At 45.0% G+C, this 542,955-nt stretch overlaps 4 protein-coding genes and 1 long non-coding RNA gene across 22 annotated transcripts; 3 read left to right on the plus strand and 2 right to left on the minus strand.

Annotated features, from left to right (window-relative positions):
* The first annotated feature begins 23,828 nt into the window (after nucleotides 1-23,828).
* On the plus strand, nucleotides 23,829-276,486 carry LDLRAD3 (low density lipoprotein receptor class A domain containing 3). Of its 3 annotated transcripts, none has more exons than XM_082410561.1 (7): nucleotides 23,829-23,951; nucleotides 28,345-28,407; nucleotides 95,931-96,077; nucleotides 137,323-137,448; nucleotides 158,254-158,388; nucleotides 271,282-271,627; nucleotides 273,406-276,486. In XM_082410561.1, exons 1-7 carry the CDS (start codon nucleotides 23,906-23,908, stop codon nucleotides 273,641-273,643), a joined length of 1,101 nt encoding a protein of 366 aa, XP_082266687.1. In that variant the 5' UTR covers nucleotides 23,829-23,905; the 3' UTR covers nucleotides 273,644-276,486. The 3 variants fall into 3 exon arrangements, with proteins under 3 accessions (XP_082266687.1, XP_082266688.1, XP_082266689.1); XM_082410563.1 differs by lacking the exon at nucleotides 28,345-28,407 and adding an exon at nucleotides 47,266-47,431 and having other exon boundaries at nucleotides 23,844-23,951; XM_082410562.1 differs by lacking the exon at nucleotides 28,345-28,407.
* Nucleotides 276,487-284,714: 8,228 nt separating this feature from the next.
* LOC309636893 lies at nucleotides 284,715-313,223 on the plus strand. The gene is made up of 3 exons (XR_014250282.1): nucleotides 284,715-293,470; nucleotides 298,352-300,580; nucleotides 309,731-313,223. It is a non-coding gene; the product is annotated as an uncharacterized lncRNA (long non-coding RNA).
* A 138-nt stretch (nucleotides 313,224-313,361) lies between these two features.
* On the minus strand, nucleotides 313,362-327,466 carry COMMD9 (COMM domain containing 9). Of its 2 annotated transcripts, none has more exons than XM_082410614.1 (6): nucleotides 327,352-327,466; nucleotides 319,362-319,487; nucleotides 317,526-317,665; nucleotides 316,122-316,156; nucleotides 315,156-315,259; nucleotides 313,362-314,105 (listed from the first exon to the last, which is right to left on the minus strand). In XM_082410614.1, the coding sequence occupies exons 1-6, from the start codon at nucleotides 327,400-327,402 to the stop codon at nucleotides 313,965-313,967; spliced, it is 597 nt and encodes a 198-aa protein (XP_082266740.1). In that variant the 5' UTR covers nucleotides 327,403-327,466; the 3' UTR covers nucleotides 313,362-313,964. The 2 variants fall into 2 exon arrangements, with proteins under 2 accessions (XP_082266740.1, XP_082266741.1); XM_082410615.1 differs by having other exon boundaries at nucleotides 313,362-314,119.
* A 20,425-nt stretch (nucleotides 327,467-347,891) lies between these two features.
* PRR5L (proline rich 5 like) lies at nucleotides 347,892-474,802 on the plus strand. Of its 9 annotated transcripts, XM_082410554.1 has the most exons (11): nucleotides 403,107-403,379; nucleotides 407,035-407,264; nucleotides 407,562-412,722; nucleotides 422,213-422,500; nucleotides 424,176-424,256; nucleotides 439,185-439,233; nucleotides 451,626-451,683; nucleotides 456,899-456,990; nucleotides 460,700-460,840; nucleotides 465,038-465,164; nucleotides 473,504-474,802. In XM_082410554.1, exons 4-11 carry the CDS (start codon nucleotides 422,337-422,339, stop codon nucleotides 473,896-473,898), a joined length of 1,107 nt encoding a protein of 368 aa, XP_082266680.1. In that variant the 5' UTR covers nucleotides 403,107-403,379; nucleotides 407,035-407,264; nucleotides 407,562-412,722; nucleotides 422,213-422,336; the 3' UTR covers nucleotides 473,899-474,802. The 9 variants fall into 9 exon arrangements, with proteins under 9 accessions (XP_082266685.1, XP_082266682.1, XP_082266684.1 ...); XM_082410553.1 differs by having other exon boundaries at nucleotides 407,035-412,722; XM_082410559.1 differs by lacking the exons at nucleotides 403,107-403,379; nucleotides 407,035-407,264; nucleotides 407,562-412,722 and adding an exon at nucleotides 347,892-349,215 and having other exon boundaries at nucleotides 422,399-422,500.
* A 16,326-nt stretch (nucleotides 474,803-491,128) lies between these two features.
* TRAF6 (TNF receptor associated factor 6) lies at nucleotides 491,129-520,856 on the minus strand. Of its 7 annotated transcripts, none has more exons than XM_082410499.1 (9): nucleotides 519,433-520,855; nucleotides 517,295-517,355; nucleotides 514,937-515,143; nucleotides 513,201-513,521; nucleotides 509,317-509,467; nucleotides 508,231-508,389; nucleotides 506,821-506,892; nucleotides 497,308-497,385; nucleotides 491,129-495,953 (listed from the first exon to the last, which is right to left on the minus strand). In XM_082410499.1, exons 3-9 carry the CDS (start codon nucleotides 514,969-514,971, stop codon nucleotides 495,084-495,086), a joined length of 1,686 nt encoding a protein of 561 aa, XP_082266625.1. In that variant the 5' UTR covers nucleotides 514,972-515,143; nucleotides 517,295-517,355; nucleotides 519,433-520,855; the 3' UTR covers nucleotides 491,129-495,083. The 7 variants fall into 7 exon arrangements, with proteins under 7 accessions (XP_082266625.1, XP_082266623.1, XP_082266628.1 ...); XM_082410497.1 differs by having other exon boundaries at nucleotides 519,042-520,855; XM_082410502.1 differs by lacking the exon at nucleotides 514,937-515,143 and having other exon boundaries at nucleotides 519,433-520,856.
* Nucleotides 520,857-542,955: the final 22,099 nt, after the last annotated feature.

A 542,955-nucleotide genomic window follows, 5' to 3' on the forward strand; every position in this document is an offset into this window, starting at 1 on the left:
GCCCGCGGCACAGGAACTGGATACTAAGTGTTGGAGATATTCTCTTTCCTCGGAGACTCACCAGGCGGATGCTTCTTCCCTTGTTAGCTCCGGGCCACTTCTCTTTCTCCACTCTCTTGACACACACATAGATCCTTTTATGACGCTCCATGGAAACCAGAGATGGAATGAATCAAAAGTGGTCAGAGGAACCATTGTTCTCCCTTGTAAAATAACTGAACCCTTGTTAATTTGTTGCCAGCCTTACATTTCTCCCGAGAGCTCCCCATTGGATGGAGGCTGTAAACAGGAAACTTGAAACCCTCAGTCATCCTTTGTATTACTTATTGTTTGTGGGCAGCTGCAAGGGATTCGCCATCACAGAGCTTGTGAATCCTAGTGGGGAGATGAGCAGTATATATTTCTAAGACAGAATACCCAGAGGAGAAACTTCATTTCTTCAAAAACAAAGTAGAAATGCGGCTCAGGGATGAGGAACGAAGCATTTTTTAACAGGTGACAGGTTTGCCAGAATGGTAAAGTAACTCTTGGTTTTACTTGGTGTACAATCAGCAGCCCCCCCACACTGTGGCCAGAAGAAAATATAAAAATTCCTTCTTTTCCTACAGTACAGCTGAAGATGGACTACAGCCATTGAGAATGCTGAAGTGTTGGGGTAATAGAAGTACAAGGCAGAACTACTCCTGTCCATGTCGAAGAGAACCCTCATTGCAAAGATGGTGCCTAGTGAGGGTTAAGAACTAGGGTCCTGGTGCCAGCCTGTCTGGGTGTGAATCATAGCTCTCATACTCACTAGCTGTGGGACTTTGGAGAAATCACTTAGCCCTTTTCTGCCTCAATTTCCTCATCTGTAACATGAGAATAATAATAGTATCTACCGCACTGGGTTATTGTGACTATTAAACAAGTTATTATATGTAAAATACTTTGGGTTATTGTGACTATTAAACAAGTTATTATATGTAAAATACTTAGGAAAAAGACCAGCTCAATGTAAGGATTTGTATGTATTAGCTGTCATTATGACTAACCACAGAAATAAACGTGGCAGCTTAATAGAACATTAATTTATTATTGTATTTTCTCTATTTCTTTATGCAGGGCACAGGGCAACCTCTGTGTGGCAGCCAAGGGTTGACCTCAGCACGAGGGCAATTCCTTATTAAGTCTGTATTTCTTCGGGAGTCTGGGCGCCGTTGTCAGAGTGGGCGCCTGTGTATCCAGCCTCATGCCTGTCTAAGAACCCAGCATCCTCGCCTCATTCTCTGTACTTGGATCTGACTCTTACCAGGCTGATTAACGACTGAACTTTCTCTGAAACTCTTCCCACAGAGGTATGAGCTCAACCTTTAACCTCAGAAGTTTCTTCGTGGCTGAACACAATGGTCACATATCAGTGTAGTTCTCAAATTCTGGAACTTTTCGGTACAGATCCCCAAATCTGAGTTATTTTCCCTCCTTTGGAATGTAAACCCTGTGAGACTGGGGACCTGACGGTGTTTGTTCACCAGTGTACCTCTGTCTAGAATCAGGTAGGCACTGGATTTGTTTACTGAGTGAATAAATGGACGACTGGCTGGAATCAGCCGTGACTTGCTTCACATAGAATATCAGCCTCACGGTCCAAGCTGGGTTTTGCGCAGTTCCATTTTCTCAGCCGTGACTAGTGCGTGAGGGAGCTCGGACCTGCTGGTGCTTTCTGCAGCTTTCTTGGGTCTCCACTCTGTAATTCCCAGTAGCTAGCCACTCCTCACCCCCTCATATGCCCAGAAAAACAAGTTAAAGTGTAGTCTAAATCTCTTCAGGAGGGAAAAAAGGTTTTCTTCAAATAAAAAACAAAATCAAGCAATATTGCCTGTGAAACAGGCAATTTACCAAATGAAACATTTCTCATAGTAGGGACCAAATGGATTACTGGGTACATTCAATAAAAATCAAGGTGTTATCTTCCAGGTTATTTGATTCTGTGGGGTCTCTGTACCTTTCATTGCCTTGAGCTGTTTTACAGCTTTGTAAGTGGTAGCTAATCGATACCAATGCAAATAATTCTTTTCTGTAGACATATGTAAGAGGTGTCTCTTGCTCCTCAGCAGACTACCACAAATTTAACAACTTACTGTAACATAAATTTATTATCTTGTATTTTCTGTGGGTCTGGAGTCCAGGCCTGTTAGCTGGGTCTTCTGCCCAAGGTCACAGCAGGCTGACATCAAGGTCTTGACCTGGTCTCTTCTGGGGCTTGGGTTCCTCTTCCAAGCTTACTGGTAGCTGCCAGAATTCATCTTGCAGTTATACATCTGCGGTCCTGCTTTCTTGCTGGCTGTCAGTTCTCAGATTCTAGAGGCTGCCTGCCATTTCCTGTCATGTGCCCTCCACTGCTTGGCAGTTTGCCTCTCAAAGGCCAGCAGAATCTTCATGCTTCAAATCTCTTCCTTCAGGAAGGGTCTGGTATCTTTTAAGGGTTCACTTGATTAGGTCAGACCCACTCATGCTAATCTCCTTTTTGATTAAATCAGAGTCTCAAAGATTTAATTACACCTGCAAAATCCCTTCACTTCACCTTTGTCATCTAATGTAACCTAATCATGAGAAGAAAGCCGTCATATTCACAATCCTGCCCATACTCAAGGGGAGGGGATTATACAGGATGTATACACCAGGGGGCAGACAGCTCAAAATTCTTCCTACCGCAACATGCAAATATAGATTTTGAAAATTGCCCCTACCACCCTCCTTAAAGCCAGTTTTGCATCTATTAAACAGATTTATATCAACCTCTACATGTATGTATCTGCTTTTTGAATTCTCCCTTGAACACATTGTATCATCTTACTGGTTCCTTAATTAATGAATGAGTCGAATAAAATCTTTGACATGTGTTCATTTTATATTTGTATGAGTCATGAGTTTAAAAATATTATACTTTAACATCACTTTTATAATAATAATTATCTTATAGTTTCTCTTAAAACAGTGGATGTGTTGTTTACTTTTACATGCATAACTAAAGGGTTCTTTCCCTTTTCCAGAAATTACCCCAAAGAAGTATTCAAATTGTACCACTTGACACCTAATACTCTTTGCTGCTTTGAAAGGATGGCGTTTCTAGATTTTACTGATCTCACTTTAAGTGGCTTAATCCTGGCACCCAGTAACACCAGTACTATCTCTTTAGCATTAAAAGGGGCAAATAACAGCCCCACCTTACCACTTTTAGATTAACTTCCTTGTTATGTACAAAAAATATCAAAGGGCCCTGCTGACATTTTCTCCTGGAATCTTGGGATTCTAGGATTTTGCTACTGGGGTGGGCAGAGGGTTTTCTCCCCTCTGTGTTCAAAACGATGCACTTTTCTCATCCCTAGCAATGACTTTGTCAGGAAGAAGATGTCAGTAAAATTAGTAATCTGTACTTAGCATGATGCCTGATACAAAGTAAGTGTTCAGTAAATGACAGCCCTCCTTTCCAGCCACACGGTGCTTCCTTTCCAGCCACACGGTGAAGAGTGAAGAGAGAAGAGACATGGGATCCCTGCCTTATCCTGGGCTCAAGCTCCTTGAAGGCAGGGCACATCTTTCACAAGCGAGTATGGCTCATAGCCCACTCCTGCTTGCTTTCCTAAGCAAAGCAAAATCTTGCTTCTGCCAGAGAAACAAACGAAAGCATCATACCAGTTAAATAATACGTAATAGCTGTATCAGTATCCTGTCTTCTCCCAGTCAGCTAACTTTGTAATGTGTAAATGCGTATCGGACGTACAAAATCAAACTACGTAAACTGTTGTAAAGTGGAAGGAATGATTCCGATCAGTCTGGCAGAGTACAAGGCCACAGGAATTGTATTTTGCTTCCCTTTCTGCAGTTGAGGTAGGAGATAGATGGGCTCTTGGTCTGGACAGCTGGTGTTTGTCCAGTGGAGTGAAGTTGAAGCTCTGTTCTCACCCAGACACTCCAAGGACAAAGCTAGTGGCAGAAGCTGAGCTCTGCTCAAGTAAATAGATAAGGGGCCCACTCCTGAAGTCAGGGAAAACTTCCCTGTCTGCACATACTCAGGAAGACTCATTGGGGGTCTAAAAGGGAGGGCACGCCACCCCATAATACGTGTGGACATGCACCCACAGGCCTCTGTGGTGGGATCCATCTTAGCAAAACGTTGCGCACGCATCTTGGGGAGGGTCCTAGGACCAGTCAGGTGTACAAAAAGAAACAAGATAATCTGCCAAATGTAAAGAAAGACCCGGAAGGACTGTGCTATATAAGTGATTTAAATCACCTCTTTACCGTGCTCCTCATTCAGGACGCCCACACTCCACTCTGGGTGTGTATTTCTGCCCTGCTTCTGACTTAAATAAATAAACTGTTTCTCTGTGTGTTCTCCCATATGTTGTGCTATGTCTCTAATAATAAACTTTGTATCTGGTTTGTGTTTTTTTTCCTCCTTGAAATATTTTTGCTTTCAAACGGGGTAAGAATCAGGGAATTTTGCTTCTAGCCTGTAGCCCCTGGTGGACTGGTGTCTAGGTTCAGTCCCTGGGCAGGGAAATAAGATCCTGCTTCAAGACGACTGTCCCTCCAAGAACACAGGAGCCAGGCTGACGTTCTGGACAATCATAGCAAAATGATTTTCCTGTCTGAGTTTAAAAGGCATCCATCCAGTCTTTACAACTGGTCCCCCCAGCCCACCCCTCATGCTACCTCCCTCTCAAGTTCCCTCTCTCTTTGCCTCTGCCTTCAAAAGCAAAGGCTGTACCATCATAGCTTTTGCCTCCAGAGTCATTAGCAAATATTGAGTATGTTTCAGCAAGGTGTGTTCTGAAGAGACAGAAAACCCACATGATTGCCTTTATCCATTTTTCATTACTACATGGTAAGGATGACACAACAAGCTAATTTAGAAAAAGCATTAAAGAGGGGGCTTAAGATGGGGGGAGGAAGTGTAGCTTTCAATGTACAACTTGAAAAGGCATTCAAGTGTGAGCAATGCAAATCTTTGAAATTGCTTCCGGATCCACCGTTATAGGTTACATTGTCAGCTAGCTGTATTGATTATTTTTATGTAATCTATTTGTTAGAATTTCTGCTAATGGACACTTCTGAATCATCTTCTGCATTTAATGTACCTAATACCCATTGATCAGGTCATTGGCTTATTGGCTATCTACTTTGCTGCTAAATGATTCTCAATGATTGCTTTTTTCATTACACATTTTTATTCTTGGAGCAGCTTCTATTGTGCCCTATTACACTAATGGAAATTATTGTTATGGAAATTATTAGGCACTGAGCTTATGAATTCTATGATACACAATAACATTCCGTTTCTTCAAATGGTAGAATTGTTCCTGTATAATTAGCAGTAAATATTGACATGTCAGTGAAATTAATTTATTTAATACAAAGCAAAAGAACAAGAAACATCTTTAGAAAGGAGAGGCAACACCAAATATTTTGCATTACTATGCATACTTTGGTAAAAATAAATGTGGCGAGTTCGGTGTTTATGTTTAACACTTTGTGTTGAAAATTCTTTAGCCTCCCTAGTTAAACACAAGAATGTTTTTGGTTATAGTTGCTGTAAATATGCCCATGTTAAGATAGAAAAGTTAGCCTCAGAGTCGCTAATATCTGCATTGTGTTGTCCAGTATGGTAGCCACTAGCCACATGTGGCTGTTGAACTCTTGAAATATGGCTAGGCCAAATTGAGATATGTTGTAATTATAAAATTTACACCGAATTTTGAAGACTTCGTATGAAACAAAAGGGTGTAAATATTTCGTTAACATTTTACTGATTATATGTTGAAACGATAGTATTTTTTTTTAAAGAATTGTTTGATGTGGACCATTTTTTTTTTTTTAAGTCTTTACTGAATTTGTTACAATATTGTTTCCGTTTTATGTTTCAGTTGTTTGGCTACAAGGCATGTGGGATCCTAGCTCCCCAACCAGGGATCAAATCCGCACCCCCTGCATCGGAAGGCGAAGTCTTAACCACTGGACCGCTAGGCAAGTCCCAGAATGATAGTATTTTGAATAGTCAATAAAAATAAAATATATTATTGAAATTAATTTTATCTTTCTTTTTTCTTTTTTTTTTTCTTTTAGTGTGGCTACTAGAAGAATTTAAGTTACATGTGTGGTTCTCATTATATTCCCACTGGACAGCACAAGTCCTAAGTGGGTAGTGTCTAGGGCTGTGCTGTCCATTAAAGTAGCAGATAGCCCCACGTGACAGTTATATTTAATTCTAAATTACTTAAAATTAAATTCGATTTCAAATTCAGTTCCCCAGTTGTATCAGGCACCTGTCAAGTGCTATTGCCATATATGGTTACTAGTTACCATTCTGGACAACACAGGTAGAAAAGACTTACAGAATCCTAGAAAGTTCTACTGGGAAGCGCTGGCCTAGAGCATCACTAAGCAGGCGTTGGAACTGAGAATGCCGCTCTGCTAAGCCATTGTCCACTGAGTTTGTAAAGAAACTAAATGTGTCATAGTAAAGGTAAAACTGTGCAAATAGTGATAGCATGTCGGTGGTAGTGATGGTTATTAAATAAGGGATTCATCCTTGGAAATTCTCCTCTTCTAAGTGCTGTTCAGGATATAGCTTCAGAGACGATGTTGATCCATTGGGGTGACCACCTAATTTTGATGGACAGAAAAGATGTCAATTAGGTGGAAAAAACTAGAAACACTTAGGATGTTTTATTAAGTTTTAGTGAACACGAGTTTCTGTGTCAGCTCTAATCCCCTCTTTGTAGGGGTCTGGAATCTGATGTCCAAAGAAGTTAGGCTACAAAACAGGGTCTAGATCTCCGAGTCAGAGAACACCAGTGTATGTTCTCCTGGGCTGCTGCCCCGCCATTAAGGGAGTAATGAGATCGGTCTGCATGTTTAGGGGTTAGGGGACTACAGGATGGGGAGGTCACAGATTTTAAAGTAAGCGCTTAAGGGGAAAATTCTATAAAGTCAAGAGTCAAAATGATTCTTAAACCGTCACCTTCAGAATCACAAACCAAAATTAATTTCTTTAGTCTCTCTTTGATTTTAGCTGTGACCTCTTCTCCCTAGCGCCAGAGAAGGCCCAGGTGTAGTCCAAAAAATATGGGAAAGAGGTAAAGGGGGAAATGAACCAGAGTTTCTCATTTTCTTTCTTTGGCACACTCTCTTTTTTGTGATGGAAGGGGAATGGGTGTCCAAACACATTTATTTGAACATATGCACGGTGGAACACCTCTGCAGTTTTGTTTGCTTTATTCTGTTTGTCCAGAAGTGAAGACACAAAGGGAATTTGTTATGATTGTCCTTTGTTTTCAGAGAAGGAAACCAAGCCTGTGAGTGATTAAGTCCACTGTCCAGGGTCACTAGCTGGTTAGCAGGTAAACCAGGATTTAAACCCAGGACTCCCTGAAGCCAAACTCTGCTTTACATCAAAATACCTGGCTGGGGCACCCAAGACGGGGCGCAGTAGTATTCCCTGCTGCCAGCATGAATGTGGGTATGATGAGTTAACCCTGTCTATTGTTTCTGAGGTGCATTTCTTAGCCTGTGGGAGCCTCCACGCACTGGAGTACAGAGGCTAAGGATCTTTGTTTTGTCCCTGATAAATGATCTGCAGGCTCTTAACCCCGGTTGCAGATTCCTCGTTTGTAAAGCTGTTGGCATGTTTGCACTGAGCAGAGCATTCTCTGCCAGTTTAGCTTCCCATTGCAGTTTGGGATTTTTTTTTTTCTTTAAGATTTTATAGAGCTGAGTATAAAATGGCAATGTTTTCATAAACGCTTAAGCGTCTTCAGTGAAGTTAATTTATAGAATGTAAATGTTCCTCTCTGGCAGTTTAAACCCAAATTCCTCAGCAGTGGAGTGGGGGCAGAGAAACAGGAAACCACTCCGTTTCATTGTTCATGCTCAACAATAAAAAATTAAACGGCCTGAAAAAATGCAAGCCAGAGAGAATTTTTTTAGACATTTTCTCCTCCGAATTTGATTGATGGTGATGAACAGAAAAATTGCACGCTTCTTCCCCCCCCCACCCCCTACTGGGCCTGGCAGCCGTATCTTGGACCTCTGGGGTGACCCAGCCCATATGGCACAGTGCTGGGCACGGCACCCAAGCAGTCACTCAGTTCCCTTTGCTAGCTTCTCACCTTCCAGCCTTCCCTTGGGAAAGGCGTGACCGGGCGGTGAAGAGCTGCGTTGGGCAGCCCCACAAGGCCCTTTTGCACAGTCTGCTAGAGAGCTTGGCACTCAGCCAAAGTCTGCAGGAAGCTTCCCATGGTAAGGGTTTTTTTTGAGCTACTTTCTGCTTCTATTTTATAGCCCCATCCCTGTTTTAGTGTCTTTTTTTCCAAATTATGAGACGGCATGAAATCTGCCTTCTCTGTTCTGTTCTCCTGTGGTACCAGGCAGTATATATAAATAAGTAGGTATTTAATACATCAAAAGAGCAGGTCTTTCTCCTCCATTCTTCTCTATGGCTTTAGCAGTTCAATACCTCCTTTTATCTCTTGACCCTTAGCCCTAATCACATCCAAAAGATGCTAAATCCTCTGTGGATATGATGACTTCTTTTTTTTTTTAAATTGTGCATAGCTGCACCATCCTAGCCTTCAGATCAGGAGATTATGGACACTGTATACTAATAGAATGAATTCAGCAACTAACACTGAATAAGTGCTAATGCCCTGCCAAGTGCCTTATAAAAGATACCTCATCCCATTCAATTCCCACAACAATCCTGAGACAGGTGCTGTAAGCATCATTCTCATTTTGCAAATGAGAAACAGGATCAGAAAGATTCTGTAACTTATCCAGGGCCACGCGTGTGGCTCGTAAATGGCAGGGCAGGCACCCTCATCCGAGTCGTGTATGTCTCAAGTGCCGCGCTGAGCAGAAGCCCAGCTTTCCAGATTGCCCGTGATGAAACAGAAAGACATTCCTCAGGCTGGGTCTCCAGGCTGACCAAGACCAGAAGACAAGGTAAATTCAGGTACCTCTCATTACACGACATAGCTCTGTATTTGGAAATCGTATTAGTCCAGGCTAAGGTAGACTCTGCTATGATAATAAATCCCTAACTATTAGTGGCTTAGTGTAATAAAGGTTTATTCTGCGCACGCAGAATCCATTGTGGAAGCCCAAGCTGGGTGGAGACACAGCGTGTGTGTAGTTGCTTCAGTTAACAGCCTGAATGGGAATTCAGGCACCAGACCTGTGAAGAAAGAAGCTTCCAGATGCTTCCTGCTCTTAACATTTGTAGTCACCTCCAGTTAGTCACATCTTCTTAGCTAAGGCCCCAGATATCATGGAGAGAGAGAGAGAGAAGTCATCCCACTGTGTCTTGTCTGAGCAGTTCTCTACGGAATGTGTGAGCCTATTCAAATGATTGTTGTTTTGGGGGTGGCTGGTTCTGAGTCCATAGATAAACGCAACATACACACTGGATCTGCACATGCTGCAGGGTGTACCTTTCAGTCACTCAACAAATATTTACTGAGCACATACGAGGAGCCAGGTGCTACTCTGGGCATACATCAGTGAACAAAACAGATAAAGACTCCTGTCCTCATATTCCACAGGGAAAACAGTTGCTGGTTTTTCCAAATAATCATTTTAAATATGTTTCTCTAGGGACAAAAGTAATATTTGCTATTCTACAAAACTTGAGAAATATAAAAATGTTTAGAAAATACAAAACAATCCAACAGAAAATGATAACTACCATGCAGCAATAACGCATGACTACTCGCTGGTGTATTATCTTACACACAAACGCATACGCATACTCTCCAAACTGGAGTCACATTATGTATTCAGTTTTATATTCTACTTTTTTTTTTTTTTTTTTTTCCATTTAGAGTGTATTGCAAACTGTCTTGGTCCATATTTGGGCTGCTTGTAACAAAATACCTGAGACTGGGTGGTATATAAACAAAAGAAATGTCTTTCTCACTGTTCTGGAAGCTGGGAAGTTCAAGATCAGTATGCCTGCAGACTGGTTGTCTGGTGAGAACCCAGTTCCTGATTCATAGGTGGCATCTTTTTGCTGTGTCCTCACATGTAGGAAGATGCGAGGGAGCTCTCTCGGAACCTCGTTTATAAGGGAACCAATCCTATCCATGAGGGCTCCACCCTCGTGACCTAATCACCTCCTAAAGACCCCACCTTATAACACCATTGTCTTGGGGGTTAGGATTTCAACTTTTGAATTGTAAGGTGACACAAACATTCAGACCATAGCACAAACTTTTCCTCACATCACAAAATTATGATTTTTAATGGCTGCATATTGTTCCAGCCTGTAGCAATACCAGCTATTTAACCGTTCTGCGACTGTTTTACATTTCGGTTGATTCCGATTTTTCACTGTGACAAGCAACGCCTTGAAGAACAATCTTGTACACGCATCTTCCGGCTGCATCTCTGATTAGTTGTTTAGAATATAATCAGAGAAGTGGGATTACTCGTTCAAAGGGTGTGCAAATGTTCAGGTTCTTGATAAATATTGCCAGGTTGCTTTCCAGAGTGTTAGCACCAATTTACATTCTCACCTGTATTTTATGAGATGCCGCTCTCGTGCCAATATTCAGTATTAGAGTGTTTCTCATCTTTGCCAATTTGTTATATTAAAGAATGGTATTTCATTTTAATACTGGTTCACTGTCTAGGTTGCTCAATAATTACTGGGATTTTCTGAGTTTTAATCCCAACTCTGGCACCTTCTAACAAGATATGTAACCTCCCTAAGCATCAGTTTTCTTTCCATCAAACTGTGATAGTTATTCTGACTTCTTGGGATATTGAGTGGGTTAAATATGTTCAGGTTTATAAACTGTTTATAAAAAACTGTTGAACACTGTGCCTGTCACAGAACAAATAAATGGTAGCTATTATCATGGGTGTTATTCACAATTCAAAAATTATCAACACATGAATAGTTCCGGCCTTTTTTCTTACCTCTGTGCCTTAATGAAGATTCTGATTTTGCTCTAACAAACATATTTCTTTCCCTTCCTTCTCCTCTGAAAGGGGGCTGCCATTCTTTTGGGCTTTTGTGAATTAGAATTAGTACAAACAAGAGAAAAATGTACAAAGAGACACATTGACCAGGAACAGAGCACCCAACCCCCCAGGGGCTAACAATCATGCACATGGATCTGGTTTCGGCTACAAGTAGGCTGGTGGAGGCAGGGCTTAGCCGGTGGTTCTGCTTCAGGCTGTGGGCTGACTGGGCTTAGCCCCAGGCTGTGAATGGGTTCAGCTCTGCCCCAAGTATCCTTGATCTGGGATGGAAGGCGCAGAAAATACCCAGGTGTGTTCTCATGCTAGATCACAAGAACAAACAAGGTCAACAAAACTCACAAGCAAATTTAAGGCCTCTGCTCTGGTTACATCTGCTAATATTCCACTGGCCAAAGCAAGGCACGTGGCCCAGGCCATCATCAGTGAGGCGGGAAGTCTCCTCCCCAACAAGAGGAGGGGGAAGGGAGTGAATATGTGCCTAACAAATTATCATAATGAATGTTGCCAGGAATTTCTGGAAGAGGGTGTTAGACAGTGTGTGGTGTACGGAAACTGGGAAAAAAGAAAAGTGATCATGAGACATGTTGGGTATGTGTGAGATTTTACAAATCAGAATCCTTTTAATTTCTAAAAGTCTCCAGTTAAGAACTTGTAAATTACTTTTTGTCTGTCTGGGCTGGGTTTTATCAAATGGTACTTCCCCCTGGGACTGACCTTACAGTGTAGTGGCTTGCATAGAGTCACATAACGGAAACAATTACTATCTCTTCTGCTGTCACAACACTACATAGCTCTTCCTCTTTGCATATCTTAGACCTTTTACGCATTTTCTGATGGTTCTGTTTCTTTTTCTTCCACTAGTAGAAAAGTATGGATAGTGGATTCCTATTTGTGATTTACCAAGCAGAGGTACAGTCTCCACGGGAAGTGTGTCAGATACCCCATTGCCATCTCATCTAAAGTAGGGCAGACATCAAGTTCGAGAAAACTTGGACAGGAGAGCCCAAGGGCAGAGAATGAGAGCAACCAACGGTGTCTCAGTCATGACTCAGAAGCTCCAAATTCATTCACAGAACCTTCTGGTGAAATCAGATAGTGAGCACAAGGTGTGACGCTGGTGAGATAGAGCCGAAAGAACTCTAATGAGAGGAACCATGTCATTTTAGTGGCCTTTATTATCTGTGTAAAAAGCTTCCCCTTGCCTCCCTGGAGATCATTTACCTGGAACCAGATCTCCGGGTTTGCTTAGCTCTGCGGACAGCTGGCACATCACATGCATAACATTATCCCACAGTCCCAGTAGGACAAGGGGCTTGATAATAAGTTCATCCCAAATATTAATTCTCATCCACTCTGACCCTAGGTAGACCAGCTGAACCCATGGCTGTATTAGCTCTGCTTCCTTCTCTAAATGTCATCTGTCTATAACTTTACCCAAAACATCTGAGCTTTGTTTCAGAGAAAGCCATGTTTTGACCTCTTAAAAAATCCAAGCTGAGAAGAATCATAGACCATGTAAAGAATTACACTAAATAATTGATCCTCAGCTTCCCTAGAGCTGTGGTGTGGTGCATCGGTAGCCCCAATAGCCACTGGACTTTCCCTGGAATAATAAGCAACATATGTGCTTTTAAATATATAGTATATTTGAGTACTGGGGGTAGGGGATTGTCTGTAATTCTGTCTCCTTAAGTCATTAGAAAACATTTTTAAGAGTTTTAAGAAATCTATGGCCAGATTCGCTGCCTCCTTATTTCCATAAAAAGAAGGGAGTGTGTATATAAAACCTTCCCTGCCATTGTTTCTCCCTCCCTCCCATCCACAAATGGTTGCTTTTTTAAAAAATTTTCTGAAGTCCCATTATAGGCAATACTTTCACAAGGTTAACTGCTTCGACTCAGGAGTTGGATAAGGCAGGTTTGATCTTCAGCCATCTCCTAGCTCTGCGACCTTTCGTAAAGTACTTTATCTTTCCTGTGTCTCAGGTTCCTCTTCTGAGAATGAGGAAAAGAATAGGACCTACCTGTGGAATGTCAGGTACCTGGCATATCGGAAGCCTCATCACTTGCCCCCGTGGGATTTGGGCTGTGGCTACAGTGGACAGCTTTCCCACACACTCTGGCTGGATCCCACCTCCAACATCACCGTGTCTCTCCCATTAAACTGCCTGGTCCAAGTCCTTGTCTCAAGCTCTGCTTGGGGGAATCCCAACTGAGAAAACTCTCAATAAATATTTGCTCTTATTATTTTTATGGAAAAACTTTTCTATTCCTAGGAAGACCAGTTTTGGAACTCAGATTCAAGATGCATGTTGAGACTTTTTTTTTCCTCATCTGATATTTCATTTAAATCAAAAAATATACCAAAGGATAAACATTGGCTCATCTGGCTACACATTTAGCAAATCCTGTGGAATCAGACTCTTCCCCCAATACTGGAAACTGGTGGTTTCTGTACTTCTTTTCCTTTCCTGCCGCTTCTCACTCTTGCTTTGGGGAGGAGCTGGGCAGCCCGCTTGATGTGGGAGCATCCAGGGGACTCAGCGTCTCTATTCAGGCAGTCAGCTGTCTGTATTGGGGTGTGCTGCCCTGTCTGTATCTCAGCCCTCATTGTCAAGATCGGCATTAGGTTCTCCAGAGTCCTTTACCCAATCCCTTTTTGATCCTGGATACCGGCATTGGCAGGACAACTGAGTGGGATGAAGATTCTAGCCAGTGACCATAGAACATTTTTTTCCCCCTCAGGGCAAAGCCAACTGGCCCACAACAGTATCAACCTCCACTTTGGCTTCATTGGCTCGGTGCTGAGAGATCTGAGCCAACTGGCCTTCGTGGACAGCTTCTAGCGTTACCATGGCCTGATCTTTCCCCCTTGGAAATTTTCATTGTAATTACCACGGCGTTTCGCCATGATCAGGCTCATGGCTATATGGCAGGGAGCTGCATCTTGCGGGTGGGTGGGCATACCTCTTCGGATGGGCTCGTGTGGGTAAAAGTCCTCCTTCTAGTTCTCTTTTAAATTCAGTCCCTCCCTGGCTTGGCCACGAGGGCACAGGCATCGCCAAGGTGACTTTATTATGTGTATCTTGGAGTATATTGCCTTTTGTGTATGTAGTTGTTTCCTGGAATTATGACTTCTGGTAGGATTGGGGTTGATTTATGGTTATCTTTTGTTTTTCCAGCTGAAGTGTTTTATTCCTTCACTTTGCCATTTCATGAAGTTTAGTGAGGACACCCATCCTGCTCTGGAAAGGTCATCTTAGAGGGTGTTACCGCTCTCAGCTTCTCCTCCCGCCCGGCCAGCTGCCATGAGGTATGAGACCAGAGGCGAGTTGCAGCTCTGACGCTCCTTGACTGTAGGACTGCGGGCTCATATCTTGATTTCTCTGAGCCTCTGTTTCCCCAACTGTAAAGTGGTAATAAAGATAGGACAAAAGAGATCATGTGAATCAAAGTAGGAAGTAATCTAAGGTATTTGTTCATTTAGTAAATATCAAAGGAACTTTTGCCAGAGTTCCCAGCCTTAGAGAGCTATGGTTTGATGGGGGAAACGACACATTAATGGTCAATTAAGATACAGACACGTAAATCCTACAAACAGGGATGAGCACAAGGTGTTACAAGAGCACATGGGAATGAGGCTTAACTCAGTCTTGAGGGCTCATGGAGGGCTTCTTGGAAGAAGTGTAGGAAGATTAAGAGTTATTAATGGTAATATTAGTTATGACTAGTCGGGTGCTTACTATGTGCTGGGCAGTACGCTGAGCACTGCCTCATTTAGATGTCATAACTGTGCCTATCACATGTTGTCTTAGTCTCCCTTTTACAGTCGAAGAAACCAGCTCAGAAAGGTGAAGTAACTTGCCCAAGGACACCCAGCTAAGTGGCATGGTCAGACTTTGAAACTAAGTTTGATCCCAGAACCCTTGCTTTTAACCACGGTGCACATCTGTTCATGCATGACCCTGCTTAAAACTGACCATTTGTGACTTCCTATTGCTCAAAGGATAATGACTAAACTCCTTAACATGCCCCAAATCTCCTGCCCACTCCTCTGGTCTCATCTTTACCCCTCTCTCTGCTCCCAACCTCCATGACAGCCTCAGCAGCAGCTCACAAAGGTTATACTTGACTGATAAGTCTGAACTTGTCCTGTGCGCAATAGGGAGCCATAGAGGTTTTAAGCAGACTGAGTGCCAGCAGGACAAGACCCGAGAAGGCCAATTAGAAGAAGGTTGAAGCAGCTCAGGCCAAGGTGCATGGGGATATGAACAAAGGGAGGGTCAGGAGGGAAGGAGAAGGGTGAATTGGAGTCAAGAGGCATTAAGTAGGTAGAACCTACAAATCTTGGTGACTGATCATATTGGGGAGGAGTGAGTGAGGAGTCCAGGCGTATCCCCAGATTTCTGGCTTGAATAACAAGGTAGAGGGTGCCAGCTATGCCTAACAGAAGCAAACAATACCTGCAGTTCTACCGCATTTTCATTACTTGCGTGCTGAAAGGTCCTGGAAACTAAAAAAATTTCCCTTCTCTGTCTCCTGTTCCTTCCCTTCCACACTGGGTGTAGGAATTCACTGAAAACTGCCAAAAAAAAAAAAAAATCCTTCTTCTCTGCCTGCCCGCCCCCCGGTGCCCCCGGCCCAGAATTGAACTGCAAACCCACACAGCATCAGCCCCAAATTAGGCAATCAAACAGCACCTGAAATTAAGCTTTTTAAACATTAAGGTCAATCAAGCCCAAAGACTCTAACTTGAAATGAAGAGGTGTTTAAAAGAAGTAGGCTGAGGTGCACTGAGAAAAACAACTTAAATTATTAAAGCGGAGTTTTCATGGTTCAGGGAAAATGTTCCAATAATGTCAGAGTAAAAATGTAAATCTATTTACCTTCCAGATGATTTTTTCAAGTGCTCTTATTAAAGTCTACCGCTTACCTGTTTGTCTATGAAAGAGAGCTTGTTACTTAGGGAAGGCGATCAGACCTCGGCATGCTGCAAACATTGCCTCGCGTTTGTCACCGAGTAAATATCTCCTATCGCTTTTGGCTTGGTAGTTAATTACTGTATAAATTTCCCTGCTGAAAATGGAGATCTTATTCAGTGTTGGGTTCTTTTCAGAACTCAAGTGCCAAATGTTCTTAATGTGTAAAAAGACGTTTTCTTTCTTTTCTATTCATTCCCCCACTTCCTTCTTCTTCTTCTTTTTCTTTTTTTAAAGATATTCGCCATGTATTTCTTCTTTAGGTCTTTTTTTTTTTTTAATTTATTTTTATATTTATTTTTGGCTGTGTTGGGTCTTCGTTTCTGTGTGAGGGCTTTCTCCAGCTGCGGCAAGCGGGGGCCACTCTTCATCGCGGTGCGCAGGCCTTTAACTATCGCGGCCTCTCGCTGCGGAGCACAGGCTCCAGACGCGCAGGCTCAGTAGTTGTGGCTCACGGGCCCAGTTGCTCCGCAGCATGTGGGATCTTCCCAGACCAGGGCTCGAACCCGTGTCCCCTGCATTGGCAGGCAGACTCTCAACCACTGCGCCACCAGGGAAGCCCTACTTCCTTCTTCTTGACCCTGTGGTGCATTTGTAATATTGAAATTATGACATTAAAATCACTTTTATTTCAAGTGACTTGGATGACAAAAATATACGGTTAAGAGGGGTTGGAGACAAAATTGCTCAGATGGAGACACTGGGAGGAAAAAAGGTTTTCTTAAGTCAGTGATCTTCAAGTGAACTTATATTCAACAATGATGCAAGGAAAGCAGACAGGTCATGTGTTCATTCAGCAAATAAAATATCTGTTATCAGTGCCCTTGAAAAGAAATATGTTGTGAGCCCCAAATGCAAGCTACATATGAAATTTAAAAATTTCCACATTAAAGAAGCAGTAAGAAACCAGTGGAGTTAATTTTAATATTATTTTATTTAAATCTATATATCTAATTACTATATTTCAACCTATGGTCAACGTAAAGATTATTGAGATCTTTTACATTCTTTTTTGTACTGTCCTTGAAATTCAGTTTGGGTTTTGCACTTAGCGCCTACCATAATAGCCATATTTCAAGAGCTTAACGTAGCTACACGTAGCCACATGTAGATAGAGGCTACCATATTGCACACTGAAGATCTATATAATTCAGTGACAGTTTTCCCTCTCAAACTGATCAACCAAGAATAGGTTTATACATTTAATGAATCTACCTTTTTTTTTCTCCCTTTCCAGTTGAGAAGGAAAAGAAAAGTGCCTGTGATGAAAACTGGCAACATGGCCCTGTTGATAAATTGCAGGTTAAATTCTTCTTCATGTAATTGTTTGTTGGTTCCAGGACTGGTCACAAATGAAAAATAACTCTTTTAAGGGTGTAGACAACTTCATTCAAGGGGCAATAAAACTGAGGCACTAAAATAAATAACAAGCTGCATGTTTTTTGTAAATGAGGGTTAAAATTTTCATCCTTTCAGATGGTACAAATTTTTCATTAATAAATGTCAGCAGATCTCTCTTCCTCAAGCTAGTGACTATATTAAACACGAATTACAAGAACTCTTGTAATTCATGTTTACGTGACTTTTTCTGTAGATTAGTCTGACAATTTAAAAATATATCTATACATTTGGCAGCTCTGGGATGACTTTAATTTCTAGCCAGGAGAATTCTCACACTCAGCATCTTTTGGGGGTGGGGACTACTATAACTAGATGTATCTAGAAAAGTTTTCTGGAAGTTGAATTGTATTACATAATAAATCAAGTTCTATTTGATGCGCTGAGCATCTTTACCTTTCTAGCCCCAAACCCAGCGAACATATTATCTTTCAAGCTGCAGATACATTCTGGCTTTTATAAATTGGAGGCTATTTTGCTGTAGAAGGCAGCGAGGTTCAGCATAGTATTGTGGGAATCCTTTGGAATCAAAAGGATCTGGCTTCAAATCTCGGTTATTTTCGTGGGTTATTTGGGGCCAGTCACTTAAATTCTCTGCACCTCAGATTCCCCATCTGTGCAAAAGATATCGTAGTATCTAACTCAGAGATTGCTGTAGAGACAAATGTTACCACAAATGTACTATGTCTGATACAGGCACGATTAATGACAATTCTCTCCTACTGCCTTCCTCAGGCTAATGGGTAAGTGAGATTCAGTGATGTTGAATGTTCACAGACTCAATGTTTATAGTAAGGTTTTTGTATTAATCTGTTGCTGTGTAACCAATTATCTCAAAACTTAGTGGCTTAAAACAACAAACATATATAATCTTCCAGTTTTCCTGGCTCATGAATCTGGGCACAGTTAGCTGGGTTCCTCTGTCTTAAGATCTCTCATAAGGTTGCAGCCAAGTGTTCAGCCAGGGCTGTGATCTCATCTGAAGGCTTGACTAGGGGGAAGATTCGCTTCCAGGTTCAGTTATGTGATTGTTGGCAGGATTCAGTTCTTGGTGGGTTGTTGGACTTAGGGCCTGAGTACCTCACTAGCTGTGGCTGGAAGCCTTTATAGTTCCTTGCCAGTTGAACCTTTCCATAGTGCAGTTTACAAATTGGCAGCTGACGAGAGAGAAAGAAAAAGGGAGAGAGAGAGAGAAACAGGAGCCTGAGTGTTGGTGTAATGTAGTTTTGGAAATAACTCCCATAACTTTTGCTATATTCTCTTTGTTAGAATTGAATCACTAGGTCCAGCAACACTCAAGGGAGGGGATGACATAAGAGTGTGAATTCCAAGAAGTAGGATCATTGCGGGCCATATCAGAGGTTGCCTACTGCAGACTTCTGCAGCTTTAACCTTCATATTTAATGGTATTACTTCTCACTCACATGTGGGTCCTCAGCCAGTAATACAAATAAGAGTTGAACAAATCAGGGCTGTGAGTCAGGAACTCTGCAAAATGCTTCACATTGCCCTATGATAAGGGACACTGTATTACAATTTGATATATGAGCTCTATGAGGACAAGGAAATGTGTGCTTACTGCAGCAATCCAGAGTCTAGAACAGTGTTTGACACAGTTCTCTCTCAATAACTGTCAAAAAGGTAAGGGGAATCAGTGAGTCCTCTTGCTTCTTGCAACATCCCTAGGAGGTGGGTACAACTGTTATGTCCATTTCACAGAAAACTGACAGTTGGAGGTAAAGTGACTTTCTCAGCCTCACAGAACTAGTAAGTGGTGGGATGTAGGAGCCCAGGTGTGTCAAGCCACTTCAAAGCCTGTTCCTCAGTTACTTGACTTTGTGGACTCATGATAATAACACGTGAGGGGGAGACAGTGCACATGGGCACGTGTGTGTGTGTGTGTGCTGGGCATTGTGCGTTTCAGGAGAAATGTAGTCATCTTCTTCCACCAGGCAGCCTCTCAACAGACAGATTCCAGCATCCACTACAGGTTGGAGTGGAACAAGCCTTCTGTGGCTGGATCCTCAAGTGAATTTCTGTTTTCTTCACATACCAGAGAGAAGAATGAAAATCAGATGAATGAAAGGGAGCGCATAGGGCAGGGAGTATGGAGCCCTGGTGAAACTGTGAGCCACAGGAGTGACTGGGGGGAGGGGGTGGGGTGTCTCCTACCATCTCTCTGCCTGATTCTTTATGAAGCTAATGCCTACTTGTTTTCAGTAAACTTTTTGTAAGTCAAGTTTCTCTCTATCTTTTTAGTGTCCCTGGCTCTTCCTCCTCTTGTTATTCCATACACGTCCTTACTCTTCTTCAAGTTAAAACATTTTTTTAAAGTTTGAAAGTTGCTTAGGTACTTTGGAAAAAAGGTAATGGTAATGACAATAATTTTAAAATAAACTATGATAATGATAAAACGAACATTTGAGTGCTTACCACGTAGCAGACAAAATTCAAAGTGTTTTCTAAGTATGAAGTCATTTAAAAGGTCCTATAGAATCATTAAGTCAATCCTCTGGATGGTTTTAAAGGCAGAAGTACTAGTTATCTATTGCTGCATAAGGAATCACCCTGAAAGTTATTGGCTTAAAACAACAATAAATATTTATTATCTCTGACAGTTTCTGTAGATCAGTAGTTTGGGAGTGGCTGGGTGGTTCCAGCTTAGGATTTCTCACAATAGCCAGTCAGATATTGGTCTAGGCACAGTCATCTGAGGGCTTGATTGAGGCTGGAGGTTCTGCTTCCAAGATGGTTCATTCCAAGTTGGCAGGAAGCTCAGTCCCTCTCCATGTGGGCCTATCCCCAGGGCTGCTTGCATGTCCTCACAACATGGTGGCTGGCTTCGCCCAGAGCAAGGAATCTAAGAGAGCAAGGAAGAAACTGCTATGTCCTTTGTGACCTAGCCTTAGAAGTTACCCATTGTCACTTCCACAATATTCGTTGGTCACATGTGTCGGCCAGCCCCATTCAAGGGTGGGAGGGGACTACACAAAGCATGGATACCAGAAGCCAAGGATCTTTCAGTGACATCTTGGAGACTGGATACCACAGCAGCTGCCTTGTAATATGAATCACAGCCACAATCACACCAGCATCTACCTTTCCTTGAGCAATTACTATGTGCAAGGTACTGTGCTAAAGACTTTACATATCTCATTGAATCCTGACAGCAACCCTAAGATCCAGGTGCTCTTATTACTCCCATTTTACAGATAAGGAAAGTAAGGCTCAGAGAGGCTGCTAACTTGCCCAAAGTCACAGACTAGTGTGTGGCAAGTGAAGAGAATTGGAGCACATGTAAGAAGAAGCTGAGCTCAAGTCTAGTTTGTGCTGTTTTCACCTGTGATGTCGCTGGAGCTGCTGTGAGGAGTTAATGAGAAAAAGTATGGGAACTATAGAGCATTCTACCAAAGACCACAGAGAGACAAAACTCTTTCTTCCCTCCTTCAGCAACGTGAAGCCATGTTCAAAGCACACATCCAAGGTCAGAGTGTCTCATTTTTGGTAAATAAGTGACATAAAGCACTCTGGTTTTGATTTGTATGGAACCAACTGTAAAAAACGACGTGGGACTGGCTCCCTGAGATCTGGACATTTAGCATTGGAACCTACCACGTTTTCTGGAAACCGAGTGTCCTGTGCCTTTGATAGAATTCTAAAGAACTGGGAAAGAGGAGAGTAATAAAGTATAAGGAATGGTTTTACCTCCTGCCCAGCTTATATGGTGAGGAGGTTGGGAGTGATTCAATATAAGTATAAAAACAACCATTGAATGTAAAGAGGGCTTTACATTGTTGGAATGATTTCAAAGATATTCATATATTTAAAAGAAATGTGTGTGTGAGAGAGAGAGACAGAGAGACAGACAGAGAGAGACAGAGACAGAGAGAGACAGAGAGACAGAAAGCAAGCCAGGCACACTAAATCCAGAGTTGAAGTTCATGTACCCAAAGTAACACAAGGAAACAAGAAAGATGGTACTGGGTCAGATCCATTCTCCTTCCATATTCCTAATGTTTGGGGGAAAATGAGTAGCTGTAGGAGAAATTATTTGCCTTCTTGTGTATCTTTATCAGAGGCCAGGGGCCTCATTCCGACATGCTTCCTGGAAAAATACACACACCTGAAATATGCATAACATTTGGGGGGGGGTTTAAAACTCTTTGAAGCTGATGAGATGAGCTCCCTAGTGTTTCATGGATCCCAGGATAAAACCCTCAGACAGCTAAATCTTTTGGAGAATTTGTTTACGTTTTCCATGCTTGACAAACTCCTTTGTAATAAGGAACTTGCTCAACTCTCCTACATCGCTTCACATTTCCTCATTACCTTGAACCGTCACTGGTGTTTTTAAATTTTGACCTGATTCACTTTAGCCTTCATGTTTCCAGACTACAACAGATAATTAAAAAGCAAAGGCATTGAATTTCAGTATCCTGCAGGTTGTGTCCAGTGCATCCCAAATCTAATGTGGGCATCCTATCTACAAGCTCCCTCACCCACAGTCCCAGCACCCACACCCTCCTTGCTCCTCCAAACTGGTACGATTTATATACAGTAAAATTCACTTGTTTTTTTTTTTTTTATTTTTTTTAATTTCTTTTTTAAAAAGACTTATTTATTTATTTATTTATTTATGGCTGTGTTGAGTCTTTCGTTTCTGTGCGAGGGCTTTCTCTAGTTGCGGCAAGCGGGGGCCATTCTTCATCGCAGTGCGCCGGCCTCTCACTGTCGAGTCCTCTCTTGTTGTGGAGCACAGGCTCCAGATGCGCAGGCTCAGTAGTTGTGGCTCACGGGCTTAGTTGCTCCGCGGCATGTGGGATCCTCCCAGACCAGGGCTCGAACCCGTGTCCCCTGCATTGGCAGGCAGATTCTCAACCAATGCGCCACCAGGGAATCCCAAAATTCACTTGTTTTAGGTGTGGGTTTTAGGGATGTAGTTCTCTGTTTTGACAAATGTATAAAGTTGTGTAACCACCACCATAATCGCAATGCAGAACAGCCCACCACCTCAGAAGGTTCCCTTGCGCCCCTTTGCATTCATCCTCTTCCCCAGGCCAGACCCTGATAACTACTGATCTGATTTTGGTCCCTAGAGTTTTGTTTCGCTCCCTTGCCCTCACCCCTCATGTCTTATACGTGGAATCATAGGGGACTTCTCTGGCCATCCAGTGGTTAAGACTTCGCCTTCCAATGCAGGGGGTGTGGGTTTGATCCCTGGTCGGGGAGCTAAGGTACGACATGCCACAGGGCCAAAAAAAAAAACCCAAAACATAAAACAGAAGCAATACTGTCACACATTCAATAAAGACTTCAAAAATGGTCCACATTAAAAAAGAAATCTTTAAAAAAAAAATGAAATCATACAGAATGTACCCTTGGAGGCTGGATTCTTTCTCTTAGCGTGCTTTTAAGATTCATTCATGTTGTTGCATTAGGTGATAGAACACAATTTGTTTATCCATTCCTTAGTTGATGGATATTTCCAGTTTTGGGCCATTACTTGCATTCAGTTTTTTGTTGTTGTTGTTTTTGCTTTGGTTGTTTTCTGGGGAGGGGAGGGGCTGGAGAGTGGATCACGAAAGTGTCATTGATCCTTCCTCCATCTAAATTCTTTGAGGACTGTCACCAGTGCTGTATTGGAGCCCCAACTGCACTGGAGCAGCTGTTCTTTTTGTATTCGGGCTTCTACTTTCACATTTACTTTCCTTTTCTGCAAATTGGGACCCAAAGTTCCCCTGGTCTAGGTAGACAAGATCCAGAGGAAATAAAGCACAGGACAATGCTGTGTGCCTACTCCACGTGTGGTTCACCGTCAGTTTCCAAATCACCTAAAAGCTTGTTAGAAAAGCAGAATCTTAGGCTCCACCCCATACCTACTGAGTCAAGAGTCCCGGTGCGTCGGATGCATCTGAGAAGTTTGAGAAGCACTCGCCGTATTCCACTCTAGCTACTAAAAATAATACATACGTATATGTGTGTGTGTATATATATATATATATATTTTTTTTTTTTTTTTCCTCATAATATTTGGCCCTTTCTTCCAATTTTTTCTTTCCCTTCCTGGAGCAAACTCATTTTGTAGTTCCGTAAAGAATCCAAGTTTGGGACTGAGGAGGAGATGGTGAGCGCGGCATCCTCAGAGGATGGAGGAGCAAAAGGGGGAGGAAAAAGAGAAAGAGAAGGCAAGAACAGAGCCCGGCCTATTACTAGATCTTCGCAGCCAGAGGGGGTTGGCGGCGAGAGGCTGCCAGGGCCGGACCCTCCGCGGCCTCCTCCGCGGCCTCTCCGAGCCTGGACACTCTAGGCAGGACGCGGGCTCGGCGCGCAACCGGGACGCTCGCAAAACTTCGCGGAGCGGGGCCGCGGCCGGCCTGGCCGAGGAGGGCGGGGCGGGCGGGAGGAGGGACCGCGGGGGGCGGGGCCGGCGCGGCGAGGGGCGGGGTCAGCGCCGAAGCCGCGGGGCCAGCGACTGCGCCGGGCAGCGGGAGCCGCGGCCGCGCCATGTGGCTGCTGGGGCCGCTGTGCCTGCTGCTGAGCAGCGCCGCGGGTGAGTCGGGGGGCGTCCGGCGAACTTTCTTCGGGGCGCGGGACGCGGCGGCCGGGCTGCTATGGTGCCCCCTCCTCTTGCCCGGGCTGCGTCTCCCGGCGCGGGTGTGCACGGAGGGCGGACCCCGGCGCCGGGCTGGCCGGGACCCCGGCGAGGGGCCGCGGCGGGGTGCGCGCCGTCCTATTGTGTGGGCGTGCGCGCCGGCTTGTGCTGTGTTGTGTGTGCACGGGCGGGGCTTTGTGTGCAGTCCGGCTCTGGGGAGCCCGGCAGCTGCCCTGATTGGGCGTAGCTGGAGAGTTCGTGCGTGTGTATGTGTGTGTGTTGTGTAGGGGAAAGGAAGAAGGGAGGGGAGGGGAGAGAACGCTTCCCTGATCCCATCATCCCAGACGCGGGGTGCTCCGTGCTGTGCTAGCCTCCCCAGCGCCTCTTTGGGTTCTCTTGTGTGCACCCCCGTGCCTCAGTTGCCTACCTGGACCGCAGGGCGAGCGGTAATCGCCGTTTCCTTCCATTCCTGCCTGGGACTGTGTTTGGTTTGGGCAAAGAGAGATGAAGCAGGGCCGGACCTGGGAATTATTAATCTTTCCCACTGATACTGGGAGCAGGACATTTATTTAAATCATCTGATTACCCCCACTCGACCTACAATGGCGAGATGCCCTGGGAGAGGATCCGGGCTTCATCTGCCCGCCCTTTGAACGTGGCATCGCCGTAGCGTGTGCATCCTGAGGTCCCCAGGAGCAGCATGCTATTCCAGGGAACTTTTCTGCTGATGTGGGCGCGCTCCGAATTCCAGCCTGGAGCCCTTCCCGTGCCCCTGCCCGCCGGCCACAGCTGTCAGCTGCCCCTCCTAGGGTCGCCACGCCCTTGGCCCCTTGATGTTTATTTCTGGGCAGCTGATTTCTGGCCCAGAAAAGTAGGTGACAGGGCCCAGTGAACTTTCTTCAGCAGAAGCTGGCTTGTCTGACGTCGGTGCCATCCACGTGTCTAATTAATGCCTGATTCTCCCAGGTGCTTCTAGCTACTTGCTGTGGAGGTGTCTTTGGTGGTGTGTTTGTTGGGGAAGTGGAGACTCACTTAATTCTGAACTTCCCCCTCCCTGCCAGGTGTGCACTTGGAAAGAGAAATCCTCCTCCTTCCTTGAAGTCCCTGGTCCTGGCCATTCTCAGAATCCACTGGGTAGCCTTCCCCCACTCTCAGACTTATGACATCATCCCCACTCCTGGAGACTCCCGTTTAGATGTCTGTGGGTTTGCTGTGGCTTCCAGTGAGGGTGGAATGCTGGTGGCTGCTGTGGATTTTTAACCAGGTCTGGGTCAGAGTGCCTTGTTTCTCCTGAACTATTGGGCCACCACAGGGAGAGAGTTCCAAGGGGGCACTGGCACTCACGGGTAGGGGTGAATGATTATTTGGAGGCTGTTGAAACAGGCAGATTTCCAGGACATCTCAGAAACAAAGACCTGCCTAGATTCATGCTCTCAATTTGCATTGCCCTGGTGTGTCCCCTGATAACACCCAAGCAGGACAGTCTGGAAGCCGGGTCTTGTGTTTGTCCTCAGAGAGCTGCTTGAGGCCCAGTAGAAAGTGTTATTTATTGCATCTCCCAGTTAGTACTGGGTTGCTTTGGTTGAGTCTCCAACTCTGTAAAAATAACTGTAAAGTTAATTTTGTCTTTCTCTGGTCAGCACGGGTTACTTAATATGTGTGTGTACGTATAAAATAGGGCTAAAATAAATAAAATAGTCATAATGGGGAGGGAAAAATGGAGGGGGGTGCGGTCACAGAATGCCTAGCTGTCCCAGGTGGTAGTTTTCTGTCATCTGTGGTCATTGAACTTGTGTGGTTTTGACTCACCTTTACAGTTAGTTGTTGGTTTAGAAACTTCTAGGCAGGTTGGGGTGTGTGCATTCTTTCCTGTTACATTAAGCATCATCTTTCTAGCAGGGATTCCACTTTGACCTGAAGTGTTAACCAGAAACAGGGCTGGTCAGTTTTCCTGAAGCCTGCGTGGTGGTTCAGTTTGGGGTTTATAGTGGGCCAGGGACCCTGCCCTTCTGTCCCATATCCTACACCTTGATCCTCTAAGGGGAAGTTGATAGAACAAGAGAGATTATAAAAGCTGGTGCTTTTGACTTCTGTCTTCTTTTGATAGTCTGTAAAGAAACCTGGGGTCAGAGTGGAGCCCTAGTCTGAGTTCCGGGTCTTTGTAGGTCTGAAAGGCCACTGACATTTCTAGAGCAATCTGGAGGCCTTTGTTTTTCAGGAACCTTCTCAGAGGCCTTCATGTGTTTGTGTATGTATTTTTCATCCTTTGTTTTTATTGTTTGTGTTAGGGAAGTGAAGCATCGATTTTGACCGCTATTATTTTTTACTGTAGCCTGTGAGAAAGGCTCAGCCCATCTGATACCCAGCTTTCCTTCCCGTGGTGGGCTCGGTGGGTTTAAGTGCGTGGATGGTGAGGCGTGTCTAATGGTGGCCAGGCCCTGAGGGGGTCAGATGGCTCACCTCCTTCCTGGCTGACCTTTTAGGGACTCCCTGACATTATCTATGAAAAGGCTTGATTTCCCCCATGTGTACTCAGGGGTGTGGGTGTTGACCTTTTCTCCTGGAGAGATCTGCTTAGTGGTGTGAGCGGGTGGGTTTTATTATTATTATTTTTAACGAACTGAGTCGCTTCGTGCAGCCCAGGCTGGTGGATGAGGCCGTGTGCACCAAGTACAAATAAACACACCTTGTTGCTTTTCCTCTTCAAAGAGATGGATGAAGGCTCCCTACTGGGGTGTGAGATGTTTTTTCCTGACAGCCCACTTAGGCCTTTCACCTTGTGATAAGTGAGGGAGAGACAGGGATATGAGCCAGTAAGGGAGGGAGGACGGTACATTCTGGGCCTCCAAGAATGGTTTAGATGCCTCGTTGTCAAAGTCACCTGGGTAGCTTGAAAGTGGGCTTATATCATCACTTTTGTGAAACAGTTTAGAGAACTTGGGGATTAGGACGGTTTCTAATCACATAATCTATGAAAGTCATGGCCTTTTCAACCTTGCCTCTTTTCATGGGCAAGGAGAGGAAAGGGAACCCAGTATTTGTGGACTGTCTCCTGTGTATGAGGTGCTTTGCTCGCCATTGAAACACATGATCCCATTGAATTTTTCCGATAATATCATGGGACGAGAAGTCATTTTGTGGCTCCTGAGAGGTCATCTGTGTCCAGGGTGCCAGATTCTAACTCAGGTTTCTCTTGGCCCACAATCTGGGCTTTCCCCCCTGTTTCTAGGCATCCTTCCATGCTTTTCCCCCTATGTGCTTTCGTGAATTAACAATCCATGAGCTTGTTTCCATAAACAGCCCCCCTTCCTAAATCTGTTCACTTTGCAGTCACAGCAGTTGGTATTTGTGGTAAATACATAAAAATAAATCCCAGCGACTTCCCTGGTGGCGCAATGGTTGAGCATCTGCTTGCCAATGCTGGGGACATGGGTTCGAGCCCTAGTCCGGGAAGATCCCACATACCGCGGAGCAACTAAGCCCGTGCGCCACAACTACTGAGCCTGCGCCCTAGAGCCCGCAAGCCACAACTACTGAGCCCGCGTGCCACAACTACTGAAGCCCACGCGCCTAGAGCCTGTGCTCCGCAACAAGGGAAGCCACCACAGTGAGAAGGCCATGCACCGCAATGAAGAGTAGCCCCTGATCGCCGCAACCAGAGAAAGCCCGTGCACAGCAACGAAGACCCAACGCAGCCAAAAATAAATAAATAAATAAAAATAAAATGAAATAACTCCCAGTCCTTGAGTAAAAATGGAACTTTCAAAATAGCACCCGTATTTTTGCTCTGTGCCTGGGAGAGGCATGCCTGGCAGGGAGTTACCACTGGACACGGTTCCATTTCTTGACCTGAGTTGTAGTTACATGGGGGTTTGTTTTCATTCATTAGGCTCAATATTTACATTTCCCCTTTCTTATATGTTTATCGTATTTTACAATTAAAAAATAAAAGATGCTATACACCATGGATGACTCAGAGTGACTGAACTGTTTTTAGCTATGAGATAGCCCTGGGGGCAAATCTGTTTTTGGCTGTGGAGTTGTCTTGTTTGTTCTCTTCCCCTCTTTCTTTCTCTCTTTGGAATATTTTGGAATCGCATGGGCCATCCTAACTGTGCAGCTATTTTTGCCTCTGCCTCTACCTGACAATTGGGGAGATTTTTAAGATGACAGCTCCTGTGTGTGTATGTGTGTATGTGTGTGTGTGTCTGTCTTTCTTTCGTTGTAATTGTTGTGAAACAATCTACTTTCTTGGGTCCTGAGGAGTGCCCTTAAAAATGTTTTCTGGGAGAACATCTGAGGATGCAGCATTTGCGTGTCACATCTGCTTGATGTTTACTCTTGCTTACAGGATACGTGGACTTTTGTGACACGGTAACTGTCCAGTCAGAGGGATGGCAAATGTTTATTTCAGGTAGGATTGTTAGGGTTTCTGGAGACGGCTGCAGGGATGGGGTTAGTCTAGGGAAGTGTCCCCGCCTCGGTGCTGTTGACATTGGGGCCGGAGAGTTCTTTGTCATGGAGGCTGTCTTGTGCGTGGCAGGATACGTAGTAGCATTCCTGGTCCTTGTTGCCGGTAGCAGCCTCCCCCGGTTGTTACAACCAACAACGTCTCCAGCTGTTACGAAATGCCCCCTGGGGGGAAAAATCACCCCCACTTGAGCACCCCAGTTGAGAACCCCTGGTCTGGTGTGAGTGCCCCCTCGCCATACATCTTGAGCATTCTGGCAGCTCATCCTGAGAGTGTCTTTTAGATGCAGTGGTTCAGGACGGCATCCTCCTCCCGAGGGTGTCTTAGTCATCAGGTTTCTGCTTTCTGTTTCTGCAACCCCACAAGTTCAGTGTGAAAATACGTTTTTATGTAGAAACACCCTCAGCACTGACCTTTCCCTCCCGTTTCCCTCTTGTGCCATCGTGAAAGCGGGTAACGTTGGAGATTGTAGAATTGGTTCCCTTGGGAGTGACAGGCTGAGAAAGCAGGTAAAAGGCAGGTGGCGGGTGACACCAGAAGTCACTCGGTTCCCTGAATAAACTGTTAAGCTTGGGAGGTTCACTAGCGCAGGGAGCTGGAGGAGAAGCTGTCTGAAAGTTTGCCTTGGGAGTTACGTGTTGAAATCTTACCCTGGAAGTCCCCCTGCCTCTGCCCTACAGAGCAGTCATTGTTCCTCTCAGTTCCCATTCCCTCCCCGTGATTCCCTCCCCCCTCCCATCAAAAGCTTTTATAACTTGAGTTCCTTCTGCAGGTGGGCGGGAGTGGGGGGGACCCTCTGTACTAGCGGCCAGTTGGTTTTGGAGAAATTCTCATCTTCTGCTTTCTTCTCTGCAGTCTTTGGAAAGTTACACTCTGTGTCACTTTGTAACTCTTGCATTCCTTTAAGACACTTTGCCTCGCAGCTGTCCTTCTCCTTTGTCCTTCTCCTTTGTTCGGTAGCCAGTCTTCCTTGAGTTTTTTGCTTCCTCCTCTCTTCAGACCAGCGATGTGCATTGTCTGCTGCTGCCTTCTTTTGTGTGTGAATTCGCGGGAAGAAAGGATGTACCAATAGAGGGGCGCTGGGTTTGAAGGGGAGAAGTGCTCGTTATCTTCCCTCAGGCACACAGGCCTCAATCACGCCCTCTTCCAAAAGGCTTCTCCAGGGAAGAGCCCTAGCTTCCCGAGCGGGCGACCCTTATTTTCCCTTTTGTCTCTGGGTAACGCGAAAACTCTTCTTGACCCTTTATTTGGCTGTTCACTAGTGCGGTACCAGCTCTGTGCTGTAGGGGGGCAGAGCTGTGTAGAACTTGTTCTTGGCCCTTGAAGAATTAAATGATCCAGTGAAGGAAATGGGCTTGTTTACCTCTGTCGTGATCTGGGAAGGGCAGAGACACTTCTCCCGAAAGCGGGGTTTTGGAGGTGTTTCTAAATGTGAGATATACTGATGGATGCACAACCTTCATCGGAACGAAGCTGCGTGGATGTCACAAGGCCTTGGCAAACGTGGATATCCGGTCACTGGGAATATTTAATGGATGGGTCATTCTTTTAAAAAATTTTTTATTTTTATATAATTTTTAAAGGTTACTTTTCATTTAAAGTTATTACAAAATATTGGCAATATTCCCTGTGTTGTACAATACATCCTGGAGCCTATCTTACACCCAGTAGTGTTTGTATCTCCCATTCCCCAACCCCTATATTGCCACTCTACTGGTAACCACTAGTTTGTTCTCTACATCTGTGACTCTGCTTCGTTTATGTTATATTCACTAGTTTGTTGTATTTTTTAGATTCCACATATAAGTGATATCATACAGTACCTATCTTTCTCTGTCTGACTTCTTTCACTGAGTATAATGCTCTCCAAGTTGGATGGGTCATTCTTGATCAGGTTTCAGAGGTGGTGACACATGTCCTAGCTTGCTTCTTTAGCTTTAGCTATCCAGATAAAATGTTGGGGTACATCTGTTGGTGTTCTAAGGCTGTTTTAGCTCTAGGCTTATGAGATTCTAATGAGACATTTCTTCTGTGGCTTTAGGCAACAACCTTCTTTATCTTATCATACTACCTACAGACACATATATGTACATACTACATATACTGTATATGATAAATATGTGTATATATGTATAATATACATATCTTGGTATATGTATATATATACACACACACATATCTTGGTGTATGTATATATACATGTCTTTATATATATATCTTACCTCTTTTAGTCTCTAATCCTACTAGCTTGTAAACTTCTTAAGGGCTAGGATCATATGTTAAATGTATATGTCATATTTCTTATTTCTTTTGCGGGGTCTAGGAGTGTAGTAACGGCTACCACTCACTGGAGGGTTACTCTGCCTGGCAGGGTGCCAAGACTGTACATGTATCATTTTATTGTAATCTTCCTGAATTAAAAACATTACAAAAATAATGCATCGAATATATGCTCACTATAAAAATTTCAAGCACAATAGAAGTCATTAAAATAAAACATCAAAATCTCTCTTCATTCTGTTTACCTTTCTTTCCTCTTTTTAAAATTACTATTAACTGTCTGGTATATATCAGTTTAGTCCTTGTGTGCCCATAGAGTTTAATGAGCTCATACTTGTCTATATTTGTAGTTTTTTGACTTGCTTTTTTTACTTAAAGACTGAATTTTGTCAGTTCTACTTTGAGTTCTGAATTGGTCACACAACTGCCTCTTGTTGTTTAGACCTTCCAGTTATTCCAAAGCATTTGGCCTTTTCACTCAACTTCACTTGCAGTTCACTTTCTCAGTTTGTGAATGGCGCACTCCTTTTGCCTCTGTCTCAGAAACAAAATGTGGTATGGTTTCAGCTGTTTCTGGATATCTTCAAGCACCTTCCTTTAAGGTGTTTGGCTCATGCTTTGCAAGAAAATATGGAATTTTAGTCTTTCTCCAATGACAGATATTTGTTTCCCTATTTTCAAATTTACACGGTTTCCTTGCCTTTTTGTATACACAATAATTTTTCATTTCAATGCAGAATTTTAGTGTCATCTTTTACAAGACATTCTGAATAGCAGGTAAATTCAACCTCTGCATTACCAACAATGCACAGAACTGGACGGAAGTGATGAATCACATCAGCGGCTGTGACCAGGTTCGCCCAGGCACTGCCAGTGACCAATAGATCACAGCTTCTGCTTATCCTGTGCTCTCATAAGATGCTGTTGGCTGTTGGGCATATCTTGATTTCAGAGATGTTACAGTATTAAAGATGAATTAGGCACATCCTGATTTGGTATTGGAGATGTTCCAATACCAAAGGTATGTGTCTTCTTGGCCATCTTTCTTTTAGTTCTTATATAACTACCCATTCTTTTAAAAACAGCTTTAAAAACATCTGGTATATGTCAATACCATAATTTTTTTCATGCCTCCTATGCTGATGAATCTTATTTCATTTTCACAGCAGTTCATTTAGGTAGGTGGTATGCTCTGCCATTTTAGAGATGGGGAAACTAGAAGGCTAAGGAATTTTCCCAACCCCGCAGCCAGTAAGAGGTGGTTTCAGAATTGGCATGTAGGTCTGCACAACTTAAACCTGTGCTCTTGACCACTGGCTCTACTGCTTTGGCACTGAGTAGACACTCAAGTTCACGTGTGTTGGAAGAAGGAGGTGTACTCCCTAGCTTGTGCTAGGGAATTCCATCACTGGGTAGTGATGTCAGTATTGAGTCCATGCTTATTATGTTGGCTAGAATGATCTGTTGGAGAGCCATTGGTCGGGGCATATCTCAAGTTGATTTTATTCAAGTGGCCTGTCCTTGGCAGATTGAAACTGACATTTTGCTGTTCCCCCCTATGGAGGACTTGTTGTTATAGGCATTTAAATGAGCCTTTGTAGAGGCTTCCTTTATTAAAAGAAACAATAACAACAATAAACAAATTATTTCAGCACCATGAGACTTGCCTTTGAATATATTCATGATGGAGAATTTTTTTCCCCCCCTTTGAGGGAAATATTTTGTTGGAATACCAACCAAAAGCAATTTCTTTTTGGTCAGTAGTGCCCTCAAATAGTGCTGGGTGCCAAAAAGAAGGGCCTGCTGTTTATAAAGTCTAGAAATAGATTTTTAAGGCAGAAATATAGTGCTGATTATAATGCCTCATATTAAAAAAAAAAAATCTAAGTTTTTTCTTACTTTCTCACTCTGAGCTTAAGCTTGTATAGTTCACATATGAGAGAGCTTTTTCTGAACTAGTCATTGATGTTATTTATTGTGGAAGGTGAAATGTGAATGTACCGTACCAGAAAGAAGTCGTAGCTGGCAAGAATTTGCCCTATCTTGTTACCTCAAACCAAGGGGCTCTCGTGGGCAGCGGGTCCAGTCTTGTGTGGAAGTAACGCTGCAGGTCTGAAAAGCGTTAATAACTACAGGCGAGCCAGAATGAGCCCCAGAATTCCAAACCCTCACTCCCAAGTTCTCTCCTGAAAACTGTTTCTCTTTTTAATGAGTCATTTGTGATACCAGGAGACTGTAATTTGGGTGAATTTGCAGGTGCTCAAGTCCAACTGTGATTTTTGGCAGGCAACATAGTGCTGTCTAAAGACAGGGTTGTCTCTGGCCTGGAGGGAGGCCGCAGCAAAGAGGGAGGGCAGCCAGTTAGCTGACGCTGGAACAGGCCTTCAGGAACTGGGTGCTGGAGGGACATGGCCTGTATGAATAACTTGATTTAGAAGACGTGCGGACCCAAGATGCCAGCGTTCCATGTGGGACACTCGTGTGTCTGTTGGCAGAGAGAAATGGAAACATAAATGGTGTGTAACTTTATTGCATTAAAAATCCCTTCTCGTTATTATAAGGCCCAGTGAGGTTAGCTCTAGGGATATCACAAGTACGCTGTCTTTGATGGCCTTGCTGGAACATTTTCCTTCAGCTTTTGCCTTGAATCAGGGCAGTGTTCTCCAAGAGTCATTAAACTAATTGGACATGGCTGAGAAGTGAGCCCTCCTCACACGTGTAAGCTCCACAGTCAGTTGAAAAAAAGCCTCTCAATTGGTTTGGAAAGTGCTAAATTTAACTTGTTTTTTTATTATAAAAATAAGATGGGGGAGTTTGGGGACGATGAAAGAGTGATTAGCAGCATAGGGTGTTTCATCAGAAAAAAAAATCCAAAGCTGTAAAAAACTGTTGATGCTAAGAGAAACCAGAACAGAACTGAATGGAGGTTTCAAAAGCAGACTTTATAAAAGTTTGATTAAAAGGTACGATAGGACGGAGCCCAGCTGGCTGGGGCCTGGCGTAGCAGGACTGGAAAGAATGGTTGCTAATTACTGTAACAGAGATAAAGTTGGAAAGAATGACTCGCATCAGGAATATTCTGTATTAATTAAAGATCGCATTAACCTTGTAAATGTTACAGAGAAACGATAAACATCTGTGGAACCTATGAAGGACAGCAGTGATACAGTAGGGAAAGATTTAGCATGCCCAAAGTTCATTTATGTTGCCCAAGGAGATGATAATGACAATCCAAGAAAAGCTAACAGATATCAAAAATATAATAAGGATGCTCCGTTGTTGAATAAGACACATACCAGAGGAATTGAAGTGGGTCAGGAATTGGACTGTATGTTCAGGGAAAGGAACACTGTCCAGCATTGAGGGGGCAATCTCAGGATCTTTTGGAAGTACCCGTAAAATGTAACTCAGCAATAATCTTGAACTGAAGAAAGAACTCTCCCATTCTTTTTTTTTAAAATTATTTATTTTTATTTATTTATTTTTGGTTGTGTTGGGTCTTCGTTTCTGCGCGAGGGCTTTCTCCAGTTGCGGCAAGCGGGGGCCACTCTTCATCGGGATGCGCGGGCCTCTCACTGTCGCGGCCTCTCTTGTTGCGGAGCACAGGCTCCAGACGCGCAGGCTCAGTAGTTGTGGCTCATGGGCCCAGTTGCTCCGCGGCATGTGGGATCTTCCCAAACCAGGGCTCGAACCCGTGTCTTCTGTATTGGCAGGCAGATTCTCAACCACTGCGCCACCAGGGAAGCCCCGGAACTCTCCCATTCTTGTGTGATTCAAGTTCCATGAGGTGGGATGGGGTCTGTCGTGTTCTTTGAAGTCCATCTTATTTGTTTTACAGTCCAGCACCTGAGTCAGGGCTTGGCTTAGTGTCTGTCACACAATAGGGTTTCCTGTAAGTTACCTGGAAGGCACGGAGGTGATCACTAAAGATAAGTGACTGTGACTTTGAAGAAGAGAAGCAGTTGAGGGAAGAATGAAATTTAGATGTTGCCCTTTGGTGACACATTGTTTCTTCTCTAGATTTTAAAACAGTCTCATTTGGCTTCAAAGACCTGCAGAGATCTTTACCAGAGACACCTGTGGCTTAAAAAAAAAACAAAAAACGACAAAAAGAGGCCTTTGAGAGGGAAATGGATTATAGCAATTGTAAAATCAGGTGATAAATTAGACAATTGGGAGTCTAGCATGTGGCGTATAAACAGGGGTTTCTGACAGGTGAATGAAAACTGCTGGGCATCTTAATTCCATTTGAGGGGAGCTTACACAGTTTACTTAAGGAATATGAGAAGTTACTGCGAGGAAAAAGTGAAAGCAGTTCTGTCTTATAAAATATCAGTGTTGATAACATTAAACAATAAGAAAATTCAGGTTATCTTCCGGTCTAATTTAAAAGGAAATAAAAGTTTGCTACTGAAACCACACAAATGATTCAAGGAAGGAAGTGCATCAATCAATATAATCTTAGAGGGAAGTGGAGGGTAATAGAAATACATCAATTATAAGACTAAGTGTACAACAAAATGTCACTAACTCTTGCGGAAAAAAAATTACCCATCTATTCATTGTAAGAGACATAGTAAAATCCAAAAGATACAGGGTGAAAAGTTAAGGAAATAAAATTCTATATGCAAGGGCTACTTTCGTGGTATCAGATAAGTAATTGCATAGCATTAAGCATTAAGTAGATAAACAGGGTTACTGCAAATGGCAAAAGTTTCATTAAACAAGTATCTGATAATGCCATGTAAAAAGACATGAAGAATTAGGAACATAATTAAAGGGTGTTGAAGGTTCTTGAGGATAAGATTAGCAAGTGCTTGCCAAATTTTGGAAGGTTAAAATATTTAGAGAGTACCTAATTTTAATGTTTCAAAGAAAAGGTCCGTGGGAATAGGGAACACCAAATCGAAAATGTGCTGGTGACTCGGCAACGAGAATCTGCCGTCGGGGGTGGTGGGTGAGACCGGCTGCTTCCTCACGACACCCCTGGGGCCTTTCCTCCACACACCTGCTCCATGGGTTTGTGGAAGTGTTTGCTAACGGAAGCTTTGGGGATAAAATCCTCCCTGCTAATGAGACGAGAAGGTTGATAAAGCTTCGAGTTGGGCTTAGTCTGACACCAGCGTCTGTGGGTGGGAATTTACAACAGCAGTTTAAGCCCTGCCATATGGATAGAAAAGGAGACTGCAAAAGTGATTGAGAAGAAAAATCTATTTTTGCTTTTATATCTTAGTAAGCATTGATATTATTTAAATTATTAGAAAACATTTTCCTGGTTGAGTATAGTGTATTTGCTCCTTTAAGAAGGTAGTCTTGTTATGGGATTATGGTGTAGAGCTTTGCTACTCAAAATGTGGTCTCCAGGCCAACAGCATCAAGCATCACCTGAATCAGAATCTGCATTTAAACAAGATCCTCGGGTGACTCCGGCTCACGTTAAGTTTGAGATGAACTCGTAGCTGAGAATACAGGCTTTTGAGGGAGCCAGCCTAGGTTCAAATCCCAGCTCACTGCCTCAGCTTTGGCCAGGTTTCTTCAACCTTCTGCAACCCACTGTGTCTTCATCTGTAAATAGGGATAATAATGGTCCCTCCCATGTAGAAATATTGTAAGTGAGATAATGCATGTGAGGCTCTTAGCTTTTATTATTGCTCACTAATATAACTAAATGTTATTTAACATTTAGTAACATATAACTAAATGTTACTTAAATAATTATTCTGGTTTATTGTAAAAATTTGGACAAAAATTTAGAAAAACATAACTTACAGTTCTACGATCTAAAGACTGTTAATACGTTGGTTTATTTGATTTTTATGTTGTTTTGATCATACGGAGAATATAATTTCATATCCTGCTCTCTTCACTTGTGAATGTAGAGTTGGCATTTTCCCTCCTTAAGCTGATGTGGGAGAACAAATGGTCTAACATCCCAGAATGGCTGGGTGTATTCTTTGATGTCGGCTGTAAAAATCCTCTAAACCAACCAAGTCAGCGGCATGCTCTTTCACAGCTTGTTTCCTTGTCTGTACATACGGGCTGCTATTCCCTGCCCCGTCTGATTTTACCTGGTAGTCGTTGAGGATCCTTTGAGAATCATGTATGTGAAAACAGCTAGTGATAGGTAAAATTCTGCTCACATCTATGCTACTGTAAGTGGGTGGTCTTGCTATGTAGGAAAAGCCTAGAAACGTAATTACCCATTGACTCCACAATTCCACTTCTAGGACTTTATCCTGAAGGGATGTGTACAAAGATTCAGCTATGAGGATGTGTGTGCCAGCATTGCTTTTAATGGTGAAAGGCTGGAAGCTAATGCTTCCTAGAAAGGGTGAGTTATCACATCAATATGCTAGAATACTATGCAGACAGTAGAAGGATGCTCTCCAATATGACCTCCACTTGCCACATGTGGCTACTTAAAGGTAAATTAGTTAAGATTAAATAAAATAAAAAATCAAATTCTTCTGTCACACTAGGCATATTTCAAGTGCTCATTAGCCCCATGTGGCTAGTGGCTACCTTATTGGGCAGCTCAGAGATAGAAAATTTCCATCATCGCAGAAAGTTCTATTGGATGGCACTGCTCCCGAAGAATAATTCTTACATGGAAAGAAAATTCTTAAGAAACAGAATGATTCAGATTTGTAGTATGTGTGTGTTATAAGTTGCCCCTTGGTACTTGGGGCACAACATAGCATTTCTCCATTTTTCTAAATTCCATCAAACCTAGCCCTGATTGCCTTCAGTCACCAAAAGCTAGCGATTTGCTGTAAGTCAACTGTTGAATTCTGCAGATCTTCTCAGGACCTCTGGGTGCCTGACCTGGTCACTGGCATTACTGTTGCTTTTTGTTCTAAGGCCTGTTGCTTAGCTTTGGACCTTCCTGTCTGCCAAACACTTCAATCCACCCCTTCCCATAAATTAACTCTCCCACACATTTTACAACAATGATTTACAAGGGCTGCATGGAGAGTAAACCCCTATGCCCCTCCCCCATTCAGATGGGTGGGAAGTGTTACCTATGGGGAGAAAAAAGGCTGAAACCAGACTACATTAGTAATCAATAATAAGAAAACTCTCAATTCGTTTGTGCGCTCAGCTTTAGTCTGGTTTGCAGATCCCAGTGGATGCTTCGGAGAGGGCTCTGCAGTGGTGGACCCTGCATCCCGCCCTTCCCAGCAGCATCAGGCCTCCAGGCACCCAGGCCTCTTCAGGAACACCCTCCCTGCCTTGCCAGTGGGCTGAACTGATACAGATGACCCTTGCCCTAACTTCCTTGGCAGATGGTGTTGGTGCCCAAGTGATCCCTATTTCTTGCTGATTTTTAGCAAATGGTTCTGGCCAGCTTGACTGAGAAGGGTTGGTTTCCTAGCTCGTTACTTCTCCCACAGCTAAATGCAGCCTTAATGTCTATAGTGTGTACCCTTGCTTGCTGCCTGGTCTTACTATTGATTTAAGCTATGCCTGTGTTTGTGCAGTTTTTCAGAGAAAGCTTCCTATACACCTTTCACAACTCTACTAGTGAATTTCCTTGTCTAGAAAGCTTTCCTCCCATATTCAATTCCCAACCCAGAATGAATCTCACTTCTTTTAAAAAAAAATTGATATATGTCTACTTTGGGAAATGATTAGCACAGTAAGTTAACACCCATCGCTTTACATAGTTACAATTTTTTTTTCTTGTGGTGAGAACTTTTAAGATGTACACCTTTAGCAACTTTCAAATATATAATACAGTATTGTTAACTATAGTCACCATGCTGTACATTACATCCCCAGGACTTATTAAGAATAAAACTGGAAGTTTGTACCTTTTGACCACTGTCACCCGTTTCTCTACCCAACCCCCCTTCCCAGCCCCTGCCTCTGGCAAATGCCAGTCTGTTCTTTTCTATGAGTTTGGGTTTTTTAAAGATTCCACATATAGGTCAGATCATACAGTATTTGTCTTTCTCTGTCTGATATATTTCACTTAGCATAATATCCTCAGGGTCCATCCATGTATTCCAAATGGCAGGATATCCTTCTTTTTTTATGGCTGAATAATATTCCATAATCTCACTTCTTAACGGCTGCCACCACCTTGCTTTTGTTCATGTTAAACTTCACACGTGGTATTCTAATTTATTTATGCTCGTTCCCTATACTTGAGTGGTTCTTTTTTTTATTATTAATTTATTTTTGGCTGCGTTGGGTCTTCATTGCTGTGCGTGGGCTTTCTTTTTAGTTGCCGTGAGCGGGGGCTACTCTTCATTGCCGTGCGCGGGCCTCTCATTGCGGTGGCCTCTCTCGTCTTGGAGCACCGGCTCTAGGTGCGCGGGCTCTAGAGTGCAGGCTCAGTAGTTGTGGCGCACGGGCCTAGCTGCTCTGCAGCATGTGGGATCTTCCTGAACCAGGGCTCGAACCCATGTCCCCTGCATTGGCAGGCGGATTCCTAACCACTGCGCCACCAGGGAAGCCCTTCAGTGGTTCTTAAACCTCAATGATTATAAGAGTAGCCTGGGTGTTTCAAAATACATACTTTTTAATTACTTTAAATTCTGGAATCTCTCAAACATCATAAAAGAACCAAGAATAATATAACAAATACTAGTGTACCTGTCACACAGATCTATCAGATTTTTAACATTTTCCATATAAATTCAGATTTCTTAAAGAAAAAAATATTACAGATACTCTCGAAGACTGTCCCTCATCTCATTACCTACTCTTCTGCCCAGAGGCCACTGCTATCCTGAAGTTGGCATATAGCCTTTCTGTCTCTGTTTTAATCTTTTCCCACATTTGTGTGTGTCTCTCTCCAATGCATAGTATTTTAAAGTGTACATAAGTGCTATCATTCTGTGTGTACTTTTGCAACTTACTTTTTTCATTTATTCTTGTAATTTTGAGGTCCATCCCTGTTGCCACATGTAGATGTGTTTTTTTTTAACTGCTATAGGTATCCCATTGTATGAATATGCTGAAGTTTGTTCACTCATCTCTTAGTTAAGACATTTAGATTGTGACCATGACTAGCCACACTGCAGTGAAAATCCTTGTGCACAGAGCAGGACTTCAAAATATTCTCGAAGTAGAATTCTGGATCAGAGGGTTTGCACATTCTCTGCTCGTCTAGATAATGCCAACTTACCCTCTGAAATGGTCCTATCTATTTATATTCCCATTAGTGGTTTACGAGAGCACCTGCTTCCCCACATTTCTTCCAATATTTGGACTTTAGTTCTTAATTAGTCTTCCCAAGGGCACAAAGTGGTAACTTGCTGTGGTTTCAATGTCCTTTCCCTTGATTACCAGTGAGGGGAGTGCAGTAGGCTGTGGCCAGACCTCCCCGCCTCGTTCCCCCCACTCCTGGTCCCCCAGTTGGATATAGATGGAGAACCGGGCGGACTTTCGGCACCGGTGCAGGTAAGAGATGGTTGCTCCCGTGTTGGCGTGGCAAGAATTTCCAGGTCCAGAACTCCAGGCCCTGGGGCTGGGTCATCGGGTGTAATTCTGCTGAAGGGTTGAATGTCTGCTTTCGACGTGGATTCTGGGGGCACCTATGGCTCAGCGTCTCGAAGGCGGTTCTGGGCTCCTCTGTCTTGGTAGGTGTTTACCCTGTAAGGGCTGCTGAGATCACTGGACTAAGGGTGGTCCGTGGTGAGAAAACCAGCAGGGCACTGGGGAGCCACTTTCTGGACTCCACTTCTGATGGTGGTGTGGGGGAGTGATGGCTCAGAAGAGAGGCAGGCTCTTGAATCAAATGGTCTGGGTTCAGACCCTGGCTGTGTGACCTTAGGCCAGTTACAGAACCTCTCTGTGCCTCAGTGGGCTCTTTCCCTGTAAAAGGGAGGTAACGCCAGCCTCATAGCATTCTTGCGGGGAGTGGACGAGATCATGGATGCGAGGTACTTAAGCCCGGTGCCTGGCACTTCAGCAGCAGCAGCACCTGCTTACTAATCCATGCTCTGCGGCTGGGTTTGAGGGCTGGGGGCGTCGTTTATGTCTGAGCCCCCGGTGCCCAGCCCAGTGCTGGTACTGAAGTGGGTGCTTGGGGAACGGTTGTTGAATGAACGTGTGAGCTTCCACTTAACGTATGAACTTCAGTTTGTACCGCAGGCTACGTTAAGCCTGTTGAGTACTGGAATTATTTTCGACCGGGGACGACTGCGATCCTGGTGGTGGTCTTAAAACAGAGATGAGGACTCTTGGTCCACCTGGCATTTTCAGTCCTGAAATTTCTGGTCATCCACCGTGAACCTGAAATTAGGTTTTTCTGACTCGTTTTCACACTGACTTTGAAAAATTTATTCTTCCCATTTTTTCTCTCCCTGAGATGTTTTTCCCCTTGCCTTGTTGGCCTTTCTGAAACATTCAAACAGCCTTTTGTTTGTCTGGTGGCTCTGAAATACCCAAGTATTTGGAGTTCGCACTTGAGCTTGTCTGCAAGCTCTAGAGGGTACTCTTCTTCATGACCTAGGACATATTGAAGGGTCGGTACTAACTTAGACTCTGGAAGGAGAGTCTTGAGAATTCTGGATATATTGTAGGTCTGCTGCAAGTTCAAATGGCTCTTCTCAGTCTTTGCCTCTACAGAATCCTTTTTTCCACTTTTCAGTCGAAGAGGGTGAATACACCCTATGGGGCCATCATGCAGACTAAGTGACTGATGATAATTTTCCATATGTTGGTTCTGCTCTGACTTCAAGGGAATGAACAGCTTGCTTCTGGGAGGTTCATTAAGTTTCCTGGGTTCTCTGGAGCACCTCCTTTTAAATGAGTTCCTACGGTGAACAAAAGAGCCTCAAAGATTTTGAAATAGAAATGCCCTTCCTCTAAGTACATTTAGAGGAAGACACACGGACTGTTCCCTTGTCTGTTTAAATAATTTTCATTTATTTGAGAGACGGAGGAGGAGAGCAGAATGGAATGAAATTGAACTCTCTCTGGACTTGAGTTCTTTGCATACATAAGGCACCATACAAAGGCCATTTAGTGGATCCAGAAACCCAGGAGGATGAGGAACAAAACAGAGGGTAAATGGCTAGCTTTGTAGAATAAATAAATAACAGTGCCACATGGAAAGGGTGCCTTGAATGAAGGGAGGGAAATAATGTGGTAAAGACTAAACCAAAGGAAGACATAATCAAAACAACACTGAAGTCAGAGTGCAAAGTTGTAAATGTTAATGGGAGGGCAAAGTAGAGTCGTGTACTGACAGTTAATCAGAATTGTGGGGTGGAGGAAGTGCTGGGCCCCAGAGACAATGGATTTCAATCCCATCGGATTAGAATTTTAATTACTGTCCTTTTGCATTGCCTGGGATTTTGGGATGAACATATTTGTGTGTGTGTGTGTGTGTGTGTGTATACATATATATATACACACAGCCCTGTATATAGATGTGTGTGTTTATATACATATAAATATTGCTAGCTTTGGTTCTGGGAAGAAATTCAGCATCGGACATAGGAAGTCATGACGCTACATCTGCTTCTCTATTTTAAAATGATCTATTGGGGATGATATCACTGGCTTCTTAGAACAATTACTTATTGTTCACTTACTTGTAAGGCACTGTGGCAGGTACTGATGGATGTACAGAGCTTCCCCTGACTTTAAGTAATTGAGTTTTAGCACAAGAGGGAAGATGTGTACGTAGGTCTGAATAAGGCATGTGTGGTCATGTGGAGAGCGTTGCAGTCAGGAGAGTGGCACAGACCAGATGCTGCCCGAGTTCAGAGGAGGACCACACTTCTTCCAGCTGCGATGGATACACAGGGATTGGGAAGGAGGTCCCTGACATGAGCTTGGAGGAAAGAGTCGGAATGAGGCTGGAATTTCGGGCCGGTGGGGCACAGTCCCAGAGGTGGGAAGGTATATGGTGTATCTGGGGACTCACAAAGATTATAGTTTTGCTGGAGTCTCAAGGAGCCGCGGGAGATAAAGCTAGGAAGAGGGCATGTCTACCACGAAGACTGCTTCTACTAACCGTCCCAGTGAATGGCACTTAACTGTGTCCCAGGCACTGTGGAAAGTGCTTTACACACATGATTTTGTCAGATCTTCTCAAGATCCCTGTGAGATAGGGACTGTCACCATCACGGCTTGACCTAGTAGGAGACTGACGCTCAGAGAAACAAAGCAACTTGCCTGGACTTGGGTAAGAGCTAGGCTGTGGACCCTGGGCTTTTCCAGCTCTAGGGCCCGTGCTTTGGCGGGTGGGGTGGTGATGACCAGAGGTGCCAGTGAGAGCTTGGGCTCATGTGATCGGCACTGGGAAGGCTTGGCCTTGATCAAATCTGTTTGGAAAGGCTGCGGTTGGCCTTTTTTATGGAGGCTCTGGTATGTCTGAGTAAGGACAGCCTTTTCTGGACTGTCTGATGCAGGAAGGGGCCTGGATTTGGAGACCTTGGAGTGAAGAGTTTCCCTTGCATGGTGAGAGCAGAAGCTGGGTTTGTAAATTAGGGTAAAGAAGTTGAGCTGGGGATGAAGTGGAGGCAACCATGCCCCCTTGATGGGCGTAGTCGGGGGACTTCCATGCTTGAATTTATGGACCAGTAAAGTAATGAAAAATAAACCAAAAGAGGCTGGACTTCCAATATTGCCTCATCTACCTTTATTTGATCAAATGAGGACAATGAAAAAAGAATCACCTTTTACCAAATCACCACCATTTTATAATAGACATCAGATTTTAATACAACAATATAGGAGTAGTTCATCCTCAGAACACAGGGTGGTCCTTTAAATGGGGTTCAAAGAAGAGCTGCAGCAATTGTTCCTTCAGTTTCTAATTTCGTCGCTGACCACTGAACGCTTCGCAGTGGACCAAGGCGTTCTTGCGATGCGCGCTTGGGAACCGCGGGTAGAGGCCGCCCTGGCCCGAGGTGTGAGTGCGGGGGAAGGAAGCTGGAAGCAGAGGCTGGGGGCAGTGGGAGATGTCGGTGACCCGTGTTCAGGAATGTGGGTGTTTAGGGTTTAGGGAAGGGTTTTCTAGGGAGCCCTGACGATGTTGAGAGGACCTGGGGAGGGCTCCTGAGAACATAGGAGGGTGGGACATGCCGGAGAGACGAGGGAGGGAAGAAGAACGGTGGGGGCGGATCTGACATTTATTTAACACCCGCTGGAGGTGCGTTATGAGAGATCTCTCATGTGATCCTCATAAAAAGTCTCTGGGAGGCAGAGGCACTATTATTCCCATTTTACAGATGAGGAAACTGATACTGCAGGTGTTGGATGTGCCGAAGTCACGTCACAGCCAGGTCACAGAGCTGGGGTTCACATGCTGTTTGGAACCTAAAAGGTGGCTTATTTATTTGGAGTAACAGTCGTGATGTGTTGAGGCCCTTCTGCGTTTCCCCTTGGGCCTTGTTGGTTGTCTTGTGACTTGGTGACTGTGTCAGGCGCTTATATTCCTAAAGCGCAGCCTCAGCATTTGGTACCTGGCAGACGGGACCGTATCGATGTACAGATTTCCTAAGAGCGTCTGGCGTGCGCGCCAGTCCCCGGCTCGGCTTCACGATTTTATCCGCAGGCCTGCATCGTGGAAACGTGTGCCTTACCCGAGGGTGGCAGCTGGGGCTCTGGTTTCTCCCCCTCGGGAAACAGGTATCCCCAACATTCAGAGCAACCAGGATTCGAACCCTGGGGCTGCCTCCTCAGTCCAGGCCCCTCTCACTCCCTCTGAGGAGCTTCTGCCTTACAGAGGGAGGTGTGAACCCCCCGGAGGCCCTCCTGGAAAACTCATAATGGAATCTTTGAACAGCTGCCCAAGGACGGTTTTCAGATTTTCAGCCATTTTTCTCTTTTAATGGAAGCTCCGTCAGGCTAGCTGGTTAATGGGTCCCAGGTTCTCCCAGGCCACTTACTTCCTAATTTTCAAGCATTATCCATGGAGAAAATCCACCCTGCAGGAGCTTATGCCTTAATGAGCCCCGTCAAAGTCAATCTCAAGTCATGGGCAGCAGCTTTGATCGTGGTGATGGGCATTTGGGTTCCACCGAGGGGGGCAGTGGGAGTCTGGCTCTGCCTATGATTTATTCATCCCTTCCTTGGCCGCACTGCCTGCCCAGCTGCCCTTGGGAAGGACCCAGCCTCGGCTCCGGGCTCTATACAGCCTATGGGGCTTACAGGGCCTTACGTCTGGATGTTTCTGCACAGCTGGAAGGCAGCCAGATGTTGGAAGCCGAGTTGCATACCTTGGGTAAACCCTTTTCCAGCAGCCCTTGGGGCTCCTTACTGGCAGACCAGCTCTTCCCCCTCCTCCAAGGCATGTGGGGCTCACGTGCGGGAGCACGCTTGCTCAGAGACCCACTGATAGAATATTTACATCAGTGACTTGGTACCAGGGCCTGGTTGTATGTTTTAAAAGTCTTAACGACACATCAGCCATAAGGATGCTGGCATGTTGGCTTTTGGTTTCTTGCTTGCGGTTTTTGTTCTTACGAGGAGTGAAGAAGTGTGGCCTGATCTTCTGGGAAGGAGGCTGCTGTGTGGGAGAAACTGCTCCCTTGTGTGGCTTGTTGAGTGCCCTGTGTGCCCCTGGCAGCATTCTTAGTGCTTGGCATCCTTGTCTCTTTTTAATCCTCTCACCATCTTCTAGGTGGGTTGAATTATGTCACCCCAAAAAAGATATGTTCATGTCCTTACCCCTGGTATCTGTGGATGTGACCTTATTTGGAAATGGGGTCTTCGCAAACATAATTACTTAAGATGAAATCCTACTGGATTAGGGTGGGCGCGCATTCCAAGGACTGATGTCCTTAAGAGGAGGGAACGCACAAATGGATACACACAGGGGAAGATGGCCGTGCGAAGACAGAGGCAGTAATTGGAGTGATGTAGGTACAGGCCAAGGAACGCCAAGGATTGCCGGCCACCACCAGAAGCTAGGAGAGAAGTGAGGAAGCATCTTCCCTAGAGCCCTCAGAGAGAGTGTAGCCCTGCCAACACCTCGATTTCCTTCTTCTATCCTCCAGAACTGGGAGAGAATAGATTTCTGGGGTTTTTTTTTTTTTTTTTTTTGGAAGTATAGTTAATTTGCAATGTTGTGTTAGTTTCAAGTATACAGCAAAGTGATTCAGTTATTTATACATACATACATATATATACATATATATTCTTTTTCAGATTCTTTTCCATTATAGGTTATTATAGCATATTGAGTACAGTTCCCTGTGCTATACAGTAGGTCCTTGTTGTTTACCTATTTTATATATAGTAGTGTGTATATGTTAATCCCAAACTCCTAATTTATCTCCCCCCCCACCCCCTTTGGTACCATAAATTACCGAAGTTTGTTTCCTTTGTCTGTGAGTCTGTTTCTGTTTGGTAAATAAGTTCATTTGTATGATTTTTTTAGATTCCACATGTAAGTGATATCGTATGGTATTTGTCTGTCTCTGTCTGACTTACTTCACTTAGTGTGATAATCTCTAGGTCCATCCATGTTGCTACAAATGGCATTATTTCATTCTTTTTTATGGCTGAGTAGTATTCCATTGTATATATGTACCACATCTTCTTTATCCATTCCTCTGTCAGTGGACGTTTAGGTTGCTTCCATGTCTTGGCTATTGTAGATTTCTGTTGTTTTAAGCCACCGGTTTGTGGTAACTTGTTAAGCAGCTCTAGGAAACAATACAGTAGGAATTACCTAGAAGGGAATTTCGAAGGGAGTTAACCCCATTCTGCAGGCGCACAAACCAAGACTCAGAGGTAGTGAGCATTCTGCCCCAGGTCATTCACCTCGTGTGTGGAGACAGAGGAATGAGGGATTTCATGGTGCTGTGGCCAAGGCCGTGCTTTCAGGGTGAGGTGGGGAATCTCTGATGCCCATTATCTGGATCACCTTACTGAGCAGTTAGGACTAAGAGAGAGGTCACTCAGTTGCAGTGTAGATTTGCTTTCGATCTGGATTCAGCCGGAAGTTTCTCTGAGTGTGACTCTGGGGGAACCCTTGCTTTGGCTGAGGGGACACAGGTCTTTTGTCCAGAGGATCTAAGTATGGGGTGGAGATGTCATTTCTGTGACATGACATGTATGTTCAGGGAGGCTCATAGGTCATCAAGGGCCAAGCCTCATTCTTCAGAGAGGTTGGACAGCTTGCCTCAAATCTGTCAGTACTTGGAAAAAAGAAGAGAAATAACAGAAGGCACCGTCCTTCCTAATCTCTCTAATCCTGTCTGTTCCCAGCTGTGCTCTTATCTCCGTCTGCTTCTTTACCCCCTCCTTGTTCTCAGCTGGGAGGGAGAGAAGTAGGCAGGGATCACGTGTTGGAAAGATATTATTCTAAGGGCAGTGGGACACCCATAAAACTGAAGGCTTTTATGGAGGGGAGCGCCGTGACTTGTCGGATATTGTTATGGGCTGAATTGTGCCCCCCTACTGCTCCCAAATTCAAGTGTTGAAACCCTAACCTCTGTACCTCAGAATGGGTACCTTTAAAGATAGAGATTGGGCCTTTAAAGAGGTGATTAAGTTAAAATGAGGCTAAGGTGGGCCCTCATGCCATCTGATTGGTGTCCTTATTAGAAGAGGAAATTCGGACATACAAAGAGAGACCAGGGATGCAGGCACACGGAGGAAAGGCCGCGTGAGGACACAGCAAGGAGGTGGCCGTCTGCAAGCCAAGGGGAGAGGCCTCAGGAGAAACCAACCCTGCCCACACCTTGATCTTGGACTTCTAGCCTCCAGAACTGTGAGAAAATAAATTTCTATCCTTTAAGCCATTCAGTCTGTGGCATTTTGTTCTGGAGCCCAAGCAGACTCTTAGAGACGTTTCAAAGCTGAGTGTAGCAGCCGCGGGGAGCGTGGATGGGGGGGTGATGTCATGGGCATTCAGAGCAGCTGGGAGCTTGCAGGGAAGAGGTGAAGGCAGTCTGCACTAGGGTGGTGGCTGCAGAGGTGGAAAGAAGTGGGAAGGTTACAGAACAGTGTAGAGGTAGGATCCACAGGGGCTTGTCATTGATTACCGGGAGGGGGCCCGAGTGGGGGAAGGAATCCTGGAAGACCCTGGGCTTCTGCTGGTTGAGTGGATCCAGGGAACACCCAAGGAACTGCAGGCGTGAGGGGCCAGGAGTCTGAGTTGTCTGTGAGAAGACGTCCTGGGTTTTGTATCTGGAGCTCAGAGGAGAGATCTGGGCAGCGATGGAGATTTGGAAAGTGCCAGCATCTAGAGGGCATTACGTGGCGGGCGCCAGCGAGGTCGCACCTGAGCGGAGGAGAGCTGAGCTTCATGGAGCACAGAGCTCTGAGGACTCCATCTCCTCAGGGAAGACACCGCCCAAGGAGATCTAGAGGGGGAATGGCCAGCTCTCTGTGCTGAGCAGTGGAGAAGAGTTTTAGGACACAGCTGGGGTGGAGACAGAGATTGGGAATCTTTAGTGTGGATGTGTGGGGAGATGCATCGGGGGCTGGGGGGGGGGGTCTTAAAGGAGGAAGAGCAGAGGCCAGAGGGACCACAATGGCTTAAATATTTTCATCGTGATCTGTCTTTAAATTGGTAATATCTGTAATGGTTCAGAATTTGAAGAAAATATGGTGAAAAAGTAGTTCTCTCTCTCACCCCTGCTGCCTCACGATGCAGTTTACCAGGTACCAGTTATACTAGTTCTCCAACGCAGAGGAAACCAGCCCTCAGATTCTTGTGTGTTCTTCCAGAGGTAGCTGTTTATGGCTATGTAATATGTAATATATAGACATCTGTTTAGAGATGGATATCCATATATAATATCTATCTAGAGTTGTATATACTGTATATAATATTGGGTATATATATTCTAAATTTAATTTCTTTATAGAAATCATATAGCATGCAGGTTGTTCTACATTTTGTACCTATTTACTGATGTGAATTTGTTTTGAAAAAGAAATGTAACCTTGTGGTTTAATATTCATAAGATGCAAAAAAGCACACAGTGAAAAGTCTCCCTCTCCTCCTGTCTCCAGCCACCCCTAGTCTCCTCCCTGGAGACACCTCTTAATTGTTTGTTTGCATTTTGGTTATTGTTGTTGTTTATTTCCAAATATATTTCAGAGCTCTCTCTATCAGAACAGAAAGAGCTGCCTCATTTATTTTTATGGTTGATGGTATTCATGGCATTCTGTTACGTGGGTGCACCATAAATTACTTAACCAGTCTCCTATTGGTAGATTGGATGATTTACATCCTTGCTGTGACAGACAGTGTTATATTATATTATATAAGTACATTAAAATAACATAGGTTATTTTACATGTCCAATGAAGTAGAATTGTTGAAGAGCTAAGTGCATTTGGTATTTGGTCATTACTGCCTAAGTGTCCCCCGGAGAAGCTGTTCCAGTTTACCCCAACCAGCTGTAAATGAGGGTGCCAGTTTCCCCACTGCTTTCCAAACTCACTGTGTTATCAAACATTTTATCATAGTCACTGTCTCATGGTCACTGCTCTAATAATGAGTGAGCATCTTTTCCAAATGATCTTTTCTTATTGATTTGTAGGAGCTACTTATATATTAAGGAAATTAGCTCTTTGTGCTATATGTTGCAGGATATATTTTCTTACTTTAGTCAGATTTATTAATCCTTTCTTTCTAGATGAAAAAACTGTTCCAGATTTTCACTTCACACTTAAGCCTTCCTCACTCCAAAATTACGTATTAAAAAATTTGTGTTTTCTCCTTTTGATTTATTTTTCATATTTAAATCTTTTATCCATGTGGAGTTTATTTTGGTGTCATGTGTGAGGCAAGGGCCCCAATTTATTTTTTTCCAGGTGGCTACCTATTTCTTCCAATCATTTACTGAATAATGCCCCCTGCCCACTGACTAGACCTGTATTAGTTTTCTATTGCTGTGTAACAATATTATTACCAATGTAGTGTCTTAAAACAGCACACATTTATTTTCTCACAGTTTCTGTGGGTTAGGAGTCTGGGCATGGCTTAGCCACATTCTCTATAAGGCTCCGATCAAAGTGTCAGCTGGAGCTGAAGTCACATCTGAGGCTCGCCTGGGGAAAGATCCATTTCCAAACTCACTTGGTTGTTAGCGGCATTCATTTCCTGGCAGGCACCTGGACGGAGGCATCATTTTCTTGCCGACTGTTGCTCTCAGTTCCTTGTCATGTGGGTCCCCAGCATGGCCTCTTGTTTCATCAAGTCAGCAAGAGAAAGAGGGGGTCCTACAGTCTTCTCTAACATCTCATCACCTTTGCTTTGCTGGAAGCAAGTCACAGTCCTGCCCACATTCAAGGGGAGATGATCACACAATGGCATGACACCAGCAACCATGGAGGGGCCTTCTTAAGAGTGTGTCTGCTACCCTACCTTTTTATAATTTAATTTTCTATGTATATTTGAACTCATTTCTCTAATGCCACCAACTCTTAAGGAGTAAGTAGAGGAAGAGACACCTGCTCACAGATGGGGAGGAGGTGCCATGGGGCTGTGCTCATCTTTTCCAACTCCCATGGCCTTGGAGCCTAACCCTGGCCAGCTGTGGACTGTGTTTCACTGAGACACTTCAGCATCTGGCTCTATTCCTTGGCTGACCTTGATACGAGGGGCTGCCTGCTGCCTTCATGTCCATGTTCCATGTCTCCAGGCTGAGATAACCTAGCAACTGCTTGGGTGTAATGGAAGTTTGCAGCCTCACTTCCATGCATTTGGCCCTGGAATTCTGTGTTTTATTAGAGACGCTGCTCATATTAATGATTATTACTTTCTGGCTGCACCACTGCCTCTAGTTGCAATCAAGTGTGTTGTTGCAACTTGAAAATGTTATCCTGGTAGAGGCAGTAATAGGATAAGCTGTGGGGTGTTTCAGATGCTGATGGATTAGTACCAGTCCTTCTCCCTGGAGGACAAGAGCGTGCACAACAGGCCTCTGGAAGGAGCATGGAAATTCTAGCAGCTGTGTTCTCTCCACTTTTGTTTTCCCTACACTTCCTGAAGTCAATTTTGTTACCTGTAGTTTGTGGCCAAAAAAAAAAAAAAAAAAAAATAATAATAAGCCCGCATTCCCATTCCCAAAAGTCATTATGGATTGATTGGTCTGCTGGGAGGAGTGGATGTAAAAAGTAACTAAGAGGTGATGGGTTAAAGGAAGTTAACAAAAAACCCCAACAATAATGGACAGTAGATGAACTGGTGTGCTAATGGTGTAATCTCTGGCACTGGGCTTTGTAGGGTGGAAAGGTGTAGAGTGATGCTCTGATTCTTGATGGGGGTTGGGGAATGGACCCTCTAGCCGGGCTGGGCCAGACAGCTGGCCTAGAAGAGGAGGGCAGTAGGGGACTTTTGGAAAAATGGAAGCATGTGAGACCAAAAGAGAGAATTTTTATGTTGCTCGAAGGTGCTGATGGTGGTAGAAATTTCTCAGAGCAAGTAGGGACTTAAGTGCTAAGGCTCAGGAGAACAGGTACTTAGAAGATGCCCTCGGCAGGGTTGGAGAGTCAGTGGATGCAGAGAGGGGACCATTTTGCTATCAGGGTAGGTGGAGTTGGACTGGTGCAGAATGAAGGGCTTTCAGATCCCCAGGAGTGCAGAGTGCTGAAGAGAGGCCCAGGCCCTGAAGTAGAAATGGGGTGGTCCCACAGTTGCGGGGCATCAGAGTAGCATAAGGTGATGTTGGCAATAAACCTGCCAGGTAATTCTTTAAACTTGTTGTTAGTGAATCGTATCATGGTAGAATTTGAATTTGCAATTAAGAAAAACATAATTCTAGGGATTAATTCTGTGAATCCAGAGGTGTGGAAGGCCAGTGTCCTAGGGGGAAAAGGAAGATCGGTGGAGACAACTTGGGACTTACAGGTGGTGGGACTGGAAAGCTTCGCCACCACAGCACGTGCTGGGAGCTGGCTCGGGGGAGTCTGTGAAGGAGGTCGTATAGAGAAGAGAGGGGATGGGGGTCCTGGGAGGATGGACGAGGGATGTTTCCTGGAAACACTGACACAGATACACTCAGGAATGAAGATGCTATATATCCTTGTACACTCCTTTCCCCTCTCCCAGGCCAGTGGATGAATTTTGTTTCATTCATCATCAGATTTACTATGTTTCAGGCATTGTGTTAGGCACTTGGGGATTCTGAGTTGAATAACACGGTCTTCTCTCCAGGAGCTCAATGGAGTGTGTCTGGGAAACACACTTTCAGGTATCTGAGATGCTGTTGGAATGAATGAGACTTCTTTCCCAGAAGAGTTTGTTTTGGTTGAATTGTGTTGTGTGGCAGGGTAGACAGTGACTTAAGTGGTATGTGTGTGTGTTTAGCTGTGTTATTTTAGCTTTTTATTTTTCTTGGAGTCTTAGAAATAGGTGTGCTTAAAACATTTCTAAAAGTGTTTTGTTTGGGTGTTATGGCCCTATTGAAACTCAAGCCAAATTCAATAACTTGCTTAATTTGCATGAAACGTGCATTTCTCAGGCATGTATTAAGTCCCTTGAGTAGCTTTCAGGGCCTGCTGGAGGTAGGTAATTCAGGGTGGCTTGGTGGCTTCATGTTATCAGGGACCCAGGCTCTTTCTCTTACGTGTTCCTCTGGTAACTACTCCATGACCCAAGATGACTGCTTGAGTACCAGCCATGTCATCTGAATTCCAGTCTGGAGGAAGGAGGAAGACACTAAGCAGGATGGGCTCCCTCTTCTTAAGGATCCTTCCTGGAAGTCAAACCCAGGACTTCTTTTTACATTCTATTGGCCAAAACTTAGTCACATGGCCACATTCTGCTACAAAGGAGATTAGGTCTAATCAGGAGTCCTCTTAGTAATTAGAAGAGGAAAAATCATAATAGGGGATGCATGCAGAGGTTAATTATGAAGGAGAAAGGACCAAATAATGGAGTTTTGTTCCTGAAAACTTCTTTTAGGCTAAGAAAAGGTACAGGTTAGGTTGCGTCACTGAATTAGTATATTACAGAAAACATGTTCTCCCAGGCAGCTTTGAAAGAGGAATAAGAGGTGCCCTGGGAGAGTTCAGGTGGGGAGAGCCCCGACAAGGTACCTCAAGGTGGTGGAGTGAGGGAAGACAGACAGCGGTTTCCAGCCTGAACCCCATGCTCACGGTGGACACTCTGGGTTGCGGATGTCGGTTTACAGGGCTGCACCTTCTCACGTGATCGCCCCATGGAACGCGCTCTAGCCAGGGTGAGATTTTTTTATTGATTTAATGATGGCTTGTGATTCTCCAGAGTGATGCAGGGTAACATGGCCAGTTCACAACTAGGAGTTCTGACTCATGTTTTGGGGGAGGAAGGGAAGTCATAGTGAAGCACCTCCCTCATTGCATCAAAGGTAAAATCCAGGCTATAGACTCTGGGAGCTGGTTTCCTGCCTTCCTCCAGTCTCCTCTCCCTTGAGGTTGGTGTGCCTGCCGTACAGAGCTGCGCTGTGCGGTCCTTGTCCGGAGCCATCCAGGCTGTCCAGGGTGGAGTGGCCCCATCCTTTCTGTTTGTAACATTCAGGTGACATGTGCCTGGTACTGAGGTGTGCTCAGTGTTTCCCTGTGTGCATCTGTTCTTGCTGTACTAAGCTCCTTGGTTCCCTTCGGGCTGTTTCTCACACATCTTTGTGTCCCTAGCGCTGCTCTGCTTGGGATGTGTGGTGGGACCCAGTGCCCTAGATGTGAGGGCCCCTGTAGGTGGCAGTCCTGAAAGGATTTCCCTGTTTTCTTAACCTCTTGGTCTCACCTAAGCAGGAGGCACTGCTTTACCTAGGGCAGATTATTGAGCTGGAAAAGACAGTTAAAAGGTAAATTGATCACCAGCTGAGCCTGGAAGAGTCAGCTCATTGAAATATTTAAATTTTAAAAACACCCACATTCAGAATTGTTTCTCTAAGGGTCCTAGTGTCTTGGGTTAGAGGGAGGGAGTAGGATTCTTTTAGCTTAAATGATTGCTTTAGCTCTTGATGGCGTCCCTTGAGTTTGGGCACCAGGATGCAAGTGGTATGGTTTCTGCTGTGAGCACACTGTAGCTGAGTGGGACCAGGGAATCCCAGATGGGACAGCCCAGTGGTAGAGTTTGGCCACAGGCCAGACCAGGCAGAGGATGGTCCTGAGAGGGTTTACAAGAAAATACCCAGCTATATAGTTCCTTAATTCACTGCTTGATCATCTTGGCTAGTTTGGGGATCAACCAACCTATGACCTTTTTGACTTTGGGAACTGCAGTTGCATTAGTTGGCTCTGAGATTGATGGGTTGAAGGGTGCCAGGGTCTCTGCAAAGGTAATTGTAGTCTGATGGAGCTCCCTTCCTGAGGGCGGGCAGAGGCTAGTCCCCAGGCAGTGGGCGGTGTTAGTGTTGGACCTCTTGGGTTAGCAGAGCTTGCTTGCTTGCTTGATTTAACATCGTTTGTCTTTTTTATTATAGCCATTAAAATTTTTTCTATCGAGATATAATTGACATATAATATATTAGTTTCAGGTGTACAACATAATGATTCGATCTTTGTATATACTGAAAAATGATCATCACAGTAAGTCTAGGTGACATCCATTACCACACAGTTGCGAATTGTTTTTCCCCTCATGATGAGAACTTTTACTCTCTTACCAACTCTCAAATATACAATACAGTGGTATTAACTATAGTCACCATGCTGTACGTCACATCCCCAGGACTTAACTTATTTTATAACTGGAAGTTTGTACCTTTTGACCGCCTTCACCCATTTCACCCACCCTCAACCTTCTGCCTCTGGCAGCCACCGATCTGTTCTCTGTATCTATGAGTTCCGTTTTTTCTTTTTAGATTCCACCTATAAGTGAGATCATACAGTATTTGTCTTTCTCTGTCAGACTTCTGTTTCACTTAGCAGAATGCTCTCAAGGTCTCTGTATGTTATTGCCAAAGACAGGATTTCCTTCTTTTTTGTAGCTGAATAATATTCCATTATGTATATATACTACATTTTTTTTATCCAGTCATCTGTCGGTGGACACATAGGTTGCTTCCTTGTCTTGACTGTTGAGAGTAATGCTGCAGTGTACATGGGGGTGCATGTATCTTTTCAAATTAGTGAGCTTTAGATGAGTGTTGAAACCATGGGTGTTAGAGTTTCTAGTCCATTTGTTTTAGGTTGTTGTCATTCATTTGCCTCTTCTGAAGGCATTAGGATAAGCAAAGTTAAACTGAGTCAAGTTAGTTCAAGTTCTTTCCTATGTACCATGCTTGAAAGAGAATTTATACGATCCTTTGGACCTCATAGTTCTGTGCAGAGACATGTGGTGTCATAGGTGGGACAAGGTTCTTGAGCCAGTGGCTGTCTACTGGCGAGGGCTCTCCTAGTCTCTTGGTTTCAGCCTGACTCTCAGATCCGTCCTCTAACCTTTCTTATTAGCCAACTGTTTATCAATGCTGAGCTTTATCAAGACTGTTAGAGAAAGGTCTTACATCCCTGCTCTAGAAATGTCTAAGCTGGTTTTGAATGTTCTGGTCTTTAACAAGGTGATGGAAAATTTTTAAAAATGAAGGCTCTTAATTGAGCCTTAATTTCTATCGAAGTAGTTTTATAAGATTTATAACTGTGTTTAGTAGGTCTCTAATGAGACCATCAATTTGCATAATGCTGATAATCCAGGCAATTCAAAGTAATTTATAGCTATATCTTCATTATCAGATGGTAGATATTAACCCCATTTTATTGCTGGGGAAATTGAGGCTTCTTTGACCCAAAAAAGTCAAATCACAGGAGAGGAATTACACTCAGATTTCAAGATTTCCTGACATTTCCCCTCTCCTTGTCACCCCTTTCTTTATGGGGATGGGCATGCTCTTGTTAGGCAACTAAGCTACTGGCCAGTTAGTTAGCTGGTTTGAGTTACTCCTTTTGGAATTGTTTGTTTTTATATATAAAAAAATGGAAATTCTAGTTCACTTGGCTCTCTCACTGGGAAGGTTAATGAATGAATGTGAACTTTGTTAAACAGTTCGGGAAAATGACAGTATGAGAAATGTTATTTTATTTTATTTTTTATTTTTTAAATTTTTTGGCTGTGTTGGGTCTTCATTGCTGCTCATGTGCTTTCTCTAGTTGCGGCAAGCGGGGGCTATTCTTCGTTGCAGTGTGCGGGTTTCTCATTTTGGTGGCTTCTCTTGTTGCGGAGCACGGGCTCTAGGGCGCACAGGCTTCAGTAGTTATGGCACTTGGGCTCAGTAGTTGTGGCTTGCGGGCTTAGTTGCTCTGTGGCCTGTGGGATCTTCCCGGACCAGGGCTTGAACCCGTGTCCTCTGCATTGACAGGCAGACTCTTAACCACTGCACCACCAGGGAAGTCCTGAAATGTTATTTTATTAATGATAAACTTGGATTTTGCTTTTGGGCCTCATGCAGGCCTTTTCCAGTTTCCCAACGGTGCATGCCAAAGGCGCTGATAAAGCTTAGTCTGCTTACTTTGTGTCTAACCCAGCCAAGGACTTCTTTTAGAATATTCCCCTATGAACCACATGTTTTGAAATAGCTTGCTGCTACCAAACCGCAATTATTAAATAATAATTTGTATTGTTAAAACATTAATGAAAGACTTTTATAACTATGAGAGATTCCATTCGAAGGAGGTAGTTGTTACCACACTAATGTGTTTTGATTTCAGCCAAGAACAAAGAAATTTGATGTGTGAATTGCCCAGCATTTAGGCAATTGGACAAATTTGGTGGGTCCTTTTGAATTAGTCCTGGGAATATTCGGTGTCCCCAGCCCTCTGGGGACCTCAGTTTGGGAGCTATTGTTGAAGACCCTTGGGCCACTGCTGACCCCAGGAAGGTCAAGGAATTATCATTTGGGTTTTGGTTTTCAAATTGGTTGAGAAATTTCATATATAAAGAAAGAGAAAAAAAAAATGTAGAAAACCTCTCTCTCTGGGGCCCAAGTTCTACCTAGAGCTATGCCCGGGGCTTTTAGTTCTCATTTCTCCACTTTCATGGGTCATTAGGTCACACCTTGGGGAAATAACAGAAGGAAATGGGAAGGCAGAACCAATGGCAGGGAGGATTTTACTGTGAGAGCAAGGGCTCTGCAGACAGAGTGACTTGGGACCAGACCCAAGCTCTCTGTTTCTCTGCTGTGTGACTTTGGCTTTGTCAGTTAACCTCTCTGGTCTCAGTTTTCTCATCTGAAACATGGAGGCAATAACTGTCTCAGTGGAATTGTTGTGAGAACTAAATGGAATAGTGTTGATAAAAAAGTGGTGTCCTAGGCTAGCACCTGGAAGGCTTGTAATATTGTTAAGAACAGAAAGTAACTCATGGAGACCTCAGATCCTATTGGCAGGTGTACGTACTGTTGAAAAGGTTTGTTTTCACATCCTCATATTTTGTTTGTTTGTTTGTTTGTTTTTTAAGTTCTAAAGCAGGAATGATGTTATTCACTGTATTTTTTTAAGATGTATTTAGTTTATTTATTTTTGACTGCATTGGGTCTTCGTTGTTGTGCAAGGGCTTTTGGGGGCTACTCTTCGTTGCAGTGCATGGGCTTCTCATTGCGGTGGCTTCTCTTGTTGCGGAGCACGGGCTCTAGGCGCACGGGCTTCAGTAGTTGTGGCACGTGGGCTCAGTAGTTGTGGCTTGCAGGCTCAGTAGTTGTGATGCACACGGGCTTAGTTGCTCCGCGGCATGTGGGATCTACCCGGACCAGGGCTTGAACCCGTGTGCTCTGCCTTGGCAGGCGGATTCTTAACCACTGCGCCACCAGGGAAGCCCATCCTCCTATTTTTTAAGAATATACTTCTCTGATGTTCCTTTAGATGGTCCTGATCCTGTGACCTTCGCCCCTCCCTTTGGGGAGGGAAGTCAGTTTCAGTGGGACCCTCTCTTGGCCTGCAGTTTGCCAAAGCCACCATTGGCATAAACAGCTCCCGGCAGGATGGCCTTGAGAATCCAAGGGTGCTTCCGTCTCCCACCAAATTGGCGTTGCCCTGGCTTTAGCTGTGAGCAGGAGCCAGTGGCAACCCGGCTCAGCCCAGACTGGGGGCGTGCTGTATGGGTGGAGGAGGCACATTTTGGTTTCATGTCAGAAAAGCTGCATTTCCCACTCTTGGTTCTTCCAGTGAAAGATCAGGAAAGGTCACTTCTTACTTGGCCTCGTGACCTGGGAGTTTGAGTTCCTTGGTCCTTCCAGCACCAGTTTTGCTTCCTTAGCTGTTCTGGGTTGCAGTAATTAGGCCCAAGGGCCTCTTTGAAGACTAGGACCATATTTACCCTTTATTGGGTATACTGGGTTAAATAAACCATATTATCACAATGAATTTTACCTGTTCCTTTTTACTTTTTTTTTGTAATGCGGCTACTAGAAACATTTAAATTACATATGTGGTCTGCATTATATTTCTATTGGACAATGCTGGTTACAGCCTTCTCCCTGTATCTGTGTAATAAACTACGTGGACCTGCCTGGGTTATATGGCTGAGTTGAGGGTTGAGGGCAGAGGTGGGCGTGAGGTGCTCTTATGGGCTAGCGTACCTTCTGGATGGTAATGCTGAAGGGGGGGGGTGTAGGGAGTTGAATCCCCTCCCCCCAAAAGATATGTCTACCCAGAGCCTGTGAATGTGACCTTATTTGGAATAAGGGTCTTTGCGGGTGTCATTAGGATCTTGAGATATCATCCTGGATTTACCCAAGTGGGGTCTAAATCTAATGGCATGTGTCCTTATAAGAAGATGAAAGACGGCTATGTGAAGACAAAGGCAGAGCTTGGAGTGATGTGTCCCCAACCTAAGCAATGCCGGGGACCGATTGCTGGCAGCCACCAGAAGCTGGGAGGACGGCATGGGATGGATTCTCCCACAGAGCCTCCAGAAGAAACCGCCCTCTCAATACCTTGATTTTGGACATCTGTCCTCCAGAATTGCCAGAGAATAAACTTCTATTGCTATAAGCCACCCACGTTGTGGTGGTTGCAGCAGCCCTGGGAAACTAATACATGGGGAGAGGGCAAACCCACTGTATCTGCTGGGGGTGGGCAAGGAGCTCCCTGAAAGAACTAGAAGAAGCCAGTGCAAAATCAGGCTGGGATGTTACACCTCTTGCTGTCACAGACCACTGCTCCATCCTGTGGAATTATTCTGGAAATCAAAAGTGACAGTATATACAAAGTGCCTCGTACAGCTTCCATGGTGAAGGACGTTTTCATTGTTATGTTGAACGGCACTCTGCCATTGTCTTTGACCTTGATGATGAGGTGGAGGGAGGTGTCCTTTGGGTCAGTAATCCTAGTGGTCTGGGGATACTTAGTGTCCAGACGTTTGTTTGTGGCTTGTGAGGCTGTCTTCCAGGTTTTTTTGGTTATTTTCCTATTTGTTTTGTTGGCTAAGGGAAGAGGAGGGAGGAACAGTTTGCTAATTATGCAGATTTTTTTTCCCTTCTCAATGAGAAATCTGGCTTTTTGGTGCTCATTAAATGCTTGAATTGGATCCCTCATTTTTGAGAAAACAGCATGATATGCTGGTTTACCTAGACATTTAAGTCTGCCACCAGGAATTTTAAAACAGGCCTCACACTACTAATCACAAAAGAGAAAGGGGAAGAGAAAGAATATTAGATGACTCTCTACAGTGCATCAGGTGTTTTTGCACAATTATTTCATTTCATCCTCAGGTTAAGCCTGTAAGGTGGGCGTTATTGTCCGCTTATGGATGGGATCCAGGTCTCTCAGGGGCGAAGTGAGCTGTCCAGGGGCGCCTGGGAAATGGGAGAGCTGAGAGCCTCACCCAATCAAACCAGTCTTTCAGCATCAAGAGATCTTTTCTCTGAGGAAATGGTTACATCACAGCTGAACGTGTAATCTGGGCTGCTTTGGTTAGATGGGAATTGGGTGGGGTGGGCCGTAGGTGTCCCTTTGGGTCCCTCCCCTATGACCCACGCACCCAAGCAGGCCAGGAGCAATCCCTGCAGAGCATATTTTGAACATCGTCCTTGTTTACTTGGTGCTTCCCTTCATCTCCCTCTCTCTGATTCTGCAGATTCCCTATTGCATTTGTCGCTTAAGCTTCTAACCTCTAGCATTTTGAGTTTTTTCTTTCAGACGAGTCAGGAGACATAGTGGGCTCCATGGGAGAGGGTGTTTCTGCAGCTTCTGGGAAGTGGCCTTCGGAGGTGGGGAGACCCTGGGGAGCGTGGGATGTCAGTGCTGGGAGTCTGCACTGGGACCTTTTAGCACCTGGGCTCCCAGCAGGCTCTGGGTCCCTGAGGGAGGCAAGGGTGCTAGATCCTCCGCAGAAGTTCACTTTATGGTGTGTCCAAGGCCAGGGGGCTGACCCCTGATGCCAATGTCTGGAGGGACATGTATTTGAGAGGAGAGTTGTACTGATGAATTCGTGTAAGAATGTTACCCTTTTCACAAGAGATGTTCATATACCAAACGTTTGTTCGTGCCCGTGAGGATTCACAATTATGTAGCCAGCGGCCACCTAGACAAGACAGAACCATTCTAGGTGCAGCTGGAGTGGCCCTAGTTATCTCTGGGAAGAGGCTCATTTCTGGTTACTACTGTATTTTGTTAGCAATAAAATACCAATGTCACTGCCTTTTTAAGGGATCTTTTCCTTAAAACCTTCTCAGGGGAAAACCACTCTATAGACCCAATGGCAAAATTTGGTGCCTGTTAGCTAGTAATCAGGGCGTGGGATTTATTTAGAGTTAGACAACCCAGCCCAAATCCTGGCTCCACTGCTTGCTCTCTATGTGACCTTGAACTAGTTAGTCTTTCTCAGCCTGTTTTCTCATCTATAAAATGGGGGATGAAAATGGCTAGCTCTCAGTTGTTGTTGGGATTTTACTGACAGCTGTATTATAGGGTTGCTGTAACAAATGACCACAAACTGTCTGGCTTACAACAAGAATGTGTTCTCCCTCAGTTCTGAAGGCTAGAAGTCCGAATTCAACATGGCAGCAGGGTAGCTTCCTCTGGAGGCTCTGAGGGAGAGTCTGTACCAGGCCTGTCTCCTGGCTTCTGGTGGTTGCCGAAGGTACCGGGCACCCCTCGGCTTGTAGCTGCATCACTCGCATCTCTGCCTGCATCTTCAAATGGCCTTCTTCCCTGTGTCTCTGTCCAGATTTCCATCTTATAGGGATACCAGTCCTTGGATTAGGGTTCACTCTGACCCAGTATGACCTCTTCTTAACTGGACTACATCTGAAAAGACCCTGTTTCCAAATAAGGTCACATTCACAGGTCCTCAAGGTTAGAACTTGAACATGTCTTTCGGGGGGACACAATTCTACTCACTACAATAACCTCGGTAAAGTACTAACACAGTACGCACACATAGTGGGTCTTCAATAAATAATAGTTTCCATTACTCTTCTGAATAGAGTGGGAAAACCTACATGGAGCTTTCTAACTGAATTTTTCTGTATTTTCAGACCTTTGAGGTTTAGAGTATCAGTAAAGCCAGAGCAGTTTCTGTTGTTTTTTGCTAAGGCACAGCTTTTATTTACAATAAGATGCTCTTCTAGGGTATGTATAAGAGCTGCCATGCATCTCAATTACAGAATACGTTTGCCATTTGGATTTTGAGTGACTTTAGCCCTGTGCTGTCAAGGTTTCCTTCGGGCACTTTTGTCTTGCTTAACAATGCAAAACAGAAAACGCACACAAATAGTTCCCCCAAATGAGGCCTGTCATTATTGCTTCTTTTACCTGTGGGGCCCCAAACTGCAGAAGCTTATTCACTGCGAGGCAACGAGGGCTCTAAATCTCCCGCCTCCATATATTACATTTCATATTATACTCGAACATGGCGAAATTAATTGTGACCAAGTCAGGGAAGACGGGAAAAACCTATAATGGTTTATCATATTTTGCAGGCTTTGTGAGGGCCATAAATTTAAGGCATATAGGAATTGTATTTATTCCTTAGATTTCACAAATTTGTCATGTTCCCTTTCTCTGAGGATGACAAGCTCTTCGAGACAACAGGATCTCTGATTTGGAAGTCGAAAAAGAGGTGACCGTGGAGATGTTCCCAGTGTCCCAGGCGACTGCAGGGCTGTCCCTCTCAAGCTTCTTTGGTTACATGGCTGTTAATAGCTAAATTATTAATGCAGGTTTGCTGGTGGAGGGAGCTGCTTCTGATTGTTGTCTCTCTTACATCAGCCCTTTAATAGCTGCAGTTGTAGGAGACAGCTTTCCTATGGAGCAGTTCATAAACTGAATAGTGTGTGTGTGTGTGTGTGTGTGTGTGTGTGTGTTGGAAGGAGCTTGTAGTAGCTTCTGACCTTATTTTGTGAGTGCACTTGTGTCTGGGACCTTGAGATGCAGGAATGCACATCTTGGAATTGGATTCATCTTGGAGCTGCTTAAACAAGGACATTTACCCATTACTGAATTCCACTGGCAGCTCAGCAGCTTCCATCAGCATGGAAATGCCCCCTGCCTCAGTCTGTTTGGGCAGTGAAGGTGCATATTCCAATGAAATTCACTGAGATGATGGGTTCTTCAAGGTCACAGTGAAGCAGTTTTGGCCATAGATTCTCGGTGGCTGCATCAACAGGAATGCAGCCTTGATTTGATGGTCTTTCCTTTTCCAAAGGAGAATCCATGAGATGATTTTTTTTTTTTTTAAATCACAGAATGGTATAACTATCAGTAACCCTGTAGCTCATTAGCTTCAAACTTTGTTGATAGCAACCCACAGAAAAGTATTTATATGTCCTCACAAACATTTGTACATAAATGGTTCATAGCAGTGTTATTCATAATAGCCCAGAAGTGGAAACAACCCAAATGTCCATCATTGGATGAATGGATAAATAAATGTGTTATATTACCTGCAATGGAATGTTATTCAGGCATAAAAAGGAATGATGTACTGATGAGTGCTGCAATGTGACCGACCTTGAAAACATTATGCTGAGTGGTAGAAGCCAGATATAGAAGACCACATGCTGTATGATTCTGTTTTTGTGAAATGTCCGGAATAGGTAAATCCATGGAGACAGAAAGTGGATTGGTGGTGGCCTAGGGCTAGGGTGGAGGTTAAGAGGAAATGGGGATTGACTGCTCATGGGTATGGGGTTTCCTTTTGGGGTGACAAAATGTTCTAAAATTGATGGTGGTGCCGTTTGCATAGCTCCGAATATAGTAAAAGCTGTATACTTTAAATAGGTGAATAGTTTGGTATGTGAATTATATCTCGATCAAACTTAAAAATCACATTTACATCGCAAACTAACATTTGTGTAAAGCTGAATTCAAACTTACTCTTTCTGTGTCTGGTACATTCCGATTTTTCCCAATCTATTCCATTCTATTTCTTTAAAAAGTTGCTGCATGTGACCCACCAAATCGATTCCATAATCCACACTTTTATAGATTCCACTCCCTTTGACAGATGAAAAAACCGAGTCCCAGAGCTTAAGAAGTGAGTGCAGGGTAGCACAGTTTGTTAGTGGCTGAGCTGAGACTACAGACTGGGTCTTCTGATGCCCAGTCAGCTGTGCTTGCCGAGATGCTGGGTGTTCTTTTTAAAAGAGTGAGTGGAATTTGGGGTTAAAAAAAGGTACTGGCCATGAATAGCCTCCTTGTAAACACCTTCTCGCGGGGCCTGGGGTGCTGGAAAGCTCAGGACACAGAGAAGGGCTGACCGCGGTCTTGCGTTGAGCCCAGTATCCAGTCCAGGACACACGGTGCAGCCGCGGCTTATCCAGTAGGCCCTGTGTGTTTATTTTTCAGGCAAAGATGCTATTTTCTGAGCATTGCAGAGTAAAAACATTGGAAATTCCTAGTTGCCTGGCTTCTAGCCCTTCTAATGGAAGTAAAATTTGAGATAGGGGATGATAGAAAATTAGGAAAATACAAACAGGCAATTAGGGAAAAAAAGAGGTGCTGGGTTCCCCTACAGCTCTTGCATTAGCCAGTTGGTGGCAATTAATTGTGCCCTGAGTAAACAGCCCTGGTCAGAGATACAAATAGAATTTTTCCCCAGGTAAAGGATGGGGAGGGGGTGGGGAGTGGAGGTACCCAAAGGTCCCGGTTAGGCTAAGTGCCTGGTACCTTTGCTACAGGGTTCGTTTCTGAGGACTGAGGAGTTGATTGAGCCCTGCTGTCTGCTCCTGGGTCTGTGAGAGACCGTTTCATGGGCAGGGCTATTTTTTCACCAAGTTTTGCTCAACTTTTGGACAGAACACTCTACCTCCTTAGTTAATTATGTGCATAAATATTTGCTCCTTCCTAACAGGACCGTTTCCTGTGTTAAAAAGGGCTCACATGGAGTCAAGGTTTTCTTTTCTCCCTCCCACTATGAATTTAGTGCTGGTAAAGGGGGCCCACCTCAGGGACAGAACACCTCCTGTTTAGTTAGGGGTCTGGAACCGAGGTGGAAGGAGCAGCCTATTTGTCCAGTGGTCTGACCTTCAGCTGGATTCCCAGGGCCCCTACCTACCTAGGAGGGCATCTGCCATTGGATTGACACTGGGTGACAGCACTGAGAGCCCGCTGTGCGCGGTTTCAATGTGGGTGGAAGCCTGCTTCTTGATCAGGAATTGATGACCTCCCTGCCCTGATTGAGAGGGTGGGGGGCAGGGACCACGCTGGAGGGAATCCGAGCAGCAAATATAAGTAATATTTAATAAAACAATAACAGAAACAGGTTTGGGTTTAAAGTCTCACTGAAACTTTCCCAACAACCCCGCGTAGAGGCTAAGACACTGCTGAGACTGAGATGGGGCAGACCTGCCTCAAGTCCTGGCTCCTCCATCTGCCCGCGCTGTGACCTTGGGACTGTTTGCTCCCTTTCCCAGCCTCAGTTTCCTTCTCTGTCAACCGCGGACGGTGATGTCGTCGCCTCATGGGGTGACAGACGGTACATGCATAGCACTTCGCGTGTAGAATGGCCCGTAATATATGCTCAAAAAATGACAGCCATCTATATGATCAGGTGGTGACTTTTCTTATCCCTGTTTGACAGATCAGCAAGCGGAGGCACTGAAAGCTCATGTCACTTGCTCAGGGTTCACAGCTCTGAAGGAATGGGGCCGGGACCCGAGTTCGGGGGTGCCTGACTCTGGACCTCGTGTTTTTCACCACGGTGTCCTCCTTGCTTATCATTTAATTAAGGGGTTAAGTTTAGAGAAGCCACGCTGGCAGTGGGCACTGGACCTTGCTGCCTTTTCAGATCTGCAGGTCTTCCCAAAGGGAGTTGACTCACCCAAGTGACGTCAAGGATGTTCACTGGAGAAGGGCAGTCACGGGGCGTGTAAGAGTGGACGAGCCTAAGCCTCTGTCTCTCACATCCCTCTTTCTCTGTTCCTGGAATTACTGGGGCTGAGGAGGTGTTTTCCACCTCCCTTTTGAACTGACGATCTCAGGGCTGGTTTTCGGCTGTACAGATTCCTTTGTCATCCAGTTTTCAGCCTTCTGTGCGTGTCTGTTACAGATTATAATCGGTCCTGGCAGATACGGGCTTCCCCCCCCCCCCTCTCCCCCCTGGCTTCTTTGATGCTTGCAAGCATTCCTAGGGGCTAATAAGTATTGGATGGGCCCGAGAAATTGAATAAACACATTGAATACGAGGTTGATTTTCTGAGGCCCTCCCGCCAGCCTCCTTTCAGCCATAGCATATTCGGTCTCTATCGGACTTGTGTGTGCAGCTATGTGAAATCACTTAGAGCCTGTTGGGCATGCTGATTTAAAAAAAAACAAACAAAAAACCAATAAACAATCCTAGAATGAGCCTCTGGAGAGGATTATCCTGGATTCCCTTGAAAAACATCCTCTGTGGCTCCAGGGAGGTCAAAGTTGTGAGTCTGGGGGCCTGTGGTTTGTAAAGGTGGCAGATCCTCTAACTGGGGCCTTGGTCTGATGGCTCAAGGAATCCTGTGGGCTCAGAGTAGTAACAGTAATAGCAATTTAAAGTAGGTTCATTACTGGAGCAGTTATTGCTTTTGTTCAAAATGGCTCATTGAAGTCAGGCCCTATTAAATACAGCCGTTTAACTGACACTTAGCATCTATAGGGAGATAAATTATCCTTTGGCCTGGTCACCTCCACTCTGAAATTTGCTCACTGCTATGAGCCCTGGGAGGGTAGTTCAGGCAGACTCATCTGCCCACAGCAGCCCACGTTTCAGTCATTTGTTCAGCACACATTCAATGAGGACCTGCTCTCTGCTGGACACTGTGAAACTAGGAGGTTTGCTGAAAATGGGCCCTGCTTTTAAGGGGCTCACAGCTCTTATTCAGTCATGAAACACTGACTGAGCACCTACTGCATGCAAAGCCCTGTGCTTGGCATTGTAAGGGAGACATTGATGGCAGAACGTGCATGCCCATGGGGCCCTTACCACCTTGTGCAGAGGACAGACTTGGAACCACCTAACAGGGCACAGCCTAGAACTGAGCCTACGTTCTGAGAGGGACCGGAAGGTGCCGTGAGCACGGAGGGAGGGGTGATTGGTTCCATCACTTGGACTGAGGAAGGCTTTGTGGCGGAGGTGACGTTAACTGATCCTTGAAGGACGTCCTCGCTGATGAAAGTCAACCAGATGAACTTTAAAGGAGCTTAAAGCAGGGCTACTGCTTTGGGGCCTGGACGGGAGCCAGAAGGCTCCCCAGGACGGAGGCTGCTCCTCTCCCCATCTGTCTCGATGCCTGTGTGGTCGCTTCTTCTTGGTGTCCTTGGCCTTGCTCTGCACGCCCGCTGTGTTCTCGTCCTGCCCGCTGCTTCCTTCAGCTTCCCGTGCGTGCCACCCACTCCTGTCTCCCGCATGCTCTCCCCGCTCAGCTCCCTGCTCACTGGCCCGCTGTGCCCTAAAGACCCCAAGGGAGGCCCGTGTGCCACCTGCTTGTCTTTTCTGGTCACGCCCTGGGTGTCACTGGCCCCTGGTAACCCCGTCTTGGATCGGAGGCCCGCCTCTGGTTCAGTCAGCAGGCGTCAGGGTCCAGCACGGCGACAGTGGTGACCTGCTTCTCAGGGGCCCTACGAGGGTTGAGCCACGTGTGCTACAGACCAGGCGTCGTCGCTCAAGAGGGGGTCTCTGGCTGTGCCTGCGGAGACGTCTACCCGGATGTTCACGGCAGCTCTGTTTGCAGTGGTGAAACGTTGGAAATGTGTCCGTCTAAGGGGACTTAGTAAATAAATGCTGGCGCTCTCCTAAAGTGGAGTGCTATCTGACAACTAAAATTAGGGGACTAGGTCTTCACGCACAGACATGGATAAATCTTTCCAGAAATTTAGAGTGGGAAAAAGAAAGGATCTATGTGGTATATGCCACTTGAGTTTATTTCGAAACCACGTGAAACAGGACGGTCTATCTGTCTGTCTGTCTAGTGTGTATGTGTATAGTGTGTATATATAGATACATAATTATATGTACACACATACATAGCGTATGTACCTATACATATGTACACAAATATATTATATGCAACACACTATTGTAGTAAAAGTACAAAACCTGGAAAGAAGATTTACAGCAGGTTTGTAGTTACCTCTGGGGAAAGTGGAATGGAATGGGATGATGGGGGGGGTACTCTCAACCATCCATCTCAGTAGTATTTTATTCCTTAAAAAAGGTATGAAATATGGCAAAATGTTAATATTTGTGAATTTGGTCTGGGTCCATGAGAATCTATTATGTCAAAATCTGTGCTGCTTTTTATGCTTGAACTATTTCATATTGTTAGAAAGGATGTTTAGAGAATGGAAGATTGTGTGGGGATAGCTGGAACTGAGTCTGTGGTGGATGATACCAATAGAAGGTGGATGGAAGCTGCATCATGTGGGCCATGAAGCTTCTTGCCAGTGGGGTTTTGGGTGGAGGAGGTGGGGAGACATGAAGTGGAGACAGTGATGTGATGAGCCCTCAGGATGAAAATGACCGAGGGGGGGAAGAGCTTGGGGGCGCGGAGATTGGGTAGGATGCTGCAGTGATGGTCCAGACAGAGTGGATGGGGGCCAGAGCCGGGAGGGAAGGGGGGTGAATCGGAGAGCAGGAGGTGAGGCAGTGGGACCCCTGTGCCCTTTACACTCCAAGGCGATGCTGGCTGGCGAAGTGGTAGAATCGGTTTACCCAGACTTGAGGGCTGTGTGTTCTAGCTGTTCAGTGGTACCTGCTCTATGAGGGAACTGCCCGGAAAAGCAGATTATGGTTGGAATGAGAGCTTGGAGAAAAAAATGACTCTGAAGAGGTGGTCTTCTCTGAGTGTGACTGGTCAGGTGAATGTCCACAACATTTTGTGATTTGAGTGTCATGCAGGCATGCTCGAAATGTAAAGTGTCCGTTACATTTCTTTCTAAGTCACACATTAAGGATGCCACTTATTTCAGAAAGATTCTGTGGAGGAATTCTTTAATGAGCTTCTTTTATGCATTACTGTATAGTTTCTTTATCAAAAAAATCTTTTAATTGAATTATTAGGGGAAACTGTCTCTTCAGAGACAAAACTAACCTACTTTGATTTACTCTCTGACAGTTTGGTTCTATGATGGTCTCGGCCCCCATTAAAATTCTGAAAAATCACGTTTATTGCTATTCTTATTGTTATTTGTTGTTGAAAATACAGTTAATCAGAAAGAAGAAAATAAAAATCACCAGTAATCCCACCATTCAGAAAAAATTGGTGTATTATTCTTTCTGACATGTTATATATGTGTTTGTATGTATATATAGTTTTAAAACTTTATTTTATGGTACAGATGAACCTATTTGCAGGGCAGGAATAGAGATGTAGACATAGAGAATGGACATGAGGACACAGTGGGGGAAGAGGAGGGTGGGACAAATTGGGAGATTAGGACTGACATATATGCACTACCATGTGTAAAATAGAGAGCTAGCGGGAACCTGCTGTAAAGCCCAGGAAGCTCAGCTCGGTGCTCTGTGATGACCTAGATGGGTGGGCTAGAGGGGGGTTGGGAGGAAGGTCCAAGAGGGAGGGGATATAGGTATCCATATAGTTGATTCACTTGATTGTACAGCAGAAACTAACACAACATTGTAAAGCAATTATACTCCAATGAAAAAAACAAAGCAAAACTTTATTTTAAATGTTTACATGGTGAACATTTTTCTGTTCATTAAAACATTTCTATTTTAGTTTATCCTCAGTTGTTTTTCCCCTAACTCTGTTGGTCATTATAATTTTTATTAGCTTTATTTTCTGTAGTCTATATTATGAAAACAATAGGCTTTTACCTTGTCTCCTAACTTAGGATGTCTGTTGTAATACTAGTTGATTTTTTTGAAACCACACAAGACCCCTCTTAACTGAGCTGCTCTCCATCTAAGGAGGATGCTTCCACTTCCAGTCGCCAGTTCTTCTGCACGAGTTTTAATGGCTGTATTGAATTCTGTCCAGTAGATGTTCCATAATTTATTAACCACTCCCAAATTTGGGGCATTTGTGTTGTGTCCAGGTTTTTGTTTATCCTAAGCATCACTGTGGATAACATGTTTGTAAGATGTTATTTGTGCACATCTGTAGTCATTTCTGTGGATTAGAAAAATTCCCAGAAATCCAACACCCATTCGTGTCCCCGGTATTGAATGGCCAGGAGCAGAGACTGTTGTCTGGCACGGTTCCTGCAGAACAGGAGCCCAATAGCTCACTGCTTCATGCCTGTGTTGTGGCTTCTTCCTGTGTCATCCTTTTGTTAACAACTAGAGTCGTGGCTAGTACTGCATTATTCTGTTACTATTACTGCCTTGCCTGGAGAAGAGCCCCAGTGATACCCTCAGTTAGCACCATCTCCTCTTGGTGCTTTCTTCCCCGTTTAGCTCTGGCTCTTTGTCTTGGCAGCCACCCAGGGCCACATTGGGTCTTCCTAATCCAGGCATCAGGCCCCACCAGACTCTCACTTGGCTGCAGGACAATGGGTCTCACTTCACAGACGGGGTCTCACTTCACAGACGGGGTCTCAGAAGGTCTCGGGTTGCTTAGGTGGGTCAAGGGCCCCTGTGGTACACCCCCCCCCCATTGCTTCCCACTTCCTAGTAGAAAAGAATTAGAAAGGGACCACCTAGGTAATGAGGTGGTGTTTATGTAACAGAAGCTCGCCAGTCATCCTACAAATTTATTAATGTAATGGTAGCCATTTCCTATATAACTGTGTCAACTTTATTCATTAGCTGTCTGGTATAGAGTAACCTTGCACGTGTTATTAGGTTACCATACACGTTTTTGTTAGGTAAAACCATACACATTTCCAATAAAGACAAAGAATGTGCAATTTCCTGAAGTCAGGATCGAGGTCATAACCTTGAGTGCACAAGAATTCCAAGTTTAATTAATCCACCCAATTATGATGACTAAAAGGAAATGTCCTATCAATAGTAGATGTGACGGGACGGCGATCTGGCTGTGACAGGTCACTCTTCTGATGGCCAAGCCTGATCTAACTTATCTGGCTGGTCCAGGCAGTGTCTTCTATCAGAGTGAGCGCATCCCCTCTGGACGCCCGCCACCTTCCCTCCCAATGCCCTTTTTCTGTGGCAGTGTAGACTGCACTCAGGTTTTGCCATTGTGGGAGTCACGTGTTGCTTTCCTTCTACATTACCTGTGTTTTCTCAGCCTTGCTTTCCTGCTAAAGTAGAAGTTCCTTCAGTCCGGAGGCCTGTGAGCTTTCCAAGCTGAGTGGCCTCAGAGAGATTTGGTCCTGGCCACGTCCTGCTTCTTGCAAGGAATGGAGTGTCTTCAGTGTCTTTGTCCCTCTTCTCAAGAGTCGCACCCCAGGGAGGGAGCATCTATTCAGCTTACATCACACCACTTCCCTTCGGCTGGAGAGTGTAGGACTCCTGATGATGGTCCTGTTCTGTCATAGCCATTGAGAGAGAGGTGATTCCAATAAAGCAGAGGGAGAAATGGACGCTGAGTGACTGAAACCAAACCCGCCACCAGTGTCCACTGTAGTTGTGGCTTGAAAAGAGCCTGCTTGCTCTCCACCCCGCATGGGCTCTGGGACCTTGTGGGTTGGCGCCATTCGATATTCTCTGGCTCCGGCCGTTTGGTCTCCTTTAATCTTTTTTCTCCCTGAATTGCGAAGGCTGCATAGTGACAGTTAAGTTACAGATTAGTCTCTTAGTTTAGAGGAAAAAGCCTTGAATTTAAGTGGGTTAAAATTTTAGCTCTGCGACTTATTAGCTGGATGATCTTGACTTTCCCTCGCCTTGGTTTCTTCATGGGTGAGGTCAGGAAGACGGGACACCTTCCAGAGTTGTCCCAAGAATTAAACAGAGCAGCCTCGGTGAAGGCACTGCGCTGTGTGCCCGAGACGTAGGAGGCTCTGAATGGACGTGTGGTGTTTTCTCCTTCCCCGGAGCCCTGATGGGCATCTGGGGCTGGCTGCCCCTCAGCAGATGCTGCAGCTCCCGGGATTTCACAAAGTGAGTCTGAGAGTCACACCGACCCGGCTCCACTACTCTGATTATGTGACCTTGGGCAAAGTGTTTAGTCTCGGAGCCTCGGTTTCCTCCTCTGTAAAGTTAGTGCGAGTTCCATCCCCACTCACGCGGCTTTAGTGAAGGATCATATGCAAATGCAGCTTTTGTGTCCTTAACTCAATGTCTGGCACGTAGCTTGTGCGCTATTGCACAGGGTGAAATCTCCGGATGGGCTCAGCCCCAGGGATCCAGACCTCACTTCCAGCTGCATCTGCCTTGCTGCACCGGTGCCTGTTCTGCTTCTTGCGGGGTAGGTAGCACGTTTAGCTCGAGAGGGAGGCAGGTGCTGCTCTTCCACCACCACCTTGTGCAAAGTTGCCCCTCCCCGTGCCCTGTTTTTGTCTCAGCCCCTCACAGTGGGCCTCGATGACTCTCAATCTGTGGGGAGAAAGTTAACAATTCTGATTCCAAGAGCTTTGGAAAAGTCCCACCTCCCCAGCAGGCATTATCTATTTATGCTTTAATCTTCATAGACTCCTCTGAGCTGCTCTCACCTCTCCTGAAAGCCCGGAGTAAGTGGACATAGTGCATGCACCCGAAGTAATTAATGTACTTTCTACTAGCAAGGGAACATGTAATTTGCAGGAATGTGTGTCAAGACCCACCCTGCTAAATTTATACCGTGTAATTTGCAACATTTGCTGGCACCGCATCGGCTGATGGGTGTCTAACCTACCTGCTTTGCAATTATATCTGCTGGCCGGAGTTGCAGGATTGAGTAACTGGGAGACGGAGATCTCAATCGTTTAAGTAAATTAGAACGGGCTCTTGGGACCCATCTGAGATCACCCTGTGGTAGAGGAGGCTGGTGAATGATGTTTTCTTTGCACAAACTTGAGAGCCTCTGATAAGGGCCAGGAGGGGAAGAGGCAAAGAAGACACAAGTCTGCAGGCTATCCTGGGCGTGGTGGACCACAGGCCTCGGAAAGGCATCTCTGTAGCACTCTTCCCTCTGACAGGCCTCTGGAAGAGGAAAACACAGAACTAATATAACAGAAACGGTTTTATGGTCTGTTTTATGAGCTTACATCAGCCCTAGTAATTGGCTCTGGGGAGTTTCTTGTCAGTTTTTAAAACTGGAAGTCACTTCATAGCCTCTGCAGACTAGTGATTTTTGTAAAATCCTCGTAAATTTTCTGTTTTGAGCAAGCTACAGAAGAATCTTGTGGCTGACATGCAGGCTTCTTGTTCTATGGGGTGCCGGGCAGGGGGCGGTGTGTGTGAGATGGCTGGGCTTACCCTGCTAATGTTTTTTGGGCCAGGTGGAAGAATCCAGCAGAAGATAAAAAAGTGTAAGCAGACCCAGCCCTGGTATAAATCCCAGATCCTCAATTACTCCTTGTGACCTTGGGCAGACTATTTAACCTCCCCGAGCAGCCTTTCCTCATTTGTGAAATGGAGCTAATGATTCCTTTGTTTAAATCTGTTAATAAATATTAGATGTTTGTAAAGGCATCTGGCACATGGGGAAGCACTCAATAAATGGTAATTGTCATCGGTGCCATTTATGTTTGCGGAGGGCATGTTATTTATCAGTTGCAAGGAAGCCTTGGCCACACACACCAGGCAGAATTGGTGATCAAATTGGGTCAGATCCTTTTTTCTTTCCAAAAGCCATTTGTGTGTACACCCTGAGGCCTGAAAAAGGAGGGTCGGATGCAGTGGGTGCTGCTGATGGGAGTGGGGTTGTAGTTCAAGAAAAGCCTCACTCATCCCAAGTCCAGGGTTTCTTAAAGAGGGTGGGATTTTTATTTGACCTTGGGACCTCCGGAAGGCTTGAAAAATAAAAGGAGGAATTTAGAATCTGGAGAGAGAGAAAGCGGGACAGAGATTCTTTCCCTGGGGAGTTGGTTGTGGTGAGAGTGGGAGCTGAGGCTCTAAGTACTCCCACTTACAAGGTTGGGTTTGTAAATTCATGGACAATTCTGTGGGTATCCCACTCCTGCTAGGTGAGGAAGAATATTTTCTATGTGTGTGCACGCGTGCATGTGCCCAAGTGTGCGTGCATGTGTGTGTGCATGTGTTGGGCACATGTATGGGGGCTGTGTGTGTGTGTGTGTGTGTGTGTGTGTGTGTGTGCATGCCTGTGTCTGCTTCTCCTAAATATTTATAGGCTGGGAGATGGCAACTGGGAAAGGCCGGTGTGTAACTGACTAAGTATTAATAAGCATGTTCAAGAGAATTGAGGCCTTTGTTTTGTCTTCATCAAAAATGAATCAGCTCTCATTCGCTGTGTTTCTGCAGAAAACTGTGCTTTGGAAGAAGAAGTGCTGCTTTGTTTTCCTTGTAGGCCTTCCCGCTTGGGCTTCTATTTCCACGGAGGCCTTATTTTTAAAAACATGTTTTTACAGCAGAATTACAGCTCTGGCGATTATGGCAGTCTCTTACAACTTTGGTTATGAAAAGAGTGTCTGTAGTGTTTTTATTTCTTTTAATGGACCGTTTTCTTACCTTCCTTTTTCTTCTCCTGGGACTGTGTCAGGTATCTCCCTCCTGTGTGTTTTCTCCTCCTTTGTCCAACACTCTGAGATCAAGTCTTATCTCCACACTTTCACTGTCATCCTGCTTCCTGGGATCCAGGGAAATGGATTTTCTACTGTTCTCGTGTCCCAACCTTTCTCCAACTCCTATCTGTGGCTGCTTCTATCTTTTTCTTCCTAGAACTTCCCTGAAGAGTTCATTTTCTTCTCTTGGCATCACTTCCTAGGAAACTCCCTTTTCTGCTCTGAGACTGACCTTTTTTGTTTCCTTAAATCAAATGCTTCCAAACTGCAGTTGAGGTCCACCGGTTTGGAATCAGACATCATCTGCGAGGCTTTTGATGAATTCCATTTGCAGGATTTGGTTGGCTCTCCTGGTCACCTGGCTGAAAAGGAGGCTTAGAAAAAAGTCCAGAAGACAGTCCTGCATTATTTTTCACTTCCATACCTGAAAAATTAGTTTCCATTAGAATAGAGATGGTTTTTCCTCCTGCCAAAGGTTTCTGTCAAAAGGAGTAAAGTGGGATCGCAAGGATGAAATGAAACTCTTTAGGAAAGGGTGGCTCTCCCACCCCCATTATAATCCCTGCTGGGCACCATCCTAAGTGGGTTGGTGCTGTTGAAATGCAAATGCCAGTTGGTCTGTTATTGATTTGCTCACAGAAAGTAGCAGAAATTTAATCCATGCAGAAAATGCTATGAGTCACTTCATCTCCTGCAAGAGTTACTTTATTATTATTGTTATTGCAGAAAGGAGCACATCAAAAGGCAAGTCTAGAAAAACAGTTTTCAGAAAGCTAGTTTTATTTGTCTTACTTAGCAGTTATTTTCCAGAAATCTGTTAACCAGTATCAGGAGTTTTCCAGCTTTGCGTACAGAACCACTTATCACTGTCTGATTCTACGCCACACTTTTCTCTCTGTTGTTGTTGTCTTTTGAAGATTTGAGGGAAACTGGTCTGAATTTACAGAGTGCTCAGCAACGACCCTCCCCCAAATACCACCAGCACTGGAGATTGAAGAATATAATCTACTCCAGCGTACTTGTGTCTGCGTTATCCGAATGCTCAAATTTGAAGCCCAGTACAGCTTCCTTTATTGCTTGTTACACTTTGGGATTGACTGCCCCTTGCTCCAGGGGTGCAGGATGAAGAAATACAAACAAAGTGCAGCATTAGCTTGAGCAAAACATATAACTAGGACAGTGGATCTCCTGCCAAAAATACCATCTGCTGTTTTCCAAGCCAAAGACTGATGACTTGGGTTGTCTCTTCCTTCAGCAAATAGTCACAGAGACTCACTATATTTATTTACTTTAAGTTTGACCAGCTTTTCATAATATTTCTTGTTAGAGGGGGGAATGTATGTTGGAGTTAGTAAAGTCAAACCCAACTCTGATTCCCAAACAGATGCCTAAAAATGTCCAATAGCTTCCAAGCTGCCTTATTATACTCTTTCCCTACCCCCAGTGTCTTTCTAGGTAGGGGTGCCAGGTTAACTGACCCGAAGTGTTACTCATCTCCTGTCACACCGCAGCTTGAAACTGATGCTGTTGGTTTCTCATTGTGTACAAAGTAAAGTCCAAACTCTGTAGTCTGGCTTTTAAAGCTTTTCTCAGCCTTCTGTCTTGTTCCTCGTGACGGTTTGCTTTCGGGCCTCTGCTTAGCTTAACCTTTCATCTGGAATGCACGTCTACAACCCCATGACCCCCCCACCCCCACCCCGGTGCTGCAAAACCAGCCTGGTTGAGAACTACTCTATGATGCATTCCACGATGCTTCCTTGGAATACATTTCTCCCTCCTTAGCGATTACTACATCCCATTTTCTACTCCTTTCTTGTGGCATTTATGACCCCAACTTTTATACTTATAGCTGTTTAGGTGCACATGCCTCTCTTCTGGTCAACTGTAGGCTTTGAATGTGCCCCAACCTTGTAGTCCCCACAGTCTTGAGTATATTAGGTGCCCAGTAGGTTCTTTGTGGGTGAATGAATGAACCAGTTAGTTGGATGAATGCGTACCATGCAAACAGAGCACGCAGTGGGGAGCGGGTAGATATTAAACGTAAGCATCTTGTTCGATGGACCCAATGCAGTGGCAAGATGTCATTGTCCAGGAGAACATCAGCTCCAGTGGTTTAGCCATGAGCTCGGCAGTTGCCATGTAGACCAGTTTCACATCTGGATGGTCCCCCAACCCTTCAGATGTATATTGTTACGATTTGTGCATCAGAAGTTCTGCTATTCCAATAATAGGCAGATTAGGACCTTGAAAGGGTGCAGAGAGACCCATAGCAATTGCAGCTTGTGTTTTCTACATAATAAGGCGGTCTGTTTTTGCCGTTTTGAGAGTACAGTGGTGGTAAAGAAAGAGTGCTTTGGGGAGCCACGATGACTTTGATCTGCATCCTAGTTCTTGTTCACTAGTTTGTCATCTTGAGTCTCAATTTCCTCACCTGTAAAAAGGGGATAAAAGCTATTCAGTAGGGATGCAGTGCGGATTAAGTAACATATGAAAAGTACCAGTGCAGGTCTTCACACATCGTGGGTGTTCCGTAAATGTAGGCATCACTTCTAAGAGAAGTTTGGGTGGTGGCCTGTCGCTAGCGTCATGAATCCGTGACTTCATAGTCTGCTTTTTTGTCATTGCTGTCCTTGAAGGTGGTTTCTTACCAGTACATTTAGAATGGCTTCCTTCCATATTCTAAGATTAGGAACTCTTCCTTCTATATTCGCTAGAGGTTAGGAACTCTGAGTGCTCTATCTCTATTGAAAGATGTGAACCTCTGGGAATTTTGAAGCTGGAAAAAAAAAAAAAAACTATGGATGGAAAAAGTGGAAAGGAAGAAAAAAAAAAAAAACCCTGGTGCTTGGGGGCAGAAAATGGAAATTTATGCTGTGTTTAAATTCTTATTTCTCCATTATAATTCTGAAGTTACTTGTTAATTTTGAAATATTGTTGGCTTGCCCATAGATACTTGCTATATTTAGAGCTAGAAATGCTGCTCTGATTTATTTGTATGGACATTCTGAACAATATTTTGTTTTCTAAATGTTTCTGAGCTTTCTTCTCTCTTGTTCTTTAAGCAGCACTGAGGAGAGTGCCTGATTCACTGGGGAGTTTGGAAAAAACAGACATTTTCCTGAAATTGTGTGCTTGTTAGCAGGGCCTCTTAGCCTCTTGGCAGCTTGCTTATGAGTACAGACTTTGAAGAACTATTTCTTTGGACGGTGTTTTGCAAAATAACCCCTTCTCTGCTCACGAGTTTGTAACCCCCGAGGGAGTGTTGGAGGTGTTCCCTCCTGTTGAGTAGTTGACAGTGATGGTTACTTGAAATCTTCCTCCCCTCTCCCCCCCCCAGCCAGTTTTGCTGACACTCCCAGGCTGTGGCTCGGTTCCTCATGCGGATGTGTTATCTGCTAGGATCTGGAAGGCAGTGGAAGAGAGCTGATGCCAGGTCGAGTTTGCTGGCACCCCTTTTTTTTCCTTAATAAAGACACGGTTTTTATTAAGCCTTCAGTTGGTTCTTTCTTTTCAGGCTTTCATGGTGTGATCTTTGGATCTGTGACTTGCCGCTGAACCGTGGATCTGTGATTCTTGGGCCTGGTGAGTGTGGCCTGAGGTGTTCCTTCCACACCTCACCGCCTCCCTGCTCTCGGAGTCTGAGCTGGCCTTTTCCATGTTTACACAAGTTTGGGATTTGTCCTGGGGGAGGTGGCAGGAGATTGAGTTGGTCTGGGCTGAGGTTGGAACAGAAGCTGTTTGTTTTGTGGGAACGCAGGAGGTTGATCTGAGAGACAGAGAGACAGCAGTGTAGTGTTATCTGTGTGCAGAACACAAGTGGATGGTATCACCAACCTGGGCTTTGATGACACAGACAGTCGAAGTTGCTGGAAGGCTGCAGTATGCGGGTGAGGGCTTGTACCCCGGTGCTCTTAAAATCAGACACTCCCCTTGGCAGGGTAGCTCTCGTCACCTGCTCCTGCTTCTGTGCTGTGCCCTCTGGAAGTGACAGGCGCGGTGCTGGTGAGCTACGATCAGCCTTCCTTCCCTGCGGCGCAGGCTCCTCTCCCTGAACATCTGGGCAGCGGTGGGGGGGACTTGGCAGGGCCTGTTTGAAAGCATGATTATAGCAAGGGAGAGAGAGAGAGAAAGCCAGATTCAGGGTTCCCACTCCGCCTCCGGCAGAGATCAGCGTTCAGTTGCCTAATTTGTCGGTTCATCGAATATAAATCGTTTTGGATTGCTTTTCTCTCCATATAGTTTTCTATAAACTTTACATTTTTCTTCTTGTCAAAGACAAACAAAAAAACCTTTTTATTTAACCAAAGAAGGGGGAGAACTCTCAAACTAACCACATGGGAAAGTTCATTGAAGACCCAAGTATCCCTGATAGCCAAGAAGAGCCCCCAGAGAGTTTGGGGAGTGAGATTGAAGGTAACCAGAGACGGCATATTGGCTTTCCAGGAGGAGAGCCCCAGCCCAGGTCAGACTCTTTTTGGCACGAGAGCTGGAGCGGCCGTGCAGACTTTGCAAAATGATTCCCGGAGGCTGGTACTTCAGCCACGTTCCGTGGATAGACGGGCCCGTAGAGCCTGGTGCCCGGCCTGAGAAGTCTGCATGCTTGGGGTGTATCAGGGTTGGGCTGATGCCATTTGGGGCATTGGAGAGAAGGAGTTGGGACTGTTTTGATATTAGGGGAAAATGAGCAAATCAACTGAAAATAAAGGCTGGACATTCCATCCCCCCCCCCCCTCCACTGCCAGTCCCCCTGCCTGTCGCCAGATGGTGGCACTGTGGCCTGGGAGCTGGCGTGACTTTGACCAGTGAGTTTGCTGGTGGCTCCGGCTGTGGAGGGGGGAGAGGAGAGAGTCCACCGAGAATGGACAGAGTCGGTGCCTGTGAGCAGCTACCTGTTCTTTTATGAAGTAAACTTTTTACAAAGTTTAACGTACAGACTGAAGAGTGCGCATATGTTAAGCGGGGAGCTCATGAATTTTCATGAAGCCAACACACCTGGGGAACCAGTGCTCAGATGGAGACATAGAGCATCACCAGCACCCCAGAGCCCCCATGGTGCCCCCCCATCCTGGCTTCCAACACCGTAGGTTACTTTTGCCTGGTTTTGAAACTGGCAAGAATAAGAGCGTCTGGTTCCTTTCGCTCAACCTTAAACAACATCGAATTTCCGCCCCCTTTTCCAGGAGGCGGGTTGTGGGGTGACCCTCCACCCAGTGAGACTGCAGGGACAGCTCTGAAAGCTTGGTGACCAGGTGCCCCACCAGCCTTGGGCTCTGGGCTCCAGGGCTTTCGCTCCATGTGCCCTGCCGTTGAATGAGCTCTGTGGCTTCCAGCAGAGAGTGTGGCTTGCTGCCACCTGGAAGACCCAAGAGCGTGGAAGCAGGAGTCCAGAGCAGCTATAATTGTGGGCTCATGGTGAGCCCAGCAAGCCTTGGAGAGACTTACTACATTCCTCGCCGAGGACAAATTAGATTTATAGCCCTTAATCAGAGTCAGGGCCCCTGGTGCTCCCACACGGGCCACTGGGGTGGTGACCTCCTGTGGAGAGAGGGGCTGGCCAGGAGGGGGGCCTGGAGGGCCACAGCTCTTTGTAGAATGTATTTGTGTTTTGAAAGGGAGTAAAAGGGAATATAGCCCAGGGGTGATTTTCCAGAATGACTGGTTGAGAAGCAGCCATCCACATGCTTTTCCAAATGATTCCCTATTCAGTTTTAACATTTTATTTTATTTTTTAACTTTTAGTTTGGGCCAACTGTTGGGGCTATCAGTTTCATAACTATGTAAAAGTATTCTTACCCAAACTCGTTTCTCTTAAGTTTCCAGGCATGCTTTGTCTTTTTTTTATATTTTGTAAATTCATGAATAGATGACCTTTTGCTTTTGGCTTTGCTTCTTAAAGTTAAAGGAGCCAATGTGTGTGTGTGTGTGTGTGTTTTGATAATGAGCAGTGCTATGCAGTTCCTCCCCCAGATCATCGTGGTTACTCTTATAAGTTCTCCAGACATATTTACTCTGGCAATATTTTAAGAACTTCATTTTGAAGAAAAGATGCCAGTAGAAAATATAACCCATATTTTTAAAGGACCTCAATTTCTTCCCTCAGAGTGTATGTTCCAAGACCTTGCAGATGTAAATGTGAGTACAGGAGCTTATATATTATCACATACATCTCTAGAGAGAAACAAAAAATGGATTATGTTCTACATACTGTTCTGCATCTTGCTTTCTCCCCTCTGCCTATATTGTAGCTATTCTTCCATGTCAGTACATTCTGGATCCTGGGATTTTTTTTAAAGGCTGCAGTGTTCTAGGTGGGTATGCCATATCATAATTACCCATCTCCCTCTTGGTAGATGTTTAAGTTCTTTTAAGTTTTGAGCTTTTACAAATAATGATGTAAAGGGGAAAAAAAGCCTTCTGCATGCTTCTCTATGAATTTATATATTCCTAAGGATAGATTCCTAGAAATGGAATCAGTGAGTCCAAAGGTAAGCTCAAGATAAATAGTGCTGGGCAGTGCCAAATGGCCCCGGAGAGCTTGTACCAATTTATGCTCTCACCAGTAGTATCAGAGTGCCAGTGTCCCCACATCCATGCCAGCTCTCAGTATTATCCATCTTGTTAACTTTTGCTGATCAGATCGTTTTAAAAAATGGCATTTCCACTTGCATTTGTTTAACTACCAGTGAGGTTGTACATCTTTTTGTCTACTAGCCATCTGCATTTTTTGTGACGTGCTTGTTTCTTTCCTTTATCCATTTTTCTCTTGGTTTCTTACTGATTTTTAAGGAGTTCTTTGCGAATAGGGATGGAGAGGATAGTTTTGAAAGGTAACATTTAGACAAAAAAATCATCTTGATTGGCGTTCCTGGCTATAAAGCTCCACAAAAGATCAAGTATTCCATCTTCTTTTTGCCTGGTTAAAGGCTTTGGTTTTCTGTTTCGTTTTTATTTAATTAGGTGCAAATTTTCCTGTTGGCTGGAGAGTCCCGGCTGTCTGTAAATGCATTATCATTGGTGCAGCATGGGGTGGATGGTGATGTGCCCTGGAAAGGGAGCAGTGCCAGGCAGGGCTTGGTGCCTGTCAGAGCTGATTACTGTGGATGTTCAATGAGAAGCTGAATCCCTTGCCTCGTTTAAAGACCACGGTCTCTCATGTCTTCGGCATAAAGGCACATGACCCACAAAAGAAGAGGCAGGGAGTGTCTCTTGAGCTGTGTTGGCAGTTCTGGTTCATTGTGTTTCTTCATTCTGCTGGCATTTCCTAGATCAGCGCTGCTTCCTAAACTCTCTTGGCAGGTTCACGTGGAGCCAGTATTCTTCCCTCCGCGTCCAGAGCCCGTGGAGGTTTGCCACCTTCCATACTGGTAAACACACTGGGCTGTTTGTTCAAAGGAGGCCAGGGCTGCCAGGGATGGAGGTAGCTAGGAGCCTGGGTCCCAGTGCTCCCATAGCCATTGATGACAGGCAGACCCTTGACAGAACACCTTAGACCCCTACATTCCTCCAGGCCACCCTCAATGCCTCCAGTAGGGGAGGGCTTGCTGCTCTGCCTGAGGAGAGTCCCAGCCCCAAATGCCACTGTCTTTGGTGCAGCTGTCACTACTCCCTGGTTACGGAAGGAAACAAACAAAGGCCAAGTGTGTGGGGTGCTGATGACTTGGGATTCATTGCGTGGAGGGGGGAGTCAACCTCCCTGTGGATGGAAGCCCAAAGGCTTGCCTGAGGCTGCCTGCAACCCAGTGCAGAGCAGAAACAGGGGGGGCCTGACCCTTAGGGCTGTTATCAGCGACTAGATGCACCTGGGCCTGGTTCTTCTCCCCCAGGAGCATGGGCCCAACCTTGATTTCTTGGGAGCTGGCTCTGAGAGAATGGGTCATCACAGAATGTTGGCTTTGTCTCCCAGGCAGCTGTGCCAGTTGTTGCTGACAGCCCATGCCCTAGAGAAGTGCTCGTGCCCAAGAGTTCTGGAGGCCAGCTCTTACCTGCCGAGGTTACGGTCTAAAGTATTGGGCTACCTTTGAATTTTTACTTTGAGTCATGAAGAATTATCAGTTTAATAAGTTCAGGCAAATCCAGAAGTGAAGATGGCTTTGTAGAAAATCCCAGATTTCTCAGGAAGGAGAATAATAATAATGACATGAATAAAAATATTTGGGGGTCCTGCTCCCTCACCCCCATTTTTCCAATAATCAAGTTGAGATGAAATTACTCTCTGAGCATGAAGAAACATGTCTTCATTCTGTAGATCTTAGGCTGCATACAAATGTGGACTGTCCACACAACTGAGGAATAATTTTAACTTGCAGGAATAATCCACAAAATGTGGGGTGAAAGGCTTTTCGGAATATTATAGCACAAAGAAGCAACCATCCATATTTCCATCCACCCGCATACTTCATGCCTCCCACCCTCCCTCCATTTCAACATTCTCTCCTTGGCTCTGGGCTACATTAGGACACTTTCCCTCCCTTGGTGTAAAGTTGCTCGTGGGGTTTTGTGGGGAAGACAGGCACACAGACAGTGGAGCATTGTGATAAGGGAAGAGATAGAGGTTTGTGTAAGTTATGCTACGAGTTCTAATGGGGGAGCTTGTAAAGTGACCTATACATTAGGGAGGAACTGCAGGAGAGGTGGGCTGGCCAGGACACGCAGGCCTCCTGTGCTGACCCCAGGACAATTGCCTTACCCTTCGTGGGATGGGGCTATGGGAGGATTTTAAACAGTGAGGGATGTGGTCAGATTTTCTCTACAGTTACGTGAAGGATGCCTTTTAGAGGTCAAGACTGGATCTCGGAAAGCCAGCGAGGAAGCCATTAATGAGAAGCAATAAAGGCAAGAGAGAAGGATTTGAACTAGGCTTGTGAGTGGCGGGGATATCGAGGAAAGATGGAAGTGGAAAATGTTTTGCACTGGTTGATCGATGTGGGTGGAGGTGAGGGGGAAAGATGGTTGGCCATTCTACCAACTGAAGTACTGAGTGATGCAGGAGGGACAGGTTTAGAAGAAAAAATCCAAAGTTCTATTCTGGGTGTGTCGAGTTTGTGTCCGGGATGAAAGTGTCTTGGGCAGTAGGGGATGGAGGTATGCAGCTGGGGGTGGAGGATGGAGTTGAAGGGAAGAGAGCTGAGTTGGAGGTTGACCCGCATGGCAGACGAGACAACTTTTCCAGGGAAGATGACTCTGTCACTCAAGCAGCGGGAGACACAACTCCGGAGGCAGAGGAGGGGTGGGTGGAGGGAGAGGAGCCTCCGAGTTGATGGAGGAGGAATGGTCAGAGAGCCAGGTGTGTGGGGAAGGTGGGCGAACAGGTGAATGTGGTGTCAGGGAGGCCGAGGGAATGGAGTTTCAGGAGGAAGGAGCCATCCAGCTGGAGTTGGTCCCTTGCAGCTGAGTTATGTGCAAGGTAAAGACTGGAAATAACTTTTGAATAACATGCTGGAGAGAGTGTGGAGAAAAGGGACCCCTTCTACACAGTTGGTGGGAATGTAAATTGGTGCAGCTGCTATGGAGAACAGTACGGAGGTTCCTCAAAAACTAAAAATAAAGTTGCCATATGATCCAGCAATCCCACTCCTGGGCATATATCTGGACAGAACTATATATAATTCGAAAAGATCCCTGAACGGTTATGTTCATAGCAGCACTATTCACAATAGCCAAGACATGAGAACAACCTAAATGTTCATCGACAGATGAATGGATAAAGAAGATGTGGTACATATGCACAATGGAATATTACTCAGCCATAAAAAAGAATGAAATAATACCATTTGCAGCTACATAGATGGACCTAGAGATTATCTTACTAAGCAAAGTAAGTCAGAAAGAGAAAGACAAATACCATATGAAAGCACTTATCATATGGAATCTAAACTATGATGCAGGGACTTTCCTGGCGGTCCAGTGGTTAAGACTCCACCTTCCAATGTAGGGCGTGTTGGTTCAATCCCTTGTCAGGGAACTAAGATCCCACATGCTACAGGGTGTGGCCAAGAATTTAAAAAAATATGATGCAAATGAACTTATCTATGAAACAGAAACAGAGTCACAGACATAGAGAACATACTTGGGGTTGCCAAGGGGGGAGGGGGGACAGGGGAGGGTTGGATTGGGAGTATGGAATTAGCAGATGCAAACTATTATATATAGAATGGATAAACAACAAGGCCCTATTGTATAGCACAGGGAACTATTGATATAGTCAATATGCTATAATAAAACATAATGGAAAAGAATATATATATATGTATGTATACAAACACACACAACTGAATCTCTTTGCTGTACACCAAAAACTAACACACATTGTAAATCAACTACACTTCAATAAAATAAATAAATAAATAACTTTTGGATTCAGCAGTTGGGAGGCTTGGGAGGCCGTTGGTGCCTTTGTGAGAACAGATCCAGGAAAGCAAAGGGGGCAGGAACCAGCTGGGTGTCCGAGGACTGAAGACCGTGCAGACCGTAGGGGCTGAACCTGTTGAAAGGTTAATCATGGTGTCGGCATTCACCAAGCCTTTGACTTCTTTCCGGTGTCTTGGTGCTGAGCTGTGCCCATTGGCAGAGCATTGGACTAACCTGCACTGGAGCCACGTGGTAGGGCATCTTTAGGTTATCAAAAAATCGTTTCTTAATGAGCAGCTCCTGTCTCCCAATCTCTCATCTCCCTGGTAGGAATCTATCCTGTTCAGTTTAAGGTGGATCCTCTTACACTTGAGATCACCTTTTCTCTAATTATTAATCATGTAACTATATTATAATGATATGTCTTGTGTAATGACATATTCTGTGCCTAAATTACATCTAGTCTTTGTATAATAGTCATTCTTTAATAGTGAATAATAATACCTTTAACAAATGAACTCTGGCTAACGTATGGCCTCTTTCTGCGTGCTGTCATAAAATGTATGAAAATCCCAGGAGCTTCCACTGAATTTTTAGGATATGTATTTTTTCTGTAAGAGGCTATCTGATGCAAGTGATACACAATGAGAGTTGAAATGTTTTCAGATCTGGGACGATGTGAGTCCAATACCGAAATGGACAAAACAGCTCTTTGATCACCCCAGGGAGCTTATCAAGCTTGTGTTTGGTCCATCTCCGCTTTGTAGATGAGGAAACTGAGGCACGGAGGGCTTAAGCCATCCCCCGAGCTTGGGAGGAGTGGAATTAGAATTCAGAGTTTGTGGGCTTCAGGGCTGACCCTGAATGATACCAGCTCAGGGATCCCTCTTTCAGTTTTAATTCTCTTTGTTTTCTGGACCATCATGAACTACCCTTCACAAGCTGGAGAATCCAGACAGGTTGGGCCTGCACCTTTTCAGCACTCGTAGTTACCAAATCCGACAAATCTCTTGCAAAGGTGAGTTGCTCACTCTGAAATCAGCGCTCATTCAGACACGCAGACTGAAGCGGGGACTCCGGCAGTAAACACTGCTTAATTCTGGCACTTGCTGGATGTTCAAACAGCATTTGCTCAAGAAGTCAGCTCCTTCCTCCTGATGGAGGGCCTGTCGGCACGCTGAGCACGGAGCGAGGGTGCTTGTGTGAGCGGATTGGAGAAGCAGGACGGACTGGTTTAATGGATTAAGCTGCTTAAGAAAATTTTAAAAGACGCACCAGTTAATATGTATTCCTCCCTTGGTTGGCAGTAACAAGCTGGCGTTTTTTTGATTTCCCTGGCAGAGTTCCTCTCCTAAGCGATAAACCAGACAAGTCGTTCATTTGCTGAGATGTGATGGAAAGTTGTAGATCATCGGAGGGGAGCAGAGAGCCCTTGACTTCATGGGGAATGGGCTGCAGGTCTGATGTGTGGCCCTTCAGAGATGATTTTCTCCTTGGGCAGGGGAGTGTGGGACCAGCCATCTCTGCGTGGATGGCACAGGAGGTCGGAGTTCTAAAGTGCGGAGGCAAGAGTCGAGTCTCCTCCAGGGGCTGGAACCTGGGTTCTCTGGCCAGTTCCAGCCCTGCCCTTCGAGAGGCTGGCTGGCCTCTGGGTCTTAGTCTCCTTGTGTTTAAAAAGGAGGAACTGCCTTCAGTACCTGCCTTGTGGGGGTGTTTTTAGTTCTTCAGAGGAGGAGCTCTGGGTAAATGCTGGATTTTATTTTTAAATGTTGGAGAATGTATCTAGGATGGGCAGATGGCGAGTGTTTGCCTGCCGTGGAGACCGGGGGTGTGTCCACAGAAACAAGAATGAGCGGTCAAGAGGTGGAAAGGAACTTGGATATCATCTATTCCTGCCTTATTTTACACCTGGGGAAACTGAGGCCCAGGGAGATGGAGCCACATCCCCAGATCCCAGCGGTGAATCCCATGTGCCTTTCTCTTTTGAGTTGCTTCATAACCACGTGGTTTGGAAAGGTTGGTTCATGGTTATAGTTTGGCTGCTATTAAAGAGCCTTAGGAATGATTAAAAGGAAGGTTAATTATTTCTTAGGAATAATGGAACTGAGACTGTCGTGTGTTAGAAGACACACAGCCAGGGTCGCCTTGTGAGCCCTTTAACTATGTTCTTAAAACCTGGTGACTATCTGCAAAGTCTGCTTTTTTGGAGCTAAGTGACCACTGGTCTCAGCCAGCCAACCAGCCCCACCTTGCCCAGGCTGTGCCCTTTCTAGGGAGGCAGAGGGAGAAAAGGGACCCAACCTTGCCTGAGTTACCACTACAGTACCAGCTCTATGAGGAGAGGCAGGGAGATTGTGGAGGGAAGGAAGGAGTAACAATCTAGTACTGTTTATTGAACTCCCAGTATATGCCACCTACTCTGTTACATTTACTTTATCCCTTTATTTTATATATATATCTATCCCTCTATTTTATATATATATATCTATCCCTCTATTTTATATATATATATCTATCCCTCTATTTTATATATATATATATATATATATATATATATATATATATGTATATATCATATCCCTCTATCCCTCAGCAACCCTGACAGGGAGGTGGGGTCACCCTGGTTTCACAAGTGGAAAATTCAAGATCAGAGAGGGTGACTCACCTGTCTGAAGTCACACAGCTAATTACAGTGATAAGAGGATCCGGCATTTGGCGATTGTGATGGGGTGTGCCGAATCACAGCCTTGGGTGCCCCAGCTCAGCCCCTGTTTGCTCAGCCTCCTGCAGTCCCATATTGGAGGGTGGGGTGAAGAGGCAGATGGCATGGACTATTCTGAGAAAGAAAGCTTTCCTGTGACTTTTTCCCACCCTGACATCTCAAGGGAGTTAGTATTTAAAAAGTATCTGACCTTCTGGCTGGGCCTTGCTATTTTTGTTTTTGGAATGTCATGGCTTGGTAAGTTGGGTGGGTAAATCTATCTTATGAGATGTGTTTATTTTTTTCCTCCACAATCCGCTTCTGCCCTGCAACTGTTGCTGCCTTTCAGAAAATGAAAAGAGTTCGTAATAAACCGAATCTCTCAGAGGGATGTCCCTGCATTTTTTTTCTCAGTGTGAACACTTGCCCCCTTTTATCTCTCCTCCTTTTATAGTTGATGGCGTTTTTGATGCTAGAACATTAGTGATAAATGGTTCCATATGTCTTTCATAGACTTTTCTCAAATATTAGCGTGATATTTGTTCTTTATAACAAATTTTATTAGTGAAACATTTTTTAAAGGGTGGGAAAAAGTACCAAGAATAATGCAGAGAAAGCCTGTGTGCTTTCCACCCAGCTCCATTGAATTCTGATATTTTGTCATGCTTGCTTCAGGTTGGTTGAAAGAAAAGAAATCTTACAGCTGAAATTCATTGGGTGCCCTCTGATCCCATTTGACAGAGGGTAACCACTATCCTGATTTTGATATTTTCTTTTCTTGCACATTTTCAAAAATACCTTCACATCTGGATGTATCCATTAGAGTAGTATATTTTTCAAGATTAATGCAAGTGCTATTCTGCCACTTGCCTTTTTCACTAAGCATTAGGTCTCTCAGAGTGATCCGTGGTGATTCATGCCACTCCAGTTCATTAAGTTGCAGCCCTGGGTAGTATTCCGTTGTTGTGAATGGACCCGAGTTTTCATCCGTTCTCCTTTTGATGACCATTTGGTGTGTCTTGCAGTTTTGTATTACAGCAGTGCCACGGTGAAGATTCTCTTGCTATTGCCTTGCGCACGCTTGCCCCTAGGCCTGGGGTACGTACCGGAAGAGGATCAGCTGGGTTAAAGCCCTGGTGCATCTTGGACCTCACCGGGAGTTGTCAAATTGCTCTTCTGAGTTGCTCCACACGTGTAGCCTGGGAGATCATGTTGTACCCTTGCCACGTGAGAATATCAGACTTCAAATTTTTGCAAGTGTGAAAGAGGACTCCCTTGTTTCGTTAACCATTCTCTGATTACAAGTGAGGTTGAGTCCGTCTGGAGCAGCTACTTGTTTGCTCATCCATCAACATACCTGTTCATTCCTATACTCTGACCAGTTTTCTATTGGGTGGCCTCTGTTTTCATATATAGTCTTGTAAGAAAATCCTGAATATGGATCTTTGTGGGTTACATATATGGCAGATACCATTTCTAGTTAGTTGCTAATCTTTTAAATTTGTTTATAGTATCTTTTGATGACTGGAAGTTTTACATTTTAATGCGGTCATATTTATCACTCTTTATGGCCTGTGCTTTTTTTGAGTCTTCTTTTAGAAATCCTTCCTTACCCTGAGCTTGTCAAAATATGCTTTGGGACCTAAATGAAGCTCATTTTGCTTTTCTGGCCTTATTTCTTGGTTTGCTTTTGGTGTTTTCCATACTTGCCTTGGGTGTATCTGTGCAGAGCAGAGTATAGGCTGCAGAACCATTTCCAGTGACTGTAGGAATGGTTGCAGCCATCCTGGGGCAGATGAGGCTGGGCTGAACTTGGGGTCAGAGCTGAATCCCCCTCTTCTTGACCCTTTGGCTGTTTCTGAGAGGTGCTGAAGTGCAGAGTTGATTGGTCCTCTCTGAAGCCTGGCTTATCTGCAAGCCCCATAAATTGGTTATAAAGTTGTCCCCGCTCTCGTCTTTCAGTTTATCTTCACTGCCTGATTCTTACTTCCTGCTGCTGCTGTCGATTGAAGCTGAAATGACAGAAGGCACATGGGGCCAAGTTCTCACCCTGGCCTGCCGTGCAGGTCACCCTTGGTGAAGACACGGCATGTGTTAAAAGAGAACGCCTGTAAAAAGTTCATCCAGAAAAGTTATTTGCTTCTCTTCCTTCCCTCCTAGGAGCTCAGAGAAGTATAAATAGGTTCAGGTAGGGTTTAGGTAAATTCATAGAACCTGAGCGTGTCAGAACCGGAAGGGTCCTTAGGAGCCATCACTCACGCAGTCAGCAAGCATTTCCTGAGTGTCTGCTGGGTGCCTGGCACTTGCGGGGGACACAGGGCAGCAGAGGCCCCTGCCTTTGTGGTGGGGGGAGCAGCCAGTGAACCACAGGGATCATTTCAGAGTGTGGTAGGTGTGATGGCGCAGAGAGGAAGGCCTTTTGGGTTGGGCGCCTCTGCTATTTTGTTATTTTAGGCAGACCTACCATCTTCTCACTTAGGAGTCTGCAAACTGTGGCCCAGGGGCCAAAGCCAGCCCACCACAGCCCCTGAGCTAAGAATGGTTTCTACATTTTTTAAATGGTTGAAAAAAAATTAAACATTTGCAATAGATTTTGATGATAGGGGACACTAACTTTGAACCTCAATCACCTGCCCCCTTCGCCGAAAAAGAATTCTGTTCTTTTCATTAGTAGACCTGTGCTACAGAAAATTGTTCTCAATTATGATGGTCGTATTTTGAATTTCATCCATAAAAATTGTGTGGAATATTGTTTTCTCTCCTTTTATGTAAGTACTGGTATAATATCTTTAATTTGGCCTCCTGTCCTGCACAGCCTAGAATATTTACTATCTGGCCTAAAACGTTGGCAGACCCCTATTCTAGCTGTGTGACGTCTTCAGTCTCAGTTTTCTGGTCTGCAAAATGGGCGTGGTGCCTATTTCAGAGGGCTATTGTGAAGGCAGAGAAAGAGAACGGATGTTAAAACTCCTGCCAGGTATTAGGAGCTTCAGTAGATGTTAGATTTTCCCTAGTGAGAAGTCAATAATCCACTTCTTAAGGGCCGTTAAAGGGAATGTAGGAGAGTTGGGGACCAGGGTGGGGTGGGGCTCAGAGCTCACCTTTGGGAATCAGCGTCCTGAGGAACAGCGTCCCCCAGCGTTGCTGTCCAGCCCCTGAGCCGTGGACCTTGGACCTTGCAAGGGTTGCATCCCGACAGCTCTGCAAATCCCCATGACGTTAATGCCGCTTGGACATAATTTTCCTAATGAAGCATAACCAAAAAATGTAAGTAACAGCTTTGGGCCCTTAATGAGGCTTTAAATACAGTACGAAAATAATTTATAGAGCTGTTTCCTGGTGAAGAACTGTCCTTTTCCTAGACCTCTTCGCTTTCCCTTTGCTTGCCTCATTAATACTAGCCATTGGCTTTCTTTGCTAACTCATTTTAAGAAGGAAACAAAGCATCTGTCGTTTTGTAGCGGCTGCTGCTGTGCACTGCACGGGAGAGGCAGAGGGGAAGCCGTGTGAAGCGCAGGTGTGGGGCGGACAGCTAGGCTCACTCACTGTCCGGGTGACTCACTCCATCCAGAAAGTGTTCCTGCAGGAAAGTTACACGCGATCTTCAGGGTCAGTGTAAATATAATACACTGTAAGTGTAAATATGAAATCTGTGGGTGCCAAGCGTCAGCATTCCTGGGCTGAATCCATGAGTCATTTTATAACTTCTCACCTGTGTCCCTGGGCTGCGTATCTTCCTTGCAGGTGGGTACACAGAGACCGGAGCTCCTGGAATGAGCTACCGGGGCTCCTGGAATGAGCTTCCAGGGCGGGCAGGGCACTGTGCAGAGTCTCGACAGAGCTGGAGACCTGGCTCAGCTTACGTGCTTGGAGACAGAGGCCCGTCCTCACTCCAGGCTCAGGTATCCACGCGTGACTGCTCCCTCCCTGGTGACAGCCAGAATGCTCCCTGTGGCCGAGCTCCAGTGGGAAGCAGCTGGTTTGATGAGGACCAAATGGCTCTGGGAAGTGCTCAGGACAGATGTCTGCGGTCCCACCCAACACCGATGCCACCACGAGGAGCAGTCTGGAGTCGAAGGCACCTTCGGGGATTTTTCCAGGATAGTTTAGAAACGAATCACGACAGACCCGCTCACTTGGTGCTTTCGTGTGCCCACGCATGGACTGTACGTGTGTGTTTGAAGGAGGGAGTCGAAGGGGAAACGGATGGTTGTCTTCAGTGGCCTCAAAACGTCATGTTTGTTGGCATCATGTTCCAGGCAGTGGGAAGAGGTGTGTTAATTCTCCAGGGAGGTTTTAGGGAAGATCTAGTTGAGATCTGCAAATTGGAACGCTAAGCTGTATGTGTGTCTGTGCATATATGTGTCTGTGTCTTGCTTGGTTGTTCATTGAGCCTGCCGACCAGATGATCAGGAAGCAAAAGATAAAAACGAAGGTGACTGGGCAGAAATCTGAAAGCAGGGCCTGTTGATAGTTTGCAGGTGCCAAGTCTGTCTCGCATCGCGATAAGGCGTGACCTTAGCGGGAGGAGATCAGCAGAGGGAGAGAAGAGCATGCGGAGGGCTCCAGCCGGTGGAAGAGGATTCCCATTTCTCAGCTGGAAAAGTCAGCATTGCCCACTGCATGTTCCAGAAGGAGCAGAATGCAGCAGCTGTCTTGAGTTTTTGCAGTGCCCCCCTCATCAAGTAGAAATTTGTGGGTGCCAGAAATTTTGGAAGAAGCCGCAGCAGCAGGTTCTTTGCTTTTGCCCAACGGGGGAGGACTTGGAATTTTTTTTTCAGTCTTGGTGCAGATGGCGTAGTTATTTTAAGTAAGTGATGTGCTGCTGCAGTGAAAATGGGCAACTCTTTTTTCATTTTTCAGCCTAATGAAAAAAGAAAAAGGAGAAGGAGAAACCCCAGCTAGCCAACTTCGTGCTAATGCTTGTCTTTTTTGGATTCTAAATGTGTCCCAAGACACTGAGATGGGATAAATATTTCAGCCCCTAGAAAGTCCTGCTGTCCGGCTGAAAAGATTTCTAACCTCTTTTAAAGCAGACGGGGTAGTAATTTACTTGCACAAATCCAGACACCCCTGTGTCCCTTATTTTTAACTATATATGTAAGATCTCACTCACCTTCCGGGGGATGACGCAGGGGGTAGATGGAACTTTCCAAGGAAGAGTGTGAGGGATGGGGGATAAATCAGTAACTGAACACTTGGTTTTCTTCTGAGAATGACCACAGATATCTACTGAGAACCTACTGAGTGCGGGATGCCCAGGATCGAGAGCAAAACGAAGCACTGCCCTTCGGCCTTTGGGGTCGTGCAGTCTGGTGGGGAGAGAGTACAGATTCATTGGTGAGCACAGTTGAGATGTAGGAAAACACAGGACACGACCAGAGCAGAAAACAGGGATGAGCTTTAGATTGGGTGAAGGAATCAGTGAAGCAATCTCAGAGTCAGTGATGTAAAGCCGAGGTCGGAGGACAAATGGGATTAGCCAGATGGACCAGTGTGCTGGAGCTGCCGTGACAAGGTACCACAACGTGAGTGGCTTCAACAATAGAAATTTATTTTCTCATGATTCTGGAGGCTAGAAGTCTGAGGTCAAAGTGTGCAGGGTTGGTTTCTTTTGAAGCCTGTCTCCTCGGCTTGTAGATTGCTGCCATCTCCTTGAGTCTTCACATGATCTTCCCTGTGTGTGTCTGTGTCCTAATCTCTTTTTATAAGGACACCAATCAGATTGGATTAGGGCCCATGCTAATGGCCTCATTTGAACTTAATCAACTCTCTAAAGGCCCTAGCTCCCAATATAGTCCCATGCTGAGGTACAGGGGTTAGGACCTCAACATATGAATTTTGGGGGGGGACACAATTCAGCCCATAACACCAGGTGAAATGTGTGTGGAAGAATTGGGGTGAGTGAACAGCGTATGCGGAGGACCACTGCAGGGAGGACAACATCGGTGTTGGAAGAAATGGTTGGAATGAGGTTGTAGAGGTAGGCGGGGCCTGATCATGCCTGGCTTTGTAAACCATGGCAACAGTTTTAGATTTATTATAGGGGCACAGAGGAGCCAGCAGCAGCATTTAAAATCTCCCTCTGCTATGAGGAGAGGAAACGGGTGGGAGTGAGAAGTGAAAGGGGGAAGGTTGGTTTAAGCCAGGATTTCTCAGGTCAGCACTCTTGACATTTCGGGCTGGGTGGTTCTTTGTTGTGAGAGTCTGCCCCGTGCATCGCAGGTGTGCATTCCTAGAGGCCACAACCGAAAATGTCTCCAGACACTGCCGTATGTCCTCTGGGGGCCCAAATTGTCCCCCGTTAAGAACCACTGGTTTAAAGAGGGCATGAGGTCTCAGTGGCTTGGATTGGATGGTGTCAGCTTAGTGAGGCACCTTGGATGGGTTTGAGGAAGATTTTTGAAGACAGAGTCAACATGATTTACCCTCTCTTTGCCTTGGTTTCTCCTCATACTCTCGAGTTTGCTGATCCTGTCACTTCCCTAAAGCACAAGGCCCTGCGCCCCCTGCGTGGGCGATGGCGTTGCTCCGACGTGCACAGACTGCTCTTCCGAGTTATCATTCACCTGGCCCTGGGGACCCAAGGTCCTGCCGGTAGGGCACTGGGAGCCCCGTGGCTGCAGGACCACCTGCGTCCAACCCACGTGGTGTTTAGTCTCGGCATCGCACCCTCTCATTTATCAAGTCCCCGTGCCGCCAGCCTCTTGACTCCCAGAGCGAACACTTTGGGATCTCATCTGGATCTCATCTTGCCCCGGAAATCTGTTTATCAGAACAAGATTTCACAGTTTCGGCGACTCTTCCGGGGGGCTTGCCTTCGAGGAGCTAGCTCTGCACAAGCAAGTGTAAGGGATTTCCGAACAGATCAGAATGGCAGTTACGTTCTGGAGCCCTGAAGAGTTCCCTGCTGGCGGGGGGCAGCCCAGAGCAGTTGTTAGGAAACAGCTGGAACGTGTAGGTTTTCAGTGTTATGTATTGTGTGTCTGGCTGGGATCCAGCCCCTGGCTGTCCTTCTAGGCTCCTCTCCTACGAGACCCACTCTGGCGTCCTGCACCTCTGCCCAGAGGTGGGGAACTGGCTTCACGACCATCTCAGGGTTGGTGGTGGCTTCCTCAAGTCGAGTCTTGAGAGGGATTCTGATATCGACAGTGGGCTCAGTGGACAGAGTCCTGTGATTAGTGATATCTGACCTTGGTGTAGAATTGGGGAAATAGGGGCACAGTCTTTTCACAATTCCTAACTATCAGAGCTCTGTGTTTTTTTATTCCATACCCATCGTGGCCTGCGCCGAGCCTTCCTGCCCTGGTCTTTGCCATCCTTCTGTAGACGTGAGGGGCCCTTACGTTTCATCTCTTTGTCTATCAACGTCCAGTGCAAATGCCACCTCTTTCCTGTGACCTTTCTTTAATGCCTTGAATTCTGACTTTATCTTAAGAGCATTGGGGAGCCATTCAATGGCTTTTTAAAGTCAAGAAGTGTCATGATCGATTTGCTCTTTAGAAAGGTCCCTCTGAGACAGACTTGAGGGGAGGCTGGGGTCACTTGGGGCAGTGATCCTGGTAAGAGATGGTGGTGATTTGGGCTGCAGTCATGACTGTGGCAGTGGAGACTAGCATGCGGGACTTGGTGATTGGCCATCGTAGGGGGTGGTTGAGTGAGGAGGGGACAAGGAAGATTTTTAGGAACCCAGTGCAGGTTTTTAGGGCAGGATGAGGCCCCTCACTGTAGCTGCTCTTCTAGAATTCTTCAGTGAATTACACAAGCTCATTTTCAGTAGGGTGTTCATGTACAGTATGAATTCAGTGCAGTGGGACGGATGGTCTATAAGGAATATCCGTGGCACCTGGGCTGATGTGGTACCGCTTGCCTCTGGCTCTGTCTTTTCCAATTTTTTGCCCACTTGTTCCAGCTGTAAAAAGTTTTTAGTGTTACCCCAGTAGAACCCTAGGCACACAACAGGGTGACTGCCCATTTCTCCTTGGGGAAGACTTCAGAGGCAGACTAACACAGAAGTTGTATGCTAATGGATGTGTTGGGATTTCCAGGAGACCCCATGAGTTGAAGGGCATTCCAGGTAAAAATTACAGCACATGTAAAGGATAGTGGCATGAAAGAAGGTGTGATGTCAGGGGTCTGGCATGAGATGCTTCTCTTGGCAAAGCTTGTGGAAGAGCATCATGGGCCCTGCTCTCCTCCTGCTACCCCCAGGCAGGTCTGGACATCCCTCTTAGTACAGGGCACTAAAATTGTTAGTATACCCTTGTGCCTTTCCAGCCCGGAGGGAGGAGCCCTAGCTTTCATCTCTGCATCTTTAACACTTAGCAGAAATGGTCATACATGCTCAATAAATGTTTATTGAAAACTCAGGAGGGAGCCCTGGAGGGACCGGTCTTTTATTTCTCCTTTTCCTCTAAGACTGTTTTATTTCCTGATGGCTCCTGATCTCCCAGCCATTGATCACAGTAGCTCAGACGGATCAAATTGATCCAATTCTGGCTCCCTTGACAATCTGCCACCGGGGTCCATTCGTGGATGAATTTAGCTCTCCTTGGCCTTCCCTGTTTGCTTTCCAGCCTAAGAGTTTGCACTTTTGGGTGAGGGCCTTGGCATTCTGTGCCTGTGTTCAGTGGAGTCGAATCTAAACCTTGGGGCTCAGTGCTAAATCTCCGGGAACTCTTGGCAAGCAGTCCAGGGACCTTGGGACTCTCTTGGGGTTAGAAGGCCTGTGTTGAAGTTTTGGTCTGGCCTTTGCTCCCCGTGTGACCCCAGGCAGGTTGGTTTTTGTGGGTGATTCGTGTTTCCTAAAGTGAAATGATGTCCCCCGTATTCCTGCTGACTTGGCCCAAGTGCAAGGATTCTGTGATCATAGGGCCGCAGAGTCTGAGGTCTGGACGGAGCCTGCAGTTCCTGCTGCTGGGTGCTGGGAGTCCTGTGCTCCCTCTGTCTTGGCACCTTCCTTTTTAGCCACTGCTGATGGCCAGAAAAGAACGTTTGGGTTTTACGACCAGGCTTTTTGACAGAGAAAGAAGAAAAGTCCGTGAACCCCTGTTGTGTGCTCAGCACCAGCAAAGGGCTTTACCCTGAGTCTCTCCATTTAGTCCTCGCAGAATCCCTGGGGTTGGAGCAGATTATGGGTCCCTTTCACAGATGAGAAAACCGAGTCCCAGAGAGGCAGTGTCACCCACCGGAAGTCTCACATACACAGTCCGTGTCGAAGAAGAGTTGTGCGGTCCCAAGTCCTTGCCGCCTTGGCGGCGCCTCTGACCTCCCTGTCCCCTCTCTCCCACAGAGAGCCAGCTGCTTCCCGGGAACAACTTCACCAACGAGTGCAACATTCCAGGCAACTTCATGTGCGGCAACGGGCGGTGCATCCCCGGCGCCTGGCAGTGCGATGGGCTGCCCGACTGCTTCGACAAGAGTGACGAGAAGGAGTGCCGTGAGTGGCCTGGCCCTTTGCTGGGGCAGGGGGAGGGTGGCGGCAGTCCTGGGGTGTCAGCGAGGAGTTCTGGGTCTGGCCCAGCCCTGCACACTCTGCGTGCTGCCCACGGCGGGGCCAGGCCCTCTGGGGGCAGGGCTGTCCTCTCCACCTGTCTCGCTCTGTCTCAGAGCAGCGTGGTCTGTGCAGAAACAGGGGTCTTGGTGGGGTGGGAGGCACAGCTTTGGGGTAGCAGAGGACCCGTCCACCAGGCTCTACTCACCCTCCCCCCGGGAGACTCTCACTGCCTTCACTTTACACGCGAGGATGCTGAGACTCCCAGAGGTTATGTAGCTTCAGTATCTTCTAACCAGCAAGCAGCAGACCTGGATTTGAACCCAGGGCTGCCTGACCCCAAGGTCCAGGCTGGTAACCATCTTGCACATCTTCTACATTGTGCATTACTCTTGATGATGAAACAAGCTGTAGCATCACGTCAAGTATCTAGCATGGAGTTGGTACTGACTTTATAGTAATCTGCTTCCAAATGCCCTTTTCTTTGCCAACACCTGGACATCATCTTCAAATGGGCACCACCAGGACTGGGATTCTTTCTCATCCTCCCCACCCCCTCCTTCTTCAGCCTCTTTCCCATTTTGTACCCAAAATCCGCGTGAGATGTGAGTCAGTGGTAATCTGTGAGAAAGGAGGCACCAGGGATGTGAGTTGAGGGGCCTCCAGGAAGTGGAACGATCATCCTCCCTGCCCCGTAGAGGTGTGTTTCTCTTCTTTGCCAAAGTTTGGTGCTGCAGGGGGAGCTGGGCCACAGCACGCTGGCCGGCAGGAAGTACACCCGGGAGCCCTGGGCCCAGGGTTGTCCGGTGCCTGGGGACCACACAGCTGGACAATGGTTCTTGGCTTTTTCCTGGGTTTTGGGCCCCAGGCCACAGGGCCTCTCACACAGGAGAACTATGTGTTCTGGCTCTGAATCTGCTGTCTTTTTGGGAGCCAGCTGAGGAAATGAGGAGAAGATGATAATTTGAACTTTTCACATAGCTGTTACCGGGATTTGAGGCTCAGCTTGTTGACGCGCAGGAAGGAGCCGTGGGTTTGGGGCCCCCTCTGGAGCCAGGCCCCCTCTTCCTCGTGATGTACTCCCTCTGAGACTGGCCCCTCTGAGATCTGTCCAGTGTCCCTGCTGCCTGCCCCCGCTCTTCAGAGAAATTTTGGGAGGGGTTGGGTTGAGGGTATGTTTTTTGTGGGAAATAGTTCATTTTGTTTGTTGCTTGTGATTTCTTCTGAATAGACTAGTATACATAATGCATTTTTATTTTTGCAGAATTAAAAAAGAGTATTATGTCTATTGCAGCTTTTTCTGTTTCTAGCCTGGCTTCAAAATTGCTAGAAATTGAATGTTTGTAATTTGAGTTTCAAATGAGATAGTATGCGTGAACCCTATCATCTGTCCAGTTTTGAGCATTATTAAACACTCTGAATGTGTGGAATGATCATTTTTGGAATATGGTGTGTATTTGAACTCCAGTAAATGCAGATTGTCTTTAGCTGAGCTGGGAATATTCAGAACAGGACATGTTTGGGACAGAATACAGGATTGGAAGTTGAGACCTAAGTTATATCCCCAGCTTTGTCAATTTCAACTGTGTGCTATTAAAGTTCTCTGTGACAAGCTGTGTCCTGTGCCAGTACAGTTCCATGATTTCAGAATTCATGCATAAACCGGAAGAGTTGGTGGAAAGAGAAATTTAAAAAAAAAAAGAAAAGAAAAGAAAAGATAGTGTGGGAAGCTGCCTGGCGCAGTTTGGTTTGGTTTGGAGCAGGCTCGCCTTGGCTATTCTCCATTAATTTTTTTCTGCTCATTTCCGACCCTTCACCCCCCAGTGTAGTAGAGACTTGATTGGCATTTATGTAGTCTTTTGATCAAAACATAATTTAAAAAACCATACACATAAACACATGCATTCAAAAAACCTTTCCTCTGTTGCCCTTCTTTTTTCCTTTTGGTCTTTAAATTCTAAAAACAGAAGAACACTAGAAAGTTTAGACAGTAGGGGGAAGGAAAAGAAGTCCTTTTTCTAAGACAAAAGTTTCCTTGCATTTCAGATTTCTTACATATTCCCTTCCCAGTCTAGGACCTGAGGGTGTGAGCCCTGGAGAAGGACTGTATCCAAATTCCAGCCCTCCCTTCCATCCCTCTCCCCCAGCGCTGTGTGATCTTAGGAAAGTTACCAGAATGGTCTAAAACTTAGCCATTGGAAGGATTAAATGAGAATTAATTCCTTAACCTTCTGCTGCCTCAACGCCCTCCTCTCCAAAATGAGAATAATCAGCCTTCTAAATGACATTGTTGTGATGTTTTAATGCATAATAAGCACACAGCACAATGCCTGGGTATAGTCAGTGACTTGTAAACGTTAACTGTTATTGGTCAGTCCACACAAAGTATATTCATTGTCATGGGGACACGTGATTGAGTAGCCTGCTTTTTCTACTTCACTTTAGAGGCCCTTTGCCACATTACCATATATGTAGCAACAATAACTGTTGTTTTGTGAGGTTACCTACTGTTCCATCAAGTAGATGACCTGTAACCTAATTATTCCCCTATTGTCAGGTGTTTAAGTCTCTTTTGCTTTTTTACTTCTGCTGATCAAAATGTTTAGGGTCGACAGCAATCCCACTACTGGGCATATACCCTGAGAAAACCATAATTCAAAAAGAGTCATGTACCACAATGTTCATTGCAGCTCTATTTACAGTAGCCAGGACATGGAAGCAACCTAAGTGTCCATCGACAGATGAATCGATAAAGAAGATGCGACACATATATACAATGGAATATTACTCAGCCATAAAAAGAAACGAAATTGAGTTATTTGTAGTGAGGTGGATGGACCTAGAGTCTATCATACAGAGTGAAGTAAGTCAGAAAGAGAAAAACAAATACCGCATGCTAACACATATATATGGAATCTAAAAAAAAAAAAAAAAGTGGTTCTGAAGAACCTAGGGGCAGGACAGGAATAAAGACACAGACGTAGAGAATGGACTTGAGGACATGGGGAGTGGGAAGGGTAAGCTGGGACGAAGTGAGAGAGTGGCACGGACATATATACACTACCAAATGTAAAATAGATAGCTAGTGGGAAGCAGCCGCATAGCACAGGGAGATCAGCTCGATGCTCTGTGACCACCTAGAGGGGTGGGGTAGGGAGGGTGGGAGGGAGACGCAAGAGGGAGGGGATATGGGGATATATGTATATATAGCTGACTCACTTTGTTATAAAGCAGAAACTAACACACCATTGTAAAAAAATTATACTCCAATAAAGATGTTAAAAAAATTAAAAAAAATTTTTTTTAATAAATAAAATGAGAGAGTTGAACTAAAAAAACAAACAAACAAACAAAAACAATGTTTAGGGTCGATTAAGGAACTTATCCATGCCTGGAGGGTAGAAATACAGGATGGTTTCAGCCAGAGCCAGGATGGGCTGGGCTGAGGTCTCCAGGGTAGGTACCATCTGGTCCATCCTTTCAAGGGCTCCCTGAGAGTTGTCCATTTAGAATCTGTGCCACCTCCTTCTGTGTCTTGCTCAGAAGTTACAGAGCTCTTTCTCTGATTCTTTGGAACAACTTGGTACTTACAGGAAGGAGAGAGAAGGCAGCTGATGTTCTCACTTGGTAGAGGTGATTGCCTCAAAAGCCCTATGAAATAGCTTTGGCATTTAGAAAAGAATACACTTAAACAAGGAGAAGTCTTGCGCTTTCCGAAGGGTGAGAGAAGGGCCTGGAGAAGTGTGTCTTGGAGGGTTACAAGGCAGAGAGCAGCTATTCTGTATCCACGGCAGAGGAAAGATTTCGTGAGACAGGAAGAAACTTTTTTATTATAAAGGTAATAAAATGTCATATTGTAAAAATCAGGGGAACAGTGAAGGAGAAAAACAGAATCCCGCATAGAGTCTGTATGCTAACAGACGCAGTATGAGCATCTTACAGGTTTACATTCAGGCTTTTCTCAGTTGTAATCACCATAGGTACACAATTTTATATTTTAATTTTTTCCCCAGCTAACATTTCAACATATTAACATTTTTCTGTTTTTTCCCCATATTTCCCTATCACTTTTAACGCTTAAGTGGCCCATTCACTTGGTGAATAAATATAGTTTATTTACATATTATTTGGTATTTATGTTGTTTCCAGTTTTTCACTGTTAGAAACAGTGCTCACGGCTGTGAAATGAGGGTAGATATGACTTTCCCCCTGTTTTGAGAAATGTTCTTCAGCTCGATTCTCAGAAATGCAATGACCGGGTCGAAGGACAGGAGCCTTTTCTGGCTCTTGCCCACTTGTTCTGCTAATGGTTTCCATCAGCTTGCTCACTGGCAACATGTGAGACGTCTGGCTTTATTTTAGTCTTGGCAGCATTGGGAAATACCTTTTTAAAAAAATCGGTTTTCTGGTTCGTTTAATAGTTGAAAACAGTTACATATTTTAATTTTCATTTTTTAAGTTCTCTAAAGAGGTTGAACGTTTTCCCAACCCTCTATATACTAGTTGCATTTCCGACCTTGTGAAATATCTATTAATGGACTAGAATAAATTTCCAGTTGGGTGGAGTCATTAAATTTTCCACCTTAGAGTTTTGAGAGTAGAGGCTCATTTGGGGATAGTCTGAGTGTATTTCTGTTCTTGGTTAGTGGAATGCCCTAAGTGATTGTTTTAGCCAAATAACTTTTTGTTGTAATAAAGGAATAAGGATATGTTTTAGAAAAACATACAAGTTCCGTGGAAGCCCTGATTATGGCAAGAGCAATGACATGCTGTTACTTGAGCTTCCCCAGGGCTGCACTATCCCAGGCACTTTACATTATAGCAACTCACGGATTGTCACGAGCCTTATGAGAAAGGGACTGTTATTATCTCCAGATGAGGAAACTGAGCCACAGAGAGATGATGCAGACCCTGTCAGCTGTCCCAGAATGTATGTAAGTCCTCATAACTTTCCTCCGTCAGAGACCACTGGTGGGTTCATTCAGTCTTTCTGTACATGGATCTCTGTTATTCTACTGAACAGGATCGTACTGTATGTTATCACTACTGATCTGCTTTTTTAAAAAATGAAGAAACATCGAAAATGTTTTTTTGTATACAGGCATACCTTGGAGATACCGTGGTTTCACTTTTAGACGACTGCAATAACGCGAGTCATGCAAAGTTTTTGATTTCCCAGTGCATATGAAAGTTGTGTTTACACTATACTGTAGTCTATTAAGTAGGCAATAGAATTATGTCTAAAAAATAATGTACATACTTTCATTAAAAAATACTTTCTTGCTTAAAAATGCTAACCATCATCTGAGCCTTCAGCGAATTGCACTCTTTTTCCTGGTGGAGGGTCTTGCCTCGGTGTTGATGGCTGCTGACCGATCACGGTGGTAGTTGCTGAAGGGTGGCATGGCTGTGGGAATTTCTTAAAATGTTACTTAAAAGTGAAGTTTGCTGCATTGATTGACTCTTTCATGAATGATTTCTCTGTGGCGGCAGTGCTGTGTTTGATAGCAATTTACCCACAGAACTTCTTTTAAAAGTGGAGTCAGTCCTCTCAAACCTGCTGCTGCTTCTTATCAACTAAGTTTATGTAATGTTCTAAATCCTTTGTCGTCATTTCAACAATCTTCACAGCGTCTTCACCGGGAGTAGATTCCATCTCGAGAAACCACTTTCTTTGCTCATCCATAAGGAGTAACTCTCCTCATCCATTACAGTTTTATCATGAGATTGCAGCAATTCAGTAATATCTTCAGGCTCCACTTCTAGTTCTAGGTCTCTTGTTGTTTCCACCACATCTGCAGTTACTTCCTCCGCTGAAGTCTTGAACCCCTCAAAGTCTTCTGTGAGGGTTGGAATCAACTTCTTCCAAACTGCTGTGAATGTTGATATTTTGACCTCTTCCCATGAATCACGAATGTTCTTAATGGAATCTAGAATGGTGAGTCCTTCCAGAAGTTTTTCAATTTACTTTGCCCAGATCCATCAGAGGAATCACTACCTTTGACAGCTATAGCCTTATGAAATGTATTTCTTAAAAAATAAGACTTGAAAGTAAAAAAATTACTCCTTGATCCATGGGCTGCAGAATGGATGTGGTGTTAGCAGTCATGAAAACAGCATGAATCTCATTGTCCATCTCCATCAGAGCTCCTGGGTCACCGCGTGCATTGTCAGAGAGCGGTAATATTTTGAAAGGAATCTTTATTTCTGAGCGGTAGGCCTCAAGAGGGGGTTTAAAATATTCGGTAAACCATGTTGTCAACAGATGTGCTGTCATCCTGGCTTTGTTGTTCCATATAGAGCACAGGCAGTGTAGGTTTAGCATCGTTCTTAAGGGCCTTAGAATTTTTAATGATAAATGAGCATTGGCCTGAACTTAAAGTCACCAGCTCTTTTAGCCTCCTAACAAGAGAGTCAGCCTGTTCTTTGAAGTTTTGAAGCCAGCTATGAAAGTCCTAAATGGCATCTTCTTCCCATATATTGCTGTTTTGTCTACATTGAAAATTTATAGTCACCTTTGTTAATTATCTTAGCTAGATCCTCTGGATAACTTGCTACAGCTTCTTTATCAGCACTTACTGCTTCACCCTGCACTTTTATGTTACAGAGATGGCTGTTTCCTTAAAGCTCATGAACCAGCCTCTGCTAGCTTCAAACTTTCCTCTGCAGCTTCCTCACCTCTCTCAGCCTTCACAGAATTGAAGAGTTAGGGCCACGCTCTGGGTCTGGCTTTGGCTTAAGGGAATGTTGTGGCTGGTTTGATCTTCTATCCAGAGCACTAAAACTTTCTCCATATCAGCAATAAGGCTGTTTTGCTTTCTTATCATTTGTGTGTTCACTGGAGCAGCACTTTTAATTTCCTTCAAGAACTTTTCCTTTGCATCCACAGCTTGGCTAATTGTTCAGCACTAGAGGCCTAGCTTTTGGCCTGTCTTGGCTTTCAACATGCCTTCCTCCCTAAGCGCAATCATCATTTCTAGTTTTTTATTTAGAGTGAGAGACTTGTGACTCTTCCTTTCAACTGAACACTTAGAGGTCATTACAGGGTTATATTTTAATATCTCAGGGAATAGGGAAGCCTGAGGAGAGGGAGAGAGCTGGGGGAATGGCCAGTTGGTTGATGGAACAGTCAGAACACACACAACATTTATCAATTAAGTTCGCCATCTTATATATGGGTATGGTTCGTGGAGCCCCAAAACAAAGACGATAGTAACATCAAAGATCACTGATCACAGATCACCATAACAAATATAATAATAATGAAAACATTTGAAATATTGTAATAATTACCAACATGTGACACAGAGACACAAAGTGAACAAATGCTGTTGGAAAAATGGCTTGACACAGGGTTGCCACAAGTCTTCAATTTGTAAAAAACTCAGTATATGCAAAGTGCGATCAAGTGAAATGCAGTAATACGAGGTATACCTGGAAATGATTTCTAAAGTGGCTATTAGTCCTGTGAATCTCTTAAAGAAGAGACTGTACTTTATTACTGCCCCTTGCTATAATAATAAAGCGGCAATCCAAATTTCTAGAACATACATGTGACCTGGAATCAAGAGCCTTAAGATCTCCTGCCAGCTTTGTGTTGGATTGCAGCTGCCATCTCTCTGTGGTCTAACCAAATGGGGGAGGGATCTTGGAGGGTTGAGATCCGTGTTACAAGGTGGTTTGTTTTCTTCTTTGAAAAATTATATTGATCGCTATTTTTCAGGCATGTACAGACTTTTAAAGTCTCAGGCCCTTTGTGTGTGTGTGTGTGTTGGCGGGGTTGGGGATGGGGATAAATTCAAGAATCCTGTCAAATGATAAAACTTTAATGAATCTCCAAATCCAGAGACATAGAAAAATAGGTGCAAAAAATGGCATTTGAATTTTATCTGCTTTTAGTGTTCCCAGCCATTTCTTGAGCACGGCTTTTAATTTCGCCAGTGTGATGGCAGGAATCCAGGAGATTGGGCTGAGAGGGCAAGTTTGAAATAATGATCGCCAGGGAATGTAAGGGGAGGAAAGCCCAGTCAGAAACTCTTCCTTTCCTTTTTACGGTCTTCATCATCGGCCTCTAGGTGGCGCCACATATAATGTTTTCTTTTAAACCTGGTGCTCCAGGGCAAGCAGAGATGAGGGGAAATAACTGGATTCTGAGTTATTCTTCTCACCAAACTTTAGCAGTAAGTCAGCGATTTCACCAAGGCACCTACTGCTTGGCTCACATGCAAAATGCCCCAAGAAATCAGGCAGTTTCCATGGGGTGGGTACAGCTTGCTTCTTTCTCTCTTAGGCTGCTTTGTCTTTTCTCAGAGAAGGGGTTGGTGAGAGCTGACATGCTGTGACCTGGGAAGGCAGCCTGTCAATGAGCTGGGGGATGCAACTACAGTGGGATCTAATCCTCCCCTTCAGCTGTGTAAAAAGCAAAACTGGCACAACGCTATTATTATGGGTTGAATTGTGTCCCCAGCCCCCAAATTCATATGTTGAAGTCCTAACCCCAGTACCTCAGAATGTGACCTTGCCATAAAAAGGAATGAAATTTTGCCATTTGCAGCAACATGGACGGACTTGGAAGGCATTATGCTAAGTGAAATAAGTCAGACAGAGAAAGCAAATGCTGTATGATATCACTTATATGTGCAATCTAAAAAATACAACAAACTAGTGAATGTAACAAAAAAGAAGCCGACTCACAGATATAGAGAACAAACTAGAGGTTACTGTGGGGAGGGGGGAGGGGCAGTGTAAGAGTAGGGGATTAAGAGGTATCAAGCTATGAGGTATAAAATAAGCTATAAGAATATATTGTACAACACGGGGAAGGTAGCGAATATTTTCTAACTATAAATGGAGTATAACCTTTAAAAATTGTGAATCACTATATTGTACACCTGTAACTTTTATAATATTGTATATCAATTATACAATTAAAAACATTAAAAATTAGGATAGCATGAAAAAACAAAAAAAATGTGACCTTATTTGGAGATAAGACCTTTGTAAAGGTAATCAGGTTAAAATGAGGTCATTAGAGTGAACCATATCCAATACGCCCTAATAGAAAGCGGGAATTTGGACACCGAGATCCATCCAGGGAGAAGATGATGGGAAGACAGAGAGAGAGGATGGCCATTTACAAGCCAAGGAGAGAGGCCAGGAACAGATCCTTCTTCAGCCCTGAGAAGGAACCAGCCCTACTGACATTATGATTTAAGACTTCTGGCCTCCAGAACTGGGAGACAGTACATTTCTGTTGTACCACAAAGTCGTGGCACTTTGTTACAACACCCCTAGCAAAACTAACCCAGCCATCTTCCCATCTCTTATTTTTTAAAAAATTGTTACATAACGAGTGAGTGACAGCTGCCCCACAGCTGTGTAACAGCATGAGGTTCACAGACATCCTGCTTCTATTTTTTTTCTTTAACAGTTTGAAAGTAAGAATCTTACTGTTACAGGTTGAATTATGTCCTCTCCAAGGACATGTTGTCGTCCTAACCCCCAGTATCTCCCAATGTGACCTTATTTGGAACTGGGATGTTGAGGTTGTGATTAGCTAAGATGAGGTCATACTGGAGTCGGGTGGGCCCTTAATCCAGTATGTTGGTGTTCTTATAAGAAGCATTGTGAGGATGTGAGGGAAGAAGGCCATGTGACAGCAGAGGCAGAGATGGGAGTGATGCAGCTACAAAGCAAGGAATCCCAAGAATTGACAGCTGCCCCCCGGGAGCTAAAAAGAGGCTGGGAAAGAGTCTACCCTGAGTCTCAGAGGGAGTGTGGCCCTGCTGACACCTTGATTGCAGTCTTCTGGCCTCCAGAAATATGAGAGAATAAATTTCTGTTGCTTAGAGCTACTCAGTTTGTGGTACTTTGTTATGGCAGCCCGAGGCATCTAATACACATACTTCCAAGGGATAATTCAATCAATTTGGGCTTTTGTGGGCTGGCCCAGCCCAGTAGGTGTGGGCTTTCTTTTATCAACCTCCCCGCCGGGAGGGGTGGGTGGAGCCTGGCAAGCCCTTGTTAAATGCTGAATTTCAAAAGCCTTCTGAAGACGCCGAGCTTCAGAAAACGGGGGTCTAGAGAATATCACTGTGGTTTAACACTCTGTCTATTAAATGCTTCAGAATGAAAGTTCACATTCCTTCCCAGCACTTGTGGTGCGGAAGGAATCCAAGACCTGTGTGTGTTAATGTTGTTCTTTTCTAACTTAGTCATTTTGTTTGTGTAGTTGTTTTTAAACATCTCAGATAATTCCAGGCATGGCCCCCACTTCACTTAGTTTCTTTCATCTCAAATGTGAGACCATAAATCCTGTGGTTAAAAACAGGGGCTTTGGGGGCCAGCCTCCATTTATGACCTCTGAGGCTCTGGGCACCAACTTACCTACCTCTATACCAATTTCCTCATCTGTAAAATGGGGATAATAACGGTACCTACTTCAGGGGGTGATAGTTAAAACATTTAATAGACGGTATGTCCAGGTGGTAATCCAAGTTAGAAATAGGGTGAAGATCAGCCCTGCTGACCGCAGGGCATTGCTGTCAGTCTTTAAATCAGCTAATGTATGTGAGGCTCGGAGCTGGGATGCCTGGCCTGGGTTAAGCATTCAGTAAGTGCTAACTGATACTGTTCCCTCAAAAGTGCCAGTGACATTATCCTCAAACCCAAGTCTGCAGTGACATTCCTGGTCCTGCGGTGCTAGATGTCCAGGCCAGCCCTTGCACACCCCCTCTCTTCCTGCTCTCTCTTTGAAAGCCTAAGCCTTAGAAACTCCTTCCTTTGCTGGGTCAGTATCTTCTTTTCACTCCAGAGTCTTGAACACACAGTCATGAGCTCTTATGAAATTCTCTTTAGCTTAGAGCTCCAGGGAGGCAGCCAGACACACACAAGCCGCTGTATGAGGGAAGGAAACAAATACTTGAGGGCCTGGGGTGAGCCGGGCAGGCCCTTTGGGTCACAGGGAGTGGGGTTTGGAAGTAGCTCTCCTGCGTTCAGCTGGGAACCTGCGTCTTCGCAGCCCTGCACTTGTCCCCCACCCACCAGAGTGTTCCCAGCTCTGCCCGAGTCCCGCACAATTAAGCACCTTAGTGGATTTTGATGACGGCATTTTGCTGCATCGCTTGAACAGTCTTCTGAAGTCTCTGCCTTCACTCTGTTGGCCTGAAACCCGCACCGCCCCCTGCAGCCTCCAAGGTCTAGGACTCGTAGAAGTCACAGCCTTCCAGGTCCTCTCCCCGCTCCCAGATGTGCGCTTTGTGCCCTGTGCCGATGGTGCTGTCCAGATGTTGGGATCGCCGTATAAATTCCCAGGTAGTCTCCTGACAGCTACGTAGGGACAATTTCTGGCTTGTCGGGCTACACTTGACCTTAACACGAATGTGACCATATGCTCACTTTTCTAAAAGGACCCTGGCTGCTGTTTGAAGATGCCAGCAATTTTACACTAGGTGGAGAAATACGAAGTGCTCCGAAACTCTCTGGGTATATCAGTTGCCTGGGGCTGCTCTAACAACATACTGCAAACCGATGGCTTAAAAGAACTGAAATATATTCTCTCCCAGGTCTGGAAGCTGGATGTCCAGAATCAAGGTGTCCACAGGGCCGTGCTCTCTCTGAAGGCTCTAGGGAACAGTCCTTCCGTGCTTCATCGCCGGCATTCCTTGGCGTCTTTGACTTGTAGAATCAACAGTCCAGTCTCTGCCTCCGTCATCACCTGGAGTCCGCCCTATGCATGTGTCTGTGTGTCCAAATTTCCCTCTTCTTAAAAGGATACCCATCGTTGGCTTAGGGTCCATCTTCATCCAGCATGACCTCATCTTAACTTGATTATATATATGCACTATTTTAAAATAAGGTTCCATTCTCAAGTTCCAGGACACTAATAACCTACCACACCGGGCGCATTATTTTTTTTTAAATATAAATTTATTTATTTATTTATTTTTGGCTGAGTTGGATCTTTTGCTGCACGTGGGCTTTCTCTAGTTGCGGTGAGTGGGGGCTACTCTTTGTTGTGGTACACGGGCTTCTCATTGCGGTGGCTTCTTGTTGCAGAGCACGGGCTCTAGGCACACGGGCTTCAGTAGTTGTGGCACGCGGGCTCAGTAGTTGTGGCTCGCGGGCTCTAGAGCGCAGGCTCCGTAGTTGTGGCGCACGGGCTTAGTTGCTTCGTGGCATGTGGGATCTTCCCGGACCAGGGCTCAAACCCGTGTCCCCTGCCTTGACAGGCGGATCCTTAACCACTGCGCCACCAGGGAAGCCCTGGGTGCCTTATTGACAAAGTAGAGTGTGCAGTGGCCAGCGCCACCCAGGGCCAGGCCTGCACACTCAGCTCCCTTGGATGTCCCTGTGCTGGATGGGTTCTCTCTGCATCTACTTGGGGTAATTTGTTGTTATTGTTCTACTCCTGCCTTTATAGCTGGTGGTCATGGAACAGAACCAGGTGTGTCAATAGAACAGGAGTAGTTGAAAGCCTGGGGAGAGTGCTTTATATGAGAAAATAAATAAATATATACTTTTAAAGTCAGTTACAAAAGTAGTCTTACTTCTATGGCCTGGCGCCTTGACTTGGCTACTTGCATGATTAAAAAAGAAAGTACTCTGAACACTAGGTAGTGTGTATGGCAGCCTGTGAAAGTCCTGTGCCTTTAAAAGCCACAGGGGTGGGATGTGCTGTAACTAAATTGATACCTGTAGCTCCCTGCCTTGCAATCCACCTGGGAGGAAGCTGGGAGGGCTCCCAGCCAGACTGGGCTGTAGACAGCTGTTTTGTCCTGCACAAAGACATGAAAAACATGAATTAGTTTCTAAATCGGAAGCTTGCACATAAAATTGGGATTATCAGGTTTGCTTGGAAAATTAGATTTAGTGTTCGGATACTCTGCACTCAGAGAATCTTGTTTCCACCCTGAGTCTATCGTGCATTTATTTCACCGTCTTGCTCGTTCGAAGGCCTTCAGTGTTTCTTTAATTCTAAGACACACATCTTTTTACATTTTCAGGTCTGTGAAAGTGAGATACCTCTTATAATCGATGGGATAAGAAAACGTGTGTCCTACTTTAATTGGAGAGTTTTTTTCTTACTCGGTTGTATGTAAATTAGTGGCATCCCTTACAATTGGTGGTGTCTTAAGAGTCAGTGAAATTGAATTCATTTTCTCTGATTGTCAGCATAGGGCGTTTCAGCCAAAGGTCCTGACATTTCCAAACAGATAAACATACCATGTGTGTCTGTTTTCCTTGGGGTCCTTGCTGTGCTTCGGGGACAGGAGGCAGCGCGCAGAGTGGGAGGGGCTGGCTCTGGGGCCACGGGGCCTGGGTTGAATCCTAGCTCTGTCACATGTGAACTGTGGGCCCTGGCCAAGGTACTTAGCCTCAGTTTCCTTAAATCCTGTGGAATTTTTATGAGGAATAAATGAACTAAAACTCTTCAAACTGCTGCTGGCACAAAGCAAGTGCTCAGTAAACAATAGCTGTACTCTTATTGGCAGTGTGGAGTCTTTAGATCTCAGCTCTGCCACTGGCTATTCACTTCCCTTCTGGAGCCTTAGTTTCTTCGTCTGCGAAATGGGAGCAGGTCTGGAAAGGGTGGTATGAGAGTCAGATGTTCGAGTGCTGATGTCTGGCGCATAGCAGGCACTTAATAAAATACGCTTTCCCATCTTCTCCCTTCCCCAGCGATGCATATTCCCTGAAAGGGAGAGTCTCTAGGGTTGCCAGAGAATTTTTGATCCAGGCTCCCTCGGGCTCCCACAGTCATCAAAGATGTGCTGGAAGATGCTCGCTAGATTCTACTTTCTAACAGGTTCTCTAAACTAAGGAAGGTGGACCGTTCTATTTCAGAAATACTGGGAATATTCAGGACGGCAGCACACTAGTCAAAGTGATCAAGTCCCCTTCCCTGGACCATTTTCAGAAGACAGAACCCAGGGACCCCGTGACACCCTGTTTTGAGGGGTGTGCTGTGCAGCAGCCTAGGGTGGAGGAGCCCCGTGCCAACTTCAGTGATCTCATGTCCTCATCGTCCCTACCAGAAGGTGAGAGGAATCAGACTCTCTACCAGAGGTCCTGGTTCCCCTTCCCTTGGAGCTCGGACAGGAGACCCCAGACTCTCTGGTTGGGGGATGTTGAGTCAGGTCTGTTGAGGTAAGGCATCCTGGAGCCTAGAGAAAAACTGGAAGGAGTGTGTCCAATTTAGTATCTTCCTAGAGGAGAGGAACTTTTTCATTTCTGAAGTCACCAAAGCTCCCAGTTCTTAGAAAGTTTTGTTTTATTATTTAGTTACGGCTCCCCCTCTCACATTCCTGCCAGTGTCGTGCTATATTCTGGTGGTGACAGGGCGACTCGAATGGCATCTGCCAGAGGCCCCACCAAGCCCCATCTGGCTTCCTCAGTCCCTCCTAGGTGATGGCAGCTGCTGTTTGGGACCTGCCACTGCTTTCTTGGAAACCACCAATTTAAATACCAATGCAGTCACCAGCTGAGAAGTTAGTGGCATGGAGTCATCCTGATGTCTTCTTTCAAATCAACTCTTTTGCACAAATATCAGCCTCACTCCGTCTCGCCAGTTCTCCCTGCCACTTCCAGAGAGCTCTGTTATTACCAGCGCTGTATGCTGCCTTTTCTCCGCCTACAAAAAGGGGAGAATCTCAATGAAGCGCCCTGAGCTGAGAGGGGTCATGTTTCTGTGTCACTGCAGCGCATGTGGCCAGGTTGCCTGGGCCCCGATATTCTGGTAGTGCTCTCGTTGCCAGGACTTGGCTGGAGCTGCAAGATGTCGTCAGTGGTAACAGGCTCCATAATTGCTAATCAAATTTAAATGGCTGCAAAATCACAGAACATCGAAAAAAATTTTTTTCCTGGCACATCCAGGCAAATCTTGCTGATCCAAGTGAGGCTGTGACTGGGCAGTCTTTTTATTTTTGTTTATTTATGCAGACTTGCACTTTCATCTGCGATAAAGCTAGTTTGCAATTGCCTAATGGCTTTTTCAAAAATTCAGAGACAGATGAGAAAGTAATAATTAAAAGAGGAGGATATGGTGCATTCATATAATTCAAACCCCTGACCGGAGTGGTTTGTTTACTAGTAACACTCGAAGACTAGTTTCCTGACGGTTTAGAGTGGGAGGAGAAGGGGGCAGAAGAGAATCTTTGAGGTCAAGAAGGTAACTGTATACCCCTCTTAAAAAAGCACTTCAGGAACTTGTGGCTTTTGACATGGTTACTGCCATGTCCTTTGTTAAGATCCCTGCAAGAGGAATCCCATAAAATGTAAGGAATGTCTTTGGGCTATAAAGGCTGTCGGGTTTTCTAGACCGAGTGAGTGGAAGAGAGGGAGCTAAAATGGGTTACAGGCAGTTGTTCATTTCCCACAGCATGGAAAAGCTTCAGGTTAATTCCAAATTAGGATACAGTCTGACTCCTTTGGAAAGGCGTAGTCTGCCTGTACCTGGGTTGTTTATTTCTATCATCAGTGCCCTTCATTTTGGGGGGATGGGGGCTTGGTGGCAGGTAGTCAGTGTCTCCGATTTTCAATGCGATTTAAAGGTGCATGGGCCCAGGACCACCTTGGTTCCTGCTGTCTCCTGTCGGGGGCAAGGTTTGTTTGCCTCTCCAGTTCTTTTGGGACCTAGCGGTAGAGCCCGAGATCTGTACTGAACTCCTGAGCGAAGAGAAAGCGCTTTAGGGAGGGATCGGGCACTGTTGGAGGAGCGGGCGATTCCTGGCTTTCGTGGTGCCTTGAGAGTATCACGTATCCCAAAGAGCAGGGCGGGCAGCCCGCTTGCACGGTGACTTTATGGAGGTCACCCAGCGTGATGTATTTTTTTCTCTTGGCCATTTTTTACCTTTCGGCCAACAAGAGGGGAGCCAGCCTGTGGCTGTGGATTTGTTCCCAGGTCTGCTCAAGCCCATCACCGTGACTCTCCGTGTGTCTTCAGGCCTTTTTCTGTTGAGCTCCTGGGCACAGCCTGCTCCTTGCTGTTCAATCAGACAGTCCCCCTGCTCTCGGTGCCCGGGCAGCCCCGGTGGGAAGCTCTGTCTGATGGCAGGGAGCAGCTGGTCCTGATGCAGAACATGGCACGTCTCCGCCACACGCTGTCTGACATTAAAAGCCAGACTGGGGTTGTTCCCGGTTCCCTGGAATTGAGGAGGCCAGCCAGTCTGATGCTGGGAAGGGGCGAGGGAGAGAAGTCACGTGCCGCCCACAGGCGGGGTGTGTTTCCAGGGTGCAGCAGTGACAGTGCAGGTGCTCGGATGCCCCCCTTCCCCACCTGTGCCATCACTCAGGAGCACCTTCTGAGATGGGAATGGAGGTGAGGCACCCACTTTTGCTCCGCTTCCCCATTTAGCCTTTTCTTCACAGTGTGCTGGCATGTTGGTTCTACTGGTGACTTGAGGAGGAACCTGGGCGGCCGTCCTGACTTTGGGGACAGGCCTGGAGTAGCAGTTAGGACCCAGGCTCTGCCACTGCATTATCCAGGTCTGCCGAGATGCAGACGCCAGGACGGGATGAGGCGTCCCTGAGATTTCCTGGGGGTGGGAGCAGGGGAAGGCAGGGAGGGCAGACATGGAGGTTGGGTACTTGTGGAAGGAGAGACGAAAGGAAGGAGGAAGAGGAGGAGGAGAAGGAGAAGGGCAGGAAGAATCTCAACTGAAGTGCAGGCTATGAATGGTTCGACTAGGACCACAGTCGTCCCGGAGCGGAAGGCAACTGTTGGCGGCGTCCCAGGCCTCGCAGGGATGGGGAGGTCTCAGCATGCTCGCTGTGCCCGGTCAGTGGTGGAGGGCAGCCCGTGGCAGGCGCGGCTTTGGCCTGAATGAGGCCGCGGGTCCAGCAGGGCAGAAGCTCTCATCAGTCGTGCTCCCTGCCCCCGGAGAGCTGGTGGTGCATTTTCCTCACCTCCACGGCCGCTGAGGAGCTATGTTCGTGCATTCACTAATTCACAGACATTTATAGAGCACCTACTGTGCGCTCGGCACTTGCTGGCACGGGCTGGGAGGGGGAGGGGGTTGGTGAACAAGGACATCCCTGTCCTGGGAGAGGCCAAACGAAGACAGCTGAGGCGATGAGGCAGGGGACGGGATGTGACCTATGCTGGGAAAGGGGTGCATCCTGGGAGCTGGGATCCCGCAGGAGGGACCCCCAATCTCACCTGGGGCATCCACGGAGTGTTCTGAGGGAAGCCACCATCTAAGCTGAGACTGGGAGGTGAAGGGTGAGTTAACCCAGTAAGAGGTGGAGGAACTTGCAGGGAAAGGGAAAGCCTAACAGGTGAGAGACAGGGCGCTGGGTATTCAGGTCTGCCTGTGGTAATGCCTGTGCTGGTGGGGAGGAGGAGCGATTTTCAGGGGTGCTTAGAGAAGTAGGTGGTAGGCGGCAATCACGCGGTACCTTGTAAGCCAAGGGAAGGACATGAGCTGTGTGCCTAGTGGTCAAGAGCCCGATGAGTGGGTCACATCAAGCTCTACCACTTCCTGGCTGTGTGACCCTGGGCAAGTTGCTTAACCTCTCTGTACCACTTAACCTCTCAGGTGCCGCGTCTGTGAAATGGGATAGAAGTAGTTCCATTTCATGGGGTTCTGAAGATGAAATGGCTCTCTGTAAAGCTCTTGGAACAATACCTGCCATTCAACAAGCATCAGTTGTTCCTGCCATCACTCCATGCTTTAAAAGTCCTGGTAAAACCGTCCCCAGTGCTGCCAGCTGTTCTCAGTCTCCAGACTCATCAGAACAACATAACTAATGCATTTGCGGAATGAATGAAGGAGAGGTTGTAGGGTTATCTCCATGGCTTGGCAGGAAGCTGCTCCACATAATACTGCCAAAAACAAAAACAACAAAAAATGAGCAAAGAAACCTCAGTGACTAAGTCTTCCTTGAGTTTTCCCTTGAACAGCAGTTGAAGGGGGCTCTAAGCTGTTCCCCACCGGAGGTCCTGGTGTCTTAGGGACAGCCCTTACCCAGTGTTTCCTAAAGTGTGCTTTGTGGGTCACCCGACTCACTGTTAATGTAGATTTGGGGACAACTCAAAACCCACTGAAGCAGGATCTCTGAGACTGAGGCCCAAGAATCTGCCTCTTACCAAGCAGCCCAAGTGAGTCTTGTACCCACGACATTTTGAGGCGTTCTTGTCCTGTGATTTAACCAACAGTCTCATGAAGGGAGGAAGTTACTGAGGACACATCTTGCACTGTCAGCCTCTTTTCATATCAGGGGAGAAGGGATGCCCAAGCGGAGCATCCCTCCTGAGAAGCCCAGGCAGGTAAGAAACATCCCAGCTAGTGTGTCGGCCTCCAGAGCAAAATGTTCTGAACAGAGAGCACTCAGCAACGTGATGGTGACGTGCTAAGGGTTAGTGCTCTGTTTTGCTTTCGAGGTGCTTTCGTGCATATTGCTTCCTAAAGAAAGCAGGTGGATGGCTAGTGCTATGCCAGCACTGCCCATGAAAGAAAATGACTTTATCTGAGCCAGAAATGAAATTCCCAGCAAGAGGTGACCAGCATTTGGAAATCTCAACCAGGAACACCAACAAGATTAAATCCCCATTTACGGTGGGTGACTCAGAGGTGGGATAATGGATAATTGCTCTCTTCTAACTTCTTACTTTTGTACAGGAGACAGTGCATGGTGTGCTTCAGAGCACACAAGCCTGGCACAAGCCTGCCGGGGTTTGTCCTGGTTTCTCTGCATCCTGGGCAAGTTACTGAATCTCTCTGTCCCTCAGTTTCCTCATCTGTAAAATGGGGAATAATCAAATAGTATTGCCCTCATAGAATTTAATTGTATTTATACCAGTTAAGTGTTTAGACAGTGCTTGACACTTACTAAGCTCTTGAGAAGAATTAGCCATTATTATTAATAATATCATCATCTTTACATACGTGCAACGAGAGGTTTTTAGGTGATTAAAAGAAGTGTATAAAGAGAAAGGCTGCACGGGTCATAGAAGCTTATGTGTGAAGGGTCTAGAAACTCTGCCATAAGGACCAATAGGGATTTGTGAGGATCCAGCTGTTTGGTTTGGGGTCTCAGTTTTTCATCTCTATAGTGAAGGGTAAGACTTCCATCAGTGTGTCAGCCTGTGGTTCTTGGAGTGCCAAGGGTTAGTGCAGGGAAGCAAAGGGGCCTTTGGACTGGAGCCCTTCTCTCTCTGAAAGCAAAGCAGCTATACATCTCCCTCTCTTTTTAAATATCTGGTGGACTTTGCATAAGATTTCATTTTCACAGTGGGTCTGCGGTCAACAGACAAAAAGAGTCGAATCCCACCGGGCCAGATCCCTAAGAAGCGCCCCACCATTATTCGTCCTGCCTTGACATCTGCGATTCCAAAGGCAGCACGATAATTGTCCTTTTCCAGAACAAAGCTCACTTCCAACGATCATAGCATGGGAGTTCTCAGAAATTTATTTCTTCTAATGAGCCCAGATCTGCTTTCTGGAACTCTTTAATGGTGGCTGTGGGGCGCCTGAGGTGCTAATGAATTCCCTGTTTTTAGAACCGCTCAGGCTTCGGATGATCTCAAGTTCCAGCTTCACTGATTGTTTGCTGTGTGAGCGGGTGAGTCCCTCTGCCTGTCGAGGAGAGGATGTGAGGATGTAGGCTGGTGCCAGGGATGCCACTGCTCTGAGAATCAGAGGTGACTGGTGAACATCTGCTTGTGATTCTCATCCTGTGACCTCGGAAGAGTCGCTCAGACAGCAGAGCTGACCTGCCCTCTGATGCAGACGGTTTCCAGGCGATCTTCCTTCAGGGCTGTTGACCTTGCCTGTGGGCCATGTGCCGTTAGGAGCCAGGCTTTTACAGTTCCTGTAGGGGCTGCCTGGAATCATTGTATGAGCACCTTCCAGAAGTCGTGGGTCCCTCTTTAAAACAGTCATCCTAATACTAGTGGTCAGCCTCACCCACAGTCGTGGCCATGGATGTGGTTCCTGTGGAGTCCATCAAGGCCACAGTCTTCCCATTTCTCTGCAGGGAGTATTTCAGAAGACATAAACCGTGGATGGTATAATCATGCTATGATGCAAACCAAATCTTGGCAAGTGTGAACGACAGTGAATATAATACACATGTGGGACTCACTTTCCCTGTGCTTTCTCTTGAACGTTCCAGTTCTTGTGCCAGGTTTTCCCTCCATGTTCTGCATTTCAAAAATATTTTGTTTTTCATTCCAGACAGTGGGAGTACGAAGGCAGATTTGTTTCATCACTTAATTTGCTAATTCTGCCAGGCTTTTTCTCCCACCGATCAGCAGTCCTCCTTAAAGTGTTATATTGAAGACTGGCCTTTAGGAGGATTATAGAGGCGCAGGATCATATTTACCCTGTCTGTGTATGGCTACAGAGGACATGACTAACATCAAAACAAAACAAGCAATTTAGAAAACCAAACAGTGCCTCTGTGAGTGATTTCTAGGGTAGGCTGGTAGGCTGCAGCTGAGCAGGGTAGGGGAGCAGGTCCGTCTTTGTTCTTGACCCTACATGGAACTTAAGGCATGTGATTTTACTTTTCTGAGCCTTCTTTTCCTTCTAAGTAGAAATGTGCCCTCTGGCTTCTGCCCAGAGATATTAGTTATTTACAGGATTGACATGACCCAGTTTTTTTTTTGCCTCCCTTTGATGGAAGTGTAGAACTGGAAAACACCAGCAGAAGCTGCTGCTTAAGAAGAATGAAGATGGATGGATGGATGGATGGATGATGGATGGATAGATGGTTTGATGGATGAATGGATGAATGGATCAGTGGGTGGATGGATAAAAACAGGGATCTCTCATTCTATAACCATATCCCTTCAGTTCAGAAGCCTTCCCGCCCTCCTCCCCAGGCTATATAGAGGCCCCTTGTCCCTGTTTCCATAGCCCTTTTCTACCTTACACTTGTAAACAAGCAGATACAGTAGAGGCCATTAGGTGCCATCTTCCAGGTGACATTAGAATCTTCAGGACAGCCAAGAAAGACCCTGCATACATCTTGATCCCTGTCATTCCCACACCAAACCATGCCAGCTCCTGGCACATGAAGGATGCTCAGTACACATTTTTGAATGAACCAGTGAACAAATCTTTGCTTGCCTTCTTGTATTCGTCTCACACTGCTGCTCTCTCAGAGCTGGTTTTCTCCTACCGGGGAGCCAGATGGGATTGCTAAGCAGGAAGAGGAATCCTCCCACCAGGAACACACACACACACACACACACACACGCACGCACGCACGCACGCGCGCGCACACACACACAGACACACACGCACTCTCCCTCAAGACGTTCAGAGGGGTCACCTGATGGATTTGCTTTAACAGCCTGACCTCATCTCCTCCTTTTCTGCGTCCCCCATCCTAACTCCTCCTTGTTAATGAGTCATTCTTCTGAGGGTACATATTCCTCCAAGCCCTCTCCTTTCTCTCTGGGCCCCAAGGGATGTGGCCTCTAGGACAGCCCTGCCTTTCTCTCTCTTTCTAAGCCTTTGCGTAGACACCTATTATCATCAGCTCATTGGATCCTGCTATTTTGCTGGGATTTGAAGACCAGAGGCAGGGGCTGGTGAAGACTTCCATATGCCGAAACAGAGGGCTCCTGGCGGCTTCAGAAGCTGCTCTGTTTAATTCCAGGCCTATAGGGACACTGTGCTTAGCACAGCCCCGGGGGCAAGGCAGAAGCACTCTGGCTTTCCTGGGCTTTAGTATTCTCATCTGTAAAACGACTTGATCATCCCCATGCCCCCTTCAACTACAGATGTCTACGATTTAAAATAGAATGTTCTCCTCCCTGTGAAAATACAGAAGGATTTTCTGGCATGTGGGCATACACATGGAGGAATGGATTTAGGCCGGTTTAGGCTTAGGTGGAATGGTGGAGACCCCAGTGAGCATGTAGTGTAGGGGCTCTGGGGTCAGACCGTGGAACTTATAACTGTGTACCAGGCACCGTGCCCAGTGCTGTCTGGATGATCTCATTCACTTCTTACCAGTTCTCCCCCCTCCAAGTAAGTCCTATTAGTATTCCCATTTTACAAATGAGGACTGCGGCTTAGAGACTTAAGAAATTGGCTAAGGCACTTGGGTGGCCCAGCCAGAGTTTTGAAAGCGGACCTTGAGGCTTGAGTGAGCTGATTGACCACTCTGCTGTGCTGCCCCCTGTAGGTAAGTGCGTGCCATGCGGCTCTGTACAGGGAGGTTTTCAGGGTTCAGACGGAGCTCCTGGCCTCCCTTGCAGAGGGAGTGCAAACTGAATGCCCTGTACAACACTTTCCCAACCTGCAAAAAAGGATAACATTTTAAGTGTTTGCTATCATGCCTGCCATTGTTCTGGAGGGTGCAGCAGGGTCTTGAAGCATCAGAACCCATACGGGAGTTCCATCAGCATCTCTTGCTGTCTTTTGTAATAGTCAGCAGCAGGGAAGTCTCAGGACACTCTGCACTAGATATGTGTGCATGAGGGTGCCCGGGTACCTTTCCCCACATCCCCAAGACCCTCCCTCCATTCCAGTCCAGAACTTCTCAAACATTCTATGTACTGGAAAGGCATGGGCATCTTGGTAAAATACAGATTCTGATTCAGTGGGACTGGGGCGAGGCTGATTGAGTTTCTAGCTGATTGTCTGAATCTCTAATAAGCCCCCAGGAAGTTGCCCATACTGTTGGTCTGAGGTCTACACTTGGAGCAGAGAGGGTCCGTGGGTCCCAGGCTGCATGTATCAGAATGACCCAGAGTCCTCAGTAAGCAGCTCCCCAGGACCTTCATGGGAGAGTCCCAGTGAGCAGGTCTAGGATGGGTCCCAGAAGCTACAGGTGTTCCCAGGACCACACTGTGAGAAGCACTGCCCAGCTCAGCGGTCATTAGCCTCTGTGGTCATTGGGGTTCCCGGGGATTGAGGCCACCTGGGGAAAGATTGGTTCATGGGCCTGGGGTCTTATTTTTCCAGGTGAGTCTTGGGTCTTATTTTTCCAGGTGAGTCTGACCCGCTGCTCCGCACTCAGGTTCGGGACCTACTTATCTTCAGTCTCTCCCCTGGCCCCAAACTCTCCCTCCGGCTAGAGTCCTGCCAGCCCCTGCTCTGTCCTTCTCCTCTGTTGTGTCTGGCTTGTGCCTCTTCGGCCCTCTGCAGTCTGACTTTTGCGTCCGCCACAGGAGTACATTTGCTCTGGGGAAGATCACCAGGAATCTCCTAGTTGCCGGATCCAGCAGGTGTCAACGTTGGACGCTCCCTGACCTCCGAGCAGCGAGCAGCGTTCAGCATCATTGACCTCATCCTCCACTGCGCTCCTTTGCTCACTGGGGTTCCACCCCCTGTCTCCTGGCTGCCCTTCTCCCTCCCAGAGAGCCTTCTGGGTCTGCTTCTCTGCATCATCATTCACCTGAAAATGAATCCCTACCTTCCCATCTCATACATCCTCCCGTGGCGATCTCATTCACTCCCATAAACCAGTGATGCCCAAATATTTATTTCCTGAATGATCTTTTTAAAACCGCACATCAGGTCATGTTACTGCTCTCTGACTTAAAATGGGAGGCAGAGGACTCTGGAGCCGCCAGCCTGGGCTCAGACCCTGGTCCGGCCACTCGCTGGCCAAGGAATCTTGTGCAGATCATTGAACTTCCTTAGCTGCAGTTTTCTTATCTGGAGGCTGGGATAAAGGGCCTCTTGTAGGTGGAGTACCCACTTATACTGTGAGCGCTCATAGATGCTGCTTTGAGTTTGCTTTAATCATTAGTAATAAGGAATGTGAATAATACCAGCAGCCTCCAGCAGCTCCCAGATCACCCATGGAATCAAGTGAGACTCTGAAGTGTCTCGGGCCTGACCCTTCCTTCCCTCCTACGCTCCTCCCCACCTCCCTTCTCACACCCCTGTGCCTTTGCACATGCTCTGTCCTTCACAGCCTTGGAGCCCCCAAGGAGCTCCCCCAGGAGCGAAGGGCCACGCCTTCCTTCATGCTTCTGCTCAGTCTCAGGGGTTCCTCTGATGCAAGAGTCCTCCTGTACTGACTTGACTTGCTCGTATGTCTGTGTCCTCATCAGACTCTTTCAGCCACGGTTGCATCCCTGGCATTGGGTATGGCTGACACTCGCCATGGGCTGTGATGCTCATTGTGGAATGAATGAATGTTTGAGTGACAGTGAAAGCAAGAGCAGGCCCAGTGGCGTGGAGGGCAAACCCTCAGAGTGTGTGAGATTATCTTACTTCGTTATGGACAAAAACTTAGAAACCATCCTTGGGGCCCCTCTTTCACCCGCTGCCCCCTCTCCCTAACCTAGTCTATCAGCAAGCCCTGTCAGCTCTACCTCTAAAGCAGTGGATCTCAACCACTGATTTTGACCCCCAGGGTCAATGTCTGGGGGTGTTTTTGGTTGTCACACCTGGGAGTGCTCCTGGCGTCTAGTGGGTGGAGGTCAGGGATGCTGTGAAACATCCAACAGTGCAGAGGACAGCACCCCCTCCAAAGAATTCTCCAGCCCAAATGTCAATAGTGCTGAGGTTGAGACATCCTGGTCCAGAAGCTTCTGGTTCTGTTCACGGCTCTCCATCTTCCCCACTCCCACACTAGCCCAAGGCACTCCTGTCACCCCGAGGATGGTCCTCCTGCCTTGGCCTCCACAGCCTCAATCCATTTTCCACCAGGCAGCTGGGTGATCATTTACAAAGATACATCAAATAAGATCACTCCCCTGTGGCACTTCCCATCACACTTGGAATCAAACCCGGACTCCTTAGCCAGGCTGGGGAAGCCCTCCCTGACCTGGCTTCTGCTTTCTCCCACTCATTGCACCTCCATCCCCCCAGCACTCTGCTCTGGCTCCACCCTTCTGACCTTCTTCCTGTTCCGGGTTCTTTCCAGTCTTCGGTGTACCCTTGAGATGTTCTCTCTGCCTCAGCCGCTCTCCCCTCATCCCTGCTCTGCTGGCTTCTTCTTGTCATTGAGATGTCACTGTAATTGCTTCTGCCTCAAATATTCCTTTCCTGATGACCCCAGCGACCCAGGTAGTCACTCCTATCACACTGTCTTACATCTTCACATAGCACCATCTGGTTTTGCTGTTTGTTTGTTAGAGCTCCCCTGCCTGGTGTAGGGCTGTGTCCATCCCTGCTTAGAACAACGCCTGGCACATAATCAGTTATCGATAAACTGTGATGGGAGTAGGAGCAATGGTAATAGCTTATATACAGGAGCTTAAGAATTGCTCTGAGGGATTTACGTTGAATCCCCACATCATCTCCATTTTATAGGTGAGGAAACTGAGGCACCAGAAATTTATGTAACTTGTGAAAGGTCTTGTAGCTAGAAAGTGGCCTAGCTGGGATTTGAACTTAAGGAGTCTGACTCCAGAATCTTAATCACTCTTCATCACTCCACCACACTGCTTGTTGAGGAAATGAATGTGGAATAAGGATGATGCATTCACACCCATTCTTCCTGAGCGCGTGATGGTAGGGCAGTCTTTGCAGGACTGGAATTTTGTCTAATCTGGCATCAAATGTTGTGACTCTCTCATTTTTGTGACTCACTTATGTCTGGGTTATGAGGAGAGAGCACCCAAAATCTATTTTCTCATGAATGGTTAGCTTTTAACGTTCTGGACCCTTCTCTCCACACTCACCACCGATCTCGTTTCCTTCATTGTTTTGGCCACTAGGAAACTCATACTAAAATTTGAGTCCTGTTGCTCATAATTGTATGATACTTTATGGAACGCGTTCTATTACCTTCTTTTCTTCTGTTTTCCTCCACAATATCCCACTTTCCTCATTTTTAACTGATTTCCTTTCCTAAGCCAACTCAATCTAAGAATTGAGATGGAGCAAAAACAAACGAATATATGTGGAAAGCGTTTCCCTGGGCAAGTTACTTAGTCTGTCTGGTTCTCAGTGTTCTCTGTACAGTGTTGGTAATCATTCCTGCCTCATGTTTTTTGGTGGAGTGGAGCTGGAGTAAAGTCCACGAAAGCCCAGGGCACATAGTAAGCATTTAGTGTTATTTTCTTATCTTCTTCCCTCACTTATGTTGAGCATGAGGGAATCTCGTGCTGGTACCTGGCCCAGTGGAGGTGATGGAAGGCACTGAGTGGTTTAATCTGTCTTATCAACTCACCCCTTTCCACTACTAACTGGTGGGCTCCATTACAGAGATGTACGGCAAATGACAGGCTATTAGCTTGTCCTGTTTTTGGTGGCTGTTTCCACTACAGTAAATTGGTTTTTGAGCGGCAGAAAGATATTAGGTCTAGTAGGTGGAAAAGACTCCACCACTGTGCAGTGGGCTTGTGTATAAAGTCTAACCTGACAAGTAGAAAGCATTTACTGGAAAGAAAATGAGTCAGGTTCCCAGGAACTTTTTATTACTATGGCAACAGGGTATTTAGCCAGTCCTGCTTTGGCTGGTGTATACTATAGTAGTGAGGAATGTCAACTGTTATGTCTCGATGGCTTATTAGCTCATAAAATGTCCCAGTTTACATACTAATTGTTGCTGGAGAAAATAACCCTATTTTATTTTATTTTATTTATTTATTTATTTCTAACATCTTTATTGGAGTATAATTGCTTTACAATGGTGTGTTAGTTTCTGCTTTATAACGAAGTGAATCAGCTATACATATACATATATCCCCATATCTCCTCCCTCTTGCGTCTCCCTCCCACCCTCCCTATCCCACCCCTCTAGGTGGTCACAAAGCACTGAGCTGATCTCCCTGTGCTATGCGGCTGCTTCCCACTAGCTATCTATTTTACATTTGGTAGTATATATATATAAGTCTGTGCCACTCTCTCACCTCGTCCCTGCTTACCCTTCCCCCTCCCCATGTCCTCAAATCCATTCTCTACATCTGTGTCTTTATTCCTGTCCTGCCCCTAGGTTCTTCATAACCATTTTTTTTAAACCCTATTTTAAAATGGCCCAGTCACCCATTTCTTGGTGCTAAGCCACTTCGGGGCTTTAACAAAAAACAGTAATTATAGTAATGAAAGCTCTTAGCCTTACTGGTGCCAGGTAGCTTCTCACTGAATCCTCACAACCACACTGTAGGGTCGTTTCATCATCCCATTTTACAGATGAGGGAGTTAAAGTCCAGGGTTGTTAAAGTCCAGGATAATGCCCAAGGTCACAGTTCTGGGAAGGGGTGGAACCAGGATGTGGATCCAGGTCTGATTCCTAATCCTTTATCCTTTACTATTAGTATAGGGTGTTTTCTTTCTTTAAATCGGAAGAGGCAAAAATTCAAGAGTATTGACCTTTGCCTAGCATAGGGGTCTTCCACCTTGAAACTATTTGACATTTGGGGGCCAGATAATTATTTATTTGTTGGGAGGGCTGTCCTGTGTATTTTAGGATGTTTAACAGCATCCCTGGTCTGCCTACTAGATGCCTGTAGTACTCATCTCCCCCTCCTCCATCTTCCCAGTATTGCCACACGTTGCCTGGGAAGCAGAGCAGAAGAACCAGGGAGGAATTTGGCCAGTTTAGTACCTTCCTGGAAAAGAGCAACTCTTCATCTCTGATGTCACCACCCCTCCTAGATTTCAGGAGTTCTTAGGAAGTTTTGTTTCTTTATTTAGTGGTATTCAGAGAGCTGTGCCACTCATTGCCAAGATCTAAGTTTAGAACATTTTCATTGCCCCCAGAAGAAACCTTCTGTTACTGATTTCTAATTTCATTCCATTGTGACTGGACAACGCGCGTGGTATGATTTCATTCCTGTTAAATGTAGTGAGGTGTGTTCTGTGGCCTCACAGTTGGGGTTCCCTGGAGGATGTGTCACATGGCCCTGTGGAGAAGTGCATCCTGCGTTGTCGGGTGGAGAGTTCTGTGGAGAAGTCTGAGGTCTCGGTGTATTCTATCCATTCCTGAAAATGGGATATTGAAGTCTCCAACTCTTGTTATTTAAATGTGTTTCTCCTTTCAATTCTGTCAGTTCTTGTTTCGTGTATTTTGCGGCTCTGTTTTTAGGCGCATATATTATGTCTTCCTGATGGTTTGACCATTTCTTTGTCTTTAGGAACATTTTTTGTCTTAAATTCTGTTTATTTGTCTGATATGAGTATAGTCACTCCAGCTCTCTTGATTTGGGGTAGTTTTTTTTTTAAACCCTCCTGGGTTGTTCTAATGTGCAGTCAGGATTGAGTGTCCCTGCTCTTTGAAGATAAATTAGAAGCTGAGGATTGATGTTTTGTCTTTAAAGTCAGCCCAGGGCTACCAAGAGATGGTATCCGTGGGATTATGTGATTCCTCTGACTGGTGTTGAAAGCATCATAGAAACCTCTGGATGCCTCGGTGAAAACCTTTCCTGGAGCAAGATTTGTGGTGGGTTAAGTACTGTTATTTTGGAAACAGTTGTTTTCAGGTTACCTCATGACAGACAGAGAATGTTCTCTTGCTCAGCCTGTCAGAGCAGCTAGAGGCCACCTCTCTGTCTGTGCCCTGTTGACACCACCCAACAAAGGGTTACGCCTGCCGTCTCTGAGTAAAAGTCCTGTTATCTGTGGGTATCACCGTGTTTAATCCTCGCATCATAGGCCTTGCTCTGGGGCTCTCTGCAGGTGCTGTAGCAACAATTAAGGAGACAGACTCTGAGTTCCAAGGTTGCTCTGTAGATGTGGATGTGTGGGGAGAGGAGGGGCAAGTAAGAAGGACTTCTTACTTGGGGCAAGGGCAAGTCAGGCACTTCTTGGAAGCTAATCAGAAATGAGCTTTCTCTTCACAAGTCTGAAGGTAAAGCATATGCACAGAAATGAGGGTGTTTTAAGAAGGGAAGCCTCACAGTTTGTCAGGGGCCCAGAGGGCAGGCAAGGGTGAAGGCTCTGAAAAGTAAAACCTTCTTTTGGCAAAGATGACCCTCACCGCCCAGCAAGATGGAAGGTGGTGTAGAACGGATTCTTCATTATTCATTTTTATTCAGACTGAAAACTCTCTTTGATTCTCCCATCCCCTGACTTTTTTTTTCTTTTTTACGTTTTCTTTTCATTTCTTGGGAGTTGTCCCTTGGATATCATCTTTCATAGAGTTGGATGATGCCTTTTTTGAAGTATTCTTTTTAAGGTGGAAACCATTCTGTTCTATCTGTGTCTGTCCCCACATCTGTTCTTAATCCCAGGGATCCGATCCATTGTCAGGAAGGTTTTCTTCCAAGCACTGAAAGGCCTCTGGAGGCTAAGTTATCTGACCCACATTTATTTATTACCATTTTAGAGGGTTTTTTCCTCTCAAGATTTGTCTCTAGGAGAATCAGTTGGGGATGTCTTGGTTTCCTGCTTATAGATCCTCTGGAATTTGCATTCCAGTGCCTAAGCACACAAACAAATGTACCTTCATACACATATGTACGTGCGTTATACATAGCCAAAATAAGTAACCTGAATAAACCTTAAGGTTATAAAATAATGTCCTAATCCCCAACTTGCTAACTTGTTTTGCCTTTTTACTGTCATTTTTAATAAGATTATTTAAAGGGCAGTGGCAGGCACTTTGAATTCCCTGATCGTTTATAGTGCCTTTTTCCCCTAAAAGCCCAAAGAATATTATAGACTTGGCTCTCTTTAGTTCTTCCAGGGCTTTTTGGGAGTGAGGAGGATATTTCCTTGACTTACAGAGCCTCGTAATATCCTTGTGAGTCCATAAAAATTTTCTTTATAAAAAACAAATCTGACACGCCACTTTTTTTTTTATAGATGTCTGCTGGCTTCCAGGATAAGTGTCCAAACTCCTGCCTGTCTCTCTTTCAGCCTTTCCTTCTGCCACATTCTGTGCTCTGGATACCCTGACTTCTCCCAGATCTCTGTATAAACCACACGCTGTCACAGTTCCCATCATTCATTTTGCCTGGAATGCCTTTCCTTTTCTGTTTCAGCCACACACTTCTCCTAATTCTTCATACCCAAATAAAATAGCGCTGCGTTGTACCGTGCGCCCTGGTCTCCCGGGCTGCATGGGTTGTGCTCTTGTTTAAAGTTCGTCTCGCACTCTGGCCACCCCCCACGTATTTGTTTTTCTATTAAAATGTAGTTGATTCACAATGTTTCAGGTGTATGGCAAAGTGATTCAGTTATACGTATATATGTATGTATATTCTTTTTTTTTTTATTTTTTTATTTTTTTTAATTTTTTAAGGAATTTTTTTTTTAAAGATTTATTTATTTATTGATTGATTGATTGTTATGTTGGGTCTTCGTTTCTGTGCTAGGGCTTTCTCTAGTTGTGGCAAGTGGGGGCCACCCTTCATCGCGGTGCGCGGGCCTCTCACTGTCGCGGCCTCTCTTGTTGCGGAGCACAGGCTCCAGACGCGCAGGCTCAGTAGCCGTGGCTCACGGGCCTAGTTGCTCCGCGGCATGTGGGATCTTCCCAGACCAGGGCTCGAACCCGTGTCCCCTGCATTGGCAGGCAGACTCTCAACCACTGCGCCACCAGGGAAGCCCTGTATGTATATTCTTTTTCAGATTCTTTTCCCTTATAGGTTATTACAAGATATTGGAATATAGTTCCCCGTGCTTTATAGTAGGTCTTTGTTGTTTGTCTGTTTTATATATAGTGTGGTGTGTGTCCGTCACCCACATATTGATTGAGCATGCGCTGCTGGGCAGAAACTGTTTGAAAATAATAGTAGTGACTAATAACTTTAATAATAATAGCTAATACTGTGTGATAATACTCTATAAGACTATCTAACACTAAATACTATGTACTACCGTATTTATAGTATAATATCAAATAGTAATAGCTAATATGTAATATATATGATGGTAGCTAGTACAATATGAACTATCATAGCTAATAGTGGGTTTCAGAGAAAGTCCTAAGCAATTATTATCTTGTCTCATTTAATCCCCACAGCAACCCAACAAGGGAGGTACTGTTCACATCACCGTTTCCTGATAAGGAAATGGAGGCACAGAGAGGTGAAATAACTTTCAGTACATCACATAGCCAGTAAGTGGTCCCAAAGCACTTGGTTCAATATTTGAACACAGGCAGGCTGACATGCAACCCTGCATTAACTATATAATAGAGTGTTGAAAGGTAAATGTTTATACAGCTTATATAGTTCTTGTATCTCATTGCAATTATGTGTTTATTGTCCTTTTTTCCCCATTCTCTGGGCCTGGTGTCCCTTAGTGGGGCTTCTTGCGAGCAGAAGTTATGTTAACCCCACACTCGGTCCTATGTGTGCTGTAAAGAGACTCTGAGAAGTAACGTTAATGGAACCATTAACTGAAGAGTAAGGCCTGGGGCGCAGTGGTTAAGAATCCGCCTGCCAATGCAGGGGACACGGGTTCGAGCCCTGGTCCGGGAAGATCCCACATGCCGCAGAGCAGCTAAGCCCGTGCGCCACAACTACTGAGCCTGTGCTCCAGAGCCCATGAGCCACAACTCCTGAGCCCACGTGCCACAACTACTGAAGCCCACGTGCCTAGAGCCCGTGCTCCACAACAAGAGAAGCCACCACAATGAGAAGCCCACGCACCGCAACGAAGAGTAGCCCCCGCTCGCCACAACTAGAGAAAGCCCACGCACAGCCACGAAGACCCAACGCAGCCAAAAATAAATAAATTAATTTATTAAAAAAAAATTGAAAATCTTAAAAAAAAACCAGTAAGGCCTTAGATAGCATAAACACTGCATTGGTTTCCACTTGATTTTTCTCAGGTCCATCCATATATGTGAAGAAGAGCAGTTTGTAGAACTGTGAATCGTGTTAGGGAGGGGAGAATATTATCGGATTCCTACTAGATATCAAACATTATGCTGTATTCTCTACATGTAAAATCTCACATTGAAGTCTGTGCTGTCTTTATGGTCCCTTTACAGATGGGGATACTGAGGCCAGTGGAGTTTAAGTGACTTGTCCAAGGTCTCAGCTGTCATGTGGCAGAACTGGGGTAGAAACCCAGTGGGAATGTTCTCTACCCGAAACCCTTCTGACCTCTTAGCCCCAAGGCTCTAGGCCTCCTATTCTTATTATAAAAGAGGAGATGTTTAGAAAGAATTTTCTGCTTGAATTTTCTTGCAAAGCTGTTTCACCTAGATGCCTTTTTTCTATATTTATATTCCAGTTAGCGTGTGGTCTTTTGCTCTCTTCACTCCCCAGTGTGTATCTCTGAAACAGCCAAGATGACATTTTGAGAATCATACACTGCAATATTTGATCAATGAACTGGTGGAGTCCACTCCAGTAGTCATGTGGAGGTGAACTGCTGGAACAGGCAAAGGGCTTTTTTGCTCAAGCAGTAATGAATTTGCAAAGGCTTGGATTCCCAGGCCTGGATTTGGCTTGCTGGGCTGTTTGTCATCTGCATTTGGACCACAATGAAAGGCCTGTTTCTTTCCCTCCCAGACTTCTTAGAGAATCCAGGGATATACTGCTTTTTTAAAAGTCTGTTATTTTTATAAGGCTCTTTTTGCTTTCTTGCCCCCAACCATGAAGTCATCTTTGACTTTTAAAAGGAACCACAGTTTGACTTTTTACAAAATGAACCAGGGGACTGACTACAGTAGCAATTTCAGATCCATTATGTTCTGTAAAGTTTTTAGCCAGTGATGGCCGCATGTGATATTCACTTTGGGGGTCGGGGATGTGCACGATGATTCAAAGTACGTGAATTTTATAATTTGATGTTTTTTCTAATTTATACTTTAATTCCCACAACTTTAATGTGAGTGGAATGCTACCTAGCTCGTAGCACATTTCTTATGAGAAATAGGGTTTTAAATTTTTTCAATTAAAGAAACGATACTGGGTACTTTTACTGATACGAGAAGCAAGTTCATACTGACCCCCTTGCATTTCTTCCATTACCACATTGTTCCTGCCTCCAGGCCTTTGCACATGCTGTTCCCTCTGCTTGGAACAGCCTTCTCTCTGCAATCCCACCAGCACCGAAGGTTCATCCGTGGCATAGCTGTCTCGTATGTATCCTCGTTCTTTGAGGTATGACAGAGTTTGTGAATTAATATTAGTGGAATGAATAACTAAATGAGCAAGGCCTCAGGCTGCCTAAGCATCCATTGATTTGCACCTGAGCTATGTGTATGGCGTCTCTGCTGAGGCCGACTTTCCTTTGAGAAGGCTTTTCTCACGTCAGCCTCCTCCCCAATTTGAGATTAGGTGTACTCTAGCTCCCCCATCAGAGCACTCATGGCACTGCATGCAGAGGCTCGTTTACCAGCCTGCATCCTCCCTATCAGTTAGGGAGCGCTGTTGAATCACCACACAACTGACTCAGGGCCTGACAGATAGTAGGATGCTCAGAAATATTTTGTTCTTTGCCAAGAAAGGGCAGTAAAAAAAATGTTGGCCCCTTGAACCCTATTTTGTACTGTGCACAGGTAAAGTGTAAATCCTTAAAAAGTGGACAGACCTGGTTAAGAGCTTTAAAGTTTTAAAAGGGTCTGATTGCTGGGACAGCAACCATTTGAATATGAGCCCACAGCTCTTTATGCAAAGCTGAGTTATTTTGTATCTTGCACATGATCGGGGGAAGAACAGAGAAACTGTTGAAATGGGGAAAGAGCGTAGAGAGGCCTGTGGTTTTGTTGTGGGTATTCTTCTCATGGTAAGTACACCATCTGGGATGGGTTAGACTTGACTCGAGGGAGTGATGGTCAGAGCAGGTCCCACACTGGCCCTGTAGCCAGAATTCTTGGAGTGGCAGCTAGTCTGTGCAGTGGCAACATCAGGAACAAAGGAATGATGAGGTCCCTTGCTCTCTGGGCATAGACATAGATGGAATCTGCCCAAGAAGGGTGTTCACACTTTAATGTTCATTGGAATTCACCATGGGCTTAATAAAGATGCAGATTCCCCTAGAGGAGAGGCCCAGGAATCTGCATTTTACAAGCATCCCTGGGGATTCTGCTGTAGGTGGATCACTGGCCTGCCCTTCATGAAACAGTGCTTTACAAGATGGGAAATTCTGGAGAAACATTGGTAAGCGGGACGGTCCATGGAGCGAGACACTGTCGTTTGTCAGGTCCCTTAGACAGAGGGGAGAGTGCAGTCTGGGAAAGTCAGTTCAAGGAGCAGCTCCCGGAAGGAGGGACACTTTGCATTAGCCCGTGATTATTGTACCCCAGGGAGACCAGCTCCAGCCAAGGCTGATGCTCTGCGCCCAGTGCCAACTTAGAGAGATAGAAAAAAGAGTCATGGTTTCCTTGATTGGATAGGAATGTCCCCTGCTCTGTGAAGTAATGAAATACACATGTAAAAATGAAGAGAGACGGAGATAGATGGAGCATAATAGAGCACGAGCAGCAGTGAAGGACCAACGGAACACACGCAGAGGAACCGGGGGGTGTTCGCAGCCTGCTTCTAGGAATATCGTCGCCAGCAGGGGAGAATCAGCCCTCCTTGGACCGTCCTGGGCTGGAGGCTTTTCCCATAGTCATCTGTGGCCAGAAGACAGTACCAGTTCCTCAGGGAGGAGGCAGTTGATGATCAAAAAGATGCCAAGGGCTTCCCTGGTGGCGCAGTGGTTGAGAATCTGCCTGCCGATGCAGGGGACATGGGTTCGAGCCCTGGTCTGGGAAGATCCCACATGCCGCAGAGCAACTAGGCATGTGAGCCACAATTGCTGAGCCTGCGCGTCTGGAGCCTGTGCTCCGCAACAAGAGAGGCCGCGATAGTGAGAGGCCCGCGCACCGCGATGAAGAGTGGCCCCCGCTTGCCGCAACTAGAGAAAGCCCTCGCACAGAAACGAAGACCCAACACAGCCAAAAATTTTTTTAAATTAATTAATTAATTAATTTTTAAAAAAAGATACCAAAATAGGAAATATGCATATCCTTTGACCTAGCTGTTGTATCTTAAAGGGATTTTGTACAAGTGGGGAAAATAATGTGTGCATCTGCACGTGCATCGTTTATTGAAAACGCCCCAAATATCCATCAGTAATGGGACTTATGGGTACATAAGATGCAGTAAAATTACCCTTAGCTATTAAAAGTGATGGTGTGGACCTGTAGTTATCGACATGAAAAGACGTCACAATATATTGTCAAGTGACAAAAGCCGGTTTCAGAATAGCGTCGTATTTTATTCAGGTGCATTTAAGCAAAACTGTATGCCCAGATTTCTATTTATTAATTCAGTTAGTAATTACTGAGTAACCTAGGTACCAGGCACTTTTCAGGGCATTGGAGGTAGAGCAACGAACAAGATAATGGTCCTCTGCCACTTGGAAGTGAAGTGCTTGGAACCAGCAGCATCGACATTGCCTGGGAGTGTGTTAGGAATGCAGAATCCCAGGCTCCATTCTAGACCTACTGCATTTTAACGTGGTCCTAGGGCTGTCCGTTTGCATGCTATAGTTTGAGGGACCGTGCTTCTGGAGCATGTTGACCAAAATAGCCCCAGTGGATTTCCCTGGGTGGCGGCAACGTGGGGTAATTTTTGCATTGCCTGTGTCCGTTTCTCATCGTTTGAATTTTTCACGGTGAGCTATGTGTTGAGTTTACAAAGCAAGGATGCTAATTTGGCAGAATAGCCGGAGGCGCCTGCCTCTGGTTCTGTGGGCTGTCTCGGGCACACACCGGCAGGATCCTGGAGCAGGTATCAGAGGCGACCAGAAGGTGGAGGTCATGACTGTGCCTCCTTTGGGCCATCCCAGAGGTCTGGAAGAGAGACCCTGAATCCCTGCGGCGGTGGCTGGAGCTACTGCTGCAGCCTGAGAGATGCCGCAGGTCTGATGAGCTGAGTTTCTGGCTGTCCTGGCTGAGCAGGGAGGCTCCGGCGTTCAGACTCTGTCCAGCTCTTTCGTGTCATCACTATGGGAGAGTCTGGACAAGCAGCTGCCGACGGCAGACCTGCGCTGCGGTATCTGTCATCCTCCAGGCCCAGTGGGCAGCCCTGCGCCCTGCCTGAGCAGATTGGGAGGTACAGGCGTGCTGCCTGGTGAAGAGCATTTCTGTCCAATGCTTGGGAAGTTCTGGCCATGCAGACGGGGGGGGGTCTGAGCCTTTTCCTTGGGGTCTCTCTTGAATCTGGTCCCTGATGAGGGGTTTGGCGGGATGTGACCCTATAGCACCCCACCTAAATCACAGGTGTAGTTGAAAGAGGGCAGACGCAGGGGCATGAGGACTGGATTGCAGACCAGTCTGATCCTAAACTAACTAAGTGACTTTGGGCAAGTCCCAAATTACCTCCTCGGGCCTCAGTTTTTTCATCTGTGAGTCATGAGACTCAGTTATTGAGTGAAGCCATGTGGACTACCTGCTGGGCCCCAGATGTTATGCGTAGGAAGATGGGGTCTTTGTTATGAGGGCATCACAACCTGGTGACACGGGAACATCTCTCGGTTCCCCTCTCGTTCTGACGTGAGCCCCAAATGCTGCTCTGAGGGCTTTGGCCTTCCTGCGTTTTTGTTTAGGACGATAGTGAGTAGAGGTTATTGCAGATGTATGTCCTTGCTGGTTAAAAAAAAAAAAAAAAAAAAGTCGACAATTGTGTTAGTCCTTCCTCCACTCCCATCTAGTTTTAAAAAATGTTTTATTTTACTGATCCGGGAAATCCAGAACTGTGGCATTCAGGCTCTAAAAGGAAGGGGAGGGCTCAGGTCAGGAAATAAACCAACCCCCAGGAGAGCCCTGAGCCCTGTCTTGCTGCTGGTGAAAGCTGCTGCTTTGAAAAGTTCACGGAGCAGGTCCTTGAAGAGTGGTGGATTCAAGGGCTCAGTGGGACGGAGTCGCCCTGCCTGCCTTTGTCAGGGCAGTTTTAGACTCAGAGTTGGTCTTCTGCTTCTGCCGGGGGCTGCTGAGTTTCATGCCGAAATCTCCCCTTCGTGGAAATCGGGGAGGGTTGGGGACAATCCGGACTTTGTCCGGGAACCCCCCGGGGCCCACGGGGGCTCGTGCGGGCAGGGAGCTGCTGCCAGCGGTGGGCTTCTCTCTGAGCCTCTGCCAGGCGCTCAACAGGCCGTCTGTGATCTGCCTCACCGTCGCCTGAGCAGGTGTCTGCTGGTGCAGATGTAAATCATAACAAGACAGGCTCCCTGACAGAGACGGCAGCTGAGCATTGCTGGCAAGGCAGGGAGTCTCGTTAGTGATTCCTGAAGACTGTGCAGGGCCAAGGCCAAAGAGCTGGTCAAGTGAATGGTAGTTAATGCATTTGTAATTACTCTTATTCTCTTTTCTCTTTCTTTGTCTCATAAAGTCCAGTCCTTGGAGCTGGGCTGGGCCTTAGAAGTGTCTAAGGAGGCAGTAGAGTAGGTGAGTCAAGAAGTAAAGTTTGAGCCTTGACTCTGTTTATCAGCTGTGTCAGGCGCCTTCACTTCTGGACCTGTTATCTTTTCTGTAAAATGGGTTTTTGTGAGGAGGAAATGAGATGATATCTGTAAAATAGAGCACAATGCTCAGCCCCATACTAAGCATTCAGTAAGTGCTAGCTGTGATTACCCAGCCCCACTCTCTCCTTTTATGGGCTCATTTGTATATTCGACAGTATTGATTAGGTACCATGGTAGGCACTGTACAGTTGCAGCTCCTTCAAGAATGGTGAATGAAAGTATTCAAGTGAGTGTGTGTGCACCAAAGCTCAGCACAAAGCCAGTGGCATCTATCCTATGAAGGAAAAGAAAGAAACAGAGTAAGGGCTAGAGCGCCTGAGGGTAGGGAGCGGGGTTTCTACTGTAGACAGTGCACTGCTTAAGGAGACCTCAATAAAGTAGAGGAGTGAGCCATGCCGACCTCTGGGAGAAAGACAGTCCAAGCAGAGGGAACCACAGGCTGCCAAGGTCCTGAGGCAGGACTGTGCCTGATGGGCTTGAGGAGGAGCTGGGAGGCCAGTGTTAGCCAGAGCACGGAGAGTAGGTAGGCATGAAATTAGAGGGGGTCCCCCGGAGTGGCACGATGCTGTGATGGCGGCTGTGGGCTTTTCTAAAGTGTTGGGAGGACAGAGACGTTTTGAATGGAGGAGTGACGTGTTGAGTTTACAGGGAAACGCTCTCAGGTTAGATGTCAAAGCCTATAGGTAGCTTTTCTGCCCTGATCCCTGAAAGGGTGACGGGAGCAAGGATGCCCGATCCTCTAATTTGAGCATCCGTCACTGGATCTGACCTGTGACAGTTATTGCCATGGCGTCTGCTTACTGGGGACTTTCTATTTCCCACATCTCTTCTGTGTTTATGAATTGGACTTCTTCTCCCTCATTTATGTATTTATTCAACAATTATGGGTCCAACAGATCTCTGGGTTACAATCCAATACTATTGTTGTTCGTTTTGTTGCTCAAATTGTTCTAGCTTTGGCCATTGGGAGCTCGTGCAGGTTGACTCCTGTGTCCTTTGGACATGCCTTCATCGTATTTTAAGCACTTCTTCACTTTCTGGCAACACAAGACGCTCCAGGTTCATCTTGTATTTTCCCCCAGGAATGAACCACTTCTCCAGGGAGCCCTGGTTCTCTTTATTGGATCATAGAATTTAGAAACCAAGATCTAGGTGCTGGCTATGCTTATTGCTATTGGGGTGTACTGCTTCTAGTTTTTCTTAGCTGATGAGCTAGGAGATATATGTACGTACACTAACCCATGCACACACACAGATCTATATTTCTATCTGTCTATCTATCGATCTATCTATCCATCCATCCATCTATCCATCGATCTGTCTTTACAAACCTTGAGTTCATATTGATGCCTTCAATTCCAGTCCAAAGCTTCGGGGTTCATTTTAGTCTTCTCACTCTCTTTATTTGTAATTTCTTCCTCTGATAGTGAGAAACCTTGCTCTTATTATCTGTAATATACTTACCTATTTTTTCAACCCTAGTACTACACAAAAGGCAGTTTCAGAATTGCTGATTCATACCCCTGTGAGAAACAAATATAACTAGAGTACTTGTGAACAGTTCTTTTTTTCTTTAGCCTTACAGAATCCAGGCAAAATAATGTTTACCAGAGTTACGTAGGCTACTTCTTTTCTTCCCCACCTCCTTCAGTGTGCTGCTGTTATTCATCTGTAATATAGTTATGTTCATTTGTTGCTGTTTATATTTCATTCTGAGCCCTGCCCCCAACACACACATGCACACACACATGCACACGCACATGTGCTTGATTTTAATTGTTTACATTTTAGGTATGTGAAATATTATCATGGTTCTAAGAGTCAGAGCTATACAAATAGACTCAGAGAAGTGTGCACCCTTCTCATCCCTGCTACCTTGTTCCCTTCCCATTTCCCTATTCTTTCCAACCTTTTCTCACCCACCCCCTGTAGGTAACCAGTGTCTTTGGTTTCTGGTTTATCCTTCCTATATTTCTTTTGCATAGATGAGCCAGTACATGTGTGTTTTCTTAGATCCCCTTCTTTTGCTATATGGAGGGGTAAAGTACTGTAGATACTCTTCTGCACTTTGCTTTTTTCACTTAACAGTATGTCCTGGAGATCACTTCCTATCAGTTCATAGAGATCTTCCATAATGAGCTTTTTAAACTTGGGTAATCAGAAAAAGAAATTTAGCAGCCCAAGGATCAATTTTCAAGTTCTATAAGCCTAGTGATGTGTGATGATGGTGATGATAAATAACATAAGTTTTACCATTAATTGAGCATCTACTGTATGCCATGCTCTGTGCCAAGCATTTTATATAGATTACCACACTGAATCTTTCCCTGGGCCATATGAGATAGATATTACCTCCAGTTTACCAATGAGGAAACTGAGGCTCAGTTGTATTTAGAAACTTGCCCAAGGTCATAAAGATTAGAGCCACAATTTGAACACAGGACACTCTCTTCCAAGTTTATGCTTTGTGAAGAGCACACCAGCACCATTAGAGTATTTTCAGGTTAAAACAAAGCCATGTGGGTTTTTAAAACCTAGCCACATCCCAGGCTTAAAATCCCTGTTGATAGTGTATCAGCTGTTGCCAAAGTTGGCATGTTATACTGATGGCGAGAATATGAAGGTAATTTACTGCCTGTTCGTTCCAAAGAAATAGCCCTTCCTTCTTGAGGACCATGGGTCCTGCCTCTAAGACAGGAGACAAAAGGGATGCTAGGTGGGGCCTGCTACCTGGGATATAGTAATAGATCCCATCACACCTTATAATCACAAGCCAGAGCAGCCAGCACCATTAACAGGAAAGTACGTTACCCCACAGGGCTATTTGGTTAGCAGGACACTCAATCAAGCTTGAGTTAGAGCAGTTTCTGTTAAAACTGTTTGTGTAGCAGGAGTGGAAGAAGGGTTTCTTTGAGCAGGAGTCTGGCTTCTGTTGTGAGAAGTGACAGCCTCTGGCAGAGAGGCAGTACAGTTGAGTTGGATGAGGGTGTGGCTTCTGGACTCTGAGTACTGGGGGCCTCACCCCAGCACCATGTTTTCTAGCCGTGTGACCCTGGGCAAGTCACTTTACCTCTTCAGAGCATTTCTGTGAAATGAGGATAAGAACCACACCCGTCTTTGTCAGGGGTTCCCAAGACCACCCTCAGTTTCAGTGATTTACTAGAAGGAATCGTAGAACTCAGCATACAGTCATACCCACAGCTATGACTGATTACAGTGAAAGGATACAAAGCAAAACCAACAAAGGGAAAAGGTGAAGGAGTGAAGCCAGAGGGAAACAAGTCCAGGCTTCCAGAGTCCTTGCCCAGTGCAGGCACACAGGAGGCACTTAATTCCCCCAGCAACAAATGTGACATAACGTGTGAAATGCTTTCTCCCAGGGAAGCTCGTTAGAGGCTCAGTGCCCAGGGTTTTTACTGAGAGCTGGTCATGCAGACACCCTCTGCCCAACATGTACCCAAATCCCAGACTCCCAGAAGAAAGGCAGGTGTTCAGCATAAATGCACTGTTTGCATGAATAGTTTAGGCACAGTGAGCCGTCCTCAGGAGAGAATGATGCAAACCTTCCCGACATCCAGTTTCCCAGATGCCAGCCAAGCGAGGGCCAACTTTGCAAGCAAGCCTTTCTAAGGATGGCAGCCTCAGGCCTCTTGAGCCCTGCTGGTGTGGAGGCTGGACACCAAGGTCCTATTTGGGACCTTGATGGCAGTGGATGAGCCACTCCCTTCCTGGAGGATGACACACGTGGGCTTCTAGTCTGGCTGGGTATTGGAGGTGGGTGCTGGTGGTAAGAAACTTTGGGGACTTCAAGGTAGATGTAAAAGGCCCCAGTTGCACACTCTGAGTTAGAGGGATGGGTATGTGGTGGTCAGAAAACTTATCCTCCTGACGTCTCGTTGTTTGTCTCATTTGTCCTCCTGCAGCCAAGGCTAAATCGAAATGCGGCCCGACCTTCTTCCCCTGTGCCAGTGGCATCCACTGCATTATTGGCCGCTTCCGGTGTAACGGGTTTGAGGATTGTCCCGATGGCAGCGATGAAGAGAACTGCAGTAAGTGCTGGGGCCTGTGTACCATGATCCCCTGTTCATTCCCACCGGTGGACCTTCCATCCTGGCCGCTCTCATCTGTGTGCTTCTTACACCCACAGGCTTGGGCCTTTTCTCTCGTTACCTGGAATCTATTTGTTACTGCTTATTTCTTGTGTGATTGTGTAGATGCTCAGCTACCATTTATCAGGACCTCTGCTAAGTACACTGGGCCTGGGGCATACTTTGTTTTCAGTTCTGATGATGGCTCTGCAAATGTAAGTGTGTTATCCCCGTCAATACATAAGGACTTGAAGTACGAGAGGTCAGTGGACTCATCCAGAGTCACATAGCTTATCAGTTGCAGATCCAGTTCTAGGTTCATTCAGACGCTCATCTGATTGACCCTGCCACTCAGCACCCCATGTTTAGGTGCTTGCTTTCCTTCTCATTTTGAATTCTTTAAAAAAAGATGTTTATATATTAATTATATACATACTATAAGAATATGCTCTTGGAAGTTGCCATATGACCCAACAATCCCACTCCTGGGCATATATCTGGAGAAACCTCTAATTCGAAAAGATACATGCACCCCAGTGTTCATAGCAGCACTATGTACAATAGCCAGGACATGGAAGCAACCTAAATGTCCATTGACAGATGAATGAATAAAGAAGATGTGGTACATATAAACAATGGAATATTACTCAGCCATTAAAAAGAATGCAATAATGCCATTTGCAGCAACATGGATGGACCTGGAGATTATCCCACTAAGTGAAGTAAGTCAGACAAAGAAAGATAAATATCATATGATATCACTTATTTGTGGAATCTAAAATATGACACAAGTGAACTTATTTACAAAACAGAAATGGACTCACAGACATAGAAAACCAATTTATGGTTACCAAAGGGAAAAAGGGGTAGAGGGAGGAGTAAATTAGGAGTATGGGATAAACAGATACAAACTACTATATATAAAAAAAATAAACAGCAAGGTCCTAGTGGATAGCACAGGGAACTATATTCAATATCTTGTAATAAACCATAATGGAAAAGAATATGAAAAAGAAGATATATGTGTGTGTATAACTGTGAATCACTTTGCTGTACCTATGAAACTAACACAACATTGTAAATCAACTATACATCAATGTTTAAAAAAGAATATGCTCGAGCACTGCGAGTAGCATGAGGGGCGGAGCCTCGGGAGCTCCAGGATCATGATGAGTTGAAGCGGGGATAAGGGAGGATGGGGGCGTCGGCTGCTTCTTCTAGACGCTAAGGAATGCAGCTGGACCTGGATCCAAAACAGGCTCTACATATCAGCCAGGCACAGAGGACAACACCTGGCTGGAGGACTGAGTGGAGTGCAGAAGGCCGGCCACTCTGTGCCTTTGGATTGGAGAATTTAACCCATTTACATGTAAGCCATGTGGCTGACCGGGTCTTGGTGCTCCAGCCAGATGTCAGGCCTGAGCCTCTGAGGTGGGAAAGCCAAGTTCAGGTCACTGGACCACCAGAGACTTCCTAGCCTCACGTAATATCAATTGGTGAGAGCTCTTCCAGAGATCTCCATCTCAACGCTAAGACCCAGCTCCACACTCAACGACCAGCAAGCTCCAGTGCTGGACAACCCATGTAAAACAATTAGCAAGACAGGAACACAACCCCACCTATTAGCAGAGAGGCTGCCTAAAATCATAAGCTCACAGACACCCGAAAACATACCACTGGACGCGGTCCAGCCCACCAGAAAGACAAGATCCAGCCTCATCCACCAGAACACAGGCACCAGTCCCCTCCACCCGGAAGCCTACACAACCCACTGAACCAACTGGGGGCAGACACCAAAAACAACAGGAACTACGAACCTGCACCCTGTGAAAAGGAGACCCCAAACACACTAGGTTAAGCAAAATGAGAAGACAGAGAAATAAGCAGCAGATGAAGGAGCAAGGTAAAAACATAAACAAACACCAGACCAAACAAATGAAGAGGAAATAGGCAGTCTACCTGAAAAAGGATTCAGAGTAATGATAGTAAAGATGATCCAAAATCTTGGAAATAGAATGGAGAAAATACAAGAAACGTTTAACAAGGACCTAGAAGAACTAAAGAGCAAACAAACAATGATGAGCAACACAATAAATGAAATTAAAAGTTCTCTAGAAGGAATCAATAGCAGAATAACTGAGGCAGAAGAACAGATAAGTGACCTGGAAGATAAAATAGTGGAAATAACTACCGCAGAGGAGAATAAAGAAAAAAGAATGAAAAGAATTGAGGACAGTCTCAGAGACCTCTGGGGCAACATTAAATGCACCAACATTCGAATTATAGGGGTCCCAGAAGAAGAAGAGAAAAAGAAGGACTGAGAAAATATTTGAAGAGATTATAGTCGAAAATTTCCCTAATATAGGAAAGGAAATAGTCAATCAAGTCCTGGAAGCACAGAGTCCCATACAGGATAAATCCAAGGAGAAACACACCAAGACACATATTACTCAAACTATCAAAAATTAAATACAAAGAAAAAATATTAAAAGCAGCAAGGGAAAAGCAAGAAATAACATACAAGGGAATCCCCATAAGGTTAACAGCTGATCTTTCAGCAGAAACTCTACAAGCCAGAAGGGAGTGGCAGGACATATTGAAAGTGATGAAAGGGAAAAACCTACAATGAAGATAACCCAGCAAGGATCTCATTCAGAGTCTATGGAGAAATTAAAACCTTTACAGACAAGCAAATCTAAGAGAATTCAGCACCACCAAACCAGCTTTACAACAAATGCTAAAGGAACTTCTCTAGGCAGGAAACACAAGAGAAGGAAAAAACCTACAATAACAAACCCAAAGCAATTAAGAAAATGGTGATAGGAACATAAATATCAATAATTGCCTTATATGTAAATGGATTAAATGCTCCAACCAAAAGACATAGACTGGCTGAATGGATACAAAAACAAGACCCGTATATATGCTGTCTACAAGAGACCAACTTCAGACCAAGGGACACATACAGACTGAAAGTGAGGGGATGGAATTAGATATTCCATGCAAATGGAAATCAAAAGAGAGCTGGAGTAGCAATTCTCATATTAGACAAAATAGACTTTAAAATAAAGACGATTATAAGAGACAAAGAAGGACACTACATAATGATCAGGGGATCAATCCAAGAAGAAGATATAACAATTGTAAATATTTATGCACCCAACATAGGAGCACCTCAATACATAAGGCAAATTCTAACAACCATAAAAGGGGAAATTGACAGTAGCACAATCATAGTAGGGGACTTTAACACCCCAGTTTCACCAATGGACAGATCATCCAAAATGAAAATAAAAAAGGAAACACAAGCTTTAAATGACACATTAAACAAGATGTACTTAATTGATATCTATAGGACATTCCATCCCAAAACAATAGAATACACTGTCTTCTCAAGTGCTCGTGGAACATTCTCCAGGATAGATCATATCTTGGGTCACAAATCAAGCCTTGACAAATTTAAGAAAATTGAAATCATATCAAGTATCTTTTCCGACCACAACGCTATGAGACTAGATATCAATTACAGGAGAAAAACTGTAAAAAATACAAACACATGGAGGCTAAACAATACACTACTAACTAACCAAGAGATCACTGAAGAAATCAAAGAAGAAATCAAAAAATACCTAGAAACGAATGACGGTGAAAACACGATGACCCAAAACCTATGGGATGCAGCAAAACCAGTTCTAAGAGGTAAGTTTATAGCAATACAATCCTACCTCAAGAAACAAGAAACATCTCAAATAAACAATCTAATCTTACACCTAAAACAATTAGAGAAAGAAGAACAAAAAAACCCCCGAAGTTGGCAGAAGGAAAGAACTCATAAAGAACAGATCAGAAATAAATGAAAAAGAAATGAAGGAAACAATAGCAAAGATCAATAAAACTAAAAGCTGGTTCTTTGAGAAGATAAACAAAATTGATAAAACATTAGTCAGACTCATCAAGCAAAAGAGGGAGAAGACTCAAATCAACAGAATTAGAAAAGAAAAAGGAGAAGTAACAACTGACACTGCAGAAATACAAAGGATCATGAGAGATTACTACAAGCAACTATATGCCAGTAAAATGGACAACCTGGAAGAAATGGACAAATTCTTAGAAAAGCACAACCTTCCGAAACTGAACCAGGAAGAAATAGAAAAGATAAACAGACCAATCACAAGCACTGAAATTGAGACTGTGATTAAAAATCTTCCAACAAACAAAAGTCCAGGACCAGATGGCTTCACAGGTGAATTCTATCAAACATTTAGAGAAGAGCTAACACCTATCCTTCTCAAACTCTTCCAAAATATAGCAGAGGGACGAACACTCCCAAACTCATTCTACGAGGCCACCATCACCCTGATACCAAAACCAGACAAAGATGTCACAAAAAAAAGAAAACTACGGGCCAATATCACTGATGAACATAGATGCAAAAATCCTCAACAAAATACTAGCGAACAGAATCCAAGAGCACATGAAAAGGACCGTACACCATGATCAAGTGGGGTTTATCCCAGGAATGCAAGGATTCTTCAATATATGCAAATCAATCAATGTGATACACCATATTAAGAAATTGAATGATGAAAACCATATGGTAATCTTAATAGATGCAGGAAGAGCTTTTGACAAAATTCAACATCCATTTATGATAAAAACCCTACAGAAAGTAGGCATAGAGGGAACTTACCTCAACATAATAAAGGCCATATATGACAAACCCACAGCCAACATTGTTCTCAATGGTGAAAAACTGAAACCGTTTCCACTAAGATCAGGAACAAGACAAGGTTGCCCACTCTCACCACTGTTATTCAACATAGTTTTGGAAGTTTTAGCCACAGCAATCAGAGAAGAAAAAGAAATAAAAGGAATCCAAATAGGAAAAGAAGAAATAAAACTGTCACTGTTTGAAGATGGCATGATATTATACATAGAGAATCCTAAAGATGCTACCAGGAAACTACTAGAGCTAATCGGTGAATTTGGTAAAGTAGCAGGATACGAAATTAATGCACAGAAATCTCTTACATTCGTATACACTAATGATGAAAAATCTGAAAGAGAAATTAAGGAAAGACTCCCATTTACCATCGCAACAAAAAGAATAAAATACCAGAAATAAACCTACCTAAGGAGACAAAAGACCTGTATGCAGACAACTACAGGACACTGATGAAAGAAATTAAAGATGATACAAACTGATGGAGAGACATACCATGTTCTTGAATTCGAAGAATCAACATTGTGAAAATGACTCTACTACCCAAAGCAATCTACAGATTCAATGCAATCCCTATCAAACTACCAATGACATTTTTCACAGAACTAGAACAAAGAATGTCACAATTTGTATGGAAACACAAAAGACCCCGAATAACCAAAAGCAATTTTGAGGAAGAAAAATGGAGCTGGAGGAATCAGACTCCCTGACTTCAGACTATACTATAAAGCTATAGTAATCAAGACAGTAAGGTACTGGCACAAAAACAGAAATATAGATCAATGGAACAGGAGAGAAACCCAGAGATAAACCCACGCACACATGGTCACCTTATCTTTGATAAAGGAGGCAAGAATATCCATTGGAGAAAAGACAGCTTCTTCAAAAAGTGGTACTGGGAAAACTGGACAGCTATATGTAAAAGAATGAAATTAGAAGACTCCCTAACATTATACACAAAAAATAAACTCAAAATGGATTAAAGACCTAAATGTAAGGTCAGACACTATCAAACTCTTAGAGGAAAACATAGGCAGAACACTCTATGACATAGATCACAGCAAGATCCTTTTTGACCCACCTCCTAGAGAAATGGAAATAAAAACAAAAATAAACAAATGGGACCTAACAAACCTTAAAAGCTTTTGCACAGCAATGGAAACCATAAACAAGATGAAAAGACAACTGTCAGAATGGGAGAAAATCTTTGCAAACAAAGCAACTGACAAAGGATTAATCTCCAAAATATACAAGCAGCTCATGCAGCTCAATATGAAAAAAACAAACAACCCAATCCAAAAATGGGCAGAAGACCTAAATAGACATTTCTCCAAAGAAGGTATACAGATTGCCAACAAACACATGAAAAGATGCTCAACATCACTAATCATTAGAGAAATGCAAATCAAAACCACAATGAGGTATCACCTCACTCCAGTCAGAATGGCCATCATCAAAAAATCTACAAACAATAAATGCTGGAGAGGGTGTGGAGAAAAGGGAACCCTCTTGCACTGTTGGTGGGAATGTAAATTGATACAGCCACTATGGAGAACAGTATGGAGGTTCCTTAAAAACTAAAAATAGAACTACCATACGACCCAGCAATTCTACTACTGGGCATATACCCTGAGAAAACCATAATTCAAAAAGTCATGTACCATAATGTTCATTGCAGCACTATTTACAATAGGCAGGATATGGAAGCAACCTAAGTGTCCATCGACAGATGAATGTATAAAGAAGAAGTGGCACATATACACAATGGAATATTACTCAGCCAGAAAAAGAAATGAAATTGAGTTATTTGTAGTGAGGTGGATGGACCTAGAGTCTGTCATACAGAGTGAAGTAAGTCAGAAAGATAAAAAACAAATACCGTATGCTAACACATGTATATGGAATCTAAAAAAAAAAAAAGGTTCTGAAGAGCTTAGGGGCAGGACAGGAATAAAGACGCAGATGTAGAGAATGGACTTGAGGACATGGGGTGGGGGGGAAGCTGGGATGAAGTGAGAGAGTGGCATGGACATATATACACTACCAAATGTAAAATAGATAGCTAGTGGGAAGCAGCTGCATAGCACAGGGAGGTCAGCTCTGTGCTTTGTGACCACCTAGAAGGGTGGGATAGGGAGGTTGGGAGGGAGACACAAGAAGGAGGGGATATGGGGGTATATGTATACGTACAGCTGATTCACCTTGTTATACAGCAGAAACTAACACAACATTGTAAAGCAATTATACTCCAATAAAGATGTAAAAAAAAAAAAAAAGAATATGTTCCTGGAAAAAAATGCAAACAGTATAGAAAGGTAAAGTGTTCCTTGACTTGTGACCGCCTGATTCCTTTTACCTGGTATATAATATTCCATGGTATCAATACACAGACAGACAGACAGACACACACACCTCCTCTTGTTCTCTCTACCCCACCTGCCTCTTAGCAGTCTTGGTGTTGAAGCTCAGCTCTCTAATCCTTGGCCTGGATATACTGGTCCCTTCTTTGTCAGCATCTCTGTGTCCAAATCCACACTCAGCAACTTCAGTGACCTTCAGGTGTCCCTTTCCCGCCTTTCACACTGTTCCAGCTCCCCCAGCAATTTGCTTTGTACCTGCTTCTGGTCCCTCTGGTCACTGCTCAGTTTATTCTTTTTCTTTTCCCCTTCAATGTTTAGGCTGCTGGAGCCTTTCTAACTGTAGTTGGCTCTTGACAAATTTACACATTTACCTTCTGCACTTATATATTTTAGTAACCCTTTTCTCTTCTGATTATTGTAAAGAACTTGTGAAATATAGAAAAGTATAAAGAGGAAAGCAAAAATGCCTAGAAGGCAATGCTGTTAATATGTAGGTTATTTTGTGATAGTCATCCCCCTTACCCTATCTATCTATCTATGTATCTGTCTATCTATCATCTATCTTCTCTAATATGCTTAACTGAGATGTCCTCTTTATTGTGGCCATTTTCTCATGTTATTAATTTTTTTCAAAACATAAGTTTTAATGACTTCAGGGATTGTTTTGATAAACTGATTTTCCCTTACCCTGTTGGTTCTATTTTAAGTCCTTGAGGAGGAGAGTGACTATCTCCTGTGTTCTTTTATGTCTTTCCAGGGAACAATCATTGCTATACTGTCCCAAGAGGGACACAGAGAGTTTATAACTCTCCTGTGTGCATTCTCCTGTTGCCTTATTTCATCTTCTGGGTCTCAAATGGCAGAGATATGGCAGAGCTGCTAGATTGCTGAATGGTTAGTAAGTAGAGTGGCTGAACCCCAGCTTAGCGAGGAGGGTGCATATCACTAACAGGGTAGGGGCCTGACTGAGCAAAATGACTCTGGAGCTGGGGTCTGGCCTCAGATTTGTGTTCTGCCCTAGGGAAGCACCAGTTGGGCTTCTTACATAATCTCCTTGCACAGTGGTTTTCTCTAGAATGGAGGTACTGACAGCCTGCTTTCCAGGTTTGTTGTGAGGGTTAGATGAGATAATATCTGAAAAGTGCTTAGTGTGGTACTAAGTACCGTCCATGGGGATCTTATCACGGAAGGGGGGAATTTTATATATATCGTCATACATATGTACTAGAGAGTAATTCAATGGCAATAAAAGCAAGTGTGATGCATTACAGTACATACATTCTAAATGATTGTGCCATCCTGTGTACTCTTTGCCATAATTAAAAACCCTGTATGATTAAATGTTTGGATATTGATCTTTAATTGTCTAAATGAGTAAATTATATTCATTCTAAATTAAGCCAATGAGGATTAAGCCAGCATTTTCCTCTGGCATATCTGCCATTTGAAAAGAGTGGTTCTAACTCACTGTTCTGAAAACTGGTAAATAAAAGGAAAGGATCAAGCATTTATCCTCCCTTTCATATATGAATTACACTTCTGAGTAATTAAACAGCTGACTTAGGAAAGTTCTTTTTTATTGAAGAATACCAGCTAATAGAAGAATGAGAGAATTAGAGTATGTCTATTTTATAACCCCTAATGAAGAAATGGATTATCAAATGGCTGCTAAAACCATTAGATGAAAAATTGAAAGGAAGCTTTATAATGTATGGATCAGGCAGAAAAGTCCTGAAACGGGCAGTCAATCTTCTCACAGACGACTTTGAATCAGTATTGCATCACTTCAAGTGGATTGTAGACACCTTATCACTCTATGGATCTCTTTGTATTATAGTTGTCTTAAATAGTACATCTTCATGCTTTAAAAATCCCAAAAGACAATGTTTTAATGTTTGCTTTAACTTTTCAAGTATGTTTAAAAGAACTCCAGAGGAGAAGAATCGTCTATTATATTTATCCAGATATTTACCATTTTGGTTGCTCTTCCTTCATTCCTGATGTTCCAGGTTTTTTTTCTGGTATCATTTTCTTTCTGTCTGAAGAACTTCCTTTAGCAGTTCTTTTAAAGCAGGTCTGCTGACAACAAATTCTCTTAATTTTCCTTCATCTGAGAATGTCTTTATTTCACCTGCTTTCCTAAAGGATATTTTTACTGCATATAGAATTCTGGGGTGGCAGTTCTTTTCTTTAAAGCACTTTAAAAATGTTGTGCCACTTCCTCTGGCTTCTCTTGTTTCCAGTGAGAAATTTACAGTTATTTTAAACTGTTTTCCCTTAGAGAATACACCACTTTTCTCTGGCTGCTTTGAAGATTTGTTTTGTTTTGTTTTTAGTTTTTACCACTTAGATGACAATGTGTCTTAGATGACAATGTGTCTGGGTACGTGGATTTCTTTGTTTATCCTGTTTAGGGTTCTCTTTGAATCTGTAGGGTTTTGTCTTTTGCCGTACTTAGTACATTTTCAACTATTCTCTCTCTCTCTTTTAAAATTGAAATGTAGTTGATTTACAATCAATCCTCTTTCTCTTTTTCTTGTGGGATTCTGATAACAATTTTAGGTCCCTGAAACTCTGTTCATTTTTTAATCAATCTTTTTTCTTTTTATTATCCAGATTGGATAATTTCTATTACTCTTTTGTCAGGTTTACTTTTTCCTCTGTCATCTCCAATCTACTTTCAAGCCCATACAATGTGGCTCTTTTTTACTTTGGTTACTATATTTTTCAGTTCTGAAATTTCCTTTTGGTTCTTCTTTACATCTTGTGTTCCTTTGCTGAGACTTTCTATTTTCCATTTGTTTCGAGAGTGTTTGTGATTGCTTGTTAGTATTTGTATAATCGCTGCTTTAAAGTCTTTGTCACAAAATTCCAACATCTGCCTTATCTTGCTGTTGGTGTCTGTTGATTATCCTTTCCCATGAGAGTTGAGATTTTCCTGTTTTTTCATATGACAAGTAATTTTGGATTATAGTTTGATTATTTTGATTACTATGTATGACACTTTGGGTTTTGTTTAAATCCCACAGAGAAGGCTTATATTTTTGCTTTAGTGGACAAATGACCCTGTTGGGTCAGACCACAAGTTCCTAACAGCCCTCTGGAAGGGCAATAAAACCCTCAGTGGGCTGTAGTCGCAGTTGTTTTTAGACTATTTTTGCAGTGCCGCTTGGACCTGTTCTGTGTCTGCACCTCCCAGTGGCCAGTCTGGGACCTGGGCAGTGGTCTATGCGTTTAGTTCTTACCATCTTTGGTGTGCTGATTAGGACCAGATCCATGCATGTGCATCTTGGAATCAGCCTCGGAGTTCAAAAACAACTTTATGAAGTTGATTTCCCAAGTTCCTCCCTCTCCGTGATCTCTCTGATATTTGCCAGTTTCCTGGGAGTCTGAGAGGGGAAAAAGATGGTAAACTTAGCACCATTTCAGTGCTAGTTCAAATTTTGGTCTTCTTCCACAGTTGGTCTGCTCCAATTTACTTTTCAGAATCTAAAAATAGCTGTTACATGTATTCTGTCCAGGTTTTCTTTAGCTGCACTCAGTGGGAGAGCCAGGGTGTGGTGTGATTGCTGCATCTGACCTGGAATTGGATCCTACCACAAGTCAGTTTGAGCATCACAAGAAAAGAGACAACCAGATACCTTCTGGTTGTCTACCTTCTGGTTGTCTGCCTTCTGATACAACCCAAAAGGAACACACATCACCACTCGATGGTATTTCTGCCCCCAAACATCCAACCTGAATCTGATTGAGCCTCTTAGTCTGTCTTAGTCAATTCAGGCTGCTATAATAAAATACCATACACTGGGTGGCATACGCAACAGAAACTTACTTCTCACAGATCTGGAAGTCCAGGATCAGAGTACCAGCATGGTCGGGTTGGTGGTGTGGACCCTCTCTCTGGTCATAACCTTACATGGCCTTCCTTGGTGTGTGCACACACAGAGAGAAATCCTCCTCCTCATCTTATAAGGGCGCTTATCCCATCATGAGAACATCACCCTCATGACCTCATCTAACCCTAAGCACCTCCCAAAGACCCCACCTCCTAATTCCATCCATTAGGGGTTAGGGTTTCCACATATGAATTTGGGGGGAACACGAACATGCAGTTCTTAACACTAACCACTAGTTTACAGGAAATTCAGGGACAGAGGAACATGTTAGTGACCCCGTAGGTAGATAAACTGCCAGATCCGGATTGTGGAATATTCTCCACCACTCAGTTTCAGCCACAAATAAATTCTAAGAAAAAAAATTAGAAGTGGGAGCCTACAGATTCAAAGAGACTGAGAGACAAGCCAACCAAATGTAATATGTGGACCTTGTTTCAACCCTGATTCAAACAAACCAACTGTTAAAAAAATTGAGATAGTTGGGAAATCTTGAATTGTGGTTGTATATCTAATGATATTAAGGCATTATTATTAATTTTTTAAGTTTAAGGATGGTGTTCTGTTTATTATTTTTAAAAAGTCCTTATCTTTGAGAAACATATACTGGAGTATATGAAAGTGAAATTACATGGTATCTAGGATGTGCTTCAAGCCTTTCCTCCGGGGTGGGGTAGGGGTGGGGGCGTGGATAGTGGGTGAGGTAGGACTGAAACAGATTTGTCAGCGTATTGGTAATTTTTTTTCATTTTAATTATGGGTTTATTGCTTAGACACTGGAAAATAAATTTTTTTCTTTTTTAAATTGAAGTATAGTTGATTTACATTGTTGTGTTAGTTACTGCTGAACAGCAAAGTGATTCATTATACATATATATACATTCTTTTTTTTAAAATATTCTTTTCCATTATGGTTTATCATAGGATATTGAATATAGTTCCTTGTGCTATACAGTTGGACCTTGTTGTTTATCCATTCCATATATAAAAGCTTACATCTGCTAACCCCGACCTCCCACTCCATCCCTCCCCCAACCCCCTCCCCCTTGGCAGCCACAAGTCTGGTCTCTATGTCCATAGTTCTGTTTCTGTTTCATAGATAGGTTCATTTGTGTCATATTTTTAGATTCCACATATAAGTGATACCATATGGTATTTGTCTTTCTCTTTCTGACTCACTTCACTTAGTATGATACTCTCTAGTTGCATCCGTTTTGCTGCAAATGACATTATTTCATTCTTTTTATGGCTGAGTAGTATTCCATTGTATACATGTACCACATCTTCTTTATCCATTTATCTGTCAATGGACATTTAGATTGTTTCCATGTCTTGGCTATTGTGAATAGTGCTGCTATGAACATAGGAGTGCATGTATCTTTTTGAATTATAGTTTTGTCTGGATACATGCCCAGGAGTGGGGTTGCTGGATCATATGGTAATTCTATTCTTAGTTTTCTGAGGAACCTCCACACTGTCTTGCACAGTGACTGTACCAACTTACATTCCCACCAACAGTGTAGGAGCGTTCCCTTTTCTCCACACCCTCTCCAGCATTTGTTGTTTGTAGACTTTTTAATGATGGCCATTCTGACTGGTGTGAGGTGGTGCCTCCTTGTAGTTTTGATTTGCATTTCTCTAACAGTTAGTGATGTTCAGCATCTTTTCATGTGCTTCTTGGCCATCTGTATGTCTTCTTTGGAGAAATATCTATTTAAGTCTTCTGCCCATTTTTGGATTGTAATGGTAATTATTGAAGCCAGGTGATTGAAACACAGGGGTTCCCTATGCCAGTCTCTATTTTTGTATGTAACTGGAATTTTCCATAATAAAATGGTAAAAAGAAATAAAAGATAAAGGAGCAGTTTTGTTGGGCGATGTCTTGACTTCAGCAAATAACTGGAGAGTCATATTTTTAAAGAACTTTATTTCTGTGGACGTGTTTTCCACTGTTTGCATTCATTTTGCAGGAGGAAGGATAAGCAAGGACCAGTGTTTCCTTCTAGAGGATCACAGTGCTGAGATTTTGCCCTTTCGCTTCCTTCCTTTCTCCTTTTTACTGTGTTTGGCCGCTTCCTCCTGCCTTGGGCTCAGACATCCTTGGCTGGAGGTGAAGCCCTGGACGGGCTGGCAGCACAGCTCTCCCCAGGTCCTCCGTCAGGGAGGACAAGGACTCCTTCCAGGAACTGAGATATGGCAGAGTGGTCTGGGTGACCACGGTGGAAAATTCTTTCAAGTGGGATCTTCTGCTGCTGTTTTCAGCATAGTTGTGCTCAGAAAATCCGCTGTGTTCTGGACTGTGTTTCTCCCACTGCTGATGAATTCTTGCCTGTCCCCCTAAAGAGCTGAATTGCTCAGCCAGTGTGTCTATATTTTGTAATCACGGAGCCCCTTGGTGCTTGTGTATTTCTGTAGCTTTATTCATGTCACCCCAGATTAGATTCCACACGTCTTCTTCACGCCTCAGCAGATCCATGAGTGGAAGCCTCAGGGAGCTGTGCCTCACGTCGGAGGGGCTGGGTGAGCAGAGGAGTGGGAGGGTGCTTACACCCTATGCTTCTAAGCTCCATCAGCAAGGTCCCCTTAAAGGCTCCTGTATGACCTGCTTCCTCAGGGAGTTATTCCTGGTCTGCCGAGCCTGGGCTGGTCATTCTGTGTGTTGGCACACCATCTTGGGCCTCCTCCAAACAAATGTCAGCTCATCAGAGGCCTGCCCTGAACACCCTGTACAGATAACTCCTCTCCTCTCCAGTCTCCCACTCTGTCTCCTTCCCCTGATTCACTCTTCTCCTCTGCACTTACCACCACTTTTTGTTTATTTTCTGCCTTCTCTGCTACACCGTGATGGCCGTGAGATGGTATTGTTGCATGGTTCACAGCTGTACTCCCAGTGCCAAGTGTATGGTCTGGCTCAGCCTTAGCACGGGATAAATGCATGTGGAATAAATTACACTTCTCATGCTTTATCTCCAGTGCACATTGACCTGCCTGTCTCCTCACTAGAGTATAAGCTCTTTAAGAACAGACTGGGTTTTCTTTTATCCCCAGTGCCTAGTAGAGTGCTTCATTTATAGGCAATACTAAATATCTGTGGAATGAGTGGATCAAGCGACTAATCAAACAAGAGGGTTAAAGAAGAAGACAGACGGTCAGGATATATTCTCAACATGGGGATGTCTTGGCCCTCTCCTTTGGTTTCAGATGTACACCCAGAGGGTACATTTAGGCTGCACATTGTTCATTCACCCCAGCTCCTACCTTCTTTCAGACTCTCATTCTCTTTCCACAGTTTCTGTGCCAGACACCCTGCAAGATGCTGCAGGGGATAAAGAGATGGGTCAGATGCAGGACCCTGCCAATGTTGAGGTGATCCTCAAGCAAGGGAGACAGAAAGAGTCATACCCAAATAAATACAATATGGGTTGACAGTGGAGAGTGCTGTGGGAACCACTGATGGGAGAGATTATTTCCCTCTGGGCTCATCAGTGGGAGTTGTTGAAGGAGATGGACCTAGGAAGATGGGTGCCATTTAAAAGTTGGCAATACGGTTCCATGGAGTCTTTTAGGCTAAGGGCTCAGCAGTGAGGTATGCAGACTGTGCAGAGCATAGGAAGCCACTTGGCTGACAATGACTGAGTACTTACTATGTATATGGCACATTTCTATATGCTTTACACGTGTGATATTTTAGGCTGATAACATTATGACTCCCTTTTTGTAGACGGCTGCACATGGCCCTGATCTGTCTCGGGGGCCAAGGGCTGCTGGGAGAGGTCCTGTGGGGTGGACTGTGAAAGGAAGGCAAGAACTTGCAGCTGGCCGCAGACAAGCCACCTCTTCTTTGAAGGTCCAGGCTGCCAGCATTTTCCAGGCCACAAAGGAGCAGTGCTTGTTAATGGGTCGGATGATTTGCAGAGAGGCTTGGGGCCAGGCATCCTCCGTCCTGGAACAGAGGAAGTCTCGGAGCAGCTCCATCTCCCCCAGTTGCCTGGTTCCCAGGGAAACGGGGGCTGGGAAGACAAGATCCCCACGGAGACCATGAGGTTGGGATGCTCGGCGAGGAAGTGGGCGGGCAGCACCGCGGGATGGGGCGCAGATGGGGGATGTGGGGGCTGGTGGCCAGGAGGTCCTCATTGATGTGTTTTGTCAAGAACCCTTTGAGGTGGGAGAGGGGCCGACTTCACAGACTTGAAATGGATTAAAGGCGACATTTCCTACGTCCCGCTGGAGACAGATTGCTTCATTTCCTGTCTTGAAGCCGGTCAGTTGCTTTTGGATGACTGCAGTGGGCCCTGGGTCCTTTCCTTCAGATGTGGTTGAGGTGAATGCCACCAGTTTAATTAACCACTGAGCTTAACCTTCTCGCTCCTCCCTCCCCTTGGCAGGGAGAGACAACTTCTCTTTCCTGAGTACTGTGGGCTGGGAAACAGATTCTTAGATCTCTGTGTTTGTGATGGCAATAATAGCTGGGGAACTTTGGAGTCGCGGTTGAATTTTTGAAGTTAACTCTGCGGACAGTTTTCCATCCTTATTGAAATCAATACTATAAAATGCAATGTTCCTCTTCCTAGTTAAGCGAGTAAAATAATACATTTTTTCAGTGACTGGGAAACCTCAGGAAGGACAAAGAAAACATACATATGGAGCACATTAAATATTGCTCGAAGATGCAGAGATACAACATCCCAAAGCAGGAAGCGTTTCGTGGTCGGTTTATGGGCCGCCTGTTGATCAGTTATGTTTCAGGGTCCTGGGTGAGGATCCACGGCGTCACAGAAACCCCGAAGACTTGACTTCTGTCCCCCCAGAGCCTATAGGGTTGGTCCACCATGCACGCACCCTGAAATCTGGCTTAAGCCTGGTAAATGCTGCAGAGGTCCTGCAAGAAATATAGTGAAACTTGAGCTGTCTGGGGTCTTTGGGGAGATTTTACTCTGGGTAAGTGAGTGTGCCTCTGACGGGGATCTCCTCTTGGCTTCCTCAGTGTCTACCTCTGTTGGTGACGGTGCAGGGCCGTTCTTAGGAATGTTAGTTTTTAGACTGGGCTGTAATACAGGGTTGCCTTTGGCTCCTTTTAGAACTTTCTGGTCCCTTTTGAAGCTATCTTAGGCTGCTCTGCTTTTGGAATTCTTCAGGTGGCTTTTTAGAGCCTTGTGGTCCCCTCCCATGGTTGTCAACTTTTATTTCTTGCTGGCAGTTTGTCTGCAGGTTGGCAACGGCGTCCTCTCTCCCTTCTAATTTGCCGTGTCCTTGGGAACTGGAACACAAACCTTGTTGGAATTTACATAACCGGAGAATCAACAGACCTGGGGGAGGGGAAGGCTGGAGGGCCCTTCCTGAGGACACCCCCAGCACTTAAAGGACACCAACATCCCGAAGTGTGTTTTGATGGTTCGGAGGCCTTTTTCTGACTTGCTGCTGGGTTTGGGGAGGTTCCTATAGCATCCTCTGCCTCTGTTTCTCTGCCCTGCATTGGGGGTGGGGGGACATAGTGTTTTATGAGGAGCCCTTCACAAGGAGGAATCCCAGGTGTGTCTGTTTACCAGCGTGTACCTGTGTTCTCTGAGCAACAGGGCACCTAAGTGTGAAAGATACTGAAGACAGGGGTTTGTGAGCCAGAGAGAATTTTGTGGGAAAAGAGAAAAGGAAAAGGAAAGTGAGTGATCACTGAGACGTCTCTGCCAGACTAGACTCTTAGAAACTTTTAGTGGAGTCTTTCCAACATACTGAAAAGGAAAAATAAAATTAAATGAACACCTGTGTTTCCCAACAGCCTGTTTTAAAAATCATATTACCTATAGTTATGGTTAAATTATTATAACTATATTAACAATAGTTAATAATACTATACTATATTATATTATAATAATAATACATTATAATATTATAACTATATTAACTATGGTTAATACTACCATATTGTGTATTTGAAAGTTGCTAAGAGAGTAGATCCTAAAAGTTTTCATCACAAAAGAGATTTTGTAACTATGTGTGGTGATGGGTGTTGACTTACTGTGGTGATCATTTTGCAGTATATACATATATCAAATCATTCTGTTGTACACGTGAAACTAATATAATATTATTATATGTCAATTATATCTCAGTGAAAAAAGTCATATTACCATATTGCCTTATTTGCTTCAGATTTTTAAAATAATAAAGTGTTCCCAAATATTATAAGTCTACAGTACATCCCTTTCTGTCCCTACCCTTCTCCCTTCTCTCCAGAGGCATCCATTGTCCTGAATTTAAGGTTGTTTCTTCCAATGCAAGTATATATTTTTGTATCTTCAATAATTGATAGTATTCTTTTGCATGGGTAACTTCATCTAATTGGTACGACACTATACATATTCTTCTGTAACTTTTATTCTTATATAACTTGCATATATCTTCTATAACTTCGCCCCCTCTATTGTATTTGTGAGATTGATCCATCTTGATTCTGGTTCATTCTTTTTTTTTTTTTTGATTTTGTATTTTTTTTTTATTGAAGTATAGTTGATTTACAGTGTTAATTTCTGCTGTACAGCAAAGAGACTCAGTTATCTACATATATACATTCTTCTTTATATTCTTTTCCATTATGTTTTATCCCAGGATATTGAATATAGTTCCCTGTGCTATACAGTAGGACCTTGTTGTTTATTGGTTCATTCATTTTTCACTGCTGTTCAGCGAGGGTTGGCAAACGATAGCCCCTGGGCCAAATTGGCCTACTCCCTGTTTTGAAAGTTACCTACTTTAAACGTATTTACTACCTGTAAATCAAGTTTTATTGGAGCACAGCCCTGCCCTTCGTTTATGAATTGTCCATGGCCGCTTTGTACCACAATGGCAAAGTTGAGTAGTTAAGACACAGTGCAAGACCCAAACGTTAGCAAAGCCTAGAGTATTTACTATCTGGCCCTGTACAGAAAGAGCTAGCCATCCCCTCCTGTAGAATTCTAACAGTGTAGCACATGGTATTAATTCTCCTGTGGGTGAACATTTGGGTCATTTCTAATATTTTTATTTTACAAACAGTGCTTCAGCACACATTTTTGTTTGTTCAGGATTCTCCCCTGAGTGTGTAGCTGGAAGTGAAATGAATGGGCCATGGGGCATATGCCCCTTAAATATCACCAGGTATCACTAAATTGGTCTCCAAGGTGGATCTACCAATTTGCACTCCCACGAGTAGTCTCTGAGACTTCCTCTCCCTCCCCATCCTGGCCAGCAACCTGGGATTTTAAGACCTTAAGTTTGGCGAGTCTGCTGCGGTTAAAGTGCTGCTTCATTACTGGCCATAGTCAACATCTTTTCAAGTTGTTGTTGAGCGTTTGCCATTGCTCTGTTGGGAATTGCCCTGTCATGTCCTTTGCCTGTTTTCCTGTTGAGTTGTTTGTCTTTTTTCTTTTGAGTTGTGAGAGTTCCTTCTGTATTCTGGTCCTAGTCCTTCTGGTTATATGCATTAAAACCAAATATATGTATTCATTCTATGCACTGAAACTGGTTTTCAGTCCCTGTGGATTCTTTATCAGTAGAGCTGTGTCTTAAGATATAGTCAGTCTTAATTCATTTGAAGATATGTGTGATCTGGATATACACATACGTACATATATACACATATATGTGGTATGCGTGTATATACACACGTGCACACGCACACATATGTGACTTCTTTTCCTTGGGAAAGTTTGTGAGGTTGAAAGGGTCTAAGGCTGAAGAGAAGTCAGTAGATGCCATCGCGTCTGCAGGTTTAGTTCAGCACCGCCTTCCCTACTGGGGCGGTTCACATAAGTTTGCAGCAGCCCCATCTTGGAGCAATTCAGGCGCCTTTCCAAGGCTGTCCATTCGAGTGAGCTGATCGTTGCTGACGCTTTGGCTGAGTAGATGTGATCCACAAGGTCCCAGGGAAGCCAGAGGCCACCGTGGTGGGATGCTGAAGGGTTTTGAGGGCTGCCTTGGACAGAAACCAAATGTGACTTATGGTTTCGGGTTTCCCCATTTTGGTTTTGGCTGAAGTCAGACCTTGGTTTCAGCATGATCAAGTGGAACCGTTCTCTGGCCCACAGCGATTTAAATAATTAAAACTTCCATTTTCAGGCCAGACTCCTTTTGCTTAGCTTCACACTGGTCCATCATTTTCAAAACTAAGAGCACGGCTTCCCCATCCCTCTACCTTCTCTGACCTTTCAAATCAAACTTTCTGAGATGAACAGTTAAAAAATAAAAAACTCCACAGCCCTTTGGGTTTCCAGGGCCCTGTGAAGTCTGCAGCTATGATCTCTGTGCATCTTAACAATCGCTCCGTGAGGCATATGAGGAAGATAAATTACAACTGCCATCCTGCTGTTGAGGACCATCCAGAGATGCCGGCGCTGACTTGTTCCTGATCCCGTAGCTGTCTTCAGTGCTGGCTGTGCCATCCTGCTCTGGTGCTCTTCGTACCACGTATAATGCACATGCCGGCTCAGTTTGTGACCGGAGATCCCATGATGACCCCTCTTCGTTATCACCAATATCACTCCTTCAGGGAGGACCACACTCTGGGGGACCGAGGCAGATATAACTCGGGGAGCATGTCCAACATTTCCTGAGCCTGTGCTACGTGTCAGACTCTGTTGTGTACATTTTCTCACATGTCATCTCCTTTGATGCTCAAATTAATGCTGTAAGTAGCAGGGCTAGCTTCATGGACCTGTGACCTGCACAGGCTCCGTGCTTAGCTTAGAAGCACGCCACACTTGGTTTAATGCCCAGCACTTATCTTCTTGAAGTTTTAAATAATTTTTGAACAGTTGACCTCGCATTTTCAGTTTGCACTAGGCCCTGCAAATTATGGAGTCAGTTCTGCACACAGATGAAGGAACCGAGGCTCAGAGAAGTGAAGTAAGTTACCCAAGATCACACAGCTAATAAATGGCAGACTGGGGGCTGGAGTAATTTCTACTTTGCTGCTTTATTTATTGAAAATAGAGCCCTGGAAAGAGCCTTGCTTGAATTGCACTGCAAGGAGTGAGGAAGTAAGATAAATTGTGCTGTAGAAATAGTGATTTTCCATGCTGATTTGCTTACATGTTGTTAAGTGGTTTTGTGCTGACCTTATGCTGGCTGGTTGCGACCTTCTTCCTTGAGGGGAAGGGCCATTTCTGTCATTTTTTTGGGGGGTTCCTGAAAGTGCCTGCAACAGGGAGCTGCTCAGGCTGAGCCAGTGGGTTAATGGGCTTCTTTGATTGCAAAGCAGAGATGGAGCTCACCTTGGTGAGCCGTAAGGAAACATGCGGACTTACCAGGCTGGTCCATAGTTAGGGAACCAGAAGGATCTGACCTAGGCCTTGGATTAGATCGTGCCATCACTCCATCAGTGGCAGAGGTTCACGGATCCCCGACCCATCTACTCCGTCTGGCTTTGCTCTTCTCTGTGTGTCTCTTTTGTTACCGACCATTCCACTCTTGACTCTCCTGGGAGATTCGGGTTTTGCCCCAGGCCCCTCAGAGGCTGCTGGCCTGCTTAACGGTTGACCAGTTAGGGCGAGGCGTTGCCCTCTGGCCACGTTGGTATGGTTATAGGGCACCAGCGTGATGACTTGGGAGAAGGAGCTTTTAGAATGGGGCAGAGTAAGTCTCGTCCTGTCCAGGTCATTGCCTGACCAGTTTCCCAGGATGGCCTTTGAGTCAGCCATCCTAGAAGGTGAGCTTGCTGCTTGCCGAGCAGGACATACCCCTGGCTGGAGAAGGTTCTGGGGGGTCCTAAGGGGACTGGCGAACCTCCCTGGTGACCTGCTCTGGTTTCCCTTCACAGCGGCAAACCCTTTGCTTTGCTCCACTGCCCGCTACCACTGCAAGAACGGCCTCTGCATTGACAAGAGCTTCATTTGCGATGGGCAAAATAACTGTCAAGACAACAGCGACGAGGAAAGCTGTGAAAGTTCTCAAGGTAGGAGCCTCTCAAGCTCTAAAAAAAATAATTACGACACCGCAGCACAGTAACACTGAAGAAAACAACACCCACCCGTGTCCAAATACAGCAGCCATGTTAATTTCTGCTCTTTACCTCGAAGCCCTCGTACACATGGTTCTAACCGCAATGCACCTACCATTTCGTATTTCTCACGCATTAAATATCAAATATACATTTTCTCTTCAAAACTGCAATTTGTCCAGCTGCATTGCACACCGTCATGGTGCTCTACTGTGGTTTTCTAAATTGTTGCATTGTTGGGGGCCACTTAGGTTGTTTCTTTCCATTGAGTTGCTTCTTCAGGATAAATTCGGCAGAGTGAGACATCTGCACGGTTCATGACTACACCTCGTCATACAGCTGTTTGGAAATTTAAAAAAATTCTCCATTGCTGCTAGTATCATCTGCGCGTGTCGGGTTTATAGTAATATCCCAGGCATTCACTGTTGTTCCCTTTTTCCCATTTTTGCTGATTTAGTAGTCATAGAATGATAGCTCCCCAAATGCTTTAATTTGCATTTCTCTGATTATGAGCAAAGTTAACATTTTCCCCTGGGTGTTTGTTTACTGCTTTGTTTCCTCTTGTATGAATTGCCTATTCCTATCAGAGCTCTCAGCCTCAGAGCTGTTGGATGGAAACTGAAGGGTGCATTTGGGGATGGAAAGAGGAGCTTTTTAGGAGACCCAGAAGGACATGGAGGGGTCATATCCTCCCCTGTTAAAACTGACTGGGTACGTTTCTTTACTCATTGTCTCTTTTCCAGTAAACATGTATTCATTTCTTCAGTGATTAGAAAAAAATACAAAGATTTAAAAATGCATGTCAATTTTAAGGCATCCTAAAAAGTATATATTTCTAATGTTATAAACAGGTATCATCCATATGTAATCTTTACTTTTCTCACTTAGTATTATGTTGCTATGATCCGTCCATTTTATAGTTTGTTGGCAGAGTTCATTTGTTTTGACCGTTATTCAGTATTTCACTGTATGACTGTACCACAGTTTATAAATTTAATAATACTGTAAAAAAGAAAAGCAAGAGAAAGATGGATAGCTGGTTAATTCATATGTTGGGCGGCAGGAAAGATGGGAGGTAAGATGAAGTTAAGTGCAGGTTCCTTTCAAGGTCCCGGCTTTTATTTTGGTTGGTGTTTATTATGTTATTAAAAATGAATGAATGACTGAGTCATGCATAGACCACTGGTGAGAGTGCGCCACAAATTAAGGAATTATGAGCCATCCAAATCCGTATGCCTGGGGTCCATAGACGAGAGAAGACAAAACGTGTACCTACATGGACTTTGCCAAAATTTGTACAGAGAGCAGCTCTGGGAGGTGAGTCTTGGGTAGAGTTAGCCTCTGACTGTCCTGACCTAGAAAATTCCCTCCTCGTGTCTCCTCCTCACCAGTGGTTCTCAAGGTTTAATCCTTAGACCGGCAGCGTCAGCATGACTTGGGAACTCTTTGGGAATGCAAAGCTCAGGATGTACCCAGGTCCACCGAATCGACCCAGGAGGTGGGCCCAGCAGTCTGTATTTTAACAAGCCCTCCAGGTGAATCGAATTCACGTGCAAATCTGTGAACCGCTGTTATCCACTAACTTTAGAGAGGTTTCTAATCTTGCCATTTGCCTAGGGATTTCTAAACTTCTGATTCAGTGGTGAACGGCAAGGTGTTTCTAGGCTTACGCAAAGTCACATTTTTATAAACCAAAGCATATGGCGTTGGGCCATTGGCCATCGGCCACCGGCAGTGGTAGAGGAACAGTAATCACAGAATCAAGTAAATATTAGCTTAGATAGGCGGGATTGAGAAAAATTTTCCATATATATTGTTTCTTATGCGTTTATGTATCCTAGACTCACTAATGGTGCCCTGAGATGGTCAGCAAAAGGACTTTCAAGTCTAAAACTTGGAAGTTAGGGAATTCATCCTGATGCTTTTAGCAGCACCTACAATGCTCCCCCCCAGCCCATGCCTATCCCAGCATTTTGCTGAAGCGGATTTTTGCTTGCCCTTAAGAAGAACTGTTCCTCTGAAGGCTGGTTCAAGTCCAGCTCGTTTCTCTCTCTATATTGTACTCTCATATTATAAGCATGAGGGGTAGGAAGAGTTGGTGGTGGACACATACACGCAAAGCCCAACTCTTGGCAAATGTCTTACTTGGAGCAACTTACCTTAGAATCTCAGCTTTGTGCCTTCCATACCCAAATGACCTCCCATTAGAAAATAAGCTCTGTTTGCACGTGCTCTCAGAAAACTAGTCCCATCAGGGCATGGGTAACAGCTGTCCATTGCCGTCAATATGACAGCCTCTGAGCAAGGATGCCCATTGTGGAAAGGCATCTCCATTAGCTACCTAAGAACAGGAAGCTTTTTGGCCTCTCGAATCACACAAGATCCTACCTAGTAGCATAGGTAGTGCCCTGCACATAGTGGATTCAGTGAGTGCTGAAGGCTAGAAAAGATTTCTTTGTAAGATGTTGTTATTAAGCTGTGTTTAATTTGTACCTTGTGCAGTATTACACTGTACACGTGCTAAAGTTATGTGAGTTCAAATATCCATAATCTATTAAAATAATCGTAAAAAGTATTATTATTATTGTTTAAACAGAACAGATGATTCTGTCATTCCCTCGATGGGAGTATGCCCCCCCAGTGCGCATGAGATGGTAATCTGGACCTCCGTTCCCTTGGCCAGCCTGCAGTTTTGCATCTCTCTTAACGATGTAAACCTCCCTCTGCTCCGAGTGTGATTCTGGTATTGAAGGGTATGCTTTTCTCTATCATGTAGCTGCTAAAGCAAACTGACTGCTGATTTTTGGTGTTAAAAGGAACACCACTGTGCCCGTGCTGGGGGAAAACCTGACCCCTACTGGGCTTTTGAGAGACTGTAGTGTCTTCCTGAGGAATTTCAGAGGCTTCTTGAGTAGACAACATATCGTCTTATACCATGTAGGATTTGACCTATTGTCATCTTAATAATAGCGAATATTTATCGAGCCCTCCCCTGCACCAGATACTGTGCTGGACACCTTCTGTACACGAGCTCATTTAGTTAAAACACATCCTATCTGCTTCTGCTGGGCTTCCAGCCCTTGAAAAATGCATCTTTGCTTTCAGTTGATGTGGGAAAAGAAAATTATATTTTACAATGTTTATTTTGATGGAGTGGAGAAAACTGACCCCAAGACAGGAAATAGGGTGCTTGAAATACTTCTAATTTGATGAGGGTATGAAAAAGTCGTGTCTCCATTGAGAGACTCCAGCTCTGGGTGCACCTCTCCTTCCTTCTTCCTCTCGTCCCCATTTAGTTCCCTTCCTTACACTGACCTTTCAAAGCAACAGCAAACCCTGCCAGGACTCGGAGGCGGGAATGGGACCATGAAAGTGCAGTCATTACCTTTCGATTCCAGATGGGATATATTGGAGACCAAAGAACGCTGTGGTGGAATCGAATTGTAACTGCGGCTTCATTCATTGGAAGCATAACCTGTTACCAGATAATTCCACAAGCTGTGGCTTTGGAGCAAGCTTTGCATATGGCTTTCTGTTGCTTAGGAACTTTCCCTGGGAGGGTGCATCTGAGGGTCAGCAGGTGCTGCCGTGCGCATATGGGCTGTGGCCAGCACTCAGGTGGCCTTAAATATGTTGGATTCAGTCCTAATTGAACAGATAGATTCTTTCCAACTTTGGATACATGGCAATGTGGCAGGGAGCCTTCAGTGGTCCCCAGCCCCTGGGGTTCATGCCCTGGTATAATCCCATCCCTTTGCATGTGATCTGGGCCTTGGAACTAACTTTTTTTTTCAATTGTGGCAAACTACACTTAACATAAAATTTACCATATTAACCATTTTTTAAGTATATGGTTCAACAGTGTTAAGTACATTCACCTTATTGTGCAACCAATCTCCAGAACATTTCCATTTTGCAAAACTAAAATACTCTATACCCATTAAACAATAACTCCCCATTCCCCCTCCCCCAACCCCTGGCAACTGCTGTTCTACTTTGTTTCTATGAATTTGACTATTCTAGATACCTCATATAAATGGAATAATACAGTATTTGTCTTTTTGTGACTGGCTTGGTTCACGTATGGAATGTCTTCAGAGTTCATCCATGTTGTAGCGTATGTCAGAATTTCCTTCCTTTTTAATTAAGGCTGAATAATACTCCATTGTACATTGGTACCACATTTTGTGTATCCATTCATCTGTTGATAGACACTTGAGTTGCCTCCACCTTTTGGGTTTTGTGAGTCATGCTGCTGTGAACACAGGTGTACAAATTGTGACTCGCTTTTTACAAAGAAAATAGCAGCAGAAGTGATAGGATGTCAATTCCAAGATAAGATTACAAAAGACTCCACGTCTGTTTTGCTTATTCTGTCTTGCTCACTCTGACGGCAGTGGCTGCCATGTTGTAGGCTGCACCCTGGATAGGCCCACGCGGCAAGGAATTGGGGGGGGCTCCGACCAAATGCCAGCAGGGAATGGAGGCCTCCAGGAGCTACAGGAGTGAGCTCAGAAGTGGCCTCTCCCTTCGTCCAACCTTGAGCTACCTGCAGCCCCAGGAGTCACCTCAACTGTAGCCTTGTAAGAGGCTTGAGCCAGAGCTCAATCACTCCTGGATTTCTGAGCCACAGAAACTGTGAGATAATAAATGTTTGGTTCTTTAAGCCTGTAGGTTTTTGGAGTAATTGTTATGGCATAATAGAGAACCGATACCATGAATACCTCTTAAGTGGGCCCCACTTCTGATCGTTCTAGGAACAGAGAGCTTATGAAGACTCAGGTGATGGTGAGTCAGTCCTTTGGAAGGAGATCAAGCAGGGTGTTTATAAGAATAGCCATCATTTTAAGCACTAACTGTCAGGCACCATTCCAAGCATTTAACTTATATTTTCCTACTCAGTCCTCACAAAATCCCTGTGAGAGGAGGATCCTCTCATAGAAAATGACCCCCATTTTTCCAGATGAAGAACCCAAGGAACAGAGAGGTTCCATAGTTGTGCCATGTCCACACAGCGAGTAAGTGGTGAAGCCAGGAATGGGAACTCAGGTCCTCTGACGTACGAGCTACCATTCTCCATCACCCCGTGATGTAGCCGTGCGGTTAGTACTGCCCTCGGACCAGGAACAGCAGACGTGCCCCGGCCTGGGTCCTGTGAGCTCAGAGGGGAGGTTGTGTATGAGGCTGGCCTATTTCCTCTCTCTGTACTCAAGGTTCCCTCGCAGTCAGAAAGACCAATGATGCCTGTCTACCTTCCCGCCTCCTGAGGAGTGCCAGGAAGATAAGCTCTTCTGAAGAAGCCACCAATGCCAGGATAGTTAATTGAGTATATTGGTGATTGGGTTGCCATTTCTTTATCTTGCTTGCTGTATACTGGTGATAATGCTTAGAGGAGAATTTGGAAAGCTGGCCATGAGGTTTGGCAACTCACCAGAAGTAACAGTGACAGCTTTGTCCTGTTTCTTCATTTTTGTTAGGGGGCATGTAATTGGGTGCCCCCATGTGCCGGGCCCTGAGCTGCATGCAGGGGATACAGAAATGGTCTTGGTGTCTCTTGAATTGTGCTCTCCCCTATAATTCATATGTTGAAGTCCTAAACCCCAGGATGTGACCTTGCTTGGAAATTGGGTCATTGCATTGTAATTAGTTAAGATGAGGTCACACCGCATGAGGGTGGGCCTCTAATCCCATATGACTGGTGTCCTTATCAAAAGGGCATGTTTGGGCACAGATACACAGAGGGAGGCGGCCATGGGAACATGAAGGTAGAACTTGGGTGATGTGTCTACGAGCCAAGGAATGCCAGAGATTGCCAGCAAACCACCAGAAGCCGGGGAAGAGGCACTTCCAGTCTCCAGAACCGCGAGACAGGAAATTACTGTTGTTGAAGCTGTCTAGTTGGTGGTGCTTGGTTACAGCAGCCCTAGCAAATCCATACGGCTCCCCGGAAGTCACATCAGGCAGAGCACAGCCCTACGCCAAGTGCCACAGCAGAAATACAAACAAAGAGACACAGAACTGCTGGAGAGTGACCAAAGTGCAAAAGCAAAGGGCGATGAGGACATAAGGGAGCCGTGAAAGCACTCGGTGTCTTCATGGAATCGGGACAGTTGAGGGTGCACCCTCCTGGTGGGGAGAGGTGCTGGGTAGAGCTGTGCTTGCTTAATGGGGCATCTCCCAGGTTGCATTTTGAGACGTTCATTTTCTGTACTTGGTGTGCAGGCCTCATTAACTCTGTCTCCACAACAGCCCTGGGACTGAAATCAGGGCACCAGAACTCCTCCAAGTTTCCTTAAAGTCCTGACCAAGACCATCAACACTTCTGTTGTCCAGTCACCTTAGGACAGTTGGACTTGGGTCTTTCACCCTCTGGTCCTCATGCCCCAGCTGACCTAAATTAACCAGTCACCCTGGTGGTTGCCAAGGGGGAGGGGGTTAGGGAGGGGTGGAGAGGGAGGTGGGGTTAGCAGACGTAAGCTTTTATATAGAGAATGGGCAAATGACAAGGTCCTACTGTACAGCACAGAGAACTATATTCGATATCCTGTGATAAACCATAATGGAAAAGAATATGAAAAAAAAGAATATATATATATGTGTGTATAACTGAGTCACTTTGCTGTACAGCAGTAATTAACACAACATTGTAAATCAACTGTATTTCAATTTAAAAAAATTTTTTTTAATAAATAAAATAGCCAGTCACCCACTCAGATTGGGACCCGGAGCCTAGGCTTACAATGGTTACATAATCAGCTGCAGAAAGAAAGAATTAGGGACGGTGATTGCTTCTTACTCTATCCTCTCAAATAAATACCTCAAATAAAGCTTGACAGCCGAGGGAGCCAAGGAGGAGGGTCCTTGTGCCTGCCGGGCAGAGGGCTGACCTGTTCAGACCACCACTGCTAACTCGGGGGCTTTCACCCGGGGTGACCAGGGCCATGTCCTGTATGGTCCATTAAGGGAGCTGTCCTTCAGTGCCGTGGACATGTGAGGTTGGTGTCCCTTCACAGGCCTCTCCTCCATACGGGGCCTATGGTGGGCGGATTCTTACTCTCACGTCTTTACTCCCCGTCTCTAGCCTGTGACAGTAGCCAGAGGAAGTGTCCCTACCTGTGGATGCCAGGCTTGCTTTGGCCGTGGAATGTTGCTAGACGGACAAGAAGGGAGATTGGAACGTGCTGTGCCCCTGTGCTTGGTCTCTTTCATTCTAATGATCTGCTATGAGACAAATATACTACTGGTCCATGGAAAAGTGTCACAGGGGTCAGACCTGAACCCAACCCACAGCCTGAGGTCAGTCCCAGATGAGGCCACAAAGATACAGCCAACCGGCAGACCCATGGCAAGATAATAAATCTCTAAAGTGGTCAGTCACTGAGATTTTAAGGTGTACTTGTGACGTAGGAAAACCCGACTAATATCAGATCTTCGGGAAATGTGTGTGTATGTCAGTATGTACTATCAGGTATTTATTGATGGCCGCCATGTGCCAGGCACTGTGCCCATTAGATACAGGGACATACCTTATTTTGACAAACACCAAGATGCCATCAAGTGTAAGACCCACTATTATTTTATGTCATGCTGAGAAAGAGAAAATGGTGACAAATTATGACGGACTATTGATTTTAAGATGCATCCCAATTTTGGAATGTTAAAATGGGAGAAAAAAAATGTGGCTTTTAGAATGGAAGATGGGAATAGGCGGTAATAGGGAACAAGATAAGTGTGTTCTCTACTCTGATGGCACCTACACCCTAGTAGGAAAAACAGGCATTGAGTTGGTTACTGGTGTGGGGAGTGTGTGGAAAAGGCAAAGACAGGATGCTTTGGAAGTGAGTGACAGGACTCTATAGGGTACTGAGACCTTCTTGAGAAAGTGATGCTGAAGCTGAAACGGGAAGGATAAGGAGGAATTAACTGGATAAGAGGAGGGCAGGGTGGGGGGCGGAGAAGGAACCTTCTCGGCAGAAGGAACTGTAGGGTAGAAGATCCAGGATTGAGCATTTGAACAGCGTGGTGCACTTAAAGGACCGAAAATCCACGTGACACCCTCTCCCTCTGGTGGACAGGAGGAGAATAACTTGGAAGGAAGCTGGAGCGGTCAGCAGTGGCCTGGTTTGGTGGCCTGGGGAGCCACATGAAGGATCTTGGACTTTCTCTATGGGCAGTGGGAAGTCATGGACCAGACGTGTGAAGGTGATGGCAGTGGGGATGGATGGGCCGATGGCTTCAAGAAGTGTTTGGGGCTGGCATCGTCAAGATTTGCTGATAAACTGCATGGGGGTGGCCAGGGGTAGAAATAGCCTGCGGCAGGTCACCATGGGGATGCTGATTTTGTGGGACCGGGGAACCTGCTGTAGCATCTTCCAGTTGCCCTTCCTCTCCAGGCCCCCCACTGGATAATTGAGAGGAAAAGGAGCTTATGCTTTTGGAGGAGACCTTTGCTTTCTGTCGCAAGATAAAACCAAGTGACTGTGCAGCCAAAGATTTGTAGAGAAATCGTGGAGGGCATGAGATGGGAGAAGTGCTAGTTTTTTGTTTCATTTTCAAGTATGAATGGAAAAGAGCTTTATCTATTTTTAAAAAAATAGTAGTCTGGGGTTAGGGGATCCAACCCAAAATGTCACAACCTAGAATTCGTTGGGTGGTCAGTACTTGCCACAGAACTCGTGCCGCCAGGCAATGTCAAGAGCGCCGCTAGAGGGGTCCTTGGAGCGAGTCGTCACCCTGAAAGAATTTATTTGGCTTTACCTACAATAAAACCGCTGGAGGTACAGTTAACAGGAGGAGTGCGGAAGCCGTTTCTTCACTTTTCATTTGAGAGTTTGAAAGCCCACCTGGGCCGGGAGAGGCAGAAATGCTGACTTCATTGGAAGAACCAGAAGGAGGTTGAGAGAGGTTGATTGTGCCTTTCTGTGTCTGTGGGGCTCTCTTCTTAGTAACCGAGTGTTTGCATCACGAAAGCCTCCATTTCTTTAACCACCACAGCGGGCATTTGAGGATTTCTAACGTGTGCCTCGTTTAGAAGCAAGTCAGAACGATTCTCCATTCACGACAGTAGTTGCTTCCTGATCTGGTAGCCACCGTGCTCATCTTCAGAGCTGTTTCTGCGATCTCCCCCGTTCCCCACCTACGTTCCCCTTCTCTCCCCCGTCCTGGCTTCTGCCCCCATCTGTCCCTCCCTCTCCCTGGCGTGTGGCAGATCCCGCCTGGACACATGGCAGAGCGTGCTCTTCCTGAGGCAGGTGGGCTAAGGTTCGGGGCAGGGGGACCGCGTATGGGGCTTACTGTCTCTCTGCAAGTTTTCTGAGCTGGAGGACAAGCCGTGTTGTGCTGTTTGATTGTGCAGGGGACATTTGTCTGTCCGTGGACAGCTTGTGGCCCTCAGCTCCCCACCCAGTACCCTTTCACTGTCTTGACTCTTCCTCCTCTTCCTTCAAACACAGATCATTTGCACAGTGCCTGCTACTGCCCCGCCCACCTGGGTTCTGGAAGAAACACAAAGCTCAATCAGATCACAGTTGCTCATAGTCAGCAAGGGAGAAACATAACGCCCCAGGGATAATTACCCTGAAATGTGATAAATGCTGTAATAGAAGAAGGAACAGCACCCCGTGGGGGACACAAGGACATGCCTGGGACAGTGGCGAATGACTGTTTTTCCTAGGGGATATGGGAAGCCTTCAGAGGAGTGAAATCTCTGCCCAGTCGTTAAGCATAAATAAAAATGGACCCAGCAACAAGCACGAGGCTGGGCATCTAGCCAGAGGGAATAGCATATTCAGAGACAGAGATTCCAAACGGCCAGAGCAAAGTGTGCTTGTGTGTGTGTGGGGGGGGGTGGTGGTGCGTGGAGGGACGTGAAGCTGTCAGGGGGGTTGAGGCTAGCTTGTCAGGCCCCCTCCCTGGGTGCTTCCGTTGGAAGGTGGAGCCCGAGGAGGAAAATCAGGAGAAATGACTTTTTACCAAAATGATTTTATTCTTTACCAAATAAAATAAAATGATTTTATTCTTTACCAAATAAAATAAAATGATTTTATTCTTTACCAAATGCTCCTCTCTGGTAAAGGAATTCACAGGAGGGGCTGGTTATCATTGCCTGCAATGAGAATTTTGATTCTCCGTGGGTCTTATAGAGCTTTGCTATCCCATTGGCAGGGGAGATCTAATTGAGACTCGGGGATACTGTAAATGAGACCACAGAATAATAGATTCTGTGAATTCTCCAGGATGAGAATAGCTTGGGCGGTTAGATGGCCACATGCTGGGTATTTCCATCCACCACCCTTGATTAGAGGCTTGAAAATCTCCCTGGGGTTATGCAATCCAGTAAATATCTTTCTTTTTTTGGCCCCGGTTTGGCTACCTGAGAGCTCTGTGACCTGTGGGAAATGAAAATGTGCTCTGATGTTGCAGATATCTTGTCATATCCCCCAAATGCTCCCAGCACCTCTTTCTTGTTCCCTCCTTGTTTCTCTCTGGAAATTCAGCAGGTTATGTCTGGTTAGTCTTTGGTTCTGAAATGCCACAAAATGACACCCACGTTTCCCTTCCATGAGTTCTCTTCCCTGAGATCTTGTGCCCTATGTAATGTGTGCGCTGCTCAAATTACCGTCAGTGGGTCAGCTTTTATTGAAGGTCTTCTTTTGCAGAGCGCACTGCTAGGTGCTATGAGAAATCAAGAGACTTCCTAGCAGCAGCTCTATTTCCTAGTAACTTATTTTTCAGTTGGAGACGAAGACCAGGAATACATAACCACTCCTTTGACCAACACTACTAACTTGAGAAATGTCCCATTAAGCCCTTGCGTTTGACAATATGTATACATTAATGCTCCATATGTTCTGGGTGCCAAAGTATATTGAATATGTCGTGTTAGCTGCCCTGTCCTCAGCTCCTTCCAGACGGTCTACTCCACTCATGACCTTTGGAAGGGCAAAGGTCACTTTCCAAGACAGTTCCCTGCCACCTCAGCCACTGTTGACCCAACTAGGCTTAGACACCTGACCCACGACCAGTCAGTTCATGGGCTGGCCAGCAGCGAATCAGAATGACTGTCTCAAACTCAGACACTCAGGGTTGAATCAGCCGTAGGAGGCTGAGCAAACACTGTGTAGAGGTAGGACCCAGCCACGTGGCAGCCACAGTTGGGAAGGGCAGAATTCACAGTTGAGAGTGCTGGTCTGCTTAGAGGGGACGTCTAAGAGGCCAGAGGTGGCAACCCCCAGAGAGGGATGGAGAGAGTATTTGCTTTATCCTGGATGGCTTCCCAATTCCCAGCTCTAGCTCCCATGAGGCCCAATGTCTCTACCTTTCACTGAGGCCTCTGGGACCTAGAGCAGAACTTTGTCTTCATTTGAACTGGCTTGAGTGAGTTACAAGTGGTCATCTACTGAAAGAGTGGTCAGTGTCAGTCATCCATGGAATCATGGAAGACTTATATTATGTACTTCAGACAATTAGGAGGGACTCAGAAGATGGGAGATGTAGAGAAAACAGGGATGTGAGCAAATTGGGGGGAAATCTTTAGGATCTGGTTTCTAGTGTTTCTTCTCTGATTCTTTCTAACATTAGGTTCTTAGTTTAAAAGACTAGAGACAGTCCAGGGACTATGTATTAGTTAGGAAATAGGCTAAGCTGCTGTAACAAAGAGACCCCATCATATAGTGGCTAAAATATGATGGAGGTTATAACTTAAATAAGTGCCTTAAATAAGATGAATTCTCTCACATAAAACATCCCAAAGATGAGCAGTCTGGGCCAGTAGGGAGCTCTGCCCTCTCCCAAGGTTGCTCCAAAGGGCACTATTTCCCAGATATCAGGAAGCAGGAAAGAAGGGGAAACCAGGATAGGCTGCTTCATTTTCAAGGCAATGAACTGAAAGTTGCACACATTACTTTTATTTCTAATCCAGAGACCTGAACTTAGTCACATGACCATAACTAGCTGCAAGAGAGGCTGAGAAAGGTATTCTTAATCATTTGGGTATTTATATGCTCAACTAAAACCCAGGAGTATATATCTGAAAAGACAGAAAGGGAGAATGGATAGATACTGGGGAATAATTGGCCACACTCTCTGCCACAGTTTCTTTTTTTTTTTTTTTAATTAATTAATTTATTTATTTATGGCTGTGTTGGGTCTTCGTTTCTGTGCAAGGGCTTTCTCTAGTTGTGGCAAGCAGGGGCCACTCTTCATCGTGGTGCGCGGGCCTCTCACTATCGCGGCCTCTCTTGTTGCGGAGCACAGGCTCCAGACGCGCAGGCTCAGTAATTGTGGCTCACGGGCCCAGTTGCTCCACGGCATGTGGGATCTTCTCAGACCAGGGCTCGAACCCGTGTCCCCTGCATTGGCAGGCAGATTCTCAACCACTGCGTCACCAGGGAAGCCCCACAGTCTCTTTTAAACTGAGCTGATATTTCAAAGGTTGGTGTATGCCAGCAGCATGTCTTGTAGGTTTTTTACATGGACCACCACCAGATCACAGACTTCTATCTGAGTGGCATTCGTTCCCACAACCTGAGAGAGAACACTCTGAGGTGTGTGCTTTGCCTCCTTGGGCTCTGAAACAGGTCTGAGCTGAAGTGCTCTGCAGTGCCAACTGGGGAAACTCAGGTACACACCCAGTGGGGGCAGCCCCTCTGCATCCCCAGATGTATAGTTGAAAAGGCACTTCACGTATTTCTTTGTTCCTTCATGGTCTCATTTATTGTAAGCCTGTTGTGACCCTTTGTAAGCTTTTACCTTGATTTTGGAGTGTGATCAAGGTGATAGTTATTCTTTAGATGGCAGGAACATGACTTTGATTTTGCTTTTTTCAAGAAGTCAGTGGGCCACAGATTTGGGTCAGTTTGCATCTGAAGGAAATCTCCAAGGACAGGTGCTTTGTCCTCATTAGCTGATTTGTTAGGCAATCTTTCCCTTGTGGCTCAGAACCTTTTATAGATTTTTCCCTCAAACTCTTTTGGTCTACCCGTGCCTGTCTGCTTCCCTTCTGGAAATGTGTATTTGGCGAAAGTGACTCTCTGGTGTGTCCCTCCCCGCTGCCCACATCCCCATGCTATCCACAGTTCAGTTACTTCTCTCTTTCTCCCAATCTGAGTGTGACAGTTTTAAAATATGTCCACATATTCTTTGTCATCCTTCCACCAAGAAGTGGAGCCTTCCCCTGGAAACTGGCCTGGCTTTTGTGACTATTTTGATCAATAGAGTACGATAGAAGTGATGCTGTGTGATTTCTATGACTATAAAAGGCCGTGCAGCTTCCTCCTTGCTCTTGGAATACTCCCTGTTGAAAGCTTCAGAAGCCATGTAAGCAGTCCAGCTGCCCTGAGGCTGCCCTGTTGTAAGGAAGCCCAAACTAGTCTATACAGAGAGACCTTGGAGAGGTCCCTGAGGAGAGAGGTGCCTGGGCGGCCCCTGGCTGCCTCCGCCACTGTCTGGTTACAACGGTATGTGAGACCCCCAAGCCGGAAGTGCCGCTCCTTTCCTGAATTCCTGAACCACAGAAACTGTGAGAGATAATGAAGTGTCATCGTTTTGAGCCATTTGGGGATGATTTGTTATGCAGTTGTTGCTCATTGGAACCTCAGTCAATCGAAAGGCATCTCCCTTTGCCATTAATCTGCTCCTTGAAAGAAAGAAGCTGATTGGCTCAAACCCTTCACTGGGCCTCTCATTTCCCAAGAGGGCTTTCATGTGGTCCTTATGTTCCTGAGCTCTCACGAAGAGGGTGTTGCACACAGAGACTGGAAAGACTGCTGACCAGCAGGCTCTGCTGTGTCATGTCTCAGTCACACAGAGCTACTCCAGGTCACCCCACAGTCACCCCATAATTCACGGGGGCTGCGTAAGGCGCTTCTGATGGAAGCCGAGCCCACGTCCCTAACCCACCACTTCCTCAGTGTGAGACAGTTACCTGGGGGGCTTTATTTTCTCTGCCAGCCCTGTGTAGGCACGGAGGATACAGAGAACATTCGATGTGAGAAAGTCAAAAAAAAAAAAAAAAAAAAAATCAGGCTTTAGGTATAAATTTCGGAGCCAGCTGCTTTCCAAGACCTCCCATCGCCTTGCAGCGGTATCAACCATATTCGTGATACAACACATTCAGAGCCCAGACTTTGCATAGGGTCAGGCGGAAGCTCTGCCATTTAGCAGCTCTGTGACTTTGGGCGAGTTGCTTAACCCCTCTGAGCCTCTTCAACACCAAGGTGACAAGGCCTGCCTGCAGGATTGCTGGAAGGAAAAGTGAGAGAAGGCTGCAGAGCATGGAGCTCAGAGCAGGTACTCCTGAGTGCGGGTTCCATTCCCCAGGGGTTAGCGTTCCTCTCTATAACCAGCAACCACCATAGCTGCTGGCCAGGGCGGGGCCTTTTCCTCTTTGGAGAAACACTAAATGTGAACGAATCAGGTGAGCTCTCCAGGGTCCTCTGTCTCTGACAGCTAACAAGCTTTTCTCCTTCCTGCCTGCCAGCAAGGAGCCAGGCCCCAGGCTTGGTTTCATTTGGCATCTTGCTTTCTGGCCTACCCAAGTGGAAAAAGCAGTGGAACATTCCAGATGGTGAACATTCAGATAGAGGTTGGGTGGAGCAGACCCTCTGCCAAGGAGCCAGGGGTGTGGGGTGCTCAGGAAGGGCTTCTGTTGTCAGAGCGTCTCAGTAATAACTTCCCTGGTTACGTCCTTGGAGAAGCTGTCTTACTGGTGAGTAACAGAGGTGAATTCACATTAGCCTTTGTTCGTTCAGCAGATGTTATCGTGTTGGGCATTTGGGATGCGTCATTGAAGAAGCAGACCCCCTACATTATGTGGTTTTCTCCATTTCTGAGGACCAGCACCAGTTTAAAAGCCATGTGTAAGTCTTGGTCAGTCTGGAGGAAATTACTTTGATGATTTATCAGGAGGAACAAAGATTAGTCTTCTGATTGCAGGGTCATCTTCTAGAGCAAAAATTGTGAGGTAGAATCTGGAAGAAAAGAGGGAAAAAAGTCTCTGGAGTGACTGATCATCCATTCTACACAATCACACTTTGAGATGTGAAGAAAAGACGAGTCCCCTCAAACTAATTTATGGCGTGTTTTCTATTAGAATTGCAAAATTCGCACAGAGGGTGTTAAAATATGACTTCACATCATATTTAATACATGCTATATTTAAAACTGGGATAAGAACTGAAACGTGAAGCAAAAACCAGAAGGGTTTTGCTGGGTTCTCAACTAATCTTCGTTCTGCTGTTGTCTTTTTTTGTTTCCATTATTGTCCCTTATTGTTTTTCATTAAAAGTATTTTGAATCAGAACCACGCCATGAATTTTCAAACTTAATCAACTAGAATGAATCTGAAGCATCGCAGCACCCCAGCTGGAACTGGACCGGTAGTGGCCTGAGTCCCCGGCTCCCCGTGCAGTCTGGCAGTGTGACAGGCAGCATGATGGCCGTGGCTGCAGCCATGTCCACAAGACTGAGGTCCACGTGGGCTCTGCCAGTTCAGAAATGCCTTAAATGGCACTGTTCTCTGCTTGGTCAACCCTTTAGCTCCCAATCTGGTAGTAAAATTCAGATGATTCTGTAAGATGTTTATATCCACTGAGGAAAGACCTGGAAGGTGGAAATGAGTGTGATCAGGGTTCTATGGAGACAGAAATTACTAAAGAGGAAGGCAGTATGGCCAGTGGCAAGGACTGTTTGGAGCTAAAAGAGTTACCCTGGAGAAATGTAGGTGAGAGAGAGGGTATTTGGAAATGTTGATGGTGAATTTCAAAATGATGGGGCAGGGGATGGAGACATGATTGGCATTTAGTGGATGGCGTCAGGGAAATTTAACGCTCTTCATCGTGGGGTGCAATCTCACAAAGAATTGGGCCCGCCTCCCCCAAATACCATTAATGGTATTCTCTCTCTGCTTGAGAAACATTAGATAAACTCTTTGATTTTTTTAAAGGATAAAATGGAGGCCCAGAAAGTGATTTGTCCAAGGTCACACAGCTTGGAAATGACAAGACCGGACAGGAATCCAATTCTTCAGACCCTGAAACTCAGGTCTTTTCCCATTATGATCTTTGTGAGGGGGTAAAAAAAACTTGAGTTAATAATTAGAGGGAAAAACATCTGCATGATTTTGTAAATGGTATTGGCACATTATACATTGTGTCATTTGACACATACACATCTCCCAAGAACAGAAGCAAAAAAATAAGAATGTGTGTCTGAAATACCTCACTTTCTGCCAATCGAAGGCTCTAAACTGAACTCTATATTCAATTTGGGAGTCCTGAGCACCAATACAGGAGGTATTAATTGAACGTATATTGGATTGTTTTGGGATTTATTGAGATGTAATTTACATACCATACAAGTCACCCATCTAAAGTGCTAGATTCAGTGTTTTTTAGTATATTCACACGGTTGGACCACTATCTAATTTTAGAGCATTTTTATGACTCCAAAAAGAAATCCTTTCCCCATGAGCAGTCATCCTGAGTTATTTGTCTTTTTATTGTTGAGTTGCAAGGGTTTTTTATATCTTCTTCAAACAAGTCCATGTCAGATATATGATTTCCAAATATTTTCTCCCATTCTGTGAGCTGCCTTTCCACTTTCTTGACAGTACCATTTGCAGCACAAAAGTTTTTAATTTTGATGAAGTCCAATTCCTCTATTTTTTTCTTTTGTTTGTACTTTTGGTTTCATATCTAATAAACCATTGCCTACTCCAAGGTGCCAAAGATTTATTCCTATGTTTTTTCTAAGAGTTTTATAGTTTTGGCCGTTACATTTAGGTTATGATCCATTTTGAGTTCATTTTTATATATGGTGTGAGTCAGGAGTTCAGATTCATTCCTTTGCCTGTGGATATCCAGTTGTCCCAGCCTCTTCTGTTGAAAGGCTGTTCTTTCCCCTTTGAATTGTCTTGGCACCCTTGTCTGCTTTGTTTTTTAATAAATACACTACCTAGACTCCCTCAGCTATATTTCTGGTCTGGGGACAAGTTCACAAGTAGTGCGTGACAGTCCTTTCTTTCTCGAGATTTATATTCAGTTAGGAGGAGCTGAGAAACACACGTGAAATAAGACAAAGCTGTGTGATGATGTAGCAAGCTTTTTTAAAAAAGTGGTCAGATCCCTTCCTCATTGGATGACTTCATCATACCATGTACCTCTCCTTCATCAAGGCAGTGGCAGTCTCTTTCACCTGAACCATAATATTTTTACTCTGCAGGTAGTGGTAGTAGCAGCCCTAGTTGTACTAAGTGGAAACTGTCATGTGCATGTTTACTATGTGCTGGGCACTTCTCTGAGCATTTCGTACATGTCAATCATTTAAACCTTGCAAGAACCCCATGAGGCAATAACTATTATCCACATTTTATCAATGAAAAAAAATGAAACCCCAAAACTGTAAGTATTTGCAGATGACATGATTTTATATATAGAAAACCCTGAAAATGTCACCAATAAAGTACTAGAAACAATAAACGAATACAGTAAATTTGCAGGGAACAAAATCAGCGTACAAAAATATGCTGTGTTTCTATGTACTAATGATGAGCTAGCAGAAAGGGAAATTAAGAAAACAATCTCATTTACAATTGTAACAAAAAGAATAAAATACTTAGGAATAAATTTAACCAAGGAAGTGAAACTCCTGTACATTCAAAACTGTAAGATATTGCTGAACAAAATTGAAGAGGACATAAATAAATGGAAAGATATTCTGTGCTCATGGATTGGAAGAATTAACATTGTGAAAATGTCCATATTACCTAAAGCAATCTACAGCTTCACTGCAGTCCCTATTAAAACCCCAAGGACATTTTTCACAGAAATAGAAGAGAAAAATTCTAAAACTTGTATGGAACCACAAAAGACCCCGAATAGCCAAAGCAATCCTGAGAAAAAAGATGAAAGCTGGAGATATAATACTCCCTGATTTCAAACTGTACTACAAAGTTACAGTAATTGGGACTTCCAGGTGGTCCAGTGGTTAAGAATCCACCTTCCAGTGCAGGGGATGCGAGTTCGATCCCTGGTTGGGGAACTAAGATCCCACATGCTGCGGGACAACCAAGCCTGCATGCTCTAGAGCCTGTGTGCCACAATGAAGAGCCCACGTGCCACAGCGAAAGATCCTGCGTGCCACAACAAAGAACCCACGTGCCGCAACTAAGACCCCAGGCAGCCAAATAAATAAATAAATAAACAAACCACAAAGTTACAGTAATCAAAACAGGATGGTACTGGCAGAAAAATAGATACATAGACCAATGGAACAGAATTGAGAGCTCGGAAATAAACCCACACATATATGGACAATTAATTTACTACAAAGGAGCAAAGAACATACAATGGAGAAAGGATAGTCTCTTCAATAAATGGTGCTGGGAAAACTGGACAGCCACATGCAAAAATATGAAAGTAGACAACTATCTCACACCGTACACAAAAATCTCCTGGAAATAGATTAAAGACTTGAATGTAAGACCTGAAACCATAAAACTCCTAGAAGAAAACATAGGCAGTATGCTTTTTGACATCAGCCTTAGCAATATCTTTCTAGATATGCCTTCTCAGAGAAGTGAAACAAATACAAAAACAAACAAATGGGACTACGTCAAACTAAAAAGCTTCTGCACAGCAAAAGAAACCATCAACAAAATGAAAACTCAGCCTACCAAATGGGAGAAAATATTCGCAAGTAATATATTCGATAAGGGGATAATACCCAAAATATATGAAGAACTCATACATCTCAACAACAGAAAAACAAACAAGCCAATTTAAAAATGGGCAGAGGATCTGACTAGACATTATTTCAAAGAAGACTTGCTGATGGCCAACGGGCACATGAAAAGATGTTCATCATCACTAATTATTAGGGAAATGCAAATCAAAACCACGATGAGGTATCACCTCACGCCTGTTAGAATGGCTGTTAACAAAAAAAGCAAGAAATAACAAGTACTGGCAAGGATGTGGCGATAAGGGAACCCTTGTGCTCTGTTGGTGGGAGTGTAAATTGGTGCAGCCACTATGGAGGTTCCTCAAAAAACTAAAAATAGAGCTACCATATGTTTCAGCTTTCCCACTTCTGAGTATTTATCCAAAGAATACAAAAACACTAATTTGAAAAGATATATGCACCCCAAAGTTCATCGTGGCATGATTTACAATAGTCAATACCTGGAAACAACCTAAGTGTCCATCAACAGATGAATGGATAAAGAAGATGTGGTATGTGTATATATATATATACACACACATATATATCTATGTATATGTAAACACACATTATATACATTATATAATGGAATGGAATATAATATAATGGAATATTCCATATATATATATATATATATATGGAATCTATATGTGATGGAATACTATTCAGCCATAAAAAGGATGAAATCTTGCCGTTTGCAACAACATAGATGGCCCTTGAGGGTGTTATACTAAGTGAAATAAGTTAGATGGAGAAAGAAAAATACCATATGATTTCACCCATATGTGGAATATAAAAAACAAATAAAATCCCCCAAATAAATGAATAAACCAAACCAAGGAAAAACAAACATGCAGATCAAGAGAAGAGAGTTATTGGAGGGTAAGGGTGGTGGAGAGGGTGAGATGGGTGAAGAGGGTTAACTGTATGGTGACAGATGGAAACTGAATTTTTGGTGGTGAGCAGCACACCATAGTATATACAGAAGTCCAATATAATGTTGTACACATGAAACTTACCTCAATAAAAAATAAATTAAAAAGAACAACTGTATAAGGACATAGATATTAAAATGTTGAGTTTATTATTTGAAAAAAAAAACCCAAATTGAGATCTAAGAGACCCAGACTGCAGCTTAGAAGGGCATGTCATGCCTTAGAAGGCATGTCATTATGTCACCACAAGTGTGAACAAAATCCTGCAGAGACCAGGTGTGGGGTCTTTGGAAGGATCCAGAGGAGGAGATAGGACCACAGGGTAATCTGTGTGGAGATTGCTTGGACATCACCATTTCCTTTTCTCTTAAAATATTTGAAGAATTAATTTTAAAAAAGAAACTGAGGCCCAGAGAGGTTGGTTAATTTGCTTTGGGTCACGCAGCTAATAGGTGAAGAGGCCAGATTTGAACCCTGCAACCCAGCTCCAGATAGCAGTCTGCACTTTCCGTGTTTCGGCAACGCGGCTGAACTGCCTCTCCCTTTCACACTTCTGTCCCTGGTCCCCAGCACACACTTGGCACTCGGTAACCATTTGTTGAATATACAATTGGATGAAATGAATGAACATCTAGAGCAGCAATTGAGACAGAACAGCAGTGGCCATGGGAAGGGAGGACTGATTTATGGGAGAAAATTAGAGGACTGAAATCCATAGACAGAGTCTGCCTCTGTCAAAGTGATGCCCGAAGCCAGAAGGTGCCTGGAGGAGAGGAAGCATTTACCATGGTAGTAACGGGGAGGAGGAGAGATGGGTGATGGAGCACAGAGACGAGGCTGGAATACGAGTGAGGGACCACCGAGCTTACCTTGCCGCCTGTGGCCATGCAAGAAAAGTATGGCAGTGCCATCAAGTCAGCATATGCGCCGGGAGCGCCAGACCCCGACATCTAAAGGGGTGCCTGTGCTCTGCGGGGTGCAGGGCAGGCCAGCGAGGGCTCTCCTAGGGTCACCAAGACCTCGATGAATTCTGAGAAGATGGTACAGCATGTGTATCAAATTGTTACCGTTCCAGCAAAATATTGCTGGTTGTGGAATTCGGGAGAAGCAGTGTCTCAGGAGAGAGACCTTCACAGAAGTGTTTAGGCGGGAAGAGCTGGTTTCTGTGAAGGAGGAAAGCGTGATGGGCTATCTGAGGTGATTGATGCTAGGAATTCTCGGCTGCTTTGCTTCTCTCACGGTCTGTGAGCCAAAAGGTCACCTCCAGCTCGGAAGGGTAAGGCTGTACCGTCGTGAGACCACAGACCAAGGTGTGAGACGATCTTCTTTGCAAATGCAGTGCCCGCCATCTGGGGAGCCTGGAGAGAGCAGCCGTCAGCAGTAGTATTGCCCACACTCTGCCAGGCACCGGGCATTAGTTTTACACTGTATTGGATCCTTTGAAGCAATTTCTCCTATTGCTATGATCCCCTTTTTACAGGGGAGGAGATGAGGGGAGGGAGGTTATGGAACTGGCATAAGGTCACTGTGATGGTTGATTTTATGTGACCCCTTGGCTGGTCATTCCTTAGGATGACCATCCTAAGGGATGACCAGAGAGCTGGTAAAACATTTCTGGGTGTATCTGTGAGGATGTTTCTGGAAGAGATCAGCATTTGAATCATGGACTGAGTAAAGCAGGGGGCCCTTCCCAGTGTGGGTGGCCCTCATCTAATTCATTGAGGACAAAAGGGTGGAGGACGGGTAAATTCGCTGTCTCTGCGGGACCATCCATCATCTCCTCCCCTCAGATGTCTGGACGTTGGTGCTCCCGGTCCTGGGGTTTCAGATACAGACAGAAGCTTAACACTGTTAGCTCCCTGGTTCTCAGGCTTTTGGATTTGGACTTGAGCTACACCCCTGGCTTCCCTGGGCCTCCAGTCTGCAGAGGGCAGACCGTGGGGCTTCTCAGCCTCCATGATTGCCTGAACCAATCCCTCACAGTAGATCGATCAGTCTGTGTGTGTCTATTGATCCCGTCTCCCATCGGTTCTGTGCTTCTGGAGAACGCTGACTGTACAGTCATCCAGTAAATGGCGGTGCCAGGATTTGAACCCACACTCTTGTGACCTCAGAGACAAAGCTCTTCACTACCACATTCTAAAGACGTGATCCCTGCCCCCTAGGACCTTACAGTTTGGTTTGGGTGACCAGGTGCACAGACAGAAAACAGCAAGTAAGGCCTGTGCTGTGTACCCACGAGAGCAAGTGAGGGGATCTAGATGAACAGCTCGGAGACTGTCTGAGGTGGAGCTGTGGTCAAGAAAATGGAGGCTCAGGGTGAGGGAGGACATGGAAAGGGCTTGCTCTGCACATTTGAGGGTTAAGAACTGATGGAATAACCCCTCCAAGACTCAGTTTTTTCCTCTGAAAAATGGGCACAAGACCATCTCCTCATTTACTATGATTAGCAGATGAAATAATGTTGGTAAAGGGTTAGCGTAGTGCTTGGCACGTGGGAAGCGCATAGCAGATAGTAGCTGCTGTGATTCACTGTTGCTATGGCTGTTGCGATTATGATTATTATCATGCAGACACTGTCTGGGGCGCTGGGAGACCAACAGGAATAGGACCCAGACCCAGACCTTGAGGAGCTTAGAGTCCAGGGAAAGAGAGAAGCACAGAGAGTCGCCACACTGCTTTAGCTCTCTGTGTACTCCCCACACCGACAGTAAGTACTCGAGCAGATACCGTCACATGAGTAACCACCAGTGAATATTTTGAAATGTACATAATGCAGAATGAGAGTTGGAGCCAGTCTGTAGTTTCGTAGGCTTCCACTGATGCAGGCCAGGCTTGGCTTCGTTCTGCAGGTGGGGCTCAGGTGTGCTCTACCTGTTTCTCTTGCTTCTGGGAGAAGACATGGGCCACCCAGGGCCTGTTGTTTTCATGGTAGTGTCAGAAGTGCAGAAGACCACACCCAGCTGCACAAGCATATTTTAAGCCTCTGCTCGTGGTACATACTGCGGTCCTGATGGCCAGGGTAAGTCACATGCCCAAGCCCAAAGTCAGTGGTGCAGGAAGTGTACTGTACCTCTAGTGAGACAAACGGCATGGTTGCATGGCCAAGGGCATGAGTGCAAGAAAGAGAGAAGAATTGGGAACAGCAATGTTTTTTACACTGTATTTGGAGGGGGAGGCAGCCGTGGTCACAAATGTCTGCCCCCTGGCCTGGCAGATGCCTTGTTTTCCAGGAGACTTCCCTGGCTGTGGCAGAGCGCCTCCCCGCTTAACTCTCCGTGGCAACCCCCCAGATTCCTGAAGGCCTGCTGCAGTCCTGGAACCAGACTATGACTCCAGCCAGGGCTGCCTTTTATTGAGTCTGCCTCTGCCTCATTATTTACATAGACAGTAAAATAAAGCTTAACTCAAAATTACTGTAAGTCAGCGCATGCAAGTGAAGCCGGCATCTGGACCTTCACAGTTGAAAGCAGACTAAATAAAAGGGGGAGGGAATAAAAAGAAGAGCTGCAAATAAAGCGTCAGGGAATGCTTAATTATATAAAGGTTATGCGTCTGCCTGCATAATTGTCTAAAGTGGCTGTTGGCAACAGCTGGCCAAGGAAGCTGGTCTTCAGTGCTGTTTATGTGTTTATCTGGTGCCTGTCACCGTAATGGCTACAAGCAGTATTGGGTGCAAATTAATTTTGCCTCATTCCTCCTCTTTCTTGGCTCCACCCTTACCACTGCCTCTCCTACTAAAAGAGGAAACTTATTGAATACATGGCAAAAACTTGGAAGTTTTGGTGGATGGGGGTGGGGGTGGGCAGAGTCCATCAAGTAACACACAAACAAGCTCTTATTATATGCCCAGCACTAGCCTAGGTGTTTTTTTTTTACATGTATGACTGACCTTTCTAATACTCACAACAACCCTATGAGGTAGGTATTATTATAATTCCTGTTTTACAGATGAGGATACTGATGCCCAGAGAGGTTAAGTAACTTGAAAAAAGTCACACAGCATGGGTGTGGCCTAGCAATTCACTTAACCATGGCCCTCCTGATTGTGTTCTGCAAGGCGTATTTTGGGAGTTCTTTCACATGTCAATACTTGGAGTGAGATTGAACTCTTCGCCAAAGACTGCAGTGCTTGTATGTTCCAGCTCCCAGCTGGTCTCCAAATGCAGCTTTTCCTGATATTCTCCACCTTGTCCAGTTGGCTCTGGCCCCATGGTCTCCTTTCCCTTTCTTAGATGTGCTAAGCTCTTTCCTGTCTAAGGGCCTTTGCAGGTGCTGTTACCTCTGCCTAGAACGCCACCCCTGCAAGGATCACAGCTTCCCTGGTCACTGTCTTTAAACAGGCTGTCCTCCCTTTGCTCTTCATATTCTTGATCACAGCGTCCTATGTGTTTCTCCTGGGTGGTTATTAAGTGTTTATCCGTTATTGCAAGTCTCCCCTCGGGACTGTTCATTCCATGCAAGCAGAGGTCATACTTGTTTGTTCGCCTATGTGTTCCCAGACCCTGGAACACAGAGGCAGTAGAGTGCTTTAGAGCCTGGGCTCTGGAAACAACTGCCTGGTTCAAATCCCAGCTCTGCCACTTACTGTGGACTATGTGACCTTAGGCCAATGACTGTATCTTTCTGTCCTCTGTTTCTCCATCTGTAAAATGGGGGTAATGATAGGGTTATCATATAGAGTGAATTAATTAACCCATAGAAATGTTTATAGTAGGGCTTCCCTGGTGGCGCAGTGGTTGAGAGTCTGCCTGCTAATGCAGGGGACGTGGGTTCGAGCCCTGGTCTGGGAGGATCCCACATGCCACGGAGCAACTAGGCCCGTGAGCCACAACTACTGAGCCTGCGCGTCTGGAGCCTGTGCTCCGCAACAAGAGAGGCCGCGATAGTGAGAGGCCCGCGCACCGCGATGAAGGGTGGCCCCCACTTGCCGCAACTAGAGAAAGCCCTCGCGCAGAAACGAAGACCCAACACAGCCAAAAATAAATAAATAAATAAATAAATAAATAAAATATTTAAAAAAAAAAAGAAATGCTTATAGTACAGAGCCTGATACACAGTAAGCATTCAGTAAATGTTAACTGGTATTACTATCATCATTCATGTTATTCATATTTTAATTATTATTATTATTAGTGGCACATATTACATTAGAATGGACAAATGAATGAATTTTTATGTATAGAAAGGGAAACGGAGGCCTCAGTAGGTCAACGGGATTGTCCGTGAGCTCGGCACCCTGATCCAGCCCTCCTTATACCACCTCGCTCAGTGTGAGACGGCCCCTCTGAAGTGACACGGCGATGGCAGGGTTATTCTTATGTCCTGTGCTGCCTTCCACTACTGAGCGCCCAACTGTTCAAAGTCAGTCTTGCTATTCAAAGTAAATAGGTTTGGGAGACTAGCCTTTGTGCAAAGTTCTGTAAATCCTTTTGGGGCATTGGACAGGTAATTTTGTTGGTGGAGAATGATGTGTTCTTGCTCAAAGAAGGAGCACGTTTGTTCCAAGCCATGTGGAAGGTGCGACTGCTGTGCCCCATGGTCCTGTTCCATCCCTCCAACACCCCCCCACCCCCCCCACCCCACCCCCCATCCAGGCTATTATGCCAGGCCAGCCACTTCTCTTGGGAGGCATCTGATGGAAGAAGCTGTCGACTTATCTGGGCCCCAGCCAGTGACAAACAAGGCCAGTTTGGAGCTGCTGTGCATGGTGATCTGTGCATGCTATGCCTCTCCTCCTCCTTCATTTGCAGAGTCTAGTTCTGTTTTCCCCTCTCTTCCTCGCCTTTTTGCCCCTCTAGGCTTCAGCAGGCTCCCTGCAGGAAGCCTTAGCACTCTCCCACTGCTCTCCATCCCTTTTTTCTCCTCCCTTCTGTTGGTCTCTGCTACCTGCTCTTTCCACCCACCTCTACTGACTTCTCCGTATAAAGCATCACCTGTCACCCCTCAGTTTCCAGACATGGGTCTGCTCTTCTTGGCAGCCTTTGCAACTCCCATCCTGCACCATGTTCCTAAATAGAGGTTGATACCCACTAAGAGCAGGGTTTCCTTTATCCCAGTGTCATCGCTCATCCTTCCCAAAATGCTCAGATCTCTTATTAAAGAGAGTTATCACAGAGACCCTGCCAGCCTCATTTTAGCCACGCCCAGCTTTCAGAGAAGTGAGGGGAGTCTGACCCTTGGTCACAAATGGAATACTGGTCCCCAGAAGCAGCCAGCTGGCTGTTGGCTGTGACTTTGGGGCAAGGAAGTCTGGTGCCCGCCTGGGTCATCCACTGGGGCTGTCAGCCTTGTTTGGGTTTTCTAGTGGGAGCTCGTTAACATATCCAGTGACAGGATGCTGGGTGGTCTGAATTGCCCTTTGGTTTTTAGTCTCCAGGAGTTCCAGCGTTCCTGGTGTTATGTGGCATGTCTGTGGCTTTTTAAATTTCTGTTGAAAGGAAGAAAGAACTCTGTGAAGCTAAGATCTACAAAGGACCTATGTTGTAAGACCAGTGGGTGTCTTGAATGGTTAATTTGAACATGTGTAGCCACCCAGTGTGAAAGCCACTGCTGAGTGCATCCTGTGAGCTCGATTCTGTAAACAAAACTATGCAGGATCAGCCTGGAGGACAAGTCACCAAATGTAAGCAGTGGTCATCTCTGGTAGTGGCTCGATGGGTACTTTTATGTCTAGTTTTAAGCATTCCCCATTTTTTTTACACTGAGTACATTACTTTCATGTTTTAAAAGAAAGATACACATTAAAAAATAAATAACACCCATACTCCTGGACACTTGATCTTGTGATCTTAATAAAGAAGACTGGAGAGAGATAAATTAGGAGTTCGGAATTAACATATATACCCTACTATATATAAAATAGGTAAACAACAAGGACCTGCTGTGTAGCACAGGGAACTATACTCAGTATCTTGTAATAACCTATAATGGAAAAGAATCTGAAAAAGAATATATGTGTGTGTGCATGTGTGTGTGTATAACTGAATCACTTTGCTGTACACTTGAAACTAACACAACACTGTAAACTAACTGTACTTCCATTTGAAAGAAGAAGACTGGAAATATGATTGGTAAAAGCTAAATACACAGATTGTAAAGACTATATTTTATTATTTATTTGTGTTAAGGAAATATTAATATAATAATACTGCAGGTTTGCATTGGAGTTGGGGATTGGCTGAACAGGGGTTTGAAAGAATATCAGTTACGAATAGTTTATTATGAAAGTTAGAATCAGAAAATAAAACAGTGCTAGAGAGGAAGGGGTTTTGTGCTTATATTTTTGAACTTAGATAGGAGTACTGTTTAATCCTGGGCTGGTTCCTTGATTTCTCTGTGCCTTAATTTTCCCATCTATAAAATGGCATAAAATAATCCTGGCCCATAAGGTTATTCTTAGAATGAAATGAATTGATGCTTGTGAAACTCATAGAACAGGACTGGAACATAGCAATTACTCAATAAATGTTTGCGGCTGTTGGGTCACTCTTGTGGTATTTGGGCTTTTGACTACAGCTTCTACCTCCCTATGAGAAGTAGCAACCCCAATAAAGTTACAACAGCAAATCAGTGAGCATAGGTAGAGTTCTGACCACGTCTGAACCACCGTGCACAGTTTTTAATTTAGATTATCTCATTTGTTCCTCATACCTACTTTGTACCATTTGTCCTGTTACTATCTTCACCTTATAGGTTAGGGTGCAGGGGGCTCAGAGAGGTTAAGTAACCTGCCCAAGATCACACAGCTTGTAAGGATTTGACCCTGACTCCAAAGCTCACTCTCTAAATCACTATGTTCCCTTACGTGCCCGAGATATGCAGTTATCTTTGCTTTCCCTGGAATTTGTTCTGTGGGTCAAAGGTCCTCTAGTTGAGGTGTTCTAAGGCCCTTCCAAAGGGGTATGTCAGAAATATCTCCAACTGTGTCCCCAAAGCAGAGCCTAAGCCACCTCCTGGTGGATATACGTCAGGGGAGGCAGGAGCCACCCCACACCCACTGATCTCAGGCATCAGGCAGCAGCAGGCTGTTCATAACTTAAATGCTGCACATAGATGGCGGAGGGTTTTTAGAAATGCAAAGCAATTATGCAGCTTGCAGTTAAACTCAGAATGGGACTTCAAAGTTGGGTAATTAATTTCCTGTTTATTTGTAGTATGGTGTCTAAGCAAACAGTTCATCAGCATCTGTATAAATACCCACCCCGTAGGGGGCCGGGACCCAGTGAGAGGGGGCTTCTCTGCCTTCTGTTAGCTGGAGAACCGTCGGTCCATCTCACGCATTTAAAGGCGACTTACCCTGCCTGCCTGTGTGCCGGGTGCTTCGACAGCTAAAGATGACTCAACCGTCAAGTGCGTGGATGCCACCCTGGGGCCCTTGGATAGAGAGGCCAGAGGGTTCTAATGAAGGTCTGCAGAAGCTGTGGACCACGGAAACTGGACTTTATTCCAAGAGCAGGGGGAGTCCCAAGGGCATGGTCAGACTTGCACTTGGAAAAACCACTGTGTTTGCAGGGTGGAGTAGTGATGATCAGAGGCCAAGATTCATAGAGAGAGACCATGGCTGGGAGGCCACCTCTGTAATCCACATGGAGGCTCTTGGCGGTCTGCCATGTAGACGGAGGGAGTGGACAGACTCGAGAGAGGTTAGGGAGGAAGCTGTAATAGGAGCTTTGATGTTTGTGGGGAGGAGAGGGAATTGGTTCCCGTATCCAGCTTGAGAGATTTAATGGGCTTTCACAGACATGAATGTGCAGGTGGTCATGTCGGGAGGGAGAAGGGTTAATTTAGAAGAGTGTATGGCATTAGCTCTCTGCCTACTTCAAACAGAAAGATAACAGCCTCTCTTTCTCTCTTCCTTCCTCCCTTTTCTCTTTCTCTCTCTTTTCTTTCTTCCTATCTCTCTCTCTCTCTTTTTCCTTCTATCTTTGTCTGTCTCTCTTATCTTTCTATCTGTATTGTTCACTGCTGTAGCCCAAGCCCCCAGAACAGTTCCTGGAACACAAAAGGCACTCGGTAAATATTTGTTGAACAGTTAATAATAGTACTGGCTAACTTTTATCAGCTGAGATCCTGTGCGCACGGTTCCCTGTGTAGTGGGAAGACAGGCATTGAACAAGCAACTTCAAATGCAATGACTCGTGTATGGAAGTGTGCAGGGCACAGTGTGAACGAGGCTGGCTTCCCTGAGGAAGGGGCATTAAGGTGAGGCCTGAAGGGAGAGTAGGAGTCTGAGCAGCAGAAAAGAGTTTTCTAGGCAGAGGGAACAGCGAGTGTGAGGCATAAGGTGAAGAGACGGTGGCCCACAGTAGCACCCAGATGTGAAGACCCGAGTGTGGAGAGACCGGTCTTGGAAGGTCTCCTGGGACTGGGTGAGTCTGGACGGGGCTGGCCTTAGACCTTGGTCCTCAGGGCTGTAAGAGGCTATTAGAGGGTTTATTTTAAAGGGGAGTTTAAGACAGAGGAACCCAGAAGGCTGGGGGCAGTGCGCCCCTGCTCAGATGAAGTCACAAGGACTCTCAAGCAGTTCTATCCTCTAAGCCAGGGATGCCCTTGAGCCCAGACAGTGATGTACCTGAGCTTCCTCTTCAGGTGCCTCTAGCTCCCCTGTCATTCTCAGCGTTTCAACCCCCGTCTGAGCGCCTGCTTGGGGCCCGACCCTGTGCTGTGTCCTTCACGCAGCAGCTGGTTCTGGAGCCACTTTCATTGTCATCCCCGATGTGCAGTGGTGGAAGCTGAGCCTTAGAGACTCGCCAGGTCCTCTCTTCTAGACAGTGTCAGAGCTGATCCCAAGTCCAGTGCCCCTGACCTCTGTCCCTTTCATGGATCGGCTCTCCTGCTCCCAGGATTCCAGGGTCCTCACCCTGCCCTGTGCTGGCCCCAGACCTCTGCCTGGTGCCCACCTGTTCCTGGCCCCTCTCAGGATGCACTCACTGGACTTCCTCTGGAATCCAGACTGAGCCTTGCAGGTCCCAGCTCGCTGGAATAGTAGAAGACCAGAAGAGCAGCCCTTCCCACTCTAGAGGAACTCGGGAGGCTCTCTGAGCCATGCCCATCTCCCCCAGCTCTTGCCCACTATCATTAATCCATGTTTCAATGTGTGTCTCTTGCCTTTCAACACAAGTGAATTGCACATAGTGAGATGTGAAGCAGCAGCAGAAGCATTACAGAGCTAGTTTGGGGCACAGGACCTCTCTCTCTATGAGAACAACCTGCTTCAGAGCCTTCTCAAAGGTGGGAAAATTGGTATTTACATGAGGTGAGGTTTTCATAATGAACTGAGGGCCCAGCTGCCCGATGGTGCCCTGCATTATTCTGGAGTCCACCAGTTTGTAAAAGAGCTACTTTTTTAGTTGCTTTGAGGCTGGAGGGCATTACACCCAAGCAAGAGATGGTTCCTAACTGCATTTTTGTGATTATTTTTATGAGTGAAAATGCTTTTCCTATTAGTGGAGATGATTTGCCTTTTTTTTCTAGTTCTTTCTTTAAATTGCGGTAAACATACATAACATAAAATTTACCACCTTAATCATTTTTAAGTGTACAGTTCAGTAGGAAGTATATTCACATTGTTGTGATGATTTGCCTTTTGAAATTCAGAAAAGAATGCCTGGGTATATTTTGTCCAGGGAGGTAAAAGCAAGCATAGAATATTCCTTCCTTGACTACTGCTAACACTGGATAGTTTATTCCAATTTGCACGGTTTCTGTCCCACATCTTGCCTCAGTGAACCCATCGGCAGAGCGGGGTGGGGTGGGAGGAGGGCTGAAAGAGGCTGAGGCTTCAAGCATGTTCTAGTGCCATCTAGTGTCTGCGGTGCCTTGTGCCTGCTGGGCTAAGGCTGTTGGGTTTCTTCCCGGCTTAGGGCGGTAGCTCTATAAACCCAGATGGATTTAAAAGAGCACCAAAGAGATGTTTGTCTTTCTGGATCAGCTGGTATTTATTCTGCCTCTGGTCTCTTGGAAACTTGCAACTGAAGTCCGTTTCATTAACAGTCAGAACATTTTGTCCCTTTGAAGCTCAGACAGGGTGAGATTAATATGAACCCGATATTAAGCTATTAAGCATCAATTTGGCGAACCTATTTATAAAGGAGTGCTGAGGACAGAAAATAAAGAAGGTTGCATTACGAGGCTCTGTTGCCAAGTCCACTTTCTCTTTGCAAAATGTGACTCAGTCACCAGTTGTGTGTGAGAGAAGGGAAAAAAGTGTGTGCGTGTGTGTGTGTGTGTGCATGCGTGCACATGCACGGGTGAACCTGTGTCTTGATGATGTGTGGTTATTCTTAATCACAGTAATAAGAGAAGTAATGCAGTGTAGCCAGACTTAAATAATGCTGACTATGGATGTGCCCAGTGCTATTGTAAGCACTTTATATTTTAAATTATTTAATCCTCATGACAACCCAAAAGGAGGAGGAGTGATTATCTCCCCATTTTACAGATGAGGAAACTGAGGCGCGGAATGGTTAAGTAATTTGGCAAAGGTCACAGAGTCACAGTGAGTGTCTTGTGATGGAGAAACTGCTGAGGACTTAGAGACTCCCGGATTTTAGTTAGGGTTGCAGGTGATGGTGAGTTGCCCTTGCTCCCTGTGTTCCTCAGGCAGCTTCTGGCCATGGCTGTTGCTCTCATGTCCATGTGTCACTCCTAGTCCTGAGGACCTCACAGAGGGCCCTGGTGTGCTTGTGTAGTGAATGGAGGGTTTGGGCTTGTTTGTTTTAATTGGCTCCCACTGTCCAGGCTGGGAGAGGCCGCATGCGGAGGGCACACCCCAGCTTGGAGCTGGCAGGTCTGAGTCCTATCCCCAGTCCTGCCATGACTTACCTCACCTGCTCCGTGACTGCAGGCAATTGATTGTCCTTCCCACATCTGGGTTCCTCCATATGGGGAATAATAAGTTTTAGAGTATGTTGGGTTTTTTTTAAGGATACATCAGGTAATGATTATGATAGCACCTTGCCCATTAAAAAGTTACTTTGTTTACGTTTGGTCCAGAAAGGTAATCTTACTTTAGCTTCCCATCCACGTGCTTCTGGCACCTTCTGCTGTGATGGTACATCTGCCCTATCACCTGAGAGGGCTGAGTCCATCTTCTGTTTAGAGGATGGAATGGTCCAGCTCCAAGGGGACATGATTCTTAAATGTCTTTTTTAGTTGGAAGAACTAAAAGCTGAGAAGGTTGGCTTTATCACCTCCTTCCCTCTTTCAGATTTCTTTACACACATATGCACACATACATGCAATATATATATACACACATACACGGACACACGTGTCTATGTGTATTTACATATATGCATGCATATATATAACATACACTCGAGTGTATATACACATACACACATGCATATCAACCTGGATAATTTTGCATGAAGTATAACAGGAATGGTGATAAAACCAGGACATCAAACATTTGGATGCCTGGCCAGACTCTGGAAAACAAATTATGTTCGTCTGCATGTTACCTCCTACAATGCAAAATTATAATATCAGCATCTTATGGAAACTGTGAGGAGGGAGATCCTGAGAAATTTCCTGCAAGCAGGGGATAATAAATCATGATGCATTAACAGCCCTCATTATTGCAGTTTAGATGTATAAAGTGTCACTGCTTGTCTCCTTGATAAACAGCGTGTGTTGTAGTTAGGTGAACTAACAATATTAATAAGCCCTTTCATAGGTCCTTATAAAAACTGAGTTCTCCTAATCCTGTTTTTCCCATCAGGTCTTAGGCTGCTCTATCACAGATTTTCACTCCATGGGGACTGTAAAATTTATTTGCATGTCTGGATGAATTGATTTCTTAACCCAAAAGTATGAGACTCTGAAAGGGACTTTTATATATTATCTTAATGGCAGTGTGGGAAATGAGATCTTTTTGTTCAGGGGGCTCTTGTGGGTCCCCTTCTCAGATCATGGAGGGGGCAGCCGTTTAGATTTTGCAAGTGTGAGCCCAGGCTTTCAGCTGAATGGTAGGAATTGCCCTGGTAGCAGCGACTCAGGGCATCTGCTCCTGACCCTCATGGAGAAATGGAATCACCCATCCAGTTCCTCTTGGGCTCATTCAGTTACGGTTGGAACCTCCCATCTGGCTGGAAAATCTGTCATTTGACCTAGAGCAGGAAGAATAGCTTGGACTTGGCAAGTTTGTGGTGGGTACCTCAGGTATTCTGGGGGCCCCGGAGAGCATCAGCTGCCCAGCACCATAATGGTATTAAATGGGGTGGAACGCTAATTATTTTTTCCAGTTCTCTCTGCTCCTGGTCCCCTCTCCTCCCTCCTCACCTGGTCCCTTTCACTGCCCCAGTCTCCCACTCTCTCGGCATCCTTCTCCTCGATTTTCCCTCTTTCCCCACTCCCTTCCCTCTCTCTCTTCCTCCCTGTTGTAGATGCAGTAAAATAAGGGTGATGTTTGATGGACACTTGGGATGCCCATGGCTTCCATCTTTTGACTCAGCCTAGGGATGCAGCCTCAGCATTTGTCTGTGCAAATCATTTAAACACAAGGTTTTGCTGTGGCTTGTTCCTGTAACCAGCTCACTCCAGTCGAAGCCAGAAGTCCAGGGAAATATCTGGGGAAGGTTGGATTGGACATTCTGGCTCTGTGCCATCTGATCTATGAAAGACTCATCGCCGGCTTTTGTCCTTTCCTGGGTAGAGTCTGGGTGGGTCAGGGACCGTTGCCATTTCTGGCCCTTAAATCTTGAGAGGGTGGCAACAATTCTGACCTTCCATTCCTCTTCCTGCCTTCTGTTCTCATTCTGAGTCTTTTCATTACCCTGAGTGTCTAAAATGAAAACTTTTTCATGCCATCTCCCAACACCCCCCCAAAAAAGTTCTGTGATTTAAGAAGTATGGGTAACACTGGGTAAAACCAAATTAAACCATTTTCTTTGTTTTGGGACTGTTTCAAGGCTTGGATGCACTTGGGTGCATTAGGAGTCCCTAAGGGGAGGAGATGGTAGCTGGCATTTTCCGAAAGTACTCAACCACAGGATTGTGTCTTTGAGTTACACCTGGATGGGCACTGCCAAAAGTCTGGTTCCCAAGCCTTTGCAATATCATCCCCTCAGGATAAGCTGTTCCTTCCATTACCCAGGTCATCATCTGTGCCTGTGAACCTGTGCTCGTTGAGTCCTCTGCTCTATGGCAATTTGCCTTCGTGGATGTATTACTGTGAGCGAGCCGATTATTTCTGGAAGGATTGAGTGGAGGCAGGAAACCTTGAGTGTCTACTATGCACTCGGTATTTCACATGCTCTCTCTTATGTAGACTTCATAAGAACCCTGCAACATAGCAAGCTCATTATCCCTATGTCACAGATGTGGCCACTTGTGTACAGAGGGGTAACCTAAGTTACCCAAAGCCACACAGCCAGTAAAAGAGCCAGAATTCAGCATAAACATTAGGAAGAGTCCATGGAGCTAAGCCATGCTAAGCCTTGATTGTCACTGACCAACGACCTGACCTGAGGTTGACCAGGGAACAGAGGTGTGTGATGGGACCATTCTCATGCTATGTGTGTGTGTGTGTGTGTGTGTGTGTGTGTGTGTGTGTGTGTGTGTGAGAGAGAGAGAGAGAGAGAGAGAGAGAGAGAGAGGGGGAGAAAATGAATAAGGGCTCTTCCCTGCTGCTGCAGCCAGAACACTTAGACCCTTTGGTTACATGAACACCATCTAAAATACAGGACTCGGGCTTCCCTGGTGGCGTAGTGGTTGAGAATCTGCCTGCCAATGCAGGGGACATGGGTTCGAGCCCTGGTCTGGGAAGATCCCACATGCCGCGGAGCAACTAGGCCCGTGAGCCACAACTACCGAGCCTGCGCGTCTGGAGCCTGTGCTCCGCAACAAGGGAGGCCGCGACAGTGAGAGGCCCGCGCACCGCGATGAAGAGTGGCCCCCACTTGCCGCAACTAGAGAAAGCCCTCGCGCAGGAACGAAGACCCAACACAGCCATAAATAAATAAATAAATAAATAAATAAAATTTTTAAAAAAATAAATAAAAATAAAAATAAAATACAGGACTCAATTCAACACCTACAAGTTCAGTGTTTATCCTCCCAATGTCTAATGACATAACCACGAGAGTTCATTGTACCTGTAACTTCTCTTGCCAGAATTAGCATATGCTCTACAATTTGGGAACTCTGGTCAAAAGCAGGGGGAAAGATTCCAAAGGCAGAGCATCCCTTTCTAGCAGCCCCAGTGGAAGCGTCATCACAGCAGGCCCTACATCTGCAGTCCGCCCAGATCCCTTAAATTGGTTTCTGGGCGGGTTTATGGTTCATGAGAACATTTGGCAGAGCTAAGCCCGTATTAATAAGCGCCTTGTGCCCACGGACAACATTGTAGATCAATACAATATGTGCTCCAAATTCAGATGATAAACGAGTACCATCATGACCTAATTAGCAAGACTTGTATTTTGAATGGATAAATTATCATTCCACCGCATAATCCTAAACCACTTCTTGAAAAATGCTGTTAACCTGCTGCACAGATGAAGGCAAAGGAAGCAGAACCACCATTTACATACTTATTTGCTCCAGAGATGAGTAACTGTTTTGTCTGTATTCACTGGCCTGTCTAGCTCAGCTGGGCTCATTATTTTTTAAGGTTAGACAATATTTAAAGCATTCAGACTGGGGGAAAAAAAAGCCAGACTGCCTCTTGAGGGTAGAATTTCCCGGGTCCCACATGACTTGGGGGCTGCACCGTCATCCTTTAATCTCTTGCATTTGAGCAGCATCTGCTGAGTACTTGACTGAAGGTCACGGCATTGGGTTCAAGGTCAGCAGTGACGCCAGCTGGCTGCCCTCGGTAGAGGACCACCACCTTACGGGCAAGCACATGGGCTCTGGAACCACAGAGACCTGGGTTCAAATCCTGCCTCTTACCTTTCTTAGTCTTTCTGAAAGGCAAGTAAATGAGGATGGTAATAGTACCTACTTCCTTGGGTGGCTGAGAGAATTAGTGGGATATCATGTCCAGCGCTCAGCACAGTGCCTGACACGTGCTGCGGGCCTAGATCAATGTTAATTTTTCTAAGTAGTTTCTCTAGACCTCAGGTTCATCTTCTGTACAATGAAGCAGTCGGACCACATCATAGGTTCCTGAAATGGGGTCCTCAGATTCCTATGCTTCCATAAACATATTCATAGAGGTGGCCCACGTGACACTTTCCGTCTGAATTCAGATTGCCCGATTTCTTTGCTCTTGGCTGGACTCATTTCAGCTTCATAGCAACCCCTGTTATCTCATGCAGATCAGAGGCTTGTAATTGGCGGTTACGTTTGTTCAGGATTAATAAAAAAATGGGAATCCGATGACTTAGTACTTAATAATTGCGTTGCGGTGATAGATGTGGTAGCCAGATTGCCATCACACATCTTATGTGAAAAATGCCTGTCGTCCAGAAGATGGCAGCTGTCAGAACGTGCGGTCCTTGTGGGGTGGGGGGCGGCTGGACACTAAAGCAGCCACGTGGTGGTGGAAGGTTTGGGACCTTGGTCGGGATGGTATTTGCACACAGCCTTGTGCTGTGGGAAATCCAAGCAGCTGTCCTCTGACCTCAGGTTATTATTTTAGTAAGAGTCATGACCATTTTTACCTATTCACACACCTTGCCTGCCCCCTCCACTCCCACCTATTATCCCCCAGCTTGTGGCCTTGGCTTGAGCCAGATACACATCCTTACAATCTCAGGAAAATGCTGCACTCACTCACGTCTGTTCCCTGCCCTAGAGTGCCCTTCTCTCTCCCATGACCTAACGCAGAGTTTCTCAACCTGGGCGCTTGGCATGCTGAGCTGGCTAATTCTTCATCGTGGACGGCTGTCCTGTGTGCTGTAGGGTGTTCAGCGGCATCCCTGACCTCTACCACTAGATGTCAGTGGCACCTCCGCCCTCCAGCTGTGACAATTAAAAATGTCCTCAAGTATCCCTGGGGCCCAGACCCAGCTTAACATCCCACCTTCTCCCTGAAGACTTCATTTCCAGCCCACTGAATTCAGCGGTTAATTCTGGATGATCCCGACTTTGGTCTGCATATGTCTTCACTGTGTCTCCCCAACCAGAATCTGGAGCACATCTTGACCTCTGTGTCTGCACAGAACTGATCTTTGTTTGATGTATTGATTTTTAACAAGGGCCTCTTGGTTTGCCATCGGTTACCGTCAATTGAGTGCCTGGGATTTTCCAATCCCTTCACGTGTAGCATATTTTCTCTTGGTTCTTACAACCACGCAAATCTTTCCTGGGAAGGTTTCTGAGACTCAGAGATGGTAGGTAACTTCCCTGTAGTCACACAGCTGATGAGTGCAAGCCTGTGCGCTTTCCACTAAACCTTCCAACCCCGCCAGTTAAGGCGGGCGGTGAGAAGGCAGCCAGCATCTCTGCCTGTCTGGGGGTCAGGAGATCCTCTGTGGCCAGTGTTTGAATTGCCTCTAGGAGATGACAGTGAGATCTGGGAGTGCCCTTTCAGATGGACATGGGGAGGAGCTACTGTGGAGAGAACGGGTGAGAACCTCTTTCTCCGCAAAGCCTCACAGCAGAAAGCCAGCTGAAGCGCCAGCGTGCCCTCTAATTGTAGAGTTGGGCGCTGGGTGGTTATTGGTGCTGCGGCCCTGAAGGCTGTGTTAGGATTGGGGTCAGCCTGCCATGCTTCGGGATGCCCTGGAAAGCGACATATCTCTCATTGGACTAAGCACCATGCCAAGGAAAAGTAAATATTCCCTCTGGCAGCCATGAAAAGAAGGGTCAGTAGTGGCAAGCAGGAGAAGGGGGGTGATTTGCTTTGCCTTGGACAGCTGTGTTTGTTACCTCTGAATGTGGCTTGTTTGTTCTTAACAAATACTGACCTGGGCAGCTCACTTCTAAAAGGGGAAGTCGGATGAGCTGGCAGCCTAGGAGGAGATGCTCAGCCATTTTAGTAGACAGAGTGAAGCGAATCAGAACAGCAAGGGCCCCTTTTCACACTGGAGAAAATCTTGCCATGCGTATAGAAGGATGTGATTAGGATTTTCTTGTCATCGTTGCTAATAATGAAAAAATTCCTAAGAATCTAAATGTCCATCAGTAGGAGATTAGACAAATCATACGATGGAATACCATGCAGCACTTGAGTTTTTAAAAAGAGCAAATCTGATTGATAGTATGGTAATAATACAACTTGTGTATACTTTAAAAACACATGCAAACCAATACTACGTATTGGTTATAGATGCAAATATGTATATGAAAGTATTTAAAAATGGACTTTAAAGTTGCAAACAAACTCAAGAAAATGATTACCCAGAGTCAGTGGGGCGGATGGCAGGCAGATATGCAGTCAAGAGGGGCTGGATAAGGAGACCTTTGCTTTCTCTGAAAGATTTTTTTAATTAATGGAAAGTGATAAAATCATGGCTAGTTTTAATTCTGTGTGTGTGTGTGTGTGTGTGTGTAATTTTTTTAAACATCTTTATTGGAGTATAATTGCTTTACAACGTTGTGTTAGTTTCTGCAGTATAACGAAGTGAATCAGCTATATGCATACATATATCCCCATATCTCCTCCCTCCTGCATCTCCCTCCCACCCTCCCTATCCCACCCCTCTAGGTGACCGCAAAGCACCGAGCTGATCTCCCTGTGCCATGCAGCTGCTTCCCACTAGCTATCTGTTTTACATCTGGTAGTGTATATATGTCCATGCCACTCTCTCACTTCATCCCAGTTTACCCTTCTCCTGCCCCGTGTCCTCACGTCCATTCTCTACATCTGTGTCTATTACTGTCCTGCCCCTAGGTTCATTAGAACCATCTTTTTTTTAGATTCCATATATATGTGTTAGCATACGGTATTTGTTTTTCTCTTTCTGACTTATTTCACTTGTATGACAGACTCTAGGTCCATCCACCTCACTACAAATAACTCAATTTCATTTCTTTTTATGACTGAGTAATATTCCACTGTATATATGTGCCACGTCTTCTTTATCGATTCATCTGTCGATGGACACTTAGGTTGCTTCCATATCCTGCCTATTGTGAATAGTGCTGCAATGAACATTGTGGTACATGTCTCTTTTTAAATTATGGTTTTCTCAGGGTATATGCCCAGTAGTGGAATTGCTGGGTGATATGTTAGTTCTATTTTTAGTTTTTTAAGGAACCTCCATGCTGTTCTCCATAGTGGCTGTATCAATTTACATTCCCAAAAGTGCGAGAGGGTTCCCTTTTCTCCATACCCTCTCCAGCATTTATTGTTTGTAGGTTTTTTGATGATAGCCATTCTGACTGGTGTGAGGTGATACCTCATTGTGGTTTTGATTTGCATTTCTCTAATGATTAGTGATGTTGAGCATCTTTTCATGTGTTTGTTTGCAATCTGTATACCTTCTTTGGAGAAATGTCTATTTAGGTCTTCTTCCCATTTTTGGATTGGGTTGTTTGTGTTTTTCATATTGAGCTGCATGAGCTGCTTGTATATTTTGGAGATTAATCCTTTGTCAGTTGCTTCGTTTGCAGATATTTTCTCCCATTCTGATGGTTGTCTTTTCATCTTGTTTATGGTTTCCTTTGTTCTGCAAAAGCTTTTAAGGTTTGTTAGGTCCCATTTATTTATTTTTGTTTTTATTTCCATTTCTCTAGGAGGTGGGTCAAAAAGGATCTTGCTGTGATTTGTGTCATAGAGTGTTCTGCCTATGTTTTCCTCTAAGAGTTTTACAGTGTCTGGCCTTACATTTAGGTCTTTAATCTATTTTGAGTTTATTTTTGTGTATGGTGTTAGGGAGTGTTCTAATTTCATTCTTTTACATGTAGCTGTCCAGTTTTCCCAGCACCACTTATTGAAGAGGATGTCTTTTCTCCATTGTATACTCTTGCTTCCTTTATCAAAGATAAGGTAACCATATGTGTGTGGGTTTATCTCTGGGCTTTCTATCCTGTTCCATTGACCTGTATTTCTGTTTTTGTGCCAGTACCATACTGTCTTGATTACTGTAGCTTTGTAGTGTAGTCTGAAGTTAGGGAATCTGATTCCTCCTGCTTCGTTTTTCTTTCTCAAGATTGTTTTGGCTATTCAGGGTCTTTTGTGTTTCCATACAAATTGTGACATTTTTTGTTCTAGTTCTGTGAAAAATGTCATTGGTAGTTTGATAAGGATTGCACTGAATCTGTAGATTGCTTTGGGTACTATAGTCATTTTCACAATGTTGATTCTTCCAATCCAAGAAACATAGTATATCTCTCCATCTATTTGTATCATCTTTAATTTCTTTCTTCAGTGTCTTATAGTTTTCTGCATACAGGTCTTTTGTCTCCTTAGGTAGGTTTATTCCTAGATATTTTATTCTTTTTGTTGCAGTGGTAAATGGGAGTGTTTCCTTAATTTCTCTTTCAGATTTTTCGTCATTAGTGTGTATGAATGCAAGAGATTTCTGTGCATTAATTTTGTATCCTGTTACTCTACCAAATTCATTGATTAGCTCTAGTAGTTTTCTGGTAGCATCTTTAGGATTCTCTATGTATAGTATCATGTCATCTTCAAACAGTGACAGTTTTACTTCTTTTCTGATTTGGATTCTTTTATTTCTTTTTCTTCTCTGATTGATGTGGCTAAAACTTCCAAAACTATGTTAAATAATAGTGGTGAGAGTGGTCAACCTTGTCTTGTTCCTGATCTTAGAGGAAATGGTTTCAGTTTTTCACCATTGAGAACAATGTTGGTTGTGGGTTTGTCATATATGGCCTTTATTATTTTGAGGTAGGTTCCCTCTATGCCTACTTTCTGGAGGGTTTTTATCATAAATGGGTGTTGAGTTTTGTCAGAAGGTTTTCTGCATCTATTGAGATTATCATATGGTTTTTATCCTTCAACTTGTGAATATGGTGTATCACATTGATTGATTTGCATATATTGAAGAATCCTTGCATTCCTGGGATAAACCCCACTTGATCATGGTGTATGATCCTTTTAATGTGCTGTTGGACTCTGTTCGCTAGTATTTTGTTGAGGATTTTTGCATCTATGTTCATCAGAGATATTGGCCTGTAGTTTTATTTTTTTGTGACATCTTTGTCTGGTTTTGGTATCAGGGTGATGGTGGCCTCATAGAATGAGTTTGGGAGTGTTCCTCCCTCTACTATATTTTGGACGAGTTTGAGAAGGATAGGTGTTAGCTCTTTTCTGAAGCCATCTGGTCCTGGGCTTTTGTTTGTTGGAAGATTTTTTTTTTTTTTTTTAGAAATTTATATTAATTAATTAATTAATTAATTTAGGCTGTGGTGGGTCTTCGTTTCTGTGCAAGGGCTTTCGCCAGTTGCTGCGAGCGGGGGTCACTCTTCATCGCGGTGTGCGGGCCTCTCACTGTCGCGGCCTCTCCCGTTGAGGAGCACAGGCTCCAGACACGCAGGCTCAGCAGTTGTGGCTCACGGGCTTAGTTGCTCCGCGGCATGTGGGATCTTCCCGGATCACGAACCCGTGTCCCCTGCATTGGCAGGCGGACTCTTAACCACTGTGCCACCAGGGAAGCCCCTGTTGGAAGATTTTTAATCACAGTCTCAATTTCAGTACTTGTGATTGGTCTGTTTATATTTTCTATTTCTTCCTGGTTCTGTTTCAGAAGGTTGTGCTTTTCTAAGAATTTGTCCATTTCTTCCAGGTTGTCCATTTTATTGGCATATAGTTGCTTGTGGTAATCTCTCATGATCCTTTGTATTTCTGCAGTGTCAGTTGTTACTTCTCCTTTTTCTTTTCTAATTCTGTTGATTTGAGTCTTCTCCCTCTTTTGCTTGATGAGTCTGACTAATGGTTTATCAATTTTGTTTATCTTCTCAAAGAACCAGCTTTTAGTTTTACTGATCTTTGCTATTGTTTCCTTCATTTCTTTTTCATTTATTTCTGATCTGATCTTTATGATTTCTTTCCTTCTGCTAACTTTGGGTTTTTTGGTTCTTCTTTCTCTAATAGCTTTAGGTGTAAGGTTAGGTTGTTTATTTGAGATTTTTCTTGTTTCTTGAGGTAGGATTGTATTGATATAAACTTCCCTCTTAGAACTGCATTTGCTGTATCCCATAGGTTTTGGGTCATCGTGTTTTCATTGTCATTTGTTTCTAGGTATTTTTGATATCCTCTTTGATTTCTTCAGTGATCTCTTGTTTATTTAGTAGCGTATTGTTTAGCCTCCCTGTGTTGTATTTTTTACAGTTTTTTTCCCTGTAATTGATATCTAGTCTCATAACGTTGTGGTCGGAAAAGATACTTGATACGACTTCAGTTTTCTTAAATTTACCAAGGCTTGATTTGTGACCCAAGATATGGTCTATCCTGGAGAATGTTCCATGAGCACTTGAGAAGAAAGTGTATTCTGTTGTTTTTGGGTGGAATGTCCTATAAATATCAATTAAGTCCATCTTGTTTAATGTGTCATTTAAAGCTCGTGTTTCCTTACTTATTTTCATTTTGGATGATCTGTCCATTGGTGAAACTGGGGTGTTAAAGTCCCCTACTATGATTGTGTTACTGTCGATTTCCCCTTTTATGGCTGTTAGCATTTGCCTTATGTATTGAGGTGCTCCTATGTTGGGTGCATAAATATTTACAATTGTTATATCTTCTTCTTGGATCGATCCCTTGATCATTATGTAGTGTCCTTCTTTGTCTCTTGTAATAGTCTTTATTTTAAAGTCTATTTTGTCTGATATGAGAATTGCTACTCCAGCTTTCTTCTGTTTTCCATTTGCATGGAATATCTTTTTCCATCCCCTCACTTTCAGCCTGTGTGTCCCCCTAGGTCTGAAGTGGGTCTCTTGTAGACAGCATATATACAGGTCTTGTTTTTGTATCCATTCAGCCAGTCTGTGTCTTTTAGTGGGAGCATTTAATCCATTTACATTTAAGGTAATTATCGATATGTGTGTTCCTATTACCTTTTCTTAATTGTTTTGGGTTTGTTTTTGTAGGTCTTTTCCTTCTCTTGTGTTTCCTGCCTAGAGAAGCTCCTTTAGCATTTGTTGTAAAGCTGGTTTGGTGGTGCTGAATTCTCTTAACTTTTGCTGATCTGTAAAGGTGTTAATTTCTCCGTTGAATCTGAATGAGATCCTTGCTGGGTAGAGTAATCTTGGTTGTAGGTTTTTCCCTTTCATCACTTTAAATATGTCCTCCCACTCCCTTCTGGCTTGTAGAGTTTCTGCTGAAAAATCAGCTGTTAACGTTATGGGGATTCCCTTGTATGTTATTTGTTGCTTTTCCCTTGCTGCCTTTAATATTTTTTCTTTGTATTTTATTTTTGATAGCTTGATTAATATGTGTCTCGGCGTGTTTCTCTTTGGGTTTATCCTGTATGGGACTCTCTGTGCTTCCTGGACTTGATTGACTATTTCCTTTCCCATGTTAGGGAAGTTTTTGACTATAATCTCTTCAAATATTTTCTCAGACCTTTTCTTTTTCTCTTCTTCTTCTGGGACCCATATAATTTGAATGTTGGTGCATTTAATGTTGTCCCAGAGGTTTCTGAGACTGTCCTTGGTTCTTTTCATTCTTTTTTTTTTATTCTGCTCCTTGGCAGTTATTTCTACCATTTTATCTTCCAGCTCACTTATCCGTTCTTCTGCCTCAGTTATTCTGTTACTGATTCCTTCTAGAGTATTTTTAATTTCAGTAATTGTGTTGTTCATCACTGTTTGTTTGCTCTCTAGTTCTTGTAGATCCTTGTCAAATGTTTCTTGTATTTTCTCCATTCTGTTTCTGAGATTTTGGATCATCTTTACTATCATTACTCTGAATTCTTTTTCAGGTAGGTTGCCTATTTCATCTTCATTTATTTGGTCTTGTAGGTTTTTACCTTGCTCCTTCGTCTGTAACATACTTTTTTGTTGTTTCATATATTTTTTTTTTTTGATGGGTGGTGCTGTATTCCTGTCATACTGGTTGTTTGGCCTAAGACGTCCAGCACTGGAGTTTGCAGGCAGTTGGGTAGAGGGGTCTTGGTGCTGAGATGAGGACTTCCAGGAGGCTCACTCTGATTGATATTCCCTGGGGTCTGAGGTTATCTGTTAGTCCAGCAGTTTGGACTTGGAGCTCCCACCACAGGAGCTCGGGCCCGACCTCCGGCCTGGGAACCAAGATCCCGCAAACTTCATGGCATGGTAAAAAAAAAAAAAAAGGAAGAAAGAAAAAAAGGATCAGTACAATACCAAATAATAAAAAACAAAATAAAATTAGAAAGATAAAAAATATATTAGGAAAAATAAAACTATAATTCAAACAACTGGTTGCTGGGGGTTCCTCCCATCCCCTTAGGTGTCTGTGGTTCCCCAGCGGTGCCTGGTAAGTGCCCTAGTTGTGAGGAGACGCGAATTCCACGTCCTCCTAGTATGCCATCTTGACTCCGCCCCTCTCCACAGCAGCCAATGATTCCAGGTGGGGGATTTCAGCATCTGGGTGAAGAACAGAAATATTGAGGAAGGTTGGGAAAAAGGGGACATAGCCCCTCGCCCCTGCCCCAAGCTGGGGCCACCCAGCACCCTGTGTGTAATTTTTTAAAAAATTTTTATTGGAGTACAGTAGATTTACAATGTTGTGTTAGTTTCAGGTGTACAGCAAAGTGAATCAGTTATACATATACATATATCCACTCTTTTTATATCAATAGATTCTTTTCCCATATAGGCCATTACAGAGTATTGAGTAGAATTCCCTGTGCTATACAGTAGGTCCTTATTAGTTATCTATTTTATATATAGTAGTGTGTATATGTTAATCCCAATCTCCCAATTTATCCCTCCTCCCCTTACCCCCTGGTAACCATAAGTTTGTTTTCTACATCTGTGACTCCTGTTTTGTAAATAAGTTCATTTGTACCCTTTTTTAGATCCCACATATAAGCGATATCATGTGATATTTGTCTTTCTCTGTCTGACTTACTTCCCTCAGTATGACAATCTCTAGGTCCATCCATGTTGCTGCAGATGGCATTATTTTGTTCTTTTTTATGGCTGAGTAATATTCCATTACGTGTATTACCACGTATTCTTTGTCCCGTCCTCTGTGGATGGACAGTTATGTTGCTTCCATGTCCTGACTATTGTAAACAGTGCTACAGTGAACATTGGGGTGCATGTATCTTTTTGAATTATGGGTTTTTTCCAGGTATATGCCTAGAAGTGGGATTGCTGCGTCATATGGTAGTTCTATTTTTAGATTTTAAGGAAGCGCTATACTGTTCTTTATAGTGGCCGTACCAATTTATGTGTGTGTAATTGTTTTCAGTCTTTTTCTATAAATTTTTAAAAAGTCTCCACCCTTAATGGAGATTTGTATGTTAATAGCCCTGCCTCATGCGTGGGGGGCTGTCATGAGGATCTGATGGAGTTAATAGATGTGAAAATGCTCTGTCAACCAGGATGCAAGGGAAAAGTAGGTAGTGTTTATTTAATAAGAATAATCAACCAGGATGCAAGGGAAAAGTAGGTAGTGTTTATTTAATAAGAATAATCACCTATTGGGCTTTTCTTTGGTCCTTGGCTAAGTAACGTTTGTAGCTTTTGGAGGCCTGGGGGGATTTGCAGTGATTTACACTCTTCATACCTTGAAGTTCATGTTCGTTTGTTTTGTAAAAACTCCTCAGAGCACACAGCAGGGATAAAAGTAAAAAGAAAGCAAGGATTGGATTTTTATGTGCATCTTGGAAGGCTGGGGAGGATGTGGGAGCGGATGCTTCCCTACAGGAAAACGGAGACAGCTGTCTTGGGGTCTGGGGTTTAATCTCCCCAACAGTCGTATTCTCTGGAGCAGATCCGGTAGACTCTGTTGCATGCTTGCTGGGCGGCGGTGCACGCCACGCCCAGAATTCAAGGGAGAGTGGAGTTTGGTGGGGTCGGGGGTAGGGAGTCAGTCAATAAAGGGAGACAGGTAAGCGGGAGGAAGGGATGTCGGCTAACCAATATAGATGAAGGGCAAGATGTTCATATAGTGGTTTCTATGACAACACGTGGACCGAGCTGGGTGTCCCCAGATGGAGGAGACAGACATGCTCTGCAGAGAACTCCTGCCCTCACCTGAAAAGGTAGCCAGCTGGAGTCAGCTGGGCCATGGGAAGTCAGCAGAATTGCTGGTGGGAGGCAGGCTGACTCAGAGTGTAGCCTCATCTGCATTTCTGAAGGCAATAAATTCTCATTTCAGCTGCAATATTGATCTGCTCTGTGAAATTGCAGCATCAGTGATTTTTTTTAAGCCATACAATTGGGACCTTTCCCTGAATCTGAGATAGGATGTGCAGGGGCTGATTTGTTCCATTTTCTGATAAAAATGAATCTCAATTGCTTGCTCCTAACCCCTGCCCCTTCTTCGTCCTGGGGGAAACCATCACGCAGCATGTGGGGGTTTGAGGGCAGACGGTGCCCGAAACCCCGCCTTGGCCTTCCGTCAGGGCCGCTCTGAGTGCAGGGACATCCTGAGGTCCACTCCTTGTCTGTGGCCTCTCTCTGATGGTTTTCCTCTGGTGAAGCATAGACTACAGTCTAGACCTCATTCAGACATCCCCGCTGGATTTGCTAAGTGAGCTGCAGGAGAGGTTGACAGAGAAAATCCATCTGTCTGTGCCTGCTCTGCAAGTCTGTTGTCTGGCTGTGATTGTAATTACCTTGGGTGTAGTAGCTACTGGTGAAATTTTGAGATGGAATTCTTTTTTTTTTTTTTTAATTTATTTATTTTTGGTTGCATTGGGTCTTCGTTGCTGCACATGGCCTTTCTCTAGTTGCAGTGAGCGGGGGCTACTCTTTGTCGCGGTGCACGGGCTTCTCATTGCAGTGGCTTCTCTTGTTGCGGAGCACGGACTCTAGGCACGTGGGCTCAGTAGTTGTGGCTTGCGGGCTCTAGAGTCCAGGCTCAGTAGTTGTGGTGCACAGGCTTAGTTGCTCCGCGGCACGTGGGATCTTCCCGGACCAGGGCTCGAACCCGTGTCCCCTGCATTGCAGGCGGCTTCTTAACCACTGCGCCACCAGGGAAGCCCTTGAGATGGAATTCTTAATAGTACAGCCTGTCCACCTGCCCGCTTTAAATGCGGCTCGTCATTCACTGAACGTTGGTTACACAGCCATTAGTCAGAACTGATGAGGATTCAATCCCTTGAGCCACGGTGCCCGCTGAACCCACTGCCTGGTCCCCGCCCCCTTCTCTCTCCTCCTTGAGCTCTACGTACAGATGTCCACAAGAGCCCAGCAGGTGGCAGTGGGGTAGCTGCTCAGGTCGCCCCCATGCACACCAGAGGGCACACACTCCATGAAGGGGGCACCCCTGCTCAGCACCAGCCAGGCACGGCCGCAGAGGAGGGCGCTTCGTGTAGCTGCATCTTCCAGGTTATCTGAAGCACTCAGAGGTTGGAAATTTTACCGGAAAGCTCTTGATTTTTAAAGGCTGGGAATGAACATTCAAAATCTTTTACCACACTGTGCAATCACACCAAAGCCCAGGCGCCCCCCGGGAGCATGTAACCACAGGGGGAAAAAGACCGAACTACCCCCATGGGATTTAGGTACCGTTGAAAAGAGAGCCAAATTTGGGCACCCTTTTCGTTAATATGCGTAAGAGACATTTACTAAGCACCTCCTGTGTGGTGGGCACGACGCTAAGTGCTTGGCATTGCAGAGTCATCCTCCGCAGTGGGGCTGGGTGGCGTTGGCTTCACTTTACAGTGAGGAAGCCGAGTCTCAGCCTGGGGAAGCAGGTTGCTTGGGGACACGCAGGAGGTACTGGAAGCGGGCTCTGAAGCCAGTTCCCTTCCAGAGCCTGTGACGCGGCCAGCACACCCTGCTTCCTACAGCCTTGCTTCCCCCGTCTAAAAGTCACAAAGCACCCCTGGCCCGAAGGGAAACCCAAGCCTTCACCCCCTGCCCCCGCCCCTCCCCCACTCACACTGGCGGACTGCGGCTCTAGGTGAGCAGCCAGAGAGGCCGGCACGTCCAGCGAATGTGGCTTTGACCACGCCACCCACCCAGTGTGCTTGGCGGACCTTCTGCAGAAGATAGATTTGCCCGAAGTCTTGGCTTTTGTTGCTAGCCCAGAAATAACCTCACTGGGCAGGAGAGACCTGTAGCTGGGAATTATGTATTTCCCTGCTTCCTGTTTCAGCCCAGGGAGGATGCCGCAGGAAGAGGAGATACCGGCATAAAGATTCTGCCTTCCAGCCTTCCTAAGCATCTTAGCTTGGGCTGCCATAACACAATAGCCAGACTGCATGGCTTCACAACAGAAACTTACACATTCAGTTCTGGGGCCTAGCAGTGCAAGATCACGGTCAGGGTTCTTCTGAGACCTCTCTCCTTGGCTTGCAGATGGTGCCTTCTCCCTGTGTCCTGACATGGTCTTTCCTCTGGGCATGCCTGCACGTGTCTGATGTCTCTTTTTCTGTGTGTACAGATTTCCCCTTATGAGAACACCTGTTGAACTGGATTAGGGCCCACCCTAAAGATCTCCTCTTAATTTAATCGCCTCTTTAAAAGACCTTGCCTCAAGTATGGCTGTATTAGAAGTGCTGGGGGTTGGGACTTGACCATGAATTTGGGGGTGGGAGGGACGCAATTTACACCCTAGCACTAGATAAATAGCCAGACGCGACTGGAGCTGCTGAGAAGCGCCCAGAGACCCAAGTTATTCAAACTCAGCCACCGGCTGCACCTTGATCACATTGCAGCTCCAGGTGCTTATCTGTAAAACTGGAATAATGTCCCCCTGCTCTCACCTACCCAAGTTATTTTGAAGATCAAATGTCTGGTGAGTAAGAAGTGTATCATGGGAGCGAGGTTTGGCTCTTAGCTAATATCACTGGTAAGATGGCAAGTTGCTTGTGCATTTTTAATAACTTTTTCGTTCTTTATAAGAAGAATACACACTCATTGTCCATCTGTTTTACAGAACCGAAACCATCCTGTAAATAGTTCTGTAAGCTGCTTCTGCTTATCACTGTACATTAGTTTCCTAGGGCTGCCATAAATGACCACAGACTTGGTGGCTTAAAACAACAGAAATTTATTCTCTCACAGTTCTGGAGGACAGATGTCCAAAGTCAAGGTGTTGGCTCCTACTGGAGACTCTGAAGAATCCATTCCATGCCTCTGTTCTAGCTTCTGGTGGCTTCCAGCAATCCTTGGCATTTCTTGGCTCCTAGGGCATCACTTTAATCTTTACTTCCATCTTCATCTGGCCTTCTCCCCTGTGTGTCTCTGTGTCTCAGATCTCCCTCTCTTTACTCTTTGGATTTAGGGTCATCTCAAGGTCCTTAACTCAATTACGTCTGCAAAGACGCTGTTTCCAAATAAGGTGATATTCACAGGTACCGAGGCTTGGGACTTGGACACATCTTTTGTGGGGAACACAATTCAACCCACTGCACGTAGTACCATGTGCCTTTTCTCAAATTGTTAAAAGTTCCTAAAACAGTAAGTGTTTCAGAATATCCCATCATATGGTGATGGTATCATCTGTTTAACATGGCAGTTTACTTCATGCCAGCCTCCTGTGATTCTGACCTCTTACGTCACTGCAAAGCTGTACCTGGCTGTCCACGTGCCCTACCGTGTTGCAAGAGCGAGCTACCAGTTTGAGTCTGTAGTACCTGTTCTTTTATTTCTTTTCCTTTTTCCCATCAAGCTTTTTTATTGCTTCTTTTTTCTTATTCCATAAATGGTACATATTTGGTATAGGGATTTTAGAAAATACAGAAAAGCAAAAAGAAAACTATGTAGTGGGGTTCCGGGGATGATGCTTTCCTTGTTTTTCACCCCTGTGTTGTTCGTGTTTTAACATCTCCCAGTCATTTCAGGGATTTAGAAGCAGAAATGAAATGTCGGTGGATGCTCGGCCCACCCTCCTGATGCACTCAGGAGAAGTTCTTTCTGAATTCCTATGGTGACTCTGGTTGGGGGGTGGGGACGGGCGTCTCGGTTCATTCAGTTGCAGATCCAGCTTTTCTGTTCCTTCACTGGGACATTGCTGCCTTTATTGTTCTCCTCTCGCTGCCTGCTTTGGGGAAATTATTCTGACAGCTATGTTTACCAGTGAGATCAGAAGGGAAAGCATCAGTCTGAGAGCAGTTGCGCTGAGGGGCATGTGGAATCGGGGGTTGGAATTTAGTTGGGGGTCTGAGGGATGGCCAGGAAGAGGAAAGAGAAAGGGTCGTCTTGGGGTTTCTGCTCTCTCGGACTCTCGGTCTTGGTGACCCTTTTGGGCCCATGCAGCAGCTGGGAACCTGAGCCAGGACTGCTCCATCCCAGTAAGGCTCCCAAACCATATCTTAGAAGCTCTGAGGGACCTGGAGAATTCAGTTGTCTTCTCCCTCCACAGATCACCAACCCTGTGAAGAATGTGCTCCCCTGGCTCGGATAGGCAGAAAATGTTGGTAATGAATTGAAATAACATTTTGCCTGGAAGCTTTTGTGATAGACCGTGGTGGTAGAAGCTCTAGAAGGGGCAAATGAAGTGCGAAATGGACCCTCATTTATCCCTTCATCCATCCGTCCATCCATCCACCCATGTAGCTAACATTGTTGGTACCCACTCTGAACCGGCCCCCATGTTGTGCACTGGGATTGTAAAGGGAAGGAAGATCTGGGCCTTCAAGAAGCTCAGGATCTAAGAAGAGGAACAGACTCAAGGCCCACTGGTGAGTTCTGTCGAGTACCAAGGAGGCATATAAAGGGAGAGTGTAACTCCATTTGGGGGCCCAGGGAAGGAGACCTTTCTGCTGGATTCTTGGGGACCAGCAGGCACGTAGGACTGGGTGAGGAGAAGACATGAAATATCAAGGGCCTCTGTTCAGAAGGTAAGGAAGGAGTTGAAATCTGCCACCTCGAATCTGTGAAAGAATAGAGGGAAGCAAATGCAGAGACTATCTCGGATAAAATTAAGTTGGCAGAAAGCAAGAGGGAAAATGGAAAGAAGGTAGCAGCATGTAGTCCATAAAAAGGAAAGGACCAAATATCCCAATTTGGAAGGCCCTAGAAAGACAAATGATTCAAGAGACACCACCGTCTTTGGCTGAGACGCTGACCTTGCACAGCAGTATCTGTCAGCTGGTGAGAGATGAGGACGGGAGGGAGTTTGAGCCCGAGCCCTGCTCCTGTTCACTTCGTGTTGAAAACGGAGCCTCCTGTCTGCTTCTGTGCTGGTGGTCAGGGGTCCCCGCCTCGCAGCATCCCACCGTCCTGCCTCGTTCATCTCAGGAATCGGGAAGAAAACCATTGCCCGGAGTCAGTGATGGGGGTGGGAGAGGGCACACAGCACCGAACCCGAGCTTCCTCGGGGAGGGAGTGTGGAGGCAAGTGCAGTCCTTGCCAGGGGCAGGGACAACCTCCTTGAGGCTCTGTACCTGTTTCCACATGTCCTCCACATTGCTGAGTGAGAAGGTAAAGCCCTGCTTCTTTCTTACAGCGTCACTTTTTTGTACGTAAGGCCCAGGGAAGCGGTGGGCGATGGGGTAGGGCGAGGCGGAAGGAGTAGGGGTTGATCCTTTTCCATCCCCAGCAACAGCTTTCTTGCAGTTACCATCAGGCCACAGGGGGGTGTCATTTACCTGGGTGTGTGGTGTCGCATTCTCTAGGAAAGAGCGGTGTCGCCTCCTAGTGGTCGTGTCTGTCTTGGATACCACCCATCCCTGGCCCAGGAACATTATTTGTTGAATGAATGAGGCATCCGTTGTTGCAGCTGAATGCCTGTGCCCTAATTCTGGGCTTCTTTACATCATGCCTTCGCATAGCTTCCTGATAATGAGGCTTCCTGCCCCTCATCCTCCCTCCCTCCAATCCATTTTACTCCACACCTAGTCCCAGCTGTCTTAAAGTCCCAACAGCATAAAGCCAAGCTTCTTACTCCACATCGAAGGTTCTCCAGATCTGACCTGTTCACCATTGCCTGTATGCACTTCTTGGTTAAGCACCTTTCACTCACACGTTTCTCTCTTCCTGGAATGCCTCCCTGCTCTCAGCCAGGCAAAAGATTTCCAGTTCACATTCTCATTCAGATGGCTCCTTTTGGTGAATCCTAATCACATCTGGGAACGACTTCTGAATTCCGTTATGGCTCAGACAATTGTTAATTCTCTTAGGGTGTTCACCACACAGCAACACCACTGACAATAATAGCACCACTGTTTATTGAGCCCTCATTACATGTAGGTGGCAGGGCTGCCAGGTTGCACAGCTTAAGGACTTTGGGGTCCTGTTTACCTGGGTTCCCGTCCTGACTCTGCCGTTGAGCGTGTGTTTGTGCAAGTCATTTCTCTGCTCTGAACCTCAGGGTCCCCGACAAAGGGGATATTGACCCTGGAGGGTTCAGCGAGGTGCCTGGCGTAGGGGAGATGCCTGATCAGTGTGGTTCCACGAGTGCAGAGCTGTGTTGTCCGTGATGCACCCCTGCCTCTGAGAACGGGGTCTCTCGCAGGTAGCTGGTCCACAGTAAGTAGTTGTGGAATTCATGCTCCAAGACTGGATAAATGCCACTTTACATTGCTGCAGGAAGCACACGGTCCGGGAGGAACCAGAGGTTATTGTCAAGTGAAGTGAGTAAATTTCATGGAAGTTTCTGCCTGACCGCTGGCTGACATCTGGGTGCTGTCGAGAGAACCTTTAATTGAACACCCCCGGGCTGGGGGTGGGGGATGGAGGAGAGTATCTCCACTTTACCCAGACCTCCTGCCTGGCTGGCTCATCTATCCAGACTTAAGAGCCCGCCCCTTCTTGCTACCCGGGGCACTGAGACTTCTCTCTGGATTACCTTGGTTTATCTGTTTCTGGATCAGTCGGTAAAGTTGTTGTAAATGTAGACCCAGTTATCAAGTACATGATCTAATTAGCAAGACTCTCACTTGGAACGGCTAAGTAGAACATCCCCACGTCACAGTCCCAGTGACCCATTTCCCAAATGCTCCCTTTATGCTGTTTTTTTTTTTTTTTCTCTGCTTCTTGAACAAAGGAGAGGGGAGAGCCACAGCCATTTGCATATTTATTTGCTCCAGTGGTGGGCAACCACTTGCACTCCGTGCCATAGGGAGTTCCTCTCGCTTGCTTGTTTGTTAATGTTTCTCCTACAGGATAAATAATGTGAAAGTGTCATCATAGGCCAAAAAGAGGCAGGCCAGCCATGGGAAGGCGGAATTTACTGCCTCCCCCCAGCCCAAGGACACAGCTCCTCCTGAATTTTTAAACACAGGTTGGAGTTGCGCTTTCAGCAGGAGACCAGGTGGGAGGGCCGCCAGAGGAGTGGAGGGAGCTCAGACCCCGAGGGTCAGGGACCCTGGGTTCTCATGTCATCTCAGCCACTGAGTTGCCCCTGGGACCTTGGCTGTTCCTCTTCTGTAAGCAATGAGTTATCCAGAAGTTTCCCTTACATCTCTGGCATTCTTCCAGAGTGTCAGTCAGCACACAGAATCCCAATTTTGATCTCTGAGAATATCACACCCACTGAAAGTCACATATAAGCACCAGGCAGACTTAACTGCAAAGAATGTGCCCATTCTGCCACCACCACCAGCGTCGCCAAGTGGGGAGATGGTGACACCTCTAGTGTCCACGAGGGGACCAGACCCCACATGGCACAGTCAAGGGGCACTCGGGTCCCATCGATTCCTTGTGAACCCAAGTAGCTTTCCTAAGGCACCGCCCTTGGAATCACACATCTACAAGCAGCTCTACCTGTGGTCTCGTGAATTTGGGAGACACCATCCCGCTCGTAGAAATCCCATAAGACATAAGGAGAAATCTTACTTCAAAGAAGAAACCTGTGTAACAGTGTCTACCTAGTGTGTCCCGAACTTAATTGACCAAAGAATCCATTCTTTTCCCCTTTTCATACCACCTTTCCCCTCCTGTGCAAACCCATTCTGGACACTGTGGCTGCACTCAGCCAGGTAACTTAGTAGGGAATCCTCTCCATGTCTCTGTTAATTTTCTTGGATCCTGTGTCAGACTGTTAAGGATTGATTGTTTGTGTCCGTCCCCCAAATTCATAGGTTGAAACCTAATCCCAGTGTGGTGCTATCAGGCGGTGGGTCCTTTCGGAAGTAATTAGGTCATGAGGGTGGAGCCCTCATGAATGGGATTAGAGCCCTTGTAAGAACAGGCCAGAGAGCTAGCTTGCCCTGTTTTCTGCCACGTGAAGATACAAGGAGAAGTCGGCAGTCTACAGCCCAGCCCCGAAGAGGGCCCTCACCAGAACCTGACCACATGGCACCCTGATCTTGGACTTCCAGCCTCCAGAACTAACTTATAAATAAATTTCTGTTGTTTATAAGCCATCTAGTCTATGGTACTTTATTATGGCTGCTCGAACTAAGACACAGAGGGATGTCCTTGTCCATCCTAATGGCAGGCTTGGGGCAAATTTTTCCATCAGGGACAGTTAACCAGCTCACCCTCAGCAGCTGCCCCCTGGCCCCAGTCTTTCTCTGAGGTGCCCATCACACCATCAGGCTCAGTCTGTCCGTTTGTGTGCTTCTTTCTCTCCCTTCTTTTCCCCTTCCTTGGGCCTACACCTCTTTTTCTCCATTTCCCCATTCTTCATCCTCTCACCTTCCCCTTAGTTTGAACTCTGCTAGGAAGGGGATGGCCTTGACCTCAGACCAACAGCTAGCTCTTCCAGGTTCGGGCTGGCTTATTTGCCATCATTGGGCTTCTCACTGATCAGGAATTAATTGGTGGCTGAAGGACTCCTCAGAGTGGATCTCAGCTGTCTAGGAAATCTGCTGATCTAGAAAGATTTTCAGATGTTGTTAGCAATCCAGAGAGCATGCTATCAAGTGATTCTTTTTCCGGCATGCTCTTGGCACTGTCTGCATGTGATTCAGCCACTCTGCCCTGTGTCCTTTTGGTGACATTTAGTCTTTATTCAGGGCCTTTGAAACTATGCCTCAAAATGTCATTAAGGATTCTAAATTATTTTATTTTCTTTCTGTTTTGTTTAAAGAACTGTAAGTAAAAACTTTGTTTTGAGACAGCTCGCTTAAGTAGTAGCTAGGTTGACTTCTGCCTCTGCCCTCCAGTTCATTTTTGCTGCCTGTTTTCTCCCCAGTCTGGTTCTGAGGTTTAGAAAGAGTCAGACTGGCGTCACTTCCTAGCTTTGCGACCTTGGGCAATTGCTTAATGTTTCTGAGCCTCAGTTTCTTCCTCTGTAAAATGGGCTTACTAATACCTCACAGATTGGTGATAAGGATTAAATGAGAGCATGGGAGAATGCAAAGTACTTAGCACAGTTTCAGAGCATAGTTGTCTGTAGGGGAAGACAACGCTCTTAGGTTATTTGCAGGGGCCTGCAGATTAAACTGACAAAAGACAAGCTAACAGAAAAAATTTTACTGATGTTAATATTTTTAATTTTATGTCCACAGGGAATTCATGGAAAAGAAATGAAAACCCAAAAAAGTGGTTAGACCTGAGGGCTTATATACCATTTTAACAAAGGGTGATGAATTGTGGAGAAGTGACTAGACAGTGGGAAAGGGGTTTGGGCTTCTAGGGGTGGTAAATTGTGGGAAGTTAAGTATATGGGGAAACTAATGGTAGGCAGGGTTATTCAGTAAGGTGTGCTTATGCAGACTCATCTCAGTGCCACCTCTGTCCCTGATAATAAGGTATTCTCCTCCTGGTATAAGACCAGCGGGCACCTTCACAAGGGGCACTTAAGCCACCTTTACAGAGGGAAATGGATGCCCTGCTTTTAGGTAGGTAGAGGGCAGGGCGAGAGCTCCTCCTGTGTCTTCTGTTTCTCACTTGACTTCAGCTCAGAAGAATCCTTACGACAAAGTGGCATATTTTGGAGTGGCATATTTTGATCCCCTTGATATCCATCACTTTAGGCGAAGGAAGAGGCCTCTTGTTCACTCCTGTACTTCCAGGGGTATCTGGCTTATAGTAGATGCTCAGGAAAATTGGAAAATTTTTACAGTGGAAAATAGAGGCGTGGGATATGCCTGTTGTGAAAGCCTCTATCGAAGTCTAGTCTGGGTCCTCAGCAGTCCTGGGCCTGCCTTCTTCCTGGCTTCAAGGTGCTAAACCTGCCACAGTAGCCAGGAGGCTACCTGCAAGATTCTATGGAGGAAAGAGCATTGAGCTGGGAAAGTGCATTACTAGATAAGTAATTTTTCTGGCTCTCCATCTCTTTAGCCATTTCATTCCTGGTTGCACATTAGAATCACCCAGGGAGCTTTTTTCACAGTATTGATGCCAGGGCCATCCCCAGAGACTGACTCTGCTGGTCTGGGGTGGGGCCTTGCGATACTAATGTGCAGCTAGGGTCAGAAAGCCTTGGCTTTAATCCAGGAAAACAGACTGAGTGGAGATCGTAAAACCTCATCGAACGCGAAACATTTGAAGGGATAACCGAGAACTCCAGTAGGTTGTGTCTTAATTGGGGCTTCAAGATTGAATCAGAAGTGGTTAATTATCTCTATGGGGTGACACCAACTTAGGAGCAGCTTGTATATCCACACTGTCACTGCAGACTCAAAGTCCGGGTTGGCTCCTACAGCCAGCTCTGCCCAGCAGGACCGTGGGCAGGGCCAGGTGTCTTGGCAAAACATGAAGCAGGTGGTCCAGGGCCACTTGGAACCACACCACCCATTTGTCATCGTCAGCAAAAGAAGTCGGGTCTTCCCAAAGCAATTCCACCTCACTGAAGTAAACAGCAACTTTCCTACCATCTTTAAAGAGACCCAGCATCTTTAAATAAACACAGATTGGGTTTTGTTTGTTTACCCAGACGAAGCTTCCTCTTGAGGGGAGGTTAAGTGAGGAACACAGTCTCAACACTCACACTCTGATGTGGCACTATTTGGAAACAGTGACTCGTTCTTCTGCCACCAGCCCCCCCCACCCCGCTCAGGCCACCCACATGACTAGTGGAGGATGACAAAGGTGGAAGGTCAGCATTCATCATCTTCAGCACGATAACGTTTCAGAGCTGTTTAGTGTCTGATTTGTAATGTTTTCGGAAGGCAACAAAAATCACGTTGGTAATTTTTTTATCGTGTTTAAAAAAAAAAAATGGAAAGTGTGAATCCATGTGGGACAGCGTGTGTGTGTCAGTCACAGCCTGTTTGGATCTGGTTGAAAACCTGCAAATATTTTTTTTCCACGCAAAGTGTATTCAGGGTTTTGTTGATAATGTTGTTGTTAGTACAAATCTCCTCAGGGACTCAGAGTAACTCTAGCGGGGAGGATGGGAAACAAAGCGCAAGGGCTGTAATCTTCAGCCTGGAGTAGAAGCAGCAATTTTAAGCAATTTAAAAAATTCTATTAAGGGCAATCTGTTGGTCTCCTTCTGGAAAGAGAGGGCCTTGTTCAGAATGCTCTTGGTGACACTATAAGGGGTTGATGGAATCTCCAGATTTTGACAGAGTCTCCTGCACCCCCAAAGCCATCAATAGGACCCTGCTCCCCACTTCTGCCCCCTCATGCCTTTAAATGGGAACGTTCATAATTTCCTGCTTAGTGGAGGATCTATTACAAACACTAGAAATGAGTTGCCCAGATAAAGCGAGATCTCTGGGGGCTGCCCGACAGTCTTGGCTTTGTCAGAAAAGAAAAAATTCGGGGAGTTGACTGCAGAGTTTCCCACATTGCAGCCTGTGAGCGGTGTAGTGCCTTTGTTGATTTTTAAAATTTCTTTTTATTAAGTCATCATTTTTTAAAGTCCCCGCTGAGCCAAGAGAACAGATGAACACTGGTTCAGCCATGTTTCCCAGCAGGCTGCCCATGAATTGGGCTCCACTCTGTCGAGTGGGGGTCACGATAAGGAAGGAGAGACGCCCCCCTAAATTTGTTGTGCGTGTCTCTGTGGGTCTTAAAATCTAATGGGGCACGACCGATCAGGGCCGTTGGGTAAGGACCCACCCTGTGGCCAGGAAGCTGGGTGTTAGTCTTTGGAGAAAATAGCCTCTATTTCATTCATTCCCGAGACAGGCAACATCTGGTGGGTGAGGAAATGTCTTCATCTTTCTGCTCTTTATTTTTTGAGCCTGCGTCGTAAGGAGTCTGGATTTCTCAAGGGAGATGCTCCCAGGTGCTGGGGACGGAAGACACAGCCACAAGGCGGCAGGTTGGGGCTTAGTAGAAGGTAGCCTATGGGCCAGTAGCTTTCAAACTATTTTTTTAAGTTATTTTGATTGAAGTATAGTTGGTTTACTATGTTGTGTTAATTTCTGCTGTACAGCAAAGTGCCTCAGTTATGCTCTCAAACTATTTGGACAGCAACCCACAGTAAGAAATACTTTTTCTATCACAATCATGTATACAGATAGGAATGTATTCTATATGTAGCACACTAATGGGTTTAGTAGATCCTATTTCCTTCTGTTAATTTTATGTCGGCCCTGACCCACTGTGTGAGGTCTACTTACTATTTGGTGGAAATCTGATGTTTAAAAAATTGCCACAGTAGGGTATTCTATGAGGAAGACCTCGGCACGTGCATTCTGAGAGCTGCCTCAGCTAGACCATTTCCGGGAATGTTGCTGTCCGGGTTCATTCCCTTTGTGTTCCATTGACTTTTAAAGAGCAAGCCCCCTGCTGTTCCTGACCCCAGGATCTTTGCACTTATTCTTCCTTCCACTGAGAACAAGCTTCTTCTAGATATCCAAAGGTCTAGCTTCAGTTCTTTATCAGGTGTCACCTTCTCAATAAGTCGCCCCCTGGCTTCCCTCTTTAAAACTGCAATGCATCCCCCATCCCGCCCCTGCTCCCTCTTCATTCCACTTCCCATGTTCTGGAGTGTTTTGGTTGTGGTTTGGTTTTTACCACCATGCTTATTACCTCTCAACAAACAATATACTTTATAATTTATTTGTTATATTTACTGTCTGCCTCCCTCTGCTAACTCGTAAGTTCCACAGGAGTTTTTCGTTGTTGATCAACGTATCCCAAACAGCTGGAGAAGTTCCTGATACGTGATGGCTGCTCGCTCAAGACTTTGTTGAATGAATACATCAATGAGTATGTGATTAAAAATTACAGCCTCTGACTGTGACTATCTTGAATTGAGTAAATTAAGGGAAAGGCTGAGCCTCTGCTTGGGTAAGAACAGAAATGAGGAAGAACAGTGAGACCAGGAGATGGGGACGGTGGTAGAGAGCAAACATCTCCGGGATAAAGGAGAGATCAGGGGACCAGCATCAAGGTGACAAGGTGCCCACAGGAGAACCCACCCTCACCCCAGGGGCCCAGGGCTAATTAGGGGGCCGTCTGGCTTCCTCTCCTTCTACCCCAAGCCCCAATCTTCCATTCATTGGGTGCCCAGCGGCAGATTCTTAAGCATCTCATCCGCAGCACCTGGCTGTAGGGTTTTTGTTGGGACCCCCATGAAATGCTCGGGCCCACGTTGCTGCAGGTTGCTCATGGTTGATAAGACCACTGCGGGAGAATTTATAAATCCATTGCTTTAGTGGCTGTGACTGAGGCAGATAAGCAGCGGTCTGACAGAAATAAAAGCATCTTTCTCCCCCTCCCTTTTCTTGCCTGAGACACAAAGAGTCAACCTGAATCTGTGTGATGAATGAACATTCTGGTGAAGTAAAAAATGATAAAATTCCAACTTGCTGCTTTGTGGGGAATATTGCAAGCCGCCCATCTTTGTTCTTCAGACCACTGCATTCTTTGTGTAGGCCGGCCACCAGGCCCTTTGCCCACCAAAACCTGGAGGAAAATCATACTCACCAAAAACCAGCGTGATTTTCCAGCCAGACGAGATAAGGCCGCTGGGGAGCGTATTTCCATGAAGTGATGCCAGTTGAGCCAAATCCTCCTTGAAATATTTAATTATAAGATACATGAATGCATATCCCAGCAGTTCTTTTTTCCCTCTTAACCTATATATTTAGCCTTGTAGAAAAAAAAAAAAAATTCTGGGGCTTTACCTTACTTTTAATTAGGATCTCAGAGGTCAATTTTATAATATTTTTATCCCATTGGTCAAGCCAGAAACTCTCCTTGTCTAAGGTGAGGATATTTGAGTAAAATAATGCCGTCTGATCCCTTTATAGTCATAGCTTACCTTTTATATTGGTTTTCAGTTTAAAAATTATTTTCACATAGAAGAAATAGGGACTGAAAATGCGCTCATGACCTGCTCAGAGTTGTACAGTGACTCGGTAAGAGCCCTGTGGAAGCTGAATCTTGAACCTGGAAGGGTGCCGGTCTCTCCATTTCTACCCAGTGAGGGCTCCCATGTCTGATTTCTCTTTCCACTAGGAGAGAGGGCAGGAGCTTTCTGGGTGTCAGGCCCTGCGAGTAAAGTAGCTTTCACATGTTACCCCACTGGCTCCTCCCCGGGATCCTGTGAAGCAGATCCTAGTACCGCATTTTCTAGTTGACGGAATAGAAATTCAGGGTGGTTTTATTGCAAATGGAAACCAAGCTTTGGCATCTGAGCCCCTGCAAGCAAGGTGGGTTGTGAACTTTTACATATGGCGGAGAGACCACCAATATGTAGATGTATTTATAGGTAGAAAAACAAGCAAACAAAAAAAACAGGTGAAAATCCCTGCCCTTGTGGAGGCCGCCTTCTAAGGATTCCTTTTGGGATGGGTGGATAGTCTAACAGTCCTCAGAGGCCAGCTCCATTTCCAATCCAGGAATAATAATTAGCCCTCTTGTGAAAGGGCTAGCACAGATGCATTTGTAGACATACACAACCTGGGCTCCAGACCAGGGAGGTTTGATTTGGCCAGTAAATTTGGCCCCTGTGGCAACACATCTCACGACTCTTAAGATGACTGAGAAACCCATGCCTTAGTGAATTCTGTGTGCCCCGCGTGCTTACTGCTTCCTAGGTGCTTATGGAATGTTTAAATGGACGAACCATGTAAACGAGCTAACGTGAGGCTCTCTGAGAATGAATTAACATCCATCAAGAGTCGTGCAGTCCACAAACTTAGAAACATCCAAAAATAACCACCACCCTCCCAAGAGATCTCTGAGAAGCAGCAATGAAAGAGCTCAACGGAAACTGTAAATCTTCATGATAGTTTCATACGTTTACAAGTAAGTGGTTTTGGAAACAAGATTGGTGTAGAGCTGCATTTAGCCTTGGTGTGCTAAGCAAATTTGCACCAAATATAAATTCCTGGCGTGGTATTTTTAAGCCATGCGGGGTGGCGGGGCTGGAGAAGAAAGAGTATTGGAGGCGCATCAAAGCTATTTTTGAAAGTTTAATCTACATTTTTAGAAAGCTGCGTTTTTGAAACATTGGAATATCAATCACCTCCCACTGGCAGGATTCTCAAGGGAGAAATGACAGCACATCCGATCTTCCTTGAGTTTCTTCAGATCACACTAGGAAAATGGTTTCTGTTGCTGTGCACCACGTGTGAGAAGAAGCCCTTCCTTGGCATGCTGCCCTGTCCTTCGCCTCCTTATTTACAGCCTGAGATAGACTTGTTGAGTGTGAAGGGAGAACCCAGACAGAATGTCAATGCAGAGAAATGACACGTGAGTGCTGGCGCCCTGGGCTGTGCGCAGGTGAAGGACGGGAGGCCCGGTCAGGTGTGGCTCTGTTCCTTGAATTAGCTTTGATGAGCTAGACATTGCGTGCAGAATGAATCGAACCTCAGCCAGAAGGCCTTCAGCCAAGAGCCAAGCGATGGCCCTTAAGTCTACAACATCCCAGTGAGATTACTTAATTAGCCAGGGTCCTGAGCTTGGCTGGTGGTGGGCCCAGTGAATGCTTGATTTGCAATGGGAATCCACAATTTGGTATGGAGTCTCCCTTTTTTTAAAGTGTTGGCTAACATTGCCGCTTCCCCCTATTCCCTTTTCATGACAGTTTTCCCTTGTGGAATATTTCAAACGTGAGGGGTAAAACAGGTTTGTCGCTAGAACTGGATCCTCTCCAGGGGGCTCATTAGTCGTGACGTTCAACGGGACAAATATGGACCCAAGAGGCCAAACAGCATCTTCCTCCCCAGGTAGTTAAAACAGAGATTTGCTCACCGCCTTGCCCGCTTGTGTCTGTGTGGGTGTCTGATATCAGGGTAATCTAGGAGCTAAAACAGAGGGCAGAGAAAGCAGCGCAGATGCATTAGGCAGGAAGCCAGTGGATCAGGAAAAGGTCTGGAATTAGGGAAGGTTGAAGACAAGCAGTTTTGGTTGGTCTCCAACATGGGCAGTTGCCTGCTTTAATGTCTGGATAAGAACTTGCTTGTAGTTGGTAGATGGATTGCCTGGATGTAAATGGAGCCTGAAAAGAATCTATTCCCTTCCAGCAATTAAACATTCCCCTCCTGCTTTCTCCACTCTAGTTGTTCAGTAGACCGTTTCTCCTGAATACGCAGCACAGAAGTGTGATATAGCCCAGCCTGTTTTGAATTAGCTTATGGGCTCCACATAATGAAGTGTGGCCTTACTTGTGACTAGATATAATACAGTGACCGGGGTGGAAAAATGGATTTTGGAGAGTGCTGGTATAAGAGACCTACCGACAAGATGCAGGGCGGGGGTGTGGCTTTTAAGTATTCCTTCCCTCAACAAGAGAGTAAAGGCAGGAAACCGTTACTTCCTGCCCCTCTGGCTGACCCCATGTCTGCCACACCATCTGAAACCCACTTCAGTATTTAGAACACTTTCCCAAAGAGGGATGTGTGCAAGGTGACTCTTTAGGGTTCAAGTCAATATTTTTTACCTTAAAGAAAAAGAAAAGCTTTATTATTTTTTTTTTTGAAGAATCCACCTGCTTTCTTTTTTTTTTTTTTTAAGATTGATTGATTGATTGATTGATTGATTGATTGCTATGTTGGGTCTTCGTCTCTGTGCGAGGGCTTTCTCCAGCTGCGGCAAGTGGGGGCCACTCTTCATCGCGGTGCGCGGGCCTCTCACCATCGCGGCCTCTCCTGTTGCGGAGCACAGGCTCCAGACGCGCAGGCTCAGCAGCTGTGGCTCACGGGCCCAGTTGCTCCGCGGCATGCGGGATCCTCCCAGACCAGGGCTCGAACCCATGTCCCCTGCATTGGCAGGCAGACTCTCAACCACCGCGCCACCAGGGAAGCCCCTGAAAAGCTTTATATTTGATATATGGATTGACAGAGGATCGTATATATAATAAAAATCACTATGTCTGTATTGGGGGGATATGTTAAAAAACATATTAATAAAAATGTTTGGAGTCTACTGGTTTAGAGCACTGAACGGGGCACCCAGATTTTGCTCCCTTTTTCACTTTGTCATTAGTGCTGAATGGCTTCACTTTTCGCTACTTTCATCCCTGTCCTGCCTGAATGGGTTACGAAAACAGAGCCCGAGAGCTTCTAGGGAGAAGAGGGGAAGTCAATGCCATCCCTCCCACTGTCCTCCATGATCTCTAGGTTTCAGCCGAGTTTCGTGGACCTCGGCCATGCACGGTCCACACACTTCTCATACAAGCTTCCCAGACAATTAAAATTGTAAAGATGCTTTAGGTGAAGCATGGGGTCCATTGGGCTTGCCCATCCCAGGAGGCCCAGTTCTCTGTCCTGCTTTGCCATGCTGCTACTGCTGCTGCTGCTATTTAACCTATTTAGGTCACCCAAGTGTTGCTTTATTTAAAATTGAACAAGATTCAGGTACTTAGAAAATATATCAATAAGCTCATCGCTCAAATGAAATTGTTCCTCCACCCCTGCGCCCTGCATATGGCCTTAGATTGCTTCTCATTCCAGAAACAGATTGTTTGCTTCCAAAAACCTCAAGCAGAGTCAGAAAACTGGAGATGATAGCTTTCAAGTGCACAGATTTGCCAGGAAAGGAGGGTGCTGTGATTGGAGATGCTCTCTGGCAAGGAGAAATGTCCAATCTCATTTACTCCTGTCCATCCGTGCATCTGTTCTCCGGTGCTGCACGGTGGATCTCCTTCCAATGAATGAACTTCGGCAAATGGAGTGTCTATGACAGCTGTTTGACTCATCTGGAGTCTAGTAGTTTAAAGCTGGCAGCCCTGACTCTTAGTTTAACTTCTTAAGTGCAGTATTTTAGACAGATATAGATGCTTTGCAAGCAGGCAGCAGGTCAAATTTTTCTCTGGCCTAGATCTGGATGTTAGATTCAAAAATTCGGTATTTACAAATATGTCTCACCTAGAATTAGGTATGATTGAATTATTATTGTTTGTTGAAGGGGGCATCTTTTAAAATCTTGCTTAGATAACTGACTTGCTTTTCAAAAGCACGATAAAATCATATGTTTCCATTGTAAAGGTACACACACTTGTTATAGAACATTTGGAAAATAGAGAGGAGGGAAAAATTCACCCATATTTTCTCCATCCATAAATAATGATTATTAGCAATTGGTGTATTTCCTTCCATATTTTTTTTTCTGTGCCTATAAAATGGAGGCTTTTTGGTCTTCCGACCATGGTATTATTCAGTCTTGCATCCTACTTCTTCCCCACTTGTATTGATAAGTATTTTTCCATGTCGTTATAAACTCTTAATAAGCATTCTTAATGATTGCATTATGTTCTATCAAATGGATACACCTTATTTTACTTAGCCACACACCTAGTGGTGAACATTTAGGTTTTACCATTGAATTATTATAGACAAAGCTGTAACAGGCTATAAAGCTTTGTTTCATAGTTTGGATTACTTCCTCAGGATAGATTTCCGTAGGATTTATACCACGTATGAACACTTTTAGGGCTCATTGCCTGTAAATTACTAAATTGTTTTCCAAATGGATTGTCTCTTTTTACACACCCACAAGCAATTGGACGGAACTTTTTTACCACATCCTTGCCAACATAGGATATTATAATTTTTAAAAATCATTCCTGCATTGCTAGGCAAGAAATGCGATCTAATTGGCTTTAATGTGGCAGCTTCCTTTTAAGTGTTGATTGAGGCTTTATTTGAGAAGACCCTGCTGTGTTTTCCATAGTTCATGGAAATTCTGGGAAAAGTGCTCTTGAAAAAGGAAATAATTTATTTTCTTTCTGCTTTTTCAAAACTTTCATCTTTTCTCCTTCCCCCCTTTTAAGTCATCTGACATGAAGAAATGTATGAGCAAACCACAGGAGCAGGGAATTCATACTCCAAAGTTTCCGGTGATTGAGATGGCCACCCAGTTTTCAGGCAATAAACAACCTTACCTGAATTTTAATTTTTCTGACTTATACCATTGAGTGCCTACTGTTTACAGTCAGTAACTATTGAGTGCCTACTGTTTCCAGTCCTTTCTTCATTCCTCCTTCCCTTTCTTCCTTCCTCCCTCCCTCCCTCCCCCTTCCCTCCTCTCTCCATCCTGTGACAGCTCAGGTGAAGGTCTGGCAGAGGGAAATTAACTGGCTAATCCGTGCGCAGCGGCCCCTAGTTCCTGCTCCTCTTCCTGCTGAACATGATTTATAGTTGTTTGTCAGAAGGGCAAAATCTGGTTCCTCCGAGTCGGGGTTGGAGGGGGAAATACTTGATTTCTTTGACACAGTTCATTAAAAATTCATACACATGGATCTGAAAATGAAACATTTCTCCATGTCAGCATGAGTTACGGTGGGAGCCTAGAGCAAGACTTCAGTATTAGAGTGAGACAACGTACCCAAGTCATCATATCGGCATAGCAGTGCCTCTCGAGGACACAAGAAAGGGGAAAGGTGATCTGGGCTCTGGATGGTGGTAATGAAATTTTTCTCCCTTTTGCCTAAGGGCTTTCCTTGTAAATAGAAGCTGGTTTATTAGAAAACCTCTCTATCTTAAAGAGCCCACTTTATTCATTTATTCCTTTGTCTACTTGTTTGACAAATATTTTATCTAGTCTCAGCTATTGGTAAGGTGCATCTTAATGAGACATGACCTATTTCAAGATTCCCTGCTACTTCTACGCTCTTTCTTAGTTCCTCTCCCCTGACCCTTTACTTTAAGGTTGTCTGACTTTTACAATGTCTAGACTCCAAGCCTTTTATTATAAATACCGTAATGGCTGGAAACACAATCTTCTAGCCTAGAGAGCTTCTCAAACTGTAATGTGCGTACGAATCCTCTGGAGAACTGTTGAAGTCAAGATTCTGAATCACTAGGTCCAGTGAATGGGGATTGGGTAGGAGAGACTGCATTTCTACCAAGCTCCTAGGAGATACCATTGCCACTGATCCAAGCTCTATGCTTTGAATAGTGAGGCCCTAGTGTACATATCTTTACTGGGTTGAAGTGTTTCCCTGAAATTCATGTCCACCCAGGACTCGTAGATGTGACCTTATCTGGAAATAGAGACTTTGCAGATGCAGTCAAGTTAAGATGAGTGTATTAGTCAGGGTTCTCCAGAGACACAGAACCAATATCTACCTACCTATCTATCTATCTATCTATCTATATTTTGAGAGAGAAAGAAAGAGATTGATTAATTGATTTTAAGGAATAAGTTCACTTGATTGTGAGTGCTGGCAAGACCACATCTGCAGGGCAGGCCCATGGGCTGGAGACCCAGGGAAGAGCTGATATTGCAGTATTGAGTCTGAAGCCACCTGGAAGCAGAATTCCTTCTTCCTTGTTGAACGTCAGTCTCTTCTCTTGAGGCCTTCAACTGATTAAATGAGGCCCACCCACATTATGAAGGGTAATCTGCTTTACTCAACGTCTTCTGATTTAAATGTTAATTACGTCTAAAGAGATACCTTCACAGCAACATCTAGATTAGAGTTTGGCTCAAAGCTATGTGCCTAGCCTAGCCAAGCTGATGCATAAAACTAACCATCACAGTGAGGTCATATTAGATTATGGTGGGCCCCAAATCCAATATGACTGGTGTCCCTGTAAGAAGAAGGCAGTTTGGACACAGACATACTGGACCATGTGAAGACAGAGGCAGAGACTGGAGTGATACATCTACAGCCCAAGGCATGCCAAAGATTGCCAGCAATCACCAGAAGCTAAGAAGAGTCAAGGAAGGATTCTTTACTAGAGCTTTAATGTCTGTTCTTTAAGCCACCCCGTTTGTGGTCATTTGTTCTGGCAGCCCTAGGAAACGAGTACAGCATCCTAAGTAACAGGCCAATGACAAGCCTAGGAACATCATCACAAATGCTTGACTTTTCTGGTAATCTGCTACCTTGAAAGATGGACCCAGAGCCTGGAAAGTGCACGAACTAAAGTGTTTCATCACGAAGAGAGGTTCAGAGCTACTGTGGCTGAGATTGAATTGGTCAGGACTCTTCTTTCCCCGACTCGCAAGCTGGCCTGGAAATGCTCATCTGTCTTTTCTTCTACTCTCTTCTCCCTTTATCTCAGGTTACAGGACAGCTGGGTGACAGATGAAGAGGCGTTAAGTTTGCTTTTCTTTGAACAAATTATACTAAAATGTCCCCCCCACTGGGATTGCCATTTGCCATAAGTAATGCATATTTCATTAACATTCGTTTTAAAAACCAACAAGATCATAAAGTTAAGATTGCTTTAGCCTAAATGCTGTCCAGATTTAATATACATGATATAAACTCCCAGCATAGCAATAAGCTTAAGCAGGCAATTTTTGGTGCCTCGCCGATGCTTATTTTTAACAGGAGGGGAATCGATACTGGGTGAGGGTTAGACTAACAACGTGAGCTGTCAAGAACCAAAGAAATCATTAAAGTTATAATATTAACAAAGCAACATGGTTGTAGGGAATGGAGAGATGATATTATTCTGGGTGTTTTTTCCCCCCTGCCTCAGGCACATTTGTTGGCATTTTAGAAGGAGATAGAATCGGGAGGCATTTTTCTGCTAGGGAATGTTTAAGTAAATGTCAGTTGTGATCAACAGGGTAGCCTCCACAAGGAATACAAAGCTGTAAATATCACTTTTTAGCAACAGTTGTGTGTGTGTGTGTGTGTGTGTGTATGTGTTAGAGCTGAAATCTGAAACCAGTGAATTTGACTTTAGCCAGGAGGTATCAACCAAAATCAGCGGTGAGGAAACAAAATTACCCTGAAGAAGTTGAGTTCCTCATAACAGTGGTAGATAGCAAGGAGAAACCAAACTCCTAGACACTGTGATTTCTCGACTATCTAATTCAGCAAATTAAGATGTCCCTTTGGACTGCCTCGAGGCAGACTTCAGACAGAACACAAGCCACGTCATTCTTTGAGCTTGAAAATGATGCTTTTGAAAGAGTGTGGATATTTAGGTGGTAGTGTAGCTATAAAGACTGGCACATCATGAGTAATTCTGTTCCCATGGTATGACTTACTCTGCTTTTTGACTACTCAAGAAGGGTCTTCTTAATACTGGCTTGGGTTAGTGAAAGCTCTTGTTACCCAGCATCGGCTAGACCCTTACTAGTATGAGTACTAGTATTGGGGTGAAGCAGATCCTTCTTATTGATCTCCTGTGGGTCGGTGGTCCATCTACTACCACAGTGTTAAACCATCCTCATTCTCAACCTCCAGCGCCATCTTGCAGAAGCTCGTGCTTCCCACTCACACCCAGTGTGAGTTCCTTCAACTTCTTTTCCACCTCAGGATCTCACTTTGCTCCTGCCCCTCCCTCTTGAGGACCCTCTCCTTCTATAAACTGTCGCCTTTCTTTGCCTTCCGTGGTTCACATGCCAACTGGTCTTCCCACCTCCTCATTCTCCATCAGACCCATCCATCCTGCAGTCAGTGTCAGATTTGTTATCCGCAGTCTTACCTCCAGTATTAACTCTCCCATTCAAACGCCTTCCAAAGACCACCCTCCACCCTCACCACCACTTTGCCTTTTAGATCAAGAGTAAGCTCCTCACCCTGGCATTCAGAGCTTCAACCCTAATGGACTTCTTCACACTTAACCCTGTGCCCCAGCAAAACTGGATTGTTTATCATTCCCCAAACGGATCTTGCCATTCCCCATCTTCCACTGGCCAGTGGTTCTTCTCTTCGCATGGAATATTCTGTCTCCATCTCCACTTACTAAAATTGCTTCCATCCTTCAAGACCCATCTCACGTCCCACCTACCTGATGAATCATGCACGCTTCTCACTTCTAAGCCAGAGACCATCCTCCTGCCTTTGAACATCCATAGCATTTAATTCATACTGCTTTTCCAGCACGTATTTTGGAGCACTTATATTCCTGGCGTTTGTTTCCTTTTATTTTTCCACCTATTTGATTATAAGCCTCTTGAGATCAAGAGAAGTAAAAGAGTGCCATGTCACCTGAAGTATGAACCATCTGCCTTAGCTATCATAAGCCGTCCTTAAATGTGAACTGGGCTGAACACTCAGCAGGGCAAGTTCTGTCTGTTTGTAGCTTAATTCTTTCTGTGACTTGAATAATGCTGAGGCAGGGAGGCAGCGTGTCCTGGCTGAGAAGGGAATCCCAGGGCATTCACTCAGCACAGATTCTTGGGCTACGTCCCTGCAGATTCTGAATCAAAGGATAGAGCTTGTCATTTTAATAGGTATCTCAGAAGTTTGTTGCTGCTAAAAGACCTCTTGGGAGCTGCTGGTGCAGTGGATGATATGGAAGTGAGTTTGAATCCAGTTCTGCAGTTTCCTAGCTGTGCAGACCTGGTCAGCCTCCCTAACTGTAAAATGGGCTATTATCATAATACTTGCTTCTTTAGGCTACTGTGGGGGGGGGGTGTGGTTTAAATAAAACAACAGGTGTAAAATGGTCAGCCCAATGCTTAGATCAGAGAAGACACTGAGAATGTCGGTTTCCTTCACAGAGTGTCACATCCGATTCTGCATCCCAGAGGCAGGTCGTTCTTACCAGCCTCGGTTCACTCTCAATGTCCTCATCTGCAGCATTATTTGGAGGCCCCTTCCATCATAAGCCAGCAACTGTTCTCCCCCTGGGATCTGTCTATCTCTTCACCCCTTTCTGCTGCTTGTGGCCCAGTGGACCTGAGTTGCCAAGGACACAACTTCAATGCTACTTTTCCTAGAATATCTTTCTGTTGGTGTCATTTCTTCAACATGTACGGAGTATCTGCTCTGCCAGACCCTGAACATACAGTAGTGAACAAATTGAGCAGAAATCCCTGTCCTCAAGGGGTTTATATTCTAAACAGACTAGAAACATGATAACTAAGTAGGAGGCCATGCAGGGAGCCCTGTGAGGGGCGGAGGAGGGAGAGGAGGCTGGAACCAGATAGTGAAGACTTGTGAGGCATAGAAAGGACTTTGACTTCTACTCCAGGTGAGATGGAGCCGGTGGAGGGTTTTGAGTAGGGGAGTGGTGTGATCTGACTCACGTTTTCAGCGGATCTCCTTGGCTGCCGTGTTGAAAATAGACTGTAGGGGGCAGTGGTGGGCATGGAGAAGCAGCAGGGCGGAAGCTACTGCAGTAATCCAGAAGACATGATGGCAGCTGGTACCAACCAGGTGGTAACAGTGGAGGTGGTGAGAAGCAGTTGGATGGGAAGGGGCTATGTCCTGAAAGTGGAGTCCATTGGAATTGTTTATGGATTTGATGTGGAATGTGAGAAGAAAGTCAAGGCTGATGCCAAGGCGCTGGCCTGAGGAAACGGAAGGATAGAGGCACCGAGAACAGAAATGGGGGTCGCGTTGCAAGAGGAACGGTCAGGAACTCAGCTGGAGACATGCCACCTCTTGAGGTTAAGCGCGGCCTCAGGTAGCTGATCTCCGGGACAGACTGGAAACTCAACACCACCTGTGACCCAACATTAACTTTTTAAGAATATAGGACTCAAGTGGAAAAATAAGTTTTCCTCACTACCCCTGCTCCCCTGGGATAATTATTGTTCAATTTTTACTGTTGTTGTTCTGCAGGTAACGTTTTTCTACATGTTCTGCATAGCAGGCCCTAGGCTAATTAAGTGCTTGATAAGCATCACCTCACAATAACCCTCTTATTTATTGCCTGAATATTACAGATGAGGAAATGGAATCAGGTAGAGTAACTTTCCTAAGACCAGGAGGCTGGTGAGGGCAGGAGTTCATGGTAGGTCTTCAGACTCAAAAGCCTCAGCTCTTAATCATTGTCCTGGGAGCAAGTGGTCCAGGCTTTTGTGAAGGACCCTTCTGAAACTTCTCTAGCATCTCCTGCTATGGGCTTGGATGTGAGCTGTTTTGTGTTGACTGTACCTAAATTGAATTAAAATGGGCTAATTAAATGTGGCCTCTTTCAACAGACTGCTATATTTCCAATTACAGCTTTCCTTCTCTCCTGAGAAGGCAGCCCCAACATTGTTTTGAAAAGTTGCTCAGTTATTAATGGTTGGATAACACTTTGAAAAGTGTCATTAAATTGTTAATAAGAAGGCGGGGGGGGGGTGGGGGGGGGATGGGAGTCGGTTTTGCCTGCCTGCCTTCCTCTCCCCCTCCTTCCCTCCCTCCCTCCCTCCCTGTCTCTGTCTCATACAAACACACACACATTCTTAGTTCACAGTTGACCCAGAACATTAGAAATAAAAAGTCAGACTGACTGACCTTAGCTGTTAGTTAACATCTTATCTTGCCTTCCCTGCCTTTGGCCCTGAGACTTTGATCTGAGCCTACAGATCACAGAAAGGAGCGGGTTATCTAGACAGGACCCGTGGAAATAGCTGGGAACGAATCGTCACCGTGAGAAGGAGAACTAAGGAAGAGAAATTGACCAGCTTTAAACAGGAGGTGGCTCCCCATTCCTCTGGCTTGGAAATGGTCCCTGGGATGGAATTATGTCCCGGGTATGAAGTTGTTGTTTGTGATCCAGTCCTTTCCAGAGAGAATAAATGAGGTTTGAAACTATATAACGCTGATCACGAAGAGGTGTGCAAGTCTGTGGGTTTCAGAGCTGGAAGATGGAAGAAAATGTTGAAAGAGACAAAAGGAAGTAAGTGGGGAAATGTAGGAAGCAGGGTAATGGCCTTGAGTGACCTCAGAATTTGGTGGCCCAGGTTCAAGATGTTGGCATCATCTCAACATTATTTTTGCTCCCCTATTCACGTCCACCACAGCCTGCCCTCTGTTAAGAAGACAAGGAGTGGGTTCCAGTCTTGGCAAGGTCTGCTGCTTTTCAGTGCATTTGCGCTCCTGAGAGCCTTGCTCCCAGTGGAAAGTTGCGAGTCCCCTTCAGTGCCCTGTTGAAGCTCTTGCAGACCCCTGACTGTGCAGGACACCATTCTGAAGGCAAGAACATGATGACAAGCCATGAGGCTTTCATCTGGCATTTTCTGCAGCTTTGGGAAGGCATGCCTGGAATTACCAGGGCCCACGTGTCTCAGTTTAATAATGCAAGCTTTTAATATGTGTTAGACATTTAATATTCGTTAGACATATGTTTGTTAGACATATGCAGAGCCTGATATTAAGCAATTAGGCAAAAGAGCCAGGCTAAGACAGTGGTGCCAAGAAGTGGCTGTCTTTGAAGAAGCACAAGAAATTTGGAGAGAAAACAAGAAGGAGTCTGAAAGGTTAGGACTACAGTTCAAGAAATGGCTATATCATTTATTAATAATGGTTTCCAGTGTTCGAGCACTAACCGTGTGCCAGGCCCTGTGCTGAGCGTTTCGTGCATGTTGCTGGGGATATAGATGGGGGGATGCCCATGTTACAGGTGGGGAAGGTGAGACACAGAGAAGTTAAGTGAGCCAGCCACAGACACACAGTGGTGGTTAGCTAACTTTTGAGAGATGCTTTTCACAGGCTGGAGTGAGTAAAAGACAAGCAGCATGTACTTTTACTAAACCCCAATGAAACCAAAGATAATAAATTTACACACACTAAATTTGTAAAAAATTTTAAATGTTACTTGCTTTGGAAATACAGAATTACTGGGTTTCAAAACATGTTTTGATTTTCCTGTGTAAACCCCTATTGAATTAAAATAAAGCACATTTACCATAATCCACAGAGGAACATTACATATTTTGCCCAACTGTTCTGGGTGGGAAGGGTACAGTCAATGAGAGATGAAAAACTTAATCTAGTTTGGAAAAAAGGAAAAAAAATAACTTCTGAAGTCTTCCATCCAGAAGTCACCATTCCAATACTTCTTCAAGTACGGGTGGCCTCCACACCTGGTACTCTATATTCCTGGGACCCAGCCTAGTATTGAAGAATCAAAATAATGGGAGAGGGCCCCAGCTTCTATGTTTTAACAAGCTCCAAAGGTGATGCTATTGCACCATAGTTAGAATTTCCTTTAGACCACCTCTCTCTAAGTCTGTTAGCCTCTTGTCCGTATTTTCCATCTTTTTGTATGTCTCTGCTGTGTTCTGAATGATTCCTCCTGAGCCATTTCTCAGTTCATTTATTATCTTTTCATCTGTGTACTGTTAAAGTGGTCCATTGAGTTTTACATTTTAGTTACAGTGTGTTTTACTTCTAGATGTTCTATTGGTTCTTTGTTCAGATGTATTTGGTCATTTTTTAATAGCTTACTATTCCCTGCAGATGGATATATTCAAGCTTTTATTTCTGTAAACATAGTAAGCACCTTTATGATCTGGTCTGATAATTTTAATATCTGAAGTCTTTGTGTCTGTTTCTGATGTCCATTGTTTCTACTGGTCTATTCTTGGTGCCTTGGTTCTTCAAGTACTTGGTATTTGGTGCTGTATACTGCTCATTGTCTCTGAAAAATTATTTGTGGGGATTCATTAAGGGGTATGAGATGCCTTTCTTCAGAGAGATTTAGCTTGGCTTCTGCTAGGTGCCTGGGAGGACTACAGTTCAATAACATTCCAAACCAAGTTTATGAAGTTCCCTAGACCATGTACGTAATGTAAACTCAAGGTACACAATCCATGAGAGGGCCACCCACGGCGACAAATTCCTCCTCATCTCCCTTGTTGCACCTGTTGCAAAGACAACCTTCCCTGAAGTCCCCTCAGCAAAGGGGAGGAGGTTTACCTCTGGCTCATTCTTACCCTAAGAGGAGCCCCGGATCCTGACTTCAGTTGTTGGCAACGACCCAAGTTGTTCCAGATCACCATTGCTCTTGGGAAAAAAAGTTATTTTAGTTTTCCAGATGTTTCCTTTTACTTTTTATCATGTCTTCAATGATATTAAGATTTTTTTAAAAAAATATTTTACGCCAGCCTTGTAAGTTACTTTTTTCCAGTGGGAAAGTTGGTTGGAGGAGATAGCCCACCATATTCCCAGAACTGGCAGTCTCTAGGCTAGAGTTTAAGAACCATGCTTCTGGGCTTCCCTGGTGGCGCAGTGGTTGAGAATCTGCCTGCCAATGCAGGGGACACGGGTTCGAGCCCTGGTCTGGGAAGATCCCACATGCCGCGGAGCAACTAGGCCCGTGAGCCACAATTACTGAGCCTGTGCGTCTGGAGCCTGTGCCCCGCAACAAGAGAGGCTGCGACAGTGAAAGGCCAGCGCACCGCGATGAAGAGTGGCCCCCGCTTGCCGCAACGAGAGAAAGCCCTCGCACAGAAACGAAGACCCAACACAGCCAAAAATAAAAAAAAATAAAAAAAAAAGAACCATGCTTCTGTCCACTTTAGCTCATACTAACAGTGATAGAATAAAAAGCTCTACTTCTTGCTTTACTTGCCTTTGCCCAAAACTTTCACTTTTATTCTCCCTAGGGTATCTCCAGATATCTCAAATGAGATGGCCCAAGGCTCAAACACAACAGTTCCTTTAATGCAATAAAACAATCAAACAATGCTTTTAGAAGGAGGTCGATGGGATGCCATCAAGTTGAGAATCTTTAGTCTCTAGAAATTCAGGGAGTAGGGAGCACAGCTGCTGAGATGAACTTGGGCTAATCGTCCCTGTCCTATCACCGTGTGCCCCTAGAGGGAACACGCAGGGTGACTCATGCAGTGTTCACGGCAGAGACTGATAGATGTGAACTGGAGCCAGTACTCCAGTTTCCATCATTGAAAATTGGATGGTCAGTCAGTACCCAGGCTCTGGCACTCTCGTTTTCATTATCCCTGAAAATGGATGAATTGGCCTCTTGAGGTGCAGTTGCCACGAATTCTGAATGATGCCTCTCTTTGCCACATTACTGCTTGCCCTTCACTCTGCTCCTGAAAGTCGAAAACACACATTCCTCTGCACCTGTGAAGACTGATTTATCAGCCAACTCCTCCAAGAAGAAACAACAAGATAAAAAAAAAAAAATCTCCGGCTATAAAACACTATTCTGCATTATGCTCTGTTGGTTTTGTGTCTAGACGGAGCTAAGAGACCCCTTTGTGGCCCTAGCAATACCTGGAGGTGACTGTATATTTACCTCTTTTTAGAAGAACAATGGACTTGACAGTTTTATGGATTAGACAGAGGCCACAGAGTCTGGCAGAGAAAGCTCTAACCAAGAAGTCAGGAAGTGACACTTTCAACCCTGGTTCTGCCCGTCCTTCCCAATGAGAGGAAGCATAGCCCCTCAGGGTTCCAGTCTTGACACTATCACTCACTAATTCTGTGACCTTGGGCAAGTCACTCATATCTCTGCCTGAGTTTGTCATCTGTAAAGTGGTGATAATGATCAGACCTATCTCATGGTGTTGTTGTAAAGATAAATCATGTAAATTGCTTAGAATATAATGCTTGGCTATAGCAAGCACTCAATAAATGTGAGCTATTGTGATTATTATGCTAGCCCAGAGCGATTATATGCAGGTACTGTCAACGCCTGTAAAATAGTCCCCTGTTCCAATGAGTCACGGGAGCTAAGAGCTTCCATTTTGAAAGGGGGAATTGCCAGTGGTAGCTGGCTTATTTGAGAGAGCTGGTCTACCTCCAAGGATCTTTTCAGCTCAGTACATCCTTGCCAGACTGATTGCATGTGTGGTCTAGGGTTATCATGTTCATTGCCAAGAGACATGTGAGTTCCTGAGCCAGGAGACACCCATATTAGGAGTCGACAGAATCAGACAGTGTCTGGGGAACTCAGAGAGAAGACCCCATAGCACCACCAGGAAGGTGCTGGTTGGGCATTAGTGAGCTGGATGGGGTGTGAATCCCACAGCCAGCAGCAACCCCTGACCGGTCGCCAGCTCTTAGGGTTGGGACAGTGAACCATTCCTGCATTTGACGGGGGGTGAGCGAGCCCATCCCCTGCGGATCCACGCATCTGCGTAGAGCTAGGAGATTGCGTTAAAAATAAATTCCCCTTGCGGGTTACCTGGGTAAATGCATTTTTTAAAAGTCACTGAACTGCACACTCAAGGTATGTGCGTTTCACTGGTAATGACACGGTTTTTAAAAAATTGAGTTTTCCTTCCCCTTAAGTTGGTAGTGGAGCTTGCACAGATGGGCAGGTGGTTGTCATGGCCTGAAGGGGATCCTTTTGTGGTTATCAGCTGGGAGGAGGGACACCTGTTGTGTGTCTCTAGCAGAAGCAGGTGACCTGCCCCGACTCCTGCCAACCCTGGCCTCTTAGCCTCTTCTGGTCTTTCCCTGACTTCTTACTACTTTTACTGTTCTTCCGTTTTCTTTTTTACTCTCTTATGTTTAATCTTTTCTTTTTATGATTAGAAATAATATGTGCATGTTATGAAAAGAATTAAACCGTTGAGAGTGTATGAAGTAAAAAGTGGAAGTCCATCCCCACCCCCAATCCCATTCCCCAGAAGTGACCACCACGAGCGGTTTGGTGAGAATGCAACCAGATCTTTTCTATGTATATATGGTATGTAGCTATATAATTAAATAGATATGTAGCTACATACATACATATGTATGCGTATATATACGGTTTTGTTGTTTTATTATAGGGATGGAATCGTTCTCATGGTTCTGCATCTTGTTTTTATTACTTAATAGTGGGTATCTGTTCATGGCACCACATACAAAGCTACCACCTCACTCTTTTTCAATGGCTATAATATATCTATTGTTTGGCTATATTTAACCACTCTTTTTCCTGTATTTCTGACCTTAGTCAAGATGGACATATATATAGCTCAGCGGAAGACAGGCCCACTGTGGAATGGACCCCCAGAAGGAGTCCCGTTTCACTCCTCTCTTTTAGGTAACACTACCTTGGATGTTTGTTTGGGGGGATGTGGAGCCCAGGTGTCTTTGGCAACTGATTGGACAGTGTTTGTAGAGTGAGAAACACTGTGCCATGTCGTACGTCTGTATGACTAAAAGATATTCTTTTGAACAGCAAAAGGGTGATTTATAAGATTATTGGAGACAAACCTCTCTCCCCTGAAGACAGGCCAAGAGGATGTTAGGTTGAATTTCAGGAGATGAAAGTGAGGTTTTAAGTAATAGCAAAGCCTTGTGTTTCTGTAGTACTTTATGCTTTTTGAAGTGCTTTCACGCGTCATTATCCTATTTGATCCCATTTGGAACTCTGAAAGTCTGTCTGGTTGGTGGTTATTATCTTGAGACTGCAGATGAGACCAAGGATAACAATGAGTAGGAAGCTGAGCTGTGATTAATCCCTTTTTTCCAACCCCCGGCCCAGTGTTCTTTCTTCACTGAAAATGCACCCCAGGAAGAGACACCCGGCACAGACAACCAGGATCCCATTAGCATCACTTACCTGTAAATCCAGGTGGCCTAGATAGTTTTTGTTCAGGGGAGTAAACAGTGCGACTACCTATCTTCAAGACTTCTAGTTTAAAATGGCAACTCGGACACACACATTTACCTTTGCTTCCTCCTGCACATCTGCTCAAATGACATTTTAAAGGGTAAACCCTCAAGGACAAAGGAGAGAAGAAAAATCGGCAACAAAGATAGGGAAGCTAGGGAACGAATGGATGGGCAGTAACGGACTTAGTGAGCTCAGAAAATGGAATCCTCAGCTGGCACTCAGGAGAAACAAAAAGCAACCAGAGTTGCTTCCAGAAGGCCTGGGGATTGGCAGCATGAGATAACTCTGGAAGCAGAGGTGATGGTGGGGCTCGAAACAGGAAGATTGGATGGCGTTTCGTTAGGAAGCTGTCAGACTCCCAGATCTGCTCCCTACCTGACTCAGCCGCACGACTGCCCCTCGCACACCCAGAGAGAAGGATAGAGTTTATTCTCTGGTGAGGGTAAAGCAGAGGGTCTCAGGAACACCAGGCATCAAGCACAGTTGAGGGTGGAGGTACTTTTCTGAAAACAGATTTAGTGCAAGTTGACATAATGAACGTTGAAACCTCAAGTCATTTCCCAGAGCACAGGCAGGCAGGCTCAGGAAGCTTCTAGTCAGAGTTTAGAAGAGTCTTTTGTGTAGGAATCTCACCAGTTTAAGAATTGGAGATCCCCAGTGAGATGGGCCAAATGAGTCATCTCATGGTGAAGCCTGCAGTCGGCAAACCACAGCCAAGAGCTTTTTAGTGCCCCATGATTGAAAAGGAGTGGTCAGCCGAGAATCACCAGACACTTGGGGAAAGCCTTGAATATGAAGAACACTCACACACGTACACACGCACAGGCGAATGGGGGGAGAGAGAGAGACAGAGGGAGAAAAGTGAAAATCTCCTTAGAAGAAACAGCCTATACAACGAGAAGAAAACTTAAAAAAAAATAAAATAAAAGATAACTGAAAATACTGCATTTTTGAAATGAAAACGCCCCCCCCCCCTTTTAAAGAAGCAAACAGGAAACAACTCGCAAATTGAAAATATGAAAAAGCTGGGACGTAAATTTAAGGATGTATCCCAGAAAGTACAAAAACACAGAGAGATGCAAAATAAGATCGAAAAGATGGGAAATTCGAGGGCATGGTTAGATTAACACCCAAATAATAGGAATCCTAAAGAGAAAAGAGAAGTGAAGGAAATTCCCCCTGAACCCCAGGACAGTTTTCAGATAGGAAAGGGTCCACCTAATGCTCAGATCCATGAATGAGAGTAAACTTCACCAAGCCCATCGACGTGAAATTTCAGAACACTGGCGCAAAAAGAAGATCCTACCAACTTCCAGAGAGGGCATTAAAAAACTAAATATGTAAATAAAAACAGGTTTTATACAATGGTTCCAGAGTCAAAATGGCATTGGACGTCATATTAACATTGGACGTGAGTCAACAGTTCAGAAGTGAATAATTTCAAATTCTGGACCATAAAGGCATTTTCAGAAGTGAGAAAAAAAGTGATTTCCAAACAGCCCTTTCAGGAAACTACCAATGAATATGTTTCCAAAATGAAGGGAGTAAACCAAGGAAAAAGAAGACACAGGTTATGGGAAACTAGCAGAAGTGAGAGTGAAAGGGACCCTCCAGAAACTGATAGAATAGTAAATGGATTTGAATGTATCGAGAGGAGATTAACAAAGCTGGGAAGACTTTGTGTTTAGATTAGTGAGAAATATATAGACCCTTAAACCAAACTAGGGGCTCTAAGGAAAACCAAAAGTTTTTCCAGGAAGAAAAGTGTTTTTAACGAATAATATACTGTGTTGGTGCATCAACTGATAACATTTTCATGGTCAAGATAGCAAAAACATCGATTATCTAAAGTTACTGTCTACCGAGGGGGCTTGAAAGTGGTCTGCATGTGGTGGCAGCAGGGACGGAGGTATCCTAGAGCTAAATTCTCATCTTCCAGAGTCGGAAGTCAATAGCCAGTTCCTAAAGCTGAAAAATCAAGAAGTAGTACTAGGGGCTTCCCTGGTGGTGCAGTGGTTAAGAATCCGCCTGCCAATGCAGGGGACACGGGTTCGAGCCCTGGTCCGGGAAGATCCCACATGCTACGGAGCAACTAAGCCCGTGCGCCACAACTACTGAGCCCATGTGCCACAACTACTGAAGCCCGCCCGCCTAGAGCCCGTGCTCCACAACAAGAGAAGCCACTGCAATGAGAAGCCCGCCCCCAGCAACGAAGAGTAGCCCCCGCTCGCTGCAACTAGAGAAAGCCCAGGAACAACAACAAAGACCCAACGCAGCCAAAAATTAAAAAAAAAACCAAAACAAAGAAGTACTAAACGCGTGTTATTTAGAGATATGGAAGTAAACTACGAAAAGACCCAACCAAAATAGCAGAAAATGATTGCTTCTGGGAGAGGAGGGTCAAAGAATACTGTTTCTTTTATCAAGCCTTATACAGCTATCTGACTCTTTAAACTGTGTGCACATGTTCCTTTGATAAAAAATGAAAATGGAATTTAAAGAATGCGCTGGAAGGAACAATTGGTCTGGAGCAGCGCTTGCACTTTCAAAGTGAACTGTCAGAGGAAAAGCTCTTCCAAGTATCTCCAGCCTTGCTGCAGATGGCCTAGGCATGAAGAACACCTCTGTACCCCGACTTGTCCCCCAGTCTGGGGTCCACCTTAATGATGCAAGCGCAGATGCAGTGGTGACCTTTCAGGAACCCGTGGCCTGACTCTTTTTCTCTGCAGGATAACTGCAGGATGAGTGGTTTATTGAAAAATCCAATTCTGAGCATTTTGGTCTACCACAAACCAGAAGGGGCAGTCGAGGTGCCCTCTGAGTGGGTTTGGAGCACACACAAAGCATCACAAGGTCCCTTTGTGGAGTAAGTTGTAATTCTGCCCTGGTTTTCACAGCAAAACCACATGGCACATATCTGGGAAGCAGGATGGGGATTTATTCCCTTTTCTCCACCCTCCTAAGCGTCCTGGATTAGGTACATTGACTGTGGCACCTTGCTTTACAAGCTCCAAATGCAGAATGTTACTTGATTCATCTTCCCAGCCCCGCTCGGGGTGAATAGCAGAGGCTCCTTTTCTGAGATGGGATTCTGTACCGTGCTACCAGGCACATAGCCCAGCCGGCCTGGGCCACAGAGACCAAACAACACGTTCTCATGAGTGTAGCGGGTCAGAGCATGAGTTTTGGAGCCAACCCAAAGTGGGTTCAAACCTTGCTTCTTATCAGTTGGGTGTGACTCAGAATAAGTTACTTCACTTCCCAGAGCCTCTGTTTCCTCTTATGTAAAATAGGGATAACTGTAGTACCTCTGGTGTAGAATGAAATAATACGTAAAATGGGTCCTTAGAACAGCACCTATCACATAGTAGCTAGTAACTCAATATTAGAGTGCCTTTGTCATATCAGGAAAGTCACTGAATCTCTCAGAGCCTCACTTTCCCATTTGCAAAATGGGATAAATACCACATCTCCTGAGATTGCTGTGAACATTCTGTGAGCCGATGTGTACAGATTGCTTAGCCCAAAACATGGCAACTAGTGAGAGTTCAGTTCATGAAGGTAATTATTATTTCCCTTCTTGTCCATTTCCACAGCCTCTGTCCTCATTCGACTTCCTTGAATACCTTCCTCTTGCCTGGCCACAGAATCACTTATCTGACTACTCTGGGTCTCTCTCCCTCTCTCTGCTGTAGCTCATCCTCCAAACAGCTGCCAGAACCATTTTTCAGAAACACTGCTTTTATCCCTTTCCACCCCTGCCTAAGAGCCCACTGTGGTTATCAAATCGAAACACCCAGCCTGTTATTAAAAGCTTCGCACAGCTGCCTCCTGCACCGTTCTCCCACTTTGCCTCTTTTCTGTCCAAGTGGCCACACCGTCTTCCTCATCCACTCTCGTGTCTTCTGCTTCTGCGGGCTGCACACTGTCACATGCCTTCCCCAGCTTCTCTTGTAAGAGCATCACTTATTTGAAGAGTTGACTTGAAACTCGCTTCCATCAGGAAGTCTTCTCTAATCACTTCGTTATACCTTGTCCGACAGCACTTCTGGCGGTAGCCAGCACTGTCTCTTGCAGTTGCGGGTAAATCTCCCTGGCCAGGAAAACCGCTGAGTCCATTGGTGAAAAAGAGCATGAGGTTTTGGAGTCCTGACAGATTTGGATTCAAATCTTAGCTTTGCCGCTTACTAGCTGAGAGACCTCGGGAATAACATTTTATATCTTAGGGTCTCACTTGTAAAATGGGCATTTGTAAACTGGGAACAGTGTCATTATTCCCAGTTTACAAATGAGGACATTGAGAGATCAAATAATGCATGAGATCATTATGAAATAACTGCAGAAATCCCTTAGTATCCCGTCTGGCATTTAGTTGCTTCCACATCAGTTCTCTTCCCTCTGTTGTTTCCTATGTGCGTGCTTTGTTGCTTCACTACAGCATCAACTCCTTAGGTCCAGGGCCTGGATATTTTGTCATGTAACTTACCCCTCTGTATCAGTCAGTATATGCTGTCTCATGCCATGGTAACATATAAGCTCAAGTCTCAGCAGTTTAAAACAATAGAAGTTTCTTTCTTGCTCACCCTGCGTGTTCACTGGGGATCAGTAGGGCAGACTCTTCTCATTTTAGATACCCAGGGAGCTAAGTTGCTCACATAGCACTGACCAAAGCAAGTTGCAAGGCCAAGTCTAACTTCTAAGGGGACAGGGAAGTCTAATCCCACTGTGTGTCTGGAAGGAGAGAAATTCAGGGACATCGGTCAGCTGCCTAAAGACCACCATGCCCTCCAGGAGCCCACCCCAGACTTCATACATGGAGATTCCTGTTGGAAAGTCACTGCTGGGTGTGTGGTTCTCTGCCAGGCGCTGGGAGTCTTGGTGATTGGGTACAGTCCTGTTCTCTGTGGGCTCATGTTTCCCTCACTGCGATGCACAAGTTTTGCCAGAAACCCAGAACAAATTCAGCTATCTCAAGACTCACCGTTCCCGTCAGCCCTGAGGACACACAAGAAGGAAGCTTTCTCCCGTCTGAAATTATGACCAGTATTCAAGGACCCCAGTTCTCTGAAGTTCTGTCATCCTTGACTCATTTATTCATTTACCTGACAAATACTGTACTTACTGAGACCTGCTGTGTGCCAAGCACTATTTTATTTACAACGATATAGCGATAACCAGGACAGACACGGTCCCTGCCTACTCAGATCTGACAATTGGGCAGAGAAGGCAGTAGACTACAATGGTGGGGAATGGGCTCTAGAGTCAGACCACCCCCTGGGTTTTCATCACTTACTAGCAACCTTGGGCAAGTTTCTAAACCTCTCTGTGCCTCAGACTTACCGTCTGTAAAGTGGGAATGATAACCATACTTACGTTATAGGATTATGATAAAGAACAAAAGAGACAGAGAACCCATAAACATTTCATAAAGATGGTGGCATGTAGTATAGAAAGCCCTCAGTAAATGTGAGCCACGACTGCGGTCATCGTCACCATCGTCATTATCATCACCATCATTAGTAACGACGGTATTTAGGACACATGGTGGCGGGAATGGTAAGATACTGAACCAACAGGGAAGACTTGGCAATTTCCTGTAAGAACCGCATTTAAAATGGTTGTTTGCTTGGCACATGAGTGCATGAAAGCCTGTTTCACGTGCACCTGAAACCCCCTGAATGGCACCATTACAGTCACACCTCACCACTGTTTATAGTATTGTGCTGGATCTGACTAATCCCCTGTGATTGGCCATTTATGTGGTTCCAACTGCTCTGCTATTGTTGGCCTCTGAAGTCCCACGGTCTAATCCCTTTTGAACCAATTCAAGTAGCTTTTCACTGTTAAGTTTCAGACATCGGAAAGAACAGCTGAATATAAATTGAACATTTTAAAACAGGGAGAAAACGGCTAAGACTTCTGAAAGCCAGACTAAAGGGCTGCAGAGCATCTGCATGTTACATCAGACATGTGCCTGGGTACACTTCTTTATGACCAGATCTTGCTCACTGTTTCTAGGGAAAAATACAGTCTAAGTCCTACCCTCAGGTCACCCAGGACACTTGACCAGCAGTGATACGTTGGGTTTGGCAGGAAGGAGAGGAGAGCCAGAGAAATACCACTGGTAATTCCCCATACATGCAAACAATTCTGACATTTCTAGGTCTATAACTACTCGTTTTGAGGATGGGCAAGTAAAGGAAGGCCCTGCTGCTCAGTCAGACGTCACCTGAATCAAGGAGGTACCTATTCCATAGTCAGCCCCTCCCAACTTTTCCCAAAATCCACGCCCCTCCCTAGAAAAAGTGTACCCCATCCAAAAAGCTGGCCTAATTAAATCCTGACAGATTGCTGCTCTATTTCACAGCTGCCTGGTAGCTGGATCTATTTCTCAGCTCTGGCAGGAATCGGATACATCTGGCTTCACGGAGTTATTTAATACCTTTGGCATGAGCCAAAGAACGGTAGAAATGGTAGAAACTGTGTTCTTATCTTACTCTAAGACACTAGGGAGTTGGAAAAAAAAATATTTTTTTTTTCCCGCTTGAGTTTGAAATGGTCAGAACAGGAGGGTGGGAAAGCTCACGGGCAGCCAGTGAGTGTATTTTTGCATTCCATTCACAGGGCATGTTGTCGGGGTGTGGTGATTCCTGCAGGCTGTGAAATGGGCTGGTAGTTTAACCATATCAAATGCTTAGTGAAGTGAGGCCCTACCTCATCAGTATTCAGGGTGGCACTGACACGACATACATTGATCCTGAAACAATAAGCTGTAAGGAGATGCCTTCTTTCTTGGTTTGAAATGAGGAGAGCAGCCTGGATTATTCCAGTTTTAGCTCCTGCTTTAACCCGGAATGATGCCAGCATGTTGGGTTTTACCCTGGGGGATTCACATCATGTGAAAAACTTAAATCAGGTCTGTCTGCCAGGACACGTGGTCCTTACCCGTTAAATATCTCTAGCTAACAATGCATGTAGGGCCCTCTAGCTCCACAGACAGTCATGTTCTGCTAAGACCACGCAAACATAACTGCTTCTGCCTGCCTTTTTAGGGAGGAATCGATAATTTCCCATGCGTACATGGTTTTACCCAAATCCTTCACCAACAGACAAGGCATTTGTCATGTCTTAACCTTAGCGGTAGTACACTGCCTGTTCTCGAAGGCTGAGTTCTCTTACCGTGAGCCTGGGAATGTTTCAAATGAAGGATTGGCTTTCTCTTTGATTAGCTACATATGAGGAGCCAGAACCCTTGACTTTATCAAGTTATGGGAAGTTGAGTCCAGAGTCTGGCTGTAGAATATGTAGGGAAAAATGACATTGAGCCCTGTCGGTCCCTACTCCCTTCTGGGTTCAGGGAAATTAAAACACTGGTACTTGTTTTAACGAATGAACCCTGTGTGGAGCATTTTTCTTCAGAGTCAAGCACTGCTGTCTGAAAAAGAAAATTTCTTTCCTGAAAACTCTGGATTTTCATAACGACCTCTTTCACTCTTCTGGTTCACTCCCAGTGGAGTGGTTTTTTAACTTCCCTTCCTCCAAACAAGGAGATAATGTTTTTGGAATTCTAAAAAGGAATGTGCAATTGATCTTTCACTTAACGAACCTTTATCGGGCGCCCCTGGGTGCTAGATAAAGTGCTGGAGAAAAGGGCAGTGCAATGCAGTTGTTCCGAGCATGGACCCAGGAGCCCAGCGGCCTGGGTGCAAATCCTGCTTCAGCACTTAGTGGCTGTGTGAGGTTGTGCTGGGCACACAGCCTTCCTGTGTCGTGGTTTCCCCATCCATAAAGTGGGGACATCAGCCACGCTTACCTCACTCTGAAGTCCTTAGACTAGCACCTGGGATTTAGTAGGTGTTGTGTGTTGGCTGCCGCTGCCAAATCTGCTGCTGCTGCCGTTATAGACATTATATCATCATCATCATTACTATTATTAGATGCTGGGAACAGAGTTGTCCAAAAAACAAAACAAAACAAAAATCCACCATGGTCCCTGTCTTTATGGAGAACAAAGTTTCCTGGGGGAGGCAGACAGTACATATAAGACTGTAGTAAAACTATAACTGTAGTAGGTGGTATGATAAAAAGAGAGAGAACTAGTTCTATGTGAACACAAATAAGAATTATCCCAATCAGGAAGGTCATCAAAGGCTTCCCTGACAAGGGGGTGATTGACCTGAGATCGAAGGGAGGGGAGGCATTAATTCATTACAAAATATAATTAATTCAGAAGATATAGGAAAATACCAAAAAAAAAAAACACCCATAATTTATCCATCTAGGGATAACCACTATTAACATTTTACTCTATAGCCTTCCACATCTTTTTTTATGAATGAATAGAAATATACACCCACGTTATCTCATCCACAGAAATGACATCCTGCTCTTATAAAATATATACTTTTCACTAACGTGCTTTCTTACATCAAGCAACATACCTCGGACATCTTTTTGTGTCAGCCATCAGGACAGAATTCCTAAGAGCTGAGAACCACTCTGGACCTTCCGGCTCAGTTGTGTACCTGCTTACCTCCCCGCCCAACCCCTCCCCTGCCTTCCCATGACCCACCTGACAGCTCTTGTCACACCCTAGTGAACTGGGCTGCCCTCCATCTGCAAGGCTGCATTCCAGCACCCACTTAAAGCCTTCAGACACCCTATAGCATATTCTCCTGATGTGTAAATGGTATCCAGAAGCTTCATGGCTGTATCTGAACACCTAATTTGGGTTTGCAACTAGCATTTATGGGCTTATCTGGAATGGGAGCCTCTGTTTAATATGTGGAGGAAAAAATTATACACATGCACATCATCTTATTTTTAAACCACCTCTCATATTTTGAGAGCCTGAACTCTAAAGAATCATTGTTAAGGAATTTGCTCCTTTAGTCATAAGAGGGTCCCAAACCTTATGAGCCTCTTGGAGGATGAATTGTTTGTGCTGAAGTTGCTGAAGGTTCAGGTCACTAAAAGTCACCCATAAAGGAGATAATTTTATGGACTCAAAAAAAAAAAAAAATCAATGGCCTTGTGCTCTGTCGATTGGTTTTCTACCTCTTTCTCCTCCCCATCTACTCAGTGACAAGTTGGTTCATCCTTTTCCTCTGTGGTACAATTGAAGACATGTCTGGTCTCTAGATGAAGACCCCTGTTAGCGTATGTAATACGCATTCTGTCTCATTCCAGGTGGGGTGACAACAGCCCCTTAGCATGTGCTAAGCCTTAGCCTTGGAACTGTAGCCCATCCAGCTTCCTTTGTGTCACAAAGACATGTCTTCTCCCTCTTGACTTGGTTTTCACTTATCTTTTCCTTCATACTCCCACAGCTTCACCTTGTATCAGTCCGAAATGTGTAATGTGAGTAACCAGGGTCATTGAACAAAACGATGGAACACTGTCTTACTCTGCTCTGCCTGCCATAACAAAACACCATAGCCTGGGTGACTTAAACAACAGAAATTTACCTCTGATAGTTCTAGAGGCAGGGAAGTCCAAGATCGAAGTGCAGACCAGTTCAGTTCCCGGGGAGAGCTCTCTTCCTGACTTGTAGACGACCACCTTCTTGCTGTGGCTTCACATGGCAGAGAGGGAGAGAACAAGCTCTCTAGTGTTCCCTCTTATAAGAACACTTATCCTATGATGAGAACGCCACCCTCATGACCTCATCTAACCCTAATGATTTCTCAAATACCATCACATTGGGGGTTAAGGCTTCAACATATGAATTTGTGGGGGACAGAAATATTCAGTCCATAACAAACGAGTTTCAGGACTCAGGGTTAAGAAAAGCAGGGTACCAGGAGACCATGGCTGGCAGAAGATAAAATCTGAACTGTCAGGATGGTAGGGCATCAGAAGAAGGACAGAGAGGCAACGTGACACGATATCAGAGAATGGCACCAGCTCCCAGCTCTGCCATTTACTGGTTGTGTGAACTCGAGAGATGTACTTAGTCTCTTGGAATTTGCCTTTACTTCTCTGTACAAGTGATGCTGGTGATGCTGACTCGTGGGCTTGTGGCAACTAGTCTTTATTCAATCAGTCAGGAAATAACTATGGATTGACTGATTGATTGTTTGTGATATGTCACACGCTGTGTTAGGGGCTGAAATTAAATGAAGCTCATTGCCTACAACCTACAACCTACATTGCCTACAACCAAGTGCAGGACAGGGAGGTACCCAGTCAGTGATTCCTTCCTGGTCCCACACAGAACAGATCACAGAAATAGGGTTAATGGGAGTGACTCAAAGCAGCTGGGGATAGCCGAGCAGAACTGTGACAGAACGAATGGGGAGAAAGAGACGTTTTCTTTTTGTTAGCATGAAAGGGAAGTATCCTGGATGTCACGTTGCAGTTGGATCCTGAAAATGGGTACCAGCAGAGACTTTTGAGGGTAGAAGTGGGATGGGGTGATAATGAAAGCCACACGCCGTTCTTCTTTGGAGGCTGGAGATGCAGTTACTGAACGTAAAATGATAAACCCACAGCCAGAAGATAGCCAGACCATTGGCTGGCCTCTCCACCCATCACGAGTCTTGTTCTGTTGCTATATTGTAGAGATGTGACTCCAGGGGCAATTATGGGACTGGCCTTTTACTATAGCTTGACAGGTACAACCCTGCATCCAGGTTAGCAGTAATTGCTTCACATTTTTAATGCATATGATAAGTCTTAGTAACCAGGTTTGCCATAATTGCTGGTGGTGGTGTTTTTGTCATGTGGTTTTTGGGTTGTGGGGGTTTTTTTTTGTATCTTTTAAATTAATTTTCCATTAAGTTTTGAAAGGACAAAGTATAAAATTCACTAACTTGCAATTAATTTCAACAGTAATTATGCAGAAATTCTAGGCATGTGGAAGATGGGGAGCATGGAATAATTAGTCGTGGATTTTTTTCACTACTGTAATTACAGTGATGAATATGTATGAGGCCGTTTGGGAAAGGAAGGCACAGGAAGCAATTGTATTTCATTAAACTTTTAGCTGGCTTAGCTTGGGGAGCCTGCATTAGGTTTTAGTCTCCTCAAACTATTAGCAAAGTCTCCCCCAAAAGTAGCCCCCAGACATATAAAGGAGACAGTCACAGGTGCCTTTTTTCTCAACTTTCAATTTTCTAGACTTATGGCTTTCTTGGACCTTTGGCATGGCATACATCCTTGTCCAGGGTGTGGTCTGAGGAATACCTTGGATTCCCATTTTTATGGCAAGTAGGCATAGCCCAACCCTAGTACACAGGCCACCTTGTTTCCATTCAGCCTGTTGTCTAAGACCCCTCACTGGGCATTTCTTGGGGCATCCTTTTCTCTAGTGCAAGATACAGGAAGTAGGTTGTAACAAGAATATAAAGATAACCTCATCTCCTGGGTTGAGCCGATACTGAAGGCTCGTCAATGTGCTGGGCACTTGACACGCATTATTTTCTCCCATCCTCCTGCCGCCAAGGCCTGAGACTTAAGGAACTTGCCCAGGGTCACTTGCCAAGTAAGTGGCAGAGAGAGATTTGAACCCAGCTCTTTCTGAGGCCAAGACCTGTGCTCTCTGCCCCTTACTCACTCTCGTGTTTCTCCAAGTGGGAAAATAGAAGGAAATCCTTGTAGTCCCTAATTTAGGCTGCATGTGGAATTTATTCATCTCCTCTGTTTTTCCAAGGCCACTCTCCTGCTACAGATAGACTTTCTGGGGGTATCTAAGCCAGTTAAACAAGTCCCCCCTGCCCCCTCGTGAAGAATAACACAGCAGAGGTGGTGGTGATGGTGGTACTAGCAGTAGCAGCAACAGATATTTATTGAGCCCTCAGACTATTCACCGGCCTCTGTGCTACATACCTTATAATGACCATATCTGATCTTCACAAGCACCCATGAGATGGCTGCTGTTACCCCCATTCTACAGATGAGGAAAACTGAGGCTCCGAAGTTTAAGTAACTTGCCAGGATTGCAAAACTAGTCAATGATAGAGCCAGGATTCAAACCTGGGTTTGTCAGCCTTTGGAGTCTATGGTCTACACTGGACATAAGTGTATCATCTTCTCAACCCCTTTTTAATGTCCGTTGGCAGCCACTCACCAGGTAGGAAAACATGACCCAGCAAAGGCAGCCTCCAGTTTTGCCCCTGGTGATAAGTGCCAGAGTCTTAATGTTGGAAATCTTAGAAAAATTCCCCCTGGCTGCAAATAAGGTGATATTTGGATGGTTGTAAAGATCTTTCTAGAATCTCCAGAGCAAAGAATTAGAGAAGGGTGGATTGTGTCTAACTGTAATCATGACAGTATCTCGTGTTTATTCAACACAGAGCACTTTTTCTGAGGTTCCATTTCCAAATACATATAACCCCAAAGAAGGCCTCTTCACCTTTGCCTCTCTCTGTCAGGCTGTGCCCTCTTAGCCAAGACTTTGTTTTGATTTTTGAAGCACTCTCTTTGAGGTCAGTGGTTACTGTCTGGAAGAGTATGTGATTTCTGCAGGCAGTTACATCTCATCAGAGGGGCCAGGAGGGCCCCCATGAATGCTGCTTCTACGGCCCTCTCCCAATTCTCATTAAGCTGGACAGCTTTAGTTTAAAAAAAAAAAAAAAAATCCCATCACAGACGCACATACCAGACTGCCATTAGCAGAACCAGGGAGAACCTTTCACCAAGTGAAGCAATTTCCTCATTCTGTAATTAAAGCAATTTGGGGGCTGAATGTGTTTATGGGCAAACTTGCTGAAGTAAGACAGAAGCGTTTTACAATGTGCATGTCAGAGAAAAATCAGAGGGTCTGGGCAGACATCCCGGGTACCTCTCCATCATAAATACCACATTACAGGTGAGTCAGGCCTGAGCCAAATCTCTATGCTGTGTCAAGTGCAGCATTAAAAGATGAGGAAACTGAGGCGTGAAGTCAGGCAGTTTTCCAGAGTCAGAGAGCCAGCTGGCCAGTGGCTGAACTGGTCCAGTCCCACTCCTTCTCCTTTTGCTCCCATGTCCCTCCAGGGATGTACAGTGGAGCTGAACTCATGGGGCTAGTGTTCTTCTCCGGTCATTTTTTAGTTTTCTTGTTGTCATTGGAGTTTCTTTGTTAATGGTTTCAGTTTTCCTCTGGTTATACATTTACGAAGTTTTCCCAGAGTATCATTTCACTGCTTAAACTTTCCCGTCTCCTGCCAGGCAGCCCATTTAGGCTGTTATGTCAGCACTTGCTCTGCAGAAGTCTGTGAAGAGCTAAGGGCCACAGGCTCACGCTGCCTGCCCTTGTGCACCCCCAGCTCTAATACACAGCCCCAGCTTCCTCCCCAGGCTCCCAGATCCTTCCTCCTCTTCATAAATAAGTGACCCGACTTCTCTGGAACTAAGATTTATATTTTCCAAGCTCAGCTGGGGCTCAAGATCAATGTTCTGTTCAATATGGGTTTACCTTACTCTTAATTCTAACAAATCCTATGAATTTAGAATAAGGTAACAAAAGTCTGGTCCCTTCTTGGTCTCCAGGAGCATGGAGAGTGCTAAGATTCCTGCCATCAGCTGGGCTCACCCACAGGTGACTGTCATCAGTGTGAAAAGCCAAGGGACGCTCAAAGCTCGTCTCTACATAGAGTATGAAACCCCAGTGCCCTTCTCCTTCAGCGCCTCTGTTTCCTCCTCTCTGCTTCTTGAAATGTGGCTTTCAAGGAGTAGGGCAGTCAGAGGCTTCACAGGGCCAGCCCCATCACTGTTTTGACCCCCAATCGTGTCCACATTGAAAGGCTGTTTATACAGCATCTTTTAACCACAAAGAGAGCCCATGATGGTGGAAATGCCACAAATGACAGTATCTTTAGCTTAAGACTCAGGGTCGAAGGGTCTTCTAAACCAAAGGACGCAGGAAGGTCTGCAACATCTTCTCGTATTCCCTCAGTCTTCAGAGAGCAAAAAAGGGTTAAGAACTTGTTTACCTGCCATCAGACAAGATGCTTCAGAATGGCGTCAGCTTAAGTATGTACTGTTGAGACCACAAGAGGAGTTTGTAATCATGACTGATTACAAAAAAAAAAAAAAAAAAATCACAAAAAATTACACAAAATCACAAAATTACAAAATCACCATAATCATGACTGATTATGAAGCTTCCTCCTCTGAAACCAATAAAAAATACAATTAGCCAAGTCTTCCTTTATCTCCCTCATTTGTGTGCTCAATTAGTACAGTTGGACATAGATGCTGTTGCAAGAGGAGCTTCGCTGGGGATGATAGGGTGGCCAGAAAACCCTCAGAAATGAGGAGGAGAATTTTTTAAAAAATAAATAAATTTATTTATTTATTTATTTTTGGCTACATTGGGTCTTCACTGCTGTGCACGGGCTTTTTGTAGTTGCAGTGAGCGAGGGCTACTCTTCATTGCGGTACGCGGGCTTCTCATTGCGGTGGCTTCTCTTGTTGCGGAGCACGGAACCTAGCGCGCGCTGGCTTCAGTAGTTGTGGCACACGGGCTCAGTAGTTGTGGCTCACGGGCTCTAGAGAGCAGGCTCAGTAGTTGTGGTGCACCGGCTTAGGTGCTCCGCGGCATGTGGTATCTTCCCGGACCAGGGCTCGAACCCGTGTTCGAGCCCTGCATTGGCAGGTGGATTCTCAACCACTTCGCCACCAGGGAAGCCCTAGGAGTAAAATATTAATTGACGTGAATTTTGTCGATGCTCCTGCCTGGAGATTTCTGCTCCCTGAGTCTTTGGTAAAGGTTCAAGGTTGGCATTAACACCAGTATCCCCTTGTTGCTCTAGGTGGAAACATCCCAGAAGGAGCACTTGATATATAAAAACAGCAGAATTAAGCTAGAGGCCCTTAACTTTTGGTCTGGAGTTATTTTTTATTTCCTCTAAACTTGGAGATTCTGAGATTGGAGAGGAAGATCATGGGGAGTCCAGAAAATTCAATCCTTGTTAGAGAAGGGAACATTCATTCATGAAATATTGAGTGGTGATAATAATGCTCATAATAGCTAATACTGTCTATGGTAAGTGCTGTGACTGCCAGTAGAGCCTAAACCCCTAATTTAAGGCTTATTACTATTTACTGGTTCCACGGATATTATAGAGAACCTACTATATGTGTGTAAAGCTGAATTTAGTGCTTACAAGAGAGAGGGATAGGTTATAAACATGACTGAGACAGGAATCTAGCCCTTAAGAAATTTAGGGTTGTCTGCACGGGAAAGTAGCTATATCAGTAAGTCTGCAACAAGGGAGGGAAGGAGGAGTGTCATGACATGGATCAGGTGAATTGCAGGGGGAGGCTGAGGCAGAGAAAAGTTATTTCTAGTTGGAGAGCCTGGGGGAGAAGTCAGGGAGAAAGTGGCTCAGTGGCCATTTGAGTCCTGAAGGCCAGCCAGGATGTGGACAGGAGGTCATGTTGGAAAGGACATAGCAGGCCACAAGAGCTGCAGTCCTAGGAAGGAAGGACTGCTAAAAACATCTACCTGTAGAGCCTTGTAACTAGAAAGACTGCTTTCCACTCTAAGCTCTTCTAAAGCATGATTTGATTTTGCCCTTTGTACACAAGTACCTCTGGCTCAGGGCATCTCATGAGGTTGTAGTTATGCTGTTGGCTGGACTGTGGTCTCATCTGAAGGCTCGTCCAGGGGAAGCTCGGACTCATGTCGTTGTCAGCAGGGTTCGGTTCCCTGTGGGCTGCTGGAGGCCTCCTTCAGTTCTGTCCCATGTGTTCTTCTCCATAGGGCGGCTCCCATCATGGCCCTCAGAGCAGGTGAGCGAGGCAGCGAGAGAGAGAGAGAGAGAGAGAGAGAGAGGAAGAGAGAGAGAGAGCATCTAAGACAGAACAAAGCCACAGTCTTTTTACAATCTAATATTGGAAGTGACAGTTCATCATTTCTGCCATATTCTATTCATTAGAAGTAAGAAAATATGTCTAACCCCAATTCACAGGAAAGGGATCACACAAAAGCAAGAACCCTAGGAGGCGAGAATCAGAGGGCCCATCTTAAAGGTGGCCCACCACCCTGGGTGAGGGGGAAGGAGCAACAGGACCCAAGGTCAGAGAGAATGTGGGGGGCTGCTCAGGGAGGGCCTCGTAAGTCTTCGTAAAGATTTTAGGTTTTATTTTAACAATTACTGAAGTGTGAAATGACCCATCTATAAGGATTTTTCATTGTAAAAGGTTATAATGTGAAAAGATTGGAAATAGATCCACATGCTCACCAAATGAGTTTTGGTTAAACAAATGATGGCACATCTCTACAAATAGCACATTACAGAGAGCAGCTATTCATTACAGAAAGTCAGAGATGATTCCAGGCCTGGGGCTGGGAAATAAAAGATGAGCCTGAAGCATCCCCTACCAGAAAGTAAACAAGTAGTCAAATAAACAAACAGAATCATAGGGGTATTTTGAAAGGTTCCAGGAGCCAACCCAAAGAGCTCCCTGTGGCCAAAGTTGAAACGACTTGAACAACAAATTAAATAATAATAGGACTGGAGTCTAGCTCAGAGAGTGAAATAAATATTCATGAGTCCATCCGATGTAAATAAATAACCAACTAAATAAATAAATGGGAGGAAGGGGCAAAGCTTCCTTACAGAAAAATTCCAGTTAATGAATGTAGAAGGAAGGAGAGAAAGAGAAAATCACCATTAGGACAACACAGTAATAATTGCTGCAGGCAAAATCCAGGATGAATGCTAAAATTAGGGGGTGAAAGTTTAAGCAGAAACAGGGTATTTGCATAGTTTCAAAGGATCTCCTCCAAGATATTAATTAACTACAAAAGGAAAAAGTAACGTTACAGCGTAGAATCTTGGCGGATACCACCTTAAATTAATCAAATGATCATGGTTAACATCCTCAATAAATACACAGCAGGCATCCCCTGACCAGACACACAGAGAAGGGCCCATTACCTCTGTGATGTTGTTCTTAATAATGTATATAACTACTACACCTCTTCAAAAGTGTCAAGGTCATGAAAGATAAGGAAAGACTGAGAAACTGTCACAGGTTCACAGAGTCCAATGTAGCATGGGATTCTGGATTGGATGCTAGGACAGAAAAAGAACATTAGTGAGGAAATCTGGCAAAATCTGAATAAATCCTATCATTTAGTTAATATAATTGTTCCAAGGTTAATTCTTAGTTGTGACAGTCATTCCATGGTTAGTTAAGGTGTTAACATTAGGGCAAGCTGTCTGTGGGGTATGTGGGCACTTTACTATTTTAGTAACTCTCCTATAAATCTAAACTGATCTCAAAATAAAAAAAAATTTTAGGGCTTCCCTGGTGGTGCAGTGGTTAAGAATCCACCTGCCAATGTAGGGGACACGGGTTCGAGCCTTGGTCCGGGAAGATCCCACGTGCCACGGAGCAACTAAGCCCGTGAGCCACAACTACTGAGCCTGCGCTCTAGAGCCCGTGAGCCACAACTACTGAGCCCGCGTGCCACAGCTACTGAAGCCCACGCACCTAGAGCCCGTACTCGGCAACAAGAGAAGCCACCGCAATGAGAAGCCCGCGCAGTGCAATGAAGAGTAGCCCCCGCTCGCTGCAACTAGAGGAAGCCCGTGCGCAGCAACAAAGACCCAATGCAGCCAAAAATAAATTTTAAAAAATAAAATAAAGTTAAAAAAAGCATATAATCAGTGCTGTATAGGTAGTTATTAAGTGGGCAAAATGTTACTTGTTTTTTTTAAAAAATTATGTAGTTCATTAAGTGAAAAAAATTTTAATTACCATAGTGTTCAAAATAGTAGATATTTGCTAATATATGTCTGGAATATTTCTGGAAGCCTACACGCACGTGCGTGCACACACACTCACTGGTACCAGTGGTTGCGTCTGGGGAGGGGAATGTGGTGTCTAGGAGACAGATGGGGAAACAAACTAACTTTTCTCTACAAATCCTTTTTTACCTGTTGAGTTGGGAACCATGCATATATTGCCTATTCAAAAAATAAATGTTAAAAACCTAAGCAGCCGCGGTAGCCCTGAGGTTCCCAGGGGTCCTTGTCCATTGCCCGATAACTCCCAGCCATAGCTGTGCCCAGAATCCCCTGGCACCCCGGCTGGCCCCCAGCAGATGTTCAGTAAATGGTTAATGAATAAGCGGGTGTCCTCCACTGTCGGCACATCATAGGATTCATCTTTGTGTCACATCTGTCCTTCTGGGTCCTCTTATTCCTCTTCCTAAGGAGGCTGGCTTGGGCCCTCTGTCAGTGACAGAAGCTTTGATTTCTCCCCTTGCTTGTTTTAACACATCCCCATTAATATTTAAAAATGCTTGCCTGAGCTCTCCAGCCTGTCTTTGGTGTCTGGAGAGCGTTTGACAGGGATACACGGATTGTAAAATGGCCCTGGGGATACGTGGTGATTATTTCCTCTTTAAAGAATCTGGCAGGTCATGGACTCCTCCACTGCCCCAGACCCTGTAAGTTATTCATCTATTATGGAAGAGCCAGGTTCAGAGACCCACTGCCCGGGAGGCCCTCAGGTGTTGGAATGGAGCTTTCCAGCACCTCGTCTTGGAGAACATTAAAACCTCCAGGCAACCTTCATCTCAGGAAGCATAGATACGTACCATCCAAGCACCTCTCAGAAGACAGGATTGCAGAGTCAGGCAATATTACCTAACCAGCCAGGGAGGTGGTGGTGGCAGAGAGCAGACAGATGTTTAACCATTCAAGGTTTTTCATATCCAAGATTGAGGCCAAATTTGCCATGTCCTGTAGGAACACTTTAGTCACTTACTTCCATAGACAACAAAAAGTCAGAGCTGGTGAAGGCCGGGCTGGGAAGGGCTGTGCTTGATTTCTTCCTTGACTTCTTGGTTTCACCATTTACTCTCTGTAGTGGATACAGGCACCTTACCTTATCGTGATTGCCACATTTGGGGTATTAGAGTAACTTCCCAAAGGGACTGCACTCCGGGTAACAGCAGCCGGTATCCCTCTTAGCTCGTTGCTTATTACAGTGTTGATCTGCTCAAGGATTTAAAATTAGACTTGTGTGGCCAGTCAATATTTTAGGCTTTGTGGGCCCTAGAGTTGCTTGTCAGAACTATGCAACTCAGCCTTGTGGCACAAAAGCAGAAGTGGACAGTACATAAATGAAAAAAGCTGTGTTCCAGTAAAACATTATTTATAAAAACAGGCAGTGGGCCAGGCTTCACTGACCTCTGAGCTAAAAGCCTGGGGTGCCAGAAGGTAAATGGCTCAAGATCAGGTTGTGGAAGAGTTGAGGGCCAGATTAGAGAGGCCTCTCCGGGCCATTGTTAGGAGGTTGGATTTTGAGTACAATGAGCAGCCATCTTATTTACTTCCTAAAAAGAACTTTCTAGATGCTGTGCAGAAAATCGATTGGAGAGGAGCAAGGGTGGAAATTGGGAGACCAGCTAGGAAGTTCTTGTGCTAATCCATTCCACAATTTGGAAGCCAAATTAGCAAAACCTGCCTTTGGATATGAGTCGGCCATGAATGGAAAAGGGTTGGACATGAATGGAAAAGAAAAGGCGAAGACAGAGCTGATGCTGGGACTTCCAGCTCTAGGGTGGCTCGGGATGCCATTGTGGGGTCGTAATTGATATTTGATGGTATTTGTTTTCTCAGCCCCGTGCTAATGAGATTTTATTTGCAGCAACTGTGGCATGCCTCAGAATTCTCCTCTCCCCAGTTTTTAGGGTTAGCTTTTCCCTGCAGTGCTATCTGTTTATGGTTCTACGGCACTCACAAACTGATCAAAGCACCCCACTTGAGTTAGCAGTATTCCGCTCTGGCCGCTGACACTACAGGCTCAATAAACCATTGTATTGTAACTCTCCAAGCTTTATCACCAGACCAGAAACCAACTGACCATCGAGTTCAAAGAATGTCTGCTAAGCATTTAATTTTGCAGCTTCCACCAACCACTCCAGGTACATGGATACAGTACGCCATAGAAACAGTAATTCTGTACAGCCCTCCTTATTCAGCAAACTCCAGGAGACACGTATATCCATTTCAAGCACGTTGCCTGCAGGAGCCGCCAGGATGTCATATGCAGGAGCCTGAGTTGGCTGAAGGCACTCTGTACACAAGAGAGAGGGGCCCCTTTGATGGTTAGAATGATTAGAACATTGATCCCCATGTCGCACGCCTCTCCCCTGCCAGCTCCCATTGGCTTTTGCTTTTCGTGGTCTGCAGTAGAAGACGTAGCATAGAACTACAGTACCCCCCTCACTGCATGCACTCTTCTGTTGACGTTTGTGAAGCCATCACACAACTGAGCAGAGTTCTAAAAATGCCACAGAGGCCCTAGCTCCCACTTACCCTTATCACTGAGTTTTGGTAGCAATCTGAATTTCTATTTTTTTTAAAAAAGCCCTTTTCCACCTTAAATAGCCAATTAAGTTCCTTACCCTCCAGCCAATTGTGTGATACTGCCCTGGGCCAGTTTCTTAGCAAAGAGGCCATTCATCACCACCGCACTCGCTGGCTGATCCTTGGTGCTGTTCCTCATCAGAGCCAGAGAACCAGCTCTGAGCATGCACAGCAGCTCTTGGCAGGCTTCTGAGAGCTCTGGATCACGGGGGGCTTTCCTCCCTACCAACCCGCCCTCCTCGCGGTGAGCAGCTTGTAAATTAGGGGCTACTGCTAACAGCTGGCTGGCTCAATAGCATTTGTTGAAAATGCAGGGCCTTTTAGGGACACCTCCTGTCCCCTTTGCCCAAGGGTGCGCAAATGTGAGAGGTGGGGAGGACAAGAGCCCCTGGGGTCTCTTGGAATAAGAACCACTAGAATTCCCAGGGAGATATCCACTCATTCTATCTCCAGTCTTAGAACTTTCTCTTTTTTTCCTCTCTCCCGTTTTGAATGTAATCTTAATGCGCTCGTCTCTTGGCTCTCAATGGTCTTAGAGCCCTAGTTCCCTCCTGGCAGATGGATCCCCTCTCTAATTTTCCTCTGGCTCCAGGCCAGGATGCCTCCTGCTGTGGTCCGTCTGATGCTGGGCAGGCTGGCAGCGAGGATTTTCCCATCACCCTCCTTTCGGTTAATTTTAGAAACTTGCGTTGCCATGGCAATGGTTCAGTGGGCTTTTTGTGGTTCTCTTTTGATTCAGTCATTTGCCAGTCTGCCCTTTAAATTAAACTTTTTCAATCCGCATCTAAATTGGGACAGGAGATGTGCTTGGAATGGAGATCCACAAAGGTACAACAGCCCTATGGGATGTTTTTTAAGAAACAAGGAAAAGTACAGGTGGATATAGGGATGCCCTTGGCTTACGATGGCCAAGACAGTTCCTGGACGCTTCCCTGTTTGAGAGGACGTGGCTACAGGCTGGTAGAGGTGATCCTGGGGGAACCTGGAGAGAAGAGGGGCCCCAGGGCCTCTCCCACCTGAGCATCCCCAGGGTCAGGTCTCTGCTGTTTTGGTTCTGGCATCCCCAGCCATAAGCACAAGGTCCAACCACCTATCTGGGCTCTCAGTGATAAATGAACATGCCCCCAGCCAGACATCCCTCCTTAACTCTCAGCACAACACTTGGAAGACCTCAGCCTCCATTACCCTAAAATCCTGGCTATTCTGCCTACTTCCATCTGGGCATCATTTCCTCTTTTCCTCCAGTCAGCTCAGGCGTGAAGGGATTAGAGTCTTTGCACAGACAAGAGGAAGTCAGAGCATCCAGCTCACAATTGGTTCACTTGGCTTAGATTTAAAACAGCGGTTTTTAATGTTCTTATCAACTCTGTGGTGGGGCAGGTTTTTAATCCTGACATTACAGATGAGGCTTAGAAAGGTGCAGGAAGGACTTCCCTGGTGATGCAGTGGTTACTAATCCGCCTGCCAGTGGGGGGGACATGGGTTCGAGCCCTGGTCCGCGAAGATCCCACATGCTGCGGAGCAACTAAGCCCGCGAGCCACAACTACTGAAGCCCGCGCGCCTAGAGCCCGTGCTCCACAACAAGAGAAGCGACCTCAGTGAGAAGCCTGCGCACCACAACGAAGAGTAGCCCCCGCTCGCTGCAACTAGAGAAAGCCTGCACGCAGCAACGAAGACCCAATGTAGCCAAAAATAAAATAAATAATAAAAATTAAAAAAAAAAAAAAGAGAGAAAGACCTTGTTCAGATAAACCTTTAAAAAAAAAAAAAAAGAAAGGTGCAGGAAATTGGCCAGCGTCATTCATGGGGTCTGTGGCTGAACCAGAACTCTGAGCCTGTCCATCAAACTTCCAAATGTCGGCTGACCATCACACACGCCACCTGTTGTTCGTTGGATGGACCCGTCCTCACTCATACCCACACCTCACTTCCCTCGGAGAACAGTCAGGTACCTGAGGACCTTAGCAGCCTCGCCGCTCCAAGGCACGGACTTCACCTGCGTCAGCTCTAAGCTCCACAGAGACGCTGCACGCTGGATGTTTATCGCCCTTACTTTACAAGTGAGGAGGATGAGCAATAGACAGGCCCAGGGCAGCAGGGGGACTCAAGCAGAGGTGGGATTTGGGCCAGACCTGGGGACATGGGTTGGATGGTCAGTGAGAAACTGAATATACAGACGGGCAGTGGCCAGACCATGTGTAAAAGCAGAACTCCCACCCCAACCTCCAACAGCCAGCCCAGGAAGCCAAACAATAACCCTCGTAACAATGGACCCCAAACATCCAAGACTTGATTAGTAACTGACAGCTTCCCCAATTTTTGTCCCCATTTCCAGCTTAGGACCAACCAGAGAAAGCGAAATGTGCTCCCCGCCCCCTCCCCGGCTGTTCACATCCGATGCCCCGCTCCTGGTCCGCCCGCCGCCGGCTTCCCTGGGCCGGTAGCCTCTGGTCAGAGCACACCCGAATCCCTCCCTTTTGTCCACTGTATGCTCTCCCACTCCTCTGCCTTCCTCGGAGTCTCTGCCAGAATGCAGGCGATGGTGGCTCACTCCCTTGCTACAGTGAGCTCTGCATAGATAGCCTTGGCTTTCTCGCTTGGTTGCTTTGGTCCATTACCAGGTCAGGGTCAGGTGGGCGTGACCGCCAGCACGGAAGGAAAGCGTTTCCCTGCGTGGGGCGTGAGCACGGCCTGCGGCGCTGCCCAGCACGGGGCCAGAGGGCAGCGGGTGGTCCCTCTGCCGCCTCCGCCCCCTCGCCTCCTGCGTGTTGTCAAGCGTGGTATAAAGAAGCATGTCACTGGGGTCCAGCAGAGGGGACAGCTTGTGAGGAGAGCACAGGAAGGAACCCTTTCATCCCAACAGAGGGGACAGTGGAAGGCTTCACGAGAGTAGTGGCGTTTGAGTGCGGGCTGGGAGTCTGGTAGGGTTTGCAGGCTGAGACAGGGAAGGAGGGGGAGGGTCGCAGCCGAGGAGCAGGGCCCCCCCCACCCCCGCACTGGATGTTCTCACCAGCCAGTCTCCACACTCCTCCTCCCCGCCTGCACCGCTGACCCTCTGGGCTGCACCGACCGAACCTCCTTTCCCTCTGGCTCTGGGTGGGTTCGGCCAGGAGGAAGCATCAGCAAGAGGTTGGAGGGTAGAAAACAAAAGGTCAGCGTATCTGTCGCCCCAGCTCCCTGTCTGCAGGCCACAGATCGGCGAAGGGCGCATTCCTCCCCCAAAGGCCTCAGCTCCCATCGGGTCCCACCCGATTCCAGAAGCCACACCCTCACCCTCTCAGGCCCGAGGCTGGGAACAGCTTCCCACTGTCCCTTCATTAAACTCTTTCTGTCCCCCCTCTTAAACCAGGAGGCGTTGGGACCCAGCTTTCACAGGCAGTAGGGGCTCGGCGGGAAATTGCGGGTGTGTCTGCAGAACCGCGAGAAGCTTATCTAGGCTGGCGTGGCCGGCAAGTGGGAGAGCGGGGAGAGGGAAGCAGGAAGAACAGCGCAGGACGAGGGAGGAGCCGCGTGGGGCAGAGCTCCAAGGATCGTCATGAGGAGTTGGGACCTTACCCTTGGCAAGTAGAAAGTTCAGGAAGGGCTGTGAGCAGGGGCAGGGTCGGGTCAGGGCACCTCTCAGCCACTTTGGGAGAGGAGGCGCCACGCTCCCACCCCTGTGACGTGGTGGGTCTCGAGATGATTCTGGAAAAAGGTTATATTGCCCCCATTTAATTTGTGAGAAGGAAGATTCTAGAAGGATGGGACTGTGTTTTTTTTTGTTGTTGTTGTTGTTTTTTACAACAAACGTGGGTCTTCTCTGTAATCCCAAGCTCAGCCAGCTGCCCATCCAATAACAATGTGACTGTTTCAGCCCTGGGGGAGGTTGCACGTTGCACGGAGCAGATTGCCTCAGCAGACTTGTTGAGTGGCACCTGTCCTCGCACCTTGTATAGCTCTCGGTGTGACTGTACGAACCTGGGCTTGCATCTCAGCTCTCACTTCCTGGCTGTGTGACGTGGGGTGAGTGACCTTGCTTCTCACCTGTGGAGTTAACTGAGATCATAACCGTGAAGCACTTGGTGCATAGGGCGCTTAGTCTCACGTGAAAGATGCAACTGCTTCTGGCGGTCTGCAATGCACTGAGACCGAGACTTACAGAGCCACAGAGCTCTGTAGGCTCTGCCCACTTCCTCCAACACGTCCTTCCAGAGCACCACATTGGGTTTGGGGGATACAGCGATGAGTGAGCGGAATCCGGGGGTGCCCACACAGACTTACATTCCAGTAGGAAAGAGATGATTTGGTACAAATACACTGAACAATGACAGGTGGTCACCAGTGCTGTGAAGACAGATAAAGCAGGGTAGGAGTTGGGGAGGGATGGCAGTGGCCCAGGAAGCGGCCCCATGACACTCACCTAGGAGCAGAGACTTGAGTGGGATAGGGTGTGAGTGATGCAGATGCCCGGGCAGAGGACACAGCAAGGGCAAAGGCCCTGGGGCAGGCACGTGCTTGGTATGTCCTGAAACCACAGCAGGAAGGCCGGTGGGTCTTCAGCAGAAGGAGCCAGAGAGGGGCAGGAGTGAAGGTCGGAGTGGTATCAGAGGCAAGATTCTTTAGGACTGGGGAGGATATGGTGAGGACTTTGTGGGAAGCCACTGGAGGGTTTTGAGCAGAGGAGTGACGTGAGCGAATGAATTTAAGGTTTTAGAAAGAGCACCCTGCAGCTAAGGGCAGGGAGACTGGAGAGCAAGAGTGGGGGCAGGGCAGAGGTGCCGTGGCTGGGACGAGGGCGGCAGCGGTGGAGGGTGCCAGACGTGGGCATTAGGACTGGGGCTGGTGGTCAGAGTCCTGCTTGGGATCAGATGTATCCTGAGCTCCCCCTTGAGGACTCTGTCCTGTCAGCGCTGGGACCGAAACACTTTACCAGACAGATGGAGCACCGAGGAACTCATTATGCAGGGGCCGCAGTGAACTCGAGGATCCGGAGAACAGACCCAGGGCAGCCTTGGGCTCTTTGCGCATTTGAACAGGATCAGCTCCTGCCTACTGGGTTTTGTCAGGTGTCACGATGGCAGGGTGTCGGACCACCCTCCCAATGGAGGGAGTCTCTCATTTCACACGCAGGAACTGCTGCACAGTCCGAGGCTCCTGGTGCTTGGCCGACTTCAGTCAGTGATGGGGATGCTGGCCCACAACTGGGGGTGGCCTGGGAGGCAGGTGCCTGTGCTGCACAGAGGAGGAGGGGCGCTAGGCAGTTGCTCCTCACCTCCTGCCTCTTCAGTTCGCAGCGACAGCGGCAGAGCTTCCTCCAACAGCTTACCCAAAGGCCAGGGATGCCCCCGTGATCTATGGAAAGACAACTTCCGGAATGTGACGTATGTTCTGTCCATCTCAGCAAAGCACCAGGGTTGGTGAAATAGCCACATCATCTCAGGAAGCATCACAGTACGCATTTACCTGGTAAAGGCTCTGAAAAGTCCCATAATGATAGCTATTAATAATATCTAGGCTTTGTTGAGTATTTACTATGTGCCAAAGTTCTAAACTCTTTTTTTTAATGTATTTTCTCTTTTTATCCATAAAATAACCCTGTGGGGGTGAATTCTACTATTATCCCGTTTCACGGATGAGGATTTTGAGGCACAGGAGGTAGAGTAACTTGTCCTAGGTCACACAGCCAGTAAGTGGCAAAGCCAAGGATTGAATCTAGACAGTTTGGTTCCAGAGCCTGCACTCTGAACAGCTACAAAGAAAGTGGTTTAATTCGTCTAATCCACTTTTTCTCATACCTCTTTGACCGAGGTACACTTTGTCATGAAATACCTCTTACATCTCACAGAAGACATTTCAAAATATATTGATCAGAGTCATTGGAGTTATTGGAGCAATGACTCCATTGCTTATCATTGCTCATTGCTTCGATAAGCAATGACTTATCGCTTATCCAAGAGCAATAAGGTGGGTGACAACTGGACAGGACAAGCGGGAAAGGGGAGGGGAGGGCATATAGAACTACCTGGGACAGGGTGGTGACTTCTGGCATCAGACTCCTGGGCACAAATACTAGTTGTACCACTTGTTTGCTTTGTGACCTTCAGGAAGTTACTTAACCTCTCTGGGCTTCAGTTTCCCCATCTGTAAAAAAGGATTGTCATAAGGTTGAAGTGAGATCATGCATACAGGATGAATATCAGCAGTAGGGGGCCCGGTTCTCATGCCTCAGCTTCAAGGTTGCCCTCATCTTCTTATTCAATGTTTGACTCTTTCTGTAAATGGAGAGATTGTGAATTACTGTGTTTCAAAGTCAGTTTACAGATATCAAAAAATATGTGTGGAATACCTACTGTACTTACAAGGCTGCATTTGGCCCTGAGTAGGGCTCCAAGAAGGGGAGAGCCCGGCCTTTGCCCACCAGGAACTCCTCTTCATGGTGGGAGACAGGGGTGAACATGAAAGAAAGTCATACTTGAAGAGCAGGGATCCTGGAACGAGACTGGCTGGGTTTCTCCCTGTTCCCTCTCTAATTAGCTCTAACAAAGCTGTTGATCATAACCCAGGTGCATGGAGGACTTGGGCAAGTGACTTAACCTCCCTGCTTCCCCATTTCCTCCTCTGTAAAATAATGGTCTACTTCACAGGATGGTGTCTTTGGTTCCCAGGGCTGCCAAAACAAACTGCTGCTACTTCAGTGGCTTAAAACAACAGAAATTAATTTTCTCACAATTCTGGAGACCAGAAGTCCAAAATGCAGGTACTGGCAGGGTTGATTCTTTGTGGAGGCTCTGAGAGAGAATCACGTCTCTCTCCTCGCTTCTGCTGGCTGCCTGCAATTCTTGGTGTTCCTTGGCTTGGGGGCTGCAAGATTCCAATCTCTGCTTCCATCTCCTTATGGCCTTTTCCCTTGTCTGTTTCTGGGTCTTCTCCTTTTCTGTCCCTCATAAGGACACTCTGAGAGTCCACCCTAATTCATCTCAAGATCTTTACCTTAATTATATCTTCAGAGATCCTTATTCCAAATAAGGTCACATTCTGAGGTTCCTAGTAGACATATCTTTTGGGGGGACACCATTCAACTCACTGCAGATGGTTTAAGGATTACAAAATCAGAGGTCATATGTGTAAACACATAAGATATTGCTGATAGGATGAGAGCTGCAATGATAATCATTATGATGATATCATGATGATTATTACTCTGTTTTTGAGTTCACAGCAAACATGGATGGTGGTTGTTAGTATTAGTTGTATTATTATTTCTTTCAAATCAGGAGTGGGCAACAGGTCACAAAGCAAATAGCAATGCAACACTCCAACTCTGGACTTCTCTCCCCACATCCTCTGGGGGTTGGTACTGGGAAGCCAAGGTGGGGAAGGCTGCAGAGCCTGAATGCGTGGCTGGGGAGGGTGATGTGAGCCATTCAGGGTCCTGGATCTGAAGAATTTTATAAGAATGACACAGTGACAGAGCTGGGTTGTGTTCAATCTGATGAGAGTATTGCAGAAGGATTAGAGGACAAAGCGACTAAAGATAGTAAGACCACAACGACGTTTCTCTTCCTGGCCTGGGCCTGATGGAGACCAGAAGCAGAGGCTAGAGAAGCACTGCACAGCAGCAGTTGACCACGCTTGGTGGCTCAGTGTGGACAGAGAAAAGGAGAGCGTTCAAGACAGCCCTGGAGACTAGATGGCCAGGGAAACGCAGTCCATCCTAAGAAATCGTTGCACCAGTGACCACAGACTAATTTATTCAACCTCTGTGTTGGGCACTGAGTATAGAAGTAGACCAGCAAGCCTGGCTCTCGCCTCATGGCTCTCATGGTCTGGTTGGTCTGCCTGAATGTTGTTGTAGCATTGTTTGTCAGAGCGCCAAAAAAAAAAAAAAAAAAAAAAAAGCAACCAAAATGTACATCAGTAGGGAATTGGTGAAATAAATTGTGATGTGCCTATGTAGTGGAATAATACATAGCTCCTTCACAAAGGTGTGCGTGAGTGAGGAAGATGTCCATTTGTAGAAACGTCTGTACAGCATGAAGAAAAGCAGGTGTGTACATACACAAAGAAGAGTTTTGTGGGATCTATACTTAGCGGGTCAGCAAACTATGGCCAGTGGGCTGAATCTGATCTGCTGCCTGTTTTTTGTTTGATTGGTTTTTTGTTTTTAATCTTGCATTTTATTTGACGCTACAGTTTTTGAAGCGATATCTAGATGATTTTTTAAAATAACTTTGGATCTATGAAAATTATGTATAGTTACATGGTTATTCAGGCTTAATGAAGATATTCAGGCATTTTTACACATAAAAGATATCAAGAAATAAGATCTTCCTGAAACTGAATTAAAAGAACACTTACAATGAAATCAATTGTAAAATGTAATAATTGTTTTCTCTGCCTTAGCTGGAAGTTTTAAGAACTATTATCTCTCTTCCTGAAGGATTATTAATCTGAAGTTAATACATTCCTGAAAATTTTTTCCTTGTTAAAATCTAATGCATGGTCACCTACATGCATGTAATACAAACATAATTCTCAAAATAAGAGAAGATAAACAATGGCTTGGAGAAATCTATGAAATGATAGTTTCTCAGCGGTTGGTCTGGCTGACTGTCTTTTTTAATCAAGTTTGGGACACAAATACACTCATTCATTGACGTACTATTTGTAACTGCTTTTGCACTACAGAGGCAGAGTTGAGTGGTTGTAGCTGAAACCGTATGGCACACAGATCACAAAATATTTACTATCTGACCCTTGACAGAAAATTTGCCAACCCCTAGTCTCCACCAAACTGTGAACTATTTTTTTTCTAGTAGGTGTAAGGGGGGAGGGAGAGGTTGTCTGTCATGAGCATTTCTATATTACTTTAAATTTTAATTCTAATATATTTTTGTAATCAGAAAAATTCAATTTGGAAGAAAAGAAAGCATGCAGGGCTCACATTACCTGATTTTGAGACTTGCTATAAAGCTGTAGTTCTCAACACAATTACTGGCATAAGGATTGGCATGTAGCTCAATCAAGCAGAATAGATCATTTAGAAATAGACCCAGCCTTGTATGTGCAATTGATTTTCAACAAAGGTGCCAAGGTAATTCAATAAAAAAGGATAGGCTTTTCAACAAATGGTACTGGAACAATTGGATATCCAAAGGGAGGGGGAAAAAGGACATTGAACTTCACATTGTACCATAAACAGAAATTAACTTGCAATGGATCATAGTTATAAATGTAAGACCTAAAACTATAAAACGTCTCCTAGGCAAAGATTTCTTAGATAGAATACAGAAAGCACAAACCATGAGAGAAATAATGAATACAACGGCCTTCATAAAAAAATGTTAACACTTATCTTCAAAAAGACACTGTAAAGTAGATGAAAAGCCAAGCCACAGTCTGGGAGAAAATATTTGCAAGACACACATCTGGAAAAGAACTTGTCTCCCAGAACATCTAAAGGACTCTTACTACTCAATAATAAGTAGTCAGACAACCCAATTCTAAAATGGGGAAGAGATTTAAATAGGTGTTTCACCAAAGAAGATACACAGATGGCAAATCAGCACATGAACAGATACTCGACATCATTAGTCATTGGGAAGTGCAACTTAAAACCTCAGTGAGATACCACTATGCACCTGTGAGCATGGCTGCAATTGAAAAGCCTAGCTATGTTACATGCTGTGAGGATGCAACTGGGAGAAGGCCAAGTGCTATAGCCACCTTGAAAAACAGTGTGATAGTTTTTTATAAATTAAGCATACACTTCCCATACGACCCAGCAGCCTGCCCCTAGGTATATACCCGCCAAAATAGGAAAATATATGTCAGCACAAAGATATGCATTCCAGAAACTGGAAACAACCACTTCCCTCCCTTAACTGGTGGATGGATAAATAAATTGTGTTGCATCCAAACAATGAATACTGCTCAACGGTCTAAAGGAATGAAATAGTAATACTCAGAGAAACCTTGGTGCATCTCAGAAGCGTTATGCCGAGTGAAAGAAGCCACACACAATAGGCTACTTACTAAATGATTCCCTTACCTGACTTTCTGGAAAAGATGAATCTATTTGGACAAAAAAGAGATCAGTGATTCCCAAGTGGCTGTAAATGACAGGAGGGATGGAAATGTTTGATATCTTGCTTGTAGTGGTGCTTATGCAACTGTTACATTTGGTTACAACTCATCTAATTGTACATTTTAAAAGGGTAAGTTTTATTGTGTATCGATTATACCTCACTAAACCTGACTTTTAAAAATATTTACTCTGAGAAAAGTCAATTTTAAAAATAATTTTTTTTTTTTTTAAAGATGACAGGTTTTTTTTTTTTTTAACTTTGGGTTTATTTTATTTATTTATTTATTTATTTATTTATGGCTGTGTTGGGTCTTCGTTTCTGTGCGAGGGCTTTCTCCAGTTGCGGCGAGCGGGGGCCACTCTTCATCGCAGTGCGCGGGCCTCTCACTATCGCGGCCTCTCTTGTTGCGGAGCACAGGCTCCAGACGCGCAGGCTCAGTAGTTGTGGCTCACGGGCTTAGTTGCTCCGCGGCATGTGGGATCTTCCCAGAGCAGGGCTCGAACCCGTGTCCCCTGCATTGGCAGGCAGACTGTCAACCACTGACCCACCAGGGAAGCCCAAAAATAAATTTTTTAAATAAATTTTTTAAAGAGGCAGTTGAGCTTTCAGGAGAATGGTAAGGCGTCCATTTGAACAGGGCAGTGAACCTTCTAGAACAGGAATGCTGGACTCAGGGAGGGGTCCGAGTGAGTGAGTGGCAGTAAAACTCCCCCAGGAGCCCTCACACTACAGGGAGAGAAGGAAGGAAAACAGTGAGGAAACCTCTACTCACATCAGCCTAGGCAAAGCCAGAGGAAGAGACAAGATGCTTATTTTTTGACTGGATAAAACAGTACAAATAATACAAGGTAGAAAAGAGTAAACAATGAAAAATACGTCTCCCTCTTGCCTCTCTTCTCTCCCAGTCGTACCAGGTCTGTGTGTCCTTCTAGAAATACTCAGAACATTCTCTACTGGACTTTTTGTTGTTGTTGTTCAGCTTATCACGGTATCTTTCAGACTGTTTCACATCAGTATATGTAGAGCTGCCCTAGTTTCTTAAATAGGTGTGGTACTGTCTGGGTGCACCATAATTTATTTAGCCAGGCTGCAATTGATGGACATTTAGATCTTTCCTGATATATGTGCTATTGCGAACAATGCTTCCATGAATACTTGTATTAAAGAGTTACTTCTCATTTGTGTGAGTATATCTATCTGTTAGATTCCTAAGAGTGGAATGACTGGCTCAAAGGATATGTACTTTTTCTATTTTGATATGTATTGTTAATGTATGTTTGTTATTTTGATCTATATTGTTAACCCCGTCACCACCCTGGATTGTACCAATTTACCCTCCCACCAGCCATGCGTGAATAATTATACCTGTTTTTCCAAGTCCTGGCCAGCAAAATGTGAACTCAGACTTCGCCTTTGCCCAGTCTGAGAGGTGAATAATCGTATCCTGCGGGGAATGTAATTTGCATCTGGAGGAGGGAATCTTTTAGAAGCGAAGGAACCCCAAGTCACAGGTGTCACTTGGTTTAGTGCTTCTGTCAGTCCAGATAGCACCTCTGTGTGAATTAGAAGAAGGCCCTCCTCCTCAGGATGTTCACCATCTGCTCTAAAACTGTCGTGATAACTCCACAGATCTGTGATGACTGAGGTGACGAGCAGCCCTGGAGCACAGCCTGCTCCGCCACGGGCAGCAGCCAGAGCTCCCGGAAGCTCTGAGAGCACAGTGGTCCCCGGTGGTAACCAGATTGCCTGGAATGAATGCAGTAGAAGCTGCAGATACAGGACGGGAATTCAAGCTGTTTGACAGTGGAGCGTGAGGGCATTAGTTTGAGGGACAGCCAGAATAAATGGAAACTTCATTATCCGTGGATTATGCACTTGGAACTCAGGTCCCATGCAACTCTGATATTAGTAATTGGGCCAGCGGGCTCATCAAGCTCTTAAGAAAAGTGAGTCTAGTTAATGAATTAATACAAAATGACATTTTACACACAGAGCAGAAAAGAGACCAGGCACCCCTGAGTTATGTAACATCATAGTTGCTCAAGCGAATGTGATCACCGATTCTCGCCTGCAAGCATTTTACATTCCATTCATTAAGAGCTCCCTCTTGGATTCTTAAAACCTCAAGTGGTTATATGGAAGTCAGTGTTTTAAAATCTCTGGACCCATTTGTTTTCCATGTGAAAATCCATCCACATTTTTCTCTTAAGAAGTACATCTCTCTGGAAAGGAACTCATTCGGTTCTTATCCTCTATCCGACTCTGCCTCCCAAAAGGGGATTCTCCCAGCCTCTCCCTCTGGTCCAGAGGATAAAGGAAAGGATGTGAACACTAAGAATTCGCATCATTAGTTTGGGATGATGAAAAATCCTGGAGGTGGAAAGCGGTGGTAGTTCCACAACAATGTGAATGTACTTCATGAGCTGAGCTGCTCACCTAAAACTGGTTAAAATTGCAAACTTCATGTTGCATATGTATTTTACCACAATAAAGAAAGAAAAGGGAATCCTTGTGTACTGTCAGTGGGAACACAAGTTGGTACAGTCACTGTGGAAAACGGTATGGAGGCTCCTCAAAAATTTAAAATAGAAATACCATGTGGTCCAGCAATTCCACTTCTGGGTATTTATCCAAAGAAAACAAAAACACTAGTTCGAAAAGATATATGCACCCCCTATGTTCATTGAAGCACTATTTACAGTAGCCAAGATATGGAAACAACCCATTGACAGATGAAAGAATGGATAAAGAAGATATGGTATATGTGTGTATACACACACACACACACACACCCAGAGGCTCCCACCCAGCTTTTAATTATCTAAGCTGAGAGCAGACAGAACTCCCGCAGAACCTCTGGGTGACAGCTCATTGTCTCCAGAAAAATCCAGAACTGCCTTTCTCCCGTAACCGTCGGCAGCACGCTTCTGCCTCTCCTCTGGGATCTTGCTTGCTTCTTTCTGTACAGTTCATCATTGAAACAGTGACCGACAGGAACTTGGAGAATCTTCATAGCCTTTAGTCCATGTCTGAGTGACTGGAATGAAAATTAACACGGCCTGGAGCTTGAGGGGGAAGATCTTTCTTTGTGTCGGATTAGGATGATGTGGGGAATCAGGAACTGTTTGTGTCGGGAAAGGAGGGGAGATGGTGTGTTTCACAGCACGTGGATTTTTGAAGGAGAAATATCTGGGTTCTCGTTCTTACTCCTCTGCTTAGTTCTTCTGTGCACTTAGACAACTTAATTCACCCCTGAGTAAATTTGCTCATCTGAAAAACAGGAATAATAAACTAATAATAACACCTACCTTACCAGGGTGTGTGAATACACAGATATTTTTTCCGTTGAGTTGGATGCATTTATTGAGTGTCGACTCTGTGCCACACACCATCCTACTCACTGGAGATCCATGGTGAACAGACCATGTGCAATCTAGTGATGAGGGGCCCGGGACCCGAGCAGCCAGTGGACGGTGCTGCCACTTCACGTCTACACATTGGCCGCTGTCAACCCACTGAAACCTCTTCACTGCTTCAGAAGTTGAACGGGCACAGGGTGTGGTCGCAGACTTGCTCACTTAGGCTGCATTTAGATTATTTTTGCAGCTGGGCCACAGCTGTGGGTAGTTGTGGATCTTCCGTAAAGAAGAGGGGTCCCCAACTTTCTAGGAGGAGGGGCCACTCTGGTGTCCTGTGCCCCTGGGCCTGGCCACCATTGCCAGGTGTGTCCTGCTGGCGGGGAAGCCTCTCCCCTGAGTGTTTAAAGTGTGGCTCCTTAGTACACGTGGAGAGGAGGGGACCGGCAGCCTGCAGGGCTGGGGCGTGTACCAGGCCTCGTCCTAGGGCCTCTGAGGAAATGCCTGCCGATTGCCTAGCTGGTCTTGGTAGGGGGCTGCAGGGCAGTGTCAGAGGCAAGGCTCTGAAGTCAGACCACAGGGCTCAAATCAGGCACAGTCCCTTACCTCCTAACCCTGGGACCCCAGCGAAGGGACCCAAGCTCTCCAAGCCTCCCTTTCTTCATCTTAAAAAGAAGGCAGTTAGAGCACCTACTTCGCGGAGTTGCTGTGAGGCAAGTAGCTGTGATAAAGCACATATTTGTATGTCTTGAACACCCGCAGTGTGTCAGCTGTTGTCCTAAGTGCTTGATAATTATTCACTCGTTTCATGCTCACGACAGCCCAGTGAGGTGGGGACTAATATCATCCCCATTTCACAGATGAGGAAATTACAGCACAGAGAGGTTGACCACTTCCCAGAGGGCACACAGCCAGTCAGCTGAATAGCTTGAGTTTGAACCTAGTCTGGCTCCAGAGTCCATGATTTCAGCCTGTGCTCTGCTGGCTCTCCATCTCGAAAGCTTGGCAAAGGCCGGGCATTAAATAAATACTTTGCCGACATAAGGAACCCCAGACACACTAGCCAGTGTTCCTCATGTATGTGATATGATAAATTTCCAGAGAAAAACTGATTTCTGTCACTGTAACTATCACTCCTGTTCCCTGGATATTATATTTCCTGGGGCTGATTTTTTTTAACAACTTTATTGAGGTATAATTTACATGACATAAAATTTGCCCATTTTGACTGTACAACTCAGTGAGTTTTAGTAAATGTCAATTTGTTCAGCCATCACCACGTCCAGTTTCAGAACATTCGCATCGCCCCAGCAAGATCCCTGATGCCCATCACCAGTGAATCCCCATTCCCACCCCCGGCCCCTGGCAACCATTATCGACTTTTTGTCTCTACAAATTTGCCTTTCCTGGACATATATAAATAGAATCATACACCGTGTGGTCTCTTGTGTCTGGCTTATCTTGCTTAGCACTTTTTTTTTTTTCTAAACGTACTTTGAATTTTATTTATTTATTTATTTTTGGCTGTATTGGGTCTTCGTTTCTGCACACGGGCTCTCTCTAGTTGCGGCGAGCGGGGGCCACTCTTCATCGCTGTGCGCGGGCCTCTCACTGTCGCGGCCTCTCTTGTTGTAGAGCACAGGCTCCAGACGCGCAGGCTCAGTAGCTGTGGCTCACGGGCCCAGTTGCTCCACGGCATGTGGGATCTTCCCGGATCAGGGCTCGAACCTGCGTCCCCTGCATTGGCAGACAGACTCTCAACCACTGTGCCACCAGGGAAGCCTGCTTAGCACGTTTTTGAGGCTCATCCATGTTGTAGCGTGCACCAGTACTTTTTACGGCCAGATTATATTCCGTTGTATGGGCAGCCCACATTTTGTTTATCCATTCACCGATCCGTGGACATTGGGGTGGTTTCCACTTTGTGGCTATCGGGAACCGTGCTCCTGCGAACATTTGCACTCCCGTCCTGGGACTGACTTCGCAGCAGATGGGTGCGCCAACTTGGTAACCTCTCTCCTTTTCTCTCGCCTCTGGGGCTTCTCAGAACCAGGCAGCGGGCAGGTGTTCGTGACCTCGGAGAACCAGCTCGTGTACTATCCCAGCATCACCTATGCCATCATCGGCAGCTCCGTCATCTTTGTGCTGGTCGTGGCCCTGCTGGCTCTGGTCCTGCACCACCAGCGGAAGCGCAACAACCTCATGACGCTGCCGGTGCACCGGCTGCAGCACCCCGTGCTGCTTTCCCGCCTGGTGGTCCTGGACCACCCTCACCGCTGCAACGTCACCTACAACGTAAACAATGGCATCCAGTACGTGGCCAGCCAAGCCGAGCAGAACGCGTCGGAAGTGGGCTCCCCGCCCTCCTACTCAGAGGCCCTGCTGGACCAAAGGTGCGTGCTGGCTGAGAGAGACTCGGGGAGGGAGGTCATCCCACGCAGGGGCGGGCGTACACGTGCACGTGCCTGGGATCCTGGTCTTGCCAGGAGCCTGCATTCAGCTGCAAAGGCGGTGGCAGCTTTCGACTTCTACTGAGTCTTTGCAAAACGATTCACGTGTATCATCGCATTCAGTCCTCACAGCCACTCACCGAGGGAGGTTCTATATGTGCCTCAGTTTTACAGATGAGAAAACTGAGATTTTTAAGTTACTCATCTGAAGACATACCGCTAGGATCCTGGCCAGTTCAGATCCCTCCTCCTCCCTGGTAGTGCCACACGGACACACATCCAGGACCCTGACCAGCTCTGGGCATTCACCTGCTACTGCAGAACAGTGCCCAGTATATACTCGAGGTTTGGTTCCTATTTGAATGAATGAATGGATGAGTGAGTGAATGAATGAGTGAATAAATAAGTTCCTTAACTTTGCTTGGCTTCATCTATAAAATAAAGGAGGTGGCATAGAGAACTCTCAAGCTTTGGTAAGCAGTAGAACCTTCATCACAGGTGGAGCTGTACAAGGAACCCCAAAATATAAAGTTAAAACCCAGAGTTCTGTAGTTGGAGCCGGTAGTGGACCTCATTCCTGCCTGCTCAGCCTTCGTCTCTCCTTTGGTGACCTCCAAGGTACCCAAAGAACCCACTTTGAAGTCCCGGGACTAGAGCTACCTGAGTCCCCCTTGGTTCTCAGCATCCCCTGCCCTGCAGGGACCCCGCTCAGCGTCCCTCTTCCACTGAGCCCGGGATTCACCATGTGTGGCACGAGGCATTTTGCAGGCAGTGTTCCCGGGCCAACTGGGCTCCTCCTTGAACCCTCTCCGGTGGCAGCTCTTCTATTATTTAACTTTCCTTTTCCTTCCTCATAAAAGATAAACAAAGCTCCAAGGAGCGGTGCTTAAGGACATCTTCGCAAATAAGCGTAAGAACACAAGACCTCACTCATTTGGACCATCCAATGTAGAGCAAGGTTAAAACTGCTGCATCTGGAGACAGAATTCCTGGGTTCAAATCCTAGCACTGCTGCTTACTAGTTGTGATCCTGTGCAAGTCATTTAATGCCCCTTTGCCTCAGTTTTCTCCCCAGTACAATGGGCATGAAAGTAATGGCTCTCTCCTAGCATTCTTGTGAGCATTATATAAGGGATATAAGGTAGGTGGTGCAGTGCCTGACTTGTAGTAAGCCTTCCATAAATGAGAGCTGGAAAATAAAATGTCTTTTAAGTTATTTCATTGCAAGCAAGGTGTCATTATTACTCCCTTCTATAGACAGGGAGACTGAGGGTTTGAGAGGATATCTTCTCACTTACCCAAGTCCGCACAGCCGGGAAGAGCTGGCTTTCAGTAAGGACCCCCAGTTCTGTGGACTGTCAGGGGCTCTATCAAGACACCAGGCCAGGTGAATCCCTGCCAAACCACCCAGGATGAGCCAGGGAGTATTTAGAATTCTCCCTACCAAAGGTTGTGGTTTTGGCACTGTCCAGTCAGCACAAGCCAGGCAGAGCATGCTGACCTTTTATCTGTTCCTTTCGTCTTCTTACAAATCACTGGTTTTCCTAGTCCTTGGATTGCCTTTCTCCTTGGAAGGAAAATCTCATTCCTGATGTCAGCATCCACTCAGAAAAGGGCAGAAGTTGGCATTGCCTGCCGTGCCTGGGCTCCTAATGTTTTCTCTTCCCCCTCCTCTCCCCCCCTTCCCCCCACCCCGCCCCATCCTGCTCTCTCCATCGCAGACCCGCATGGTACGACCTCCCTCCGCCGCCCTACTCTTCAGACACCGAGTCTCTGAACCAAGCCGACCTGCCCCCTTACCGCTCCCGGTCTGGCAGCGCCAACAGCACCAGTTCCCAGGCAGCCAGCAGCCTCCTGAGTATGGAAGACACGGGCCACAGCCCGGGGCAGCCTGGCCCACAGGAAGGCACCACGGAGCCTAGGGACTCTGCACCCAGCCAGGGCACCGAAGAAGTATAAAATCCAGCTCTTCCAAAGTCCATATGGGTTCATCTGCCCTGACTTGTTACCATCCTAACAACTTGCGCTCATGGGAAGCTCCTGGGGATGCCCCAAGGAGTGGTGTGGGGTGTCAGCTGTCTCTCCGTTCACCTCCTTCCCCAGGTTTCAGGGATGTTCTTTGGAGGGCGACCTGCCACTGTTCTGGCCTCTCAGTTGACCTATGTACGTGCATCTTTTCTGGGCAGTTACTCTTCCTTCGGGGCCCAGGATCACAGCCTCACTTTCCACAGCATTCTGTTACTGCTGGAATCTTGCTGAGTAGGTGGCCGGAGAGTGCGGTACTTAGGTAGCCCTTGAGAAAGCAGTGTTTGTGCCGTATGGGGTGTTCAGAAGGGCAGAGGACACTGGACCAAATTCTCTGTGGGCTGCTTCCTTAGAGCTCCATTTGGAGATTTGGGTTGGATGATCCTACCGGGAGGCTGTCATCGGATGGCCACTCTGGAGAGAATCCAGGGTAACATCAGAACCCGCCTTGCACTAGGCTGTTCATTGCTCTGGGTCGGGGCCAAAGAACACTGTTGCCGTGAGTCACGCCCTTCAGAAGTCAACAGTGTCATTTTGGTTTTCGGAAGGACTCTGAAACCATCAGGTCCGGATAGAGTCTGGATTTAAAAATTTGTCCGAGAATCCTCGTTTTGAGAGCTTTCTCCAGCATCATATATCATCAGCCTCATCCCAGAACAGGCAGGGAGCCCCACCATGAGTTTATCTGAGTTCTCAGCTCCTAAAATACAGGCTGCCAAGATCCTGGGTCTGCTTTGGTCCACAGTCCTTTCCCTGGTTTCTGGATTGTCTCCCTCCCAGCTGTGACCTGCCCGTAAACAAGGGATGAGTACTAAACCTGAGTTGCCCAGAAATCTGATCTGGCCCTTGGTCCCTGTAAGCCACACCCAGCCTGCCTTGCCCATTCCTGCAGCTTCAGCACTCGCCCCCTAAGTCCCCCTGACACTCAGAAGTCATTTTACCTGTGCATTTGGACTTGAGAACACTGTAGGTCCTAACTCAACGTGAAAACCTAATTCAGTACCTCCCCCGAGAGAGCCTGGATTCCTGGGCTGCACTCATTCCCCTTCCCAAGGCCCAGATTCCAGCGCTGCAATTTAGGGTTAGGGCTAGAATCAGAGTGAGGGTCAGGACTCTCCGAGCATCCCATAGTTTCTCCTCTGAGAGACATGGATAATAGTTTGGAGTCAAGATTTGCCATTCGGACTTTTTTTTTTTTTAAATCTCTTAGAAATGCATTTGAAACAGTGTGTTTGTTTTTTCCCTTCTAGTTAAGGGACTATTTATATGTGTATAGGAAAGCTGTCTTTTGTTTGTTTGTTTTTCCATTAGTGAGGTCCAAGCAAAGATGCAAAAGGAGATCGTGCCTTTGTCCCGCTGAGCGCTAATAACAAGTCCCCCCAGACTGACCTGTGTGCCAGGCGTCTGTGCGTTGTTGCACTTTGAGTTATTATTTATCGAGTTCTTGAAGGATGCAGAAAGAGGGACGCCTTTCTCCCTCGGTTCATAGTCTCTGTGTTTATGGTAGCTTTCCGCTTTCTCTGTGCCCAGCCAGCCACAGTGCCAACCCCCTCAGGAAGTCATGGGTGGAAACGTAGATGTTATTCGTCAAGAAACCACACTAATGGCTGGGGGGGAACAAAACTGGAAACAAGTGGAGCCACTCCGGGCAGCTGTCACCCATGCAGAGCTGCTTTCCACGTGGTCAGTAACCTCTTTGATGCTTATTCAAACGGAGCCTGCAGGAGGGGGGATGAAGTGGCATTCAATGATCCTATTCTGTAGACTTTTTTTTTTAACCAAATTCAAAGTGTGTTACAGGAAAGCTAGCCACTTGGTGATTTTTTTTTTTTTTAAGTTAAGAAAAGGAACATAGTTGCTTACATCTTTCATTTTTAAAATAACGTGAGTTATTTTCTGAGTAATCCAGTGAAGAAAGAACTTCTGGTGGCAGCCAGAGTATGTGAGGAACTCTAGCTGAATATTTCATCTCCTGTGAGCCAGAGTGGCTTCTTTTCTCCCTTTGGTGGCCCCTGCTTCTTTCTGGTGCTCTGGAAGTTGTTTAGAGGAAAGGATTCTAATTTTAATTAATCGTGTGATGAATTAATCTCACGTGCTTTTCAGCTTCCAGGCATCTTAGGAAAGACGAATGGCCTTAGTAGCATAAGGAGAGCCCATTAATGTTGTTTTTTAAAACAAACACAGGGATGTTTTTATCATAGATTTGATTTTTTTAAATGGCTGTTTTTAAAAAGATATAAATAGGACACCAAAGCTGCAGGGGTTTTTGGTTTTGTTTTTTTCCCTTACTCAAAATAGCAAATAAGTGGCCAGCATTATTTTTTAACTCATTCCAACCAGGATTTTTTTTTATACATGGCCTAAATCTATGCCAATCAGAAAACCATCCCTGCTCTCTTTTCTCAAATGAGATCAGCGAGTCCTTTTTATTTTAGCATTAAAATCGTTCAGCTATAATCATTATCACCTGCCCTCAACTCCTTCTACTTTGAAATTGACATTTTAAAAAAGTGCAAGCAAGTGGTAAATAAATTGTGTGTGACATTCAAAGTTGATGTAAACTGGAAAGGTTGTGTGTGGTTGCTGTTTGTTTTTTGATTAGGTTTTTTTTTTAATTTTATACTTTCAAATAAACTTGCAGTTTCATTCTTTCTGTTGGTGTGAATGGTCCTTAACCCCCTTTTCTTCTCTATGGCGATATAAAGAGTGGACAGCCACTTCTGTCGTGGCTTCTGCAATGAATGTATGCCCTAATAAAATGAGAAAAGGTGAGAGAATATTGATGGGACCTCAAAATATGGTGGGCGTTTAAGGATTCCACAGTTGGTGTGGTTGGAATACAGAGGTAAGTATTCCATGGACACCCGTTCATATCAAGGGCCCTGGGATGTCAGTTCAGAATATGGTCATTAACTATGCCCTCTCTGCCCATAGTGACTTCACTGTGGCACTGCTTGAAGGAAAGGAGCAAGTGGCTGTGATAACTGGAACAGATTCTGACCACATATTCAGGGGCACGCTCTAACTCAGGCACAGGTATGTTGGTAATTAGTTTTGAACCGCAAATGGCTCCCGTTGGTCCCACCAGTGATGGGAGCATCTTTGTGCTCTTACAAGTCTCGTTTTATGCTGCAGGGACAGTTGCACAGGAAGTCAGCGTGCCCAGGAGGTCACCACCACCACCACCCATGAACAAAAGTAACCTTGGCCTTGACCAAAATTAAAATCTACATGGGAATCAAAACATAGGACCTACAGAACCAAGATGTAGATCATGTACTGGTACCCAGATATGTCAAAAAGAAGACTAAGCTATCAGATAGTGCTATCCCAAGTATATACCAGGTCATGTCCTGCCCCAAGTGGTCTAGAGTAGACTTTCGCAAACAATATGCCCAAAGGCTTGTCAAGATATTAATTCCTTTTTCTCTCAGAGTACCATTTTTTGTGGTACTAGGATGAGGAAACAATCGAGAAATGCTAATCTAGAGCAGAGATCAGTAAACTTTTTGTGTAAAGGGTCTGATAATAAATAATTTTTGGCTTTGCAGCCATATGGTTTCTGTAGCAACTACAAAAACCGCCATGGACAATACGTAAATGCATGGGTGTGCCTGTGTTCCAATAACTACCAAAATGGGCTGGATCTGGCTTTGTCATTTGCCAACCCCTGGCCTAAAGGATCATTCCCACATGGTGCTCATGGATCCGAAGCTAAGGGCATTGTAGAAAAGAAATGGTGTGTTAATGGCTGGCCTGGAATATTGGAACCCTTAAAATGACACCAACCTCCAAAAAGTTAAAACTGGAAGAACTTAGGAAGCAGGCAGTTCAAGGACCTGTGAAATTCATTTTAATTGACCCTATTGGCACTTTTCCAGTGAATAAGGAAATACAGGGTTACGATGAGCAGAGGCATTCCCAGTGAGGTCCTAAACAGTGGGTTGAATGCAAAGGTCTTGTTCAAAATCTACTCTCAGTAGGGATTCTCTAAGGTGATAACACAACAGTCTGCCTTTTAGAGAAAAGTTCATGGGGTTAAATGATCTGGGAGATATTGTTCATCTTCTCCATTTAACTTGCTATCCTCAGGCAAGGCAGTAGATTCAAAGAATGAACTGTATAAGAAAGAAGGAGCTTCTGATGGCTGCAGTGGATGTGTGATACATGTCCATAAGGAAAAGAAATGTATCCAGTAAGAAAATATGCAGACTCCCTTGACATCTTATAGTTAAACAAGTGAATGGGAACATTAATAGAACCCCCAATTGTAAGTGATAGTTATAAGGAATCCCACTCATACAAGCTGAATGTGTTAAATTTTAGAAGATGTATTGGCTCATGCAACCGTGTTCAAGGGTATGGAAAATGATTTTGGGCAGGGCTGGCTCCAGTTGATCAACAGCTGTCATTAGGAACCTGTTTTGCCCCCTCCAGCTTCTGAGTCCTGCTTTACCTGTGTAAAGCGGTGACTTCATGGCTTTACAAAACGTGGTGGAAAAGAGGGTCCCAGAAGATCCAGGTTCATGATCTAAGAAAACGAGATTCTCTCTGAGAACCAGTGGGAACTCCCTCCAGTGGACTGTGATTGGTCATCGTTGGTCCTGTGGCCACTGTTGTAGGTGGGAACTCTTGATTGATTGACAGCCCCACCAGAACTACATGGAGTAGGAGAGGGACAATTCTCACATGGAAGGGTCTGGTAGTATAGAGTCTCACCAGGGAATAGGACCCACAACTGGCTGGCACAATGTCTAATATACGTACGAAGATATCCTGCAACCACAAGCTTTAGGCAACATAGCCAGGTCTGAAAGGAGCAGAGGCAATGTTACAGTGAACATGTCAGGAGACTCAACAGCCTTTCCTTAAACCTAGGTGGCAAGGTCAGTTTCAAGCTGCAGGCATTTGGGGCTTGGGTTAGGTGTGCTTTTTATGAGATGGTCATGGAGGGTAGGTCACAGTAACATGGATAAAGCCATAGAAGAGGAATTCTACCTTGAAACCTGAACTCACTCGTGGGTTCTAGAACTGTCCCTAAACCACTGAAAGTATTGAAATGGGTGAATTACCCACCAAGAGTCACCCCCAACCCACATAGGATTTTTAAGTTGGTGGATCAGAGATGCATTCCTATCTATCACCCTTGTCAAGCTGCCCAAAGACTTAGATTCAACCATGCATGCTGTTAACTAGGCTTTCCACAATTAATTCTTTTATCTACCCCAAGAGGTAGAATGCATCAGTCCCTTAGATAAACACCCCTTGGAAATTCTAGGGCAGCTGGGCTCACAAGACCTGAGGGGCTGAATTCCCTTCAGATTTGGGGCTTAAAGGCATGACCATGGGGGACTGGGATGCAATATTAGGGGAAGCTTATTTATTTTAATATGACTGTTGCCTCAGCTGGGCAGGGCTTGTGTTCTGAATGAGGGTCATTCATGCTAAATTCCAGTGCCAGGCAGCATTTGGCTATACTTGGCTTTCAGGTTCACCCTGGTGAATCATCCCTGTGAGCCAGCAGAGGAAAAGGCAACAAAGGAGCAAAAATGGGCAGTGTTTATGGGCCATGCATGGAAGTAGCACGCACCCCTCCACTCAAATTCCATTGCCCGTAGCCTGGCCAGTCCCATAGCCGCACCTACCTTGAAGGGAGGCTGGGCAGGTAAATTGGCTATGTGTCCCGGAAGAACCAGAAGTGGATTTTGGCACCGGCCACCAATTATATGTTTATACTCTTCTTTTCACACATAGGATACCTTCACCCCTCCTGAAAGAAGAAACCCAACCATCCCATCTAATCAGATTTAAAGTCCAGGATCAGTGACAACTTCTATGTCAGATCTATGTGGTTCCTCTGGAGACACAATTTCTTAGCCCCACATGGCTCTCATCATCTCTCTTCTAGGTTGCCCCCCTTCAGCCAATTCTCAGAATGCTTGAGTAACTGTCAAGTCACTCAAGATAAAAGTCAAAATCATGGTCTCCTGGATCCCACACCATTGACTCTCCAGTACCTATCTAGCCTCATCTTCTGCTAATCTCCCCCTCTCCCTCAAGTCTGCTCCAAGTCTGGGCCACCTTGCTGACTCTTGAACCCACCAGGCACACTCCCAGCTCAGGACATTTGCTCTTGCCATTCCCTCTGCCTGGAACACCCATCTCCAGATACTCTTCCGTATCAGAGAACCGTCAGGAATTAAAATCCACTTAGAATTGTCATCTTTGGGACTCAGTTGTAGCCACTGTAGTCAAGACTCCCAGAATTAAGACATACCAGAGCTCTATCTGGACCAAGATATAGTTACCACCCAAATGACATTGAGGGATTCCTAGACCAAAGAAGCACATAGGACCTTGGGAAGGAGCATTGAGGAATATATTCAAAAAGTATGGTATGAAAACTTAATTTGGACCAATGCAAATGTTATCCATGAGTCAGGAGGTGAGTCAGTTTAAGAAATAATACACTGGAATGTGCAGAAGAGGACCTAGGGATTGAGGTGGTACTTGAACACAAGCCCACCATGTGACCCTGCATGAAGTGTGACTTTTTTTTTTTTAATTTTATTTATTAGTTATTTATTATTTTTATTTTTGGCTGTGTTGGGTCTTCGTTTCTGTGTGAGGGCTTTCTCCAGTTGCGGCGAGTGGGGGCCACTCTTCATCGCGGTGCACGGGCCTCTCACTATCGCGGCCTCTCTTGTTGCGGAGCAGAGGCTCCAGACGCTCAGGCTCAGTAGTTGTGGCTCACGGGCCCAGTTGCTCCGCGGCATGTGGGATCTTCCCAGACCAGGGCTCGAACCCGTGTCCCCTGCATTGGCAGGCAGACTCTCAACCACTGCGCCACCAGGGAAGCCCGAAGTGTGACTCTTTTGCAAAGGAACTTGAGCCAGACCTTCAGCTTGGAGTGTGTCCCTCGTGTGCTAGTCTGTGAATCAGCTAAGGGCATGCAGATGTGCCTAGAAACTTCCTAGGACCACAGATCCTGTTTGGAGAGGATGGCAGCCCCAGTTCAGAGATGAGGAACTGACACCTCGTTCAAGCAGGAAAATGAGTTATCGGGGTGTTATAGAAAGAGAAGAAGGGGTTGGCTTCCTTGTAAGTGAAAAATAAACCGTTTAAATAACTCATCCCTCCAGTTGGAATCAGTTACCGGGAAATGACTGAATGTGAGTGTCTTGACCCCAGTTGCTGGCTTGGCTTCGATCCGATAAGTGGCTCTTCATGAAAGTGTTGTTTGTGTTTGCCCAGTGCATCAGCTGGGATCAGTCAGAGCCCCTACGACTATTGCAGGAATAAAGGTTTGAAGATGGAAATTAGGGCTTACACTGATGTAGGAAGAGCTGGTGGAGTGACGCCTGGAAGGCTACAGCAGGAGGATCCCAGACACGGTTACCAACGACGCCAGCCTGAGCGTGGGGCAAATGGAGAACGGAGAGCTTGCGAGGTGACCAAGAAGGCACTACAGTAAGTCAAAGATGGCACAGCAGTGACTTAGCTCATGGAGAGGACTCAGCGTCTTGTGGTGAATCACCCCAGGGCAGAGTGGCGACTCGCTGCCTTTCCGCCTTCAAATCTCACGCGAGCTCCTTTCATTGACACACTGGCCCCTCGAACCACACAGGGAAGGGGATTCCAGGAAGCACGGTTCCCGGCCTGAGATGAGAGTGGAGACAACAGGCACCCAGCCCACCCGGGGACCGTGATCTTGGTTCATGCAGTGGTTTCCAGAACAGATACTCTCTCCCCCCAGTGAAAGGGTTCTTGTCATGTAGCAAATGAGACTCAATGAGTATTGGACCTTGATTTCTTTGTATTTAATGAGAAAGGGGAATTTCATCTTTGACCTTTAATTTTTCTAGGTGTATCTGATAATTGGAGTTCATAGTTTTCAAAACTGGAATGATTCTATTATTTAGTGTAATCTCTGATACGCTGTTTGGACAACTTGTGCTGGGAAATAGAAATGCATGGCGTCGGAGTGACTTTTACTGATGATCTGTGTTGACCCTGAACAGAACTTTCTACTGCCCACTTTGGGTCCCAGGGAGACTCATAAAGGGACAGTTGGGGGGTGTTGGGTAAGCAACTTCGTGAAGATGGGAATAAGATGCTCATCTCCTGCCCTGAGAGAAATGCCAGTAGGTGGACCACTGATTAGGCTGTCAAACCAAATGAGTTAGAATAGAAAAGATGGAAAAGTGTCAGGCTTCCAGGCCCCTCTCCATGGTTTCCCTCTCTCCTGCTTCCTGACACCCTGCTCACAAGAGCAAATTTACTAGGTAAGAGTCAAACCAAGTAAAAATATAATTGGGCCACATCAGCCAGAGAACCGATTGCTCCAACTGGGAACCGGCATTTCAGAGATTCCAGAAGGAGGAGTCGGCCTTGAGGAAAGGCCGAAAATCCTCTCTCCCTCCTACCCATTTCCCCTCATCCTCCCCTGTCCTCTTTGCCCCTCTCGCTCTGTCCTCCCCTCCCCCCCATTCCCTGGTTAATGAGTTTTAGAGGCAGAGCTCTTCCCACTCCTTGGACAGGCGGGGTGTCTGAGTGCCCGCGGAGTTTAATCTGCAGTCCCGACTCTCCCACTGGAAGATCTGAGGGCTTAGATTGGGAAGTAGAATGTAATACAAGACTCTCATTTTGATTTTAGTTAATAGCTATGTTTTTCTTATCATTCTTTCCTGGGAGTCCTGGGAGTACAGTACTTGGAAAGTTTTCTGGGCATCTCCTATTAAAACTGACATCTTGATGTTATCTTTGGCCCTCGCCTCTGGGTTCAAACAGAGTTCGCAAACCAGCAGCCCAAGGGTGGCATCCAACCCCGAGATAGATTTCAACCAGCTTGCAGACTCGTATTATTTGAATCTGTTGCCAACGGTTAAAGTTCAGGAGATTTCACATAAATATCTGGATGCCTGGCTTCTTTTAAAGAGCCAGGAGGTAGAGCAGCGTTGGGCTCCCTGCCCGGCTCCCTGCCCACGTGTCAGATTAGCCAGAGCTGAGGAGCAGCTGCCCCGTTCCGACGGAACCTCCGTTCCTCGGCGCAACACGGTCACCCCTTCTCCTTACTGTCTCCCATCCAACCCACTCACCTCACTGGGTCACTTGCCGGGCCCCCCTCCTATTTGTTAGAACATGGGGGAGCAAGGCTGAGGAGCTGTCACCAGACTTCTAACAGCCACCGACAGTTTCTTTCTGCAAGGAGCAAGTACTTGAGATTGACAGTTGCCAACTTTGCCACCAATCAGTCACTTTCTGGGCCTCCTTTGCCCCGTCTCGAAAATGAAATCTTAAGTCCTTAGAGTGCGTATCTGTCACGCCCAGCACCTTCCTTTGTGATAAAATATACATAACGTACAATTTACCATTTCAATCTTTTTTTTTTTTTTTTTGTGCCGGGTCTTAGTTGCGGCATGCATGTGGGATCCAGTTCCCTGACCAAGGATTGAACCCACGTCCCCTGCATTGGAAGGCAGATTCTTAACCACTGCGCCACCAGGGAAGTCCCGATTTCAATCACTTCTAAGTGTACAGTTCAGTAGCATGAAGTACACTGACATTGTTTTCCAACCGTCACCACCATTCAGCCCTAGGACTTTTTCATCTTCCCAAACTAAAACTCTGTACCAATTAGACAGCAATTCCCCTCCCCCCAGTCCCTGAAAACCACCGTTCTACTTTCTGTCTATGTATTTGACTATTCTAGGTACCTCATAGGAGTGGAATCATACCATATTTGTCCTTCTGCGTCTGATTTGTTTCACTTAGCATTTCATCAGCGTTCATCCATGTTGTAGCACGTGTCAGTTTCCTTCCTTTTTAAGGCTGAATAATGTTCCATTGTATGGATATGCCACATTTCGTTTGTCCATTCAGCCATACACAGACATCTGAGTGGTTTCCACCTTTTCACTATTGTGCATCATGTTGCTCTGAACAGGGGTGTACAGGCATCTCTTTGACTCCTCGCTTCATTTCTGTGAGGTTTAGACCCCAGGGTGGAGTCGGCTCAGCACGTTGGCCACAGCCTTCCTGGGTTTGGAGAATCCCCCTCCTCCTTTGCGTTCTGCCCCCGCCCCCCCCCCCAGGAAGCAGTCAGTAACTCATCTGGGAACTAGGGTCCAGACACATGGCGAGGCTCAGGCCAATAGGACCCTCACTTGAAGACTTGCATTTGAAAGAGAGTAACATGTAGAAGGGGGCACCGTGCAGGATTGGTTCTGAGGTGGCAGAGGAAATTGAACTTCAGGCTGCAGCAGGGGCAGGCATCTTAAAGGCACCCAGCGTCGGGCCAGCTGTGGCTCCTGTGTCAGGAGTGTCTGCAGCCGAGCACCAGGCGTTCTCACGGGGGTGTATTTCCCCCTTAACAGCCTCTAGCTCGATCCTCTGTTCCTCCCAGAAATTCTCCAGGCCACTTACTTAGTGAATTCCTTTTCTGTTTAAAACAGCAAGTTTATCATTTGCAGCAAAGATCCTGACTGATCCAATACTCAGTGCAGACGTGACATCGGGGCACGAGCGCTGGATTTGGAGTCCACAGACCTGGGATCAAGCGTCCGCTCAGCTCCAGATTCTCAGCCTGACTTTACACAAGTCAACCTGTTTTACCAAAGCTCAGTTTTGCCTGCAAAATGGTTGTAATCGCCTTTACTTCTTCAAGCAGCAGTGAGAAATCTGTGCTATATTACACAGGAAATCCCTTGTGAAGGGCAATAGAAACTTCTAATGGGGAGTCATATCCTTGTTGCTTCACTGGGGGTCCAAGACGCCCTTGCTTTTAAATGCTAAGCGATTTGAGAACCTGCATTATGCAGGCGAAATCCTGAATGCACCTGCACCCAGGAATTGAATGTACCCCTGTAAGTGCCTTTTTGGAAATTTAACACGTTGGTAGAGGCAGGGAGATGGGGAGTAGAGGTGTTTATTAGGCAGCACCTGATGATCCAAATGCAGAGCAGTGATGCCAGTAAGGAAGAGGAAGAGGAAGAGGACGAGGAAGAGGACGAGGACGAGGAAGAGGACGAGGAAGAGGAAGATGCTAATACTTATTGGTTAGTTTCTGTGCCAAGCACTTTGCTATCGTTTGCATTGTCTCATATAATCCTCTGAATCAGGCGTTGGCAAACTGTGACTCACTCACAGGCCAAATCAGACCCACCACCTGTTTTGTAAAGTCTTACTGGGACACAGCTGTGTCCATTCATTTACTATTTCTATGGCTGCTTTCATTCCAACGACCGCAGAGTTGAGTTGCTGCAACAGAGTTCCCATGGCCCCCAAAGCCTAAAATATTTGTTACCCAACTTCTATAGAAAATGTTCCTGACCCTTGCTCTAAATGAAGCATGAGAGATGGGTATTATTGTTCTACCCACTTTCCAGATTGGGAAACCAAGGGCCAGAGATGTAAAAAGATTGTTCGAAAGCCCTCAATTTCAGATTTGCGCTCAGAGACCATGCTCCAACCACTAACTTTTAACTTTTTCCATCACTTTATGACAGTGATGTCCCCTCCTTTTCACTTCCTTTCCCTTCTGAGGAAATTGGTGTATGACCCATATTTTCCACCTTCCAACTTCAAATGATGGCATCAGCTCTGGACTGAAACGTCCACTTCCTGCCTCCAGGCTCTCCATCTAAACTGGACGTTGTTTCCCTAACGATTATTTGCTGCCTTGCTGCTTTCAAAATTGATTGGTTCCCCGAAGCCACGGTGCTATCTATCTGTTAAATGGTTGGAAATCTCTGCCAGTTTGGGAGCTGAATCCAGGGACCCGGGAGAAATGCCGCTTTGCCAGGCAGGGCTGGGTTAGTAGACACTTCCCTCTGGAGCACGTGTGTCCAGGGTTCCAGCTCATGTCACTTTGGTGTCCCTGCACCACATCCTTCCCCGGCCACATTAGGGAGCCCTGAGCCCCAGAGGATGTTTTAGCGTTTTACTCTATTTCTCACCTGAGTCTAAAGCTTACTTGGGTTGGATTAGTCTCTGACAGTAAACAGCGGCAGACCGTGGAGAGGGGCTCCCGGGGCCGGGCACCCACTCACTGCCTGTTGCGCAGAGCTCAGGAAGGAGGGAGCCAGAGGGCAGCCACTTGGGAGGATGAACACTTCCAGCTGTGCTGCCTTTCTGGTTCAATCGCTTCCTCACCTCTGTGGTTTTCAATCGACTTTGCCATCTTAGTTTTGTTGTCTGTATGATTCATAAAACATTTCAGAACTGGGGGAAACAGGTGGCAGGAGCCAGTCTGCAAGCCCCTGGCAGATCTATCTATTAGGAAGGGGTTGGCACATTGGTACAAAGCCTGAGAGAGCAAGTTTGTGCCTGGGGTCCATGCAGAAGCCTCTTCCAGGCAAATGAACATTGATAGAATGATTCTGATCTTCAAAATCAGATGCCCACGGCCCTTACAACCACTCAGAATGGTCTCATTTGTCGTTTCAGGGTGTGCCAGAGAGATGCTTTGTCACATCTAGTTCCCAAAGACAGACAAGCCCACGCCAGTCCTGGCCTCGGTGTCCCCAGGACTATTTCCATGTGTTAGTCCCTCCTCTGTGCCTCAGCAAACCCATCTGTAAAATGGGAAAGCAGCTGGCCAGCAGCCCAGGGGGAATCCTCATTCCGGAGAGCCTTGGTCCGTCCTACCTCCACAGGGAAGGCAGGGAGTTCTGCACAGAGTCTCTCAATAGGCCTTATATCTTGGATAAACTGCATATTGGAATTTAATTTGGAATCCCTGCTGTTTCCTTGATGAACACAAACCACACTGCAATTAGAGTGATGAAGCAGGCTGCTGTCACTCCTGACAGGAGTGATCTGTCTGAGCAAGGAGGGAGGGGACAGGCCCTTGGCAGGTGGCTGGTGGACTCATGCTGGGCGTGTTCCCAGCCTCGCCCCTGCAGGAGAAAGGCCCTCAGGGGAGAAGGGCTGTCTACTCTAACCTCAGCTCCAGGGGCAGGGTGGAGGAAGGGTTTGGGGGACACTTTCTTGGTTTGCATCCATGGCTCATGGCCCACGCTGATCCCTGCTAACACTTGGTGGTAACAGCTAATTCAGCCCCTGACTCAGGTCTCAGAATCTCACCTCCTCCTCCATCCCAGTGTGAAAGGGAACAAACATTTATTGAGCACCTGTTATGTGCCAGGCACTGGGCCCCATGTTCTCAAGGCAAGAACCCATTTGATCCACTATGTAGCTTCATGAGATGGGCACACTCATTATCTCCATTTTACGGGTGAGAAACCTGGGATGCAGAGATTAAACACTGCACACGAGGTTACACAGCTTATAAGTGATGGCAGTAGGTAGGATGTGAACTCAATGGTAAGGGTCCAAGTTCATTTTCCACCTTACCCATGCATCCCCCAAGACCCCAGCCTTCCAGCGACTAATCTGGTCTCTCCCTGATCATCTGCTGTCTCCTCCTCCCCTGCACCTCCCATCCCCATATCCCCATATTGCCTCTTTGACATGGAATCTGCTCTCTCGCCACCCCCTCACTGGCTCTTCCCCACCGGAGGAGGATGCCTTCTCTGATGGATGAGTTCAGGAGAAGGGACTGTCCACAGGGCCATGAGGAACAGGTGCAGGGGGCGTGGCCTGCCCTCCCAGTCTTCAGGTGGAAAGCGCCCTCTGCAGGGCCGCTTCTGGAAGCCTGAGCCTGGAGTTTGCTCTCCTGTCCCAGCTCCTCCACCCGGGACTAGACGGAATGGTCAGCGTGGCGTGTTCTATGGAGGGATAGCAGGTAGAGTTGCTACAAAGTCTCATTTTGGCCTCAGGTCAGGGCTGCCCACACTCAAAGCTGATGTTTGAGCCTCGTTTTGTTCAGTTCATTGTATTGATGTAGTATAGGCCAGAATTCAGGAGAGGAAGAGAGGGACCGGTACCTCAAACCTAACCCCTAACTCCCAGGAACCAGAACTGGATATCCATCAGCATGCAAAGTTCATATAGCCAAACCGCTTCAGCCCCCAGGAGGTCTGCCATAGGTATTGTGGACCATGGCTGCCGCCTGAAGACAAACACAGTGTGCGTCTTAGGAGGATATGCAGAGGGAGCTTGTCCAATACTGGCTCCATTGCTGAGTAGGGTGGCACTGGATCAGTTAGGAATGCTTTTGGCTGCAAGCTACTGAAAACCTGACTTAAATAATGTTTTCGATGTTTTTTTTTTTCTTAGTAGCAAAAGTCTCTAGGTGGCTGGCTGCTGGCATTCACTCCATGGTTCCATGATGTCAGGGCTGGCATCTGTGTGAGTCTCTGGACAGTTACTTAATGTCTTTGCTCCACAATCACTAGGTGTCTTCCCCAGCTCCAGGCATCAGGTCCAAACTCAAGGTGAGGAAGATGGAAAAGATGGCACCAATAACTCTTGTGCCTGTCAGCAGGAAAGCAAGTTTTTCTATCTCGTTCGTCTGAAATAGTCATGTTGCCATCCCTAGCAGTGAGGGAGGCTGGAAAAGAAAATATTTGACGTTTCTAATCTATAGTGAAGCTGGGCAATGGAGAAAGACATTAGGTATTGCATTAATCAAACAAAAGCATGGGTCACCACCTTTCTTGGATTCACTTGGTTGATCCCATTGAATGTGAGCCTGAAATATAGTTGGTTTGGGCTGATCATGCTTTGCAGCAACTTTCATCTCACCCTTTCTAACTCCCATGGCAAAGTTGGCTCTTTGGAAATGACTGTTTGTCCATCCTTGGTGAAACCGGGGGCCTAGCAGCCAGTGCTGGGACACAGGGAGCTCACCAGAGCCCCGTAGCATGGTTGATGATGACCAATGACAGTGGTGGTGGTGATAGAAATGGTCACATGAGGTAAGTTCTATTATTATTCCCATTTTAAAGATAAGGAGATGGGGGCTTGGAAAATTTGCGTGGCCTCTCAAAGTGACACCACTACCAAGAGCCAAAGTTTTTGGTCACTGTGCTATACCACCTCCTGGAATTCACTTTCCAGGACCAGGAGACCAAAAGCCAGCAAATCTCCAAGGACTACAAAAGCCAGAGGAGGAGTGTTTCTAGATTAATGATCCAAGTGATGCCACCAGTGTCCAGAATCCGTTGCATGTATAGCTACAGTGGAGGTGAAACGTGATCTGAAGAGGCAGCAGACACACCACACACTTAGCTTTAACCCACAGCTCATTAATCACCCTCAATTCAAAAGCATTTATCATGATTAGATCCAGCCCAGTGTCTGTGATAATGGAAATTTTTTAAAATAATGCAAATAGAAAACCACACCTTCCCCGTATATCATACAGGTCAAGATCTGGAGGTCAGGATCATTTGTTCATTTAACAAATATTTGTCGTGTACCTACTGGGTACCTACTGTGTACTAGGCACTGTTCTAGATGCTGGAAATCCAGCAGGGATCAAAGTGAATAAAAATCTCTGCCCTCCTGCAGTGTATATGTCTCTCTCCTCCAGGGGAGAGACAGGCCATAAACAAAATAAACAGGTAAGATAGAAAGATTGGTACTTGGTGGTCCCACACTCCTAGGAAAGGACTGATTATTCTGTAGTCATGGGCACAAGTTTCCACCAGAACTAGTTTTCAACCTGTCTAATCCATCAATGACAATTCTATACTTGATGAATTGATGAGTGACAACTCACTTCAATGAATGCAACTTGGAAAGCCAGGTAATCAGTGACAGCATCATGGTGTGGAAGCCAGCCAACTGCTGGTGGACTGGCTTCTGTGAACACTTCTAAGGCTCACATCAACCCATTCCTGCCTCTAAAACCAACACAACCCAAAATACACTCTTCCCAACAACTCAATAAAAGACCAGCACTTTGCTTTGCTCAGAGAAATTTGTGTGATCAGCATGGCTCTTTCTTTACTTAAACTTAAGAAATATTTTCAGATTTCAAGTGGTGGTCTCCTCCTTTGATAAGTCTGGAGGTGCCAGTGAAATTATTTTGAAAGTCCTCAGTCCAACAGGTACACTCACCTGGTCCTTTGTGCCCAAGGGTAGTTACTCTATAGATTTCCCCGACATGTTTCATTAAAATGTCTTTGCTGAATTTATTTTATTATCCAAGAATTTGCAACCAGATGGTTCTTTGTACAAGGAAATTAGGCCTCAGTCATTGTATAATTAGAACTTTCTTTGGAGCTGTATCATTTGGTGAATATTTTTGCCATTAATTGACTTATTCTTTTCCTGCTTGCTTTGCTTTTGGTTTTGTTTGACTATTTGTACAAAGTCTTGTCTTGTGTGTCTTTGTTTTCACCTGAATTGTCTTGTGTCTTTTGAATGCATAGAGAATGCTCCACGGGGAACATAGGCTCCAATCCAATCCAAACCAGCCCCAAGGACTCTAAGCTGGAGATCCAGATACCAACAAACGATTCATGTAAAAGCGATGGATCAAATACTGCTCTTGGTCCCCTTCAAAATTTTATGAGGATACTCCTTGTCTTATCAATTTGTAAAAGAAGTCACTTTGTTCAGTCTATACCAAGGTCAATAATTGTTGGGTTATTATTTATCTGACCCCTTCTTAGCCTCTGTTTGGTTGGGGAATCTAAAACATCATTCATAAGCACACAGACTTTTGACCAACTGTATTGGTTGGTCTTTTTGTCATGGGTTTGGCTATGTCAAAGCTTCAACCTCCTCCTGGCAGAATTCCTGCTTCTCATACAAGTTTGCATTTAACTGGGTAAATGGCAAAATATTGTTTTTACTTGGTGTATTAGTTTACAAGGGCTGCCATAACAAAGTATCACAGACTAGGTTGTTTAAACAACAGAGATTTATTATTTTCTCACAACTCTGGAAGCTTGAAGTCCAAGATCAATGTGTCAGCAAGGTCGGTTTCTTCTAAGGCCCCTCTCCTTGGCTTGTAGATAGCTGTCTTCTCCCTAGGTCTTCACATGGTCTTTCCTCTGGGTCTGTGTTCTCATCTCTTATTCTAAGGACACCAGTCACACTGGAGTAGGGCCCACCCTAATTATCTCACTTAAACTTAATCACCACTTTAAAGACCATATCTCCAAATACAATCACACTTCGAGACAGTGGGGTTTAGGACTTCAACAGATGAATTTTAGGGGGACACAATTCAGCCCATAGCATGTGGAATAACTGTTTGGAGGAGACATGTCAAAGTGAGGAAATTAATACATTTAACAATAGTTCTAGAAAATTATGAGAAATTATATTAAAAATTCAATAATCAGTAACTTTGTATGGGGACAGATAGTTACTAGACTTATTGTGGTGATCATTTCATAATGTACATATATATTATGCAGGATATCTGAAACTCACATAATATTGTACATCAACTATATTTCAATTTTAAAAATTCAATAGTCAGCTTCCTTGATTGATATTCTAAGGACTCAAAACAAAACACCGACTCCAAGAGAGTCCATCTCCATAAGTTTCTATTTCAGTCCCATCCAAGCTTTCAGGATTCTGTCCTTTTCGCACTGCTCTACTTTATTGTCACCACCCACTTAGGTCCCTCTCTTCCTTCTACTCTTTCTCCCGACTTTCTAAGTGAGTTTGTCTCAGGAAAGGCACAATAACATCGCAAAATATCCCCTTAAAACTACTAGATCAGAAGGCATATCTATAGCAGCTGAAATTTAACTATAGTCTAGTGCTAAATTGAGGGCTATAATTATAGAATTTTTGTAAACCTCAGGAAGGAAGAAATTTGCTGTAGAATTTAGGATTTTGCTAGACATTGTCCTGGGCTATCAGATTTTTACCAACCTAACTTTAGTTCACTTAATTGCTAGTCCCCCTGGTGAGGGACAATGTTAAAAGCAGCAGCGGAGGAGAGAGAGAAACTAAATAACCCAGCTATGCCACAGTTTTTTCAATGGTCCTGAAAGGGCAAGAAAAATAAGAAAGTTACTAAAAATAAGACCATTTCAGAAGCCTTTTCATTATAGGCAGTGGTATGCTGGCAAATATTTAACCACCAGCCCTCAACCTGAAAGGGGAGCCATGAATTGTAGGGTTTGCAGATTTCCATGGTGTAAATGTACCCACGCTGGCCAATTCCAGGCTAACAACATGACATCATTGAATGCAGTATTGAGTAGAGAGGCTCTCAAGAGCCGGTGCAAGCTGGCTCCAGCACACACTGCTCCAGGCTAGCTTGGCTAGATTCAGATTCGCAAACAAAATAAGGAATCAACAGTGACTTCAGGAAACTTCCAGTGATATTCTAGGGTAGACCTACAGCCAAAGTCAAGAGAATCTATTTTCGTTTTTAATGTCCTCTGACCTGAAATAAGAGAATCGGAAAACAATATATTGGAATGAAAAGTTGCCAATTTAGACATTTCTCAACAGGAAGCCCTATAGAAATAAAAAAGTTAAAAATGGAAACAAACATCTGGCTTAAGCCGCTGGTCCAGAGACCGGAAGGTGCTCTGTGCACTCAGAATGCAGAGCTTGTCGAAAGGATCACCTGCAGGTGTTGCAAACATCGGAAGGACTAATGCCTCACGATGTGTAGAAACTCAAGAGCAACTTTCCAAAATCTGTCCAGCGATGCCCCTCAGGCAGACATTAATACCCAACACTCCCTGCCCTTCCTTCCTCTAAACTCCATCTAGAGCAGATAGCTGTTCTTTTTGTCTACCTGGGTACCTCTGGAGTCTTTTCATGTGGTTCAAGTGAAGCTGACCTCAGCTCCATCCCCCTCTTCCTTCAGACTAGCAGGTGACTCAGAGGTGGCTGATCAGGAACTCTAGCCCATTGGTTCCATGATGGGCAAATGACCCAACCTGTGTCCTTGATCTCCAGAATTTTTAGGAAGGATGGTATCTCTTCAGTGGAGTTAAGCTGGCTGCCAAGCTAGAAAGCAGAATCCATTTCTCCTTATACCTGGGCTTGCCCTGGGGTGGCTCACATGTTTTTGTGCCTCTGCTTCTGTTTCCCTGCAATTACTTTTCCCTTCTCCCTCTTCTCACAACCTCATGGCTGCTACTTTTTCATGGCCACTGATGCGCCCTCATTCTTGCCTTTTGCCTTTGCTCTGTGCATCTCTCCCTTTCTCCGCATTCCACCCCATGATGCAGAGACCATGTCTGTTTTGTGTACTATTGTATACCCAGTGCCTGGAATACTTTTGATTAAGGAATGATTTTTGCCTTTCTCTGAGTTTTCCATTCAAACTTGCCAAGACATGGCATCTGATGGGGCTGAGCCCCTTCATGCCTGTCTTTGGTCAGGCATCACCCCGGTCCAACCCATTATGGCCAGTGTCTAGCAGGGCCACCTGCAGGTAATTAAAGGCATCCAGAAAGACGGAAGTATAACTTGTTCAGTGCAAACAAGCTATGATGGGCAGATTCTGGCTCAGCTTCTGCATCCTGGTATTCCTGCCCTTGTGTAATCCTCTCCCCTTGAGTGTTGGCTGGGCCTGGTGACTTGCTCCTAACCAAGAGAATACAGCAAAAGTGATGGAAGTCATTCCCATGGTTAGGTTAGCAAAGATTGCGACTTCTGTCTTGCTGGTATTCTCACTCTGGTTCTTCGTATATGCTTGCCCTGTTGGAGAGGACCATCTGTCAAGGGACCGTGGGTGACATTCAGCCAACAGCAGAAAACTGAATCCTACCAACGGTCACGTGAGCTGCGAAGTGTACCCATCCCAGCAAAGCCTTCAGATGAGACCAGAGCCTCAGCTGACGCCTGGATTTCAGCCTTGTGAGAGACCCTGAGGCAGAGGACCCAGCTGAGTGGTTCCTGGATTCCTGACCTACACAAATTGTGAGATTATAAGTGTTGTTTTAAAGTCACTAAGTTTGGGGATAACTCACTTATGCAGCATTAGATAACTATGCTTAAGCCAAATGATATCTGAATATCATTTCTACCATTATTTCTTTTTTTTAAAATTTATTTTATTTATTTTTGGCTGCGGTGGGTCTTCGTTGCTGCGCATGGGCTTTCTCTAGCTGTGGTGAGCGGGGGCTACTCTTCGTTGCAGTGCGGGCTTCTCATTGTGGTGGCTTCTCTTGTTGCGGAGCACGGGCTCTAGAGGGCAGGATCAGTAGTTGCTCTTTCTAGCGCATTAACTGTGCCTGAGTGACCCTGTCACTCAGAGCTCAGGAGGCTTGACCCTAGAGCCCTGTGACCCTCAGCCAGAGCCAGGACACAGACTCACCCAACCAGGGACGGGGCAGAGGCCAAGCCTCTTCCTATTCTTCCCCAGACCGGCTGTCTCCCTGAGGACAATAAACACCCAGCTGAGGCCTCAAACAGGAGACAAAGAAAGCATCCCTATTGAAAGAGTTCCTCTATGGCTTCCATCCAGTAGATTATCTGTCTCCTCAGAGAGCAGCCAGGAAACCAAAGACAAAAGAGTCATTGTTTCCATCCTCCACAGGCTGCTGGGTGAGTGGGTGACAGAGCGGGTTATTGCTGCCTCAGAACCTTTAGGGGGGCCCCCTCCCCGCTGAAGGGGCCTCCCTTGGGCCTTTCTGATTTGAGAGCCCTTCCCTCTCCTTAGCTCCGTGTTGCAGGGCCAGTGTGCCTGGTGGGCCTGCAGAAGCTGTGACCACGTCATGCTCATCTGGCAGAGGAGGGTCCTGATGCGGGTTTCTGGCCAGCTCCGGTGGGCAGCTCTGAGAGGAGAGTGGTCAGTTTGAGAAGCACAGTCCTCGTGTGGGCTGCACGCCTGAGTGACTGAGGAAATGCTCAGGGGGCAGCTTGGAGTGGTGGGAAGAACAGAGGCACTGGGCCAGAGAAGTCTGGGACTGAATCCAGCCCAAGTCACCTGCAGAGTGACCTTGTGTAAATTACAGCCCCTCCCAGCCTCACCATCGCCGTCTGTAATCATGGGGTCGTTTATTCACAGTGTGTCAGCCCTTACCTAGAAAGGACAGGAACTAGGGTTCGAGGCGAGTGGGACACTTGCCTTGGGCACGAAATTTCAGAAGGTGCCATTTTGTTTATGGTTTCCTTTGCTGTGTAAAAGCTTTTGAGTTCAATTAGGTCCCATTTGTTTATTTTTATTTTTATTTCTATTACTATAGGAGACGTCTCGGAAAAGATATTTCTGCGATTTATGTCCAATAGCGTTCTGCCTATGTTTTCCTCTAAGAGTTTTATAGTATCCAGTCTTACATTTGGGTCTTTAATCCATTTTGAGTTTATTTTTGTGTGTGGTGTTAGGGAGTCTTCTAATTTCATTTCTTTACATGTAGCTGTCCAGTTTTCCCAGCAAGACCCACAGAGTGGGAGAAAACATTTGCAAACGATACAACCAACAAGGGATTAGTCTCCAAAATTTACAAACAGCTCATGTGGCTCAATATCAAAAAAACAAACAACCCAATCAAAAAATGTGCAGAAGACCTAAATAGACTTCTCTCTGAAGAAGACATACAGATGGCTGAGAGGCACATGAAAAGATGCTCAATGTCACTAATCATTAGAGAAATGCAAATCAAAACTACAATGAGATATCACCTCATACCTGTCAGAATGGCCGTCATCAAAAAATCTACAAACAATAAATGCTGGAGAGGGTGTGGAGAAAAGGGAACCCTCCTACACTGTGTGTGGGAATGTAAATTGGTACAGTCAATATGGAGAACAGTATGGAGGTTCCTTAAGAAACTAAAAATAAAGCTATGATATAATCCAGCAATCCCACTCCTGGGCATATATCTGCAGAAAAACATGGTTCGAAAGGATACATGCACCCCAATGTTCATTGCAGCACTGTTTACAATAGCCAAGACACAGAAGCAACCTAAATGTCCATCAACAGATGAGTGGATAAAGAAGTTGTGGTACATATATACAATGGAATATTACTCAGCCATAAAAAGAATGAAATAATGCCATTTGCAGCAACATGGATAGACCTAGAGACTATCCTAAGTTGAAGTAAGTCAAGCAGAGAAAGACAAATATCATATGATATCACTTATATGCGGAATCTAAAAAAAAAAGATACAAATGAACTTATTTACAAAATAGAAACAGACTCACAGACTCAGAGAATGAACTTATGGTTACCAGGAGGGAAGGGTCGGGGGGAGGGGTAGACTGGGAGTTTGGGATTGACATGTACACACTGCTATATTTAAAATACTGTAGATAACCAACAAGGACCTACTGTAAAGCACAGGGAATGCTGCTCAGTATTCTGTAATAACCTAAAGGGGAAAAGAATTTGAAAAAGTATAGGTACATGTATATGTATAACAATCACCTTGCTGTACACCTGAAACTAACACAACATTATTAATCAACTATGCTTCAATATAAAATTAAAAAATTTAAAAAGTTGCCAGAAAGCTCAGTAACCAACATAAATAATATTTTAATGCAATATTTTTTAAAAAAATCAAATTTAATGCAAAAAAGTCATGGGCAACAAAATATCACAATTTTAAACAAAGACGGGACCTGTGAACATTAGCAGCCTTTGTGAGATGCTCCCAGGAGGCTGGAGAGGTGGGTCGTAGCCACATGAAGATCTCCTGTCGGCCAGCTCAGTCCTAAGTTCAAGTGCGCCATGCTGGCTTGCTCTGTCTAGTGCAGTGGTTAGACATACAGGAATGGGGGGATCCCACAGACCCGGGTCTGTGTCCTGTCTTTACTGCTTACAGCTTTGAGGCCTTGGATAATGTTACTTCACCACTCTAAGCCTCAGTTTCCTGACATGTGAAACAGAATAATAACAACACTGTCTCCACCAAAGGGTGGTTGGAAAACAGGACGCCTGACAGTAAGTGCTCAGTCTTAGTGGTTGTCATTATGACATCATTTAACATACTTCAGAATCAACACGAAAAACTCCCTTGGCTGGGCAGAGGATAAAACACGCCGGCATTCTGTGGTTGCCTGCGTGCTGCCTTTGTGAGCCCTCCAGATAAGCTGCCTCTGCTGAGCTCTCTGGTTAATCAGATACACAGGTGGCCTGGGAGCTGCCTGACTGGAGCTGCCTTTACTGCCGCGTCCGCTGCCATCTGGATATCAGAGGGAGCGCGAGAAGGGGCCGGTTGCCAAGGCAGGAACAGCTGGGGTGGATGGCCTGGAGAGTCCCGAGCTGCAATCTGCTTGCTGCACACTCTTTTGGAATGCATGATTTGGGGCAAGGATCAAAATAGCATCTCTGCGACACAGCCAGCCACCATCTGCCTTGGCATGCAGGGAGCATGGGGCTTTGGCTCAGTTCTGACCAGTGAGGGTTCTAATGGCTGCATTGTCCAGTCTGGGGAGTGCTCAGGGTGCAGGTGACCCCAACAGGACAAAGGAGGGCATTTGCCATTTGGGGTGGATTTTTTTCCTTCTGATGCTTCTGATGTCAGATGCTGGAAGAAGGGCTTTGAACAGGAGTTAGGAGCAGGTGACGGCATTACTTTGTTCATTTAATGAGCTGCAGGCACTATACTAGGCTCCAGGAGGACTCACTGCAAGGGAGGAGAAGCGGCAGACTCTCAGGGTACAGGGCTCTCAAACTTTCAGGTGTATCAGTATCAGCGGAAGAATTCATTGAAAAGTAGAGTTTGATTCAGTAGGTCTGGGGTACAGCCCCCAAATTTGCATTTCTAACAAGCTCCCAGGTAATACTGATGCTGCTGGTCTGGGTACCACTCTTTGAGAACCACTGATGCTAGTGGATATGGGATCTGGGATCAGGCTGCCTGGGTTTGAGTTGAAACCAGCTCAACTACTTACTTGCCTGTGGGACCTTTGATGACTTAGTCTCTCTGAGAATCAGTTTCCTCATCAATAAAATAGGTAAGTAGGGATGATCATGACAGTACTTATCTCATGGGTTTCTTGTGAGAACTAAAAAAGTTATGCATATAAAGCACTCAAAACAGTGTCCCACATAGAGGAATTACTTAATATGCATTAGCTATTATGATCTGTAACATTTAAACATTTTCCAATGAGAGTTATTACATGGATGCTTTTATAAATAAAGGTGAGTAAGAAAATGTCCCTGTGTATTTATGCATATACAAAACATTTGCCTGTGATTTCGAGTGGTTCACAGACCCCCAAAATCTCATCCTTCTTAATGCCCCTTGTTTTGTAGAGTATAATAGCTACCATTTCGAGCCTCTACTATGTTGCATGAAGTGTGGCAGGTAATTTACATTCTAAGTTACTTCATTCAGTCCCCACAATCACTTCATAAGGCAGTCATCATCATTCCTATTTTACAGACAAAATAATTGAGGCTCAGAAAATTGCCAAGAGAGATTTGCACCCAGATCCGTCAGACCCTACATCACACTGCCACTACTCACCTCCTTAGAGGTATTGTATCACCAGTTTATCCAGAAAAAGGTATTTAGCAATATCTAAGTGCTCAGTCCTATAGGGGGAAAATAAATGTTGCTCTTGACCTCCAAGAAGTTACATCTAATGGAGGGATCAAGAGGAACATATAAATACTCAAACAGTACATAATTACAGGCCAAATCATGGGTGTGGCAGAGTTCATGTGGTTTGCCACATATTCCTTTGCTTTTCACATTTCCCAGCCTCCCTTGCAGTTATGTTAGGACCGTGTGACTGGCTTCTAGCCCATGAACGTGGGTGGGCATAATAGAAGTTATTTCCAGGCTTAGCCCTTATACATATATCATGTGATCACTCCTTTCTTTCTCATACTTGCAGCAGTGATTTCAGAAGCCACGTGGTCCAGGTGGCATAGCGCAAGATGGAGGAGAACCACCCAACCAGTATCAGACTGAGATCGGAGGGAGAGATGAACCTCGGTGGGTTAAAGCCACAAGATTTCTAGTTACTGCAGTGTAATGCAGCCTCCCCTGACTAGCCAAATGGGATAACCATCATTATATACTGAAAAGTTCTGGGAAGATTAGTGAGTCATGAGATATTCAGGTGTTAAGTCAGCTGAAGGTCCCATTCTAGACCTAGTGAGCCAAAATATTTAAGGAAGAGCCCTGGGAGTCTTTATTTTTAATAAAGTGATATTGAGGAATCGCCAAGTTTGGGGAGCCTGGCTTTGTAGTCTGCTCAACATCTCCCAGAAAATTTTACACAATAAAGACACCATCAGGTGACCATCTAGCAGGCAAACTGTGGGAGATGGGTGTGGGTGCCCAGGCTGAAGTCCTGCCTTTACCTCCTTCTAGCTGCGTAACTTCAGGTTATTTATTTATTTATTTAATTTTTGTTGGAGTATAGTTGATTTACAATGTTGTGTTAGTTTCAGGTGTACAGCAAAGTGAATCTGTTATACATATACATATATCCACTCTTTATTAGATTCTTTTCCTATATAGGCCATTACAGAGTATTGAGTAGAGTTCCCTGTGCTATACAGCAGGTTCCTATTAGTTATCTATTTTATATACAGTAGTGTGTATATGTCAATCCCAATCTTCCAGTTTATCCCTCTCCCCACTTACCCCCGATAACCATAAGTCTGTTTTCTACATCTGTAATTCTATTTCTGTTTTGTAGATAAGTTCATTTGTACCCTTTTTTTAGATTCCACATATAAGTGATATCATATGATATTTGTCTTTGTCTGACTTACTTCACTCAGTATGACAATCTCTAGGTCCATCCATGTTGCTGCAAATGGCATTATTTTGTTCTTTTTTATGGCTGAATAATATTCCATGGTATATATGTACCACATCTTCTTTACCTATTCATCTTTTGATGGACATTTAGGTTACTTCCATGTCCTGGCTATTGTAAATAGTGCTGCAATGAACATTGGGGTGAGGTACTTTAAGTATCTGTAGAGTTGCTGTGATGATTGAATGAGTTAATGTATTAGCTATCTATTGCTGCATAACAAATTATCCCAAAACTTAGTTGCATAAAACCAGAACTTTTTATTATCTCTTATAGTTTCCATGAGTCAGGAATTCAGGGGTGTTCCATCGGGCAGTCCCCACCCAAGGTATCTCATGAGGGTACAGTCAGATGTTGGCCAACGCTGCATCATCTGAAGGCTGTAGCCTGGAGGATCCATTTCCAAGAGGGTGCACTCATGTGGCTGTTATCAGAAGCCTCAGCTCCTTTCCACACAGTGATCCAAGACACCAAAGAGGAAGCTGTGATGCCTTCACACACTGTCACTTCCATCATATAAATTTCCTGGTCACACAAGTCAGCCCTGAATCAATGTAGGAGGGAACTCAACAAGGGTAAGAATATCAGGAGGCAAGGATCAGTGGGGGCCACATGCCAGGTGGGACAGCATCAAATGATGCCTGACATGTGATCAGCACTCAACAAATGTTAGCTATTTTTATTACTAATAGAATGATCAATAAGCTCTAGCTTGGAGCTCCAGCTTGAAGGTCCATCTCCTCCACCATCTTACTGTTCTTCACTCATTCCTCAGCGGCCCTCCTGCATGGAATCTACCTGAATACCCATCTGTGTGGCTGTGTGCTGGGCACTGGGCTCCCACCTGGGTCCCTTGGTATCCCTGAGGTAGAAATACCATCAGATGGGGACTTCCCTGGTGGTCCAATGGTTAAGCCTTCACCTTCTAATGCAGGGGGTGAGGGTTTGATGCCTGGTTGGGAGTTAAGATCCCACATGCCTCGAGACCAAAAAACCAAAACATAAAACAGAAGCAATATTGTAACAAATTCAATAAAGACTTTTAAAAAATGGACTACATCCAAAAAAAAAAAAAAACTTAAAAAAAAAAAAATACTGTCAGAGACATGGAGAGATGCTGGGAGCCAGGGAGGAAGGGACGATAAATAACGAATTCTTAAATGCGGGTGTCACATTTAACATGGCTTGTTCATCTTGCTTAAGGGACCTGGTGGGTGCAAAGAGCAGAAGGTCTGGAATGAGGCTGCCTGGAGCAAATTCTGGTTCTCATCTTTACTGGCTGTGTGACCTTGGGTGAGTTGCTTAACTTTCCTGGATCCCAGTTTTCTCATCTGTTACAAATGGAAAGAATAATAGTTCTTATTGTACAAGGTTGTTAGAATATTTAATGTGTGAATTCAACATTCTAAGCATCTAAAAGGCTCAGAAGAGTGTCTGGCTCATAGTAAATGCTCAAAAAGATGAGCTATTATTATTCTTCCTTCTCATATCCTCCAGGGATGGAGGTTAAGGACGAGATAAAGAAACAAGGAAATAAAGAGATGTGTGGCCCCTGACTCAACAATTCCAAGGCAGAGCTAGTGTTAAATGTCACTTTCCTTCCAGGACTTTCCCCCAGACTGTCTGGCTCGGTTGAGAGTGCTGTCACACAGGGGCAAGCTTGACAGAGACTGTGTCCGTGATGCTGTGAGTCCCTGAGCCAGGTGGGCACCCTCAGAGCCCCCTGGCACGCGCCTAGGCTGACTTTGTTCTCTCCCCCCAGCCCCCATGCTGCTCTCCGTCTTTGTCTCCCTTCCCTAGTTGCTCTTGCTCAGTTCAGACAACTCAGGGGTTCCTGAGAGGATCTTGCCTTCCTTTGATGGGTGAGCGGCAAGGGAGGTGAGACTGGGGCTGAGGGGCCTGGCGTGGAGGCGGATGGAGTGAGGCGGGGAGCGGGAAGGTAGAGGAAATCAAAGGGCTCCACGTCAAAGGCAAGAGGAACCGATCAGCGGAGGATTCTTCATCCTCTGAGCGCTCTAATTCGTGAGTCTTAGTCAAGTATCAGAAACTAAGGGGTTGCTGGACCTCCTGCCTGCGACGGTGTTTGTTGAAAGGATTCAGGAATGTGACCAAGAAACAGCTCCCGTGGAACTCTGCAGAGAAGGGAGTTCAAGTTCTAGAAGGTGGGACACAGCAGTGAAAATGACAAAGGTTCAGGCTCTCCTGGAGGGTGGCTTCTGGGGGAGGAGACAGAACACTAAACAAGATCATTTGAGCAAGCGTGACACAGGACAGAGAGAACACTGCCTTGCATTGGGCTGTCTGGGAGGCCTCTCGGAGCAGCTCATGTTTCAGCTGAGCCCTGAGCAGCCACGCGTGGATCTAGGGGGAGAGCATTCCGGGGCGACGGAAGAGCTGGTGCAAAAATGCAGAAAAAGTCCAACATGGTTGAGGAAGACCTGGGGGGTCAGCACGGCTGGAGCAGAGGGAACACAGCCCAGGGGGCCCTCCAGAGAGGGGGCTTGGCCCTCAAGGCTGGGGCAAGGTCTGCTGTTGTTGTGACGAGCCCCGAGCCCCATGGCAGGTTTCAGTGCAGGAATGATGACCCCTGATGGGTTTAAAGTGATGACTTGGCTACCAGGTAAAGAATGGACTTCAGGGGCAACAGTAGAAGCAGGGAGGCGGGTTAGGGGGACGCCTGGAGTCCCCCTGTGAGAGGTGTTCTTCTCCCGAACTAGCGTCCACAGGGGGACTGAAGGGAGTGAGCAGCTTGGAGCCGTGTTGTGACTCTGGGACAGAGAACTTGCTGTGTTACCGGTGGGGGGTGAGGAGAAGGACGAGTCACTTAGGTTTTGAGGTTTGGGGCTGAGTCCAGGGGGCTCTCTGCCTGCACAGGGTCTGCCTCTGGGTCGTTCTGCACCCCTCATCCCCACCAAGCTAAGCAAGCAGTTGGAGTCCCAGAGCTACGGAGAAGGGAGCCTCTCTCTCCTTACGACGCCCAGGGGATGGACCTCAACGGTTCCTGGCCTGATGACGGCACAGGCAGGGCCCTGAGGAAAGGAAGGCTGGTTGAGGCAGGTCCTGCACTGTCCAGAAAAGGGTTGGGGAGAGTCCCTGGCTACAGCCCCATCCCCTGCATCCTGGGACTCAGCGGCAGGGAGGATTGGGCAGCCGATGTCTGGCCTTCCTTATGGACGAGTGGCACTCTCATTAGTGCAGAGCTTGGAAGCAAGAAGCTTCGGGAGGTTAGAAAAGAGGAGTGCCTTGGGTCAGGCCAGGACATGTGTGTCATGGGAACCAGAGTTCTGTGCCATGGTGGCCTCTGGGCCCTGACAGCCTCAGCCCTGGGGAGGGTTATCCAGGCGGCTTCAACTCCTGGTCTGGACGGAGCACAGAGATCCCGTGGGATCTTTTCACCTGCAGCGAAGTCCACAGGGACCCGGTTCCCAGAGGATGCCTGAAGGAAGTGCGGGTCCCCTGGGAACATCTTCCTTGCCGACCTGTCCTCCCCACCCTCCACCAGTGGGCCGGGCTTGGCCTCCTGCAGGCGGAAGCAGCAAGGGGGCTGCTGAGGACCACATGGACGTACTGGGGAGCATCCCTGGGGACCACTGTGTTGGAGGAGAGGACGAGAAGAGGAAGGGTCTCGGTGACTGATGCTGACCACCTGAGACTCGGTTCTCCCTGGGGCAGCAGGCCCCCTACTGAGCCCTCCCCTCCAGACACGAGTCCGTTCACTCACTCACTCAGGCAACGGTATTTGAGATGCCAGCTGGCAGGAGTGCTGGCGGCTACTGCAGGAGACATGGCGCCTATGTGACAGGAACCTCAGGTGGAGGCTTCCGAGAAACCCACAAAGGCACCTCAACGTAAAGCACCGGTTTAAAACCTCCCCCTGGAGCCGAAGAACTTCCCCGCAAAGCCAGCACATCTCCCGCCCCTCCCGCTTTCCTCCCATCCCCAACCTTCCCTCTGCTGCCTGGAATAACGCGGATTCCAGGAGCTAGCCCTTTTGATATTGGTCCCCAGCCCCAGCCCCGGCGTTCTTCTTTGCTTCCATCCTCTCTTCCCAGCTGCTCCTAATGACACAGGTCCCTCTGACCCTCGGGTCCATCTGGGACGGGACAGGCAGCCTGGAGCTCGGAGCTTCAGATCACTGGCACCCTCACTCCCACCCCCCAGGGGACATCTTCTCCTTGATTTTGACTTCTATTGTTCCGGGATGATCCTTCTTCACACTGTAAATTCCTGCACCTTAATTTTTCCGGGAATGGAAAACCACTCGACTTGGGGCCAGAAGGCACTTAGCCTGTGACCTCCAGTGGGTTATTTCACAGCTCTGAGTCTGTTTCCTGACCTGAGGACGGCTTTGTGCACATGCCAGCCAGAGGCTTTATGTGGCAATGTCTGACGCCCAGCATTGAAGTGGGGTCACTCCGTCCTCTTGGTGGATCCATGGGTTGATGAGAAACAAAAAACGGTTTCTGAGTTTGCTCTGGAGAAGCTCATGCTGCTCGGAAGGGCTGTGTCGTGGAAAAGCGCCTAGAAACCCCCAGTTCCTGCTCAAGATGCCACTCCCTCCCCCCACCCCGCTCCCACCGCAGACACTGGACTTATACCCATGGTAAGGGCTGAGCCTGGAGGCCCACACCCAGAGCCACACACTGGGCATGTAGGAAATGTTTTCTTCGGGGGCTGAGCTGGAGACTCAGAAACGCCGTCCTCAGTCCTGGCAGCTGCCTGGTGCCGGGCTTGGAAGCTAGAGCAAGACACCTTGGCTCAGAGCCACTTTGCCAGCAGCCAACAGAGCTAAGTTTAATCTGCCAGATAAGTGTTTCAGGGTGGGGAGCAGAGCAGAGGCTGGGCCAGAAGGAGACCTGCACCAGGGGCCTGAGGCTCGGTCAAAGTCTCTATAACGGGGCAGGGGAGGTGGGGAAGCGGGCCAGAGAGCCCCTCCCTCCCCTCCAGAGAGGCTTCTCATTCATAGGGACCATGACCCCTGGGGGCTTTTTTGCAGTCTTGCTGCATCTTAGTTATGACATGAGTGGGACAGGATCTCTGGTCCCCATGCACACGCTTTCACTCAACTTGTCACCCAGGACATACGATGTGCCGAGTACTGTGCTAAGCGCTGGGGCTGGAGTGGGAAGTAGTGGATGTGGTACCTGCTCCCAGATCTGCTGACTTCCAGGACTTGACACTTCTCTTGCTGCCTGGCCTGAGACAGCACCAGGGAGTCGACCATCTGCATACCCCTTCCCAGCCACGCGAGACAGCCAGAGAGCGGTCTCTGCCGGTCTCAAGTTGTACCTTTGGTTTCTTGGTCCAGAGTTTAATCCTTATTATGGTTAAAAAAGAAAAAATTAGACATCATAGAATTGAAGCACTGCCTAGGATCATGAAGATCATTTTCACTCCCAGGCCAGTGCTTTGCCTGCAACATGGCACACCTCCTGGTTTAACTGTTTCCATCTTGATTCCCCATAGGCCTGACAAGGAAGCCAGGACAGGTGAGCTCAGGTGAGTTGGTAAGGAAACTGTAACGGAGCCCAGGGAGTTTGGCACGTATACTGAGGGCAGTGGAGAAGCATTGACAGGCCAAAGTAGGGCAGTAACACGATGGATCTTTAATGTGTTTATTACATTCATTTAACAAATATTTATTGAGCATATACTCTGTGCAGGCCTGTGCTGGGCTCTAGGGATATAGTGCTGAACGAGACAGACAAGCTTCTCACCCTCACAGTACTTTCTAGTGGGGAGAAAGATAATGACAAATTAAATAAGTATGCACCTAAATTCATTAAATAAATAAGACTTTATATTGGGGAGTGGGAAGGAAATAAACAGGATTCTGGGATTGAGAATAAAAGGAGGAATCCTCTTTAGAGAGAGTAGCCCGAGAAAGTCCCTCTAAGGAAGTGACTTTCTTGCTGAGCCCTAAAAGATGAGAAGGAGCCCGTCTTGTGAAAACCAGGGGAAAGAGTGTTCCAGGCAGGGGTGGGGGTGAGGGTGGGGGAGCAGTATGTGCAAAGGTCCTGTGGCATGAAAGAGCTTCGAGGACCCCTGGAACTGATGGTTGGTGTGATGAAGAAAGTGACATGAGATCAGAAGGCAAACTGACAGATGTCACCATGCTTAGGAGCTACTGAGAAATGACGGTACCGTGAATGCAGAGATGAAGAGATATAGATCAATGTGAATACGTTTCACAGGTAGAACCAACAGGACTTGCGAGTGGGTTGAATGGGGGGAGAGCGAGGAGACAGTGATGTCCCCCACATTTCTGGTTGGAGCTGGTATTTGCTGAGATGGAGAAGCCTGGGGAAAGGGGGATCCGGTTTGGAGGGTAAAACAAGATCAGATTTACTTTCTGGAATGCATTGTGAAGGCCGGATTAGGGGAAGACAACAAGCCCAGGGCGGGGAGCCCAGTTCAAGGCTGATGACGCGGGGACCTAGGGCGGTAGCCATGGGGATGGTGGGAAAACCCACGTCCCTGCTGAACAAGCCGACAAAGGGAAGAGCGTTCTGCTTCCCCAAATGCTCTGGGTTTCTGTCTGCCAGGTGGCTGAGCAGGCTGACCAGAGGGAGGAGTTCCTTTTGGAGAACATTGAAGTGAAACTACCGTATGGAGAGGAGGGAAGGCCAGTGATGTGGAAAATGGGGTCACGAGAGAGACCAGGAAGAGGCTGCGGCAACGCGACATCTTCCGCAGCCGGCTGTGCGCCATGGAAGGGGAAGCGCGGGACATGCGGCATCTGTGCAGGGACAGGGCCGTCCCGAAACAGATGGCCGGGCAGCCACACCCAGGCCCCTGGCTGACCAAGGGGTTCACGGGGGAAAAGGAGGGTGAACCTTCCTGTGAGGTTCAGGATGGAGCATTGAGAGAGGCCACGGGCAGAGCAGGCCCAGGCTGCACGGCTGAAACCAGCTCTCTTCTCCTTGGCCTCGCTGTCCTCCAGCACTGCCTCTTCCGGCCTTGAAGGCCAGCCAAGGCAGCAGGGAGGGGGGCTAGCCCGGCAGGTGGGGGAGAAGGAGGTATAGCCCCTTACAGGCAAAAAATAGTGGCTGTAGGACACAGGAAGTGTCAATCAGTCGACCCTAGACCCTGCCATGCATGCATTCATTCATTCACTCGTCCATTCATGCCTGCACGCATTCAACCAACACTGACTGAGCACCTCTGATGGCAGGCAGTGTCCCAGGTGCTGGGCAACCAGTCTCTGCCCTTGAGAACAGACAGAACAAGGCCTGGACAATGCTGGCCACCAAGGCCTCTCGTGTCTTTCTTCCTCACTCTGTCCCCACTTCCCTTCCTGGTGCCCAGAGTTGTCCGGAATCATCACCCAGCGCCCACTCCCTTCAGCCCCTGGACCTCACGCTGTTTCTTCTGATTGAAGTCCATTTCCTTAGTCTTGTTTCATGAGCCTGAACTGTGGGGAGGAATCAGATGGTAAAGAACACCGAACGACATTTTTCTGCGTTTGGCCTTTATGCCAAGAGTACAGAGAGCACTGCAGTATTTTAAGTGAGGGACGGCGTTCGATTTCCATTTAGGAGACACCTGCGGCAAGGATGCGGCAAGCTGGGAGGCCAGGAGAGGAGGACGGAGAGGCTGGAGGCGGGGCAGCATTAGGAGGCCCCTGGCCACCCCACTGGCCACACCCACCCACTCTCAGGAGAGGACGGAGGCGTCTTCCAGCCTGCGGAAGGCCCTGCCCCAGCAGAGGCATCTGAACGTGTTGGAAGTTTAACCGTCATTGACTGGGCAGCTTCCATTTCTCAGACACCTTCATGTATAATGAATCCCCTCCAAGCTGCCTTGTCAGGAAAAATTAAACTTAATCTCTCCGTTTTGGAGATGAAGAAACTGAGACTTGACTCCAAGCTGACCTGAACTTGAATCCCGGCTCCACCACCTGCCCACGGATTTAGCTAGAAAGTTATGCAGTACAAGGCCTTGTGGGCGTTGCCACTAACAAAACCTTATTGGAAAGAGTAATATCTTCCAGCCCCAGGGCCGGGATTTCTGGCACCCACCGGCCTGCGGTGGAAGCTGGAAGCGATGAGAAGGCAGTGGGTGCTTCCGACCTCGGCCCTGGGAACAGCCTTGAATGGGCTCCCTGGGCGGGCCTGCCCTGCCGCCATGTCCCTCCTTCGCTCTCATTTGTTGCTCTGGGCCTGAGGGGGAGGGTTCTGCAGGGGAGGGGACCTGGGCCTGGGGGCTTCCTGCGCAGGAAGCTTCTCCCCGCGCCGGGGTTCTAGGAGAGGCCTGCCCACTACCCCACCTTCCCCATTCTTTCCCGGTCTTTGTTTCCTGTGTTAGCCCGGGTGGGGCGATAAGGAGGGCAACTGCGCCATCTGCTGGGCATATTGGGGAAGCTCCAGCTGCGCGCAGGCGAGGCGTGGGCGGAAACTTCCCTGCGGTGTGTCTTTTGGGCCTAAGAAGAATCTTGGGTCAACAAAGGGGGGATAACAAGTGACAAGCGAGCTCTTCCATAGGAGTAACCCTGGGAACAGAACCCCATTTCAGCTGATGGGAAACTCAGTGCCAATAGGAGCTGCCTATTACCTGTGCACTTAGGTGATAGGGATACAGTGTGAACAGTGCGGGGGGGGGGGGGGGGGGCGGGGTCAGAGGCAAATACCTAGACGGTTAAGATGCAGTGCGGTAAGACCAATGATGGGGGAAATACAGGCAGAGAAGACAGGTGGTTAAGTTGACTAGCTAGGGCCCCGTTAGGCCCTGCTCCTGAAGCCAGAGGGATGAATAGGAGCTAAGCCGGGATAAAGGAGGACATTCTGGAGAGAGGGCGCAGCAAGGCCTTGATGTTTGTGCTGCCATCCTGCTCAGGCCCAGGGCTAGTCTCTCCTTTTCTGCCCCCTCCAGCAGCTGGGGAGAGCTCAGCACCTTCCCTTGGCAACGCCGGTCCCTGAACTCTGTAATAGTGACAGGAGCTCAGAGCTCTGCCCTCCACTCTCACCCCGCCTGCGGACTCCCTCCCACCCTCCAGGGCTCCTATCCCTTCCTCCCCCTACGCAAGCCCAAGCCGAACTAGCCTGATTGGGAGACTGCTCTGCGGCCCCCCCACACCCACAGATCTGAAGTCAGCCAAGGCCAGAAAGCGTGGTGGCAACAGGGGAGAATGGTCCCAGTTGGTGAGTTTGGGCCCAGCTGCCACAGGTCCCTCTGCAGGGATTTGGGTGAACTGAGCTGGGGTGAAAGGGGGCACTGCTGAGGTAGGTTTAGGAAGAGCAATTCAAATCAACGTTAATTACGTGAGTCTGCCATTCTGATCAATGCGATATTATTCAACCGTCATTTACTAATAACAGGTCAAATCCTGTGTGAGTCTGTGGAAGCAGGTGGGACACAAATGAACACTTCCTGGGGCGTCTCCTGCCTGGAGCAGGAGCTTTATCAGAGTTCCTGAAATCCTAACCAGAGGCCATCTCCTGAGCTGTGGATCCAGTGTACATTTATACAGACCCCAGAGCCCTCCGATATCCCATAGCATCTCTCAATTCATTTATGATTTAACCTGTTGGGACAGCATTGTGTTTCACTGTGTGGGATGTGTCTAAGGTCACATGGCTAATGCAACACTGAAACCGATAGCCAAGAGAGTCCCATTCTTCAGCCAAGGGGTCTGCTTTGTAGTTTACTATAAATCTATGAGATGCATTACCTAAGTAGTTATCTTATCTCCGCTTACAGATGGGGTGGAAAAGCCCATCAGAGTCTTTCCCAAGAGCCCAGGGCTAGTAGAAGCTCAGCTCCCCAGAGCTCTTGACATTCCCTCAAATGAAGAATGGTTCTCTCCCCTCAGAGATTAGGGTCCTCTGGTACCAACCAGGAAATGCTACTGAGAAATCTTTTTTCTTTCTTAAAGTAGTTGTAAAAAGGACAACTAAACCACAGAAATGTGAGCACTAAAGAAAGAAAGAAGTTGTACAAAAGTCAGCATCATGCGGGTGAAAGAATGTTTAAGAATGATCAGTATTTAGAAGTCAGTGGGTACAGGTTCAAAATAGTTCTTGTAAATGTCCAACCACTGGAAAACTTTCAAAATGCCAGGTAGCCAATGGTTTCTAGATGAAAATATTTTTAAAATGTAATAAAAACCCTCTCTCACTTCTGATAACATCTCACTTTACTGAACAAAATAACGAAAAGCCCTCTGTACCACACTGGACTCACTTCCTGGATATCCGTAAATACCAGAGCACAGAGCTTGACTAACAACCATTAGACATGGCGCCCACCATGTGTGTTTAGAAAACCGGCGTGTGTGGGAAAGACCCAAATGTCTGGTCCTCAGGTCACTCACTGCCTTTGGACCTGAAAATCACCAGAAGCAGGAAGTAGGAAGGCAGGACTGGTGAGGGAGGGAGCTGAATGTCACTAGATTAAGGGTAAAGTTCTGCTATCTGTGAAGAACCCAAGTTTTCTTTTTCCAAGATCAAGGCAGGAATGGAGACAGCACAAGCCTTTGAATTGAAGGATCCAGACTGGAGTTCTAACTCAGCCCTGGCCCTGTCCTCAGAAGGAGCTGACACCTTCTCAGGAAAATGCACAGATCTTCAGGGAACGATGCGCCACTGACTTCAGGAGGGTAAGGTGGACAGGTGGTAAGCTATTTGGGAAAATGTTTCACACCTTTCTAGTGCCACACAGGTGATGAGGTTTATCGTGAGAAAAGGTGATGAGACGGGCATGTGTGTTGTTACTCAAATTCTTTTGTTTATAAGTACAGATGAGTTTAGGCAAAAAGAAGTCTTCGGTTCAGATGTCAGGGGACAGTAGTTATAAGAGCTGATCGTAAACATCCCATTTCTCTTCCTTCATGGTACATGGACGGACTAACGTCCTCTGCCCTCTTTAAAGCCAGGTGTGACCACGTGACTGGCCTGTCCCTTCTGGGCAGAAGTTCAAGTGCAAGCCTGTGATCCGCCATATTCCCTCATCCTGCCTCGGTGACAGGGGAGGCGTGTGTTGAGATGAAGCTTCCCTGTCCTTGGTCCCTTAGTAAGTATGGTCAGCAGAGCACTTGCCCTTTGTCCCCAACCTGCACTGACTGTTGTAGCAAAAATACACTTTTGTTGTGTAAAAGCCACTGCAATCTTGGGATTGTTTGTTACTATAGCATAACCTTGCATTGACTACATTTTCTTATTTTCTGTATTCTTGATGCTTAGGCATTTGGGGCCTTGACCCTGAAGAGACTGACCTCCTAGGGCTAGCTAATTCCTAGAGATAGCAAACAGCTCCTGTGAGAACACGCCTTTGATACACAAACCAACCAATCTACAGCCACAGCCCCAATTATGTCTTCTATCAAACTCGCACCCAAGCCAGTGTTCTCCCTGCCCTGAACCACCCCAGGACCAGGTACTGGACAGCTAGGGGCCACACCTGTAGCCCAGACCTGCCAGAATTATCCAAACTAGTCAACCCTATGCTTACTCAGCGTACCCACTCTGCCTTGCCCATTCCCTCCTGCGAAAACCCCAATTAAGGCTCTGGGCCATGCTATTCCCTGGCCCTCTGTGCCTCCCGACCAACCCCGGTCCCTCTCCATGTGGCACTGCAGGATGTTCCGTGCCTCCTGCTTCTACGGATATGTGAGTAGAAACTTCTTTATGATCATCATTTTTGTGCCTGCATGTCTTACCATTCCTGATAAAAATAAGTCCCACTCCATTTTAACTCAAACCTGACCCATCCTGATGGATACACTAGGAGGAAGATTGGGACTGGCATCAGCCACACCGGATTTTCTTACCCTCTTCCCCACCTCTGGGTTCTGCTTCGCTCCGGGCTAGCCTCTCCTACTGCAGGTGGGCTTTCGTGTGAGGAAGGTGGGCCCGAGCATCCCCGGCTTCACTATCAGAGCCGAGAGGCAGGAGGCTGTCTTCGCTGCTGATTCCAGCAGAACAGGCATAGGGAAAGATCAGTCTGGCCCAGTTTGAGTCAGGTGCAATCATGGGACAATCTCTGCGGGGCACGGACGTCGGTCAGGACTGAGCCATCCACTCACCCCTGTGCCTGGGTGGGCGGACAGTGCTGGAAGCCAAGGGGAGCCACCACCGAGGCCTATCATCGCCCTTCCGTGAATGGAGTCTGGACACCCAAACCCTGCCTCGCCCTGAGGGAAGGAGTTTGCAGGCAGCTGCTCATTGCACAAAGTACTACTGGGAAACCAGACAAGCACGGAACGAAGGAACTTCATTTGAGGTAGAAGCTCGGAGGTTTTTTCTGAGATAGGGTCAAGCCAACCCATTAACATGGTATCTACACACCATCCATCCTCGCCAATAGCAGGAAAACCACCCACTTAAACGAGCGCGTGAGGTGAAGGGTAGCAAACGTTTATCGGTGTTATTTTTTTTTAATTTGTTTTTTAATCCTCGTTCTTTATTATTTATTTATTTATTTATGGCTGTGTTGGGTCTTCATTTCTGTGCGAGGGCTTTCTCTAGTTGTGGCTAGTGGGGGCCACTCTTCATCGTGATGCGCAGCCTCTCTAGTTGCGGAGCACAGGCTCCAGACGCGCAGGCTCAGTAGTTGTGGCTCATGGGCCTAGTTGCTCGGCGGCATGTGGGATCTTCCCAGACCAGGGCTCGAACCCGTGTCCCCTGCATTGGCAGGCAGACTCTCAACCACTGCACCACCAGGGAAGCCCTATGTGTTATGTCTTGAATGCTATGTGTCATGCACCCAGATGATTCTGCTCAGGTGGATCTGTGGCTAAAGGAATGTTCATCTGTCCAGACAGCCATGCCAGGCTTCCTGCTTCTAGTCAGCTTCTTACGGAATCCCATGGGAAGCCCAGCGAATGGGCTTTTGGAGATCTCCGTCTGCGGGTCACAGAGAGTGGAAGGAAAAGAGAGGGGGACGAATTCATGACAAGGCTGAACTCAACCTGAGGGTGAGACCAGGGGCCCTTGACCTGGAGATAGTGGGCAGGTCTCCAGGGTCCATAAATGCTTGTCCTTGAATGTGAAAAATCGAGTGTTCATCTCCTACAGAAGGGATCCATGGCTTCCATCAGATTCTCAATGGTTATGGCTCCAAACAGGTGAAGAACTGCCATTTTGACAGTAGGTAGCTCAGCTTCCAGGAGACGGCAGACAGAGAAGGGCTTGGGGTTTTTTTCTTGACTTCCCTAGCGTTTCACTGGGGGGATGGGGGGGAGAAGTAAGATTTCTCATCTCTACTTCAGTTCCAGTATTTTCCAAATGGAGCTAAAATCACAGAATGTCAAGTCCCTTGCACAGTCCTGTGTGGTAGAGAAATCTGGGACCAAGTCCTGATGAGGCCATTTACTAGCAGGGACTTCACCTTGATGAGCTGATTCCCTCGTTGATAAAGGGAGGATAATAACATTCACAGTCACACCAACCCCTTTACAGTAGATGAAGCAATGAATGCAGAGAGCTTTCTATTTTCCTTCCCATTAGTAACCAAGGCCAGCATTATCCAGTCCTTCCTATTTGCCGTAACAGTGCTAAGTGCTTTTAGGTACATTTTATCACTTAATCTTCACAAAAGCGCTGTAGAGTAGGTATGATTATTCCCATTTAATTAAAACAAAACAAACCAAACCCAACCTTGGGGTGGGCAGGAACTGAGCTCAAGAGCATCCCCTTAACCCGAAGTCCTGCCTCCCCCACCCACCCCCCACCCCGTCCACACACACCACCAGAGAAGCCGCCAAACAGAGCGCTCAGAGCACGCAGGCTCTTGCTACTGGGTGACCTGGAGAAGGGAGGGGGACACCTTACACGGAGCCCCCGGGACTTGTCCGGCCCGTGACAGACGACTCCGTCTGCTTAAATTCCTCGAAGAGCGCTTTCATCACAGCTCTCGCGACAAGCACCTGCTGATGTCACCGTGCTTTCTTTTGCTCTACGTGACAGACGGATACGCGGAAGGTGGGCCGGGGCCCGGTTTCAGGTCATCCCATGGTGATGAGCTGAGCCAGGAACGAGGAAGCTGGGGTCGTCTTTACAAACGAGAGGCAGCACTGGCCTAAGGAAACGACTCAGGCTAAGGACAGGAGCTACAGAAGCGTGACCGGAATCGTGAAGTTTTTGGAACTGTTATTTATTTCTAATCACTCCTACTTCTTCAACCTGAGTGGCTGCATTACATCAAGGAAGGGGCCTCTGGTTCTATGGAGAAGGAAGTGAGTTCCCATTTCAGACTTCCTACGCTGCCAGGTGGTCCAGCAGGGCTGAGGGAGCTCGGGAAGGCTCCGGACTCGGGGCAGGCAGGCACGCAGAGGGGGCCCTGCCCTGTGGGATCCGCCTGGCTTCTGTGACAGAGAAGCAGAACTGCTGGCGTCACCCACCTGACTCCCTGCGTGCATTCCAGAGCTGGAAATGGGCTCATCAGAGCGAAAGGAACTTATTAAGACGAGTGCCGCAGTTTGGGCCTGAATTTTCCAATCAGCCAGGCGGAGGCGGCTGACCAAGCAAACGCTCCCTCCTGCTGCCACCGGGGTCATGAAGTCCCACACAGGAGCCTCGCGAGACAGCAGCTTCTGCTCCAACTTCGGAAAGAGGAAAAAGCAGCGCGCGGGCCTGGCTGCTTCCGCCTGGTCCAACCACGCCCGGGCTGGATGGCAGCCCCCACGTCCCCACCGCTGCCTGCTGCAAGGACGGCGCGTGCTGGGGGCCGGCTGGCCGCGTCACTTGCTGGCCACAGCGGAGAGCTGGTCCCGGATGCGGCCCAGCCCGTCTAACATCGTGTCCAGGGTCTCCTTACTCAGCTCCACGGTGACAGCTGACATGGAGGGCTGCTCCCCACACAGACTGGCATCTTCCTGGATCTGAAAAGAGAACACTGCCCCAAAGTCAGAGCTGCCTCTCTTCGACCGGCAGGCCCTACCTACCCCGTTCTGGCGAAGCTTGAAGCTCGGAAGAGAGGCTCTTTGCTCAGAGTCACGGAGAGTCGCAGCCTGGAGGCACTCAGCAAATGGGGACAGGGAGGGAGCTGTCTCAGGGGCTCCGGGCAGGGGTCGGAGAAGCCAGGCTCACTCACCCTCCCACCCCCAACTCCCTCTGGGCACCCGCGTGAGGAAACATCCTGGGTTCATGCTGGTACTTTAGGCCGTGGGCTCTAGGGGTATGTAAGAATCCTCTGGGATGCAGGAAAAATATTACAACCTCTAGTTATATGTATTTGTACTTTTTTTTTTTTAAAGTAAGCCTTAGTAATAGTTAAAAACTTAGTTGTTAGAGGCACCCTCTTTCATTTTCTTACAGCTGTTGAGTTTCTGGGTGTCTGGTGGTTAAGTAAATACAACATTATGCTACCTAGTTTCAACTAAACAAACCCTAAAAATGGGTATGTGGCTTAAAAAGACTCCTGAAAATAACTGCGAAGTGAAGATAACACCAATGAAGAATGGGAACAATAAGATGAAGAACTGATACTTCTCCAACTGCTAATAGGAGCCCTTGTTCAGCACAGTACAAACAGCAACAGCCTCCTAAGGTTGGACAAGAATTTGGAAAAGTATACCAAAATTCTCAAGAAGGCAATTGGAAATCTGAGTGCGTGCTTCTATCGTTAAAGCCAAACCTTCCTGTAAGCCGTCTAAGACAACCTTTAGGTATCAGCAAATTATTTTAAAATTTATATTTTGTGTTTGTCTTATTTTAAAATTTCTAGTTTCGCTATATGTTTTATTATGACTGTGCTATGTTAATACACATATACTTTCTAAATAAACACTGCATTTTGGGGGTGCTAAATTTTTTTTATTTATGGGGTTGGAGATCCTAAAACTTGGAGTCTGGCATTTCTGCTGGCCCGCAGGGGCGCCGAGTGCCTGCTGCCCCTCCCTTGCTTCTAGTGGGCATGAGAGCGGATGTACCTTCATCTGGAGCAGGCAGGTCGGGACGGCCATGCGGCTGATGCTGTCTGAGGAGGTTCTGATGTCCACCCTCCAGTCCAGGTCGACCAGGCGCGGCAGAGAGACTGTGTGGGGACAGCTCGGCTCAGTGCGCACGCCGCCTGCGTGACTAAGCCTTTCCTCGACGGCAGGCAGCTCCAAGGGCTGCACATGTGCAATGCATGGGATCCACACAGCAAGCCTCTGAGGGAGACAGACAGACAGGGCCCAAGACCCCACAGCAAGCCCCGGGCCTTCCTTACCACTGATCGTGGCCCCTGCACTTAGTGCGCATTCGTGGTGGTCAGCACCTCCAGGCTTCTGCCTTAACACCCAACCCTCCAGATGTCCGGATAGAATGAGGAATGATGCAGGTGGAGAAGAGGAGGCTGTGGCCGGAGTCTTAGGAAATGTGTAGCTTTGACAATAGCGGAGAGAGCTTTTGTTTGAGAGACACACAGACTTGGCTTGAATGTGGGTTCTACCACCTGTCTAACCTCTGAGCCTCTGTTTGCTCACCTGTGAAATGGGGATGATCTCAGCCTAGCTCACAGGGTTGTTGGGAGGACTAAATGAGTTAATGCAGGTAGAGTCTGCGGCACTGTGACCGGTGCGGAGTGAGTTTAGTGAACGTTTATCAAACACCCACTTTTATTCAATCTTTCACACTAATTTCAATTATGGTTAATTTGTTTTCCAATGGAAATATAGTTATTTTAAGTACTTCACTTTCTGCTTAGGATATTTGTTTTTTAACAACATGCCTCTATTATATTAGGTTTATAACCAGAAAAAAAATTAAAAAGTGGAATTAAAAAGAAATACTTAACACTACTCGATTTGGGATTAGGTTAATTCACTTTGACTTTAGTTAAAAACTCTGGTAGATTTCGGGCTGGGGCTGGGGAGGAGGGGGAGGGAGGAAGAGGCAGGTTTCTCAGTACTCACTCTGATTTGTTTGGGCTTCAGCTCTCCAAGTAGGTCTGTTTAAGAGGGAAAGATAAGAAAAATATAATGGAAAAGGGATGCGAATTGAGTCTTCTGATAATGAGGCCCATGGGCCTGGGCCTCTGCTCCTTCTGTGATCTTAAAACCTATAATCACCTCCTGACACGAAAGGACCACAGAAACGCCTCCCTCCAAGAAGCAGTTTTTTGTTTGCTTGTTTTACAAAACTGAGTGATGTTAAGGCCATAGGCGCTGTTAGTTTTCATGGCTTAGGAAAAGCAAGAAAACGCTAAATGCGCTGTAACTGTGCTATTGTTCTCAGAGACAAAACAGAAAAGGTCAACTTATCCCCTTTTTACTGAGCATCTACTACGCAGAGTACGGCATCTTACGCAAAACACATCTAAACAGACGTGTCTGATGCTACACACATCACGCCATAGTGAGATGCCGAGCAGAGTCAGAGTAAACTGTGGTCACGCAACAGAAAGTTTCTAAATAAACAACAAAACCCTTGGGAAGTAAGCATCATCAGTTATTACTATCAGAGACGTCTCTTCAAGCCTGCTGCTAACCAGCAGTTAATCCGTTCTGCTTAAATTGTATGTATCTAAAAGGATTTGCCCAGCTAGAAAATGTACAGAAAATTCACAAAAGAATAAAAATGACCAATAACGTGAAAAAGATATTTGACATCACTAGTACCAAAGATATATAAACTGAAATGAGGTACCATTTGCCATTTGTGAAACTGGGAATAAAAAGTAAAAAAACAAAACAAAACAAAACACCCTCAGTGCTGGTGATGGTGTGGGGAGAGTGGCACATCAATGTCCTCCTGGTGGAGGAGTAGCTGGTGCAATCTTTCCGATGGCGGACTCGATAATAAAAAGCCAAAGCCTCAATACCACCATTTACCAGTCAGGAAATAAGGAAGCACAATGTGGGCAAAGGTTCCACCATAAATTGTTCACTGCAGTGAAAACTGCCAATAGCCTAAATGTCCAACCCTAAGGAATTTATTAACTAAATTACACATAATTTCTTCATGTAATGGAATATATTTAGCCATTAAGAATGATATTGAAGGTAAATATTTATCGACCTGAAATATCATTAATGTTAATACTGTTAAATGAAAACAAGCAAGTTATAAAACGGCATGATCCCATTGTGTTAAAAACAAAAGCAAAACCAACTCCTCTATGTGTAAATGGAAAAAATAAACCAGTCTTAAAAGGTTTCCCATTCAGGAATTAACACTGCTAACCCTCTGGGTGGTGGGATTATGGTTTCCTTCTTTTTGCTTACTTGTGCTTGCTTTTCAAGAATAAGCATATTTTTTCCAGAACAGGAATAAAAAATACAAGCATTACAAGAAACTCCCAAGAAATAAGCACTTACACGTGTTCTAGGATGATTTTTGTCAGCAGGTTTTTGAGGTTTTGGTGGAAATTTTCAGGAAAGAGTGCCAGAATCGCCTCGGCGGAGGACAGGTCACGGAACACCACTAGCCTGGTGAGGCGGTGCAGAGCCTGGAGCAGCTGCAGGATAGACGGGGAGCCCTGGGTGGTGAGGGGCAGCGGGACAGGGGACAGGGCTCTATCTCCCCTGCTGGGAAGAGGGCCTGCCACAGACCACCACCGTCATTCAAACTGAATCCCAGGAGTCCGGAGGCCCCTGGTGCAGATGAGGATGCTCACGTGCCTCGGCCCGCCTCCAAGTTCACCTGTTGCTTAGAAGACATGTAGCTGCCTGACCGAGGATGCTGTCAACCTGCCAGAAAGTCTCTGCTTGTGGGCAAAGGGTTAATAAATCCCCTTCCTTGTGCACGGACTCCTACCTTAAGCTAACTTTCTAGCCTGTTCCCCTCTTAATGTGAGAGAAGCAGAAAGTCAGCAGTGTTACTAGACAGCGCTGCACCACTCCCCTGCCTCTGGACCGCGAGGGCTGCAGAAACACCGGGGCCCGTGGCTTGGGCTTCCGAGTGTGGCTGCATGGTCTGTGCCAGCACCCAAAGCCGTGCTTACTGAATTGCTGCCAGAGGCACTTGCTCCTGGGGAGTTGGGGCTTTTCACCCAGGCTGGCTGGACTGTCACGTCCTTGCCCCTAGGCTGTCACCTGGTGGGGCGAGGAAAAGTAAATCTGCTGCTCAGCTGAACAGAACAGGACTCTCTGGAGGTAACTTCCTCCTCTTTAGGACTTTCCCAGATGCCACGGGAGGTTGCTCAGCTCAGAAAAGCACAACCCAGAGGCGAGGGGACATTAAGCCTCTACTGGTGAAGGGTGGGAGTGAGTGGATAAATGCCCCAACCTCCCTGCCTTCCAGGGTGACAGTGCTGGGGCATTTATCCACGTGGTTTCTTACAGGATCCCAACTGCAGATGCCCACAGCGGTGACCGCTCACTAACATATCCTTTTATTGGCTTCTCTCTCTTCCCGGTCTGATATTCCTCACTAACATATCCTTCTACTGGCTTGTCTCTCTTCCCGGTCTGATTTTCCTCACTCCCTCCTTTGTGCTTTCTAGAATCACCTCCCAAGTAACTACCAGCAGCCAAGTCGTTGCCTCAGGGTCTACTTTTGAGGAACCCAAACTAAGACTCCAACTCACTTTCATAACCTTGCTGCTGCCTCTCACTTCAATGAGCCAAGCTCCAGATTAAAAAATAACAACAACAGCACAGGTCTGCTTGGATGAATTACTGTTTTAGAAACATAGTTGCCACGGAAAGATAAGGCTGTGAGTGCTACATACATCCTTGTCCTCTTGGCCACCTGAGATCAGGTGAGGTCCAGCAGTACCTCCTCCCTAATCATACTCAGGCCTCACAGCTTCTGCCCAACCATCCCGGAAAAGTCTGCCTAAGCTATCCAGCCAACAATTCATCAGCACCGCTAAGTTACAGGCTGGGAAAGAAAATCATAGCAAGGTTGGCTTTTGTCCATACTGTCTAGGTAACAAGTCTGAAAAGGAAATGGTCAGGAGCTCCGATTCTGGGTATACTTTTCCCATCCACGCCTCACTTATCATAAGGAAGTGAAGGTTCAAAGACAATGAATGGCTTTTAAGTTCACTAACATTAAAAAAGAAAAAAGCATCTATTTTAAGTTTGCTATAATGTCAACAGACACTTCAGGGGAAAAATTCCCTTGGATGTGGCAACAACTGGGAAGTCAAGGAAGAGACTAATGAGCCGAGAAGCCAGGGGCCAGAGGTCACTTCTGACCCCACTTACTTGTTCTGCCTCCTCCTGGGTCACAGACAAGCTGGAACACGTAACATCCAAGAGCTTTTTCGAGCCAAGGGCTGAACTGGAAAAGCTCTCTTGGCACAGCTGTCTGACAACATCTTTCGAGGAGGCCTATAAATTCACAGATGGAAAAAAACAAAACAAGCAACAAACTCAGACTCTGAAAATACATTTTTTTTAGAACGTAATACTGTCTCCGTCATGGTGTGACACCTAAGAGGTGCAGAGGACACTTCCGTTTCTGGGAAGATGACATAGATGTACTTTTCCCTATTTTTCCTGCTAAACACAACTACATTCCCTGGGCACTTTATACAAAACAAATGTAAGACGACTCTGAAAGGGGAGAAGAGAAGACAGACCTGCTACGGACCTCATGACAAAGGAATGACGTGGCCATATTACGTTCCGAGCCTCTGGCACTTATTTAAATCTTCTATTTTGCTGGCTTTCTCTGACACTGCTCAGGTGGCAGGGGGAGCATGGCGGGGCTGGGGGTGGTTGTTTCATTACTACCAAATGCAGACGGAAGTCCAGCTCCCCTACTTGGCTCCTGCTCACACCCAAAAGTAGGGGTTCCTTGTAGCTACTGGGCGGGGGTGGAAGTTCTGGCTCCAGTAGTTTCCACTAATACCGTGGGGTGGCGGAACTTGTTACCAGCTCGTGGGGATGGAGGTCCAGCTCCCTACTTGGCCTTCTCTGACACCGCCCTGAGGGGGATGTTCCCTCTCAGACTTTGTTGACGTACAGTGGAGCGCGGCCACAGTGTTTTCAGTGGTGTTTTGGTGGAGTAGAGCAGTTATTGTCTAAAAGTTTTCTGTCTTCCTAAGCCACCCCCTTCTTGGTCTTTGGCTAGAGAGAGCAAGTATTTGTTGGAGTTTGTTTGTTTTCACCTACTGGCGTTCTGGGTGGCCCTGTTCTTCAGCTCGAAGTCTGGGATATATGAACAATAAGAAAAGCCACTGTCCTATGTGGCTGTAAATGTATATAGAGGAAATATTTAAGACAATTATATTATAAATAAGGGTAGGACTATAAAGGGATGACTTCACTCTAACTGGTAAAATGATGACACTGACATGTCACTGAGATTGTGATGTTATAGTAAATAAATGTAATAAGTTGAACAACCACTATAAGAGTTATAAAGAGAAATGAATTTTAAAACACTACAGATAAATCAAAATGGAATTCCAAAAAATGTTCAATTGATCAAATAACCCACAGGAAGGCAGTAAAAGTAAAGAAACAAAAAATAAATAAAAGAACAAATAGAAAACAAAAAATAAAATGGCAAACTTACGTTCTAATATTTCAATAATTACATTGGCTGTAAGTGGTCTAAATATACCAATTAAAAGACAGAAATTGGCTGAGTGGATTATAAAATATGACTCAGTTAAATGCTATCTACAAGAAAGTCCCTTCAAATATAATGACAGAGACAGATTAAAAGGAAAAGAATGGAAAAAGATAGATCATGCAAACATTAATCAGGAAAGCAAGAGTGGCTATATTAATATCAGATAAAGTAGACTTCACAGCAGAGAAAACTACCAGAGACAGAGAGGGACATTACGTAATGGTAAAAGGTTCTGTTGACCAGAAGACATCCTGAATGTGCATGCCCTCAGCAAGAGAGCTGCAAAATATGTGAAGCAAAAATAGACAGAACTGGAAAAAAAAAAAAAAAAAAAAAAAAAAAACAGACAGAACTGAAAGGAGAAATCGACAAATCTATAAATACAGTTGGAGTCTTCAACACCCCTCTTTCAACAATTGATAGAACAACTAGACAGGATTCAACAAGGACACAGAAGAACTCCACAACACCATCAATCAATCTAATTGACATTTACGGAACACTACCCAGTAACAACAGAATACACACTCTTTTCAAAAGCTCACTGAACACATACCGAGAGAGATGATATTCTGAGCCAAAGAGTAAACCTTAACAAACTTAAAAGAACTAAATCATACAGAGTGTGTTCTCAGTGATCACAATGGAATCACATTAGAAATCGATAACAAGAACATGTCCAAACATTTGGAAACTTAAACAACACACTTCTAAATAATCCACAGATTAAAGGGAAAGTTGAACAAATTACACTGAATGAATGAAAATGAAAAACAACACCAAAATTTTGGGGGTACAGCCAAGATGGTGCTGAGAGGGAAATTTACAGCATTAAATGCCTATATTAGAAAAGAGGAAAAGTCTCAAATAAATAATCTAAGCCCTCATCTCAAGAACCTAGAAAAACAAGAGCATGATAAACCCAAAGGAATAAGGAAGGAAACAACAAAGAGCAGACACCAAAGAAATTGAAAACATAAAAAAGGAGAAATCAATGGAACAAAGAACTAGTTCTTTGAAAATATCAATAAAATTAACAAACTTTTAGCAAGACTGACAAAATTAAAAAGAAAGGAGACACAAATTACCAATATCAGGAATGAAGCAGGGCACATCACTACAGACCCTGTGGATTTCGAAAAGAAAATAAGAGAATAACTACAAGCAACTCTATACACACAAATTTGACAGTTTAAATGAAATGGATCAATTTCTCAAAAAACACAAACTACCATAACTCTCCCAATATAAAATTGAAAACGTGAGTAGTGCTATAACTGTTAAGGAAATTGAATTTGTAATTTTAAAACCCCCAGAAATCACCAGACCCAGATGGTTTCACTGGAGAATTCTAACAAACATTTAAAGAAAGAATTAACTAATTCTACACAATCTCTTCTAGAAAACAGAAAAGAAGGAAACACTTCCCAATTCATTTCACAAAGCTAGGATTACCCTGATACCGAAATCAGACAGAGACTGTATAAAACAAAACAAAAAAACAACTACAGACCAATGTCCCTCATAAAAATAGCTGCAAAGATCCTTAACAACATACTAGCAAATAGAATTCAGCAATATATAAAAAGGATTATTCACTATAACTAGGTGGAATTTATTCCAGGGATGCTAGGCCAGTTCAGTATTTGAAAATCTACGTGATCCACCATATTACCAGGCTCAAGGAGAAAATCATAGGATATCAATCAATGCAGAAAGAGCAGTTGACAAACTGCGGAGTTTTCATTCTTGATGAAAACTCTCATAAAATTAGGAATAGAGGGGAACTTCCATAACTTGACATAGAGCATCTACCAAAAAACCTAGAGAAAACATACTTAATGATGAAAGACTAAAGTTGGGAACAAGGCAAGGATGTGGGCTCTCACCACTGTTATTCCACATTGTGCTGAAAATTCTAGCCACTGAAATAAGGCAAGAGAAAGAAATAAAAGGTCTGCAGATCAGAAAGGAAGAAATAAAACTGTCCCTATTTGCAGGGACATGACTGTCTATGAGAAAGTCCCAAGAAATGTACAAAAAAAATCATTAGAATAAGTGAGTTCAGCAGTTTGCAGATCCAAGATACACATACTAAAATCACATGTATTTCTACACACTAGCAATGAACATGTGGATGCTGGAATTAAAAGTACAATATCATTTGCAATTGCTCAAAAAAAAAGAGAGAAATACTTAGGTATAAATCTAACAAAACATGTACAGGACTTGTATACTGAAAATTATACAATACAGATAAAAGAAATCAAGGATCTAAATCAATGGGGAGACACATCATGATCATGGATTGGATGATCCAACACATTAAGACGTTAATTTGCTCCTAAATGATATACAGATTTAACCCAATTCCTATGAAAATCTCAGCAAGTTTTTTTTTTTTAGATATATCCAAGATCATTCTAAAATTTATACAGGAAGGCAAAGGAACTAGAATAGCTAAAACAATTTTGATAAAGAATGAAGTAGGAGGAATCCATCTATCTGATTTCAAGACTTATTATATAGCTACGATAATCAAGACTGTATGGTATTCTCAGAGGGATAAACAAATAGATCAACGGAACAAACTAAAGAACCCTGAAGTAGACCCAGTAAATATGCCCAACTGATTCTTGACAAAGTTGCAAAAGCAATTCAATGAAGGAAAGAAAGCCCTTTTCAACAAATGGTATTGGAACAAGGGCACATTCACAGGCCCAAAAAAAAAAAAATCTCAAACTTTTTCACACATCTTATACAAAATTAATGCAAAATCAATCATGCACTTAAATGTTATATAAATGTAAGGACTTCCGTGGTGGCGCAGTGGTTAAGAATCCGCCTGCCAATGCAGGGGACACAGGTTAGAACCCTGGTCTGGGAAGATCCCACATGCCGCAGAGCAACTAAGCCCATGCACCACAACTACTGAGCCTGCACTCTAGAGCCCGCAAGCCACAACTACTGAGCCCGCGTGCCACAACTACTGAAGCCCACGTGCCTAGAGCCCATTCTCCTTAACAAGAGAAGCCACCACAATGAGAAGCCCATGCACTGCAACGAAGAGTAGCCCCCGCTCACCGCAACTAGAGAAAGCCCGCGTGCAGCAATGAAGACCCAACGCAGCCAAAAATAAAATAAATTTTTAAAAAATGTTATACAAATGTAAAGTATAAAACCATAAAACTTTTAGATAAAAATAGGGGAAAATTTGGAGAGCTATGGCTTCACAGAGTTCTTAAGACTTTACACCAAAAGCGTAATTCATTAAAAAATCATAATTCATAAAAGGAAAAATTTTTGAAAAACTGTATTTCATCAAAATTAAAACACTTTTTGCTCTGCTAAAACTCCTGTTATGGGTTGAACTGTGTCCCCCCTAAAAGTCATATATTGCAGTCATAACCCCCACTATCTCAAAATGTGATCTCATTTAAAAATAGGATTATTACAGATATAATAGTGAAGATGAGTTCATAGGGTGGACCCTAATCCAATATGACTGATGTCCTAATTAAAAGGGGAAATTTAGACACAAAAATGCAAACAGGGAGAACTCCATATGAAGATCAATGCAGAGATCTACAAGCCAAGATACACTAAATATCACCAGAAACCACCAGAAGTTAGGAGAGAGGCACAGAACAATTTGTCCCTCAAAGACCTCAGAAGAAACCAACTTGGCTGACACCTTGATCTCAGACTTCTGGCCTCCAGAACTGGGACACAATAAATTTCTGTTGTGTCAGCCACCAAGTCTGTAGTATTTTGTTACAGCAGACCTACCAAATTAATACACCTTTGTGAAGAGGATGAAAAGACAGTTAAATACTAGGAAAGAATATGTGCAAACCACATATCTGACAAAGGACCACTATCTAGAATATATAAAGAAATGCAAAAGTAACAAAGCAAACAATGAAATTAGAATATGAGCAAAAGACATAACGCAATATTCTGCTGAAGAAGATACACAGATGGTAAATAAGCACGTGAAAAGATGTCCAACATCATTAACCATTAGGGAACTTCGAATTAAAACCACAATGAGATGTAAATACACACCTATCAGAATAGCTCAAATAAAATATAGCGATGCCAATAAATGCTGGCGAGGATGGGGAGAAACTGGACCATTCATGCATTGCTGTTGGGAATGTAAAGTAGTACAGCCACTCTGGAAAAGAGTTTGGCAGTTTCATAAAAACAACAAGAAAACCCTAAACATGTAACTACCAAATGATCCAGAACTGTACTCCTGGGCATTAATTTCAGAGAAATAAAGACTTATGTTCATACAGAAATCTGTATACAAATGTTTACAGCAAGTTTATTTGTAATAGCAAAAAACTGGAAACAATGTAGATGTCATACCATAGACTACTACTCAGCAATAAAAAGGAAAGAACTATTAAAACACATAACACGGCTCCAGAAAATTGGGCTCAAAGAAAAAAGCCAATCCCAAAAGGTTACATATTGTATGATTTCACTTATATAACATTCTTTTTTTTTTTGAATGTTTCATTGTTTATAGAAACAATTGATTTTTTTTATAGTATTATGTTTTTGGCTGCGTTGGGTCTTCGTTGCTGTGCACGGACTTTCTCTAGTTGCGGGAAGCGGGGTCTACTCTTCCTCGTGGTACACGGGATTCTCATTGCGGTGGCTTCTCTTGCTGCGGAGCACGGGCTCTAGGTGCACGGGCTTCAGTAGTTGTGGTACGTGGGCTCAGGAGTTGTGGCTCGCGGGCTCTAGAGCACAGGCTCAGTAGTTGTGCTGCACGAGCTGAGGTGCTCCGCAGCATGTGGGATGTTCCCAGACCAGGGATTGAACCCGTGCCCCCTGCATGGGCAGGTGGATTCTTAACCACTGCACCACCGGGGAAGTCCCTCACTTATATAACATTCTTGAAATGACAAAATTACAGAAATGAAGAACAAACTGGTGAATACCAGAGGTTACGAAAGGGGTGAGGGCAGAGGGGAAGGGGGTGTGGCTATAAAAGGGCAACATGAAGAACACTGTGGTGATGGAAAATGTTCTGAATCTTGACTATGAACGTCAATATCCTGGTTGTGATATCATACTATAGTTTTGCAAGATGTTACCATTGGGGGAAACTGAGTAATGGGTAAATGCGATCTTTCTGTATTGTTTTTGCAACTGCCTGTAAACCTGTATCTCAAAATTAAAAGTTTATGTAATTTTTTTAAAAAAGAAAGTACATAGGACAATAGGAATGCAAATGAATGAACTACTGCTACATAACAGCAAACAAAAGAAGCCAGACACACACACAAAAATATGCCCTATTATTCCATTTATGTGAAGTTCAAATGTGAGCCATATTAAATTGACATATTAGAAGTAAAGATAGTGGTTACTGTTGGGGAGCAGAGTGAGGGAAATAACGAAGGGACAACAGAGAGACTTCTGTCGTACTGGTAACATTTCATTGTTTGACTGTGGTGGTGGTAATAAATCATTAAACGGTGCACTTATAATCTGTGCACTTTTTTTGTATGTGTGTTACACATTAATAATGATTTTTATAAGTGTATTAAAGAAAAAAAGCCCATAGAACGAAGAGGGATTGGGGTGGAGGTTGGGGGCAGAGCAGCCACAGTAAGGGTGAAAAGGCACTGGGTTGGGAGTTGAGAGCTCTAGGTTTCCAGTCCCAGCTTTACAACATTTATTAATTCATAGAACAGCTATTTATTGAGCACATGCTGTATGCCAGGTGTGGAGGATACGCTTGTTACGCATACATTTGTGAATAACAGAGTAGATGCCTGTAGAGATTGGAGAATACAAGTGAACACTGGAGAGGCGGTTAAAACAAAAGGACCATTGCGTGGACCAATGATGATGCTGTGCCATGAACTGCTGAGTGTAATTAACTCAACCCTCTTCGTCTGGAGTTTTTTTAAAAACAAGGTCCCTCGTGGATCTCACGTTCTTGTGAGAAAGGCAGACAACAGGCAACCAGATGCATAATGTCAGCCAGCGACAAGTTCTACGAAGGAAGATAAAGCCGCCGCTTCTTCTATAGGGAAGGTCATAAATCAAGCAAAAAATTCCAGTCTCCTACAACGCCATATGAAGTACATCCCTTCCATCCGCACAGTTTTTCAAACGATTGTCAGGAGAGTGTTTTGGCCCTCACACAGGTCAAAGCAAATTAAAAAACCCAGGACTCAGGAGAATATAGAACGCACACTTGACTCAGGGGGCGGACGCAGAGGAGAGAACTGGACAGCGCAGATGGGCTGCGGTATGAAATCGGGAACTGGCAACACGGATCTAGAGATTACCACCCCAACGCACCAACCCCGAAAGCCAGCCCCAGGGACTATTAGTAGGGAACATCTGTACAGCGCCTTCAGGTCCATTGTCTTGTTTCCCCACTATCCTGTCAAACTGGTATTAATTTTGTTCGTACTTTCAAAAAGCTCGGAAAAGCGCAACGACCTGCTAGGAGTCACAGTGAGAGACAGTGGCAGCGTCGTGGCTCCAAATCGGGGTCCATTTATTCTCAATTCCTGCTCTGTGCAAAGTCTCGGAGACAAAGGCCCGCCTCGCGCTGTCCCCACCCCTCTCATTTACCTTCAGCAGGCTCTGGAGAGCTGCAAAGACCTCCGCCGTCAGCGCGGCCATCTTCCCCGAGTCACGTGACCTAGGTACGCGGAGACGCGCGGTCGGGAGACTCCGACAGCCGCGCGGGGCATGCCGGGGGCTGTAGTCCTTTAGGGTGGCGGGAGCTGCCTGGGTCGTGGCACTACGGGATGGGGAGGAGCCGAGTAGGGCGCGGAGGCTGGGTAGCTCAGCGTGGGGACTCTAGGACCGTGGGGTTTGGAGGACGCGGGTACTGGATGGTTTTCAGGGGAGGAAATTGGCTTGGCTTGGCTTGTCTACTTACCAGGGCAGGGGAAACTGATTTTCTCTTGACTCACGTGGGTGGGCTGGCTAATTTGGGGAATGCATCTGCAGGCTTGACAAGCGCCTTAGCTGTTCTGGAGTGATCTTCGCACCTGGCCTCTTAGAATTAAAGTAGCTGTGCACATCATTGCAATTCTTGGAATTTACCCCCCACCCCGCCTGTCTTGAAGAATGTAAAATTGATTTCATGTGTACAGTTTCCTTTGTGTCTCTGGGGTAGGTAGGAGCTGGTATTATTAACCTTATCCAGATGAGGAAAGGGTGTTGATGACTTTCTCTAGTCCAAGGGGAGATCGGTTTTGATGAGCAGGTGAGGAAGTGTTTGGGACAAGGAGTAGAAAGGGAATCCAATGAAAGATATTACCTAACTAGGTTCCTATTACACCTATAGTGGGGATGGGAGGGGTGGTTCATGGATATGATTTAATTCATTTATTCAACAAGATAATTATGATGAATGTAAGGATGGTTTTGAGTGGGTAGTCCAGGACTCTGATTTGCCCAGTGATCAGAGGTCCTACCTCGGAACAGACTCAAATTGTAAAGTTCTGGAACTTGGTTTTAAGGAACCTATCTCCTCTGCCTTCTAACCCCAGCCTCTGACATTTCCCTTATCTATCTTTAGAATCTAGTTGGTTCTTTCTTTTTCCATACCCAGTTCCTTAGCAAAATTTGGCTTGAAACAGGTTCTGATAAATTCAAGCTAGAGAAAGAATGTCTAATTGTGCAAGTCCGGGAATTGGTCATTTGTTTTTCTGCCTCCTACTCCTCCCCCTCCTTCTTTTCTCTCTCCCATTTTCTGTGAGGATGTTATCCAGCCCCAGGAAAATAAACCCAGGTTGTCTGAGGATGAACCCATATCTGGACTAGAAGATGTTAGACCCACCCTGTCCTGGAGTCCTGACCCCAGCTCTCTTTCTTGGCCTCTCCCTCTTCTCTTCTTCCAGGACCACATGGCTTGATTCTTGTTTTCTGCCATAAGTCCCTGTAAGCTCTAGGGTTACTCCTGCCTGTGTTCATAGGGCCAGCCCAGTGCCTTGATTGAAGTAAATGTTTTCTTAAATAAACAAAAACCCCTCAAAAGTGGTTAGACTAAAATTGCTTTCTGTGACTTTTCTGCAGGGATTTTACCTTATTATTTGCAGGTCTGTGCCTTCTTGTCTTACTTTGGAAAGATGGGCAGAGTGGTCACCAGCCTCCAGTATGGCTCCCAGTGACCCCTGCCTCCTGGTAGTCACATCCTTGTATCATCCCCTCCCTTGTTGTGCCACGATTAGTCTCTGTGACCAATAGCAGGTGGCAGAAGTGGTGGTATGTCACATCTAAGATTAGTTATAAACTAATTAGTTTAACTTTTGCAATTAGTTAACTGCAGCTTCTGGGTACTCTCTTTCGTCTGCTCTCTTTTTCTTGAATCTCTTGCTCCGGGGAAAACAAGCTGCCATGTTATGAACAGTCCTCTAGAGAGGTCCATGTGGTGAAAAACTGAAGCCTCCGGCCAATAGCCAGCAATAAACTAAGGCCTGCCAACAGCCCCATTACTGAGTTTGGAAGCAGATTCTTCAGCCCTGGTAGAGCCTTGAGATGACAGTAGCCTTGGCCAACATCTTGACTACAACCTTATGAGAGATTCTGAGTCAGAACCACCCAGCTAAAACACTGCTGGCTCTCTGGGCTTCAAAAACTGTGTGATTATGAGTATTCGTGATTTTAAGTTCATAAGCTTTGAGGTAATTTGTTACAGAGCAATAATAACTATTTCATGTAGGCAGAATAGCATAGGGGCTTTAGAATTCAACCTAAGTTCGAATCCCACATGTAACTCTACATGTTATTAACTCACCTTGAACAAATTCTTGAAAATTCTCTGAGCCTCTTGAACTTCAACTTAAGCTGATGTTGATCAAAAAAATGATGTTGATCACACCTACCTGCCCCAGTGGGAGGGTACCCAGCTCTCCTTGCCCTCGAGGGCAGGCATGAAAGGAGAGGAAACCCTGGGCTACATCAGTGCCAGGCAGGGCCTGCAACCCTGCACCAGGTCATCCCATTGTTCTAGGACTGCCCGCATTGCCACTGCCATGTTGCATCTAAAGGTTTGTCTATGGCCTGGAGAGCTTCCAGCAATTCCTCAGCCATAAACATTTACATGGGAAAGAACAGAACAGAATGTTAACTTCCATGATTTGGTCTCACTACCTGGTTTTTGTTAGGCCTAGTCTGATTTCTTTCCAATTCTGGGTATATGGATCTGTGCTTGCTTTCATTTATTCAATAAATTTGTATTATTAAATAAATGTATTAAATAGATTTATTTAATAAATATACCACACTCCATTTTAAGGCTCTTGGACTTAATGATTTATTTACTTCCCATAACAATCCTGTGTGATACACACACACACACACACACACACACACACAGTACTATAATTTTTCCCATTTTACATACGGGAAAACTGAGGCACAGAGAAGTTAAGTAACTTGTCCAAGATCACACAGCTAAAATTTTGGCAGAGCCCCGGTTCAAACTTGAGCAGTTCGGTTCCAGAGTCTGTGCTGTTAACCACCAAGCTCTACATGTCTCCTTGTCTTGCTATAGCTGAAAACTCATGCTTTTTCTGTCTGGATGTCTGACTACCTTCTCCAGGGGGTATTCTTGGACAATCAACCCAGTGGTATGGTAAGAGACAAGATGATGAGTGGAAGGCGTAACTTGGGCTTTGGAAAAAGATCGAGGTTCAATTTCTGGCTCCTGTGTGCTTCTGGCGAGTTATTTCATCGCTGAACCTCAGTTTCCTCATCTGTAAGTTAGGCGCAACAATAATAAAAATACATTTTGACCATGAGGGGGAGCTCAGGGATGACTTGTACCCAAAATGGGGATGGATTATTTATATGGAGACTTGGTTCTAGCCATTGGCAGCACTGAAGGGCAGAGCTATCCAGTGCTCTGGGAAAGAGTTGGCATTAGGGTGATGAACCAACCATCTCAGTTTGCCTGGGACAGGGGACTTTCCGTGCCAACAGTGGGATAGTCCTGGGTAAACCAAGCTAGTTGGTTACCCTCGTTTGAGCCCTGTGCCTTTGAGGAAACCATCCTTTTAGAGCTCTTGTCCTGTCTTCTCCAGTGGGGCTATGGTGAAGAGAATGACATGGATAAAGGGTTTCTTTTTAATAGAAGGTAATTAAGGGCAGCAATCTTAGTTTTGAGGTTCTTTCTTTGGTAATGGCTTTATTGAGATGTAATTCACATACACAGTTTACCCACTTAAAGTGTAACAATTCAATGGATTTTAGTGTATTCACAGAGTTATGTAACCATAACCACAGCCAATTTGAGAACATATTTTATCACCCCCGAAAGGAAAACTATACCCTTTAGCTATCATTCTGCCAACTCTCTTCATCACACCCAGCCCTAGGCCACCTTTAATCTCCTTTCTATATCTATAGATTTGCCTATTCTGGACATTTCATATAAATGGAATCTTATGAAATGTGGTCTTTTAATTAATTTCTTCCACTCAGCCTAATGTTTTCCTGGGCTGTCCTAATGTTCTTATGGCCCGTATCAGTACGTCATTCCTTTTGACTGTTGAATAATTTCCATTGTGTGGATACACCACATTTTGCGTATCCATTCATCATTTGATGGATATTTGGGTTGTTTCTACCTTTTGGCTATTGTGAATAATGCTGCTGTGAACACTCTCAAACAAGTTTTTGTGTAGATTTATGTTTTCATTTCTCTTGGAGTATACACCCAGGAGTGAAATTGCTGGGTCATACGGTAACTCTGTGTTTAACTTTTTGAAGACCTGCCAGACTGTTTCCTAACATGGTTGCACCCTTTTACATTCCCATCAGCAATGTCTGTGGGTTCCAATTTTCCACATCCTCACCAACACTTGTTATCATCTGTCTTTTTGATGGTACCCATCCTAGTAGGTGTGAAGTGGTATCTCATTATAAGCACTCTTGTTTTGAAGTTGCGTTTGCACGGTAAGCACTTGTGGTCACTTAGACCTATATTTATGTTCCTTTGAGGTGACTGGTGGAGATTATGGGGGCTTAAGCCCTCGGTCTGCCCTTTATCAGAGGAATGCCAGCAGTGGGTGGATTAGGCCAAGGGACCATCGTCCTTGAGGGAGAGCCCCCCTCATTTCCCTGGTTTCCCTTTTCGTCACCCCCATTTCACGGACTGAGATGAGGACAGGTGTCCAGGGAGACCGGCCTGCTCATCATTTCTGATCTTACACCGCCTGCTCCAAGTCAAGGAGGGCTGTGAAGCGGCCTGATCAGCTCACCGGAGGCTGCGGGCAAACAGAGGCCAGTAGATCTGAAAACGACAGGCGTGCCCTGGCTTGGGAATGCCCTGTGTGTCCAGACCAGGCATCACAAGCTGCATGATTCAAGACTCACTTTGCACTAACAGTGCTTGGGAAACACTGTTTCAAAATTGGGAAATCTGACATAGAAATCCAGGTTTCTGGGTTGCTTTAAAGATTGACAGGCCTGGCCATGCCATTGCCACCTTTCCACACTGCCACGGTTGCCTGGAGCTGAGCCCTGGCTGCTCCCAAACACTGGTTCAGGTGCTCAATGGGTATTTATTGGTGCCCAGCTTCCCTGAGGGACCTAATGGGGCAAACGTAGGCCATAGTAGGTGGCAAGGCTGAATTTGGGTATTCGAGATCCTGGGTTTCCAGCCATCCCCATACCCTCTCCTCATGAATCTAAGCAAATCGCAGGTATAATATGAGCATCTAATTTGTCATTCATGCTTCTTGAGCAATTTTTACAGGCCAAGTAATGTTCTATGAATTTTACATGTATTAACTCATTTAATCCCCACAGTAATCCAAGGATGATCCCAGTTTACAGGTGGGAAAACTAAGGTTCAGAGAAAAAAACCCTTGCAATCTATGAGTAATTAGTGGCAGAACCAGGATTTAAAGGCAGGAGCCTCATTTTGTGAGCTTGATCATAACAGAGTGTCTGGTCTGTGAGGGGGTCCCATGGATACTACCACATAATGATTCATCCGGCCTTACCAACTGCAGCTGACATGGCACGTGGCCGGGCATCAGTCCGGGCCAGGTGCCTCCTCATTAAAGCTGAGAGTTGGAGTGTTTGAAGAGATGATAGCTGTGAGTCTTTTCAGCTCTAACTTGTGGTGAGTCTCTGAAAACTGGTAAGAGAAGAAGAGAGGGAGGGGGAGGGGCACTTGGCAATCCGCCATGCCTAGAAGACTAGTACGCACCCAGGTCACTCCTGACGGGGTGTCCCTGGCCCCCACTACAGAACACCATGGGCTGGGAGTCTGAAGTTGCTCTCCCAGCTCTGACTGGCCTGGTGACTGTGTTAGCAAAGTCCAGAGCGCACCAGACCCAGAAGGGCACTGTGGCCTCGTTTCCCGTTTCCCGTCCCCAGGAATAACACAGAAGTGGCTGGTAACACACAGCATCGTGCTCACACACAGAGGGCCTCTTTGTTTCCCGATACACAGAGAGGAGGCTGTAACAATGGCCTTGAATGGCACGTTGCTCTCCTTTCTCCAGCGTCACACTTGTTTTTTTTCAGTCCTGGAATCAGTTAAACAATGATTTCCTGCGGAGGGTGTCAGCTTTTCATCTTCTCCGCCTGCTTCCCCGCTGGTCCTCAGGGCCCAGGGCGGTGGGAACTGAGTGGAGAGCCAGCCCCAGGGACAGCTGGGCACTGTGGAAATGTCACCTTCTCGGGAGGCTGAAAGGCCGTGGTACCTCGCCTCTCCCCTGCCAGGTGGGGCCTGCCCTGGAGGAAGGAACCAGACCAGGTAACAGGAGAGAGGCTGAGAGCTGCTGGCGGGGAGGGGGTGCTGGAGGTCATGGCTGAAGGTCTGGCCCGAGGAGGATGGGTTTCTGCTTTCAAGGTACCCTGTTTGCTTAAGAGCCACTGTCTGCTGGTAAACAAATAAAGAAGCAAAAGCAACTGAGGTCAAGTTCTGCCGCCTCCCGAGTAGGGAAGCACTCTTCCCATCTGACCCCCATTCCATGCCTCTGATGTCTTTGGGTGACCAGAAACTTCAGGGTCCATGTGAGTTTGTTGAGAAGACTAGTTCTCTAATAATAGCTGCCGGAATTAAGCTCTTATTCTATGTGTTGTCTGTGTATATGTATGACTGTACGTATCTGACTGTACTGCTAGGAATTATAGCAAACACTTATACAATGTGCTTTCCATTCTTGGTTGATTCTAACCCAGGCAGTCTGGTTCTAGAATCTGTGGTTTGCATCACCATGCATCTTGTGTCATGTTCTTTACAATAAACCAAGGTTATTGCAAGGTTTCACTCTGAGGGGCACTGACCTATAATGCTAGCTGTGTGTAACTATGTATAATGCTAACTTTTGTGTCAGGCAGGTTCTAAATGTTTTGCATCTATTTCCTCATTTATTCCACATAATAACTCTATGGGATGGCTCCTTTTATCATCTCCATTTTATAGACGAGGAAATTGAAGTAACAGAGATATTAAGTAACTTGCCCAGGGTCACACAGCTGTCAGGTGGCAGAGTCAGGATTTGAACTCAGTTTTCTCTGGAGCATTATGTGACTCTAAAGCTTGCCCAGCCCTGTGGCTGGTTTGGAGTTAGTTTCCTTCTCTGGGTCATGAGGTATGGAGAGTGGTGTTCGGACCCTGGCTTTGTAGAACGTTAGCACTTGAGTAGTAAGCTCCAGGAACGCAGAAGCTCTTAAATGGTTTGCCTGTTGTCCTTAGCTTTTGCCGAGCTTGAGGAAGATGGAATTGTCCAACGGTGACAGGGAAGGAATTTGGAATGATAATAATTGCTCAATGAATGCCATTGCTTACTTGACCAGAGACAGGCTAAGCTGCCACATATGTAGGAGAACAGATGTTAACTAAGCAGGAGTCACCAGGTATATTCAGGAAGCCAACTTTATTTGAGGCTATCACTGCCCCTAAATTTTTTTGTGGCGCCCCACTCTTTCCTTGCCCTGGGATGAAAATTAGCGCAGGTCCTTGACTCTTCTGGTTACCTTTCTAGTTCCAGCACTGCCTCAGGTCAGTAATTGATACATCCAGGTCTGTGCAATAACCCAGACCTTCAAACTCCCTTCCAAGTGGATCCTCCTCCAGTGGGGCCTGGAGCTGGGAAAGGGGGTCTGTGGTCAGTTTCTTGCTTCCCCCCTTGTGCTTCCATCTGGCTGACTGGGGATTCTGCCCCCTGGCGTGGAGGGGAGCAGGAAGTTCTTACTTCCTGGTTGACACTGTGGGAAGCTGGCATCCCACTGGCTGGGCCTGGTGGGTGTGAAACCTGCTTCTTTATCTCTTGGTACAATTTTGTGGCTACTTCAGAGAACACCCTCCTTCCTTAACTGTGGAGATTTCTAAGCTGCTGGTCCCTCGAAGCAGGTGCCTAAGACTCTTTCCTTAGCTTCCCAGAATCTGAGCAGTCTGTATTAGTCAGCTAGGGCTGCCAAAACAAATAACACAAACCAGGTGGCTTAAACAGCAGAAATTTATGTCCTCACAGTTCTGGGGGCTAGGAGTCCGAGATCAAGGTGTGAGTAGGGCTGGTTTCTCCTGAGGCCTCTCTCCTTGGCTTGTAGACGGCATCTTCTCCCTGTGTCCTCACGTGGCCTTTGCTCTGTGTATGTGCATCCCTGGTGGCTCTTTGTATGTCCAAATCCCTCTTCTTGTAAAGATTGGACTGGGGCCCACTCTACAGGCTTCATTTTAACTTAATCACCGCTTTAAAGCCCTATCAGCAAATATAGCTACATTCTGAGGTACTGGGGATTAGGGCTTCAACATATGAATTTGGGAGCACACAATTTAGCCATAACAGATGCTGTCAGCTTCTTTCTTTTTTCCTTTTTCTTTTTTTTGGATCCTAGTTCCCCGACCAGGGTTTGAACCTGGGCCCCCTTCCGCCGAGTCCTAACCACTGGACTGCCAGGGAATTCCCAGCTGTCAGTTTCTTTCTGTGGAAGTTTCTTCCTGGTGGTTCTTTTAAAAGGATCTACACAACACACAAGGTTGCCTGTTGCACACCTCCGGCTTATAGAAAATACTCAACTCCCCTCTCCCCTGGTCAATCCAAAGCCCCCCCTCCCACTCCAGCTGGCCACCCATCTCTCTTGCATCCTCGGTTTCTAAGGCATGATTTAGACACCAGCCCTTGATGACATCCAAGCTCCAGGGACACAGTGCCTTTGAGATCACTCCTGAGAAGTAACGACTGGGCAGTTGGGACTTGGAGGGTACCTACTGCTCTCTCCAAAATTCCTCCTCTGCTCTCCCACTGTTTTCCTCATCCAACCCTTCTTTGTGGGCTGGAGGTGGTCGGATAAGGGGGAGAGGGTTTTCTTTCACAAGTCCTGCATGATGGTGTCATAGCTCACTTTGGAATGCATCATCCATTGTCTTGTGGCTTCAGCAGAAACAGAGACTAAAATCATGTTTTTCATCCTGCTACACATACAGCACCTCCTTTAATTTTCATAAAGATCCCTATGAGAAAGATAATATCCACATACAGCTGAAGGAGAAGAATCTGCAGCTCAGAAAGCTTAGGGAACTTACCCAAGATAGATTGTTCAGCTCGCAGAGAAAAGGAGGTGTAGATTGCAGCTTTAACCCATTTTACTAACCCTTCTCTGGGCCTTCACCACTCCGGGTTCTTAGAGCTTTTACCTGCCGAATTTTGTTCTGTGCTGGTAAAAATTTCCTTTTAAGTAGAATGTTATAAAGATAAAAAGGTGAAATCCTTGTTTGTGCTCCAGTTATAACGCAGGGGCTGGTGCCAGGGGTGACAAGTACACCAGGAAGGTTCACAGGTCCAGTGTGAGATGAGCTCTAGGTACCAAAAGATCGCTGCTTGAAACCCTTGCCCCTCCCCCAGTATAACTTAATCAGTGGAACCATGACGTGGGTGGAATATATTTTTTTGTAGAAGTGCATCAAAGCAATATTGTGTTCTGAAAACCTTATTCGAGGCAGAAGGGGCCATATCATCTCACCTTCTGTCTCCTAGGAGGTACTCTACCTAACAAAAACCTTAAAATACAAAGATTTTTAAATTTTTTATTTTATATTGGAGTATAGTTGATTTACAATGTTGTATTAGTTTCAGGTATACAGCAAAGTGATTCAGTTATACGTATACATATATCCATTCTTTTTCAAATTCTTTTCCCATATAGGTTATTACAGAGTATTGAGTAGAATTCCCTGTGCTCTACAGTAGGTCCTTGTCAATTATCTATCTTATATATAATAGTGTGTATAGGTTAATCCCAAACTCCTAATTTATTTTTAAGAAACCTTTTTATTGTTTAGACTTTTAATTATTTTCTTTAAATATAAAAAGTCCAGGCCTGCCATTGCCCATTCTTGCACAATTTCCTAGGAAAGGGAGGATGAAAAACGTGTCTGGCAGCTGTTCAGAAGTTGCGTGCTAAGGCTGTGTCCAGGGTCCATTGGAGGCAGCCCAGGGCTGGGCTGGGCTGGGCTGGGCTGGGCTGGGTGGCATCGGGGGCCCAGGGGACTGGACTGGGGTGGGCTGGGGCTGCAGCTGACTCGGACCAGGGAGGAAGGAGAGGATGATATTCCTGTTCATCCACTGAGCAATTATTTAATGAACAACTATTATGCCCAAGGCCTTTGTGGGCACTCTGCCAGGAAGGGATGGGTCATTGAATGGGCCCTGGAAAAAGTGAAGTCCGAGCTTCTCTCTGGGTTCTCAGAGGAAGACAAAACGCTAGAAGGAGAGTGTTTCGGGTGGAGGGAATGGAAAAGCATCATGTGCTTGGAGGCCAGCAGATGGCTTGGAACGGCCAGAGATCAAGGGTGAGGGTGCAGCAGCAGGGACAGGGAGAAGGGAGAAGCTGGGAGATTACACCTGAGGCTGGAGAGGGAGGGCCCAAGTGGGAACCCAACAGGGCTTTAAACAGAGAAGCCCCCAAGTGGGTTTGCCTTGTAGAGGCAGGACGGGAATGCATTGGAGCAGTGGAGGGGTCAGCACTCTGGGAGCTGGGCAAGGCAGCACGAAGGGCCAAACCGAAGCCTTGGCCTCAAGAATGAAAAGGGGAAGGGATTTGGCCCGAGAGACTATGAGAGCCATGTGAGGTCAACCAAAGCCTCTAGAAATGCCCCTCTGGTTTCTGACTTGGACCACTGAAGACATGCTGAGTGAGTGTGTGTGTGTGTGTGTATCTGTATCTGTGTGCATGTGTGTGGAGAGGGAAAGCTGGGCTGGGACTGCAGGAGGCTGAAGACCTTAGCAGGAGGAAGTGGGACTCGGAGGTTATTCTTTCAACAAATACCTACTGAGGGCTGAGTGCCAGGGTGCGGGAAGCAAAGGGACACATTTCATTCCTCTCGGAGCTCACAGCCCAAGGAAAGGAGCAATTCAAATGCAATGTAGCAGAAAGACAGAAGAGGGGAATTAGGGAGGGGCTGGGGAAATTTGGATACAGACCAAGTATTCAGTTATTAGAGAATGACTCATTTTTTGTAGGTGTTATTATGGTATTATAGTTTAGGTTGGAGAATAGCCCTCAGCTTTTTTTTCTTTTTCGAAGGTGCAAGTTGAAATGTTTAGAGTTCAAAGGTCATGATGACTGTAATGTACTTGGAAACAAGAGAGCATCAGATCCAAGTAGGGGCCCTTCTTTGTGTTCCCACAGTATCCTTACTTCCCGTCAATGCACTTGCTACTTTATATTTTTAAATTTTTATTATGAAAGATTTCACACAGAAAAGTCAAAAGCCAAAAGAACAGTACAAGAGTACAATGAACTCTCATATATTCCCAACAACTGATAACATTTCACCATAGTTGCCCCTACTTGAATTTGATGGGTGAGAGAAGCTTCCCAAAGAAAATATGTAAGACCTGAGAGATAAGTTGTCGATGGGCAAGGGGGATTGGGAAGAACTTACTGGAGAGTGTTCCAGGTGGGCATAATAGCATGTGTGAAGGCCTGGTAGTCTGTTTTGCTAGAGGAACAAAAAGACATTGAATGTGAGTATAGAGTGAGAAGCAGGGAGTCACCAAGAGGTGAGATGGGAAAGGAGAGCTGGTCCTGCAGAGTTGTGGGATGGTAGGAAGGCCTGGATTTTGTCCCGACACTGGTGTGAGCAAGGAGGTTGCATTTCAGAAAGATGTCCCTAATGAGTATTGAGCTGTTAGCATCTGGCAGCCACTGTTCTACGCACTTCATCTAGATTAGTTCACTTAATCCTCACTGTGCCTTTTCCAGGGACCTACAAAATTCGCATCTCTATTTTAGAGATGAGGCAAACTGAGGCACAGTAGGGCTCAGTAACCTGCCCAAGGTCACAGATCCGGAGGAGCCTGGAGGAACCAGGATCTCCTGGTCCCCAGAGTCCATGTTCTTAACCACTAGGCAGTACTACCTCTCAAGTCCTGTCACTCTCTGTGTGAAGAAGGAATTGGAGGAAAGCAGGAAGACTGCTTAGGAAGCGGTTGCACACGCCCAGACATGTGGTGATGGTGACTTGAACTAAGACAGTAACGGTGGAGATGGAGGAAATGGACAGGATAGTCATTTTGGAGTGAAATCAACAAGGCTTGGTGATTAAACAGTTGTGTGCAGGGGGGAGTCCAAGATGGTGCCAAACCCTACCCCACCGAGGACCTGCCCCCTCTTGGCCTGCGCCATGGGACATGGTCAGAGGATGTCCCGTAGTCAGAGAAGAGATATCCTTCTCGTGATAAATGCAGAGGGTGTCAGTAGATCCCTAACACCCCCTTCATCTGTGAGGAGCAGCCTGCTTTACATCCAGCTCCCATTTCTCTTGCCCTGGACTCTGCTAGCCATCTTTTTTGCTACAACTTGACATTCTCACTGTTTGAATTTTGTCATCTGCAACTGTTGTAACCTGTAGGTCAGTCCTGTCCCCTAAGTTTACCAGCACAGTTAGGCCACCGCCCCTGGTCCCTTTCCTAATTGTCTCCTAACCCACCCGGCACGCTGTTACCTTTGAATGATGCGAATACCTGTGCTGTTTCACCAGCAGCCCTTGATCCTTGGAACTCTTCAGAGGGCTCACAGGGACGGCAAATTAAACAAATATTGAAAAACAGTAGAAAGAAAAATACTTGGCTGTGTCCTTCTAATGCTTATTGATTTTTAAGATCTCCTCAGGCATGAAAACAAGATTCACAGCTGGCATCTTGACACTGGATTCCTGTTAACTGGAAGAGCGGCTTATTGACTAGGCCGGGGATACCAAGTAGGGCAGGAGCAGCCAGTGTCCCCCGCAGGTGATCAACCCCAGAGATGGAGCGCCATTGGGAGGGAGCCGTATTCACTGGAAGGGAGGGGCACTGCGGCCCAGGAAGGTCCTCGTGTATCCCAGCAAGCCACTGAGGCTGCGTATCAGTTCCATACCAACACTCCGGGGGCCTCATTTTTTTTTTTTTTTTTTTTTCTTGCTAAAGGCCCCAAGAATTCCAGGTTTTTAAAATTTTTTTTTAATTTTTAATTTTTTTAAACCATCCAGTTTTTATTCATTAATATTCATAAATACAGCAGCTACATTAGAGGTTTCCATTTTCCTCTTCAGTTTGAATGTAGAGTATTAGGAGAGCCTTTTGCATGTCAAGGTACAGGAAGCAGAGATCACCCCCTGCGCTGCTACCTATATTTAGCTAGGTTATTTCTTTTTCTGTGTCAAAAATGATACAACTACTACATGAATTCATGCCCAGAGGACATGGCTCTGCAGAGTGAAACATGAGCTCTTCTGTGTGTACTCCTTCCTCCCATTCCTCTCTCCAAAAGAATTGCTCATTTAACAACAAATATTTATTTAACTGCTACTATGTGCTACATCCAGTTCTGGGCATTGGTGATACAGCAGCTCACAAAATGAAAAGATCCCTGCTCTTCTGGAGTTCACTTCCTAAGGAGCTTGGTGTGTAGCCTTCCAATCTATATTTATATCATTTATATCGGTCACTATATCGATGTCTGTAGTTCTGTATCTGTAGGTTCATGTTGTACACATGATCCTGTGACTGGACTTTTCACCAACAAATGTCTTGGAGTTCATTTCATGTCAATAAATGGGCCTTCCTCATTCTCTGAAAGCTGGATAATGGTTTTCTGTAGGGATAAACCCCTACAGATAGACATACAGGTTGTTCTAGTTTTTCTTCCAAGCAAGCAATGCTGCAGCAGACTTTCTTCTGAATACACTATTGTGTCCACAAGAGTCTGTACACTTACTAAGTAACTGTGGGTAAGATCATTAACCTCTCTGTGCCTCAGTTTCTTCATGTATGAAATAAATATAATAATAGTACCTCTCGCTACTCATCAAGGAAGTGCAAATTAACCACAGTGAGATGCCACTTCACATCCACTCAGATGCCTATAATTGAAAAGACAGATAATGACAAGTGTTGGTTGGTGAGGATATAAAGAAATTGGAACCCTTGTACACCGCTGGAGGGAATGTAAAATGATGCAGCCACTTTAGAAAAAAGTTGGCAGCTCCTCAAAAAGTTAAACGTAGAATTTCCATATGACCCAACAATTCTACTCAGATGTATATACCCGTGATAAATGGTAACACAAGTCCACACAAAAACTTGTACACAAATATTCATAGCAGCTTTATTCATATTAACAAGAAGAGAGAAACAACCCAACTGCCCATCAACTGATAAATGGATAAACACAATGCAGTGTATCTATACAATGGAATATTATTTGGCATTAACAAGATATAAAGTTCTGACACAAGCTACAACATGAATGAATCTTGAAAACATTATGCTAACTGAATGAAGCCGGTCAAAAAAGACCATATATTGTATGATTTTATTTTTAAGAAATGTCCAGAATAGGCAAATCCATAGAGACAGAAAGTAGATTGGTGGTTGCCAGGGGGCTGAAGGCTTGAGGCAGTGAGGAAGGACAACCAATGAGGGTTTCTTTTGGGGGTGATGAAAATGTTCTAAAATTGTGGTGATGGTTACACAACTCTATGAATATACTAAAAACTATTGAGTTGTACACTTTAAGTGGGCAAATAGTATGGTATGTGAATTGTATCTCAATTGAACTGTTATAAAAAATATAGTATCTCCCTCATGGGTTGTGAGGATTAACTGAGATAACATAAAAATGTGGAGAACAGTGCCTGACATTCTATAAGCTCTATCCAAGTATCCACCACTGTTATTGTTTCTGGGGAATGGATTCCTAGAACCAGAATTGTCAAGCCAAAGTGTAGGTGCATTTTTTAAAAAATTTTTAATTTTCAAAGACTCTGCAAAGTTGCCCTCCAAAAAAAGTCTTCACCAATTCACCCTCAGAAGTAGCATACAAGGATGCCTGTTTTTCTCTTTTCTTCTTCTTTTCAAAGAAGCTCGGAAGAACCATACATCAGCGTTCACAGTGGTTTCCTTTGGGTGACTGGATCACGTGTGAATTTTCTTTTCTTTTTCCCATATTGCTTATCTGCATTTTGTCATATTCAAAGGAGAATATGTATTAATTACATAATGTTTAAAAAATAAAAGTATCCCCCTTCTACTCTTCACCATGGGACTTTTACCCCTCACAGTCTTCAGAGGTTCAGGTAGGGCAACTTACATTTATCAGTCCATCCTAAAGACAGGTTTTATTGTAACTTTCTAGAAGAAACAGCCAGAGGGCGACAACTGTAAACATTGAGAAGTACAGAAGTTGCAGTTATTAGCCCAGGCCTGCACTTCCTTGCTTGATGGTATCCCAAAACCCTATAATACAAACCTTGCTTGTGAGTCATTTGCACCCTTACCAGGCACCAGACGCTGCAAGTTTTCAGATGCTTCATATTCATTGTCATTTAACCCTCACAACAATTCTATGCCATAGGTACTGGTGCAAAAATGGAGTTAGAGAAATTAAGTGACTTGCCCAAGGACACAGTGCTGGTCAGTGGCTGAGGTAGATACTGGTTAAGCTGTGAGTCAAGAGTCAGGAACTGGGATCTTTTATGATCTCATTGAAAAGCGAGGACATGGTTAGGGCCAGATTCATGGGAGGTTGATTCAGCAGTTCAGTGATGTCCTCAGGACACTTGTCCTTTCCATCTCTCTGCTCTGCCATCTTCAGGTTGTTTTCATCTTTGGGAAGACAGAGGGCTCTAGCAGTGATGTCTTGACATAACAAGGTTCAGGGAAAGAAGAGAGGGTCAGTTTCTTTCTAGGGCTTTCTCCTTACAGTGAAGGAATGTTTTCCTTCCAGCAAACTCTCCCCACAGGCACAGTGTTTGTCTCACCGGCCCATTCCAGGTCATTACCTATTCTCGAACCAATCACTGGCAAAGGGAATAGAATCACCCCAAGTCAATTAGCCTGAGGTTTGTGTTGGAAGTGGGTCATTGTTCCCTGAGGAGGAGAGTTCCCTGAGCAAAATTAAGATTCTTCTTGGAAGGCAGAAGGGGAAATGGATGTTGAGGAGTTGGGTGGGGAAACCCATAGTATCCACATAAGAAGAGATTCAAGCTTATGTTGTCACACTCAGGGGTCTCTATTCCTGGCCACTGCACTTTCTGCATCTTGGCCAAGACTTCCATTGCTAAGCATTGATTATTTAGGATGAAGCTTATAAATCACCCACATCTGCCTCTTCTCTCTGCCTGGAGGTCCCATGCTCTCTGAAGGCGGGCTTGAAAGCTTGATTTAGGGCAGATCATGAGGACTGAAGTAGTGGGTTTTAAAAATATCCCAGTTCAACTAGATACTTTCTACCTTGGTGATCTCTAGTCTGGGAGACTGCCATTTCACATTCCCCTTGGGTCTCTCAAGAAAGGTCCCTTTGGGATGGTCTCCTCTTGGTAGCTTACAGGACTGACTTGATTAATAAGACATTATCAGGTTGTAGAGTTAGAGGGCTTTGGGAAGATATACTTGACCTCGCTTCCTGGGAATCACGCGTTTAGCTAACGTGATAGATTGGAGTTTTATTCAGCAAATCTTCACTCATCTCCCTTGCAGCTTGGGACATAGTATGTTTCTTGCCCCAGTGACTTTGGGCTTGGCCATTGATTTGCTTTAGCTGATGGAATGTGAGTGACTATGACACTAGCAGAGCCTTTAAATAATGCTTACACTGTCTGGCTTCCGTTGTAACCACTATGAGAAGAGCATGACTTGGATAGCCAGTGCCCCTTCTCTCTGGATCCCACGATTAGTCACATGGAACAGACTCAAACCCAAACTGAAGCAGGGTCACCTTAGCCAATCTGCAGACCTGTGAATAAGAAAGATAAATGCTTGTTTTCATAAGTTACAAGTTTTTATTTTGCAGCAGTGGTGCAGCCATAGGGGACTGCTACAGGTGATATTTTTGAGTGTCACCCAAAGGTTATGGATGATCTGGCAGTCTTGTAGGAGAAGATGTGAGAACATGTCCCATTAAAACAACCCCTGGGAGAGTTCCCTGGTGGCCCAATGGTTAGGACTCCATGCTTTCACTGCTAAGAGCATGGGTTTGATCTCTGGTCAGGGAACTGGGATCCCACAGGCCACATGGCACAGAACAGCACGTGTTGAATATAACTCAGGGAAGGAGATGTTTTGGTGAATTTCTTGGAACAGCTCAAATTCTAAGAACTTTCTATAAACTGTTCTCTGACCCATTCTCACCAAAACAATCCTCACGGCCAATAAAGTGCTACACCACGTGTTTCATCATCAGTGCTCAAATGTAGTAGAATTGTAAGGCAAAGAGCACTGGGCATGGTGTGGTTTTATACCAAAGTGCAGCTCATGTCTAGTCTGTGACTTTGGGTAAGTCATGTAAACTCTCTGAACCTCATTTTCCTCACCTGCAAGTTGGGAGTGGTTATAAAAATAAAATGATCATGTAGAGTTATGGTTTTTAAATTGTACTTTTGGTTAATTGGAGTTCTTTTTCAAAATCAATATATAAAATTGATAACTGGCTACCACAGTCAGTTTAAATACTCATTATTTGGCACCATGTCTTTCATTGTTGGCAGAACCTGCCAGCTACCTTCTCAGAGTCCTTAGGGTTTCCTACAGCCCAGTTTGAAAACAACTTACAGTGAATTTCCTCTACAAATGTCGGTGGTGGTTGTAGTGGTTATGGTGATGGTGATGGTGGTGGTGAGAGTGGTGGTGGTGGTGATGGTTGTGATGGTGGTGGTGGTGGTGATGGTGGTGGTGATAGTGGTGGTGATGGTGATGATGGTGGTGGTGGTGATGATGGTGATGGTGGTGGTATAGTGGTGGTGGTCATGATGGTGATGATGGTGGTGGTGGTGATGATGGTGATGGTAGTGGTGATAGTGGTGGTAGTGATGGTGGTGATGGTGGTGATAGTGGTGGTGGTGATGGTGGTGGTGGTGATGATGGTGGTGGTGGTGGTGATGGTGGTGGTGGTGATGATGGTGATGGTGGTGGTGATGATGGTGATGGTGGTGGTGATGATGGTGATGGTGGTGGTGGTAGTGGTGTGTAATTTCAGTCTCTCAAAATGTTTCCTTGCCTTCTCTTCCTCCCAGATTTCTCTCATTGACTATAAACTGAAAGCCACAATTAAAGAGTTTTGAGAGTGTTTTGGAACACTTTTAAGCTTGAAGGGATGAAGAGACTCAACCACACTCACCAAGTCAGCTATAATTACAACACAGTCACTGCCAAAGTTCTGGGATGCACCTCTGCACCAGAACCTGGCAGATACTGAGGTGAGAAGAATAAGAAGTACAAATTCTCTAAGTGGATCATTGGGAATGATGGCAAGAGGAGCCACTCTTATTTAAACTCCTTGGTATCCAAACCTGTGTAGCTTAGTTACTGGGGACACAGCACCATATAATGATCATTGGTTCAAAGTACACACTACATTTTGAAGCATCCCCACCCCACAAGGTGTCATCTTGAAGCTGGCATCTTCCCTGCATTTTTAAGAGGTCATTCGAATCTTATATTAGACAAATAGCTTCTGGGTGATGTGGTATAAAGTGAGGCCAGTAGATCTTTTGGTTATTTTAATATCTCCTTTGCTGTAAAGCGAGTCCCTTGGCAAGGCAATGTTATGCAAGATCCCATGACAATAAATCAGACATTCTGTGAGCCCTCGAGCAGTATTGCTATCTGAGGCAGTGCAACCAGGAAAGGCAAATCCATACTTGTAATATATTGTTAGTTCCAGTACCTCTTCCCTACCAGGGCTTTGACTTTAGTATAGGAGACTTGCTGGGGCTATGAATTCAACATGCTTTGCCACTTTGCTATTCACACAATCAGATCCTGTGCTTGATTTTAAGCACAATCTGCTCTCTGGCTGCAGGAGGTGAGGCTCTCTTTAGGAGCTTGTAGGGACTCCTGGCTTTTACATCATAACTTGAGTTGCTAGTTGAATGATTGGAGTGCGTCATTTTCTTCCTTCAGTGCTCCTATTGAACTCAACCTCTAATCAATCAACCAGCTCCACAGTCTTTACAATGACGCTTACTCCCATATCTCTCCAATGCTGGATATTGCATTCCCTTCCACCTGTGTCTCACCCCAATTCACTAACCAGAGTCTTAGTCCTTTGATGCTACAGCACCCTAGGGATTAGCAGCACCTCACCTACCACCAGCAACTGGTCCTTGCTGCCATCTAGCCGTCAAGTGATCCACCTCCCAGAATCCCATCCTGAGATTTTGTTTCTTAGGAGCACTTCTGGTACCAAGAAGACCTTGAGACAAGGATTCCAGTACCAGGAGTTCATTTGACAAAAGAAGGAAGCACCAGCAGGGAGTGGGGAAGTGAGATAGGCAAGAGAAGTCCAGTAAATGGTACCTTATCAAGCAAGTTATTACAATGAGCTTAATCCTACTGGGTAATACTTGTAAACAATATAAAACGGAATCCTTTGAGTTTTCCCACCTGAGGGGCAAAGGAGCTGGGTTATTTATTTATACCAGCTTTGGTCAGTCATTGGTTGAGGGCTGCTGGGGTGGTGGTGGTGGTGGTGATATTAATTCCTGAGCCCTTCCAGCCTGCCCTGCACATGCTCAGAGTGGACACTGGTAGCTGGGAAAGCCCTTAGGCAAAGAGATGCTGATGCCGGTCATCGAAAGCCAGGCCAGTGTGCCCTGAAATGGTACCACCTAAGAGAATGTGGGCAGGGCACCAACGGCATCAACTACAGGGTGGGAGGAGGGAGGAGGGAGGAGACAGCTTGAGAATCCAGTGACTGAGTTTAGGGAAGGCAAGGATGTTAGGACAAACCGAAGGGCATCCAAACTGTCCTAATTCTCATTATTTTAGTGCTGGTCCCATTCTAAGGAGTGGCTGCTTGGCACAGCTGTTTTTAGTAAAAATCTTAAAGGGGTAAGAGAAGAAACACATACCATTTCTTGGTGACAAATCTAGCACTGATGTGCTAGATATTTTCACAACTGCAGGCGTGCATCTCTGGCTTGGATGAAGGAGGGCTGGGGAAGCGAATGTCTTAGTGGAGAGGACTATTGCTCAGCCCCTAATGGGTCCAGCCAGAGAGGCAAAGGAAAGGCCTCCCTGCTTGGCTTCCTCCTGAGTTGTAGGCTAGGCTGGGTTGAGTTTTATATTATCTCAATAACCCACCCCCAACATTATAGTTAGAAAATGTTCTACGTATAGAGTACCTAGTTCAAGATGTCAGGTTTTTTCTGGGCTGAGGGGAAATGGAATATTTAGGAAAAGGTGGACATGGCAGTCTCTCCTGGCGTAGTAGGATCTTCTTAGAATGGGGCTCTTGCTGAGTGTGTTTTGCTTCTTTGCTTTGATAGATTGTAGTGGTAGACCATGTCGGAATTTGGGGATGCCCATCAACCTCCCTCCTTTTCACGGAGTTCTAAACATTGAGATCTGAACACAAGGAGTCAGATTATCAACTTACGAATAGCCAAAGTTGTTGACCATCAAAATGTCTGTTAAGCTTAAGTAAATATGACACATCCATAAAATGGAATACTATGCAACTATAAAAAAGAATGAAGATGCTCTAAGTATTCACATGGCAAGAGCTCCAAGACAATGGGCAGGAGTGAGAGGGGTTAATAACTACTAAGTTTGTAGTGTCTTACATATATATATATGTACGTTTGGAAGGAATCACAAGAAAATACTAATAGGTAGAGCTTGGGGATGGGAACAGGGTGGGTGGGGGCCTGGGGGGAGACTTTTCACTGAATGCCATTTTTGGGAAACATGTACATAAATATATTACCTGTGTATATCTAGAGATCTAGAGAATGGCTCGGAGAGGGGAAGACATAGAGGGGATGGATTAAAATAGTTGCTTTGCCTCTCACCGTAAGTCACCTGACTGCCTCTTGCCATGACTTTGGGAAAGGGAGAAGGAAAAGAGTAGGTTGAAAATTTGAGAAGGTACAAGTGAAGAGCAGAGGGTGGGGTGGGTGCTGTGCCTGAGGTGGAGAGCACCGTCTCCACCTGCTGATGATGTCACTGCTGTGCTCCCAACACTTCGGTCCGCTGGGGGTGCTTGACACTGAGTAGGTGCTCGGAAATATGACTGCTGGGCTCCAAGCCAGCCAGAGTGCTGTAGAATCTTGTCAACTGAAAAAAAAAAAAAATGCAGATCCTAAAATTTAAGAATTATGTTTTCTTTGGTGGACTTGCTGAGGACTTAAGCACAGAAGACAGCCTCTCGGAGAGCTCTGAGGGACAGCTCCGAAGAGGTAAGGGCGGAACCAGGATATACAGAAGTTTTGCAACAAAGAGCAGGTAGTCAGAACATCGGAAGAATACTGTTAATTAAAAAAACAACAACAGACGTCTCAAGTTAATGAATTTAGTGCTTTTCTACATATGGGAAGATGCAAGAGTCTGGGCTCATTGAAATCATTCCTTTGATACCCACCTTAACTCTCTAGGGCCAGTATCCTGCTTTTCTCCATCCTGAAACTCCTCAGGGTAAACAGTTAGGGGTGGCTGCAGTGGCTTGTGGCCACCACATTCTTTGTTTACTCAAATAGCAGGTGACACTTTCCATGCACAATGTGTTGGCCCACCTCTTCATGACCACCCACTTGGGACTTAGCATATGGTGATGGTTAAGAGCATGGGATCTAGCATCAGAATAAACATGTTCAAGTCTTGGCTCTGCCACTAACTAGGTATGTGGGCTTGAGAATTCCTCCCTTCCTCACTCATTAAACAGCAATAACACTAGCACCCAGCTCACTGTTACAAAGCATCACGTACAGAGTGCACAGGACAGCGCCTGGCCCATTATAGATGCTCAATCACTTTGGGTGTTTATTTTTACTAGTTTAGTCATTTCTTTCTGTGGCCTGGAGCACAGACCCTGACTCTGTATATAAGACAGAACAGAGCCTAGAGTTTCTCGTGTGGTCAGGGCAACCCGCCCCTTCCTGACTTCACTGGCTGATGACGCAGCTGCCTTTCCCGTCCAGCTTCCAAGGGGCTCTCCAGAGAAACCGCTTTGCTGGCAGACGTGTCTGCTAGGATTCCAGAGGTAACGCCAGATGCTGGTGTGCAGCTGTGCTCACGGAACACCCTATCGGAGTTTATTCCCTGCATAATTGCAAAGTAAATGGCTTAATGTTATTGTGAAAATGACTCTAGAAGTTAATGGTTCCCCTAATAGGAGAACCCTCCTCCCATTTCTCAACTGCACCAGCTTATCTTTCTCTGTCTTCTTTCAGTGTCAGGGAAAGAAACAACACACCCGAGACTCCACCCTGGGCGAGAAACTTACTTGGAGTTTTGTTTGTGTTGATCTCATCTTGATCGGGGGCCCGGGAGAAAAAGTAAAGCCAGTGTAAGCCAAGTTATTGGGGATTTCCCACTCTTAACATTGTTACTTTTTTTTTTTTAACCCCACTTTGTGAAAGAAGTTTTAAGCCACACCAGTGTCCAAGGGTCAAAGAGTTAAGTGTGTTTCGGATTTTAGAAACGTTGAATACATCAGAGTTAGTTTTGTCCTGGTCCTCAGGTTCTGGTGAGAGACAAGCATTGCTTTGTCATGTGGCCAAAAGCTGTCTCCTTTTGAAGCAGAAAGTGAGCCAATGACAGACAAGCCTGTCATGCTGATGTAATCAGACCGAGAAGGCTGTGCTCTGGGCAGGGAGAGGCCTGGGGACTGGACATCGGGCTTGTGAGCCCCATCGCATCCCCAGGGTCTTTTCCTTTATGAACGCCTCAAAATAGGGGCCCGGCAGCAGCCAAACATCACTGACCTCGCCTGCACTGCCAATTAAATCCAGCTAAGGGGGAATACAAGCTAGAGTCTGGACGACTCAGGAACCAGATATTGGAGGATAGAGGGCCCTGCAATTAGTGTCACTACTGAATTCTCCATGCACTGTACTCCGGGCAGAGTGTGCTGGGCGGTTTAGTGTAGTCATTCAGATCCTGGGCTCTGAAGCTAGATTGTCTGAGTTCAAGTCCCAGCCGTGCTTCTTACTAGCTGCTGTGTGGTTTTGACCCAGTTGCTTAACTTCTCTGTGCCTCAATTTCTCTTCCATAATTGTGAGGGACAAATGAGTTAATAATTGGTGTTTATGTCATGACTAACAAAAAAGCAATGTGAGAGGAGGAGATCCTGAAAATGAATGGTTCTTGAGGAAACTCATGCAGGAAATTGCTAACCTATGGGGCTTTAGAATTGTAAAGCTTGGTCTGAAGTTTCGTTTATTTAGCTTTGAATGACTACGAGTGTCCTAACTCCTGAAATAAAGTCAATGGGCAAATGCAAAAAATAAAAATTGGTAAAGTACCTGTTTCATAGTAAGTGATATAGAAGTTTGGTCTCAAATACCCTGTAAGGAGTCTTTTTTTTTTTTTTTCTTGTTTAGTACCTGATACTAAAGAGTACTTAATTCGGTACTAAAGAGTACAGTTGAATCAGGTGGTTGGCAAGAAGGAACTGAAATGAGCTCGCTGTAGAGGACTGTGTAACCTGCATGGATGTCGGTTGACCCCTTGGGCTTGGGCTCTTGCATCACATGTGCCGTATCTGTTTTCGCTTTGCAATAATCCGGATCTTGGCACCTGACTAAGTTACCCTAAAAGAATCTCCTCACACATCAGTGGGCAAGGTGCACTTTACTGACAATATTCTGGCAAGGTCTGAGGAGGAGATGAGGGGATATATTGAGTGCATACATACATACATACACACACACACGTGCACGCGCACGTGCACACACACACACCATTGTAGCAACTGCTTCCCCCTCGGGATTTCTTCCCTCCAAAGTCCCTGCTTGGCTGTGTTTTGAGGGTTTCCTTTGGTGCCCTTTTCCCCACACCAGCCTCCAATGGTGTTCTCCTCCCTCTGCCTCTTGGGAACTTTAAATTGTTTACTTTTTAAATAAGCAGAGCTGTTTGGCCCTGCCCTGGCTCCAGCGCACCAACTTGCCCAATCGAAAGCATCATAGCCCGACATCCTCAACTTGATTCATCAGATGGATCAAGATGTTGCTCTCCTTAAGGGGCTTCAGAGCACTTTGCAGACATCCAGATGCCCATTTCCCTTATTGAAAACCTACCGCTCTGTTCTTTTCTAACTCTGTGATGGCGGGCAAGGTACTCAACCTCTCTGAATCTCAGGCTAGTCACCTAAGGAATGAAGATAATGATAGGACTGACGCGGCTGTTGTGAAGACAAAGTGAAATCATTCCTGCAAAACACGGAACAGTGCCTCGTGTTTAATAGAAATGCAATCTATGCTTTTTGAATAAATCATAGCCTGAGCGCTCACAAAACATAAATGGGATTTCTCTCAGTGGAAAATGGGCATTGTTAACTTTTTTATAAGATGCGTATGAGGCATTAAGAGCACAAACGAGGGAACAGTTAGGGCTGTCTAGATGACATTGGGAACTTTTTTTGTAAGTTACTTAATCACTCTGCACATTAGTTTCCTCTATCGTAATATAGGGATAATAATAGTACCTTTTCATATGGCTGTTGGGAAGATTAAATCAATAATGCACGTAAAGACAAAGACTTGTCCAAGTTAAAAGTTTAAGAAACTGTAGCTATTATTATTAAAAGCTTATGCCTTGAATTGAACTATTAGGACAGGAGAGTATATTTGCCTCATTTCCTGGTATAAAATTCACATTTGCAAAGTTCAGATGTATTTAGGAAATCCCAATGCTATTTTACTAAAGGCTTTAGTCAAGACAGAAATTGATTAATTTAAGCTGATAGCTCTGGCTTTAGAAATTTTAAATCATTACACAATTCATAAACTTCCTAACGGTTCTCTCTTGATATTTAGTTTTGGAATTTGTAACTTCTTTGGGGGCTGTTAGCTTTGTAGTCATTTCCTTTCATCAGCTACACTTAAGAATTAATTTGGGATACGAGCTAATAGCCCAGCACTCCTGACCAGAGTTCCCTTTGATTTTGTGTAAATTATGAGCAATTGGCCATATTCCACAAGCAACTAGTTATGAAGATAGAATATGCATGAGCAGAGTTTAGTGTTGGGATCAAATAAGGCTTGCAACAAATTTAATATGACATTGTAAAGGATACACAAAATCAGTATTGTGCTGGGGAGTAATTAGACATAAATGCAGTTCACACAGCTGACCGTAGTTACCTTGCCCCCAAACAAGTCCTTCCGGGATTCGCTACCAGAGAAGGGATGGGTCTGTTAGGAGCAGAAAGGAGCTTTGAGGCGCCTCAGTTCTCCTGAACCCAGAGCATCCAGATGTCTCTCTTTTGGGATGGGGCCTAGGTGACCCAGAGGCTTATTGCTTAGAACCAGGACATGATGAAATCAACCTCCTCCTGGTTTTTACAGGGGTTTGACTGCAAAGGAAGTTTATTATTCTAGGCAGGGGTCAGCAAACTGTTTCTGTAAAGAGCCAGATAATAAATGTTATAGGCGCTTATAGAGGGCCATATGCAGTCCTCTGCGTTGCAAGGACTCAAGGCTACCACTGCAGGGCAAAAACAACCATAGTCGATACACAGGCTAATGGGGTGGGCTGTGTTCCAATAAAACTTTATTTAAAGAAACAGGTGAAGGGGTGGATTTGGCCCTTGGGCTGTAGTTGTGGATTCCTGGCCTAGGCTAAGGCTCTGAATGGGAACCTGGAAAAGAGGAGAACCCGAATCAACAAGTTCCTGAAGCAGGCTTGCATCTGGGTTGGTGGATGAAATAGGGGTGTGGGAACCCAGAGCACAGGGAAACCTCAAACCCCCTTTCCTCTTCCCCTCCTTCACAGGGCTTGCCTATCTCAGTGAAGGCAACCAGTGGCACAGGTGATACAGAATGGGTAAGAGTGTGGGGACTGACTGGATGAGGTTTAAACCCTAGCGCTCTCCTGAGGTAGCTTGGGCAAGTTATTCTACCCCTCTGAGCCCATCTGTAGAGTTGGGGTGATAGAACCCGTCTCAGAGTTATGAGGGTTAAATGAACTTTGTGATGTAAAGCGTTCAGCACGCATGAAATGGTCTGCATCCTGTATTTTATGGGCAGTTTAAGGGAGCCTCAAGAGTGAGTTTGCCTTTTGGGTTTTTTTTCACCTCTCACACAGACTTTAGAATACAACTGCCCATAAATTGGGTCTGCTTAGCATTATTGGATTAATTCTACGATATACCTAGAGGTGGAGTTGTTGGGTCATGGGTTGTCCGTGTCCAGCTATAGTAGATACTAAACTGCTTAGTAGACACTAAGTAGGTTTCCAGAATGGCTCTACCTATTTGCATTCCCATGAGACTTCTTATGAGAGTTTCAGTTGTCTATCATTCTGGTTTCTGGTGGTTTTCATTGGTGTCTCCCAAGGCAGTGATGAGTTTGTCTGCTTTTTCATATACTAACTAGCCATTTGAATACCCTCTTCTGGAAAGTGCCTGTTGAAGTGCCGGGTTTCTTACTGATTTGCACAAATTCTTCATGGAGTCTGGATATGAGAAGCTTAGCCGTTACAGGTGCTTTCTGATAAACAGAAGTCCCTGATTTGAATATAGTTCTTCTTATCACTCTTTTCTTACCTTTTTTAAGTTCAACGATTTAAGTAAGTTATTTGGTACTATTTTCACCACCTTGCTTAAAACACTTCACACACCAGTTAGAACCATGGGATTAGCTAACTAATTTCCTTCCAGTCCTGAGATGTGATGGATCTATGAAACCCATCCAGTTGGTGTTCATTTGGGTTCATTTTCAACACACCTGGAAAAGGTGTGTATGAATGTGCAGGGCTGCTGTCAGCCGTGAATGATTAAGGACACTGAGGGTGGACATTTTGCAGTGCACAGCCTGCACTGGGACGGGATTTCAGGGATACGTATAGTGAGAAGGAGGCTTGAATAACCATGCAGTACAGCCGAGGAAGTGTCCTGGGTACCTGGAAAAGTGAAAAGGAATCAGAGGGAGTGGATCACAGGATAGGTCAGAGGGAAGGGAGACGGGGGAAAAGGCAGAAGAGAAGGTTTACATTTGGTAGCAAATGTCAGAGACTCAAATATAGCAAAAGGAGGTGTCCTTGGGAGCTTGGCCTGCTGAGAGCTGGTTTCCTTGAATTTTCTTTTTTTTTTTTTTTTTTTAACTAGAAAAGCCCTGATAGACCAAATCACATAGCAATAAATTTTTTTTAATAATAGAGGCACTTAATTCCCATCACTTTTTTTCTCTCCTGATGGGAGATAAAATGGGTTATTAACTCTTCAATAGGTACTGTATGAAAAAAAGGGAATAAAGGAAATTTAGATCCAGCAGCAAGCATTGTGAAGAGTATATATATCCCATGCCAAGATTATAGAACTAGTCTAGCCTCCTTTTCTTTGAGGGTTCTGTGTGGGTCATATTGGAAGGCCCATTCTATCAGACAGAACTCTTGTTTGCAAATGACTGAAAACCCAACTTGAAGGTTTCAATGGTAAAAGGAAATTTTTGATTCTAATAACCAAAAAGTCTAGAGTGGGTGCTGGCCTCCAGTGAGGCAATTTCTAGCAGCTCATATGATGTCATCAAGGATTGGGATTTTCTCCATATCTTCACTGTGCCTTCATTACTGTTGACCTCATCCTTTGTTTATACGCAAACCCGAATCCCCTGGTACTTTCCTGCTCCCCCATCATGAGAACAGCATAACTATAGCAGTTGCAGCCCTCAACCCATACTGGACTCAGGAAGACTGGGAATCTCTCTAACGACTCCTGCTGAAGACCTAGCATTCACAACCTCTCACTGGCGCATACTGGGTCACGTGCCCATGCCATGCCCAGTCACGTGGCCGAGAGTCTAAGGCAGGCTAATTGTGTCAGACAGTCAGGATCCTGTGTGGAGCTGAGTGTGGCGTTGGTCCTGCCCAAACTGCATGGCTGAGAATGGGGGAGGAGTGGATTCTCCCATGAAAGGAAGGGTGCTGATGCTGGAGAAGCATCAGAGACCGGCCATTAAGCCCAGCAAGGGAACGTGGGTGCATCAGGGAAGCTTTGTGAGCAAAGAACAGCACAGTAATTTAGCAGCTAAAAGGCTAAGAAAGTGGAGCTTCGTTTGGTAACTGCTGGAGTCAGGAAGCCTGGCTAGATTGCGGCTCCAATACTTAACAGTTAGGTTAGTCAACCTTTCTTAGTCTCAGATCCCTTAACTGTCCAGTGTAGACGTGATGCCAGTCCTCTTGTTAATGGTGGAGTAAATGAGAGAATATTTTCAGAAAGGTTTCGGACAAGGTAAAAAAGATGTGGATATGAGTGTATGGTGTTTTTACTACTAAAGATCGTAGCAGGAATAAACAAATCCCAAATGCAGCATATCCATTTAAAGTTTGACTTCTGAAGCTAATATCTGAGCAAAGTAAAATCAATAATGTTGATTAAGATAAAAGTACTATCCACTAACATCTATCAAGTGCTTACTATGTGCCAGGCACTGTTCTAAGCATTATTTCATTTAATCTTCAAACAGTCTTATGAGTTAAGCACCATTATTGTCCCCATTTTACAGATGAGGAAATTAAGCCACAAGGAGGTTAAACAACGTCCTCCAGCTAGCAGTGCTAGAGCTGGGATTCAAATCCAGGCAGCCTGTCTCTAGAATCTGAACTCTGAACCACTATATTATCCATACTAATAGTGTTGAAATCTACTGCTTTGAAAGTCAAATGATGGAGCCAAATTTACCTACCCCATTTTGGGCATTAACATATGTAATTAAGCAAAGTACATTAATGGACTCATTAGCCTGTGAAAATAAATCCCTGAATAGAAGAGTTTATTATCTTGGTATTTTTTCTTGTGGTGACTTGGTTCTTTAGTTTGGACCTGTTTATGTGTGTGTACATATCCCAAGGCAAAAGCATGTTATTTGTGGGCTTACAGCTCATAGAGTAGAGTTTGGAATCAAAAGACTAGAATTATAGGCACAGCTCAATCAATTATCAGCTATAACTATGTTCACATTTCTATTTTCTCATTTGTAAAGCCCCAGAGAGTGAGCATGGGGCTAAAATCAAATGGTGCATAGGACTGTCCTTTGAGAGCTTTCAAGGACCATACAGATCTAAGACATTTCTTAATTCTCTTATTATTAATACTCCCAGAGACCTTTTGTGTCATCAATGAACTGTGTTCCATAGGAACAGCATTTAATACTTATATGTATTTCCATGGTATTGTGCTTTTAAATTTCCTTGGAGTCTGGCTCTCCTAAATGGCCTGATTGCTTTCTTTCTTTCTTTCTTTCTTTATTTATGGCTGTGTTGGGTCTTCGTTTCTGTGCGAGGGCTTTCTCTAGTTGTGGCAAGCGGGGGCCACTCTTCATCGCGGTGCGCGGGCCTCTCACTATCACGGCCTCTCTTGTTGCAGAGCACAGGCTCCAGACGCGCAGGCTCAGTAATTGTGGCTCACGGACCCAGCTGCTCCGCGGCATGTGGGATCTTCCCAGACCAGGGCTCGAACCCGTGTCCCCTGCATTGGCAGGCAGATTCTCAACCACTGTGCCACAAGGGAAGCCCCTGATTGCTTTCTAATGGACCTTTCTGGATCACCTCTCAGTATGGCCGCCTAATGGGTTACTTTCCTACTTTGGGGGCCCACCTGAAGTCAGCATAAACCAATACTTTATGGAGCTCCTTGAGGGGCAGTGGGCAGCCCGTATAAGCACACACATTTCTAGCCTCACAGGGCCTGACTCTAGCTTCCCACCACTGTTGGATTCACCCACAGGTGCATATATTTCATTTCCTTAGTATAACATGCCCTTTATCAGTTTTTCCACAGTGGATACTTGTGTGGATTTTTATTTTATTTTTTGTTTGTCTACTTAGCATCTAATATCTATTTATTTTTATTGTGGTAACAGAAGTCTCCATAATGTTTTGCGCTGTGCTGGAGCTGGCGAGTATAAGCTGACTGTTAAGTATCTGCCAGTTGTCAAACACGGCCATTATTAAAAATTAAATTATATAAATGTGCAATGAGTAATCAATGTTCAAAGTTCATCACTTCCTAATTATTTTCTGCACTTTGTTATTATCTCAGCCCTTGAGATATTTATGTCTATTGTATCTATGATGGAAATACTATTTAATGGTGTGCTACTGTGCATCTCCTCCCAACTTTGCATGTAGTGACATGTTGATGGCTTGAAGAAGGCCATGGTAGGAGTATTTACACAGCAAATCTGGCAAATCAGGGCTCCCACCCCCCTGTAGAATCCTGGTTTACCCCACTCTTAGCTTCAGGGGGTGAATCCTTACAGACTTAAACCAATTAGTAAGGCCTGTTCCTCTGCCCACACTGAAAGGCTGATTTGGGCCAATGGATGCCTGACCCAACACTTTTACTTTCCTGTGGAGGGGATGAAGCTCTTGTCCCTGCATGGGTTGCAACCGCAAGGGGAGAGCTAGTCCAAGAATCAAGCTAACACATGGAGGAAAGCAGACAGAAGCTGAGAGGTGGAAGGCCTGGATTTTGGAAGTATCATTAAACCCCAGGATCCAGCGGCACCTGACTTTGAGTCTGCCTAAATCAGAGATCAGCAGACTTTTGCTATAAGGGGCCGGGTAGGAAAGGTTTCTGTCAGAGCTACTCATCTCAGCTATTACAGTGTAAAGGCCATAAACAATACATAAACCAGTGGGCATAACTGAGTTCCAATAAAATTATTTACAAGGGCAGGTGGTGGGCAGGATTGGGCCCAAGAGCAATAATTTGCAGATCCCTCATCGAAGGCAATAAATTCCCTTTTTTGCTCAAGCATATTTGGCTTGGGTTTTCTAACACTTGTAACTGGAAAAGCCTTAACTAGTCCAGGTTCATGCGTTGTGAACAATACAAACTGACTCTGAATTCCTTAAGGAAAAACAGAGATTTATTATCAAAATAAATGGTAGCCAAAATTTAAATTTCCAGAAGAGAGATTCCCATTGTTCTAGCTCAAGTCACATCTGTAAGGGAGGGAGATTTACAAGTGCTTCCAAGACCACATGTGGGGGGAAGGGGTTGTTTCTATACGGAAAATTAAGGGGCTATAATCAGATGAACAGGCCCTGGAGGCTCAATCTACTCCATTAAGACAGGGAAAAGTCCCCGAATCAAGCACATTTAGACATTTAGCAGGCGCCCTGTACACGCAGAGCATCAAAGGAACTTTCGTGTGTTCGAAAATAGCTTTCCTTTTTTTAAAAAATAAATTTATTTATTTTTGGCTGCTTTGAGTCTTTGTTGCTGTGCACGGGCTTTCTCTAGTTGCGGCAAGCGGGGGCTACTCTTCGTTGCGGTGCGCGGGCTTCTCATGGCGGTGGCTTCTCTTGTTGTGGAGCATGGGCTCTAGGCGCGCGGGCTTCAGTACTTGTGGCTCGTGGTCTCTAGAGCGCAGGCTCAGTAGCTGTGGCACACGGGCTTAGTTGCTCCACGGCATGTGGGATCTTCCCGGACCAGGGCTCGAACCCGTGTCCCCTGCATTGGCAGGCGGATTCTTATTGCGCCACCACGGAAGCCCTAGAAAATAGCTCTCCTTGACAGAAGAAGTGTGTCCTAGTTGTACCTCTGCCACTAACATGCTGTGTTTCCCTGGGCAAGATATGAAACTTCTCTGGGCCTTAGCTCTTCAAGTACTAAAAGAAGGTGATGAGCCAGGAATCTTTAAGGGCTCGCTGAGTGCCCAGTTTTGGCGGTTCTTTCCATATATCAATTATCTTGCCTGTTAGTCTCTAAGACTTAATACTCCGTGCCCTCTGGTTCACCTTTTTTTGCATAATCATGAGCTGAGGGAGCTCCCTCCTGTTACTTAATTTCTGTGAATATGAATTTCCTCATCTGTTATGGGTCCCACCCTGGAAAGTGGTGTAAGGATTAGACTGATGGATGATTGGAAGGCAGTGTGTGTACTCGTTCAAGGTGGGGCTTTGGAGTTAGACTAGCTGGATCCAATTCTTCTTTAGCCTTTTTTACTGTACCATTGAGCAGGTTATTTAAACTCTTGGAATCTTTGTTTCCTCATCTGTAAAGTGGGAATATTTGTAGAATTCTCTTCGCAGGAGTGTTGTGTAGATTAAATGAGCTACTGCATGTGATATGCTTAGTACAGAGCCTGGCACGTAGTAGATCATCTGTAAAGGGTAACTGTTTATTATATTTGCTTATCATGATTTTATTCGGTTTTTAGAAATAAGTTCCTGATAGAAAATTCCTCCTGCTTTTTACTTTTCTCATTACGGAATTTTTCAAAAGTAATTCTTTGGGTTTTGCTGTCAGTTGCTTTTAGTTATTTCTCTAAACTTGTGAAAGTAATCCATGCCTATTTTTTTTTTAATTTGATTTTCTAACCATTATAGTAGGATGCTTTCAGTTAAAGTAACAGATTTATATGAGAAAGGGCATTTATTGGCCCATGCAATTGCAAAGTCATCTAAGGTTTCATACAGCACTCGAAAATGTCACCAAAGATTGTTTTCTTCCTCTCAGTACACTCTGCCTTCTGTGCGGACTATTTCATGTTAAAATGATCTCAAATCATGGCCGTAAGATGGTTGCCAGTAGATCCAGGGGTTACCTGCTTCCTCTTCCACAGCCTTCAGAAAGAGAAAAGGTCTCTCCCAGTGGCATTCTCAGAAAAGCAAGAAAGCTGCTTTCCCATAAGCCTCTAACAAATGTCTTTTCAAGCCTTATTTGCCCAGATGAGGTCATTCACTCATGCCTGAGAGAAATTGTGCCCCCAGAGGTTACTGTGCTTAACCCAGTCTGACTCACCTCTGAAGCTGCCTGACTGTCTGCCCAGCACACTGAGGATACAGAAGAGGCAGGCTCCAAGGAAATTTCTGCCAGGACTGAATGGTAAGGGCAGAGCACTGGCTCATGTCCACCACCTCTGTTTTGATCCTCTGTGTTGTTTCTAAGTCCCTGTATTAGGTTGCTACAGCTGCCATAGCAAAGTACCACACACTGGGTGGTTTAAACAACATAAATTTATTTCCTCCCAATTCTGGACGCTAAAAATCCAAGATCAGGGCGTTGGCAGGGTTGGTTTCTTCTGAGGCCTCGCTCACTCCTTGGCTGACAGGTGGCTGACTTCTCCCTGTGTCTTCACCTTGTCTTCCCCTTGTGTGTGTTTGGTCCTAATCTACTCTTCTTATAAAGGACACCAGTTATATTAGATTAGGATCCACCCTAAGAACATCATTTTACCTTAATTACCTCTTTAAAGACCATATCTCCAATACAGTCACATTCTGAGGTCCTGGGGGTTAGGATTTCTACATATGAGTTTAGGGGACACAATTTAGCCCGTAACAATTCCCAGCTTCCAAGACTACTCCTCAAAATAACTATTTTTAATGGTTTGTTGCATAACTATAGTTCATAATTATTCCAAAAACATTCTTTGAAATGAACCTACACTGACTTTGCCTCAGAGATTAAGGCAGCTGTTTTATCCATGAGATTCTCTCAACAGTCAGGAAATGTTTCACGCACCTGACAATTTCACCTTAGAAAAGTTTTAAGGCAGGTGTTACCAGTAATTTGGGCACCTATATTTGAAAAGTAAAATATACCCAACATAAATTCTTGGTGAATCTCTCAAAATGAACTGGTAATAAACATAATCCCAGAAAATGGAATGATTTAACATAATGGTTTAGAGTGAACTGTGGCAGCTTTTATTTTCATCCACCGCTAGGTGGTATGACTTTGGTCATACCATTTCTTTTGTATTTTTTGAGGAATTTTCCCAACTCCAAGTGACTTTTGGGTACATGACAGTCAAAGCATTGCCCACGGCCCACCACCATGCACCTCTGGCCTCATCACAGGGTTAAGCAGGCGGTTTCATCCTCAGGACAAGGTGATTAGCTGAAGAACTGGGCACATGGCCCAAGTCAGGACTTACCCGGATGGTAGAAATTGGAGGCGGAGGGTGGCCCTCCTGTTGTGGGTTGGATTGTGTCCCCCAAAAAGATACGTTGAAGTCCTAAACCCTGCTACCTGTGAATGTGACCTTATTTGGAAATATGGTCTTTACAGATACAATCAAATTAAGATGAAGTCATCCTCTGTTAGGGTGGGCCCTAATCCAATATGACTGGTGTCCTCATAAGAAGAGAAGTATGTGTCAGATACCCACTGCTATATATAAAATAGATAACCAACAAGGACCTACTGGATAGCACAGGGAACTATACTCAATAATTTGTAATAACCTATAAGAGAAAAGAATCTGAAAAAGAATATATATATGTATACATATATATCTGAATCACTTTGCTGTATACCTGAAACTGACACAACATTGTAAACCAACTATACTACAATTAAATAAATAAATAAATAGGAATAATAATGGCAGAAAAAAAGAAGAGAAGAGAAACAGAGGCACATGAGGAGAACACCATATAAGGATGGAAGCAGAGACTGGAGTGATGCCGTAAGCCAGTGGGGTCTACAAGTCAAGGAACGCTAAGGATTGCAGCTGCACCAGAAGCTGAGAAAGACATGGGCAGATTCTTCCCGACAGCCCTCAGAGAGAGCGTATCCATGTGAACACCTTGATTTCAGACTTCTAGCCTCCAGAACCATGAGAAACTAAATTTCTGTTATTTTAAGCAATCCAGTTTGTGGTACTTTGTTACAGAAGTCTTAGGGAATTGATACACTTCCCATTCTCTTGAACTGTAAATTGAAGCTGAGGATTCTGAGTGTCTACCATTGCCAGCCTGGGATTATTTCCTTAGGATGGATTCCTGTGAGTCAGTTGTCAAAGTTAACAAAAACGACAATTTTTTTTTTTACGAGGTAAACATTTTTATTACTTTTGATATGGTTTCCAAATGGCTTTCCAAAAAGTGTATATTAATTTCCACTACCAGCAATGAGGTATGCCATTTTATTTTACTTTTAATTATTTAAAATATCAAACATGCAAAGATCAGATAGTATGGTGAACTCTCATGTCCGTATTACCCAACTTTAATGATCATCATTTTGCTATTCTTGTTCAATCTGCATCCTCTCTCCCCCACCAACATGCATCATTTTTTTCTTTCCTGATATAAAGTAAATCGTAGATGTTGTAGCTTTTCGTCCATAAATACTTTAGTATGTATCTCCAATAGATAAGGATAAGAACATCCCAAACCCAAACCAATAACACACAATTAAATTAACACAATCCATTCAGTTTCCCCCTATTTTCAAAAAAAAGTTTTTAACACTTGCTTTATTGGAATCAGGATCCAAACCAACATTGCATTTGATTGATCTGTCTCTTGTGTCTTTTTTTTTTTTTAAACTTTGGGTTTATTTATTTATTTATTTATTTATTTATGGCTGTGTTGGGTCTTCGTTTCTGTGCAAGGGCTTTCTCTAGTTGCGGCAAGTGGGGGCCACTCTTCATCGCGGTGCGCGGGCCTCTCATTATCGCGGCCTCTCTTGTTGCGGAGCACAGGCTCCAGACGCGCAGGCTCAGTAGTTGTGGCTCACGGGCCCTAGTTGCTCCGCGGCATGTGGGATCTTCCCAGACCAGGGCTCGAACCTGTGTTCCCTGCATTGGCAGGCAGATTCTCACCCACTGCGCCACCAGGGAAGCCCTCTTGTGTCTTTTAATGGCTAACAGTTTCCCCTCTCCTCTCTTTCCCACTTTTCCCCCCAGATTCCATTTATTTGAAGTCTCTGGCCAGTCACGTGTCCTATGCTCCTCATCTGGGCCCCATTCCTCATTTGACTGACTGCAGCCCTGTGGGATCCTTAATACATCCCTCCCTCCCCTATCTCCCCACCAGATGGTAAGTGGCAAGGGCTCCATTAGACTGTTTCCCTTAAAGTTGCTAAGCTCTTGAAATGACTTTTTAAATGTCCCCTGGAAAGACTAACTATTTAAAGAATCTAAACCATCCTTAAGGACCCAATTAAATGTCAGGGTAAGTGATTGTTAAAACCTTGCTTTAGTTAGGGGCAATAAAAATAAAACCCTGTTATCCTTGTCTGGGTAAATTCCCCTAGAGGCCAGCGGGAGAGGAAATATAGAGGTGGTATGAAGTCTTTAAGACATAAGCCAAAGTCATTCTATATTTACTTAGTGAGCGTTCCAGCTCTGTGCCCCACAGCTGGAGCCATCAGACAAACAGCAGAATGATGAGAAGATGGGTAGCAATCCATTTAATACCACCTGCAAGGCAGTCAGTCTCTGTTTCAATTAACCCGCTGGGGAGAAAGAACTTCTCATCTACACTCTTAAGTTGAGTGTTTGGAGCTCTGCAAATTAATCTGACAAAAGATAGATTAGCAAGAGAAAAGGCAGATTTTTATTCACACATGTATGTGGGAATTCACAGAAAAATGTGACTCAAGGAGACAGTTAGAATGTGGAGCTCATAAACCAACTTAGTAGAGGATGAGGAGGAGGAGAAGGGCGTTTATGGAAAAACAAACGACTTTTAGAAAAGATAAATGGGCCCTTAGGAATTACTTGAGAGATATGATTGTTTTGTGATCATGTCTATTTAGGTAATTTCTTATTCTGGTGCCAATTTCTCATCTCTAATGATAGAAGTCAATCTTCCCTGGTTGTGAATTCCTAGCGCAGAGGTTTATGACAGTTTAATTCTTTGGGAAGGTTCTGCTTTTATGCAGATAAGGGGAATTCAGAACAAAGACTCTTCACAACGGTATATTCCAGATCCCTTCATTTACCCCATCTGAAACTTCCCTAGAAGTTTCACAGGTAAGGAGCTAAGTTGTCTGATTGGCCCGCATTCCACTGACCCAGCCTCTCAGTCCTGGGAACAGATCAGTCCAGTTAAAGTTTTGTGTCATTTTAGGAGGTGATGGTGCAGAGGGAAGCAGGGCCAAAATTAGGCTTTTATATGGTGCAAGCAATCAGGCATTTAAAGAGGAGCATTTCTATGAAAACAAAAGAAAAGCAAAGATTTATGTTTGGAGCTGATTACGAAACCCAGTTTCCTTCTCTCTTCTCTTCTTTCTCTTTTCTTTTCTTTCCTTTCCTTCCTGGTCCAGAGTGCAGCCAGCTGAGATTTCTAAATGTTGAGCTCAAAATGTCTTTGGGTGGTAGCCTGATGATGGTAGTGGCAATGTCACAGTCATGGCTGTTCCCTGGAGGGGACCATGGAAGATGCAAGTGTTCTGGTGAACTTTCTGAGTGGCCCACACTGTTCTGGTGATAAATCTTTTGAAGTTATGTCAAGTTGTCCAGTTCAGCGTGCAGGGCTTTGGAAAAAGGACATTTTAGTTCTCAGTGGTGCCAAGACAAGAGGGTGGGAGAAAAACTGGAAACATTAATTACTGACAAAATGTGTGAGATAGCAGGATCCAGTTTACAAAGAGGTGAAATAAGCTCAAAGACAATGAACAGAACTAGAATCTGATAACCCACAAGGGTGAATGATAGTTTTCCATCGACACATAAAATTGCTGTCTACAATCACCCCCATTCTGATCAAAGATAATCAAGGTAAGATTACTCTTATTTTCAAAATAATGAAATGGGGGAGGGGCAGCAGTATGCTTTAACGTGTTTATGTTGTTCATTTAATTAGGGAGGCAAGACCATGTTGATCTACCTGAGGGACAAATTATTTTCAAGTACATGGTATTTATTTAGAATGCAGATATGATATGGTCTACTTAAATGGAAGCTTTGACAGGATACTTATAGGATATTAATAGATTCAGAAAAACAGGTTCTCCATAGGGCAACTCGTGGTTAGCCAACTAGATAATTAGCAAAAGTGAAAATCACTTTTCTTTATAAATATTTTCCTATTCCAAGTTTCCTTGATTTACAAAGCTTTGCTAGTTAATCCAATTAGTGGGTTTTCTTGTAATTTCAAAATGGAAATACTCTGATTTAATCTTGCATACACCTCAAAACACAGTCAAAGAAATAAATAAAAGACGAGATATGAACAGAGGAAGAGGAGGGGGTGGGAGTGGGGATGGCGCCAAGCACTTCTTGTGAAAGCGCCAGTCTGGGAACTCCTTACTGTAAGCGCTAAGTGAGCTGCCTTCAGGCCCAGTGCATCCCTGATGTGGCTCATTTTATACCACTTTCACCATTTTTTGCCATATCTACACACCAACAAGGTATTGTTCACTTAGTAAGATGGATTCTACTTTTCAAAGTTAAATTTACTTAGAAAGGAAAACCATAGTTAATTGTAAATGAAAATTTATAACGCCAGCCCCAGCAGCTCAAGGATTTTCCTGTTTTGCTTTCTGCTATATTCCCTTAGTGCCTAATAAAGTGCTTGGTAGGTACTCAAGGTTTTTGTTGTTGTTGTTTTTTAATTTATTTTCTTTATTTTTTTTGGCTGCATCGGGTCTTCATTGCGGCATGGGATCTTCGTTGAGGCATGTGGGATCTTTTTCTCGCGGCACACGGGCTTCTCTCTAGTTGTGGTGTGGGGATTTTCCCTCTCTAGCTGTGGCGTGCGGGCTCCAGGGTGCGTGGGCTCTGTAGCTGCGGCACGCGGGCTCTCTCATTGAGGTGCGCGAGCTCAGTAGTTGTGGTGCACGCGGGCTTGGTTGCCCTGCGGCATGTGGGATCTTAGTTCCCTGACCAGGGATCGAACCCGAGTCCCCTGCATTGGAAGGCGGATTCTTTACCACTGGACCACCAGGGAAGTCTCCGGTACTCAAGATTTGTTGAATGAATAAATGTCATTATCATCAATAGAAAAGCAAGCATTTCTGGACTTCCCTGGTGGCGCAGTGGTTAAGAATCCACCTGCCAATGCAGGGGTCACGGGTTCGATCCTTGGGCCGGGAAGATCCCACATGCTGCAGAGCAACTAAGCCCGTGCTCCACAACTACTGAGCCTGCACTCTAGAGCCCATGAGCCACAACTACTGAGCCCAATGCTGCAACTACTGAAGCCCACACGCCTAGAGTCCTTGCTCCGCAACAAGAAAAGCCACCGCAATGAGAAACCCGCGCACCGCAACGAAGAGTAGTCCCTGTTCTCCACAACTAGAGAAAGCCCGCATGCAGCAACCAAGACCCAATGCAGCCAAAAATAAATAAATAAAATAAATAAGTTTATAAAAAAAAAAGCAAGTATTTCTTTAAGATACATTGTCAATCTACAAGTATTACAAACAATTAAAAATGTTCATCTGCTTTCCATGTAAAATCTTCTTGCATGCCACCAGCAAGATATACTATGGACCATACTTTTCTCAGCCACATAGGAATTGTCACTGCAGAAAAGATTTCATTTCATTACTTACTTACTGTCTTTCTCACTCACTAGATAAGCAACACCATTCTTAATTGTTTTGTCCATCCCTGTATCCCCAGCACCTAGCACAGCGTGGGGCACACAGCAGGTATAATATAACAACCCATGAAGGAATGAGTGTCTTCCTCATTTAATGCTTACAGTAACTCTAGCATGTAAACTATTGATATTATCTCCATTGTCATATAGATGAAGAAGAAACCAAGGCACAGAGGAATTAAATAACTTGCCAAAGGTTGCAGAGCTGGTAACTGAAGCAGCCAGGATTTGAACCCAAGCAGTCTAACGTAGGAGCCCTCCTTTTAAAATGTTATATGATATTATTTGATTTTCTCAGGTCCAGTCTGTGCCACTAAGGTGAGATTTTAGTTAGATCGATTAAGAAGCAACAACTTTTTTCAACATTATCAAAGAACATTATACTCCGTGTATTTTTTACTTTTTTATCCCAGTTTTTAGAATGATTTTTCCTCAAAACAGGTTTCAGCACATGCTCATTTATGTTGGTTAATTTTATGCATCAACTTGACTGGCCAGAGGGTACCCAGATATTTGGTCAAACATTATTCTGAGTGTGTCTGTGGGGTTTATTTTTGGATGAGATTAACATTCGAATCCTCAGACTGAGTAAAGCAGATTGTGCTCCCTAATGTGGGTGGTCCTCATCCAATCAGTTGAAGGCCTGAATAGAACAAAAAGGGCTGAGTAAGAGAGAATTCCCTCTCTCAGCCTGTCTTTGAGCTGGGACATTGGTCTTCTCCTGCCTTTGGACTTGTACTTGTACTGGAACTGTACCATTGACTCTGCTGGGTTTCTAGCTTGTCAACCGCAGATCTGAGGATTTCTCAGCCTCCATAACTGTGTGAGCCTATTCCTTATTATATATATAATTCTATTAGTTGTGTTAGAATTTTATTAGAATATATATAAATTCTATTCATTCTTTTTCTCTGAAGAACCCAAACTAATACACTCATTTATTCATTTTGCCTAAATTACTGCATTAACCTCCTCCCTGAGCTCTCAGCCTCTGGATTCTCCCTCCTCTCATCTCTATTGCACAGTTGCTTCCAGACTGTTCTGCATTGTATCCTCCACACCAAATATTCATCTTGTCACTTGCCTGCCCACAAATTTCCAATGGTTGCTTGATGCCCCAGGATAAAGCATACAGTCTTTGGCTTGCGTATCAGTCAGGAATAGGTTTGGCTGCAGGTTAAAATAGACCCCAAATAACACTGACTTAAACAGTAAGGTTTATTTCTCTCTTGTGTAACCTTTCAGAGGTAGAATATCTGAGGCTGATATAGTTATCAGGGTGCTTGGTTCCTTCCTTCCTCAGCCAACAGCCTTAGCTTTCTGCCTCCTGATCTAAGATGGCTGCTAAAGCTCCAGCCATTGTGTCAACATCCCAGAATTTGCACATAAGACTTTCTCTTAAGTCCCATTGGCCTTAACTAAAATCAGAATTTAGTCACATGGCTGCACCCACCTACCAGTTAGGCTGAAAAGTACGATATATTTTGGGCAGTATATTTTAGGTATTCTGTTTAAAAGTAAAAAAGAGAGACATCTAGCAATCTCCATCATAGCCTGGCATTGAAGGTCTTTTTCAATGAAGTGTCAATTCAGCTTTCCAGATTTCCTTCACTTACTAGCTGTTCTGAACACTCTGTCCCCATCGAGTTCCTTTGCTCACGGTCCCTGAAACACACCTAGTGCTTCATCACCATCTCTCCATTGACTCAGCCCTCTTGGAATGCCTTTTTGCTTTATGTCCAAGCCGCACCTCTGTTTCCATGCCACTTTCCCCTGACTGCTTGAACCTGAGATGATTTCCTCTGAAACTGAACATTCCAGCAATGGCATTGTATTTGATTCTTTCAGATACCCCACCCTTCTGCTCCAGATTGCCCTTCTTTTGATGACTTGAGTAGTGTAAATCTTTCACTGTTAATTTTCTACACATTTAGGTCTTGTCCCCTTCTGCCACCCCCTATTCTGTAGATTCCCTGAGGACAGGAGCCCTTTATTCAATGAACATTCATTGGCCTCTTACCTCATGGCCCACGCTGTGCTCCACATTGGGGATTTAGTAGTGAGTAAGACTCAGGGCCTCTCTTCAAAGTCCTAATATTTCCCATGAAGTCTGGTTTTAAAAGTTGGACTCATTAAGTGCTTCATAAATTTCTGTTGCTTTGTGAGTAATAAAAGCTAACATTTATTTGTGACTATTACTTATATTTGTAGTAATATTTATTAATTATGATGTGCTAGGTACTGTGCTAGCTTTTCACACATATCACTTTGTTTCTTATGACAGCTATGAGATAGGCACTATTCATTTTTACAAATAAAAATGAGGCACAGAAAGGTGAAGTTAATTGTTGGAAGTCACACAGCTGATAAGGGGTTGAGTCAGGATGTAATCTAATCCAGGCAGCTTGATGCCTGAGCCCAGGCTCTTGGTCATGTATTAAGAAGGTGACTGGAAAGTAAGGGTGGTCTTGTGATTTGAAGATTTAGTGGCATCATTTAAATAGCCATCCACAATTTGGACTTTGCCTGCCACCTGTCCCAGCAGGAAGCTTGCCTAGGCTGGGATGCCTTTTCCCCATGGAATTTCCCCCGGGCTGGGCACTCCACTACCTGAGTCTCAGCTGATCACCCCTGTCCCCTCTCTTCCCTTTTGATTGTCAAATCCTACTTTGGATGCAATAAAAGCAATTCATCCACCTTTGTATTTCATGGAAGCTGCATGGCTTTGATCTCCTCCGTTCTGCAGTGACAGCACGCAGTAAGTAAGGAGAGGTTGCAGTCTGGAGGCTCCCAGCTGGGTCAGGCTCACTGACTTGTTTTGTCCTGTGCGGCCCAGCATTTAATGTTTTATAAATTCGCTGTCAGCATTTACAGATTAGAAGACGTCACACAAAATCTGGATTTGGGGCTTCTTTTGAAAAGCTGGAAGATTTTGGAAACACTGGGTGTGTATGCCCACAGGCTCAGGCTGTCAAGTTCAGATGAAGCACGTTCTGTCTAAATGGCTAAGTGCCCCGCTCTCTATTACCAAGACACCTTCAGCCACATTCATTTTCCTTACCAGCCAGCAGCAAATAGCATATATATGTAGCACTATATGCCAGATACTGTTCTAAGGGCTTCACCTTTCATTGTCACAGTCACCTTTGGGAGAGGTACGATTACTATCCCCATTTTACAGATGAGGACGTGAAGACCCACACTAGTAATAGTGTGAGGGCTGGGACTCTTAGCCAGGCATTCTAGCCCCACTGTCTTTGCCTTCTACCTCTCCTGTAGGCATTGTGTCCCTGCTCTAAAGGGAGAGGGAGGTGGGAAGGGGACCTGGCCCCTATGCTGCCTAAAGGTGACACATTGAAAATCCAAACCCACAGATCTGATTTCCTATACAAATAACAAGTAAGCAGGGAAAGGCTGCTTTTCCGTATTGCTCTGAACAAAGCTAACCTTGCCCCAGAGGAAATCAGGGCAGCGAAAGAAACTAATGAGCACCTGCCAGTGTCTTTGGGTCCATCTGAGAGCCAGCTGTGGTGGAGAGTTTTCCCTTATCTCCTTTTCCCTTCCTTCTTGGAACACACAGAATTAATTAATTCTATCAAGCCTGCATCCAACTCCCACTTGAAACATTAGCCCATAAACAAGTGTAATCCCTCTCAATCCTGATTGTCTCCCAGCGAGGGAGGTGGGGATGAAATATGATACCAGGCTGAACAAACATCTCAGCCTTCGTGAAGGGGTCTACGGTGGTCACCGAGGCTGTCTGAGCCCCACTGGGCTGCAGAGGCTACAGAGAGATAAATGGAGCCTGTAGCACAGAGAGAGATTCACTTATAGGCTAACTGCCTGACAGCCTCGGCAAACAGAGCCCGCTTCATATGCTCTGAGGCAGAGGCAAGGGCTGTACGGCCGTCCCAAGACCCGACTGGGGAAGTGTCTCTGAAGCTACTGAACACTTCCGGATTCCAGGCGCTGTGGATATAAAGATAGACAAGTCTACGGCCTAGTTAGAGTGATCATAAGATTCCAGACCAGGGCACTGTGGAGAGTGAAGAACACTGACTTAAACCGGGACTCTCCAGGGCTAACTGGGACATATGGTCACAGTAAGGTGAGCCATTAAGACCACTCACGGCTCTGGATTTCTTGATCCTGAATCTGGCTGAGTGACTGTAGGCAAGTAAACCTCTGAGCCTGTTTCTCGTTGTCTAAAATGGGAATGATTACAGACCCCAGTTCTTCCCTCTCAAGAGTGTCATGAGGATTATATCAGATAATGTAGTGTCCGGAACATGCTGAGAACCCCCTCCCCACGAGGGAGGCGCTTGAGGCCAAGTAGTTGGGTTCTGGGGATGAACCTGGCTTTCCTGACCTGAGATGTCAGGTGGGTTTTGCAAGGTGAGGGCTACTGCTCTGGAAGATCAAGGGAATTATAGAGCCTGAGGGTGGGGAAGAGAAAGAGGAGAAATGAAGAGACAAGTGGAAGAGGAGAGAAATTTGGGGATGGTGGTGAGAGGAGACAGCTATTGGGAAATGCTTAAAGTAACCCCTGGGTGGTACACCCTGTGATTCGAAGACCACATGTCCACCTCTGCTTGGGTGTTCAGTGGAAGAGCCACTGCTCACAAACGCCGTGCTAGAGGCAGATCTTTTGGGAGGATGCCACAGACTCAAGGTGGGCTGGTGGTGAGAGCTGAGCCCCTCCAGTGAAGGCTCACTCCATGTGGAGTTCGTGAATGCCTTGTGGGGGTCTGCAGGGAAGGTTCCATAAGTGTTAGTGCCCCCTCTTATCGCCATAATCATTCTCATGCCGCCAGGTCCCATCTATCAACACCAACCTGGAAATACAAAGCTGAAAACCAGTGGGGCTGACAGGAGGGGGAAAATGCCCCATGAGAACAAAGAGGAGTTTTCTTACAACGCACCGTTCCTAGGGAAGGCTAGCATTCCGCAGAGCCGACTGCAGGAAATCCCAGGCCAGCCGTGGGCAGCCCACCTCAGTAAGACCGGCAAGACATAGGTGGCCCTCCTCCCGGTTGTCTGCAGAATGAGAAGAATGTTAATTAATCCTGTTATCTGAGCTGCATACTTTCTGGTTTAATTCCTCTGATAAAACTACCCTGAATGGAGAGCTCTCAGAACACCGAAGGAGGCCTTTTAATGGGATTCCTGAGGTGCAGTGAGCCCTGGAGTGGGTGTGGGTGGGAGGTAAACTTTGTGGCCCTAGGAACGTGGGCATCAGCACTGACTCTTCCCTTTCAGTATTCTGAATGGAGACCTTTTACCATCCAGGCTTCTTGCCCCATTCAACATGGCCACATTTCAGAAAAGAATGGGAAAATAGAAATTCACTGAAAAAAAAAAAGAACAAAACCTTAATCTGTTTGACCTTAAAACATAAAACAGCCAGGTATTTTACCAGTAAAATGGGTTTATTCAGGAATGGCAGAGAATTGCAATTTGGGACCAGCATGCTCTAGCAAAAACTGAAGGCAAGTCGTGAGAGACAGAGAGAACCCTTATTTCATAGAGGAAAAGGGGAAGTTGGGAGGGGCTGTTACAAACAAAGAGTCTATTGGAGGAAACTGGGAGTGCAAATTGTGGTGGCTTTTCATTGGCTGAGCTGTTGCCAGGCAAGGCAAAAATCTTCCTTTCTCCTGCTGAGGTTGCAAAGCAGTAACCTTCCAGTTGGAGATGCAAGGCAAGTCTCTTCCTGATTGGGGTCTGCAGAGAGAAAGAAGTAGTAAGGCCTGAGAACTCCTCTCTGGCCTCCTTGACTCCATTTTAAGTGAGGTTTCCTTTTTCCAGTTTCACAGTTCAAAATCTCTAAGGGAGTACATGTAAGAAATGCAAAATTCAGAATATGGAGCTACCTAGAATTTTTGCATCAGATTTAATAATCACATAATTGTGGTGTGTTTACATGTTTCAGGGCTTTTATTACTTTACAGGTGTTATATGTGTGATTACCTGTAAAACACTTCAGCATAGGTCCTGTGATATTTGTGTACACTATTTGAAGTGACACCCCAGGGCAGCTACCATTCTAATCAGGCGTCTCCTCTCCATGGGTAGTCAATTAGAATTATGTCTGAAAAATATCCCTCCAGAAGAGGCCATTTTAAGTGCTTCAGCTATCTTTACCTCTGAGAAACACCAAGTGTTTCACCAGTTAGCAAACTAGGTGTCAGAAATAGATTTTCACTGGTGAAATTAGTAGCCTGTTGATAGGTATAATGGATGCTAGAAACTCAATTACTATCAGTGAGTGGTATTCAAGATTTATAAATTGGCTAAAACGTTTTATTATTGATACCCCTACCCTTGTGTGAAAAATATGTAAGAATTCAAGTCTTTACCCCCAAATGGCTCTCTGTCTAACTATTTGGAAAATTTCTTGGTTGTCTGAGGCTGGCTATAAGGGTTCTACAATCCTACCTCTGAAATATTGTTTCAACTGCCTTGGGGATCCTTTCATGCAAGGTGGTAGTTGGTCTGGGCAGTTAAAAAGACAGCAATAAGGGACTTCAGCTGAGCATACAGCACAGGTTATAGGAACTACATTATTCCTGCTCACTGATAAAAGTTTGCAGGTGTTGGTAGTGTAAGGGAGAAAAAAAGAACTTCTTCTCTATCTTCTTAGGTTCAGTATCTGGGACCTGTGAATTAAACTGACAAAAATATGAACAGGAGAAAAGGTTTATTTCGTATGCACATGGAGGGCCTCATAGAAAAGAGGTGAAAACCACCAAGGTGGCTAGGCCTGGGAGCTTATATACCGTTTCAATAAAGGGTGATAAATTGTGGAGAAGTGGCAAGACAAAGGGAAAGGGGTTTGGGCTTCTAGGTGGTTAGTTGTGGGAAGGTAAATATATGGGGGGAACAAATGTAAGAAAAGTGTTGTTTAGTAAGGTGTGTTATGCAGGTTCAAGTCTCACAATAATTCTGTGATGCAGGCATTATTGTTACCTTCACTTAGTGCTGAGGAAACACATCTGGAGAGATTGAATCACTCTAAGGACACAGAGTCAGGATATAAATCTAGGTCATTTGACTCTAAACTCCATGCTCTTTCTACCATGCAAATATAAGTTTTATGATTTTTTTCTTTTTTTTAAATTTTTATTTATTTATCTTATTTTTGGTTGCGTTGGGTCTTCATTGCTGCGTGCTGGCTTTCTCTAGTTGTGTCGAGCGGGGGCTACTCTTCGTTGCGGTGCATGGGCTTCTCATTGCGGTGGCTTCTCTTTTTGTGGAGCATGGGCTCTAGAGCACAGGCTCAGTAGCTGTGGCACACGGGCTTAGTTGCTTCGTGGCATGTGGAATCTTCCCGGACCAGGGCTCAAACCCGTGTCCCCTGCATTGGCAGGCTGATTCTTAACCACTGCGCCGCCAGGGAAGTCCCAATTTTTTTCTTGATTTTACAAATATCACATACTCACAGGAAAACTGGAAAACATATGAACGTATAAAATAGCATAATTCCACTACTCAGAGGAAACCAGATTAAGCTTTGACGTTTTACTTCCAGATTTCTTTTTTTATGCATATTTAGTTGCGATTGTATGTGTTTATGGTCTTGTGTCTTGTTTTACTTAATATATTATAAATATTTCTTCATATCATTAAGAAGCCTCCATTAACATCATTTTAAGGTGAACATAATATTCCACCCTATGGCTGTGTTATACCACCTGTTGTTGGACATTTAACCTCCTTCTGTGTTTTACTACCATCAATAACAAGATGGCCATCTCTGAAGGTAATCTCTTGTTTACATTTCTTGCTATTTCTTCAGGGCAGATTCCTGGAAAGGAAATTTCTGGGTCAAAGGCAAGAACATTTAATGGACATTATGAAGGATTGAAATAGACCACAGTGAGGGACTTCCCTGGTGGCGCAGTGGTTAAGAATCTGCCTGCCAGTGCAGGGGACACGGGTTCGAGCCCTGGTCCGGGAAGATCCCACATGCCCCGGAATCACTACTTGGCCTGTGTGCCACAACTACTGAGCCTGCGCTCTAGAGCCCGTGAGCCACAACTACTGAAGCCGGAGCACCCAGAGCCCGTGCTCCACAACGAGAGAAGCCACCGCAATGAGAAGCCCGTGCACCGCAACAAAGAGTAGCCCCTGCTCTCCCCAACTAGAGAAAGCCCATGCGCAGCAACGAAGACGCAACGCAGCCAAAAATAAATAAATAAATTTATATTAAAAAAAACCCCACAGTGTACCCTGCCTTTGTAAATAACGAAGACCAGCATGACTTTCTAAGACTCTGATTAAAAATCAAGATAAATTAAAACTGTGAGGATTTTCAGTAAGAAAGGACTAACCAGCAGTCAGGTTTATTTAGTGCTTCTTTTCTAACCAGGAGGGGGCAGCACAAACAAATACCAATGGAGATCCTCCTTGGTCATTGAATTTGACATTTTTGCAGCATTTTTTTTTTTTTTTTTGTGGCCAAACTTCCCTTGTAAAAATTTAGCAACAACAAAGTCATCACATTTACAGGCAGGGGCCAGAGAGGAAAATCTAGTGTAGTTGAAAGATTTACAGCTTTCAGGAAGGTTCTGGAAGACTGATGCAGATGGCAAAAGGCTAGAGAGAAAAGTGTCTTTCCAGTGTGGCCTTGCACCCGAGGCTAGAAAAGCAGGTCAGGGTAATACAACAGCAGGAAGAATGGTGTTGATCCGTGGGATTGATGATGGCGTTCTGTGCCCAGCGAGAGGTGTCTGAGGGCTGGGAAGTGGGTTTATCTTCCCAAACAGGATAGCCGGAGGAAGAGGGAGGCACATGACAGCCAGCCTGTGGAAGACCTTTAGAACGGCAGGCACAAGGTCGGGGATGCGAGGAAGGGAAGCGTTAATGAATCACAGAGAAATACGCTGTGTCAAACTCATGACAAGGGCTGGGTAAGCCTCAGTAAGGAACATGATTGCAGTGTACCTGGAGCCGGGGTTGCTGACCTGAGGACTGCGTGCCATGAAAGTTTGTTCATACCCTGAATTTGCACAGAATTCTTACAGAAAAATAGACATGTTTTTCCGGGAGGAAAGATCTATAGCTTTCAGGAGTCTATGACCCCAAAAAGATTAGAAACAAGTAATCTGTATACATTCCCTCCATCTCTAGGATCAAAGGCACTCTCTCTCTCCAGAGCTGAACTCCTTCTGCCCTGTTTCAAAGGCACCTCTTTCCCCACAAGTGGCAGAAAACCCTGCCTGGATGGAACGGCGGGGTGCCCCAGCCTAACTCCTGGGTGATGGAGGGCTTAGCAGGAGGCGTGGGTGGCTCAGGTGGCAGAGACTGGATGCTCAGGGGAAAGCTCTTTGGCACAGCTGAAAGCTGGGAAGCATCCAGGTGAATCTATCAGGACAAAATTTCCACTTGGAGCTGTGCTCTCTTTTCTAAAAGTTTAATTCCTCCCGTGTAAGCCTGGCAACACCCAAGGCTGACTAGAAGTGCTGCCTGAAGAGGCTTACTGGCACAGTGAGAGCTTCATGTTTGAGCCCGTGGATCTGTTCATTACATCCCATTTCTTCTGGAGCATTTTTAAAATAGGCATTTTTTTTAATTTTTAAATTTTTTATTGAAGTATAGTTGATTTACAATGTTGTGTTAATTACTGCTGTATAGCAAAGTGATTCGGTTTTATATATATATATTTAGTTATATATATATGTATATATAATATACACATTCTTTTTTTGTATTCTTTTCTATTATGGTTTATCACAGGATATTGAATATAGTTCTCCTGTGCTATACAGTAGGACCTTGTTGTTTACCCATTCTATATATAAAAGCTTACATCTGCTAACCCTAACCTCCATCCCTTCCCCACCCACCCCCCTTGGCAACCACCATTCTGTTCTCTGTGTCTGTGATTCTGTTTCTGTTTCATAGATAGGTTCATTTGTGTCATATTTTAGATTCCACGTATGAGTGATATCATATGGTGTTGTCTTTCTCTTTCTGACTTACTTCATTTAGTGTGATAATCTCTAGTTGCATTCATGTTGCTGCAGATGGCATTATTTCATTCTTTTTTATGGCTGAGTAGTATTCCATTGTATATATGTACCACATCTTCTTTATCCATTCCTCTGTCGATGGACATTTAGGTTGTTTCCGTGTCTTGGCTATTGTGAATAGTGCTGCTATGAACGTAGGGGTGCACATATCTTTTTGAATTATAGTTTTGTCTGGATAGATGCCTAGGAGTGGGATTGCTGGATGACACTGTAATTCTAAAAAATAGACATTTATTACAGCATTGACTATAGCGGCAGAAACCTGTGAACAATCTGAGAGTCCATCAATAGTACAACTGCTATGATCAGTTTTTTACCCACACTCCAGTTTTGATCTCAAACGTGTGGGTTTTCCACACCAAGCAATTCTCCTGTTCTCTGTGGACACCAACTGGGTGTCCTACAAGTCAATTCAATTTTGACACTAATTACCCTGAGTTAGCCCAACCCACAGGTTAAGGGTTCAGCCCCACAAAATTGCCTGCCTCACTTCAGATGCCAATTGAAAGTAGTGGGTTCTCAGATTACCCAGGCTTCTGTCTGACCTGGCTACAAATTGGGGGTTCCCACGACCCCCTCCTTAGGTTTGATAATTTGCTATAAGGGCTCACAGAACCTGGGGAAACACTTTACTTACGATTACCAGTTTATTATAAAGGACACTATAAAGGATACAAATGAACAGCCAGATGAAGAGGTATTTAGAGTGGGGTCTGGAAGGATCCTGAACACAGGAGGTTCTGTCCCTATGGAGTTTGGGATGTGCCACCCTCCCAGCACGTGGATGTACTTCCCAACCAGATGCTCTCCAAACCCCTCCATGTCGTGTTTTACAAGGTTCCGTTACATAGGCATGATTCATTAAATCACTGGTCATTGGTAATTAACTCAATCCCCAGCCCCTCCCCCGCCCTCCCTGGAGGTAGGGGCATGGTAGAAAGTTCTAGCCCTTTAATCACGTGGTTGGTTCCTCTGGCAACCGGTCACCATCCTGAAATGACCTAGGGGCCCACCAAGGGTCACCTTATTAGCATTAGCTCAGGTTTGGTTGACAGGGGCTTATTATAAATACAAAAGACACTCCTGTCGCCCCTATTATGCAGGAAATTACTAGGGTTTTAGGAACCCTGTGCCAGGAACCAGGGAGAAGGATAAAATATATATTTCTTATTATATCGTAATATCACAAATAGTGAAATGATAGAATAAATTATAATTCATCCATATTATGAAACATTAAATAGCTTTAAAAAAGAATGTTAGATCCACATGCAATGACCTAAGAGGTGGCCATGATACTTTCTTTAAGTGAAAATACAGGTTGGAGTGTAGTGCATAGGGCAGAAATGGGCAAATGTTTTCTGAAATGGGCCAAATAGCAAATATTTTAGGCTCCTGCCATTGTAGCGTAAAAGCAGCTATACACAATATGTAAACGAATAGGCTTGGCTGTGTTCTAATAAAACATTATTTACAAAAGCAGGCAGTGGGTCAGATTAGTCTGCAGACCATAGTTTTCTGACACTTGGCATAGAGTGTGATCTTTTTGAAAAGAACCCTTGAACATTGTGTCTATATTTCGTAAAGATAGGGTCCAAGCTGTTAATATTGGTTACCTTGGGGAGAAAAAAGGCGGCATGGGGAGCAGGGAGATTATTCATTTTTCTTTATTCATTTCTGTTTTGTGTGATTTGAGATATAACACATGTATAGATTTTGTAATTCCCCAAATGACGTAATTAAGGATTGGGAATCCTCAGCTGTACAGCTGAGCGTTTCTGCCCGTAGAATGGGAAAATTGTGACTTAAGGAGGTTTTAGTTAGCCACAAGCTCCAGAGAAATCAGTAATTGCTAAAAAAAAAAAAAAAAACCTAACCCAGTTTGAGACTGATAATGAAAGTGTTACCGAATCAAGTCTGGCTGCTCACCACTCAAAAATCAATACTCGAGAGAGAGACAAATGTTGGTAGAAAGTTGCTTTTAATCAGAATGTCGGCAATCTGGGGGAGATGGTGGACTCAGTGCCCCCCAAAAACCACCTCTGAAGATTCTGCTCAGCCATTCTGCTCTGAAGATTCTGCTCAGAAAGTTTTTAAAGGGAAAAAGGGAAGTAATCTCAGTTAATCATTGAAAAAGGGGGTCAGAGTCATCACCGTCCCTCACTGTGTGCAGGTTTGTGTTGACTTCTTGTGATTTTTCTTTAGGTGCTATCTTGTTCACAGAGTTTGTTCACGAGATTACTGAAGGGGTAGCTGGGGAAGAGATCTGGTCATCTCTTAATTACTCATTGTGTGATCAAAAGATTGGAAAGGCGTGCTAGGGCTGGAGATGAGTAGAGCATGGGGGAGCCTGGTTTGAAGTTAGTGACAAGACAAAAGGGTACCTCCTGCAGAGAGCTCTTTCCTGCCAAAAGCTGCTTACACAGGCATGATTTGATGATAAATAGGGGGTCACTCTCACTGTTCTTTGTATCAGTCAAGCCACATCCAGGGCTCTCTTTCGAGCTTGGGGTGCTGGAGTGTAAGGCAGACACGGGCAAACTAGATGACCACTGAGGACGGAGGCTGGGAAGGTAGAGGACCAGGGAGCTCCTTCGAGCGGAGCAGAGCCTGCTGAGCCTGAAGCAGAGAGGGTAGCGTGGAGGGTGAGACAGCTGCTCTGACACAGTGGAGAGAGGATCCACTCACCCAAGCCCCAGAGTCTGTGCCCCATCGTCTCTTGTCAAGCAGAGGACAGTTCAGCCACCGGGACTATTGGCTGGGAAAAGACACCAGGTGATCCTTACACGGCCCCTTTCTAAAATAGCCCAGAACAAGCTGGTCTCGGCAGGACTCTGGGGACAGTTTCTATGGGCCTGAGCTCAGGGCCTGAGCTTTGGGGTGGACAGACCTGGGCTTGCAGCTGGCGCTGCCAGTTAAGAGCCCAGCAACCTTGAGGCAAGTTTCTGAACCTCTCTAAACCTTAATTTTTCCTCTGTAAAGGAGAGAACGTAATAATAATAATAATATAATACCACCACCGATTTCATAGACATTATGAGAACGAAATGAGCCAACACACATTTAGCACTTTCCATGACGCCCGATACAATGAATAAGTGCTTAGTAGATGTTAATAGTTTGTTGTCGTGACATTTATCACTGCGATCGTTACACAACAACGGCCAGGTGACTCTTTTGGTTCTTTCGGTTGACTCCTGAAGCCGTGTTAACCTTTTGTTAACTTTTCGCCTCCTGATCTTTGCCAAAATGAGGCTGGTATTGGCTTGGCTGCATTTCTTTCTCTGGGGCTCAGTTTCTCACCTATACAACAGACTTCCTGGCACCCGTTGTCCCTATTTAATCAGGCAGATGAGGTATGAAAGACCCTGGGCATGGGCGCTGGGAGGGTAGAAGGAAGGATACAAACGGAAGTTGATGTGGTACCCAACGCTGGGAGCTCCCCGCTCACCTTTCTTGGGACCAAATCCTGCTCCTCCTTCAACCAACTCAAGTCTTGCTTCTTCTGACCACACAGATATCTCCCTTCTCAGGACTTTCGGGCATTCTGTCCACCTTGCCCGTGTGGATTGGTAGTGCTACACCTACTCTAGTACCTTGTATCATGAATGAATCATTTCATATGGATGTGTCGCAACCAAAAGTGAGATCTTGGAGAGTTGGGACTTTGTCTTATGTATTTTCAAGTGGATAACTATTAATAAGAGATGAATTAAAAACTACTCATAGATGCTAAATTCAAGGAGATTGCTGTGTGTCAGATATGGTGCTAGATGCCTTCACACAGAATTTACATTTAATATCACAACACCTCTGTAAGGTAGGTATCAATGTTCCCACCCTACTGAGGAAAAATGGGGTTCAGGAAAGTCATTAAGTAGCTCTAGTAATTAAGTACCACTCAAGTATATTAAGAGGCCGACTCTCCTATTTTCTTAGTGCCGAGTATCAGCACACACTAGGTTCAGGGTAAATATGAAGTAATATTTAGCACAGTAAGTCCCCTACATACAAACCTTCAAGTTGTTAACTTTCAAAGATGCAAATGTGCATCTGGTTCCAGCAAGGAACCGGAACCCGTGCCATCAACGTCAGGCATGAGTGAAATTGCAGCTTGCCCTCCGTCTCCTATTGCTGACGATCCTTCAGCTCTACCATCTCCCACCTCCTCTCCCTCCTCCAGTCAGTAACTCTTCTTGCCTGTTCACTCGATGCCAGCCCCTGTATGCCAGCTGTTGTATTGGACTACTGTGCTTTTCAAGATACTGTACTATAACATTAAAAATGTTTTCTTTATTTTTTTGTGTTTGTTTTTTATGTATTATTTGTGTATTATAAACCTATTACAGTATAGTACTATATAGCCGATTGTGTTAGTTGTGTACCTAGGCTAACTTGGCTGGACTTACGAACAAATTGGACTTATGAACGTGCTATTGGAATAGAACTCATTCGTATGTAGTGGACTTACTGTACCCTTCTCTGATGAATCTGAGATTTAAAAAATTGTTATTTCTAAAAGCAACTAAGTTAAAATTAACAACAACAACAAACTGTATGAATTGCACTCGATCCTTTCTGTCTATTTACCAAACAGGCAGAGCGCTCACCTGGAGCTGAACCAGGGCAGAGAGGGACGGGAAGCAGGAGGCCCTCACAGGGCCTGGGTTTCCTGCAGGGAAATCCAGGGGCTGAGTGTCCCAACTTCCTTCTGGTCGATTGTTCAGGGGAAGGAAGGCAAGGGGCCTTCTGTTCTCTCTCCGGAATCCCATGATGCTCACACTTTATAGTGGGTGAGAATAATTAGCGCCTCCCCCATCCCGCCCCCAAACCTCCACATCCTCCAGGGAACTCTCCACTCTTCCCCCTGGAGGGGGGAGGAATGAGGAGGGAATGCGGGTCATGGTGGGGATTGGGGTGGAGTGGTGTGCAGCTACCTACATTTTCTCCTGGACGGCAAGGACAAGCAAGTTTAGCTTATCACTTTTTTTAAACTCATCATTTTTTGAACCCTACTCTACCTAAGGCATCTTGGGGTGGTCCAGATGGAACTGATCTCACTCTTTCCTCCAATAACCAGAAAAAATACTGTGAGACCTACCCATCCCCACAGAGGATTCAGCAAAGGAGAGAGCCCAGCACCATCTCTGGCTTTGACCTCCTGCCATCTGCTTTTCCTCCATTACCTCTTGCCCATCCTCACTGATGCTGGGGGCTGCTTTCAGCTCTCTGTACCACTTAGCCCCCAAGCTAAAGAGAATAGATTTCATTCTCTCTCATTTTACTTCCCATATTTTTCTGAGCTAATAGAATTACATCACAGAGCAAGCACACCCACCTGCAATATAGTAAAGTCATTAAAAGCACAGATCTTCAAGTCAGATTGCCCAGGTTCAAATCCCAGCTGTGCCTCCTACCAGTTGTGTGATGTGAAGTAAGTCACTTAACTTCTCTGTGCCTCAGCGTCCTCGTCTATAAAATAGTGATAATAAATAATACAAGTGGAATTGCCATAAGGATTAAATGACTTAATACTTGTGAGGTGCTTAGAACCTTGCCTAGCACATAGTAACCACTAGATAACCAGTTATTAAATAACATAGCAATGTTATTTACCATAGCATCTAGGTCATCTCTGTCTTTGACCTGGTCAGTTTCTCTGTTGCTGGGGCCTGTACCCACCTTCACCCTGAAGAGCAACTGCTTTCATTTTCTTCTGTTATGTGACTCCTGAGCCCCTCCAATATCCCTATGGCTCAGGCTTCAAGGGAAAAACAGAGAATTCTTGTTACCTTATTCTGGAGAACACTTTTAGCTTCCTTTATTTCTGCTTCCTCATTCCAGTCAGAGCCAGATACGTTTTTTAAAAATTAATTAATTTATTTATTTTTGGTTGCTTTGAGTCTTTGTTGCTGTGCACGGGCTTTCTCTAGTTGTGGCGAGCAGGGGTTACTCTTCGTTGCGGTGCGTGGGCTTCTCATGGCGGTGGCTTCTCTTGTTGTGGAGCACAGGCTCTAGGCACATGGGCTCTAGGCGCGCGGGCTTCAGTACTTGCGTCTTGTGGTCCCTAGAGCGCAGGCTCAGTAGCTGTGGCGCACGGGCTTAGTTGCTCCACGGCATGTGGGATCTTCCCGGACCAGGGCTCAAACCCGTGTCCCCTGCATTGGCAGGCAGATTCTTAACCACTGTGCCAGCAGGGAAGCCCCAGATAACTTTTTATAGCTAAAGGCTCATCACCATGATTTTCTAAACAGAAGATCCTCCCCGCTCCCCCACCATTGGAACAATGGACAGTGCCCCTCAATGTGCTCATTGTGTAGAAATAGCTGTGGTCAGTAGTTTTCTAATAATTTTGCCTTTGTAGGGGAAGAAAAACTTTTCCTCTACTCTCTTAGGTTCTGAGACTCAGGAGTGTGAATTAAGCTGACAAATGACAGAGTAACAGGAGAAAAGCATACAAATTTTATTTGATATTAATATTTTTATGTGGCATGAGGGGCTTCACAGAAAAGACGTGGAAATCTCAAGAAGCAGTTAGACTGGGGGTTAGATACCATTTTAACAAAGGGGGATAAATTGTGGAGAAGTGACTAGACAAAGGAAAGGGGTTTGGGCCTCTAGGGGTGGTAAATTATGGGAAAGTGACCAGGAAATATATGGGATGATAAGGGTTATTTTAATAATGTTTATTTGTGCAGGCTCATTTTGCCTCAACTCCCCATCTCAGGTAATAAGAATGTTCTTTTCTTCTTGGTACCAGGAGGGCACCTTTCTCCAGGGAAATTTATGCCCTGCTTTTAGACAGAAAGGGTTACTAGAGTGTGAGCAAAGAAGAGGCAATTCTGCTGACTTGGGGGAAACTTCCATGAAGAAGGATTCTGAAGCATCAGCTGTTCTCCAGGGAAGGTGGAGAGAAAATGAAGAGGGGAGAAAACATGCCTTACGTCACAGATTAGGGGATATGGGGCCTCCAGGTCAAGCTCCTGAATCTCTTGAGGATTTAGCCTGGAGGGAAGGAGGTCGATTAGGAATTTCATCCTGTAATCCAGGTGGTGACAATGACGGTCTGGGTAGAGGAAGTGGGTGTGTGTGGTGGGGAAGAGGAGGTACAGAGAAGTGAAAGGAGAAAATTGCAGGCGTGTCTTAAAAGTAAACATAAAACTTGACCTGGGATTGGATGTGAAGTCAGAACGATACGTTAAAAAAGAAAGAAAAGTTCAACTTTCAAAATGTGTTAAAACCTGAGGATTTTAGAACTAAAAGGGGTCACCCCCATCCACACCCCTTTTACAGAGGAAAAGTTGAGCCCAGCCCCTTGTCTATGGCGCTAAATCATGTTAGTTCCAGGTTTTAGGACCAGGAGTTACATCTCTGGATCCTCAAGCTGGATCCCCAATTTTTCCCCGTTCCTTCCATTCAAATAAGAGGGCAATACTGACCCTGGATTATGGTACTTGGCACTCAGATAAACAGAGGGTTTATGCATCCCTGCCCCATCCCAGCCACCAGGACACCAGCTTTAGGAAGAACAAACCCTTACATCAGGTTTCTCAACCTCAACACTATTGACATTTTGGGCCAGATTGTGTTCTTTATCATGGGCGACTCTCCTGTGTATTGTAGGATGTTTAAAGGCATCCTTACCACTAGATGCTATTGGCGTCCTCTTCCCTTCCCCCCACCACCAGTCGTGAGAATTAAAAATGTTTCTGACACCGCTAAATGTCCCCGGCATGGTGGAGATGAGGGTATAAAATCACCCAGGGTTGAGAACCAATGCTTTGCATCAATGTGCTTACAATGAGCTCCAACATCACATGGGCCAAAACCCATAAAATCTTAAAGGTTGAAGCTCTTAGATCATTCCTCAAGAATAAAATGATTACCATTTTTCAAATAATCTTTAGAAAGGGGATTTGTTCAATTAGTCAACAAATATATATTGGTTATGTACTACGTGCCAGGAGTTATGGAAGTCTTTAGAGAGATAGGAGTGAATGAGATGACTTTAAAATGTTTATAGTCAAGATTGGTGATAACGTGAAATGATCTCCTCCAGGACTGAAGAGTCCCACGGGGAATGGGAGAAGGGAGAGAAGGCAGAAAAGACATTGGCAGTCAGGTGTCTTTTTTCTCTCTGGGAAAACTTGGAGAACATACTGCTGCAGAAGTCAGCCTAGGAATTGAGCTGCTGAGAGCATGGGCTTTGAAGGCAGATGCACCTGTGTCTGAATCTTGGCCCAGTATGACTTGGGCAGATTATCTTCTTAACCTCAGTGTCCTTATCTGTAGAATGGAGACACTAACGATACTCAGCTCATGATTGTTTTGAAGATTCAAGAAGATAATGCGTGTAAAGCTCTTAGCACAGAGCCTGGGACTTGGTAAACACTCAACAATCCTACAGAAGCTTCTCTGATCATCTTTCAGCTTATTTTATACTCAGGAACAAAGTCGTGCTCTGGACCAAAGCATATCCACTGCCACCAAAGAGAGGAGGGAGTCAACGGGGCAGTTACTTTAGCTTCAGCCTTTTGATTGTCCCTTATTTATGGCTTGTTGGTTGTGTGTGTCCTTGGTTTTGAGGTGTCTTATGAATATTACTAAACCTTTTATTTCCTATATGCACAAAAGCAGGGAGTGTTAAACATGTTACTTCGAGATTCACTCATAATGGAAATGAAAGTAGAAGCCATTTTTAAAAACTGAAAGCGAGAACAAGAATTCTACATGTGCATTTGAGGTGAAGTGGGGATGGGGGGGCAATGATACACTTAAAGTGCTGAGAACCGAGCTGCGCACATAGTAAGAGCTCAAGAAATATCTTCCATCCTTGTCATCATCATCAAATCATCAACACATAGAATCAAGAGGGGATCATATAGTATGTGGAAAATGTTGCGCTCATGTACGCTACAGTTATCAGCCTGAAGCAAGGAAAAATGAAGAGCAAAATAGAAAAAAATCTCAATTAGGAGACTGGAGCAGAGCATCAACCCCAGAGGCCTCATGCAAATTTAGGAGCCGGCTAGGCATTGGAAAATGCAAGGGCTTAGCTTGCGGAAAGTGGAAAGCGCTGCTTGGAGATTTTTGGATTTTTTTTTTTAATAAATTTATTTATTTTATTTATTTTTGACTGCATTGGGTCTTCGTTGCTGCACGCGGGCTTTCTCTAGTTGCGGGGAGCGGGGTCTACTCTAGGTTGTGGTGCGTGAGCTTCTCATCGCGGTGGCTTCTCTTGTTGCGGAGCACGGGCTCTAGGCGCGCGGGCTTCAGTAGTTGTGGCTCGCGGGCTCTAGAGCGCAGGCTCAGTAGTTGTGGCGCACAAGCTTAGCTGCTCCGTGGCATGTGGGATCTTCCCGGACCAGGGCTCGAACCCGTGTCCCCTGTATTGGCAGGCGGATTCTTAACCACTGAGCCACCAGGGAAGCCCACTTGGAGATTTTTGTTGCAAGCCTGGGTGTTCCATAAATTTAAAGTTCATATGAATCTGTTCCTCATTAAAATGAACCTTGGGTGATGGGGGTATGGATCACATAGATCTCTAAGATACTTACGGAGACCATCTGGGGAAGGAGTGTCAATTGCCTCTATAGATTTCCAAATTGATCTGTTTTAAGGAAATATACCCAAGAGAGATGTATGACAGCAGCAAGGAGAAACAGAAATGTCACAGCATCAACCAATGCTTCCATTTGGTGGGTATGTGAATGGACATTGCAAACGTAAACTCCTCTCGGTCATCTTAGATTTACAAATATTATACCGACAATAGCAACTCACATTTATTGAGCATGTAATATGTGCCAGACAGTGTTCTAAACATATTCCATGGACTTTCACCCAAATTCTGTGAGCTAGGTAGTGTTATGTTCCCAGTTCATCACTATGGAAGCTGCGGCACAAGGCATCCCGCTAGTCAATTGTGCAAGCAAGAGGTGAACGAGGCAGTCTGGCTCCAAAGCCCTTTTAAATACTGAACTTACAAATGGCTTTTTAAGACCTGACCTATTTTTAAGTATAAAAGCTTCTGTATTATCACAACGACTTTCACTATTAGGGAAGCACGGTCATTGACGTCAAGGAGAATTACGACCAAGTCAAAGACATTTGATTTAGGACAAGCACATCATTGACCCTTGGTTTCTGTTAAGCGCTGGGATGGCAGCCAGACTGCAAGGGCTTACGGGAGTCAAGGGAGGTGAGAAAAGGGAGGCCTCGACGTATATATCACTTGCAGGAGTTTGGCAGTAACAACCGAGAAAGAAATAGAATTATAACTACGAGGAGCAGCTAGCCTTATGAAGTCTTGTTTTTTCTTCTCCCCAAGGCAATAAATACACATTGGAGGGAAGGAAAAGGGGCCAGTGGAAGGGAAGAGGATAAAGATGCTGAAAATGGAGGAAAGATGTTTCAAACGAACATTGGGAAAGGGATGGTAGTCAGGGCACTAGTGGAGGGTTTGATGTCCCACTGGATTTGGAAAAGATATTTCAGGCTTTACTTGTTAATGATCCCGGATGAAGCAGTGGTTAAATTTTCAGTAATCTGGACACACACTGTCCTGAAAGCCCACATTATTCTGGTGTGGATGGTCCATTATCTAACTGTTTGGAGAGTTGGGTGTGTGTCCCAGAGCTGCTATTAAACAGCTCTGTGATCTTGGACAAAAAAGTCACTTCATATCTCTGAGCCTCAATTTCCCCATCCTGTAAAGTGGCAGATTTGAACTCAAGGTCCTGGGTCCTTTGCACTTGCAGCAGTACTAACTTCTCATATGAGTAGAGGGAGGTCTATTTTAGGTGAAGGATTAATACTTCTATTGTGTGATTTTTGTCTTAGAGTGAGAGAGAGGTCACAGTCCCTTCCCTCTGTGCTGGAGAGAGAGGTGATTTGACCAGAATTGTAAATGGCTCTGTATTTTATTTATAAACGTGTGTAATGTTCATTAAAATAGACTAATTTGTTACCAGGAATCTAAGGGCATCCTTCTAAATACTATAAAAACTTAGGCCCTTTATTAGCTATATACATACCTGAGCCTCAGGAACATCAGGTAATATTGGTCACTTGCTTCAGGAAAATGATGTATCATCATTTGAATGCACAAGTCCACCCATTGGTCATGGGGTTCCTGATCTCCCGAAGAGCCTGGTTCTCGGGAAGGAGGATCAATTGCTGCATTTGTGTTGCCAACCGTCAGTTGTTAACAGCATTTAGTAAGTAGAATTTCCCCCCAGCCACTGGAATTATAAAATTCAACTCAGCTAAAGCATAGAGCGCCTACTATGTGTTAGGCACCAAACAGGAAAATGGGGACCATAGACATCAGTTCGGCTGATCAAAGCCTGCAACCACACAAAAAACACAAAACAGGAAACCATGATGAATGTCTGAATATCGGGTGTGCAGCTATTTGGAACACAAGGGGTGCAAACTTTCAGCTAGAGGGGTGTGTGTGTGTGTGTGTGTGTGTGTGTGTAATAGGCTGAACAGGGCAGATTATGTGGAAGGCACCCAAGGGGAAAACCTGCACAAGTGATCAAGAACACTTATGCCTGGTGATCCAGAAGCTCAAACAACACACACACACAGACTGCTACCTCTATAGCGTTTTGGTGTATACTTGTGGCCCTAAGTCAGCCACTTGATGCAAGATGCAGGTCATATTCTGCAGTAGCAGTTCTCAAAGTGTGGTCCAGGAACCTGTGAAGTAGCCCTCAGGACCTGTGCAGTCATTCAGGGCCCCTTGATCAGAAGGGCTGGTGCTCTGTTTAATGCTGTGCTGTGGCTGTCTTGAAATTCTAAGTAACTTTTGAACAAGAGACACACCCCCACCCCAGCCATTTTCAGTTTGCACTGCAAATTATGTAGCTGGTCTTAGTTGCTTGAGACCCCTTCGTGGGGTGCATGAGTTCAAAACTATTTTAATAATCCTAATAATGATGACGATGAGGAGGATAATCATCTTACTTTATTTGCCTTTTCCACTCTCATTCTCACGCATTGGATGGTTGCGAAGAGTGAAAATGTGTATGTTTGCCTCTTTTCCCCAGTAAGATGTCAGCTCCATGAGGGCAGGGCCTTTGTCTCTCTTGCTTATTGTTGGGTCTTGGCAGAAGGGGTGCCAGCAACATTTGTTGAGAGAATAAATGAAAGAAAGAATAAATGAATATACAAAATGGTCCCAACTGGGTTCTATAAATTTTTGTATAGGAGTTTACCGGGTGGTAATGGTAGGATTAAAGATGACTTTTGTGTTATATAAACTTGTATATTTTAAAACATATTTTATAATTAGACCAAATAAAAACAGCATGGCAATGTGATCAAGGCACTGACTGATTATATCAATGGCTTGCCCAGACGGAACTTCAGGTGGCCCTATTTGTCCTTAGAGCAGCACCAGGATTTACAATTAGACCAAATAATAAATGTCATTAGAATTGAGAGTTTTAGCATCAAAGGCTTCAGAAAGCAGCCTCAAGCCAGGCAGGTGAGCTGACCCCTGCAGCACGCTGAGGTCAACGCGGAGGGGAGGGTGTGCAAAGAGCTGGGCAGGCCGCCCTGCGGGGAGGGGAAGGACAATCCTGCCCTGGCCCCTGGAGGGGGACGTGGGTATTTATAGGGGGAGCAGGAGAACAGGGTGCTCCAGGCCCAGAGAGGTTAAGTAATGTGCCCACGTTCACGGTGGTAATGTTGCTGGATGAGCGCTGAAATCTGGCTTGTCTCCATCACCTGAACCCTTGCCCTGAATGGAATCATCATTTGAATGCACGAGTCCACCCATTGCCTTTCCAAGAATGCAAGCAGCTTAGCGTGACTTGGCATAGGGTGGGGTGGGCGAAAAGAAAGAGTGGCTGGGAATGAGGCTGGGGTCCAGCCTATATGTAGCATCTCTTCAGTCATACTGGTAAACAGAAAAAGGAGGCAAACATTTATGGACCAGAGAAAAGTAAAACCCAAAGTTGTAAGGGGCTGTTCACTTATATTCATGTCACAGGTTATTCAGTACATATTCATTGAGCCCCTGCCCTGTGCCCGGACAGACATCACTCCCACCCCGTCTCGGAGCTCACGCCTGTCCAGCACAGCTGGGGGCAGACTTACTGTGCTAGGCAGGATTCACTGTTAATAGTTCAACGTCATTTCTTAGGTGCTGTGTTTGCAGCTTCTCATGCTTCCTTTGAAGACCTTTTGCCCCTTCTCCTAACAAATAACCTGACTCACATCTTTTCTTTCATCCTTTCCTTCCCCCAGCTCCCTCTGTCAGAGGCGCAGAAGGGCTGTGAACTGACCCAAGGCAGGTTTCCTGCAAAGAGAGGAGGAAGGGGCCCAGCTCCTAGACCAGCAGAATAAGCAGGAGCAGACCCATCTCTGCCGGGTCCTCTCGACAAAGAGATTTGGTCCCTTCACCTACCAGTCTTTACCTGGCTGACGCTGGCTGAGAGCCTACTCTTCCAGAAACAGCGGGGGCCCAGGGAGAATGGCCCACCCATCCTGCAGGAATGCAAAAAACAATCGGCTATTAATTTCTAGTAGGATGAGCAGGAACATTTTCAGCCAGGAAATGTAAAGCTCCCTGGCCCCCGTTTAACTTCCAGGACTGCAGATGGCTCTGAGTTCCTCTTCGAGATCGTTTTAGCCACTGGTCTTGGGAGGGTATTTCACTTTTAAATGAGATGCCTGCCTGTTCCCATTGGGCAGCACCCCGTAGCGGTTAAGCCTAAGGACTAGGGATCCAGACTGCCTGGGTTTGACTCCCAGCTCTGCCACTTGCTGTGTGACTTTGGGCAAGTTACTAAACTCTCTGTGCCTCAGTTTTCTCATCTATGAAATGGAAATAATAATAGTACCAGCCTCATACTGTTTTGCGGTATTATAAGAATTAAATGAGTTGATACTGGTGATGTGCTTAGAACTATGTAAACATTTTTCAGGGTTAAATTAATCAAATAAATATATTTAATTATCCAGCTGTGGGTGGTACTTGCCTCTGTCTTTTCCTTCTCTTGGGATGTCTATCATTGGACTGAGGGAATAGATGTAGCAAAGAGGCTAAAAGCAGGGATTTGAGGGTCAAACTGCCTCAGTTCAAATCCTGACTCCACCACTTAATTAGAGATTGTCATCTAAATCTCTCTGCTCCTCAGTTTCCGCATCTTTAAAATGAGTTTATAATTGTACTTTCTTCTTAGGATGTCATGGGGAATGAGCTGTGTCATGTTCTCAGTGTAGTAAGTGGTACATAGTAAGTGCTCAATAAATTTTAGCTGTTATTACCAGGCACTCCAAAAAAAAAGTGCAATTTTGATTGCATAAGCTACAGTAATGCCAAAGCTAATGTACAGAGCACACATGGCCAGAGCCTCACACCAGCTCCTCAACGCTGGTTGTGCGCTAGTTAACAAAAAGCTTGACAGTTGGTGAGATGTGGGAGAGCTCAGCTATTTGGCATTTAATCCTGCTTGCTAGAGGTGTGATGTTGGGCAAGTTAGCATCTCCAAACCTCAATTTGTTTCCTTCCTCCCACCCTTCCTTCCTTTAATAAATATTTATTGAGTGTCTACTCAGTGTAGGCACAGTGCTAGGTTCTGGGTATTCCCCAAATGGACAGGCCCGTGAGGCATCACAGGCAGGCTGTACAATTAAACAGGTCACCCACTGTCTGCTGGGGGCCCAGCCTGGGCCTGGTACCTGGTGTGCCCTCAGTAAATATGGCTGCTTGCGCTAATTTACGATCAAATGCCCTTGATCACATCTCCATCGGGTCTCAACAGCCTTCCTCGTGAAGGAGGTGGCTGGTTCTTATTCTTTTCTCCAGCCCGGATGAGATGCATAGGCAGGTCAGAGGGAATGATTGTGAAGGTTACTCATTTGGTTTCTGCAGTGGAAAGTAAGGAGGGAGACATTTTCCCTGTAAATTTGGATAGTATCCGTAGATTAGTCATTCAAGACATTAAAAAACTGAAAGCAAAGTCAGCTGAGTAGATTCTGTTAAGAACTCCTGTTGATCTTATTTAGTCCTGGGACCTCTTCAAAGCAAATTTGACTAATGTGCAATTCTCCTGTCTAGGACAGCATTTTCCCAATGGTGTTCTGTGGAAAACTATATCCCTAAACTGTTAATAGTAGTCCATGAAAAGAAATTACATAACTGAATGTTTCTTTCCTGCAGACCGCCCCCAAGTTCTTAACATACAGATGCATGTTATGATATTGTGTGCATGATATTTCCAAAAATATTTGAGTGAAGAACCTTTTTCCAGTAACACTAGCAACAGCTTGTGGTTTACTCTTCCTCAGAGGAGAGCTTGAGAAATGCCCTAAGTTAGACTTCATTGATGAAAGCCAGGCTGAAACACCCAAACTCTGGTAACATGAGTACCGTACTTAGGAGAAGTGGAACAGACGTTGAGTGATGTCAGATCAGAACTGCCCCACTTAATGCCAGAGAATGAACAGAGAGTTCTCTCTGAGCCACGGCCGTCCATGTGCTGGCTTGGCTCACCTTGACCCAGCTGCTAGGGACAGTTGTCCAAAGGGACAGGGCATCCTGGCTCTGCCCACTTTCTCCTACTGCAGAGTTCTCCTCCTTTCCCACGTCCAGCAGAAAACCTCCCTACAGTTGGTGGTTTGGATGAGAATATTTATCTTCCCCAAACAGCTCTGTAACTTCCTCTCCCTAAATTGGGAGGTCGAGATGACTCAGGGTAGGGAAGAACTTACAGTGGGAAAGAAAACCTTGTAATTTGTGGTTATTTCTACTTCTGACAAGCTGGGTGACCTTGGGAAAGGACTAAAGCGTTCATTTTAGCCTCAATTCTTCATCTGTAAAATGGGGGTAATAGTAGCACCCATGTCATAGTGTTTGTCTGAGGTGTGAGATACTGCTTGCAAAGCACCTGACACAGTGCCAGTACATCGTATGTCTGCAATTAATATTAATGTCAGTTGTAACTGTTGTTATTGTAGATTCCACATTTGTGTGTGTGAGTGTGGGGGGGGGGAAGGAAGGAAGGAAGGAAGGAAGGGAAGAAGAAGAGAGGGAGGAGGGAAGAGGGAGGCATAGGATGCAATGTTTAGGGTATAATGGGAATTCCATCGTGCAGAGGAAGATTTAGATTAAAATGGAAAGTGAATAAATTTCCTACTAATGCAGGAAAAAGAGAAAATTTATCAATGTGATTCTAGGCAGAGTCCTAGAAACCAAAATTACTGGTTACATATTAATTAGTATGTTAGTTTATACATCAGGCTCTGGAGAATTTAGTTAGCATGAGTCAATCCCCAGAAGCTTACTTTGCATGGGATACACCTTGTGGCTGCATCGTGGTACCCAGGACACTGAATTTGTGGTTAGAGACTTGAGAGATGGGCACGGACTCTGAGGAAAGGGGGATAGATTGCCTTGAGGGATTTTTTTTCATCAGGCCTCTTGACTACAGCCTAGATGAACTCTCCTGGCCAGAACTCTTTCACTGGCCAAAACCATCTCTCTCCCCCTGTCTTTTTCTTTCTCCTCTTCCACACTCTTCCCTTTCTTATCCTCCCTCTTCCTTTCCCTTCCCCTACCCCAACAGGAATGAATAAGCATAAACACACTCCTACTTATTCCATTTGTCTTTGTATATAACCAATGAAGACTACTATCTTATGTCCTTATGTTATATTTATGTGATTCTGCTCCTTATTTTTATTTTATCTATTTTTGAAGTGAGGAGCATGTGAATATCACGTTTTAGGATTACCATTTTATTTCCATATTCTTGGACCACTTGTCGAAGTCTCCTTTATACTCAACAGTATTTTTTAATAAAAGAGTACATTTGTATTGCAGTAATACAATAAACATTAGAGAATAAAGAGAGGCTGAAACATATGTGAATCAAACTGGGAATCAAGCTCAATACTAGGCTTTATCATAAAGGAATTGGGATTATATATCTAGGGAAACAAACGTTATAGACAATAAACACACAAGATCTCCTGTTTTGAATATGATCCCTCGTTACTTTTCTATTGCTACTAAAAAAATGTACTGCAGTGTGCCAAGCACTATGCCAAATATTTCACATAACTCTCATAAACTTCATTTAGACTTTATAAAAATCCCTGAAAACCAGATTGTGTCTGCAACTGAGACTCTCATGGATTAAGGAACTGCCCTGAAATAATGCTACTAGGTCTAAATCAAGGTTTAGGCTTCTTCCCCACAAGGAAGCATTTCTTGATGGTAAGATTTGGGTTATATCAATACTAGAAGAGTTGACTGTTCTGGTCAAGATACCTGTGTCACAAAGGACAGCCTTACCCATACCCCACTCTTAAATAAAAGAGGCCTCTCAAAGACATAAGGCCAAGCCAGGCTTTGTGGGAGCTGGGGCCAGGAAGAGTTCTCTCTCTCTCTGTCCTTCTGCCTCTCTCTGCCCCTCCCCCTCTATCTGTGTGTGTGTGTGTGTGTGTGTGTGTGTGTGTGCACACGCACACACATGTGTGACTTTTCTGTTGGGAGATCCTCACTCTCTGAGAATTCATTCATTCATTCCTTCAACAAGTATTTGAGTTCCTATGTGACATGGAGATCATGGATGATGTTGACAAGTAGTTTCAGCAGAATGGAGAAGATGAAAGACTGATTGGAGAGGGTCAAAGAAAGAAAAAGAGAATAAATATTAGGGACAATGAATATGGAAAAATCTTTCAAGCTGTCTTGTTCTACATAAACTGGAAGGGTGGGAGCGGAGTAACACCCCGCTAGGAGATGTGGGGGGATGGGATCAGTTGCACAATGGAGGGTTTAGCCTCAGATTCGGCACTGGCAGTCCATCTCCAGCAATAGGAGGGAGGCGGAATATGGCTACAGAGTCTAGCAGGTGCATAGGTACAGAAGTGGTGGTATGTGTGTCAGTCAGCTCAGGCTGCTGTAATAAATACCATAGACTGGGGGGCTTAAACAACAGACATCCATCTTCTCACAGTTGTAGAGACTGGGAAGTTCAAGATCAAGGTACCAGCAGGTTTGATTCTTGGTGAGGGCTCTCTTCAGAGCTTGCAGATATTGCTTTCTTACTGTATGTTCACATGGATTTTCTTTTTTGAGAGAGAGAGAGAGAGACAGAGAAATACAGAGAAACAGAAAGAGATATCGCTTTTGTGTCTCTTTCTCTCTTTATAAAGGTATTCGTTATTTCATGAGGGCCCCAACGTCATGACCTCATTTAACCTTAATTAACTCCCAAAGGCCCCACCTCCAAATACCATCACATTGGAAACTAGAGGTTCAACATATGAATTTGGGGGGACACAATCATTCAGTCCAAAGCATTATTGAAATTGCTATTAGATGTTCTTATATTATCATGCAAAGAAGGAATGAAGGTTCTCAGATGAGAGTGAGGATGAGGAAGAAAACTTTGGAATGTGGGAGACAGTAGAAGCGTGAAAAGACTAGAGACATTTGGTGCGGGTGCAGAGTGGCAGTAGGGGCCCAGGAAGGTGGTGGGTGTGAACACACGGTTGCCTGTATTTCTCCAGCTATGTTTATATGGATGTAGGCACTGAGTAGAGGAGAATTGGATTGAACAACCTTGGCTTAGCAAAGCCATGCAATGAGAAAGGGGCAAGGGAGTCTAGGGTGTATGTGAAGAAGTTAATATAATAATGGAATCTAATCTGAATGAGGAGGGAAGTGAGGACCTGAGGGGTTGAGAGCCATGAAAAGGTAGTATATCCCAGGGAGTTGAAGAATTATGGGAGTCAGGGAACTAGAGGGAGAGAAGTGGAAAGTTAGAGAGTGGGAGAGAGTGGCAAGCAATAGGAAATGACAAGGTCAAGGCTGACCAAGAGAGTGAGTGGCTGCGGTAGAGTGAAGGACAAGGTCATTGGAGCAGGGGTCAAGGAACTGAGCGTTGAGGATATTGGAAGGATTCTATCTATGGATATTGAAATCACCAAGATAATTCTTCAATGGACATTGAATGGACATTGAAAGCACCAAGAGCAATACCTAAGAGAGTGACCTTGAACTGGGAGTTAAAGCTTCAAGGAAAGAGAAGGATAACCCAAGAGACTGCAGTGACCACAACAAGGAGGGAAAGTGGGTAGAATAATCTGATGGTTTGATGGGATTTTCAGGGAGGGACTATGGTCTGGAAGTGGCATAAGGAACAAGGAAAACAACTACTCTCCCTCAAAATTCAGTGATACAAGGAGTGCGGGAGAAGAAACACCGCCATTTGAGAGGACTTTGGAGGATGGAAGGCCCTCAGGGGAGAACCAGTGTTCATTTACAATAGTGATTCTCAAAGTGTAGTTCAGGAACCCCAGGGAGTCCCCAAGACCTTGTCAGAGATCCATAAGTCAAAAACTATTTTCATAGTAACACTAAGATATTATTTGCCTTTTTGCTCTCATTCTCTCACAAGTCTACAGTGGAATTTTCCAGAGGCTACGTGATGTGTGATAACACAACAGATTGAATGCAGAAGTGGATAGAAGAATCCAGCTGTCTTCCATTAAGCTGGAAGTTAAAGCGATCTGCAGAAATGTAAAACAATGTCATTCTTCCTGTGACTTAAAAAGATACATATATGTAAGGTTATTTTTCATAAAATACGTGATGGTTTTACTATAGTTATTTTAAATTAATAAGCTAATTTAAATGTTGTGTTTCAAATCCAGTAAGTATTGATAGATATAACACACACAAACAAAAGTTTTTTGGGGGGTCCTGAGACCAAAATGCTTGAGAACTACAAGGTTATTGCATACAGGCTAATGAAATGTTCAGAGAAGTTGAACATAAAGGGGATTTTGCTGATGATGGACTGCGGGTTCCAGAGCACACAACAGAAGGTTTGGGGAATGGGGAAGGGCTGGGAGACAGGTCAGAAATGGGAATGGAAAGACCAAATGTGGCGATGACAGTCTGGAGGATTAATGGTGATCTTGAGCCCTGGTTTATCATGTTGAAGGCATAGAGTGGTGTGAGCATTTCCAGGAAGCCAGGGGCACATGGAGCCAGCTCCTGCTGTGCGAGGTATGAAGCTGACTTATATGGTATCTGGGCACCTTAGTTTGAATTTTTAGAGGGCAGTCTCATAGGCACTGCTCATCTGCCTACTCCCAGGACCAGTCACCTGTCACAACTCACAGGATGATCTGCTGCCCGATCCTGCAGAATCTGAGTGTGATGGTTCTTAGAGAAGGGATTATGGTCTGGGCAGGCATTCTCAAATGCCTGCTACAATGATGGAGGAAAATAAAAAAATATGTTTGGAACAACTTTGATTATTTGGAATTTTTCCAATTCAGTTCTGCCTGAAGGTGCAGAGATGGATTGGGTGTGTGCAGATTTTACACTGTGACATGAAAACTGGGGTGTATGGTTTACCATGAATGTATTCCATTGCCTCTGGATGCAAAAGACCTTCTGAGAGGTGCATCGGGCAATACAATGACAGCATCTTTGGAGGTGCCAGTGGTGGGTGGGTTGATGTATGTAGTCAGATTCTTAAATCTGCAAAGAAAATTTGGGCATGGGTCTGCACCAATGGTTGGTTGGTAGAGGATATAGCCCAAACAATCTTAAGGTTAAGTCTTTCATATTGCACAACTTCTAAAAGATACCATTTGCACTGTGGTCTAAGTGACTGATGTTTCTTGCAGCTGTGAAATGCAGAAGCTCTGATGTGAGAACCTTCCCTGTGCGCGTCAGTATCTTACTTCCACATGGTTTCCTCTAACATCTTTTCGTCATAGTCTCAACATGTCAATTTATTGCATTTAAAATGTGTTTAAATGGTGCCACGTTTGGAGAATGTGTTCAACAAGAGCATTTATTTCCCTATCCCCTCCCACCAAAATGTGTGTAGGGATATAAATCAATTTCCCTCTCTACTGGATAATTCTTGTCAGCCTTTAAAACATGCCTTGCTATCTATCACCCATTTAAAAATAAACCATCAATCAAACCAGCAGACTATCTTTTGACCGTTCACCCTCCAGGTACAGCCCCATTTCTCTGCTCCCCTTCATAGCAAAACTCTTTGAAAAAGTTGTTAGTATTCCCTGTCTCCATTTCTTCAATTCTCTTTCTCTTCTCAGCCCACTCTGATGGAATTTCCTTCCATACCGCTCCCCTGAAAGGACCCTTATCAAGGTCACCAATGACCTACATTTTGCCAAAGAAATGTTATTCTCTGTTTTCATTTTACTCGACCTTTTGACAGCACTGGACATACTTGATCAATCCTTCCTTCTTGGAATATCTTCTCGAAGCTTCTATATCACACTCCCTTGGATTTCCCTGTCTCATTAGCAACTCATTTCTTTCTATTCTGCTGGTTCCTCCTCTTTCACTAGACTCCTCTATTCTTCCCGGCTTCTCTTCTCCATTCATACTGTCCAAGGCATCATACGTAGTTCCTTGGTTTTCTGTACCATCTATGTACACTGAAAGGTCTCCTATTTCTCTCTCCAGTCCTCAATGCCATCTCATATATTCCAATGTCTGTTTAACATCTCTGCTTGGCTCTCACTTCAGGCATTTCAAACATAACATGGCTAAAGCAGAACTACTAATTCTCCTTCTAACTTCACTCTCCATCCTGTCCTTGCCATCTCAGTAAATGGTACCACTATCCACCCCATTGCTCAAACAAAGAAATGGAAGTACCACCCATGATGGTTGTCTTTACGTCACACATCCAATCTATCAGAAAGTCTCATCATCTTTAATTCTAATAATTCTATAATGTTTTACAAACATTATTGCTTCAAACTAATTCAAGCATCATCATCTCTCCTTTGATCTACTGTGGCCACCTCCTTTAAGGGACTGCCAGCCCTCACTTTTGCCCTTTTCCTAGTTTATGAACCACATATCAGCCAGAGGGATCTTTCTAATACAGAAATCAGATCACATTACTTCCTACCTAAAACCCTCCAATAACTTCCCACTGTGACCCAACTCTTACCATGACTTACCAGGTCCCATATGATCTGACCCTGATCTATTTCTTGGACCTGTTTGCTAGGCTTCAACCATACTGCCCTTCTTTTTATCCCTCTAACTTGATAGGCTTCTTCTTGACTCAAGGCCTCTACACTGACCTTTCCTTCTGTTTGGAACATTCTTCTGTTCCTATGGCTGCCTCTTGTCATCATTTAAATCTCAACTCCAAAGCTACCTTCTCTGAGAGACCATCCATGATAACCAAAGATAAAGCATTTCTCTTCTTCCCTCCAATCACTCTAATACCCCATTTTATCCTCATCATAGCACAGATCAGTACCTGAAATTATGTGAAATTACCTTTATGTGTTCGTTTCCACGTTTATTGTTTGTTTTCTGCCTCTTGATGGCAGGGACTTTGTCTTTTTTGCTCACTGTGGCATCCCCAGTACCTGACACCAATAAGTGATGGTTCAATATTTGTCGACCAACTGACTGACTTGGAATTGTGGGAAGGAATAATTGATATCTGGATTATCTGGGGAAAATTCACGTAGGATTGCTAAAGTTCTTTTCACTTTTAAGATTTGCTCATTCAAGTTATTCTCAAAACACATTCAGACTGAATTAAATACCAACCCCTTTAGAATGGAGAGGCACTTCCCAATACTAAAAGATAAAATTGATAGAAAAAACCCCAACATACCAGAAACAGCCCATTGCTATCAAACAAAGAATGAAACGAACAAAACAATTTTTTTTTTGTATCATCCAAAATTCTTCCCGAAAACAAACTTCAAGGTTCTCAGTTTTTCTTACTGTGGAAGTTAAAAAGAGGGCAGAAGGAGAGCAAAGAGTTTTCATTTGTGTGTTAAGTCCTCCTGCTATACCAAAGGTCACTGATTTTATACCCCAGTGTTAGATCAGATGCTGAGCTTATTTTTCAAATGGTCCTGTTTTTATGGATGGTGCAATGCTGTGGACATATATTGAGGGCTTATGCAAGTTCTGTATCTAGATTGGCATTTATCATGAGTAACCACATTAACTTATTTTATGACCTGAGCTCCAAGGTCCTGAAAAACTATGTGTTCGAAACTGCATATGCCTGGGCACCTACCTGTGCTCCTCACAAGCTCTGTACCAGCCATTAGCAAAGGATCTTGGATTTTCTGGGCCTCCAGTTTTCTATTTATAAAAAGGAGAAAACTTATGGAATGATCTGATGATTTTTTTCTTCATTGGAATACTTTTATGATACGATATGAGACCTTGAGGTGTCATGGAAGGAGGTCTGAACTGGAGATCAGAGCTTAAACACCTAAATTCAGCAGATATTTATTTCATACCTATTATATACCAGACCCTTAAGCTACTACATGCTATGCTTCTGCAAATTGAAGTAATTTTAATTATTATTTAGAGAGGAAAGCAGTTAATCAGACCAAGAGGGAGTATAGTATAGAACAAGAGTCCTGAATTGGCATTAAGGGTCCCTGCTCTGTCCTTCCTTGTTTGTGTATAATTTTAGACACGTCATCTAACCCTTCCTAAACTTGGTCTGATTAGGCTTTGGGGGGTAGAAATGAGTAATGGATTGGGAGAGGTAGGCATTGTCATGGGAACAAAGGAAAAGTAGGAACAACAGACCTCTGGAAGCGCAAGAACTGGATGGCGGCTTTGATCCCAAGGCAGCCCTAGTGAGGGCCTCTGCTGCCCCCTGTGCCCACTTGCCTCCCTACCTACCCCATAGCTTCCTTCACCTCAGTAGTATTCAAATTCTGCAATTCCATGCAAAGTTTGTTTATAAAGGGGTTCTCTTGCTGGGAGAAAAATGGTTTGAACCAATGCCATCCTCTTACATAATTTCTGCTGACTCAGACCTCTGGCCCCCTCCCCCACCCCCGCCCCTCCAACTATATGCCAGCATCCCTTTTCTAGCTGCATCTGGATGGCAGGGAAGTGGGTGAAGCAGGCTGGGAACAAGAGAAGTAGAGAGTAGGGAGTGGCTGGGCTTGTGGCAAACTGGAAAGTGCATGCCCTGTTTAACAGGAAAGAAGCACCGTCGCACCAGCTAATTGTGGCTGTGTGGGCCTGCACCATGGACAATGCCAGGTCATCCAGAGTTTTCAAGGCAAGCTGAAAATCCACATTTTTGCATGAAGTTTGCTGCTTTTTACATGTTGGCAAGTAATTTAGAAAATGTTGACACCACGGGGTTCAAACAGTATACATCTAATATATATCTAGTTAGTCTACAGACAGTTTTTAGAAACTAGAGTTCAGATAAAGTCATGACCTTTCAGCTTTTGTTCTGGATACTAGGTACATGTGTGTGTGTGTGTTTTCACATTCCTGAAATGGAATCTGATTGGCCCAATGTACCTTTTCAGGCCAGAGTTTCTCAGAGGAGTTTATCACAGAGTTTGGCTGCATTTGGGTCAGTGCCCACCGGGGCTGCCTAAGGCCTAGCCTTTCAGCAGGAACCTTGATTGGGCCAACTTCCATTTCAGAGGCTGTAGCCATGGTAAGCTGTGTACCTGATATATCTAATAAAGAACTAGAATTTCCTCCTCCATAAATGAATATTTAAGTAGCATGATCTGTATTGGTTTCTTCTAACAAAATTCTATTTCTTAATAAGAAAAAGCAATGTTCCACTGATATTTAGTTAGAATTTTGGTAAAAATGTGGGTGGTGACAAGTATAATATATTGGTATTAATGGTCCTTAGAGCAAAGCTCTGATTTGCACCAAAATGTTGGCTCCTTCTTATTTTAAGAAAATTCTGTTCACAAAATTAGCAACCCTTAGGGTTAGAAGAGAGTTTAACCTCTTTAAACCTCCCTTCCAATCCCTGAATATTCTTTTATGGCATCCCCACCAAGCTGGCATCGCCTATATTGTGAATACTTCTCTTTACAGGGAGTGTAAAGGGAGCCACGTTTATCCTCGGATAGCCTGGTGATTAAGTTTTTTCTTATTGCACAGAGCCCAACCCACCACACGCAGTCAGCATAGCATAAATTTGCTAAATGAAATCTATTCACGTATTCTTTCATACGATGTTTACTGGGGAGATACTATATGCCAGGAACTCTCCTAGGATCTTGAGTAATATCAGAGCAAATCCACGTTCTTGTAGAGCTGATGTTCTAGTGCAGAAGCAAGAGGTGGTGGGAGAGACAATAAATGTTTTTAAAAAGTAAATCACATAAAATGTTACAAGATGATAGATACCATGGAAAAAAGAAAGAGTAGAGTTGAATGAAGGGGATTGGGAGGGAGGAGTGAGCTACAATTTTAAATAGACTGAATAGGGTAGGCCTCATTGAACAAAGATTCCCTTTCCACTTTCCAGACCTGCAGGATAATAATAGTAATAATAATAGCTTAGTATCTGTTGAATCCCAGCAGAGATTCTAAGCACTTTCTCTGTATGAAATTCATTAAATCCTCATAACAACCCTGAGCTAGCTACTACTTTTATCCCCATTTTCATAGGAGCACACTAAGGGGTAGCGGTTAGGTAAGTTGGCTAATATCATGCAACTAAGTAAGAGATGGTGGTCGACTAACCTTGACCTTCTGGCTCCAGGCTTTGGCTCTCAAACGCTCAACACAGCTGCTTTTCAATGCATCTCCCAAGTCTCCTCGTTGACCACTGCCCTCTCAATTGTTTCTTTCCCAGGCACGTGCTTTGTCCAGTGCCTTTCATTGTCTGTGATTCCTGGGATGAGGCTTAAAGTCTCTTCATCGTCCTGGGGTTTGTTGAGAATACTTTAGCTTTATCTGATATCACTGGACAAGGCGGGGGCACCCAGAGCTTCACGAAACCCTCCTTGGGCACACTCTGACCAGCCACCCTTACATCGGTTTTGTAAGGTCACAGTGATCAAAATAAACATGAATTTTTTCTCTCAGTTTTGACATAAAAAGACATCTTTTTTCAGCAAATGTCACTGTGGTTTCAAAGCCTAAGTGTGATGTGTGAACGGGGCAGCATTTGTAAAGTATTTCCTGCTCAGCCATAGGGTGAAATTATGCAAGCCAGTGAGTCCTGAAAACAGCTGCATCAAATTCTTAACACCTGCAAAAAAAAAAAGTTTTGAAAATAACTTTTCATTGTTTTTAATTTGGAGATTGGTTGGTTTTCTGCTGTTTCAAACTCTGAAGGACCCTCCAATTCACTAAACCTTCAGTTGGAAAGAGAAGTGGGGAATTTTAAGAGAGTTTTGCAAATCTAAGGGAGAGACTTCACTGGAATTATATGTTCATTGATGCACTTAAAACAACTTCTCCTGGAATCAGCCTCAGGACTGCTCCTTAAAGCCACGACAAAAGCCCCAGGCTCTAGTCCTCTAGTGCGCCCTAGAGTCACTCCCTTGGCTTCTTGGTAGAGTTTCTCTTCGTAGGGGTGGAGGTAGGTGGGGGGTCTCGTCTTGTGCGAGGGGAAAGCAGAGCCAAGCTCCCATGACCTGTTGCATCCTCCCCAGCTTTTCAAGTTAAAGCGTTGGATTTCCTGAAATTGTTGAACTGGATCTAAGCGCAGGCGCCCCCTTTCCCCTGCCCCCCTCCCTAGCAAGGTGAGAGTTGCTGTTGGGGAGGAGCAGTGGGAGGGGGTGAGGTGGGGCTGGGATGGGGGCTGTTGGAGAGAAACTGAAGCGATGAGCACAGGACAGGAAAAGTGGGAGGAGGAGGAAGAGGAGGGGGGGGAGGAGGAGGTCGTAAGATGAGAGAGGAGGGAAACGTGTCACCAGCTCGGCTCCGGGAGCTCCGCTGCCGCCGCGTTTGTGGACTCGCGCCGGAGAGGACTTGAGTCTGGACCGGACCCCGCGGAGGGCAGAGCCGGGAGAGGAGGTAGAGAAGGCGGCTGAGCGGAGCGCGGCGGCGAGAGCCATCCAGGTCGCTCACTGCTCTCGGGTGAGAAAACTTTCTCGGGAAGACCGGAAACTTTTCCCTGGGCGCGCGGAGTCTGGGGCGGAGGCGAGCTGCGGGTGTGCGTGACTCGAGGTGACTCAGGAGGGGCTGGAGTCTTAGGCTCAGCAGTGGCACGGGATTGAGAACAAAATCGCCGGGCACAGTCCGGCGGGGCACGGGGAGGGGCCTTGGGGAAAGCGTTACATTTGGGGGCAACCGGGTGGGGGCCCCCGCGTGGTTAAGGATTCTCCGATCGGACGCTGCAGGCGGGTATAGAGGAAGGGGCTCGCGACCACCATGGGGGGCGCGGGAAGCGCGCCCAGCGTCCGCACCTTAGGGTGGGCGAGGGACCGCTGTGGGGTGGAACGCGGGACGCCGCCGATCCTGGGACCCAGGCTGTGCCAGGAGATCGAAAAAGAAAGTTTGCTTGTCGGTCTTTCTCGTTCTCCTCTTTGACCTGAGGGGCAAATCTAAAGAGCTGCCCCTACTCGGGCGCGGGCGATTCGGCGCCCCGAAACACCCCATCTTTTCCTGCCATTCCCCCTTTTTCCGGAGAGAGGCGTGGGAGGGGAGGCCAGAGAAGTGAGCCGCTTTGTCCCGAGCGCCGCTGGACGTGCGCGCTCTGCCGACTGGGGCGGGCCCGGGCGCAGCTTGCGGAGACCCGGCGGGGCGGGCGGCTCTGCTCGCCGGCGGCATCCCCTTTCTGCTTCACCTTTCCCGCCAGACCTCCTTTTGGAGACGCTTTCCCCTGTGCGCCTACTGTGCGCGCGCAGAGCTCCTTGCGCGCACAGGGGGCGCCCTGGAGCCTCCGCCCCTGCAGCCGGCACCCTCTTGTCCCCAGCCTTCCGCCCCTTTTCCGAGGGGCGGCCGTCCGAGGGCAGATCAGGTTGTGTTACTTGCAAACCGTGCTTCAGGAATCGGCTGTGGGGTGCCTCTGTGGTTGGCAACAGGGTTTTCCCCTTGTTCTACCCACCTGCCTTTGGTCACATGCCACCGCCTCTTCCCCCGCGGTGCCGGGAGCCCGCGTTTTGTTTGTCAGCAGTAAGGCGGTGAGTATTTATAGACGCACTACAGTCTGCGGAGTGCAAGGTTTCAATTACTGCGATGCGCCCCACAAGACGGAAGGCTCACGCGAGGCGGCTTAGCGGCAGGTCTGCTCCGGAGACCCACTTGGAAATAGTTCTGGGCCGGAGTCTCCGGGCATCCCTGTTGGGGCAGAGTTCTGGACCTGTTGCCCAGACGATACGTGCAAATCCAAATGACCCATTGCAAAGGACCAAAGCAGTCAAGGACGCCAACTCCAGATTGTCTCCATCCCCTGCCCCTCCCCCATCAAAGGCTGCTCGCTGATCAAGCCTCAGAGACTGCCCTTTTTACTTCCCTTTAGTGACCACCGTGGGTGCAGTCATGACATTTCACTGGCCTACATGCTGCAATATTTCACGGTGCTGTGCTCTGGTAAATTGCTCTCTGGCTGGAAGGCGCTGTTACTGACAGCATGAAGCAGCAAGCGGGTCAGGAGGAGAGGTGGAACTTGCAGAAACTAATTCAGCCACATTTTAAATTTAGCCCCTGGTGAGGTTCCTAGTACGAGTGAGGAAAGTGCAGCCCTCCTCTCTGTGGAACCTGGCTGGCCGATCTTCTCTGGTTGCATTCAGCCCAAGAATCTGACCAAGGGTGCTGTTCAGAGTGTTTTTGTAGAATGTAGCAGATAAGGGAAACAATGCTTGGTCAGTCCACAAAGTTGTCTTTGGTTTTTTCAGCTCCAACCATTGTCCTTTCAGTATTTTACTGAAGCTTCTAACAGCCAGAACCATTAGTAGTGTAAAAAAGAAAGCCATTAGAAATAGACTTGTTTGACTGGGTTCTTTCTCAAGGGCTTAGTTTAGACAAAATTATTTCTCAATGAGGAGACCTCGTTTCTTTCAGATCCAGAGGGTCATGGATGTGTATTTATTTCAATGGGTGAAATTTCAATAATGGTCTGTGTTTGAACATTACAAAAATGTTCCCTTTATTTTAAAAAAGGGGAGGGGGCAAGCGCCTCTTGTGGTCTTAATAATGTCTTAAACTCTGCACTAACAGACTCTGATAATATTATGTAATCTGCACCAAAACAATGGTGAAATAGGTACTATCATATCCCCATTACATAGGTAAGCCCACTGAGGCTTAGAGAACTTCAGTAATTTGTCCAAAGCGACACACACAGGGGTGGAGCTGAGAATGGGTTCCAGATCTGTTACTCCAGCCTTGTAGTGCCAGCCTGTTCTGGAGAGGTCTTTCCTTTCAGGGCCTCAGTTGTTAATTAGATCATCTTATAGTTGATTAACTTGGTGGCTTTTTTCTTTAAATGTCACATAATATCACAGAGTGGCTCAATAACTGAAAAAAAATAATCCCAGTCTTGTCTTTAGAAAACTATCACACTGCTATCTGAAAATTTCATGTTGGAAATCCAGAGCTAATGTCATAATCTTCAATTCATTCATCGACAATGTATGTGCAACACTTAAACCATTCATCTGTAGAAAATTGAAATCAGTAAGGGCTTTGTGGATTTTTTTTTTTAATATATTTATTTATTTTTGGCTGTGTTGGGTCTTCGTTTCTGTGCGAGGGCTTTCTCTAGTTGCGGCGAGCGGGGACCACTCTTCATCGCGGTGCGCGGACCTCTCACTATCGCGGCCTCTCTTGTTGTGGAGCACAGGCTCCGGACGCGCAGGCTCAGTAGTTGTTGCTCACGGGCCCAGTTGCTCTGCGGCATGTGGGATCTTCCCAGACCAGGGCTCGAACCCGTGTCCCCTGCATTGGCAGGCGGATTCTCAACCACTGCACCACCAGGGAAGCCCTGTGGATTTCTTAATGATTTCTCTGTCTTAGGGAATTTGTAGGTGTGCATGTATATAGTCCGCTGTGGTCATTCCTTTTGTATTGCCCTTGTACAAGGTAAAATATACTGAAATCTTTCTTGAATTGTAGCCTTTTTCATGTTCACCTTTTTTTGCAGAGCTAGACCAATACAGAATTGATTTGAGAAATAGAGTGTGAGGCCCTATGAAAGATCCCTACTGTGTTTAGCGTTCATCATTGAAAGTTTATTCCCTAGAGTTGCCTCTGTATGTGCAAAATGTAAATGCTTGCTAAAAGCAATGCTTATAGAAAGTATCATTTGTGAACAAGTCAGTGGGAATTAATATTTCAGTTGCTGAAAGTTGGGAATAAAATATTTTGTGGGCTTCGTATGGGGTATGAGGTTAGTAATTTTGGAACAGAGACGGTGGTACCCTGTTAAGCAGAAGGTACTGTTTTACAAGGGAAGATTCCCCTTTGGAGCTAAGAAGGAGGTTGGGAGCATAGACGATGCAAGGCAATAATGGGGCATCAGAGGTGAACTTGAGTTATTTACGCTTTTGTCAGGGGCTGGAGATCCAAGGCAAGGTTTACCTTGAAACTTGTACAGTTAAATGAGCCAACTTATTTACTGGGCCGTAACTGTGAGCCAGGTCCAGCCATGGTAATGTTATCTGAACCTTCCAACAACTGTGCCGGTAGCTATTCTTTTCTCTATTTTAAGATGTGAAAATGAAGGCTCAGAGAGGTTAATTACTTTCCTGATGTCACACAGCTATTAACTAAAGCCCCTTGTTCTTTCTAGTTCATTTTGATATCTACCCTTGAAGGCCTTCCATGAAGAACCCAGGGTCCCAAGTACTCAAGAAGGTCCTACTTGTTCACATGGAAATTTCTGGAAGTTTCTGGATCAGAGCAGTGTGGTAGCACTAAAATGAGGGCACAGGAGTTGGGTGAACAATGGAGGAACTGAAGGGACAGTCTGGATAATTCTGACAGTAGTTATCCCATGGAAGAAGGAGAGAGGCCCAGAAGGTATTGTGAATTTAAGAATTATTGGCATTGGTCTGGCTGGGGATGGCTGTCACATTGCTGGGCAAGACCTGGCAATTAGCCTGCCCGACAAGGTGCTGAGAGGGGAAAATGGGGGAGGAAGTACTGCCACCTCCCTTGGCATGGCTTCTGTTGTGAAGAGGACTTGTTGGAAACCCCAGGTTATAGTTGATGTAAATTAGGGAGTCCGTGAGACCTGTTTCCATTTTAATTGGACTTGGCTCTTTGAGGTAACAGTCGCCCAATCTCTCTCTTTATTCTTTTCTTATGTTTTGCCAGTTTATGGCCTTTGTAGATCAATCCTTGGATTTCATTTAGAGGCGAGAGAGAGAGAAAGAGGAAGAAAAAAAAAAAAAGCAAAGGTTAGTGATTATCTAAATTGGATTAAGCTCTGTCTAGTAGCCGTTTAAAGAAATACTGCTGGCTCTCTAATTACCATCAACTAGGAATTTAAACAGTCTATTAAATTTAAGCTGACTTTTTTTCTTTCTTTCTCTTTTTTTTTTTGGCCCTCTGATAGTTGCAGCTTTAACATATTCTGGAAGTTTGGGGGCTTTTTATATATTCTTCAAATGTGTGGAGGACATTCTCTGCCTCCTCCCTTTAAAAAATATTACATTTCTGTAAGAGGATAATAAATGATATTATTATATACTGGCTTGGTTAAAAAGCAGAAGCTCATAGCCAGGTTCAGCCGGCTCTGGCTGGCTGGAGAGCGAGTCAGTTAACCGAGTTCTTTGTCAGAAATGTAGAGACACCTATGTTAGGCTTTCAGGGTGGAGTATGGCTCGCTTATTTTTTTTCTGTAGTAAAAAGTTAGGCTTAGAATGAAAATCAGCCACCTTTACTCTGTGTGGAAGCTCTGAGTCAAAAATATGAGTGTTCTTTATCAAAGTGGGTGGTGCGTGTGCTTTGGGGCTGGGACTAAGGTGAGGCGAGCGAGGCATCAAGAGCATGGCCCTGAGAGAGATGCCTCACTCGCCCCCCCCTCTTCCCAGCCCTGCTGTGCTTACGGTGAACTGTGCCCAGAAGGGTTCTGGAGAGCAGTGGAACGCACCAAAAGATCTCTCTCCCTCTTGACCATGGCCTATGGAAAAGCCAGGTCAACATCTACCCCTGCCACTGCCCAAACAGCCTCTCATAATTAGTTGTACAATTTATTTTGCATATAATCATATGGTACAAAAAGCGTGTATTTCCCTCTAAGCTTTCATTCTCTTTCCCTCACCTCAATTTTAGGGTGTAAATATGAGATTTCTCTCAGGCACTCATCAATGTTCTGCTTTCACTTTAGATGATCGCCAAACACCAGCAACACCTCCAGTTTCTTGCTTCTCTCATTTCTTACAGAACTTCCTTCAACTTTGCTGGTTCTTTTGGACACAGGACGAGTTCTGTGTTTTGTTGAAGGCATCTGTGACAGCAGTTAGGTTTCTAGCAAATACTAGGATTAAGGGGACACTTAGGGGCTCCCTTGGCCATTCAGGAACTAAAGTATATGTCCATTTAAGCTGAGCCTGGGAGAATACGTGAAGGAATTTGTTTTCCTCTTCTTCCCAAGGACTGGGGGCAAAAATCCAGCAAGGGCTCTGATGTGTGTCTGTATTATTCTGAACTAAGCTGCCTCAAACCCTGTTACAACCTGCTCGTGACCTCAGCTGCGTAAATCCTCCGTGTAAACCCTTTTACGCTTGCTGTTGAACTCTAAATACTCCTCTGGAACGGGTTCAGTACCATTCCCCAGATGTCTTTGGGGGAGACCACGTCAGCTGCTACTGTCATTCTGGAGAACTCCACTACAGCTTGCTGGCCGCTGGGGTCCACCACCGTGCAGCTGTATGGCCACTTTCATTGTAAAATATCTGGAGGCAAAAGTAGTGGGTGAACATGGTAATCCTTTGCAGTGTTCTGAGATAATCAAAAAAAAAAAAAAACTTGACCAACAGGATAATCGATTCCTTTCAGGCTTCAGAAAAGCCCCCAAGACACCCCCAAAGGTTGGAATCAACTTTGCAGGGGGGAGAGTTGTTCAAAGAGGGCACGCGTGGGTCCTAACTGGCATCTTGAAGACAACACAGGTCAGGGATTTGAGATCTGGAGTCTGATCCTGACTCTGCTGTGGGCAAGCTGTCTGACCCTGGGCCAGTTGCTCAGTGTTCCTGTCTACAAAATAATGAGATTGGTCTTCCGCGAAGGTTCCTTCTAAAATTCTGTGATGGCCAAGGAATTGTGGTCTAGAGCAGTGCTTCTCCAAGTGCATACGAATCACCCGGGGATCTTGTTAAGCCACAGAACCTGATTCAGTGGGTCTGGGTTGGGGCCTGAATGACTAACAAGCTCCCGGGTGATGCTGATTCCGCTGATTCTCAGGTTGCTGGTTAAGTAGCCAGGCATTAGAGTCTGGACCAGGGTCTCTCAACCTTGGCCCTATTGATACTTGGGGCTGGACAATTCTTGTGGGAAGCTGTCCTGTGCATTGGAGGAAGTTTAACAGCATCCCTGACCTCTACCTGCTAGATGCCTGTAGTACCCTTCACACCTCCCCAGTATGGCAGCCAAAAAATACCTCCAGACATTGCTGAATGTCTCCTGCAGGGGGAGACGGAGGCAAAATCACCCCTGGTTGAGAACGTTGGTTCTCCCTACAACAGTGTTATCAATCCTGGTTGTACATCAGAATCACCTGGAAGATGTCTAGAAAATACAATAGTCTGGAGTTCTCTTAAATTCTGGAAAAGTACTAGTCCCAGACTTGAGTCCTGGTGCTATTATCCTTCCATAGCTGTGGGCCAGCTCCTCTGGCCTCCGAACCAGAAACTCTTCACTTCTAAAATAGAGGTCATAATGATGCCTACTTCCGAGGGTTGTTGGGAAGATCAACTGAGATGACATGAAAATGAGCTTTAGAAACCACAGTCATCCCTCAGTATCTGCAGGGCACTGGTTCCAGGACCTCTCCCCCCTTCCCTATACCAAAATCCAAGGATGCTAAAGTTCTTTACATTCGGCCCTCTGTACCCAAGGGCTCAGAACCCGCAGATATGTAAGGCTGACTGTATAAAGTGCTGTGCAGACGTCAGTGTTGAGTGTTATACCACAGGCCCCTGGAGTTTTATTTTATTTGTTCAATTACTTTATTTATTTTTCCCAGGACTGGATTCATCTTCCCACAGGTCTGCCTAAGTGACCTCCATACTTTTCCCTCATTATTCCTCTGGCGCTGGCAGTTAGGAGCTGTGCGTCTTTTTCTGCAGTCAAAATCTGGCAGCCCGGGAGCCAAACTTTGGCATCAGAAATGTCTCGTTTGGTTTGAGTCGTGTTTTGAAAAAAAAAATGATTATTTTTTCCAGTATTTAAAAATTGGGATATTTGACATATAAACACAGGTTTTCAGCTTTTCTTTACAAAAACAAAAAGAAGACTGAATGTTCTCTTTAGTTTGGTATGGTCCCCACCTGGCCTTCTAAGCGTGGCTGTGTTTTCTGCCTTGGCCCCTGTAGGCACTGAGTTTGCCATCTCAGCTTTAGGCCTTCCTGTGTTTTTCTTTCATCGTGACCAGATTACTGTTCCTTTTTTCTCTTTTCTTTATTACTGGTAGGACAACGTCTGGCTTATCTCTGCATCCTGGGTAGTGGATGCTCGCTAGCTATTTATTAAAATGCGATATTTTGTCCCATCCTTTCCTGTCACAGATGAAAAAAAAAAAGGATACTCGTTGAGCTTTACCTATGAAAGCTTGCTTTTCCTTCCCCAAATTTCCTTTCCAGTGTCCAGTGCCCATATTCTTTAGAGAAACAGACAAGAAAATGGAGAACGTGTATTTTCGGTTGACCTTTCATTAACTTTACTTTGTAACTGGAGAAGGTGATTTAACCTTTCTGCATCAATCTTGTCTCAACTGTCCATCTTCAGTTACAGCCCTCGGTGTCGACTTGCATTTATAACATTACCTCTGAGTATTTCCTGCGAGCCCCTGAGCCCCTTGGGGGCAGATACTTTATTCTTCTTTGCCCCGTATGGCTTCCTCTACTTAGATCCTGGCACACAGCGGACCTTCTAACATGTGGTGGTTGCATGAACTTGAATCGAACTCATGACCTCCCTGAAATGATCAGATCCCAAGAGCCCCTTCAGGCTTCTGACTCTCTCTATCCAGTGCTGTTTACACTTGGCCCCATGACATAGGAAGAAGTGCCCTTTCCCTTCATCTCCTTTTCTTACGAAAAAGCACTCCATCCTGTTTCTGCAACGGGAGAGTGAAGCTAATTTTTAATAAATCGCACATGTTAATCTAGAGCACATTTCCCCACACTGAAAACTCCTGTTGGCTGCCAGACAGTAGCTTTTGACCGCTCTGTCACCCCCCAGGGATTTATGTCTGTTCCATGTCAGCAATGTAATTGCTGACATCACGGTCGGTCTCGGCTACTGCCGGTGTCTAGCCTTTTGTTTTATCATCTGGGAGGCACTGCAGAATTGCTCTGGATGGCATTTATAGGCCACACCCAAACAATCTGCACTCCAAGAAACTCCCTCCTCAAAGTGGGGCTTATAGAGGAGTAGATAAGATGTGTGGGTGTTCCCCACGGTTTTGCTTGACTTGTATCACAGGAGGGGATTTTTCTGGTGATTATACTGTGGTTTGCAGGCCTGGGTGGTGATGATGATGGGATGAAATAATTACTTCTAGATGGATCTGAAGTGTCAGTGCTCTGAGTCCTGTGGACATGTAGCCAACACTTTGAAACAGAGAGAAACATGCGCTTGCATCCTGTGTGTGCCGATATTTACTCTTGCACAAATTCAGACTCCCAGACTCTTCTGTCTGTGCTTGGTTTCCAGCGGAGTGCTGAGAAAGTTGCCTCATTCTTCCTGTTGAGCCTTTTCCATAGTCCAAACTTGACCTTTAACATTTTCTTGTCTGTGGGAGTGTCTGTCTCTCGGCTGTCTTTTGTCTCCTCCAAGTTGCGAAGTTTGGTCCTTAATCCCAACAAGCGCGCTGTGCTCTGCAGCAGTCTCCTTCCTCTGCTGTGCTTGTAGGATCCACTGGCCAGCAATGCAGACCCAGGGCTCTGTGGCCGCGTGACCCAGGTCCAATAATGCTTAGGCGGACCCCAGTTCACGCAGAAGGAAGGGCATTTTTCTGGTCCCCCAGAAATGGGAGGGCTGCTCTTTCTGCTGGCTCGGAAGTCCACATTTCATCCCGTCATTCAGAATTATTTACTGGGCACCTTTTATGTGCCCAGCACTGTGCTCATAGCGGGATACAGCAGTGAACGAGACGAGCAAGGTCTTACAGGTCTTTAAGGAACTTACGTGCTCTCAGGGCCGGTCAGACAGTGAACAAGTAAACACAATGACTTCAGCTCGCTTGAAGGTACCATGAAGAAACGAAGCTTCCTTCCTGTAAGGGACAGAGCATACAGGCTGCCTGAACCTGGTAAGAAGCTGTTGGTGATGGTTGAGAAGGGAAGCCATGGGTGGTGACTGTGTGGCAGGCAGGAATGTTGTTAAAACAGAGGGTTGGGAGTTCAGGCCCTGGAATCAGGTAGGATTTGACTTTTGGCCCCACTTAATAGTCTTCTGACCTTGGGCAAGTTAATTCCCAGGCTTCAGTTTCTTCCTCTGCAAAACGGGAATAACAAAACCTACTTCCTGGGGGTTGGTTTAGGGTGGAAATGAACTAAGGCGATAGATGCCCGTAGAGGCTCGGCACCATCCCACCGTCACGACCAGCCTCTGAGGATGGTTAGTATATTCTTAGGAGCAACAACAATAGTAAAATCGGCGTGGTAGGCAATTGATTTGCAAAATGGTCCCACTGCTCTTAAAAACCCACTTCTGACTTGGTTTCCATCCCATGGGCGGAGGCTGGGGAGTTCAAATCTGGTTTCCTAGGTTGGCTTAGAGGGTTCTGTTTGGTGTGTGTTTCTTTTAGTGAAATCCCAGGTGCTGCTGGCTCTCCCTGGTGAAGAGTATACCTGGGTGTGTATGTGATATCGGGGTGGCGGGTTGCTTTTGGCTCTACCGAGGAATCGATGATGGGGTAAGAGTGAGATAAGAGAGAGAACTGGTTGGTAAAGAGGCTGGTCAACTAGATGATGTGGCAGGTGGGAGCGGATACATCGGCTGAGGGCTGGTTCTGCGTACGCACCGTGTCAGGGTCTGATCCCCCTCCAAGTCTGTCAGAGGCACCCAGTTTCGTGTGGCTTACAGGGTAGGGACTGAATGCATGGCTGGTGATGCTGAGAGGTTATCATGGCCATCAGCAAAGCCAAACTCTTAATTAGCTGAGAAGTCAATAGATCTAGGGAAGGGAAGTGACTTACCCAAGGCCACAGTGGCTGGGTAGTGCTGGCTTACGTTACACCCCCATTAGGCTCTGGGTAAAAGGTGTGAGAAGGTTTGGTGGTCATAGCTACGATGGGAGAAAATAAAGGTCACCAACCTATATGTGAGGCCCCCAAAGTGTTAGTCAGCCTGGTGAATTAGTTGCCAATACTTACATATCAAGTGATTTCAACATTTTAAAAACTCTGGATTCGGGGCTTCTCTTAGAAAATTCAGATCTGGGACTGCTGGGCTTTTATACTGAGATGGCAAAAACCAGATTGGATTGAGCAATGGCTGGCTCCTTTAGCCTGGGTTGGTCCTGCCCACTCTCTGGAATGTTCCAGACTCAGCCCTTTGGGCTTGTTTGTGATGCATGATGCAAAGACGGAAAGAAATTGGTTCTTCCTTTCATCTTCTTTTCTTACCAGGGTTTATTTTCTGGCCCATGTATCCCTAACAAGGCAGCTCCTTTCATAGAGTAAGTGTGCTGAATAAATAAATTTGCGTTGAATGAATGAGTGAATGGATAGTTATGGATAGAGGGCTGCGCTTGGGATCAGGAGCCAAGTTTGAATCCTGACTTCCCCCTGATAGCTGAGTGACTTTGAACAAATCATATAACCTCTCTTGATTTTTACTTTAGGAGGAGGGAGGCGGTCACTGTTGTTTTTACTTATTTATTTGAATAAGTAATACATCTTCATGTTTCAAAATTCAAAAGGTACAAAAGGGTTTATAGAGAAAAGTGTTCCCCTCTGTATCCCTACCACCCAGCTCCTTTCCTGGGGAAAACCTGTGTTACCAGTTCCTGGTTTGTCCTTTCAGAGATGCTTTATGCTCATGCAATGAAGTATGCAAATACTCTTTTTCATCTTTTTTATGTAGATGGGAGCCTAATATACAAATGATTCTATGCTTAACTTTTCAACACGCTTCACTCAGAGTGTCCCCTGGAGAGCATCCCTGGCTCTCCCCTTCTTTCTTAGATTCCAGAGTATGGGATACCATAGTTGACATAGTCAGTCCTCTGTTGCTGAGCATTTAGGGTCTTCCCAACCCATTGCTTTTATGAAGAAGGCTGTAGTAAAAGCCCTGGTTCCATAAGCCACTTGACATGCCTGGAATAACATTACTGGGAGTAGACTTGCTGTGTCTGAGGGTACAGCCGTTGTTATTTTGGTAGACCTTGTCAAATTTCCCTCCATAGCAGTTGCCCCAGACTGCTGTCCCTCCAGCAGGGCGTGAGAGTACCTGTTGCCCCACACCATGGCTGAGTGTCACCTTTTGGGGACCTATGAGGGCTTCGTGAAGAGCAGTGTTCTATACAAATTTTAATGCTAGCTACAATTTGCGGGGCCCCTACTATGGGCCAGGCCATGGTCTGGGCTGTCTCATTTAATGTTAACAACATCGAGGGAAGTATCACAGTCATTTGACAGATGAGGAAACTGAGATTCAGAGAGGTTGAGCCATTTATCCAGGTCACCCAGTTAATAAATTGTAGAGGCTGGATTTGAACCCAGGTTTGTCAGATTTCAATACCAGGATGTTTTCATACAGTAAAGCCGTATGTAATGTGAGGTGTCAGTATCCTCAGCTGACACTTGCTTATAGTTTCTGTGTCTCCCAGCAACAGTACCTCTCAGGGGGCTGGTTCATTTGCTCATTCATCAAATATCTGTGGAATTCCTGCACTATACCAAGCTCTGGGGATGCACCTGAGAACAAGATAGACATAGTCCCTGACCTTATGGACCTCATAAAAACAATAAGAAATAATTCTGTAGTGATTTATTGAGGTAGATTGTGATATGACAACAAAGGAGGTGAGGAGGACACTCTATGGGGTGATGTGACCTGATCATGGGGGAGGGGAAGGAGGGCCTTTCTGAGCAAAGGAAGTTTAGACAATAAAGGGTGTGCAGGTTTGAGCCTGGAGAAGTGAGTGGGAAGTATTTCACACAGAGGGCACAGCATGTGCAAAGGTCCTGGGGCAGGAAGGAGTGGGTGGTATTAGAGGAAATGAAGGAAAGTCAGTGAGCTGGCGTGCAGAGTGAAGGGAGGTGAGAGTGTGAGGTTGGGGTTTGGGGATTTATTCTAAGACCTGTGGGGAGCCTTTGAAGTCATTGAAGCAACATCGGCCGTAAGCAACACAGGCACTGGGCTATTGGGTTCTTGTCCTAAGCAGCACCTCCATTTCCTTCTCTGTAAGATGGGGATGGCGATGGCACACAGGGCTTTCCAAACATTTTGAATGTTACAGACAGTAGGAAATACTGGTACATTTAGACTCAGTACGAGTACATGTGTAATATACACGCTTCTCCCAAATGCAGTGCACTCTGATATTTTCTGTTCTAATCTATATCATTAAAGGTTTTTGGACAAGATCCCCTAAATTTATTTTAGAAACACCGAGATAATACATGTCAAGTGCCTGCACCTTACTTCGCTCTCAGCGAATGTGCTATCATTCTCCACTCTCATCATTATAAAGATCTCTCTGGCCACAGTTAGAGAATGGATGGGTGAAGTTGAATGACAGTATCTAAATCCTGAGGCTGCTTAAGGACGTTGCCTCTTCATTTCTGTGTTTGTGTCCCAGGGAAGGAGCTCCACGCTGGGCTTCCTGCCTGCAAGGTCTCCTGGGCGGGGTGGGGTGGGGGGGCGGATGTGTCAGATGGACTTTCTGTCTAGTTTCCCTGGGAACTGGTTTCTCCTTGTTTTCCATTTTCTGCGCGGCCACATCAGACTGAGTACCCAGTTTTCTTTGACTTCTTTGTTATTTACACTCAGAGTGGCTTTTTCCTGGAAGCTTCAGAGTCATTATAAGCCACCCACTTCTTTATTTTAAGTTGTGCCATGGTCCTACTTCCCTTTTCAGAGTTGAGTGTTGGAGCCTTAGTAGAATTCATTTGCATTTTCCACTGAGTGTACCACCTTCTGCCCACTGGCCTGGCCTGTAAGCTGCACCCCCCTCCCCGTGCCCTGGCCCTGGAAGCTGGGAGGAGAAGGCGAGAAACCACATTCTTTTTCTCCAAGAAACACATTCTGGATCATGTGTGCAGAGGTTTCCAAAGAGACCCCTGTGCAGTGAGCCTGGGAGAGCAAGGCCGGTGACAGCACCCAGTAACCCTCTAACTGCCTCACGCTTCATGGACACAGGACCCTGGCTTTCCAGATTACTGAAGTGAATGCTTCCAGCACCCAAAACTTAACCCCTTAAACCATCTTAGAAGCACATTTTTCTAAATGTTAACCTCATCGGTCCTTCACAAGGGAATATCTACTGAGACGCTGTGGCTTCTGTAACTCAGAGACTTTAGGCAAAGAAGGTTTTGTGGTGGTGACAATGATGATGGTGGTGGTTGTAGCTGAAGTGTGTCCCCCCCAAATTCATATGTTGAGACCTAGCCCCTAGTACCTTCGAATATGACTGTATTTGGAGATGGGGCCTTTACAGAGGTGATTGAGTTAAAATGAGCTTGTTAGAGTGGGCCCTAATCCAATCTGACTGGTGTCCTCATAAGAAGAGAAGATTTGGACACACAAAGAGACACCAGGGGATGCACATACACAGAGGAAAGGCCACGTGAGGACACCGGGAGAAGGTGGCCATCTGCAAGCCAAGGAGAGAGGCCTCAGGAGAAACCAACCTTGCTGATGCCTTGATCTTGAACGTGTATCTCCTGAACTGCAAGAAAATAAATTTATGTTGCTTTAACCATCCCGTCTGTGGTATTTGGTTATAGCAGACTGAGCAGGCTAATACAGCAGTGATGGTGGCAGTAATAAAAATAAACAATAGGTAGCATGTATCAAGCACTTGGTGCATACCAAGACTATTTTAAGCCTTACTTGAATCATCTCATCCAGCCCCCACCAATCCTAAATCGCCTGCCTTGGCTGGAAGTGGTGACATGGGGCCTGGCTCCGGCCCCTTTGCTCTGAACCTCCACTGCACCTGTGGTAGCACCTGCATAGTTCCAGGAGCCATGCCAAGCACCTCGTAGATAATCTTTCTCATCAGCACCACAACTCTCCAAGTTCCCATGTTTTAGAGGTAGAGACTGCAGTTTAGAGTGGTCCAGGGACACAGAGTGAGTATATTCTCTTTCTGTTGGCTGCACTAACAAATTCCCACAACCTTGGTGGCTTCAAACATCAGAACTGTATTCTCTCACAGTTCTGGAGTCAAAAGTCCAGAATCAATGTGTCACAGGGTCACACTCCTTCCAGAGGCTCTAGGGGTGAATCTCTTTTTCTCTTTTTCCCCGTATACCCACTTCTAGCTGCATTGGGAGAATCTATTTCTTTCCTCTCTCAGCTTCCTCTGTTGGCTGCCAGCATTCCTTGGCTTGTGGCTGTATCTCTCCAGTCTCTGACTCCATCTTCACATCTTCTCTGTGTGTATCTGTGTCTTCTCCTCTTCTGTCTCCAGTCTCCTGCGTCCCTCTTATCAGGATACATGTCATTGTATTTATGGGCCCACCTGGATAATCCGGGCTAAGCTTCTCTCAAGGTCCTTGACCTAATCACACCTTTTGCCACCCGAGGTAATAGTCACAGGTTCTAAGAACTAAAAAGTGAATATATCTTTGGGGGCCGGTTTTTCTGCCTCATACAGTCAGTGAGTGGCAGAATGAGCATTGATGCCAGGGTTTGTCTGATTCCAAAGCTTCTAGTGACCCCTCCTCCTTCAGAACTACAGACATTCGCATTAATTTTAATGGTATGTTAACTCTTCCATTTAGGGGGTACCATACTTGATTTAACCTGTCCCCTTTGGGTGGATATTTCGGTAGTTTCCAGTTTTTCGTTACTGCAAGGAATGAGCATATCTGCCAGTCTTTGGGGACATGTGACTGTGTCTGTAGGGTGCATTCTTAGAAGTGGAACTGCTGGGCCAAAGGGCTGGTAATTCTTAGCTTGCTTCACTCTGTGACCAACACCCGCCCCCGCTGCAGCCCGGAAAGAACGCTGCAGGAAAGGAGTTGAGAGGCATCATGCCTCAATAAATAGCATCGTGAGTTACCAAAGGCCCTAATGCGCTGTGACCACCATGGGAGGTCAGAGGCCTGGCCTGCTCCCAAGTGGAGTATTTTCCAGATGCTTGTGAGGTCGCCATAAGCTAGAGGAAGTGTTGCTCTGTGTCTACGGCTGTCATTGCTTGGAGATTTAGAAAGAACAGCAAGTTATTTTATTTATTTAACAAGCACTTACGAAGCATTTGCTCTTTGCCATGTGCTGTCCTCTCTAAGTGCTTTACAAATATGTACTCATTTTATCCTCATTCAACCCTGAGGTTGTCGTGCTAGCAAGCTCATGTCGTGCAGGGGGAAATGGAGCCTCAGAGAGGTCAAGAAACTTGCCAGGGTCGCGCAGGGAGTAAGGGGTGGGGTGTCTAACTAAGGCAGTCACGCTTTCTCTTTTCATTTTCTCTCCTCGTTCTCCTCTTGTCGGCACCAAACGTGGTCTTAGAGTTCCTTATGCCTGTTCCTTATGCCTTATCTCCTGGGCGTGAGATTTGAACTTTGATAAGAAATCTTGTGACTAGATGTTCCTGACTAACTTGGTAGCTTCGATGCTGATTTTCTGGCTGCGTTTGGTAGCCTGGCAAAGTGGGAATGAGCTGTAGAATTAGGCCATTTGTCAGCCGGCGATTTGCCGCTTATTAGCTGTGTGACTTAACTGGCCGGTTCCTTAACTTCTCTGATCTTCAGATGGGGTTTTATGAGGATTAAGTTTCCCTACCGTGACAGTGCTTGTCATCACGTCAGGCAGGCAGTGGTGCCTTATTAGCTGCTGTCCTGTCCTTCTTTTTTATCTTGAGCACTGCGCTTAGGCTTGAGGTAACAGAGGTAAGTCCCCATGCCCATCTTCAAGGAGTTTACAGATGGCCTAGGTGGGAGTCAGGGAACCTGAGTTCTAGCCAGTCCTGGCTCTCTCCTACCTCAGACACATCGGATGTTTCCCTGCTCCTCTGGGCCTCACTTTTGTCACCTGTAAATGGGGGCCTGGACTGGCTTCACACCAAAGCCCCATCCGTCTCGTCACTTTCTGATCTGTCCTATCTAGGTCAGGACAAGCCCACGTCTGAGGAGCCGGCACCGTAGCAGGTGGATGCAGGGTGTGTCAGCTTTTCCCTTTAGACCACTCTTGCCACCACGCCCAGCAGCTTCCTCTGCGTGCTCTGGGGCGTCCTCTTGGCTCCGTCCACAAGTGAGAATGGTAGAGACCCAGACAGCTTTGGCTTGTCTGTATCTGAGGGTGGCATGGGTCTGCCCATGCGTCTTGCTGGACGCACACACGGCTTGGAGCAGGAGTCCTGGTGGGGGGCGCTAACTGAGAAGTCGGGCGGGGCCGGGGTGGGGACAGGAGCCCACCCTGGGATCCTCCGTGTCGCCCGGCCTCCTGGAGAAGTGGTGTTTCAGCAGGAAGCCGGAAGCTGAACACCTGATCGATCCGTTCTGCTCACCTTTCTACTTCCCTGTACAAGTGCCCCTGAGTGGGCGGCAACTGCATCACCTGGAGTTTAGGATGCTCATAAAAGGAGTTAATAGCCCGTAATTACACAGATGAATTGCACTTAGCAGGCCCATTTAAAGAAGGGCGGTGAAACAGAGCCTCTCTTAGTAGTGTGACCTTTACCGGGCAAATCAAATCCCAAAGCTAGCTAGTTTCAGGCTTCCCAAGGGGCTTCTGGGGGTTGTATGACTTCCTTGCCTCACTCATTGATTTGCACAGATCTTTCCACCTTCCAGGGTCACTTGTGGAAGTATTGAGACCCTCTGAAACTGAGCGGGCTTGTTACAACTTCCCCAGCATTTACTGGTAAAGTTTAGTCACTATTTGCTCAGTCTGAGAATGGGTCGAAGGGCAGGAGATTGTAAAAGAAAATGGGACACAAGTCTGCTTTCCTTTAAAAAAATGTGAGAGGTGGGCCGAGTCATTGCTTTTTTGGCTCCTGGCTTTACAAGTTCACTGTCACTGTGCCCATTGTCTGCAGACAGTGTTAGCAGCACCCGCACCCTCTGGATGGACGGCCTCAGTGCCCGTCTAGCAGCCTCACTCCCCTTCTGACCAGAGCAGCGTGTTTCCTTAGAAGGAGGCACCTCGGTTCCTCCTTCTCCTGACGCTGCAGCTGGCCCTGCAAAACTTACTGCTCCTGCCAACCTGAAGGTTGGCATTTATGGCTGGAAAGTCGTCTTCTTTCAGCATTGTTTTCGGGGTCATAGCAGAGTAAGCTGGTGAGAGAGGTGCCAGTGAGAATACTTCTGGGCTAAACCTTAAAGCCTTGGAAGGAAAAAGTAACTATGACCTTTGGTGGTTTCCTTCTGTCCTTCACTCTGACCAGTTTCAAAACTCACTTTAAGTCGTCAGTTTGGACTTGAGGCTCACTAAAGATTAAAAGACTGAAATGACAGGTTCAAAAGTGCCGAGGAAAGAAAGAGGTGAGTCTTGAACAGAGACAGCTGATGCTTGAGAGCCTTGGGTCTGCTGTTCTGCTGGGCATGTCACACCATCTCATTTCCTGTCTCATCAGTCCTGGGAAGTTGGCAGTGCTAACAGGTGTGGACTCTCAGACTTAATGAGCTCAAAGTCACACAACTTGGGAGTGGCCTTGTTAAGACTCAAACCCAGATTCACTCAAAGTCACTGCCATTAACCACGAAGCCTTAAAGGTTTCCAGGAGACAGTATCCTTGAACCCAACCAACCCTTCAGTGTAGATTTGATTTAGACAAGCAGAGAGGAAGAGGGAGGGGGTTCTGGGCAAGGGAAACGGTAGATACAATCAAAAGCCTGGGAGGGAGTCAGCCTGGCATGGAGCATTGCCGGCCAGTTGTAAGCTCCATGGGGCAGGGACCACATTCTCCAGGGCCACCATTGTATCCCCAGTACCTGAGTGCCTGGAGCATAGTAGGTGCTCAATAAATATTTATTGTGTGAACAAATACATGACCAGTCATCTTCCCATACACCATGAGCCTCTGGAGGGCAGGGACTAGGTCTTAGAAATCTTTGGATGCTCCACAGCTCACATGGGTAATAAATAGTAAGCAATAAATATGTTCTGATGGAATGAACAGCAGGTAAGAGGGGGTGAGGAGATGAGCCTGAGTGAAATGGCACTGACGCTTTGGGAAATACTGAGCGATACGCATGGGCTGCCGTGGTCAGGGCGTGTCACGGACGGTCTTCAGTGCCAGGACAAGGAGCTCTTGTGTTCTCCATTTTTAAAAAAACCATCTCTTAACGCACAGCATCGTGGGGTCTACAGAAACCCAGCCAGCACCCGAACTCTGATGAGCGTGCATGGGAACCACAGTCAAGTACAGCTTAGAAATCACTTTTCTGTAGGACTGGCCTCAACCCACTGTCACTGGCTTCCCATTTTGGGAAGTGACCACACTGTTATAACTAACAAGAGGCCTGTAAACACTTGTGAATGGGACCCTGCAGGGTATAGATAGTGCTGTGGGGTCCTGGAATTGTTTTTAGGATAGTTTGGCCAGGAAGCCCCAGCCAACTTCCTCCAAGATGGGGTCTGCTCAGCCTAGGCGTTTTTCAACAAAAGCTGCCCTCTCTTTTCAGGTGTTGGCTAACGTTGTGGTTTTGAGAAAGCCTGAGGGCCAGAAAGCAGTCCTGGGAGAAGCCCTCTGGGTGGGCAGTCGGAACCTTCAGGTCCAGAGGAGAAGCCGTCCCCTCACCTGGACTTATGACCCGTGGCTTCGCCCCCAGCCTGCCTGTCGAGTTCCCCAAGATGGGCTCTTTCCGCAGGCCCAGACCGCGCTTCATGAGCTCCCCGGCGCTCAGCGACCTGCCCCGCTTCCAGGCAGCCCGCCAGGCTCTGCAGCTGAGCTCCAACTCGGCCTGGAACAGGTACAGGAGGCACGGGCGGGCAGAGGGGCACCGCCAGCACCAGAGCAGGGCCAGCGGCTGGCTGAGCTTCAGCATCTCCTGAGATCTCAGCTCCAGAAGGTCGTGAGTATAGGGGTGATTGATGAAGAGAGTGCTTTTCCTTACAGCAACTGTATCCGTTAGCTTTCCTTTTTTTAAAAATATTTTTTTTCTTTTTTTATTGAAGTATAGTTGATTTACAAAGTTGTGTTAGTTTCAGGTGCACAGCATAGTGATTCAGTTATTTTTTTTCTGATTGTGTTCCATTATAGGTTATTCCAAGATATTGAATATAGTTCCCTGTGCTATACAGTAAATCCTTGTTGCTTATTTATTTTATGTATAGGAGTTTGTGAATCCCATACTCCTAATTTGTCCCTCTCCCCCTCCCTCTCCCCAGCTTTCCTTGTTTTAGTAGAGGGAAAGCGGACCACTGGGGGCCTCTGGGCTCTCAGAGTCGGTTAACCAGCCCGGGACAGTTGGATGTGAACTTACAGTTACCGTTCATGCCCATCAGTCACACGCCAATTGTAAGAGGACCCGGGGGTGCGAACATATAAGTAACCTTAAGTCACCTGTTACCTATTTGGAGAGCTAAGACAGCATCTGTGAAAAGCTAACTAAGCAGCGTAAACCAGGGGTGACCCATACCTGGGAGCCACAGGTGGCTGGGAGAGGAGACACTTAGCCTTTGTAAGGCGCCCAGCTGAACTTTTGTGCACCCAGCACTGAGTAGAGACTGAATCTGTTCTATGTCTCGCCCTTCTCTGAGCTGTTTTTCAAATCTGTGTGGTTCCTCTTTGGATAAATCAATGCATCATTATTTTAAAGCATTATGGAATTCTTTGTCATTTGGATCATTATGGATTTTTTCAATGAATGCCCAACCCTTATGATGGGGAGGGAGGGGGTGTCCGAAATGTTTTGACGTTAAATGGGGGCTTGTTCATTTAAAAAGGCCTGGAACCCTTGGTAAAGACAAGCTTGTGATTAACTCCTTGCTGAAATGTTGGGCTGGGGTCCAGAGAACGTGGAGTCAAGACTTACCTGGGCCCCTCAACGGATTAACTCTTCTGCCTAGACAGTGGCAGGAGTGGGAGTGGAAGGGGAAGTGAGGCCAGCCCCGCTGGAGTTCTTCCCAGAGGGTACTATTAAAAGGCAAGGACATTTAAAATCCATATTTGAACAATTTTTTAAATTAAAAATTAAAAAAAGGCAAGGAATTATTCTTTCCTATTGGCCCTGGGTGTCCAGGCTGCCCTGTGAAGACAGGTCTCCTAAGTGAAAGAACCCCAGACCTGGGTCAGCTCCTGCTTGCAGGTAATGCCACTGGGGATTCTTTCAGGCCCAGCGGTGGTGGCCACGCACTTTCCTGAGAGCAGATCCCACTGCCTGCCCTTCATTAAGGCTGCTCCCCAGCAGGGCTGCCAGCTTGTGAGAAAGTGCGGGGGGGAGAGGGCCTACTTTTGGGTCTTCCTGGCCTCAGTCTCCCTTCCTCTCCAAGGACCCTCAGATGGAAGTGACGGATAGAAAACGTGGCCGTGTTTGTGCCACAGGCTTCCCGGCCCTTCCACCCACCTTCAGCTCTGAGCTGCTTGTGGAAATGGCCCCGGGGAGACAGATCCACTCACCAGGGGTCGTTTCTATTTCTCTGCAGTGTCCAGACTGCCGTGATCAATGTCTTTAAAGGGGGCGGCTTGCAAAGCAATGAGCTCTACACACTGAACGAAAACATCAGGTATGTGGCTGGCCAGGCCAGGACCCTCCCACCATGGGCCTGAGCTGGGGTGGAAGGGGCTACCCCACCCCCAGGAGCTTTACCTTAAGTTCTGTTTTCTGCTTGGTTCCTATGGCTGCTTCTGTTGGCTTTAATGAGACTCTTGTAACCGTTAAGTTCTGGGGCCCTGATCTGTCTAGACTTCTGCTCCAGAGAGGGCTCGTCCATTTGTCCATGTATATAATGTATGTTTGGGTCACTGGGGTGCAGGGGGTAGAGGGTTGACATCTGGTAGCTGCCATTTATTCTGTAAACATTTCTTGTGCCCCGCTTGATTATTAGGTGCCGTATTAGGCAAGGATGGCCTAGCAGTTAGTAGCAGACTGCTTAGGATTTTGTTACTATTCTTCCTTTTACTAAGTAGCTTGCCAACTTCTTTGTGCCTTGGTTTCCTCTTCTGTGAAACAGAGATAGGAAATGCACCTACTTCCAATGCACAAGATTCTTGTGAGTTATTGAGTTACTACATAAATAGTCTGTAAGAACAGGGTTGGAACACACCAAGTATTTGGTACTTGGAGCTCTTATCATCATCCTTACTGTCATTGCTGTTAGGTTTTGGTGATGAAACCCTCAATAAGACATGGTCCTTGAGGAGTTTAATGTCTTCGAGAATCTTCCCAGTAGTGTCCGCTACTTGTTCATTCATTCGTCAAATATATGAGTGCCTCCCTATTAGCCAGGCACTGGAAAGAACAATGAGCAAAGACGGATGTGGCCCCTGCTCTCCTGCAATTTATATTCAGTTGAGGAGATAATCATTAGTCAACTGATCACACACGTAAAATGTAATAATGCACCTGTGACGGCTACTACAACACAGCTGATGTGATGAAAGTGTATGTTAGTAGGACTTCATCTTGCCAAGGAGGCCAGGAATGGCGATGTGACACTTGTGCTGTCATCCGAAGGATCGGTGGGAATTAACTAGATGAAGAGGGCTCCAGGTGGGGGCGACTGCACGTGCAAAGGTCCAGTGGTAGCAATGAGCAAGGAACTGAAAGAAGGCCCACATGCGCAGAGTACTGGAGGTTGGGTGGTAGTGTGGTTGGGTTTGTGTTTTGGTGAAATGAGGGCAGAGAGGCAAGCAGGGCCCAGAGCCCCAAGGTCTCCCGGGACAGGAGGTTGAACATCAGGTCTTTTAATGCCCTGGTGTTCATTCCTCTTGGGTGTGTTAAGTGCAGAACATCAAGGGTGAAGACCCAACCCTGGAATGGGCAGAACGTTAAACAAGGCCATTATTCAGGTCTTGTTTACATTTAGTTAAGACCTGTGTTAAGGGGCAGTGAGGTGTTTTAAGAGCTCTGCTTTCATTAAAACCTTTAGAGCTCGGAAGAAAACAGAGTTGTGTTAAATTTCTAGCCAGGCACTTGAATTTCACCTAATAATTACACAAATATGGAAAAAGACAATAGAGATCATCTCACCCAAGCCCTCCTTTTACAGAGGAGGAAACTGAGGCCCTGAGATGTTGAGTGACAAGGACAAAGCTGGGTCGGCCAACCTCCCAGCTTGCAAGAGCTGAATCTTACTCCAAGAACTAAGATCTCGGTCTCTTCCGTGAACGTTCCTTAGCTCACAATAGACGTATAAATAAATAAAACGGTGACTCAGGAACATGCTAATTGTTCCTCACATCAGGGGACTGATCCTGAAATTGTACTTAAAACCTTTGTGGGCAGCTAGGAAAAATACAGGCCACGCTAGATTTCAACAGCCCTGTTAACCCCGGGCTGCTCACTCAGAAGTCCGCAGGTACCCAGCAGGTCTAAGTGGGTGAAGCCAGCCTGGAGAGTGGAGATGAGAGCTCACCCTCTGTCCAAGGGGATCCCTCCCGCCCGGAACAATGCAGGTCCAGTGACATACCATCTTATTTCTCAAGAAGAACCAGAAATTGAGATTTTTATGTGAAATTTTCTGTCTTTTAAATGTTGATAAGTAATCCAAATGTCCCCAAACATTGGTACAGGCCAAACAAAACACATCTGTGGGCTGAATTTGACCAACGGGCTGCCCATTTATGAGATCAGCCATAGCATACATGGGGCGGCATCGCTGATGGGGTGTCGTGTCCCACATTCTAGCGCTAAGGACACCCAAGTGGGGGAGAAGGGAGCTGACTTGGATAGAGGTGCCAGGAAAAGTGCCAGGCACCTTTCACATACATCATATTCAACCCTCCTCACAGTCCTGAGAGACAATCATTGTTCTCAGTGCATAGTTTATCCACAAAATGATGGGCAAGAGAAACAAAATAGCTTGTCCAAGGTCACGCAGCTATGAACGATAGAGTCAGGATGTGAACCCCTGTCTGACGTAGACACCTATGTTAGTTTGCTCAGGCTGCCGAATGGTTTTTGTAACCATAGACTGGGAGACTTAAACGATAGATGTTTATTTCTCACTGTTCTGGAAACTGGGAAGTCCAAGGTCGAGGTGCTGGCAGATTGGGTTCCTGGTGAGAGCGCTCTTCCTGGCCGCCATCTTGCTGTGTCCTCGCACGGCCTCTTTGTGTACAGGACGGGGAGAGAGCAAGCTCTCTGGTGTCCCTTCATAAGAAGGGCTAATCCCAACATGAGTGTTGAGGGGGGGTCCTACCTTCATGACCTCATCAGAACCTAATTACTTCCCAAAGGCCCCATCTCCAAATAGTGTTACACTGTGGGTGTAGGGCTTCAACATATGAATTTGGGGGGTGAGGGGACACAATTCAGTCCCCAGTGGAATCTGTGCTCTTTGCACTATATCGTAGTGTCAGAGAGGGAGGTTCTAGGCTGGAAGAAGTGTTAAGCCAATGGTCTTGATCTTTCTTTCTGCCATTGTTCCTTTCCCAAGGCCTCCGGGACTCCATCTCTACCATGTGCTGTGATTCTTAACACCCCTCCAAGGATCACAGCACTCCTCCAACACTCCTTTCCAGTATTGGGTTTAGCGGGGGCTGTTGGATGTTCCTCTCTATGTTTTGAGCAATTTTCAGGCTAGTGAGAAACACATATGGTTGGGGTTTGAAACTAATTGCCCGGATGTGAATTGAACCCAGAATAACTCAAAGCTGTTGAAAACCAGAGCTTCGATGACCATGTCCTGGACCGTCTACCCTCTGTCCTTCTTTAGGATGGTGGTTAGAACGGAGATGGGCTTTCCCAGCACAGACACTCAGAGTATAACTGAGAACATGAAACACGTCCCAGGCATATGTATGACCTGGTCGTCCCAAGTTAAATAAAGTGAACCCACGTCTGCAAGAGCCAACATGGAAATAAACACAGCTGCCTTTATTTTAGTAATTAAAACACCAAAACAGACATACTACTCTCTGGTTACATTTAAATAGACAGGTTTTGGTTTTTCTTCACTCTCTTTTTTCTGTGAAAAGACCTGTTCGCAGAACACAACGGCAAACTCACCAGCGTTGAGGCCCGACCAGGTGGGGTGAGGGGCAGAGGCGGTAGGGATGAGGGAAGAAGATGCCAAAGGAGAGAAAGCTATTAATCTCAAGCCCATTTTTCAATCAATTATGACAGTTCTATGTGCAAGAAGATCCCTGCCAGATTCAAGAGAATAGTTTAACTTCTTAAGAGAGTAGCTTTTGGATTCAGAGAGACTAGGGCTCAAGATTAGGCCAGCTGTGTGACATGGGCAAGTTACTTCATTTATCGATCTCTGTTTTTTCTTTTATGAAACGGGGATAATAATGACATGAACCTCATAGTGGTTGGGAGGTCTAACATAATGCTAAAAATGTCATTATTACAAGATCCGGTGCCGAATAGATGTTAGCCATTATTATTCCTATTGTGAACATTGAGCAATAATAAAGTGATAAATGCTGGCTGAGTACCATGCGTGAGAGCACAGGGCAGTGTGATGAATTGCCCCATGAACAGTACTGTATACAAAGTTCTCTAGCTGTTTGGATGAGGTGAGCTGACTTTGAACTAGAGAGGTCCGGGACAGGCCCTTCCAAGAATGTGCTGGCCTGGAAGTGTGGGTGAGGCTAAGTTCTTACAAGGAGAGCCAGCTGTTTCTCCTTTCTGCAGAGGAAAGAACAAGAGGAAATGACTCTCTCAGTTCTTCATTCTACTCCAGCCAAACAGTAATAAACTTTGATGGATTATCCAAGTCCAATGGCAAAGCCTAAATCAGCTTTCCCCGGTCACACCAGCCAGCCCTGGCCATCTTTCTAACTGTGGAGTTAGTTAGTGAGTTCCCTGGGAAATGTGAATTCGTGTAAATACTAGTCAATGCAAAGGATGACCAGGAAGGTAAGTTTTATATAACTGGGTCCTGAAATGCAGTCGTTACAAACAATTGATCTTTTCTTCTAAGACGTGTCTCCATGTCTTGAAAATGAACTTCAGTTTAAACTTAAGCAGATAGACTTTGGGGTATCTCTGAGGAAGAGCTCTGGACTAAGGATGGTCAACTTCTAAAACACATTACTAGATCAAGAGAAGGATGAAGAGACCTTTTTTTTTTTTTGAAAAAAAGACTGGAAAGTGTCCAGCCATAGTTTGCATTTTTATTGAAATGAAAATTATTGGAGGTACAGAGGTAATGCCTTTCCATGCACTTGTGTCCACATTAATTAGCAACTTAAAGGATACAAGATGCTTGTGTATATTATGTGTTTTAGAAAACAAGAAGACTCCTTATATAGTGTTCCTCAAGCTAACAATGGAAATGTGGTTCTCACGCTACCCATTATTATTGCCAAGAACAGATATGCTTCTGAACACAACCCTGGAAGTGGTGGTCTAATCTCACTGGTATATTTATATAGCTGTTGAAAGAACATAACAGAGTATGCTATTGATACATTGTCCACACCCTATGGATGGAGCTACAAGTCCTTCACTATCGCCTTTGCTGTTAATTGCACATATTTCTGGATCACCAAATTTACACAAAGGTTTTTTACAAAAATAATAAATTAAACAGGTTAAAAATATAAGGACATTTATGATAACATGCATGGTAATTATGGTAAAATTAGCAGTCTGAAATTTCATGCTTTTTCTTAAATATTAATTTAAAAACAACTTTGCTCACAGTGAGCCAGTTTACCTCCTGATGCAGAAGCCAGGATATAGGATTTTTGTCATCTAACTCCACATGATCTTAACCCCATTTCTCATTAGCATTTATTTCCTCATTAGTTTTTTTTTTTTTGAATTTTATTTTATTTATTTTTTTATACAGCAGGTTCTCATTAGTCATCAATTTTATCCACATCAGTGTATACATGTCAGTCCCAATCGCCCAATTCATCCCACCCCCACCCCCACCCCCCACCACTTTCCCCTCTTGGTGTCCATACGTTTGTTCTCTACATCTGTGTCTCAATTTCTGCCCTGCAAACCAGTTCATCTGTACCGTTTTTCTAGGTTCCACATATATGCGTTAATATACGATATTTGTTTTTCTCTTTTTGACTTACTTCACTCTGTATGACAGTCTCTAGATCCATCCATGTCTCAACAAATGACCCAATTTCGTTCCTTTTTATGGCTGAGTAATATTCCATTGTATACATGTACCACATCTTCTTTATCCATTCATCTGTCGATGGGCATTTAGGTTGCTTCCATGACCTGGCTATTGTAAATAGTGCTGCAATGAACATTGGGGTACATGTGTCTTTTTGAATTATGGTTTTCTCTGGGTATATGCCCAGTAGTGGGATTGCTGGGTCATATGGTAGTTCTATTTTTAGTTTTTTAAGGAACCTCCATACAGTTCTCCATAGTGGCTGTATCAATTTACATTCCCACCAACAGTGCAAGAGGGTTCCCTTTTCTCCACACCCTCTCCAGCATATGTTGTTTGTAGATTTTCTGATGATGCCCATTCTAACTGGTGTGAGGTGATACCTCATTGTAGTTTTGATTTGCATTTCTCTAATAATTAGTGATGTTGAACAGCTTTTTATGTGCTTCTTGGTCATCTGTATGTCTTAGGTGGAGAAATGTCTATTTAGGTGCGGAGACCTTTTAAGAACAAATTCATCAGGAATGTCATACCTCAATCAAGTGGCCAATTTTCCCCAAATTAAAGTCAGGGCTCATGGTCTGTCAGTATGAAGACCATAAATCAGGATCTTTTCTATTGAAAATGACCCCTCAGAATAGACATATTCTAGTGAACTCCCTCGTCATCACAGTCTACAATTCTGCCTGCCCTGAGTGTCCGTCTGCACTGGTGTGGGCTGGACCTGAGTGTCTTCTTGGTTTAAATTCTCTACGGGGCATCGATGTGGTTTTGAACGCCCCTCTCCAGCCTCAATTCTAATGTGGCTGCATTTTGGCAGTGGGCACAAGTCTCTGTTAGAGGTTTGGGTTTCATGAGCTTTCCCAGGAACAAGAGTGGCCAAACTCTGACACAGAAGCATGCTCTTGCTAAACATGCCTTTCGGCAACTATTCCACTGATGAAAGAAAGTTAGGAAAGCATGAGAAAGCTATGATTTATTTGTACTGGTTCTTATAAGAACCCATGCAAGTAGTTTCTTAAAAGTGCTTTCACTTTTTGGTTGGCTGGTGGGAGTGGGGGGTACGTGTAGAGGGAGGGGTCATTGATGCTTTTCTTCATTTAATCAGTGAATATTTGTGGACTCTGCCAGGTACTGGGCCAGGTTCTGGGGCAGCCATTGAGGTGGGTTGTTCTTGCTTTTGGGGAACTTACGGCAGAGTGAGAGTTGGGACTGAATAGGCAGTTATCATAGGATGTTCTAAATGGGGTGGTGGCAGAACCCAGAGTGCTGGGGAGTGTGAGGGGCTGGGCACAGGATTAAATTTGGGAGAAAGCCATGCCTCCTTTGAAATCTGCAGGATGAGCAGGGCAAGTGAGGATATAAAAATCTTGCCACTACTCTCTCCATACCCTTTCACCCCTCCTTCTTCCTGGGGGGGATTTTTTTTTTTTTTTTCTCAGCAGAAATAAATGCTCAGAGATGAGGTTTCCGGAAACCAGAGATGAGTTATCTGCAGCTGGCCTGAGGCAGGAAACTCGCATTTTCCTTCTCTCTCCAACCACCCTGTTTCTGTTCTTGTTGGGAGGGAGGTGTCATGAAGGAAACCCCAGAGATTTTCAAGGAAAGAGGAGATTGCAAGAATCGAGCTTGGTCTCTGACAGGTCGGAGTTGAAACATCCTGGTTCTGAGTCAGTTGGCTGTCTGAGGCCCGGAAGGGAGCTCCACCTCAGATGCTTCCAGCTCCGTGAGGGTGTCTGTTGACTGTACTGGGACCCACAGCTGCGGGCAGAGCTGGGAGGGGAGGAGAGGAGAGGAGAGCCCGGATGGAGCCCACAGACTGGCAGAAGGGACCAGTCTGAGTCAAGATTCTATGAGGTAATAATAACAGTAGACGTCAGCAGAACATTTATTTAGTGCATGCCAGGCTCTGTGTGTTAACTCTTGTAAAACTCACCACGCCCCTGTGAGCCGGGTGCCACTGTATCCCTATCTTACAGATGAGGAAATAGAGGCACAGAGGACTGGAATAACTTGCCCAGAGTCGCAGAGCTAGTTAGTAGCTGACCTGGGACTTGAACTTGAGCCTCCCGTGTTCCTCAACACACAGTAAGTGGGCTGCAAGAGGTACATGCCTGGCATTGTCCAGATTTAGGCCTGATGCTCCTGGATGTAGATTCATGAGCAGATCATCAAATGAGTGGGGCACTGTCTTCTGAGGACCCTCGTTTGGGAGGCCTGCGGGCGGGATCTTCTCTTTTCGGCCCAGGCCGCTCTGCCTGGCCGTGTGTTGATACCTTGTGTCTGCTCTAGTTGAGAAACAAACTCATCTTTGGGGGCAGGAAGCAGAGTTGAAGGGAAGTAGCGAATCAGAAACCTCCAGGGTTGGCCCATGAGGGGGTTGGCCTGCACAGTGTTTGGAAATATGGACATCCCACCTAAAGATCCAGGCCTCTCTGGAAGGTTTACATCGGGCAACGCTGCATGTGGAAGTGGTCAGTGGGAGCGAGGCCTGGCTGCTGGCTTCGGTGGAGTTTGCTGCAGCCCCACTGTCTGTGCCCGTCTGCTTGCCTCACTCACCTTACCTGCCTGCCCCTGTGGGGATGGGGGTAGCACTGCCTGATGTTCAGGTGGGCCTCTGTTTGAGTTGGGATCTGCCTGTGTGTGGCCTCAGGGAAGGCTCTGAGCATCAGTTGCCTCATCTGCAAAATAAATTCCTACCTTAGAGGCTACCGGAGAATTCAAGATGCTTTGTGCCATCCGCTTAGCATAGTACATGCGACATAATTAGGAACTCTGGAAATGCTTTTTGTTGGTTTTCTCCATCTTTTTCACTGTCCCCACTGCCACCCGCTGGGGTGCAGAAAACAGAGAGGTGTGAGAATCCTAGAATTTCATCTGAGTTATGCACACAACCTCCGATGGGCCCCCATAGAATGGGCCAGCAGAGGAAAGGGATGTTTCCCTGTGTTACTGCTTAAAAGACGCCACCTCCTTGAAACGTGTCCTATTGCAGAAGCGAGGTGGGTGATCTCAGGAGGATTTAATGATCAGATTGGACAGGCACTGACTGATGAGCTATAGCGTCAGGCACAGGACCCTGAGGCCCCCTGCTGTTCCTAGACCATGAGGACATCTGGCTAGATCCCACCAAAGGGCCTGGGTACTTGCGGCAGCCCCTGATTGCCAAATGGCACAGAAATACTTCGCAGCTGATATGGTTTCCCCACTCCTGCTGGCTAAACTTTAGCCCTGTGGCACCTGTCTCCAAGCTGTTTCATTATCCTTTGGGATTTTGCTGCCTTGGGGCTTTCCCTGTGCACAAGAGAGATTGTGGCTCGCATCTAAGGTGATTTCTCTACATCATTTCTGCCACTCCATTCCCTGCCTGCCATCTGGTCCTCCCTGTACCTCGTAACCAGCTAGAATCCAGCTTGGGCTGTGCCTCGTTTACCTTCAAGCCCACAGAAGTGGGAAGTTGAGTTGACAAGATGGTGCGGGGTGAGATGACGGTCTGTGTAATAACAGGAAATCCTGTCATCTGGGGTGGTGTCTCACCCAGTCAGCCTGGAGGAAAAGGGGGTGAGATAGTACAGATCGGCCTGTGAGTGGTTCCGCATTTCTCCTTATTACCGCCCTTTTGGCTTCTGACTGAACTTCATGCCCCATTTCCCTTTTGGGTTGAGTCCCACATAAGCATTCACTTCCCATTACTCTCAGGTCCCCACTTCCTTCTCTTTCTAGCTCAATGGCTGATGGTGGTGATGGTGGTGATGATGGTGGTGGTGATGATGGTGGTGGTGGTGGTGATGGTTATGGTGGTAGTGGTGGTGATGGTGGTGGTGGTGATGGTGGTGGTGGTGGTGGTGATGGTGGTGGTGGTAGTGATGGTGGTGGTGGTGGTGGTGATGGTGGTGGTGGTGATGATGGTGGTGGTGGTGATGGTGGTGGTGGTGGTGATGGTGATGATGGTGGTGATGGTGGTGGTGGTGGTGGTGGTGATGGTGGTGGTGTTGGTGTTGGTGTTGGTGGTGGTGGTGATGGTGATGGTGGTGGTGGTGGTGATGGTGATGATGGTGGTGATGGTGGTGGTGGTGGTGGTGGTGATGGTGGTGGTGTTGGTGTTGGTGTTGGTGGTGGTGGTGATGGTGATGGTGGTGGTGGTGGTGATGGTGATGATGGTGGTGATGATGGTGGTGGTGACACTTGCCGAGGCTTGCTGTATGCCGGGCTCTGTTCTAGGAACTCACCATTCAAGGATTAATTTGTTTAGCCCTTGCAATAATCCTGTGGAGTGGCTACCCTTACTATCCCCAAATTCCAGTTGAGGAAACAGGTACAAGGGACTAAACTGTACAGTTAACTTGCAAAGGTTACTGCTGACCACAGGCTTCAGACCCAGGCAGCTGCCTCCAGACCCTCACAGTCAGTGAGACTTCTCTCCTTTCCATCCTGAGTTTGCTGCATGCCCTCCTCAGTAACCTCTGCGGTTCCATTTTCTTGTGTATAAAAAGCGGTTTTGTTTTATGCTTAAATGAGGAAATACATACACGTTGTTGACAATGGTGCCTGGCACTTAGTAAGTGCTCAGTAAACTTTAATTGGGAAAAAAAGCTAGGCTCCATCCTAGGAGCAATTTGTTTTTTGTTTATTATTATTATTTGCTCCAATATGTAATTACTTTCCTGTTTCCTGGGAAGAGACCCTAGGAAAGGATGGAAAAAGTGGAAGGAAGGCTGCCAGGTTCTGTGCCTCTGTGCCCAGAAGGAACATATGTCCTAGGTTTCAGGAATCAGGATTTCCATCTCTTCTGTATCTAGGGAACCACAAGGCACGGGCTCTTTGATTCTGTTGTCTTTCTTCTGCTTTTCTCTTCTTTCTCGTGCTTTACAAGCTAAACTGGCAAATGTAGTGAGGAAGGTTCTAGGGTGAGTGGTCCCTCTGTGAATTTAGGTCTGTGCATCCCTAATGCCTTGATACTTTCCATTTTTTGGACAAGATGGTACCCCTGTCTCCTGAGAGAGGGGTCCCAATGGGGAGGAGTCATTGTCTGAGCTCTTGCATCCTTCTCTCCTAGCACCTCACACCACATCTGACACAGAGTAGGTTTTCAGTAAACGTTTGTGATTCGATGAATTAACTCATGGGGTCCCGATGTTCTATCAGTCACCCTTTCCTGTTTTGGAGGGAAGCTACTGATGAATTCCCCCTGGAGATGGTACCTCAAGGTAGAGGGGCGGAAAATCCCTTTCTCTCAGTTCAGCTAAGACCAGGGTAGAGTTTCTGAGAAGTACCCTTTCCTTGTAAACCAAGTGCAAGCAGAGTAAACACAGAATATAGAAATAGATGGTGGATCTCACACTGTGACTCAGCGGAAGACTGTTCCCAGCTTGGCTGGGCCAGCTCTGCCCTCTCCTCACCCCCCTCTCTCTGCATTAAGTTCTCCGGTTACCAGCCTGGGGTGGGTTTGCATTGGCAGATTCTCAGGACTTGTGGGATTCTCTGTTCCCCTAGGACAGTCTGCTTCCTGATATTGTGCCCTTGATGTGGGAACACACTCCCACAATTCCTTCTTGGCCTCAAGCCATCTGTTGGTAACCCTGATGGTGGTTATTGTTAATTAAAAAAATTTTTTTTAACGTTTTTGAGTAGGATGTGTTCACAGTGTACTAAAAATTTACATATATAACGAGATATACATTGAAGAATCTCCCTCCCTTGTACTCCAGAGACCCAGCTCCTACTCCCCTGCCAAAGATAACTTTTATTACAGTAGTTTATTGGTTATTCTTCCAGAGCTTCTTTACACATATATGAGGAATATTTGTGGAAAAGCAGCTGGGGATACTTGACACTTTATACGAGGTCCACAGACTGGGGTCTAACGAGGTGGTTTGGTGTTTCTAGCACAGCGTTTCCCAACTTCAGGGGATAAAGTTTGCTAAAGTGTTTTGTTGCCCTACTTAATTTCCAGTAACAGCTTCAACCTTCTCCAGCCTCCTACTTGGGAAGACGGAGAGGAGGAGACACAACCCAGTGCATTTATATATAATTTTGAAAATGCATGTGTGTTTTGTGTGTTTAAAAATCAAGGTACTGTATATTTCAGTTCAAAGGGCCTCTTGGAAACCAAATCATAGCTATGACAGAACAGCAAGTTAGAGCAGATTTGACAAGTGAATTTGTTGCTATCGTGTAAATAAAAAATACATATATTTTCTCTTCCCGTTTCACAAGGTAGCACATTATACACACTGTTCTGCGTCTTGCTTCTTTTTGACTTAACGTAATGTAGATATTTTCATATCATTACTTAAGAGCACTTCCTTATTCCCTTTTGTTTTTTTATGGCTACTTAGAACTTCATTGTATGAATGAACCAGGTTTGTTTTTTTTGTTTGTTTTTTTTAAATATTTTATTTATTTATTTATTTTCGGCTGTGTTGGGTCTTCGTTTCTGTGCGAGGCCTTTCTCTAGTTGCGGCAAGCGGGGGCCGCTCTTCATCGCGGTGCGCGGGCCTCTCACTGTCGTGGCCTCTCTTGTTGCGGAGCACAGGCTCCAGACGCGCAGGCTCAGTAGTTGTGGCTCACGGGCCCAGTTGCTCCACGGCATGTGGGATCTTCCCAGACCAGGGCTCGAACCCGTGTCCCCTGCATTAGCAGGCAGATTCTCAACCACTGCGCCACCAGGGAAGCCCTGAACCAGGTTTTTATGAGCACTTTATTGGTGCACATTTACGTTGATTCCATATTTCACCACAGCGGAAGAGCTGTACATGTATGTATTGACCTTGTCTAACTCGTAACACGTGCAGACACAAATAAGACAGGATTTTGTAAGGAACAGGGCAGCTTACTGATTTACCCACCCAGGACAATAGAATGTTGGCTTAAATGATCAGCTAGGGTCTATTCTGTTCTGATGATTCTGTACAACAATACCTAGTAGAGAGGGTTTTAAACATGGAATTCTCTTACGATACCTGGTTATAGTCTATCACATTTCACATATATAAAGCAGATTGCCACACCCGTGTCTGGTTCCGCTTCCGTGAAGGACTGAGGACCACTCTTACCAGTGTGGTGGGAGCACCTCTTCATAGCCTGCTTCCTTATTCTTATCCATCACCATCTTGCTGCCCCTGCTATGGCTGCCGCTAGCTTCTGAGTCCTTTTTGCTATGCCTTTGTCTTGGCAGTTGCAACAAGTTCACTCTTTAACCTCTGCTCCTTTATCAGCTGATTTCTACCTCAAGCTTTGTCTTCCTGTAATGCTCTGCAGAATTCTGGCCTTGGCCGGGGCTTGCTGCAGTCCCGGCTGTAACATAAGGGTGATGTACCGTTCCCGTCACTGCGGTCTGCAGCCTTTCCGCCCTCCCTGATAGGTAGGGGAGGAGACCTCTTGGATTCCTCAGTTGTGTAGCATCCCGGGGTACCACCTGTCTAATCACGTCCAGCCCCAGTTCACGATTGTTACTCCTCCGCCTTGCTCCAAGTGGGTTTCCATAGCTCTTGACCCTGAAGGCTTACCTGTACTGACGACCTCTGTGTCTCTTTCCATTTTACCTGAAGCGTCTACACGAACACAGTGTCCTCCCAGCGTGGCTTCCTCGGGACACCAATTCCATAGCGTGCATGTTAGTCTCAGAGCTGTGTTGACCCCTCAACATTGTGAGTGCCCAAGATATGCTTAAGAAACTCTGTTAGTAGTAGCCCATTATGAGGACTTGTTTTTCCGCTTTTTGATGAAGCTTGGCTTCTTCACCTATGGTTTTGAGACTTCCCAGTGGCCATGAAGACTTTGTTGGGAGGTGCTTCTCTTTCCAGCAGCCAGAAGCAGCCTCCCTGCCTCTTCCTGTTTCAGGGCCTCCCTCTGGGGCTGCCCACTTGATTTCTGTGTCCCGTCTGAGCGACGCCTCTGGCCTCGAAGACCAGCCACGACCCACCTGCTCTTGGCCCAGTGACCGATGAAGGCTTCCCTGTCTCTGTCAGACCCACCCACATCTGGGTGAACCCCTGGGTTCTGTGGATGGGATGGCCTTCCGAGAGCCTGCCATTCACTTGGATCTCAAAATGCAGTGTCCACCACAGATACATTTTCTGTCCTGGGAAAAGGAAGGTATTTTCCTTGCTCAGCATGAGTTTTCAGCTTTCCAGGGCTCTTTCTGGTGCAGAAATTTAGATCATGGGTGTTTCTTCTTCTCGTGACTCAGTCTTATTGTGTCTGTCTTCTGCACATTGTGACATCTTGTTGTAACTTCCTGTTTATCCTACAGCGACACGTGAGAATGCATTTTTTGAGGAGTTAAAACCCAGCAGGTGTTGTCAGAAGCTTGAGTGTTTGCTCTTTAGTAACCGTGTCCGGTGGGATGCGTAAATGAAATTATTGGAAGTCCTGAAGACTTTTTTCCCCTGGATTCTTGGTTTTAGTTTCCTCACCTTATTTGGATCAAATTAAAGAAAGAACAGTAGGGATAGTCCCATGATTTCTCTCAGGGAGAAGGAGGTCTGCTGCCAATACCGCCATTTTTTATTTTTATTTTTTAAGCACTTAAGACTCTTTGCACTTACCTCGGGAGTGTATCGACTAACCTGCTGGCTCCCCACACCCCTCCCCCCAAGGATGTAAGCTCCTTGAGAGCAGAGACTTCGCCTGTCTTGTTCACTTCTGCAAGCCTGGTGCTAGAACAATGTCTGGCTCATAAAGAGCAGCTGAATAAATGTTTGTGCTGGATAATAAAATCGATCTGTTCTCCTTTGAAGGACTTTTAATTCCCTTTGGGATGGGCAGTAAGGCCACCGAAACCATGGCACCAAGCTCAATGTCTCTGATGGATTTGGAGGCGAGACTGGGTTGGGTTATGCAAAGAGATGTTGAATTTGCAGAAGGTCTGGGTTTGAATCTTAACTCTGCCACTGAGTTATTTGGGAGACCTCTCTGAGCCTCAATTTCTTTATCTATACACGAGAGATAATAATTGCTCCCCAACACACACACATACTTTACAATCCTTGGGTGAAGAATGTAAGAAGAATGCATTTTAAACCGTAAAGTCTGCAAATGAGGGGGAATTACAAAACCATGGCCTTTCTCTTCCTTATTTTTTGCTGCACATGAAGCCAGGTGCCCCTGCCTGCCTCCACCTCTGTTAGAATTGGGATCTCCTGTGGCTGCCCTCTTGAGATGCTTTATCTGTAAAAGTGAACTAAGGAGCAGATGCCTTCTAGGAGTTCCATCCGCCCCAATTCCCTAATGACCTTGGTGGGGGTGGGGTATTACTAGGGCCTAGGAAAACACACTTCCTGCTCAGGCCTGGCCTCGGCCCCTGTGCCACTGGTGAGCACGGCAATTCACCACGCATCCGTGAACTCCAGGAGCTATACCATCAAGGGCTGCTTGACGGTTTTTCTCTCTTTCCAGGCGGCTGCTGAAGAGTGAACTTGGATCGTTCATTACAGACTATTTTCAGGTAAGCTGTGTGGGTCTGAGCATGTGTTATATTGTGCACATGGGTACATGTACCTAAAGGGGTGACCGATACTGTACACCTGGACATGCCTTCAAAATTATGTATCCCGAGTTCCTACTACGTGCTGGGCATTGCAGTGCAGCCCTACTACGTGCTGGGCACTGCAGTGCAGTGGCAGTGGAGGCGTACAGGGCAAGCATGGTCCCTGCTCTTATGGAGACTATAGCCTCAGACAGCGGTTCTCAGGCTTTTTGGTCTCAAGGACCCCTTTACGCTCTTAAAAATGATCATTTGTTTGGGTTATCTCTATGCATTTTCACCATATTAGAAATTAAGCCTGAGAAAATTTACTTTTGCCTTAATTCCTTCAAATAATAAACCTACTACATGTTAGCATAAATGGCATTTTTATGAAAAATAACTTTTTGAAAATAAAAAAATAGGAGAGTGGTATTGTTTATATGTCTGCAAATCTCTGCCTGCAGACTGGCTCCTCATATCTGCTTCATAGTCAGTCTATTGTGATATTGCCCGTCTGGAAAATATTGCACCTAGTCTCTGGAAAATTCCACAGTACACTCACGGAGGATGCAAGGCAAATAACAGCTTAGTGTTGTTAAGGAAATCGTTTTGACCGTGTGGAAAAGGTCTGGGTGATCCCTCAGGGGACCCCAAACCACACTTTGAGAACTGCTTTCCTAGTGCCATTCCCTCCCGCTTCCCTCCCACTCCGTGTATGGTACCTAATTGAGTGTAATGCTATGTCCCTTCAGCCAAGTTCTTTCTTGTCACTAAGCCTCTCGGTCTGTTCTGTTAAAGATAGAATTGAATCAGATAAGCTAACATCCCTCCTGCCTAGACACTGTTGTTATGCAGCTAACGAGTTCAAGATTCCAGGTGCAGTCAGGATGGTTTCTAATCCACTGACACGAGATGCCTTCCTGACTCCATCCAAAGACACGTGGTGGGAAGTCCCCACACAGATTTTTTCAATAGTCAATACTATATTACTGCAGGATCCATGGTTGGTTGAATCTGTGGATACAAAAAAACCTCAGATACAGAGGGTCAACTATAAATTATATGCAGATTCTCGACTACACGGAGGGTTGGTGCCCCTAACCCCTCGCGTTGTTCAAGGGTCAACTGTATACATATTTGTTATTCTAAAGTGTAATCCATCCCTTTTAATGGGAAGGTGACATAAAAATCCATAATAAATTGGTTTCAGGTTGGTGATATTATTCTGTATCCCAGGTGAGCATACTTTTAAGACAGTTTAAAGAGTTTTTAGCTTTTAAAAACAACACAGGCATCCTTCCATTTTCTTTCCATAAATCAGGAAGCTAAAACTTTTATGTGCACTTTAAAAGAATGACAAATGTCAGTTGTTTCTCTCTCACACGCACACACACACCCACACACACCAGAAAATGACCACTTGGCCACTCTAAATCTGGACAAAGCAAGACCCAGCAGAAGCCTGGAATTCAATCAGGTCAAATGTCTCAGCTGCTTGAAAGAAAACCCCTGTCTAGGGAGGGACAAAGATTAAAAAAGAGATAATTAGTCACAAATGTGAATCATTTCAGTTGCCCTTGACTCAAAGGTCAATCTTGTCCTCACTCTCTTCTCTTGCTGTCTCTAGTGATTGAGTTTTAAATCCAACTACAGAGAAGTGGTTTTTCAATCCCTCCTGGTGAAACCTGCCAGCCCAGCTGCCTTCCTCATTGACATTTAAAATAGACAGGGTTCTGTGTGGTTTCAGTCAAGTTTGAAATGTCAGTCATGTCTTGGCTTTGGGGGCTACCCCTCGGATGGGTGGGGAAGGGCATTTGGGCGGGGATTTATTTATCTGGAAAGCCCTGAGGTTTTGGGGGCAGTAAGTGCTGCTTACAAAGTATGCCAGACACTTAACAGCTGGTAACCACATGTCATTTTTTATCGAGTGCTTAATCAGAGAAACTGCTTGGTGAATATTGAGTCTCTTTCTGGGGGTGTGGGGTCTGAACTGGTTTTCACAGTTTTGAATCCGGGTTTTTCCTTAGTTTAAGGTGCTAGACTGGAGAAAAGGCTATCCTAGACACTGTTTATTAAAATGTAGGTTTTAAGTCTCATGTGGGCACAGAGCCTTTTTAAAAATGTGTTTGGTTCTCCAGTCCCTAGAAATTACCTAGCACATAGTATGTGCTCAATAAACTTTATTGGGAGAGAGGGAGGGGTTGTCCACCACAGATACATGAGAGATTTTAGGAGTTGCACACAATGGTATTAAATAACATTCGCCTTTGTGGTAAGTGTTTCCTTTCCTTATTTTCCTTTAGCACTTCTGATCGTGCCAGGGAGAGTCTTGGTTTGCGCCCTTGTGTCTGTTACACTTCTGCAAGACTTGGTGATCTCTCTTGTTTAAGGAAGAGAGAGCAGGTTTCAAAATTAGTGTCTTCAGCTAGAAGCAGTGTCTAATTAGGATTACATAACATCATTTTGTTGGCATTGAGTTGATCCTTGAGATACATTCTATTTATGGTAAATGGTGTGGCTGTGGTTTCTTTTATAAACATATTTATGTTTTTAAAAAGTGGATCGATTGAAGAAAAATAGTATACAAAGAATAATAATGTACGTGGCCCTGGCTGTGACCAAGTGGTGAAGGTGGTTCAAGAGAGACTCAGGTTTGGAAAGTCCTTCGCTAGGCACCCTTGAAAATGGGCTGGTTTCAAAGCCACACCAAGAAGAGCTTTTCAGATGAAGAGGGAAATCCAGGAGGCAAGGCTGATAGAGGTGACCTTAGCCTTCATACTCAACTATCAGAGGTAGTTTCAAGAGGGAAAGTCAGAATGGGCTCCAGAAAGAACATTCCTCCAGCAAGGAGGAGGGAGGAAGGTCTGGGGACAAGTGAGGAGCCGAACCAGGGGTGTGGGCAGGTAAGACCCAAATGCCATGGACGTGGCTGTTGGGGAAGGTGACGAGTGGGTTCCTCCGTGTGGAGGATGAGATGGCCGCCCCCCGGCCTGGACATCTGGACTCAGCAATGAGGTCTGTCTCCTGGGACCCAGACCCGCCACGCCAGAGATTACTACTTGTAAAAGCCATCACCGTGGCTCCGCTTTTTTTTTTATAATTTTCCCCTTTTCTGTTTTTGAGAATACCGGAAGGTTGCCTTTTTTTTTTTTTTTAAATTTATTTATTTTTTATTTATTTATGGCTGTGTTGGGTCTTCGTTTCTGTGCGAGGGCTTTCTCCAGTTGTGGCAAGCGGGGGCCACTCTTCATCGCGGTGCGCAGGCCTCTCACTATCGCGGCCTCTCTTGTTGCGGAGCACAGGCTCAGTAATTGTGGCTCACGGGCCCAGTTGCTCCGTGGCATGTGGGATCTTCCCAGACCAGGGCTCGAACGCGTGTCCCCTGCATTGGCAGGCAGACTCTCAACCACTGCGCCACCAGGGAAGCCCCACGTGGCTCCGCTTTTGAAAGCGAACATTCTCATTTTGCAGCTTTGAAGAAAGACTCACAGAAAGGTTGTCTTCAGTGAAGAATAATGACAATGACCCGAGGTGAGGGCAGGGGCAGAGCAGGCGGAAAGATGGTGCTTATCTTGTGTCTGCACACAGAGAAGACAGGCTGTTTGACTGACAAAAACACAGATAGATTTCCATAAGACAGCGGCCAGAAAAATCTTTGACATTTCCAGTATTGATTTTCCTTTTTCCTCCATCTGTTTTGAATTGCACCCGGAAGGAAAATTGGGGTTTCCAGCAGGAACTCTATATCCTAGAGACAGCTCTGCGGGATAATTGGTTTCTTTTATCTTTGGAAATGGTTGACAGGAAATGCTCATTTTTCTCTTACCTGATTAGGTGCCTTGGTGGTTCGGGGCATGGGGATGGGAGAGGTGGCAGATCATACTTTCTGTGCTTCTGCATCTGCTGGCTGTGTTGTGTCTATTGAAAGCTTTTCCCCAAGCCCAGAAAGTTAAATTATTTTTGGTGGAACTAGAGTTTTGCTTGATACAGAGACTCAGTGTGTAGTCAGTGGCTTTGAATAAGATAGTACCTAAGAAAAGGGGAAATGTGGCCACCATACTTGTCAGTAGGGCACAGATGATGTAAAGGTTTGATGTAAAGGTTTCCATCTACTGCTCGTATCGGTGGCAGTCACAAGAGGCCACTATCCCCTTAGCTCATCATTATCAGAGAAGATTCATTAAGGGCATGTGGCATGTGGCAGGGAGCTGAAGGAGAGACCCACGGAAGCATCCTGGTCACCATGGAGTTTGAAATTGAAGTGAAGGGAGGTAGATGCATCCGTATAGGGAACACACAGCATCGTGTTAACTGAAACCCTGAGTGGATGGTAAAGGCTTAAAAACAGGCCCAGTATAATCTTTACTATTCTTTAAGATTATTCATCTTTATTATTAACAATAATCTTATTATTTAAGATTAATAATAATCTTAAAGATTATCTTAATTCTTTAAGATTATTAAATAACAATCTTCTTTAATCCACCTGGGAAGATTTCTAAAACAAACGGGATTCCCAAAATGGGAAAAGAGATAATTAGGTGGGCAGAAGGTAGTAAGGCACAATTGCCATATACTTTGCTTTGAAGGTAAAATTGGGGCCAGTATACAGAGGGGCTTTGAACAAGAGGAGCTGGGCTCCAGTGAGGAGACAGGCAAGAGGGGAGAGGATGATGTCTTTAGGTGAGAAGGTCGTTAGAAGTTGCATCTTGGATTTGGCCAGTACTTGGAAGAGAGGCCTTGGGGTGTCTGTGAACATTGGGGTGGCCTAAAGCTCCCCCTTGGCTGTTGAGAGGGGAGAGAAAAGGTGCTAGTCTGGGGGCTGCCAGAGGACCCCTGGATGTTTCAGGCTGCCCTCTTTGCCATACTTAATCTCCTCGGCAGTTACTTGAATTTTATGCAATTATTTGAATATTTTTATTGGACTTTCCTGCAATTTTATGAAGATAAATGGAAAAATGAGTCTTGAAATTGATAACCACAGATCTTAATATAATTGAGAGAAGGATGGAAATCAATGGGTATGCTGAAATGGCAGCTCTTCAGCCTCATTGGACTGAGGTTATTACACATTCAGTTGTTAAGAAGGGAACATGTAGGTACCAAATGCTGCAAATATATCACCTGAAGACTAGCTCTGAAAATGAGGTGTAATTTGGGATTTTATCATCCTTTTTGGCTCTGTGGGAACAGAACTCCCCCTGATATCATGTAAGTGTCTAGGTCCACATGGGTATGTGTTTTCAGGAACCCATTATGGATGAAATTGGGTGACTTCCAAGTAGACTAGGCCGGAAATGGCAGGAGACAGGTTTAGGGAACCATTGGGGGGAGGGATGGAAGGCAGGGGTAGATGCTGGAAAAGTGGAAACATCCAAATACTGGAAACATCCAGCAACTCAGTGGCCACAAGAAGTAAAGACCGAGGTGGGAGGTCTGAGAAATATTTGTTAGACTTGGAAAGCAACGGGCGACCTTGCTCGGAGGCTGTTTCACAGCTATAAGGAAGACAAAAAGAACCATCATTGTAACAGCTAATATTTTCAAGCATTTATGTGCCAGGCATTGTTCAACAGTTCTGAGCGGTTGGTTCTCAAAGTGTGGTCCCTGGACCTGTGTCTTCAGCGTCACCTGAGAATGTGTCAGAAAAGCAAATTCTCAGGCCCCACCTCAGATGAACTGAGTCAGAAACTGAGGGGACTGTGGCCCAGCAGCCTGTGTTTTAGCAAGTCCTCTGTGATTCTCATGTGTGCTCAAGTCTGAGAACTGCTCTAAGCGTCCTTCCCGCACTAAGTCATGTATTCCTCCTGACAGCTGATGGGGAAAATTCATTATTACCGTTTAGCACATACTGCAGCTGAACCTGGGTAAAGGAAGGTTATCCACAACCATACAGCTAGTAAAAGGTAGAGCGGAGATCAAACCCAGGCCATCTGGCCACAGAAGAAAATCTTTTGGATTATACTTTAAATGTTAAAAATGCCCTGAAGATATCCCCTGAAAACCCCAGAGAAGAGATATTTCAGTGCTTTTAAATTTTATTTTATTTTATTTTTTTAGTATCCAGCAAAACAGACATGGGACTATTTTCCTGCTTCCTTGTAAAATAACTTTGAAAAAAGCCCAAATTCACCCTTTTAGTGAATTTTACCCTTTTACCAGTGAAATGGTGCTAAATGAAGATTAAACTTGTACCAACTTTCAAATTTTCTTCATTCACCATCTGGGGCTTTCTCTCTGGTCTCATCATACCCACACACACACCCCAGGACTGGTTTATTAAGAACTCTCTGGGGCTTCCCTGGTGGCGCAGTGGTTGAGGGTCTGCCTGCCAATGCAGGGGACACGGGTTCGAGCCCTGGTCTGGAAAGATCCCACATGCCGCGGAGCGACTAGGCCCGTGAGCCACAATTACTGAGCCTGTGCGTCTGGAGCCTGTGCTCCGCAGCAAGAGAGGCTGCGATGGTGAGAGGCCCGCGCACTGCGATGAGGAGTGGCCCCCGCTTGCCACAACTAGAGAAAGCCCTCGCACAGAAACGAAGACCCAACACAGCCAAAAATAAATAAATAAATAAAAGTTGGAGTCTTTTAAAAAAAAAAAAAAAAAGAAGAACTCTCTGGTCCTGGGGGGTGAGTTGTGTGTATAAGACTTTTTGTTGCTTATCTAGGAAGGCATCCAGGTTCACAGGAAATGTAGACATCCTAAGAGATGATGGCTGTACTTTCAAAGTTACAGAAGAGTAAAAAAATGGAGGTGGCCCATGATTTCCATCACTGGCTTGGTGCCAACAACAGCAACTTTTGCAGACATTGCTATCCCTGGAAACAAATGCCTAGAATGGAATTATTGGTTAATACAAGTTCTCAGTAGGCAGAGTGACATGCTGCCAGACACCTCTGGGATGGGAAAGAATGTCTCATTTGGGAATAGCATCCACCTAGGAGCCAGGTGTATGACTTGCCAGACGTCACATATGGTAGTGGAGAGGGAGACCCCAGGAAAGTACTTTTGGAGAGGCGGAAGTTGAGAAGCTAGTAGCAGGATTGGGCAGCAGCAATGACCCAGCTGGATGGAAGCTTTGGTGGAACCCAGTTACATGGCCTGAAATTGCCAAGCCAACTTCCCCCAGTATCTGAACCGAATGGATCTCATCTACTTTCCCTTGTGGGCAAGGGCACTGAAAACCTCTCCAACTGATAGGGCAGAAGAGTGTGATGCCTAAAAGCACCAGCCTTTCTGCCAGGAAGGTCTGGATCCCAGTCCTTGCTACAACACTTACTGGCTGTGTGACTGTAGGCATGTTACTTAACCTCTCTGAACCTCAGTCTTCTTAGTGGTAATCTAGTTGTAATCATAGTCTCTACTTCAAAAGGTTGATGCAGTTACTAGATGAGATGACGTATATCAAGTGCTTTGTACAAAAAGTGAGCAGTGAATGAATGATAGCTGTTCACCTTAGTATTTTTTAAATCATTGTTGAAGTAAACCAGAGTAATATCCTGGGGGAAAGATTTGGGCTTTGGATTCCAGCCAACCTGGGTGCAAATTCTGGTCTCCCATTTGCTAGTTGCTTCTCTGAACCTCAGTTTCTTCATCTGTATAAAGGGGATACGTTTGTGGCAAAGGTAAAGTGAGATAATGCATGAGAAGGGTATAATACAGTGCCTGACAAAGAGTAAAAACCAATAAAAAACTCCACCGTCATTCTTTGTATTCTCATTATTATCATCACTGCTAAAGCATTAGAAGCGACAGGTGGCTAGCAGCCTTAAGCATTTACAGAATTGCTACCTTGTGTGGGAATAGCATCATTCTCCTCACCCCCTAGCTTGTTGGTTCCCCATTTTCCTGAGTCCTTCTGGCCGGGTTGAGGAGGAGCTTGCTTGGCTGGAGATGCATGTGGTTGACATTGACAAACCCTGCACTACAGCGGCCCACCCTCTCCTCTGCCTTCCTCGCCTCCTCCTGCCCACCCTCCGTGATTACCCAGGATGAGCTCGGTCTTTCCAACCCACTGAAGGCTGCATGGTTTTGGATGCCTTTCCACAGACATCCGTGTTTTTTGCATTTTTCCTTTGAGGCTTGTTCTTCTGTCGGCAGCCCATTTTCGATGTCTTAATAAAAACAGATAGGTCAGCTGTTTTTTACTTCCGGATCCTCTGCCACTTCCTTAGAGTGCTGTGTGTTCCCCGTCCAAGTTCATTTATGGGGGCTGCGTTAAGTAACAATGGGCCCATTTCCTAGGTGGCTGCTACTGAATGTAACTAGTAATGTTAGCTAGTTAAGTTAACTAGTAATGTTAACTTGTAATGTTTTTTGGCTTGAAGCCTTTGGGCGGGGGAGGTGACGCGGTTGGTGCCATCAGGCAGGGAGTGGGACAAGAGAAAAGTCAGGAACTTCTCCAGCTCTGTTCCCATACATTTTCTCAGCACCTTCCAGAGTCAGGCTTTTGTCTGGGGCTGGGAATACTGGCAGGTGAGGCCAGAGGGAACAGACACTTCGAAAGACTAACAACGCAAGATAGCTGTCTAAATCGAGGCTGGTTTTCTTTTCTTTTTTCTTTCTTTTTTTTAGGACTCAGTAGCCTTAAGCCCCACAGATGTCCAGTTGGCGTGTCCTTAGGTGAAGGGACCAGCAGACAGGGTGGGCTTTGTAATTTTCAGGGCCCAGTGCAGAATGCAAATGCGGCTCCCACCAGGGTGAGGAAGGCACTCCCCTTCCCATGGACCTGTGGCCACAACCCGTCGTGGACAGGGGGCCCCCAAGAGACTGTAACCTTCATGCTCTCGGTACATAGCTCAGGGGTGGTCGAGAGGCCCCCAGCTGAGTCATCAGCCCTCAAGCCAGAGCTCTGCCAGCCCAGGGCAGGGAGGGGGGGCTGCCACCAGGCCTCTCCCCAAGATGCTGCTGAGCACCAGGGCCTGGGCCCCTGCCGACGCAACCCTCTCACCACCTTGGGAATAGAACGATGGCAGTGGTGGGGCAGGGCAGGGGAGACCAGCAGGGTGGGGAACAGCAGGGGGTGGGGAGCAGGGGCCTGAAAACCCCTCCTGGGGTGACTGTAGAAGGCAGGACCATGAGTGAGCTGAGGCTGAGCCCCTGGGGTGTGTTCCGTTTCCCCAGCAGGCTTCACTTACAAAACACAGATTCAAAGCTAAAACTGTTAAGAAGTGAAGATGGCAACTGCAGAGCATTAAACCCCAAGCATGAGGCCCTTCAGAGCACCGGGCCCTCAGGATTACAGGGCCCTTTGGGGCACAGGGGGCCTGTGTGACTACAGATTCTCAGGGGAGAAAATGATTGGCTCAGTTTGAGACCCAGGTAGGGTGGAGGGCAGGCACCAAGCCAATCAGCTAAGCTGAAGATGCAGGCTGGATTCAAATGGTTCGAGCATGCAAGATGGGGCAAAGCACCACTGTGTCGGTAGCGGGCGATTCTCCAGAGAAGCGGGGCTGTGAGCCAGGCTGGCCCAAAAGATCCTAACTCACTTAGCACGTGCCAAGTAAAAGATGGAGACCGTACTTCTAGCTGCAGTTTATTCAACTGTAAAATAAGAGCAAAATCTACAAAGCGTAGGGGTACAAACATTTTCAAGATGCTTTTGAAAGGTGCTTTAGCTTCCTGGAAAATATGTCCACCTAAAAATGATTGAAACTGTATGTGACCAATTGATTTGGACCACAGGGCTGGGGAGAATGACTAGATGGTTCTTAAGGCCCCTTTTAAGTTTTTGTTACTGTTATTTTGGTCTAAGCTACAGAATTTCTATGCCGTGTATCATGAGAAATTTTAAAATGAATGTTTTCCATTTCTCCATAGGACACAAATAACTTCTTCTCCTTGAAAAAAAAATTTTTTTTGCCCCAAATATCTCCTTGAAGGGGGAGACATAGAAAAGAGGAGGAAGGAGAACCTAGGCCACTTATAAAAGTTTATCTCTTAAGATGCAAAGTAGTTTTTATAAATGAAAATAAATGCCATTTGTAAAATAAGAGCAAGATGTACAAATGCACAGGGGTATTCGAATTTTAAGGACCGATATCACTTTCTCTCCTCTTACAAATATTCTATCTCTTATCTTGATTTCTTAAAACCAAAAAATGGTCTGTAGCATCAAAACAGGCAATATATACTCAATATTTATTAGCTTCTACTATGTTCTAGGCACTGTTCTCAGAGCCAGTAGGACTAAGTTAAGTGGTCCTCACTCCTAAGGACCTATTACCTAACACATAGGATATAGGGTTTGAATTAATTTCCATTATTAACTCATGATATAACCTGGACTAGGCTTTTATTTCTCTCAGGGCCTTGGTTAGCCCCCCACACCTTTAAAATGTAGATAATTACAGTGATCGAACAAATTTATGAAGCCTGCATCGTAGGGAGGAGTATCTCTTACATTTGTAGGTGCATCTCGGAAACATGAAATTAAGGAGGGTTTGTAGATGTTTTGGAAGAAGTCTGAGGTGTCAGTGTTGGCAGTAGAGGTGGTGACAGAGAGCAGTGCATCAGGAGTCCTTGCATGGAGTGCCAAGGGGACTCCCTGAGGCCCTCCTCTGGGCCAGTGAAAGGGACCCGGGCAGACACTTCAGACCTCAATTGGGATTTTTGCTCAGAACCATTCAGGGGGAGTGACTGCCATCTGGAAACACCTCCACCATCCATTCCTGCCCAGCTCAGCTGGCACAAAGTCTTGGATCGTTTCAGTTTGGTGCTGTGGTGTTTTCTTGCTGCTGGGATCCGTGTGCTTGGCTAGAAGGTAGAGAACACAGAGTTTCACCTTAAGTACCTGTCTGTTCCATGATTCCTAGTAAAGGAATCGATTTTTTTTTTTCCTTTAACAAAGTCGGTAGACTCCTATAGGATGTCACTCTAACTTTGAGTTGGGGTTCCATCTTGAAACTAAATGGTGGCCAATTACTTTTTAAATTAGGTTATAGCTTGTGAATTTTAATAGGATCTATAAAATTTGGTGTATATGTATTAGTCACAGGACAGTGATAGTACCTTTGATCAAATACTTTAATATATTTGATGTAGGTCCATTCATTACTGACTCTCTTTACCTCCCACTCCTTTTGTGAAGATAGTTGGGCTAAACGAGCAACTCTTGTCATCACTACCCATTTCCACAGATTACTGGGAACATAAAACACCATGTGTGTGTGTGTGTGTGTGTGTGTGTATTTATAATGATTAATTATTATAAGAACTTTATGATATTGCTGTTGTGATGCCATTTTGTAGATAAGGGACTCAAACTCAGGGAAATGAAGTCCAAGATCACACAGCTAGAAAGTAGCTGAGCTGGGACTTGAACCCCTGTCTGATGTCCAGGTTCTTTCTTCTCTGCCATGTATGCTCCCATCATCACTGTAACAGGGTTTTAGGATTTTATAAAAGAGAGTACTAAGAAACGCATTAGGTTTTGGGTAGGATATATACCACTGTGTGTCCCCTACCCTGTAAGCATAGGCCTTTGCTAATCTAGGGATGTGAGGTGAGTGGGGAGGCATCCTTACTCTCTGAGCTTCCGTGGCCTTTGGAGAGGCTGCCCGCGTCGTGTGGGACCAGCTGTAGCCTTCTGAGGGAAGGAGGGGTCTGGGTGGGAAGACTTGCTGGAAGGCAGCAAAGCAGAGTGGACAGAACGTGGCTTGTGGAGCCAAGAAGACCAGCTCTGTGTCCTGCATTCCAGCCTCTTCCCCAACCATCAGTAAAGTCAGGGTAATGGCACCAACTTGACCAGACTATTGGGAGGGTCAGAATTAGATGAGCTGAAGAATATAAACCCTCTGATACATGCAAAACACTCAGCGGTTGTTAGTTGTAATTGCAAAGGGACTTCCTCTTACTCCCTCTTTCCACAACTTTCCCACACACATGCTCATTGACGGACACACACTCACTGCTGCTTAAAGCCTTGCAGGCAGTCTCTTTCATGCTAGCATGAGAGATTTATCGTTTTTATAAAAAATCATTTTTATAAAAAAAATCCATTATTTCTGCATAATTTCCCATTGCCTCCATGCTCCCTTTTCTGAGTTTTACATGAAGGGCTTGAAGGACATTGGGTGTCTACCCTAGTCCTTCCAGAGAATTCAGCCAAGCTTGGGGCAGCCCATTCCCTGGTCGGAGGGATGGGGATGGCACTTGGCTTTGGCTCTCATCTCCTTCCTTTGCTTCGGACTGTCTCACTGATGCCTCCGGAAGCCTCGGCCTTCCTAGAGGATAGAAGGCTTCTTCAGCCTGGAGGCATGAGCAGTGCCCGAGTGCCTGGAACCCTGTGCCCTCGCCCACTGGGAGTGGACCTGGATTTGTCACGTGGTGAAGTAGCCCAACTCTTGTGTCCTTTGTTCTCTTTCGGCAGAACCAGCTTCTAGCAAAAGGACTGCTGTTTGTGGAGGAGAAGATTAAGCTGTGTGAAGGCAAGTACAAGGCAGCCCCCGTCCGACGGGCCTCTGACTCAGCCTTTGATGCTTGTACAGCTGGAATGCTTCTGTCCCAGGGAGGCAGGCTCCAAGCGCGTGCGTCGCCCCGGCCGCCCCTTCTCCAGCTAGGGGGACAGCATTTCCGCCTGAGTTAGCCACTCCCAGCGGTGCAAGTCAGACTGCGTTTTGAGAACTGAGGGGGAGTTAGGGTGGCCTCTTTGGAGACCCCGTTAAGGGGGGTTTTCTTGGGATGCATGCTGGTGGTCTCCTTTGAAGGGACAACTTATACCGCAGATCCTGCCATGCTGTTCCGTCTGGTTTGATACAGGCTATTTCCTACTGGCCTTTGTATAATCCTGTTTCTTGAGGTGCATGTCAGGAGGCCAACCCACTTGAGGGACAGGAGGCTAGGCAGGCACCTGCTCGATGCAGGCTGATTTAATCAACAAAGAAAAATCTCCCAGCCTTAGAAGATGCTAGAGTCGAGCTGACAGGATAGAAAGGCACTGAATGGATCTGGGAGGTGGCCAAGGGCAAGAGTCGGCCGATCCCGTGACTCCACCAACGGCTAATCTCAGCTCCCACCAATGTGGATCCAGCTTACCACCTACTTCTTGGCTGACTTTTGGCAAGTTTCTCGTTTCTTTGAGCCTTGGTTTTTTTTAAATAATTTTTTTAAAAAAAATAAATTTATTTATTTTATTTACTTATTTTTGGCTACATTGGGTCTTTGTTGCTGTGCGCGGGCTCTCTCTAGTTGTGGCGAGCGGGGGCTACTCTTCGTTGCAGTGCGGGCTTCTCATTGTGGTGGCTTCTCTTGTTGCAGAGCATGGGCTCTGGGGTGCATGGGCTTCAGTAGTTGTGGCTCATGGGCTCTAGAGCGCAGGCTCAGTAGTTGTGGCTTGCGGGCTCTAGAGTGCAGGCTCAGTAGTTGTGGCTTGCGGGCTCTAGAGCACAGGCTCAGTAGTTGTGGCGCACGAGCTTAGTCGCTCTGCGGCATGTGGGATCTTCCCGGACCAGGGCTTGAACCCGTGTCCCCTGCATTGGCAGGCGGATTCTTAACCACTGCGCCACCAGGGAAGCCCTAAAATAATGTTTAAAATGGTAAAATGGGACTAGGGATTGTAGGGAGTAAAAGGAGTATAACTGGCGTAGCTCCATACCTGGCACATAGTAGGTAAGCAAACTGGTCCCTTCTTTTTTTTTTTTTTCCTATTCCAGGCTAGAGACCTCCATCTGTAGGTCAAGTTTACGTCTAGATTCAGACTTATCAGCAGTAGGTCATTCCTTTTTCCTTCCCCTTCCCTGGGAGAGACACTTGTGTCCAGTGAAGGGTCTCCTAGAAAGACAAAGTAGGAAGAAAAATGAGAAATTGACCCTGGAAGGTCCCAGTGCCCAGCACACAGTGAGTGCTCACCAAACCTTTGGAAAATGAGAGGTTTGAAATTAACCTCTGTCTATTCAAGAACTGACTGAACCTGCAGCCTTGTTTCCCTCAAATGCAACTGCGTTGAGATTTTTTTTTCAACCTTAGAGATACTCAGTAACCCGAGGCCTTATTTTTGAGTGACTGGCTTTGACAAGAGCTTCGTGGCCCTTTTGCATGTTGGAGTGAGGCTAGTACACCAGTGTGAAACGTAGCTGCCTGCCCGGTCTCCGGCCACATGGTAGTAAGTCATTTGCAGTTATTCCGTGCTCCTGGAAATGCGGAAAGCCAGCATTATGAAAGAGATGCTGAGCAAAACCAGAGCGTCAAGGACCCTTAAAAGGGAAAGCTGACTGTCTGTCATCCAAGTGACACTTAACATAGCTACGTTCAGAGTGAAAACTCAGGCACAGAGCTAGACGGGATAAACAAAGGGCATCCGAGGTTCTGTGTTTCTGCCCCAAAGCACGACTAGAGAGCAGTGGGCCGGGATGCTCTTGCTGGGTCCCTTCTTGTCCTGGGGTCTGGGTGGCAAGGTTCTTTCTGCACAGTGAACGGGCAGGTGGGAACCTGTAAGGGTCTTTCACATCTTTCACCAGAACATCTCTACTTTTTCATTTTGTGTGTTATAACTCCAAGAAAGATTTTATTTGGATAAAAGGATTCTTTGGCTATAAAATAGAGTTTTGGATCCATCCTATCACTGAACAACCTTTACTTTATTGACGTGGCTTGTACACAGCGCCTCTACCTGACGGCTGCAGAAGGGGCAGAGGTAGCCCCTCATTATGTGGTGCACTTTCGTGGACAGAATATGCCTTGTTACTTTCTGTAATCTTTTCTAGAGCTTTAGTGATCTTGGCTTTAAAGAAGTTTCTCATAACTATTCTATATACCTCTCTGGTGATCTAAACTTCTGTGGCAACTAGAGGACAGTTTTTATAGGACAGTCATCTAGAACCTCCCATCCAAACCCCTTTCATCGTTGCAGGGGGCTCAAGCCTTGACTCGTGGGCTGTTCTTGGAGATGGAGTCACCTCCTTCCTTTAACTCTTTCTTCCCGGGGCGACTCTGCTTTGTTAGCCTGTGTCTCTCTGATGTTCTTCTCTGAACACTTTCCAAAACCTCCACTCCCCTCTGAAATTTGCAGCAGGCAGTTAGACCCAGGCTCCCAGGAGAGGCGCCTTCCTGCTGCCGGGTTGAAGGATGACTTCACTGCTGATGAGTATTCCATCTTGGAGGTGAAGGGGAGTAAGTAGGCACCAGCACTGAGCATCAGGCTTCTCTGTCACTTCCTTCCAGTCGGGAGGGCCTCTGCTTGTCTTTGTGATGGAAGACTTAGGATAAGGCCATCAATAAAGGAGCCGGCATAGCCTTTTCTCCTTTGAGATACACTCTCCAGGTGTTGGGATTCACCTTGGTTTTAGGCACCAGGATGCCCTAACATTTCAGACCATCCTCTTGACTTCCTGACCTCCTCCCTGCAGTGAACTAGCCTACCTTTGAAGAGAGAATGGTGATTGATGCATTCATTCAAACATTTATTGATTATCTACTATTTTTTTTTTTTTTTTTGACTGTGTTGGGTCTTCGTTGCTGTGCGCGGGCTTTCTCTAGTTGCGACGAGCGGGGGCCATGCTTCATTGTGGTGCACGGGCTTCTCATTGCAGTGGCTTCTCTTGTTGCGAAGCATGGGCTCTAGGCGCACGGGCTTCAGTAGTTGTGGCACACGGGCTCAGTAGTTGTGGCTCGCGGGCTCTAGAGCGCAGGCTCAGTAGTTGTGGTTCACGGGCTTAGTTGCTCCATGGCATGTGGGATCTTCCTGGACCAGGGCTCGAACCCGTATACCCTGCATTGGCAGGCGGATTCTTAACCACTGCACCACCAGAGAAGTCTCTGATTATCTACTGTTTACCAGGTACTTTGCTAGGTGCTGGGGACACAGTGGTGAACAAAACTTCATAGGATTACAGGTCCTCGAGGTCCTCACTACCTGGTAGTGGAGACAGGTATTAATCAAATCACCATCAGATATAAAACCCCAACTGGGACAAGTACTAAGAATATAATCCATAATAGGAGGATTTGGCCAGTGGGGGAGACTTTCTTGTGGAAGTAATGCTGGAGTTGAAAATATTAAGATAAACAGATGTACGTTAGGCAAAGAGAGGAGAGCGAGAACAGTCTAGCCAAAGGAACTATCACGTGCAAAGGCCCTGTGGCATGGAGGGGGCATGGTGAGTGTGAGGGGCTGAAATAAAAGTCACATACAAGGGGAATACAGAAGAGGATGAAGACACAGAAGAAGGAAGCAGGTTGCCCAGCCAGGTTGCCTATGCTGTGGTTTCTTTATCTAAGAGCAAAGGAAAGTGTTGGAGCTAGCTATTAAGTCCTGCTCTGTCCTGTCCCATATCTGGCTTAAAAGGTAACCTCCTTCCACTCACCAGCCCCAGCATTTGCAAAAACCTATGCACTCAATACTTGCCATTCATTCATTTAAAGATTGCCAAACATTGATTTACTGATGTGTCTGGCTAAGTGCTAGAAATAGAACGGTGAGCAGGACAGACAGGGCCGGGGCCCTCACTCCCATTCTAGTGGAGGAGACAGAGAAAGAAGTAAATGAGCGATTCCAACAATGCGTAATTAGCACACGGTGAGGGAAAGTAGAGGCTGCTGTGGATTTGCATTTCTCTCCAGTGTATTTCACTCTGACCTTTCAAAATCTGCGCAGCTTTGGCCCCGCTAGCTACTAGTCGTGCCCTCGTTCTGTTTTCTCTCCCAGCCACTGCTTTTGTTGTCCATTAAATTAATAGATGGACGACACTAAATGAATCTTTCAAGATCAGTTCAGTGGAACTGGCCGTGCATTGCCAGACGCATCTCTCAGGGTCTAATCTTGGCTGACCCAGTTTCCCTGCCTCAGCTGAGCAGAGATAGTGCCCAGTCAGCTCTGTTATCTAGGTCATTAAACAGCAGCCACCGTGCAGGCTCTGCCCTGCCAGTGCCTGCCTTTCCTGCAGGTGCAAAGTCCCTCGAACAGCCTTCCGGTGGCGTTGGGTGACCTATGTCCATCTAGCCTGGGGGTGGCGCTTGGCCAGGGCTCGGGCTTCCTGATCCAGGGGATGAGGGTAGGCATAGTGTCAGGAGGTGGGTCCCGTGTTTTGCAGGCGACTGTTCAGAGAATAATGCCCTGCCGGTTACAGTGGGTGGAGGTGACAGTTTCTGAGCCCTCTTTCCGTCTCTCTCAAGTGACAGCTCAAATCTAGACTGAAAAGCCAGTGTCTTAGTGATTATGAAAAACAAAATAATTTACAACTGTGCACATGATCTTTCTGGAATATATGGGTAAGAGCACGGGTTCTGGAATCCCAGCTTGGTCTTCTACCTGTGTGACTTTGAGCCCAGACACCTGGCCTGTCTGAGCTGTAAAATGGGGTAACAGAGTCTACTCATGAGATAGCTTATAGATAAATAATCTAGCAGAAGGCCTGATAATGTTGTAACCATTCTCGTGATGATAGCAGTTATGGCGTGCTTTTCAAAATTCAGCTCCCTTTTCTGGATTAAGGGAGAGAAGGCATATTTGCATATTTTCAGTCGAGTTTTCCCATCCAATCCCATGTCTACTGTAGTAACACTTCTGGATCAAAAGTAGGTAATGAGCTTCCTCTCACGACCATCCCATGCTCCATTTGACGTGGAACTGTCTCCTGGCCTCTCCTGCAAGTAATGACCAAGTTCTTTTCTTTCTTTCTCCCCTCCCATCTTCTCGCCCTCATGTAGGTGAAAATCGCATTGAGGTTCTGGCTGAAGTCTGGGACCACTTCTTCACTGAGACTCTCCCCACCCTGCAGGCAATATTCTATCCAGTTCAGGTCAGTCTTACTGGGGAACATCCTCCTGCCGGCCTGGGCAGTCTGTCTTATTCCTTGGCCTTTGCCCCCTGGGGCTTGCCAGTGAATGGGGGAAAACCAGGGGATTGGGCGCTGCCTGAGCTGGCTCAGGACCTCGGACATCTTTGGAAGGCCACTCTGTTCTATATTCAGCATCTAACCTCAAGCAACGAACAGTGCCTGCATACCTACCAATTTGTAGGCGCTCTCTTCCCTCTTGGTTTTGAGTATGTCTGTATATTCTTGGAGTGGTTTGTTTCTTCTTACTTTTCAGAAGTAGGGAAGATGGGGGAAGGAGACTTTTTCTTTCCTTTTCTTTCTTTTCTCCACCCCCCCCCTTCTTTGAAGCACAATTTTCCAGCACGTTTTCTGTGGCTCCCAAATTGTGGGAAAGGGACAATGTTCCTTGCCCTTTGTAAGGGATTCCTGAATATGAGAAGGCCCATGATGTCGCAGGAAGAACTGTGGACCTGGAATCAGTTGCTGGGTTTGGGTAAACTCATTTCCTGTTTCTAGGCACAGCTCTGTTTCATCTCCTGCAGAATGAAGAATTTAGAGTAAAACCGAGTAGCATCTCTTATGCTTCTTATTCTGTGAGCTCAGCTCATTCTACCACCTGCGTTGGTTTCCCTCTACCTTCCTGAAGGGGCGAATAGCAGGACTGGTCAGTGCCGGGTCAGAAGGGACAGCCCCTCAGGCAGACTGACCAATAAGTATTCTTCTCCAAAATATATGTCTCTGTCACTCGCTTATGCTGCTATGTGCTCGTGAGCGCTCCTCCCACTGCGGTTAAGACATCATATCTAACCAGGTTTGTTGAAGTGCAGGCGTGGGCGCTGCAATAATACAGCCATTAGCAAAGGTAGGAATTACCTTGTACCAGAGGTAAGGGCCCACGCGCTTTGTTTGCTCTGAGTGGTATTTTAAAGGAAGTTGGAATTCTTTTAAAAACATGTCAAATATTTAAAAATTGGGAGGTTGTGCCTTCAGAGTCCATTTCCCAATTCAGGTTTGCCCCTAACAATTCCAGTAGAAGCGCCTGGCCTGCAGCACACTGCTCTTCTCATCCCAGCCTCAGCTCCACCCTGCACCCCTGTGAGAGGATTTGAAGCATTTATGTGGATGGTTCACTCCCTGTGTCCACAGACTTCTCCCTTCTCTGCAATACTCACTCCTCGGCCAACAGTGGGTCTTAAGAAGACACACCAGGGAGGTAGGGTTGCCAGATTTCGCAAATCAAAATACAGGATGCTGAGTTAAATTTCAGATAAACAATGAATAATGCAGTATTTGGGATATACTTATGCTAAAAAATGATTCAAATTTAACTGGACAGCCTCTGCTTTATTTGGCAGTCCTACTGGAGAGGGGGTGTAGACCTAGGTCCCCCTTAGGACCATTTGGGCAGGGAACTCCAAGGTACGGATACCCAGATGGATTTAGAATGGGGAGGGAGGGATCTGAGTGGGCATGGCCCTGTACAGTCATTGGAGGGCCAAGAGGGGCCCTCTTAGCCTCAAATCCAGGCAGGAGCCCAGCTGCATGAGTCTGAGGATGATACTGTCCTGCTTCTCTTGAAAAATTCTAAGATCTGGCAAGAGTTGCTATTGCCCCTGTCTGCCCCTCCCCCCCACAATTTCCCAAGCGCTGCTGCTGGTCCAGACACCCCACTCTGAGGACCCCTGAGTTAGGGACTCTTACCACTGGTAGTAACACCCCCAGAGGTGTCTGTTAGTCCAGCTGGGTCCTTCTCACAACTCGCTGTGTAAGTGTCTGTGTGAGACCTGCTTCCTCACTGGACAACGTGTTTGCGTGCCCACTGTGTTCAAGGGTGTGGACCTTTGCCTGCCTTTTTCTGTCTTGTAAAGTGAAAGGAGTCCTGGCGATGAAGCGAGGGCACAGATACATCTGAGATGATAGAAAGTCAGTGCCGAGTGCTGGGATGTGGTGCAAAGAATAGAAACTGTAGGACCTTGGGAAAAGTGGGGGGACCACTGCCATTGGAGCTGGTTGGGGAAGGCAATCAAGGAGTGGTTAAACTGAGCCTGTGAAGCATGGGTGGCGTGTATCTCTTGGGACTGGAGGGCAGGGGGATGCGGGGATGGCAAAACCACTCTTGCCCATGTTTCTGTGAAACCCTAAGGAGTTGCAGGAAGTGCAAAACTTCCTTAAACCTTGGTCAACTTGAGGGATGGGAAGCTATGTCGTCTTTGGGAGGAGACCCTAGTGATACCTCACCTCTAACCAAGGTGATTTTTGTTGTGTGCTGTATGTACATGTGAAAAGGAGAGTCCAGGAAATGGGCCCTCCTTTCCCTTTCTGTTTTGGGAAACTTTAGGAGCTCTAAAATCAAATAGTTTAGGTTTGAGATCCAGCTCTATCTTGGGCAAATTCCTGTCACTCTGGGTGTAGGGTTTTTCATCGTGGAGCGGGTTTTAGAATGGTATCTATCTCAGAGGTGGTCGTGAGGATTAAATGTGCCATTTACATCTAGGATATTGAGAATCAAGCCTAGCACATGGTCAGAGTTTAGTGAGGGTCAGCTCTTACGATGATTAGTTACTGTTTTCATTCTCTGCCCCCAGCCTACATGGTTGAACAAGTCCCCTTCTTCTACTTTCCCAGTGATTTTTCTTCCTATATTTCTTGCATTTGCAGAAGAGTCTAACAGGTCCTATATTTCCTTCTTTGCCTGGCATATGATAGGTGAGCAAGTATTGAATGGGTGAAGCTGAGGAAGCAGCCTTGGCTGCAGGGAAGCGCTGTTGATCTTCCATCTCGTTTCTCCTCATATTCCTCCTTCCTGACCACTAGCACACCACGGCCCCCACTGTACGTGTCTTGTATCATCTTTGGGTCATCTAGGCAGGTTGAGTCACACCTTATCTGAAGTATAATTGATTTACAATATTAGTTTACAATGTTGTACAGCATAGTGATTCAATGTTTTTATAGATTATACTCCATTTAAAGTTATTGTAAAATATTGGCTATATTCCCTGTGCTGTACACTATATCCTTGTATCTTATTTATTTTATACCTAGTAGTTTGTACCTCTTCATCCCCTACCCCTGTGTTACCCCTGCCCTCTTCCCTCTCCCCACTGGTAACCACTACTTTGTTCTCTGTATCTATGAGTCCGTTTCTGTTTTGTTATATTCATTAGTTTGTTTTATTTTTTAGATTCCACATATAAGTGATAAGGTACAACATTTGTCTTTATCTGTCTGACTTATTTCACTAAGCGTAATACCCTCCAGTTTCATCCATGTTGTTACAAATGGCAAAATTTCATTCCTTTTTATGGCTGAGTAGTATTCCTTTATGTGTGTGTGTGTGTGTATTTATATACACACACCACACCTTCTTTATCCAGCGATCTGTCTATGACATTTAGGTTGTGTTCACGTCTTGGCTATTGTAAATAATGCTGCTATGAACATTGGGGTGCATGGATCTTTTCAAGTCAGCGAGTCACACCTTATCGTAAATGAAGCTTTTGTTCTGAAGGACAGGGGCCAAGGCTTTGACTGTTTGACAGCCCCCCTGGGCCTTGCAGACACCTCGTTCCCCCCAACCATCCATTTGTTTTGCTGGCCCCCATGTGGTTGGTGGCAGATCCCGCCAGCTCTCACCTCCCGACGCTGCTTCTTCTCTCACCTCCCAATGCTGCTGCCTCTCGCCTGCCAGGGCCAGGAGCTGACCATCCGCCAGATCTCCCTGCTGGGCTTCCGCGACCTGGTCCTGCTGAAGGTGAAGCTGGATGACTTGCTGCTGCTGGCCCAGCCCCAGCTGCCCTCGTCCATCGTCCAGATGTTGCTCATCCTGCAGGTGAGGCCGGGCGGAGACATCACCGCAGGTTGAGGGGGAAAGGGCCCTGTGGCCAGAGCACCCTGGCTCAGTTTAGTGTCCTTTAGTGTCATTGGTCACGTTCCAGTTCATTTGCCGTGTGTCCATGGTGCACCGTCAGGGTCCCTGGCGCTGTGCTGGGTGCTGGGATCCTGGGGGGAGCAAGGGGAGCATTGTCCCGTCCTTCAGGGCGTGGACACCCTTCTCCCCCATCCGGTCATGTCAGGGAGCCTCGAGCTGTAAGTTACGACCAGAACCCACTGCATCCCAGCTCAAGCCAGACCAGGAACCCACAGGAAAGGTCCTCAGGGGCTACAACCACAAGTGAGACCACGTCAGGCCACAAAGCTGCCAGCCTCTCTCCACTTACTGGTCTCTACTCATATCTGGTCCACCTGGTTTCTCTCTGACGCTGCCTCTCCTGGCCCTCTTGGACTTGGTCTCTCTCTCTCTCTCTCTCTGCAGAGTTGCGTTCAGTGCTTTAGTTTGCACCGACAAACGTGGCATCCCACGGCTTGCATGTTTCCACCAAGAGATGACCCAGGTGGTTGCCTAGCATCTCTTAATCCCAATTCTAAATCAACGATAGGAAGATGAGCTAACCCTGGCTGGCTCCCGGCTACCTGCCAGGCATGGGCCAAGGACTTAAAGTGTGTCACTTTCTGAATCAAATAATCCAAACCTTACAAGCTGGACACTGTTGTCAGTGCCATCTTACAGATGAGGAGACTGAAACCCAGGAGGTTTATGTGTTTGCCTGAGGTCCCGCAGCATGAGGTAGTAAGATTTAGAACTGTGTACACTCAGGGGAAAGACTGACTGGCCCAGCTCGGGCCACATGACTCCCCTTTGCGCAATCGGCTGTGACCTTGAGTAGGATCACATAGAATACACATGGCCTCCGTGAGGCCAGTTCTATGGATAGGGGTGCACAATTCCAAGAAACAAGGCTTGTGGCCTAAGGACATCCCCAAAAAGGTGGCTACTTTGCCTCTCCAACCTCTGTACTGAGTTCAGATGCTCAGCTCTGAGCCCGTCCTCAGGGAAGACAGTTTCATTCTTGGTCAGGCTGGTGAAGATCCCTGGCTGCCGTCTCGGCAGGGGTGGAACGTCAGGCGTGGAACCCCTGATCTCTCCCTCCCCACCAGCTGCTGTTTTCTTCCGGTTCTCTAGCTGGGCCGTCCTTCTGGGCCGTCTCCCCCTTTCCTGCGGTCAGAGAGGAGGAAGAGTTACCTAACAGAACGAGAGGGGGTGTCATTGGCTAGAATACCAGGTCAAGTATTTTTATGAAAAGGAAGGAGAAGGAATGGGGATAGAAGAGTATGTGTATGCAGCTCAGGTCTGTGAAGCATAAAATAGGGCTTGGGTCCTGAAGAAGGAGTCTAGAAAAGGAGCCCTTTGGGATTCGGAGAGGAAGATGAGGAAAGGAAAGTTGGGCTTCCACACTTCCATTTCCATTTATATTCTGGGAAGTCGGGCAAGGAAACAGTCTCTGTTTTCCCATTTCACAGATGAGATGGAGGTTCAGAGAGGTTGGCAGACTAACTCAAGGTCACGTACTGATTTGTGAGAGAGCTGGATTTGTCACCCATTCCTCAGTTCTTGCTGTTTCTACCTTCCCACCTAGCCTTTCCCGGCTGCCACTGCCTCCCCTCCTGCAGTCTCCCAGGGTACTTGGAGCCGCCCCATGAGCTTCTGAGATGGTCTGTTTAACACAGGACATTTGACATCATTTCCCCGAGGGCCTCCTGGGACTGGTTCCCTGGTCCATGTTCTTCTACACTCTGGGAGCTAGGAAGCCAGAGGCGCGAGTGTGACAGTGACAAAGGCAGGTTTTTCCCCAGTCCAGGTCCAGCTCCTTGGGTGGCAGGGGCGGCAGCTTCTGGATCTGAATGGAACGTGCAGGCTGTACTACCCTGGGACCATCCCCGCTGTGGGAGGTTTAGGCCCCAGTAGTTAGAATTGCTCTGCTCTCTCCCTGGGCCCCTACTTTCCACAGCGCCATGAGATCTGGGGCTGGTTTTTCCCTGCCTAACTCATATGGAGAAAAGAGCCATTTCTCAGGCCATCTCTCCCTTTTCCAGTGCTTTTCCAAAATGTCCCTGAACAAACCCCCCCTCCCCAAAATATACAAGGGGTTCAAACTTTCCTGCTGTGGGCCATGAGCTCCTGTCCTTAGGCTGTCCAGGAAGAGGCTGAGCCAGAGATTTTGACCACGGTGGAGATCTGGTTCCCCCTGGCAGGGGCAGACAGGTCTGAGACCATCCTAGAATGGTCCCTTCCTAGGGGACCTGCCAAGACAAGCAGGTGTGCTCCCTGCTGGGCCGTTCCCCAGGGCCCCCAGTCTCAGCAGGGCCCCGTGCTTGGTTTAATTCTCTCCTGTCGCCGTCGGGAAACTCTTAACAATTTTTGAACAAGGAACCCCACATGTTCCTCTTGCACTGGGCCTTGCAGATACGTAGCCGGTCCAGCAGCCAGGCCAAGGGCTGAGGGCAGCTGCCTCCTAGAGGGTTGTGTGCAAGTCAAGTTCTCAGCCCAGGGAGAAAACCATCCAGCTCCGAATCAATGCATTTGTTAGTTAAACATTTTCTTCCCACCTCCTTCCTCTTTTCCTTATTCTGTCATCCCTCTCTGTTTAGTGCTTAGGAATTGTAGAGGGGGAGAGGCTTAGGGAGAGAAGGCAGATGAGAAATATCAAGGCATAAAAAAATGAGAAAAAAAAGTTTCCTCAGCTCTGAAACCCAACCGAGGTGGTTTTGGGGCTGAAACTGGTCCACTTTTGAGGCCGAGGGTGGGTCTCTGGGTGCATGAATAAGGCTCCCCTCTCCCTTCTACTGCCTGGAGGAGCCCCTTCCATTTGGGCAGATTTGTGTGTGAAGCATCTTATTTCCACTGCTGGCCTTTCCCAATGCTTCAGCTCCTGCTAAGCAGTATTGGAACCTGGGGGCGTGAAAAACCACCAAGTGGTCTCCCCTTCATCACCCACTTCAAGCGCCAGGCAGCCCCATTCGCATTTTCTCTTCATTTCTTTTCCAAGCCCTTCCCAGCCCTAACTTCCAAGTCTTCTGCACCATAGCCCCCTCCTCAGCCTCCTCTGTGTTTCCTTAAGCTTCCCCCTCCCTCCCACTGCCCCCAGCCACCTCCTTCGCACGGTGATGGAGCTGACGAAGGACCACGTCAGCCAGTTTCCTTGGGGGCTTACCCCTCACCCAGCGATCTCCAGCCTGTAGGACTGGCCCTTCCCTCTTCATGGCCCAGCCTCCAAAACTCCAGTGCAGTGGAGAGTTTTCGCTTTTCAAGTGAGGGTGGTATAAAATCTATTCCGTGTTGAGAATTTGATGGGACAACCCTTTGGGCTGAGCATAGGCCCCGCAGAGCCTTGTCTCTGCTCCCCTGCAGCCCCTCACCATGAGCACGTGGCTTCTAGGCCTTTCCAGCGAGAAATTGAATTCCCTTGGAGTCTGCTGGTTTTCTAGAAAACCTTGGTGACTTTCTGGCTCCTTTTAGCTCTGAGGACTCCTGTCCCGCTGGGCTTTAGAACTGATCCTTCATCTTGGTGCTGAATGGGTGTCTAGTTCCACAGTGACACTCCCTTTCTTCTACTCTTCTGGACTTCTCCATATTCTGTCCCCCTTTCTTTTCTAGCTAATTAACAAGGGGCAGTAAGATGGGCTTGGAGCCAGGCAGCCTGTGTTCCAGTCCCAGGTTTTTGCCACTTTCCAGCTGTGTTTCCCTGGGCGAGTTACATGAGCTTTCTGGGTCTTACTTTCCTCATGTGTAAAAGGCAGATGATGAGGGTTGTCGGGAGGCCTCTGTGCTCTGATACACGTGAAGTGCTTATCTAAAGCGCCTGTGTGCCAGCTGTGAAACAGTCATTGTGACAGGGAGGGTGAGAGTGCTGTGGTTGGAGCCATTCAGACCTCAGCCCCGGAGCTGGGGTGGGGACAGTTCCCACGGGCCCGGCATCGGGGTGGGATCCAACCGCAGAGGCCACGGTGCTCTCCGTGCGCAGTGCCGATCACCGCCACCCACGACAAGGGCCTGAGGCTTCAGTCCTGGCTGTCCTTCATTTCAGCCACAAGGATGCGGCCTGCCTTGAATATAGTAGGAGGGCAGTCAGAATCAGCTGGGCATCGTGACTTTGACTGACCTTTGTCTCTCTTGGGTGTTTATTTCCAGAGTGTTCACGAGCCCACAGGCCCAAGCGAGGGTTATTTGCAGCTGGAGGAGCTGGTGAAGCAGGTGGTTTCTCCTTTCCTCGGCATCAGCGAGGACCGCAGCGTCTCAGGCCCCACGTACACACTGGGTAAGGGGCACGGCTCTCAAGCCGCTAGGAGCCTCCGTGGCAATGGTACCAGCTATGTTTTACCGAGCCCCGATTACACCCCAAGCCCTTTGCTTCCCATGTGGGTCGTGCAAATCTCTGCATGTCCATCACTCATGTTTCCCGCTGGCCTGTGTCTCGGTAACCTCCCCTCTTGGCAATTCCTCCCAAGGCGCTGTTACCACACCTCCGTGGTGGCGCTTGTTTGATCCGCATCTTTGATCGGTGGCTTTGATCTTTTTCGGTGTCTGCGATGTTAATTTTCCTGTATCTCGTACCAGAAACTGCCTTACTGCACCCCATCCCCCCATGAGTGGAAAAACCACCAGTGATGAATTTCCCTGTGAAAGCAGCTCAGGATGTGAAGCCTGCTCATTGTGTGTGTGGCTGGAGATAGAGCTGCTGGCTGCCCACTACATTTCTATAGTTACCGCCAGGGCTTTCCCACCAAGGACAGGGGCTCCTGGACTGGGGGACAGATCCCGTTGTGGCCTTTTTCAGTGGCTGTAAAGCTAGCATTCAGGCTCTGTTCTAGTCACCCTGGCGAATCTAGAGTTGAATTGGGTCTGTTCCTTCTCTCAGTGAGACCACAGCCTAGATGGGAAAATAGCTACAGGATATCATAAACGATATGGCTCAGTTACCCTCTGAAATGAAAATCCCCCAAATGCATGAACTTTTGGTCTGTGGTTCTACCTCCAGCATCCAGAATGGTGCCTGGCATACAGTAGGCACTCAAAAAAAAAATATTTGCTAGATGGATGGGCGGCGTCTGTACCTGGGGCTGAGGTGACCAGCACCCACAGACAGGTGCAGAGGCGGAAAGGGATTCCCCAAATTTGGAACCTTTTGCCCCCTCTTCTTGCTTGAATGGAGACCTAGCTGAGCTTCAAAGAAAAGGGGGGAGGAGCAGCCTCCAGCAGGCTTCCCGCCCCTTCCTGGGCCTCAGGACTGCAGAAAAAAGGCAGGGCCGGCCACAGTTTTCAGGGCCCCTTTATGCTTCTCTGGAGACACCAGTATAAACACAGCCACCACAGATCCGAGGGTGCTGGCCCGAGCCTGGACCTTCACACTCCCTCCTTCTCTCCCTCCCTCCCTCATTCCACCCAGCTGAAGGAAAACAGTTCCCTGCCCTCCCCATGAGGAGGCCTGGGCGCCACCTTCCTGCTTTGGCCCGGCAACTGGCCCCCGAGTTTTTCGGGCAGATGTCAAGATGCCAGCGGGTTAGCCAGGCCATGGCACGGAGCCCGCCATCCACTGGGCCTAGAGCCGGGAACAAGAATAGATTTGGAAGTTTGTTCAGTGAGGACTTGCTCTAAGAAGGGATACCTTCAACTTTTCGGCTATAATAAGACTAAAACATACTTTCATCAAATTGTAAACCAAAAGCCTGAGGTTTTATTCTTATACCAAGGACAATCCTTTGCTCTGGGGCGTTGTCACAGTAGGGGCAGAGAGGGAAGGAAATGACCTTCTTTTGATTATTTTTTTATTATATTATTATTTCAGCAAATGTATACTGAGACCCTGTCCCTGGCGCCTTGTGAGGTGCTGCAGGTATATCTGTGACAAAACTGACCCACCCCTGCCCTCTGGGACGCAGGGTCTGGTGAGGAAGTCACAAACAATAGATGATGACTCATCAGTGTACCAGTGCTCTGAGTGGGGAAGTCCAGGGCCCACGGCAGGAGGACTTCACCTGGACTGGGAAATCAGGGAGGACTCCCTGGAGGAAGTGGTATCTGCAGTGGGACCTGGAGGATGAATATAAGTTAGCTGAGTAAACGGGAAAGGAAGACTGTCCCAGGCAAAGGGAAGGATCTTTGGGAGGGTTTTGGAGTTGGGGGGAGGAGGGCGGGGAGCAAGAGGGTGTAGCATTGGAGGAACTGAGAGGGCCTTAGAGTTTCAGAGTGGCTGATGGCAGGGGAAGCCCCGGGACACAGACCACATCCTGGGCACTGTGCGGGTGGGCTGGATACCACCTTCCCACGCACAGCGGAGGCAAATGAAGGTCAAGGTCGCTTGGCTAGTGGAGACAGGCTTCCAAAGCCCCGAGCTGTTTGCACTTTACCAGCTTTTCCCCACACTCCGCCCGCACCCCACCCACCCCGTCAACTCCTAGGAGGTGACTGATTTCACTGAGGGACAGCAGAGGAGCTGGTCCTTCCCTCTCTGTTGTCGACTGAAAAATATATACAACCTAAAAGTTGAGAATTATGTTTTATTCGACGGACAAACTGAGGACTCACGTGCAGAAGACAGCCTCTCGAGAGCTCTGAGGGACTGGTCCAATGAGGTCAGGGAGGAGCCAGGATATGTAGAAGTTTTAGCAATAAAGACCAGGTAGTCGGAACATTGAAAGAATACTGTTAAAGGAAAACAGACATCTCAAGTCGGTGAATTTTGCGCTTTTCTGCATATGGGAAGATGCAAGAGTCTGGGCTCATTGAAATCATTCCTTTGATACCCACCTTAACTCTCTAGGGCCAGTATCCTGCTCTTCTCCATCCTGAATCCCCTCAGGGGGCAGCGTCTGTGGCTGATGGCTTGACGGCCACAACCCCTTTGCTTACTGACACGCAGGCAACATTCCTTGTCCACACACTCCTTAGCCCAAGGGGTATCCGAGGCCGACATGTCATCCCAAACCCCTGGGTACCAGAAAGCTCACACGGCCACAAAGGTGCCCTTCCTTATCGAGGACACCCCTTTCTAGATAAAGAGAGGAGTCTCTGGGCCTCAGTCGTCAGTTGGAGGCAATGACATTTCTCCTGCCTGTGGAAGAGGCAGCTGCCTGTTATGACGACCGGCTGAGGTAGAGACTGAGGAGATGGAGTGGACGTGAGAGATCCCTGGACCCTCAGGAGGGCTTTGCCACGTCCGCTCTGGGCCTGACTCAGTGGGAGGGGTCAAGGGCAGCTGGGACCGTCATCTCCACAGCCACCCCTTATCAAGTGCTCGTCACCTTCCAGGCCCTGAGCAAGGGCTTGGCACGTAATCATCCTCACGGACTGCTGCGAGGGTGCCTGCTCTCGTGACCTCAGACTCAGCGTTGGTAAGAAACGTCCCCCGGGTCACATGGGGTAGGTGACCAGAGCCAGAGAAGTGGTTTTCCAGGGGGCTCCCCACTGCACCCACGTGCCCACACAGGTTGATCTGGGGACTCAAGGGCAGGCCCTCTTCCTACTGGCCAGGCCGATGGGTCTGAGAGTTAAGCCTCTCCCTGCAGATGTGCAAGGCTCACTTCAGAGAGAAAAGATGAGTCCAAGGCCGTGATGGAGTGTGTGTGTGTGTGTGTGTGTGTGTGTGTGTCCTCCCTGCCAAAGCTGTCGCTTTTCTCGGGCAGACGGAGTGTGGGGATGAGGAGGAAGATAATGAAATCTTAAAAAAAACCCAAGAAAACAAAAAAAACCAGGCTGATTTGTCAGAGGCCAGGCCCGTGTTTCTACCTTTCTGGTTTCCCAAGTTTCCAGGCTGCTGCCCTGGCCTGGGTAGTGCGCGGTTTCTCCCACATGGAAGCCTGGCCTCCCACCCATGTCTCTCCATTGTGTCCTCCCTCAGGGGGAGGGCCCTTTTCCTCAACATATTGTAACTTGTCCCCGTGACCAGTAGGCATTCACGGGCTTTCAGGTGCCGGGGCCTGAGGAGGGACACCCACTGTGGACGTGGTGGGCAGGGATCACAATGCCTGCCTTATGGGGGCCGGTGAGGCCCGGCCAGCGAGCCTGGGAGATCAAAGGCCTGGGAACTGAGTCCCCAAGAAAGGACCGCCTCCTCCAGGCTTTGCTTCTCTCTGGGGGGTTGAAAGGAGCTGCCATGGCTGGCTCCGGAGCAGGGCGATGAATGCCAGGGCTCAGCGGGGTGCCCGGGGAGTGAGGGGGGAACAAAGGCTCCCCTCAACATACCCCATGTGACAGGCAGGAGGAAGCCTGGAAGTGGGTACAGGAGGTGGCAGGGCCCAGCCCCTTTCCCTGCTCCAAGGGCCCCCTTGCAGGGGAGGGACCAGTTTTTAGGCCCCAGCGGGAGATCCACAGCTTAGTCAGTCCCTTAATGGAAATTTCCTTCTCTGAGTGGCAGGGCCCAGCTTTCCCTGATGCAAATAAAGAAAAAGAGGGGAAAGAGAGCAAGCAGCCGCAGTGTGGGGAGGCCACTATCAGCTCCAGGCCTACACTTCAGTTTTAAGGCCTCCCAAGTGGCCCTAGCGGGGTCTGACCTCGCCGGGGACACAGCTTGGCGTGTACTTGTCCTGGGGTTGGCTCTGGAATCTGGTGGGAGCTTCGTAAGGACACACTGTCTGCCCAGGGGACTCACACAGCCCAGCGGCCCCTGTGGTCTCGGCTGTGCCCACACCCAGTCTTGGGAGCCAAAACATTCCACCCAGAAAGCAGGAGGAAGAGCTGGAGGCCTCTCAGTCAGCGTCAGGAAACAGCCCTACGGAGAGAGGTGAGGCCAGCCGCAGAAGGAGCAGGGCCCTGGAAACCACAAGGGCTGGGCTTCAGCTGTGTGCCCTGGAGTAAGTTACTTAACGTCTCTGAGCTGCAGAGGGCCGAGCACAGAGGAGGAAGAAGACGCCCTGTCTCAGGGCAGGGCCCAGGCAGAGCTGCCACCTGCTGTATTATGGGCCCCAGATAGGATGGCCTGGGGCCTGTGGAATCACCCCAGGTGAGGAGTTGTGTGTGCCTCCCCTTCCCTTCTCTGGACCCCAGACCACATTCTGGCCCTTGCCATGGTGTGTAGTCATGGCCTGATTATTTGTTGGTCTCCCCCTTAGACCGGGAGCTCGTTGCATGTGGCTCACCTGTATCCCAGGCCTGGCATAGACCTCTCCTCCGAGGGAGGGAATAAATGAACCGCCAGCTGGGGTGCAGTCTGTCCATCCCTCTCAAAGGAGCGGGCCCATCTAGAAGGACCCCTCTTCATGACTCCTCCTCCTCTGAATCCCCAGAGTGCTCTGTCTGTAGCCCTGCCCTGCCACTTGACACTGATTTGCGTGCAGGCCTCCCAGAGGTCAGGAGCAAGGGCTGTGCTGTCAGCCTTGGGTTTGAATCCCGGTTTCATCACTAATCGTGACTGTAAAATGATTTAGCATCTCAACCTCAGGTTCCTTTTCTGCAGAATAGTTAGCAGGAGATCATGTCAGTGAAGCTTCTCCTTTTTTGCTACAGTGCAGAGTAGATGCTCAGTTAATGATTGCGCCTGAGACCCTACCCCTCTCCAACGCACACACCCGCTGCGCTCCAGCCCCTGCGCAGGCCCCATATCAGATTTACATTTCTCTTGCTGTCAGCAGTGTGCACAGCATCTTGCACAAAGTTCAAGATGTGTTTGCTGAAAGAGGGGGCAGATGTCATGGGGACCCCCTCCTCCAGGCTGGCCGCCCTCCCTCTGGCTCCGTCTCTCCGCATCAGCCCAGGTGGCCTCTCTTGTCAGTTTGCTGCCTGTTGAACCCTCCAGGGCCTTTGGGGTGCTGAACTAACGGTGTGAGAGAGATGGGCAATGCCCAAGTCCCCATCTGTGACACCTTGCTAGCTCGTTCTACTATGGAAATCATCAAACGAATTCTTTCCCCCAGAGCTTCTGTGTGTGTCCACCATGCACATCTGTCCCCCAGGCCCTCACCTCATCCCATGTCCTGGGCCTGGGCTTTGTCCTAGCTTTTTCCTCTTCCTGGATCTGCACGTAGTAAATGCTCACCGAACAGTCCAGCCCAGTCTCCTGCCAGGCTGGTTGTAGGGCCACAACCTGGGTTTTGCCACTGCCAACCTAGAGTGTGCTTGCTTTTAACAGCAGCAGGAGAGAAATGAATTGTTTTCAAGGGCATTTTTTAAAGGATGTTTCTTTAATGAGGCCCCTGTTTCTTTGAACTCTTCCGGTGCTTCTGCTTTATAGTTGTCGATTTTTGTGATCATAAAAGTAACACATGGTTATTGTAAAAATGTGGGAACATTATAGAAATGTGCGGCTTGGCACGTACGAGCACCCGTGCTTCAGAGAGGACCTCTGCCGACGTCTGGCATCGATGCTTCTGTCCTGGTGGCTCCTTGGCATTCTGTCTCCTATTCATTCTTCCCCAGAGAAGGGGCTGATGACGCAGTCTCTGTCTGGCACTAGTGGAGGCCGTGTTTGCTGTTACCTGACTTCAGAGAGTGGGCCGGCTCAAGGGCAGCGGCGGAGCCCTGAGAGGCAGTAGTGTGTAGTGGGGAACGTCTGGGCACTGCCATTTAGAGCCTCAGAGGGTTGGGCCAAGTCTCAGTCTTCCTCATCTGAGCAATGGGGATGATGAGAGCCGTCCTAGTGTTTCAGAGGGAGATTGGGACTCAGCAGTGAGACGGCAGATGGGAACACACTCAGTAAGCTCTAAACTCTATGCATTATTATTTGGTTTTGAGAAATATCAGTAATTGCTGTTCGCAGCAAACAGCTCCCTTGGGGCTCTGAGCCAGTAGTCTCGGTGAACTTAGCCCTAAGGGTTAGGATTTCATTCTCTTGTCATTGTTTATACCTATGTGTGTGTGTGTGTGTGTATATATACATATAGAGAGAGAGACACATGTATGTATATACATATGCACATATACGTAAATACATATGTGCATATATGGACATGTAAAATCATCCAGTGATGGGAACTGCTGAGAGCTTTGCAGCTGGACATGGCAGCCTCACTGCGATGCCCATCTAGGAGCACGTGCTGAGAGCATGTATCAGGGCCTCCAGATCCATGGGGAGAACTGAGAGTAAACTAGAGCAGCAATGGGCCGAGTGTCCCCAAGGCCAGTGTGTGACCAGCGAGCACTGTCTGCTCTCCCTTTAGAGACTAGTTTCCCCCTCCCCCTCTGTGATCCTGTCAGGGGTGGTGGGAGCGCCAGCGCGGTCAGCCCTTCTTCATTTCTCCCCACGGCATCCCCTGCTGAGAGAGGGATGTGTTAGGGGTCTTTGGGGTTCCAGGGATGAGGGAGCTGGGGAAAGCAGTGACACACGCAATGGGGTGGGCGGTTGGAAGGCTGGGAGACGTGTGCACTGGCAGGAAGAGGGCCAAAGAAAAGGAGAAAAGGCTCTGACCAGAACCCACCGTTTCTCAGCCCTCCATCCTCACCTCCTCTGCCTCGCTGGGGTCTTTCTTCCAGTTCGTGATGCAGATGCAGTGCCTGAGCAGGAGAAGAGGACAGTGCCTGCAGAGGAGGCTTCCCTGGGACCTTGGGGATGCAGGCTTACCCTGGTCCCTACTCCGGCCACACTGTAGGTCTCTGGACTGGCCTCGTCCTTGTGAAGGCGGGAGATGAGAGGCCATCAGAACTGGGTGTTGCTGGTACACGTGCTTCCTCCTTTGGACTCTTCTCCCTGGATTTGAACCCCATGTACTTGGCTTGTCCTTCCCACGAGATGCTCAGTCTACTATCACTATGTGTACTTTGTGTGGGCAGCTTGCAAGAGTGAGGTCTGGAGTGAGACAGACCTTGTTTGCATCCCAGCTTTACTACATTCTTTCCGTGTGAGCGTAGGCTAGTTACTACCTCTCTGATATTCATATTATCTCCCACTTTACAGATGAGAAAACGATCATAACTTAGGTTCAGTTTAAGGAGGATTCAAAAGACAAAAGCATGTCGAGGTTGAGCATATTTTCTAGAATGTGGTGAGAATTCAAGAAGCAGCAGTTTTATAATAATTCCTGTCCAGCCCTCTCTCTGTCTTCCTCAGTGGGGCATCCACGGAGCGTCACCCATTCTTTGGTGCTGTGAAAGGCTGGTTGAATCCAGAGTGTTGACTTGAACAGAACACTGACCTGCTGGGAGCGTTGATAGTCCTGCTTCAGGACGATCTGGAGGACGTCCCACTGCCCTCGCTTTGATAGCCGAGCGCCCCCCCCAGTTACCTGTTCCTCCGGACTTAAGCTTAGGAGGCCTTTTCCACTTCCTGTCAGACACTGCAGAGGGCACGTCATGCTGAATAGAGCCGAGGGCTTCTTTTGGCAGCTGGTCCTGGGTCTTCAGAGGAGACTGGTTGAAAGAGAATTGAGGGCAAATCCAGTGAAGCTCAGGCAGCAGCGGGGAAAGCGGGGGAGACTCCCTTGGACCTAATCAATCATGGAAAGTCCTTTGGTGACCCCTACTGTGGGGGGCAGTATCAGGCATAAACAAGCAAAGTTACAACAGAAGCCTTTAGACGTAGCCAAGTTCTTCCCCTACGTTTCAGGGCTTCATCTAAAGCTCTCTCTGAAGGTGGAGCCACCACCTCCCTCTTCCCCCAAATTCATTAGAAGCTTTTGACTCCCACTATCCCCTCTGCAATCACAACCTTCGCGGGTCTTTCTCTTGCAGCCAGGCGCCACTCCAGGGCCCGGCCCAAGGTCACGCTCTTGAACTACGCCTGCCCGATGACCACCGTCAGCCGGCCCCTGAACGAGATGGCCCTGACCCCTCTGACGGAGCAAGAGGGGGAGGCCTACCTAGAGAAGTGTGGCAGTGTCCGGCGACACACGGTGGCCAATGCCCACTCGGACATCCAGCTGCTGGCCATGGCCACCAGGATGCACTCGGGCTTAGGGGAGGAGCCTGGCGGCGAGGACAAGTGCCTGCTTCTGCCACCCAGCTTCCCGCCGCCCCACCGGCAGTGCTCCAGTGAGCCCAACATCACTGACGGCCCCGACGAGCCGGAGCAGGTGGCAGCGGGCAGCCAGGAGGACTCAGAGCTGAACTGTGCATCCCTCAGCTGAATGCCCGCCTCTGGGACCTCCCAGCTCCTGCCTGGCCACCAGGATGAGGGCGGCTTCATCCCCGAGGACCGCCGAGCGGAGCTCTTCCTTTGGGCAATGCCGCCTTATGCCTTTCCAGGTACAGGCTAGTCTGAGCGCCCTAGGGCAAATCCCGGTCGTGAGCCTCTCCATTTTCGGGACTGCGACCACCTGCCTCTTGGCGGCCACACAGATCCAACTGCCTAATGTTCACCTTCTGACTTTCAGCCTTGCCTGCCTGACTCAACTCAAATCCTCCTCTCTGGGCTTGTCCCCGCAGATATTGGACTATCTGATCCTCCCAGCCCTATATCGCAGTGCCCCTGGCGTTCCTATAGCAGGAAGTCGTCCGACCCACACACACAGCCAGCAAGGATGTGTTAGCATGTGGAGTTCCCCTTGAGGGTCCTTGTGATACAGAGGCCGATGGGTGAAAAGAGGCAGTAGAGAGGTACCTCTTCTCTCCGTCTTGTGTGGAGTAAAAGTAGACTGCAGCCCTTCCCAAGCCTGACTCTGGGAATGCAGCTTTCATTTCAGTTTCAGAATTACTGGGAACGAGTGGCCCCACTGGTGGGTGAGGGTCCATCCTCACCTATATCCAGACCCTATGTGCTGCCTTTGGCTTTTGGCCCAGGGGGGCCACAGTGCTGGAGGAACCCCGTCTTTGATTAAGCCTCAGCATTCCCCTCTCAGGCTTCCTCCCCGACTCAAGGAACTAACCTTCCCAGTGGAGTAGCTGGTGCCTTCCTCCCTTTCTCATTTCAGAAACCGACCCTTTTCCTATTGTGGGGAAGGGGCCAGCTGATACCAACCAACCAGTCTGTTCCTGGATTTGACTTGAATTTTTAAAATGTGCATCGTTTCAAAAATAAATTGCTTGCAAGTATTTGCACGTAGGATCTTGCACCGCTCATTTCCAATGGGGTGTGTCTTCAAACTGAAAAATAGCAAACCCCCTAGGAAAGGAGACTGGAAGTGGTCCAGGGCGAAAGTGATCCGTGGTGGGCAGGGCTCAGAGGCCGCAGAGCTCTGGAAGCCGCTGGACTTGAATCCAGTGTGGCCTGTGTTTGTGAGTGTTGTGGTTTATAGGAAAAGCTGCATTGAGATGAGAGACTCAGCTTGCCTCATGAGCAGAGAGTTCTAGCAAATGGGATGTCTCAGCGCTCTACAGTGCAGGGAGCTGGGAAAGATGTGGGCAGGACCTTTTGGAGAGATGTCCATTCCCTGTGATTAAAGAAGTGCCTGGAATGTATAACCTGTGGGGCCTTGAAATGTTTTTTGGGGCAGCAGGCTTTGGTACTGTGCTATATATATATCCTCAGCACTCCTCCCTCCATCCAGGTCTGGGCTTTTTATCTCCTTTGACCTCCCTGTTCTTTTTGTATTTGCCTGTTGGCCCCGCTGATAACAGCTCCAGAAAAAAGAGAAGGACCCTGGGCCCTTCTGGCACCTTCTAGGTATCCTGTTAATCTTTGGAAACTTTGTTTATGAAATGTCAGAGACACGAGCCAGTTTGGCTTCCAATATGGCAGGAGGTGGCCGGGAGAGAAAGAGGACAGTTTAAGCTGCCAGCAGAGGAGGAAAGCTTCTAAGCTCATCTAAGCCTTGACAGCATTTCCCTTCTGGGTGAAGATTTGAAATATGACTAGAGTCATGCTTTTGATGGCTTTTGGTTTGGAAATTTTCTTTAAAAAGTTGTTTCGTTTTCATCCTTTTAAGAGATTGATGGAAGAGAAATAATCTGTGTATGCGTTGGATAAAGTCCACAAGTTCACTAACAGGTATAAGTAGGTAACAACATGATGATTTATTTAACTGATGGCTTCTGTCCTTATTGGTACACTTAGCACTTGGGACTAGTATTTATTGATCCAGGCAAAATAATTAGTCATGCTTGGGTTTGCTTTTTTAGTTTACAACCTGAATGATATATGTCTTTAAATGCTTTTTCCACACACTAAATGCCCCTCATGGGGTCAGCAGTCATCAGTTAAGTATGTAAGCTCTTAGGTTGAGAATGGGAGTGTCAGTACAGACCCAGTGTACTTAATTGCTAATGAATGTTAGCCAGTTTACAACTTTACCTTTGATGTACACACCTGATATTTGTACAGTATTTCACACTGTACATATAAAAATTGTGCTGATGTCTATGAGCATTCTAGCCATCAGAGCTATTGCAAGAGCGACAACTGTAGTGTTGTTTTTTGTTTTTTTGTTTTTTTAAAAAATTTTATTATTATTTTTGGCTGCATTGGGTCTTTGTTTCTGCACATGGGCTTTCTCTAGTTGTGGCGAGCTGGGGCTACTCTTCGTTGCGGTGTGCGGGCTTCTCATTGTGGTGGCTTCTCTTGTTGCGGAGCACGGGCTCTAGGTGCGCCGGTTTCAATAGTTGTGGCACGCAGGCTCAGTAGCTGTGGCGCACGGGCTTAGTTGCTGCACGGCATGTGGGATCTTCCCAGACCAGGGCTTGAACCCGTGTCCCCTGCATTGGCAGGCGGATTCTTAACCACTGCGCCACCAGGGGAGTCCAACCGTAGTGTTTTTAACCACTTTTTCTCCCCTTCACAAGATGATTAGTTTTCGTTATTTAAGCTAGCATCTTCCGGTGGCTGAGGTTTAATGACAGGAAATGATCACGACTCTTAAACTCCGAGTGGGCTCAGAAACCAAAAGCCTTTCATGCTGTCTGTTTCCAAAATGGAGTCAATAAACATCATTTTGTACATGCTGCCCTGTTCCCAGGCTGCGTGTCTTGATTGAATTTGCAAGCGCAGAGCGTCCGTTAGATGTTTTCTGCCTCCTGTCCTCACACTCCCTGTGTGAGGAGCCTGCCTTCCCTGGCGCCATGTTCCGTTTCCTGTTGCCCCCACCACAGGGTTAGGCAGCAGCCTGACCTCAGCCAGTCTCCCCTGGGCTTGGCTTGCCATCCTTGTCTGGATTGGCAAGTCATTTCCTGGAGGAACAGCCCGTCTGCAAAGGAGCTTGGAAAACACCGAACAAAGTCTGAGAAGGCAAGGCCTCTTCTGAAGCCAGCTTGGTCTCTTTCCTGAGTGTTTGACCTGGAGGGAGCACTTACCGTATTTACTCGTGAACCATCTCCTCGTATATGCCCCTTCGGTTCTGTTGGGCAGAGGCAATTTATTTATTTATTTTTTAAATTTTTATTGGAGTATAGTTGATTTACAATGTTGTGTTAGTTTCAGGTGTACAGCAAAGTGAATCAGTTATACATATACATATATCCCGCAGAGGCAATTTATAATATTTTACTCTCCACGTATATTGGGTTGGCCAAAAAGTTCATTCGGGTTTTTCCATACGAGCCTATGGAGAACCCGAACGAACTTTTTGGCCAACCCAGTATTTTCTTGGGAGGGCTGCAGCAGTGTTACTTGAGACCTCTGAAGGCTTTGTAAGAGGCTTCAGAGAGGTGTGACCTGAACTGATTGAAGATCCTGGAGGAGGTCAAGGAGAGCGTTCACATTTTTTATTGTGCCTTCAGAGGCTGGAAGTATGAACTATGAACACTGAGCGTTCTGTCTTGGTAGATTTCATGCCATTGGCGCACAACCTGTATTCACTCAGCCAGCCACTCATCTTCCGGCCAAACATTTGTGGAACTGCCACTGCTTTGTAGGCACTTGTGGGTGCTGAGGATGCAGTGATGGATGGATAACCTACGTGCCTGCTCTCTTAGAGCTTACCACTGAATGCGGGAAGGCTGGCAATTGGGTCAACACAGGCACTTCAAAAAATGAACAACACTGGATGACATAAAATGGCAAAATGCAGTGACTAGAGGGTGATGTGAAGGTGACCCTAGGTCAGGTGGCTAGAGAAGTCTCTCTAAAATTGGAGCCAGCTTTACAACCTGCTTTTGTTCCTGCTTGCTGCCATAATAAATTACCACGAATAAGTGGCTTAAAACAGCGAACACTTATAATCTCACAGTTGTGTAGGCTGGAAGTCTGACCTGGGTCTCACTGGGCTAAAAGTCAAGGTGTTGGCAGGGCTGCATTCCTTTCTGGAGGCTCTGCGGGAGAGTCCATTTCATCGCCTTCGCCTGCTTCTAGGGGCCACCCATATTCCTTGGCTCGTGGCCTCTACATCTTCAACACCAGCAACAATGGGTTGAATCCCTCATGCCAGCCTCCATTCTGCCTCCCTCTTCCACTTTTTTTTTAAAATTAATTAATTAATTAATTAATTTTTGGCTGTGTTGGGTCTTCGTTTCTGTGCGAGGGCTTTCTCTAGTTGCGGCAAGCAGGGGTCACTCTTCATCGCGGTGCACGGGCCTTTCACTGTCGCGGCCTCTCTTGTTGCGGGGCACAGGCTCCAGACGCGCAGGCTCAGTAGTTGTGGCTCACGGGCCTAGTTGCTCCGCGGCATGTGGGATCTTCCCAGACCACGGCTCGAACCCGTGTCCCCTGCATTGGCAGGCAGAGTCTCAACCACTGCACCACCAGGGAAGCCCCTCCCTCTTCCACTTTTAAAGACACTTGTGATTCCATTGGGCCCACCTGGATAATCTTTATCTCAAGATTTCTGTGGGCAAGGCCTCTCCTGCCCCCTCTGCTGATGTCTCAGTGGGAGAAAGGCCAGCCACCTGGTATGCTGGGGACCCCGAGAAGATGAGGCTGCGTCGAGCGGGTGGGTGCTGGTCCCCAGGGAGACTGGCCCGCCTAGCCCAGGGGCCTTTAAGCCTGATTTCTACCCACTGGCCCAGACTCCCATGGTGACCATGATTCTGGAGTCCCTCACTCAAATCTTATTTCCCATCTCATATGCCTGTCAGGCCCACATCATCCCTTGAATGCACTTCTATGACTTGGTACTCCCTGTATTGGTCTCCAGATTCCATTTCACCCTATGGACACCCCCCAACTGATGATCTTTCTAAAATGCAGTCCCTGCTTAAAACTTCTCCCTGGCTTCCACTAAAATCCACACACCTGAACTTGACTCCCCGAGCTGATCCCCACCTGCCTTTCCCGCCTCCTTCATTGCTCCCTGACTGTCCGTTATCCCAGGAAGCTGCCTTCCACCTCCACACCCTCCGCCGTGCCCCTGCTGCTCCCTCTCCCTCATCCAGGTAGAAGCCTCTGCACACTCTCAGGTACTGTCCTGGGAAGGTGAGGATGTGTAGGATTTCTGTTTGCACGCCTGGAGCCTAGCCATACACAGAGAGATCCAAGTCTTGCGCATTGAATGAATTAATGGGGGTGGTGATAATTCTGATCTCTACCCCCTCCCTCCCAGGCATTTATAGAAAGCACCTTCATCCCCTTTCCTTTCTTCCTCCGTGGGGACCTTCCCCATGATGCTCTCTAGGGATGTTCCAACTGAGGCTGCGCGGCCAGGTGACCCTGTGAGCAAGGCAGGGGCTGGAGGCAGGTCTGAGTCCGTCCCTGTATCCCTGCCCCCTCCTGCTCCAGCCAGTGGCTGCCGTGGCCCTGCTGACAGCTACCTCTGTCCACAGGGCTGCTACCTTGCTCCTGAGCCAGCCACCTCTTTCTTGGCCTTTCCCCTTTCTGTCTGTGGTGAGAAATTCCTTTGGAGCCTGGACCTTGTGCCTGAGGGAGAGAGAAAGCCCTTGCTTGTCGCAGGGCCATCTCCTTGAAGAAACCCTCCTGCCACAAAGTAAGAGGGAGCGGCCTAGGCCCCTGTGCTCAGGCAAGAACCTCCTTGTCCTAAGCCCCCTGCCCTCAGGATCCAGCACAGGGGAGGTTCCAATGCTGCCACCCTGGTGTGCCCCGCACCGTGCTGATCCTCGTGGCAACCTTGCAAGGCAGGTGTCCCCTCATTTTGCAGATGGGGAAACTGAGGCTTGGGTTCTTTAAGCGGTGGAGCTGGGACTCAACCCCAGGTTCTTTCACCTCAAATCCAGTGGTCATCCCTATCTATTCCATGGGGGTATCCCAGCTTTAGACAATGAGAAAGCAAAACAGATAAGCCAGGGGCATAATCTCCTTTGCCTGCTGCAAGGTGAGTTGGTTTCAGGGTTTCCAGAAAAGCAGAGAAACAAAGCTGCCTCTCTTGGTCTTCTCTAGCTATTTCTAGAAAACCTGAGAGCAGAGAGTGGGGAGGGGGGCCCAGGAAAGTGGATTTCTTATGTAGGAAAGATTTCAATGGATATTTTTATTAATGAGTTTAATTTTGGCTTTAAAATACTATTTTAATAAGTTTAATAATTAGTAATCATTTAATAAGTAATACAATTAATAATTTTGTCTTTAGAATCAATATTCAATTTAAGATACAAGTTAAACTTTTTCAGGCTTTTAATTTTATTATCCTACAAATTTCAGTATTCTATTTATAAGTCTAGCAGATTGTAGCAATAACTTTGGAGGAGCCTTCTGCATAATGCTTGGTCCTATTTACAAGCTTAGCTCAGCACTTGAAACGCTTTTAAATGCATTTATAAATTTAATATATTAATTTCTTTTTAAAGTACTTCAGTTTTTCTGACGGCATGCAAAATGTTCCCCAATCCTAAATTCTTATAGAAACTAATAAATTAAACTTATAAATAAGGGAAACTTTAAATGTTTTCATACTCTACTTAAACTTTTAGATGTCACCATAAAAAAATGGCAAGTCTAAATTAATTACTCAATTATACATTTTAAAGTGGAATTATAAAACTGTCATTCTAACGGACCTTATTCTCTTAAATATCACGTGTCTAAAATACCAAATATGCAGTTTGCTTTCTAACATAAAAATATTAGAGCTATAGTTTTGTTTCTTTTAAATCTTTCTCCACTTAAGCCTCAATCTTCCTGGTGTGGTGGTTGTTAAGCTCTTGTCTCAGCCTCGAGACTTTTCTATACTTGGGGAGTCTGGGGCTGGGATCCTGCACATCGCACATCTGACTGCTAGCTGGGTCCCTGTTAGCTCTGCCAGTGCGGGCCGCTAGAGGGAGCCTGGGAGGCTGGTGGAGTCTCCGCTTCCGGTCCTGTCAGCGTCGCACTGACAGTTGCGTCCGGTGGCAGTAGCTACCTCCAGTTTGCAGGTTTTCCTCCCCCCCAGAACCCGCCTCAACATTCCTGCTCAGAGACAGCAGCACCGCTGGCCTGGGCCCCCCCTCAGACGTCTGCAGCCCAGCTCTCAGCGGCCATCCTCCAACCCTTTACATCTCAGTCATCCCCAGCTCTTCCTTCTAAGGGTGGTCGTTGCCTCCTGCAGTTACTTCTGTGATTCCTCGGTGTCCACTCTTTGCCGTTTTACTTGTTCAATACCTGATTAATAATTCTTTCTATTAAATGCTCTCTGTTAAAATGATGGATGTGGCTTTTGCCCCTGACTAGACCCAGAGTGATGAACCAGGGTTGAAAACTACACGCCTGCTAAAGAAGACAGTAACCATCCCAGTTAACCAAGGTTACGCATTACCAGAAATTTCCTTTGGACGTGAGACTCAGACCTGCAGACATTCAGAGTGATTCTTCTCACCTCCACCTAAGGAAACCGTAGTATTTCAAGTAATTTTGGTGATTGTTCCTCAGCATTCTTGAAATGATGAGCAAAGTGTACTAGATTCTTGTCAGCATCCCCAAGAGACACTGGGTGCTATTTATGATTGTTTAGTCAATGACTTCAAAACCTAAAAGAAGTATAAGACAATTGCCTACTTCTTCAGTCTACCTTCAGAAGTATGCCCTTCTCACCAAGTCACTCATTAAATTGGTTCTTAATTTCCCTGGTTTTTCTGGCCTAAGTCTAATCACCTTTGAGAAGAATACTAAGCAATGTAAATATCTTGAACCTAACCGTCTCCTGAATTCTTTCATCTTCTCAGGAACACATAACTTTTAACAAATACCTAACTTCAGTCTGATATCAGTTATATATCTCAGATAGCTTTGTCTGGGGTCCAAGTTATGAGGTCATTCCATTCTCTGTAAACTGAACCAGGATCAAGTCAATTGCCTGCCAACAGAAACTTTTGCTGCCCACTCCAAGGCAGTTTTGAGAAGAAGGGCTCAATAGGTGGAAATAACATACGGCTTCTGGTTCTGGCCATAGGGGAATGGCTTGTATCAGATGAATCTTTTTGCCAAATAATTATAAAACCTGGATAAAATATATAAAGCAACTGTTCAAAGGAACTGGAGAGCACCCAGTGCAGGCAGGACCTGAACTGCTATGACCCCAAGAGAAGGGAAACAAATGAGGCAAAACTTCACATTCATCCTGGTTTTTCCAGGGGTCTTCCCAAAATCACTGACAGAGGTGGCAGTAAGAGGGAGCGGGTGACAGCAGCAAGCAGCAGTCTTACTGTGCTGACATCAGAGGTTCACGTTGCCAGAGTAGCTGGAACTTGAAGGGAGAATGATGCAGAGGACTAAATGGGAAATCTGCATACTAGGTCCCCTCAAGTTGTTGGCTCACTCCTAAGTTGAGCATGCAGTGAGAACGCCAAGAAACCCAGCAGAAAACAGCAACTGGGACCCTAAAGAGCTGAACAGATTTCAGCTGTTGCAGAATGCTGAGGAGACAGAGGTTCAAGTCCCACCAAAGTGGAGGGGCTTTTGGTTGAGGCCCAAGAAAGGCCACATTCTGGGAGTAAGGGTCATGCCCAGTAGCAAGATGGTAGACTAAACTACAATGATATCAGAAATTACATCAAATGTAAATGAACTAATAAACACGCCAATGAAAAGGCAGAGGTCAGACCAGATTAAAAAGTAACAATATGCTGTTTATAAGAGACACACTTTAAATCTTAGAACAGAGAATGACTGAAAATAAAAGGTTGGAAGCATATACCACATAAATGTTAGCAAATGAAATCTGGCCTTGCTAATTTAGAATTGTGCAAATTTCATAATGATAAAAGGTCAATTCAAAAGAAAGATATATATTATAATATGTAAGTTATCATTTATTGGTCACCAACTATATGCCATGCACCAGCCTAAGTATTTTACATTCGCTGTTTTGTGTAATCCTCTGAGAAATTTTATGAAGTAAAATTTATCATCCTCATTAGATGAGGAAATGGAAACTCAGAGGATTGAGCAGTTTTCCTAAGATCACGTAACCAGAAAATCAGAGAGACAAGATTTAAATCTAGTTTGGTCTGCCCTCTTGCCAAAGAGATTTTAATCACTGCTCTGCTTTCTAAGCACCATATTGCTTGTGGTATGCTCGCTTGAACCAGTTGGAGAGGCCCCTGAAAGCACAGGAGTACATTGTAACCTAAGGGGAAGATAATTCTGTGGGGATTCCTGGAATTCTGGACTGGGAACCCTTCAAGAACTAAGATCCTAAGATAGTCTGTTCGACTCTTACACACACACACACACACACACACACACACACTTCTGTATAAATGTTCTACTCTTCTATGCACATGATCCCTGAAAGGTACAGAGACCTTCCAGTTCATGGACTACTGTGGCCTGACTTCTTTGAATTTCTCAGTCCAAATTCTCAAGAATCTGGTCTAGTTCAAGAATCATGTATCCATCCTTGATTCAGTCAATAGGCTGCTGCTAAGGAGTGCCATCTCCTAGGGTTTCAGATTTAACTCTGTTAAATCCTTCCCTTGGAATTTAAGGGGAGGTTCAGCAGTTCTCAGGGAAAAGGAGAGACTCGTCTCTGAATCCATGCATACGTGGGTAGTGGGAACCAGAGCAGGAAAACCCCTGATAATCCTTCCCAACTCAATTCTAGCAATAGTCTTCCCCCAGATGCTAAGATGCCTGGAGGGGAGGATGGGTGGCAGAGCTAATAAGGGGCCACACCAGAATGTGGACCTAGGGTAGTCCAGCTCCAGAGGCCTTGCTTTTAAGCACTATGATAAACTCTTCTTCCACTCTTTGGAAAATGTAATCTAAATTACTAAACCAAATTACAGTCATTGAGAAAAGTGAGAGCTTGCTGGGTGGCCCCTCAAAGCCCCCGATTTTCCACAGGGAAATTGTTGCACTGGAGGGAAATTCCCTCTTGAGGCTCCCCACCAGTGTGTGAGAGCTGCCCTGAGGCTCGGCCCCCCAGATTGCCCCCAGAGAGCCGGTGAGCACAGGAAGAGAATTAACTCCACAGGGAAACCAGGGCCACTATCTGTAGTTTCATTCTCTTTCTCCTCTGTCCTGCTCCACTGCAGACAGACCTTTTTCTATGCCCAGCAAAACTAGCTGGTGACCTTTGACAAATTACTTAACCTCTCTTTTCTTCCACAAAATGCAACTAATTATGCCTACCTTGCAAGATTAGAGAAAAAAAAAAACATATATATGTGCATGCACACACATATACACACATATACACATACTTAACATACACACACATTCACGCATACAGATGGCATAGAAAAGGTCCAGGCTGTCTCCGGGTTAGGTAAAATCATGAGTGTTCACAGCAGCCTTCTGTGTAATGGCCAAAAACTGTAAACCAAAACATCTGTCGATTGATGAATGGCGAGACAAAAGGAGATATATCCACATAGTGAAGTTCTACTTGGCAACAAAAAAGGAATAAACTACTGACACATGCTACATCATGGACAGACTTCAAAAATGTCATGCTAAGTGAAAGAGACAGACATAGGAGACCATACACTGTATGATTTCATTTATATGAAATGTCCAGAAAAGGCACATTTATAGAGACAGAAGGCAGATTAATGGTTGCCTGGGGTGGGGAATCGGAGTGGGGATTAACGATAAACGGGCATCAGGGGTCTTACTGCAGGGAGGAAAATGTCCTAAAACTGATTTATGATGATGGTTGCACCACTTGGTAAAGTTACTAGAAGTCGTTTGAACTGCACACCTGAAACTGCATTTTTCTTTTTTTTTTATTGTGGTAAAATATACATAAAGTTTGTTATTTTAATCTTTTTTAGGTGTATAGATCAGTGGCATTAAGTACCTTCACACTGTTGTACAACCATCACCAGCATCCATCTCCCGACCATTTTCATCTTCCCCAGCTGAAACTCTGTCCCCATTAAACAATTATTCCCCATTTCCCTCCCCCAGCCCCTGGCAGCCACCACTCTACTTTCTATCTCTATGAATTTGACTGTTCTAGGCTCCTGATGTAAGTGGAATCATACAATCTTTGTCCTTTTGTGACTGGCTTATTTTGCTCAGGATAATGTTTTCAAAGTTCATCTATGTTGTAGCATGTGTCAAAATGTCCTTCCTTTTTAAGGCTGAGAAATATTCCAGTGTATGTATGTACCACATTTTGTTTATTCATTAATCCCTTAACGGACATTTGTGTTATTTCCATCTTTTGACTATTGTGAATAATACTGCTATGAATATTGCTGTGTAAATATCTAGAAACTGGTAGGGTTTGTGATAAGTAAAACATATCTCAATTAAGTTATTTTAAAATAAAACTTCTTTTTCCAAAATTTAAAGAGCCAATAAATGGTAGATGCTGTTATATCAATAACTTAGAGTGGCAAATTTGATCAATGAAGTGAGTTTTTAAAAATAAAATTAATTTAATAAAAAAGACATGGTTTAGAAAAAGGAAAAATACAGAAAAGTACAAAAAAGAAAAAAAATCTGTAATCTCACTTGGAGATAAACCGTTGAAAGACTACTTTACAAGAACTACCAAATTTTAAATTTTACTTGAAATTAGAAGGAACTGAACTGAACTGAAATGAAGAAGTTGCTGAACTTCAGATGTTTATCTAGAACAGAGAGATTCATTCCTAAACTCTCTCTCTAAAGGCAAAAAAAAAAGTTATGAGAAAATATTGAGGTTGGGTTGGGACCCATGGTTTTTCTATTTCAGTTCATGTTTCTTAATGGTCAAAGTTTAATCTCCCAGATGGACAACTGTTTCATAAAAATCAGAGGATATTTCTGATGTTTAAAAAAATTAAGTACCTGAAATTTTAGATGAAAAACAAAAGAATGATGTTGAAAACCTCAGCCAACTTATAAGATAAACTTCTAAGAGAAATTATTAGGGAATGACTAGTTTGTAAGCCAAGTAACTACAAAAATGACAAATCACTTTCAAAGCAGGAGGAAGTGATTGTAGCTAGTGTCTAAAATAAATAAATAAATAAATAAAATAAATCCAAGGAGGTTACACATGAATTCTGAGTATCTGTCAGTTTCCTCCTCCCTTGAATTAACTGGTTCTTGTTTTTGAATATATCTGCTCCAGCCTGAATTTTTTCACCCAGAGGTGTGGAGTCCACACGTTCTATGTTCAGCTGTCTTTATTCACTGCAAGAAAGAATTAACCGAAACTTGAAAATAAGGCAAAAAGTTGGGCAGCCTTTCAGAGTCACACTGGGGAATTATTTAACAAGTTGCCTGAGGATTATTTAATTTTCTGGGAGAATATTTCTGTTTGACTTTGCTATTTATTATTTGATCATAGCCCAGATACTGCAAAGTTACATGTTAATTTGTATTTTTCTATTTGGTAGGAAAGATAACCCCAAAGGTTATGGCTTTATTAGCTTGCAAGACATTAACCAGTTTCTTCTGTAACCTAGCCATTTTATTCTAACATTCTTTTTCTGTTGTTTTGAAAATGCTTTTCCTGGTAGATTACATAAACTCTTTTTACCCAGATGCTCTTGGAATCAGCTTTACCATCTAATGGTTCCGTCATAAATTAATAAGCTGAACAAAACCTTTGACATATTCTATATTTGAATAAGAGCCATGATTTTACCATCTTAACAATTATACTTTTATTTAGCTGGTAGACCTCAGATCATACGCTCTCCTTCCATCTCCTGTGAAGAGTCACCTGGAGAGCCTGTTTAGAATGCAGATTCCCCAGCCCACCGCTCAAAAAGTCTAATTCTGGGGGTTTGGCCAGGACCCAATGATATGCATTTTAATAAGCACCCCAGAAGATTCTGAGGCTGATGGTCCTCAGACCAGACACCTTGCGAAAGCCCCCAGTGAACTGTGTGGTGGCGATGGTACTAATACTGACTTGATTCTCACTGTTCAGCGAGGACAGAGATGACCGGGGTTAAAGGTTGAGGCCTTGGGATGTGCTGGAGTCCAACAGTCCATTTTCCTAAACTTCAACTTGGAGATGGCAGTTGATCTCAAATGTTCATCCACGCATTGGCTGTATCAGAACAGGGGCAGAGGCGTGGGGGTGACCAGGAATCTGAATACATAGGTTGAACCTCGAGAAATTGCTGATACTCAACTCTTTATCGACCTTACAAAAAAGGTGATTTTGTATGGGTCGACCTAATAATTCCTCAGGTGTTTCTAATTTGAAGCTAATTTGGCAACCAAACTGTGAATATGATAGTTGGGGCGTGTAATTTCTAATATGGGGGAAAGTGCTTTGTGGCATTCATCAGACTTAAAGCAAAAAAAATTAAGGACTCTCTTCCCCTAAAAAGCCACAAAGTACACCTTTTTGCATATAATCTAGGGGAATTTATGGACTCCTTAAAAGTGCAAGGACTCCAGGCTAATCCTATTTTCCAGTTTCCTTCTGAAGGTTGCTTGCTTTAGGGGTGAAGCTCTGCTGCCCCCTACTGCCAAATGAGGCTCCAGCTGGCTTTGCTCTACGCAGGCCTGTCTTCCAGTTTGGAGTTTTGTAGAAGCTAGAACCTGCTGTCATCTCACACCAGTTGGAGTCGTCCAATTCTAGGCAGGAATGGGCCCCACAGATGTGTTTAATCATCATTCACACACTGCAGGGAATTCTTGTTAGCGCAGGGTGCAGGGGCATTTTGTGCTTTGATGGAACACTACGCATTGTCTAGTCCAAAGCACACCCTTCACGGTTATCAGAGTCTCATTCTAAGGAAGCTGCTACTTTACAGCTCTGTCCTGTAGATAACCGAGAGCAATGCAAAATGATTCTTGTTTCTAGAAACAGAAATTATGTCCTGTGGGGAGAGATTTGCTTGACTTGCCCCCCTCCGCCCCCCGCCCCACACCAAGGAAGAAGCTGGGTTTGCTTCCATTTGGACATTCATGTAAATATTCCTGGTCTCTAGGTGTGTCTGTTCTTTGGGTTCTCATTTGGACGGTTATAGCATCTGCCTGATTCCCTCATTAAGAGTTAGAGAAAAATCTTTAACACATGCTCATTTGATATCTGTATGAGAACCGTAATTTGACTCTTTTGAAAATTATCCTTTAACAAAGGCCAGGATCATATTAGAGATCTCTGATTCCCATCTGATTGCTTTCCTTGAAAGCTCATAGTCTGATTCAGAAGACACTCAGTGTTGCCAGCAACTCTTTGAGATATTAAGAAATCCTCCCCTCCTCTCCCTGTACCCCACCTGCCTCTTTCAGGTAGCATGCCACCTCTTTGCCTCAGGGGAGGGAGGTATATGGCAAAAGCCAAACAAAACGAAACAACTAAGGATTCTGTAAATCTTTCTGGGTTTTGTTTTACTAAAGCTTCAGTCCATAGAAGAATTTAGAGGAGCAGTGGAGCAGGAGAGGACCTGAATCTTGGAGAAACAGGAAATGGAGCTTTCCTTCTACGGAACCATGAGGTTCCCTCAGGCTGAGAGAAGGAGAGAGAGGCAGGAGCATCAGGACCAGGCCCTGAGAGGCGAGGCTGCAGGGTTGGGATGGATGGAACAAGAGCAAGGCACAGGCTGGAAGGCCCCGCTAACCCCAGTGGACACTTGTGTGTGTTTGTGTGTGTGTGTGTGTGTGTGTGTGTGTGTGTGTGTGTGTGTGTGTGTGTGTGTGTGTGTGTGTGTGTGTGTGTGAATTTGGCCTCTAGCCTTCTGGGCTATTTAAAACCCTCAGATCTTGACTCATGAGGCAAGCTGCATTCTGTTAAAGTCGTTTGTGTTCTGGGGGCTACATTTTCAAAGTGAAGAAAGAACAGAAAATGTCAGAACGGATCAGGTGTAGTAAAAGCAAGTGTTTCAGAAACCTTTCATGTCAGGTGAGTTGGTGTACATATTATTTATTCATTTATCTCTATCTATCTAATTTACTGTGGGTAGTGAGAAAAAAAAGATTGCAAAACTGATCCTAAAAGCATTAATAAACAGTCGATTTCTGTTCTATCGGTCTAGTTGTATTCAATAAACCTGGCTGGCTTCTTTCCTCTTCTTTCACAATGGCTCCAAAGGAATTTCAGGTTAGATTGGAAAAAATTTTACTTTCAGGCTCCTAACTAGTCTAAAGGGAACGACTAGTTAGTTACCATCTTTAAGCACTTTTGGTGGGGCTTCGTCTACTTTAGCTAGACACCTCAAGAGAAATGACCAGCCGGGGGAAAGGAACCTGGGATTGAGACAAAGAGGCCAGACCTCCTCAGACAGAAGCTCACCATTTTTACATCAACCCCTGCCAGTCAGGATAGAGCAGCCAGGAGGAAGGTGGGGTAAGGAGGGGAAGGATTATTTTTCAGGATTTTGAGATCTACTTTTCAGTGCAGTTTTATTATTTATCTTTCAGCAGTATAAATTCTGTGAAGATCAGACTTGCTGATCCACTTTTATATTAAAATGTACAAATCCCTCCCCAGACCAAGCAAACATTTTGTGATTATGCATCATTTTCTGCCACGGCTACAGCTGTCACTTTAGAAAGCAATCCTACTCCTGCTGGTCCCTTAATTACAAAAGTTAATTTTGAAAATGTGACAACAGCGTAACAGACATCTGTAAGAATGGACTAGAAGACAGACGCGTTGTTAAACACAAATGAAGACCACACTTGAAAACTCCCTGAGCAGACACAACCAGTTTGGTCATACAAGAAAAGCTTAATTTAGCTTATTTTGCAAGACAAGCAAGGCTAACTTGACCCGAGTCACTTCTTGCTTATGCCTCTGAAAATCATAAGCAAAACTTAAACTGTTCCCCAAAATTGCTATGAAGTAACCACTAACCAATTTCCTTTCATTTAAGAAAATTCTAATATTGTAACCAATGACTGTGAAGAATAAGCATTGTCTCCACACTAGATAAGCTGCATTATAACAATAGACAGGAGGGGTTAGGTGTGTCAGTCTGGCATTTGTTTTCATCTAAATTAATATTCAACAAGATCCCAATCAAGGAGCACTGTTTTGGTCATATCTTTGCAACCACTAAGATGCTATCTAAGGTAAAAACTCTAAGTGCCTTTGGAGATAAACGTGAATCTACATTCATCACCTGGGCTTAGAAAGAACAGAGCACACTTATCTGCTAAATGGAGAACAGACCATCGACCTGATGGAGGCCACCTGAGGCCGGGCTGGCAGGAGCAGGGCCGGTGCTGTGTGCGGTGTGGGTTGATGCTCGGGGAGCAGAGGAGGGTGTGGCAGTGAATCAGGACGACTGCGTTAAGCCCGGCCCTTCCACACAACCTGTTCTTAAACTGAACACTGATTTTCTATCTTTCTGTGTTGAATGTCTGCCTCCTCCCATCTTTGTATTCACCACCACCCACCCCACCCCCAACAAAACACATTATTTTCAGAGTTCAGATGGATTAGGAAAACACAAATTCTGTGGCAATAGTAAGTTCTAAGCAACAGCGGGTTTTTGATAAGACACTTTGACCATTTCCCATGCTTCAACTTTTCAAAAGTCAGAGTTCATTCCGTAGCTTGTCATACAGTTAGAGAATTATGAGAGCCTCCCCGGATTCACAGTGTATTTTTTCTTTTCTTTTTTTTAAGTCAAGTGTCTTTCTTAATAGATCCAAGCATTAATAAATGTTACCCATTACTTAATAATATCTAAATTTCAAATTCTAGTCCCCACTTTACAAGTAGATAAATGGACACGAAGAGAAGTGATTTGCCTGTGGTCAGTCAGGAATAAAATCTAAATCTCTTAGCTCCTAATTTACTGGTTTATACGCTAAATTACCCTGCCTCTTCAAGCCCTCTGGGAACATAATCCTGGAACGCTGTATAAGCAAAATGGGGCCAAAATTGCACTCTCACCAGAGAAATTAATTGGATAATTAATCAAGTGTGGAAATAACATTAGAATATTCTGTACAATTGATCAAGGACTTCCAAATAATTCTATTATAAAAAACATCCCTTCAGGCAAAATAAATAAGATTGAAATTCAGCATGACAGATTTACAAGTTTAAAACTAGCTTAAAGGAGGGACTACAATTTTAGCTATAATGCAAATATGTTTCCCCGAGGAGCTTAAGACAACTCAATTAAAGGTGTTCAATATCTTAGCAGTGTGATTTTTAAAGAGAAACCCACCTTAAGAAGTCTCATTAAAAGGAGCATCTCTGAAGCGAGAAGGCAAATGTAACAAAATGCTATTTGTGGATTCCAGGTGGTAGATGGCCATTGTACAATTCTTGCAACAATTCTGCATGTTTGAAAAATTTCATAATAAAGTGCTGGGGGAAAAAAGCAAAATAAAAGTTACATTTATTCCTTATCACCGAAAACTTACATGACAAATAACCTGCCAAAAAGTGGTGCACCTCAACCAGTATTTTCACTAAATGTTCATTGTTAATATTTGAGTGTGTGCTGTGTGCCAGGCGCTGTGCTAAGTCTGGGGTTTCAGCTATGGACAGAACCTTGCCCCTGCCGCTCACAGCTGATGTTCCCCTCAGGGTCACTTATAGCATCTCTTTCTTGGAATACAGAAATCCATCTGCCCTTCTTCCCAGTGGCGTTCTATTTAGCTTTTATCCTGAGATCTATCTGGGAGAAAGCTGGGATAAATGCAATTCGTCAGCAGAGACAGGGAAGCTCTTTCAAGAGGAGGTTCTCCCTTTGAGAGACCACATCTTAGCAAAGCAACTGGGCATCTCCTTGCAGGTGTTTGCCTTTGACTAAAAGTGAGGGCTGTGACTGAACATCATGATCTGCAGAGATGCATCTGATTTGATTTCATCATATCACCTTTTTGGATACTAGGAATTTGGAAGTGCCAAATCCATTCTACAGACTCTACAATAGCAACTGTGAAACTAACTACAGCTTATCATATATATGCACCCGGGAATTTTTTTAAAAATGTATTTCAAAGGAAAAACACAAATGACTATTTATTGTCCCTTTTTCATTTCCTCAAGGCACTGCACTGCTTAGGTTCTATGGAACTAGGCATCACAAAAACACCTGATGGTATTTCTCATAAAACAGTGAGTAGAATTTAACTGAGGCTAAACAAGAACAGCAGTAACTGAATTAAGGAAAGCTATTTCAAAGCCTTAAGTTAGAAAAACCTCTCTAATAATTAAAAATGTTTTCTGGTCACCAGAGACTTGAGGATTCCCTGGATAAAGGAATGAGAAGCAACTGCTCCTTTTTGATGAGAAGGTACTCTAACTGCATGCATAATTCATAAACATGCTCTTAGTTTATCTAAGACTTACGGTATAAAAACAGCAATGGGGGACAATTTCATAATTTTATACCTGCCACAAAAACTAATTGCTAGAGATCATTCAACATCTCTATGTTAGTCCATCTTTTAGGGGGAAAACCCCTCAATTTTCATCCTATTTCACTTTTTTCTATTCTATTTTTATTCCCCCCAATAAAAGTTTAATCATTTTGTAGTATAGCCAGAAACTGTCATCGCTGCAACCGCTAACGGACAGTAAAAAAACTACCAAACTACCACAACATCCTGACTTTGTTTTCCAGTAACAAAGGGTATGACCTGCAGCAAGTTTCATCCAACATTGGGTTGGACACCTCTGGGAAAAGAAAAAACAATTTATTTTTAATTTAACAATGTCTAAAAGCAATGTCCAAAGATAAATGTTAAAAGGTTAATAAAACATAAATACACAGCTCAAATACTTGTTAGCCAGCTGGGTGAAACCAGCATGTTTCAGAGCATGCCAAATGTTGGGGGTTAAAAAAAATTGTTCAAATTAAAAGGAGACCCTAAATTGATACTAAATTTAAGTATTATGTCAGCAAAAAAAATAAGTTAAAGCAATTTTTCTACTGGCAAAATCCTCTTGTAAATACTGCCAACTTTCTACTGGTTAGCACTTCATTTCTTAAAACAGAATTTTATGGTTGGCATGGACCTCAGAAACAGCTAATCCAACTCCTTCAGGGAAACCGGAAGCTAAAAGTTGAAGTGAGGCAAAAAACTGGTTTTGTTTGGATTAAGGCTCCCAAGTTCGTAGAAAAAAATAACATAACCAAAGCAGGAAATGGCTCACATCAGTACCTAATGCACAGCCATGCTTTTAATAGAAATTTGACCAGGAAGCTTTTAAATACTATTTCCTTCTCTGTTAGGGTTGAATGTTTTGTGGCAACATTTTTTTCTCTGAGAAAAGGACATGTTTCTTGTAAAAAAATGTAAAACATGTAAGAAAGCACAAAGAAGAAAATAAGTCATCAAAAAGTTTAGTATATTTCCTTCAGGCTTTTTTTTTCTATACAAGAGTAACTGCCATTTATTTTTTCCATGGAACTCGACAGTTATTTATTTTTGGAAAACAATCACAGGAACAGCAGCGGTGCCGGGTTCCTCACCTAGAGGGTTGTGCTGCCGTGATTCTCAGGAGAGGGTTGGAGAGCTCAGTAGCCATGGAACAAACTGCCAACAAGCAAACTGTGAGCTCGTGACGGGTAGGTGCCGCTGATGGTGGCACTGGGAACAGGGTCCCTGTATGACCTTTTTTTGTTCCACTTTATAGAATAAACCCATCAGAGCAGGAGCCTGGATGTGGGGTGGGTAAGGAGAGTAGAAAGAAAAGTAAAGGGAAAGGTCAGAGTGACACTTGCTGGGTCTGCCCGGAACCGAGACCATTCTTTTGCACGGTCTCTTGGCTTCCTCTTGAAATGAAGGCTGATCTTGATCACCGGTCAGGGGCTCTGATTTGTCCTCTCTGGAGTTGCACGACTACCTCAGACAACTTTAAACAATCTTGTGTAAACAGCACGGTGTATGGGTCTTCTCAGATTCTTTATAAGAGCCTATACTAGTTGTGGGACTCCCTGAGAACTACATTTCACCATAATCTTTAATATCTATAGGCTTTTAACAAATATATAGTGGCACAAAAACCATCTCTCCCTATTCGGAACAATTGGCCACTTCAATACATTCCACATGATCCTCCTCAGGTATGACCTGTTGGACTAAAGCCACCCACTCCAGCCAAGTCCTGATATAATCACTATGACTTCCAACCTTGGCTTGGTGACCTCTCAGGTACACCAATGATCTCCCAAGTATTAAGAAATTCTGCATTTAGGACAGCAATTTTCTTCCATTAATTGAACTAAACCAGAAGGTGTTCAAAAGAGCTGAAAATTTCTGGCTCAAATAGCTTTTCTCACCACCAATGAGCTGCCCTATTGGTTGACTAGTTGAGCCATTTAAAATTTTTATGTTGGTGATTATGTGTGTGCATCTCCTTGTCCTACAACCATTAGGCAACAGAGAACATAGGTAGGGCTGTGGAATTCACTCTGCCTGGAACAGACAAAAGGGATTCATAGCATAACACCCAGCAGCTGGTTTCCATATGGTTCTCAGAGTTCTCAACTCTGGATAAGATGCTACTTTGTAGCCTCAAGGAAATAAGCAAGCAAGGTACAATGAAACAATTAAACAAGAATTATTCAACAAACAACACATCCACACTTAGTAAGGTTATATTTAGGGTTTAAACTAGTCCCTGAATATCCTTAATAACACCCTGCAGGCGGAAAAAATAGGGTTAATGAGAACTTAAACTTTCCAAGGATTATGGTTCAAATCCTCTGAAATCTATAGGAGGTCAAATAAAATGAGAACTCAAGAGTAATAATTCTTCTTGCTGGCACCAGCACGAGGCGGTAGTGATTCTCAAGTTTAATATATTGCATCTAACACTATAAAAATACGTGGAAATTTTATGGAACTTCCATTATTATTAAAAGGTTTGAGCTTTACTACTCCAACCCTGGGTTTGACAATAAACCCCCCTGGAGCAAGAGCCCATGAAAATAAAACAAAGAGATATCCTACTAGACAAACAACTGCTGCAGTAGGCCACAGGCACTTTGAGTGTAACAATTTTGAAAAGGCATGGAACACTACATTCCTGAGAAAACTACTTCAGATATTTTTAACAGGAAAGTGGTAAGTGACCTCTCTAACCACATTCACTGGTGGGTATAATATCTTCCCCATTGCTTTTTTTGTTTGTATGTTATTGAAAACAGGGCAAGTTTTCTCCAGATGTTTTTTCTGTTTTTTGTTTCTTAAACAAATGAGGGGATGCTATATCCCCAAGTCAGTACTTCGTGGCTGAAAACCCTCCCTCCGAAGACTGCCCATGTCGAAGCGGGTGGAGACCTCACAGCGTACTAATAACGTGTCGTCCTTGATGAAGGTTCTTTGTCTTAGGGCTTCCAGATGCATAAAAGTCACATAGCCAAACCCTTTGGGGTTCCGTGGGATTGTGGGTCTCTGGAAGGCAAGCAGCTCTGGTTTGGCATCCATTATCTCTTCATGGTTTTGCCTCACAGGTGCTTCAGACTGATCAAGGATGGTAAGGCGTATCGTACCCTGGAAGGGCCAAGGGAGGTGGCTGTCATACTCTCCTTGCATCGTGTGGACAAAGAGGGATATGTAGTTGGCACAGCGCTGCGCAGTCGGTAGCTGCAGGTGCAGGCGCATGCATAGTTTGTAGCCGGGTTTGCCTGTGTAGAATCCGGGGCTGTGAATGACAACAGGTTTCTCCTCTTCTTGAGATTTCAAGTGCATCCCAAAGTTGCCAATCTTCCAGATGTAAATTCCATTGCACTGCTGTGCTTCTATTTCAGCAACTTTGTCCTCAAGGGTTCGAATAGTTCGTTTTAGCTCACTTACATACGTGCTCTGAGTTTCCATTTTTGCGGTCAGCTCCCGGATTTGATGGTCTTGTCTTACAAGGCGACCCTCTAACTGTTGAATGGTTTCTTGGAAATTCTGGACCTCTGAGTGACACCCAGAGGAAACCCGGGGCAGAGAGGTAGAATCACATGGCAGCATGCCACGCTGAGGTGCGGGAGCTATCGCAAGGCTTAAAGTCTGAACAGCCTGGGCCATCATTCTCATGTGCGACTGGGTATCCTCTTGCAGGTGGCGTGCCAAGTGATTCCTCTGCATCTGAAAATCAAGCACAGGCCTTAGGTTAGGAACAGAGACGTGAGCACCAGGAAAGGGACCTAGCCGAGCCAAATAAAAGGTTTTTAAGTCATGTCATCACTTCCCTCAATCCCCTACAACCTTCTTTGACTTCATCAGATTCTCGATCCAGTAAGATGATCTTGCCTCCTAATTCCCTGAAAAACCGAGAGGCTATCTGCTGAATACTCGTTCAGGGACTCAGAAAAAAACCTCCCTCCCACCTGTAAAAGTATCAGGATCTATACTCGTCCTTCTTTTCTGATTCAGAGCTGACTCTCCTCTTGTCCTAGATTAATGCTTCCCCTGGGCTCTAACTGGCACCTACCTGCCCCTTTTCAACACCTCAGAGATTTTGCTTAGCTATCCCCTTTCTCCTTTATCTTCAAACATTCTCTCCTCTTAACCCTTCCCCTCAGAATAGAATTAGTAAAGTCTTTCCTGTTTAAAAAAAGGGGCAAACCTCTCTATTGATCTTGTATCTCCCTCTAGCTAGTATCATTTTCTCCCTTTTCCTTTTATAACCAAGAGGAGTCCACCTGCACTGCCTGCCCCCAATCCCTCACTTATTTTTACAAATCTCTTGCAAAGTGGAGTCTTCCCTGTCTTCATACTCTTCTAAGATCATCAAGAATAGCCTGTTATATGAAAAAAAAACATATAACAATTTTTATTGTAAGAGTAATTCATGTATATTATAGAAAAATAGAAAGTGTAGATGATCAAAAAGAAAATAAGTAACCTATTATCTCACCTAACTACCATTAACATTTTGATACATTTCCTTTAAGTCTTTGTCTCTACGCACACAAACAATACAGAATTTTCTCACAAAGTGTAACCATACTATACACTATTTGCTCATTTTATTTTTTTAATTATTAAACACATACTTACTGTAAAAAAAGTCAGATAAAAAGGCACAGTGGAAAAGCCGAAGTGTAATCGCACTCTCCAGAAAGATCAACTTATCATAAACAATGCTCCCTCTCAGACATTTGACACAACTGATCACTAGGTCTTGAAACTAATTTTGGAGATCATAACAATACCTTCTCCTTGCCTGTTTCAACAACGTCTGAGACTGTTCATTCATGGCTCCTTTCCTGGTCTACTTCTCTTTCCTGTACACTCTATATGATCACAATCACACCTCCCATTATCATCACCAACTACTTCCCCAAATTAATATTCTGAGTCCCAATTTCTTGGAGCTTAAGACCACATAAGCAATGTGTGTTGGCCATCTCCAATCCCACTGGTATCCTCCACTACACTATATAACTTAATTTTCTTGATCTATATTCAAGAATTAAAAGGAAAAAAAAAACCTTACCTTTTCATGGCAACCAAAAGTACTGAATGTGCATGGAACTGGGGCTGTAGGACAGTCTAGATCATAATGATTAGGCATCTGAAAACCAAAACAAAGGCTGAAAAATGTTTTCCCCTGCATATCATAGTCCAGTTGGACAAGATCACACTTGAAATGAAGAGTTACACTTCATCTAAACAAAATCATATACTGTCTGTGGCTGATTTTGTTACAATGGCTGAGTGACTAGTTGCAACAGAAACCAGTTAGCCCACAAAGATTAAAATGATATTTACGGACATCCTCCAGCTGGATTTTAGCTTGGACAAACCACTCTCCCTGCCCCACTGTTGGTCCACCACTGGAAAGAATAATTAGGAACAATAAGATGTCACTGAAATATCTGCAGCTGAAGAATGAGATGATCAGATTGGCATTTGAAAAAGGCTGATTCAGTGTAAAATGATTGTGAGAGGATCAGCTTGGTACCTGGGAGAACAGCTGTGTGGCTGACAGGGTCTTAGTGCTCGGGCCGGGTGTCAGGCCTGTGTCTCTGAGGTGGGAGAGCCGAGTTCAGGACACTGGTCCACCAGAGACCTCCCAGCTCCACGTCACATCAAATGGCGAAAGCTCTCCCAGGGATCTCCATCTCAATGCTAAGACCCAGCTCCATTCAATGACCAGCAAGCTACAGTGCTGGACACCCCATGCCAAACAACTAGCAAGACAGGAACACAATCCCACCCATTAGCAGAGAGGCTGCCTAAAATCATAATAAGGTCACAGGCAGCCCAAAACACACCCCTGGATGCAGTCCTGCTCACCAGAAAGACAAGATCTAGCCTCATCCACCAGAACACAGGCACTAGTCCCCTCCACCAGGAAGCCTACACAACCCACTGAACCAAGTTTAGCCACTGGGGACAGACACCAAAAACAACGGGAACTACAAACCTGCAGCCGGTGAAAAGAAGACCCCAAACACAGTTAGTTAAGCAAAATGAGAAGACAGAGGAACACACAGCAGATGAAGGAGCAAGGTAAAAACCCACCAGACCAAATGAAGAGGAAACAGACAGTCTACCTGAAAAAGAATTCAGAGTAATGATAGTAAAGATGATCCAAAATCTTGGAAATAGAATGGAGAAAATACAAGAAAGGTTTAACAAAGACCTAGAAGAACTAAAGAGCAAACAAACAATGATGAACAACACAATGAATGAAATTAAAAATTCTCTAGAAGGAATCAATAGCAGAATAACTGAGGCAGAAGAACGGATAAGTGACCTGGAAGATAAAATAGTGGAAATAACTACTGCAGAGCAGAATAAAAAAAGAATGAAAAGAATTGAGGATGGTCTTAGAGACCTCTGGGACAACATTAAACACACTAACATTCGAATTATAGGGGTCCCAGAAGAAGTAGAGAAAGAGAAAGGGACTGAGAAAATATTTGAAGAGATTATAGTTGAAAACTTCCCTAATATGGGAAAGGAAATAGTTAATCAAGTCCAGGAAGCACAGAGAGTCCCATACAGGATAAATCCAAGGAGAAACACGCCAAGACACATATTAACCAAACTATCAAAAACTAAATACAAAGAAAAAATATTAAAAGCAGCAAGGGAAAACAACAAATAACATACAAGGGAATCCCCATAAGGTTAACAGCTGATCTTTCAGCAGAAACTCTGCAAGCCAGAAGGGAGTGGCAGGACGTATTTGAAGTGATGAAAGGGAAAAACCTACAAACAAGATTCCTCTACCCAGCAAGGATCTCATTCAGACTCGACAGAGATATTAAAACCTTTACAGACAAGCAAAACCTAAGAGAATTCAGCACCACCAAACCAGCTTTACAACAAATGTTAAAGGAACTTCTCTAGGCAGGAAACACAAGAGAAGGAAAAGACCTACAATAACAAACCCAAAACAATTAAGAAAATGGTAATAGGAACATACATATCGATAACTACCTTAAATGTAAATGGACTGAATACTCCAACCAAAAGACAAAGACTGGCTGAATGGATACAAAAAGAAGACCTGTATAGATGCTGTCTACAAGAGACCCACTTCAGACCTAGAGACACATACAAACTGAAAGTGAGGGGATGGAAAAAGGTATTCCACGCAAACGGAAATCAAAAGAAAGCTGGAGCAGCAATTCTCTTATCAGACAAAATAGATTTTAAAATAAAGACTGTTAGAAGAGACAAAGAAGGACACTACATAATGATCAAGGGATCAATCCAAGAAAAAGATATAACAATTGTAAATATTAATGCACCCAACACAGGAGCACCTCAATACATAAGGCAAATACTAACAGCCATAAAAGAGGAAATTGGCAGTAACACAATCACAGTAGGGGACTTTAACACCCCACTTTCACCAATGGACAGATCATCCAAAATGAAAATAAATAAGGAAACACAAGCTTTAAATGACACATTAAACAAGATGGACTTAACTGATATTTATAGGACTTTCCATTCAAAAACAACAGAATACACTTTCTTTTCAAGTGCTCATGGAACATTCTCCAGGATTGATCATTATCTTGGGTCACAAATCAAGCCTCGGTAAATTTAAGAAAACTGAAATCATATCAAGTATCTTTTCCGACCACAACACTATGAGACTAGATATCAATTACAGGAAAAAATCTGTAAAAAATACAAATACCTGGAGGTTAAACAGTACACTACTTAACAACCAACAGATCACTGAAGAAATCAAAAAATACCTAGAAACAAATGACAATGAAAACACGAGGACCCAAAACCTATGGGATGCAGCAAAAGCAGTTCTGAGAGGGAAGTTTATAGCAATACAATCCTTCCTCAAGAAACAAGAAACACCTCAAATAAACAACCTAACCTTACACCTAAAGCAATTAGAGAAAGAAGAACAAAAAAACCCCAAAGTTAGCAGAAGGAAAGAAATCATAAAGATTAGATCAGAAACAAAAGAAAAAGAAATGAAGGAAACAATAGCAAAGATCAATAAAACTAAAAGCTGGTTCTTTGAGAAAATAAATGAAATTGATAAACCATTAGCCAGACTCATCAAGAAAAAAAGGGAGAAGACTCAAATCAATAGAATTAGAAATGAAAAAGAAGTAACAACTGACACTGCAGAAATACAAAGCATCATGAGAGATTACTACAAGCAACTATATGCCAATAAAATGGACAACCCGGAAGAAATGGACAAATTCTTAGAAAAGCACAACCTTCCGAGACTGAACCACAAAGAAATAGAAATTATAAACAGACAATCACAAGCACTGAAATTGAGACTGTGATTAAAACTCTTCCAACAAACAAAAGCCCAGGACCAGATGGCTTCACAGGAGAATTCTATCAATTTAGAGAAGAGCTAACACCTATGCTTCTCAAACTCTTCCAAAATATAGCAGAGGGAGGAACACTCCCAAACTCATTCTACGAGGCCACCAGTACCCTGATACCAAAACCAGACAAAGATGTCACAAAGAAAGAAAACTACAGGCCAATATCACTGATGAACATAGACGCAAAAATCCTCAACAAAATACTAGCAGACAGAATCCAACAGCACATTAAAAGGACATACACCATGATCAAGTGGGGTTTATCCCAGGAATGCAAGGATTCTTCAGTATACACAAATCAATCAATGTGATAAACCATATTAACAAACTGAAGGATAAAAACCATATAATCATTTCAATAGATGCAGAAGAAGCTTGTGACAAAATTCAACACCCATTTATGACAAAAACTCTCCAGAAAGTAGGCACAGAGGGAACCTACCTCAACACTATAAAGGCCATATATGACAAACCCACAGCAAACATCGTTCTCAATGGGGAAAAACTGAAACCACTCCCTCTGAGATCCAGAACAAGACAAGGTTGTCCATTCTCACCACTATTATTCAACATAGTTATGGAAGTTTTAGCTACAGCAATCAGAGAAGAAAAAGAAATAAGAGGAATCCAAATCGGAAAAGAAGAAGTATTGCTGTCACTGTTTGCAGATGACATGATAGTATACACAGAGAATCCTAAAGATGCTACCAGAAAACTACTAGAGCTAATAAATGAATTTGGTAAAGTAGCAGGATACAAAATTAATGCACAGAAATCTCTTGCATTCCTATACGCTAATGATGAAAAATCTGAAAGAGAAATTAAGGAAACACTCCCATTTACCATTGCAACAAAAAAGAATAAAATACCTAGGAATAAACCTACCTAAGGAGACAAAAGACCTGTATGCAGAAAACTATAAGACACTGATGAAAGAAATTAAAAATGATACAAACTGATGGAGAGATATACCATGTTCTTAGATTGGAAGAATCAACATTGTGAAAATGACTATACTACCCAAAGCAATCTACAGATTTAATGCAATCCCTATCAAACTACCAATGGCATTTTTTACAGAACTAGAACAAAAAATTTCACAATTTGTATGGATACACTAAAGAACCCAAAGAGCCAAAGTAATCTTGAGAAAGAAAATCGGAGCTGGAGGAATCAGGTTCCCTGACTTCAAACTATACTACAAAGCTACAGTAATCAAGACAGTATGGTACTGGCACAAAAACAGAAATATAGATCAGTGGTACAGGATCGAAAGCCCAGAGATAAACCCACGCACATATGGTCACCTTATTTCTGATAAAGGAGGCAAGAATACACAACGGAGAAAAAACAGCCTATTCAATAAGTGGTGCTGGGAAAACTGGACAGCTATATGTAAAAGAATGAAATTAGAACACTCCCTAACACCATACACAAAAATAAACTCAAAATGGATTAAAGACCTAAATGTAAGGCCAGACACTATAAAACTCTTAGAGGAAAACATAGGCAGAACACTCTATGACATAAGTCACAGCAAGATCCTTCTTGACCCACCTCCTAGAGAAATGGAAATAAAAACAAAAATAAACAAATGGGACCTAATGAAACTTAAAAGCTTTTGCACAGCAAAGGAAACCATAAACAAGATGAAAAGACAACCATCAGAATGGGAGAAAATATTTGCAAATGAAGCAACTGACAAAGGATTAATCTCCAAAATTTACAAGCAGCTCATGCAGCTCAGTATCAAAGAAACAAACAACCCAATCCAAAAATGGGCAGAAGACCTAAATGGACATTTCTCCAAAGAAGATATACAGATTGCCAACAAACACATGAAAGGATGCTCAACATCACTAATCATTAGAGAAATGCAAATCAAAACTACAATGAGGTATCACCTCACACCTGTCAGAATGGCCATCATCAAAAAATCTGGAAACGATAAATGCTGGAGAGGGTGCGGAGAAAAGGGAACTCTCTTGCACTGTGGGTGGGAATGTAAATTGATACAGCCACTATGGAGAACAGTATGGAGGTTCCTTAAAAAACTAAAAATAGAACTACCATACGACCCACCAATCCCACTACTGGGCATATATCCTGAGAAAACCGTAATTCAGAAAGACTCATGTACCACAATGTTCACTGCAGCTCTATTTACAATAGCCAGGATGTGGAAGCTACCTGTGTCCATTGACAGATGAATGGATAAAGAAGATGTGGCACATATATACAATGGAATATTACTCAGCCATAAAAAGAAACAAAATTGAGTTATTTGTAGTGAGGTGGATGGACCTAGAGTCTGTCATACAGAGTGAAGTCAGAAATTGAAAAACAAATACCGTATGCTAACACATATACATGGAATTAAAAAAAAAAAAAGGTTCTGAAGAACCTAGGGGCAGGACAGGAATAAAGATGCAGACACAGAGAATGGACTTGAGGACACGGGGAGGGGGAAGGGTAAGCTGGGACAAAGTGAGAGAGTAGCACTGATATATACACACTACCAAATGTAAAATAGATAGCTAGTGGGAAGCAGCTGCATAGCACAGGGAGATCAGCTCAGTGCTTTGTGACCACCTAGAGGGGTGGGATAGGGAGGGTGGGAGGGACACGCAAGAGGGAGGAGATATGGGGATATATATATGTACAGCTGATTCACTTCGTTATAAAGCAGAAACTAACACACCATTGTAAAGCAATTATACTCTAATAAAGATGTTAAAAAGAAAAAAAAAAAAGAGCAGCTTCCAAGATCATTAGAGTCTGGTGGGTCTAGGAACATGAGCCCTGTTGGTTTTCAGAGTTAGATATTTGGGGAGCTTATCTCTCCAGTGTATGTCTTAAAAGTTGAAATGCCTGAGGAGTGGGTTTGGACCCTTCAGTCCTCAGGGAGAAGCTCCAGGGTTTGAGTTCCCTCCTGCTTGTGGGTATATGGTGAGATTGTTTCCTAGCCTTTCCTACCCACTTTGATGTGATTTTCTTCTCATTTGCCTAATGTGTAGTTATTAGTCAGCCAGCCTTCAGGTTTTTATAAGAGGAAGTTGTTCCATGTGTAGCGGTAGACTCTTGGGAGGAGGTGAATTCACAGGCATCACATTGGGTTGGCCAAAAAGTTCGTTCGGGTTTTTCCGAACATTTTATGGAAAACCCGAACGAACTTTTTGGCCAATCCAATACATAGCTGTGTTGAACAGGAACTGCAATATGATGTTCTTAAGCAATTTTTTCTTCATTTTCAAATTAACTCCAGGTATCCAAGGGCCTCTTCAAAGCAATACCTGGCTGGATTAATTTAGATTGGCTAATGCATATATATAAAAGTTGTTTTGCAGCTCTGTTAAGCTTATTTTATAATTTAGACTTAGCTGATTTAGACTGGCTTTGCATCAACATAAAATGTATTTTATCAACTTAAAAAAATGCTATTTATTTCCAAAAGTCACAAAGAAAGGAAATATCAACGTCTCATACCATGCCCCCAAAATCACTCAAAATTCATTTCAAGAAAATGAATTTATTCCTATTGCCGGGGAACTGGCACCCTCTAGCGGCATTTTAAAGAAAAAGTACCTTCTGATGTCAACCATGACCCAACTAAGACTCTCACTGTGGTCCAGGCCACTGAATCCCTATTCAGTAAACTGTATACGTCAGAGCCACTGACTGCACCCTGTCTTTCCCTCATGACCACCTTTCATAAATCTTCTTACTTTTTGTTAACCTGCGCATGCTTTGACTACAATGGGGAGACTCAGATGCTAGAGGATATTTTAAGCACTTTAATAAAAGTTTTAAAGAAAAGTCTCAGGCTTTGATTTGGGGACTCTAAAAAACATTCTTTAAGATAAGATCCATTATGTAGAATCATGTTCTTTGAAAGTGGTACTAAATTTCCTTTAGAAATTTAGTTTAGCTGTAATCATAGATATTTCAAGCAGAAACAACATCAGAGACCATTTAAACCAATCCTTCATTTCACATAATCTAGAATAGTGGTCAACAAAATTTTTTGCGAAGGGTCATATAGTAAATATTTTCAGCCTTGTAAGCCATACTATGGACTCTGTCCCAAGTACTCAGCTCTACCATTGTGGCACAAAACCAGCCACATACAACACATGGGCATGGCTGTGTTCCAATAAAACTTATTTAAAAAAGCAGGCAGCAGCCAGATTTGGCTGGTGGGCTGGTTTGCTGATCCCTGATCTAGAATGTCCACTTTCTTGACAGAGATCAGTGGGCAAGTTAGTGGCACAGTCAGGGTTAAAATCTAGGTTTTCTGACTCTAAACCTAGGGTTTTTTTCCTACATTAAGTTTTACTTTTGCTGGATTTTAGATGTGCTGTGTGGTTTCCTTAAGTATTAAAACAGAGCAAAAAGAAAAACCCGGGAGGTGAGACTTCACAAGCAAAAAGTTACTTACACCTTCGAATTAAGGCCCTGTTGGAAAAAAAACTAAAGGACTCTGTTAACAAATGAATGGAAAAGTTTAGTTGAGGGACAGGTTTTGCTTGTTCCTACTTAGTAAGGGAATCAATTATGATCTCTGGGTTTGCAGATTTCATGAGTGTATAAATATTTAGTGACTAATATTCATATTTTGTGGGTAAACCCTCCAAATGTCAGAAGATAGCAATCACATGGAATTTTCCTTTCTCTATTAATAAAAAAAATGAATAGTTTTCTAATATAACTACTACTTCTGATGATGCCCCATCAGTGGTCTACAGGCAACTGAACAGAGGGGCTACAGATCCTGGAAATCTCAATATCTCCCAACATGCCTCGAGGACACGGCTACAAATAACGTCTTGCTACTGAATAGACTTGCTTCCTTCTATTTCATTGTTCTTACTCTTTCAACTGGTTTCTGGATACCTAAGATCCTTATTTCACAGAGTCTAAAGATGTATTGATATTTCTTATAAAGTTTTTGGTGTTTAAATGAGCATTTTAAATTATTTTTATCTAAAAATTACTTGGCTTTGGAACTTCTATGAATATACATAAACACAGGTATTACGTTAATGACTTAGGAATTTTAAGTACTCAAGGGCTGAGTATTTTGTTCTTTCTGAAATTAAATTATTTGAAAAAATTCATAGTTTTCTTAAAATTGAAATATAGATTTACAATATTGTGTTAGTTTCAAGTATATAGCAAAGTGATTCAGCTATGTATATATTTATATTTTTCAGATTACTTTCCATTATAGGTTGTTACAAGGTATTGAATATAGTTCCCTACTGTGCTATGTATATCCTTGTTGCTTATCTATTTTATGTATAGTAGTTGGTATCTGTTAATCTATACTTATTTATCCCTCCACACTTCCCTTTCCCCTTTAGTAACCCTAAGTTTGTTTTCTATGTCTGTGAGTCTATTTGTTTTGTATATAAGATTCATTTGTATTTTTTAGATTCCATATATAAGTGGTAACATAAAGCAATTGTCTTTGACTTACTTCACTTAGTATAATATTCTCTAGGCCCATCCATGTTGCTGCAAATGGAAATATTTCATTCTTTTTTATGGCTGAGTAATATTCTATTATCTATATATATCACATCTTCTTAAACCAATCGGTTGTTTCGAAGTCTTGGCTATTATAAATAATGCTGCTATGAACACTGGGGTGCATGTACCTTTGCTTTTTTTTTGGCCATGCCGTGCAGCTTGCAGGATCTTAGTTCCCCGACCAGGAACTGAACCTTGCCCTTGGCAGTGAAAGCGCAGAGTCCTAACCACCAGACCGCCAGGGAATTCCCCATCTACCTTTTCAATTAAGAGTTTTCATCTTTTGGGGATATACGCCCATGAGTGAGATTGCTGGATCATATGGTAGTTCTATTTTTAGTTTTTTAAGGAAACTCCATACTGTTTTCCATAGTGGCTGCACCAATTTATATTCGCACCAACAGTGAAGGAGGGTTCTCTTTTCCTCACACCCTCTCCAGAATGTTATTTGTAGACTTTCTGATGATAGTGTGTGAGGTGATACCTCATTGTGATTCTGATTTGCATTTAAAATTCACATAGTTTTAATTCTTCTTCAACCTGTATTCATTTTGCCTTATTGATTTAAATTTCCAATTAAAAACCTAATTCACTTCTTTAACCTATTTATGGAAATACTGATTTATGAAAGGGAATCATTATACCTGTTCTCTGATGAGCATGGTGTTGCAGTATTCACAGATGACATTTGCCAAAGGACAGTTCTGGTCATGAATCTAAATTTTATTAAAGAAATGTAAGAAAAAAAGTGAGAAAACCTGAAAAGGTAAAACCAACCTATTTTTTTTTGATGTGTGTAAAACAAAAATGTGAGAATGATCTATAAAGGTTATTTTCTCTCCCTTTGCCAGTGTAGTAATGAGATTCATCTCACCCTCCAGCTCTTTAAAAGAATATGACAGCATACAAAAGATGCATCTGTGACTGTTTGGGCATCATTTAACAACATTATAATTCTCCAAAGACACCTTTCCAAAAACTTCCAGCAGCAGCATGATTCAATTAAAACTCTTATCAGGAGGGTAAAGAACAGAAGCATGATTAGGGCAGGAGGCCCATGTTCGCAAAGGCCCCAGAAAGATGAGCCTTGTTTTCTAGAATACAAAAAATTTAAGAAATAATTAACCCTTCTGGTTAGATCCATTTAATTTACTGAAGTTTAAGAAGACACCAATTTGCTCTAATTATGCCTCAGACTTTCTAGCAAGTTAGCTGACATTTTTTTTGAATAATTCATCAACTTAATGAGCATAATATGCTTGATCTCATAAGAAAGTAGGGAAAATTAACAAGATAAATTTGTAAGAAATACAGTTTAAGGAAGTACCTTAATAGTTACAAAAGAACATAAATTGTATGTACACTATTTTAGTAAAAAGGACATAGGATACGGATCCAGGATCTAGGATCTCACTCAGTGCTAGCTTTGCCATTGATAATATTAATATAAAATTTATCTCTTAATCTCTCTACATCCCAGTTTATAAATGGGAAAAATATTCTATGATCATGCTGCTGACAAGTGCCATGAAGTTTCTTTTTAAAAATAAATGTTTTAATTGAAGTATAACATAAGTACAGAAAAGTGAATTCATCATATGTGTGTTTGATGAATTATCACCAAAGGAACACACTTTGTAGGATTTAATTTAATCTCCTAAAAGTTTTAACAACTCATTCTCTTTTTTAAAGAGAAAAATATAAGTCTTACACAGTAATTATTTTATTTATTTGTCTCTAATCCAAGACTGGTCATTAAAATATCACATAGGGAAACAGATCAGCATATACCTTTCCTAAAAACTTTTGTTACTTGTAGATCTACTACTGTGGTAAGCAGCAGAAACAATGCTTTCTCAGAAAGAGATGAAAATATAAACTCTACACTCATTTACTAGAATGGTTTATTGAACTTACTTTCTGAAAAATCAGTCTTCTCACAATTTATAATACAGACTCAGAACTGGATTAACATCTCCATCTACTGCTAACCCCCTCCACTAAACATTAAAAAAAAATAGTAGTGGAATTAACAAATCCAAGTTAGTACATGCCTCTTTATCTTCAAATGCCATCGATACAGCACAGTTTACACAAGAAACCTGTCTCCTTGGACACTCCTTGACAATGTGAATATTAAGTTGGCATTTTTGGAAAGGACGTTGGCATTGGGGACAATTCATAAGAGCAAACTCACAATGTGCTTGATGATCCTATGATGAAAAAAATTATCAATTAGTATTTGCCAATCCTTAAGAAATCTAAAAATAATCTCTTCTAAGAATATACTGTTCTCTTCTATAGAATTGTCCACTGAACCTACTTTGTCTAGTACACACCACAGAACCACAATATGAAGGCCTTAATGGGTTTTTTTTCAAAGAATGGTTGTGAACTGAAGTTTATACAAAGGATGTGACTTTTCAGGTTCATGTATCCAATTAGGGAAGAGAGTTGGAAAGAAGTCAGATTTTCTCATTGTCGATTTAGTAGTGTCGAAAAGGCTGCTCCTCCAAAAGGAGCTAAGTAAAGGGGGCAAGTTACAAATATATTTTAAATGCTTAATTTCAAATGGAACATAAGCAATATTTAACTTCTTGTAAAACCACCACACTAAGGATTGATTAATTTAAAAGCAAATTCTTTTATCTCGTGGCTTCAGTTAATCTCAAGCTATAGGAGAACTATATTATAGTTCGTAATAAAATGAATAATTTAGAAAACCAGAGAAAAAAGTATGAGGGTGCTAAGACGATGGCGCTAAGACGATGGCTACATGGGACTTGCTGCTTATTTCAAAATGAGAGAAATGAAGCTATGGAATTAAAATGTGACACTTGTATTTAAAATGCTCTTCAGTTTTACTGCAGATAATGCTCACCCGAAAAACTTATAGAATACTGATTTATTTTTTATCATCACTGGGGCAAAGCCAGAGTAGATGGAAAAAGAAATTTCTGGTTTCTACTCATATTTATACTCAATAATGAAAGGGAAAGGGTTGGTATTAATTCAGCAAGAATTTGCTAACCAATCACTATATGCTAGGCACTGGCAATATCCAGATGGACACGGCAAAGTTCCTATCCTCTAGGAACTTCCCTGCCTATATGCTAACAGCTAGAAAATAACTTTAATACCTCAAGATGCCTCAGTTCCATCTTGTGCAGACAACCTTCATTTGGACACTTCACCATCAGAGAAAGAATCTCTCGTTTTGCAAAATTGTCAGGAAATAGTTGATTTTCCAGCAGTATTTCATTGTCAACTGGACATTTGTGACCTGCATCTCTAAAAGAAACAAATAAAATACATATATTTGGTAGATTTAAACAAACATTCACATTAGGAAATACACACAACTTTAATTCACCACATATAAATTCTCCACTTATTTCCTATAGAAAATAAATTAACACGTTATATTGTATAATATCACTAAAATAAACTGTCCCAGTTTATGAACCATTCTTTTATGAAATGGATACAACTAGCACCATATGGATTTATCTATCAAAAACTAGTATGGGATTTCAGATTGTGGGATAGATTCCAACCAAAAAACGAGAAATTAATTGAATAAAATCATATTTTGAACAACACAAATGAAGTGAAAGTTAAGGATGGGAATTTTGGCAGTCTAGCAGGCCTCTGTTCTATCAGCAGCTATTCAACATACTAGGGAGATGTAACTAATTATATGCTGCTCAGAATATACTAATAACATGTCTATAGTTATTAGTCATAAGTAAAAATTAACCAATTGGCAGTAAGTAGCCCCACGAGGCCACATTTTAAGGTTTACTTTGAACAGTCATCAACACTGGCTCATGGGCAACAAAGGTTTCCTTTATTTTTATGTCTAGGGTACATACAATGCAATCAGGAGTTAAAGGACCTCTATGTCCTGCTTCCCAATGGTTTATTCCATCTTACGATGGGAAGAACTATCCCCAGGAAGCTTGGGTGTCTGTCATTCCCCTTTAACTTTTTGGGATGTTTCAATCTTCACTCACGAAACGTGGCAGGTCAGATAGGCTACAGAGCGTCAATCACTCAAACATTTGTTGCACACCTCCTACGTGTAAAGCAACAGTGGTGGTTCTTGTGCATGTAAAGGTGCTGAAAATGGGAGTCTGCTGTCAAATGCCTTAGAACTACAAAAGGTGACCGACACAGTCAATCTTTATAGGGCCTCTCTCACACTGCATGATGTTATTATTCTACTGTCGAATATTTTTTGAGAACCAGGGACGTAAACAAGTTTATTGAAATATATTCCCCAAACATAAGTGATGGATATCTAAGAGAAAATAAGAACCTTTCAAAGTAAACTGGAAACCATTATCCACCGCATTAGCAATCACTCCAAAGGAAAATGGAATTGGATTGAGATGCTGCCTTTTGATTCTCTGAATGACTATAACCGATGAGAAATTTCCGAGCCATTCCTTTAAGAACATTAAAGTTGAAGTAAGTGGTCATTTCTAGCTTAGAGGGAGGTAGAAAAAAAAAAAAGCCTCACACTTCCTTTTGTAGGTTTTACTTCCTTTTCAGACCACTGTTCCACTACTTTCATGAATATCTTGCTATTAAAAAACTGCTAAAGATTAGCTACCTTCCTGGGCATGGGTGACACTTGGGTTTTTCTGTACACCTCCACCTACAGGAAAATCAACGATCCATAATATGGTCCTATTTCTACCTAAATACAATATAAACTGAAAATCATTATAAACAGAAAAAAAAGGTGAGCCTTTAACACTGCTCTCATGTATACCTTAAACCAGTGGTCTCAACTAGGGCAATTTTGACTCCAGGGGACATCTGGCAACGTCTGGAGACACTCTGGGTCTCACAACTGGGGAAGTGGGGCTATTTCACCATCCAGTGAGCAGAGGCCAGGAATGCTGTTAAGCATCCTACAACACCAGGACATTCTTCCACAACAAAGAAGTATCTGGCTCAAAATGCCAATAGTGTGGAGGATGAGAAAACCAACCCTAAAGAGATATTGCCAATTCACCACTGGGTAACATATCTTTCCCCCAAACTGAAACAAGACACATGCTCCCTTGTAACTTAAATTAAGCCAATTCCCAAGTATGGATGTAGTTACCACAAATTCAAATTTTATAGAAAAGTTTAGCTCGACTAACAAGAAAAAAAAAAGAGAGGACTCAAATAAAATCAGAAATGAAAGAGGAGACATCACAACTGATACCACAGATACAAAGGATCAAAAGAGACTACTATGAACAATTATATGGCAACAGATTTGACAACCTAAAAGAAATGGATAAATTCCCAGAAACATACAACCTACCAAGACTGAACCATAAAGAAACAGAAAATCTGAACAGACTACATTACTAGCAAGGAGAGTGAATCAGTAATCAAAAACCTCCCAACAAACAAAAGTCCAGAACCAGATGGCTTCACCGGTGAATTCTATCAAACATTTAAAGAAGAATTAATACCAATCCTTCACAAACTCTTCTAAAAAACAGAAGAGGAACACTTCCAAACTCATTTTATGAGGCCAGCATTACCCTGATACCAAACCAGACAAAGATGCCACAAGAAAAAAAAAAAAAAGGTAATTTAAAAGTCGAAAGAGAAAAACTTACAAGATGAGTGAATAGCCAGCTAACCTACTTAAAAATGATTTCACCAATATGACTAGATGCTTATTAGTTGAAGAACCTAAAATTCCCCCACTTGTTCCATTTTTTTGTCCTGTACAGAACTCCTCAGTCACCTAAAAATATTCCCATCTAACTTCTGAATTATAGTAAAATGTATCTATTTCTTAGGAGATGAATTTTAATCATTTGTGGAAACCCCATATACTTTCATTCAGTTGATGCAATCGTGATTTACTGAACACCTACTAGGTATCAGGTGCTATTCCCAGCACTTAGGAAATATCAAGAACTAAAATAGATCTCAACCCCTGCTCTCAAGGAGCTTATACTCCAGGTGAGCAAGCAGACGATAAACACACAAATTATCTGTATTTTTAAATATGAAAAGTGTTAAAGAAAAAAAGGTAGGTAAGGGAGATAGAGAGTGTGGGGAGAGGTGGGGGAAGGCACGCTGCGGTATAAACAGGGTAGCCAGGGTACCTACGAGAAGGTGAGATCTGAGCCACACTGGAGGGAGTAAAGGGCACTGACTAAGCAGTTAGCTGAAGTAAGATGCAGAGAGAGCAGCTGAAGCCAACTCCCCAAGAGCATGCTTGACAAGTTCAAGGAACAGCAAAGAGTGAATTGGTAGAGCGGAGGGGAGCCTAATAGAGAAATGATCAGAAAATTTATGGACCTATCATATAAGGCCTTACAAGGGCTTTGGCTTTTACTCCCAGATGACCTGCTGCAATGCTCTGAGCAGAGATGACATCATCTTACTTATTTTACCAGGTTCATTCTGGCTGCTATATTGAGAACAGCCTGGAAGAAGGCAAGGGTGGAAGTAGGGAGGCCTGTGAGAGAGCTGATGGTGATTCAGAACAGGGTGAGGCAGGGATTGAATTTTGGATACATTATGAAGGCAGAGCCATCAATCAATACTTTCCTTAAAAATACTGGTTATTTTACAGTTGTCCATAGGCAGCAGGTAGCAGACAAAATTTAATGTGGCTAAAATGAGAATAATGATTACTCATAAAGTCAGCATTATTTGTATGGTTGAGATTATCGTATTCTAGTAGGATCATCATTTAAGGTACATTATTTTAAATTATTTTCTTAAAGCTTAGAGACACACTCTAGTCTACAACTGCTTTAAGTAGAAGTAGCTACTTATTGTTTATTTATCTGAGGGTCAAAGGAGGAGAGGACATAGTAATTACCTTTCATACTACAGCAGGAACTGGAATAAGAATGTAAATTTCTCAGTTTTCTGTCCAGTGTTCTTTTTCCTGAAGTAGCTTTTTATGTATAAGACTATTCTTGGGATGCCCTGTGTTCTATTTAATAATGTTCTATTTGGTTGTTACAGGTTCATTCTTATGCTCACGTACCTTATTGATTTGATGATGCAGGCTTTGCAGAACCTGTGGCCGCATGGTGTTTGCACTGCTTCCCGTAATGCCATCAAGCAGATGGGGCATTCATACTTGCTTTCCAGGGGTGGGTCAAATTCCACGTCATACCCCTGGATCTCTTCCATAAAAGAGCTGGAAAGATTCCCTGTGCTGGCCGTTCCACTCACACTGTCATCTTTTGCTGCAGCACCACAGGAGCTGGCGGCCATGGCAGCACAGCAGTCGCTCTCAGACTGGCTGGATCCACAGCTGTTTTCACAGTGTAGCAGACTCATAGTAACGTGATTATCGACTGCTCTGAAGAAATAGCAAGACAAAAAGTGCCTTCACATATACACACACACACATATATCATAGCTATCTATGCAAGCCACCTTCTAGTTGATAAACATTAGCTCTGTTAATATTATTTACAGAAAACTTTCAAAGTTTTTTCAGCTTTGCTTCATGACTACTATTTTACAAGTTAAGGAGTTCATGATCTAGTAGAAGGATGGAATATAAGGTTAAAAGAAGAAAAATACCTCAACTGTAATAATTAGCATAATTATCTGTTTAAATGTCTGTTTTCTATGACTGGAGTTTCAAGAATTTTCATTTCCTCAGTACTCAGCACGAGCTCTTTCGCCTAACAGGTGTTCATTAGGCAGCTGCTGAAGAACTTAATTATGCTGCTGAACTTCCTTCAAGTATCCAGAGCTGAAGAGAACAGCACGGCCAGCAGGCAGTGCGAGGACGAGCAATGCACAAGGGATCAGATGATCCTGAGAAACTATTAGATGTGTGATTTTGGGCAACTAACCATTTGGATCTCAGTTTCTTCTTCTAGATCTAAAACTCTATTGACTACAGTTGAGCCCTGAACAAGGCAGGTGTTAGGGATGCCGACCCCCACGCAATAGAAAACCCGAGTTGGCCCTCTGTTCCCAAAGTTCCACATCCTCAGAGGCAATAACCACAGATCCTTTACTGAAAAAAATCTGCGTTTAAGTGGACCTGTGTAGTTCAAACCTGTGTTGTTCAAGGGGTCAACTGTACCTCCAAATGTTCAGTGTGGCAATTTCTGTTACGCAGAAAGAATGGAATTGAAAAAGTATATCTGTATGTCCTCGTGCCTTCAGTCGTGTCAAGTGACTATGTTTCATTACTAATGACTGGAAAAACAAGTGAGGTTTTGTTTGCCTATGGAAAACTATTGCTTTCACGGTAGGTGGGATGCTTTCAAATTCTAAACCATTACGAGAATTTACAAGTGAGAAGCTAAGGTCTAAAAGCAATTCACAGCCTAATTAACCAGGTCTCTCTTGTAGGTAATTACACGTAAGGAAAATTCCCACTATGTGCCAGATATACAGTTGACCCCTGAACACAGGGGTTAGGGGTGCCGACACCCAAGCACTCAAAAATCCACAAATAACGTTACAGTTTGCCCTCTGTGTCTGTGGTTCTATATCCACTGATTCAACCAACCTCTGATAATGTAGTGCTGCAGTATTTATTGGAAAAAATCCACGTATAAGTGGACTCATGCAGTTCAAACCTATGTTGTTCAAGCGTCAACCAGAGTTCTAGAAAACAGAATGTAAGCCTCCAGCCAATATGGTAGACAATGTATCCCCCGCCTGTCTCATTTTTATATAAAAATCCTGGCTGCCACCATGTCAAATAGTGGGTTAAGACAGTAATCCTCTATTTTTTACCACTATAGATACCTTTTTCTTCTTCTCAAAAAGATTTTGAGTAGCATTTGATGGCCACCTACAAAGGATGAGGCACTGTTCTGGCTGGAGAGGCAATATCATGAAGTGGTGAAGAGCTTAGATGCTGGAATCGGATGATGTGGGTTTAACTCTTGTCTCCATCATTTGGTGTATGACCTGGGCAAACTATATAACCTTTCTGTGCTTCAGTTTCCTCATCTGTAAATGGGGGTAACAAAAGAATCCACCTCAGAATTACCGAGAGGATTAAATGTGTTAATATGTGCAAAGCACTTAGAACTGTGCCTGGAAGTAAAAATGAGTTGTTATTATGTGTAGCTCTATAGAGTTATTTAACCATTTTATTGCCCTCCCACCCCGTTATCAAAGTGGAAACTCTGAAGCTTTAAAAGGCTCAGTAACTTGCCAAGGATTACCCAACTAATAAGAAACAGGGTTAGAATCAGAACCCAAGACTACTTCCCCCCAGAGCCTGTGCAATTTGTACTATCCTATGTTTGTCTATGTTTTGACAACTTTGTCTATTATAAAGCTGAATTTAAAATTTCTTTCCATTTATTTTTATTATACTAGACTAAGATGCTGACCACAGCTTCTGTTAAACATGAGCTGTCCAGTGTTATCAGGTTGGGTTGACAGAATTCCAAAAAATCAGTAAAGAAAAACTGGCATTTTGTTTTACCTTTTTAGTTTCGATATAGTATTTTTGAAAAGTTAAAAACAGTTTGCAAAGCCTTGTTGTAACTAATGCAGAATCCCGTGGAAGACTCAGTACAAGTTGATAAAAAGGAAGGGATGGCAAGATACTGGCAAACAGCAGAACTAGTTATTACACCTGTGCTCCAGGATGGGGTATAAGGCCCCTGTTATACCCTCCAAATCTGTTGATAGATAACACTGTAATGCTATACTAGTGTTTATATCCTTTGTTATTTTTCTTCCCATATACATTTTTGTGTTCAATTACTACCTTAGTTAAATTTCTTAGAAGTAGAATTATTAGGTCAAAAAGTATATAATTTTTTATAGTTTCTGATAGATGCTGGTTATCCAATATGATATGTTTTGATATCCAATAGCAAAGGCTTTATAATTCCCACTCCCAAAAGCAGAGTAAGTATGAGAGAACACATTTTATATACCTTTGATAATTCCAGGTATAGTTACCTTTTGAAACTTTAACCATTTTATTTTTTTAAAGTAAAATCACTTTTGAGAAATTAATATTTGTTTGGTTGTACAGCATATATCAAAATGCTAGCCAGGAGACAAAAGCAAAAGTCCCTGAGCTAAGTCTACCTTTTCTGCCCAAATGTCCAGTTAAAATTCAGTTTATTGGATAGTCGATACACTGCCCTCTTGCTATCCAGTCCAAAAGACCTGAAGGTCTTTAGATTTAGAGACCTTTTATAGCAAATGTGTTACAAAGAACATCCGTCCAATCAGTCACAATTCCTTAAAAGGAATTCCACTGCAGGAATGCAGTGTCAAGACATGAAAGTGAGCACTCTTAAAAATATAGATGCCATTATTTTTCATGCTTTAAGAAGTAATACAGAAGCTTTACATCTTTCAAATAAACTTCTTTAGGTAGTCACTCTGTCTACAGTATGTAGTCCCATGTAACTATACTGCAAAGGGAAAATTAAGCTAAAGCAGTATTCTGAGTGCCATTCAGTATTTTTAGGTTTACTCTTTCTTTTTGGCAAGTTAAAACATTTTTTCCCTTTACTTTTAGGGACTGTGATGACTTAATTGAAAATCACTTTCTTAACTACAGTGAGTAACTATTTTAATTAACACCGAGAAAAAAACCCAAAAAGTGCTTAGAGTCAGCTATAGAAGATGATCTGGGGGCTTCCCTGGTGGCGCAGTGGTTGAGAATCCACCTGCCAATGCAGGGGACACAGGTTCGAGCGCTAGTCGGGGAAGATCCCAAATGCTGCGGAGCAACTAAGCCCGTGCGCCACAACTACTGAGCCTGCGCTCTAGAGCCCGCAAGCCACAACTATTTAGCCCACGAGCCACAACTACTGAAGCCTGCGCACCTAAAGCCCATGCTCGGCAATAAGAGAAGCCACTGCAAGGAAGAATAGCCCCCGCTCGCTGCAACTAGAGAAAGCCCGCGTGCAGCAACAAAGACCCAACGCAGCCAAAAATAAATAAATAAATTTATTTTAAAAAAAAAAAGATGATGATCTGGCAACCGTGTAGAAAATACTATGCTCTATTAGTATTTCTTTTTTTAAACCTCATATGGTGCCTTAGGTATCCACTTCATGAGACGCTACAGAGGTACGCTTGGCTTTACATAAGCTAAAATAAATAAGAGTGAACAGATATTCTTACCTTCAAATAAAGATTTCTTTGGCCTCTTTTCTATTCTAACATTCAGAATTCATGTGGCTTTCTATATGAATTAATAGAAGAGACAGCACAAAGGTTAAATGGTTCTTTAGTACGTTAAGAGCTTCATGACTGTAATTCCCTCTTTGTAATTGTGAGTCTAGTACAGTAAGCACTGCCTTAATTAAATATTGTGGGATGTAACCACTGCCAACTTATTTTGACTGCAAAATGAATATCAAAAATAACCTTATAAGAAATCATGGCTTAAATTCACCTATTAGTATGCGGTTACATATTATGCTCCAAAGAGTATACTGTTAAATATCTTGTGGGAGGGGGAGTAGGGCGATACACAAAACTTTGTTCCTTTAAGATCAACAGATGCTAATGAGAGAAACGTACCAAGCTAACGAAATCAGTAAGTTATGTCTTCAACTGGTCAATTTTAAGTTTTTAAGTAAAACCACATAATACAAAACACTGAGAAATTACCTTTAATTTGCTACTAGCTTTAGAAACAAGAACTATTTACCAAATCCTTAAGATCTATTCTTAGAATTGCAAAGACCTGCAAAAGGGCTGCAATGGCCAAGGTGCTGCAAAAGAGTCAACTGCTATGCCTAATTTTTGATCACAAATTTGAGGGGACATTCCCCTTCCTAGGCATGATTTGTTCTCCTCCAGGAGGCAAAGATTTGAACTTCTTTCAAAATCTAAGTGGCCAAAAATTTATCAGCATCACGTATCCAAATTTGTCACAGAAAAGACTTCAAGTTACAATTCTTAAATACTGTGATGTATATAGTGCGTGCAGGTTGAAACTCTGATCATCACATGGGCAACAAGGGCCTGAGACACATTCCTTCCTTGAGTCACAAAAGAAGCCACAGCGTCCTCACCCCACTCCCACATCAACATCAGAAAAGCCCCTTCTCCCTTCCCGAGTAATCACAGGGGAGTGGATAAAATACCAGTGGCCAGGTTCACAAGGCCAACACTCAGAATTTCAAGTTTTTCTTGTTTCTATGCCTGTGTAGCAAGACATTTAGTGATTTACACTCCCGAGAAACCAGAGAAAACACGCAAATACTATACGTTGAATGAAGCTCCTAAAATTTGCAGGTGCTTTCTGTTCACATTCAAGACAGTCGTAACTCAGCTGGAGTTCCCCTGAAGCCAAATACTAGGAACAGCTTTATCAACCCAGCGTCTGGAACAATCGCTAGAACTCCCGCGTGCAGGGGCGGGGGAGGAAACATTCGTGTCAGCTGAACCTTTTCTTTAAAAAAAAAAAAAACTTGCTGCCTGGGACGTCTACCGAGTTCAACAGAGAACCCAAAAATAGCTCTCCCATGACAGTGACAGAGGGAGTCGCTAAGAATCTAAAGGGAATTTTTTTTTTTAAAGCCGGTAACATCCGAGCGACGGGAAAATACAGGAGGCGATTTCCTTTTCTGGGAAGGGGAATGCGCGGGGTGGAGGAAGTCGGGCCGAGAAAGTTGGCGCGAGATTCCAGCTGGGGGATGGAGTGAGCCGGGGAGGTGGTCCCCACCGGCCGGCGGAGCAGAGGTGAGGAGACAGAGGGCGGCGTCCCCAACCTGTGGGAACCCAGGGGAGAGGAGGCGGCGTCCCTAACCCGTGGGAAGCCAGGGGCGGCGTCCCCAAGTGAGAAACAGGAGAGGAGGAGGCATCCCAGCCCGTGGGGAGAGAGGCCGCCACCGCTGGGAGCCGTCAGAAGGAGACTCACCGCTCCGGTCCGCTGGGCCGCCGACTACGCCCGGCCGCAGAACTCCACTCAGCCAAGGTGCCAGGAGAGAAAGGCACCGCATTCCAAGCCGAGTGGGCCAGGACGCTGGTCTCTTGACCTGAAGGCCGCCGTTACTGCGTCCCCCGGGAGCCCGAGCCCCAACCGCGGACGCCCCTACTTCCGCCTTCTCTGCTCGCCCGGGGGAGCGAGGGGCGGGGAGCGGGCAGGGGAGGAGACAGAGCGGCCCATCCGGGCGTTGGCGCCCCCTGGCGGCGGTCCTCCACGGGCGTGCGCTGCGGCGCAGGCGTGGGTAGGTCCAGCTGTCAATCTAGAGCTCTCCCGCTGCGCTTCCGCCTCGCTTGGGTGCGAATCCCACCTGGGAATTCCTTACCCAGCAATCCTGAACTGAGATCTGTCGCGGAGTAACTGTGATCTAGTGAGCAGCAGCAACAGCAGTAATCCCAAACTGTGTGTTTATAGTTTCCTAATCCAAGCAGGAGAAAAACTCCAACTCGGCGAGATTACTTGACCTTCGGAAAGTCTTCACTCCTTCCCTAACTCCATCCTCCTTGCCAAGGAAGTTTACATGATACGTAGAGCCCTCTGTTATCACCTGGTCCTTCCCCTTCAACCAGTCCAAGGGAGTCAAACCCATATATTTAAATATTTCTTTGAAACTGCTGCCAAACACATCATCTCTTTTTCTGTCAACGTCACAAGAAAGCTATTTTTAATTCCTTGTTTAACTGCATGCAAACCTCTAAGGAATGTAACATGAAGATGCGTGAAAGATTTTGGCCCAGCTCTGCAAATCTGACTCATCCTCCACCTCTTGGGGGAGGTATCACAGGGTGTTGGGTTTCATATGTACATGTCCTGAAACCAGAGTGCTTCGTTCCAATCTAGTTTTTCCCCTTTGTAAATTATTTGACTTTAAATAATTTACTTAATCTGACTTCAATTTTTTCATCTCATTAAAATAAGGATAATGACAGTACCTACCTCATTGGTAGCATTGTTGGAAGGGTAACATAAGTTAGTACATGTTAATAAATTATTTAAAACTAGGACATAGTATGTGCTCAATAAATGTTAACAATACTGTATTTCCTGCTTTCTGGTTGCTGATATTCATAAAAACTACTTATGTTTTTAAGATAAGAAACTGTCACAAGTTTTCAAACTCACTCTGCCCCCCCCCCTTTTTTTAAAGTGTTTTGAAATAGTTAAGACATAAAAAGAATTATACACACATCTGTGTGCTCACCACCCAGCTCAATAAATAAAACATTGCCAGTAGAATTGCCAGCTCTTGTGCATCCCTCCCCACTGATTCCCAGGGCCCTGTAAAAATAAATTCCCTATGCGATGGTGAAGAGATCATTATATAAAACTGAGAGATGGAGAAAAAGAAGAACAAGGGAGGTAGACTTTCCTCCACGTATTAATATGTGCTCTGGGGCAAGTTTTGTAACTTTTACGAACTTCAGTTTCCTAAACCATAAACTAGGGGATAATATTTACCTTCCAGGCTCTTGTCAGCATCAACTAATAAAAATGTATGTGAGAGAACCCAGCACTGGGCTTTCAGAAAGATTAGATATTGTGCGTGTATTTCACCATTTTCACACGTGTCCTTGAGGGGCTTCCTCCTACTTCTACAGATCCTATTTATTCTTCCCTGTTTATACTGGTAGAGAGTGTTGGCGCTCACCCATGCCCTGGGCACACAGGAGACTTACACTACCCTGTCCCCTTGCAGTCAGATGGCGCCATATGACTAGTTCTGACCCACAGGCTGTTCAGGGGAAGGGGTGTGTGTCATTTTAAGACCAAAGCATTTGATTTTCATTGAAAGACCCTCTTCCCCACGTGACAACCATGGGTGGGGCAGCTGTAAGAGGCTGGATCGCTAAATTGCTGTATGGAGGGCAGTTGTCTTGGAAAGTCAATCCACCTTCATTGGACTTATATGAGCAGGAAACAAATCTCTGTTGTTTTGAGCCATTGAGATGTTAGGGCTGTCTTTTCTGCAGCACAACCCAGCCTATCCTATGCAAATTCCTCCTTAAAGTCTCTTCTGATCGTTCACACCCCTGCTGGACTAGGAATCAGAAAACAAAGTTTTCCTCTTGGCTCTGCCTCTTATTAAAACTGGACCTGGTCAAGTATCCTCATCTGTAAAGTTGGAATAAAATCCATCCTGTCTCCTTCTCAGAGACTTTATTGGTTCAAATGAGATCATACATGTGAAAACTCTTTGTAAACTAGGAAGCTCTATACAGGCGGAAGGAACTGAATATTCTGATCAGTAGGGTTATCTGATATGTACAGCAACCACAGTATCTAGTTTTCCTGAAATTGTCACTAATTTAAAATATTTTCCAGTGTCCTATATAAGTATTCAAAGTGGGCAAAAATATCATCACGGTATCATTTCTGGGTTGCTGTTTTTCACACTCTATTTGAAAACTGAAATAAGATTCACCTTGTAGGCTGTCCCAGGTAGGGGTGGGAGGGTGAGAGATTGTCCTCCATTTAGAAATAAGACGGCTCTCTAAGTTTTAAATGATAAAAGTAGAACACAGTTCTTTAGTTCAAACCATATTTATTGAACAACCATCATGTGTGTGTGGCAGTCAGCCTTGAAGATGCTATTTATGCCCATATGTGATCCCCTTGCACAATGAACAGGGTACAGCCAATAGGATGCTGTGAAAATGACAGAATGTGACTTCCTAGGCTAGGTTGTCTCCAGCGTTCCAAAGGATCCAATTAAAGAATTCATAGCTGGCAAGGGAGAATTTCTTTGTGAACAAGGACAGATTCAGTAAGAAATATTCTAAGTGATTCCATCTTATTTTATTTAGGTAACAAACTCAAAACAAGTCTCAGTGCTCTATCATTTCTCTCTCTCCTTTCCTTCCTTCCTTCCTTCCTTCCTTCCTTCCTTCCTTCCTTCCTTCCTTTCTTTCTTTCACATCCAGCCATTTGTCTATCCACCCATCTATGTGGATATCTGATATGTCAATTTTAGAGTTAAAATTCATAAATGAGATGGTTTTCATGATGCATATTATTAGATTTATTTTGATTGAAAACTGATGGAGAGTGAATCTGATTGGTTGAAATGGTTTGTCAATAAGGACTGGCTTTATTAATTAGGTTGTGTAGTAGATTTCCCCCATAAATGGAATGAGACTTGAATGAGCTAAATGTGCAAAGTTTTGTCAAAAAATATGTACAGACTTGTAAAATATACAGTATGGTAGAATTACATCTTTCGCAATTATTTAAACTTATCATAAAAAAATTTACACGTGCCAACCTAAGAGTATGCAATGGAATATATCATCTTACAAAAGCACTTTAGAGTCAGAAACTTTCTCACACCAGAAGCAGGAAGAGCAAGAAAGTGAATATGTTAACCTTGGATAAAATTACAGACCAAGAAAGACTGAGTCAGTCAGAGGAGGCATTAGATATGATGGAACCTAGAAAAGGTCAAAGAGATCCAGTCTGGCATCTCCCATGTACATTCAGCTTGGGGGAGGAAGTGTCCTGGATCAAAATCTCCCCTTAGCAATCCATGTTCAAAGGCAGAAGTTTTGGAGATGTCCTGATGTCATTAATCGTTGAGTTGCAAAAGCAATTTACCTATTGAATGATTTCATGGTCACTAACAGTAGCTAAGTGAAACCAGAGGAGCACAGGAAGGAAGGTTACCCAACAGAGGGTTCCGGTCTTGGAATATACTCCAAGTACAGTAAGTTTCAGGGTAGCCTCCTCCACCGTTTCTCCCTCTCTCCTCCCACCCCGCTCCACCAAAATAAGGGAAAGTTCTCAGAGAAGAGGAGGGCATGGGTGATGAGAAATGAAGGAGATGGGCAATAAAGGAAGATGAGTGAGGCGTGTGGACATGTGGGTGTGTATGGGGAGGCTCCTGGGGAGACTGCAGACACTAATAACAGGATTTGGGACTATGCCCTTGGCTCATTTCACTGTCTAGGTTGAGAACAAGACTCTGAGCCACTAGGAGGCAGAAGCTTAGTTTTGGAACCTACCTTGGAATCTATGGAATTTCCCAATATTGTCCATAGCAGAGTTTTCTTTGGTAAAGCCTATCCACTGGCAAGGAGTAAAAGTACTCACCATTCCTCTCCACCCTCTTCCCAAATCCCAAGCAAGAACCTAGACTTTTTGTGGCCATACTCATTTTTCCTGCTCTTGGAGAAAGGAGGAGATCTTTTTCCGCCCTTCATTTGGGAAAATGAGGAGGGTGGGGACATTTCCACAGCATTGCAGCTAGATTTTCCTAGCTAGTTTCACCAGAGATCATCAAGCAACATTGAGATGGTAAGTGGACCCAATTTACTGCTTTCCTTGGGGGAAAGAATGTACCAGCCATAGAATAGAAGAATCTGATCTATTCATGAGTTATATTTTTAATGAAAACAAATTGCTTTTGTCTGATTTGTAGATTTGCTTCCTGTGAGCTGAGTTAGTGTATATAGGCACACTGGGTGGAAAAAAAAATCAGCTTTTGAACTTACAGAGCTAAGGGTCAGAGTATTTCACCAAGGTAAACAATACCTTATGATTTCTCTTGGTACAGTCTCTTCTAAACACTTTAAAAAGCATTACTACGAAGAAAAATCATTCAAAACCTGAAATAAAGTAAGAGGAAGGCAACAGTGTCATTGTTTAACATGTTTGCCTAATAATTAATTATCTATGTCTGAGAATTCTCCTGTTTGACTTTGCTATTTACTATTTGATTCGAGACCAAACACTGAAGTTATACATTAACTCATAGATTTCCATCCAGTAAAAAAACATACCCCCTGAGGTTAATGCACTATGGGATATTAACTAATTTGTATCTATTAAGCTGGTAAATTTCAGCATTCCTTTGACTGACTTTAATATCTCTGTTTCTCCAAACTTCCTCTGGACCAGCTTTATCATCTTACTAATTCTCTCATTAATTAATGGGCTGAATAAAATCTTAGAATGTGTTCATTCTCAATTTCTGTGGCAGTCTTGTGTTGAAGTTTCTGAAAATTATGCTTTAACATTACAACATTCCTGCTTAACTCTGCTTCTATACAACATCTGCATATTGAATGAATTTCTCAGTCAGATTTTTGCATGGTTGATGTTTGAATGGAAGAATGTTAAACCTTTCAGGACATTAGGATCCTTAAAAAACAAAACAAAACAAAAATCTTAATCATGGCACTGGAACACAAAATCAAAAATGTATACTTAAGCGTTTGGCTTATTTATATTTTGAAACAAATAGAGGATTACCATTCAGGAAGGCTCTTGAGTTCAAAAGTCTCTTGTGTGTGAGTTCCTGCTCCTTGCCAGGTGTAGAAACTCTCACAGAGACAGCGGAAAGCAGAGAAAATCTGAGGCACGAAAGAGGAAGTGTTCAGAACTGTGGTGTGAGCTTGCTTGGTGGGAAGAACAGGAGATATATTTCCAGTGTTCCTCATTAGATTTTATAATATAATTTCCCCAAAAGACAGTTAAATAAATAAATGTTTAGTTTCCCTGAATTGTCCACAATTGAAGTTGAAATAATGTGTCTTTTATGCAACAGTATTATTTTCCGTAATTGTATCTCTTTCATTGCAAACATTTTTTCAGATACAGTATGAGTCAAATAGTCTTTTGTGGGGCAGACAGCGGTGGGGAGAGGGAAAGCCAGTCCCAATTAATAATATTGTTTTTATAGAATATGTAGTTGGTTGCAAATAACTCAATAAAAATGCTTTGGGGAGAATATACAATTCTTTCATAGGTTGGAAACAGCCTAAATGAGGATTATTACAATGACAAAATTAAGTAAATTAAAAGCTGCTTTACTATGAAAGGGAATGGAAGGTGTGTGTGTGCTTGGGGGTTAATGCTGTCACTCTTAAGTTTTTCATCACATAGAGTAGGACACATTCCAGGTTCCTGAAGCCTTTGCCCACGTTTACCCTTTTCATGTGGTGCTGTTGTTAATGGCTTGTAATTGTTAAGACGAAACAATTTTCACTTTCAAATTGAACTTTCAGCATTTCATCCACCCAAAATATCATACTTTCATCTCAGTTTCTGCCAGAACAGAATATATTTCTTTCTGGATTTTCTAAATAAAACATTGCTTTGATGAACAACATGGGACTGACTACTTTCTTATAACAAAGTAATTTTCATGTTCTGAATGATAGCTAATCCTCTAGGCTTTCCTGAAGGAGTTTCTGTAGGGGGTACAACATGTAAGAATTCTGTTAAACTAATAACGATCTTTGAAGATTCTACATGTGCACATTGGAAGATTTCCAAAATGGTTTCTTGAGGATGGTGGTGGTAATTTCTTCTCAAGGCATTTATTAAGGGTCATTTGCATTTTTTGTTTTCTGCACCAGTGAACTAGGGATATAAAGGGTCAACACTAGAAATCAATAAACGAGAGATCATTTTGCCCATGACCAGAGAGGCATTGTTTTCTGATAGGCAATTCCTCAAAACTAAATTAGGAAAGTGCCAAATAACAGACTCCAAAGAGGAAATAAAGTATTAGAAATTGGAACACAATTGGAAACTGGAAATGATTCATCAGCTTTAGTTCTGTAGCCCATAAAATAGTTTATATTTATCTCACTTCTTACATCAAGCATTTCCTAATTAATTAAAAATGCCTCAAGATAATATTAAAAAATGTGCAGTTTCCTATCTAAATGCCTGCATCTGTAATAAATTAACTATTCCTCTAAGTTTGAATATCAGATTATTTCTATTATAGTATTTGCTTTTATAACGTGTCAATGAACTTTTGTGGATGAATCTTTGCCCACATTTCAAATTACGACTTTAAGATGGGTTTCTTCAATGGAAATTGGTAGGTCAAAGGCTATGGATATTTATGACTTCTGTTTCAAATGACTTCCAAGAACGACTGTCAATTTTTGTTCCATCTAGTTCTTGGTGTGTATCTTACTCATTCTCCTTAGGATTCTAGGTTAGTGTATTATTTTAAAAAACAAATGGACACACATACATATACCACATACCCCAATAACTTTAAAAAGAAATTAAAACTCACATACAAGATAAAATATTCATTACAGAAGGTAAAAAATATAAAACAAAAAATGTCCCCTTACAGTTTTGAAACTCACTTCTACTTTCCTGAAGAAACCACTGTGAAGGAAAAAAAAATGACTAACAAAGTTTTTAAACGTGGCCTTGCTATTTACATGACTACATTCTGGAAGGAGGAGAGTGCTTATTGCTCAGATCTGGGGACCATTACACCCCAATCCCTGCATTCATCAACATCACAACACTTTAATGAGTACAATCTAAAGCCACCTTTAGGAATTTCCTAGCAGCTTACTGACATTCCACCGGGGAATATGAGACCCCAGGACACCCAGACAGGAGGGGAAGGTATACTTTGGAGACATAAGTTGGCAAGCTTGAAAAAGCCTATTTAAAGGTACTGAAACAGGTCACAGTAGCTGATCAGTAAAATGTTTAAGATTTATAAAAAGTTTACAGCATTTATCTAAAGGACTAGAAAAGGAGATGGTGTCTGTCTAGGCAAACAGGACATTAAAGATTCTTAGTATGGGACAGAGTTCATAACTACTGATTATGGAGGCTGTTTCCCTCATCATCACTCTTACCTATTTGCTTATCTTTCAGGAATGTTCCATGTTGGCTGGCTGGCTTGCTCACTCTCTTTTTCCCTCCTTCTCCCCTCTCCCTTAATTATTTGAGAGTTTTCAAAAAAACTTATTTATGAATTACTTGAGAACTAGTTGCATATTATCATATTGTCCCTAAATAATTCAGTGTACTAAGAACAAGGACAGTTATATAGGTTCCTATATAACCACAATGCTATTATCACACTCAGAAATTTAACTTGTACAATAAATATTATCTAACATACAACCATATTTAAATCTCCTCAGTTCTACCCCAATAATCCTTTAGAGCTGTTACTTTGGTTTGATTTTCCATCCAGGGTCCAGCCCAAGTTTGCAATTACATTTGCTTGTTATTATATAATCTTTAAAAAAATAAACTTTAATTTTGAGATGATTGTAGATTCATATGCAATTATGAGATATAATACAGAGAAATCTCATTTACCCTTTACCCAATTTCCACCAATGGTAACATCTTGTACAACTATAGCACAATATCACAATATCTTGATATTGATCCAGTCAAGATACTGAATATTTCCATCACCACGAGAATCCCCCATGTTGCCCTTTTATAGCCATACCTAGTTCCCTCCTCCTTGTACCCTCCTTATACCCTGGGAACCACTAATCTGTTCTCCATTTCTATAATTTTACCATTTCAAGAATGTCACATGAATTGAATCACATAGTATGGAAACTTTTGCATTGGAATTGGTTGTAAACATTCCTATAAGGTTTTTTGTGTGAACATAAATTTTAATTTATCTGGGTCAAATGTCCAGGAGTACAATCACTGAGTCATATGGTATTTGTATTTTAGCTTTTTAAGAAACTGCCAAATAGTTTTCCAGAGTGGCTCTATCATTATACATTCTCACCAACAATGTATGTGTGATTCACATTTATTGTATTAGCCTTTCTGATAGATGTGTAGTGATATATTACTGTGGTTGTAATTTTCACTCTCTTAATGGCTCATGATGTGTAGCACCTTTCCATGTGCTTATTGCCACCTGTACATTCTCTTTGGCAAAATGTCTCTTCATGTCTTTTGCCTATTTTCTAATTATATTCTTAGTCTTTTTACTGTGATCCATTTTGAATTAGTTTTTGTATAAAGTGTGAGACTAGGTTTCCTTCTTTCCTTCCTTCCTTCCTTCCTTCCTTCCTTCCTTCCTTCCTTCCTTCCTTCCTTCCTTCCTTCTTTTCTTCTTTCCTCCCTCCTCCCCTTCCATTTCTTGCTACTTTCTTTTCTTGACTTTGGGTGTCCAATTACTCCACCATCACTTGTTTAAAAGGCTGTCTTTCCTCCATTGAACTGTTTTTGCACCTTTGTAAAATAAATGAGTTGGGTATATTTGTGTGGGTCTATTTTTGGCTCCTTTATTCTATCCCATTCATCTGTATGTCTATCTCTCCCATAATACCACAGAGTCTTGATTATTGTAGTTATTTATTGTCATGAAATCAAATAGATGAGTTCCTCCTACTTTTGATTTCGTTTTAAAAATTGCTTTAGCTATTCTAGTTCCCTTGATTTTCCATATAAATTTTAGAATAATATTGCCTATCTGCAAAATATTTTACTGGGATTTTGATAGGAATTCTGTTAAACCTATGCTTCAATTTGTGGGAGAACTGACTTCTTTATTATGTTGAATCTTTCAATTAATGAACATAGTATGTCTCTATTTACATCTTCTATGATTTCTTTCATCAGCACTTAGGACTTTCTCAACTTGATAGAGTGTTTCCAAGAACCTACATCTAACATACTTAATGGTGAAAGACTAAATGCTTTCCCCTAAGAATTGGAACAAGGCAAGGATAGCCAATGGCACTGCTCTTATATTACATAGTTCTGGAAGTTGTAGTCAATGCAATAAGACAAGGAAAGGAAGTAGAAGGCATACAAATCACAAAGAAAGAAATAAAACTGTCCCTGCTTGCAGATGATATGATTATCTATGTAGAAAATCTTACAGGATACACACACACACACACTTCCTAGAATTAAAAAAATGAGTCAGGAGGTCTCAGGATATAAGATAACCATTTAAAAAAGTTGTATTTCATTATGCTAGCAGTGAGCCTGTGCACACTGGAATTTAAAATATAATATCATTTACAATAGCTCAAAAAAACTGAAAAACCTAGGTAAAAATCCAACAAAACATGGATTAAGATCAACTACATATTTCTTGTTATATCACAATATCACAAATACATTTAGGCCTATAAATTTACATTTGATTAAAGCTTTGGGCTGTATCCTTCAGTTTTAACATGTGGTGTTCCCAGACAGTAAAGGTATAAAATAAAACCAGAAAGCATTTGCTCTAGGGTGTGAATAAGAAGGGACCCACAAAAACATTTAAGGTGCTGGCTGGCAATATACTATTTCTTGATTTGAGTAGCAGTTCTATGGGTATTCACTTTAAAGTATTCATCAGACTGTATATGTATATATAATATATATTTATATATTAAATATAATACATAAATATATAATATATATTTAATATATAATATATAAATGAATAGAATGCTTCATTACTTTCCTAGGGTGCTTAATAAATTACCGCATACTTAGCAGATTAAAACAACATCTATTTATTATCTCACAGTTTCTTTTTTAAATTATTTTTAGTTTTTCCAGCTTTATTGAAATATAATTGACATGTAACATTGTGTAAGTTTAAGGTGTACAATGTGTTGATTTGATACTTTTATATATTGCAAAATGATTATATTAGCCAACACTTCCATCCAATCATGTAATTTTTGACATAAATTTAGCATCTTAACCAGTTTTAAGTGTACAATTCAGTGACACTAATTACATTCACATTGTTGTGCAACCATCACCACCATTCGCCCCTAGAGCTTTTTCTTCTTCCCAAATGGAAACTCTGTCCTATTAAACAACAACATTCCGTTTCCCCCCTCCTCCAGCCCCTGGCAACTACCATTATACCTTCTGTCTCTACAAATTTAACTATTCTGAGTACCTCATTTAAGTATTTAGAATCATACTGTATTTGTTTTGTGTGTCTGACGTATTTCACTTAGCATAATTGAATCAAGATTCATCCATGTTGTAGCATATGTCAAAATGTCCTTCCTTTTTAAGGCTGCATAATAATATTCCATTGTATGTATATATCACATTCTGTTTACCCATTCATTCTTTGATGGAAACAAGGGTTGCTTTCACCCCTTGGCTATTGCATTATCTCATTGTTTCTGTATGGTAGGAATTCAGGCAAGGCTTAGCTATACCCAGAGTTTCACTGGGCTGCAAATTCATCAGAAACTTGACTGGGGAAAAATCTGCTTCAAGCTCAGGCTGTTGGCAGAATTCAGATCCTTGAGGTTATAGGATTGAGATCTCTGTTTTCTTGCTGTCTATTGCCTGGTGGCCTGCTCTCAGTTAAGAGAGGCTGCCGGCCTTTCCCTGTCTGGCGACATTCTCCATAGGCCCTCTTGCAATGTGGAAGCTTACTTCCTCCAACCAGCAAGGAAGAAAATTTTCTCTCTCTGGGTTACTAAGACAGGGTCTTATATGATGTAGCATAGTCAAAGACATAATTATCACCTTTGCCATATTCCCTTGCTTACATCAAGTCACAGGTTCTATCTGATTCAAGGGGAAGAGATTTACACATGAATGTTTTTATGCACTCTCCTGTATGTGTAATATATTTTATAGCACATTAAAAAAATAAGTTAAAAAGAAAAGTAGCATAGATAGATAAAAGGATGGAGTCAGTCTGTTTGTCTATTTATCTATCTATCTATCTATCTATCTATCTATCTTCATCATCATCATCTATGGTAAATTAAAAATAAAAGCAAAAATAAACCAATGCAGGGCAGCAAGAGTTATCCTAACCACAGTAGAAATCAAGGAAAAAGCATAACTGGCATAATGAAGGTCATTTTATATTGATCATATTTCTTAATTTTTCCTTTTCAAAGGTAATTTTTTTCCATGAATGGTTATTTTCATCATCTTTATTATTCTTTAAGTGTTGACATTTTAATAGCCTACACTTCGGAAGAGATCTCTCTGTTCATTATCTTGTTCAGTGTATGGTGATGAGCTCTCCTAGAGCTAAAGCTTTGTTTAGTGCTGGAAAATTCAATGCTATCTTGAGTAATGCTTTTATTCCATGTGATTTGACTGGATTCAATTATCTTTGGGGGAACACCCACCATTTTGTGGGTTTCATTTCACTATTTCACTTATTCTATAATATCTATCCCTAACCTTTTCCTCATTATTTTCATCTCTGCATTCACTTCCTATGTGATCTCAGAGTTTTTCTCCAGTTTGTTTTCTATATCAGTAAGTTGCAAATTTGTCTCTTATGGCATCCAATGTATTCATTGTATGTCTTCTCCTTGGGTGTTAGTTTCATTACACATCCTTCTTATCTTGGCTTATCTTCTCATCAGGGACACTGCTTGTTCAACAGAGGCAATTCCTTATAGGAACATAAGTAAATAAATATTTTCCCATTTGTCTTCTGTTTCAGAAAAAACCCATCCTTTGAAGCTTTGGTGCCAAGCATTGACTTTTCCTCTCTAGCTATGAAAGTCTTAGATGGCATCTTCTTCCAATATAAGGCTGTTTTGTCTACCTTGAAAATCTGTTGTTTAGTGTAGCCACATTAATTATTTACCTTAGCTAGATCTTCTGGATAATTTGCTGCAGATTCTACATCAGCACTTGCTGCTTCACCTTGCACTTTTATGTTATGGAAATGGCTTCTTTTCTTAAACCTCATCAACCAACCTCTGCTAGCTTCAAACCTTCCTTCTGCAGCTTCCTCACCTCTCTCAGCCTTCAGAGAATTGAAGAGAGTTAGGGCCTTGCTGTGGATTAGGCTTTGGTTTAAAGGAAAGTTGTGGCTGGTTTGATCTTCTATCCAGACCACTCAAACTTTCTCCATATCAGCAATAAGGCTATTTTGCTTTGTGTGTTCACTGGAGTATCACTTTTAATTTCCTTCAAGAAGTTTTCCTTTGCATTCACAACTTGGCCAACAGTTTCATGTAAAAGGCCTAGCTTTAGACCTATCTCAGCTTTTGACACGCCTTCCTCACTAAGCTTAATCATTTCTAGTTTTTGATTTACAGTAAGAGACATGCAACCCTTCCTTTCACTTGCACACTTAGAAGCCATTGCAAGGTTATTGATTGGCCTAATTTTGATAATTGTCTCAGGGAATAAGGAGGCCCAAGGAGAGAGAGAGAGGTGGAAGAACAGTTGGTTGATGGAGCAGTCAGAATACACACAGCATGTATCAATTAAGTTCACTATCTCATTTGGGCGTGGTTCATGGAGCCCCAAAACAATTACAGTAGTAACATCAAAGATCACTGATCACAGATCTCCATAACGAATATGAAAAAGTTTGAAATATTGCGAGAACTACTAAATTGTGACAGGGACACGCAGTGAGCAACTGCTGTTGGAAAAATGGCGCTGATAGACTTGCTCAATGGAAGGTTGCCAAAACCTTCGATTTGTAAAAACCTGCAGCATCTGTGAAGTGCAATGAAGTGACGTGCAATAAAAATGAGGTCTCCCTGTAAGAAAAAACAATGGTAGCTTTCTTTCCAAACTTAAAGCTCTTCAATGCAAATGCAAAGAGACTCAGTAAAATTGTTCTTACTTGTTTAAAGGGTTCTTATTTGACAGGATAAGAAGCCAAATAGGGATAGGTTCCTGGCTTATTGTATCTTCTGCAGGCTCCTTTTAGTTTTGTAACATATTTTTAGTATGGTAAAACAAATACACCATCATTGAACTGAGAAAACTTTTATATGCCTCTAAAGCTGTGGTTAGGCAAAAGGGGTTTTAGGGAGTGGTTTTTTGAGGGGCTCCTTAACCTGTCCCCTCTGCCTGATTTCCTGGCTAGTGCATTGCTGCTTGCCTGAAATGGACTTTTATTCTTGTGTTTGGAGTTGGCTTCTAGATACTTGGAACAGCTGCTTCTCTAAGAGGATTCTCTATCCTGATCTTTGCCTTTCTGCTTTGGGCAACCCTGTTCATTAGGGCAGCCTCCTTTCCCATCTCCAAGTTGGAAGGTATCCCTGAGGCTGGCAAGAAGGGGGCTTCAGGTCAATCCTCAATGAGCTTTCCCTTTCCTCCCCTTTCTCCTCTTCCCCTCCCTCCCCCTTCCTTGCCTATTTTCTTTCCAGACTATTTTCTCTGCAAAAATTGAAGAGTGGATTGGAACCCTGTTATGGACTGAACTATATCCCCCCCAAATTCACACGTTGAACCCCTAACTGCCAATGTGGCTATATTTGGAGATAGGGCCTTTAAAGGGGTAATTAAGTTTAAATGGGATCATGTGAATGGACCCTAATTCAACTGGACTGTTGTCCTTTTAAGAAGTAGAAGAGACAGCAGGGATTTGTAAGCACAGGGGAAAGACCATGTGGGGACACAGCAAGAAAGTGGCCTGCAAGCCAAGGAGAGAAGTTCTGGGAGAAACCAATCCTGATGACACCTTGATCTTGGGCTTCCAGCCTCCAGAACTGTCCGAAATAAATTTCTCTTGGTTAAGTCACCCAGTCTGTATTTTGTTATGGCAGCCCTAGCAATCTAATACAGACCCTATCATCATTCTGCTCATCTATAGAGACACCTTCTGGGGATCTTGGCATATGTCTAATTTTTATCACTTATATCTGGTACTGCTGAAATTTTCTCTCATTTTGGATGATTTTGTGGGCACTTTCATTGGGCATTGGGAAAGAAGGGTCCCCTTGGCCTTCCCTCAATCTCCTCTGAAACTTTATATTTCTCATGGTCTCTAGCATGTAGTTTAGCAGTTATGCCCTATCTGTTCCATTCATTAATAGCAACAGCTTTAATATCATCTGCCCAAATAACCTAGCTCTCAAGCAGCAGGTTATTAAGTTCTTTAATCTCTGTCTAACACAATACTTATGCTTAAAAATGCTGAAGATTTGGTTGATTGTTTTAAAACCTCGAATTGGATCCAGGGCACAGGGATCTTCTTGATCCTTTCAGTTTCCTATGTTTAAATGGTGAAGGCAGATTCCATGAGGAGTGAAGGAACTGGGGGCTTCTTCCAACAAATGTGTGTATTTTGGAGCCCCCAGTCTGGTTTCCACATGAAGTGATGTGCTGGTCTGTTGTTTTCCTCGGGGAGCTCGAGGCAGATGTAGAAAAACAGCAGGTGAGGAGGAATTGCTGCGCACCGGGCAGGCTGAGAGCTGTAAACAAGGGGAGCTATATTAAGAAAGGTCTCCATCTACAGCACTGTCTCAATCCTGCCACCCACTGGGCATGTTCCCAAATTGACTTTCCGCAGTCAGCTGCTCAGTGACAGGTATGCAATGATTTGTAACAGACACAAGTCTCAGCTTCTTAGAGTTGGGAGGATTCTCAGACATCACATCCTTTGATATTTAACAAAGTCTCACTGCGGTACATGAAATGAGTTTAGGTAGCACACAAGATGACTTCAGGTGGAGACATATTAACATTGGGTGCAGGTTAACGCTGAATTGCTTTTCCAATTTTCTTTCAATCCTTTTTAATTTGGGAAGGAAAAAGTGTCTATTTGATGCCAGTAGACCTTGACACTCACTCGCCTTTCTTTCTAACAGAGAGAGCATTTTCCTTCCTACATTGTATTTCTGCTACAAACCTTTGATAACATATAAAATCCTTCTCTAAGTAAACTGATTTAAGTAAACAAGGTAACTTCCTTTAAAGACAAATATTAAACAAATAATGGTGCAGGTGGCATTTGGATAAGGCAAAAATCGTGAATGTGGTACAGAGTGAAATTATAAAGATACTGACATCCCATCCCCTCCCTTTTGCTTCTACAAATGAAGAAACTGAGGCCTCTTTTGTAATGTTTCACTGAGAGGCTGAGTTGGGAGAGTCGAGATAATTGACTAGTGGCACCTGTTATGACCAGTATGCCCAAGGGGAAAAAGAGGCTGCTCCAGAAGTAACCAGAGCTTGGCATTGGACCTTCACAATGGCAATGCCTGACACACAGGGAGGGTCTCTGGCCAGCCACCCTTCCACTGGTCTCTTTGCTAGGAGAAAGCATATTAGTATTTGGGAGTGTGGTCTTCATGGCATTAAGAGGCATGAGAAACCTGGTACTTTCAGTCATATCAAAGGGGCATAAGAGCTGGCGGTGCTGTGTGAAGGCAATAGAGCTTGATGTCAATAGTTGAACTTGGGGCCTTAAATTATATTTTTGATTTTTCCCTTTTAATTGATCAATCAAATAATTATTGTTATAAATTTTATTTACCTTCAATGTAGAAAAATATGAAAAAATGGAAACTATATATACAATCATGTGCAGAGCAGTTACAAAGTTCAGTTGCACATAAGTGAATGTCTTTATTTTCAGAAGCCAGCAGCCTTTCCACTAGGAGCCCCCATTCAATCCAAAGGCAGGAAAATTAATCTAAACAATGCCTAGTTTTCCCTGTCATTTCAGATGAAACTAGCCAGTCCTTGTGATTTTCTCTCTTGTTCTCTCTCTCCTTCTTCCTTGGTGACTACTACATGTCTGACATCATGGCTGGAGATGGAGGGTAGGGACCTGGCTGACATCTGTTCAGGTTGTCGGGTGTGGTCTTGATCACATCCCAGAATCTGCAGACGTAACTCTTTTTCATCACCGGTCATCTGACTCTAGCTCAGCCTTCTCCTCCTTGTGGTGGTGAAGTCCTCTCTTGACCTGTCTGTGTCCCTTTCACTGTTCCAGCATCAGAGAACCCGTGGCTTGTCTCCGACCTCTGATCCCCAGCACCCCACACTGTGTTATCAGCTCTGCTGCGTGACCTCATGCAATCATGCAGCAGTGAAACTGTGGGAGTTTGCTCATTTTCCCAGGCTCAACCCAGGAAGTTACTCTGTGCTCTCAGATCCCAAAACTTAACTGGAATGTGGTTCTATTCTCACCTCCCCTCCTTCTATGTAGCACTTAATACTTTTTAAGTACTTACCAAGTGTCAGACTCTTGGGCCAGGCATTTTCATTTAATTATTTGATCCCCCAGGGATGCTGGAAAGTAGGTGTTACCCATGTTTATAGAAACTAAACTGAGAAAATCCTCACTCAAGTGGTTACACGAATGGTTCAAAGTCACAGAGCTCCATAGTGACAGAGCAGAAAGCACATCTCGTATCCCTTGACTCGTGCTTCTCTATCTCATTATCTCTATCTACCCTACCTGCTACTCCAGGTTTGTTTATCTTAATTCCACATTAGACTGCAAGTTCCTAGAAGTCAAAGGCAGCTGTGATGGTTAATTTTATGTGACGACTTGACTGGATTACAGGTGCCCAGATACTTGACTAAACGTTATTTTTAGGTGTGTCTGTGAGGATGTTGCTGGATGAGAAAAACATTTGAATCAGTAGACTGAGTAAAGCAGTTTGCTTTACTCAATGTAAAGCAATGTGGGTGGGCATGCACCATCCAATCTGTTAAGGGCCTGAATAGAACAGGAATGTGGAGAAAGGGAGAATTTGAGCACTTTCTCTCCCTTCCCGCCCCCTTCTCTCTCTCTCACTGTTTGAAGTAGGACGTCAGTTTTCTCCTGCCCTCGGACTGGGTCTTACACCACTGGCTTTCATGGGTCTCTAGCTTACAGATGGCACATCATGGGACTTCTCAGTTTCCACAATCATGTGAGCCAATTCCTCATAATAAATTTGTCTCCTAGATAGCTAGGATAGAAGTATCTCCTATAGGTTCTGCTTCTCTGGAGAGCCCTAACATGGCAGTGTCTAATGTAATACTTCAGGCAGAGAGACTAGCAAGTGGCAGCATATATGGACTTTTTGAGGACCAGCACAGAGGCCAGTGTGGCTGTAGTGAAGTGGGTAGAAGAAGAAATGCTCCTTGTTAGTCCTTGTGAGGTCCTTGGCTTTTACTTTAACCCAAGGTGGGGAACAACAGGAGGATTTTGATCAGAGAAGTAAAATGAATAAGATGAGAATTTGGTGACTGATTGGATGTGAGGATTTAGAGAAAGAAAGAAATGAAGGATGACTTTAAGAGTTTGCCTTGAAATGGGGATTTACCTTTGATGAAAAAGGTTGTGGGGAGGATGGTTTTGAGCTGGAGGATTGGGGGTTCTTGAGGCAACGTTGTGCTTAACAATGTGCTAAGCAGCTTACATGTATTAACTCATTTAATTCTCCCAAGAACATTACCAGGTACATATTATTATTCCCATTTTTAAATGAGGAAATGGAGTCAGAGAGGTTAAGAAATATGCCCAAGGTCACACAGCTTGCAAGAGGTGATGCTAGAATTTAAACCCAGGTTTATGTCACTCCAAAGCCTGGGGTACCCCACACCAGGGCCCAACATTATACGGATACTAGTGGCCACGATAGCCATATTTGCTCATTAAGACTGAGGTCTAGTGAGCGTCCTCAGACTTGACCATCCAAAGAAACTCTTCCTCCTTGAGTGGATGAGTGAAAGGAGTGTACAAGATGAGAGACTGATCTCTACTTTCTTAGCCTTCTTGGGCTGCCGAAACAAAATACCACAGACTGGGTGGCTTAAACAATAGAAATTTATTTTCTCACAGGTCTGGAGGCTAGAAGTCAGATATCAAGGGGTCTTCAGGTCAGTTTCTTCTGAGGCCTCTCTCCTTGGCTTGTAGACAGCTACCTTCTCACTGTGCCCTCACGTGGTCTTTCCTCTGTGCTTGCACATGCCTCAGTGTGTCCCAATTCCTTCTTGTAAGGACATCAGTCAGATTGGATTAGGGGTCACTCTAATGACCTTATTTTAACTTAATCACTCCTTTCAAGGCTCTATCTTGAAATATAGTCACATTTTGAGGTACTGGGGGTTAGGATTTCAGCATATGAATTGAGGAGAACATAATTCAGCCTACCTTTAGATCCATAGGCATAAACCACAAGTTACTTCAGCATTATACTATGTTATTATTGATTACTACCAGGAGAAATAGGTTTGTTGGAGAAAGGGAGCTATGTATCCAGGTGACCAAAAGGCCCTGGAACCTGGAGTTGATTCCTGGAATTTTATGCACGTCTCTACATAATGGTCTGTGGTCCATGAGGAACAGAGAAGCCACAAAGGCCCTGAGGTCTGAGGACTATTCTGATATCATGTTACTAAGAACCTTTTTTTTCTGGTATAACATATGTAATATGTACATATTAGAGATAATCATGGATTTTTGTTATGGCTGGTGATTTTGGGGGATTGAAGGGGGCATTGGAGATCCTGGAAATGTTGAGGGGGTCTTGAGGAGAATGAAGGTAAATTCTTCTTTGAAAGAAGTACAAGGAACAGCCAATCTCAGTTAAAGCTGAATTCACTGGTCTCCCCTTATTTGTCACAAAGCAAAGTTACTTTTTATCTTTATTATTTAAAAAAGTTATTATTTTTTTTTAATTTTTAATTTTTATTTTTTTGGCTGCCCTGTGCAGCTCATGGGATCTTAGTTCCCTGACGAGGGATCGAAGCCGGGCCCAAGGCAGTGGAAGTGCAGAGCCCTACACACTGGACCGTCAGGGAATTCCCCAAAGTTACTCTTTTTTTAAAATTTTATTTATTTATTTATTTACGGCTGTGTTGGGTCTTCGTTTCCGTGCGAGGGCTTTCTCTAGTTGTGGCGAGTGGGGGCCACTCTTCATCGCGGTGCACGGGCCTCTCATTATCGCGGCCTCTCTTGCTGTGGAGCACAGGCTCCAGACGTGCAGGCTCAGTAATTGTGGCTCACGGGCCTAGCTGCGCCGCGGCATGTAGGATCTTCCCAGACCAGGGCTCGAGCCCGTGTCCCCTGCATTGGCAGGCAGATTCTCAACCACTGCGCCACCAGGGAAGCCCCCAGACTTTTTTAATAGAAACTTATATAATGAAATAAATAAAGTATTACTATTAGTAATACTATCTTCAGATGTGGAAATAAAGATACAGACTTCTTTCTGTAATGATAGTGGTAAAGGGCGCTTTTATCCACATATGAAAATTGTACTCTTTTTGGGAGGGAGGAATGTCCCAGGAAAAACTTATAACAAGATATACATTTAAATCACATAGTAATTTTTAAAGTTTTTTTTAATAAACGTGTTATCGACAATTCAATGGCAGGTTTTTGAACAAATATAATTAGAAGCTGATTTTACCTATGCCTTTCCAGAACCACTATTCATAAGTTGAAAATGAATATAGTTTTTAATTAAAATTTATTAAAAACTTAGCAATTGTTCTCATTAGATAGAAAATTAAGCCACATAGTAACTATAGATAGAAACACAAGTCAAATTAAATTATAGGTAAATCCCTTTTGTTTAAAAGTATTCATTTCTCACTCTCCAAAAACAATTATGAAATTTTTGGAGCCCCCAAACTGTAGAGCTTGGGATAGTTGCCCAGTTTGGCTTTTTGTAAAGATATCTGTTGCTGTCCTGCAATTAGTCATTTCAGGCCATTATGTTTACTCTAAGCTTGAGAAAGCCCATTTCTCAAACTTGAAATCTAACCCTGAGACATTTAGATCAAATTCATTCTACATTGATGTTTGGACTCATTCTTAGGCCTTATACAGCTGAATGAGATGAGGAGGAAAGAAATGGCTTTCTATATTTGGGGTCTGAAAATGGAACAGATGTCTCCAGTTTAGAAAGGATGTCTAGTAGAGTCTGAAACACTGGACGTCACTTCTCATTCCTCAGACTCCCTCATGAAGACATGTTCCTTACATCTTCACTTGTTTGAGGAATGGGGAGAAGGCATTTATTACATATTTTCTGGGACCAGTTAGCAGTAGCAAAATAGTGAGTTCCATGTTAGACCCTTGATTTTAGTGGAAGACTAGAGTTAACTAGGTCTGGGGTCCTGAGCAAGTTACTTTGACCGTCTCAGCTTTTGATGTTGTTTCATAGTCAATAGGAATTATGGGAGATTCCTACAGAGGCAGGTGATGGTGGAGGGGATGGGTAGGGAAGATAGAGGTTGGGATAAATGGAGGAGAGAAGAGAACCAAACTTATTGACTACTGAACTAGTTCATGGACTTCTTGAGACTTTTCGTGATAACTCAATGATATAGCCTTTTTTTGCCCACATGATGGCACTAGTTGTTTAGAAAACAGCTTAGCCAACGGCAGAAAGCCCGCCAAGGCACTCCTGAATTTGTGGGGAAAGAGCTGCAGCTGACGTTGACAGCAATTAATAACACATTAGAAAATTTACTAACAGGGATAATCCACATTGAGTTAATTAGAAAGTAATTTCAAGACTGGGGAAGTGGGGGAGAAACGAGCGTGTGTGGGGATGCTCGCTCTCTACCACCAGCGCTGTGGCAAGTTTGCATTATCACTGAAGGCTCTAATCTAGCAATGACCTGTTACGGTTCTGCTTTGATGCCAAGTCGAGTTCCTTTCCAGGCTAAGAGAAGCAAGAAGGCATCCGGGTGGGCAGGAGAGGAATGCTCCCTTTTCACTGTAGTGGGAAGAATCTTGTCTTGGGACTCCAGAGACAGGCTTGTGATGCTATTTTTGCTACTACTTCCCTCCTGTGACATTGAACAGGACACTTTGCCCTTTAGGTACTGTTTCTCGCCTCTAAGATACATCCATTGGGTCAGATAACCTCTAAATTCCCTTCTAGCTCTGGCATTCGATTCGGTGATGTTAGAAGACAAGAGTTTTGTGAGCTGGAAATATGTAGATACATGCTTATATATGTAATCACAGCGTCAGTAAACAGCATCTGCTGGATTATGATAAGAGCACAAAGTGCAGTGTTCACACTCTCAGACCACAGCTGCAGGAGTAGATTTCGATTGATATCAGCAACTGGAGTTCCAGGCTGTCTGGGAGGAAATTGAATTTGAAAAGGTCTTTTAAAAGGGCCTGCAGGGAGCCCAGGGGAATAAGTGTAGGCAACCTGGCTACAGGTTTGGGGCTTGGGTGGAGAGACAGGTTAAGGGAGGGACAGCAGAGTGCATGTGCCCAGAGGGAGCAGGGCCAGTGCAGACCCTGTCCGCACTTCCAGGATTAACCACAGCTAGTCACTCAGACGGGAGGGCTCTACTCAACACTGTGACCTGGCATCAAATCATCCAAACTCTAGTTTGCCCTTTTCCTACTGTTAAATTTAGCCAAGATCTGTCGGCCATATTTTATTTTTAATTTGCTTGGAACAACATGGAAATCTTGGCAGCTTTGACTTTGCTGTTTCATGATGGAAGTCAGGGTTTGCTCTAGGTGGGGTCTGTCACACGGAAAAGATTTGAAACAAGAGTAGTGGGTGGAATTTTAGTGACCAGGAAAAGGGGCTCAGCATGTTTTCCTGGTAATCCAATGGAGGTGTCATCTCTCAGCAGGGCACAGGGGACAGCGACATGATTTCAACATGGATGGGAGAAAGAGGTCCCCAGGTGTAATGGGGAAGGACAAGAAAACATGGGAAATCCTACTCTTGAAGAATCTGATGTATAAAAATCCAGACTTTCACATATAAAAAAATAGAAGAGTTTCTTCATATGCACCCAATATTTTATTTTGCTTCATTTTAAATTAATTATTAACATTTTATTGTGTATCTGTTTTTTTCTATTTTAAAAGGAACATATGACTGATAAAAAATTAAACAGTACAGAAATTTTTGGTAAATATGACACAAAAAAGATAAAGCTCTTGTTTAATCTGGTCTGACACTTATGCCCCTGGCCCCTATGGCCTGGTGTGTATTCTTCAATGAGTCTCTTTAAACATCTAACTTTCCTAAGAAAAATTGAAAAGGACTCCATTTATGAATGTTTGAGATGGAGAAATTTTCCAACTCTGGCTTGGGGTTGAAGGATGACCCCCTGACCCTGTTTGCCTTGGACTTTCAGGGCTGAATCCAGGAAAGTTCCAAGCAAAGTGGGACAGTTGGTCACTCTAGTGTCACTTAACTTCTAAGTGGGTCTATGGAACTGGAGCCTGATCCTCTGAAGCCGGGACTTGATGCTTTGTTCCAATTCTGTGAGCTATTACTGTTTTCCTGTTTCCTTCAAGGTGAAGCAAGAACCTCTGGCCCTTCTTCTCTCTGGAAGTCCAGTGGAGATGCAGGGTTTTGCAGTGTGGGAGGATGGATGGGAAGGAAATCTTCTTCCACGTCAGCCATGCTGTGACTCCTCTCCACTTGACCCCTTGTACAAAGAGGACATGAAGACCCATAAAGCCACATCCCAGAGACCCTACTTCCTGCTGATTTGAACATGGGCTCCATCTTCAGGAACTTCTCAGCTCCCACCTGCCCAGCCTCACGATGTCATATGAACCTTGGGTATAAACAAACGGAAGCTCCTGGAAGCCACAGGCCATCTCTCCCATATTATTGCAGTGGCTTCTGCTCACTCTTTATCTTAGTGAGCAGAAGCTGTGTCCCCCACGACTGTTGTGTGATTGGACAGGCCTGAGTAAAAGATAGTGGGGATATACAAGAAGTATCTAAAGAGGGTAGCACAGCACAGAGAAATCCTTGCACCCGCTTCTTTGACAGTTTTGCTGAAGATGAAATGAGAGCAAGACCACCCTCACTTGGGGGATAAAGCTGGTCTAAGAATTATAAAGGGGATTTGAAACAGAGACCGTGCTAGGTAGACTGATGACTCATTTTTGAGTCATCCTCACACTATTGGTGCCAATGGCTTTCAGTATTCTCCTTTTACAGAATAGCGAAGTGGTTAAGGACATGCACTTTGAAACCCACTTCACTATTTAGTGAAGTGTATCTGTGGGTAAGTTTCTCCATTTCTCTAAACTTCTGTTGCTTTTCTTTGGAGAAAATAGTATCAAATGCATAGAATTGTTGTGAAAAATAAGTGATATGTAAAGCACTTGGAAGCTTGGCCTATTGCTCTGGATAACTAGGGGCTAATATTATCAATCCTGGGTTGTAGATGAGGAGATGGCACCTCATAAAGTTTAAGTAATAAGTCCAAGACCTGAGGCAAGATTTAAATCCTGGTCTGTGACTTCAAAACTCTAGTAATGTAAACGTAATGTTGTTACAAGGAGCACAAACTTACCTGACTGAGAACTGACCAGGTAGGTCATTTCAAAATTATGATAAAAATGGTCATATAGTTAGCATTTGATGAGTACCTACTAAAGGCAGACACTGTTCCAAGT

The sequence above is a fragment of the Balaenoptera physalus genome, assembly GCF_965194825.1.
Source record: "Balaenoptera physalus genome assembly, chromosome: 10".
NCBI lineage: Eukaryota > Metazoa > Chordata > Mammalia > Artiodactyla > Balaenopteridae > Balaenoptera > Balaenoptera physalus.

Excerpts from the sequence above, each read along its gene's own strand:
- COMMD9 (XM_082410614.1), bottom strand. The coding sequence starts at position 327,402 with ATGGCCGCGCTGACGGCGGAGGTCTTTGCAGCTCTCCAGAGCCTGCTG. Across the intron at positions 316,157-317,525 it reads AAAATCATCCTAGAACACGT|ACCTACTTGGAGAGCTGAAG; the intron begins GTAAGTGCTTAT and ends CCTCTTAAACAG. Across the intron at positions 314,106-315,155 it reads CCTGCCTGCTCCAGATGAAG|ATCCAGGAAGATGCCAGTCT; the intron begins GTACATCCGCTC and ends TTCTCTTTTCAG.
- LDLRAD3 (XM_082410561.1), top strand. The coding sequence starts at position 23,906 with ATGTGGCTGCTGGGGCCGCTGTGCCTGCTGCTGAGCAGCGCCGCGG. Across the intron at positions 23,952-28,344 it reads GCTGCTGAGCAGCGCCGCGG|GATACGTGGACTTTTGTGAC; the intron begins GTGAGTCGGGGG and ends TCTTGCTTACAG. Across the intron at positions 271,628-273,405 it reads GAGGCCCTGCTGGACCAAAG|ACCCGCATGGTACGACCTCC; the intron begins GTGCGTGCTGGC and ends TCTCCATCGCAG.
- PRR5L (XM_082410556.1), top strand. The coding sequence starts at position 422,337 with ATGACCCGTGGCTTCGCCCCCAGCCTGCCTGTCGAGTTCCCCAAGATG. Across the intron at positions 456,991-460,699 it reads CAATATTCTATCCAGTTCAG|GGCCAGGAGCTGACCATCCG; the intron begins GTCAGTCTTACT and ends CTCGCCTGCCAG. Across the intron at positions 460,841-465,037 it reads AGATGTTGCTCATCCTGCAG|AGTGTTCACGAGCCCACAGG; the intron begins GTGAGGCCGGGC and ends GTTTATTTCCAG.
- TRAF6 (XM_082410496.1), bottom strand. The coding sequence starts at position 519,123 with ATGCGGTGCCTTTCTCTCCTGGCACCTTGGCTGAGTGGAGTTCTGCGG. Across the intron at positions 506,893-508,230 it reads TGGCATTTGAAGATAAAGAG|ATTCATGACCAGAACTGTCC; the intron begins GCATGTACTAAC and ends AATAAAATTTAG. Across the intron at positions 495,954-497,307 it reads CTTTTGGTTGCCATGAAAAG|ATGCAGAGGAATCACTTGGC; the intron begins GTAAGGTTTTTT and ends CTTGATTTTCAG.